Source organism: Malaclemys terrapin, chromosome 2 (assembly GCF_027887155.1).
Source record: "Malaclemys terrapin pileata isolate rMalTer1 chromosome 2, rMalTer1.hap1, whole genome shotgun sequence".
Taxonomy (NCBI): domain Eukaryota; kingdom Metazoa; phylum Chordata; order Testudines; family Emydidae; genus Malaclemys; species Malaclemys terrapin.
In genome coordinates, this window is record NC_071506.1 from 140,318,739 (window position 1) to 140,829,475 (window position 510,737).

Consider the following 510,737-nt stretch of genomic DNA (forward strand, 5'->3'; position numbering starts at 1 on the left):
CCCTAATCTTCTTCCCCTGAGGGGTTACCTTTTCATCATCCAATGAGATGAAAGAAATGTCTCTGGGAAGGGATAGACTAGACCCAGAAGCCCCTTGCTGGAGGCCTCAGGGTCCTGCCACATCCCATCCCAAAGAGGAGCAGAAGAGAAGTCCACCAAGTGGCCTAGAGTGGCTGTAGGTGAAGCAGCCAATCAGAGGAGCTGCAGAAGCAGCCAATGAGTGGCCAGGAGGGTCATATAAAAAGCAGCAGCAGAGCCCGAGTCAGTCAGTTGCTGCCTGGATCTGGAGGAGAGGTCTGGGTTCCTAGCTGACTGAAAGAGCAGCAGAACCACAGACAGCTCAGTGCGGGCAAGGACCTGGGGAGCTAAGAAGGAGATCCTGGCTGGATGCTGGGACTGAGCCCAGGGAGGGCTGCAAAAAGACAGTGTCTCCAGGGAGGAAGCCCTGGGGGTATGGCCCCATTCCAGGGCCAGGAGAAAGTAAAGACTGTATACCCTAGAAGGGATATGTTCTGTTCCACTGACAGCCAGCCAGAGGACTGAGTCACTGAGCACCTTCGAAGAAACCATTGACCCCGGGGGAGGAGGGAAGGGGGGCACTTGTGAGAGGTGGATGCCACCCCATTCCACGAACTGCGTGGGTGCCAACCCTGTTACAATCTCCCTTAGAGTTTTGCTTGTGCCACCAGAGCTCAAGGCTCATCAACTTCATGTGAAACTCATTATGGGCTTTTCCTTGGTTCTTATTTGAAGACCTTAGTAGTGAAAGTGTGGTTGAATACCTGCCAAGGACACCTTGGGACTGTTTGTGGAAGACCCTTGAAGCCCTCGGTTGGGTGGTATCCATCTCCTTGGTTACTCTTGCAAGCCTCTGTTTCTAGGCTGACAGTCCTTTCTAGAAGTCTCCATTTTTGTCTCGCTGATCATTTGCAGCTTTCTCATCTTCTTCTTCGGTCCTCTAAAGCTCGATCCATACAAAAGGCAGAACTAACTTAGCTATTTTCTCTTGGCTTGGCTCGGTAGCAGAGCAGAAGAAAGTTAACGAAATAGCAAGCCACAATAGCTGTGTGCATCTGCACCTACTGCTGGTTGTCCTTTTCAGTCATGCCATTACAATCGCCCGTGCCTCTGTTTCAAAGCTGGGTCTGTGTTTTACTTTTCTAGCAACTAACTCTCACTAGTCAAGTGATGAGTGACCTGTGATCAGGCACTCAGTTGCAAGACACTTGAGTTTGGTCAGACCTAAAATACTTACCACTGGCTTTACGACCATAATCACATGGCAGAGTTCATCCATTTTAGTATCAACAGTAAACTGGCCAATAAATTCATTTTGGGGAGCACTGAAACTATTCACAGATTCAGGCTGAATTTGGCAAATAGTTCCAGCTGAAAAAACCTGAACATTTTTTTTTTGGAAATGTCAAAATGAACCATTTCAACCCTTCAATTTGAATCAACAGTTGAAATGTTTCATTTCAAATCTCTTTGTTTTTTTATCTCATTGAGAGAAATTGAAAGATTCAGTTTCGGTTCAATACTAATAGATTTTTGGTTCAGCTACTGAACCAAAAAAAAATCAATTATTTGCTCAGCTCTCTACCTGTTCACCTTTCAGGACTGGGGCTGTATTGCTCCCCGGTTGCTTCCAATTCATTGAATCATAGAATATCAGGGTTGGAAGGGACCTCAGGAGGTCATCTAGTCCAACCACCTGCTCAAAGCAGGACCAACACCAACTAAATCATCCCAGCCAGGGCTTTGTCAAGCCTGACCTTAAAAACCTCTAAGGAAGGAGATTCCACCACCTCCCTAGGTAACCCACTCCAGTGCTTCACCACCCTCCTAAACCAACTTAAACCTCCCTTACTGCAACTTGAGACCATTACTCCTTGTTCTGTCATCTGGTACCACTGAGAACAGTCTAGATCCATCCTCTTTGGAACTCCCTTTCAGGTAGTTGAAAGCAGCTATCAAGTCCCCGCTCATTCTTCTCTTCTGCAGACTAAACAATCCCAGTTCCCTCAGCCTCTCCTCATAAGTCATGTGCTCCAGACCCCTAATCATTTTTGTTGCCCTCCGCTGGACTTTTTCCAATTTTTCCACATCCTTCTTGTAGTGTGGGACTCTCACCATCTGAGGGCACCAATGAGCTAGAGGAAAAGAAATTCCATTTCCAAAAAAGGTCTTTTGAGGTTGTCTCCAAAAACAAGCTGGAAATCCCTGTGCTGGTTTTTTTGATGCCAGAGAAATAGCAAATCGGTGGGCGATAACACTGCAGCTTATGGTCCTTCAGATTTCTGTTTAATGTTGGTTAAAACTAGAAGCTCACACCATGATGAGCATTAGCTAGATGGATGATAAAGTGTGTACGTATGGTGATAGACAGATCCAAAAACAAAAGGTCGGTGAAAAATACTTTACATCACTCTAGTGTCTTTCATGCAAGGATCTCTAAGCACCTTCCAAAACAGTAACTCATTCAGCCCCGCAGCCCTGGGAGACAGGCCAGCATTATTATCACCATTGTATGTATGGGGAAACTGAGGTACAGAGCGGTTAGCAGCCTGATTTTTCCAGTGGTGCCAAGGACTTGCAGTTCTCACTGAAATCAGCAGGTGCTGAGAGTGCCCACCACCTATCAGCAGTAGGCAATAAATGATGTACCCAAAAAGAGTCGGTGGTGGAGCTGAGAGAGAACCCAGGAGTCATGATTCCCTGCCCTGAGCTCTAACCCTTAGACGCATTGAGGGCAAGCCTGTAATCGCCAGCAGTTACTTCTTTCACACTTCACCAGTCCCCACACCATATGGCAGCAAGTGCAATGGGCTGAGCCTTGGGGTGGGGTGTGTACGGACACCTCACTCTGGCAGAGAAACCTCTGGCATCTGAGCTGGAAATAAGTCACCCCTGCAGGTCCAGCAGGCCCAGACCATGCACAGTGCTGGGGGGAGGCAGCTCTCTCCCTCCTCCTCCATGGGAAGCTGCCTGAACAAGCACCCTGCCCCAGGCTTGTTGGTGAGTAAGCACCCAGTCGGCAAGTCTGTGCTGGCCCCCAGAGTGGGAACGCCAGAGTCACGCCTGGAGCCCGTTCGTATCTCTCTCCGCTCCACTGCTTTCTCCTCCCTTCTGCCCACCTGCTGGCCATGTACCAGGCTTTCCACTATATGGTAGCAGCTGGGCCCAGGTCAGATTCTGGCTTACTCTGTCCTCCCTCCGCCATATTGTTCCTGAACCCCAGGACAGTGGGTGCTCTGGCTGGTCACCCAGAGGTGGGTCAGTGCCACACAGAGAATCTCTCAGATCCCCTCCTGAGTCAAACCTTGGCCCTGAAGTGTCTTTCCTGGATTGCTGGCAAGAGAGTCAGTTTGTGAGCTCCACGGAGCAATGTTCTCTGTGCCCACACCTGGGCAGCAATTCCTGAATCGGCACCTGTATGGGGCTGGGTTGCTTTTGACACAGCTTCATGCCCCGTTGTGACTCTGTTTCCCTTGTGCAGCTTGGTTATTCTCAGGCCTCTCTGCTTTTGTGCCTTCTGCTGTGTGTTTCCCACACAGAGCTGAGGTTTGGCTTTTCTTTTCTTGTATTAAAAACAAACATAACAAAATATACATGACCGTCTCAGAATACATGAACTTCTCGGAATATATGAACCATTTGCTGCCCAGCCTTAGCTATACTTTAAAGGTTTAATTCTCTATAATATGAATGGTTACAATAGAAATCAATTATTTGTATACACGAACCAACGTTGCTTATCAAAATCCAACTAGTTTAAGAAAAATTATTAAAATAAGATAAAGAATAGAAGCAAAGTTAGGAGGAGGGGAATAGAAATGGGAAAAAAGTGGGTAGAGAAGATGGTTAGGGTGACCAGATAGCAAGTGTGAAAAATCTGGGTAGGGCAGGGGTGTTGCAAGGTAACAAGCTGGTATATCAGATGTTTGGCCCCCCTCAAAGAGGGAAACATGGGGGGAGGGCATACTCGAATAGGATCATTCAGATACCTCCAGGAAAGTATCCCATATCTCTGATTTTTCTGGAACAGCTGCTGGGAGAAGCGCCTCGCCCCACCCTGCCCCATCCCCGGAGCAGAGGGAAGCAAGCCGCAGTAGCAGCGCCTGGGCCCTCAGGAGGCATCAAACCAGTCGGGCCAGTTTCTGAGGCACTCCAGCCGCAGACACAATCAGCTGAAGAGGAGGGAGTGCCAGAGCCAGGGATGCCTCTCCGTGCGCCCTGCGTTGGATGCGGGAGCTGGGAGCACTGAGGGGGTCTGGGCACTTCCAAGGAGACCACCCGGCACAGCGGCTTCCAGGCACAGCGCCTGCAGGAGGGAAGTCTCTGCCTCAAGGACTGGGTCTCCTTGGAGCTCCATTGCAATCCACGCGGTAGAACCTTCCCCCCGCAGCTGTTTTTGGACCAATGCAGGCTCCTCAGCCCAGAGGCGTCCAGGGCTCAGCCTCTGCTCTGCCTCTGCACATGTCTCTGGCCTTAGCCTGGGTTCTCCTGGATCCAGTTCGCTCCCAGCAATGTCCACCTGGAAACCCCCTCCTCGTCCACCAGTTCATGGAGATAGGTGCTGACCAGCGGGTCCCCGCCCAGCACCGGGTCCCGAGCTCGCTGGATCCGCTCTACGGCGTCGTCCGGCGCTACCTGGATGTGGTCCAGCAGAACCCCTTCCCCACAGGTGAGCCAGATGGGGGGCAGAGAGCCCTGGGGCAACTCGGGGAACCCCCCAGTGCCAGAGTAAGAGGCATGCACAGTGTCCACTCAAAGGAGCGGTCAAAAATCTCGCCCCGCTTTGGTACGGTGCGTGCCTGAAATTCTGGCCCTGATGGTGGCTTCTGAGCCTGGCCGGCTCCAAGTTCCTTGGGAAACCTGGGCCCCACTGCTGGGCGCAAGATGGAGGGGAAGAGCATCCTGATGGGCAGCTTGGCGCATCCTGACAGGGCAGTGGTAGCAGGGGGAAGGCGAGGAGGAGGAAAGGCAACTGGGTTCGGGAGTTCGACGGGACGTTGGTTTTGTTTTCACAGAGCTGCTCCGGGTGGCCCTGAATGAGCCGTCGTCAGTCAGAAGTTCTCAGGTGAGCAGGGGTGGGGTTCGTACCTGTCCTGGGTCAGTGGTCCCGTTTCACTCACTCCTCTGGGGGCCCACCTGTGGCCCGGCGGACACCAGGATTTCCTTGGGTTACGGCGGGGGCGGGAAGAGGGAGAAGGGCGGGTGAAGGATGGGCCCGAGGGCAAGTACACATGGGGCTGGCTGAGTGAAATGCGGGGCAGGGGGAGATGTACGGGATGGTGTCAGAAGGGTGAGGTGGAGGGCATGGGAGAGATGTGGCAAGGGGAAGGCATGGGTGAATGGAAGGGAAGGTTTGGGGCAAGGAGTAAGTGGGGGGCAAGGCAAGGGGAGGGAGTGGGGAACTGGTGGGGAAGCAGGGCAAGGGGAGGGCGTGGATGTGGGTGTGGGAAGGCGGGGATGGGTGGGGAGGTGGGGCAAGGGGTGGGGAGACGGGGCAAGGGGAGGGCATGGGGACTAGTGGGGGCGGGGCAAGGGGCTGTGAGTGTGGGTGCAGGGCAAAGGGTGGGCGTGGGAGGGGCAGGGGTGGGTGGGGGAGCAGAGGGGATGGGTGGGGGCGAGGCAAGGGGTGTGGAGGTTGGCGTGGTAGAGCGGGGGTGGGTGGGGAACAGGGAGGATGGATGGGGGTGGGGCAAGGGCGTGGCGGTGGACAAGGGAGGGCGGGGTTGGGAGGGAGGAGCAGGGGCAAGGGAAGGGCATAGGGGATGGGTGGAAGCTTTGGGCGGTACCCCCCTGAGGAGGCCCTTGCTTGCTCCCCCAGGTGGTGCGCTACCAGGTTGGCTATATCATCTGTGCCATGATTGCTGTGCTCTTCTTTGTGGCGGTCCCGGCGACTGGTCTGTGCTTCTGCTGCTGCCGGCGCCGCCGGCGCTGTGGGGGACGCATCAAGGCCGACCGCCGCTCCCTCACCTGCCAGCGCAACCTCCTCACGTTCTGCCTTTCCCTCACCACCGCCATCCTCTTGTGAGTGAGGCCAGCGCCGGGCTGGGAGGGTGCGGGGGTCAGGCACGTGTGTGATGGATGGAGGGGAATGGAGACGGCGGACGAGCCGCTCACTGGGGATGGGACGCGGGAGCTAGTCCAGGCAGCATCACGAGGGGACAACGTACCGTAGGGCTTCACGTGGGGGCAGGGCTGGTCTTTCCACATGGGGCGGGTGCCACTGGGGGTTAATCTCCCCTTGGGCATTTCCTGGGCACTGGGGCTGGCATGTCAGGGGCCGAGGGAAAAAGGGCATTGGGGCCCTCTATGCAGGAGAGGATCTGGGGTAAGGGCACCCTGGCTATCACAGCAGGGGCTCGGTCCCCTTCTGGCCATAGGGCACCCAGGAACGGAGGCACCCCAAATCAGAGGCTGCATATGAAAAACATGGCCTGAAACCCCGAATTTTCAACCCATCCATGACGAGCCCCACCCCCTTTTCCCCTCACCCCAGCAACCCCCAGTGACCCGATCCCCCTGTTCTCACCCTGTCATCCCCCACTGACCTGCCCCCAGGTCCCTGTTCTCCTTCACCTCTGCCCTGCTCTTGAGAGCACCGAGAACAGCTGAGATACAGCGTTGGGATGAGCCTCTGAACCAGGACAAGGTCTGGGGTCATTTGCATAGACCTGTCAAGGCTGGATCCCCACTTTGAACTTTACGGTACAAATGTAGGGGCCTGCATGAAAACTTCTAAGCTTAACTACCAGCTTAGCCCTGGTTCCGCTGCCACCATTTCAATTTTTCCCTCCCTGGGAAGCCTTGAAAAACCTTCACCAATTCCCTGGTGAATACAGATCCAAACCCCTTGGGTTTTAAAACAAGGAGAAATTAACCATTCCCCCTCCTTCCTCCCACCAACTCCTGGTGAATACAGTTCCAACCCCCCTGGGATCTACAACAGGGAGAAATTAACCATCCCCCCTCCTTCCTCCCACCAACTCCTGGTGAATCAAGATCCAAACCCCTTGGATCTTAAAACAAGGAAAAATCAATCAGGTTCTAAAAAGAAGGCTTTTAATTAAAGAAAAAGGTAAAAATCATCTCTGTAAAATCAGTATTGAAATTAACCTTACAGGGTAATCAAACTTAAAGAGCTTAGAGGACTCCCCTCTAGTCTTAGGTTCAAAGTACAGCAAACAAAGATAAACACTCTAGTAAAAGGTACATTTACAAGTTGAGAAAACAAAGGAAAACTAACACGCTTTGCCTGGCTATTTACTTACAAGTTTGAAATAGGAGAGACTTGTTTAGAAAGATGTGGAGAACCTGGATTGATGTCTGGTCCCTCTCAGTCCCGAGAACGAACACACTCCCAAAACAAAGAACACAAACAAAAGCCTTCCCCCCCCCAAGATTTGAAAGTATCTTGTCCCCTTATTGGTCCTTTAGGTCAGATGCCAGCCAGGTTACCTGAGCTTCTTAACCCTTTACAGGGAAAAGGATTTTGGAGTCTCTGGCCAGGAGGGATTTTATAGTACTGTATACAGGACAGCTGTTACCCTTCCCTTTATAGTTATGACAGACCCGGGGACTGGGTTTGGACCAGCCATGGAGCTCAGAGCTGGATCTGAAGACCTGCCGCCCCCCGCCAGTCTTTGGGGTTGGTTCTGGTCCATTGCATGTCAGAGGGCTGTGGGACAATAGGAGATTTTGTCGCTCTTTGGAGCACTAAGCATAGATGACCCACTTTGGCCTCATCTCCCGCAGGGCCGGCGTTATCTGTGCTTTCATTGCCAACCAGCGGGTGAAGGAGCAGATGGAGCCCGGGGCCCGAGCCGTGCCAGCCACTCTACACACTTTGAGGAAGAATATTGGCAGCATCCCGCAGGTAAGCCGGAGCTGCCTTCCCTGTTGGCTGTCAGCCCACGGGGCCAGGAGAGAGAACAGCAGCTGCGCAGGGATCTCGGGGTGTGTCTGTGCTGGAGAAGGAGAGGGATGCAGGTATGGGACCGGTAGCCAATGCTGCATATCAGGGCGGCTGTGGCATCCCACTTGCCTCTGGAATCCTGTTTAGGCCCTAGTCTCCCTCCGAGTCCCCGCTGCTTGCACAGACTTTGGCAAGATGGGCATCTTCTGCCTGCTGGCTGGGGATGGGACTGACGGGCAATGGCAGAACTGGACTTTGCCCCAGCTCTGCAGTGCTAGCGGGGAGGGGATCCCCGGTGGCAGCAGTAGAGGGTCCTGCGGATAAGGACTAAAGTGCAATGGTAGCGGGCAGGAAACCCAGGCCTGGGATAGCAGGGGCTGTGGTCAGGATTGCGACGCATGCTGGAGGGAACCCAGGCCAGGGACAGCAGGAGGGGCTCCAGGTCAGGACTGAGGTTCATCAGCAGCAGGGCCAGCTCCAAGCACCAGCTGAGCAAGCTGGTGCTTGGGGTGGCAGATTGTTGGAGGCGGCATTCTGCCCAATCCTAGGGCGGCACGGCCGCTTTTTGTTGTTGTTGTTGTTGTTCCGCTCCGGCCGCCCTGTAGGGGGCAGCGGCGCGGAGAACCAGAGCGCCCTGCAGGGCAGTCCTCTTCCTTCCTTCCCCGCCGACCGGAGCGGAGCCCTCACGGCAGGCGGCAGGAGGCGGCGCAGCGGGAGGGGCCACGTGGCAGCGCCCCTGCTGTAGCCCTGGCCGCCCCCTTCTCTCTCTCTCTCCCGCCTGCTCCCTTCCCCTCTCCCCCCTCCCCAGCCGGTCCCCCTGCACCCGCGCTCCGGCCGCGCCGCAGGTTTTTTTTTTTTGCTTTGCCGTTCTGGCCGCCTCATTTTTTTTTTTTGCTTGGGGCGGCCAAAAAGCCAGAGCTGGCCCTGATTGGCAGGAGTGGGGAGCCCAGGACTTGGATAGAGAGGGGCTGTGGATCAGGAGTGGTGGAAGCTCCCTAAAAGTGTGTGTGGGGGGGTCGCTGCCGCCCCTGCCCCCCACGCTGCCTCTTTCCCCCCAAAATCCTGTCTGCTGATCGCTCCTCTCCGCCCCCTCCCTCCGTTGCTCGCCCTCATGGCTGATAAAAAGCGACTCTCTCAGGTTGGTAGTGTGACGGGTTTGGGCCCTTTGGGGTGTCACCTGGTGTGCTGGGGTGCCACTGAGTCAGCCTATTCTGCCAGCCTGGGTCCCCTTTACCCTGCCTTGCTTGGCTAGGCTCACAATCCTCTTCCAGCCAAGCACATAGGCAGGGCCACACCCAGCTGCACAGAGGCAGAGACCCGCTCTGGAAAGATTCAGCCTTAGGGGTTCCGCCAACACTCTGGTGCCCACTCCCTTTATGGGGGACAAACCTAAAGGTTTTATGAAATTCGCCCCCTCCCTCAGTGTGGAGGGAGATATACGCAACGTTTTTCCCCACCCCCCCAGTTAGAAATTACATAAACTGGGTTATATTATAAACAAGAAACAAGTGTATTAACTACAAAAGGTGAATTTTAAGTGAATATCTCTTTAAGTTAAGAGATAACAGGCAGAACAAAGCAGATTACTGAGCAAATAAACCAAAGTATGCAATCTAAGCTCAATAGACTTTAAGAAACAGGCTACAAACTGTAAATTCTCACCCTAAATGTTATTTTAGGCTCATTGCAAAGTTTCTGTGGTTCAGAGTTCCAGTTATATTCCTTTTCAGACTGGACCCCCTCTCAGTCTGGACTCGCCCCCGCCTTCCCTTCAGGTAGCTTTAGCAGTCTTTCTTCTTAGGCAGACAGGCCTTGAAGAGGAGGAGTCCCCTTTGCCTTCCTCCCCACCCTTAAATAGGATTTACATAAGGGGGAATCCTTTGTTCCCCAAACTTGACCCCCCCTTCCCTTCCAGTGAAAAGTTACAAGGAGTCCCAGGTAATGTTTAGTATCAGGTGACAAGACCACCTGACTCTGTAGTATCACAGTATCCTTGAGTCAGGGGCAGTATGGAGGGTCTGCAGGAAGGCCAAACCTTTTCACAGCCCATTGTCCTCGCTGATGGGCCATCCGCCCCGTCTGGCTTTTCCATTGTTGTACCTGACGTGTTAGCAGGGGGCGTCATCCAAAGTAGCATAGTTGAAATACAGATACATAGTCACTATTCCTAACTTCAGATGCAGAAATGATACAGGCACACAAATTGGATAATCACATTCAGTAAATCATAACCTTTCCAATGATATCGTACAAGACCCATCTTGCATAAAGTACAGCTCAGTTATGTCATATTCATATCATAAGCATATTTTCATAAAGAATATGGAGTGAAACATCACAGGTACCTCCTGGTTTGAGCTTGGGCTGCCCTTCTCAGGTATCGGCATGCCCAGCCTTGGACTGAACCAGTGAGCACAGAGCACTTTTTCATACTCTCAGATGTGGCACAAACAGGGGGATGTAACCATTGAAATCAATGAGCTGCACTCACTTAGGGCAGTCAGATACCATGGAGGTGGGCACATTATATAGAGAGATACCCTGAGAAGGGTGGGTGGATGGGTGGGTGGATAGATGATTGAAATCTGAGAAGAATAGATGGTGGGGTGTGTATGTGGATAGATAGATAAAGGGAAGTGTATGGGGATGGATGGATACATGAGAGAAGGGGGTGCATAGGGATAGAGAGATGTCTATGGGGATGAATCGATAGAGGGGTATGTATGGGGATGGATAGATTAGGCCCCAGAATCCATAGGGAGGGTCTGATCCTGTCTGAGCCAATCCACTTTGCAACCCCTGCGCATGCTGCGGGTGCCGACTCAGAACCGCGTCTCCTTCAGTAAGCGGCAGCTGCTGCGCAAAAGGAAGCTCTGTCACGGCGGGTGCATCAGCCACTTGCTCAAATGTGGAAGTTTTCTGCTCCGATCGGCTCAGAACCCCCCACTGCAGGCTGAGCGTGCTGCCCGGCCACCGCCGCGGCAGGGCTCCTCAAAGCCTGGTGCACTAATGCAAGGAGACAGGCGGGCATCCTCGGAGACAGCCGTGAATCCAGGGCATGGAAATCAACATGAACCTCCCCTGAGCCTGGAGATGACACATGTCACCTCTGCAATGTGCTGGGGAAAGCACCGAGCTGGGGAAAGGCTGAGGAGGGGCCTGCCAGCCAGGGCAATGCTAAGCCTGGCCAGCTGGGCAAAGATGCACCAGCGTCCTTCTTGCCCAGTGGGTCAGGTGCTGTGCAGAGGGGCGATCCAGGGCGGGAGGGGTTCTGTGCGGAGGGGCGATCCCTGGTGGGTAGGGTGCTGTGCAGAGGGGCGATTCAGGGCGGGAGGGGTGCTGTGCAGAAGGGCGATCCAGGGCGGGTGGGGTGCTGTGTGGAGCGGTGATCCAGGACGGAATGGGGTACCCTGTGGGATGGAATGAAGCACAGTACAGTACATTGTGGGGTTGAGGAGAGGGCTGTGCCAACACTGGGTGCAGTGTGGTGCTACACAGAGGAGCGGGGTAGGAATTGTGCTTTGGGGTGATGGCAGCCGGATGGGGTCCTGAGCACTGGAGAAGGGTGCTGCTGAGGTGGGCGGAGTATTTTGCAGTGGGGTTGGGTACATTGTGTGGTGAGATGGAGCAGAACGGGACACTGTGCCGTGGGGTGCTGTGCATGGAGGTGGGATGCCTGGGGGCACTGTGCATTGGGGCGCCAGGTACTGGGGTGCTGCGCATTGGGATGGGATGCTGCAGTGGGGTGCTGTGCCTTGGGGTGCTAGCAGCGCGGTGGAGCCCTGTGCACTGGTTTTCCTGTAGGCCCAGGGAATATTAGCAATGGGGCAGGACAGTTCACCATGACGTCCCCTTCCTACGATCCTGTGCCGCGGTCACACAGGAGACCCCTTCCTCTGCTCTGCTAACTGCGCAGATGGATGCTTTTCATGCTGCACAGGAGCAGCCTGGCTGGCACTAGACACGGCTGCTGGATTCACTCGCCCTCCTGCATCGGTGACGGAGCCGGAGCTCCCTTCAGGCAGAGCGGAGACTCCTACAGCTCCATGTGAGATGAGCAGAGGGGTCTCAGACCAAGTTCTCAGCAGCTCCGCAGCACCAAGCCCTTGGCCCGGATCGGCCCTCCTGGGCACCCACCCCTCCTTCATGGGGCAGCACCCGGCCGGGCGTGGCTGAGACGCGACAGGAAGTGGCTGTGGATGGCTGGCGTAGGGGCCAATGCCAGAGCAAGTGGGGGGAGGTTTCAAGAGTGCCCACTGCTTTCTGCAGATTGGTGTCATGCTCTCTCCCAACACCTTCGGCTCCTCTTCTTTGCCATGGGCCCCTGGGCTCATCTGGCTCCCCTAGAGGGAAAATACCATACTACACCCTGCCTCTGACCTTCATCTATCTCCTGGCTGTCCTGTGGCTGACCTAGAGCTGCTGGCATGGTGGGGCTGGCCTGGGTTTCACTGCTGGAGCAGGCACAACGTGCTGCAGCTTCATTAAAAATGCATTTTTAATTGCCAAGCGTTGTTTCGTTCCCTCCCCGCTGCTGCCTGGCCAGGCGGTTTGCTCAGTCCGCATTCTGCACTGCGGCACAGCCCCGTCCAGCCGAACAGAGCTAAGGTGGGGCAGACCCGGCCGGGGTTCCGGTACCTACCTGGGAGCCACCGGCGAAGCCACGGGCTTGAGGGTGGGGTTAATGAGACGCATAGCTCTTAATGATCAGTGCTCTAATGCAATGGCGTTTTCCTTCCCTCAGGGCTAAATCCTCGGGGCCCTCCATTCAGTGGAACTGGCATGGCCCCACTGATCTGGGAAGCCCCTCCCACTCCCTGTGCCCCACCTTGCCCCTAAGGCAGATCTGAGGTTTGGGTGTAGGTGGGAGCAAAGCCAGTGTGATGCTGCAAATAACCCTGTGTGTAGGGGCTGTAAAGGGTACTTCAGCCCCAAGGCTGGTGAGGGGCAACGTGGTTGCTCTGGGGCCTGCCGCTGGGGTAGGGAGGGGGGGTTTCAAACTCCCCCACTCTCCAAGGTATTCAGGCTTTGCCCAGGGACCTGGATTTTCCCCATGGCGCTGATTGGGGCAAGCTAAAGAGGTGAACTTCCCTGGCTGCCCAGGGCTTGATCCAGCCTTCTCCAGTGGCGACCTCAGCAGGAGCCAACCGGTGATTTGGGAGCTGTGTTTGAAGGGAGGCCCAGGATGGCACCATAACTACATCTCTCTCAGAAGCCCTCGTGTAGGGCGTTGGGTCCCCGCCCCAGCACCTCGCCACTCAGCCCAGGGCCAAGCGGGCAGCTCGGTTGCTGTGTGAGTGGAGAGAGTGCCCTGGTTGCGTGGAGTTTATTGGTTATTATTTAGGGAAGGCGCCACTTGCTAAGGCTGGATGGAGATTTGACCAGGAAGCAGGGTTCCCACCTCTGGGTGGTGGATGGAGAAGCCAGTGCAGGGGATCTTGGGGAGTTGTGTGCCTTCCCTGGGTGGCGTCCTGTCAGTGAAAGGATGTAGTGTCTTCGCTAGGATGTAGTTAGAACATGCCTGGGAGGAGTGGATTTAGTGACTGTGGTGCTGGCCGCGTGTGCCTGGTGAGAGGGGACCCAGCCATGAGGTTACTCGTGATTAGACCCCACTGGGACCAGCCATTAGCCACAGCACGAGGGGGACCACAACCCGTCCTTGGCAGCTGACTCGGCTCTTTATGGTCACGATCCACATGAGGCTTGAGTGGGACGATCCCTCACGAGAACCGGGTGGGCAAGGCCGGCTCCAGGCACCAGCCCAGCAAGCAGGTGCTTGGAGCGGCCAAGGGGAAAGGGCGGCATGTCGGGCTCTTCGGCGGCAATTCGGCGGCGGGTCCCTCAGTCCCTCTCAGAGGGAAGGACCTGCCGCTGAATTGCCGCCGAAGAAGAAAGCGGCACGGTGGAGCTGCCGCCGATCACGATCACGGCTTTTTTTTTTTTCCCCCACCACTTGGGGCAGCAAAAACCCTGAAGCCGGCCCTGCGGGTGGGGCCTTACAGCCTGCAGAGAATGGGTGGGTGCTGGGGTCCAGGAGAATTAGCTGAGCAAAACTGGGATAGCTACATGGAATGGAACAAACCCAAGGGCTCACACGGGGGACCCCTGTCTGGGAGCAGGAGCATGACGAACCATGCCCAAGCTCAGAGGCAGAGCCCAGCCAGGCCTCATGGGCCCAAGCGATGGTGGGGCCCAAGCCAACTGACCATGTTGATGCAGACTCCAGTGGGATGAGTGAGATCTTTCTCTGCTTCTCTCTCTCCGGCAGGGGGTGCAGTCTGTCGTGGAGCAGTTTGCAGTGCCCAGAAAGCAAATAATCAGCGACCTGAACAGTGAGTGTCTGGCTGTTGGCCTTTCCTCTTCTAGGCCAGAGCAGTCTCCCCTATTCCTGGGGGGCTTGGTACCTGGGGGAGAGGAAAGCAGCTCTGTGACCTCTGGTCCCAGCTCTCCTCTCTGAGCAGTTGTCACATGTTTCTTTGCATGACCCCAACTCCCTTCCACCATTCCCTGCTCCCAGCGATGTCATGGCAAAGCTCCCGTTGACTTAGATGGGAGCAGAATCAAGTCATTAAGCCCCAACTGTATCCACAGCATCTGGACTCCCATTGCCCCAAATAAACTCTATCCCAGGCGCCCGAGGTCTTTCTCAGTGCTTGCCCGACAAAAGGAAAATTCCCACTGGACCACATAGCCTTCTGAAACGGCAAGGAGCGATTTCTCAGCAGCTTTGCTTTAGCCCTGCCCCAAGCACTCATGGGTATCTCGCGTGCATGTTCATAGCCCTCGCCCTAACCCTAAGCAAAGCCCCCTTTGGGGCAGGAGGAGACTCTCCCGAACCCTTTGCGGAGCTGGGAGTGGTTCTTCATGGTTGGTTCAAATCAGCGTAGGTTGTCCAATCTATAGAGAGATTTTGAGCAGGCCTGGGTGGACGTCGGGTCTCTGACCCCACGAGGGCAGGGAGAGAGCAGGACTGTGTCCACGGTTCACCCCGAGGGAGAGGAAAAGGCAGAAATAATGCCAGATCCTGCTCTCAGTTATCAGTGCAAGTCATGGAAGTTGTTGAAGTTTGCACTGTGCAGCATACTGGCTTTGTGTGTATTAGTGAGGGACGACACCATCTAATGGCTGCAGCCCACAGGGGCTGAGAGACACGCCACTCCAGCCTGCTGTAGGTGGTGTCCTTTCACTCAGGTCTGGTGTTTATAAAACTGGGTTTCCAGACTCCAAATTCCAGCTCCCCATGTGCGTGAGACTCTGCTGCAATGGAGCCTGACTGCAGCCCGTAGCTTCTTCCCCCTTCAAGCGAGTCAGAGCAACGTCTGCTCCATGCAAGGCGGAGGCAGCAGCTCACAAAGGGTGGTTTGTGCTTTTCAGACGTCAGCCGCGGCATCGGCCTCACCATCCATTCGCTGCTGAAGGAGCAGGTGTATTCAGTGCTGGAGGCCATTCAGGGCAGAGCACAAGGTAAGATGGCAGCTCACCTTCTCCTGCGAGTGGGACTGTCCTTCACTGTCAGAAATGAAAGGCGCTGACTTTAGAGTCCTCCAGACCAGTCCTTGGAGCCTCCTCATGCCAGACTAGGATGGGGACGGGTCCAAACCTCTACCTCCCAGAGATCCTCTCTGCCTGATGCTGGGATCCCTGCCCCTCCCTCTGCCCCACAGTGGGCATGGGCTGGCTTCACATCTCATCCCTCACCCATATCCTGAAGATGCCTTAGAACTTCCTCTGTTCCACTCCCCTCTTCTGGTGACCCGACATTCTATCTCTAGCCAGAGGCTGGGGCCAAGGGGGATGGCATCTGCACTGAAGATGGCCGTCTGTTGAGCTGCTCTGTAGCTACCTGTGTAGCAGCAAGGCAGGAGGGCCTGGGGGCCAGCCTGCCAGTGCGGGGAATAGTGTTAGTGGCACAGACGGAGCGGAGCACCAGAACTAGCTTTGGGTTTTCTCTTTAAGACCTACAGAACTCGCTGAACCATTTACAGATTCTCAACAAGACCGTGCGGACTCTGACCCATTTCCAGGATGAGCTGAGCCTGGCGCTGAGAGATCGCAAGGAGAGCGCAGTCTCCCTGCTGGACAGTCCGCGCTGCACGTCCTGTGCCCGGGCACTGGGCAAAGCCCAGAGCTTGGAACTGGGAGCTGACTACAGCAGGGTGAGTGTAGGATCGTAGAGAGAAGGCCTTCTCCTCCCATGTCTGAGGGAAGGGTGGGTCTCTCTTGCCACTTGGGCACCTTTGTGTCCATTCATTTGGTGCGGGACATCCCTCAACGCTGCTCCACCCACGTACGCTGGCTCAGCAGGGACCCTCTGCCGAGTCGTAGAGGGGAACTCGCTTGTTCATGGAATGATGGTTTCTTCCTGCAGGTTCCTTCAGTGGAACAAGTTTTGAAGACACTGTCTGGTCTCCCCAAAGCTAACTTCCCAGACTTGATTGACCAGGTATGTGACTGACAAGGCCTGGGGCCTGTTTGCAAATGTGAAAGCTGGTTCGATTTTGGGGGAGAACACGTCTCTTTTTGCTCTTCCAGGGCAACAGCACCTTCAACTCGATGCCAGACCTAGCCGTTGCGAAGATGGCCCAGGTTGTGCAGGGTGAGCAAAACCTCTTTTATGGTCAGTAGGGTGTTGCACTTCCAAACTCTGGGCCTTGGAGCTATGCAACCACAATGCCTTTGGTTCTTGAGAACTGCCCCTTTAAATTCCTAAGAAAAAAAACTGTCTGCGGAGACAGCGGCCATTTTGTTCCCAGCATGGCTTCACACTGTTAGGATATGCACCCCCCTGTGCTCTCCTCTGGGGACTTTACTTTTGTTCCCTCTTATTTTGTTGTTTACTTTAATCCATGCTCCTGCCATGCACTGGGGCCCAGATCCTCGGAAGGATTTAGCCACCTAACTCCCACTGATTTCAAGGGAAGTTAGGCACCGAAATACCTGTCCCTGGGAAACGATCCTGCTTGTATTCAATGGAACTGCAAGAAACAAGAAAATCTTTGTACTGGGGTCATAAACCCTTGGAAATTGGCGTGAATAGTGGCAATATTGAAAGGCACTAAACCTTAGGGGAGTGAGAGACTCAGCCAAAGAGCCACAACAGAGACCAGGCCCCCACTGTGCTTGGTGTGGTTACAGTAGGAGACAGGCCTTGCCCTGTAGGACCTTACAGTCGAAATAGTGAGATGGTAAGTGACAGGCCCAGGGTCACCCAGCACATCAGTTGCAGACATGGTTGCCAACCCTCCAAGATTGTCCTGGAGTCCCCAGGAATTAAAGATGGATCTTTAATGAAAGATAATATCATGTGATGAAACCTCCAGGAATTCATCCAACCAAAGTTGGTAACCCTAGTTGCAGAGCTGAGCATAGGATCTATGTCTCCTGAAACCCAGGCCAGCCTCCTACCCATTACAGGGGATTCAAACTGGGGTAATACGAGTCTCTGAGGGTATGGCTGCATTGTAAGCCCAGCCTCAGACTTAAGTTTGAGCCCAAACCCCCCTACTATCCATGCACAAATCACTCTGACACAGGTCAACAAGCATTCGGGACCTGAGTCCTAGGACCCACCTGAGCCCGAGAGCTCGGTCTGTACCTGAGACTTGAGTCCAAACCCTGTCATTTTGCAGAGGTTCGGTTAGGATTAGGATGTGTTTACTGCACCAGGTAAGGGGCAGACTCTTCTAGGACTTCGGCAGAGGCTGGGTGAGAGGGTCTGTCCTGAACAGAGGAGGGATGTATTTTGTGAATGGTCCTGTAAGATCCAGCCCCTTGGGACTGCAGAGAAGGACCAGTGTGTAAGCGGGGGAATGGTCCCGCTATTGTGGGGAACTTTCCTGGCTTCTGCACTACCCCGGTGAAGTGGACTAGCGAAAGGATCCGAGTCCCCGCTCCCACTTCCTTTACCCAGAGGCCTCCCTGCCCTTGAGGGCTCCCCTTCCACTCTCCTGTCTGGCTGAGTCCTCGTAACCCCAACAAGGCTGGGCCCAGGATTCCTGGGGGGGCTCGACCCCCAACCCTGCTGTGGTCACCTAGGACAGGGGCTAGGGTGTCCCCACTCCGGGGTACTCTCTCTGCACTGGGCACCTCCCTGACCCACTGATTATTCCATACAATTTAAAGCAAATACAAGTTGTTTAATTAACAATTAATTTTAAAAAAGAATAAGGAAAAATGGGAAAGGTTAAAGGAAAACACATCACCCCGCTCTGTGGCAGGGAACATTACAAACAGTGTCTCTGGAACGTCAGGGCAGTTCAGTCTGTTCCTTGTAGGTCCCAGGCCTGCTTCTCAGGCCCTGTCTGTGCTGCAGGGACGCTGCGGGTTGGACACTTGCTCTGGTGGTGGCCACACGCTCTCAGGCTCTAGGTGGCAGGACCCTTCTTCCCAGCGTCGCCCCCGCCCGGTCAGGGTTATGATCCCCCTGCAAGTTTGGCCTGCAAGGCCTCTTGGCTGAGGCGTCTCCCTGTGCTGGGCCCACTGCCCAGGGTCCCCCTCACTCTCCCCAGCTGCTCACCACACTCGGACTGCACATGGCTCCGGACTGCCCCAGCCCCAGCTCCGGACTGCTCCAGCTCCGCTCTGCCTCAGCACGGCTGCTGCTGCTGCTCTGCCTTCAGCTCCCTGGGCTGCTTCTCTGGCCTCTCTGGCTCTGGTTGCTGCAGCTCTGCCCCCAGCACAGCTCTGCTCTGCAGGCTGCTTCTGTGACTCTGCTCCCAGCTCTGACCTGCTTCCTGGCTGCTTGTCTGGCCCCTCTGGCTCTGGTTGCTATAGCTCTGCTCCCAGGGCAGCTCTGCTATCTCTGGGCTGTGCTCTGGCTTTGGGGCTGCAGCTCTGCTCCCAGCAGCTCAGCTCGGGCCCCTGCTCTCTCCTTAGCTCAACCCCACTCTGTCTGACTCAGGCCATTCCAGTTCACACGGAGGACGGGACCCCCCCCGGCCTCCTGACTCTCTGATTAGCCTGCCCGCCCTGTCAATCAGGCTGATCTGGAGCATTGGCCTCTCCCCATTGTTCCTGGGGACAGTCAGTCTCAGGCTCCTGATTTGCCATCGACCCTTCCCCTTTTAGTGCTGGGAGCTAGCCAACCAAAACACCCCCACTGAGTGTTAGTAAGGGGGCAACAGTCCCCTTACAAGTGCTTGCCTACGCCCATCACTGCCAGCTGCAGGGTTCCCACTAAGTCCCCCCTATGTCTCCCACTCTCACCTTGCAGACCTAAAGGACGAAGTGAACAAGATCAGTGAGAAGGTCCAGTCTATTGCAGACAGCTTCCCAGTCTCCGATTACACTCAGCCCTTGAATGATGCCCTGATGCAGGCGGAGAACAAGAGCCGCCCTTACCTCCAGGAGGTGAAACACTATGAGAAATACAGGTAACGGGAGAGTGGCTGCAGCTGTGTGAGTCTATGGATCTGATTCTGAGCTCACACCAATGTGAATCAGGAGTCACTCCAGTGAAGTCAAGCAGGTAACATCTGTATAAAACCAGGGGAAGTGAAATCAGAAGCAGGCTAACAATTTTCCCGGTTCAACCTCTGGGAATGGCTAAATCCCTTGTATTACCCTCTACCATTTGAGCTAAAGGAGCCACTCTATTAGCAGGAAGCAGTAGTAGGCTGTTATCCTCTGGTGGGTCACCTCTAGCAGAAGAGAACACACAAGCATTCTCAGTGTGTCACACTTCTTTAAGAGGGTCCAGAATGTATCGTACCAGCCCTAACTGCTCCTGGACTGAAGCCTCCTGACTGTTGATAGTCCACTGAGGAGTTCAGGGCTCTCCTCAAAATTTTCCAGCTGATCACTTGACTTCTTGCTAGCAGGCCCTGGGTGGCTCTGAGGCTGTGTGAGGGTCATGACATCCCAATCCAATAAGTTCAAATCTAGTCTAGGGTAGAAAGCTGAAGTAGAGGAGCGGGTGCATTACTCCCATCTGCTTCTCTCAAAGGGTGATTTTTGACTTCCTGCCTCCACTGACTAACAATGATTGTGGGCTCGGGCCTGAGGCTGAATTTAGGGTTTGCTCCCAGTTGTGGCAGGCGACGGTGCAGGCTCCCTCCTGCCACCGAGGATGGGGGAATGAGCCAGAAGTGTGTGTGTGGGGGGGCTTGTTCTTTAACTGCCCTTGTGGCTCCTGACTTCCTCTGACCTCTTCTCTCCGCAGGTGGATTGTGGGCATCGTGCTGTGCTCCGTGGTCCTGCTGGTTGTAGCCTGTAACCTCCTGGGGCTGTCCCTTGGGGCCTGTGGGCTCGCCATGCGGGAGGATCCGAGCGACTACGAAAGCAGAGGAGAAGCTGGGGCCAAATTCCTTTTGGTGTAAGGGGCTATTACTGTACTGGGCAGGGCAGGGGAGAGTTCAGGGCCCTCACACTTCAGTTGGGGGTGATGGGGAGAGAATATCTCTGTGATGTGGTGGCATTGGTGGCATGTGCTACACAACAGGTCAGACTACATTATCTGGTCGTCCCATCTGGCCTGAAACTCTGTGATGGGCACATGGCATTGGGAGTGGACTGGAGTCCAGCCCTCCTCTGTCAGCTGGGAGGCTCTCCATGGTGATGTGGCACTGTAAAAGGTGGATGGTGTTACAGTCAAAGTGTGCGGTGGTGGAAACTGAGAGGTCCTTTGGCTGGGTGGTAAGCCGAAGCCCAGCAGATGCAGGAGCTTGCTTAGGCACTCACGTCTCGCTTCTCTTCCTGTTTGGGTCTCCTCGGGGATGGCTAAGAGGCAGCTCCACCTCTCACTGAAATGTTCCTGGTGGACATCTGATGCCAGGTGACCTGAGCATGGTTGCTACCAGCAGCAGGTTCTTTATCGGCAGTATGTGCTTCACAACATACTAGCACAGGGGTCGGCAACCTTTCAGAAGTGGTGTGCCGAGTCTTCATTTATTCACTCTAATTTAAGGTTTCGCGTGCCAGTAATATATTTTAACGTTTTTAGAAGGTCTCTTTCTATAAGTCTATAACATATAACTAAACTATTGTTGTATGTAAAGTAAATAAGGTTTTTAAAATGTTTAAGAAGCATCATTTAAAATTAAATTAAAAGGCAGAACCCCCCGGACTGGTGGCCAGGAGCCTGGCAGTGTGAGTGCCACTGAAAATCAGCTCGCGTGCCGCCTTCGGCACGCGTGCCATAGGTTGCCTACCCCTGTACTAGCACCTTTCACGCTTGGGTTTGCACGATTCATGTCAGAGACAGGTCTGGGCTGCAAAGTTTGTGTCTAGATCTGACCTTCCCAGAGTTCAGGGTGTTCCCAGCCACGGCTTGGGTTTGGGCCCATCTTTACGTAATATGGTTGATCTTTACAATGAATCCTTCACCTGACCACAGCACGTTTCATCTTAAGTTTGTTCAGTTAATGTGAATCTGTCCATACTGCATTTCGTCTTATGTTTGTGTGGTTCGCGTGACCATAGTATGTCTCATGTCACATTTGGATGGTTGGTGTGACCATAGCATGTTTCAACCCATTCTAATTTTAAAGTTGTTCAGACGTAGTATGAAAGTTTTTCACTGAAAGTTTTTTCAACGGAAAATAGCTTTCTGACCAAAAATTTGTGTGGAAAATCTTTATTTGGGTCAAAATTTTCCAGTTTAAACCAAGAACTGAAAAATGTTGGTAAAAACTCAGTTTTTCAATGAAAAACCAAGAAGTTTTGAATAAAAGAAACACTTCTGAAATTTCCCTACAAAGAATAATTGATGTTTTTCAACCAGTGCTACTTAAAATGTTTCCCCTTTGGGGCGTGTGGTCTCACAGGACCATTGGAACAAGTGACCTAGGGTGGGATGTATTGTCCATGACTCACAGTCTTTCAGACAAGACTGGATGCCTTTCTGAAAGATCTGCCCTCGCTCAAACGGAAGTTATAGGCTTGGTGCAAGAATCATTGAGTGACATTCTCTGGTCTCTGTGATGCAGGAGGTTAGACAAGATGATCACGACAGTCCCTTCTGGCCTCACAATCTATGAATCTATGGCCTTAGGGAGTTTCTTGTTTGGTTTGTGCACTTGGGGGAGGAGAGAGAGTCCTTCTCACTATCCCTGTGTTGTGATTCACCGCCGAGCACGCTGGAGCCTGGATCCCTCTGAGCAGAGGGACCCCGCAGGCCTGAGGAACCTCATGAGACATATGGTATGTTTACATGTAATCAGAGGAGTGACCTCAGTACATGTAGATCCAGGTACCCATGCCAACTTTGCTCTAGCTAGCTCAGGTACCAATAGCAGTGAAGCCGCGACAACATGGGCTATAGAAGCCCACCCGGGACCCTCGAGTGGCTGGCAGTCACACCTATATTTGCAGTGTAGACATACTGTGAGCCAGCGTGGCTCAGATTTTGCTCCTTTTCCAGCCCAGAGAGGTTCCTTTTTCTGGACACTGCCTCAGGAGGTGCTGCTCTCTCCTGCTCAGTTGGGATGGCGTTAGCTGAAGCATGCATGGTTCCCCGACCCGGGATCATGCTAGCTGTAAAGCAGCTATGTCTGGCCTGGTCCCTGGGGAGTTCTCCCATAGTCCATGGGAGTGGACTCAAACCTGCCCAGCAGGTCTGCGATCAGTGCCTTGCGGTGCGGGTGTGGCAGTGTTGTGGGATGGTACCGTGCAGCTGCGGAGACATGTGTGTGGATGCCAGGGACTCCGAAGAGAAGCAGGGCAGCTCCCAACTTGCCCTCCTCCCTGCTTGTTCCAGCAGAGTCACTAGGATGGAGGACTAGCCATCAGGGCGCTCCCTGTAACCCATCTCCTTCTCTATTGCAGGGGTGTTGGCTTTAGCTTCCTCTTCTCCTGGCTCCTGATTCTCTTGGTCTTCGCCACCTTTCTGGTTGGGGGCAATGTCCAGACGCTGGTGTGTAAGAACTGGGCCAATCAGGAGATTTACAAGGTGGGTCCCTGCTTTCCTGGTGTGCCGAGCCTGGCGAGCTGTGCTGTAAGCTCCCCAGGTGGAAGAACCAGCTCGGGCTGGGCTGTGTTAACCAGACAAAGTTGCCTAGTGCACACACTCATTGCCGTACACATCCTATGTGGATTACTGTATGCACACACACAACACCTACACACACCTATGCACTCTGTCCTTATTGCTCACACCCTCACCCCCATCACACACTCATCCCCACCCCCACCTGTACACACTCAGTGCACACGCACCTACCCCATATGTACACACTCATTACCATGCTCACTACTGCATGCTCAGTGCACACTTACACCTGCAGCTGCCATATCACACTCACACAGTCAGCTCTCTCGCACACACTTATTGTAGCGGACCCAGGCCATCATCGCAAACTCCCGCTCTCTAACGCAATCACAAAGGCATGCTCTGGCCTTCATTTATCATTGCCCTAAGGCCGCTATACTCTCCTGACATACTGGGGCCATAAAGCTGTCAGATCCTGGGGCCGGTCCCAAGGATATGGGGGGCCCTGGGGTTAGAGTCCCCACACATGGGACTCAACCATTTGCACAAGTGTGTATAAGTGTACGAATCAGGCCATGAATGACTACACTTGGCAGGTAGCAACCTGCAGGCTACTGACGACTCTACTGAAAGCTTTTTGCTTCATTGTAAAAACTTCTCTTCTCCATCACCAGAATAATTTGTTTCGGGTACGTCTCCACCACAGCCAGAGGTGCACATGGAGACATACCTATGCTAGCTTTGATCTAGCCAGCTTAAATAACGATAGCAGTGAAGCCATGGCAGCGCAGGCAGTCTGTACAAGCCCATCCGGGACCGTGGGTATGTATTCAGGCAGCTAGCAAGGGCTGCCGTGGCTTCACAGCTGTGATTTGAGCTAGCTAAATAGAAGCTAGCTCGGGTATATCTCCATAAGCTGCAGTCAAGGCTCTGGTTGCAGAGCAGACGCACCCTGAGTGTGCTCTGGGCTTGTCAGCCTGTGAGCATGCCCGCCAATCAATGCATGCATGTGTGAGCGTGCATGGGTTATGACAGTTTCTTTGTGACATGACGTGATGGAAGAGACCCATGCTCACGTCTGCCCCACTCAGTGTCCAGCCAGGGTTACGGCCCCTTTCCCTCCACCTAGGGTGACCAGATGTCCTGATTTTATAGGGACAGTCCCGATTTTGGAGCTTTTTCTTATATAGGCTCCTATTACCCCCGACCCTCTGTCCCAATTTTTCACACTTGCTGTCTGGTCACCCTACCTCCACCAGGCTTCCAGCTTGCTCCCTGAGGCTGAGGAATTGCTCTCAGTGGCCAGTCACACTGGCTTCCCATCTGCCTCGCACATGGCGTAGTGAAAGGAGCTGGAGGGCAGGCTGAGGAGCTGGCCTGTCGTGTCACATACAGACCTGCACGGGTGCACGCTGTCGTACATGGGTACACTTAGCTGCGTGCATACACAGAAATACTGTAAATCGATTCAAATGCAGTTCCACCGAGTTCAGCCCCAGGGATGACGTGACCCAACGATGAGATAATCCGTCCCGTCACCTCGTCCTGTTCCGCAGCGTCCGGCGTGTAATCTAATAACTCGCTCGCTGCTTGCTGCAGAATGATCCAATTATGCCCATGCCCGGCCCTTTGCACTGCTTTACCCCGGGCACAGTTGGCCCGCACGGATCGTTCCAGTGAATTAATTAAAGCTCCTCAAACAGCGGTTAACGTTTGATCTTTGTTTGGAAGCCGACTGTCACCGCAGCTCCCCACACACACCGCCCACCGCCACCGTTGGCCAGCTGGAGCTTAGGAAGCAGAGAGATGCACTGAGGGGCTCTGCCCAGCCAGAGAGGCAGGGACTGGATAGCTCTGTCTGCAGAAGGGCTAGCAAGGCTCCTTTTCCTGCCCAAAGACCGAGTCTCCCATGTGGATTAAAGGGAGCCAGGCCTCGCAGCATAGCAGGGAAGCTCCGAGGGAGGGATTCCAGGTCTGTCAACTGCCATGGACCATTGCAGTGACCATGAGATGAACCCTAAGGTGGCCACTACAAGTGCAGGGAGAGGAGGGGCCAGGGGCTAGTGCTAAGGTAGAGCACAGTACTCCAGGGGATAATGCTATGGAAGTACTGAGTACCCCAGGGGGGATTGCTGTAGTATTAGGGTAGCCAGGGGTAGTGTTGTGGTAGTATTGGGTACTCCAGGGTGTGGTATAGATTCTCCAGGGCATAGTGCTATGGTGAACGGGGTACCCCAGAGGGTGGTGCTATGGTATTGGAGTTCGCCGGGGGTAGTGTTATGATATTAGGGTATCCCAGAGGGTAGTACTAGGTTGGTACAAGGTACCCCGGGTGCAGTACTATGGCTGTACTGTGCACCAGCGGATTCCAATGGAACCCAAGACAGCACATGTGAGGATCAGCCCATGGGATAGAGGCTACTGGGGGGCACTTACCATTGACCCCTATATCAGGGGACTCACCCCTGGGGCAGATATGGGGAGCAAGAGGAAATCACACAGGACGTGTGTGCTGGGAGAAGAGCCGGTGGTTAGGATGTTGGGTGTAGCCTGTGGCGTATGACCTGGGGAGTGGCTGAACTGTGGGATGGCACCAGGGGTCATTCCATATGGAACAGGCCATGTGGGGACCAGGGTATGGGTGGTGTGGGATGAATTAGCCCCTAGTACTGCAGGTCAGGGGGAAGGGTCACCTTTGGTACCGATGTTAGCGAGATCAGCCCAGGGTGGGTGCAAGAAGAGTCCCTTTAGAGGAGACGCTGGGGTTTTGTGGGATATGAGCAGTGTTAGGATTAGCCCATGAGGGGGCTTTAATATGGAGATATACCTATCTCATAGAGCTGGAAGGGACCGTGAAAGGTCATCGAGTCCAGTCCCCTGCCTTCACAGCAGGACCAAGTACTGTCCCTGACAGATTTTTGCCCCAGATCCCTAAATGCCCCCCTCAAGGATTGAACTCACAACCCTGGGTTTAGTAGGCCAATGCTCAAACCACTGAGATTGTGCCCAGGTATAGAGGGTGGGGGAAGCAGCCTGAGAAATCTGGTCTGAGGGGAATATCCATGATACAGGTGCTGGGGTTGGGAATTGCCCATGGAGACAGGGATCCCTAAAGGTACGGATGTGGAACCCCATCCTCTCCCTCTTGCTTTCCAAAGCCCCTCAGTGACTTTCTCTGCTAGGGGTGATTTTAGCCCCACGTTGCTCTAGCCAGTACCCAGAAGTAGGATCACATCCCTTCATCGCTCTTTTCTCCCTCCCGAAATGCTGTTGGGACCAGCACAGCTGTGCTCCCTCTGTGCTCCAACACAACCTGCTCTCCCCCCCCCCCCGACCAGGACCCTCCTCATGCCTCATTTCTCCCCTACTCTCCAGTTTATCGACACTCCTGGGAACCTGCCTCCATCCATGAACCTCACCCAGCTACTCAGCCTGAAGAGGAACCTCAACCTAACCTCTGCTTACCAGTGAGTACTCTGCTATGGGGCTGCCCAGGAGACCCCCCCGCCATTCTTAATGCCACTGCTTATGCTGTCCGGCTGCTTCCTAACAGACTGGCCTCCTTAGGAAACTCCTTGAAATGAAGGCCAACTGTCTCGAACTGGGGGTGGAGCTTAAATCAGAACTAGACCCCTGATTTCCCGAAGTCCCAGCTCCCACTGACCTCTGGGGATGGAGCAGGTCGAAAATGTTCTAGCGAAACTCTTTTTCGACTGAAAATTGGGTTTTTGGCTAAATGGGCATTTCCCCAGGAAGCGGCCGTGGCGTTCCTCAAAAAGTTTGGATTTTTTCCGGTGAAAAAGCAGACATTTTCAGGCCTGGCCAAAAACATTTCTGGTTTTTAGCAGGTTGCGGCCGGAATTCTTTGGTTTTCAATTTTTATTGATATTTTCCGGAGGGGGTAGAAATATTCATTTTCCACCCAGCTCGTATTGTGAGAGCATCAAGACACCTTTCACTGAGGTGCCCGCATATGTATTAAGTGTCCAACACTTGAATACTTACCCAGCAGCTCAGATTCCACCTTTGGTTGCCCCTCATACAACTGAGGGCCAAACCTGGGCTAGTCTCGCTGACCTGAAAACACCTCACACAGTTAGTTCAGCGAATTGTGATCTCCAGCCTACCTGGCCCATTCTAAGCTCCTTTGAAATCTCCTCACCTTGCTGCTGACACCAGTGACCTTCTTATGCCACCTATCAACTTCCCTGGCTTTAGGGTTACGGTAGTGGAGGCGCCAGTCAGCGCTTCTGTTACCAGACAGGCTCCAGTGTGCAGGGCTGGCTGGAAGCAATTCATCCTGGTCCCCAAAGGACAGTCTCAGCCCTTCATCATCTGGCCATATCCCTGGAACAGGAAAGGGTTCAGTGGATGCAGAGGTTCTTGAGGCACCTCCTGTTATTACCAGCCCCAGTAATCACAAGGCAATGACCTACCGTGTCTAACGGAGACAGTAGAGTGGGTGGAAAGGGGACCCGAAGACAAGTAGAATCTGATCTGGTGGGAAGCCTCTTGTGGACTGAATTGGGAGCTGTGTGGTGCCAAACTGGACTCTGGGCGCTAGGGAGGCGTGTGGGGCTGCAGTAGCCATGTGGAGCCAAGGCACAGGCTGGCTTTAAGCAGATCCCCTCGAGGAGCGCTGCCCAGGAGTCTCCTCTCCCCTCTCCGGCCCATGCTGACTCCCCACCCCCCAACGCTCTGTTCCAGGGAGTGCAAGAAGGGTGCAGGCCTCTGGGACGTTCTGCAGCTCAGAGATGCCTACAGTCTTGAGGATCACCTCCACCTCAGCCAGGTGAGCGGGGGCTGTTCCCCAGGGGGCACCTGTCCTCCCACTCTCGCCAGCCCTGTGGCATCCCTAAGCAAGGAGGGGAATTAAACCTCCACGTTCATACAGTCTCGCACTGTCCCCTGCCCCCAGATCTGCCCACTTAAAGGGAGATTTAGTCTTTACGTTGATTCAGCCAAGGGCTTCTCCAAGGGACCCAATCCCTGGCCTCTCTTTCCCAGTGAATCCAGTCTCTATTTTCCATCCAGTCCCGGGTTTCCTCCAACGTCCCCCTTCCAGCACAGACGTGGTGGAACCATCTGTCCTCACACAAGGGGAGACTCTTCCTTTTCCATCTTCCTCTGTTCTGGGCTTCCAGGAGAGGTTGTGGTGGGAAGGGAATTTGGCCTTGCAGCTGTGTGCATATAAAGTACCATGCCTCTCCTCACCTAGTGGGCTCATGCATGAGGTTTAGAGGGCAGGATGCAAAACGCGGGGCCTAGGAAAAATACAAATGTGTGTGTAACCCACTGAGTGTGTTATAGCTCCCTGCCTAACCCACAGAGGGTGTGAGACTATGACTAGTCCTAGTTAGGAAGCCTTAGCTCTAGAGATTCCCCGGTTCAATCCCCAGTGTATCAGCCCAGATAACAGCCATCCCTTAAACACTGCAAAATAGCACAAGGCTAATTTTTCTTGCATGCAAAATGGGCCCTATCTGCTCAGCTTCAACATTCAGAATTTCCAAAGAGTGCTGAGTAATTCATCCCCCGGGCAGTGAGCTGGCCTGAGCGGGACGAATGGGAAATCTGGGTCTGAGACGAAGTGTGCATCTAAGAGAGAGGAACCTCTCGGATGCTGGGTGAAGTATCATACAGGGGCTGTATGTCGCGCTGTCCTGCTTTTATAGCACTAGGATGGGGCACACAGATTTGCCTTTACTGGGTTGACTGGTTTGGAGGCCGTTCCATGGATCTAGCTCTACTGGGCTGACTGGTTTTGTGATGCTAGGTAGGAGCAGAGTCACCCAGCCTATAAGGAACAAGGGCCAGATCCAAATCAGGAATCAGTGGAAAGGCTCCCCTGGGCTGTGGGTCAGGGCCCTAGCCAGGACCAGCACCCGTGGGGCTGGTTGTCATGGCCCTGCCTTGCCCTCAGTACACCAGAGACTTCCAGAAGCGCCTCGACAACTTCAACCTCCACTTTGAAGAAATCCACTTCCTCGACGGGGCTGGGAGACGGGACCTGGAGACCTTCCGGCAGAGCGGGATCGACCAACTGGACTACCCCACATTCCAGGCCGAGGTGAGGGGTGCCGGAGCAAAGCTACAGCCAGTGTGGTGACATCAGGCAGGGGGTCACCCTCTCCATTTGCATCCTCCATAGCAGCCCTTCCTCCCGCCGGGTCTGAGAATTGAGACTGGCTGATCGTGCTGCTCCGGCCCGGCTCTCACCCTTGCAGATCCTGGGTCCACTCCCAACCCTCCCCTGGCCCTGACGGAGGCATCTGCCCTCTGTACAGACCCCCTGCCTGTTCCTACTGCCTTTGAGCCCATCCCACTCCTGGATAAAGCTTGTCAATATGCGCCTGCTCCCTTTGCCTGTTCTCCTGCTGGCTCCCTTTCGCCTCACGTTGGCAATCGCCCCCCGGCAGACACCCCAACCCCATCTTGTCTTCCTATCCTTCCTCACTCCCACTCTCTTGGACAGACTCTGCGCAACTTGTGTGAGCTAGAAAAATAGTCTTCTCCCCAGCTTTACCGGTGGGGAAACTGAGGCATACCGAGGTGGCGTGACTGGGTAGTGGATTAAGGCATTGGACTGGGGGCTTGGGAGACCACAGTTCAAGACCTTGGTCAACCACAGGATCCTACTGGTAAATCACATAATCTGACCCATTTGTCAGCTCCCCATCTGTAAAGTGGTAATAGTCCCGCCCTACCTTACAGGGCCCTTTGGGAGGGTAACGTCCATTAATGATTGTGATGGGGGCCGTATAAATAGCTAGACAGAGTTGCCAAGATCTTGCAGTTGCACATCTGGGAATAGAACCCAGGAGTCCTGACCCCCCCCACTCCCTGATGCTAGTCACTTGAAAACACTCCCTCTTGGTGGTTCATTGTAGGGGGAAGGGATCCCTGTGCCCTCGGCCCACGTTCTGCCCCGTGTTACCCCTGAGCATTGAAGCCCATGGGGCAGCACGGCTGTAGCTGAAATCAGAGTAATGTGAAGGCTGGAGGCTCATCGCTGGTGCTCAGGGAGCATTCGTAGCGTGCCCCGCACTTTGGGAACCTTGGCTGACATGAGGTTGTTCATGCGGCTGGCTCCTTTCTCCAGATGCAGAACCCTGTGGTGAGGACGAGCCTGGAAGATTTAGCCAGGGACCTCGAGGGCCTCCGAAAAATTCAGGTGAGTGCAGAGTCGACCTGGAGGGAAAGGAAGGGGTGATCCCCAGGGGCGGGGAGGGGAGATGCATGTGCTTTGCCTCCTGCTGCCCAGCAATGCCACCTCTCTCCCCCCTCCCAAGGGCTCCCGTGCTTCCCAGCTGACCAGGAAAGCCATCAGTGACTCTGGTCTCCTTGCTGTCTCCCACAGAACAACATCACAATAGCAGGACGGCTGGCCAATGAGTCCCAGGCCCTGTGGAAAATCCAGAACGCCACCGTGCTCACCCAGGAGGCCCTTGTGGTGAGTGTGACGGACCGAGCAGCGGTCATCTCCAGGCTGGGCCAGGGCCGGACTCCGTCCTTGGCTCAGGTGCTTTGGGGTGCAGATGTCATGGCTCAGGCCTAGCCCCATTAGCATGCCACTTGGGAAGGGCACAGGGCATCATGGGAAGCCTCCATGGGGGTGTGTCATTCATGTGGGGAGGGACTGGGGCCTGTATGACAGACCCCCAGGGGTGTGAATCCCAGACTTGCCAGCATAGGGGAAAGGTGGAGGGAAGATTCCTGGATTCCACATTGTAGATGGGGTGGGGGTGGAAGCGGTGACTGAAAAGGGGGGGGCGTGGTGTCTGCCAGCTGTGCCCAGTGGGCTGCTGGCGTTGGTCCAGTTCTTCCCAGTCAGGGGAAGCAAAACCTGCTCACACAACCGGGCAGCCACTGCTGAGAGCTCACAGAGGGAATGGCCATGAAGAGCAAACCCTCCCAGGGCAGGGCTGGGGCTGAGGCCTCTGGGTGGGAGGTGGGGAAGGAAGGCTGCTCTCCTCCCGTCCGCCCTTTGCCTTCAAAGAAGGCCATTGGGTTCCAGGCTGCAGCCCCCCAACCTTGAAGTGGAGGGGATGCATCTGAGCCTCCCTTTGCCTTGCAGGTGAAGCTGAATGAGAGCGTGCAGTTCTTATCTGCCATGGCACCCCACCTCCAGGTACGGTTGCCAGGGGAGACCGTCCATCTGATGGAATGGCCACTGGGAGAGGGAATGGGGTGGGCAGTGGTGGGCAGGTGGGTGGCCCCAGGTCCTCGGAGTTAAGGGGGTGGGTAGTGGTGGCCCCAGGTCCTGGGAGTTACAGGCACAAAACTCCCTGCCGGGCCCTGTAGTGACCATAAGGAGCAAGGCCTCGGTGCTCCATTCCCAGCGGAACCCAGGGACTTTACCGCTGCTGTAGGGAGATGGGGAGCAAGCGGTGGTTTCATGGCCAGGAGCTCCCAACCCCGTGGCGCAAAGGTAAGGCGCCTTCAGAGGGGCAACCCAACAGCCTGGGCGTGTGTGCGAAACACCCTACAGGCGCTCTCCGCTTTTCATGGACATCATCCAGGGCTCGACCCTGACCTGCAGGGACCCCCCCCTTTTCTTGGGGTGAGAGGGGAATTCAGTCCCTGTGGTTATTCATTCTAAACTGAGCTTCCTCCATTGACTCCCACCCTGGTCTGAAGGGACCCTGCTCTTGTGAGGTGACCCACTCTTGGGCAGGACACGCTCTTCCTCTTTCTGTGTCCCCTTCCTATGAGTGTGTGTGTCTCCTTGTTCTACGAATCTTCCTCAATCTGAGCCCTTGGAGAGAAGGACATTTGCCTTCTAATCTCTATGTTCACCTAAGCCGGGTTTTCCCTCTACCCTGCTCCCCGCTCCTGACTGCCAGGGACCACCCCCTTCCGGGGAGTGGAGAGAATTCAGTCCCCTTGAGTTGGGCTCCCAAGTCATTTAGGCGCTTTAGAAAACTCCATCCCTCAGGGACAAGGTGGGCGAGGTCACATCTCTTAATGGACCGACATCTGTTGGTGAGAGAGACGAACTTTTGAGCCACGCAGTCCTACCTAAAGAGGAGCTCCGTGTGGCTCGAAGGCTTGTCTCTCTCACCAACAGATGTCGGTCCAATAAAAGATATCACCTCCCCCACTTTTTCTCTCTAATATCCAGGTACCAATAAGGCTACCACTACATTTCCTCCCTCAGGGTTTATTCAGTCCTGGGCTCCACCCACACATTGTTCCCCAGCCCTGACCTATCAATCAAGGCTCAGTAATAATAATACTGCTTAGGCATATGAAGCCAGTCACACTGGATCAGACCCAAGGTCCATCCCGCCCAGACTCCCATCTCTGGCAGTGGCCAGCACCACCTGCGTCAGTAGAAGGTACAAGGAACCCAGCAGGGATGGAATAGTCTCAGGTTCTCACCCTACCGGGGTCATGGCGACGGCCGGAGAGTAAAGCGATTCTCCATCCTGATAGCCGCTCGTCCGCAGCCCCTGTCACTCGGAGGGTGGCTTGGGCCAGGTGGGCGTTTCATGGGGTTAACCCTACGGTACATGCTCAGCAGCCACACGAGGAGCCAGCTGATTTTGTCGTATAATGACAGAAGAAAGAACCTTCCACCTTCAGTCAGTTCCCCACAATGCTCACTGCCTCCCAGCCTCCACGGCAAATCCACATTGCGATGCTTCGGCTGCCAGAAAGAGACGTCTGTCAGCCCATCTCCCCAGCGGCACAGGCCGGCCAGAGCCCAGCACCTCATTGGCTTCCCCTTGGACACCAGATCAAACTCAAAGCTTTGCTCTTCCCCTTCCAAGCCAATGCTGGGACTGGCCTGAGGGACCATCTCACCCTCTCTGACCCTGACCTCCCAGACAGATCTGTTCGACCTCCAGGGTGAGACCTCATTTTGCAGGAGGAGGGAGCTTCTGAGATGGAAGTTCTGGAGGAGATCAACAACACAGACTCTCGCTAGTGCCTCCAAAGCTAGATGCAAAACCCACTTCTATGACCAGAGTGACCCCTTCCCAACCAAAGACTGGAGACAGTCCCATCCCCCGCTGCTTGCAGAAGAGATAGCTAAAGATATCTCTGTGAGCACCACCTTGAACAACACCAAAAATCAAGCCAAGGCCTGCTCCCTCCCCCCAACCCAAGCTGAAGAGTCAGGCTTTTCTGTAGCCATGAGCAATAACAGGCTCACGTTCCCCGGGGCTGACACACAACAGGGTAGGTCCACACTACCCGCCCAATTTGGCGGGTAGAGATCGATCTTCTGGGATCCATTTATCGCGTCTCATCTGGACGCGATAAATCGATCCCAGAAGTGCTCCCCTGTCGACTGCGGAACTCCTGCTCACCGAGAGGAGGAAGCGCTGTCGACGGGGGAGCTTGCCTGCGCCACGTGGACCCGCAGTAAGTAAACTTAGTTCGATCTAGGAAACATCGACTTCAGCTATGCTATTCTCGTAGCTGAAGTTGCGTTTCCTAGATCGATCCCCCGCCCCAGTGTGGAAGAGGATGTGTGTCACACCCTGCCCAGTGGATTCTGGGCACACTTTATAAACACTAGGAGGTGTTCAGATACCAGGGAGATGGGCGCCATAGAAGAACCTAGATACATTCCTAGCTGAGTATGATGTAGCAGTCTGAGCTTGGTGTCAGAAGCCAGGAATTCCTGTGTCCTAGTCCTACCTCCAACCCCCTCGGTGATCCTGGGCAAGTTCCACCCTGCCCCCCGTGTGCATCAGTTTCCCCACCTGTTACATGGGGATAGGGACATTTACCTCCTTCCCATGGCTGGTGTGAGGATCAGTGAGTTAATGCTCATGTACGCATGCTGCTGCATGATAAGCCTACAGCTCCATCCTTAATTAGAAACCCCGCTCCCAGAATTCTCCATCTCAGTGGTCAATCTCTCTCCCTTCCCATGATTCATAGCACCATTCAGCTCTCCAGTGCCCTCTAAGGTGCCTCTCTCCTCCCAACCCCGCTCTCCCACCAGCCCCTCTTGAAACGGACGATGGCCGAGATCGCCCTAGTCGAGACCATGCTCCCGGTGCAGGCACAGCGGCTCCTGAGACACGTGAGTCAGGAGGGGACCTTAGCCCCACAGGGCATTGAAGGGCAGAGCTGGGGCACAGCAATCAGTTGGAGGAAACCACAGAGATGGCTGCATAGCAGCATTGAGACCCTTGCGGGGGACGGGACTCCTGCTTGATAACCAGCTCCATGGGACCTGCCTACAAACCCAACGCTTGCTGGGGCACCTGGGACTGCAAACCCAGAGGCAGCATGACCTACACTGGGGCAGATCCTGGGTAGCTGGAGATCCAGCCAGCAAACCCAAAGCCTGTGTGAGCCTACTCTGGGCCAGACTGCGCACTGGGGCCCTGAATTCCTCGCGAGCCCTTTGGAAGCCAGTGTGTGTCCTTCAGGCTGCCTTCTGTTCCTGCAGGAGATCGGCTGCTTCACAAGGAAAGAACTGGGCTATTTCTCGCAGTACCTGAACTGGGTGAGACGCACGGTAGGTGCTAACATCAGCAGAGGAGCCCCGTCAGAGCAGAGGTTGCTGCGGTTGTGATTTATTTGTATTACTGTTGCGGGTCGGTGCCCCACTCCTGGACCAGGAGCCCATTGTGCTAGGCACTGTACAGACACAGAACAAAGAGGTGACAATCTAAGGCTGTCTTCACTTGAAACGCTGCAGCTGCACTCAGGGTAGACACTTAAAGCAGTGACGGGAGGTGTTCTCCGGAAATCCATGTCCCCGGGAGGTGGCAGCGAGGTTGGGGGAAGAATTCAGTGGAGCCCCCCGTACAACAAGAGACAGCAGATGGAGGCAGGCAGCTGGGGTCTCAGCCTAACTGGTGGCAAGTTTCTTGTAGGCATCAAGGCAAAGGAGAGGTTGAAGGAGGGCTTTGAAGGAGGCTGGTGAGTGACTTTTGTGGATGAATCCAGGGAGCGCCTGCCCAGAGTGAATAGCGAATGAGAGGTGATAGGGCAGAGATTGGTCACAAAGGGCCTGGACAATGAAGACAGTGATGTTCGGTACGATAGAGAAGGAGCCAGTAAAGAGCATTCTCCCCGAGGGCATTCTTAGTTTGAAGCTCCCACCAATGCTACAGGGCAGCATGTAACCGAGCGGGGCAGCTATGCAAGTACCCCATGGGATGGTCTTGTGGTTAAAGGGCTGGCCCGAGGTGTGGGTTCGATTCCTGACACAGCCTCCCTGTGTGACCATGAACAAACTGTTTGTTGTTGCTCTGTGCCTCGGTTTCCTCTGATTTGAAATAGAGATAACAATCCCAAGCTCTTTCCCAGTACTTTTTATCCATAGATCTCAAAGCATTTTACAAAGGACGGCCGTGTCTTTACCCCCCCATTACAGCAGGGGAAACTGAGGCACGGGGAACACAATGACTCGCCTGAGATTACCCAGCACAGTAGTGGCAGAGCTGGAAATTGCCTTCTCCATTCCTCTCTGGTGCCCTCTCCACTGCTTCCCCACAAAACACCTCCCACAGTGGGGATGGACCTCCAGGTCCTTGACAAGTGCTCAGAGATTAGGGTGATGGAGGCCAGCTGTGAACCTGAGTGAACCCCGTCAAGGTCTTGGCTCCCACTGTCACACCTCCGGCCAGCTCAGCACCTGCCACGCCCAGCTCTGCGGAGAACCCAGCCCTGAGAGTGTAGCAGAGCTGGCCAGCAAAGGCAAAGGTCAGCTGGTTGGGTATCTGAGCATAACTGGGTTTGTGACTGTGTCAGCCTCCACCCAGGTCACTGCCTGGATAACTCGCTGTCTCCTCTTTTGCTCCAGCTGACTGAGGACGTGGCTTCCTGCCAGCCCCTCGCCACGGCGCTGGATAACGGCCGGGTGATCCTGTGCGACCGCATTGCTGAGCCCTGGGTAAGGACAGCAGGACCTTCCACTCCCTGCCGCTGCCTTGGGCTTTAGCCCCCATTCCTCCCTGCCCCGGGGAATCTGTTCCCGGCCAGGGTTGAGTGGGCAGCTCTCAGGCACCATGGAGACAGCACTAGCTGGTCTGTCTCAGAGCCCTCCCATCCCCAGGCACTGAGTGATGCCCAGTCTCCACTCCCATCACCCCGGCATCGAGAGCATGGGGGAGAGCAGAGGCACTCCCAGCAGCTGCAGGCCATCTCAGTGAGCAATTTCTGTGCAAAGGGGCAGTTGTGGGGGTCTATTATTTTATAGGTATTATAGGTGTGCCATGAAATTGGGGCCTCACTGTGCGACAGGCTGCACAGATACATAGTAAGACAGTCCCTGCCCCTAGAGCTCACAGTCTAAATAGACATGGGGTGGGAGGGGAAACTGAGGCACAGACAGTGGGTTGCCAGAGGTCACTGACAGATTGAGGGAGAGCACCCGGATCTCCCGACACCTAATCCAGCGCCCGACCCACTAGGCCATGCTGTGTCCACCAAAGGGATGTGAATCAAACAGGAAATGAGATGCAGCCCGGGAGCCAGCGCGGTTCTTGCTGCGACCATCTCGGTCCTGGCATAAGCCAGATCCGCTCCTGTTGATGTCAGGAGACGCGGGCTCCACCCTGACTGACCTCTCACACCGTGTCCCCCACAGCTGTTACTAACTGGAATCAGCCCCTCCACCCCACCCTGTCTCCTGGGACCCCGTCTCCCTCTATCTCCTTGCCTGGTCATGGTGCTGCCAGAGCCAATAGATGCAGAGAGGGGATAAATGAGGCTGCCTAATCTTGTCTGAGCAGCCTAAGTTGCCCCGGGGAAGACGCAGCCTTTGCTGAGATGGGCCAGCGCCGGATGAAAGCAGCCAGCTTGGGGGCATCTATGTACCATGCAGGGTGCTCTCCTCCTCAGCAGGGCTGCCCAAAGGTTCGTTGCATGGCAGGATTTCCAAGTTCCCTGATCTGGCAGCAGGAGGGGGACCATCTACGATAAATCTCGGCACGCACTGTGTGTGCGAGCACATTCATGCCACTGCCCTCTGCTGGATGGTATCGGAGCTATTCCACTGTGTGTCATAGGCTCCCTACTACCAGCCAGAGAATCACTCTGATTAGGAGTTAGGAGCCCACGGGACAGGCCTCTTGCAGTCCCTCTATGGAGTAAGGTGACGACTGCAGGCCAGAAGCTAATAGCATCGGGGCAGTGACCAAACTCCCATTGACTTCATCACGCCCAGAAACTGGCCCCTGAGCAAAGGGTTAGAGGCTCTCTGTCCAACCAGCTTCCATCTGTATCCAGAGTAACCAAGGGGCCAGCTCCCCCACTCTCTCCCCCCATGCCCCACCCAATGGAGCTGATCAGGGTGTTTGTTGTGTCCTTCCAGAATGCCTTCTGGTTCAGCCTGGGCTGCTGCACCTTCTTCCTCATCCCCAGCATCATCTTCGCCATCAAACTTACCAAGCACTTCCGCCCCATCAGGAACCGGTTAATGTAAGTGGCAGGCTCCGCGGGTGCTGGGACCTGTGCTCCGCCCGCGTCCTCTCCATGCCATGACAGCAAGGGACCCACAGGAAAGGGGAACGCACCAAGCAGCAGCTGGCGGGTGTCGTTCCCAGCTGGAGGAGACGTACGGGCACTAGCTGGGAATCACACCTCCTGGCTGCTGTGTAGACGTACTCCTGGAGGGACCCCATTTGAGCCACCCCTGCAAATGCCCCATCAATAGGCCCAGCTGTGGCAACCCTGGGCACATGCCCACCTAGGGTCCTCTGGTGTCTCTCCATGTAGACGTTCAGCAGGAGCCCAGCAGCACCTCGATACAGAGAGGTATTTACCTATAGGTTGGATGGACTGAGGCAAAGGGCCACAATCAGGGGTCGAGGAAGCGAAGAGGGAGACGGATAAAGTTCCATTTGCTTTTGATCCAGTCCTGGATGGATCTCTGATCCCTGCAGTCCTGTGTTCAGTAAGCCCATTGGACAGATCCATCCAGTGGGCGGATCTCTTATCCCTTGGATCTTGTCCCCCTTTGTACGCTCCCTGAATCCTTGGACACAGAGTCCAAGATCTTGCGCATACTCAGAGCTTTACCTGTTTGCAGAATGCCGTGACAGCGCCTGATGCAGCCTGCAGGGGGCACTTATTTCCTGTTCTTAGGTGCAGCCACCTTTGGAATGTTGGCCCTGGAGAACAGAAAGGGTTAACTCCCTCCCAACACTCCATCCTGCTGCCCTTGAGGGCTCTCCCTCAAACATGCCTGGATCCCATAAGCCCTTGTCCCCGTACATGTAAGGTGAACCTGCGTGTGGTCTATGCCCATTGCACACAGGGATTAGTTAACTGGCACATGGCTCTGTCAGCTCTTCTGCCCAGGGCTCAGTTCCCTGAGAGGCTGGGATAGATCCAGGAATTGCAGTGCATAATTCAGAGGTAGATTAAGGACAAACTGGTAACTACCGCCCTGAACCACAGCCTGCCCCAGGCCTAGCCAAGCTCAGCTCACTGAATTCTCCCATGTGCCCCTCGTTACTGTATGTTCTTATGGCCCCTGAATTCTCTACAAAGAGAGGGTCATTTTACCCACAGAGTAATGCAGCCTCCTCTGGGGCAGAGCCTGGCAGGTGTTTAACTGGCTGCAAGGTGACAACAGAGATAATATTGGCTTCTCCCTTATGCTCTCTCCTTTTCTTCCCCACCACCTGCAGCTCTACTGCCTCAGAGGAGACCTATCCTTTCCACATCCCCCGCGTTACAGCTCTCAAGCTATAGGAAGGGATCTCCGGCATCTCCAGGTAAGGGGGAAACTAATTAATCTGGGAACTCATATCTCTGTGGTGGAGGACTCCTGAATCTGAGAGTCCTGGGGCTCCCCAGGAGTCCTGGAACTACAGACCACTGGTCCCAGGCAAGCTCTAGGTGGGCTCTGGGACCTTGATGTCACCTGGGGATGGACATTCTTGGATCTCTCTTTTGCAGGTCCTCTTCAGAGCTCCTGGACCCCTGAACCAAGGTTTCTCTTGGGGATCCTATACCTCAGTGCCATGGGACTCTTTGTGGATACCAAGCTGCCATGTTGCAAATATTTCTGAAGGTTGCCCACACCCCTGAGTCGAAGCTGCCCCCCGAGTTCTCCCATAGGTTTCCATCGCAGGTGTTCTGGGGGGGTCCAGTCTGTTCATATCTCCCCAGGTAACTGCTAATGAGTCCTTTCACTTGTAGGTCTCCTGGGGAAACTGCCTGGATCCCTCCCAGTGCCAGAACCACCCCCACCAGAGACACTTACCTTCCACTCTGCCTCACCTTCCCCATGTTGCTTCTGAGCTGCTGGAGGAGACTCCTGCAATGACCCCACTCCTCAGCTCTTTCTCCCAGCACCCCGCTCTAGTGACCCCCACTCACTGCAGCGCCAGTGGATTTGCACAGCACAGCAAGGCAGAAGGGAAAATTCCTGCCGCATAGCAGCATCCCTCCAGGGTTCGACGTCTCCAGCCATCCCAAAGGGGAGCCATTAAAACCTACCGATGCCCATGTTACCTCCCGGATTAATTCATATCTGCAGTGTCCTCCTGGCTTCAGGCTGCTTCATGGTTCCAGCAAGTTTTTCTTAGGATCTGCGAGTGAATGAGCCTGCCTGCTCGCTCATCTTCCTCCCTGGCCTTCTGCAAACACACACGCACTGGGCTGCGATGCTAAATCCACCGTGCACTGCCAGAATCCAGGGCTCTCACTCATTCAGGTTAAGAGGATGCATATACGACCTGATGACTGGTCAGGGCTCTTCCCCTTAGAGATGAGCCTGGACCAGCTCCCCAGAGCCAAACGCTCCCCAGTGCGGCCAAAACCCAGATCTGGATCTGAACCCGGCACCCTGGTCATTGGCTCGCTAATGGGCCACACACAAACCTCTACTCCAAAGATCCCAGGAGATGGGGTGAGGGGGGATGTGAAGTCCAGATCTCAGTTTTGCAGCTGGGGCTCATCTCTGCTTCCCAGGTCAGGGCTCTCGCTGGGACTCTTGCTCCTATGTCTGCTGTCCCTGCCCGGCTCTGGAGCACCAAGATCACAGAACGTCCTGTCACTGCTGCTTGGGTGAAAACCTACCTGGGTCTTTGGGGACTCCTCCAGGTGGTGCAGGACTCCTGCTGCCAGAGGAGAGGACACGGGTGTAAATTCGACCCCCAGCTGGGAGATCGCCCCTTCTGTCCCCAACTCTAGGCACCTAAAGGAAACTGGTCTGGCTCCCTCTGGGGTGAAGATGGGTCCTCATGCTTCTCTGGACTTTTCTGCCAAAGGGCAGGCTACCAAGGCCCTGTTATATTTTAACCCATCCTGGAAAGCCCCGGCATTGGGATTTAGGGTACAAAGGGGTGTCAGTGCTGGAGGATGCTGATGCCATTAAAGCACTGGCCCCTTTTTTAACCATGACTGCTTTGTGCATCCATTCTGGCGCTCTGTTCTGGAGGGGAGGGATGGGTGAGGATCGGTGGTGGGTGGGATAAATCCTCTCTGTTTTCTCGAAACAGTGCATTCCCAAGGTATCCGTCCTTGTGGATCCGTGTCAGAGGGCCAGGCTGGAGAGGAAGGCTAGCCTGGGACTGGGGAAAGCCTACAATTGTCCTGCTCTGGTCTAGGCTCTGTGTGTGACCTTGGGCAACTGACTTAACCTCTCGGATATGTCTTCACTGCACAGTTAGCCCAGGATCTGTGACATTACCCAGGGTACAATCTGGACCCCTCAGTTCTCCACCCTTTTATACTGCTTTGCTGTGAGAGTTACCACTCCTGGTCTGCCCACACACAGCCTCCAGCATGTAAGTTACTCCTAGTCATAGAGTCTGAGCAGTATGGGCAGCGACTCATGAATTACACTGCAGAGCAACACCAGCAAATTCCCAGTCCTGGACTTTCCCGCAGAAATGTGTGTCTTGTACTGCCCAGCTCCCTCCTGGACAATACAAGCTCATACAAAGTCCGTCATTTCAAATTCAAACATGTTCTGTTCTCCCAAATGGCGTTTCCCAAACACTGGTTTAGATAAAACAATAAAACAAAATTATTAACTACAAAGAGATAGAGTTTAAGTGACCGCAAGTAAGGAGGCATAAAAGTCAGAATTGGTTAAAAGAAAATAAAAATAAAATGCAACAGATGCCAACTTAATGAGCTAAGTGAATTCAAAGCAAAGTCTCTCTCCCCCCATGTTCCAATGTATTTTATTGGCTGAATTTCTTTCAGTCAGGATCTCTCCCCCAGTCCAGTGCTGCTTCCTTGTTCTTCAGATGTTGCCGATGCTATGGGTAGAGAGAAAGGGGGAGATAATTCAGGGTATCTTCTCTCCCTTCTTATAATTCTTTCTCTTCTTTGAGAATCACCTCCAGCTGAGGTTGAGGAGACAGAAAGTCTGTGTAGACGGGAACCCCAAGCTGTTTCTTTGTCAAGATGTTGCTCTTTCACCCACACCCTCTTTCCTGCCAAAGAACGGTTAACCAGGTGATGGTCCATTTGATTTCTGGCCAAGGCGTCGGCTAGCCTTTTGTCTCTGGAGAACTGGTTTGTGACATTTTGTCTTAGTAATATCACACAGTAGAGTCTTACAATTTTACATACACTTGCCACACATATTTTACCAGGACAATAATAATCAGCAAATTACGAGTTTTCAACTTCACAAGCCATACTTCGTACAAAATGTATCACAGTCTTGTAAAAGGGGTGAACATAGAGGTTCAGATGGTCACAGAATCTTATCTGGGTTTTAGCCCAATCTCCCTACTGTGCACACAGTACGTCTGACTCGGGTTTGGAGGTGCTTTAAGTCCAGGCTAGCCGATCCAGCTTTGAGTGTGGGTTAGAGTGCTGGCTGGAACCCGTAACTACTCTGCAACGAGGATGCAGGCAAAACTCTCTTGAGCGCTGCCAGGCCTCCAGCGCCCTTCCCAGAATTGTCCCCAGTGAACCGACAAATTCCCCCACAATTGACTGGGGGGAAAAATCCTAGCCTGTCTCAGCACAAAGAACCCTGGGACACGCCCCCCGCCATGTGCTGATGCAGACAGGCAGGGAGGGCTTTACAGAGGGGAAGCTCACACCCAGGCTGGGCTAACCCAGCTGCCAGTTAGCCAGTGAAGACACATCCCCACATTACAGATGGGAAGCAGTGGCATACTCTGCCTTTCGAGAGGGGGTGAGAACAAATACATTTATAAGGATACCCAACACTAGGATCCAGGTCTGCAGAGCTTTGATGAATGCTTCCACACCTCCACTCACAGCAGAGCCACCATCCATGCTCTGTAAACCCTGGGAGACTGAGTGCTGCCCATGGAAACCAGATCAGCAGCCCCCACATCCTCCCCGTGGCCTCTGATTGCGCCAAGCATGCTATTTAACCATGGAGGGTGCTCCAGGAAGCTGTCTGGGCAACCTGGCAGTACCCGGCCTGCTGCTACAACAGACCCCGCTCTCGTTCCCTGCTTCGGAGCCCGGCTCTGTTCCTTGGCTTGACTCCTGATCCCTGACTCCAGCTGTGATCTCTGACTAGACTCCCAATTCCTAACTCTGGTTCAGACCTTCGGCTTACTCACTGGCCCTGGCTCCTGTTCCAACCACCAGGCCCGGCTCCTGATCTGACCATTCAGCCCAACTCCTGGTCCTACCCGCTAGGCCAGACTGCCCATGTCCCAGTTGTGCCAACACTGATGTTTGGGAGGTGCTCGGATAGTACAGGAATAGAGGCTGTAGAGAGGACGGGGGACCAAGTCTTACCACTGACATCTTCAGGCTTTGCATCAGTGCAAAGAGCGTTGGCCCATTGGAGTTTGGCACCTACATACCTTTGAGAACCTGGGCCTTTGTCTTTGGTGATAGACACCCCCCACCCTGTCTTGTTCCTACTCTCCTAGGACAGTGATTCTCGCTAACATCCCGCGGCTCTAACCTCTGACTGCCCCTGACAGGCTGGTGCAGGGAGAAGGCAGCGCCTTGGCCCTGAGGCTTTGTGGACTCCCTGGGAGCTGTGATGCTTGAGGAAAGCCAAAGGGCCCTGGTAGCGTGGCAGGGATCTTCCTCTCCAAGAGCGTTGCTGGGACGGTTGGGGAGGGCTGGGGAGAAGCTGCTCACTTTCTGTCATCCAGCAAGTCAGCTGTGCAGGGGGAAGATAACTGGAGAGAGCAGCTGACAGCCCCAATTACCAGGGAAACCACTCTGCTAAGGAGCGCTTCCTGCCAACACTTCCCCAGCCCGTCCACCCAGCGAGGGCCCCTCCAGCCAGCTCCTCTGCCTGAGCAGAGATGCTCATCCCAGCAGTGAAAGGGGCAGCAGCCACAGTGCTCCCCATTTGTGCTTCCTCCGAGCCCTTCACGGACGGAGAAAGCTTCGGCCTTCCCATCCCCTGGGAGGGAGCTGCATTGCACATCTGGGGAAACTGAGGCAGTGAAGGTCCAGGGTCTCACAGTGATTCCTTAGGCCATGCTGCTTCAGATGTGTAGGTGCATGTCCACACTTACACAAATATGTATCGACACCCACACATACGCCAGCTGGCACACATGTGCACATGGCTGCATGCAGACGCACTTGTGAGCGCACAGACGCATGAACACGCGCGCACACTGATGCAAACCCACATGTGTAAACTGCAGGGCTGCCCAGAGGATTCAGAGGGCCTGAGATCTTCAGTGGCGGGGGGGGCCCGGACCCCATAAGAGTTTTCCGGGGCCCCTGGAGTGAGTGAAGGACCCCGCTCCAGGGGCCCCGAAAAACTCTTGTGGGGGCCCCTGAAGGGCCCGGAGCCTGGGGCAAATTGCCCCACTTGCTCCCCCATCTGGGCGGCCCTGATAAACTGACCCAGCAGTACACATGTCCTCGCTGATACACGGGTGCACACACACACACTGACACACGCCCACGTGCCCTCAGCCAGCATAAACTGGCCTAGAACCTCTGACAGAGCCCCTCGGGGATCTCTCTCTTTCACACCCTTTTCCAACACTTGCCCGGCAGGCCACGTACATTCTGATTGGATTGAACTGGATCTCAGGGTAAGCACTGCACCAGGCTGGCAGGCTGACTCAGTGCTGCTGGGCAGGAACGACGGTCCCAGGGAATCTGTATAATTCAAACCCGAGGCTCAGCTGGCATTAAGCCATTCCCTCCAGTCCGTAAATTTCCTCTGCCGCCTCTTGGTGGGTCAGGCCTTCCTTCTGGGCCCTGTGCTCTGGAATCATTCTGGTTGCTGCTGTGCTCAGAGGCAGCAGGGGCTATGAAAAGCAGAGCCGGGTGAAATTTTTCCAGCCCAAGAAGGCTCCTAACCAGCGGAGGATGGAGGGTCTGGGACAGCAGAAGATGGAGCATAAGTTTATGAACCGGACGATGACAGGGCTGCCTGAAATAGTAGGGCACTGGAGTTGATCATCCAGTCGATCCCTTCTGATCCTACATCCCATGACTTGCTTGCTCTGTGTAGCGATGAAGCCCCTCCAGTCCGGTGTCTGGATATTGCACAGTGGTTAAGAGCAAATGCATTTAAAATGGAAGAGGCAGGGGCAGGTAATGCTGGCTAGCACCAGGGGCTCTGCAGGGTTTATGTGCGCACCAGAGGGAGGCACTGTGCCGCGTGCTGCAGTACTAAGGACAGATTGGAGCTGGCTTCAGGAGGAGAAGGTGGGGAGGGGGCGGTGAGGAAGGTTCAGGCAGAGATTAAAAAGCGCGAGTTGGTTTTAATCAGTGCTGCTGAGATTAAGTTGGATTAGGGAGAGTTGGTTTGCGAGGGGCTGGGAAGCATTTCTGTCTTCCCCTCCCCTCATCCCCGACATGCAGTTCAAGGGGAAGGCAGCGGGAGGGTCCACTGCAGATACCCAGCCCAGCCGGTCAGGCAAGTGGCCAGTGAGTGTCTTGCAGTTAAGGTCAAATCAGGAGAGGTGCTGAGCATGCTGGATAAAGCTTCCCGCTGGGCAGAGGGCCAGCCTGAGGCCTAGGCTGGCCCTGTGCATGGCGGGGGTGGAATGTCACCCCAAATGATGCTGCCAGGGGCTCCGCAGAGACTTGAACCTCTGTGACGCAGGGAGTTGACTCCACTAGGAGGCATTCAGCACTGCCCACTGCTGATCCCTGGTCAGGGCCTTTTCAAACCTGCCCCTGGAGTCCCATTTAGCCAAAGGCCGGAGCTCTCTGGATACGGATGCTGGGCTCCGGCAGGCAGGGGGGTGAGATGTGGGTTCTGATCCTACCTCTGCTGTTAGCTTGCTGAGTGACCTCTGGGGGTGGGGGGAGAGAAAGAAGCCATTTGCGCTCTTGCTGTGCCTCAGTTTCGCCATGTGGAAAATGACCCTGTGCCCCATCTTTGTACAGTGCTGTGAGATCTGAATAGGGGGCAGTGTTAAGAACAGTCACTCCGGGGAGCAGAGAGCTGCTGTGTGCTTTGTACAAATGGAGAGTGTGGGCCTGAATGTGAGCTCATTGACACCAGAGGGGAAATCCAGTGAAGCCAAGAGCCTTCGCCGGTGTGACTGAGATCAGAATCGGCCCTTTCTGGCCCATTTCAGGCCTGCCGGCTTCCAGTCGCCTTCAGTGAGCTTTAACTGCCGGAGGCTTGGAAGTCTGGGCCAGTCCCTCACTTGGTGTAAATCTGCTGCCCACAGTGCCAATTTATACCTGCTAAGGATCCGCCCCCCGCCCCCGGCTTGCTAATGACATTCAGCTTCACACACAGCGTTAGCGTCGGCCACCAAGGGAAAAACATTTTTTTTTTACAGTTAAAAGGATTTTCCCATTTGATCCTGAGGCAGATCCCTTTGGCGCCTGAGCCAAATAGATCTATAGCCTATTGAACTGAGAGATAAGAACATCAGAACGGCCAACCTGGGTCAGACCAATGGTCCATCTAGCTCAATGTCCTGTCTTAGGACAGTGGCTGGTGCCAGGTGCTTCAGAGGGAAGAACAGAACAGGGCAATTATCGAGTGATCCATCTCCTGTCATCCACTCCCAGCTTCTGGCGGTCAGAGGTTTAGGGACACCGAGAGCATGGAGTTGTGTCCCTGCCATCTTAGCTAATAGCCATTGATGGACCTATCCCACAAGATTGTACCTAATTCTTTTCTGAACCCACTTATAGTTTTGGACTTCACACAACATCCTGTGGCAATGAGTTCCACAGGCTGCCTGTGCATTGTATGGAAAAATACTTCCTTCTGTTTGCTTGGTTTAAACCTGCTGCCTGTACTTAGCAAGCAGGCAAGGTAAACCGCACGCAGAGGTGGGTTGCTAGGGCAGTTGTAGAAGACAGACGAAGACAGTAGAAGACAGATGTCCTCACTCCTTGGATTGGTATCTATACATTATTCAGCTGGAAAACAGCCCAATGCTCTAAGGGTGGCGGAAGGTGCAGAGGGTGGTCTGAGAGGGAAAGCTGGCTCCTGTATATCAGGCTGTCCATAGCCTGTCACTAGGGCTGGAAGAACCTATTATTATTAGTTATTTATTAATTATTTATTTGTCTGACCATAGCGCCTATGAGTCACAGTCATGGACCAGGATCCCATCGTGTTAGGCACGGACTATGGACCCACATTAACAGACATATACATGCATGAAGGTGGATGCCTACACAGACCATATGTTAAGGTTCCTTCCCCACTCTGAACTTTAGGGTACAGATGTGGGGACCTGCATGAGAACCTCTAAGCTTAACTACCAGCTTAGATCTGGTTTTGCTGCCACCACCCAAATTATTTATGAGTTATTTGGGAAACTCTGTTTACCTCCCCCCCAGAATATCTCCCTCCCAAGTACTATAAGCCTTCCCTGGGTAGCCTTGAGAGACTTTTCCACCAATTCCCTGGTGAACACCGTTCCAAACCCTTGGATTTTAAAACAAGGAGAAATTAATCATTCCCCCTCCTTTCCCCCCACCAATTCCTGGTGAGTCCAGATCCAACCCCCTTGGATCTTAAAACAAGGAAAAATCAATTAGGTTCTTAAAAAGAAGGATTTTAATTAAAGAAAGAAAGGTAAAAATCATTTTTGTAAAATCAGGATGGAAATTAACTTTACAGGGTAATCAGATTCAAAGAGCCCAGAGGAACCCCCTCTAGCCTTAGGTTCAAAGTTACAGCAAACAGAGGTAAACACTTTAGCAAAAGGAACATTTACATTTTGAGAAAACAAAGATAAAACTAACACACCTTGCCTGGCTGTTACTTACAAGTTTGAAATATGAGAGACCTGTTCAGAAAGATTTGGAGAGCATGGATTGATGTTTGGTCCCTTTTAGTCCCAAGAGCGAACAACCCCCAAAACAAAGAACACAAACAAAAGCCTTCCCCCCACCAAGATTTGAAAGTATCTTGTCCCCTTATTGGTCCTTTGGGTCAGGTGTCAGCCAGGTTACCTGAGCTTCTTAACCCTTTACAGGTAAAAGGATTTTGGTGTCTCTGGCCAGGAGGGATTTTATAGTATTGTATACATGAGGGCTGTTACTCTTCCCTTTATAGTTATGACATCATACATACCTGTGAACATGGTGCAGATGAACATATATGTGTGCACATATGTAAATGCACGCAAAGACGGATGCAAATGAACATCGATGTGCATGGACAGGTACACAAACATGGGGGTGGGCACCAAGGTACATGCACAAACATATCCACACGTGAATGTTCAGAAAGGAACATAGACGTGCAGACACATGGACAATGTACACAAAATGGATGTGTGTGTGTGTGTACACATGACCATGCACACTGGAATATGGATGTTCCTTCACATGCAGGCTCCGACATGTACATTCAGACACATATACACATGGACATAAGCATGTGGACACGCACATATATCCAAACCTTTGCTAGTTGCAGGACTCAACCCAGACAAGATGAAACAGTAGAATAACTTTTTCTGCCCTGTTCTTGCATTGCCGCTTTCATCTGGGCCAAAATCCCAAAAGCCAAAACCCCACCAGGGAATTTATTCTCCCCAGCTGGAGCAAAGAGCTCCAGAAATCAGGTGTGAATACGAGATGGGACGATGCTTCCCCTGGCATCACCGGTCCCTGTTTGCAGTCTCAGGGGATACAGAGAAGAAGCCCAGGGTCTCTGATGTTTTCCCGAGCAGAACCCAAATTTGCAAACATTTCACTCGTCCAGTCGGGGAGCAGACAGTTACCATGCGACCCAGCTGACCAAACGCCGGAGTCTTTGCGCGTCGCCTGTCTCTCACTCTTCTGAAATGGTCTTTCTATCGACAGAGCCCCTGTGAAATGCAAACTCCGCACCCCTCCTGGGTCACTTTGAGCTGTCTGCTTCCATTCGACTTGGCCTGCTGGCCCTTCAGTGCATTGTATTTCTTGTCAGGAGAGACGAGGCCAAACCAGCATCCCAAACTCAGCATTTCAGGGGGCTAACGTTCAAATCCCCGTCTCTCTTCGGAGCTGGACTGAACACAGCCCACCCTCAGTTCAGATGGGGCTGGAGTCTTACGAGTCGCTGAGATTTCCACTTGGTGGGGCTGTCACGATCACAGGCTGACCTGTGCTTTAGAGTCGTTTGGTCTCTCTCAAGGGCTCTGAATCCTTCCTATTTCTCACCCATACAAACACGACGGGCCCGACTGGATTCAGCCCCAGCAAACCTCATCCGCCAGGTTTTGCAGTGACACAGACAGCGCATCGTCTCAGCAAAGCAGGCAGAGCGCAGGTCGAAAGCTAAACAGGCCTATTTGCTTACTGCCACTTAATCTTCCCTTGCAAGCTCCTTTCTGCCCAGTTATCCCCATCTCGCTACTGCAGCCTCTGTGTCTCTTTCTGTGCGTCTCTCAGGCAACCTCTGTGCTCCAGCTGGGAGGTTGCTTCCCAGCCTGGGTAGACACTAAAAATAGCTGTGTGGCCATGGTGGCTCAGGCCAGCTGCCTGAGGACATACCCAGGGGCTCAGGCCTGGTTGGACTGGGGCGGATAGGCCATGCTGTTGCAGCCGCACGGCTAGTTTTAGCATGCTCGAGCAGAGCTAGCGCCTCCGGCCATCTGCCCTGGGAAGCACGCTCCCAGCTGCCATGTAGACACCCCCTCTAGGATTTCAAAGTCCCTTTGATCCTAGGTTTGGCCTGGAAAGGATAAGCTTTGCCTGCCTAGTGGGCACCACAGTTGGGGCTATTTCCCACTTAATACCTTCCCCGTTGTTTCCCCTTGGTATTGCCTATGGTAGCCCCTTCTCGCTGTTTTGATTCCATTTCCTCCCTTAGATTTGACTCTATGCAGCCAGGCAGGCTAACATCATGCTGGCAAACTGAAGTGTACGTGATATTTATAAGAAAAAGAAGAACAGGAGTACTTGTGGCACCTTAAAGACTAACAAATTTATTAGAGCATAAGCTCTAATAAATTTGTTAGTCTCTAAGGTGCCACAAGTACTCCTGTTCTTCTTTTTGCGGATACAGACTAACACGGCTGCTACTCTGAAATTTATAAGAAATACACACGAAGCCCGCCTTCTCCACTGGGGCCCAGGCTCTCCTGGGAGATCTGAATTGGGGTGTGGATCCAAACCCTGGGATAGCCTCAAAAAACCCAAACTCAGCCCCCCGCCTCACCCTCCTTCCAGTCCAGGTGGGGAAGTAACTGCCCTGGACCAACTCTAGTGGTGGCTATTGTTATTTCTCCATGATGCTCCAGGCTGTGCATGGCTGCCCACAGACACAGAGAAGAACAAGGCCCCTGCCATAAAGAGCCAACAGTCTAAGGACTTGAACCCTTAAGGACTCTCAGCTCCCACTAAAGTCAATGCGTACTGAAGGAACTCAGAGAAGATGCCCAGCACCTTTCAGGATCAGTCCTTAAATTAGAGCCCGATCCTGCAGCCCTTACTCAAATGAGCAGCTGAATTGTGGGACGGGGCATTGCAGAATTTGGCCTGGAGAACAGAAAGGACTCACAGCTAGTGGATGCAGCACTGGGAGTCAGGACACCTGGGTTGTTTTCCTACTACTGACCAACTGCATGGATTTGGGCAAGTCACTTGGCCTTTCCGTGCCTCGGTTTCCCCCTCTAAACAATAGTGAAAATGATAATGCCTTTGTACGGTGCTTTGAGACCCTCATACGCATGGCCCGATATAAGGGCTCATCCTGACTTTAATGGGGGTAAGAAATAGCTGCACTGCTTGGATGTTCTTCAAAGGAAACTGACTTCTGTTGCTGCAGCCAGGATGCTCCAGCCTGTTTATTGTAATCACGCCTTTGATGTCAGCATGAAATGGTGCTGCACAGAATTTCAACAGAAACCTTGTTTGGAAAGGAGCAGACTGCACCCGCCCCAGTGTCTAATGGCGCATGAGGTTGGTTCCTCTGTTTACAATGTTTGCTATTGAGATTCCACCCAGTTCATGTTGTTGTTCATTATAATTCAGCCTCCGGTGAGGCCAGTGTGAATCTGCATTATCCAGGAATCCTGCCCCTGGGAATCTTTTTATTCCAAGGCAGAAAAGAGGGATCCGTTCCTTAGGCGAATTTTTGAAAGTGGATTAAAATAGGGATCTGTTCCTAGGGCTTTCTTCTAGCACAGAGCACGAGGAACTGCCTCCAGGGCTCTCCTAAGATGCAACAAACAGGAGATCTCCTCTGATGCAGTAAACAAGGGAAACGCCGCCAGGGATCTCCTTTGTCACAGTCCAGAGATCTGTTTGTGGGAATTTCCGGTGACACCGCACAGGGATCTGTTTGCAGGGATCTCCTGTGATGCCAGGCTCTTTCGGAGGAAAGATTAAGGCATTGGGCTAGTACTTGGGAGACCCATATTCAACTCCCTGTTCTGCCATAGACGTCCTGCAGGACTCTGTGCCTCGGGTCCCCACCTGTACAATGGGCATAACAGCACTGCCTTGCTCCACAGGTGTGTTGTGTGGATAAAACAACAATGGAGCGGGGGCAGATAAGCACCTAAAATAGACTTGCTGGGCTCTCCTGGGCCCCAGAGCCCAGGTCTTTCTCCCTCCAGAGCCTGGAAGTGGAGAACTTCCCCTTTAAGTTTTCCCCTGGATGCTAGGAAGCGGCTAGTTCCAGTCCCGTTTTTAAAGGGATTTTTATTTTACGTTAATTGGCTTCCTTAAAAAAGAGCGAGCAAGAGGGAAGGGGGATGCTATGGGTTCTGTTTCCATGGAAACTAGCAGCCGTAGGCTGGCCGTGTTGCATGTCACAGAGAGGGAATAATGGCCCGAAAGGTAAAGTTGGCATAGGGATGGTTCCTTTGTCGGGGATGTTTGAACAAAGACAAAAGCAGCTGCCAGGATCTCTCTGTCCCTATTTGCATCTTGTACGTGGCACGGCAAGAGGAACCAGATGGGAATAACTGTAGATCTGCAGTCAGCATCAGCGACGCTTTGAACGGCCGCGGCTGACTCTGGATCTGCCCGTCACCTACCCCTGGCTGTCCAGTGACTCCCACCTCCGCTGCACATTGATTGACAATCGTCCATCAGTCCCCCATAAGAAGATGTTTGAAGACAGGGTAAGTAAAAATAAGACCCTGCCCCGGGTTTGGCAGGCTGAGATCAGGAGCAAATGGTGACACCCTGTGGGCTAACTGTCCCAAATGACGCCCCAGCGTTGCACAGCTGGGACTGGCGTCTGGGTACCAGCTGGGCACAAAGTTGCTCTTTAACCCTTCCAGCAGGTGGCGCTGAAGAGCACTGAGAATGGCAATAAAGGTCAGGCGTTGGGGGGTTGTGACTATCTCTTTGAGCATGCGAGCAGCTCCCCGGCCTACTTCTAAGGCATCTCTGCCCAGGAACCTGGACCAAACACCCTGGACCAAATTCCAAGCTCCTTTACCCAGATGCTGCACGGTCCTTACTACTCAGGCAAAACTCCCCTGCCAGTCACTGAGCATTTTGCCTGGGTACAGCTGGCTGAACAATGGGCTGGTGAATATCTTTGTGATTAGCTGCAGCGGTTAGAGCGCTGGATTGAGACTCAGATCTAGATGGCCCTGCCATTGGCCTGCTTGGTGACCTGGGGCACGCCGCTTAGCCACTCCGTGCCTTGGTTTCCCCTTCTGTAAAAAGGGGACAATGATACCGACATCCTTTGTAAAGCGCTTTGAGATCTACTGATGAAGAGTGCTATATAAGTTTGAGATATGGTTTTTTCGTTGTATCTGAGTAGCCGGGCAAATGGTCTATTCATTGCTGAACCGGAAGTTTTCACATATTGACAATAAAAATTCTCACTGGAAAGGGTGTCATTTACTATCTTCCTGTTTGAAAAGTTTCAGTCATTCAGTTAGGGAGCAGAGAGGGTTACCATGTGACTTAGGGAGCAACTGGTTACAAACATCCTCTAGGTAAAAGTCTGTTTGTGAGGACTATTTGGTGGATGCAAAATGATACTGGATTTATTCACAGGAATCCTGATCCATCGGAGAATGGTTCTTGACCAGAAAAACAGGGCGTAAGTCATCCAATAAGTTAGTCACCGGGAATAATATAACCCAGCTGTAGAGCTGAGTAAAGATCTTAGGATCTGATGTTTGTTTGCATCATCTGGGATGAGCAGAATTCTGAGCTGTTCTGAGCATATCTACTTATCAGATCAGTGCCTGGACCTGAAATTGCTATGGACCACCTGGCTTTTCTGTCTGATTGTTCCTTACCTTTCATCCACTTTATGTTAAAGTTTTCAGCCCCAATTCACTTAAGCACGTGCTTCATTTTCAGTCCCACCGAGGTCAACAGGCCCATTCACATACTTAAAGTTAAGTGCTTGGCTCAATTAAGGCCTTGGATGCTAAGATAGTTCAAAAGCGCCAGCCTGACGAGGAGAAAATAGCTAAGAGGAGAAGGAGAAAAAGACCAAATGAAAGGTTAGAGCTGATTGAAAAATGGGAATGAAAATAGTTTGGGGCATTTGAGCTGAAAATTTTTCCTGACGAAATTAGAAATTTCGATGGAAATTTGCAAACTTGAAAAATGTCAATCAGCTACTTGAAAAAACTGGGGGGAATTGGGAAAATGGGCTTGAATTTTTTTCCCTCTTTTCTTTTTTCGATCAAAGTTTGGCTCAATTCGACTAGTTCCGTTCAGTTTAAAGAAACTAATCAATTGGCAGAATGCTTTCTTCCACGCATGGGAAAGGTTGCTTGTTCGTATCCGCAGCAAGGCCATTTTACTGTCCTCCTTCCAGCCTTCTTCTGCGGCGATACCTATGCAACGGCTGTGATACACTGGGGGCTGAACTGAGGACCTCTAGCACTAAAACCACCAGTTACTATGGCTTAAAGAGCAGCAATGCGCTACAGTTTGCTAGTGATTAGGCAGTGGGTGTGTTGTGACCATTACTTATCCCACAGGGCACTGTCATTTCCTTGTTTCCTTGTGCTCCCCCTGTGTCTATCCAACTGTTGTCTGTCTAATCTTGCACTCAGATTGGCAGCTTTTCAGACCAGACCTTTGTTGTGTGTCTGTACAGCACACAACACAACAGGGCCCTGCTTTCTAGACCCCCCAAGACAGCGCAAAGTATTAATTACAGATCTAGGTTAGTGCGTAACAAACTATCTTAGCCCTTTGAGTGTGGCCCTCACTTGAGATGACTGGGTTCTGGTCCCAGATCTGCCATAGGACCTTAGCATGTCATTTCCTCTCTCCCTGCCTCCATTTCCCCCTTGGTAAAATGGGGCTAGTAAACACTTTGAGGTCCTTGCTGTAAACTCTTTGAGATCCTTGCTGTTACTATCAGACCAAGTTGCTTTGCTATTAATGCAAACTGTGTTCAATTTCTTATTCTAATCCCTCTCTCCAGAACAGAGGGATAAAGATTCACTTCCTAGTCCCACTGCACTGACCTGGGACTCCTTTCCTACCGATACACTTCCCTACGTCTGCTTCACCAATAGATACTTACGCAGATCACAAACAGCTGCTACTTGCTGTCATAGAGGGAGCCTCAGAATGCAATTATAGCTCTCAGTCCAAATAAATACAATAGGGTTGCCAGATCCCAGTGAGCTCATATGTTTTCATCATGTAACACTGAGAACATAAGGAAGAGGAGGTGTCTTTATCCATCTCATAGCACTCGCAGGCAAAGTAAGAAGGGTTGGATTTTGAAAACCCTGGTGCTTTGGTCAGGTGCCTAAATGCCATTGTAAATTTGGCGCTAAGTGCTTCTAAAGGCTTTCAGAGGTGCATGCATTTAGGATCACAGCTGGTCAGGGAGTTTGTTCCCCTACTCTCAGGCCAGATTGAGAGAATACTTGCATGATCTTATATTAAACTGAAGCAACGTGTCACCACAAATACCACCCTCCAAACTGGATTAGGTCTGGAATGGAGGCAGGGCTAGCACCCAGCTCCCTTGATTTTGTAGTCCACAACTACACCACACTTGAGTCCATTGATTAGCTCTGTAGAGTCTTTCGATTGTAAACTCTCTCTCTGGATTTTCTGTCTCATGGGAAATTCCGCAGTTTTGAATTTTTACAAAACCAAACATTTTCTAAAGAGCAAAGATCTTAGGGTTTGATTTTTGTTTGCACCACTCTACAATGAGTGGAATCCTGCGCGGTGCTGAGCCTCTATTGTACTCATCAGATCAGCCCATGGACCTGACATTGCTACAGACCACTTGGCTTTTCTATTGGATTGTTCATTACCGTTTATCCCCCTGGGGTTAAAGTTTTCAGACCCGGCTCACTTAAGCACATGCTTAATTTTCAGTCTCACGGAAGTCAACAGGCCCATTCTGGAGGGGGGGGGGGAATTCATTGCCTGTCCTTTTGTTGAGATAAAATCTAACCACTGCGTTCCAATTCTGAGCTTTTAAAAAACTGTTTTATGATATTCAAAAACCCCCAGTGAATTTCATTTTTGAAATGCCTTTTGGAGCTGTTCCATTCCATAAATGTGGAAACGAGCCATTGGGATGTTTTCAAAATGCTTCCTTTCCTTTTTCTCTGTGTGAAATTGGATCAAAAAGCAACATGTTTTGGGAGACGTTTAGATGTGGGTGAAACCAACAACAACAGACTGGTTCAAAACCAAAAGGCTGCGATGAAGCAACAAACAGGGTCAGCTCCACAGCTGGTGTGAATTGATGTAAATGGAGCTTCGCTGATTAACACCAGCTGAGGATGTGGCCTGCAAAACCCTCTCATGCCTGCCTCTGAGGAGTTACAAGTGGATGGGAAGGGAAAATAAACACGCTTGTCTTAAGGGCTGTAATATTTTGGCCTCGCAACCAGTATACTCGGGCCCTCAGTGGCTCTCAACCTTCTTTTGGGGCCCAGACGCCATTGTTTGAATGAAAGGGCAAAGGTGCTATTAGGAGCTGTTTACCCAGTGCAAACGAGGGCATGGGGGGAGGGGGGGATGGGTGGATTAATGAGGGAGGCGGTGCCGAGCAACGTGCAGTTGGCAGAACAAAAGATTCCCTGGGCTGTTTTTTGAACACTGGTATTTTGTGCCTTCGCTGACTGCTTGGTTCGGCCTGCCAAGTCTTATATTTCCAGTCCCAGGAGGTGCTCGGTGAATTGCACCCACCACATAAAAGATCTCGGCATCTTTATTGTTAACTGAATTTCAGGAGCATCTGCAGGCCCCATCATGCTGGGCTCTGTATAGACACATCATGAGAGAGTGGTCGTGCCCTGCAGAGTTCTCAGTGGACAATACAGACACAGGGGGCAGGGGGTGGAAGGTTTGTTAGCCCCTCTTTTACAGTGCAGATTGGAGCCACAGAGCGCCATTAATCTATAGCAGCAAATGAGGGAAAAAACCCTCCTCCAATGCTCACAGCTGAAGCCTTGCTCAAGCCATAATGGGCCAAATTCGATGGATTTGGCCGAGCATTGGATTTGGTTGATTGTGCCTCTTGCATTCTCTGAAGATGCTGCTCCTGAGTTCCCATCACCTCCGGCCTGGGAGCTCAGACTCCTCCAGGTCCATCAGCATCCAAACCTCCCTCCTCATCTCAGGCTCTGAAGGAAGGGGCACCTGTCCTGGTCCCCTCACAGGAAGGGCCCCTGCCTTCATGGAAGGTGCTGCTTCTCCTGCCCACAAAGGGAAAGAAGTGAGTATCATGCATTCTGAAGGAATGAGCCATGCGCTTGGCCACCATGCCCATCCCATGAGGGGGAAGGGATCTGAATGCCATCGCTCCCCTGAGAGGAAAGGCATTCACCTGATGGCCAGGTACCCTGAAGGGCGTGTCTGCTCCAAAGCCAGCCCTGCCTCCCCAAAGTGTTCACTCTGGACAGGGGTGCTGGAACAACTGTGCTGAGAGCCACTGAAACAAACTGCAAACCCTGTGTATGATGGAAATTACTTCAAGACAGGGGGTGCTGCAGCACCCCCCGTACTCCTAGTTCCAGCACCTATGACCCTGTACACCACCCCCTTTGCCTTAGGACAGACTGTCCACTGGCTCACCACGTGCATAAGGGCGGGAGAGGTAGCCAGCATAGGGGCCATACCCCATGCTCAGGGTGTGTGTTCTGCAAAGCCATGGGGCATGGAAAGGGGTAAGGGCGACCCAGGAGCCTGGCAGAAAGAGGGGAGGGGTTGAGAGTGGGGTGGAGGTAAGAGCACTGTGACCCATGGGATGGAAGGGATAAGGAGGTGAGCAAGAGATGGGAGTGAGTGAAAGGGTTATGCCTGTGAATTATACAGCCTGAGATAAGCCATCTGTCTATCTATCCTATACACATCTATCCTTCTATTCCCATACGCATCTCTTATCTAGCCATCCATTCCCATATACATCTATCCATATATCCATCCATCCCTATAGACACCTACCTATCTCCATACACATCTTTCTATGCATCCCCATAGACACCCATCTATCCATCCATCCCCATATACATCTACCTATCTCCATACACATCTATCCTATCCCCATACACATCTCTTTTCTAACCATCCATCCCCATATGTCTATCCATCTCTATACACATCTATCTATCCCTACCTATCTCCATTCACATCTATCCATTCCCATACCCACATCTATCTATCTAAACATCCCCATACACATCTATCCTATCCCCATACACATATCCATCCCTCCCCATATACATCTATCCATCCCTATAGACACCTACCTATTTCCATACACAACTTTCTATACATCCCTGTAGACACCTATCTATCCATCCATCCCCATATACATCTATCCGTCCCCATAGAGATCTGTCTATCCATCCATCCCCATATACATCTATCCGTCCCCATAGAGATCTGTCTATCCATCCATCCCCATATACATCTATCCGTCCCCATAGAGATCTGTCTATCCATTCATCCCCATATACATCTATCCACCCCCATAGACATCTATCTATCCATCCATCCCCATATACATCTATGCATCCCCATAGACACCCATCTATCCATCCATCCCCATATGCATCTATCTTTCCTCATATACACCTACCTATCTCCATATACATAGTCTGTTCATCCATCCATCCCCATACACACCTAGCTAACCCTGCCAAGCTCCAGGCACATCTATCCTTCCCCGTGGCTCCATCTCTCTATCTCGCCGTCCCCATACACACCTCTCTATGTATCCATCCATCGGTTTCTCCATCTCCACGGCTCTATCTGTCCGTCCCTCCCCATCCACACCTCCCCTGCCCCAGCACCCGTGTCTCTCCATCCTCCCCCTCTCCCTCGCTCCGGACTCTGCAGTGCGGGCTGTATGGGGATGGGGGGGGGGGAGGGGGCGTTGCGTTCCGGGACCGGCGGTTTGGGAGGGCCGGGGACGAGGGGGTTAAGGGGCTGGCTCGGCGCTGGGCGGGGGCTGAGCGCTGGCCCGGAGTCCCGGCGCTGAGTCCCGCTGGCGGTGGGGCTGGAGGCGGCTCGGAGCTGCGGTCCCGGGCAGGCTCCCCGCAGCAGCAGCAGCAGAAACGAACGATGCAGGTAGCGGGGGCCGCCTGGCAGGGGCTGCGGGGGGGCATGGCCCGGCCGGGAAAGGGGGGACGCTCGGGCACCGTGGACAGTTGCCCCTGCCCCCCCCAACGGGTCGGGGGGCGCCCAGGCAGGGGAAGTTGGGTGGGGGGCCGGGGGAGTGGCAGTGTCCAAGGCGGGGGTCTGCGGAGAGACCCCAGGAACAGCGTGCCCCTAAAGGCTGCCTTGAGAGAGCCCTGGGGGACAGGCGTGTGGGGGGCAGGATCATCCCCTCCCTCGCTGTGGGGAGAAGCACTGAAACCCTGCCATGGGGCTGGATCCTAGAGGAGCAGGAGTCCGGGGGGAAGCCCAGGACACTGACCAGGGACAGGATCCCGAGGGGCCTCCGACTCCCCTCCTGTCCCATTGCCTCAGCCCCCTCTCCTACCTCCACCCAGCTGCCCACCCCATCTCCTTCCCTTTTCCCCTCCTGACCAGAGCCGGCTTTAGGAAGTGCGGGGCCCGATTTGAACAGTTTTGACGGGGCCCCGGCAAGGATGACTGAAAAAAGAAAAAACACGTAAGAAAACATCTGGGGCTTGTACTCACCGGGCGGCACTCGTAGTCTTCGGCAGTTTGTCCTTCACTCGCTTCGGGTCTTTGGTGGCACTGAAGGACCTGCTGCCGAGGACCCAGAGCGAGTGAAGGACCCGCCGCTGAAGTGTCGCCGAAGACCCAGAGCGCTGCCGGGTGAGTAAAAATTAAAAAGGAACCTCTAGCCAGGGAAGGGATTCTCGGCCACTTGCCCCCACCCCGGCAGCCCTGCCACTGGGCGCGGGGCCCTCTTAGGCGCGGGGCCCGATTCGGGGGAATTGGTGGAATTGGCCTAACGCCGGCCCTGCTCCTGACCCACTGCACTTTGACCTTCCCACCTTATCCCCCTGCCCCGCTCCCTTGTTCCATGCTCCCCCTTCACCCTCCCACCACCACTGATCACTTGCCCCTCTTTATCTCCCCCATGCTCTGAGATCCCCCTTTCCACCCACTCCTCCCCTTTACTCTGACCCGCTCCTGTTCTCCTTCCACTGCATGGACCTTCCCAGGCTCTCTGCAAATCTTGGATCCCACTCCCTCCATCCCTCTGTTCTCTCTCCAATTCCTATTCCCTTTCTTCCCTGTCCTTACACACCCCACATTCCCACTAGCTGATGGCAGGGCAGCCCTGGGGCCTGATCCCTCTAGTTACCTTCCAAAACAGGTGCAGCCTGGGTATTCCCCCACCAGCACCTCTCAGCACTGGAGAGAGACTTGTAGGGAGCGGAGGGGAGATGGGTCTCCAGGGCTTGGTCATCCCTTGGCTACTGAGACTTTCCAATGGGTAGGGGAAGAAATCGGTACCCGAGTTGTGGTCTTTGTGCTGTATATACCCACCCCCAGGGAACTGGGCTCACAGCCCCCCCGTCCCCCAAGCTGATCGAAAAATTTTCATCAAAATGTTGTGTGTGTGTGTGTGGGGGGCTTTTGCCCCAAATCATATTTCACCCCTTCCACCTTATTTTATGTAGGTCACCGAGCAGCCATTGAATGCCCATCAGTCACTGCTGATCTGGGCTGGCTATGAACTGGTGACCTAACAAGATCAGACTATACAGGGCAATGGATTGTTAGCCACTGATCCCTTCTCACAGGGAGAAGCACGGCTTAACTGCTAGTGGTCTTGCTCATGCTTCGCTATGGTGCTGAAAGGTAGGTCCAATCGGCACTAGCAGTCATACTAGCAGATCAGGTACTGGCGTAGACGAGGATGCTTTGCAGATAACTGGGGTCATTTTCCTAGATGTCCTCGCTCGTTCCAGTGTGGTCCCCCATGCCCGATGATTTGCTGATGAGCCTGTGAGGGAGAGGATATATATATATATATATAAAGCATTAATATTAAGATGCTGAGCAGCCCCCTGTGAAATAGGAAGGGGCCTTGTTTTGGGCATGGATCGCCGTCCTGGGGTGTGTGTAACTTTAAGGCCTACAGGTCACCTGACCCTCGTGTTGCTCTATTAAAAGACAGCATCTAGGGACTTTTCTAGCCTTCCAGCTTAGCTGGAGGGTCCTGGTTCTGTTTGTGCCACCTGGAGCCTACCAGCTGGCCGAGAAGCTTGGTCTCTTTCTTGCAGGTAGGGTTGTTCCCCAGCGGGGAGGGAAGCGGCTCCTGAGCTGGGAGCTTTGCCAGTGGAGTTAAAGCTCTCTGCAGCCCGGCACTGTGTGGTTTGCAAGTGATCAGCCCCTGCCTGACTTTGCTCGACCCTCCTGTATTTACCAAGTGCTGCTGTAACCGCCCCAGCCCCCCCTCCTATTTCTAGACAGGGGGCAGCCTCCTGGGGTGATTGCTGGGATCCCACTGAAGATTGGGTGCTCCACTTATTTACCACCGTCCTGGTACTGATCTTCATGCTCCCCCTCCTGCTTGCCCCTCCCCTTCTCTGGGTTACCCCCTCTTCCACTTGCCCTGCCAAGTTTGTATATCACCCCACCCCCCCAGTATCTGACTCTACCTTCCCTTTCATTTTCTAGTCAATGTCTTCTTTAAATCCTATTCCCGCACCACCACCACACCCTTTATTCTGCCCTGTCCTTTTTCTCCTTTACCCTGACCCCCCTTGACTTGTTCCCCTCCTGCCTCAGATCCTGCAGCCCAGCATGTCTTAGCTCAGCAACCTTCCATTCCTGCAGAACCCTTTGTCCCTTCTCCCCACTTTCATGCTAGTTAGCGATCACTATTGAGCGGGGAATTAACCTGGTTCCCGGTGACTTAAAGTGCAGGTTCCACCCTGTAAAAATCATGCTACAAAAATAGCACCTTGGCACTCCCATGGCCTCTGTCCCTGTGTGTATCCATCAGATCTGCTGGCTTGCGTGATTTATGGGGTGCTTACACTCTGGCTGAGGTGTCATCCCCAGCATGGGTGGATATATACATGGTCGTTGTGCTCCCGCTAGTGCCTAAAAATAGCCGTGTGCCTGCAGCAGCACTTGGTAGACCTGTTAACTATGCTCCCAAATGAAGAGCCAGACTCTGAGCTGTCCCACTCCAAGGCAGGATGGTAACGGAGGGCGGATCTTTACTACCAGAGACCTTTTGCAAAGGTCTTGACTTCCCGATCCCAGGTTGATCTAACAGGGCTAGCAAACAAGGACTGAGGAGGAGGGGTGTGGACCTGGAATGGGGTTTGAAGCATGGGTTCAAGCGCCCTAAAATCCCACAGGCTGATTTTGCGGGACGACTTCCAATCGTGGACTGCATCCAAGCTAGCTGTGGAAAACAGGTCCATTTAGGACCTGACCCAGCACTGGAGGTTCTGAATATCCCAGATCTAGTGGTGGGGGATGGTGTATTTAGGATGCCAGTTCAGATGAATGGTAACCTTTTGAACCACCCACGCTTAGAGGCTGATGGTGCAATTGCACTGCAAAACCCTGGTGCTCTGCAGGCTGGTTCTAGAAAGGAGCTCGGAATGGATCTCGTGAAGAAATTCCAACCCAACTGTGAATGGGGTTGCAGACCTGCAGCAGAAGGTAGAATGCCACACCCAGGTGCTAATGCAAAGCCCCTGTGCTCCATTTCCAACCTCTGTGCTTGCTTTTGACATCCCGGCTGGGCTCCTCCAGAGTGCTTTTAATTTTAGCTCCTGTAATTGCTTTGTCAGTTATGAGTAAACAGCTCCGGTTCCCACCTCCCCTTGCCCCATTCCCTCTCCTGCCCTGATAATAGGCCGGATAGCTGCACGCTGCTGGAGATTTTATGAGCTGTTTAGACATGAAGCAAGCAGGGGCGGTCTGGCACGGTAGGTAGGCAGTGCCAAGTCAGTAGGGTGCCTACCCCAATGAGCAACAGTCCGTGGGCACAATCTGGTGCAGCAGGATGCAAAACTGGGGGAATGCGGGAGTGTTGGGGGGCAGAATGCATGATGGGACAGGTGGTTTCAGTGGCAGTTTGACATCAAGCGGATTGAGACATTGTTTTGGAGGTGGAAGAAAGTCAGGGGTGATGGCCAGGTGGAGGGGACGGGGTGGGTAGGTGATCTAGGATGAGGTGAAGTCAGGGAATAGCAGATGGTAGTTGTTACAGAGAGTCCTTGCAAGTGCAGAGAAGCTTGGACAGCCTTTGGAAGAAGGGAAACCAGAGCCCTTGGTCCTGGGCAGTGAGAGGCCACAGCCAGTATTGTGGTGGCAGTGATAGAAGTGAGTTCTGGCTCAGTGCAGCCCGTAAGAATCTGCCCTCTACCCAGCCGCGCATCCCTGCCCCTTCCTTGGGAAACAGCGCATGCTACTTGCTCTCTACAGGCTTTGGGGAGCTGAAATCTCACAAAGCCTTCCCCAGCCAACGGTATTCACTGAAGCCAGACAAGGAGACACATGCCTGCTTCCAGAACCTCTTCTCCCTAGCCTCTGTTTGCCGGAAGCTGGGAATGGGCGACATCATCACTTGATGATGACCTGTTCTGTTCATTCCCTCTAGGGCACCTGGCATTGGCCACTGTCGATAGACAGGATACTGGGCTAGATGGACCTTTGGTCTGACCCAGTGTGGCCGTTCTTATGATCTACGTTCTCCCCCTTCCCTTAGCAACGACCCTGGGGTCTTACCCCCGGGCCTCACTGCTGCCCTTCCTGTTGTCTGTGCGGTGGAACACTGGATGTTCTGAGGTTCCAAAGCAAATCGCTCCCTTAAGAGAAGGAGACGGGTTGTGGGCAGGGCTCCACGGGCATTCGAGAGGAGTGTCGAGCTCGGAGCAGCACCCCTGGCATACATGAGAGCCAGCGACGGAGTTCATGGTGTCACAAAGCCAGCCCTACCTAGTACTGGATAAAAAGGGGGGGCTAGTTGAGTGCCGAATGCCTCCGGAGACTGGGAGTTCAGGACCGCCCTTGACAGCTTGTTCCATTGACTAGCGAGGGTCTTCCTTGTATCTGATAGGTGACAGCATGGTGAATTATATTCCCAGTAGGTGCTGGACCTAACGGAGGCTAGCAAAACTCCCCAAATCCCCCATGTAGTTCTTTCTCCCTTGCTGGTGTTTGCAATTGCTCCCCATTTAGCATTTTCCATGGGGATCTGAGAAGCAGGACCAGTTTGGTTGATGGAAGGAAGAAAGCCGAAAGGACATGGGCTTAAGGCCGCTCAGATGATAAACTGGGGAGGGAAAGTCAGCTGTCTGTCTGGGAGTTGCCTAGCAAACACAGCATGGGTTAGGAGACAGGACTCCTGGGTTCTGTTCCTTGCTTCAGAAGGGAGTTTCTGCGTGGTTAGGACAGGAGAGAGGACTCCCAGTTCTCTTCACAGCTCTGCCACTGATCTGCGGGGTGAGTTTTGTTACTGAAGCTCTGTACCTCGGTTTCCCCATCTGTATAATGAGGAGAATACCCAGATTGCAGGAGAGATGGAAGTTATTAACTAGTTAATGTCGCCAAAGCCCTGGGAGATTCTGTCCCAAGAGGGCTTAGGAGAAGGGCAAAGGATTGGTGAGTTCTATGTAACATTTAACCTACATTTCCCCTGCTGCAGCTCTGAGCCGATCCCTGCTTGTTCTGTCTTCAGCCACTAATGAGAATAATTGGTCCCTGTCGTCTTTAGAACATCCCTTTATGCATTTCTAGTTCTCCCCGTCGCCATTTCTTCTGCAGCATGGCCCTGCCCAGCTCCTCCAAATCTCTCGTCCTTTGCGGTCTGCTCTGGAATGGCTCCATGTAGCGAGATGGTCTGGTTCCCTGCCGCCCTGGAGAGGGACGAGCCCCTCTGGCCGCCAAAGTGGTCAGAACCAGTGGAGCCTGTGCCCACCCCCCAGAGGTCAGGGCGCAGGACACGAAGTACAAAAGCCCAACCCCAGAGCTCACTAGAGACCTGGCCACCGGAGACGCCAGACGCCTATGGCCTAGCTCCCGGTGTGGAGACTCCTGCAGTCTGTGACCGACCCGAGGACTGGCCAGACCAGCGGAGGCCTGAGGCCAACCAGGCCCCGGAGAAGCAGTTAAGCCTGCCTGTGGCAAGCTACCCAGAGGAGCTGCCAAGCCTGCCGCTCACCGGTTACCTGGAGGAGCCCAGGGTGCTGGATCCCTTGGAGGACACCGCCCGGACGCAGGTATCTCTAGAGGGGGAGGTAGGAAGTAGCCCGGGGGCAACCGACCCTAGTCTGGTTGCAGCAGCCCTAGAGCCGATGTCAGTGTGTTGCAGTCAGGATCCCCACTGACTCAGCAGCAGGTCTTCTGCCGCTGCTAGGGCCCGGGCTGGGAAGCAGTGAAGTGGGTAGGCCTACGTCCCCACTGCCACCCAACATGCGCGTGACATCTTCCCCTCTCCCAGGCCCTTCAGAGCCAGGGCCTTGGCCTCCTGACCTCATTTGTTTGCTCAGCCCCTGCCTAAGGGCCTGAGCCAAAGACTCTCGACTGCCCTGCCCTGAACTAGGGCCTGGGTCTGCAGAATAGTACTGTTTGTTGGTCTCTACCATTGCCGCGGGGGTGAAACCCCACAGCCAGGCTAGTTCTCCCCCGAGATAACCCGACAGACGTAGCGAGGCAGTCTGGTTCCCCGCCGCCCTGGAGAGGGCTAAACCTGGCCGAACCCTTCTACACTCCAGTTCGTCATGTGGTACATCATGGATACACCGAGTCATATTAAACAGCTGCCGACTTCCACTCCAGAGGTGGCTGCATTTCAGTGATGAGCAAAGTGAATCCTGGAATCCTTGAGCCAAATTCTCTGAAGCCAATGGAGTTCCACCAGAAAGGAATCTGGCTTTTTGTTGAAGAGCTTTGGAATCTCTGTTCCAACAGGGCCTTAGAAATGTACTTGGATGCCAGGGCATGGGTGTAACAAATGCCTGCATCGGAGAGCCACTGTGCATGAGATTGGCAGACTCGTGACACCCAGCAGAAGTTTAGGAAGTGTGCATTTGTGGTGGAGGCTCTTGGGATGTGTCTCCTTTTGTCTAGTTCTGACCTGGGTGGTATCTTGCTGGGCCAAGGTTCCCAGGAACAGGTGCACCTGTCAGGTGGAATTAGCCCATGCCTATAAATAATGAACCAGCCGGTAAAGCTGACAACAAAAGAGGAAGCACTGTGCATTATTGATGGGCAGCGATGAGGCGCTCGTCACATGGAGGAACAGATGCTGCACTGCGGGTGCCATGTGTGGCACAGAGCAGGCCATATGGGTCATGCCTCCCCCTGCCCAGATTCCCTGTCACTTCTCAACCCTGGTGGAGCAGGAACCTGCTTAAAGCAAGACAAGGGATGGGAAGGTTTGGGAACCATAACCTCAGCAGCCCTGCGGCCACCCCTCTTGTTTGTTTGTTTGCCAGAAGCTGGGAATGGGCAACAGGGAATGGATCACTTAATGATTCCCTGTTCTGTTCATTCCCTCTGGGGCACCTGGCATTGGCCGCTGTTGGAAGACAGGACACTGAGCTAGATGGACCTTTGGTCTGACCCAGTGTGGCCGCTCTTATGTTTTCTTCTGAAGGTGAAGCCATGAAAGTCAGTTTCCTCCTCTGTTGTCTCCCCCACCTACCACTTAGCAGGCAATTGATGGCCCAGTTGTTGGGGCCCCGTAAAATTGTCAGTCAGGCTAGGCAGAGGGTCCCATGAGCAGTCTGTGATGGGGTCAGTAGATGGAAGAGCGCTTCGTCAGACTGGATCCAGGCTGATTCCTCTCAAGTCTGCCCAGTGCTGGGACTTGACTGGTACCAAACCTCCTCTCTTCTAGCCTGACAGCTGCTCTGACTCTGGTGTCCCTTTGCGTCTTGTTCCCTGCCCGATCCCTCCAGGCCTTACTTGGTTGATGGACGCTCTCCTGCAAGAAAGACTTTAGCTTTTCCTTCCGCTCCGTGTGTGCACAATTCCACCCCCCAAAACTTGCCAGCCATAGAATCTCACCCCCTGGCTCGGCTGCGTGAGGGGGGTGGGGGGTGCAGATGGGGACACGTCAACCATCTGCCAGGAGTGGTGATTCAGCAACTACAATGTGTCAACATGTCACCAGCTCTCAGAAACCTGAGCTGCTCTCCCCCCACCCCTTGGTGCACGTCTCTGGTTTTCTCCACTGCAGATGGTGTATTGGGTGTGATGTGTGGAGCCTGGTCCACCTAGAAAACAGCTTGACGTGTAGAAAGGAAGCGCTGGGGAGATGGCTACGGACCAAGCTAAGGGACTTCCTTCCGGCTCTCCACTCTGCCCCAGCGTGGGCTCACTGGGCTTGAATCAGTGGCACAGTCATGAAGAAGACACTTACCTGAGTCCCAAATCCCCTCTTCTGAATTCTATTCGATCCTCTGCCCTGGGACACGTCTTAGCCGTTATCCCAGGCTCTCAGATTCACCTGTTGGCTTTGCTACCTCTGCTCTCTTCTCCAAGCCTGAGATGCCCCGATGTCTTTTTGGCAGGAGCCCGTGGGGTGAATCCCAGGAAACCTGTTAGCGTCCCGCCTCTCTGGCAGCCGAGCCCACAGCCCTCTAGGGACACACTGGTGAATTTGTTGTGAGCCACCAGCCTAAGCGAGCCTGACTTTGCTTAGCTGGAAAAATCCGTAATTTAAAAATAAAATCCAGCTTGTCACGTTTGTAGTTTATGACGTGCTTTAAAAAATGTGACTCCGCAGCCATCTGTCTGCAGCTGGCTCCGAACTACTCAAATCACTTTGGTAACACAGAGCCCCTTTGGTCTGTTGAATCATGCGTCGCATCCCACTGCAGCTAGCCTGCTGGGATCCAGGAGGGCACGTTCTGTGCAGCGCAGCAGCTTGTCTGCGAGCAAGGTGACTAGAATGGTATAGAGACGTGCTGGGGTGCGAGTGGGAGCTGGCTGAATCTCCCCACTTTGGTGGCTTGGCTTTCTTAACTTTGCCGGTGCCTGTGTCCGTTGGGAGGGGTTCTGTGCCGGCGGTGAGCCAGGCTGGTGGGAATGACTGATGGGATAAGTGGCACATGCTTGGCAGCTGCTTCCCTAGCAGCTGGGCGTCTCCCCTGGCATCTTGGGCCAATCACACTGAACTACTCAGACTAGGAAAAGCTGAAGGAGGAGGCAAGTCCAGGTGCTGTTCCAGCTGGAGTTTAAGAGAGGCTGCTGTCTCCACACAAGCTCCTGTACTGTGATCTTTGCACCATCCTGATGCCCCCAGAAGTCAAAGGCGTTTTGCTGGAGTGCTGGGTTGCAGCCAGAGGGAGGGGACAGAGGCTGGGGGAAGGAGCAAGCAGGTTTGCTTTAAAGCCCTATTCACATGGAAGTGCAGGGTGTGGATGGAAGCCACCCAGGCTCCAAATTGCCCTGAAGACAGGTAACTGCAATCCGAACTCTGCCCTTTCCTGAAAGTGTCGTACCCACTCGTGTGGCTGATATGCCCTGCATGGTGGTCTGGCAGCAGAACCACTTGCAAAGGGCTCACACAGCCTAAGGTGAGACCATGCGAACGTGAGGCGAGGTCCTAGGGCTTGATTGGCTAAAGCCAGCCCCTGGCTCTCTGCCTGGCGTGAAGCCACGAACAACTGAATGGCCTGACTCAAGAGACAGTCCTCATTACTGTCAGACTGAATTTCAGATAGCAGTGGGAGATCAATATTTCCAGAGAGAGTGAAATCTAGTGGCTCAGAGCAGGGAATTGGGAGTTCCTTGCTCTTCCACTGATGTCCTGGGATGTCTCAGGCAAGGGACTTACCTAAGAGCTTTTGGCCTGCCTCCATTTTGGACATCTGAAGTGTAGCAAGCTGGGTCCCCAGAGCAGTGGATGCTTTGAAAAATATTAGCCTTGCACTCTGTGCCTCAGTTTCCCCCTCAGTAAAACCAGTATAACGGTACCTGTCTACCTTCCTTTGCACAGGGACGTTGGCTGGCTAATCAATGCTTACCAAGGTCTCTGAGCTCCGTCGATGGCAGATGCGATTGATATGCCCTTATCACTTCCAGGCAGCCCCCCCGTATCGAAGCATTGTCGCATCGCCTTGCATGCAATGAAAAGAGAGGCTGGCTCTGACGGACAGACGGATTGAGGTCGGTTCTCTTTTCAGTGGGAGCTGGAATAAAAACATCAATTATTCAGCAGAGATGCAGCTCTGTTATCTTTACAGATGTGCTCCTCGGAGTTTAGAAACAGCAATCTGGGCACCTGCTGAGTGGCGGGTTATGCCAGCCTGAACTCCTTACATGTGTTTCTAAGTGCCCATCATTGTGGTATTTGGGCACTGGGCAAATGGCAGCACCTTCCATCAGAAGAACTCAGTGTTCATAAACCACTTCAGATGTCCCAACCTGCCAGTGAAGTAGGGTTGTAAGTATCATCTTGGCTTCACAGAGGGGAAACTGAGGCACAAAGACTAAGGAACCCTGAGTGTGTGTCAGCATCAGGATCGGATCTTGGTGCGCCTGGTTGCCAGTCCAGCACTCTCAACTCCAGGCCACCCCTTTCTTAGCCCTGGTCTACACTACGAGGTTAGGTCGAATTTAGCAGTGTTAGATCGATTTAACCCTGCACCCGTCCACACGACGAAGCCATTTTTGTCGACTTAAAGGGCTCTTAAAATCGATTTCTGTACTCCTCCCCAAGGAGGGGATTAGCTCTGTAATCGACCTTGCTGGGTTGAATTTGGGGTAGTGTGGATGCAATTCGACGGTATTGGCCTCCGGGAGCTATCCCAGAGTGCTCCATTGTGACCGCTGTGGACAGCACTCTCAACTCTGATGCACTGGCCAGGTAGACAGGAAAAGCCCCGCGAACTTTTGAATTTCATTTCCTGTTTGGCCAGCATGGCGAGCTGTCACACTGAAGTCTGGCCAGTCATGAAACTGTTTTTCAAAGCCTCTGTGATGCGCAGCGCGCCTCAGTGTGCTCTTCTAATCTAGGATTACCATACTTAACAAATAAAAAAAGAGGACCCTCCACAGGGTCCTGGCCCCGCCCATTTCCCACCCCAGCCCCGCCCCAAATCCACCCCTTCCCCGCCCCAACTCCGCCCCCTCCTCCCTCCCACTCCCAGCCATGCGGAAAGGGCTGCCCGAGCGCTACCGGCTTCACGGTTTGCCGGGCAGCCCCCAGACCCTGCGCCCCCGGCCGGCGCTTCCCCAGCGCAGCTGGAGCCCGGGAGGGGAAGCGCCCAGTTGGGGGTGCAGGGTCTGGAGGCTGCCTGGCAAACCGTGAAGCCGGTAGCGCTTGGGCTTCGGGCAGCCCCCTTGCCTCCGGACCCTGCGCCCCCGGCCGGGCACTTCCCCTCCCGGGCTCCGGCGGCGCAGGGTCCGTAGGCATGGGGGCTGCCCAAAGCCCGTAGCGCTCGGCTCTTAAACAGAGCCAAAGAGTCGGGGAGGAGCAGAGCCGCTTCGGCCGGAGGCTCTGCTCCTCCCCTGACTCTTCGGCTCTGTTAAAGAGCCGAGCTGCCCGAGTGCTACCGGCTTTGGGCAGCCCCCTTGCCTCCGGACCCTGTGCCGCCGGAGCCCGGGAGGGGAAGTGCCCGGCCAGCGGCTGGGGTCCGGAGGCAAGGGGGCTGCCTGAAGCCCATAGCGCTCGGGCAGCTCGGCTCTTAAACAGAGCCGAAGAGTCAGGGGAGGAGCAGAGCAGCCGCGGGAGGGGAAGTGCCCGGCCGGCATTTTCCCAGACATGTTCGGCTTTTTGGCAATTCCCCCCGGACGGGGGTTTGATTGCTGAAAAGCCGGACATGTCCGGGAAAAAACGGACGTATGGTAACCCTATTCTAATCGCAAACAGCCTAGTCAGCAAACAGCACCAGTGAGATTTTAAACGTCCAAAGGCACATTCTACCACCATTCTGCACTTGCTTGGCCTATAGCTGAACTGCTCTTACTACTGTCCAGGCTTTATGAGCTATGGAAGCAAGGGGTAGGTTGGGGTAGGCGCGATCGCGTGATGCTACCGGCTGGGAGAGCAGCCTGAGGCAGAAGCCTCCCGCTGGCATGATATTCCAGGCAGGACTGAATCTCCATTAGACGAAACTTAAAGAAGAGAATGACCGGGAGTCTCTCCCATTTATGTCCAGGTGCCCCCGACCGACCTCACCAAGGCTAGCCAGGAGCACCCATGTCTGCCCAGGTGCCCCCGACCAACCTAACCGAGGTTGGCCAGGAACACCCACGGGACAGCGATGGTTAGCAGTCGTATTGCACCGTCTGCTGTCCGCAAGGCAAGGCAAGGGGATGCTGCTGTGTAGCACTGCAGTACCGCGTCTGCCAGCAGCACCCAGGAGACATACGGTGACAATGAGCTGAGCAGGCTCCATGCTTGCCGTGGTATGTCGTCTGCACAGATAACCCAGGAAAAAAGGCGAGAAACGATTTTTTGCCATTGCTTTCATGTAGGGAGGGAGGGAGGGAGGCCTGACGACAAGTACCCAGAACCACCCGCGACAATGTTTTTGCCCCATCAGGCATTGGGAGCTCAACCAGAATTCCAATGGGTGGCGGAGACTGCGGGAACTGTGGGATAGCTACCCACAGTGCAATGCTCCAGAAGTCAATGCTAGCCTCGGTACTGTGGACACACACTGCCGACTTAACGCGCTTAGCGGGGACACACACAATCGACTGTATCAAATGGATTTCTAAAAAATCGACTTCTATAAAATCGACCTAATTTCGTAGTGTAGACATACCCCTAGGAAAGAGAAAGAGGCCGGGCCTTAGGAAACCATCATTATGTCCTCACTTCTGCTCCCCGTGGCAGCATCTCTTCAGAACTGCCCCTGCAGGCAGGCTAAAGTGGGGTGGAAGTGTGTGTGTGTGTATGTGTTGGGATGAGAGCGGGGGTTGGGAGGGGGGTCCGACAGCTATGGGGACTGGGAATGCACCCGTAATGGTCCTGGCCCAAGGCAGAATGCTCTGGGGAAGTTTTCGTGCAGTGTGCAGAGTGTGGCACGGGGCAGGAAGGGGCTGGAGATAAGGGATGGGGGTTGCCAGAGGTTTTTCGGTTTCCTGGGCATCTGCTGAAACCATTCTCCTGCTGGCACTGTGGGCTCAAGAGCCGCCTCCTCTGCAGCTCCTGCCCTGCTCCCCGATCATCTCGCATCTGATCTTGGTCTGCTGCTGGTCTCCGACCCCAGTGAGGGGCAGCTTCCCCTGCCAACCCACAAGGCTCCCACTCCACAGGCAGAGTGCCTCAGTCCCTGTACGGCCCACGCTGCTCCCCAGTCACTGCACGAGCTGCTTCCCAACCTGCCCATGACTTGCTCTGGCTGACCTCATGGACCTGGGCCACACCCTGCCCTCTGCTATCCTGCTAAAGCCAGCGGGGGCATAGAGGAGGGCAGAATTGGAGGCCTGCTTGTGCCAGCTTCCCTGCTTGCTTGCACAGTCTCTGCATCGCCCCTTGCTGCTCCCAGTGCAAGAGCCGCCTCCTCTGCATCTCCTGCCTGGAGCAGCTCCGCTGCAAGGTGTGCCCCTGCTTTGGGGTCCCCGGTGAGGCTTCGGGGTGCAGAATGGCTGGGGTGCAAATCCACCCCCACCATGTCCCTGCCTGCTCATGCTGCACCTCTGCTCTGCTCCCCCCACACCCCCGAATGCCTCTTGTGCTTAGGGGTGGTGCAGGGACACGGGCATGTCTGCAGACAGGCCTTGTACCTGCTTTGTGGGCTGGCATGGAGGGGCCACAGGCTGATATTGTCTTAGCTCCACAGCGCCCTCTCCCCCTGCTCTTGTGTTGATTAACTCGGTGGGATTGTCACATCCTCTTGGCATGAGAGAGGATGCCCGGCATGAAGGTGCAGCGTATGTGTGTGAACAGCGGTTATTAGAGATGGGGTCTGAACCCCAGGGTCAAACATGTCCCTCTGACTTTGGGGGCAATCAGCGCTCTGGGACTGGGACCCAGCTCTGCTGGAAGCTGTCCTGCATTGATACCTCCATGGCTATCAGGCCAGTGCCTAGCCATGCCCACCCTGGGTGGGGCACCATAAGGGGTAATTGCAGGTGGTGAGTAGGAACCTGGTTGCCTATGTGACCTCCCCATCTGTGGGCGATGACCTGGGCTGTGTTCCACTGCAGGACGAGACCAAGGAGACGGACGGGAGCCTGCTGGGCGACCCAGGTCACACTCCCCCAGGGAAGAAGGGGCACGTGAAGTGGCAGAAGCCGCAGCTCACGCGCAAGGCGCTGCTGAATTGCTGTCTGGTGAAACGGATCCTCTCCCGCGCGGCGCCCCAGGGATCAGGTAACGAGCACGGAACCGGGGGCTGGGGCTGGGTTGGGACCTGGGTTGTCTCTGTTTGGTGTCAGGTTCTGGATAAGGGTCTGGGAATCTCTCCCCTCCAGACCAGCTACATGGAGAACTTCCCAAGCCCGTAAAGTTCCACCTGGAACCAGCCTACCCAGGCGAGGGAGGGTGGGGAATGGGAATCAATCTGCTTCCACATCTGTGCCAGCGCTGCCAATCCCCCATATGCTGGCAGAGCACACTCCCTTTTGTGCCCGGCTCCATCCGACCAGTCTCCCCGGAGCAGCCCTGCTGAGATGCTCCTGCCCTGGAAGTGGGGAAGAGGGTGTGGGGGGGTCAGTCTCTTATCCACCTCCTGTCCAGGCCGGTCATAATCCCGTGTAATCCCTGGCTCCTTCCTAGAACATCGCTCTGGGGATTAATGCCACACTGGAGCGGGAGCAGCTGTCGAGATCCAGAACAGTCTGGACTTAAAATCCCCTACGTGGAGTTCTGTACAGCATCCCATCAGCCGATTCTCATTGTGTCCCCAGCATGGCCCCCTCCCTCCATCCGTCCCCTGCTGTCCCATCCGATTGGCTGCTGAGGAGCAGCATAATAAAGCCTTATGAACACTACCATCACAGGTGTCTGGGGAGAGCTGTCCTTTGCCTGGAAGGCCCGTCCCTCTCCCAGCCTATTTTGACGTCATCCCACACTTTCAGCCTGGGTCACCGTGACGGTTTCCCAGATTCCTGTATGGAACGTGCTGCTGGAGTTTCTTTCTGTGGCTTGGGACTCGGGGTATATTGTGCCCTTTGTGGAAATGGTGGCCCTCCAGAGGAAGGTCCCGTGCTGCTTCTGGAGAGATCCGCTTCTTCCCCCTCCTCCCCCAACTTCCCCCAGCCCTGCTGCCTCCTAGCTGTGACAGGTGTCAGCGATGCAGTGTGGTAGCCACGCGCTGCCCAGCGGGATCAGAAGGTGACTTGTCTCCAGCTTCATCCCTGCTGATGAAAGCAGCTTCAGGCTGGCCCATGAGCAAAGTCTCCCCAGGCCCCGCCCTCAGAAGCACAGGGCCCCAAGCAGTTGCTTGTACTTGGAGGCTTCCCTGCAGGTCCCTTCTGGCTGTGCTCTGGCCTGTGCGTCTGCTCGGGGGATGACGCGTGTCTGCTCTAGCCCTGTGTCGTTACCTGGTTCCATGGGAGCTTTGGTCATGCCAGGCATACATCTGGAGCTGCAGAAGTGGGCTCGTGAGTGTGTGTGGGGGCAACTCCCTCTGGTCAGTGATAGATCTGTAGCTATTCCAGGGTTAACGTTGCAGCCGAATCACCCGACTGAGGAAGTCAAGATCTGGAATTCACTTCTAGTGTAAAAGAAATCTGGGGCTGGGAATGGGTGTGATCACCCCGGAGTCTGAATTGTGGGGTGGATGGGATCTAGCCGCTGGCTAATTCTTCTGTCTCCCCCGCCCTGGAAACCACTGCGATAACCCACCTGCACTGGAGAACTTGCTTCCTGACTCAAGCAGAGCAAGGCTTTCCCTTCTCCTGAGAGGCAGGAGAACAACTCTGCATATGGAGCTAACTGGGAAACAGCTTAGTGCTCGGTGGAGCTCTGTTTCCCTCTGCAGGTAGCCTGCGTGCTCTGCAGCATGGAGAGATTCATTCCCGCTACCGCTCTGCAAGCTATAGGCTGGATGCAAGTGTGTGTGGCTGTGGCTCACTGCCAGCGGAGTGGGGAGGGACGTTTGCTGGTTTGCCAAGGGCAGAAGAACCCCTACGGTTCCCCTGTTCATGGCTCATGGTCCAAAACAAGTACTCGGCTTGTCTTAGCTTCATCCGTCTCCCAGACGTTACTGGGAGACGCTGGAATGTCTTCCTCTGCTGGTGTGAGGCTGTGATTAGATGCTAGGAGATCAGGGGTGATATGCATGTGTTGCTGGGCTAACCTCTAATCAGACAGTATCTCAACAGATAAACGCTAGCCGGATCCAAGCCTGTCCACCCCCCTCCATAACTTAACACCACAGCTGCATTCCTCAGGAACCATCTCATCACAAGGGGAAGTCCTGAGCCTGTGTAAATAATGTCCCTTTTGCAGGGTCAATGTGCAGGGACTGAACCCTGGATTTAAAACCATGAGCTGCTACTGCCGGAAGCAAAGGACCAGATCCTTTAGCTCAGTGGTTTTCAACCTATGGTCCACAGAATTCTGGGGGTCTGCAGACTATGCCTAAGATTTCAAAGGGGTCAGCACCTCCAGTTGAAATTTTTTAGGGCTCCACAAATGAGAGGCCGAAAATCACTGCTTTAGCTCATTAGTAGCAAACTCATCGATAGGTCAGCGTGGAAAATAGCTTTTCTCTCCCATGGCAATGTTTGAGGGGGGCGGGTTTTTGGGCGGGGGGACAAATTCCTATCTGGATTTTGAATTCTTGAAAATTCGTCCCATTAGGGACAGTTGGATTGAGTCAATTGAAGTGTTCTGGTTTTGATTTTGAGGCTTATCAACTTTTTTTTGCTAGAAATTAGCTAAAATTTCAAAATGAAAAGCCATTGGGAACCAAAAAACAAACTTTTTTTTGGTTTAAAAAAATGGCAAAATGGGGCTTTCAACAACTTTGAAATTTTCCTCCCCCTTCCCCTCCAGCAAATTTGCCACAATGGCCTCTTTCCTACAGAATTTTGCTTTTGACAAACACATTTTCCAACACCAAAAAAAGTTGGTGAAAAAAAATTCCTTTCCCATTGTACTCCTAAGCCCCCGTGTCATGTAGGCACTAATGGGAACCAAGAGCCAGGCTGATATCAACGTGGGTTACGGAGGCATTTTCCCAGCAGCTGGAACTCACTGCCACGAACCTCTGACCTGTGCAAAACAGGCCTCCCCAGCTTAGCTTCACCCCAAGAGAGTTGTGAAGGGCAGGCAGAAACCCTCCCTGCAATCGGGAGTGTAAAACCCCACTGCTGTAACTGGGACCGCTTGTCTGAGTGTGAATGAGAGCCCAAGATGCAGGATAACAGGGAATCAGGCTGCTTGTCACCAGCATCCACAGAGAGGCCTAGAACTGAATGGGCCATAGGGACTGAACTTGTCTCTTTCCTTAATCCTCCTGGTCAAGGCAGAGGCACATGGCACATCTCACCTGCCCTGTTAGTGCAGTATCTGTTCTGTGGGAGGCAGTGGCCTCTAGCAGACAGAGCACCAGACTGGGAGTCAGGAGACCTGTGTTCAGTTCCCAGCTTTGCCCCGACCTGCTGGATGACCTTAGGTACTGCTCCTCTGTGACTCAGTTTCCCCCTCTCAATGTCTCTCTGATCATGAGCTCTTTGGGGCAGGGAGTGTCTTCAGGGCTATGAGCATGTACAGCACCCCGCACAATGTGGCCCTGATCTCCTGGGATACAAAGAATTGTCTGCAGGGGGCATGAGCTGGTAACTTGCTGACTAAGCGGTGCCCAGTGGCTGGAGGTAGAAGCTAGATTTCCACTCTGAACAACGAGGGTAATTGACCACGGTAAACAGCTTACTAAGGGTTGTGGTGGATTCTCTGACTGGCCATTTTAAAGCCAAGAGTGAAAGTTTTTCTCAAAGTTCTGCTCTGGTTCAGACAGGAATGAACTGGGGGGTGTCCCACAGCCTGTGCCATCCAGAAGGTCCGATTAGATCTCAGTGGTCCTATCTGGCCTTGGAATCAGTGAATACATCCCCTTCTAAGGGCAGGGGCTGAAATCTCTTAGCCAACGGTTCCCAAACTTCTGTACTGGTGACCCCTTTCACATAGCAAGGCTCTGAGTGCCACCCCCTCAGCGGGGTTTGGGGTGGAGGCTGACAGCTCGCGACCCCCCATGTAATCACCTTGCAACCCCCCGAGCGGTCCTGACCCCCAGTTTGAGAACCCCTGCTCTTAGCTGTAAAACCTCCACTGCTGGCTGTCTGCGGTTCATCCAAATGAGCCAGGCAGGAGTGAGCCCTAGATCAGCTGCCACCATGGGGTGCTGGATGCGAGGATGTGTCCAGCTAAGGCACTGGGGGAGCGGGTTGCAGTGAAGGAAGTGGCTGAGGACAGGTTGGGTCAAGGCCTTGGCTACGGTCTCTGACAGCCGCCCTCTTGGCCAACGCGGGATTGAACCGACCCGGGACCTCCAGAGCTAAAGCCTTGAGCTGAAGAGCAAAGGCTCCAGGGGCGGGGGGCAGTCAGTCAGGTTCTCTGCAGATTAGCACAGAGGGGGGCCTGTGCCGCACTCTGCACTGCTAGGAAGTGATGCCTCAGCCCTGTCTCAGGGGCTGGGGGTCCAATTACACCGAGAAAGGCAGGAATTGTCCAGCACTCAGCACCGTTATTAATACCTTGCCGGTATTCTGGGCACTGTGCTGCCACACGGGGAGTTGTCTTTGCCCAGTGAAGGTCAGGAAAGCAGAAGGGGAGCGGGAGCCTGAGACCTGGTGGGAGGGGGAAGGAGCTGATCCCCCTCCCTTGAGTGGGGAGCCCCTTGGCCCTACTGGCTTCCAGTGGAGATGGGAATAGGGAAGGGGGAAGGGCCCAGTTCTGTGCGGTGAGGGGAGCCCTTGGTTCCCACTGAGCTGTGCATGCCCTTCCTGGGAAACACTGCATCCTGGGGAGGTTCTGCCCCAGGTAGCCTGGGTTCCCAGTCCCAGATGCTTGCTTGGTGGGCATGCAGCCTCATCTGGGCAGTGGGGGTGTCTCATTACTCAGGGCAAACTTCCCCACTCCACTAAGGGTCAGGTCGGGCCAGGCCAGGGGGATGGGCACAGATGTGGAGATCAGGGGGGCTTTGATGCAGGTGAAATATGGGAAAGGGGGAAGTGCCACCAGGGACGTGGACTGACCTCTCCTGCCCCCTGGCCTTGCTTAAAAACAAGGTCTCCACATCTGCCTGGAACACGCGAACCCAGGGTCCTGCTAACATGTCCTCATGCAGTGCCCTGGAGGATTTAGAGCACAGGACTGGGAATCAGGACTCCTGGTCCTGGGTTCTATTCTCTGCTTGCTGCTGACTTCCTGTACACCGTGAGCAAGTCCCTCCCCACTTCCCTCTGCCTCACTTTCCCTGTCTGTAAAATGGGGATGATGCTCCCTTCTTAAAGAGCTTTGAGATGTTCAGGAAGAAGTTGCATTGGCATTGATGGGTGTTGTCCAGGCCCCTTTGGCCAAATGCCTGCATTCCCTAATGCCTGTTGGGACAGGGTCTGTTAGGCCAGAACGTTCTGCTGTGGTGGGGAATAAAACATCTAGACCAGGAGATCCCCGTCCTGATTCAGTGGGGACAAGGGGTACTTAGTACACTGGAGGAGCAGGGATTTGCAATGCAGTGGCGGAGCCTGTTGGTAACCTTGCATTGGAGAGAAGGTCAGAGTGTACAGCTGTGACTCCTGCCTCTCTGCTGGCTGGATGTTTAAACAAGAGATAAGCCCGAATATCAGGGCAGTGACTGCAGGGGGTCCTGTAGCTCAAGGGGTAGAGAGCTGTGGCTTTGGATTAGAAGGCTGTGAGGTCTATCTTGCCTAAGGAGTGGAGGCCATGGTTGTGGGGACAGCTGATGAACAGAGAATCATGAGCGCCTCTCCTGAAGCAAAATGAGAAGTCAGAAGCAAATTGTCCAGCTGTTGGTAAGGCTTTGAGAGATGTCCCTGGCCCGGGGAGTGGCAGGGACTCTGGGGCATTTGAGACAAAGGGACAGATGTGCACAAAGAGCATTGCAAAGCACTCAGGGTGGCTAGGGTTAACGTGTAAGGCAAGCATTCTCCTCTGTTCCCAGGGGATGGTGGGTTGAGCTGGAGTTCTTGTGGTACGCAGATCCTTGGCGGAAGGCAATCTGAAATTCAGGGATTCAACGCGGCTTTGGCCAGAAAAGGCTGAACCAGGCACTGCCTTAAACTTACTAAAATCCAGGGACTAGAAAGTAATAACTGTACCATGGTGGGAAGGGGGAGAGGAGAAAGCAGGTGATACTCAGAGGATGGGGCGCTTTGGGACTCCTGAATTCAGAAGGAGAAGAATGGCATTGTGCCCTTCTGGCATTGCTGGGTGTTTGCCAGAGGGGCCTGGACAAGCGCCTCTATTCCCGAACACCCTGTGGAAGGTGGAGAAATACCTTGCGCTCAGCTAGAGAAAATACAACTTTGCCAGAGATTCCAGCACGGAGCGGGAGGAGAGACCCAGAGAGGCAGAGGAGGAGTCAGAGCAGGTGGAGTGGGAGAGAAGGTCAGTGCAGCGGAGAGCAGCAGAAACAAAGCACTTACCTTAAGGAAACCCAGACAACTTGGCCCAGCAAGCCAGGGCAGGGCAAGTGGAAGGGGTGTGGGGCAGCGCTTAGGCCTGCTGGAGCGAGACAGGATGCCCCCGAAAGAGGCCAAAGCAGCAACCACCTCGGTGCGCTTCCTGGAAGCGCGCCTTGAGATCTGGGACTACAGCTGCAAGAAACATCTGGGCAATTTGATCAGCTACTTCTTCCGCTTCATCTCCGGGAACCTGTCCCGAGGTAAGACGTGCAGCAGGGGGCTCCCTGCACTCCCAGCTGCGAGGCATTTGGAGGGAGCAGTCAGTGTGGGCCAATGGTGTTTTGGTGGCTTGTAGTAGGGGGATGAGGGAGCTGAGTGTGGCTGGGAGCCAGGGAATCTGGAGTTTGAATCCTGCCTCTGACCTACTTGGGCCCCTTGCTGTGCCTCATTTTCCCCATCTGTAAAATGGTGGCAAAAGGCTCCCTCCCAAGCGGGTGGTCAGGGTTAATGTTTGCACAGTGTGATGAATAGATAGAGTGCTGGGTACGTGCAGAATGTCCAGTGTGGGGAGAGATGAAGGAACTGAGGGCTGTGTTCAGAAGATGCATGGAGCTCCCTGCAGGGCTAGATGTAGGGGGAGGGATAGCTCTGTGGTTTGAGCATTGGGCTGCTAAACCCAGGGTTGTGAGTTCATTCCTTGAGGGGGCCATTGGGGATTTAGTTGGGGATTGGTCTTGCTTTGAGCAGGGGGTTGGACTAGATGACCTCCTGAGGTCCTTTCCAATCCTATGATTCTATGGGAGGGGCAGCCAGCAATGGGAGGAGTAAGGAAAGGGGGAACCGCCATATGGGGAAAGGGATGGAGCTGGGGATGTGACTGGCATGGTGAGGAAGGGAGAGGAGTGGGATTCTTGGTTTGGAGAATGGACAGGTGTAAGGCTTAGGTGGTTGCTTAACCAGGTAATTCCATCCACCCGCCCTTCATTGCTCTGTCTGAGCTGGATGGAGTCTCGTTGGGTTCCAGAGGATCTTTTCCAATAGCCAAGGGGCTACTAGACAGGAGGTTCTTTCCCCCGTTAAGCAACCGAGATGCCCAGGAGCAAGGACGCCTTTCTGAGAGGCAGGGCCCTGGTATGAGCACCCATCCTTGGGGAAATACCTGTGATACTGGGAGCCACCATGTGGAATGGCCAGACATGGAAGCAGGAACTATGGTTGCAGATCCAGCTTGGTGGCATTAGACAGCCAGGAAAGGGAGAGCAACTGCTGGATTTCATGGGCCAGGTTAGGTCTCCCAAGTGGTTGGGATGGGGCCACTTGAGAATGGGTCTCCCAAGTTGACAGGTTGTCTCCCCCCAATGATCGAGGTCATGCTGGTTGGGCTCGGTTTTCTATGAGGCTGGGGAGGTCTGGACAGGTTTCCTTGTCTCTCTAATCTCCCCATCACGGCAGCCCATAGATTCCTGGTTTTGGGGAACCCCCCGGATGAGAGGACCAGCTCCGAGATGGGCATTCCTGGCTAATCAAACCACCTCTCCCCTGAAGGAGGATTGAGAGAGCAGGGAGACTTCAGCCTGATTGACTTTATTACTACCCGTTCTTCCAAAATTTGCTGGAGGAGGCCGATTCTCTTGTTAAACACCAAACCCAGCGCTGCTGTTAATTAATTGGAATCGGGCACAGACAGCTGCCTGGCTCCAGAGATTATCAGCTAACTCAATCAAGCAGCCGGCTGGAGCATGTTCACTCCTTGCTCTTCATTTGGGCAGAGCATGATCTCCTGTCCTTTGGAACCAGGGAATCCATCGGCCCTGCTCCGGGCATCGCTGTAATTACCTTGCGTAGCAGGGCAATGCTACCTCGAAGAGTTGCTTCTATCACTGCAGCTACTCAGAGAGGATTCTAGCCACCCCTAGATTTAGCAGGGAGCTGGCGGTATTCCCAGGGAGATTTCTCCAAGCATGGAGACTAAGGGCTTTGAGGCATCTTCTAGTCTCACACCTGTCTGGGACTTTCTAGAGGGGGTTTTAAAGTTGCAAGAAGGGAACGTAACCTTTGGTATGGGTGTATTATGAGCTTCCTTCTGTGCCTGATTCCAAGAGGATATGAGTCTGTTACAGCCCCAGCTAGGGAGCGTTAGCTCAAACAAGCAGCTCCAGATTTTCGCCCTGGCTGTTCCTGGTTCAGTTCCCAATGTGTTTGGCCTTCATTTGGCCTCATCTTAAGCTGCATGCGTAGGTCAGTGTAGGGTTCCAAAGAAGTGTTCCTGGCAGGGTGGCTAGACTTTGTTGTGGTGGGGTTTTGTAATTGACTTTTAAGCTCAGGAAGGAACACAGGGGGCAGGATCACGGGTGGAGGAAGAGGAGGGCAGTGAAGAACTGTCAAACTGCAAACGAAATTGTATGAAAGCAGCATCGGAATTCCAATTCAGGGCGGGCTTTGTCACGGCTCTTGGGGCGATGGTGGTAGAGAGGAAGGGTGGTTTTGTGGCTAAGGCATGGGCCTGGGATCGTTCAATTCCGGCTGTGTCCCAAGACTACCTCTGTCGCCTCAGTGTCACTCTGTGCCTCAGTTTCCCCATCGGTGAAATGGGTATAGTAATCCTAGCAGGGTGTTCCAGAAGGATAAATTCATGAATGGTGTGTGAGGGATGCATATTCTATTGACAAACATCATAGAGAAGCCACCAAAGAGACTCCTGTGGATGCAGTGTAAAGCCACAGTCCTTGATTTTTGTGGTCTTTAAAACCCTTGTTTTTGTAAGCGTCTAACACTGTTTTGTGGCCAAACTCCATCAGGGGAAATTACCCCTGAAGAATGAACTGGATTTTGCTGTACTTTGTCTTAAACTGTTATACAGCGTTGCTGGGCACTGTTAAACAGCTGCTGTGTTTCGCTCCAGAAGTAGCTGCCTATCAGTGATTTGAGGCAGGGGAATGGTGAGCCATATACCTTACCTAGCTCACAGGGATGCTGTACGGGTGAATTATTTAGGGGCTGATTCTGCAATCCTTACAGGGACTAGTCAGTACAATCTCAAGAGACCTGCCAGACCAGAGAGGCTACTCAATAGTAATTGCTACTCAATGTAAAAGCAGCAGAATTGGGTCCTTTTGGCTTGTAAAGTGCCTTTGAGATGCTAAGATAAGAGGCACTGATCAGCTGACACACGCTTTGGGTTGGGAGCTCTATGCTAGAAAACACAGGACACGCGGCCTGGGTGGTGAAAAATCAGGGACAGAAATATATTCTTGCTGTACTCTTGCAATGTACATAACCAAATATTCTCGCTGCTGAGCAAGTAAGTGGTGCACCTCCCTCCGGCTGCGACTGAGTCAATGCTCCTAGCCTGGTTCTGGAACTGTCATCTTCTAGATGAGAGATGATGTCCTGACCTTTTGTGGGTCTAACACCCCCCATCACACTTCTCAGGAGAAATGGGTTGTTAACAGCGATGTCTTGGTCAAGCGCTAATTATTTCCTGCCTGCCCAAAACTCTGTGTGTAGCTTAGTTGAAGTTTTTTTTCAATCCGCCTGAAAATCTGATGTCATGCACTGCTCCATCCTGTTAAACAGTGGCCATGCCCCACCCCAGAAGTGGCTGCATTTCAGCAGTGCACGATTGAAAGCATTATATAAATAAATTAATTCTCATAATACTCTAATGAATTGTCCCTATTTAGAGAAAAAGAGAAATCCTGAACAGTTATTAGTCAGTATGTTCTGTGCATTAAATATTTCATTTTTAATATATTTTAAGCAGTTTTTCTCAAAATTAGAAACACTTTACACTCTTAGGTGTAATATAATGATCCAATACTTAGAGTAGATAACAAGGTTTTCAATCTATCATTGTTAATGCATGTATTATTTAGTGTGTGTGTATAATTCCATTCACTGCTGTCTATTGGTTTGTCTAAAACTGTGCGTCCTAGACCCCATACTGCTAATGGTGATTCTCCTTTAGCTCAAGTGTTAGTTGCATGTGCTTTCAGAGCAGGAGACTGTATGTTCTAGCCCTGCTCTTGCTGTGAAGTTTGAGGTGGCCATGGGGGAACAACATAATAAGAACTAAGACTGCTTATTTTAACATAAAATTCAGCCTGTTTATTGTGGAGCTGAGCCTTTGAAGTTGGGATCTGGGGCTGACCACATCTGCCTGTGCCCTGTTTCCAATCCCATCACTGCTTTATGCTTTGATTCTGGTTATCCCTTTGCTTAGCCAGTGTGGCTGTTAAGCTCTGTACACAGAGGTATTAACCCCAGTGAGATGCCTTGTCCTGATCTTATTGAATTCAGAGCCCCTTTTGCCCATGAGTAATGAATGGGATCACGACCAGCAAAATGGACACGTTTCACGCTTTCCACAAGTTTAATAGTGTTAGAAATGCTATTAAGGGCCCAAGCCTGCAGTACTTACTCAGGCAGAACTCCCATTAACCCCCATGGGGGTACTGCCTTCACGAGGGCTGCAGGATTGGTCCCCAAATGAGAGATTTCTGTAAGTTTTCATTTCCATTTCTTTGTGTGAAACAGCAAACAGCAAAAACCACTGGCGCCAATTGCTCTGACAGGTCCTGTTATAACACATTGTGTTGTCCTTTATGTGCATCAGCTACTAGAAGGTAACAGCCTACTACTGCTGCCAGCCATTGAAGTTCCTACTTTAGCTCAAGTGGCAGAGGGTCGTATTGCAAGCCGTGGGTTAGATCTCTGCTAATAACCAGAGGTCCTTATATAGTCAGTTTCAGCAGAGAAGCTGAGAGCTTGATGGACTGTGGAGATCAAACGCCCCTCCTATTGCTACACCTGGTATTTCAAGGTTAAGCTGGTTGGGGTAGCTTACAGTGCTGCTGCTGTCTTTACTTGTTTTCTTTCACCAGCACCAAATTAATTTTAAACTCATAGAAATGAAAATGAAGGTGTGCACTGTGGGGTGGAGGAGGGAAAGAGACACACCTGGAGTAGATGATCAAAAGACACAATAATAGACAAGAAGGGAGCCTAATTTTGGAAGTTATTTTCCATTGCCAGAGCCTCTCCGTAGCTGCATCAGAAATCCTATGCCACTTACGTGCTGCTATATAGGCTGTGGAAAAAATAACATTTCAGACCCATGAACCTCCAGGGACTGCACTGAAAAGCCAGAGCTACTGTCTACTTAGATCTCTCCAGGTTGGTGTTTTTAAGCACAAGTAACTTTTCCAGTTTAATTGAGTCCACCTGAAAATTCAGATTCCACATGGATTCACTGACAGTTGCTAGACAGTCTCTGTACTCCGAGCGCTGCATGTTAGGCAGAGATGATCAAACCGATGAGATGCACAGAGTCCCTTTGCAGCTTTGATTCTGCCTTTATCTTTGCCAGTGGCTGCTGGTGGGTTGACAGCCCCATGTTTTCTGGGAGCTGTTTGAAAACAACAACATCCATCCCCCGATCCTAAATATAGTCTCTGCTTACTTCCTCAAGTGAGAACTCCTTGGCTCTTGTTTATATGATCTGTACGCTCTAGATCTGCATCCGGAGCATAGAACATTAGTGACTTGCAGATTTCTGTGGCTATAAAATACCTCATGTTTGTTACGCTGCTACATGCCAGGGCCACTCACAGCTTCAAGGTAACAGCGGTGGTAGAACTCTAACCTGTCCGCTCCTAAAGCACAGCCCCCTAGGGCTAGAAGTAATGGAGGCTCCCCATTTACAGTATAGGGCCTATGACACACAGATGAGCAGCTCTGATTTCGTCCAGTAGAGGGCAGAGCTGCACATACAAACTAGTCAGCATGTAGTGAAACTTAGTGTCTGATGTACCCTGGCTATATGGCTCAGAAATTATTAGTAGAAGGAGAGCAACTAAAAATAGAAGTAAAACACTTGTGGTCCAAAAATGAATGAATATCTGTTTCTTCTAACATAACCAGGCAGTGCTTATGGAGAAGGCATCTTTAGTTAATTACCAGTGTAGAACCCAATCATGCAAGTTCCTTAAACATACAGTTGAGCCATTTGTGGAGAGAGAGGCTATGAGGAAGCTAAGTACCTTACAAGATCTCATCCTTGAATTCCAGATTTCCTGGCAGTGAGATCTGCCCGGCTGTTACCTAAATCTCCCCAGGGAAGCAATGGATGCTCAATCACTAGACGCATTTGCTGCCAGACAGGACAAAATGCTAGTACTGTTTGGGGTGGAGTTAGATGGGACTTAATAGGTCTTTGTTCCTGACTTATACCGGAGTCAGGAAAGAATCAAACCCAGCCAGCCAAAGGCCCATATGCCAATCTGAACCCCTCTCTCTGGCCTCAGTCTAACAGTGTTTTGTGGGTTGAACTTCCAGGATATGTGCGATAAGGGGTTAATATGTGATTGATAGCTGTTCTAAGTATGTTAGGCATGAGTGTATGAAGTATTATAGGCTCTTAAATGGCAGCTGATTGACTTGTTAATTTTTATAACAATTGGTCAGAGCTGGCTGAAAAATGGGAAGTATTTATTTTCTCTTGAAAATTGTCAAAATCCCAAACTGTTTCTCTCTCTTTGAAAAATTTCCCCATCCAAACAAAAAATGTTCAGTTCTTTGTTTTTATCTCCCCCCCACAGCCTTTTTCTTCCCCCCTCCCCCTTTTTCCACCAGGAGGCACAACCAAAAGTGACTGGAAACAAATGACTTTCTTTTGATGGAGAGAGAGAAATAGTCTCTTCCCCCCCCCCCCCCCACTCCCAAAAAAAACCCCATGAATCTGTTCTGAACATTTTCATGTAGCTCAAAAAGTCACTTTTGGCAAGGGGTGGCAGTGGGAGCGGGTCAAAAACGTTTTGGCAAAATTTTCACCTGCTCTCTACCATTTTTTAAGACCTCTATTAATCATATCTTTATAAACAGCTTAGAAAGGGTTAAGGGGACCTTTAATATAAAGTGTGATTGTATGCAATGGCCATCTCCCCAGTGACTGCAACAATGAAGGGGCGACATTATTGCCCCCTGCAATAACTGCATCTGTTCTTGGAGCACATCGAGGTGGATTTAGTCTGACCCTCTCTCTCTCTCTCTCTCTCTCTCCACCCCTGTCCTGATGTTGCATAAAAAGCAAGGCATGGTGGGGTTAGGAAGTAACATTAATTGTGGGGAGAGCAGGAGGTTGTCCCATATACAGCTCTGGAAATAAAGCCTCTTAGGTCTGCAGTAGCATTTTTCCTCCCTGGATCTTAAAGTGCCCGTGTGGGCCAATATCATTAAGTGCGGCCTAATGGATCAAACACCACCAGACTGAACCTCAGGAGACCTGAGTTAAAGAACAACTCTGCCCTGACCTGCTGGGTGACCAGTCTCAGTCCAGCTCTATGCCTCAGTTTCCCCATCTATAAAATGGAGATGATACTGCCCTGAGATGGCTCTACTGATTCATAGAATATCAGGGTTGGAAGGGACCTCAGGAACCTAAACCTCCCCCACTGCAACTTGAGACTGTTACTCCTTGAAAACAGCTAGGTCATAGCAGAGGCCCGAAGTCAGGACACAAACCTGGGTTTTTGGGAGGACTGTGTGGTGCAGGTATCTTTGTCTGCCCCCTGAGAGCCAGCCTCTGTTTTCGTGTCCTGGCAGCATCTCGGCCCTACTAAAGCTCTGTCAGCTCCTGGTAGAAGACCTCTCCCAGCCTGGGGGCAGGGCGTTCCAGGGGAAGGACAAACTGCTGCTGAGTTTAGTGCACCGATTTAATTCAAGCCCATCCTGGCAAGCTCCAGGCAGGCTCTGGTGTGCGGAGAAGGGGCAGTAATTGTCATGAGTCATCCACAGGGGTGAGTCATCTACTGTTATTCTTAAGCTGGAGAGGGGGCTGGCGTGTGAACCCCGAAACAAACATGGTTATTGAGTCTTTATGCTTGGTTAGGGAATAACTCCTTCTCCCCCCTCCCCGCCGCCCAGTGGACTTTGCAAGGAGGATGCAGGAAGGAGTGGTTATAGCACGGTGTGGTGGCTGGATACTCGGGAGACCTGGGTTTTATTTCTGGTTCTCACACTGGCCTCCTGTGTGACCTTAGGCAAAAGTCCCTTCCCTTCTCTGTGCCTCAGTTTCCCCTCCCACCCTTGGCCTGTCTCATCTCTGCAAAGCTCTTCTGTGCAAACATGCCTCCTGGGTGTGTGTACAGAGCCTAGCGCAGTGGGCTGACTGGCTCGGCCCTGCTGTGATATAAATAACAGAACAGCAGGGAACCTGTTGTGGTAGATCCCTCGCGGTCCTGTGCTCCTGGGTCTACTGTAAATTCCAGCTCCGGGAGGGTGTTTGCTTCATATTCAGAAGAGGGGGATTGGGGGTCAGGACTCCCACCAGGGGGCCAAGAGTCAGGATTCCTGGGCTCAATTCCTGACTCTGCCACTGACTCACTACGTGACTTTGGGCAAGTCGCTCCCCTGCTTCTCTGTGCCTCAGTTTCCCAAGTGCAAAGTATCAGCCTATTCCCACCCTCAGTAACTGATGACTTGGGGTCAGACTCCCTTTGCTTCCTGTCCTGGCATTGGGCATGGGATAGATGGTGCTCTGGGGAATGTGGCAGCCAGCAAAGGCAGACCCCAGCTTCGGGACCCACACTGGAAATGGCTGCACGGGGGAGCAATCCACGGTTGCTGGTGGGATGCTCCGAGCGAGCTCCGAGGCCAGCCTTGAGCCTCTCCTCACTGCAGCAGCCAACTCTGGTGTCAGAGCCCCACTGGGACCTTGCTGATCGCATGAGGAAGAAGTGACCCAAATGACAGACACAGCCAGTGTCGGTGGAGCGGAAAAATGCAAGGGAAGCAGGAAAGCTTTCCCCTTCCTCCCAGTGTCTCTCAGAGCATGCCTGGAGTAGCTCCTTGCAGGAATGGAAGGGGACGTGCCAGGGTGAGACGGGGCAGCTTAACAGGGACCTGAGGCTGGAGAACAAGGGGCATCAGAGCAGCCCTAGGGAAATAGGGTCCATAACAGGTGAGGTCAGCAATGGGGTGTTTTCCCAGGTTGGGGGCAACCAACAGATGGGGGTATGCAATGGGGTGGCTGCAGCTCTGGGCAGGGCCGGCTCGAGGGTTTTAGCCACCCCAAGCAGCCACACACACACACACACACACACACACACACACACACACAAGCTGTGATCGCGATCTGCGGCGGCAATTCGGCGGAAAGTCCTTCGCTCCTAGCGGGAGTGAGGGACCGTCCGCCGAATTGCCACCGAATAGCTGGACCTGCCGCCCCTGTCCGGAGTGGCCGCCCCAAGCCTGGAGCTGGCCCTGGCTCTGGGGGCTTGAAGCCCGTGTAACCAGGGTACCTGTGCAGGAACTCTGGGCTGGGGACCTACTGACACCACTGCATGCTGAGCCTAGGTCTTTGGGGCCCAGGCTTGTGGTCTCGGTGTTTTAAGCTGCATTGTAAACCTGGGCTGGGGCTTGAGCTGTGTCCACACTACAGACAGACGGGGCTTGGACCTTGGTCTCAGTAGCACTTGGGCTCTGACCCACCTCCCTAGCAGTGTCCTGGCTGACCCGAGTCAGACTGATTTGTTTGGACGGAAGGTGCAGCTTGGGCTCAAAACTGAGACCGAACCCAGGCTTGGTGGGCCATGTAGACGTATCTTGTGGGATTACCACCGTGCTGAAGGCTTGAAGCTCATCCCCTTCAGAGTCCGTACTTAGTCCATGACTGTGGCGGGGTGCAGCTGGTTGTCTCAGGAATTAGCTCTTCCAGCCTGGAGTGCCCTCTGCAGGCCAGTGTCTTGCCTGCCGCTGGCCCTCATGTCCCTCCCAGACCCCGGTGCCCCTTTATTTTGGGGAGCTGCCCCCAGCAGCAACCCATAATCTGGGTCTCCCCAGCCAGGGGAACCCCCAACTCCCTATCCCAACCTCACCTCAGTGACTACTGCCGGTCTCCATTTAGCCCCCGCTCCCGGGGGCAGACTGCAGTCTGTATACCACTCATCATCGGCAACGGGGGTTAGACCTGTGGCCTCTGCCTATATCTGGGCTGCCCCTCTGCAGCCCCAGTTCCTTTTTGTGGGCCCTTAACTTGGCCTGCAGCCTGGGGCTTTGCTGGGCTGGAGTTCCCCAGCTCCCTCTACCCTTCCCCAGCACTGCTCCACCCTAGGTACCCTCCTCAGCTTCCCAGGCAGCCAGGTCCTTCTCTCTTTCGGGAGCTAGAGAGAGTGTCTCTCCTCTCAGTCTCTGGCCCTCAGCCCTCTTATAGGGCCAGCTGTGGTCTGACTGGGGCGTGGCCCCACCTGTGGCTGCTTCCCCCAATCCGCCTGGCTTTTCCCCTCCACAGCCCTCTCCAGGGCTGCTTAACCCCTTCCGGGCCGGAGCGGGGTGACCAGCCCGCTACAATGCCCCAGCGTGATGCTATGAGGCACTGTGCTGCAGGAGCTGGCTGGGCAGGTTGAACCGGTGCTGCCTTCTCCCACTGCCCTGTAGCCCCACTTCTCCTAGCTCAGCAGAGCGGGTGCAGAGAGACCAAAAGGCGGGGGCCTGGGTCTGTATGATCTGTCCCTGGTATTGGTGATTTGGCAGAGCCATCTGAGGCAGCATTGAGCTTAGGCGCTACGTGGTAGTGTCTCGCCATCTACTGGGCAGATGTAAAACAGAGCTCTTCCTTGCTTGGCATGAAAGCTCCCCTAGCACCAGGCTGGCTGCTGTTTGCAGCATTGAGGGGGTATTTTTTACCCCTTATGTCCTGGCTAAATTCAGCTACCTTCCTTCCCCTTGAATTGCCCCAGCTGTTCCCTAACACTTCCCCTTCCTTACTCTTCCATTGCTCCGATACACAGCTGCCCTGTTCCACTTCAGAGGTGGCCACATTGCAGCAGCTGAAGTGATTCCCAAACAGTTTGTGCAGGGCTTTTGGGAGCCCTGGGGCTGAGGGGAGCTGTGTTGGAAAGGCCATTTGATATTCGTATTGACTTTCCCCGGCTCCAGGGGGGTTTACAGCAGAAGGTTCGCACCTTTCAACGGGGAGCTTTGCCTCTGCTGAGGGCATGGGAAGCGAGTCCCTTCATTGGCCCTGCTGTAATTGCAACCAGCACTGCAAGATCTGATGTCTCCTTGTGGGACAAAGAGTCCTCTCCAATTCTGGCTAATGCCGCACAGCCAGCTGGTTGCTTCCAGACTGGCTCCAGGTGTGGTAGGAGGCAGCTGAGGCCTCGAATAACAGACTGGCCTATGTGTGGAGCAGTGCATATGAATGCATCGCTGGTGCCGCTGTCTCTTCTGAGCCCAGCAGGAAGAGAAGCAGCTGCCCCCTCTCCCCTGTGCCAGAAGGACCAGCCTGCCCGGGCTTGAGAAGAGGGTGGGGGGATAGGAGGGGGGATGAGAGCTATGGAATTAACTGGGTGGAGTTTTTCCACTTCTCCTGTCTTCCACCCCCCAGCTCATCTTCTGCCCTGAAACTAAACTGCAGGCCAGCCCGTGTTCTAATGCAACCCCAGTGCAGGTATCACATCAGTTGGCTTGATCTCAAACCCATATAAAGACTCCCGTTGACTTCAGAAGGCATCTGGTCAAGCCCCAAGTGCCCTGCAGCCCGTGGCTACGCTCTGCTCAGGTCGCCACCTAGTGGCTGCAGCCTAAAGAAGAAAGACGCCCCACTACTGCTAATGGAGCATCAGGCCCATGGTTCTGGAGACGAAAGCTGTGAGGTCTAGCCCCCCTGCTGGGGAAGGATGAGGAAAAGGCAAGTGGGGGGTCCCTGTCTCCATCCATGTAAAGGCTTCCAGGGAAGCTGGGTAGGGGTATGCCGAGGGAACCGTGCCTTAGTGAGACTTGGATGCTGCAGCCTGTACCGGGACTGAGCAACAAACACACAGGTCAAAGAAACCTCATGGCCGTATACTGGGGGCAGCAGGGCTCTTGCTGTGTGGGTGCGAGGTGGCTTGCAGTCCAGGCTGGCTGACTGAGTTGCAGGGTTCCCCACTGTTTGACAGGACAAGGCCATGACGTTGCTTCCCTGCTCCCATCTCAGGAAACGGGGCGGGGGAGAGATCAGGCCAGCTTGCAGGCACTGGAATCCCATTCATAAACCACTCCTGCATTTGGGGAGACCCAGCCAGTTCCATCTCTGCATGCGATGGGGCTTCTTCACCGTCCTAGGCTCACCTGGCCCTGGCCGACGCCTGCGAGCTCACACCACGGAGGCGGAGAGCCCTTCTCACTCGGGGGCTTTGAAGCTGTTTTATGGTGATCACCTGCCTCCAGGGACATTGGAAGCCATGAGATGGGAATTCAGTCTCCGCAGAGGTCCCGCCCCAGCTGTGTATAGTACTGTCCGTGGGAGAGCTGGGCCATACGGGTTAACATGGGCTTCAGAGGGAGAGGATGGGAAGTAGCTGGCTATGGCGGGTGAAGTGAAATAAGTCAGGCTGACGTGTCCTCTGCCCGCGGTGCCCGGCTCCTGTGTGCGGGGCTGGACGCGGCTGCCTGCCCCAGGGCGAGCTGAGTCAAACGGCTCGTGCGAGGCAATTCTGGAGCAGGACTCGGCAGGATAGCTTGGATCAGAATCCCGAAGTACCAGCTGCCCAGCTCCTTCCTTCTCGGTGCACAGCCAGCCCCCAGCTAACCCATAGATCTCTTCAGAACAGTGCTTGGGCGGGCAGCAGCTCAGATCCCTATCTCTCTCCTGAGGCATTCCCAGCGCTAACGGTCTATTTTCCAGCTAGCATCTTCCCTCCAGCACCCCTCCTTTAAGGCTCGCTGGTGGCTCCCCAGCTCCACCTGACAGATTGTCTATTGAGATCCCTCTGGCCATCACGTCCTTCTCTAGACCCTCATGCTACTGACTGGCCACTACAAATATTCTGGACTATTCATAGGCTGCCATAAATTAGAGCACCCCTGGGGTTGCTCTAATTTTTGTCAGGGGTTGTTTTGAGTGGCTTACAACTATCTCTGTCCCAACTCTCCCTGGGCCGTGCCTTCAGGAGACACCAACGAAGAATCTCAACCAGAAAGTCCTGGGTTCAATTGCTACTTCTGCCACCGGTCCATTATATGGCCTTGAGGAAGCGCCTTCCCCTCCCTCCATCCCCGTGTCCCCATCTGTAAACCAGCGATAACGGTGTGAATCCCTGGGTGAAATGGCCTCTAGCGGGTCTGCGGGGCGCTGGTGCTGTCACAGTGAGAGACGGCTCTCGGCAGCTGCAGACCTATTCCAGCACTTACCGCTCTCTGCGCACAGCTGGCAGAAATCCCTTGCACTGCTGCCTATGCCAGTGCTTCCCTGGCGATTGCAGGGCATTGCACCAGTGTGATTGAGCGCGAGCTTCCAGCTCCGTGTGACGGCAGCCTGCTATTGCGCACAGACGTGGGGGTTAAGCCTCCTGCAGCAGCTGCTGTTCTTGTTCCCGGCCGGTATTTTGTCTTGCTTTCTATGCCGTTAACTGCCCCAGAGTGGGCCTCCTCTTGCAAGGTGCTAAGGGGGAATAGCTCAGTGGTTTGAGCATTGGCCTGCTAAACCCAGGGTTGAGAGTTCAATCCTTGAGGGGGCCATTTAGGGCTCTGGGGCAAAAATCTGTCTGGGGATTAGTCCTGCTTTGAGCAGGGGGTTGGACTAGATACCTCCTGAGGTCCCTTCCAATCTTCTGTGACAAAGTTCCTCCTCTATCTTGGTGGGTCCTGCGCTTATTGACAGATTTTCTTGTGTCAGAGATTCACCATGTGGGTTGGGGAACAGCCCAGAGATCCTCCCCTCTGGGAGAACCCACAGTCCAGGTCAATTGGGAGGTTTGGGGGGAACCCGGGCCCGCCCTCTACTCCGGGTTCCAGCCCTGTGGACTGCAGCTGTCTATAGTGCCTCCTGTAACAGCTGCATGACAGCTATAACTCCCTGGGCTACTTCCCCATGGCCTCCTCCAAACACCTTCCTCCTGGTGTCTGATAACACTGGTGCTCCTCAGTCCTCCAGCAGCACACCCTCTCAGCTCCTGGCACCTCTTGCTCCCAGCTCCTCACACTCACACCACAAACTGAAGTGAGCTCCTTTTAAAAACCCAGGTGCCCTGATTAGCCTGCCTTAATTGATTCTAGAAGCTTCTTCTTAATTGGCTCCAGGTATCCTAATTAGCCTGCCTGCCTTAACTGGTTCTAGCAGGTTCCTGATTACTCTAGTGTAGCCCCTTCTCTGGTCACTCAGGGAACAGAAAACGACTCATCCAGTGACCAGTATATTTGCCCTCTACCAGACTCCTGTACCCCACTGGTCTGGGTCTGTCACACCTGCTATTCTATGATTCTAAGCACACTCAGCTGCTCCAGGAGCAATCAGCCCTTTGCAGGGTATAGGGAAGGGCCACATGGCAGAGTTCATCATTGCTATAAAGCATGGGATTGAGAGGATACAAGGAAAGCTGTCAGACCCCACCTAGCCCATGCCCTGGGACTCCTCTATTGTAGGGACTTATCTCAACCTTTCTGTATTGATTCTTGCCACACCCCTGTACAACAGGGCAGGGCTGTTTTCCGATTTTTCAGAAGAGAAACTGAGGCCCCGAGGGGCTGAATGAGTGGCCCAGAATCACCCAGGGAGTCAGTGCGAGAGCAGGGGACTGAATGAGGGTCTAGGCTGGTGGCCTAAGATCTGACAACCCTGCCTCTCTCAGGGGAGGACTGTCCCCTACAGCTCACTTTCTGGTGTTCTCATCCAGTGTAGATTTAAAAGTCTAAAGTAATGAGGCTCCTACCCCCTCCCCTGGGGAGATGATGCCCCAGCCTGTTAGATCTCGCTTCTCAGAGACCTTTCCATGTGTTCAGGCGAACCTCCTCTGGTTAATTTCTTCCCATCCCTGGTTCATATCTGCACTGGCACTGGCAGCTTCTCAGGGCAAGAAGGATGGACGTGTTCTCCTGTTGAGTGTTAGTGTGATTTTCTCTGGGGCTGTTGGCTGGCTCCTAGCACACCTTTCCAGGTCAGTTTCACCCACCTGCTTTTGGAACACACCATCCCCTGGCAGGGCACCAGGGCCAGGTGCAACTCTGCTTCAGAGCTATAGAAGTTTCTCTCTCTCTCTCTCCAAAGCAGGGCTCGTGATCTCAGGAAAACAGGGGTTTCCTGGGCAGATTGGCATTTCTACCCGAAATGCATGGAAAGGAAAGCGAGTCCATGGTCTCCTGGGAATGGTCATCCGATCTCAGCTCATGTTTTTAGTGCGGATTCAGGCGGGAGCTTACGTCTGGACTGGCTGATACGTCCCTACTTGGGAGACTGGGCGGCTGTCTCTGCATTTCAGAGTTGGCCCAAACCTGAAACTATTAGCTGTTATGACATTTATATGACAGCCATGCTGTAAAGAGGGGGGTCTGTCCCTGAATAACAGCCAGCCCTGAGAATCAGATGCAGCTGAGGAAGGGACAGGGGCTTCTCTCTAAGCAGCTGGCAGAATGGAAGAGTGGCAGAAGCCGCAGGGCTGGGAAGTCGGTCCCCTGGGATTAGAGACCGTGGGAACCTGCTGGGGGAAAAGGGTCCAGCGTGGTGCTTACTGAAAGAACAAGGCAGAATCCTGCAGGAGGGACTGGGAGGCGAAGGGGGAAAATCCCCTTGAAGCTGTAGCCCCGGGTGGGCTGAGGAACTGTTTGTTTGGAAAACCTAACTGCCTGCTGTGGCCCTGGTCTAGGTACAAGCCAGCACTTCACACGCATCTCAAGGCCTCAAGCCGATCTGAGTCCTGTTGCGCTGGGCTCTGTACGAAGCCACATGGGCGATCGGCACTTAGCTGTCCCTGACTTTCGACGGCTGGTGTACCCCTACCTGCTTTTATGGCCCTATGAAGAGCTCTCCCTGCCAACTTCCCCACAGTGAGTGGGTCCCTGCCCCACCGCCGTTGTCAGTCCATTGACAATGGAAAAACCAGATCTAGCCACGTTCCCGACCCAATTTCTCAGTTCAAAGAAGCCTGGCTGAGTTTCAGATCTGCCCCCAAAACTCTTGGGTCTGTCCACATGCACTTGGTCTTCCCCCTCCCTCTGCGCCGGGAACCCCAAGTCCTTGTGCTCATGCATCTTTCAGGAGATGAGCTGACAGCGTCTCGCTTCATAGCTGGCTGGCGAAGCAGCAGCGAGATGGATGGCCCTGAAAAGTGCAAACTTGAAGGAAACTTCAACCGTACCTGGAACGATCCAAAACCATTAAAGCATTGCTAGTTTTGCTGAGCACAGTGCCCTGAAGTTTCACTTCCATGACTTTATATTTTAAGTGTGTGGAGGGGGAGGGGGGCCACTGCTGGCTCCCAGCCCCATGAGCTTCCCTGTAGTGATTGTCAACATACTGTAAGCATCTCCTGGGTGTAGCTTTGGTGGTGGAGATCCCAGGTTCATTCTCTGGAGCTAAAACCAGGGATTTTTTTGATCTGTGTTAGCCAAGGTGGTAGCAGGTTCTTCAGCCTGTATATGTGACCCAGCCACCACTAGAGGGAGAGAGAGAGGGCCACATTGAGCAGGCGTGGGTTATAAATGGACTGGTGCCTGGAAACCCCGGTGATGGGTACCTTACAAATATGAGAAAATCCTTAGCTCCTGGAATCAGGAGATGGCCTGAGCATCTCGGCTTTCATTTTAAAAAAGCGCCTGGTCCGCACGGCGGCGGAGAAAAGATTGGAAATGTAGTGAGACTGCGCTGGCAAGGCTCAGAAACCAGCACGGCCCATGGAAAGAGCCCAATATTTACTATTTTTAAAAACTAATTTTTTTTTTTAAATCCTGGGGCCAGCCTCGCTATTTTTGGGGTTGGCAGCACTGAGAATGCCAGAGTTTTGCCTACATTGCCGCCTTCACCGTTGCTACCGCCTGCCTAGAAGCACCTCCAGTGGCTTCAGAGGGGAGCAGGACTGTGCTTACCAGGGTACCACCAGGAACACTTTATGGCCCATGCAAGGGGGATCCTTTCTACGCAGCCTCTCTGATTCCAGCCCATGCAGATCAGATGACAGGATCAGGGCCAACTCCCATCAACCCTTACCCTGCAAGGCGAGCTAATAATAATAATATTGGCTCTGTTTTCCCATCAGTTATGTACTAATACATCTGCGCCTACCTTAAGCTTCTCTAGCCTGCATTTCTGTAGCCATGTGGAATATCATGGACCCCATCTCCACACCCACAAGCCCCTACTACTGGCGTGCAGGAGAATCGCCATATGCAGTCCAGGGTGTAGGACACACCATTGAGCAGTTCTGATTCCATCCATTGGAGGGCAGCAGTGCCCAGTCTGGTTAATATTGTTAATGCCACTAACATGATTCTTCACAGCCAAATTGTAACTCTGTGTCAGGCTATTATTAGCATCCCACTGTAACTTGTGCCGGGAGGCGAGGGGCTGGGTAGATGTAATTCCCTGTCTCACGGCATCTCACTGTGTGCAGTGCAGCTCCCTTTATAGCAACTCAGATCATTGCTGAGACGTCACTGTAACCACAAGTGCAACGTGGTTTCTGATCTCACCGCGCTAGCCCAAGGTGCCTCTGTTGCATTCTAGGACACTTCTGTTGTATTGCGTGTCTTCTGTATTGAACAAGAGAGGGCAAACTGGTTCCTATTAACGTGAATGGCTAAACAGCGTGATAGGCATGTCTTGGAATGGTTGCAGCCAGTAAATCGCTTTTAAATCTCCACACCGGCCAGGGAAATTTCCTTGTTAAAGATAATCCTGCTTTCTATGCTCCGGTCTGTCTTAGTACCTCTCTGCTATTGTGTGCCTCACAATTTGATATTTCCCAATGCCCCCCGAGGCAGGGCTTTGTCCCCATTGTACAGATGAGGAACTGAGGTGCAGAGAAACTAAGTGACATGCCCAAGGTCCCACACACTGTCTGAGCTGGGTCTCCCCTGTCCTAACCTAGTCCCCTAGTCTAGAGGATTGAATATAAGGCAAGGAGCCAACAACTGCAGCAGCCTTGATTGGCTGTACTACAGTAGCGCACACAGGCCATGACTGAGCTTGGGGGGGCCCATTCTGCGAGGTGCTGTACATGTGTAGTGAGAAACAGTCACTTCCCCATAGAGCTTGTTCCCTGCCTCTCTCTTGTCTGCATAGATTGTATCATCTTCATTTTACAGCTGCATAAACAGGGACTTGCTCAAGGTCACTGGCAGAAGTGGGACTAGAACACAGATCTCCAGGCTAGTAACCCGGCCACTAGACTGGCTTCAGGGGCCCCTCAAAGTTCATGTGTCTGAATCCATCCCCCAGCTTCTGTTCCCTGTTCACCAGCCCCCAGCAGTTTTAAGAGTCCCAGGAAAATCCCGTCAGCTGCAGCTCCTCCACGAAACACTCTGCGCTTTCCAAGCCCCACACCTAGAGGAGAAGCCATTGGATGGAAATAATCCCCCCTCGGCTCAGTCCGGTAACAGACCGTGTTTTTCAGCCTGTTGGATGCAGTCAGAGACTCTCCGCTCCCAAGGCTTTCTCAGCTGGGATTTCTGGCCGGGGGTGCTGGAGCTGGAGCTAACTGTCGAGCTGACTGTCTCAGCAGGACGAGCGACTCGTGTCTCATGCACGGAGGTTCCCGCAGGATGCTTGCACTGGTGGTGCTGGCACCGAGCGGTGAAAACGTCTGTAGAACGACAGGTGCACGATGGCTCGATCCTACTCCCATTTGAGCCAGTGGCAGAGCATGATCAGACCTTTCTTTTGTAGCTTAATTCTAGGGCCCTACCAAATTCACTGCTGTGAAAAACGCATCATGGACCGTGAAATCTGGTCTCCCCCCGTGAAATCTGGTCTTTTGTGTGCTTTTACCCCATACTATACAGATTTCATGGGGGAGACCAGTGTTCCTCAAATTGGGGCTCCTGACCCAAAAGGGAGTTGCAGGGGGGGGTCACAAGGTTATTTTAGGGGGGGTCACGGTATTGCCACCCTTACTTCTGCGCTGACTTCAGAGCTGGGCAGCCAGAGAGCAGCGGCTGCTGACTGAGGCCCCAGCTCTGCAGGTAGCAGCGCAGAAGTAAGGGTGGCAATACCATACCAGGCCATCCTTACTTCTGCGCTGCTGCTGATGGTGGCGCTGCCTTCAGAGCTGGGCTCCCAGCCAGCAGCAGCCACTCTCCAGCTGCCCAGCTCTGAAGGCAGCACCACTGCCAGCAGCAGCACAGGTGTAAGGGTAGCAATACTGCAACCCCCGCTACAATAACCTTTCAACTCCCCACAATTCCTTTTTGGGTCAGGACCCTACAATTACAACACTGACATTTCAGATTAAATAGCTGAAATCATGAAATTTACGATATTTAAATTCCTAGGACCATGAAATTGACCAAGATGGTCTGTGAATTTGTAGGGCCCTACTTACAGAAGAGAGGCAGCCAGTCTGACACTGGCTTAAATGCAGTGGGCTCAGCTGCTCCCCTCTGCTTCTGGGAGCACTGCTGAAGCTGGCCCCTTCCCCCATGCCCTGGGATCTTGCAGCAGGCCCTCTGCTGGATCTCTAGCCCCACTAGTTTGGAGAGGGTCGGAGACAGGATGGGCAGGGGCATGTTTCGAAGGCAGCTATCTACATGTGGCCTAGACTGGTAGATGCTGTCAAGTATGAGTTAAAACATAGCCCTTTCTGATCCCTGCTGCTGGGTTTCTGCTGGCTACTGGTAGGGGTCAGGAACAGATTTACCCTCCCCACCATGCATTTGGAGTTTTTATTCTCCTTCGGAGGCATCAGGGATGGCTAGAGATGGAACGCTGGGCGGGGGGGCCGGGGCTCACAGGTGGCACCCAGCATTCTCTCTCGCAGGTGCCTGGCTGTCTGGTTCTTGCTCCCACGCTCAGGGTCTCCCTGATTGCCGAGTGTGGCATCGGGAAGGAATTTTCCCCCAGGCAGTGACCTCGGGGTGGGGGGTTCGCCTTCTTCGGCAGTGTGGGGTGCGGGTGACATGCCAGGATTATGTGGGTATCTCTCACTTATTCATTTAAACCTCGGTACCTCCTGCTCTTTGCCGGTGGCACACAAGAATCTAGTCTCCTGTAGGCTGTGATGCTTTGGTCTCTTTTTCGTGGTTGGCTTAGCATGCACAGGGCCCTCCTTACCCATATGCAAAGTACGCAGCTGCGTAGGGCACCAGGAAATTTGGGGCACCAAATTGCCCCAAATTTCCCGGTGCCCTACGCAGCTCCGTGCTGCTCCAGCGGCTAGTCTGATCCCCCAGCCTGCTGAGCCACCCAGGAAAGCTGACCCCGCCCCTGCTCTGCCTCTTCCCCATGGCCCCGCCCCTGCTCCACCCCCACCCCACCTCCTCCCACCCCTGCTCCGCCCCCTCCCAGCCTCATCCCGCCCCTGTGACTGTGTTCAGATTTTGCGTGCAGCTAGGAAAGATAATCTTGTGGCTAAGGTGCTCGAGTTGAACTCACTTTTCCTGAGAACTGTTCCTGGCTGTGCTGCAGTCTCCCTTTGTGAGTTGGAGCATGTCACTGACTCTGTGCCTCAGTTTCCCCATTTGTAAAAGCAGGGATAAGAATCCTTCCTTGTTCTGGTCGGGTCTGTTTAGAGCCCAAGCTCCTGGGGCTGGTCTCTTGCTTTGTGTGCGTACAGCACCTAGCAAAATGGGGCTGCGATCTCAGTGAGACTAATAGTAACAGCAGCGGGGCCGCAGATGACGCATGATGACATTCAGCTTTGAGATCCCCTTCCCCCCCATTTCCGAGGCCCAATTTGGCCCGTGTTACTCATCGACCGCCTGTGTTAAGTACACGATTGGCCGGGACCCAGGGACACAGCTAAACACACAACAATAAAACCAAGTAAATATTAGCAGCCATTAGAATGGGGCAGGGAGCTGATTGATTACCTTCGATCGGGCTCCTCCCCCCCCCCCCCCCAGTGGAACAATACTTGCTTACTCATACTTTATTAAAAACAACCTCTTTCCTTTTTGCTCTTTAATAATTCACGGCGCTAATTGTCTAGAAACGCAAACTTTAAAATGCCAACTCAGTGAGTTCATCTCCACACACACACATCCCTGTTCCCCACTGCTCTCCATCCGTCACGTTCTCTGCGCACTCCTCTCTTTTTCTGGTCTCACTTTTTTCTCTCTTTTTCTCCCGCTCCTTTCATTTCTCCTCCTTGCTGCCTTCAATGAGAGAGGCAAAGGGGGATGAAGCCTACCGGGCTGCATTAGCTGCCCCATCGCTGATTATGATTAGCCCTGGATCCGCGTCAGGCCCTGCCTGCAAGTGACTGTTAGAGCAGAAATAAACATCGCTCGGGTTTCGCTTAAACACGCAACTCGCTAACGAAAGCCACAGCTAATTGAGTTAAAAGGCTTTCTCAAAGAGTAGCTGCTGATGAAATCCAAGCTGCAGTAATGAGTGTGTGTGTGGGGGGAATCAAATACATTTTTTTTTTTTTATGGCCTGGTGCAATTTGACAGCCAGCTGCTCCTTTCCCTTCTGAAATGTCTTTTGTCTCTTTTGGTTTCATGTGATGCCAGGAGAAGAAAGTTGGTGAAAATAGGACTGGCCCTTTAATTGAGGAGGAGGGGCTTGCAAGTAACTCCACCCTTTTAGGCGGAATCAGTGAGGGGAGGAGAGATAAGACCCAGTTTCTTTGCCTTTCAGGTCCTTTACCATAAGAGGGTTTGGAGGGGGGAGATTCCTCACTCCCAGTTGGAAATCTGTCCTTCATGGTTCCTACCCTGGACTCAAAGGCTCCTCCCAAGTGGGTGGAGCTACATGACCCCACTGCTTTATTACAGGGCCCATCCTCATGTTTTACCCCCATGCTCCGTGTTGACTGCTCATCAGGGGCGGCTCTAGCTTTTTTGTCGCCCCAAGCACGGAAGGCAGGCTACCTTCGGTGGCTTGCCTGCGGGAGCATGCCTGCGAATTGCTACCGAATCCGTGGGACCGGCGGACCTCCCGCAAGCATGCCGCCGAAGGCTGCCTGACTGCCACCCTCGCAGGGACCGGCAGGGTGCCCCCCGCGGCTTGCCGCCCCAGGCACGTGCTTGGAGCGCTGGTGCCTGGAGCCGTCCCTGCTGCTCATTGCTGTGGAAAGCGCCGCACGGCTTGTGCTCCACCAATGTCATTCAGTGGCCTTCCCAGCCTGCGTTGCTTGGCGCTTTTATTCCTGGTGTCACAAAGACAGGGGAGTTAGCCTGCTAAGAGGGAGCACCGGAGCCTGTGTCCTGGCAGGGGAAGGCGTGTTCCCACCATGCACTCCCTTCGGTAGGCTGACAAGGAAATGGATAGCGGACAGAAGGAAGGAACGTGGGGAACTACCAGATTGGATCAGAGTAGGGGTCCACTGTGGCAGATTTAGTTAGTCGGACCCTGTGCGCATCTTCGTTTTTGGGCCTTCTGGGACCCAGCCAAGAAAAAGAACATTCTCTCTTATCTCCCCCCGTTTTTCATTCTTTTTTTCTTCATCCTCCTCCTATATTATAAATAATGGGAAGTAAATGAAAATAAAGTGAAGTACCTTGATTGGGGCAGGGGGTTGGGGTGCGGTGGGTGGGCTCTGGGAGGAAGCTTGGATGCTGGGTGCAGGCTCTGGGCTGGGACAGGGGATTGGGGTGGGGGGGGGTGAGGGGTGCGGGCTCTGGGAGGAAGTTTGGGTGCGGGGTGTGGGCTCTGGGCTGGGGCAGGGGGTTGGGGTGTGGGGGGGGTGAGGGGTGCGGGCTCTGGGAGGAAGTTTGGGTGCGGGGTGTGGGCTCTGGGCTGGGGCAGGGGGTTGGGGTGTGGGGGGGGTGAGGGGTGCGGGCTCTGGGAGGAAGTTTGGGTGCGGGGTGCGGGATCTGGGCTGGGGCAGGGGGTTGGGGGGCAGGAGGGGATGCGGGGGGTGGACTCTGGAAGGAAGTTTGGGTGCAGGCTCTGGGCTGGGGCAGAGGGTTGGGGTGCGGGAGGGGGAGAAAGGGTGGTGCTTACCTCAGGTAGCATGGCTCCCAAAGCAACCGGCACACACCCCGTCCAGCAGCGGCTACTAGGCAGGGAGGTCAGGGGGTCTCCGCACACCGCTGCCTTAGCCCTGCTGCTGGCACATCTCTGCACCCCTTTGGGGGAGGGGAGCAGCAGGTCTCCGTGCACTGCCCGGGGCGGGGGCCACCACACGGTTTGTTTCATGGTAAATCCACTCCTGGGGGTCCAGCCCAGTGCTCCGTCTCCAATGGTCAAGAAACCTTATAATTGGATAACTGTGGAATAACTTGCTCATAGGGGAGTTGCTTCCTGCACCGACCAATCAAGTGCTGACTTCTCTTTATTGTCTCCTGGCAGTGCCTAGAGGCAGGGACGCATTGTGCTGGGTACCTGACAGGCCTATCACAAGAGTTTACAATCTAGGGGCTTATGTCCTGATGCATCAGAGTTTATATCCCTTCCCTGCGTCGTGTCTCTCATTAGCATATAGACGTGTCTAATCCTTTGTATAGAAGTGTCTGACCTCCTTTGTAAAGCACTTTGCCATCTGCTGACGAAAAGCACTACGAACGAGCCGGATAGTCTTGTTCTTTGATTCTTGCTGAGCTCTTGTGGAAGTGAGTTCTGCAGGTTAACGATGCAACTGTGTGAAATAGCAGCTGCTTTTCTCAATATTAAAATTGACGCCTTTCGATTGCGTTCAATCTCCTTCCACCTTTCTTGTATTATGAGACAGGAAAAAGAGGTATGCCCTTGACCTACTGGGTAGGGCACTGGACGGGTGCTTGGTATATTTGGGTTTTATGCCCAACTCTCCCACTAGCCTTCTGGGTGACCTTAGGTAAGTCATTTCCACTTTCCATGCCTCAGTTTCTCCATTTGTAAAAGTGCTTCCCTCCTTTGTAAAGCATGTTGAGATCTAAAGCTGAAAAGTTCTATATAAGAATATTATCCCAATCATTATTCTATAGACCTCTGCCATATCCTCTCTTATGTGACTCCTCCCTACTAAATAGACCGAGTCTTTTCAGCCTTTCTTCAGTGGAAATTATTTCCAGGTGTCTTATAATTGTTGTCCTCCATCTCTGAGCCTCCTCTGCTGTGCCCTGTTTAAGCTGGGGTGCCCCCTACTGCCCCTGGTTGATTTATACAAGGGCAGCCTTCTATTGTCCATACGTTTTCTTAGGCAGCGTAAAACTTTGTTTGCTCCTATTCTCTGCCCCCGCTGCTACAGAGCTCTTCACTAAGCTGTCCATAGGACATGCCCTCTCAAGGCTGCTGTGTCAGAGATTGGGGCAGAAGCAGCAGAGAACTGATTATGGCACTTTACTCTGGTCTTACCCTGGGGGATTGTCCCTGGCTAGTTGTAGTGCCGCACAGCTGCTGTTAGTTGCTGGAGCAGCATATATGGCCTGGGGACTGGGGTCGAGGGCAGGGGGGAATCTCCCTCCTGCCACACTTTTTGGCTAGCTCTGGTCTGCCCACCCTGTTCCCCAAACTCCCAGAGCTGCAGTGACCTTTCTCTGGCCAAGGAAGACCTGATGGGGGCCCTATGAATGCTTCCAGATTAGCCCCCCTGAAGAGCGATGTCCTCTTAGCTCTGCCGGCTGCAGCACGTCCAGCCTCTGCGATAGCCCAGGGAGCCAGAGTCCAGCCCCTGCAGCACACGATCAGCACCTCCCCCTCCCTCCCTGCACCCTCCTGATCAGCTGTTTCATGGCGTGCAGGAGGCTCGGAGGGAGAGGAGGAGGAGTGAGGGCATGGCAGGCTCAGGGGAGGGGGTGGGAAGCATAGGCGCCGACTCCATGGGTGCTCTGGGGCTGGAGCACCCACAGGGAAAAATTGGTGGGTACTCAGCACCTACTGGCAGCTCCCCCCTGCCCTCCCCGCCCCAGCTCACCTCTGCCTCCACTCCTCCTTTGCCTCCTCCCCTGAGTGCACCGCCAAGACCTGCTTCTCCCCTCTCCCTCCCAGCGCTTGCACCGCGAAACAGCTGTTTCGCGTGGCTGGGAGGGAGGGGGAGGAAGGAGAACGTGGCGCAGTCGGGGAAGAGGCGGGACCGGGGCAGGGATTTGGGGAAGGAGTCCAATAGAGGCAGGGAGGGGGTGGAGTTGGGGCGGGGACTTTGGGGAAGGGGTTGGAATGGGGGTGGGGCAGGGGCGGGGAAAAGGTGGAATCGGGGCGGGGCCAGAGGCGGTGGGGTGCGAGCGCCCAGCGGCACCGGGGAAAGTTGGCACCTATGGTGGGAAGGGGTGGAGTGGGGGCAGGGCCTGTGGCAGAGCCAGGGGTTGAGCAGTGAGCACCCCCCGGCACATTGGAAAGTTGGCGCCTGTAGCTCCGGCCCTGGAGTCGGTGCCTAGACAAGGAGCCGCATATGAACTTCTGAAGAGCCGCATGTGGCTCCCGAGCCACAGGTTGGCCACCCTGCCCTAGACTGTATCCAAGGTCTGACAAGCCCTGCAGCGTGTCCTATTAGCCTGCTGCAGTCGGCTGTAACCCGGGTTCGTTACAGGGAACCGTGTGTGCCAGGAGGGGGTCGTGCCCACCGCTCATTGTGCGTCATGTGTCAACCCCCTCTGTGCCCAAGCCGCTGAAGACAAGAGCCTGCTGCAGTGATCAGCTAGGGGAGATGTTTCCTTTGCAGCTGGTGTTCTTAGTTCTGTCGGTCCTGGGCTGGATCCCCAGCGGTGGCCAAGAGGCTAGTCATTGCACTTGGCTGGAGCAGCAATGCAGGAGTCCCCAAGGCCTGTTAGAGGAGAAGGGAAGAGAATTTCCGGTGGAGTTCTCGCAGAGGTACTGGGGCAGAGATCCCCTCTCTGGGGAAGGGATCCAGAGAAGGCTGTTAGATGAGGAGGAAGGTGAATGGGAGAAGGGCAGGTGTGGAGGCAGAGAACGAGAAAGTTTTTGGATCCGGTTCAGCTAATCATTTGAGTCCTTCACGGCTCATCCAGACTGAACCGCCAAGCTTTATAATGGCCTATCCATCAGTGCGCATCCTTCCCCGCAGCCCCGTCTCCAGCTTCTCACGTGGTGAGGAGCAGATGGCAGCTTGATTGCTGGGGGCTCTGCAGTGTTAAAGGGGGGAGGGGAGGGCTCCTGAGAATCCCCCCTTCACCTCGGAGATTCCCTCCGGCTTTTCCAGGCTGTGGCAGATTGGGTGAGCTGAGTCTGGGATCAGGCAAAATCCAGCCTCTGGACTTCTCTGAGGAGTGAAAGGGAGGGATTCCTTAGGGAGCGGAGTCCTGAGTGGAGGACACTTAAGCGGGGCTGATGTAAGCAAATCTGGGGCCTGCTGCAAAGCTGTTCAGCTGCGGGTGGGGAGCAATCCCAGCTGGCACAGCCTCGACTTAGTGTGCAAACCTCCCCCGGATCCTCGCAGAGGGGAGGTCACGGGCATGATGCATCCAGGACTGGGCCTGGGAAAGGGCTCGAGCAGTGGTTCCATCCTGGACCCACCCCTCCCCTTGACCAGTGGGGAGAGGACCAGCTGGGGGAATAGTGGATGGAGGTTTCCTATTTAGCAGGGCCCAGCCAGCATGGCCATAAGGGGGGAGACAGGAACGCTGGCTTATTAGCAGCCCAGGGCTCTGTCAGCCCCCCACTCCACACCCATGCGCCTTTGGCACTAGGGTGACCAGGCAGCAAATGTGAAAAATCGGGACAGGGGTTGGGGGGTAATAGGAGCCTATATAAGAAAAAGACCCAAAAATCGGGACTGTCCCTAAAATCGGGACATCTGGTCACCCTATTTGGCGCACACAGGAGCGGTGATGCTAGTGTCCCAGTCCCCGAGCACCTTTAGGTGGAGGCTGGGTGGGGTGTCTAGCTGAGCCAGACCTGGTCCTCCAACTCACCGCAAAAGCCAAGAGGTTAGTGTTGAGGGCTTTTATTACCTTTGCTGACACCTTCCCCCTTGGTACCGGGAGTCGGGAACATAAGGAGTCCAGGGACTTGAGAACCCAACGTGGAGCCTAAAGTAGAATGTGAATCATCTTTTCGATGTGCGTTACGGCAGCAGTTAGCGATCAGGTCCCATTGTGCAAGGCGCTGTACAAACATGGTCTCTGCCTCAAGGAAGTTACGGTCTAAATAGATCAGATGCGGGGAGGGGTGAAGAAGCACAGGGAGGTGCAGTGACTTGCCCACAGGTCACCCAGCAGGCCTGGGGCCGAGCTTGGAAAAGAACTAGATCTCCTGAGTCCCAGCCCAGTACTCTATCTGCTGGATCACCTTGCATTTTTCTGACTCCTTGTCCCAAGGTGCTTTGCTGTCTCTATCTCTATAATACTGCTGAAATGCAGCCGCTTCTGGGCCGGAGGGCAGCAGCCAGGGGACGAGAGATGCTGCAGGCAAGGGGGATTTTGGCCAAGGCAACTGAAGTAAACCCCAACTCTTAGAAGAGGTACAGGGAGGTATTTAGCATCCACACACAGCCAGCAGGAGCACAGGTTTCCTTGTGGTCTCCACTGAAAGGCTCACCCTGGCAGCTGGTGACCATTTATCCCTCAGGGAAGGAAGAAGAGGACACTGCCTGGATTTGAACCTGTGATCCCAGGCCCTGCTTCTCTGCTGGCGTTTTTGGGGGGGCCATTCCCTCTGCCTCCCTCTGTAGCAAGACCCTCTCCCGGCTATGTTTCAGGGCCTGAGCTCCAGCCATAGGCACCACGGCCCTTTTTGGCCCCACAGCCCGAGTCACCTGCCCTGGGCTCTGAGCTGCGGGGCCGTGGGTTTCTCTTTGCAGTGTAGATGCACCCCGGGAAGTTTCCTTTAATGACCTGCTCGGGTCACGGGGCGCTTGGGATGGGGAGGGGAGCGTCCGGCGGAGAGTTCCCAAGGGGTCTGTCCCGCCGGTTAGAGGGAGGGCGAGAGGCTGTGAACACAGCAGCAGGGAACTGCCCGATGGGCTCTGGCCCGGCTGCTGGCCCCGGAGGTGGATCATGCCGCGGCTTGGGGCTTTGCCAGCAGCTTGTGGCGTGGGAAGGAGTGAATGCGAGAGTCCATCTCTCCACAGTGGCTTTTCCCCCTTCCCACGCTTCCTAATGAAACCACCAAAGCTCTTCCCCCGCTGGCTGATCCAGTGGCCGTGCCTGCAGAGCGCCGGTTCCCCGGGGCCTAGGCCCTGTGATCACGCTTTCTGCCCCTGCCCTCTCCGTCTCTCTCGCTTTCCTCCCCGGGGGCTTCTGGCCCTAGCGGTTCTTTATCGCCTCTCCAGCCTCAATCCAGAGCACTCTCCCCCTCCTCCCAACCACCTCTGGGGCTCAGTTTTGCCCTCCTCACACCACGCCCCTCTGTAAAGCTCTCGGCAGCTGCCTTTGGAAGGGATCCATGGAGGATTATTTTGCAGGCGGCTTCATGCCAGCTACCCTCTGTATCCCAGACCCTGGCTCCCTTCCCCTTGCTGCAGACCTATGCCATGTCCTCCCCGCACCCATCATTCTCCAGCTAATCCTCCTGGCCTCCTCCCATGGCCTCAGCTCTGCCTGCCAGAGACGAGGGTACGTTGCACTAAACCTAGGTTCTGCTTTCTTCACCTGCATTTCCTCTCCCCAGCTGCTCACTGCATCCACTGGCAGAGGGGAACTGAATGGTGAGGGAGGTGAGAGACCCCAAGGAAAAGGATCCCCCCCCCCAGCTCCATCTAGCTTGTGCACTGGGAGCTTTGCACCGTCAGAACTTGGCTAAGGCGTCCCTTTGCCCAGCGCTGGTGGGAGATGGGGAGGAGCAGCCTCCCGGCAGGAGCAAACACTCCCTCTTGCAAAGAGCATCGCTTGTCCTTGGCCACACTGCTGCATCGGTCCTGGCTGCAGCGTGCTTCTCGCTAAAGCTATGTCCGCGAGGGGCTTTGGCACCCAAAAGACCCATCCCCACGTGGGAAGCCTGAAGTCTGATGGCCTTGCAGCTGAAAGACAGCAATTACCACTGCCTCTCTGAGCAATACGCTTCCTGGTGCCCTGGCCTGGAGCTCATGGGCCTGATTCTCTCTTACTCCATTCCTGTGCTTGGGGCAGGGAGGGAGGGAATGGGGGGTGGCTTTTAGCCACCTTTGGCCTTCCCAGATTTTGAGGCTATTCAGAGCTCTGCCTGGCCTTCAGCATAATTTAGAGCAGCCACTAGACAGCTCTAACTTGCATTCTGCTTCTCAGGGTCCTTTTGTTGGGGCATTCTGGCCACACTGGGGACTGGGAGCAGGGCAGGTGGGGAGCCCCTAACACCAACTAGGAAGCCCCCTGCACAGCGGTGTTCCCAGAAAGCTGCCTGCTGCCAGGCAACTTTAGCATAAGTGAGAATCTGTCCTCTTCGCTCTCCTGTGCATCACTGGTTGCATCTCCCATCCTGTTCCGACAGCTGCAAACGAACCTCCCCAAATACCAGCCTCTGACAATGTTTCTAAGTCAAAGTTTCAGTCTCAGCAGAAAAAAAGAATCCGAACCCCAAATTGGCTGGCAGTCCCCAGCAGGCAAGATTTTGGGGGGAGCAACTCCAAGCCCCATCCATTAAACCAATTGGTTGCTGCAGCTGCTAATGCAGACTGGCTTGGAGAGGATTGGAGGCTGGCGCTTTTATCCATTTAAACATCTTTAATATTTTACAATGAGAAAACAGGGATCAATGTCTTGTTTATAGCGCCGTGTTCATGGGGAATTGCTCTGGGCTTTTGTCCTTTGCAAGCGGATTTCCCGGGAGGAGGGATGTGGAGGAATGGGGTGAATATCCAGCCACGGAGTGTGCGTGTTGAGAGCTCAGCTGCTTTCTCGCTGCAATAATAATAATTTGCAGTTTTCAGCTCTCACACTGCGGGATGGGAAAGGACTATTTAGCTTAGACGGGAGATGAATAAGGGATGACACGATAGACAAATATAAAATAATGAATGGTTTAGAGAAGGTCAGTCAGGCACTCTTATTTGCCTTCCCTCCCACACAAGGACCTGACCAAATTAGAAGGCAAACTGATAAAGGCTTTTTCCCTGCCTCATGTGTAATTAACCTGTGGAACTCATTGCCGGTGGATGTCAGAGGGAAAGAGGTCAAAAAGGGGTTAATTGTTTCTGGCCTTGATTCAGCCTAGTTTTAAGTACGTGTGTGTGTCATTGATTTCAATGCAACTTATTTGCTTTACTGGAAGGAATTGGGGCCTAAATGATTTTTTTAAAAACAGCTACATGCTAAAAATGCATGAAGGATATTAACCGGCTGGGACTGGGGATTGGAAAAATCTGTCTTCCGTGCAAGAATTATTGCATGGTTCTGTGTTACAAAGATTATACAGATTCTTCTGAAACATCTGAGGGGGGAATATACAGGATTAGATGGACCTTGTTTCTGATCTGGTCACTTCTTCCTAGTGTCCCATCTTATAAAGTGCATGTATGTGTAATCTATAGATCTGTGCAGAGTGACTGAAATGCAGCCACCTCTGGGGTGGAGGATGCAGAACACCATGCAGCCCTGTAGGGAGGGGAGGACTGGGGCAATGATACCCTGGGACAAACACTTTTGCTAGATCATTCGTGTCCCGAGCGGAGTCAGACGCACGGGGTCATAATCTTGATGATTTCCCGCTGGAGTTAGTGGGTGAGGTTATAATTCCGACAGGTTCATAAACCTGTAGCCCGATCGTCTATATGGATGGGTACGCAGCGCGTCACAGAAATTCCGGGCCTCTCCATGCGCAGGTGAATGTCTTGGTGTGCAAACAGATCTAGGTACTCAGTGAGCTGGGCACAAGGAGGAGAACGTGTCCCACAGTGCCTAGAGCGGAGCCAAGGGCGTTGCCACCGCCCCGATTCGCAAGGAGACCCGGGGTGTCCTCACTTCCTGTGCTAAGAGGAAGCGGAGCCAATCTCCTGTACACACCCCTCTATCTCTCTCCATCCACCCTCCCCACAGGAGATTGGCTTCCCTTGCGAAAACCACAGTGGGTTTCCCTTCGGCCCGCACAGACCCATCAAAGTCAATAACAGTCACACGAGGGGTGACGGAATCTGCCCACTGCTGTGCAAACTGTGAAGCCAGGTGCGTGCTTTAGGGATCTGGCTCTCTTACCGTAGTTCCCCTAAATGCGTCAGCTAGAATTGACTGTCTCTTACCATATTTAAAGATGTGCAGCTGGCACGGCGCAGCACCTGAGGATTCCTGGCCCCTCACATGCCACCCAGCTCCCTGCTAACACCCCTGGGGACCCTACCCTATACCTCTTGCTATGCTGCCATTCCCCTTGTGGTCCCCCGGGGGGTTCCTATTACACTGTCTGGTCTTGTCTCCTGCAGCACGTGTGAACATGCGTGGCACATGGCCATGTGTGCATGCAGCATTCAAGCTCTTTGCATGTTTTATACAGTGCCACAGGCTAGCAGATTTGTCTGGGCCCCTACATCAGCTAATGAATAACTGGACAACCTGCATGCAGGCATGTGTGTGCAATATTGAGCATGTCCCAGGGTCCATCTCCTAAACAGACCCACTGCGCTCGGTCGTGTGTCATTAGGAGCATTTTATCTCCTGGGCTTGTGGAATAGTAGGGTGTGGCCTGGCAGAAGTACAGTCCTGCAGCCTTAAAATCCAGGCAGAGAGAGCAAGTGATTTGTCAGTCTCCCAGGAGCTCGCAGTTGGTGAATAACGTTCCCCTGCAAGGTAGGAACTCCACTGCAGGGCGTGGGAGATTTTAAGAGGTCAGGGGCCAGATCCTCACCTGGTGCAAATGGGCAGAACTCCAGTGGAGTCCATGAAGCTCCCGCATTTATACCCAGGAAGAGTGTGGCCCCATGACTGTATTGCAGTGGGGAGGAATCGGCAGCGATGCTTCCTGCATCCCCAGGGTTTATTTGTGCTGTGTGCACTCAATCACCTTTCATTTAACTGCTGATGCCCGCCTGGATTCTGCTCTTCCTTACTCCAGCGTTGCTCCCTTGGCCCCAGGGGAGTTGCTTCTGCCTTACCCGAGGTCGGTGAGCTCAGGGGGTCAGCACTACAGAGTCACCTTTCCACCCCGGCTTCCCAAGCTGCCCTCACGTGCTGCGGCTTCCACACCAACAAACCAACTAAACGGCTTGTCTGCAACCGCCTGCATCGCTTGTCGCTCGGAGACGCAGATGGGGCCCGGCGCTTCTCTCGTCTGGATCAATGCCGCCCCGCCACGAGAGACACCCAGCCAGCCCCGCTCCAGCCTCCTCCCCCTTTCCGAGGTCTCAGGGTGTGAGTGTGCCTGGGGGGGGGTGGGGAGGGAGGGGAGTGTGTGGAATTTTATAGCCACCCTCCAGCCAATGGCATTGCGGAGAGGCGAGATGGAGGCGCCGGGCGGATGCTCCATCCGTCAGTGCATCATCACCCGGGCACGGGGGAGCCCCTCAGAACCTCCAGCTGACCCTGCTGTGCCGGACTGATGGAGCGCTGAGTTGATCAGAGACTCACCAGAGTGACGGGAGTTTGCAGCAGCCCAGCGACATGGGCCCCCGGCAGGAGCCGGTCGTGCCAGGATTCTGCTGCTAGGAAAGTTTGCCCTGCCAAGTTCGGAAAGTTTGATTTCTTTCTTCTTTCACGCTCAAGGCTTTACCAAGGCGGCAACGGCACCGCTCCCATCTCCTGCCTTCCCATCCCCGCGGGGGAAGCCAAAGGAGGAGATTACTCAGCAATCTGTCTCCAGCCAGGACTCGGAGATGTGAGGCTGCCGAGGTGCTGGTGGTGGTGGGGAACCACGGGCTCTTTCCTGCTGCACGGCTGCTCCCTGGCCCCTCAGTTCTGGTTCCGGGCGCTGGCCCAGCTGAGCCGGCCCCGGGGGGCGTGAGTCGCATGCCCCCGGAGCTGCGCCACCCGTCGCGGGACGCTGGCCGGCCATGGGCATCCAGGGGATGGAACTCTGTGCCATGGCCGTGGTCATTATGCTTTTCATCGCCGTCCTCAAACAGTTCGGGATCCTGGAGCCCATGTCCATGGAAGGTAACTACTGACTGTACATTTCCCTGAAGCCTGGATCCACCCCCATCCTGACCCCGGTACCTGGCTCAGTCCAGCTTCTCCTTCTCCCTGCTCCTGGAGCCAAGCACCCATGATCCCCTCCCCTGACCCCTTCTAAACCCCACGCCCTGGGTAAGGACAGCTCTACCCTCAATACAGCATCATCCAGCGACTGACAGTGGCCACTGACTCCTTCCTAGTGCTGTTCCCCCGGGCGGTGGAGGGGGACGGGGTACAGGATAAGGGGAAATTCTACCCTGAGCTTCCCCCTGGACTCACTAGGAGTCTCTGTGGTTGCCCTGCTGGGGCTGAGGGTCCTTTTCTCCCTGGCTGGAAATGCAGGGTGAGTCTCCTGCAAAGGAGCCCTGCCCCTCGGCCGTGAATTTCCTGCTGACTGAGGTGCTCTCAGCACCAGCACCAGGCTCAGAAGGCACATTCAGGGCCCCCTTTGCCCACCCGAAGGAAAGGCCCTGATTTGGAAATGAAGGGGGAAGAGCTGCTACTCTCCACGCAGGCGTGAATGCCCCCACCCCCGGTGCATGGATGCTCCTCTCGCTTGTGCCCAGTGTGATAAGAGCCTAAGGCTGACCTGGAGGGGCCAGGAATTCAACACATCCATACCCCTTCTGACTCCTCCTGCGTGCTCCAGGCAGGCAAACTTCCAGCAAAGTCCTATCAAAACCCCATGCATATTTTGGGATGCACAGGGCCAAATTCCCTCTGGGTGCAAGTCCCTCAGGATCACACCTGGGATGAGTGGGAACTTGTTTCCTGAGCAGTCCCGTGTTCCTTACCTCAGGAGGAGATGTCATGGACACGTGATGGCCACCGGCTTGGCCGGGGATTGAACCAGGGAGCTCTAGAGCAAAAAGCAGGAGCCGCTGGAGTTTGAGCTAAAGAGCAAGGCTCCTTAACAGGGTCTATAACAGGCTCATATCCTCTGTGAGTTGGGCATGGCGGGAGGGGGGCCTGTAATGCTCACTCACCAGTGGGATGCACGTGCATGTGACTTGCGAACGCTGGTGCATTAGTGACAGGGGAAGCATTCCTCGGGGAGGGTCTCTCGCTGCTTGGCTGGGAGTCCCCACTTCCAAACCCAATCTCCCCCGCCAACCCCGGGACGGTCCTCTCTGTAGTTCCACGTCCGCCCCCTCCGCTGCAAAGTGCAGAGCCAGGCGTCTCAGTAACCACACAGCCATCTCGGCGTCACGTGGCCCCCATGAAATATTAACCAAGGAGCGAAACCTGCTTGTTTGACTCTTAAATCAAGAAACTGGATCCGACCCCTCAAGGGCACTTCCCTCTGCACCATTTCCACGGCACAAGGCCAGCCTGGGTGGGGAGGAGGAAGAGGAAAGCAGATGCTCGCGAACCCCAAAGCTTCTTCAAAAGATACAGCGCCTCGCCCACCCTCCCTAACCCCCCTCTCCGCCCCGGCAGCAGGCAGGACCCTGAGTGAGAGCACCCCCCTCCTGACTTGGCAGCTCCCCGAGTCGCTTGTGTCGCTGCTGCTTTGTCCTATTTTTAAAAGGCGCCCGGTGGCCACGTCATGTCCCAGCCATGCTCTGACCTTGCTCTAGGGGAATCTCGTGCGGTGGCCCTGGCTCTTTGATTACAGCGATAAGTAGGCTGAATTTTAAAGATCTCGCCCCTCCCCCTGCCCGCCAAATAAAACTCCCAGGGCCAGATCCTCAGCTGGTGGAATTGGGGGGAGCTCCACTGACTTCTGACCCCTCCATTTGGTGGGAAGAAGAGCGAGAGGGTGCTGGAGAAGTGAGTGGCAGTGGTGTTCCCCTCTCCGGCCAGTAGTGGCCGTTCTCCCCAGGTCACGGTGGGGGTGCATTGGTGGAGCAGGGTCAGAGGAAGCCCAGGGAGGGGTGAGGGTGGACATGGAATTTCAGGCTCTCTCTGGAGCGGGTTAGTTCCCATTGACTGAGAATGTGACGTAGGCCCCTGACTCAGCTCTGAGCCCATCGTGGGACTCCATTACTGGAGATTGTAGCGTGGCATTATTTATTAATTGCATGCTTAATATTTGTGCTGGTCGGAGGCAGAAAGACCAATCCGCTCAGCTGGGAAGCATTAGCTCACCCCAGCATCTGAACAGAGGGAATGCAGGTTGCAGTCTTTGGCTCTCCTATTGAGACTGCTGTTGTGTGAGTGTTGCCTTGATTCTGTCCGGGGAGGCTGAATTTGCATCATCCGTTGAAAAAGCACCCCAGGCTGTGGAGACAGGGAGAGTAAATGGGAGAGATTCAGCTGGGAAGGGCCCATTCTGGGGATTGGTCCTGCTTTGAGCAGGGGTTTGGACTAGATGACCTCCTAAGGTCCCTTCCAACCCTGATATTCTATGATTCTATGATTCTGTTGGACCGCACTAAAGCAAAGACATAGTGGATGGAAATGGATCCCGGGCGCAATTCCGTGGAAGGCAGAGTTACCGCAGAGCTGAATTTGGCTCTGTAGGGGTGTGTGTTACCGTGCTGCAAAATACCACAGTGACTTCTGCTGCTAAGAACATCTTGTAGCTGCTCATCCCAGCAGAGTGGTTTGCTGTCCAGTCATGATGTTTCAAAGGGAACAAGCCCTTCACTGCCTTTCCCCTACAGTACTAGCCACCCAGCACTAAAGTAACAGTATTGCGAGCCATGGCGTGTTTGTCACATTGGTTGGGGACAGTGTTTTAGAGATATAGGATCAGATCCATGGCTCATCCTGTCTGTGACAGTGGCCAGAACCAGACGCCTCATACAATGGAAGGAGAAACCCTGTGGTAGGCTGTGATGATCACTATGAAGGTTTCCTCCAAATCCCTAAATGTCAGAGATTGGCTTGAAGCATGAGGTGTTAGGTCCCCTCCAAAACTCCGTCCGCACTAACTACTCAAACTGTGGCTATTCTTGTTATTCATACAAATGACTGGCCCCTCTTTGTTCCTAAATTCTTGGCCTCAACAATAATCCTGTGGCAATGAGTTCCACAGTCTGCTCTGTCTTGGGAGTTGAAATGCGTGTCCCTTTAAAACTTCCTGGAATCCAAACTCTCGTTTGCTCCCGTGAGCCTGAGCAGTTTGGCCGATTGCAAATCGAGCTTTATTCTTGGTAGCTGTGACAGTGACGGAGACAGAAGTAGGACTGAGCTGTGAAATTTTGACCCAGAATTCGACTTCTTCAAAGTCTGGGATGATTTGGATCGGAGCTTTTGATGTGGACCAGGTCTCTGAGAATGTGATAAGCTCAAAGTACTGAAGCCCCCGATTCAGCAAGACACTCAAGGACATGCCTAAGCTCCACTGAAGCCAATGAGCTATGTGTTTAGCTGAATCAGGGACTTTGTGAATTAATCCTCACTGCACTCTGGGAAGTGGGAAAATATATCCTTAGCCCGCTGGTACGGAGGTGAAGTGAGCTGGGCAAGGTCTGACCATCGAACAGAACCCAAATCTGCTAGCCTATAGGAACTGCTCTATTGGATCAGACTCAAGGTCCATCTAATCCAGTCCAGTTTTTCTGATAGTGGCCAGTACCATCTGCTTCAGGGGGACAGGCAAGAAACCTTGCAGTGGATTAATTTGTCCCCAAGGCGAGTCTCCTGCTGACCCCTAATTGCTAGCAATTGGCTTAAATCCTGAAGCATGAGGGTTTATAGCCCATCCAAAACATCTGGTGGCAGTGAGTTCCACAGTCTAATTATGTGCTGCGAGGAAAAAAATATTTCCTTATATTGGTTTTGAATGGCACAAAAGTACTGGATTTGGAAGGTTCTGCACGAGGTGTCTGTGATTACCCATAAGAGTCCATGTTCTAGTACAGGGGTGGGCAAACTGCGGCCTGCGGGCGATATCCGGCCCATGGGGCCATCCTGCCCAGCCCCTGAGCTCCTGGCCTAGGAGGCTACCCTCACCCCTCCCCTGCTGTCCTCCCTCCCCTGCAGCTTCAGCTCACTGCGCCACTGGCGCAATGCTCTGTGTGTCAGGGCTGTGAGCTCCTGGGGCAGCGCAGCTGCAGAGCCCAGCCTGACCCGGTGCTCTGTGCTGCGTGGTGGCGGTGGCGGCATGGCTCAGCTCCAGTGCCACCAGCCACCGGTGCTCCAGGCAGCGCAGTAAGAGGGCACGGGTTGGATAGAGGGCAAGGGAGTTCGGGGTGGTGGTCAGGGGGCGGGGGGGTGGATAGGGGTTCGGGCAGTTGGGGGAGGAATAGGGGGTTGAATGGGAGCAGGGGACCCAGGGGGCAGTCAGGAAGGAGGGGGGTTGGATGGGGCAGCAGGGGGCAGTCAGGGGCAGAGGTTCTGGAGGGAGTCAGGGGACAGGGATAAGGAGTGGTTGGATGGGGCAGGGGTCCCGGGGGGGCTGTCAGGAATGAGAGGAGGGGTTGGATGGGGCGGCGGGGATCCGGTGGAGGTCAGGGTCAGGGAGCAGGGGTGTGTGGATGGAGCAGGGGTCCTGGGGGAAGGGAGGAGGGTTAGGGAACAGAGGGGGTTGGATGGGGCAGGAGTCCTGAGGGGAGAGGGGGCAGATAGGAGGTGGGGGCTGGGCCACGACCCCCTCCCCTAACCCACCCTCCATACAATTTCCGAAACCAGATGTGGCCTTCAGGCCAAAAAGTTTGCCCGCCCCTGTTCTAGTATCTGATACAGTCCGATGCATGTTACATCAATACCGAATGGTTAGATAGAAGAAAGCAGGACAGAGTATTATCAGGGTTGATTGGGCTGGACTGCAGGAGCAAGCAATGTGCAGGGAGAACAGTCCCCTAGACCCACTGCTGTCACCGAGTGCCCCGGTGATAGTAACGTTAGAAAGGCTGCTCTGGATGGATGGATCTCTGTTGTGAGAACCACTGGGACAGAGGATGAGTGTGCGAAAGTGGGTGACAGCTCTGATTGGCACCCCGTTATATTTGAGTGGAAGGAGTTTGTGGTCACATACAGGTTGGTGGATGGACTGTAGCAGATACAGAGGGGATGGTAAGAGACCCTGGGAGTTGTTTGCTCTGCCAGTGGGTGCCCCAAAGACCCTGCCTCCCAGGGGGAAAGGAAGATGCTCCAGCAGAGAAGCTGAGCAGTGCAGCAATGGAACAGATCATTGGCCCAGCTGACCCAGTATCCTGCTTCTGCTTGTGGCCACCATTGGCTGTTTTCCTAAAGCAATCAGTGTGATCCTGGGGACGCCCGACATCAGCCAGGCCCCCCGGGAGTAGGTCATGCTCCAGTGCATAAAGCTGGCTCTGGACACATGACGCTCTTCCTCCAACCATACAGCTATAGGGCAGCAGCAGACAGGAGATGCGCCGGTGACGTGCAAGGAATGGGCTGTGGTGCCGTTGCTCCCAGGGAATGTTCACGTGGCTCTGTTACTCGGCAGCCATGACAGTAGGGCTCCATCCCTTAGCACTCAAGTTCAGCTGAGGTACTGCTAGCATCGTAGGGTGTGCTTGCCCTGCAGCACCCGCTGCTGAATTAGAGTGGGCCTGCACATGCTCCCTGCCTCAGTTTCCCTTCTCAGGAACCCAGGCCCTTAAAGAAACAGGAACAAGATTTCCTCTCAAACACTTCTTACTCCCGGCCCCGCTTCCTCTGTCTGAATATCTCCCAGATCCTTGTGTCTACAATCGGACTTTTCAGCTTTTAAGTAGCCAGGTGGTGGGGTGGACTGACCATTAGGCAGTATTGCCTTTATGGGGTAAGCCTACCCCATCACACAACTGTCATCTGAGCTATCACTGGGGATTGAACTAAGGACCTCCGGAGCTAAAAAAAGTGAGTTTCTCCTACTTGTGCTAAAGGAGTAACTTCCCTAGCTGGTCCCTGTTCTAGAGTCACATGCTGAGTGGATCAGGCACAAAGGGGGATGTGGAATGCCCTGAATTGTGGACTACGGTGGCAAACCCTGAGTTTTTATGACATAGGACATTTGCCTGAATACAGAATAATTAGCTCTGTAGGGGCCACATAATTAACAACGCCTCTAACTTTCCAGGCACCAGCCAATTGTGGGCGCAGCTAAACTGTGGGTGCTGCTCATGGGATTTTGACCTTTTAACTAATTGATTGCATCCACGAATCAGGTAATTAGGAATCAAGATCCCCTCGTCGGTGCCTGCACTTAAAGGGAACAGCTGAGCCGATTATTATGCATAGGTTATTTGTTTTACAGAAATGCCTAGAAGTTCCGGCTAAGATCAGGGCCCACTGTGCCAGGTGCTGCACAGACATGTAGTAAGAGACAGTCCCTGCCCCATACAGTTTTTGCAGTCTAAAGGCTTCGTCCAAAGCCTGTTGAAGTCTAGCTTTGGATCAGGTCCTAAATGGACGAGACAAAGGGTGAGAGAAAGAATGACCCCAGAAGGGGAAACAGGCCCAGAGAAATTAAGTGATTTGCCCAAGGTCATACGGAAAGTCTGCGGTATGGCTAGAAACTGACCCCAGCTCTCTTAAATCCCAGGCCAGTGCATGAACTGCAAAACCACCCTCCATATCAATCCTGATTAAAGGGTTGAACAGTGTAATTCAGAGTGATTCTGCAGTGGGTCTGTCCTGCTGGGGGTAGCTGGGATGCTCCATTTTAATGGCAATCATTTTGGAGAATACTGAATGCATGGAACCAGATCCTTAGCTGGTGTAAATCAATGTAGCTCCATTGAAATACCCTCAGGTTTCAGGTAAGAAGAAGGGAGCATGATCGCCATAGAGCAGGGGTGAACAAACTTTGTGGCCCAAGGGCCACATCTGGGTATGGAAACTGTATGGTGGGCCATGAATGCTCACAAAATTGGGGGTTGGGGTGTGGGAGGAGGATGAGAGCTCCAGCCTGGGGTGCGGGCTCTGGGGTAGGACCAGAAATGAGGAATTTAGGATGAAGGAGGGGGCTCTGGGCTGGGGCAGGGGGTTGGGGTGTGGGAGGGGGCTCTGGCTCTGGCTGGGGGTGCGGGCTCTGGGGTGGGGCTGGGAACGATGGTTGGGGGGTACAGGAGGGTACTCCATGCTGGGACTGAGGGATTCGGAGGGCAGGAGGGGGATCAGGGCTGGGGCAGGAGGTTGGGGTGCAGGAGGGGGTCAGGGATGCAGGCTCCGGGCGGCACTTACCTCAAGCAGCTCCCAGAAGCAGTGGCATGTCCCCCCTCCGGCTCCTATGAGTAGGGGTAGCCAGGCGGCTCTGCATGCTGCCCCATCTGCAGGCGCCGCCCCTGCAGCTCCCATTGGCTGCGGTTCCAGGCCAATGGGAGCTGCGGGGACAGCACTTGGAGCGGGAGCAGCATGCGGAGCCCCCTGGCTGCCCCTACACATAGGAGCCAGAGGAGGGACATGCCCCTGCTTCCAGGAGCCGTGCGGCAAGCCCCCAACCCTGCTTCCCAGCTGGAGCGGCGGAGCAGGACAAGCCCCAGACCCTGCTCCCTGGCAGGAGCTCGAGGGCTGGCTTAAAACGTCTGGAGGGCCGGATGCGGCCCCCGGGCCGTAGTTTGCCCACCCTGATCTAGAGGCTGCAGAGCCGCAGCTCTCATTGACTTCAGTTGCCTTTGTGGGTACTCAGCACTTCTGCTGGCTGGCCATGCAGTTTCCCACTGGGGGAGGCATGGTGCTCTTTCTGGCTCATGCATCACCACCGGCAATAAAGATCCTGCAAGTGGGACTAAATTAACAATCCTGTTGACGATGCATCAGCCAGTTTAGGCTCTGGCGCACTGTCCCGTAGCTGGGTTGGCTCTGCGAGGCTCATGGGAATCAAAAGCAGTACAGGCTTAGTTTTGTTGTCATTAAAGTCGGCAGATGTGTCCTGTGCGCTCTTTCATAACTGTGAACCCTGGTGTTACTAACTGACTTTGGAGGAGCTACTCCAGAGTTTGGCCCAACTAGTAGGTTGATTGGGTAAGGAGGAGCCATTCTTATACTGGCTGGGATGATTTAGATGGGGATTGGTCCTGCTTTGAGCAGGGGGTTGGACTAGATGACCTCCTGAGGTCCCTTCCAAGCCTGATATTCTATGATTCTATTCTATGATTCTATACGGGCACTTTTCTGACCATACACTACAGGTTTGTTGTCGTCACTAGAGCTGAGTGAATAACAGACCTTTTGGTTCGCTGGCCATTCAGGAAGAAAAAAAACGAAAAAAGCAAATCGTTTTGGGTTCAACTGGAAACGATTTTTTTTCTAAATTTTTGGCACCTCAAAAAGTCAGAAAAAAATTCATTTCAAGTCAAGTGAAACATTTTGTTTTGACAAAATTGCGACGTTTTGTTTTGATTGCGACCGTTTGACAGGGATTTGGAGTGGGTCTGTGAATAAAATGAAAGGAAACTTGGAACCGAAAAATAGAAATGTTTCAGTTTGAAAATGTTGGAATGAAACATTTTGATTTTTGTCAGATTTTCGGGGCTGGGGAGAGGTTTTTGACCAAAACAATTTGGCATAACTGACACATATTCATGAAATGGCTCAGTGTCTCTGAATCTCCATTTTTGTCACACACAAAAAAACTTCCGCCAAAAAATGTCACCTGGTTCTAATCACTCTTAGCTGCAAAGGATATTCTAGGCTTCGGGGCTGATTCCTCCACTGGTGTAAATCAATGTAGCAGCCCTTGAAATAGGATTCACGTGGTGGATTTCACTCAGTATGACTGACTCCAAATTATTTAGTGTACGGTGCAATTAACGTGGTGTCTGGCATCTCAGAAGATGAGTCGCTTGGAACAGCATCATCTCCAGGGAATCCCCAAGCTGATTTCCAAGGTTTTCCTGGTAGCATCCCAGGTCTGAGCTGCATGCAGAAGCAAATCTCAGCCAATAGTCACCCCGAAAACCTTTGTTTGGTTAATACTCGCTTGCAAACATGCACTGCTTGCAGAACTGGGCTGGCATGCAGCCTCGGCTGACCCCTCCTCAGGAAGTGTAATGAATATGGATCAAGGAGGTGAACTTGAACCTTTCCCTGCGTTTGTGACGGGGCTGTCGCTCACAAAGGGAGCAGGAGTCGGTGCAGATTCTTGTCTCTGATGCAGCCACTTGTGCTGATTAACCTAATGATCTCGTGACTTGCTCCTGACCCTCTGCCCCGGCATGAGAAATGCACCACTGAAAACAACTGGCGGGTTAACCAGTATATTTAAGGAGAGCTCCTCATCTGGAGTACATTGGCTTTGACCTCTCTGGAAGTTTGCCAGTTTATACCAGCTGGAAAGCTGGCAATTTCATGCAAAGAGCTCGGGAGTTGTTGTGTGTTACTGTGACGGTCCAGAGCCCATGCACCTTCATCTGTGGTGTGTTAATACTAATTAACAATAACTTAGCAGCGTTCACCCCCAGCCCTCGAAATCCTGGCTGTTCCCCTGGCCCACTGGAAAATACACAGCAGAATGACCTAACTCCATCTGCGTCTTTATATTGCATTCAGTGGGTGTTGGATCTGTCCCTGTATCAACCTGTCCATTCAGCTCTCCTGTCTTGTGTTCAGAGAAGGGCTCAGACCTCAGCTCCAAAGACACTTGGACTTCAGGCTGTTGGGAATTCAGTCTAAATTTTGCAGCCTTGTTAATATTGGAGCTCCAAGAGACCCCAGTCAACACAGAGGCTCCATTGTGCTGGGGGTTATACAAACTTACTTTCAGCACCATAGATATAACCCAGGCTCCTGTCCTCTAGGTCTCTGTATTCAGCAAGGTTCATTCTCCATGTGCCGTTCTCTCTTGCCGGGAACCCATTCCCATCACTACCTGCTCCAGCCTCTGTCTGAATGCATTCCCCAGCCCTGCTGGGTTTGTCCAGGCACCCAGCAGTTTTACCCTCCTGAGATCTAGGCTGCAATGTCTGAATCCAGCGGTCTCTCTCCATTCCTGGGGCCTGATCTCTGTGACTATTGTTCTAGCCATCTTTGGTCACCTGCCTCAGATGTGCCGTGTACAGAGATCTCCATTGTCCCATTCTCTTCTGCTCTGTATTGTCCCCGGACCCGATCCTCACACTTGAATGGAGCTACGCTAAGTTACACCAGCGGAGGAACTGGGCCCGTGTTTCCAATGATTTCCATCCTCCTGTTCTGTTCTGTTCGTCTGGCTCTCCACCGCTGCGTCCTGTACTGCGCAGTACGTCCAGCTATTCAGCTGCATCTATTTCCATGGGTTAGACCTTCATGTATCTTATGCTGCATGGCTGACGTTCACCTCGGTTCAATGGCGCAGCCCAAAGCCTTTCAGCACCAGGCTAGATTCAGCCCTGCTGTAAGGAGACACAACTCCATTGACTTCAGTGCGCTGGTTTGCAACAGGGCTTAATTTGACCCAGTAAATCCAGCTTGTATCATCCTCGTCTCCTGTCACTGTCATTTTCTCCATATCCATGTACTGTACCCGGCAGTGCCGCCTTCCTTCCCTTTCCCCATGTCTCTGTCTATGGTGTGGTACCCATTCTCTCACCTGCTGCTGCAGATGATTGACGTGGTCAGCTGAATCATTATCTAAATGGAGTTTAGAGCCTGATATCGTGAACTGCATTTGCCTGCTCTGTGTCCAGCTCCCAGGCAAAGTTGAATTAACTTAATCTCTCGGGGCTGGGGGGGAAGGCAGATAGCGTTATGAAGTTTGCACAGATCTTCAGGGCTGTTCTTTTTTTAATGAATGTGAACTGCAGGCACTTCCAAGAGCCCTTAACCCCTCACAGAGGTTTGATGCTGACCCAATTGAGGCTCTGGCTTTGGTGGTTGCGAAGGAGTCCCGGTTCCAGCCTCTGTTAGTGTCTGATGAGCTGGTCTCCCTGCTCCCAGGGCTGTACCGTGCTCTGCTGCGCTACATACGTGGGAGGGATCCCTCTCCTTTCAGAAAGGGGATATGGAATTAAAGGCCGGCTGGAATCCCAGTGGAAAGTCCTTGCAAACTGAACTGCTGAGGAAGTTTACTCTGGTACGAGGCGACATCTCTGAACGGGGAATGAATCCCTCACTTAGCACCTGACCCAAAACCCATTGAAGTCAATGGGCATCTTTCCATTGACCTCAGTGGGCTTTGGGTCATGCCCAACTGCAGCCCAGGGCCGCCCGGGGGGGCGAGGGCAAGTGAGGCAATTTGCCCCAGGCCCTAGGCCCCACAGGGGCCCCTACAAGAATATAGTATTCGATAGTATTGCAACTTTTTTTTATGGAAGGGGCCCCCAAGATTGCTTTGCCCCAGGCCCGCTGAATCCTCTGGGCGGCCCTGGTGCATCCCTGGTGGTATCATAATCCTTGAGTCTACTTCTTGCTCTGTCAGCTGTTCTCAGACTTGGGACATGGGCAAGTCTCTTATGGTGCAGAATCCTCAACCCTTATCAGTCGATGAAGAAGGGAACTATTACAAGGTGTTACAGCCACTATCCCCTCTGGAGGGGGGACTGAGATAGACCCACCCAACATGGGAACAAATCAACCTCAGCAATAGAAAACAAAAAATGTAAAAAATCAAAACCAAACTCCCTACCCCAAACACAGACTTTTTACCATCACCACCCCAAAAAAGGAGAAATGCCAGAGACTCCGTGTAGCCCACTAGGGACTTCGCTATTGCTACTGATTTTACATGGAAGGGGCTCAGATAATACGGTGATGAGTGGCAGGATAAAATGGATGGATGGATGGATGAGTATGGGGATGGATGGAGAGAGATAGAGGGGTGTGTATGGGGATGGATGGAGAGATGGATGGATAGTGTGGATGAATGGAGAGTGTGTGTGTGGGTGAATGGATGAATGGATAGATAGGTGTGTATGGGGGTGGATGGATGAATGGATAGATAGATTGCATTGTTCTGGAATCTATATGAAAAATAAGAAAGAAGGCATCATTGTTTCTCATTTTCAACATGTTGGTGGCTGAAGAAGAGCAGGGTTTGTGGTTGGGTCAGGAGCACATCTGTGCTGAGCTCTAGGCATGGTGCAGATCTGTATTTAGAATAACAAAGCTGAGGGTTGGTGGTTAGAAATGACAGAAGGGGGCTGTGAGGAGTCGGTTGAGTTGCTGGATAGAATAGGTGTTGATATGTCAGTTACCCTTATGAAACCATAACTGTGCATTTCCAGACTCATGCATCTTGTTTACTGAAGGTTAATGTTAACTTAGAGTTGCCCAACTTTAAAAGGTTTGAGATAAGTCTTGTTACTCCATTCAGAAAATGATAGCAATTTGTAATCATCACTGTCATCTGAACAAGGTTATTTGTCTGGAATTTCCTTAGTTTTTAAAAATAAAGCTATAGAGGAAAGCCACCGGTGCTGGGTGGGAGTACTTATTCTCCACCAAGTAAGTAAATTATATTATATTCTAGATGACAGCTATGTTCATTAGCATACATTGGTCTGCTTGACAGAACTCATCAAAGTTTCTGCAGCCTTCTTAATGCCGTCCAGCCCAGCCAGTTCAGCTCCAGACTAAGAGGTCAGCAAACTGCCCTGGTACACTTCTAAAAGTCCTTCAACCCGGCTAGTTTGGCGGCAGACTTGAAGATATCTGTATGCTAGCCCTATAGCCTCCTTAATGTCTTTGAACCAGGTTGCTTCTGCAAAGGACTTTAAGGAGTTCTGAGGGTTCTTTTATCTTGAGCAAGCATGTGGCAATTTGGCAAATTATTCTGTGGTTTTGGTTTTTTTTTTTTTGCTGCAAACCCCTTCCCATGCCCCCATTCTTTCCCAGAAATGGTGAAATCTCACTCTTCTAGATTTCCAGGAGATTCTCTGTGCATTCTGTTTTCCAAACATGCTGTAACCCTTCCATAAGTCACCAAGCCCAGTGCTCTTTTACAGGCAGGACAGGCCTCCAAACAAGAGTTTTGGAAAGGATGTCAATGTGACGGGTTCAGTCACAGAGACCCCTTTGGGACTGTCACCTGACGTGCTGAATTTACCTCTGAGCCCATTTTCTCTGCCAGCTTGGGACTCCGTAACCCTGCCTTGTTGATTTAGACACGCTAGCCTGCTGCAACACAGACCCAGGTCTGGTCCACACCCCCAAAGCTGCAAACTTGAACCAAAAACTGCTCAGCAGGTCACCTATCTCCAGCACCCTGTTCCCAATGGGATTCAAACCCCAAATAAATCTGTTTTACTCTGTATAAAGCTTATACAGGGTAAACTCATAAATTGTCTGCCTTCTATAACACTGATAGAGAGATATGCACAGGTGTTTGCTCCCCCAGGTATTAATCACTTACTCTGAGTTAATTAATAAACAAAAGTGATTTTTTTAAGTATAAAAAGTAGGATTTAAGTGGTTTCAAGTAATAAGTAAGTTACCAAGCAAAATACAGCAAAAACGCACAAGTCTAAGCCTAATACATTAAGAAACTGATTACAGGTAAAATCTCACCCTCAGAGATGTTCCAATAAGCTTCTTTCACAGACTAGATTTCTTCCTAGTCTGGGCCCAATCCTTTCTCCTGGTACAGTTCTTGTTAGTTCCAGCAGACATCTTAGGTGGAAAGCAGGGGTGTTCTCATGACTGCAGCCCCCTTTGCTCTGTTCCACCCCCTTTTATAGCTTTGGCACAAGGCGGGAATCTTTTGTCTCTCTGGGTCCCCATCCCTCCTTCTAAATGGAAAAGTACCAGATTTAAGATGTATTCCAGTATCATGGGACATTTTCACATGTCCTGTGAGACCTCATTCTTCATTACCCACGGGCTGGCCCACAGGCACACAGGAAGGCTTGCAGGTAAATAAACCATTTACAACCAATTGTCCTAGTCAATGGGAGCCATCAAGATTATAAACCACCATTAATGGCCCACACTTGGCATAATTACAGTAGGATCTCAGAGTTATACTTCATATTTCTATCTTCAGATACAAGAATGATACATGTATACAAATAGGATGAACACACTCAGTAGATTATAAGCTTTGTAATGATACCTTACAAGAGACCTTTTGCATAAAACATATTCCAGTTACATTATATTCACACTTATAAGCATATTTCCATAAAACATTATGTAGTGCAACGTCACAGTCAACTCCTTTCAGTCCCGATTATTTACAAAGAATGTACAAAGTTCTGTTTCCCGGAGCACAGCAGGAATGAAACTGGAAATTGTTTCCTTGCTCATAGTTCCAAGCCTCTTTCAGCCAGCACTCTGCCCAAAAGATCCCTCTCTAGAGCCACATTTCCCAGTGCTTCTCCAGGCTTTGTCCTTAGCTCTCTGCTCCGTCTTTGTGGCCTGTTTTCTCCTTGTCCCTCTGTCTCACAAACACCTCCCCCCCCCCGGCTTAAAACAATACCCAGCAAGGCCCCTTCACCCACGTAATTCAAGGTCCTGAGCACCCTCACATGTGCCTATGTTTTGGGTGCAAGCTGCTATTGTTTCAGCCACCTGGTTCCACAAAGGCGCTCAGGCCCAGATCCTCAAAGGAAATCAGAGTTAGGTGCCTAAGTACTAGGGTGACCATATTTTCCAAAAGGGAAAATGGGACACCACCTGAGGCTACCCCAAGGCTCCCCTCTGCCCCCCGCATGGGGCTGGTATCGCCCCCTGCACATTCTTCTGTGCCCTGCTAGGGGTCGCTCCCCACTTTTTTGGCAAAACTGGGCATTGGTCCCGTTGGCTCTTGACAGCTGATGATCAGTGGGCAAAAGCAAATGGGACACATGCCCAGTTTTGCCAAAAAAGTCAGGATGGCCGGGACACGGCTTAAAAAAGGGACTGTCCCAGCCAAAATGGTATGTATGGTCACCCTGCTAAGTACCTACATCTGAGCCTTAATGGTGTCTTACAACTATTGTAAGTGAAGCATGGCAGTTACGCTCCCCCCTCCCCCGAGTTTCAATTAGGTTTCATCCAACCCATAACAACCTAATGGGCGGTCTAGAAGTGACTTTCCTTTGGGGCAAGTTGTCCCATCACTGTCTTCTGCAAAGGTTCTTGTACCTACTTCTGGAGCAGCTGGTGCTGGCCACTGTGAGAGGGTACTGGGCCTGATCCTTGGTTCTGATCCAGTCTGGCAGGTCGTGTGTGTGCTAGAAATTTCATGGTTCTTGTCCTGGGATACAGAGCTGGGGCCAGGGCAGTTCTGTGCGAACGACTGAACTAATCTTTCATCCTGTTAAGTTTTGCCGGGAGGTGGAAGGCATAGGGGAATATGAGCCCTACAGAGCATTTAGGAGAATTTGCGACAGGGGATCGGTTGCAGCTGTGCCTTGAACATAATGTTACCCAAGCGCCTTGTCCGATTTCAGGGCCCTGCAATTTGTTCCAGTTGGGAGATGAAACTGATGATGAGGTCTGATCTTTTCTTTGATGGGGTCTTGTTTATTTATAAGGAACGTGCACACTCCTGTTTCTCTGAACGCAGTACAAATCCAATCACAGGAGATGTCTCCTTTGTTCGCAGTCCCAAGCCTGCCTTTCCAGCCAACACTCTGTGCCCAAAAAGCTTTTTCTCTTAGCTTTATCTCAGGGCCACATTACGATGCTCTCAGTCTGGGTCTGCTTCCGTGCCTCCCTCCAGGATTGTTTCCACTACCGGGGCTGTGGCAGCATAGTTAAGCCAGCATCACCCCCTAGTATAGACGCATCCTGCGGCGACAGAAGGGGATTTTCCATCACTGTAGAAAAACCACCTCCCCGAGCAATGGTAGCTAGGTTTATGAAGCATTCTTTCATCGACCTTGCTGCATCTGCACCAGGGGTTAGGTCGGTGTCACTATGGGGCTCAGAGGCATGGATTTTTTGAGGATGGTCTTCTCCTTTAAGGACCAGGGGCCTAGGACCAACCAGTCCTGTTCAATTATCAGACCTAGCTGTAAAGAGCTCAGGTGAGAGCAGAAGTTGCAGGAGGGAGGGTGGCACCTGTGACTGGCCCTGGAGCAGAGAGAGTGAAAGTCATCTGGGCCTGCAGCCTGTGTCGATCAGGGGAATCGCTTTGTTTTTCTTCGTAATTTTTCTATTTGAATTAATAAATGGTGCCCTGAAGGAAGGGGCTACAGGAGGCTTTGCCATGGTGTTGAATCCTTCCTGGGCTGGGGAGACCGGCTAGCAACCCTACGCAGACCAAACCGGCAGCGTTGATGCTTACCCCTCACCTACGGGGTGCTTCTCTGGAGTCCCCTGCTTCCCTGGACTGGCGGGTCTATATGACTCCTGTGCACAGTGGGTCTGTGTATTGGTGTCCTTTGGCCTGAGTGGTGAGTCAGTATCTGGGGCTTTGCTAGGCTGTTTCCATTAGGAGGAGAAATTGGTGATGGGAGTCAGGCATTTCTGTGGTGCAAACCTGTTTATTTCAAAGAATGAGCACAAAGTCCTGTCCCTGAAGGCAGTAGGAGCAAACAACAGCAGTCAGTTTCCTTGCTCACAGTTTCCAAGCCTGCCTTTCCAGTCAGCACTCTGCCCGGAAGAAGCTCTCTCTCTCGGCTACCTCCCAGGGCCTCGCTGACAGTGCATCTCTTGCTTTCTGCTGGCTTTCTCTGGTTCCTTACAGGCATACACACACAGAGCTGCAACCAAATCAATGCCCCAGCTGCTGGGTTTGCAATCAGTCCCCAGGGAAACCCCTCTTATTCTTCCCGAGTTAGTTCTTGCTCAAGCCTTCCAATGCAGCCCAGTGCCTTGGGCAGTGACTTCCATAGCTTCAGCTATCACTAAATAGATGGGTATTTAATTGCTCCCTCATTTAGCCTGAATGAAAGATGGATAGCATGCAGCTTCAGCAAGGTCTGTGATTGCCCATAGATCTAATCATCATCATCATCATAATTAATAAATAATACATAGATCAAACACCTGATTGCTGGCAACCAATAACCCTCTCTAACACAAGAGTATTCCTTATTCCCTGCTGTGCTGGGTGTAGCCTGATTTGGGGTGTGTTAGTAATGTTGATTTAATGTATCAACTTAATTTTCTTTTATTTAATTAATTAATATTAATAATAATTAAGTATTAATATTAATTAGTATGGGTTTAGGCTTGCCAGTCTGTTTGATCAGAAGATTAAAGTTCTTGTCCCAAACCTGGCTCTACAGAATTTATAAGGGACCCTCGGGGGTATGACAGGAAGCTCACACTCAGACAGATATACTCATAAAGACTTTTTATTAAGATCAATGAAATAGTAAGCAAATGGTAAAAGAGTCAGAGTTACAAAGTTACAGTTGTATTGCTGTTATTCAAGAGATACACAGGGCAATACAATATTATGTGCTGCAAACTGTGGTTAATACTCACACCCGGTTTTGATTCCCTGGTGCTGAAAGACACAGGACCTCACCTCTGGCAGTTCCGGTTTCTTGCGTTTTGCAGAGGTGTGCAAAGGAAGCTTACTCTCTAACTTAGTTAAAACAAAACGTAATACACAAACTGAGAATAAAGTTTAGGGAGACCAAGCTAGTCGAAAGTTTGAAAAGAAGATAAGTACGGCCTATTAATAGTTAATAGCCGTCGTAGATGGATAGCAGCAATACGTAGTTGAAGATGAAGAGAGTGAAGAGTGAAGATAGAATGAAAAGAGTGAAGTAGCCATCGTAGATCACCTCTTTTATAAGGAATAAGTCACGGAAATCCTTCCTCTTATGCCCAAGTTTCATTCCTCCCCCACAAAAATGTTAGGGTACACTTACCCCATAGGCTAATATGTATGTGCATATGGATGACAGGTACATGCACCTTTGTGGTGTTCTTGTTAAGTCTGTGGGTACAACTTTGAAAAAAACCCCTATGCCATTCTTCATTGTCTATCAGTCTAGGTAAAGGTCTTAGACATAGGCGTAGGTACTTTATCTATTTGGATATAGGATAAATAAGATAAAGGTCAACTCTGCTTTCTAGGTAAAAGGGCCCAATATAGAGATACTAACTTTGCCTTAGCTTAACATGCAGGTGTTTTTGCCTGTAGGGCTCTTGCATTACAGCCAAACTTATTTTGAATATAAATCTATAAACCTGTTACAATACATCAAATACTTAAACTTATAAGAAAAGATATATCTATGCAAGCAAGCAGATTAATCCTTGGGACTACATGGGGTTGGACTTTGGGAGTCTGTGTCTCCCTTCCTGCTTGCTCACAGAGTTTCTCTTGTGTCATTCCAGACACCAGCGACAGCGACCTCGAACTTTCATCTGTCCGGCACCAGCCAGAAGGGCTAGACCAGCTGCAGGAGCTGACCAAATTCACCAAGAAGGAGCTGCAGTCCCTGTACAGGGGCTTCAAGAACGTGAGTGTGTGTTGGGTCCTTCCCTCAGCCAAATGATCCCCGAGAACAGCTGTGCCTTGTGGCCTCTGTCGGGCTCCATCTGCTGCCCCTACGAGATTGGAAACCGAACCCTGGAGAGATGGGAGCTGGCTGAGATGCAGCCTCGGGGGCTCAGGGAGCCATGGGTGAAATTCATCCCGGTGCTGAGTGCGCGCACAAGGCCAAGGCACCACTTAAGTCCTACTGAAGCGTGGAGGGCGAGATGTTATCAGATTTGATAGGAGATGGAGTGTTTTTGGCCTGTGCCCTGTTCATCCCCTGCTCACTGAACTGAGGAGCGGGGCATGGGGTGAAGGGCATTCCTACTGCAATGTGAGAACACTCAGGCTACTATGACACTACATTCGGGAATGATTACAGCCCGTGTAGATATCCTCCAGCTAGCTGAGATCGAGTAGCAAAAGCACAGGCAGCTACGCGGGCTCGTCCTGCCCGCTCCCTGGCTGTGTCCTTGGGCAGCCACCCCCTGTCCTGCTGTGGTTTCGCTGCTATCGTTACTCCGCTCGATCAAAGCTACCGTGGGACGTCTGCACTTGCTGCCATCACACCTCTGCCTGCGGCATAGACAGACCCTGGGGGACACAGGCTGAGAGCGGAGTGTATGGCGGGGAGGGAGGAGGGTGTATTACAGACCTGAGCCACCAAACATGAGTGTGCTTGGCTGGGGGTTCTGTTCCTTCTAGGCAGGTTTTTCTACTGCGCTCATCACCGTCATTCCCGAGTGCCTTCCAGCCGTGCATTAAGCTACATGCTGAGACGTCTGTCACCATGGGGATGGGGTGGGCTTATTGCTGGGGAGAGGCGGTGCAGTGGGATGAGAATAGGCCACAAATACCAAGGTGCATGGGGGTCAGGGTTCGAGGAGGGAGCGTAAGAGCAGAGAAAAATAAAAGGAGGTATTTCTTCACACAACGCACAGTCAACCTGTGGAACTCCCTGCCAGAGGATGTTGTGAAGGCCAAGACCATAACAGGGTTAAAAAAAAACTAGCTAAGTTCATGGAGGATTGATCCATCAATGGCTATTAGCCAGGATGGGCAGGGATGGTGTCCCTAGCCTCTGTTTGCCAGAAGCTGGGAATGGGCGACAGGGGATGGATCACTTGATGATTCCCTGTTCTGTTCATTCCCTCTGGGGCACCTGGCACTGGCCACTGTTGGCAGACAGGATACTGGGCTAGATGGACCCAGTAGGGCCGTTCTTATGTTCGTATGCCCTAGGAGGACGGATGTCCTGGGTGCATTGCAGGGCAGATGCTTGTTGCATGGCAGAGCCATGGGGCGAGAGGGGAGTCGTGTTCCCAGCCAGTCCGGCTACATCTCGGTGCCTGATCTGTGGGGAGGATGATGGTCAGACCAATAGGGGGCTAACCTCCTGGCGATGACTTCCCTCCGTAGGAATGTCCCAGCGGCCTGGTAGACGAAGACACCTTCAAGCTGATCTATGCTCAGTTCTTCCCTCAGGGAGGTGAGTTTGGCACCAGTCCCCATCAAGACCTTCCCAGAGCAGGGAAAGGGTTAAATTATCTAGCGAGGCACCAGGAGCTCAGAGCCTTTATCCCAGGCTGCAGATTCCCTGTCACAACGTTGCCGATGTCCCATTGTGAGGAGAAGACTCTCGTCTGCAAAGTTCCCGAGTTCTTCCGCTGAGGCTGGGCCCCGGGAGCCAGCTGAGCACTGCGGCTAGCCCCTCGCCTGGCCTGAGCAGGGGATAAAGCAGCCCGGGGGTGTTAAAGGCGCTCGTGTTTTGCAGTGTGTAAAGTCCATTGTGCTAGGTGCGGTACCCTTGGATAATGCAGAGATGGTCCCCGCCCCAAATAGCTGTAGCTTTACAAGTCAGTTCCCATTGCTAGTGAAATAATGATCCTAGCCCCTGCCTCAGTCCGCGCTGGGATCAGAGGACGCGAGCTCCCCGGTCACCCTCACTGTGCTGTGAGATTACCCTTACCCTTTTCCACACTGGCAGCAGCTAAGAGGCAGGACGGTCCAATGGTTAGGGCCCGTGGGAAACTTGGGTTCCATTCTTTGCTCTGCCACAGACTTCTTGTGTGACCTTGGGCCTGTCTGTGCCTCAGTTTCCCGTCTGTACAATGGGGAGAACCGGCCTCCCGGGGGCGTGAGGGTAAATGTGTTTAAAGAGTATGAGGTCGAGGATGGTGGGGGTGGGGAGGAAAGTGCAGCCCTTTCACTGGGTCTCTCTTGTTTCTCCTCGCAGACGCCAGCATGTACGCCCACTTCCTGTTCAACGCCTTTGATGTGGACCGGAACGGAGCCATCTGCTTCGAGGTAAGATCCCAGCTCCCCCTTTTCAAAGGGCCAGGTGTTTAAAAAAGGTATTTAGGAACGTAAAGAATCAGCCCACATCCACAAAGGTATTTATGTGCCTAACTCCCTTTGGGAGTTTGGAAAATGTTCCCCGTTGTGGTTGGGTTTTTATTTGTATTGCAGTAGTGTCCAGAGGGTCTGATGGGGCCCCGCAGTGTTAGGTGCTGCACAAACACAGATCCCTGCCTTGGAGAGTTTGTAACCGGAGACTGCCAGCTCCTGGGGGCGAGGGCTGACTTTCTGTTCTGTGTTTGTACAGCTCCTAGCACCATCTGGTCATGAGCCGTGACTTGAGCTCCTAATAAATTGCGAGACACCAGGTGGATACAGCAGGGAGCTGGTAGGAGTGGCAGGGGGGACACTCAAGGGAACAGAGATTAGAAAGGAGGACAATGTGGTGGCTTTGCAGATATTCATGGGGGACCTCTGCCATGTACAGGGGGCAGCAGGGGAGAAATTGACCAATGGGTAGGGGTAGTCGCATCCTCCTCTCCTGATTCTGCTCCACGGTCACATCAGAGTTCTCCTCCCCTCCAGGGCAGACTGCCCCAGCCAGGGTCTCAAAGCCTCTCTTCCTGCCTGTTTCCAGCCCCTTGCATGGATTTTTTTCCCTTCTTAGCTTTGTAAAGGGGACCGCACCGGACACTCCCCATAGGAGAGCAGGGGGGTTAACCCTGGTGTCCTGCCCAGACTCCCAGCTTGGATACTCACATTCTTCCTCCCAAAATCTGCCCCCAAGCCCACCCTCTGCAACTTTTATAGGGTCACAGATGCCAGGGCCAGAAGGGACCAGTGTGATTATCCAGTCTGACCTCCTGTAAAACACAGGCCTGGGAGCTTCCCCCAAAGTAATTTCTAGAGCAGATCTGTTAGAAAAACATCCAGACCTGACTTAAAAATTATAAGTGATGGAGAATCCGCCCTGCCCCTTAGTACATTGTTTCCAAGGCTAATTACCCTCCCTGCTAAAAATGGACGCCGTCCTTCCAGTCTGAATTTGTCTAGCTTCAGATGGATCCGGAGGGCCTGGTTCTGCTTTTCAGTGCTGTAAATTCGAAATGACTCTGTTCAAATCGGTATGTGTGTGTGTGTGTGGGGGGGTGTTAAAATGGCCTAAGTGAGAGAAAAATCAGGCCCACTCATTCTTGGCTCCCTGTCCTAAAGCGTTGTGCGGTGGCTGCTGCACATTGTGAAACAACCGCTGCATTCAACCCCAGAGGTGGCTGCATTTCAGTGCTGGGTGGAGTGATTCATACATATACAAAAAGTGCCAACACACCTTTAATGATCACAAGCAATCAGGGCCTCAGCATTACATCTTGTCCAGCAAGGGCACCGCCCCTGGAAGTGCTGTGTCCCGTAGCACTATTGAGGCGTTGGTTCAGGAACACAAGCTCCTATTGACTCCCCAGCACCTGTCCTGCCACTCTCGAGCTCCCCTCCCAGTACAGAAGGACCTCAGAGTTACGAACACCTGGAGAATGAAGGTTGTTTGGCACTCAGAAATGTTCATTACTCTGAACAAAACGTTACGGTGGTTCTTTCAAAAGTTTACAACTGAACATTGACTAAATACACCTTTGAAACTTTACTATGCAGAAGAAAAATGCTGCTTTTGCTTTATTATTTTAGTAGTTTATATTTAACACAGTACTGTGCTGTATTTACTGGGTTTTTTTGGTCTCTGCTACTGCCCGGTTGTGTACTTCTGGTTCCCAATGAGGTGTGTGGCTGACTGGTCAGTTCGTAACTCCGGTGTTTGTAACTCTGAGGTTCTAGGCATGCCTGCTTAGCTTGAGATGTAGTCTTCCAGCTCAGCTCTCTATGTGAGAGCAGAGTGCACAGGGTAATACATCAGACAGTATTTTTATTGTGGGGCATAAAGCCTATATAACCAGGTTAGGTCCTGTTTTGTTAGTCATTCAAAATTAGCGGATCATAAGATCAAAAAGCCTTGGGTTGATTTTTCTCATTTGTTTACCTCACCGTTCATACATGCAATGTATATCTATAGTGTTCAAACAGTCAAATGTCCAATGAACTGTGGGATTGTTTTAAATAAAGACGATATAGAAATGTAAGATCACACTCAAATGAGTGTGTGTGTACATAAAATCATTCTTTTATTTAGTAAATGGATGTAACACAAATCTCTCAGCCAGCCAGCCACCAAAATGCCTTTTATTTCATTTCTACACTGGGGAAGAGGCAGTTAATGATTTTCATTTGGTTATTTGTGCTCCCTGCCAGACGCGCTGAGCAGTAAGGAACCAAAGAGGAGGGGTTTTTTCGTATTATTATTGTCAACGAGGGGCTTTCGGGCTCAGGTGGGTAGCGAGGCGACTAAAAATAGATCCAGCCGAGAACAGAAACAGGATCGATAGGAAAAATACCAGGAGAGTTTCATGGTCGATAACATTTCCGCTTCACCCTTTAAAGGGTCAAGAGCCGCCCCCTTTTAAAGAGCAAGTCCCAGGCACCAGCTGCAAAACCGTTTTTTTTCTTGGGGCGTTGGTTGCGGGGTGGTGGTGCGGGGAGGGTTTGCTTGCTATATTTTGCAGTTGTCCATGTGCTGGGTTGTTGGTCTGTCCTACTAGGTCTCTGCTTCATTCTCTGTTCCAGGATTTCGTCGTCGGCCTCTCCATCTTGCTCCGTGGGACCGTGCACGAAAAGTTGAACTGGGCTTTTAACCTCTATGATATTAACAAGGACGGCTACATCACCAAGGAGGTACCTGCAGCTGGGCTGAGGGGAATGTGGCTGCGGGTATGCGTGAGGTTCGGAAGGAGACACATGAATCTGTGGGGGCTCCGTATCAGAGACAGGGGCATCTGGAGGTGGAAATGAGTAAGAGTACCACAGCCCACAGCAGGTGTGGTACTTACGTCTACGGAGGGTCTGAGTCAGAGATGGGAGCTCCAAAGGCGGTAGGAGCATGAGTGTGTGTCTGTGCTAGCTAGGGCCCAGGGGGAATCTGAATAAAGTTCAATCTCAGAGACCCCATGAAGTGGGAGTGGTTTGGAGACAGGCAGGCCAGGCCTGCTGTGTGACCGTACGCCACGACAGGAGCCCGTAGGATGGGAAGGAGCTGAGAGTTTGGGTGAGGAGCACAAATGGAGGCCCTGAGGCAGGATCCCTGCAGGTATGGATCGGATTCAGAAGTTTTAGTGGTACAACTGGGTTTGAGGGATCCCCTCCGCGAGCTAGGTGGGGGGCATAATGGGGGGCGGAGTTATTTCTCCAGGCAGTGACAGGCTCCAGTCCTGGTTCAGGCTGATATTTTCCGTCTTGGGGGGCCTACTCTTGGGCTCTTGGAACTGTTTCTTGGGTTGGCCTGAGGCTGCCTTTGACGGTGGTGGAAGCTTTGGCCGCTCCGCACCTCTGAGAATGAATCAGGCTACTTCAGGGTGCCTCATTTTAGGCACCTGAGGTTGAAAAGGTCTGGCCGTTCGGGTGCTTTGTTCCAGCTGGCGGTAGTGGCTGCTTGAGTTTTGCCATATGTGAGACCTCAGCTCCCACCGGGCCACCTCCATGGCCTTGACAAGGCAACAGCCTCTTTCCATGTGTCCATAAAACCCCAACTTTATCCCCCTTCCGCTAGATCAGTGTGTGAGCCCTCGTGAAGCCCATAGGGCTAGAATAACAGCTGAAATCACCAGGCCAGGCCGTGACCATATGTCAGAGGCTGGGAGAGAACTATGAGCAAATGTGGCTTTCTTTGGTGGTGTACCATATGGCTACCTGACACGGACCTGGTTTACTCATTAAACCTGTGATGCTTCTCACTTCCTGTGGGTCACATCCTGGCCCCACTGAAATCAATGACTAAACTCACGTTGACATCACTGGGTCCACGACTTGGTCCTGTGTGACAAGTTTGTGATGAGTCAGCAGAATTCTGTAGGTTCCCGTGCTGGATATTCCTGCTGTGAGCCTCTGGAAGCCGCTTCCTCCCCATCCTACTGGCCTAGCTTCCCCATGCTGGTGAGGAGCACCGGTTTGCTTTGGTGCTGCTGGTCGAGGCATCTGGAGCCTACTGCCTGCCCTAGCATTGTCTGTGTCAATGCTCCGCTCCCTTGTGGTTTGTTTACCAAAGCGAGGTTCACATCATGCACTGAGACAGTTTATGGAAGTATTTGGTCCCTGGCTATGCTCTGTGGTACCATAATAGGGGCCATGTTTGCGACACTGGAAAAGCACTGCCAAAATTCTGCCCCTTGGATGTGCATTCAACTCCCAAATGTGAAGACAGGCTTGAGACAATAATCCATATGACGCCACATGGCGCAACAAAGCAGGAGACAGTTCCTCATCTAGACGCAGCCTCCCCTTCTTCAGGTTTGTAGGAGACTTAAATGGCAAAGACTCAACTGGCTGCATCTCCAGAGGCTTCAGCAAGATGCAGCGCTGCCTGCCAGGAGACCTCGGGGGGTTAGTTCAGTGAAGGAGCCATCCTTAGCTTTAGGAAGAAGTGCCCCAGGATTACTAATGACCACACGTAGTCAGGACATGAGTTCTGTGTCCTGATGCACTGCCAACAGCACAGACCTCCACAGCACCCTTCCCGCATGGCGGACCCCACTGCTGTATCCGTAACACCACCGTGGGACCCTGAACGCACGTATCCCCTCCTCAATCCTCAGCATCACTTCCTGCAGCCCCACGGTGCTCCCTGGAGGTCTCTCGTCTAAAACCCAGACCGACCCTGCTTACCTCGACAAGGTCACGGCACAAGAGAATAGGTGACTGTTAACTAGCACTTATCCTCAGTCGATCTCCCCAGTTTACAGATGGGGAAACTGAGGCACAGAGCGGCGATGTGATTTGCCCAAGGTCACCCAGCAGGCCAGTGGCAGAGCTGGGAATTAAACCCCCCAGGTCTCCTGAGTCCAGTGCTCCGTCCACTAGACCGTACTGCTGCCATTTGCCTGGAGGTGGGCAATAGGGATGGCTGGGATACTCCTAAAATCCCCGGGCTCCCACTGCGCAATGGTTTCTCCCACTGCCTTGCTCGATGGAGTTAACCCCTCCTCGGGGATGCAGCTCACAGGGCCTGCCTGGAAACCCGTCGTTTCGCCCTCGTGATTTTCCATTGGCCCTGACGCCGACCTGAACCTGGCCGAGACCGGGGGACGGTGGTGGGCTTTGTTTGGGCTTCCTCCCTGTGCTCAGTGCGTCTCTCTCTTTCTCTGCCAGGAGATGCTGGCGATCATGAAGTCCATTTACGACATGATGGGCCGCTACACGTACCCAATCGTCAGGGACGATGCCCCCGTAGAGCACGTGGAGAAGTTCTTCCAGGTAAGCCAGCTCGCACGCGTCTGGGAGTAGAAACCTTTTGCTAACCAGGGCAGCGGGCCTGGCCCATAGACCCATAGGTTCCAAGTTAGCCAGAGGGCGGATGGGCCTGAGTCCTCCAAAAGCTGGGCGCAGAGGGCCTGATTCTGGTCTTGCTTATCCTGGTGTAACTAGGGTGACCAGATGTCCTGATTTTATAGGGAAAGTCCTGATTTTTGGGTCTTTTTCTTATAGGCTCCTATTACCCCCCCACCCCCATCCCGATTTTTCACACTTGCTGTCTGGTCACCCTAGGTGTAACTCAGGAGTGGTGTCTCAGAAGACAATGAAATCACAGGTCCTGACTTGTATTTTTCCCGGTGGGGGCTCCAGCCCCACTCTGCTTGAGGCTCCGCCCCTTCCCACAAGGCCCAGCCTTTGCTCTGCCTTTTCCCACCCCCACTCCGCGCTTTCCCCCGAGGCCCCCCTCGCCCACCAGCCGCTCCCCCCTCTTCCCCCCGCCCAACAGCTTTCACCCACCAAACAGCTGATCGGTGGAGAGCCCGGGCCAGAACCAGTGTGGCTGGTGGGTGCTGAAAACCCCCTATTTTTTTCCCTGGGTGCTTGAGCCTCGGAGCCCCCACGGAGTTGGCGCCCATGAGTGGAATTATGCCGGGGTGGAAAGGGTGTGGGCGTGGGATTAGCTTCACCAACACAAGGGCAGATGCAGATTCCCACATGGCTGCGGGCAGGAGGCAGATGGCGGGGCTGTGGCTGGCGATCCCGCTGCAGACCCTGGCAGCTGCAGAGCATGGGCCCCATTAGGGACTCTTGATGAGGATTCACTGAGATTGGGTTACAAGCCACAGACACACTCCGGTCCCGGGGGGGCTGCTCCATTACAGGCCTTAGGCCTGGGCTGGCAGGTAGGAAGGAGGACTGGTTGGGAGGAGCGTCACTGATGGGGGCTCACAGCCATAGGGCAGAATGCAGGCAGAGAGAGGCCATTCCCAGGCCTGCCAGGATTGCAGGAAGGTGGACTTTTAGGGTACAGGCGGGCACGGCTTGGTTGCAGGGGTGGGGGGATGAGCGTGTTCTTGCACCTAGGCACAGATTCGCCGGGACCATCACCCACGCGCCTGCTGAGCATCGCTTTTCTGTTTCAGAAAATGGACAGAAATCGGGACGGCGTGGTGACAATCGAGGAGTTTTTAGAGACCTGTCTAAAGGTGAGCAGGTCGCTGCTGTGGATTCTTCATCGCCCTCCTGGTCCTGCAGATCCCTCCTCCTCTTCCTCCTGACCACGTCCCTGACCCCTCTATAGGATTCAGAGCCCATCTTACCCATCTTCCTTTCCTAGAAGCCATCTTACCAATTTGTCCAGTGCATTCTCCAGCCAGGACACTGATTCATCTGACCCTCCAAATTCCAGTCACACCATTTCTAATCCCTTTTGACTGCAGCTTCCCCCCGTCCAGATCCTCTCCTCTTGTGTAACGCGAGCTGTGGGGTTACACATGTTGATTCCTGCTGTGGAGGCACTTACTGCATAAGCGAAGAGGGGATGGAGCTGTTGTAGGGAGACAGGAGACCAGACCAAGCTCCATTAAGAGCAGGTTGACTTAATTCACGGAGCATGCCCATGTGTGCATGGTAGCACATGAACAGTGCTAGATGATGCACATTGACTCAGTAATGATCCTTAGCTAATTTCATCAGCAGACCTCAAAGCACCGTCCAAAGCAGGTCAGTCCTACTATCCCTAATGAGAAAACCGGCACAGAAAGAGGACGGGACTTCCCCAAGTTCACCCAGTAGGCCAGTATTAGAACTCCAGTTCTGACAACTGCCAGTCTAATGTACAGACCACACCTCTGTCAGATATATTGTTATTATTACAGTAGAGATTAAGAGGCCCCAGCCAACCAGTTTCCCATTGGTAGGCACTGAACAGACGTGTGTTAATCCCTGCCCCAAAGGGTTTACAATCCCAAAGAGCAGGGAAGGGAAACTGAGGCACAGAGAGGGCAGTGACTTGCCCAAGGTGTCACAGCAGGCCAGTGGCAGGGCTGAGATTAGCACCCAAATCTCCTGTCTCCCAAGCCGCTTCCTCATTCACTGAACCACAAATCTCCATTGGTCGTGTTGTTTCTGAACCATTGCCCTGGCCTTTCTCTCTCCTCTCCTTCCAGGACGAGAACATCATGAGCTCCATGCAGCTGTTCGAGAATGTGATCTAGAATGTGATCTCGTCTCTCCCGCGCGGCTGCCTCCTGGCCTGCGCACAGACGGACGCCTCTGTCTATCTCTCTCGTTAAGCACACACACATCTTTATGAGAAGAAAAACAAACTCTTTTTATATTTAAAAAAAAAAACAACAACAACAACAACAAAATAAATAAAAGAGGACGTGATCATGTTTGCTCCCAACACTGACCGGATTCTCACTTGAAGGGCAAGAGGAGACAGAAAGAGATTAGGTTTCATGGGTTTGTCTGACCTAGCAGGGGGATTGGCTAGCTCTCCCCTAGGATATAGCAAGGGAATGCTGCACAGCATCAAATACCACCTGTGAGAAAGAGACCAGCCTCGTGGATTAAGCTCAGCACTTCTCGCATGGTAGTGGGATGGAAAGGACGTTTGCATGTGGGAGGTGGAGTTCTTCTCACTAGCACCAAGTGAGAACCTGGCAATGAGGCAGTTACTGGGTTCCATCAGGAAAAGGAGGGAGAGGCAGTTACTGAAGAAGAAATAGATCTCAGCTGGCACAATTTGGCATAACTCCATGGACTTCATACCCCCATTGCGAAATCTTCAACTGAACTCCATCAATTTTCACCAGCTGAGGACCCGCTCCTCACTTTTCCATGTGCAGGCAGCTCCTGGGCCAAGATCCTGGAACCTGAATGAAGCAACAGAGGGTCCTGTGGCACCTTTGGGACTAACAGAAGTATTGGGAGCATAAGCTTTCGTGGGTAAGAACCTCACTTCTTCAGATGCAAGTAATGGAAATCTCTAGAGGCAGGTATATATCAGTGTGGAGATAACGAGGTTAGTTCAATCAGGGAGGGTGAGGTGCTCTGCTAGCAGTTGAGGTGTGAACACCAAGGGAGGAGAAACTGTTTCTGTAGTTGGATAGCCATTCACAGTCTTTACTGGAACCTGAATGTGTCTTTACTGGAACCTGAATGTGTCACAGTCTATACTGGAACCTGAATGTGTCTCAGCTGAGAGAGGACTGTCTGTGGATGTCTGAACAGAAGACATTACTGGCTGTTGGGAATCATCTCCAGAATTTCAGTTCTAAAAGCACAAGAGCGTCCATTCAAAGGCAGGTTCCACATCGTGTGTGAATGTTAGAGAGTGTACAGAGCCTTCTAGGTCCCCAGAGAAGGGAAGCAAAGGAAGAAGCTAGCACACCTTCTCTCCAATCACATTGAGAATGAATGTCCCTCCACCTGCAACTGTACGGGAGAACGAGGTATCTTCACTCAGGAAACTGGAACTGGGGCGATCTGCAACAAAGAAACAGGATTTGAATTTCCTGAAGCAGAAGTACAAGCACAAATACCCTGGCGCTTCCAAACTGGAGGAAGAGATGGGCCCGCGCTGCCACGTTTTGGAGCTGAAATTTTCCATCGTTTTCCACCGGTCCGTCATTTCCATCAGATCTGGTTCAAATATCTATTGACTGCACTTGAGGGTTATGCTGGAAAACTGTTATTCTGTGGGATGGACAGTGTTGTGTAACCACGTTGGTCCCAGGGTGTGTGAGAGACAAGGTGGTTGAGGTACAACCTATTATAAGTCCAACTTCTGTTGGTGGAGAGGGCAAGCTTTTGAGGTACATGGAGACAGAGGAAGATATTACCTCACCCATCTTGTCTCTTCTGTGACACTGAAAGCTGACAGGCGGTGACTTACGAATATGCCCAAAGCTCCGTGCTGCAGTTGAAAGTCAAATAGGGCGTGAAATATCACCTATCTCTGGGGGAACGATGACAAGGTTTGGTTTGAGGGACTGTTTTTTTGTTTTGTTTTTTTTAACAAGTGACTATTTTTAGGCATTACACATGTTGTTTCCGGGACTGAGATGAGATCTGCCACTAGGCGAACAAGTCTTGAAAGAGGCCAGAGAGTTGGAAAAGCCAGCTGGAAATCAGCGCATGTAGGGCTAGACAAGTCACCGGTCATCGGGTTTGGTAGGGAAAAGAGGAGGTAGGTTGGTAGCTCTGCAACCAAGAGGGTGTCATCCTCAAGATCCAAGTCAGGGATAAGTCAGTACAGTCCCTAATGAGGAACTTTCTAAGTAGCTGGATGCTCCATCTCACTGGGATTTCCTGTTGGCCATGTCAGAGTCACAGAGCCGTGGGGCTATCTGTTTCCATGCCAGTAGAAATCCCCTAGATGAGGTGCCCTAGAGAAACAACAAGGAGTCTGGTGGCACCTTAAAGACTAACAAATTTATTTGGGCATAAGCTTTCGTGAGTAAAAACCTCACTTTCCCCTTTCAGTTCCTTTAGTAACCTTGGATGGGTCTGGTTATTGAATGACCCTGCCTCGCTGGGGGTGGAACAGTCTCTGGTTAGAAGAGCACCAAGCCTGAGAAATAGTCTCTGGATCTGCAGTGGGGAAGAGTCCACCAAACACGTTGGGGAAGAGAAGGTGTCCTGGTGGAAGTTGTCACCGATGCTTAAACTAGTGCAGGCTCTGCCTTTTTCTCCCAGGCCTTCCCCTCGGATACAACCTGATCCACCTTTACCCCCCACTACCCCCAAGTCCAGCCTCACTTCCCAGATCTGAACTAGCACTAGGATCCAGACTTTTAACCACTCAGACTCAGTCCTCATCTTCCTCTCAACCTCTCTCAGTGCCCAAAGGCCCAGATCAGTCTGTTTCTGTCTCCCACTGCCAAGAAGGCTCTGAATTCCGGCCGTCTCTCCCTCTCCTCTATCCTAAGCCCTCTCCCGGAGGCTGTGAGTTTGCACTCGATACTTCCTGACATATGTAAGTATAAGGAATGGCCGCATGTCTCACTAGCAGTAGCCTTTACTCCAGTGCCCCTAATCTCACGCCCACCCTCTCAGCACAACCTGGGGAGACAGTCGTCGGTTCCTGTTCTCTGTAACTACTTGATATTCAGTCACTGTATATTTTAATAAAATAAACTTAAAAAAAAAAAAGAGTCTCCCATCCATTTTGCTTCCTTCTCTAGCATTAAATACCAGCTGCTTCTGTATCCAAATCCTTCCCATGCCATGAAACACAGCTGATAGCATGAACACGGTTCCATTCTTGCTTTCTATCCTGGGCCTCTCTTTGCATATCCAGCTGACTACATGGCTGCAAATGCCAGAGCAGCACTTGGGATGGGCCATGTTATGGAGTGTGAGTATTGGACACCCTGGAGCTTGGAGGTATGGAACAACTCTGCTGAGCATCATGCACTGAGCGGGTGATGCCCTTGCAAGGCTGGTTGATTCATGCCTTGGGACAAGCTCAGGCGTTTTCCTGTGGGACTCTGTGCTTGGAAGAAGTGACACTACAACGTGACAGAAAGGGTCACCCTTGATGAGAGAGTCCTGACCCACGGTGCCGCCCCGCTTTGCTAAGAACGCGCCTGCAGCACCCTGCGCCATGCTCCTAGTTTATTAATTTATTATTATATATATTATATTATAACTATGGTTCCTAGGAGCCCCAGTCATGGACACATGCTAGGTGCTAAACGAACTGCTGGTTTCTGATCCTTCCATTGTGCGGGAAAGGGGGGATGGTTGACAGAAGGAGGGGTGGCCTTGGGCAGGGGGGGCAGGCAGGGCTGGGGGCTGAGATGAGGCAGATGACAGGTAGGGAGCAAGGACTTTCCGGAGTCACGTGCTTTGGGGAGAGGAGCAGAGGGGGCCCGCGCTCTCCGAAGGGGTTAAGAGTGACAGCCTACAGGGGGCCGCATTAGAGACCGTGCGCTGAACTGCTGCTACTGCTGACCCCATGAGCAGGGCCAGGGCACGTCAGGCCAAAGGGATGCAGCACATTGGACCCCCATTTGCTGCTCTGCATTGCAGATGAGGGCGCCCATGGGTTCTGCTGGGGCGGGGGAGCCACACGGCAACCTTTATGCAGGGTAACTGGTGCCCTAGTTAGGATGGCTCATCCTGCAGCCCGCCCTGCCCCACGCTTTGCTCCTAGAGTCATAGCGCCCAGCCTGGCTTGTCCCACGCTTTGCCTTTGATGTCATGGTGACAGCCAGTCACGCTCTCTGAGGGAATAGAACAGTGGGCGGGGCTTATTAGCTAGCGGTTTATTGGTGGTAACGCGTGAAATCCCGCCCTGGCCGCTCTCTGATTGGTTGTTGGGTGCCCCGCCGCACTCTTTGCGAGAGGAGGAGAGTTAGGTTTTTATTGGCTCCCCTACAGGCGACGGCTGTGAGGACGTCACAGTCAGATGACAGGGGTGTGGCTCGGCTTTGTGACGGCATCAGCGAGCGACCGCAGGAAGTGCAGCCAGGGCAACAGCCACCGCAGAGGCCCTGGGCAGGTAACGGGGGCGGGGCGGCCTGGCGCTTCCTCCATCTCCCCCCCCCCCCCCCGAACCTGCTGGGCCCGTCGAGTGCCCGTTAACCCCCCCCCCCGCTCCTCCCCCAGCGTCCGTTCGCTCCGGCCCTGTCACGTCCGGTTAGATCCAGCCCCTGCAGGGGCTCCAGGCCCGCCCCCCCCCGGCTCCCAGAGTGACCCCCCCCCTCCCTCAGCCCCCCCCTCCCTCGCCCCCCCGGCCTCCCAGAGTGACCCCCCACCTCCCTCGCACCCCCCAGAGTAACCCCCCCACTTCCCTCGCCCCCCCCAGTAACCCCCCACCTCCCTCAGCCCCCACCTCCCTCGCCCCCCTCGCCCCCCCAGAGTGACCCCCCACTTCCCTCGCCCCCCCAGAGTGACCCCCCACCTCCCTCAGCCCCCACCTCCCTCGCCCCCCCCGGCCTCCCAGAGTGACCCCCACTTCCCTCGCCCCCCCCAGTAACCCCCCACCTCCCTCAGCCCCCACCTCCCTCGCCCCCCTCGCCCCCCCAGAGTGACCCCCCACTTCCCTCGCCCCCCCAGAGTGACCCCCCACCTCCCTCAGCCCCCACCTCCCTCGCCCCCCCCGGCCTCCCAGAGTGACCCCCACCTCCCTCGCCCCCCCAGAGTAACCCCCCACCTACCTCGGCGCCCCCGGCCTCCCAGAGTGACCCCCCCACCGCTCTCGGCTCCCCCTTCCGACCTCACAGAGCAGTTCCTCACTCCCGTGACACTATCGGGTTCACCGAGCCTCTGGCTCTGTGGGAATCCAGATGCAGCTGCGTGACCCTGGTGAACAACTGGGTGTCCCAGGGTTTGAGCCCTGTGCGTGACCAGTTACCTACCCTCCCTCCCCCATGTGGTAAGAGGGAGAGTCCAGGTTCTGGTTACTTTCCATTGGGGTAGTTAATAGGTGGCCCGTGAGCCAAATCTGGACTGCCAGATGCTTTTGGATGGACCCCAACATCTTTTTATTTATTTATTATCATCATCATTAGTTTATTTTCTCTGTTTACTATACTTTGACCAAGAATTTGGACCTTGACCAAAAAAAAAAAAGAAATAGTTACCCCTGCTGGGCAGAGACCCAACTGGAGTGTGCGGATGACCTGTCCACGCTCGTTTGTCTCTCTCCTGCAGGATCTGATGCCGGTGCTGGTCCTAAGAGCCCTTCCAGCAAGTCTGAGACTGAGCTGGAGACTGCCCGGCTGCACGAGCTGGGGCGGGACAGAGTCCAGGGGCGTTTCCCATCTAGCTGGGGCTATGAGGCTGGTCCAGTTTCAAACTGGCTCGGATGGGCCCAGGATTGGGCTGGAGGAGAAAGATGGAGGCAACGTGATTGATTTAAATGCTTTCGACCCCTCCCTTCCCAAGAGGATGAGAGAGTTCCTGGAGGTAGGGGACGCAGCACTGGGCGTAGCGAGAAGGTAAGTGGGGATCTCCAGCGACCCTGCAGGGGGTGCTAGAAGCCATTTCTGTCCTGAAAGGCCAAGCAGACGCTCGAGCTAACAAGCTCCCTATCCAGGGGCTGTCCCCTTCCTGTGCGTTGGTGCTTGGGTTCCCCTGCTGCTTGGTACCCTTGTGGGCTCCCCCCATCTGCCGCCAGGCTGTTGACTGGCATCAGAATGCAGAGTCAAAGCCAACGGGGGCTTTAACAAAAAAACAAAGTGGGCAGTGGAGCCATGCACGAGAGGTGGATGAACCCAGCTTGAGGCCTGGGGCTCGCTGTCTGGGCAGTGTTAAGAGTTAGAGTTAAGCCCAGATCCTCAAAGGTATTTAGGCACCTATCGTCCAATGATTTCAGTGAAAGTGAAGTGCCTAAATACCTTTGAAAGGTCTGGGGTTTATTGACTAGAAAGCAGGGAATGGAGAAGTTAAGATTCTCTCAGTAATGCTGCCTCCTCTGCTCGGCATCTTTGCAGGCCCTTGCCCCTACCGCATGCCCAGGAAGTGCTGTGGGGAGGCACGGTTAAGGGGGCTGCAGGTGCACCCACAAAGTTGGCGCCTATGGCCCTGGGTTCTAGTCCCAACTCTGCCATGGACTCAGCGCATGGCATTTCCCCGCCTCATGCCTCAGTTTCCCGGCTGTAAAACAAGGGAATAATGAACCTCTTCCTTGTAAAGCGCTTTTAGAGCTAGGGATGAGATGCCCTTCGATGGGCACTAGGGGGCACAGTTGTTCTCTTGGGGTTTGGAAGCTGTTTAGGAAAGGTATGGAAGTGTACAGCTGGAATTGTCCTAGTCCTGGCCCCACACTCTGACTGGTCATTCTCAGTGCAGGATTCTCAAGGCAGTGTCTATGCAAGAGGTACGTGTGAGCCCCATTTTACAGGAGGGAAACTGAGGCACAGGGAGGCAAGGAATTGCAGCTACATAGGAAATCCATGCCAGAACTGGGAGTAGAACCCAGGGGATCCACTTCTCCCAGTCTCTTGCTTTGACCACTACACCACCGTCCCTGGTTTCCCCAATGAAGAGCCTCCCCCATTCTCTCAGCATCCCTTTCAGCTATCCCTTCCCTCCTCTGTCTCTAGGGCTCAGGAGTCTGGCCAGCACATCCTGCCACGTGATCAGGTGACCCTCCTGGCCCCCATAACCAACCCGGGGAAGGTGATCTGCGTGGGGCTGAACTACGCAGACCACTGCCGGGAGCAGAACATAAACATCCCCGAGGAGCCCATCATCTTCAGCAAGTTTCCCAGCTCCATCATCGGCCCCTACGATGAGATCATCCACCCAGCCGACAGCCAAGTAAATACCCCTTGCTTCTCCTGTCGTGCCTGCGGGGACCTTTCAGCCAAAACCCGTCTGCACGCCAGCCCCCGAGGATGTGTCTATTAAAGGCTCCAGCTAAAGAACCGTGGGAGCAAAAACCGAGCGTGCCCACTCCGGCCACGGAGAATGCTGCTGTCAGTAGAGCGTGGGCCCAGATTTGAGTTGGCTGCCAGCTGCCTCAAGAGCTGTTTAATCCAAAGATCCACCACTAAGAAATTAGGAAGGACGGTTGCTGCTACTTGTGCAAGTGCCTCCTGCTGGCTGTGTTGGGTAACAAGCCACCTAGACGCCAACAGTCCTGAAAGTTGCATCCAAATAGCTTGCTTAGGGAGCTACCATGTTGCTAGGCCATAAGGGGGTTGTCTCTGCACTGAGATGGTATTGCCCACCTGCCCTATCACCAGTGGCGTTTCGCAGCTGTGGGAACAGTGATCTGGGGCATCTCTAATTGCCTCTCCCCGTGGTACCCTAGCCCTGATTGCCTCTAGGCCCTGCTGGACTGGGGCAGAGATCAGACTTGCCTGTTTCCTTCTCTAGGAAGTCGACTGGGAGGTGGAGCTGGCATTTGTCATCGGGAAGAAAGGGAAGCACATCAAGGTACTAAGGGAGCTGGGAACGGACTGTGGAGCCACTTCAGGTCTTGGTACTTCAAACCTAGCCCCGACTGAACGGGGCCTTCTGTTTGGTGACTTCAGTCCAGGGCACGCGGCAAAAGCCACCACCACGGCTGGCACTAAATGGCCCCCTGGTTGGCAAGCGCAGCTGTCAGGCTGGTGATTGAACTGAGCGTGCTCCCTTTTCCCCACTAGAGGGCGTCCCTCTTGGTCAAGGGCAGCGCATGTGTTAATTCTGCACCGTCATGCCCAGAGGAGTCGGGCAGCCCGTTTGCAGTCTCTCCAGCAGTGGCTCGGCTGTGTGGCGACTCCCTTCCTGTTTCCCTCCCCGCCCAGGAGTCAGCTGCGATGGATCACATTGTGGGATTCATGGTTGCCCATGACGTCACCGCCAGGGACTGGCAGATGAAGAGGAATGGGAAGCAGTGGATCCTGGGGAAATCCTTTGACACCTTCTGCCCCTTGGGGCCTGCCATTGTCACCAAGGACTGTGTGTCAGGTAGAGGTCTGGCCCTTCCGTCTCTCCCGCCTGCCAGGCTCTGGTGGCACAGGGAAGGCTGGGTTGCCCTCACAGATGCCCTCCTGCTGCAGAGGCTCCTGGGGTGATGCATGAACTGCCTTCATCCCTGATTCCTCCCACCTTCTCCATCGCTGCAGTCGTACTGCCCTGGGTATGCGAGGGAGCTCACAGGCCACGTGTGGTCGGCTTTGCTCACTATTTGCATAGGAGCCCTCTAAATCCCAGGGCGCTGCCAGGACTGGGGTGGGTGGCTCAGTACGTGGTGTCCTTCCCCAGTTATTACTGAACCAGTTCCCCAAGCACGGCGCTAGGGGGCAACCCCTGTGCTCATTGATGCACACAGGATGCTGTTCCCAGCAGGAATCCCGGTGTCCCAGCCCAATTCCAATCACCTTCTGTGCCCTACATTTCCTCCTGCTGCCACAACTGGACCAGCATCCTTCGCTTTGTGGCCCTCTCCGGCTTGCGGCGAGCTGTCAAAACAGCTGTTGTGTTCCTGCCCAGAGGTGGCTGCAGTGCAGCGGTGAGCAACGGCAGCCCTTTTGATACAAATTGGGATCCTTCCTGTGATCTGAGGTTTCCTCTCCTGGATCCCCACCTCCTCCTCTGCATAACAGGGAACAGCCCCATCCTCCCCAGTTATTTTGCAGACCTGACTGCTCTGTCTCTCTCTAAGACCCTCACAAGCTGGGAATCCGCTGCAAAGTGAACGGGGAGCTCGTCCAGGACAGCAACACCAACCAGATGATCTTCAAAACGCAGGCGCTGGTCGCGTGGGTCTCCCGGTAGGTACCTCCCCTGCCCTGGTGGCAGCAAACAACTGTTCCTGGGAGCCGTGGTAACCCAGTGTGGTTCTCTGCCCCTCTCCGGCGGCAGGGTCATGGCTGCCTCCCATTGTTAGCCCTAGTCCTTAGCAGCAGCTGCCCTTTGGGAGCCAGAGGGCCTGGGGTCGATCCCTAGCGCTGATCTATGCATGGGGTAGTCACAGCCCCCGGCAGGTATCTGGGCACGTCTGAACAATCGTGGCCCAAATGGGGTGCGTGCTGGGAGCCCAGCGTTCTCCCCAGCTGTGGTGGAGGCGCTGAGCCAGGATGCCCTGCTGATGGGCTGTTCCTGGTTCCTGGCAGGTTCATCACGGTGTACCCAGGAGATGTCTTCCTCACCGGGACCCCCCCAGGCACCGGAGTTTTCCGGAAGCCCCCCGTGTTCCTGAAGGTGAGCATCGATTCTGGGGAATCGCAGCGAGAGCTGAAGCTGCTACTAGCGATCCGGACTCCCTATAGCAGGGGGTAGGCTGGGTCCCAGCGAAGGGCAGTGACAGGAGATAGCTGGTGTCCCATGTGGACCCCGGTCCTGCCATTGGAGCCACAGGGGCCGACTGTGGTGCCTGTCCAGAGCGCTCGGCACAGACTCAAGGACTTGCCTGAGCAGCTGGAATTGCAGCACCAAGCTCAGAGATTCCAGTAAGGGAGACAGCCCAGCCTCTTGTTTTGAGCCAGCGGGTTCCTAGGGCTGTGGAATAAGTGTCTGAGCTCCTACAGCCACTAGGGGGTGCACCTCACTGCGACTGGGTATCCCCCTTAGGTTGCTTTTTTAATGCAGGCTTTAGCCCCTTTAGTTACAGTCAAAACATTCCTGGGGGGGCTTAGGAGCTGCTGGAGGCTCCAGTCACTCTGTCCATTATTTTATATTTGACTCATCCAGCTCCCAGGGTTTCAGAGTATGACAGACACTCTTCCCACCCCCCAGCTGGATTTTGTGTAGCAGTTGCAGTTTGTCTATTCTAGGCATGAGGGGGTCAGTCCCACCCTGTGTTCTGGTCTGCAAGGCTAGGAGCATGTCTGATCTGCTGGGGGGTAGATGGGGAGACATTAACCCCGGGGTTCTGCTGTAGCGCTGGTCAGTTGCTTGTAACTAGGTAACAAAGATCAGGCATCAACCATCCTACCCTGGTCTATGGTGCTGCCATAGGGGCTGGTTCAAAGGATTCTGGGGGCAAAGGGGTGGCTACAGTCTTTAGCTGGTTGTGGCAGCGTGTAGCTCCTAATGGAAATGTGACTCTGCTTCCCCTGCGTTGTAGAGAGGAGATGTGGTGCAGTGTGAAATTGACCAGCTGGGAGCCCTCCGAAACAAGGTCGTTTGAGGATGCCCCACCAGCGCGGTCCCCAGGGCACAGGAGCTGATCATGGGCACTGGCAGGTGCAGCACTTTAATGGCCTTCGGCTAATCATGACACTCAATGGCGTGTGGATTTTGCAATAAAGCTCTCACTGAAGGGCCAGCCCTGCTAGCTGAGGTGCATAAGGGCGCAGTCTGTGCTCTGACCCATCAGCACACTCGGTGTGAAATCCATTCAAACAGCCAGCGTGGGGGGGGGGGGGAAATCATGGTGCCAAGCTGCTGTTAAAGGGGTAAGGGGCACAGAGGGCTGCTCCCCTAGGATTAGATGCAGAGCAAGGCAAATCCATGCACTTCCCAGCCCTACTCAGTGGGATGGGGAAAGTGCAAGCCCAGACTGAATCTCCCCCGTCCTGGGGCTGCATTTGCATAGACGATTCTGGCAGTCCAGTGGGCCCTGCTGCACTGATCTCTCTAGTAACACCAGGGAAAGAAGAGCTGGCATGGTACCATTGAGAGGGAAGCAACAGTGAGCCCACCATGGCTGGTTTTCAGGGGGGGGAGAACCGCTGGCATGAACCTGTCCAGTAAAAGCAGCTGGAGACCCCGGGACCAAGAATAAATTTATTTTGATCTCCAACTCAAACAACAGAGGTCATGCTGCTGTGGGTGGATCCCACCCCCAGCCCAGAGACATTCGAGGGGATCCTGGAGAAGGGGGTTTTTGAAACAGGTGGCAGGACAGTTCCTCAACCTTGCCAAGCCGCTCTAGCTGGAGGTGAACTGCCCCATGAACTTCTCCAGTCGCTCCTGGTTCCCTTTGCTGCTGAAAGTTTCCGAGAGGTGGAGAATGGGCCCTGCTGGGCCTGGCTGCTCCCTCAGCACCTGGGGGAGGAGAGGGATGGAGGAACCCTGACTTTTCACCCAGGAAGGGGTTGGGGCTGGGGCTGCACAAGGAGAGAGGGCATCTGCCTGTCCAGCCAGGTGGTGGGCCAGGCTGAGGGGGGGTTATAGGCAGGACCACATGTCTCCATGGGGGAGGGAGAGAGCAGCCCATCTGCCAACTAAACAGGTGTGATGGGCTGAACTGACCTCACCAGGATCACCAGGGTACAGAGAGGTGGGGCACACTCACCCCCAGCTCCTTGAAGGTCCGGACGGAGCTCAGAGCCAGGCTCCTGTTTGCACACACTGGAATGAGACAGGGCAGGACATCAGGCCCAGCACGTGGCGTACCAGCCCCAAGCAACCCTCCCACCACACCCAGCTCCTGCAGTTGTTTGGGCCGGGCCCCCTCCTCCTCCTTTAGTGCTGTTCTGGGTCCTGCAATGCAGCCTGTGGCACTAAAACCCCATTTCAACTGCCCTCGCGGTGGTCCTGAAAAGCCCCTGCGGGCTGCAGGAAGGAAGACAGGACTCACCCTGACTACGGGGCTGCCTCCCTGCCCTGCAGGTTTACAGCCCAACTCAGTGTTTGCCCACCAGCAGCTCCATCCTAGCAGCAGGAGAAGCTGGGAGAGCGATTTCTTGACAAATGCCCGGAGAAGCCTGTCACTTCCTGGTGCTGTTCCCCCTGCTCCCAGCAGGGGGCAGACAACACCCAGCTCTTCCTGCTCAGGCAGATAAGCACCCTGAGTTGGCTCCTGATCTGATTTGCCACAGAACCCCAGAGGAAGAGGCCGGCACCAGGATGAAGGCTCCCTAGCAGGGTGAGAAAGGGGTTAGACCCAGGAGGACACTGGGCGCAGAAGCATCTCCCCAGCAGCACAGGGAGGCTGCATCTCAGTAGGTTTGCCCCAGACTCACCGAAGGAGCCGTCCTCTCTCGCCTTCCTCAGCAGGAACCGCTGCAGCTTCTCCACATACTCCAACTCTAGGGGAGGCAAGCAGAGAGCGTGGGAGGGGCCCTTGCACCATTCTGGGGCTGATCCTCAGCTTGGGGACATTGGGGCAGCTCGCACCTCAGTAGGGCTACACTGATTTACACCGGCGTCCCCTCTCCACCAGCTCAGACCCCCCCATCTCCATGCAACGCGCACAGCCAGGAAGCCCCCTGGAGCAGCATGTGCCCCCAAGGATCTTAGTGTGGCGGCTGTTATCCTAGCAAGGGCGTGGGTCCTGAGCCCTGCTGTATGACCTAGGGCAAGGCATGTCCCTGCTCCATGCCTCGGTTTCCCTGGTGGAAGATCCCGGGGCTAGAAGAGTCCAGCCATTAAGGCACCACATTCCACATGCCCAGTGCTGTTTGGGGTTCTGTGGGGAGCCCCCCCCTTCAGCTGCACCCGACACCCTGCCAGCACTGCCCTTGGGCATCAGGATGTTCCCAGGGGGATGGGTCCCAAGTCTCTGCTCTTGTTGACCCCACGCAGCGAGATTCCCCTTGGATCTTACAGGCCTAGTGGGTCAGCTCAGGCCGTTGGCTTTGCTAAACACACACTGGTGAATGCACTGGGGGGTCATACCTAGCTCAGGACAGCCAGACTCCACCAGGAAGGCAGCTGCTCTCTCAAAGGTCTTCAGCAGGGGGCCCAGGAGACCACACAGGAAGAGGAAGAAATCAGGGCAGTTGTCCAGCTGGCTTATCTGGGGGGAGAAGAGATGCATGGGTTGAGCCTGGCTGGACCTGGGGAGTGCTGAATGGTCCATGTTGGAACAGGGTTCTGCTAGTCACATGTGAAATGAGTTTGGGGGGGACTCAACTTCCTCTCAAGGGGAGAGCTGCCAACATCATGCACAACAGGGAAGGGACAGCAGGGGACTGTGGGGCAGGATTGAGGGGCACTGGCAGAGCTCCAGGGGAGCCCATGGCTGGGATCAGGACTGAGGGGCACTGGCAGAGTGATGGGGGAGCCCAGAGCTGGGATAGTGGGGGGCAGCAGGTCAGGATTAAGGGGCATTGGTAGAGCTGTTTATGGGGAGCCCAGGGCTGTGGGTCAGGGTTGACCCTCACCCCCTATTTACCTTATGTGCCCAGCTCAGGCTAGTCTGAATCTTGCCCCAGGGGCCACCCCATCTGTCTGTTTGGGGGGTTCTGTTCTCGGTATCCGCATCACCTGACCCCTGACGGCAGAGGTAGGGCTCGGGGGGGAGCCCAGGGCAGGAGTCACCCGGGTGGATCTGAACTGGGGCAGCCCCTGGTCCCGTTCGCCCTGGCTCCGAGCCTGGCATTTTCAGTAACACCTCCCCGTGTCGGGAAAGCCGCTGGATCCACACATGGGAAAGAGCCTCCGGCTGACCAGAAGATGGTGCTGCAGCGCCAGATGCTTGGCAACAGGCTCCCGCAGCCTGTGCGCAAGTGAGACGAGTTCAGAGGGCCCCATTCTCAGGCCCCCCGCCCACCGGTGAATTACAGAGAACTTTGCTCCCGTCTGGAGGAGCGGCCCACGCAGCTGGCATTTTCAAGAGACAGGTTGTGAACCCGGGCTCCGGCGTGCGATCGCGGGGGAAACAATAGGAGCGGGAATTAATATGATAATTTGATGTTCTCTTACAATGGGGCTGGGGAGGGAGCGCGGCAGATCCCCTCCCACGTGCCGCCAGACCAAAAGGAGAACGTGTTCCCCCAGCAGCAGGGAACTGACAGCCCAGAGAGGGGTAAAGCTGGGAGTCAGGACTCCTGGGTTCTATCCCCAGCTCTGGGAGATGCAGTGGGATCTAATGGTGGGAAGGGGAGGGCTGGGCTGGGATTCAGAACTTTTGGGTTCTAGTCCCGGCTCTACCATCGACTCGCCGAGTCCCTTCCCCGCAGCTGTGCCTCAGTTTACCCAGCTGCAGTAGGGAGACCTCCCAGGCAGGCTGTGAGATGCAACGACCATCTGGGCAGGCGATTTCCTTGGAGACGGGTAGGAAGGATGGCCCCTCAGGTGCGGCACGAGGCAGGAGAAAGGGCCCCCTGCTCCCCCAGGAGGAATCTGATGGAGGAGGTGCTGGTGCCAGGCAGCCTGATCCCCGCCAGCACAGCGAGGGGAGCTGGGGCAGGGCGGTACCTTGAAGCAGCGCTTGCCGGTGTCCTCGTCGTAGTCGCTGTCGCTGTCGTTGAAGTCCTCCATCTCCTTCCACAGCAGCTTCTGCGAGAAGCGCCTCCGGGCGGTGTCGCAGGCCGGCCGCTCGCTGGGGGCCTAGGGGAGAAACCGGCTGCCCTGAGCCCTCGGGGCTGGCAACTCCGAACGGCTGGGGGCTGGCAATCCTCTGGGCGCAGCTGACCTGGCATGCACGCCGGGGCGGGGCGGAGGGGGGGAGGGAAAGAGACCTGGGGCTCCCCACTCCTGCCAAGATGGTGCCAGCTCCAGACCCCATCCCCATGTCAGAGCCCAGGAACCAGGACGCATCTTCCCCTCAGAGTCAGCCACTGGTGGGTTCTCAATCCATGGCTCCCCAGATGCTAAGCAGCCGTCTCCTCGGCGGGCAGGGCCGGGGAGACCGAACTGGGTGGCCGTTGGCGGGGCACGTCATTCAGCAGACATCAGGGACGCCGGGCCCTGTGGCTAACCAAAGGACTTGGTCTCCCGGGGGTCACCTTTCCCAGAACAGAGGATTGCCCTGCAGGCGGGCAACCGTGCCATGGGAGCTCGGGGCAGGCAGGTGGCGGAACCAGGGGCTGGACTCGGCCCCGGCCAGCAGGGACATGATGGCCGGCGTCCTTCGCCTACCTCCTCCGCGACCAGCAGCCCACACTGGATCAGCTTGTCCAGCACCTCCTGGCTGTAGCAAGAGACCGACTGGCAGGGCTGCGGGAGGAGACGAACAAGTCAGCACGGTCCCCCCGGCAGAGCACCGGCGACGGGCCCGGCGGGACGCAGAGTGGGGGTGGGGAATCAGAGCACCGGGAGGGGGGCGAGACCCCTCAAGAGGGGCGACGCGATGGAGCCTGGCTGCCCTGCAGAGCCAGAAGCTGCTCCCCCCACCCAGCCAGGCTCCAGGCAGTGGCAGCAAGCCCCTCCCCCCCCCCCCCGGCCTCTTGCAGGGCCCTACCTGGAGCAGGAGGATGTCTCTGGGCAGCAGCTGGAGCAGCGCCAGGGTCTTGCGGCGCAGCTCCTCTTGGCTCAGCACGACGGCCGCGGGCAGCTCGGCAGGGCTCAAGAAGGGCAGCATCTCCACCAGCAGGGCGTTGATGGCGCAGGCTGCGGGGGGCTCGGGGCATCGTCACTGCCCAGTCTCCTTCCCGCCCCCCAACCCCACACACACAGCGCGGGGGGCAATGGGCAGCCCCGCCCCCCTGCCCCCCATCCCCATATACATGGTGCGGGGAGCCATGGGGAACCCCACTACCAGGTCACATGTCCCTCAACCCCACACACATGCTGCAGGGGAGTCCATGGGCAGTCCCGCCCCCCCCCCCTCCAAATCATCTGCCCCTCAACCCCATACACATCGGGGGGGGGGCATGGACAGTCCCCCCCCCGGGGTCACCTGCCCCCCAACCCCATACACAAGGTGCAGGAACTGTGGGCAGCCCCTCCCTGCCAACCTCACTCCTGGCCAGGTCACTCACCCCCCACGGCCTCGCACATGAAGACAGGCAGCAGGGCGGTGCTGTGCCAGCTCAGCTCCCTCACGGCCGCCTCCGTCTCCCTGGGGGCCACCAGGACGTCTCCACGCGAGAGGCGGTGCAGGGAGATGCAGCCCCGCAGCAGGGAGAGGGCGTGGAGCACCAGGTCACGCAGCCGCCCCGAGAAGCCCACATCGCGGTTCCGCAGCAGGGTCTCCTCCACCAGCCAGGAGAAGTCGGACATGAGCCGGGACAGGAAGACACCCTGGCGGGGTGGGAGGAGGGAAGAGAAAGAAAAGGGGGGGGAGACTTGAAACCACCAGCCAGCAGGACACGCCCCCCTCTAGGCAACAGAGAAAGGGAGACAAATAATCCACTCCCTCCAGGGAAAGGAAACTCTGAAACTAACACCAAGCCAGAAAATCCCCTGGTAGAAGGACTCACCCCACAAAAGGAGAACCATAAATCCCCCCTCCTCCCCGTCAATGTAGATGGGAAGACCTGAAACCTCCATTCAGCAGGTAACTCCGTAAAGGGGGGTCCCTTAAAACCACCATTCAGAAGGCACTTCTCCTTTAACATGGGGGCCCTTGAAACCACCATCCAGCAGGTCATCCCCAACCTGCCCCCCGTCCCCTCAGAGCACCCCATAAAGCAAGCAGCTCCCTTCCACACTTGCCTCCAGGACCCCTCCTCCTCCTTCCCGGCCCGGGGCCCTCCCCCTACCTCACGGTGCTTGTGCAGTAAGAGTGCAGACATGATCACCACAGCCATGACGGCGGAGCAGGAGACGCCGGCTGGAAGGGGATCAAAGAGCATCCTGTTATCCCCTCGGCGCACAGTCCCCTCCCCGCTCTCCTTCATCCCCGGGAGGGGGTCCTTTAGACAGGGCCCAAACGCCCCCAGGCAAGCCCAGCAACCGCCTCGCAGGATTGAGGCCTACTGTAATACATTTCTGTGACCCCAGGAAATGTATGTGGGTGGGATGGGCCTCACCCTGAGCGGGGCTGCGGTAGGAGCAGAGATGGATGGATTAAAAAGTCACTGACTTTAAGGCCAGACCAGTTGTGATCATCCCAGGCCAGAGAACCTCCCCTGGGGATCCCTGGGCCCACTCACCTGCGGCTGAGCCACAGCGGGTCGGTTAGAAACACACCCCAGCCTCCGAGTGCCGGAGAAGCCACCGCATCCCTAGATGGGGCGCAAATCCCACGTGGGGAGAGCCAGGCGATTGGTTAGAGCCACAGGAGAAGTGAGAGAGCGGCCCAGCAGATGCAGCACTGATCTGGGACGGGCTGGGTGGCGTCCCCAGATCTGCTGTGGATTCTCTGCGTGACCTGAGGCAAGGTGCCTGGCCAGTCCGTGCCTCGGTTTCCCAAACTGAGAAACGCAGGTAACACTGGCTCTTCTCTGCAAAGCTCGGAGATCTCCAGATGAAAAGGACACCGGGTTGTTCTGAGCAGCTAAGCCCCATTTCCCTCAGCGGGTGGCATTCAGGGACACCAATGCAGAGGCAAGAGGAAAGCTGACCTGCAAGCCCCTTTCACTGGAGAACCCAGCCCAGAAGAAACCCATTAGGAAGGAGAGAACAGGAGCAAGAGAGATGGAGCAATGCATCTTCCCCACCAGGACCAGTGCAGAGAGAGGGATCAGCATGGATCACGAACCGCGTCAGGCCAGGCAGAGCACGCTACGTGCAAGACACAGGGCCACGCAGCGTCTCCAGCACCATCTCCTTGTCCTTTTCAATCAGCGTTCGGCACAACGTGTCCCACAGGAAGGGCTGGGAGAGACCTCAGGAGGTCATCTAGTCCAACCCCCTGCTCAAAGCAGGACCAACCCCAACTAAATGATCCCAGCCAGGGCTTTATCAAAACCTCTAAGGAAGGAGATTCCATCACCCTAGGTAACCTACTTCAGTGCTTCACCACCCTTCTAGTGAAAAAGTTTTTCCTAATATCCAACCTAAACCTCCCCCACTGCAACTTGAGACCATTGCTCCTTGTTCTGTCATCTGCTATCACTGAGAACAGTCTAGATCCATCCTCTTTGGAACCCCGCTTCAGGTACTTGAAGGCTGCTACCAAATCCCCCCTCACTCTTCTCTTCTGCAGACTAAATAACCCCAGTTCCCTCAGCCTCTCCTCATAAGTCATGTGCTCCAGCCCCCTGATCATTTTCGTTGCCCTTCGCTGGACTCTCTCCAATTTGTCCACATCCTTTCTGTAGTGGGGGGACCAAAACTGGACACAATACTCCAGATGAGGCCTCACCAGTGCCGAACAGAGGGGAATGATCACGTCCCTCGATCTGCTGGCAATGCTTGCAATCCAGGGGCAGGGCCTCCAGTCGCATCCAGCTGGGGGAGGAGGAATCCGAAACCTGGCCAGCCCAAGAAGTGTTCTGACTTCTTCCCATTTCACAGCACCGTTCGCCACTGCGCCATGGAAGGAAAACAAACGCCAGCCTCCTGAAAGTTGTCCAGTGGAGTTGTCGTCCTCCCAGCACCCCCCAGTACTGGGAGATGGGAGTGCCTTGCAGCTTTGAGTGCATTTATCCTCTGCTACCCCCACTGCACGGACGGGGAACTCAAGCGCAGAGCGCCCAAGGGGAGTTCAGGGCCTCAACGCCGTTGAGACGACTTGTCCAAGGTTACGCCTGGATTCTGCAGTGGGGCAGGGAATTGAACCCAGTGTAGCATCCTCGCCGCTGGACTACGCTTCCTCGCTTGGAAGGGGGTGGAAGCGAGTAACCCAAAGAGAGGAAAGCAAGAACAGGCCAGATCTGGAGCTCAGTGTAAAGCCATAATTTCACACTCCCGGTTTCCAGCAGAATGGGTGCTCGTCTCTGACTGCCCGGAGCAGAATCTGGCCGTCGCTCCCGATTTACTGCAGACGTAGCAGAGAGCGGGGACTACCCCAACACCAGCATCTAAAGGCTGCAGCGGCCATAACGAAGAGCGAGCGTCTCAGAGCCCTTCAAAGCCGTGTTGCCAACCCACCCAGCGCAGCATCAATCCAGCTGGCCGTGCCCGAGCCATCAAAGGGGCACAGATTGGCATGAGAACCCTTAGGCAACAAGTGATGTTTGCTGCTAACGGAGCCCGAACCACGGTGCTCGTTAAAGGTCCCCTGCAAAGGCGGGAAAAATTGCATCTGGGCCTTTGTGCTGTATAAAGAAGAAAGGCCTGAAAAGGTGCTTTTCTCTTCCTCTCATTTGTTTTTTAACTTCAGAAACAACAGCAACGGGATGACTTGTCATCCTTGGGCTTGTTTTGCTAGAGCACTTTTTGGAGGACTCAGATGTGAACGGGATGGTGGGGTGAATCTGGAACAAAAAGGTGGTGGCTCCTAGTGTAGAACCACCCAACCGGAGTTAAAAAAGAGGAATTTCTCCTGGGAGCAGCAGCAGTTAACCTAGGAATTGCCAGAATGAATCAGTGCAGGGTGCCAGCCATTCTGAGAGAAACCAGAACCAGCTGCTGCAGAGGAAAGGAGCACGAGCGCCCCCTAGTGGACATTGATGGAACAACCTGCCCAGAGGGGAAGTTTCTTCCTGACCTCTACCCGCAAGTGTCTGGTTCGCGCCCTGTAGCATGGGGGTTTTACAGAAACGTGTACGTGCGGATGTTATTCATTAGCTAGGAAAGTATCCAATCCTCGCCTCTTGGCCTCAGTGGCATCGCGATCTACCAGCAAATCACGCCGTTATCCTCCCCAAGGAGTTCAGCACTGGGGGGTGATAGCACTCCCTCATTGCTATGAAGCGGATACAGTGAGAGAACAGCTGTTTGAAAAAAGGGAGAGAAAAATATCACTGTAATTCCATTGGAAATTTACCGTGAGACCAGAGCTAACTTGCCAAAACTGAGCCCTACAAGGGACTGATTCGCTGTGGGCACCTCTCCGCACAGCGGAAGAAATTGATCGAAACGTGGCTCTGCTTTGCAGCGGCCACTTTGTGGTCTGGGCTCTCGTTTCCAGCGGAGTCGGCCGCTCTCCACAAGCAGTCACGCAGCCGGTGCATTAGCACGTGCGGAGCGTTGGACTCAAATGACGGATAATTGGAAAGTCACATCCACCACAGGAGAGAAGGATAACCTGAACCACAAGCGCGACACGTGAAACACAGCCTTTCTGTAACCAGGCGACCGGGATGGCAATTTAACAAGCCTATTGTTTTCCCCAGCCTCCCTCGGAGGAACTTTTCGGCTTCTGCTCTCTCTAGCTGAACGCAGGGAATTAAGTTAATACTCGGTGGGTGAGAAAAAGAATGGTCTTGCGGTGAAGGGTCTGGAACGAGAGCCAGGAGATCTGGGTTCAAATCCCCTCTCTGCCACTTGTCACTTGATTCTCAGACTAGACAGCAGCTCAGCAGGTCTGAAAAACAGACCTGGAAACTCGGCAGGGGGACAACGACCCTTCCCTTCTCACGGGCTTTGTGCTGGGCAGGAAAAGCTCGTTTTAATTCACATGCGCTAACTCAACCCACCCTCACTCCCAGTCTCAGCGCAGGGGAAATTCTTCCCCTCGAGTTTGCCTAGCGGCAGCCAAATCTCCAACCATCACAAGAGAGATGAGCCGTGCGGTCGAGCTCTGAAAGCCGCCCAGGTCATAGCAGGTACTAGGGCAGAGGAAGTTCTCAGAGTGATCCAAGAGATCTAGAGTTCGTGCAGCCAGATCAAGGAGTCCTGAGTCCCTGCCCGTCCAGGTGATTGGATACCTAGTCCTTACCTAGCATTTTCCATCAGTCGCTCTCGAAGAGGTGCAGTGACTCACCCACGGTCACCCAGCGGCAGGCTGGCCTGATAAGACAAGGCCAGTCACCCAGGGAAATGCTCTGAGAAGGCCCCTCTGCTTCTGATTCGGGGTCACCCCCCCCCCCCCCCGGGCCCCAGCAAGGAAGCTGTGGCAGGGCTGGCCAGGCAGAGCGCTCCCACGGCCTGTCACGCCTCTCCTCCTTCCACAGGAAAGGGATCTGCTTTCAGACCCGGCTGCTGGAGAATCTCACCATGGAGCCTGGACATGGAAGGAAATGATGGAGCAAGTCGGGGGATAGGAAAGATGTGGGGGGGATGCAGATCATAAGGGATCAGCTGGCTCTGAAATCCTCTGGGCACCCGCCCGCCGGATGCTGGGCTGGCAAGGATCCGATGTTCTCAGCGCTCCAGCCCTGGGACGTTCCGTGTTATTGACATTGCTGTCGCCCCGAGAGGCCCCAGTCTGGGATCAGGGCCCCGCTGTGCTGTACAGACGTTGTGCAAGGAAGGACTCTGCCCAAGGAGCTCACACAATCTAGGCCAGAACTGTGGCTGCATTTGCGGGGAGGCCGCTGCACTCGTCCTGTCACTGAGCTGTTGCAGGCGGCAGCGGGATCCCCCCAGCCGGGCGGCTCCTCCTGAAGTCTGCGACTCAGATCCGTGCGGTTCTCCTCTCTGAACAGCCACGCCGGGTACAGATCCCCCCCGCCCCGGCAACGGCTGCAGCAACCAAGGCCTCGCAACAGCAGAATGATGGAGAAAGGGGAGGAGCCGGGAGCCCGGCTCTGCCTCTCTCCTAATCATGTTAACAGCTGCCCTGGAAGGATATGTGGGCCAGATTTTGACCTCCAACTGGTGTAAATCCACAGTGACTCTAGATTAACTGCAGTCCAACCGAGAGGAGTCTGGCCCTGCATGGAGTTTACAAATCCCACCTGTTCTGCAGAGGGGTTCCACTGAACCCCACCGAGTTCCTGGCCACACCACGACAGGCCCCCTCCAGCACAAGCAATGCAACCAGAAGGCTCCAGGACCGTCTCTCTAGGTACCTGGGTCTCCCTCAGAGGCCTTGGTCCCATCCAGGGCGGCTGGAACACAGGGGCCCTGCTCATTGCTGAGCCTAAATGGGGAGTGTGGAGCTATGTATCCCCTCAGGGTGTCTCCTTGGCCCCTCCCATTCCTCCCCCAGCAAGTACAGGGCCCGGTACACAGACCTCCTGCTGCTGAGGGCAGGGCCCACCCCAGCCTGTGCCCATAGCTAGTCTCCATTTGCCCCTGGAGCACGCCAGCCCGTGGTTATTCTCATACACACGCCTGCTCCAAATGAGCCCCCTTCTTCCACTCACCCTGCTCCGCTGAGACAGACCCCGACACGCAGACCGTCTATACAACCAGCTGCTGACCCAACATATGGGTTAAAAGAGTCCTGCTCCAGCCTCTTTTCTGCCAGAGAACCATGCTGAGCAGAGCCGTCGGCTCCCAGCTCACGCAGGACACGTTCCGTTATTTAGCTCAACAGCTTGGTGGAAAGAGGCAGAGAACGGAGGGAAAGGGGGATCCCCACTCCCACTCCTCCTTCCCCAAATCTGGCCGCTCGAGAGATCAGCGCAGAGTTAGCGCCTACCGCTCAGGGAGTGCAGGCCAAGTCTGCCCACCAGCATTCGCTCGTCTGCCTTCAGCTCCGCGGCAGCTCCGAGGCCCGGGTACCACTCCTCTGACTTCTCCCAGTCCAGCAGGTCGGGGCTGCGGAAACGGGACGACACGGGTGAGACTGGGCAGCTGTTAACAGCAACAGGCGCCGGCTGACATAGGAGAGACGCAATCGCCCGGGCAGCAAACCCAGGGCCGGTGGAAGCCCTTAGAGGCTCAATTCTTCCAGCTACACAACACACAGAGCCCAGGTGGTGGCAGCGCACGCTTCCCCCAGGTGCGCTCACCATGGCTCAAACCCGAGCTAGGAAGAGAACTGCCAGTCTGGAACAAGGCCCGGCTCCTGCCCCTGGCAGTGGCCAGTCTTCAGAGGCAGGTCCCCTAAATCTGAGCATGTAGAGTCTGGCTTAGCCCCTGACGCTTGAGGTTTAGTCTCCTGGATCACCTTTAGGGGGCAGAGGGGAGCTCAGCACCCACAGCCCATCCAGCCCATGGCCCCCCTGGTGAAGGGCGGGTTTTGCCATGACCGGCCTGAAACCCAACAAACCCATTTCCCAGCCAGCCGGAGTGAGGCCAGCAACACAGCAGTGAAAGGCTCTCTGTTCCGTCACCAAAGCCCTTGCTTTTGGGGCATCCGGGCCCAAGCTGAGCTCCTGCTGAAACTGACGGCAGGGGTCAGTTACCCCAGAGGACAAGGGACACCGCTCAGCAGTAGAGCGGGCACCCAGGCCTAGCTCAGAGCAGGGGTGCCTGCAAGGCTTTGCTAGTGGGAGCTGGAGCAGTGCCGGATACACCGGCTGTGAATCTAGCTGGGGTTCGTGACACGCCCGGTGCACCCGGAGGGTCTTTCTGCAGCCCCTTCCTTGCGGTCTTCTCTGACCAATGGCCCCAGCTCTCCTTGCCTCCCGCCCCCCTCAGGATCTGGGTTGGGGCTACCTTTTGCCGAGGATGACGGGCAGAAGCAGCTCCTCCAGGGACTTCCGCGAGCAGCTCTGTCTGAAGAGGCTGTTTGCTGTGTACTCCTGGAATCAAGGAACACAACCCGGTCAATTGCTACTGGCCTGGCTAGACACCAGGAAGCCAAAGACTCCCAAGGCCTTTGCAGGCCGATCAGCAGCAGTGGGACTAAGGGAGCCCCCATGCTGCGCTCGCTAACCTGCACCCTCCTCACTACCCTCCGTGGCCCATCCAGCTCCGGAAGGAGTCCAGGGGTACATCTACACCGGAACTGGACACCCGCAGCTGGCCCCTGCCAGCCGACGCGGGCTCAGGCTCTTTCACTGCAGTGTAGACAATCCAGCTCAGGCTGCAGCCCGAGCCCGAACGTCGACACTGCAATTAAACAGCCCCGCAGCCCGAGCCCCGTGAGCCCAGGTTGCTTGGCACGAGCCAGCCGCAGGCGTAGTGTAGACATACCCTATGTGGCCCATCCAGCTAATTCCAAGCCATGCCAGTGAGGCAACGAATTCCCCAGGCCTCCATCTGCCCGATCCCAAACTTCAAACTCAGTGGGGCCCCCACAAGCTTTTTGGATCCCACATATTCAGGCCAATCCCCAAACACAAGACGACCAGATTCCCCACGGCACTACTGGCCAATCATCCCAAGCCACTTAGGGCATGTCTACACAGCAGCTGGCACTAGCTTGGCTCGAGCGAGCATGCTAAAAATATCACTGGAGCGCTGCAGGGCTCTGGCTGCGGGACTGTTTAATTGCTCGCTCGAACCTGCAGCGGAGACATCCCCCTAGTCCCCAAATTCCACCAAGATCATGACACCCAAGAATCTTGCGCCACTAGATTCCCCAAGATCTAGCCAGGAATCGCCAAATCCCCAGGCCTGGAACAGGCAGAAGCCCTAGGCCAAGCCCCCAGAAGGCTGCCCAATACCTGCAAGGAGAAAGGCTGTGCAAAGTCCATCCGGACACAGCCAAACTCCTGGCCCAGCGCTCGGCGAACGGCCAGGAGACAGGACCAGAGACCCAAAGGTTGAGCTGAGCCCTAGGAGAGCAGACGAGCAGAGTCTGTTAATGGCGCGCTGGTGATGTTTATCGCTATATATCAGTCAGAGGGCGCATTAGCTCGGTAGAGGAACAGGCCTGCTCCACGGAGGAGCTACAGGTGGTGGTGCAGGAGGTTACCCGGTGACAGGCAAAGCGTCTTCAGGATGTTGTTCTTCAGGGGCAGAACAAGGCAACACCCGACCCCGCAGGGAGAATTGGATCAGGAGGGGGCCTGTACGAACGATCTTCACAGTGTAATGCCAGATTTCCGCACCTCAAGGTTGCGGGGAGTGAAGTTTTGCTTCTGCAGGGTACCCAAGCTAAACGACCCAGCTCTGCAGGAGGGGAGCTGCCCTGTGCCCGCACCTCTGCTCAGTTTGGAAGCTCCCGGGCGTGGATCTCAGGTGCTCTCCAGAACTGAAAGTCCTGGCTACTGGAGCCCTCGGCTTCCAAAGGTTTGGGACGTGCCCCCCTCCAGACCTTTGGGAAAGGCAGCTGGCCTGGTTCCCAGAGCCAGCAGGGAGCAGGCAAAAAAAAAAAAGAGAAGAGAAGAGGCTGGTGACCTGGAGAGATCGGCTTCCCTGGGTGCCCAGTGTCCAAAGAGAGGAGCTGGATTGTTGGGAATAGCCCAGCCAGACCAGAGAGGCAGAAGCCAAGGGGTGAGATCTGGGTCAGGACAGAGACTAGAGCAGGGACCCGTGCCCAGGATGGTGGGTTTGGTAAGGCTACAAGTGGGGTGCCCCGATTAGGAGGGCGGGAGAAGGTGGGTTTCTCGGGAGGATCCCCTGCAAGGTGCAGAGCATGTACCCAAGTGAAGGGAAAGGGGGTGAGCGTAGGGTAGAACTGTCAGTGTCTATGCCAGACCCCCCCCCCCACTAGAGCCGGGAACACGACCCAGGAATCTCGTCTCCCAGCCCCATTCTAACCACTAGACCCCACTTCCCTCCCTTGGCTAGGAACAGAACCCAGGAGTCCTGGCTCCCAGCCCCCTATTCTAACCACTAGACCCCACTCCCCTCCCTTGACTAGGAACAGAACCCAGGAGTCCTGGCTCCCGGCTGCTCTGCTCTAGCCACCACTCCCCTTAACGGCTGGTGGTTCTTACCGAGAGCCCCCCGCGGGACGCACTGGGGGCCATGTCATAGGCGATGCCCACGGGCACCAGCATCACATCGGGGACGGCTCTGGCATGGACAGCGCCCAGCACCAGCGCCAGCCACTCCCCGCCAGGGGCGGAGAGCCGGGATTCGCCAGAGACGGGCTCCTCCAGGAAGATCACCAGGTGCTGCCGGCTCTTCAGCAGCTCCTCAACGTACTGCAGGCAGGAGAGGAACCTCATGGGATCGGAGACAGGGTGCAGCCGAGCTCCCCTTCGCCCTAAGCTTTGGGGGCACAGAATATTCCCCCCCCAGCCAGGCGGCAGAGAAGTGGTGGTTACTCCCTAAAACCATCTGCTCCCATTGCCACCCCGGGTGGCCCCTTCTGACTCAGCCCTGCTGCCCACCCTCATTCCTTACATCTCCCCCAGCCAATCACATCCCACCCCACTTCTCAGCTCCCCCCAATCCCTCCCCTCTTCCCACGAGCTAAAGGCCCCTTCCTCCAGGGGGATAATGCCACAGCCTGACAGATCTCACAGCTAGGAAGCACTTCCCAAGATCCAGCTCCAATTTCCTCCCGCGACGTCCACTCTCCACCCCACGGAAGCGTGGTTTTCCACCAGGCGCTACCACTTGGGCAGCCTGCCGCGCGTGCCTGAGCGTGACGAGTCAGTGGAAAGACTCGCCCTCAGCTCAGCGGGCATTTGATTGGCCCCGCCCTCTTACTCATAAATCCTAGGGAATTTAGCAGGGAATAAACCAACCGGGATCTAGAGACCCCATCTCGTGTCAGGACCCAAGCGAGAACTTCAGACGTTTTGCGAAAAGCCAGAGCGAGATCCTGGAACAGCCAACAGCCCAAGGCATGAGCATGGCAGGTTCAAATCCCCGCTCTGCCCGATTCAGCTCGGGGGTTTGAATTTGGGTCTCCCCCATCCAGCTGAGCACCCTAACCACTGGGCTGCTCGCTATTCTGGGGGGGCTTGCTCCAGTTTTCACAAACGAGCAGGATTCCTGGATGAGCCCCCAACAACCTTCCGAAATAACACTGCTGGGGCTCACACCCAACTCCCGCATCCTCCCCATTGAGCAGGTGGGGAAACCGAGTCAGGGCAGCGACTCGGCCCGGGTCCCACAGTGAGTCAGTGGCAGAGGTGGAATTAAGCTAAGTGCCCAGGCGGTGCTCACCAAATGAACGAGACTGAAACCTGGGAAAGCCCTGGCTCCCAGACCTGTGCTCAGTCCATTCGGAGGGTCCATCTAAGCAGGGCGGGGGGCATTCTGACCCCACCCCTCCCCTCCAATGGCTGGCATCTGCAAAGCTGGGGAGGGGGTTGAGCCATACACCAAGCTCCAACTGATGGTAATGGGAGCTGGGTGTCTAAGTCTCCTAGTCAGCTATGAAATCCTTAACCAAGTGCTTTAGGAGTCTCAAACCACTGGCTTAAGGCTTTCACTATGTTCCCCCCCAGAGTAGGGTCCCACACCACCCCTCATGACTCAGCCGCACGAACCCCTGCCCCTCCCCCCCACTTACTGAGGTGAGGATGGCCCTGGAGAGCACACCCCGTTCGCCATCCGGCGCGTGCTCCGCTCCAGGAGGCAGGAAAACCCCTCCCAACCGGCTCAGCAGGGCCCTGCAGGCAAAAAACAGGCACGGACACTGCAGAGAGCCCAGCGCCCCCGCCCTCCCAAACCACCCAATCCTGCCTGGGCCTCCCCGGGAGACAGGACGGCCACCTCTCCCTCCCAGCCCCTTCGCCCATGGTTCCCTGACCCCATTCCCGGTGGGAGAAGGGTTCCAAGGGAGAGGACAGAAGAATGAAAGTAATGGGCAGATGAGGAGAGGAGAGAAGCAGATGGAGTCACACAGCTCAGGGAGCCGGCCATGCAGAAGACAGATGCCTGTAACCCCAGCTCTAACCCTTACCTGAGGCTTGGGGTAAAGGCCTGGTATTCCCAGGTCACTCGGGGCACTCCCAGGCCCTGAGAGAACAGGAGGAAGGGGAGCAGCAGCCCATCCAGCCAGGACTTGTGAGTCGAGAGGAAAACCAGCGGGACGTCAGGCTGCAAGGAGAAAATGACGGGGGGGGTGTGCGGGGTGCCGCCAAGGCTGCGTGCCTGCACAGGCGAGCCCGGGCCTTCCACGCTCACCATGGAGCATCCATGTGTCACCCCCATGTACACCCCCTGGCCACCAGGCAGGCCCGGCCACACTGGCAGTGCACCGACAGGACTGGCGTTTCCGGGAGAATTTCCCTGGGTTCTCTTAGCCCCTGGACAGCTGTGGCCGCTCCAGGGCTGGGTTCACGGTGTATCATGGCAGAACCTGTCCGTCTGCCCCATGAGGCTTGTGCAGAAGCGCTCTTAGCCCACCAATGCCCCCAGCTGCAGCGGGACACGCTGTGCTACCAGAAACGGGCCAGGGACCCAGCAGCGGTGGGAAAGCGTGTGCGCGGATGGGAGGGGGATTAGGACTGAAACCCACATCAGAGCCCTCGTCCACACTACAGACGTACCCATAGGCCACGCCATGCCGGCTGAGCAATGCGCACAAAGGGGGACCCACTGCAGGCAATATACTGCACACCCCTCCAGGATCCTGGGCACTACTCCCCACACAGCCCCCTGGCAAGTCACCAGACACCCAGGGCCCGATCCAAAGCCCACAGGGATTTTTCCATCCACTTCAATGAGCGTTTGAGCAGACCCTTACACAGAAAACTGGGCCGTGGCGACTGGAGACGAGTCCCACGCTCTAGACGACAGCTGGAAAGACCCCTGGTGGAGGGGCACAACGGAGCCTGAAGCCCCAAGGAACCAGATGTGTGGCCCTGTAAGCTAACCGCATATCCTGCCTGCTGAGGGGCTCTCAAAGCACTCTGCAAATAGCAGAGGGGCTCTGTCCACTTGGACACCAAGCCCCCGTCTGCAACCGCCACCCCCGCTATTGCAGAGGTCCCCAAACTGTGGGGCACACCCCCGTAGGGGGACGTGGAGGAACATCCAGGGGATGCGGGGGTACCCGGGCTAGCTCCCACAAGCGGCAAGGAGGGAGTGCCACCCAGCCCCTCCCTGCCCCCAGCTCTGATCTGGTCCGGCCCCCAGCCAAGTCCCCGGCTCCCAGCCCTGCACCTGGCCCTGTCCTCAGTCTCAGCATGGCTCCGCTCCTGGCCCCGCGCCAGCCCCTGGCTGCGGCTCCATTCCCAGCCCCAGGCCGAGGCCGGGAGCAGAGCCATACAGCACCTCCGCCTAAGCCTGGCAGGGGGCACTCAGGGGCCAGGGCACTCAACTGCTGCCAGCCTGAGATCTAGGGAAACGTGTTTCAAAAAGGCCGAGTGACTCAGGGACTTAAGCCCAGGGCCAGTGCTACCATTTAGGCAAACTAGGCGGTTGCCTAGGGCACCAAGGTTTGGGGGTGCCAAAAAGCGCTGCTGGCGGCGCGCTGATACGTGCGGCTCAGACTCCCTCTCCCAGCGCAGCGGCCGCTCCACTTCTCCCACCTCCCAGGCTTGTGGCGCCAATCAGTTGTTTGGCGCCGCAAGCCTGGGAGGGGAGAAGAATTAGAGCGGGGGCGGCGTGCTTGGGGAGGAGGCGGAGCAGAGGTAATCTGGGGTGGGGAGCTGCTACACGGCTCCCCAGGGGGGAGCTGCCGTGGGAGGGGCACCTCAGGGCAGGGGGGGGCTGCCGCAGGGCTGGGGTGGGGGGTGGGGATGCAAGGTGGAAGTTTCGCCTAGTGCGCAAAAGTTCCTTGCACCGGGCCTGCTTAAGCCCCATTGACTCTCTGGGATTTAGGCTCCTAAGGCAGTTAGGCCCTGCTGAAAATCTGACCAAGTGATTTGCCTCCAGGCTGCACAAGGATTCAGGCAGCACCGAGAACGGGACCCAGTTCTGCGCCCTGTGTTGAGCTCAATACATGGTGACCACAAGCATCAGCACGAAGGTGCCAGGTAACCAAGTATCGCCGGGAGCCTGGCCTAAGGAGGAAGGAGAAGGATGGTCTGGTGGCTAGGGTTCCAATCCCTGTTCTGCCACAGACTCCAGTGTGACCCTGGGCAAATCTCTTAGCCGTTCAGTGCCTCAGTTTCCCACCTGTACAATGGTGCTATCAGCCCTGCCCTGTCCCCCATGCATGAGGATAAAGGCTTTACGGGAACTCAGACACTAGGGTGGCGGGGCCCACCCAAGTGCCTTAGGCAGATAACACAAGGAACAGGGCTCTTGGCAGCCCACCCACTGCTCCTTACCATCTGGGCTGCCCTGCGCACCATCTCCAGCTGCCCTTTGTGGAGCAGCAGGTTGAGGAACACGCGGTTGAGGAGTCTGAGCAGAGCCCAGCTGCAGAGCCTGGGGGAAGAGAGAAAGAAAGGCCCACTGATATCCCATCCGCGTACCAAGGCTCCCGCTCAATCGTCTGGCAGCCGCGATCCTTGCAAGGATCCGTATAACTCTCAGGTCTCCGCTGGACACCTTCGTACCTCCCTCCACCTTTCTCCAAGTGGGGCAATCCCTCACCAACATCATTTCCCATCACGGAGTGTCCATCCCCAGTCTCTGCGCCCTACGCTAGGAGGGGTGGAATTACATCTTTATACACTCCACTTTCTAAACTTTACTGGCGTCTTCTAATCATCAGCCCCCGACGTTTGCCCCAAGGAGCTACGGTACGATGCCGCGCATCACACAGGAGGGCACCACCGTCAGTCACCACTGGTTGTAGGGATTTCAATTCCCCGTCTCTCCACTGCATTCCCCACCGAGCCGCTCACGCTCACCACCTCTAGGGCCAGGAATTCACTTGCTCCTCCCTGCCGCTTGCCCATAGGGGGACTGGGCTGAGAACCTCCCGACTTCCATTTTGCAGAAGTCTGCAAGTTTAAACAAGCCCCCTCCAGGCTTGACCCAGAACATAAGCTGTGGTTCACAGGAGGGTTGCTGGGAAATTCATCCTAGTTCAACCCCACCCCACCCAGCACTCTGGAGCCCAAACAGACCCCCACTGAAATCAACGCAATACAGTTGCATCCACTCATTTTCCACACAACCCCATCGCACCAGGCGCTGCACAGACTCACGAGAGAGAAGCATGGCATTGCCAGCTCTTATGCTTTTACCGCAAGTATTGCAATAACTGGCATATTAGGAACCTAGGAGCGGAAGGGACCTTCGAGGTCATCGGGAGCAGTCCCGTGGTATTGCAGGCCACCCAGGAGGTCATCCCATTTATCAACGTATCAAGGTCCATTTTAGAACTAGTTCGGCTTGTTTTCCCCCCTGCCCCACTACTCCTGTTGGTGGTTAGGAAACCTTCCTCTCATTTCCAGCCTACATTTCCTCATGGCCAGTTTATCCCCATTCGCTCTTGGGCCAAACATGGTCCTTAAGCTCCGATAGCTCTTCTGCCTCCCTGGAGTTTTTTAAAGCTCCAGCTGCCGGAGTCATGGGAATGCGTGAGAATCTCAGCTTCTTTGATTGAGCGAAAGTTTCCAGCCCTTGTAGTAGAGGTAGAAAAGCATAAAAATAGGACCCCAGCACAGCCTAGTGGCTCAGAAGCCAAAAGGAGAGCCCCCTCCCCTCAATATTTTTTTAATGTTGTGGTTTTTCTGGGGTTTGCAGCGCTGACACTGTATGACACTCTCCATTTTCCAGATGGCGAATGAAAGCAAGGAGAGGTTAAATGACTTCCCCAGCAACTCAGTGACAGAGAAGAGACTCAAACGCGGACTTGCTGCGTCTCAGGTCCAGTCTACATGAGGAAATGAAGTCGGCTTAACTACATCACTCAGGGTTGTGAAAAATCTACCCGAAGAGCAAGATTTAATTCAAATGCAGTGTGGTCTAATGGTTAGAGCACTAAACTAGGTCTCATGCCACCTGGGCCCAATTCCTCGCTCTGCCCCTAGTCTGTTGGGTGAGCTCGGGCAAGTCAGATCCCCGCTGTGCCTCAGTTTCCCCATCTGTACAACAGGGCTAATGGCACAGACCCACCTTTGTGAAGTGCTTTGAGATCCGCGGATGAAAAGCGCTACATGAGCTAGGCATTATCATCACATTTCAATGTTCAACCCACGTCTTTAAGCTCCCACAAAGTAAATGAATAAACAGGAGCTCTGTTTGCAACAAAAAAATTAACGCCCCTGCGTGATTAGGCAAAAAAATACAATAAAAATAAAATAAGCCCAGCGTGCAAACCCAGAACCCATCTCCCCCATCCCCACCCCCGAGCTCCTGCGTGATGTTTACCAGAAGTCTCTAAATGCTTTTATCCCCTGGGCAATTTCCCCACTTTAAATACTCAGACTGTTCGGAAAGGTTCTTTTATTACAGCTCAATCAGAGAAGCAATTAGGCCTCAATGGGAACTTTATCTGCCAATTTCTCAACAATCAAAAAAAAAAAAAAAGTTCACCTTTTCTTTTAGGTGAAGTCTTTGACGTTCCCTTCCAGTGAGAAACGTTAGCACTGGTTAAAAGGGGATGGGGTTACCGCTGGCTCCAGACCAGGAGAACGCACAGAGGTGCTGGACGGGCTTCCCCACGAAGCTCGCCCAATGCCCCTCCATCCCGACCCGCCTGCAATTCTGCTAATGCCTCTCAGTTCCGACCCACAGCTCACCCTGCTCCAGCTCCAAGCTGCTTCACACGCAGCTCTGCCGGTACCCCTCAATCCTGACCTGCAGTCCCCGGATCCCCCAGCCCGGAGCTCCCCTCCCTCACCAGATCTACCGGTACCCCTCAGTCCTGACCTGCATCTCCTGGTCCCCCAGTCCCTAGCTCCCCCCATCCCTGCCCTAGCTCTGCTGGTACCCCTCAATCCCAACCTCCAAACCCCTGGTCCCCCAGCCCCTAGCTCTCCCCCACTCCCCGCCCCAGCTCTGCCAGCACCCCTCAATCCCAACCGGCAATCCCCTGGTCCCCCAGCCCCTAGCTCCCCCACCTTTCCCCAGCTCTGCCAGTACCCCTCAGTCCTGACCTGTATCCCCTGGTCCCCCAGCCCGGTTCCACTGCCCCACCACCTTTGCCGGTGCCCCTGAATCCTGACCTGCAGCTAAGGTGGCCATGGACACATTCCCAGAATACCAGACGTGCCAGTACGGCCGGGCATGGCGTGACTCCAACCCCGCTGGCATGACCCTATATGTACCATGCACTTGAGGTCACGCTGGAGGGGGAAGATTAGCACCCTCTTAAAAATGGCACCCCCTGTTGGTTACCTGTCAAAACCGCATCCGGTCTCCTCCCAGTCCTGCATAGGGGACGAACCTCTCAAGCAGGGGACTGTCCAATTTAATACAGCACCAGCAGTCTCCCCCACTAGCTCCCTATGATCCCAGCCCTGGGCTCCCTTCCCCATTAGCTCCCATCGGTACCCCTCAATCCCAACCTGCAGCCCTCTGGTACCCCAGCCCTGGGCTCCCCTCCCCCACTTGCTCCATCGGTACTGCTCAATCGCAACCCGCAGCCCCCTGCTACTCCAGTCCTGGACCTCTCCTGGGACCATCAAGCACAGCTGTGTTGTTTCTTGACCAGAACATATCTCTGAACCACCACCCGATCCCAAACCCTCTTCACCAGGGATTCCACTTTGCCAGCCCAGAGCCCCAACTGCAGCCAACCACCAGCAAAGTTTGAAACACAGGAAAAACATCCCCGACTCGGCAAAAAACTTAAAATACAAACACACACACAGGCTCCTAGCAGGGACCTGACTTGCCATCACCACCACCGTGTCACTGCAAGGCACCTCAGAGAGCAAGCCACAGGGCAGGCGGGCACAGAATGCACTCACACACTCTTTGCTTTCTGCCGGGCAGGTTAATTTCATGCGGAGGAACAGGGCCAGAGCCATCGCTCTAATCACCGTTCTGCTGCTTTGCAGGCCTAGATCTCAGAGCGCTTTGCCGAGGAAGGGTTGCGTCACTCTCTCCGTCCTGAATACAGGGAAACTGAGGCACGAGAATTTTGCTTGCCCAAGGTTACACACAGCAAGTACATGGCAGAGCTGGGACAAGAACCTGGTCTCTATTACCAGCCCCCTCGGAAAATTCTGCTGCTGCTCCATAAACACAGCAGAATGGGTGCCAGAGCCCCCTGTAGCCCTTGCCCGGCCCTCTCTGCAGAGAGGGGGACGTACCTCAGTATGAAAAGGGAGAGAGGAGACTGAATCTGGCCCAGGATGCTCAGCACTTCGCTCCTCCGTTGTGCCGGGGATTTGCTGAGAACGGAGCCAGCCCCTCTCGCCTGGGGGACCTCCAGAGACATGACATCCTGCACCCTGGGGAGAAAGGGAGAGCAGGTGAAAAACAAGAATGCCAAGCAAAGCCGCAGGATTTAATACGCTATTCAGAGCGCCTAATGCATCCCAGCAACTAGAGCCAAAGGACAGCCAGCCGCTGACACCCTATTAACGGTTATCGGGGCGGCAAGGAGAGACCCCAGCCGAGATCGTGTACACGTTACGCTGCACACCGGAGAGACACTGCGATCACATGCAGCCTGAGCAAGGCTGGGGTGGGAAGCCCAGGAAAACTCAGCGATCAGGAAAGCCGCAGCGTCTCTGGTGGGCAGAGCAAAGGGCACAGACGAGATCTGGGTTCTAGTCCAGGCGGGGACAGATTGAGGGGGGCACTGTATTGTTGTCAGATGAGAAATCAATGAATAAGCTCTCCAAGAGCAGGGCGGCTAACTCCAATGTCCTGGCCAAATTCCAGCTGCAGTCAGTTATATTCTGCCTCCCCAAACATTCCCTGAGGTTTCTGCTCACACCGGGCTCTCCCCCACCCCTGCACCGGCCTGTCTGCCTTTCCCCAGACAACAGACTGCAGTTCGCTGCTGGCCAAAGGGCAGGTAAAGCCCGGGGTGTCGTCCCATAGGCTCTGCATCAGGCCCAAAGGGGACATATTGCAGACCAGACAGAGACACAGAGCACAGGATTTGGGATCAGCCTGGCTGAATCAACGCTTTCAGAACAATTGTCACTACGCTGGTGCTGGCTTGTTTCCTTCCTGACCCATCTGCGAAAGGAGCATCCATCCGGAAAGGCCTGATCCAAAACCCCTGGCAGTCAGTAGGGACCCCGCTGAATCCAGCAGGCTTGGGCCCAACGCTGTCTTAAGCGGCCAGATTGGAGCAAGGAGTTAACCACACCCTGCCTGCAACTGACAGGTGCCCAGGAGTTCTGCTGCTACTAAACACTCTATCATTTTCCTTCTTGACAGCTGTTTCCATCCGGAGCTCCCCGTCCCCATCCGGCACCCTGCGAGGGGAAGGGATACACCTACTGGCTGGGGAGGTAGCACCATCCCTGTGAAAAATCGCTCAAACCACAATGATCACACCACGGTCCCATCAGACTGACCACTAATGTCTGTTTCCTTGTATTCCCCCAACCGTCTGTCTCCACCTGTTGTCTCTTGTCTTATACTTAGATTGTCAGCAATTTGGGGCAGGGACCATCTTTCTGTTCTGTGTCTGTACAGCTCCTAGCACAATGCAGTCCGGATCTCAGTGAGTCCCACTAGGTGCTGTTGTGATATCATCACTGATAGATTCTATTCTAGAGGACACTGAATAAACTCAATTTATCACGTGCCTCTGTGGTCTACAGGACTGCTGCCCTGTCTGTGAGCTCGGGGCTGAAAAGCGAATCATCAGAACAACGCCTTTCCCAGTGCACCGCTCCCACCAGTTCAACTTCTGCACCGTTGCTTTAGTCATCTAACCTCTCAGCTTGACATCAAAGACAAACTCACAGCTCGTAATTTATCAGAGTAAGTGTGGGGGGGAAATGCCAGAGAAGTGCTAAATAAATGCAGATGAGAGTAGGACATCAGTATAGACAGAGGGCCCTTTGTGAAAATATTCCTGAGATATCGCAATCTTTTTTTGCCCCTGCTACAGGGCCTATCATCAGAGGCTCACAAAACACATTACAAACAGTGGGCCAGAAATTCAGCAGGCGTAAAACAGCATAGATCCACTAATGTTACGCCAGGAGAGACTCTGGCCCATTAATTCTCTCTTGTACATGTGGGAAGAGAGGCACAGGGCAAGGGCTTGTCTACACAGGAAAATGTACCAGCATTCCTTTGATAAAGGACTCTTCAACCTAACAGACAGAGATAATAAGAACCAGGGGTCGGGAGGTGAACATACACAAGTTCAGACTAGAAAGGAGGCGTACGTTTTGAACAGCGAGGGTTATTAACGACTGGAACAACTTATCAAGTGTTTGTGGTGGAAAAACGTCGCTGACATTTTTCAACTGAATACCTATTTTTTCTAAAAGATACGCTCACATGAAAGACGAATTAATTCAGAAAAGTCCTCTGGCCTGTATTAAACAGGAGCAGGGCCGGCTCCAGGCACCAGTGCAGGAAGCAGGTGCTTGGGGCGGCCAATGAAAAGGGGTGACACGTCCGGGTCTTCAGCGGCGGGTCCCTCAGTCCTTCTCGGAGGGAAGGACCTGCCGCCGAATTGCCGCTGAAGAATGAAGCAGCGACGGTAGAGCAGCCGCCGAAGTGCCGCCGATCGCGGCTTTATTTTTTTCCTCTTCGCCGCTTGGGGCGGCAAAAAAGCTGGAGCCGGCCCTGAACAGGAGATCAAACGAGATGATCACAACGGTCCCTTCTGGCTTTATAAGCTATGTTGGTATCGTTACACCAGTATAACACCCTGTGATTGGACACGCCCGTTCAGAATAGATTTATTTCAGGTTAGCGGAGGGCTCAAAACTGAAAAATCGTATATGTGCCCAAAGTGATATAAGCTGAACGGAAACAAGGCCCTGGTATTTTGAATAAGGGTGTCCACATGGGAGTCATCCCAGCATAGCTATTGGGTACAGAGACTAGCCCAAGACTGCGGGCTGGGTGTAGAACAGCAGAGTGAGCCATGCTGGACAGTGGACAATGCCTCTCTTGTTCCGTGTTCATAGCCCCACTACTGCACTCAGGCGCTTACACTGTGCTCGTCACAGCAGTATCTGATCCCTTCGAGCTATGACTCCCCATTTCTGAGATGGGGAAACTGAAGCAAAGGGAAGTGACTTGCCCAGTTCAAGGACAGAGGCCAGGACTAGACTCTAGGTCGCCTGGCTTGGGTGCCTTCTCTACATGGAGGATTTTCCTCCAACTTGCACTCTCTCTCCAGCAACTGGGAAAATTTAACTCAATCCAAAATTGAAAAAAAAAAATGCTTAAAGATAAACATTATATTAGCCATCAAAATGATAAAAAAATAAAAAACACACATTCTGCCAGGCCTAAATATGGCAAGAGCACTAGGGCAGGGCAGCCATCAACATCTGAACCACTGTGTTGAGCAGAGATGCTCTGAGCAGGATACAAGTAGCAGGGGCCCCTGTCTATACCAGCATGTCTGCTAGAGGTCAAGAAAGGACTGGAGTTCCCACAAAAGGCCAGTTCAGGTACCTCACACTTATTCTCTTCTAGAGGCCTGGCTCCCTGGTTGGACTACATTTCCCATGATGCACCAGTGTCCCTGCTTGGGGACTGGAGGCAGGACATCCTGGCAGTCACACTGCCATGGTGCATCATGGGAGTTGAAGTCCAGCCGGAGCGCCTGTCCCATGGAGGCAGATAGGAGTATGAGGTAACCAAACCACAACTCCTATGAGGCACCACAGCGACATTTCAGATGCAAAATATTTCAAATTTTCAAGTATCCAGATTTTTGATGCAAAAATAAAACTTTTCCAAGGAAAGCAGACACTTTTCACAAAAATATTCAGTTAATCAAAAAACCAATTTTCCATCCAAAAAAATGTTGATCAAAATTTTTTAAACCAGCCCCACCTAACAGTTAGCACAGCCCTGGCGTCCTGCTGGAGAGGGCATAAGTTGCTGGATAGGGAATAGAACCCAGGAGTCCTTACTCAGATGCCCTCCCTGGCCTGAGGTTTATAGCCCCAGGTCATTGGAGCCTGCACTCAGTTCTACTTTATTCTGAAGGTGACAAGGGCTGCAGTCAGAACAACACAGATCCGGAGGCAGGATCCAAACAACATAGGGCTGGAATAGCATAGGGAACAGCTGAGAAAGGAGGGGAGATAAGAGCAAAACTCCAGTGCCAGCCCATAGGGTAAATAACCTCAGGTTGCTCTCACATGAGGAACGATACCTTTTGCTGCGGAAGATTCTCTCCTGAAGATCTCGCGGAGTCTCAGAATCAACTTTCCACTCGAGGATCGCAAGGAAGTAACAAAGTCTTCTTACCAGCCAGCCCCTGTACCTAGAGACAGACACACTCCGCTAGGTAATTACGCAACCCATGGACATGTGATACGTTACATGCATTCCATAATCCAGGTATATCCTTCCAGGGTACACTAATACTTGTAAGCACTTGTATATAGCACTTTTCATATGTAGATCTCAAAGGAGGTCAGAATCATTATCCCCATGGGGAAACTGAGGCACCGAAAGGGGACGTGACTTGCCCAAGATCACACAGCAGGCCGGTGGCAGAGCTGGGAACAAAGCAAGGTTTCCTGCATCCAAGGTCACTTCTCTACCCACTAGGAAACACTGCTTCCCCATTGGGAGCCTTTCCTTAATGGTGTAGGATCAGTCCCTGGACATGTCCCCTTGTTCAAGTGTTTCATTTTTTTAACAAGCCCATTCCTCCTTTGCGATGTCCTCCCTTCCGGGAATGATTGACGTAGGTCAGCGCGTGTCGGAACGAGTCTAATCTCAGTATTTAATCCTTAATGCACTGGTACTTGCCAGACCTCCAGCCAAATGATAGCTGAGATAACTTTTACTGCAGCATGGTCAAGTGGATCGCGCGCTGAACTGGGAACCAGAAGACCTGGGTTCTAGTCTCTGCTCTGCCACTAGCCTGCTGAATCAGCTCAGCTCTCGAGCCAAGTTTTTCAAAACCAACTTGTGACTGCAGATTCCTCATTTCTGGGCCTGACTTTCACAAAGGGCCAAACACCCATCCTCTCAAAACTAGGCCCCTTTCACAAGCCTCAAGGTGGGGGCCCCAAAAATTGAGCTGGCCCCAAGTTTGCTGGTCATTTATGGACACCGTGGCCGCTGCGCCTCAATTTCCCAATCTGTAAAATGGGGCTAATGGTACTTGGTAAAGCGCTTTGAGATCTAAGGAGGAAAAGAGCTAGAGAAAAACCAAGTGCCTGTACGTATAGAAGTGACGCTCCCATGCTAAAAACATCTAAAAACCGTATTGATTTAGGGATCTCTCCTCAACCATGAAACCACAGGTCTTGGAGCTTCCTTCTAGGAAAGGAGAACATCCAGGATGTCCCTGCATTGGCGGGGAGAGAAAAGGCATTTCCCCGCTCTCACTTTGGATCTCATGAAGGGCAAACGTTCCTGATATAAACTTTGCACTTCACTGTACCAAGACCCACGCCAGTGTCCTGTTAACATCACCCGAGACTGATGCAAGATTCTTGATAGGTTTCGGAGTAACAGCCGTGTTAGTCTGTATCCGCAAAAAGAAGAACAGGAGTACTTGTGGCACCTTAGAGACTAACAAATTTATTAGAGCATAAGCTTTCGTGGACTACAGCCCACTTCTTCGGATGCATATAGAATGGAACATATAATGAGGAGATATATATACACACATACAGAGAGCATAAACAGGTGGGAGTTGTCTTACCAACTCTGAGAGGCCAATTAATTAAGAGAAAAAAAACTTTTGAAGTGATAATCAAGATAGCCCAGTACAGACAGTTTGATAATAAGTGTGAGAATACTTACAAGGGGAGATAGAGTCAACGTTTGTAATGGCTCAGCCATTCCCAGTCCTTATTCAAACCGGAGTTGATTGTGTCTAGTTTGTGTCTACATGGCAGAGGGGCATTGCTGGCACATGATGGCATATATCACATTGGTAGATGTGCAGGTGAACGAGCATATATCACCAGTGTGATATATGCCATCATGTGCCAGCAATGCCCCTCTGCCATGTACATTGGCCAAACCGGACAGTCTCTACGCAAAAGAATTAATGGACACAAATCTGACATCAGGAATCAAAATACTCAAAAACCAGTGGGAGAACACTTTAACCTGTCTGGTCATTCAGTGACAGACCTGCGGGTGGCTATATTACAACAGAAAAACTTCAAAAACAGACTCCAAAGAGAGACTGCAGAGCTAGAATTGATATGCAAACTAGACACAATCAACTCCGGTTTGAATAAGGACTGGGAATGGCTGAGCCATTACAAACATTGACTCTATCTCCCCTTGTAAGTACTCTCACACTTCTTATCAAACTGTCTGTACTCGGCTAGCTTGATTATCACTTCAAAAGTTTTTTTTCTCTTAATTAATTGGCCTCTCAGAGTTGGTAAGACAACTCCCACCTGTTTATGCTCTCTGTATGTGTGTATATAGATCTCCTCCATATATGTTCCATTCTATATGCATCCGAAGAAGTGGGCTGTAGTCCACGAAAGCTTATGCTCTAATAAATTTGTTAGTCTCTAAGGTGCCACAAGATTCTTGATGGCATCAGGTCTCCAATCAGGCGTCCAGTCCTCAATCAGTACCAGCGAATGCTAAGAGACGAAAGGACTTCTTTAATACCCAACATTTTGCAAGCCATCAGGGCAAGAAATGACGACTGAACCCCACTAGAAATACTGGAATCCCAGTGACAGAGGTTCCATTTCTCACCTGCCCATGGCTCTGACAAGATATCAGACACTAAACATCATACACGTCTGGTTACTATCTTGCATTCCCGTCGCCCACCTGGTTTTAGCATCCGTAACTCGTGAAATGCTACAAGGCGAGATTAATTATTTAAACTCTTTTGAAAGCTGAAGCTGTGAGGTTTCAAGCAGCAGGAAGCACGGTGACCCCATTTGCAAGAGCGCTGAACGGACATGGATCCCACAGAAATTGACAGGAGCTGCCGCATGCTCCAAAATCAGCATTTGGAGAGTTAAACATCAGGGGACAAACCCTCCACCAGTGTAACTCGGGGGAGCTCCAGCAATCTCTATTGAAGCCAATGACTGACATCAGCCGAAGATCTGGACATGCGTTCGCAGTGGCGTAGCCAGCTTCTAAGAGGAGGGGGAGCAAACATAAAAAAGGCGCCCCCAGGGCTCCTCCCCCGGCCGCCCCACCCCTCCCCCGGCATGGCTCCTCTGGCCCTGCCATGCCCCCTCCGTGCCCGCCCCCGCTCCTCCGGCAGCCATGCTGCGCCCCCCACCCCCGCTCCTCCGGTCACGCCCACCTGGAGCCATTCAGGCTATGAATCATTTTCACTGTATCCCAGCTTAATCAGGGCAGTGGAGTGATTAAATGCCCACCCTTTAGATTTGAAGCTAAGCAGGGCCCCTTTTACACTGAGGCCAGAAGAAAAATCATCTCTGTTCAAATCTAGGAACTATCCTGGATCAGCTCAGGGGGCCAGCTGGTCCAGTGTCTAGTCTATGAGAGGGGCCAGAACAGAAACCAAAGGCTTCCAAGGAAAGGGCAACCCGCCCCCTCCCCAAAAGCTGACAGTGATGAGCCTGCAAAGACTTTCTTTCCCAATGCAAAATTGTTCCGGACAGCTGCAGCCTGGCTCTGCCTAGTGACACTGAGAAGGTTCAGCACAGCGATTTCTCCCCGTCCTGGAAGTTGCCTCATGTGAGCCGAGCCAGTGGCCCTGACCCACCCCTGGCTGGGGCTGCCCTTTGTTCCGTGGCCCCAGAGCCAGCAGCGCCGCCTGGGGGGCTTCGCAGCAAGCCGGGACTGTTCTCAGTGGATCGTTTCGAAGCGTCGGTCTGTCCGGGAGGGTCAGAGCTGGAGCTGCCTCTCGTGCGCTACACCTGCCTGCGCCCCTCACTGATCGCCCCCTGCACCACGATGACCAGAAGAGGGGGAGGAGAGCCCGGGATGCCTTCGCCCCTGCTCCCGCAGCAACCGAGCGCTGCCCAGGGGCTTGGACGCGCCGAGGTGGGCAGGGAGCTGCAGCCTGCGGGCCCGTCCAGGCAGCTGTTCTTTACCGCGCTAGGACTCACTCTGCGCTGGGCGTGTTTCGGCGGCTCGCCCTCCGGCCAGCAGGCCGAGCCCTGCCCAGGAAACCCTCCCACCTGTTGCGCCCCGCCCCCACTCTGCCCTGCCGGTGCATCCCCAGCGTGTGTGCGGGGGGGAAGAGACTCCCCTACTGAGCAACTTCCCTCCTCCCGCCCGGGTTCCCCTGGCAGCAGCAGCATGGCGTGGTGGGAGTTCAACTTGCTGCTCTACCTGGCGCTCTTCTTCCTCCTGCGCCTCCTCCTGGGCCTCCTGCTCATCAAGCAGCTGAAGAACTCCGTGGCCAGTGCCTGGGCTCTGCAGCCGGGCCGCCCGTCCCTGCGGCTCATGCCACAAGCAAGCCCTGTGATTCCGGCCCGCGGCAGGGTCTGGGCGCGGTCTAGAGACGGGTGTGGGGGGGTCCCCGCTGCAGGATGCCCCCCATGGCTGCCAGCCGCGCTGCGGGCCGCCAGCCTGCACCCCCTGCCTTTCCAAACTGCTTCCCCTGCACCCCTCTAGCTATGCTACTGTGCGTACGTCCAGATCCCTGCACTCTCAAGTGCGTGCACATGAGAGTGCAGGGGAAAGGAACCAGAATCACCTCGTTTTTAACGTCCTCCGTCACACAAACTGCCAGGGCTAGAAACAGCTTGGGCAGCCCTACCCAAAATGCTTTGTAAGCATTTCACAAATCATAGAATATCAGGGTTGGAAGGGACCTCAGGAGGTATCTAGTCCAACCCCCTGCTCAAAGCAGGACCAACCCCAACTAAATCATCCCAGCCAGGGCTTTGTCAAGCCTGACCTTAAAAACCTCTAAGGAAGGAGATTCCACCACCTCCCTAGGTAACCCATTCCGGTGCTTCACCACCGCCAGTCCCAGGGAAGGGAACAGAATGAAAACTCTGATCTCTGAATACAACCTTCCACACCAGAGTGGGAATCTACACGTTTTGGTAACAACTAACTACTCTCGGTTGAATCTCTAGTCCCCTTTTGCTGCGGCTGTTACATGAAATTGGGGTGGGTGGGCGGATGGGAATGAATCAAATACTCTCCTCTCCGCTGTTAATAACACTTAGTCTTGATGGGCCTGCAGCTTTCAAAAGGCTTTACAAATAATCCTTAAAGCGATTTGTTATTAGACTAATTAGCAAGTGAGGCTAACTTATGAATCCTCCCATCACTCCAGTGAGGTAGAGAAATGAATATTATTCTTGCTTTTGTTCGGCGGGAGAAGCGACCAGCCCTGGATCCTCCGGCGAGTCCGTGCAGGGCTGGGGATAGAACCCAGGAGTCCTGGCTGCCAGGACTGGGCTCAGGCCACATCTCCAGCGTGGAGATAACGTGAGAAGAGTGGTGCCCAGAAAATCACCCCATTCCAACCCTCTCCTACCCTGCACCCCTTCCCCAGACCCCTCTAACACTCACCTGGTGTCTTCCTCGGTCACCTGGAGAACATTGTGAAAGCCCAGGGAGGGAAGGTGCTTGTGGAAGGAGGATTGCTGAAAGCAGTCAGAGGCACGGCCGTTAGTAGAAACACACCCTGAATAGCAGGGCCCCCCCTTCTCCCCTGGGAATTCACTCCTCTGCCAAGGATAACCCAGGAACCCTCCATCCCTGCCAGTGTTGGGAGGGCGAGTTCCTTCTCTCTTTGCCCTGCAGCTGCCGGCAGCGCCAGGTGCTGCCCAGAGGCCAGAATCTGCTTTGGTGCTGGTGAAAGGTGGCAGCTGGGAAGACCCAGAGACTGGAGGCTTCTGTGTAGCGATGGCACAAGATGGCCCTGCCCAGGAGGGACCAACTCTAGGGGTAAGCCCTTATGAAAGCCCTTGTGAAAGCAGAAGCCACCAACCACCACCAGGCTGATCCCTCCCTCTTCCGATCTCCCCTCCTTACCCAGCTCTTCGGGGTGCAGGTCTGACAGCAGCGCCCCACAAACGGGCGGTACTTGCCCAGAAAAGGGGTGATGATCTCCAGCTTCACCCCAAAGCCCGAAGGCCAGGTCTTCATCTGAGGAAGAGAGGAAACAAAGCCTGTTTCTCCCAAACTCCCGCCCACCCAAAACCCCAGCACGGGAAATAAAAGCTTGCAGCCCCATCGCCTTTCCAGGAGACAGGTTCCTAAATCACTTTGGCTGTGTCTTCACTGCCGCCTAGCTTTGATCATGGGGGAGTCACCTGGCTACCCCCCGATCTTGAGAGATCACAACCCCACTGCAGAGCTGCAGTTGGGTTCCGTGTGCTGCGGGCACGTTTCCTGTCCATGATATATGGAGATATGCCTGTCTCATAGAACTGGAAGGGACCCTGAAAGGTCATCGAGTCCAGCCCTCTGCTTTTACTAGGGGGACCAAGCACTGTTTTTTTTTTTACCCCAGATCCCTAAATGGCTCCCTCAAGGATTGAATTCACAACCCTGGGTTTAGCAGGCCAATGCTCAAACCACTGAGCTATCCCTCCCCATGCTGGTGCTGCACCCAGCCACAAAGACTTCTGGGGAGATAGCCCATGGTTCCTAGCAGCCGGCACCCTCGGCGGCACTCTAGGCTCCCTGCCGCAGGACGCTGTGGGACAACTCGTCTGTCCCCTCTGGGTGGAAATGGCCTGGCCCAGGGAAATTCATTCCCTGGCAGGGTCCCAGCAGGCCTGCTGCCCCCTCTTTGGTCTCAGAGGATCCCGCTCACCCTGGTTTTTAGGTGTGAAGTATGAGGCTTGCCAAGCCAAGTGGATTTGGATATTCAATTCCCCTTTGTTTGAATGGGAACGTGGACGCTAAACCCCTTAGGCAACATAGAAAATCTCAGCCCTCATCTGCAACAGAATGAGCCTTGGATTGAGGACCCATCCAGCCAGTGAGACCGAAAGCTTTCAGCACTCGCTGTCATGTGGTGCTTCTTGCAATAACACAGACGCTCACCGCAGGCTCTGGAGCCTTTGCAGCCCCTAGGATCATTCCTGCTCCAACTCCCACTGATAGCTCAGTGGTTTGAGCATTGGCCTGCTAAACCCAGGGTTGAGAGTTCAATCCTTGATAGGGCCAGTTAGGGATCTGGGGCAAAAATCTGTCAGGGGATTGGCCCTGCTTTGAGCAGGGGGTTAGACTAGATACCTCCTGAGGTCCCTTCCAACCCTGATATTCTATGATCTGAATAGATCCCAAGTGCCAGTCCCATCTGGATACACGGGAGTGACACTCAGTGTCCTTTATCCCCCTCCTCTGGGTTACAGCTCCCTCCCGCCCTGGCAGGGAGAGCAGTGCCCCTACTGGGGTACCCTCCCTCCAAGGGACCCCGTACTTTTCTCTGGAGCAACTTCTCCTCAGCCAGCAGGATGCGGGGGGCGGAGTCCCTCTGGGTCAGAGCCATGGCTTGCCTCGATCTCAAAGCACAGGTGGGTGCGGGCTCTTGGGACTAGCAGCCCTGGTGGGAAAAGCAGCAGCGTCCACGGAGGGCAGCGTTCAGAGGGGAGCTGCAAAGACACAGACAAGAGGGCACTAGCTGGCGTGAGAGACGAGGAGGCACCCGGAGAAATCTCACCACCCGAAGCACCACCGAGAGGAAGGGCTGCCCAGCAGTTCAGTTGCTACTCTGGGATGCCAGCTCTGCCACAGAGGCCCTGGGTGACCTCGAGAGAGTCATTTAGATCCATGCCTCAGTTTCCCATCTGTACACACAGCACTGCCCTGCTCTCAGACACTGCGGGCCTGCAATCTATAGAGCCACCCATGCGCTGCTCAGGCAGGAAGAGATCACCAGGAATGGACATTTTGCTGTCCATGAAATGGCCTGGCCAAATCCTGTGGCCAACACCTAATGCTTCAGAGGGAGGCCAACGGCGCACTAAGGCCAGGAAGGTGGAGGTCATTATGGTGAAGAGGGGGATTGTATAAGGGACCCCTACAGTGGCCCTGAGTGGCGGTTGCAAGTAGACCGTCAAGCACAAGCAATCACACTAACTCCCCACACACGGAGGCTCGAGCCTCTGAATTTGCTCTCTGGCTCGCTGCCTGGGAGATGGTCTTAGCCGGAGATGGGCAAGACTGGGCCGCAGATCCCCCACGAGAGGAAACCGGAGACCTCTCGAGGGGAAAGGCTAACTCCTCGGCTAAGAAATCAATTGTTCTGCAGCTCGTCTACCGCACAGAGAGGAAAAAAAAACCCAGCAGCCAATGCGCCCAAAGCCCTGAGGAGAAGAGTTTATTCTTTTTGTAATTCAGCTCCAATATCGTTACAATTGACTTTTCCCTCCCACGCCCTCCTCGCTCTCACATTGAGACGCCAATCTCTACCAGGAAACTGCGTCTCCAGCCAACGGCACCCAGAGTACAGAGACAGGGAGCCTGCCCCGTGCTGCGTCCCAGCCCATGCTTGGCTCCACCAACCAAAGCCAACCCCTGGGAACATAAGGGCAGGACAAAGAGAGGGCAGCCCCGCAGGCAGGAGGATGGACTGAGATGGGGGAGACCTGGGCTCTATCCCCGGCTCTGCCACTGACTCACTGTATGGCCTTGGGCAAGTCACGTCCCCAATCCGTGCCTCAGTTTCTCCTTATGCTTTGCCTATGTAGATGGTAAGCTCTTCAGGGCATGTACAATAGCGCCCCCATACCTAGAATACAGAGTCAAACACAAGGAGAGCAAGTTTCCCCTTTACGATATTCTCCTAGCTCTTAAGAGACGCCACCCCGTCCCTTGGGATACTACTTCACAGCTTAACAGACCTTAACCGACACTCCCCTTTGTTAGTTCCATCCCATCCCTCCTACGGGTTACGCACCCCAAAGCACTCACCCCTTCTTGGTGTTTGCACTCCTCCAAAGCCAGGCACCTGTAGGGGATAATCTCCCCTCCCCCCTTAAATCAATCCCGCCAGCCCCTTAATCGTTGCATTGGCGGCTTGGCTCTGAACTCCCTCCAAGTCCCATTTGTTCCCGCTGATGACGGCACCTGCTGGTGTTTTGCAAAGCAATCAGGGAGCAGAGCTGGACAGAAGGGCAAAGAGATTCAGGCTTCTTCTCTAGCATCAATGGGGCATCGCAGCCTCTTTTTCTAACACCCACAAAGGGCTTGAAGAGCGGAGGGAAGGTCCTGTGGCCGGGGCACTGAAAGGGGATGCAGGAGACCTGGGCTAGGCGCTTCACCCCCACAGGCCAAGAGATGAATAAACCTTCCCTGGCCTTGTTTATTTGGAGCACAAACTCTTCGGGGGCAGGGACAGTTTCTCGCAACATGAACAGGCAGCGCCTAGCACAAGGAGGCCGTGTCTTAGCGGGTCTCAGCAATGGGCTACTGAGATACCATTAAAACAGAACATGGTTATTTGGGGCCATGGGGCCCAGGGTGTTAACCCCAGTGTCCAGGTCAGATTCCCGCGTGGGTAATTCCAAGCTGCCTCCCCAGTAAGAAGACAGAATCCTGCTTCCTCAAACAGTAACAAGGGCTCACTGCCAGCCAGCCATGGGAAGCACATGGTATCGCCGCATGAATGCTCTGCACCGGTGCCCAGAGTTAATGCAGCATAAGAGTTTCCATTCTAAGCCCCTGTTCCCACAGGCTGATCACTTTCTGAAACTTTCTCTTCCGCACACACACCTTGTAAGTTCCAAGCTTAGAGCCCCGGATTCCACCCCTGCCTGGCCTCTGTGTGGAAACAAATCCCATTTGCTCACAGAATCTGGCACAAGGGCGTACTCACTCAAAATGATTTTTAAAAAAATCCATGGGTCTCGTCCTTTAACATACAGTTGCTCTGTTACAAAAGAAATAAAAGTTTCACACACACACACCCTTTCCCCTCTGTAACAAAACTTTCAGGACTACCCTCCCCCATCTAGCCACAAAAAGATAGGGTGATCACCCCCTATTCTAACTTGTTGGGCCACACAGGTTGAGACCCTGGGGTTGAACCCAGCATTTCCCAAACTTTTGAAAACTGAGTCCTCCCCACGCCCCAAACAAGGAAATGAAACCAATCACATCCTACTTGCAACCCTCTCACGTCCCCCCTGGGGAACCACTGGCATAAATCTTCATACGGTCCTTCCTCTTCTTTCTCACACATGACCATTGACATCTGAGTCAGCCCCCACTGGATGGACAATTCGCACATCTGAGCAATGGTTTCAGGCTCTCTGCAAATTCAGGAAGGCATCTTCCCATCGGTTACACTCAGTTCACACCTTGAAGGTTTCCCTCTCAAGTCTAAAAACTAGAGACTTACTTTAAACAAAAGAAAAAGAAAAGAAAAGTTGAGACCCTGGAGAACAACGGAGAGGTCTGTCCATACACACACCCCCAGAGTCTCCTTTGTGCTCTCATTTTGAAAAACACTGGTTTAAGCAAAAGCCCCGTTATGTTTTTACTATCATACAGACAACAACGCCTTCTGTTATTCCCTTCTTCCCCCACAACACACACACAGACAGGACAGCTGTCCCAACACCTTGCAAATCGCAACTGCGACACCATACACACACTACACTGTGGAAGATACATGCAAGCAGCCCACGATCTAACATATGTTCTTTGTCTTTATTGAGCTGACAAGCAAGGCGCGCTTGCACAAGGCTGCATAATTGCTCCCAGAAATAAAACATTTAAAATGAAAACAAGGTGAAGAATTCACAGTCCCTGCCAAGGTATCTGTACAGCACAAGACTGCAGAATCAGGCTGTAGATTTGTCGGAATTGGGAGCGGGGGCTCCCAGCTCCGTCTCTGACTGCATGCATGATCTTGGGCAAATCACCGTAGGCCTCGATTCTCAGATATGCTGAGCTAGCTGCAGTTAAGGGGAGCTGCAGGTGCTCAGTGTCTCTGAAAATATGGCCCTGGGTCTCTCTGTGCCTCAGTTCCCCCTCTGCACAAATAGGGAAAATACTTTCTTAGCGCACAGGGAGCGTTAGCAGAGCAACCCCATTTATGTATGTGAGATGCTCAGATACTATAGAGATGGGACCATGGAAGAACTTAGACAGGCTTGGAGAGATTCCTTAGTCTCGTCCGTTAGTTTAAGCCATATATTTGGAGATGCCGGGAATACCTAGTGGACAGAGCACTGGACTGGGAGACCGGAGACCCAGGTTCTATTCCCAGCTCTGCCGGTGACTTTGGGCAAGTCACGTCCCCCTCCCTGCCTCAGTTTCCCCACCCACCTTTTGTCTCGAGACTCTATGGCCTCTTGGGCAGTCTCTCGCTGTGTGAATGTACAGCACCTGGCGTGTGGGGGCCCTGATCTCTAGTGCTACTATAATACATTAGTACTGTGCTTAGCACACTGGGGTCCTGCTCAGTGCACAGGTACGTATATGGCTCCCATTACCTAATAGCTGGGTGCCTCACGTTCTAACATAATGATTCTCCCCCACCTCTGTGAGGCAGGGCAGGGCAGGGCAGGTATTCCCATTGTACAGAAGGGGAAGTGAGGCCCAGAGAGGCTACACAGGAAGTCTGTGGCGGAGTCGGGGTTCAAACCCAAATCAAGTCCCAGGCTAGCACCCTACCCAATGGACCATCTTTCCTCTCCTGTGGCTCATCGCACACCTGCAATGCAAATCACAAAATATTCAATCCCTTCATATCGATTCCTAGGAGTCCAGAGATCATCATCCAGCATTTGCATGAAAAACATCACCGCCACTGAAGCTAAACCCACCAGCAGAGCCCTCAGCGCACAAGGAGATAGAACTGACATACAGTGCAGCTCCACTCCTGAGCAGGCCAGTAATCCCACTACTGAATCTTCCCAGACCATCTGCTGAGCATCTCCAATAGGGCAGTTCAGTGGATAGAGTTTAGTCTGGGGAAAAGGATTATAACTGGATCATCACCCAGATGATCTTGCCTATAAGGGAAAGATTTAAGTCCTCCCCCCCGTTGCTGCTTCTGCAAAATCTGTCGCTCTGAATATCCGTAAAGCGCTACGGCTTAAATTCTCAGTGTTTAGTGTCTTTCACGGCATTTCTCAGGCCTCTCCCAAGCAGCTGGGTATGTCACCTCCTTTCTAACATCCCAGTAAAAGCAACTATGCCGGGGAATCTATTATTCCACGCTAAATGGCACTTGTGTTTTACCCGTGTTCTCAGAGAGTACCAGGGCCCTGGGCCTAGACAATGCCCCAAATCATGCATACCAGAGACTTAAGAGTCAGATTTCAAGGCTAGAAGGACCTTTACAATCATCTAATCTGACCTCCTGCATAACCCCGGCTATAACATTTCACACAGTGACGGCTGCATCCAACTCACTCCTCGCGGTCGCAGCTGGAGCATATCTGACATTCCTCCAAATGTCAGTAAAACTCTGCCTGAAATACAGCATCTCAGAAACAGCGCTATAAAGGGATTCTTGAGACTTTCAACACAACATTTAGACTTGGGGTAAAGTGCCACGGCAATCTAACACCGGTAGGAATTGTTTTAATCTGTTAGCCAATATGTATTTGTTATAGGTATCACACACTATATGAATCCGTATTACACATTACATTACCGATGTAATATGTCAGCACATATTTGAATGGTCTTCTGCTTACTCTTATTCACTTATGCTAAGTATCCCAGAGCATTTTGCAAAGCTGAAGTCAGCTTTGGAGCTAGCAAGTATGAAATCTGCCAAGGTCAGGACACAATTTGTTCTATAGCTTAGTACAGGTACCGACACAGGCAACTGCTTCGGAATGTAGCATTCAAAATGAAGATAAGAAAAATACAGAATAAAACCACCAGTTAAGGAACCGCTACATATTGGTGGGTTGGGTTTTAGTGACATAACTTGTAAAACCATACTATAAATATAGCTAGTTTAAATGCACATTTCAGAAGCATGCCTTTTGGGTCAGGGGAACATGCTGCAAGATAAGAATTGCTTCGCAGGCGGAGGGTACGTCTGCTTTTTGTATTGTACCGTTTTATCTGTAGACAATATGTTTGCCTATGTTTGGTGATTTGGTCTCTTGAACGTTTTTAATAATGAACCATGAACGCAGTCAACACAATTAGCTACGCTTTTAGTCAATATAGTTTGGGGAGCCAGAGAGGAGCCCATTAGCCAAGCATTAGTCAAAGCAATCTGGCACAAGGTCACAACCTGGTCATTTGGATTTGGGATAGTAATCTTGTAAAGGATGGACTTTCACAGGTACGGGTCCTAAGTACACTTGCAGCAGGATAGCGCTACTTTGGCAAATAACTGGTTAACAAAGTTTACAGAAAGCAAAAACTGCTTTCTGGGCATAAAGCCATGCCTTAAGAATACATAAAGATTGATTACAAGCAAACCGTTCCTTTTTGGGAACAAAGCAGCATGGCTGACAACAGGAAATAATTAAACGAGCACTAAGTCGTCTAACTACAACAGACCAATATTTTCAAATATGTGTACCTAAAGCTAGGCATCTCCATCTCTATTTTAGCACCCCAATCCTATAAATACTACTACTACTCAGCTCTTCTATAGTGCTTTTCATCCACGGATCTCAAAGTGCTTTACAAAAGCGGTCAGTACCATTATCCCCAAGCTACAGATGGGGAAACTGAGGCACGGGGAGACTATGTGACTTCCCCAAGGTCACCCAGCAGGCCACTGGTAGAGCCAGGAACAGATTGCCAAGTTCTCACTAGGCAACACAGCCCAATGGCAGCTGGCTTCAATGGGGCTACTCACAGAGCATAAAATTAAGCATGTGCTTACTTCTTTGCAGGATCAGGGTCTTGGGTAGCAAAATAAGTGGCCTGATTTCAGAGATACTGGACTCCCTTCAATTTCAATGCAAGGTAGGTTAAGACTTATCTATGCATTCAAGGCCCCAATCCTGTAATTTACATGTGGACAGATCCCTGTCTTCTGCAGAGTTCCATGCAGATGAGGCAATCTGCCCGCACATTGTCAATTGCAGAACTATGGTCTAAATAGGGATCTGGGTACCTCATTTTAAGGCACCCGAGTCTGAAAATTAGACATCAAAATGTGGAAGAGTTTTAGCCTCATACACTTTTCCTTTTTTTGCAAATGATTTTGCTAGCCCATAAACCAGAAAAGCACCTTTTTTAACATCAAAGCACAATTTATTAAAGGGAGGAAGAAAGAAACCTCTCAACAGCCTAATAGATACAAAAATGTAAATAATAATAATAAAAAATAAAAAAAAGAAATGGGAGAAAGTCCCCAAGAAACATGCTCACTTAGTGAAATACTTCAATAAAAATTAATATAAAAAAATCCATTGAGAAGAGTTTTGATTTAAGCATTCCCGCTGCAGCGTCTGCAACCCAAACATTGCGGCATCGTGCTAGCACATGGGAGCCAGAAAGCAAATATCAGCCAGAAACAAAGAACCTATTGTCCAAATTGACTAACATGCGAACGGATAAAAAAAGGTAACGACCTAAAAGATGAAATGTAGATTAAATACTGTGAGTGGTTTCTTTGTAAGAATTTGTTACTATTAACACAGGATAGGACATTGGTTATATAATTTTTGGAAGGCAGAAGGATTGGGCAAGTCACGTCTCCTCTCTTGCCTCAGTTTCCCCTCCCACCCTGTGTCTGCCTTATCTAACTTCTTCAGTCTCTTGCTGTGTTCGTGTACAACATCCTAGTACAATGGGGCTAGTTCTCAGTTAGGGCTTTGTATAACTGTAATACAAAAATAAACAAAAAGAACAGGAGTACTTGTGGCACCTTAGAGACTAACACATTTATTTGAGCATAAGCTTTCGTGGGCTAAAACCCACTTCTTCGGATGCAACTGTAGCCCACGAAAGCTTATGCTCAAATACATGTGTTAGTCTCTAACGTGCCACAAGTACTCCTGTTCTTTTTGCAGATACAGACTAACATGGCTGCTACTCTGAAACAAAAATAAACAACCACCATTTTAATCTGATTGTGTCCCTTTAAAGTTGGGGGGGGGGGACCACTTTCTGTGGCAAAGCTCTATTTTCAATAGCTTAGAACTTGCTCCCCAGAAAAAAAATGATCTGGGGTCTGAAATTTCTCCTGCTTATTTTTATAGTGATCTGGGCTATGGTCCTGCAAAACACTTAACACGTGAATAGCCCGGCAGAGGTCCCCGAGGTGGAGAGCTACTAATACTTATATTGTCCGCTCGGTGTTTGCACAGCCCCTAGCACAGCGGGGTCCTGGGCCATGACCACGGCTCCTGGGTGCTGGACAGTATAAATAACAACTAATAATAATAGGTGTGTGTAAGCGTTTGCATGAACTGCACCTTATTTTGGAAGCTTTCGGCCATTTTTCAGTTATTCAAGCGCAGAGCTGGGGAGAGGGTAGCAGGACGGGTGGTTAGATCAGTTAAGAAAGCGTAAGGCTGAGTTTAAGAATAAAAATTTTCATGGCACTCCAATCTCTAAAAAACTACCTCTCTTTTCAGCCGCCACACAGGGCTCGTACACCTCGTGCTAAGGCCCTTTCGGAGGAACGCACATTTTGCCTCATTTGAAAGGATCCGATTCAGGAACGATAGAGGCTGAGGGATTTGGATATAGCACGGTAGCAGCATTACAGGCACCCGTTATTTTCCTTAACACTTCAGCATACAAAGAAATAGTATGATTATGTGTATTGCAGTAACGACTGGCAGCTAAGTCACGGCCCATGACCCCACCGTGCAAGGCGCTGTACAAACACAGAACAAAACGGTGGTCCCTGCTCCCCCAAAGCAGACAATCTTTGGGTCCATCCACATAACACAGCACAGCTATACCCAGATGCTTCCCACATCGATGGAAGGGGGTTTTCCATCCTCTCTGAGAGGCGGTAGCTAGGTCAACAGAATAATTCTTCAAAATTCTGCACAATCCTCAGCAATGTAGCTAGGCTGATCCAATTTGTAGGTGTAGCCCAGACTCAAGGAATAAGTTATACATTTACACAGCACCTGAGTCCTAGGCAGCAGGCTGGAATCATCACACTAACAAATGGAGCCCTATGGAATATACGACCTGGGTCCAGAGGAGGGGGCAGGGGGTCCCAGACACTGTATGTGGCTTGGCAGAGCAGGGGAGGGGTACATGGCCCAGTGAAACTGGGGAGGGGGCAGTGGGTCCCATGCACAGTACGTGGCCTGGTAGAGCAGAGATGAGGAGGTCCCAGACACTGTAGGTGGAGCAGAGAAGGGGCCAGGAGTCCCATACACAGTACATGGCCCAGTGGGGCAGACAGGGGGCAGGGCAGGGCCTGTGTCCAGTGCAGGGTCCAATGAGGCAGGGAGGAGGCAGGGGGCACGGTGTGGGGCACGGTGGGGCAGGGGGTCCCGTGCAAGGGATGGGGCTCAGGGGGGCAGGGAGGGGGCCGTGCACGGGGGGGCACAGGGTCCCATACACAGTACACGGCCCAGTGGGGCAGAGCGGGGCCGTGCCCAGTGCAGAGCCCGATAGGGAGGGGGCAGGGGGCCCGGGGCCACGGTGTGGGACCTGGGGGGCCCAGGGGGCTCGGTGGGGCAGGGAGGGGGCCGTGCACGGGGCGGGACACAGGGGGCGAGGCGGGGGTCCCATACACCGTACATGGCCCGGACCCCCGAGCCGATGCAGCGGCCCGGCCCCGGCGTGCGCTCACCCAGGCCCCGCTCCAGCCGCCGCCGCCTCCCTCCACGTGCGCGGCCGGCAGAGCCCGCCCCGGATCCGCAGCAGCTGCAGCCTCCTGCCCCGGAGCACGCTCGGTCCCCGCCTCCCCCCGACCCACACCCGCGCCGGCGGGACCCTGGGCTGTCCCCGAGCCGGAGCCGGAGCCTGGCCCCGGTTCAGCGCTGGGAGGCTCTGACCTGCCTGCGTGGTGCCCATCACTGGGGCATCTGGGCAGGAGCTGGATTATGGGGGGAAGCAAAATATCTTCGACAGACTTCGTGTTCCCCCCCCCCCCTTCCTCTCTTTTCATTCCCCCCACCAGCAGGGAAGGAAGGAGGGGAGGGGGTTTTCCCTCCTGGTTTGCAGGAAGGGATTGTATATCGGGGTGGTTGGTTGGATTGGGCAAGGAATTTTGCAATTTGCCTGCGTCGGTTTCCCCATCTAGGGGCAACACCATTGGAAAGTGTGATTTTACCTCCTCACATGGGCTCAGATCCTTAAAAGGTCCCAACTTCCACTGATTTCTCTGTTCGGAGCCTGAAGGCCTTGAAGGATTTGGGCCTTGGTTGTATGTTACCGATCTAGGGGAACGTGCTACGTCATGGGGCTATTAAGGTAGAGGTTTTCAAGGAGCCCCATTAAAAAGGAAGACTCGAACATGCAGGTCACACAAACAGTTTCACAGGTGCAGCCCATACTAATAAACAATACTGATCCGCTAGGGTAACTTTCATTTCAGGCGCTCAAAGGCCTTTACAAACCACATTAATTAAGCTTAATATTATTTGCATTACAATAATGCTGAGAGAGCCCCATCAGAGATAAGCCAGTCCCTGTCCCAGAGAATTTACAAGCTAATTTTGCAATATCCTCCTAAGTACAGTACTGCAGTGAAATATGCACAAAGCACTAAGAACATAAAAACGGCCATACTGGATCAAATGAAAAGTCCATCTAGCCCAGTGGCCTGTCTGCTGACAGTGGCCAATGCCAGGTGGCCCAGAGGGAATGAACAGAACAGGTAATCATCACGTGATCCATCCCCTGTCGCCCATTCTCAGCTCCTGGCAAACAGAACTAACTAACTTTAGAAATCACCCTCTGTAAAGCAGTTAATGTACTTTATGAAGGAAGAAGTCTCTGTCTCCATCTCAAACTTCACTGAAACAGATTCTGCTTTGATGAAACAGCATCTTTCAACCAACTCGGCTTCTCTTCCTGAACCCAACCAGGGCCCAGTACAACAAATTAAATTGTGCACTAAAACTCTTAGAAGAAATGACAAACTTGTGCAACAGAGCCTTTTCTATCATCAATATTTTGGCTTCTTTCAGTTTGTTTGGCCCAGACAACAGGCAATTAGAGAAAAGCACAGCTCAAATGCTGTTCTGTATATAAAAATGATCTTTGGGGTTTTGGGGGTTTTTTTACTGATACAAGCACAAAAAATAATCATTCGGAACTCCCAAAGACATCAGCACGGGTTGGTTTGTTCATTTTTACTGATACAAGTAATTGTTCAGAACACATCCATACGTTTCGCCATCAGCATAAAAATGGCCCAAACTATTTGTTGTTGGGGTTTTTTCCCCTCCCCAAAATGTGCTGGTTTTCAGGAGAAAAGCACAATGCGGTGACTTTCTATGCCAAGTTTCAAAGTGGAACAAATTATTATGGCAAAGTGAAAGATGTTGGGAAACAGGATATTTTAAGCGCTGCCGGGGCCTTGACCGCAGCGCCACTAGCAGGCTGGCGTGAGGATAAATACCCTGAGCATTTGCGCTGACAGGAAGAGTTCTTCATTTTCAGAGATGGTGAAATGGTGCGGAAAAGTAAATGAAGGAGAACAGCACACACTGGTTTGACGTATAGCAAAGGCGGACCCCGCTGCACCAGTCTAGCAGTAATGGGGAGAGGAGAGAAGCAGGAGTGGGTTCTGAACACACAGAGAAGGAACACTGAGTGGAAAGGGTCCAGGCTAGAAGGATCTGCAGGCAGGGCTGGATTTAGGGGCAGGCGACTGCTTGTAAGTTCTTCAAAAGTTTAACAAACGAGGACGCTCCTCGCCTGGGCACCATTTGGTCTAGGGCCGGCCCCGTCGGCAGGAGATCTGATTCTGCTCTCGAGGAAGATGGCACGCACCCCAGCACAGAGCCCATACACACCACTAATGTCTCATTTGATCACTGGGCAACAGAGCCAAGGTCACATGGTAAGTCAGTGGCAGAGTAGGTCTCCAGCCTCCCCGTCCCACTCACGTTCTTCGGCTCACGCTGCCTCTCGAATACGCTTGTCATCTAGCGTACGGGCTTCAGTGGGGCACAGATTCAGTGCGGGCCTTTTGCATAGGGGGTGAATTGCACCAGGCAACACTCTGGACTTTGGGGGAGTCATTTCTGATGCGTCCCAGCGTGAGCGAGTGCAGAATCCGACCCCCAGTGCCATCAGCTTGACTTGTCACTGAAAGGTATGACACAAGCTAGATGGTAGGATTGGTGGACCCAGAGGATGTTTGATGGTTGAAGCCCGACCCTGCAGCTTAGCTAACTTTGGGATTATTGATGGACCTTCGGGGAAGCCAGGACAGCTCTTGAGGGGGACCAAGGACAGCAAATGGCCAAACGGAGAGGCTGTGTGTTCACAGGAACAAGGATGGGGGGTTGGCCCCAGGACATCTATTCCTGGCTCTGCCACTGTTCTGCTGCATGATCTTGGGCAAGTCACATCCTCGCTCTGTGCCTCAGTTTCCCCAGCAGTAGAAAGGGCTCGTGATTCTCACCCAGCTCCCAGGGCCCCTATTTTCTAGCTGTGAGGTTCAAATAAATCTCATTGGTTTCAAGAGAAAACAAGCTGAGAGTCCAGTTGGGCTTAAAACAGGAATTAACGGCACCCTGTGCTGGGAGAGAGCAAGGCTAACGGGGGGGCAGGAGGGGAAGATGGTACAAATTACCAGGGCCCGGTGGTCCGGAAGGGGACCCAGGGCCCGGCTTCCCCAACTTCGTCAGCCCTGTTTAGCCGGTCCGCCCTTGCTGGGGGGCCCGAAAATTTTTCACTGGGGCCCAAACCCCCTCTCAGCGGCCCTGGGAGAGAGAAGGCCCTGGAGCCTGCCCCCATCGCTTTCCAACACCCCACCCCAGCCGACGCAGGGAGATGTACCGAGAAACCACCTCACAGGCTCCTCACCGGAGTGGCCTGCCCGCTGCCCGGTTCACAGGCTACTGAAGTCAAATGGAGTCTTTCCTCTGTCTGGCTCATACCCAAGTGCTAGGCCCAGCGCATCAGTACCACTCAGAGCATCGTTAGGAGAGGGGGACATTGGGATGAGATGGGAGATGCTCCTTCCCATTAGAGGACTGAACGTGCTGCCTCCATAGCCACTCCCACCCCAGCCGGCTGAGGGGGTGAGCGGGACAAGCCCTGCCTGGCCAAGCAGCCACTTCAGCGGACCCTGCTATGGTGCAGCGACTGTTCGGTAGCGCGCTCGGAGCTGTACGTCAAAGGCCCTTTTCCACCTCAGCTTACTGCACACTAAGTCTCTGTGTAGACAAGCCCTTGGTCACCCCCCAGACCAGCTCCCTGGGGTGCCCCTCACTGGCTGCACTGGGGTTAGTTACACTGGCAGGCCGGTGTTTAACAAGGAGGCCTTGGTCCTCGCATGAAGGGAACTGAATGTCCAAAGGCAAGTGCTGTGTGTGTCTCTCTTTCTTTCTCTTCTCTCATTCTCTCCCCTTCCTTCTCTCCATTCCCCGCTTCTTTCAGAGCTTTCTTTCCGCAGGTGACAATCACAGCGTCACCCCACGTCTCTCTCTCTCTTTCCTGTCCTCATGACACTCCCTCTCTGTGGGTAATTCAGGAAGATCCTTCACACGGCATCCATTTCCAGCAATTTTGCAATCCCCCGGGTCAGAGCCCCGCGTTCAGGCTGGGAGTGTCCCCTTTGCTCCAATTCTCAAGCATTCCGCTGCGTTTCTCCAGGGCACAATCAGTTCTTGAGTGCAGCGTTGCCCTCTGCAAGTCTGATCTGACCGTTCGGTCCCCAGGCTCCTGGCGCTAAGCCGCTCCTCTCCACAACGTCCATGCGGATGTCTGTCTTACTAATTCCATCCTCGTCACTCCTCAGTTAATTTTTTCCCAATGAATGTCATCTGTTCAGCCTCCCAGTTGGAAAATGACACGGCTCCTTCCCTCCCAAGTCCTCAAAGCACTTTACAAAGAATCAGTAGATGTGTCTCGCAAACCTGACCTGGGTTTTTACACCAGGGAAACCGAGGCACGGAGAGGCTAACGGCAGAACTGGTTGAAAATGTCCTGTCCAAACGGTTTTCACCATGATGGAATGTGGCTTTTTGGACAAAGTGGAAATTTTTATGGAAAATGATTTTGTCAAATTTGGTGGCGGGGAGGGGTCATCTAAATGTTCTGGGGTTTAAGCTAAGAATTGGGGGAGGGGCTTTTTTGGACAAGATCTTGAAACATTTAAAAAAATTAGAGGAAAATGAAAAAATATTCATTTTTGTTGCGCGTTTTCGGGGGCGGGGATCCCGATGCACTCTACTTAACGGCCCCATTTCCAGAAGCCTTCAGCAAAGCCCCAATGGTGTGACGCAGGAAAGAAGTGTGCACAGGGAGTTGGGGGCACTCCCAGGTGTAGCTCCCCACTCCGTCTCCGGGAGCTGTGGTCTAGGGAGCACCGTCACGGCGCCCAGACAATCCCAGAGGTGTGCTCGCTGGAGTGCTAGATATTAATTAGTTCAGAGAGGCACAGCCTCTTCCAATTTTGTTAATTTCTGGATCTAGGTGCTGGCCTGGAGCTCTCGAGCTACTGACTCAGAAAATAGGAAAGCGCTAATCCGATCATTAAAAGGCTTCGCTGGACTTGATTGAATGAAAGCCCAAACCTCTCTATAATACCTGGGCTGAGAACTCAGGTGTTGGTTCCAGGTGAGCGGTTTCTCCGAGACAAGGACATTTCCTTTTTCCTATCTGTAGCGCTCAGTGGCTGTTTGCAAGGTATTCTCTCAGCTAAAGGAGACCTGTTCCAGGAAAAGAACATGGGGCTTCTGCCCTATTTTGTCCCAGGCCTGAGATAGTTGATTATTCGTTTCTATCACTGTAGCACTTTGAGGCACCAGTAAGGATTGGGGCCGCACCATGCTAGGCACTGTACACACTTGTAATGCAAAGACAGCCTCTGCTCCAAAGAGTTTACAATCGTCCTGCTTGCTTTTGTTTGACCTTCAAGAAATAGCAAGTTCCACCGTCTCTATTTTTGCCAGAGAGAAATCTTTCTCAGCCCTCCATTCAAGCAGTTGGGCTGGCAAATTTTTCACCAAGAGACCTTTCCTCCTCACTGTTTATCAAGCATTTGAGTTAAATAATGCTTACCCAAAAGACAAAGTTCTAATAAGCTTGATTGAACCTCAAAAAATACCCCACCTTTCCCTCCCAAATTCTGGTTTTGATGTCAAACCCAGCTGCCCAGAGATCCTTCCAAGAAAGGGGATAAAATATGATTTTCTGATGTTGAAAGAAAAGCCAATTACTATTATTTTTAAAACACCTTTTAGGTCTTCTTTAAGCATCGTAAAACCACAGTTTTATTGTCCTGTGTGGGTCCCTTTCAATTCTGAAGCCGTTTGATGAAATTTTAAATAGCAACAATGTTAATCATTTCAGCACTGGTCAGTTTTTGCAAAAATACCCATCTAGTTTGGGATTGTGGGTGTGGCCTGGGATTATGGGCAGAGTTTGAAAGGCGATACCTTCTTTGTTCCATCCCGGGTTATACTAAAACTCACTAAACGACCTTGAGCTCACCTTTCTGGGTCTCAGCTTCCCCAGGAGATGTGATCCAGTGGTTAGCACACGAGGCTGCTATAGAGTCCCTTTGTGACCTCAGTTCCCCATCTGTACAATGGGGATAACAACACAGCCCTAGCTCACAGAGGTGTTGAGAGGATAAATACATTAAAGATGGTGAGGTGTTCAAATGATACAGGGACAGGAGCTATGTAAGATTGGTCTCATCCGATGATATTCACTAGCTCATGAGAGAGGTGTTAATAATACCACTTAGCTCCTATCTAATACTGGTCATCAGTGGATCTCAAAGAGCTTTACAAAGCAATATCATTTTATAGATGGGGAAACTGAGTCACAGAGCATGACTTGCGGCCAGTGGCAGAGTCAGGAATTGAACCCAGGTCGCACCAGATGGGTTGGATGGGCTGTGAGGCGGAATTAACTAATATTTGTTAATCACCCGCAGATCCTTGGATGGGAGGCAAATGTTCTGAATAACCTTATAACCGGCTCTCACAGAAGGATCTTCACCTAGCAGGGAAAGGCAGAACAAGAACCAACAGCTGGAAGTTGAAGCCAGCCAACTTCAAATGACAAGTAAGATGCTGATTTTTAACAGTGAGGGCGATTAGCTAGTAGCGCCGCCGGGAGTGGGGGATTCTCCATCTATGTTTTTACATGAAGGGTGGCTGGCTTTCTGGAAGCTAGACTTGATTCAGACACAGGTCACAGGGCTCAGTCCAGGGGCAACAGGCTGAAATGCTCCAGCCTGTGATATGCAGGAGGTCCCTTCTAGCCTTAAAACCTGTGAATTAAATCTATGACTCTCACCTCCCTACATCCACCACCACAAAACTAAATGCACTCAGCTTTGCCTTCTCCTAGCTACTGCTGCTCAATAGATCGGAAAGGAGAGAGAACCCACTCAACATGGCAGGGAAAAACAACTCCAAAATAGTAGCCATCGACCGCATGTTCCCTCCAATAATAACCCCAAGAATCAATGAGCGACAAGAGCTTTTGAAGCTCCTGGAGCGTCGACTCTGCCTTCGATCCCTCTCTGGAAGGATAAAGAATGGTCCTGACAGGACTCTGGAGATGTGATAGATGCCTAGAGTATAAACCACTCACGGGCCTTTAAAAGTAAATAAAATCTGCTCAAGAGCTTGGAGAATCCAAAGACAAACGTCCATCCAGGCCCCGATTCTGATCTCACATATGCCGGTGGAAATCCAGAGTAACGTCACTGACATCAATGGAGTTAACTCTGGATTTACCCGGGGGTCAGTGAGATGCTAATCTGGCCCATATGCAAACTTTTGTGCACCAGGGTTGAAGGGGTGCGTAGATTTCACACTGGCCTTCTGCCCAGTGGTGAATTTCACGCTTCTCTTATACAGACCTGACACTTTTCATACTAGAAGGCAGTGTCCTTGGTTTTTAAATAGCAGATCAGGGTTGCTATCTCGCAGGGGTAGCCAAACTGCGGCTCTTACCATTAAAGTGAGGCTCACCCCTCCCGCATTCTCTGCCTACCAGACGGGGGGAGGGAGGAAGCTCGGGGCTTCTGCCCTGCAGCAGGGTGGTGGGGCTAGGGGCTTCTGCCAGAGATGACTGGTGCCTGTGGGGGTGGGGTGTGTGTGTCACCATTTAAAGATTCAACCCCCCCCCCCCCAACAGCCTGAGTCACACACACCCAGGCATGCCCCCCACCTTTACCCTCAGGGGCCTCACCCTGCAATTCCCAAGTATTAGCAGCAGTGAAGCTGCTGTGAAGGGCCACTGGCTCCAGCAGCTGCCAGGCAGGGAAAGGGCCTGGTGGCACTATGTGACAGAGCAGGGCCAGCAAACCCTGGCAAAAACGTGCCACCCCACGCATCACCTCTGGCTTCTTCCCAGTGGAGGGGGGGGGGCTTGGGGTACACCTAGTTGTGGCTCAGAGCTTCAGCCCCAGCAGGTGCCTCCTGCAGGGCTGAAGCCCCGAGCCCCGGCTCGTGAACTTCCGAAGATTGTCCCATGTGACTCAGTACATTTGCCCACCCTTGCGATAGCATTCACCCTGCCGGACAGAAGGGATTTTGCAGGGCTGGTATATTGCACACACTCGGCCTCTAGAATTTAGTCATTGACATTGGAATGCAAGATTTTCAAAAAAGAGGCTTGTGATTTTGGGGGGCCAACCTCAGACACTTTAATGTTCAGAAATTGCCAAGCACAAGCCCTAGGGAAAGCAGGCTCCACCCACCCCGCAAAAACCCCAACAGGCTGGTGGCATCCAGAATCTTGGCCTCTAACGATCTGTGATTTCATTACAGGCTATTTGCGCTTTTGGCAAACCTCAGCCCCTCCCCCCCAAGAAAGAGCTGTTTTGTCCCAGTTTACCAGGTGGAGAGATCACCAAAGTGCCTCCAATAGATGTCTCAGATTTTGGGTGCTCAAGGTGCCAGATCCATCGTTAGGCACCTAATTAAGCAGCCAATGAACTCAATGGCAGAGGTAGTTGCTTAGCAGCTCTGCAGTTTAGGCCCCGGTTGGCTCAAATTAGGACTCCCAAAATGAAGGCACCCAAAATTAGAGGGGGCTTTCAAAAACGTGGGTTTGACTCACCCAGGGTCTGGCAACAAGCAAGTGGCGCAGTCAAGGGTAGAATCCAGCTGTCCTGGCTCTCACCCAGTCCACTGCTCCAAGCACTAGAAACCACACTCCTGATGCTAACTGGGCTCTGAGGCCCACATCCTCAAAAATATTTAGGTGTGGGTGAGCCAAAGATCAAGGCCTCTGACAGCCAGAAACTGGCACTGGATCACAGCGGATGGATCGCTTGATAAATTGCCCAGTTCTGATCGTTCCCTCCTTCCTGTTCTCACGTATGTTCTTACACTGCAAGTGAGCTGCAGAACAGGCAAAAGAACCCAGGTATCCTGGCACCTCTCGGCTTCACGGTTCAAAGCCCCAGCACCTCTGGGCTTGCCTTATGAAAGCAAAAAAAAATTGGTTGAGCCCCAGCACCTGTTTCATTACAAACTCAGCACTGCCTGGCTCCAATCAGCACCCTGCTCTAAGCCACGAGAAAACTCTGCCCCCTGTTGGCTGCATAACAGATGCCCAAATTGTAGGAGGCTTTTTAAGCAAATTGACACAAGGGCAGGGAAATGAGAAGGGAATGGAGCAGAGACAGGCAGCAGACATAACTGGGGATAGGAAGTGCTCTGCTTAATTCAAGCAGGATTAGAAGACACATCAGTTGAAGCATTAAAGTCCATTTTTTTAATGATTTCATTTGAAGCAAATGGCGTATTGCAGCACAGCTGATTTTTATTTATTTATTTATTTATTTTAAATCCACTCCAGAGAAAGGCCAAATTGGGAAGTCACCGAAATAGTTTGCAAAATTGAAACTCCAGAGAAAGACAAGAGAGTGTTAACAAACAAAATTGGAGCAGTCATGAGTCTCTTTAATTGTATCTGGTTCTGATTCAGGAGCAAAAAGCCGTTGAATTAAGGTAGCAATTTACCACCTGACTCACAAAGCTTGATGTTTTAACCATCTTGTGGGCTGGAGTTGAAATGCTTTCGTTTAAGTGCAGTTGGGAGCTTTTTATCCCTTAATAGTTGTCTTTCAAAAAATAAAGCAGCAGTTTGACTTATTTACTTTGAAGAGAGAGAAGCAGGCGGGAGGGAAGGCTGATAGGGAGGGAGGGACGATGTTTGGAAAACCAGCTACTTAGTGCATTGTAAATGACAAGGGCTTTATTGTGTGACTGGCTGATGGCTTAGAAGAGCTAGGAAGACAGCAATGTTCAGTGGTTAGAGCAGGGGCTAGGCGACTGGTCTCTGGGGACATAGTCCCAACCCTGAGAAAGGAGAGAGGTCCAGTGGTTAGAGCAGGGGAGTCTGGTCTCCTGGGTTCTGTTCCCAGCCCGGGAGAGCAGTGGGGTCTAGTGGTTAGAGCAGGAGGGTCAGGATTCCTGGGTTCTGTTCCCTGTTGTACAAGAGTCATGTGGTTTAATGGCTCAGGCAGGAGGCTGGGAGACAGGACGCCTGGGTTCCATTCCCAGCTCTGCCATCGGCATGCCCTGCAACCTTGGGCAAGTCTGTGCCTCAGTTTCCCCCTCTGAAAAACAACCATGCTGCCAGCCCACCGTTGCAAAGCCCTTCAGGTGAAAGGAGCTTTTCCATACAGTAAGTGCAAAGGGAGGGGAAGCTTCTATCCGTGGGGCTTGGCTCAACTCTCCTCTGGCCTTCAACCCTCCCTCCCCCACCAGAGAAGGTGCCACAGGGTGATCCAAAGATCCCAGTGCAAGGACCCTGGGCAGCCCTCCAATTGCCCTTTGTTCTGAAGCAGCTGCTGCAGACAAACACAGGGCTAGCCGGGGCCTGATGTAACCTTGTGCTTTCTACCCTCCAGTCACTATGGCTGTGCTGAGAAGGCCCTGGACCCCTCCCTGGCCCTGGGCTCCCTCCCCTGCAAGACAAGGATCCTCTGTGAGCTCCCGCAGCCGTTGGAGCCTGGAAAGAAGAGTGCTGGCTGAACGGATGCTGACACACATCTGCTCTAGATGCTCTTTCCACATTAATTCCCCCGCCTCGCCCGCTCTCCCCCATTGCTCCCCGGTGAAGAGCAGATTGTTCCAGCACCGGGGCAGTGCAGCACTCAGAGCCTTTGTGAAGCGAAGGGCTGAAAGGACAGGAGAGACACGAGCCGTGCGACACAAGAGCCAGCCAGCCACGTGGGCAGCACTGAATCATCCCCACCACGCTGGGGCGGACGCGGCGATGAAAAGGAAAATCCACTCGACGCCCAGCGGCAGGGTCAAGTGGGCTGGCAATTGGAAAAAGAGGGGCAGCATGATTGTGTGGCCTTGGGCAAGTCTAGTCACTTCCCCGCTCCGTGACTCGGTTTCCCCCCGCCCCCCACCACCTTTGTCTATTTACTGTAAACTCTTTGGGGGCAGGGCCTGTCTCTCACTGTGTGTCTGTGCAGTGCCTCGCATAATGGGCCCCTGATTTCAGTTGGGTGCTATTGTAACATAACCCAGGCAGCCTCCAGTGAGGGCTTCGGAGCCTGCCGGAAAAGACAAGCAACAACAGGCCATGGATAAGTGCAAAATCCTCCCGGCTGCAATCACTGATGCCTGATGCTCTGGCCCATGATTCCGGGCCAAAAATCTACCCTTGTGCAGAAAGCCACCAAAGCCCTCAAAATAAGGCTTGAATGGGACAGATGTAACAAAGCTCATCTGGGTCAGACCAGGGACCTTCAGAATTAAAAGCAGGAGCCGCTGCAGCTTGGGCTGTGGGCCGATCCTGCTAACGCACGTGCCTCTGCTTAACTCTGCACGCAGTCAGCGCATGGGCTTCAGCGTTTTGCAGGATCAGGGCCCCTCAGGGCAGCAAACTCGGATCCTCTGTGGGTGAGGCACTGAGGGGTTGGGAACACACACGCTGCAAGGTAAGACTTCAGTGGGCCTCAAAGCAGTGCGTTCTGGCCCTCCACACAGTGGGGGGATGGAATTTCAACCTGGAGGCACATGAAATCCTGGCACTCACGGGCTAAGGGGGAAAACTTTTGCAGAAGTCCCTTCTTAAAATATTTGCTGCCCATCACTGACAAGCCCCGCTCCACAGCATCAAGCAAGTCACTCAATGTACATCTACACTGCACACTAAACCCAGGCTCTGACTCAGGTTTGAGCCCAAGACCCGCTTCCGTCCACACACAAACCAGACTGACTCAGATCAGCAAGCACTTAGGGCCCAGATCCTAGGACTCTGCTAGAGGGGTGAGTCAGAGTCCAAGTCCCAATGTGGTTCGGGTCCAAGCCCTGTCGTTTTGCAATGTGGACGCAGCTCAAGCCGCAAACCTGAGTCAGAAGAGTTGCGTAGTGCCGTATGGACACATTAGCTCAGCTGAGACCCGGGTCCAGCAATTGTAAACCCTGGGTTAAAATGCAGTGTGGACGCTCAAGTGCAGGATCGGAAACACAGAGTCCACAGACCTGAGTTTACAATGCAGGGTAGACACACCCTCAGTCCCCTGCATGGAGGGGTTAAGAAAGTGAAACATACAGCACCCAATCTTATGCAACAACAACAGCTCTCTGCTTATACAGATGGAGATCTCCCTCCTGTTCCCATGGGGAAGTCTCAACTACTATTAGCATTGGGCCAACTCTCAGGGAAGGTTTTTATTGCAAGTCTCACAGGAGTTGATCTTTTTCTTAAAGCCTCAGGTCCCGGAGTCATGTGAGAATCTCAGCTTGCTTTTTTTTTTTTTTTTTTTTTTAAGACAATTTCAAGCCCTTGTGGTTGCAGAGAAAACGAGACCTGAGGGTGACAGTACTGCTCAGAAACCAGGCGAGGAATACAACAAGCCCACCTTTACAAAAAAAAAACCCTCACGATTTTTAAGCCAGTCTCGTGATTGCTGAGGTCTGACTCGTGTCTGCTGAACGCCTGGGCCTGACAGCACTGTGTCAGGGATCTCTCACCTGGAATGAACCCCTGAGAGATCTCTTGCCTGCTGAATCCGAGACAGGCCATTATGTGGTATCTAGCTGTAGTGTTTTTGCACAAAAGCACAATACAGTAACAAAGCATCCCTACACTGCACATCTCCCCAAACACATGGGGAGAGCAGGGATGCAACACAGACCCTCCTGCTACAACATCACAGGCTCCATCCACTTGAGCTAACGGAGAATCACCACAAGCCCATAGCCATATGGGGCCCACGACACACAGATGAGCAGTTTTGATTCCCTCCAGCAGAGGGCAGCAGTACGTCAGTTTAACACAGATGAGAGAGACTGTACTACTTACAGCATTCTATTTAATTAATAAATTAGCTTGGACCTCACAAAATCACCTCTGGGACAGAAAGTAGCAGCTGTTTTAATTAGCACAGCAACGCTACATGACAGCTTAGGACAGGAAGCAATGAACTAATTGTTCAGCAGGGGGTATTCTAACTAGGAAGACACTAAGTGCATAGCTGGGAATTTGGCCCAGACATGGCTGGACTGACACCCTGACAAATGTCCCCACAGCCTTTTTAAAGAGCTTTCATTTGCAATCTCATTTAAAATACAGCCCCTCCATCAGCACAGCGCCTCCTAGCGCCGTGCTGAGGCAGTGGGGTCAGCACGTACTAAAGGAGAAGATTACCCCCTACTGAGCCACCCCCTTCTTCTCTGCACGACAGCACCCCCTAGTTCCACGCTGGGACATTGGGGGGATCAGCATTCAGCGGGGCCAGCGCCCCCTACTGAGCCACTATTGCCACTCCTGCGCCACAGCTCCCCTGGGGTCGGGCAGACTGAACGAGAAGGATGAGTGTCTCTTGCCAACCTCACCCCCCCCAGTACTGTTTCCTCGCAGGTCTGACCCTGCAAGACTTGTGAGCGTTATGGGCTCATAGCACTGAGCCATGAACGTGAGGACATGGCTTTTTGTGTCTCCCCCCCCACACCAAATACAAGCCTATCCTCAAAGCGCGCACACACACACAATTCCATTCTGTGGTTCCTTAAATGACATGCTTTATTTCGGGTCTCCCAGGGAGCTGGGAGGATGAGAGGCTAAATATCAAACAGCCTGACTGAAATTGGTCTTGTCCGCCAATCACCTTTTCTGAATTATCATTGATAATTCTACCATTTCCATCCAGTAATGGACCAATACCATTGTCAGGATTTTTCTCTTCCCAATGTACTTTAAAAAAAATCCTTATTGTCCTTAACTCTGCCCACCAAAGATTTCTCCTTGTGTCCCTTTGCTTCCTTTATCAATTCTCTGGGGATGTGGTATCTCTGCCACTGGCAATGCGATCAAGGCTGGCTAGCTGCAGCTGAATATGCTCTTTCCATCCGCACTAGATTCAGTCTGAAGACCCTTGCAGGGCAGGACAAACCTCACCCAATAGATCTGGCTTTGCCAAACCATCCTATAGCCATATTTCCTCCTGTGATTTAAATCCCACTTTCTCCACCAGGGTAATTAAATTGTGCTAATTTGGGGGGTTCTTAAATCTCCAGCTGCTGGAGCCCTGTGATTAAGTGAGAATCCCAGCTTGGGGGGGCAGGGGAGCTGGTAAGTTTCTCACCCTTGTGGCTGTGGCTAAAAATCTGGAAATGGCTCAGAAACCAGAAGTCAAAAAATAAAATGCAACATTCACTGTTATGGAAAATCGCACGCCTCGTAAGCCAATCTCAGGATTTCGGGGGGACCCAACTCATGATTATTGGATGTTTGGAGCTGGCCTGACTGGTTCCGCCAGAAGCTCAACTGGCAAAAGCGCGGTATGGCCAACGCGAGTGTTCAACAGTCACACACCCGGCCTGAAAAAGCCTGGCTTAAAAACCATTGGGTTTTAAATAACAACACATTTGCAATTTCCCGCCCCGCCCTCACTTCTGTTTCTGAGCCTCAGAGTCATGGAGTTCAGGCCAGAAGAGACCACTAGATTAGTCTGACCGCCTGTATAGCACAGGCCACCAACCATGGGCGGTGGGTGAAGCTTCCCCTGGGGGAGCCCAGCTTCCTGTCCTGCCTCTACCGCCCATGGCCCCGCCCCGACTCCACCCCAGGCCCCGCCCTTGCCCTGCTCACACACACCCCCAGCTGCTGCTCACTGTGTCCCTCCTCTCCTCTCCCCTCCCACACGAGATCCCCACCGCTCATGCTCCCCGCATCCCTCCTCTCCTCCACCTCCTCCCTTGAGGGGGTGCTGGGGTCAGGAGGGATGCAGCGAGCACCTCTGAAGGGACGGGGTGGAGTGGAGGGACTCACCAGGCAGCGGCAGGCAGTGGGAGACTTGGGGAAGGGAACGGGAAGGGGCTTGAATTCCTGGGTCCGCTGTTAGCCTACTGGGTAACCTTGGGCAGGTCACTGCACTGTTCTGTGCCTCGGTTTCCCCATCTGTAAAATATTGATCTCTTTTGTAAAATGCTTGGAGACCTACCCGTGAAAAGTACCATCTGAGAATGAGGTCTTTCTGCTCCTCTCCTCCTGTCACACTCGCTGTGGGGTGTCTTTTCACTTTGCCCTGTTTTTCACCCTATTTTCCCTGCCCACACTGGAGCCCCCCCCCACCCGCATCTCCGTGTCCTGCTCCCTTTCCCCCTGAGCCCCACCCATATTGCTTTTCTAAGTCAATCGTTAGGGCAGGGGGGGGCAACCTGGGGCTCCGGAGCCACATGCGGCTCTTCAGATGTTAATATGCGGCTCCTAGTCTAGGCACCAACTCCGGGGCTGGAGCTACAGGTGACAACTTTCCAATGTGCCCGGGGGGTGCTCACTGCTCAACCCCTGGCTCTGCCATGGGCCCTGCCTCCCCTCCCCTCTCCCCGCCCCCTCCCTTGAGCCAGCAGTGCCCTCTCTCCTCCCCCTCCACCCCCAGAGCCTCCTGCACGTCAAGAAACAGCTGATCGGGAGGGGGGGGAGGCGCTGATTGGCGGGGCTGCTGGTGGGTGGGAGGTGCTGGGAGCTGATGTGGGGCTGCTGACGAACATAGATGCAAACTTTCTCCAGCGCCGGTGGGTGCCTGTGCCCCCTTGCCCCTTTCCCTGCCCCTGGCCCCATCCCGGCTCCACCCCCTCCCCGCCCCCAAAGTCCCTGCCCTAACTCCGCCCCCTCCCTGCCCCTATTGGATCCCTTCCCCAAATCCCCACCCCGGCCCCGCCTCTTCCCCCAGCGCGCCGCATTCTCCCCCCTCCCCCCCTCCCTCCCTGCCCCGTAAATCAGCTGTTTCACGACGCAAGCCCTGGAAGGGAGAGGGGAGAAGCAGGACGCAGCAGCGCGCTCGTGGAGGAGGCGGAGGCGAGCTGGAACAAGGGGATGGGGTGTGGCCACAGGGAGCTGCCGGTGGGTGCTGAGCACCCACCAATTTTTTTCCGTGGGTGCTCTGTGAGCACCCACGGAGTCGGCGTCTGTGCTGATGTATTACTGTGGCTCTTCGGCAATGTACACTGGTACATTCTGGCTCCTTCTCAGGCTCAGGTTGGCCACCCCTGCCTTAGGGGATGTCTACACTACAGAGGCTACAGCGGCAGCTACACCGGTGTGGCGTAGACACTTGTTCTTGCCCCCCTCAAGAGGAAGATGGAAAAAATTTTCCGCCAGCCCAGCAGCGTCTACGCCACGGCTTAGCTTGGCTTAACTGTGTCTCTCAAGGGGGTGAATTTTTCAGACCCCGGAGCAATGTAGCAAGGTGTAGACCCAGAACTCAATCATTCAGAGGCAGACTTCCTTTTTACCACACCCAGCTCCCATTAGCAACAGAGTGACACCAGTTACTGAAGGCACCTCCGTGGGGCTGCTCATTCCCGGACTGTTCTCCTTCCCACCACTCTATCAGCATCACCGGAGCTAACCCAGCCGTGGACTGGCATAGCTGAGAGCAGAATTTGCCTCTCTGGGTTTAGTTTCTTCACCTCTGTCAGGGCAAAGCAGGTGTGCTAAGGGCTCCAGACAGAGTCCCCGGGCTGCTGCAGAGATGTGGGGCAAGAGAGAGATTGGACGAAAGACTTAGGCTGTGCTTCTTTTGCACGGAAAGTGCAGCCCAAGGGAGCGAAGGGCAAAGGTGGCTTTAAGCTGCCTTTGCATTCTTGGGATTCCAGACTGTTCTGGGAGCCAAAATGCCCCTGGCATAAATTAGAGCAACCCCAGGGGGGGGTCTACTACGTGGCAGCCTCTCAAGGGCTGCTCTGTGAGCCAGGCTCTCCAGCTCTATCTGTGGCACCGTACCACTGTAATCGCTCACAGGCTGTAATGTATTTATCCTCACCCAGCCCTGGGAGGCAGGGCAGTGCTATTAGTCCCTTTGTACAGACAGGGAAGCGAGGCCCAGAAAGACTAAGGGACTTGATCAAGGATAAACAAGGAGTCTGTGGCAGAACCCAGGCTCCCCAGTTCCACTGAGCTGCCCTTCCTGTCTACAGCCCCTTTCCTTCCTGTCCCTCATGCACCATCGCTTGTGAGGGGGTCAGCCTAGGACTACTAATGGCACCCTCATGTTGTGCCTGTGCCAGGGGGCAGTTGGCCCTTGGAGCAGAGTTCTTGCCTCTGTATGCTGCCGGAGTGACATACAGGGGCAGAGGATGGGAACGGATCCGTCACCCTGATTCCCCATTCTTGTGCACACTGGGCCAGACCGGTGCAAATTGGGTATAAAACACAGCTGCACCAGCCCAGCCACTCACAGGCCGGTAGGAGCCGAGTGCCTGCAATGCACATTGAACGGATGTCAATGACCCCTGCATAAGGTGCAGGCCAGCAGCGGATCAGGCCCTTTCTCCTGGAATCCCAGGCACGGTTTTGTCCAGCAGCAAGAGGGTTACCAGCTTGCCGTCAGCAAACTGTTCGCCTTAACTGCCTGGGTGCGGGAAGAGCTGCGACAGCGAGATGCTGACAGATGTACGGCGGAGTAATAATAATAGGCAGTTCTCCATAGCTGATAATAAGATGTTTTGCTCTCAGAGACGACTGTTTTGCTGCAGCCTCCACAGCTCCTACGTGCTGCCAGGGGCTTCCTCTTGCTAGATGCTGAAAGGTGGCTGGTGAGGAGGGCAGGGACCTCTTGACACCCCCAGGCGGTTCTCATGGATGCTGGCGAGGAGAACGGGCCAAACCCTAACCTCAGTTCTGACTCTGGAGCCTTCCCAGGACCTCACGCAGGGCAAGCCTGAGGCTCCACGTTCCTTATCTAGCCTGGGCCGCTCTGCACAGCCTCTGTCTTGAGTCTCACAAGATATCTCCCTCGAAGTGCTGTCTGGAGAGCTTCTTTTGGGGAAGCGGCATGATCCCTTGGCTTAAGCAGCAGTCTAGAAATCATGGGCAAATCTCTACACGTCTTTTCCCATCTGAGAAACAGTGATAAATAATACTTACACGTGTCTACAGCTGAGGAATAGCTAATGTCTATGAAGTGCTTAAACGGAAAGCACCGTAGCATGCATAGGTCTGACTAGATAAGATGTTGGAGAACTCTCAGGGCTTCCAAGCTCTGTGGTGGAGGACACCCCAGGCTACCCCTGATGTCCTGGGAGTCATCCAGGGATAAGGGGGGGAGACACCCCTGGAACCAGCTGCTTCATTTGGCGGGGCGGGGGGAAGAACACAAACATTCTGATTTTTCCCAAACAAACAATGTGGGAATTTCCTTTCCATGGGAAATTTCCAAAATTTGTCCCTTTCGTTCCAAATCTGGGGGGGGGGGGATCCCTTTGGCAAAGTGTCAGAATTTGCCCGGAATGGGAAATCTGCGTTTTGACCTGCTCTAGCAGAATTACAAGCAGTTATTAAATAAGACCACCTTTGAAAAGGAGAAACTGCCTGGTCTCCTTTCGCCTCTAGTTCAAATCCAGATGCCCAGATGGACAGTGACCAAATTTGAGCAGGAGAGACTTGTAGCTAAAGGACAGGACGCCTGGGTTCTGTCCCCAGATCATATGACCCGGAGCAAGTCACGTCCTCGCTTAGTGCCTCGGTTTCCCTGATCTGTAAAATGGAGCTAATGATGCTGACCCCTCCCCTGCGGTGATGTGAGTTCTAACCCAGTGCGTGGGAAACCATCTTAGCTTCTTGGGCTGGATGGTGCCCCAGCTGGGCCCAGCGCTGACGTCTGGGGATATGGGTCGGTCGGTACCAGCGAACAGATACCCACAGCACAATAGCTACCACTGTAACTTGAACCAACCAGCCCCCTTATCATCAGTGTCAGCACAGAGGCAAAGGATAGAGTGGGCCATGGCCCCTCAACTTCCCTTCTCATCCAGAGAGAGCTTTAGTCTAGTCAGGTCTGAGGGAAGCTTGCCCAGGCTGGGCTTGGACTTCACCATGGAGCGGTGGGCTCTGTCCGGGGTTCTCTGCTTAGTGTCCCCTTTTGGATCCCACCTTTTGACCCTGTGACCTTTCCCCCCCCCGCACTCTGTTCATCTTTTGTCCCCTGTGCTCAGCTGATGTCTTGGTTCTGTGACCCCTCACCTGAAGGGGCATGGCCATCCATTGCTTCAGTAGGCTCTGCCCACCCACCCCAGTCATTAATGAGGCTGATATCTTACTACCACCTGCTTATAGCTTAAAAATCTTCTCCCACCCTCCAGGGTCATTTTCCCTTCACCCTCCCCTATCTTATGGGGAGTGCACATGAGCGAAATGCAGCAAACTCCCAGCTTTGGCCCTGCATCTCGTTACGGGCTGCTTCCTCTGTGCACAGCTGCAGGGTAAGTAGAAAGCCTTTGCCAATTCAAAGGAAGAGCGCTTGTCTAAGACCCAGAATCCCGGCTATATCACCATAATAGATTCTCAAGCCTTCCCTCCCTCCCTGCTTCCTCTCTGATGGTTTAAGTGGCATTTGCAAAAGGTTTGTCACATGCCACTTCCCTCTATACTCTCAGAAGGTGACTCTCTTGCTTTAGAGCCATCGCGGATGCTCTTTGAGCAGGAGAGCTGTTTGATGCTGTGGCTAGAAAGAAGAGCTTTGATGCCCTGGACTCCATGCTGCTCAGGAACCATATTAATGCAACTAGTTAATTGCAAACATTTACCTCAATAAAAGAAGGCTCTAGGGACCTGCCTGCCCTAGGGAAATGCACCATTTTCCTAGGACACATGTTCACTTCCCCTGCATTAAGTTCTCATGGAGGTTGAAGTACAGGGGATATGCGGAGCTGCATAGCTCTCAGTGCTTCTAAGCTGTGTGGTGGGGGACTCCCCTGCTACCCCTGACTTCCTGGGAGTCAATGGGGGTGGGACCCCTGCAGCCCCCTTCTTAATCCAGTGCAAGGGGAGATTTTACCCTAAATGGATCAGTGAGGCCCCAATCCTGGGCTGGGACACTCACAGCTGGATCCCACTGCAACCAATGGAGCTCTCTCTGCCCAGAGAGACAAATCTGTCCAGTCGCATCAAAGCCTTCGTCAAAATCCCAGGTGGCCACTGCCCAAAAACCCAAGCCATTGCTGCGCCCACTTGGAATCACAGCTGCACCTCAGCCACGGGCCTGATCCGCCTCTCCCTTGATGCTGAGGGAAGCCCCATTGACTTCCCTGGAGTTACTCCTGATGTACACCAGGGTAAGCGCACGGAGAATCCAGCCCAGAATCTTTTACCGGAGAATGAAGCCGGAGCCGAACCACTGCTTGGCTGGGCGCTGCTGGTGTTTAAACAGGCATCAGCAGGCTGGGGGTGTTTTAGGAACTGTCTTGCAGATGGTGACACGGGGCATTACAAGTCTTTTGTTGTGGGGCTACACGAGCCGTTCTAGCCGTGCTTCTAACTATTCCCAATAATTCCTCTTGGTTTATGTCCATCTAGTCCAATCTGCCCCCCCACCACCCCCACCCCACTTTAGGTTTTGTAACCATAGCAATCACCAACTGGGGTCAGACACCAAAACCACCCAGTCCAGCATCCTGACGCCAAGTAGCCTTTGTATTACGGGAGCACCTCATGAAGAACGAGCGTTTTATACCCTGTACCTTTTGTTTGTTTTTTAAATCCGCTCAGTATAAAAGGCTAGTTCCTTTTTTCATCTTGCTAGGATACAGGCTATACTAATGGCTTGAGGCAGTGAGTTTCCTAGATAACAGATCAGGTAAAAGTCTTTCCCTTTTGCTTGAAACATGCTGCCTTTAAAAAACAAACACAAACAACCAGCTTTTACCAAGCCAAAGGAGCTGGGAAATGGCACCATGATTTTTATTTTTAAAACTTTCTAATGGAGACAAGTAGTCCCCTGCAGCATCCACAACCTGCGAGTGAAACTGATAAACTGCCTGTAACACACATGTGAAACTAACCAGACCATTTGTCACTGCAGAAATAGTCAGGGAGCATAAAGAGGGGAAAATTGCAGAGATACTTAAAATTCTTTCAGATTTAATCTGTGGAGCTATCTGTAATGCTGGGATGGGAATTAGTTTAAGGATCTGTGATTTATTTTCAACTTAGCATTCCCTGAGCTAGCAGAAGTGATTAAAATCCCCTCTGTTCTCTCAGCAACTTGGAAACAGATGAACTTTTAACAGGGGCTGCGTTCATTCTCCACCAGCAAACAGGCAGCTCTGGAGAGGGAAGGGATGCTCCTGTACAAGCAGTCATATTTGTGCAAAAATATATAAAGCAGCATCCCAGAGACAAAGAAAACGAGAAACCGCAAACATGCAGAGCTTCTTCCAGACCCCAGGCCGACCTTGGATCCAAGCCTGCAATCGGATCAATGTGAACAGCGTTTTGTGAATGTGCAATACTACATGGTATTGTGGGATCAGGGTCTTTGAGAGAAAGCCTTGCCTAGAGTAGGGGGAAAAAGATACTCCTTTCAATGGGCGGGCCTTTCTATGGGTTTAAGGGTGTTTATGATGATACTTGAGGTGGTTGGGAATTAAAATACCCCTCCCCCCAAACTTTTTTTCCCCTACCAGAAAATACCAGTTTGTCAAAACTGAAACTTTTTGCAGGAAAGGGCTGATGCAGGAAAACAGGGGAAAGTTTCTCGAGTGCAGGATGGAGTTCCCGGTCCCAGAGGCAAAGAGAGTCCTGCCTTCAAATACCCTAAAGGCTGTAGGATGTAGGAAACCCAAGTGCTTTGCCTGATTTGGAGAGACTTGGACCCGGGACTTCTAGGTGAGAGCCCTCATCACCAGGCTATGGGGCTATTCTGGGGAAGGTCGCTCGCTCTCTCTCTCATCCTGATGTGGAACCGGAAAGATTGCCCCATCCAGCTCTAAGCAGTGGAGCTTACAGTGGTGATTGGATCAAATGAGATCGGGGTCTAAACCAATAGGGCTAAAACCGGTACAAAACCCATGCACAAAATCCATGCATGGCTTTAACTGCTGGGGCGCAGGGAAAGCCATATAACTAATTCCCCCATGTGGATGCAGTTAGACCAGTATACAAGTGCTCAGAACTATTCCCATAGAGGAAGGGGAACAAGCAATACTAGTATAAGACACCTTCATATCAGTGCAACTGCATCCACATTGGGGTTGTACTGGTATAACTATATTGGTAAAAAAAAAAACTGACACAATTATGCTGGTACAAACACTGAGTGGAGTCCAGGCCTAAGAAGGAAAATTCCTTTTGTACAGAGAGGTGTAAGCAGGGCTTGTGGACTCTACATTTCCACACCTAAGCTTGAGCATCCACACTGCATTAAGCCTGGGATTGCAATGGCTGGGCCCGGGTCTCACGGCCGTGCTAACACGTCCATACAGCGCTACACACTCAGCTCCACAGCTTGAGCTGTGTCCACACTGCAAAACGACAGGGCTTGGACCCGAGTCGCAGCGGGACTCAGGCTCTGAGCCACCCCCCTAGCAGGGTCCTAGGACCCAGGCCCCCGAGAGCCTGCTGACCCAAGCCAGACTGATTTGTGTGTGGACAGAAGGGGGGTTAGGGCTCAAACTTGAGTCAGAGCCCAGGCTTAATGTGCAGTGTAGACATACCCAGAGAGGCTAAGGCCCCGATCCACAACAGTACTTAGACTCCTAACATCCACTGAAATCCAGGGGAGTTAGGAGCCTAAACACCTTTGAGGTTCTGGGCCTATGGGACTTGCCCAGGGCTTCTGCATCCCAGGCTCAAACCCTAAGAACTGGAGCATCCTTCCTCTATTCCAGATCGATTTCCCAAAAAGCTCCTCACCTAGCGCGGGAGCTCATTTGAAACCCCTACCTCAATGGGAGCAGAGCACTGTTGAAAATTCTGGCCTTGGGACTCACCCTCTGTATGGTATTTAGGCACCTAGGGCTAGGTTCACAAGGGGATTTAGGTGCCTATCACCCACTTTAAGCGCCTACATCCAAAATTTTATCCTTACAGCCCCTGCTCATCTACTGCTTAACCCTGTAGGGACTTAAATTCCCTACGTGCCCACTGGTAAAGGCCCTAGACACCGGTCTCAGTCCTGACACCACAGAGCAGCCTGGCACCTAAGCCACCGTCACCCCTAAGCCGCAGCAGGATTCCCAAAGCAGGGCCTCCCCCACTAATAGCGGGGAAGGTTTTCACGAGGACCCCTTACGGGGTGAAGTGTCAGTGGCGCTCCCTGCTGACTCTGAGACTGGGGTGAACATCCCAGCATATAAAGGCCCCTGGGAACCAACCATTCAGCCTGTGGGGTGATCAACCCTACTTCGTTTCAGACTTCAGAGGCTGGTCCCTGTCCCAATGTTTTGACCTCAATAGTCTAAGGCTGCCCCCGTCAATGGAACTGCAAAGGTACAAGGAAGGGAAGATCCGTGCCTCTGTCTTGGAGACAGAAGAACCCCATTTCTGACACTGCAGGGGGAGGAAGAACGGGATCACATGATTTCTCCCCACTGATTACTTGGATGGCAAGCTCTTTGCTGCCAGGACTGTCTTTGCCACGTGTTCATACATGCCGCCATAATACAAACAAGACATACGAATGGCAAGGGAACCGGAGTTTCGATTCAGTGGAAATTTCTGCATCTCCCAAATCTCTCTCGTTCCAAATCAGAACAAAACATTGGAAATGCAAAATTTAGCACAGAACAGAAATGTTTGAAACATTCGGTTTGGGTGGGTGGGGGGGAATGCCGGGCTGGAAGCTGGGCTGCTGGGGAGCCAGGCCAGCCCATCTGTCTGCTGGCCTCCCAGCCTGCCTGCTTTCCATCTGAATTTGGACAGAATTGACATTCTCACAGAAAGTTTAGATCCAGTCCAATCAGCATTTTCCCACAGAAAACTGTTCCATCGGAAAATCTTCCGCCAGCTTTAATCCCAGTCTTATGGATGACGCAGATGGACCTTGAATAACCACAAACAGCCAATTCCCGCATGGGATATCGGACTCAGGGCGGGTCTACACTTAAAACGCTGCATCGGCACAGATGTATCTATGCAGCTGCGTGCTGTAGAACTTGAATGAAGACACTCTAAGCAGATAGGACAGAGTTCTCCCGTTGGCTTTGTTACTCCACCTCCGCAAGAGGTGGTAGCTAGGTCGGTAGGAGAAACTCTCCTGCTGTCAGCACTTCAGTCAGTACTGCTCCCACCCTGGAGCGACGTAGTTATACCAACTTAATTCTGTCTGTCATGTCACTGTGCCACTGAAGTGTTTGAAGTGTAGATGCTACCAATGCAGACAGGAAGGTTTCTCCTGGCAGCGTAGTTAAGCCACTGCTCCGAGAGGCGGTAGCTAGATTGACAGAGGAATTCTTCCATTGACCTCAAAAAGAACAGGAGTACTTGTGGCACCTTAGAGACTAACACGGCTGCTACTCTGAAACCTGTCATTATGCAAGGCACTGCATTTAGCCGTATGGAGTGGAAATCCATCAACCTCATGACCTGTTCTTTTTGCGGATACAGACTAACACGGCTGCTACTCTGAAACCTTCCATTGACCTAGCACTGTCTACACTAGCAGTGAGGTTGGCTTAACCACATCGCTCAGGGGTGTGTGGATTTTTCACCCCTCTGAGCGACGTTGGTTGGTCGACCCGATTATTTAGTGTAGACCAGGCCTGAGCGTAGCTGGTTAGCTTGGACACAATCACAGCCCGAGGCAAGTCTCCTCCAGAAAATGCAGTGTCTGATCCTGGAGGAGTCTTTGACCTTCCCGTTAAAAGGGCAAAAGAAAACAAAGTTTACATTTGGGTCAATTCTTGTCAAAGCTCTTTCCCGGAGGCCAAGCACCCTCCTCTGTCATTTCTAGGATTGCCGGTAGCTTTACAGTAAGGATCGGGCCGAGCTCTGTTAAATAGTAATTCAGCCAGCCGGCCTGGCTTTTCGGAGTTGGTCCGCCATCACAAGACACCATCACGTGAAAAGGAAAATCCAGCTTACCAAAAAAATCTGTCAACGGGACATGAAGAGATGGACTGAGCAACAAGTGCCGGGGCTTGCACAAGAAACAATAAAAAGCCAGCAAGGGCAATGTGAATGAATGCCAGGAGAGACAGGGCAGCTGGCCACAAATGTCCAGAGCTCTGAATATGGATGATGATGGGCAGATGTGACTGGCATTCCTCGGCCCGCCCAGCATACATTACACATCACGCAGCGTGTTCCCCAATTGGAGTAGACGTAGCAGGGCTCAAGCCAACATCCTGTTAAATCAGATCATTGAGGTGCCTGGAAGCATCACAAACAGGGAGAGACTGCGCCAGTGATTCCCCTTGTGCTGGAAATATGCTGACATTGACAAGTGCGAGCACCTTTAGCCTGCGGAGTACGGCTGTGACTCCCAGCACTCTCGCTCTCTCCATCCCAGCGCCCGAGAGACTATCAGGCCACTCAGGAGCAGGCCCTGGGATAGGCTGGATGAACAGTCCCTTGCTGAACGGTGGGGGGGGAGGGGTGCCCGTGCAGTTGAAAGAAATGCGCCGTGTAGACGTATCTAAAGTGTTGTCACGCCTTTTCGTTCTGGTATTAGACGGAGTCTAGGCAAATCACATTTGGCCCTTCTAGTGTATCAGTCGAGCATCTCAGCGCTTTACCTTCATTTCACCTTAACCTCCCACCCCCGGCACCTCCCTCTCCTCTGCGACGCAGACGACTATTATCCCCATTTCACTGATCCCCAGATTTTATCGGGACTGTCCAGATATTTGCTTATTTGTCCCCCGTCCCGACCTACCTTTGGTCGGGACACGAATTGTCCCGATATTTTGCCTCCACTCACAGGTGGAGTGGAGCCCGGAGGGGGCTCGTGCCGCCCCATCCCGACTCCGCCCCCTCCTTCCCCCCATTGGATCCCTCCCCAAATCCCCGCCCTGGCCCCGCCTCTTCCCCAAGCACGCCGCATTCCTCCTCCTCCCCCCTCCCTCCCAAGCTTGCGCTGATCAGCTGTATGGTGGCGCAAGCGCCGGAGGGAGGGGGGAGGTGGAGACGGAGCGGAGGCAAGTTGGTGGGGGGGGGGCATGGCGTGGAGCTCTGGCGGCCGTTTTTTTCCTTTTTTTTTTTTTGCTCCCCCACGTCCCGATATTTCACCTGTGTGATCCCTAGGGGAAACTGACACAGGGTGTGAAATGGCTTGTCCGAGGTCATACAGTGAGTCAGCTGCAGGAGCTGGGACCCAGGTGTCCTGACCCGTGGGGCTCTGCATCAACCATAGCACCACTCTCCTTCATAGACTTTAAGCCCTGAAGGGACCATCCTGATCTAATCTGACCTCCTGCACATTGCAGGCCATAGAACCTGGTCCACCACTCCTGTAATAGACCCCTCACCTCTGGCTGAGTGACTGACGTCCTCAGATCAAGTGACAGAGAATCCACCATTTACTCTAGTTTAAACCAGCAAGTAAGCTGCTCTACCCCATGCCAGGGCCTGCCACTGGCGGAGAATTTAGAGCAGCCTTTGTCACCTTCCCCAGTCCTCATTCGAAGAGTGAGTCCTTCAGCTGGAATATTCCAGGGGTGAGGGAGAACTGGGGCCCAGGGTCTGAGATGCGCCAAGGGGTTATCTGAACACGTGATTTTTATCACCTTGGCGATACTCTTTTTCTTTTGATTTTTGCCTTGCTTGTACATAATCCTCTCCAATTCCAATCCGACGACACACAAAACACGTTCCCCTCCCACTAGCAGCCTGCAGGCTGTCCCATCTGCCTCGCCAATTATACATGGAGAGAGAGAGATGATACATGAATATTAGACACGGAGAAAGGCTGACACCTTGCTAATGTGCGATAAAAGCTGGGTTCACACTGCATGTATCCTTTGGTGAGGTGGGATAAGGTACAGGAGACTTGATGTTTGTGTACAGACTGCATCTCTGAGCCTGTTATTGTACCTGTGCCATCCTAAAAAGAAAAGGGGGTGGGAGAGAGAGAGAGAGAGTTGCCTTCAAAAGTGAAGGTTAGTTGGGACTGGATAACTCTAAGGATTGGTAATGAACCTTTCACTTCCAGGCCATGTTATGTTCATGGCCTACACGCAGAGAAATTAAAAAAAAACATAAACACTAGTTTATTGTTTAAAATCCAGATCACCACACAAGAACCAAATACAGAGAGAGACAAAGCAGGCTAGTCCTTAAGGCAGAGAGGCACAAGTCACCCCCACCTTACTCTTTACAGACTTCAGAGTGGTAGCTGTGTTAGTCTGTAACAGCAAAAACAACAAGGAGTCCTTGTGGCACCTTAGAGACTAATAAATTTATTAGGGCATAAGCTTTCGTGGGCTAAAACCCACTTCATCAGATGCATTTCCCACCCCATGCATCTGATGAAGTGGGTTTTAGCCCACAAAAGCTTATGCCCAAATAAATTTGTTAGTCTCTAATGTGCCAAAAGGACTCTTTGCTGTCTTTACAGACTGACTGCAGTAAATGGGGAAATCATCACTGTGTGGGTGTGTTTCCGATGGGATCAGTTCTTGGCCCTATGCTATTGAACATTTTTATCAATAATCTTGAAGAAAACATAAAACCATCCCTGATAAAGTTTGCAGCTGACACAAGCATTGCGGGAGTCAGAAATAACGAAGAGGACAGGTCACTGGTTCACAGCGATCTGTTCAGATGGAAGAATCCCATGCACTGCTACAGGCCGGGGCTAAGCAGCAGTTCTGCAGAAAAGGACCGGGGGATTACAGTGGACGAGAAGCTGGATATGAGTCAGCAGTGTGCCCTTGTTGCCAAGAAGGCTAACAGTGTATTGGGCTGCATTAATAGGAGCATTGCCAGCAGATCGAGGGAAGTGATTATTCCCCTCTATTCAGCACTGGTGAGGCCACATCTGGAGTACTGTGCCCAGTTTTGAGCCCCCCACTACAGAAGGGAGGTGGACAAATTGGAGAGAGTCCAGCGGAGGGCAATGAAAATGATCAGGGGGCTGGAGCACATGACATACAAGGAGAGGCTGAGGGAACTGGGCTTGTTTAGGCCTAGTCTTCACTTACCGGCTGGTCCGGCGGCACGCCATCGATGTTCTGGGATCGATTTATCGTGTCTGGTTAAGACGCGATAAATCGATCCCGGATCGATCCCGGAAGTGCTCACAGTCGGCGCCGGTACTCCAGCTCGCCGAGAGGAGTACGCGGCATCGACGGGGGGAGACTTCCTGCCGCGTCTGGACCGCAGTAACTTCGGACTAAGGTACTTCGAATTCAGCTACGTTATTAACGTAGCTGAATTTGTGTACCTTAGTCCGATTTGGGGACTTAGTGGGGACCAGGCCTTAGTCTGCAGAAGAGAAGAGGGGGTGGGGGGTGGGGATTTGATAGCTGCTTTCAACTACCTGAAGGGGGGTTCCAAAGAGGATGGAGCTCGGCTGTTCTCAGTAGTGGCAGATGACAGAACAAGAAGCAATGGTCTCAAGTTGCAGTGGGGGAGGTTTAGGTTGGATATTAGGAAAAACCATTTCACTAGGAGGGTGGTGATGCACTGGAATGGGTTCCCTAGGGAGGTGGTGGAATCTCCTTCCTTAGGGGTTTTTAAGGTCAGGCTTGACAAAGCCCTGGCTGGGATGATTTAGTTGGGGATTGGTCCTGCTTTGAGCAAGGGGTTGGACTAGATACCTCCTGAGGTCCCTTTGAATCCTAATCTTCTATGATTCTATCATCTGGATCACTTGATAAACCGGGCACAAGCAAATAATCCGTGTTTTAATACAGCTATATGTAAATCTATTCATGGAGGAACACAGACTGCAGGCCATACTTACAGGATGGGGGACTCTATTCTGGGAAGCAGTGACTGGAAAAAACTGGGGGTCATGGTGGCTAATCAGTCAAACATGGGCTCCCAGTGTGATATCACTACAGTCAGTAACTGTTTACAACATGTCCCATGGATAGCAGCTCTGAAAGGGCTTTCTGGCTCCAATCACACTCTAATGGAAAAATCTCTCAATTTGGATCACACTGGTCAGAACCATGTGTAGGGCTAGAGGGAGCTTTAACAATTTGAGCTGTGGGAATTGTTTTGCGTAACAACCTTTTTTTTTTGCTCAAGAAATTGAAGATTGGGGTCAGCTGAAACAGTTTGCGACTTTTGGCAAATTGTTTTGGTTAAAAAAAAAAAAATGTACAGACCTGTTTGAAATGGTTTGTTTTGGCATTTCTGAAGCATTTGGACTTTTTGTTTCAGAATTTTCCTCAATTTTATTAAAAAAAAAAAAACCTCTCTAGATCAAAATGATGATTTTTTTTTTTTTGACATTTTGGTTCACTGAAGTTTCAAAATATTTTGGTTTCAGGATGACTCACTTTCCCCTCTCCCTACTGATTCTTTGGACCTGCATCTGACCCAAAAAATCAATTATGACAGCCATAAAAATACTTCCCTGTCCATCTATAAACCTTTTCATTCAAAGACCTATGAGCACTTTAGAAATATTAACTAGCTGAGTCTCACAACCACCCCCACTGAAAATCTGGCAAATATCTCAATCTGATAGCTGGGGAAACTCGGGCACTGTGTGATTAAGCAGCTTGTCCCTTAGGGTACAAATTATACATAGCACGGTACATTTCTCTAGTGCAGACAAGACCTGAAGTTTCTCCCTTTAAACAGGAAAATAACTAGGTATAAGGATATGTTGGAAGCACATCATCAACAAAGACAGATTGCCAAATCGGTCAAAATCATGAGATTAGCTTTGAAATCATGAGGTTTTTTAAAAAAAAAATACATTTTGTGTTCTTTTTATTTTCTTTCTAGTTTTTGAGTCTTTAGGAGTCCCGGGGGCTAGAAAATTACTTATTGTAACAAACAAAAGCAAGTAGTCTCACCATCCCATGACTCTGGGAGCTGGGGCTTTAAGAAAAGCACCAAATAACATGAAAGTTGGCAACACTGTGACTAACGTGTCCACAGAGGCCAGGTCACCCACTTCTGGCGGGCAGCGCCCGTGTGAAGACATGCACAGAGATAATACTGAAATGGAGCGGTACAGGCTCTCTCACACCAGCCTCCCTGTCCTGGACTTGGTTAGCTTCTCCGTTCAATCAGACAAACCAAAAGACGAGAGGTTCCTTAAGCAAATTCCAGAGGCACCAAGGATGCAAATGCTCCTTTGGATGGCCAGACAATATGCGCCGTCCCTTTCCTTTAAGGGAGGCCAGAGCTGGAATCTGGATTCAAACTGTCATGGATCAGAGCTACTTGAAACGGATTGGGATGCAGTTTGTAGCAGCTCCTGATTGTTCCATAGCACTTTGCTTCCCAAGGTGCGATACAGACCATAGCCCTGGTTTTCCGTTCCCCCGCACCTTGTGGGGTCATTTATACCTGCACACAGCAGCATCAAATCAGAACGGGAAGGTTTTGCCCACATAAGCGACCGCACAAGGTGCAGGGAACGGAGCCCCCGGCCCGGGGCCTGCAAAACGCTGAGGTGGAAAGAAGCTTGGGTTACAAACCGCATCACTATCCATTTCAAGGCACAGGAAACGAGACAGGGTAAGTGCTCCAGCCTCCCTTCCCAAAGCTACCCTGCGCCTCACTCTGCGTCTCAGACGGTGCCAAGCACTGAGCTGGCATTCGATATGAAACTGTTACGGGAGAGGGTTAATGAAATGTGCTCCCATGAGGCAGCTATGAATCACTGACTACTTCCTGGTTCCACACAGCCTGGAGGAATCATCATCACATTAGCCCCAGCTCTGAGAGGGGAGCGGGGATCTAGGGGTTAGAGCACGGAGACTGAGGGGTCAGGACTCCTGGGTTCTATTTCTGCTACAAACTCCCTGTGCGGCCTTGGGCAAGCTCCTTCCCCTTTTATGCCTCAGTTTCCCCAGATGTAAACCAGGGATAATCTCCTGCCCCACCTTCATAAAGTGCTTGGAGATCTAGGGTGTAGGACACACAGCAGGAGGCTGGCTGGAACAGTAGTCTGCTCTTCCATGGCGACCCCCCCCCCATGAGTGACAGGCTGGCGTGCATTCCACCTGCAGATGCAGCTCCCATAGCAGCGCTAGTCAATAGCTGTCGTATGCCCCTGCTAGAATGCCCACACGCAGTCTGCAGCCAGCGATAGTCCCCATCAAACAGCTGTTGGCTGGAGTTAATGGACTGTTATAATAGAGCCAGTCAGCAAACTGTGTGCACACAGCCAAAATGTCAACTGCTGATGGCCCTTGGGGTAAATGACACAGGCGACATCAGGAAATATCAGTGAGCCCCGACGTGTCAAATGACAGATTGGAACGTGCTCACAAGCAGAACCTGCCTCTGGGATCTCCTGACCCCAGATCTATGCCTGGTGGGGGAATCACACCTAGGGCAGCTCAGTACTTCTTGATCTGCTGTGTGTCCTTTAGCATGGAGGTGCTCAGCACGGCAGGGGTCCTAGACCAGAGTATGCTGGGAGTTTACACGTCTGGTCTGAGCTGCTCACGTCTGGTATCAGGGAGAGCTCCCAAGAATCCACTCCTTGAAGCATTAAGAACATAAGAATGGCCATACTGGATAAGATTGACAGTCCGCCTAGCCCAGTGTCCTGTCTTTCGACAGTGGCTGGTACCAGATGCTTCAGAGGGAATGAATAGGACAGGGCAGTTACTGAGTGATCCATCCCCCATTGTCCAGTCCCAGCTTCTGGCAGTCAGAGGGTTAGGGACACACAAAGCATGGGGTTGTGTCCCTGACCATCTTGGCTAATAGCCATTGATGGACCTGTCCTCGGAGAACGTATCTAATTTTTTTCTGAATCCTGTTATACTTTTGACCTTCACAACATCCCCTGGCAATGAGTTCCACAGGTTGACTGTGCGTTGTGTGAAGAAGTATTTCCTTCTGTTTGTTTTAAACCTGCTGCCTATTAATTTCATTGGGTGATCCTGGTTCTGGTGTTATGTGAAGGGGAAAACAACACTTCCTTCACTACCTCCACCCCATTCAAGATTTTATAGACCTGTCATCTCTTTTCTAAGATGAACAGTCGCTGTCTTTCATCCCTGCTCATTTTTGTTGCCCTTCTCTGTACTTTTTCCAGTTCTAATAAACCTTTTCTGAGATGGGAGGACCAGAACTGTATGCAGCATTATTATCTATCCCTTTCCTAACGGTTCCTAACAGTCTGTTCGCTTTTCTGACTGCTGCTGCACATGGATGGATGTTTTCAAAGAACTCTCCACAATGACTCCAAGATCTTTCTTGAGTGGCAACAGCTAATTAGGACCCCATTGTTTTGTATGCAGAGTTGGGATTGTGTTTTCCAGTGTGCATTGGTTTGCATTTATTGTCAACACTGCATTTCGTCTGCCATTTTGTTGCCTAAAAAGAGCAGATGTTTGGGCTTGGGCCCAGCGAGGCGGGAGGGTCTTGGAGCCCGGGCTCCAGCCTGAGCCCAAACATCTACACAGGTAGGTAGCGGGAGCCACACGAGCCGGAGTCAATTGACTTGGGTACCAAGACCCGGGGCAGCACATTTTTTTTCAGCTGAGTAGACTAAGGTGGCCAACTTGGTAATATTTAAAAAACGGACACACCACCAGGAGTGCCGGAACCTCCCCTGCCCCGCCTCTTCCCCCCGAGGCCCCACCCACTCCTCTTCCCCCTTTGCCCCCTGTCGCTTGCTGCTTCCCCCCCCCCTCCAGGTCAGGAGGGACATGTCTGTGGAGCCAGGGCTGGGAGTTGCAACCACCCATCACAGGTAGGAGGCAGCCCTGACTGAGTAGGGGCTAGCACTGGTGATGATCCAGCACCTCCCTGCTTCCCCCGCCCGCAGTAACCGCACATTGGGTGTTCGGTCAGTAGATCTGACCGGACACTGTTAGGTCCCTTTTTCAACCGGATTTTCAGGTCAAAAACCAGCCACCCTAGAGTAGACACACCCTGAGTGTTAACTGGACTCACTGGTCACTGGGTGAGGCTCTCTGGCCTGGGCTATGGAAGAGGTCAGATAGGATGATCATAAGCGTCCTTTCAGGACTTAAAAGCCTGAATCACTAGGGGATCAGCAGAAGCCGTCCCAAGGAGAGCTCCATTCTGCATCCGTAACGGATGCTTTCCAGCCAGATGCTGGCCCAGAAGCCCTCTGCTCAAATTGGATTGAAGTGGCACGTGCAGGAGCCGTGGCATCTGTAACCATCATTTAGAGAGGGCTGGAAAAGCAGTAGCGGCTCAGACAGTTACCTGCTTCCCAGCTCCTTCGTCTGGGCTCCCATCTCAGGGCGGCTCCGGTAATTGAATCAGAGACGAGCAGCCAGAGCCCCAGACACATTCTGCCAGGGCCAGGCGCAGAGATTCAATTGGAGCCTCTTAAAGAGTCTTAATAAGTGACACAGCAGCGCCTGGGCCTTCGCCGGAGACCTTTTTGTTGTGCGACATGGACTTGCACGCAGAGAAAATCTAACAGAGTCAGCCAACAGCCCAGGAGAAGCAAGCGACGGTGATTGAGCTCGGCCAGCACTCCTTGGCCTGAGTCCTAGAGCTGGCTTCCCCACCCCACCGTGGTCTCTGGCCTTATGTAACTCACTTCCCCTCCATGTCTCAGTTTCCTCCATTAGTAAAATTGGGGCAATCAAACTGGAACAGGTAAGTGCATGCATGCGTCACTGTCCTCTCCTGAAGAGCTGATCCAGTGTGTGTCATAAGCCCTGCACTGTTAATGCAGGGAGATTCTCCCTTAAACACCACAAGTGTTAGGGGTCTGTGCATCCAAAGCAAGAGGGGCTGAGTCCTAACCACGCTGCCACCATCCAGTTCTGCTTCACCGTGATGGGCTGATAATGGATTTTATATGGCCTCATCTCAAGCGGGGGAGGATGAACATGCTAAATGTGTTACACGACGGGGTATATTTAGAACTAACACTTCCAAGGGTCTGGGTTAACCAGGAGCTTCTCCTGACAGCTAGTGCACCAGAGTCTACAGCACCTCCAGCTGGGAGCTGTTGGAAATGCAGCAACCCAGAATCTCCATGCTACCGCAGCTCCTGCTGGGGCTGGGAGCAAGCCTAGGACTTCATTCCCTGTGGTGCCCCCTTCCGGGACAGCTTGGAATTTAGTACTTCACAAGCATCACTTGGCAGCAGACTGGGGCAGAGAACTCCCATCTGCAGAATGCCAACACTGGGCCCGTTCTATCAGACCATGCTGCCTCCCTTATCTACACAGGGGCTGTGAGTTACCTGACAGTCCCCACCACCCTGCACACACATGACTTTGCAGCTCCATGTGACACTGGAGGGGACGGACGGGGGCCATGCCTGTTCCTCTTCTGGAGCCAACGCTATCAGGCAGCTGCGGCTGAAAATGCTGTGAAACCACTGAGGATCAGTTCCCTAATTCGGCAGCTCCTGAGGGCTGAACAGTTTCGTTATGAGAGGGGAGATCACCTGGGAACAATCTGTGCTTCAGAGAACAAGAGATGGGGAAGGTGGAAAAAGAGGGAGACTTGAAAAGAGGCTATAGAAAGAAAAGAAGAAACAGAGAGAGATACACAGACCAATGAGTTAACGGGTCAGATCCTCTCCTGATATAAATTAGCATGACTTTGCCATCAGCACCCAGAGCCCCCAACTGAGATCAGGACCCCTTTGTGCCAGGTGCTGCACAGACACAGAAAGTCTCTGCCCCAAACCGCTTGCAATCCAAGCAGACAAAAAATTGGGAGACAGGAAGGCTGTTGATATCCATTTTACAGATAGTGACGCGAGAGGAAGTACCCGTTAGGGGGACAATATTTCTGACAACGGGCTTTTTCATCTAGCAAAAGCAAAACAAGGCCCAATGGTTGGCAGTCAAAACTGGACCAGTTCAAGCTAAAAAACGGCCCAAAAAACTTTGCAGCTTATTTCCAAACAGTGATGGTCATTTGCCATGGGGACGATGTACCAAAGGACGTGCTAGATTCTCCATCGCTTGGCAGGTGCAGTTCTCCACCCTGTGTCAGAGAAAGTGATCACAATGGGCCTTGAAAGATCTAGGAACCTCTAAAACAATGAGGAACACAGTTGATGGTGGGAAGGGATAGCTCATGGGTTTGAGCATTGGCCTGCTAAACCCAGAGTTGTGAGTTCAATCCTTGAGGGGGCCATTTAGGGATCTGGGGCAAAATTCTGTCTGGGCATTGGTCCTGCTTTGAGCAGGAGGTTGGACTAGATGACCTCCTGAGGTCCCTTCCAACCCTCATATTCTATGATGCATCCCTCCCAACCCAGTAGGGTTTTGTAACCCAGTCTCTCCTTTCCCCATCCATCACATGAGGCTCCCACAGGAAAATTGAGGTGTAATGTCTGTAAAGCACAGTTGATCTTCAGACAAAAATTGCTATACAAAGGCAACACATTTAAAAAACAAGGAGCCCACGCAGCATGCCTATGTATGACTGGCGACGGAACAGATTCTCAATGATTTATAGGCTCCGTCCATCGCTAACCCTATAGGAACTCAATTTAATTGATTATCTGGGATTATAAAGAAACAGGTGGGAGGTCCTTCTGGCAGAAACTGTTCATTGCCCATTTAAACATAAAGTTGATGGCGCCTGCTCCAACAAAGGAGGCAAACAAATCAGCTCAGTGTGATGTGCAGCACACAGGTGAAGAACTGACAACTTTTCTCCACAACTCCCCCAAATGGAAAAAGGGCTGCATTAAAGCAATCTGGCTTTGGGGAGCCCAGGGACCTGCACCCTGCCTCAAGTGGCTCTACCCACCCAGAGATACATGGGGCCTCCTCCCCCCACACCCCTGAAGCAGCAATAGGTACCTTCCTGGGGTGACAGCAGGGTTCTAGTACCCTCCCTTACCATGAGAGGCAGGAGGAGCAGTAGGGAGGCACCCTAATATTAACCCCAACTGTTGGGTGAGTCGGTGGTCCAGGTCTGTCACACTTCTCCTCTACTGGCACATACAGCTCCCTGCTGGGGCCCCTACAGCAGTGGGTTACAGAGTTCACACACCTTAGAGATGCATGGGGCAGTTCACACCTCTCAGAGCTATTCGTACAGGCTCTCTTCAAATTCAGGTAGGCACTGCTGTATCAGATACACCCAGGTCACATTTTCAAGCTTTTGTTTGCAATCATAAAAGCTAGAAACCTTCTTTAAGGTAATTTTCTGCATTCATCACCTGACTCCAGAAGCTGGGGCTCTAAGCATGGACCTATGGCCTTGGCCTCAATCAGGGCCGGCTCCAGGCACCAGCGAAGGAAGCAAGTGCTTGGGGCAGCCAATACAAAGGGGGCGGCACGTCCGGGTCTTTGGCAGCAGGTCCCTCATTCCCTCTCTTCCTCTTTGAGCTGCTGCTGAAGCGCCGCCGATCAGCTTTTCCCCCCCCCCCCCCCGCCTTTGCCGCTTGGGGCAGCAGAAAAGCTGGAGCCGGCCCTGGCCTTAATCCAGCCCTGATTAGAACTTTTTGTTTTTTAATTCGCCAGGAAGGTAGGAATCTGCCTCAGAAAGAGTTACTTCTGTAATCTGCAATTCAATCAAACACACACAAGACGTTTGTTCAAAATGTCAGCGAACAAACAATGGCAGCCCAGGTTTCCCTAGCCTGGGATTCACAGTTGAGCAGAATGGGTTCTGATGTTCTACAAGACATGCTGCCCGTCAAACCTCCTTCCCAGAGACAAGCTTCTTCCAGAAGCGTTTGAAAGCCAGACTCCAAAGGACGAAAAACATAATGGGCTCAGGCCCCTTGTTTTGCTTCTGTATGACGAATAAAGAAGGCACTAAAGCTTTAAAAATCCTGTTCTTGTTTTGTACCTCTCGGCCTGCCAAGGCTCAAATGTGGGGCAATGACCCCAAATAAGGAACACAAAAAAACAGGCTGGCAGGAAACTTAAAATGCGGAGAGAGAGTCATGACATAAAAGTGACTGACCCAACAGACCAGGGCCAGAAATAGAACCCAGGATTGTGAAGACCCAGTCAGTCAAAGGACCTCTCCACTAGGCCAAACTCTTGGTCTATTCTTGCAGGAGCCTCAACGGTATCATGTCCATCTAGGACTTGAGTAAAAGCCCAGTGAAGTCAATGGGATGCTTCCATTGACTTCAGCAGGTTTTATCTAAATCCTTTATAGTGCTCATCCACAAGAGCCTTTAACAGACAGCCCGATGGTACAGTCTCTCCTTGGCTTATCTGGAACGAAGACAGAGTTCATGGGACAATCCAAACACCCCCCGTTAGTCCCGCTAATCAGATCAGAATTTCTGTGCCCGTAACAGACTGGGTCCCTTTCGAATAAACATACCTATAGGAGGGAATACGCTTACATACGTTTGTTAATCTGACTGGCCAATCCTAGGCTTTAAGAGATGTGTGTGGGGGGGAAAGGCATTACACACAGCAAAGCCAGCCAGATCTGTTCATTGATGGAAAATTTTGCTACAGAGAAAGATAAAGGTGAACACAAAAATCTTACAAGCCCCCCATGGTTACAGATTCTAGCTTTTGCTTGATTTTGATCTATGGAACCGCATTGACATGTGAGATTAGTCAAGGATCAAAGAACGTGTTTCTTTCTTTCAAACCCCAAACAAGGAACTTTACTGGAAAGGTGTAACATCCCTCAATGCAAACCCTTCAAAGGCAAGGAAATGTCAGGTTAAAAGAGCCCTAGCCTAATACATACACTGCTACCCTGATATAACGCGATCCGATATAACATGAATTCAGATATAATGCAGTAAAGCAGCGCTCCGGGGGGGGGGGGGGGAGCTGCGCATTCCGGCGAATCAAAGCAAGTTCGATATAACGCGGTTTCACCTATAACGCGGTAAGATTTTTTGGCTCCCAAGGACAGCGTTATATCAGGGTAGAGGTGTAGAAGGTTTCCACGGACAGCGACAGACTGTATCTTCACAGAAAAGTTCCGTCACCCTCCAACCAGAGAAGGAGACAGTTATCTCCCTTAAACTCTAATCCATGGCCAGAGCCGGCCAGGAAAATGGTTCTTCGCTACGAAAGATCTTGACATCACAATTTGTTCCCACTTTTGATTAAGCTTTTCCCTCACGAAAAGTGTCAGATTGTCACTGCGCACTGGAAGTTTTCTCACTTTAAAAAAAGCGAGAGAGACCTTTTGGCTTTCAGGAAACTTAACACATTTTGTTATTTCAAACCCATTTTGTCACCACCCAGTGCCGTCCAGTGGCCCCAGGAAAGCCCTGCAAACAGCCTCTTGCCTCAGTTTCACAAAAAACCTGGCAAAAAGCGTTATTTTTCCAACAAAAGTTGGTATTTTTCATTAAAAAAAACTAGAGTTGAAAAGTTCTCACCGTGCTCCATGTACAACCTTAAATCCAACCTCAGCACCGTTAGCAAATATTCCAGCGTGCAGCACGTTACGCATTTGTGGGTGATAGAGTAAAGCATCATGCTTGCGCCTGTAGCCAGCATACATCCAGGTAGCCCAGCATGCCACTTGCGCTAGGTCACCCGGAGAATCAGAAAATCCAGGAATCCTGCCTCCCACGCCACTGCTTTAACACCAGACAATATTCCCCAAACTGTGGAAGTACCTTCTTCGGGATGTGCCATGTGACTCCCAACTCCTAAAGGTTTCGGTGAATTGCTCGTTCAGAGCCCCCCCCCCCCCAAAAAAAAAAAAAAAAAAAAAACCTCTATAGATGCTCCCAAATAACCAGGAGCGGGGCAGGCAATTGGCAGGTTGTGCCTGGTGCTAAGCCAAAATCCCGGCTGGGAGATCATTACATGGTTTATACACTCCCTCCCACGCCCTCGGTCGTTCTGTCTTGTGCTGTTGCTATTTGTGATCCTACTCAGCTCACAGCAACATACCAATCACCATTATACACTGGTAGTGGCCCTGTTTGCGACGTGAAAACATTAAGTCAAGAAAAGAAAAGAAAATCTGGCCATTAAGGAGCATGCTCATGCCAAAGCCTGGATCCCAGTTTTGGGCCTGGACTCCATCCACTTCTGTGACTGGATTCTTTTGCTAGGCCTAATCCGGTAATTCATTAGGAAAACCCACACCTCCTCCACTGTACAAAATGCTTATTCGGAGGGTAGCTGCAGGTGGCAGTTTGAATCTTGGCCTTTCCCCCCTTCGATTTAATGGGACTTCTGGTTTGCAGCGTAGTTGGAGCCAGGGGGGTCCCAGGATATTCGAGAGACAAGGTGGGGGAGGTAATCTCTTTTATTGGACCAGCTGCTGGTGGTGAAAGGGACAATGTTTTCAAGCGTACACACAGATGTTGGTCCACCTATGGTGTGCAGACATTTAAATTAATTTCAAGTCACTTACACAGCTGCTTTCTTTCCTTCTCTTTCACACACACCCTGCAGAAAAGCTGACCATCTTCCGCTGAGAGTGTGTTGCCCCTGATCCTGCAAACGCTTGTTCACAGTGCTTAATGTGAAGCACACGAGCAGATCCACTGGAGTAAATTTTCAAGAGCACAACACTGCAACCAGAGAACCAGAGAACCAGCAGCAGGTCAGTCCCTAATACACAGGGGCGGCTCCAGGCACCACTGCACCAAGCGCGTGCCTGGGGCAGCAAGCCGCGGGGGGCGGCCTGCCGGTCGCCGTGAGGGCAGCAGTCAGGCAGCCTTCGGCGGCATGCCGGCGGGAGGTCCACCGGTCCCACGGCTTCAGCGGCAATTTGGCTGCGGGTACGCCAAAGGCGGAGACCGGCGGACCTCCTGTAAGCATGCCGCCGAATCCGCGTTACCAGCGGACCTCCCGCAGGCATGCCGCCGAAAGCCGCCTGCCTGCCATGCTTGGGGCAGCAAAATACCCCTGCTAATACACATGGAATTCAAAGGGAGTGAGCCGCCTACCTGCTGATTATGCCTTGGGAAATCTCCCCCCTTGACTTTAATGGAACTACTCAGAGAGACTAGATGTAAGGTCAGAAGGGACCAGCATGCTCACGTCCTAGTCTGACCTCCTGCACATCGCTGGCCAAAGAACCTCACCCACCCCCGGCTGTAACAGACCCCTAGCCTCTGGCTGAGTTACTGACATCCTCAACTCATGGTTTAAAGAATTACTCATATGCTCGGAGTTAAGCACATGCTCTGAGGGTTTGCAACATCCGATTAACTCGCCTGCAAAATACTAACACTTTGCAATGGTGCCTTTCATCCAAGGATCTCAAAGCCACTTGTCACCCACATTTCACAGATGAGGAAACCGAGGCACAGAAAGGTCAAGTGACTTGCACAAAGTCGCATAGCAAGTCAGCGGCTGGGCTGAGGAGAGAATCCAGGTAAGAGCTGGGACAACGCTCCATCTGCCAAACGTTTTATTTGGAAATTGTGCAGAGGAGCTGGGGAGTGGGAATGATTTGTTTAGAAAATATTGCAAGACTCATCAGATAAGTTGTTTAGGCCACTGTAAGTACAGGTGACCTGACACTCAAACCACTAGATAACATTCCCCTCCTAGAGCTGGGAATTAGAACCCAGGAGTCCTGAGAGCCAACTCCCCTGCTCTAACCACTAGGTGATGTCGCCTTTTGAACAAAGGCGCATGCACCGCTTATCAGCCCACAACAGTGCTCCACACCCAATGAAGTTTTAACCCCTCCAATAAAGGAGAAAATGCTGAGGAAAAATTATTAGTGACGGGCTCCAAACAGACAGGCACCGGATGGGAATCCGCCCAAAAAGCGGGGAAAGTTCTGATCCATATGGGAACTTTGTATCTTAGGCCCATCTTATTGCATCAGTAGCTTCCCCAGCCTGGAGAGAGACTGGACTAGTATGTTCTGAGCACTGGACTAGAACCTGGATCTCTCTCATTGACCCTAAGGCAAGCCACTTAAGCCAAGATTTTCAAGAGTGGCTACTGATTTCGGCTGCCCTACTTGAGCCACGTCAGGCACGAATTTCAGGGCTGCTGGGCACCCAACATCTCCCATCGACGTCACCCAGATTTGCGGGTGCTCGGCCTCTCTGAAAATCAGGCTCAAGGTTTTCAGGAGTGGCTAGCCATTTTCTGTGCCTATCCAGACATCCCTTCAAGGAGTTGGATTTTCAGAGTGCGGGTCCTCAGCACTTTCTAAAAAGCATGCTCTTTCCCAGGGGATGCACAATCACTCAAAGCACCCCAAAAATCAGTACCCACTTGTGAAAAAATTGGCCTCAACCTCCCTGCCTCAGTTTCCCTGCCTGTGGTAGAGGGTTAAGAATACCAGTCTCCCAGGGGCATCATGGGAATTAGCGAGTCAGTGGCTGTCCAGGACTTTGACGACGTAAAGTGTTAAATCAGGGGTCCTCAAACTTTTGTGGCTAGGACCCCCTTTGAAAATATTTCAGGCTGTGATGACCCCCCCTCCCCCGCAAAAAGTGACAACCCTCCATACCATGCCACCCTTACTTCTGTGCTGCTGCTGAGGAGCTTGGGTATCAGGCCCGCACATGGCTGTCAGCCGGAGCCCCGGCAGGCAGAGGGGCTGACAGCTCGCAATTCCCTCCTCCCCGTAATAACCTCACAACCACGGTGTGAGAATCCCTGTGCTATATATTATAAAGGAGAGCAAGAAATACAACAGCGCACAGGACTTTAACAGCCAAAGCAAATGTCCCAAGATGCCATCCCATAGAATCATAGAATATCAGGGTTGGAAGGGACCTCAGGAGGTCATCTAGTCCAATCCCCTGCTCAAAGCAGGACCAACACCAACTAAATCATCCCAGCCAGGGCTTTGTCAAGCCGGGCCTTAAAAACCTCTAAGGAAGGAGATTCCACCACCTCCCTAGGTAACCCGTTCCAGTGCTTCACCACCCTCCTAGTGAAATACTGTTTCCTAATATCCAACCTAGACCTCCCCCACTGCAATTTGAGACCACTGCTTCTTGTTCTGTCATCTGCCACCACAGAGAACAGCCGAGCTTCACACTTTTTGGAACCCCCCTTCAGGTAGCTGAAGGCTCCTATCAAATCCCCCCTCATTCTTCTCTTCTGCAGACTAAATAACCCCAGTTCCCTCAGCCTCTCCTCGTAAGTCATCTCTGCTGCTTACATCTAGTTCAAACTGCTAAGCACGACTTCCAGTTCAGAAACGTCTGAATTTCAAAGCATCCCCTTGTCTACAGAGAAAAACAACAGCTGTCCAATGAGCAATCAAACCCACCCGCGAAAGGGAGAGCACCACCGGAGCAAGCAAGAGGAACACACACCGTGCACGGCCACAGATGTTTGAAAGTGGCCTGCTGGCAGGGGGATGATGTTAAAGAGCAGCTAGATGGGGCCAAAACCGGGCCTGTTCTCCCTTCCCACCTCTTCCAAAAAGAGACAGTGGATTAATGCTTAGAGGGGAGGCCCAATCTATGGGTCAGAGCAGAGGACTTCCAGGTAGGACGTGGCATTCTGCCCCCATCCCCAATTCTGCCACTGACCCACGCTGTGACTTTGGCCAGATCAGTTTCCTCTCTACCTCTCCCTGAAAGACCTGACCCACATGGGGCTTGCAAGGACTGAACTCACAAGAGGAGACTTTTTAGGACCAGATCCCAAGGGAACAGCTCCTGGGAACATGGCACCATTTAACCACAGCCCCTGGCTCTGTTTGAGTTCAGAATTGAATCCCCAGCCCAGCCCAAATCTGGATCTGGATCATAAACCAGCTTTAAGCCAACAGAAGTGTGTCCACATGAGGAGGGTGGTCGCAGATCTTCTCCTGATGCTGGCCGAGATGGCTCCAGGAGGAAGAAGCTGGAGTGGAGGGTCTATTTCTGTTCCCTTGTTCAATCTGGGCAGAGTCCCTCCGGGCAGTGGCCAATGACTCCTGAGACGCCTTTGAGGAGCGGTGGGCGCTGTCCGAAGATCTCTGCTCAGTGTCTCCTTCTGGGTCCCTGATTTTCAACCTTTGAGTTCACTCCCATTCCAGTTTTCCTCCTCGTCCCACGCACTCACATGGAGCCTGGCCTTAGCGATTCCTTCTCCTTAGCTGAGGGGCCTTTAATTCCGGGTGGGCCTAAACCTGCCTCTCCCAGAGCTGCATGAGGGGTTGCAGCAGTTTGAACTCAGCGCTGGGTGAGCCTAGGTGGACTCCCGAGCATAGACAAGGGGAAGCCGGGGTGGGTGGTGAGTGAGTGAATCAGTGCAAACCTTGGCATCTCCTTGTCTACGCGAGGCATCAGCCCTCACCGCTGAATTAGGGCCCTCACCGCATCCAGAGAAGGCCTAGATTATTCTGGGCATCTGGTGTGGATGCAATATGCACGGTTGTCTCCGTCTCAATAGGAAAGCTGGAACCATGAGAGCCTGTCGGCAGTGATAAGCAATGCAGCGGAGCTGAGAGCAGACAAGGGAAACTGAGGCCTGGGGCCATTGCACCAATTTGCCCAAGGTCACCCTGCAGCAGAACCAGCAACAGAGCCCAGCCCTCCTATAGCCCAGCCCACAGCCCGCTACGACGGAGGAACGTGGGGCTCTCTGCGTGGACAGGTTTTTAGCAGGCTTAGGTACAGGGGAGAAGACTGTGGGTGGGTGGAGGGGGGAAGCGTTCCCAGCGGCAGCACTCTTGGATCCGCCGGTGTCAGCTTTTCCTCTCCCTGCGAGGCACAGCTCATCAAGCGTTGGCTTGTTCACCAGCTAATGGGAACGTGAGCTGGGTTTCGACCGGCTCAGGGCATGTTTGTTTTCCCCAGCGCGGTGTTGCCATAGTAATCCCATGCGGGAGGAGAGAGACCGCTCGCTCAGACAGCTGCTGTCGACGCCTGGCTGCAGGGCTGATGGGGTGAAGTTGCCACCTGTAGGGTGCAGCAGACAGGGGTGGGGGGTTACAATCACACGGGGCTCCAGCCTTGCGAGGCAGAATGATTGCAGGGGGAGGCACCCATGTAAGGAGGCGCTGGAATCTTAAAACTTTCCTGCTCCCCCTCCTTTTTTTATTGCACCCCAGGATTATAAAATCAAGGGTTAAATTTGGCCTTTGGCAAATGAAAGGGACCCTCTGGCATTGGCTGGCGCATGCCACAAGGCGGGCAAGTTGCTCCTGGCCACACCCTATGCTTTCCAAGTCCTGAGCTGGACGCTGCCTGCTGATCCAGCCCTGGGCTACCCCCCACCGCTCTGCCACTGCCCCCCTGTCCTGCCCTGCAAATACCCCCTGCTATCCCAGGCCTGAGCCCCCCACACCTCTGCCAGTGCCCCTCCTTGCCAACTGCAGCATCCCCCTGCAATACGAGTGCCTCGGTGAAACGTTTACCACCTTTATCGTAACAAACGCCAACTTTTTGAAAACACAATCTCGGTTTTAAAAGGGAAGCACCCCAGAGCCAGTAGCCACTTAAAAAAAATAATTAAGGCCAACACTTTCAACCCCACTCCGGGCCCAGCCCACAGCCACAATGTTGGGTCTTCACCAAGGCTCGGAAACCACGTCCGTTTTTAGCCCAAAGAGGTGCTGTAATTTACGCTACTGCAGATGGCCACTGTACTCTACTGGTCAGCATGTGTTCCCGGTCCCCCTCTGCGCCTGACCCACAGCGGCTGCAAGCCTGTCCTAGCCCCCCAGAGGCACGGCTCGGTTCTTCAGCTCAAGCTAGAGCAGCTCCTGCTTTTGGCTCTGCAGATCCCCAGTGACGACTTGCATCAAGTTGTGTCCAAAAGAAAAGCTTTGCAATGGAGCCCAGGGGTACGTCCTGCTCACAGGCCTCGTCCTACCTAAGGCTGCCACCACGGCCATTCCCAGCCAGAGGTGTGAAGCTGTCACCCGCTGCATGGAGCCCTGTTTGGTCTGTCGTCTCCCCTGTAATAGGGGGTGTGGCTGCAGCCCGGCTAGCTCTGCTCTGGCTCGCATGCATCTACATGATTTGTAATCACACCTCCGCTTGGAGCATGGACATACGCCGGCTTCTAGCCCCTGCACGGCCCAGGGACACTGGGGTTGGTTAAAGAAATCCCTGCACATGCTACAGCTGCTGCAGCCTGGGAAAATGGTGGCCAGGAGAACCGTGCCTGCCATTTTCCAGCTAGCCGTAGTATGATGAGTAGAAGTGAGAGGAAGGACAGTCTAGGGGTTAGACACAAGCCTGGGACCCGGGTTCAGTTTCGTGCTTCTGCCACAGACTTCCTGTGGCCAAGTCATTTAACCTCTCTGTTTCCCCCCGTACAAGGGGACCATAGCCCAGCCCTACAGGGTGGTGTGAGGATGGTGAGGTGCCCTGGACCACACTAGTAGCTAAGAGCAAGGGTTCAGGAGGGATTTGGACTGGTGAGGGAGCAGGGGCTGAAGCATGCAAACCAGGGCCGGGTTACTGCTAGACAAACCAAGCCCTAGCGTGTAACCCTGGCCTCTCAGCCAGTTTCCTACCACGCCGCCGGCTGCCCGGCTACTCAAGCACTATTGTAATGGGGGGAGGGGAACTGAGGCAGAGAGAGGTGAACGCGACAGGCCCACGGTCACCCATCAGGCTGGCAGCAGAGCCAGGAATAGAAGCCAGTTCTCCCGAGTCCCAGTCCGGTGCCCTAGCCACTAGACCACACTGCCTCAGCCTATAGCAGTGTGTGGGGTGGGGGCGGGAATGGCCAGGCTGGATCAGACCCAAGCTCCATCTAATCCAGTCTCCTGTGCAGGACGGCGGCGGGACCAAATGCTTCAGACAAAGGCGTAAGAGCCCTACGGTAGCGGATAGGGGATAATCTGCCCCCCCCCCCATGCAAGTCTCCGCTTGACCCTTAATACTCAGAAATTGACTCTGAAGCCCTGAAGCACGCAGGTAGAAGGAGTTTAGCTAAACCAGTGCAAAGTGGCACGTAGAGAACGGAGCACAGGGGGGTGCTCACAGCTCACAGCCCCTGCATCCCCACCCCACCCTGGCAGCAGGTGTCCCCACCCCCCTGGATATTTTCTAACCCAGTGGCACACCACCACCCTGGATTGGGGCCATGAGGGAATCAGCTGCAATCGGGCTCTGACCTCTACCATAGCTATGTGTGTGTGGTGCCTTATGGGCCGCCGAGAGCGAAGTTGGATTATTGCGATGGTTTTGCACCGTGCTTGGTTTTGAACGTTTCTCTGCTCTGACACGCGAAGGTGTCTGAGCGAAAAACAAATGCGAGAGGCGCCAACGCACCGGGGGGGGGGGGGGGAGAACGGACGACTCATGGTACCCCCAATATGATCCAGAAACAGTGGGTGACAGGAAATTAGGGTGTCTCTCTGCACTGGCCTATAGCTGCTGGTGGCAGTACGGCCTAGTGGGTACAGCATGGAGCCTCTGGAGACTGGAGTTCTATTCCTAGGTGACTTTGCGCACGTCCCTTCCCTGCTCTGTGCCTCGGTTTCCCCCTTTGTAAAATGAGGCTAACGATCCTTTGAGATCTGCCAGTGAAGAGCGCTGGATACGAGCGAGGGGGTTATTATTTTGGTTTCTGAGCCGCTTCATCCAGTTAAGCCCGTTCCCAGATAATGTGAACTAAGCCAGAACCCGCCTGGTTTAAACCAAGACCCAACAGCACCCATGCAGCCTTTGGCACCAGTTTCACTGAAGCCACCTCGCAGCTCTGCGTGTAGACAAGCACCGGGGGGCGGCAGATCTATCAAAGGCTGCTGGAGGTGCTTAAAAGCAGCAGCTGATGTGGCTCCGTGAGAGTCCTTTGCTACTGACTGCAGCCGAGGCGGGAGGAGGTGTTATACTGGGGGCTAGCCTGAATATTAAGCCCTGTGTGAATCGGGGGCACAGATACAGGCCTCGCCGCAGCTGTTCTGACCATCCCCAAAGCACAGAACTGCAGCTCAGGGCACAGGGTCACTAACAACCAGAGCCCAGTGCTAGGAGCCAAGAACCCCTTGGGTTTCACCTTTGCTGCGGCTGCTGCCAGGGGTTGCATAGTCAAAGTCCCTTTTCCTCGGTATCTCCCCCCTGCCCCAAGCAGAGGCGAGACTGTTCGAAAAGCCAAGTGCTACATGCTGGCACTATCCCCGGTGCCATATCTGAACGGGTCAGAGGCCACAGATGCATTTGCTGGCCCCATCACACCACTGGGCAGGATTAGCAGCCTCAAGGATTGATGCCGGGGCGGGGAGTTAGAACTAGGCCAATCGACCCTGCATAGGTAACATTACATGCTCACAGCCATGGCGAGGAAGAATCTAGACACGTCTGCTGCCGTGACATCCTTGCCTGGGTTCATGGGTGATAATATCCTGCCCTGCTATGTTCACTCAGTGCAACTGCTATGCTGGCTAAAGCTCACCCGGTCACCCTCTAGCATTTGGGCCACTTAAGGGATAATAGCCTACGACTGCTACTAGCTAAGGGAGATATACTCCTTTGGCTCAAATAATACCAGCCTGTTCATGGGGTGCTGAAGACCAGGGTTCAAAGTCACACGGGGGTTCCACTCGCGTGTGTGTGTGTAACACAACAACCTGCTGAGGACTGAGCTTCTCCGGCATTTGCCTGAAGTGCAATTTGGTTTCCACTAAGTGCCACTGAATTTTGCTCTGCAACTCTCAACCCTTCTGGGCGAGACATTTTGAGGACTAAACAGGCGTAACCACTGGGGCACTGGAAAGGAAGCGGAGTCCAGGAGAGGCACTTTCCTACAAAGCAGACAGGGGAAGAGGGTTAAAATAGCCCTGATTTAGCTCTTCATATAATGAAGTTGTTATTTATTTTTCATGCCACAAAAATCCAGATCAAGGTTTCGAACGTCCCAGGTGGCTAGCGGCTTTGCATCAGCCCCCTATCAGCCTCCCCAACTTTGAGATCTTCACCATGCTCCTGGAGTACTACACGCACCATCTGTCAGGGAGTCAGTTCACAGACCAGCTCACGTCCCCTTGTTCTTGAGCTGCGAACAAAATGCCCAAAACCCAACTGCAAAAGACTCATCCCCATCACTGGAGATGGTGCAGACAGCTACAGCTAATCACCAGCCATCAAAATATACCTGCTGCATGAGCTCATGGCTCCTCTGAAGTGCTGGTCTGCCAACCCTGATTGATTGCGTGTTCCCAGGCTTTCGAGCAGGTGGAGTACAAGCACGGCTGGTGCGTTCAATGACACTGTTATTCTGTACCAGACGACGGGGATGAAGAGCATTCGCACGAGTGACTTTTAACACCTGGCAAACGGCTAAAGCAGGGGTGGGCAAACTTTTTGGCCAAAAGGCGACATTGAGTTTCTGAAATTGTATGGAGGGCCGGTTAGGGGAGGCTGTGCCGCCCCAAACAGCCAGGTGTGGCCCAGCCCCCACCCCCTATCCAACCCCCCTTGCTTCTCGCCCCCCTGGGTCCCATGCCCCATCCAACCACTCCTTCTCCCTCTCCCCTGACCACTCCCAGACCCCCTGCCCCTGACTGCCCTCCGCTGCCCCATCCAACCCCTCCTCTCATTCCTAACTGCCCCATCCAACCTCCCTGTTCCCCATCCTCTGACCGCCAGGGCCGGCTTTAGGCCAATTCCACCAATTCCCCCGAATCGGGCCCCGCGCTTAAGAGGGCCCCGCGCCCAGTGGCAGGGTCGCCCAGAGTGGGGCAAGTGGCAGAGAATCCCTTCCCTGCCTAGAGGCACCTTTTTAATTTTTACTCACCCGGCGGCCCTCCAGGTCTTTGGCAGCGGGTCCTTCACTCGCTCCGGGTCTTTGGCGGCACTTTGGCGGCGGGTCCTTCAGTGCCACCGAAGACCCGGAGCGAGTGAAGGACCTGCCGCCAAAGACTAGGAGTGCGGCCCGGTGAGTACAAGCCCCCCGTGTTTTTTTTAACGTGGTTTTTTTTTTTTTTTTTTTTTTTTTTAAGTCATCCCTGTTGGGGCCCCGTCGAAACTGTTCGAATTGGGCCCCGCACTTCCTAAAGCCGGCCCTGCTGACCGCCCCAACCCCTATCCACACCCCTGCCCCCTGACCTTCACCCTGAACTCCCCTGCCCTCTATCCAATCCCCCCTGCTCCCTGCCCCCTTACCACGCTGCCTGGAGCACCAGTGGCTGGCGGCGCTACAGCTGCGCCGCCCAGAGCTCCAGGACAGGCAGCCATGCCACCTGGCTGGAGCCAGCCACACCACAGAGCATCAGGTCTGCAGTTGTACTGCCCTGCAAGAGCTTGCAGCCCCACCACCCAGAGCATTGTGCTGGCCAGTGAATTGAGGTTGCAGGGGAGGGGGAACTGCAGGGGAGGGGCCAGGGAGCTAGCCTCCCAGCCAGGAGCTCAGGGGCTGGGAAGGACAGTCCCATGGGCCGGATGTGGCCCGCGGGCCATAGTTTGCCCATCTCTGGGCTAAAGGAAAGAGATTGCCCAGGGCCCTGCACAATGCAGTTTGCGCTGGCTAGGTGGGACCGGGGCTGCCTGAATTCCATTTAGTTTCAGCTGGGCGCAAAAGTGGCTCCAATCAAGAGTTCGCTCCTGTGAATTTCCACTAGCGAAGGGTCTGGCCCCGAGAGAGCACCCTTCCTATTGGTCACAGCCTGCCATTGGCCTAAGCCCTCCTTAGCAATGCACACGTCCGTCTATCCCTGCCCATCTCACCTCCGGTGCTGAGCAAAGACACCAGCAGCAGCATTTGTGCTTCAATCCAGACTGCACTTGACGTATGTAGCGTAGGGAGGACTTGCTCAGTCAGCTTCTCCTCCTCGTGGACTTTACATCCAATAGGGCTGTCCTCACAGACGGCTTAAAGCCAGGCTGGGACCCTAGCTCCGGGCCACACCATGCATGAATTTCAGGCTCAGGAAAGGTGCCCTTTGTCAGTTTCTTATTACCCACAGAGCAAGGACAGCAACGGAATTCGTCCCACCCACGTGCCTCAACATTGCCCAGGAGAGACCACCCCAAGGCAGTAGGAGAGGTGTCGAGTGTCCAGGATCCATGCAGTGCTTGACCTCATTCCCAAACTGTGGCCAGTTTGATTTGAACCAATCCTGCCCACTGGTATATGGATGGAGACCAACAAAACCATTTCACACAGGCCCCCAGGGGAATAGGTTTCAGCCTTGGGTTAGACCCAGCAAGTTAGGAGGTGAAGGATTGGAGCCATCTAGCCCCGCATGGGAAATAGCACTTCTGAGCTCCAGGTTAGGTGGTTAGATCATCAGCTGATGCCAAATTAAATCATCACCCAGTCAAATCACCGCAGCCAAACACGGAACCCGCAAGCAGGAAGGAGGCTGCATTCGGCGACGCAACTAACGAGAGAGACACCAGCGCCTCCTCATTCTGGATAAATCCCCCGCCATGTGTGCCCATCCTCGGCCCTGGCTCTGATGTGTTTGCACAGCAATACAAGAAGGCGCACGCCACTCAGAATCGTTCCATATCTCCAGGAAACTAGGACACACGCTAATAGGCTCTTAAATATTCCTGCCCTGTCAGCAGAGGGGAAAAATAATGCAGAAAACACCCATTTAAAATAATGTAAGGGATCTGCTGCAAAGCCAGCACTCTAGCCTGCAGCCCCCTGCAGGCAGTGTGACCCCTGACCTCCTATTCCAGAGAGAATCCCCTTTATATTCAGGCTAACCCCAAATGTAACACCTACTCCTGCCTCTGCTGCAGGTCAAATGGGGTAGAATCATAAAATATCAGGGTTGGAAGGGACCTCAGGAGGTCATTTAGTCCAACCCCCTGCTCAAAGCAGGACCAATCCCCAACTCAATCATCCCAGCCAGGGCTTTGTCAAGCCGGGCCTTAAAAACCTCTAAGGAAGGAGATTCCACCACCTCCCTAGGGAACCCATTCCAGTGCTTCACCACCCTGCTAGTAAAATAGTGTTTCCTAATATCCAACCTAGACCTCCCCCACTGCAACTTGAGACCATAACTCTTTGTTCTGTCATCTGCCACCACTGAGAACAGTCTAGATCCATCCTCTTTGGAACTCCCTTTCAGGTAGTTGAAAGCAGCTATCAAATCCCCCCTCATTCTTCTCTTCTGCAGAAGAAACAATCCCAGTTCCCTCCCACTCTCCTCATAAGTCATGTGCCCCAGCCCCCTAATCATTTTTGTTGCCCTCCGCTGGACTCTTTCCAATTTTTCCACATCCTTCTTGTAGTGGGGGGCCCAAAACTGGACACAGTACTCCAGATGAGGCCTCACCAATGTCAAATAGAGGGGAACGATCACGTCCCTTGATCTGCTGGCAATGCTTCTACTTATACAGCCCAAAATGCCGTTAACCTTCTTGGCACACTGTCGACTCGTATCCAGCTTCTTGTCCACTGTAACCCCTAGGTTTCAGAGTAGCAGCCGTGTTAGTCTGTATCCACAAAAAGGACAGGAGTACTTGTGGCACCTTAGAGACTAACATTTATTTGAGCATAAGCTTTCATGGGCTACAGCCCACTTCATCGGATGCATAGAATGGAACGTATAGTAAGGAGACATATATACACATACAGAGAACATGAAAAGGTGGGAGTTGCCCTACCAACTCTAAGAGGCTAATTGATTAAGAGAAAAAACTTTTGTAGTGATAATCAAGATAGCCCAGTACAGAAATGGAATCGTTCCATATCTCCAGGAAACTAGGACACACGCTAATAGGCTCAGCCATTACACACATTGAATCTATTTCCCCCCCATGTTAAGTATCCTCACACCTTCTTGTCAAACTGTCTGTAATGGGCTATCTTGATTATCACTACAAAAGTTTTTTCTCTTAATTAATTAGCCTCTTAGAGTTGGTATGGCAACTCCCACCTTTTCATGTTCTCTGTATATACATATATCTCCTCACTATATGTTCCATTCTATGCACAGGGCCGGTGCAAGGAAGTTTCATGTCCTAGGCGAAACTTCCACCTTGCACCCCAGCAGCTCTCCACCCCCCCCTTTCCACCCGAGGCGCCCCCCCCACGGCAGCTCCCCCCCTCTGCCCTGAGGCGCCCCCCCCCCCCGTGGCAGCTACTCCCCACCCCCGGGACTCTGCACTTGTCCTTGTTGAACCTCGTCAGGTTTCTTTTGGCCCAATCCTCTAATTTGTCTAGGTCCCTCTGTATCCTATCCCTAGCCTCCAGCATATCTACCACTCCTCCCAGTTTAGTGTCATCCACAAACTTGCCGAGGATGCAGTGATCCTCCAGATCATTAATGAAGATATTGAACAAAACCAGCCCCGGGACTGACTCCTGGGGCACTTGGCTTGATACTGGCTGCCAACTAGACATGGAGCCATTGATCACTTCCCGTTGAGCCCGACGATCTAGCCGGCTTTCTATCCGCCTAGGTAGGAAAGGGACAGGGAATTTGGACTGGGACTCGCAGTCCTGGGTTCAGCTCAGTTCCTGGCTCAACTCACCTCTTTCCTAGAGCCAAGCTTTGCTATGCAATTCACTTGGGCACCAATGAGAAGTCCCATTAAGCCTGCCTAGGGGAGGGGATGCAGCAAGAGCCCAGTGAGCTGAAAGGATGGAAAAGAGTTAAGGAGAGGACTGGATGAAGTGTACCATCCAAGACCAAATTTCAGTATCGTACTGCACAGGGATTGCTTTGCCCGCCCCTGAAAGCGGCTACTTCAAGGGTGGCACCTGGCAGCTGTTTTAAACAGCCACAGCCGTTTAGGACAGAAATCCTCTGGTTTGTCAGACGGGAGAAATCAGGGTCTCACACTCCTTCCACCTGGATCCGATCTCACAGCCATACTCTAAGCAGGAGCAAGATCTCCTAGTCTGAGGGTTTGGCTACACTGCGTGGCCCCGGGTAGGGGGACCAGACGTCCCGATTTTATAGGGACAGTCCCGATTTTGGGGTCTTTTTCTTATATAGGCTCCTATTACCCCCCCAATCCCTGTCCCGATTTTTCACACTTGCTGTCTGGTCACCCTAGCCCCGGGTCAGCTGACTTGGGCCACAGAGCTCGGGTTGCAGGGCTATAAAACTGCCGCGTAGTCATTCGGGCACAGATGGGAGCCCTGGCTCCAAGACTGCATGATGCAGGAGGGAGGTTTCAGAGCCCGGGTTCCAGCCTGAACATCTACCTGGCAGCGTTATGGCTGCAGCCCAAGCCAGCTGATCCACGCCCTGAGACTCGGGACTGCAGGTTTCTTATCATCGTGTAGACATTCTAGAAGTCTCTCAGAGGGAGAGCCCACGGCGCTCGTGAGGGCAGCGTTTCTCGCAGGACAGTGCTAGAAGGCGCTGTGCTGCAGGGACCAGCATGGGGGACTCCGCAGGCGAGGCTCTCCTAGTGCTGAATCAATCTCCCAGGTTGGCGCTGTGCTTTTTGAGATGCTGTCCTTGGGCTGAGACTTCAAAGCAAGGGGGTGGCCAGTTGTGGTTATTTAAAAAGCCCTTAAAGGGATGTTATCCTGTGTCCCAGCTAAATTCCAGCTGGGGTAGCTGCGTTCTGCCTCCCCACTCGCAGGCTGATGAAATTCCCTTCCTACACTAAGTTGTTCAGCCGCCACATTCCACCCCAGAAGTAGGTGCATTGCAGGGACGGGCACTGTAACCCCGCTGCAGTACAGCACGCCTATACAGTTTGCACAATCCTTTCGTCCAAACCTCAGGCTCTAATTGGATGAAGAGGCACTGTCTGAAAGCCCAAATTCAGTAGTTCTGCTATTTTAATTCAATTTCGGAGATTTCCCCTTATGTTCCCCTGGGGTTTGATTTCTGGGCTCACAGCTTTATGCCGACAGTGTTTCCAAGTGAAATGTGGATGTGTGGGGGGTTAAAGAGGTGAGAAAGACAGAGCTACAGGAGAGCAGGAAGGAAAAAGAGCTCAGGAAAGGATAGAGAAAGACAAAGAACATACTTGTATTCCTTTTGTCTTTGTAAGTAGGGTGTGGGCGTGGTGTTGTATACCTGTAAGCATGAGTTGCTTGGTGTGCCTGCTGGATTGCCTATCATAGAAACATAGGGCTGAGAGAGAGCGCGCAACTCAAGTGTGCATTTGCCAGGGTGTCTGATTGTGCAGGGGGTGGCCCCGATCCAGCAGAGTTTTTGAGCACATGGATTGTCCCACTGGTTTCCATGAGCCTCGTTATTTATTTGCGGCAGGGCCTAACGGCTCCACGGGAGATCAAGCCCCCGGGCTGCTGTACAACCACAGAGCGAGACAGTCCCTGCCCCAACAGCTGACGGTCGAAACAGACAAGACAAAGAATGAAGCCTGGGGGAGAAAGAGGCACCAAAAGGTGCTAGGACTTTGACAACAGCAGAGCAGGGATTAGAACCCAGGTCTTCATGTTTTCCTGTCCCCTAGGCTACACAGCTTCTCCCTGTGAGTCTGCATTGGCAGCTGTTGGAAGGGGTAGTCAGGGCATTAGCCTGGACTGCGGAAGAAAGCCCAAGGATCAATTCCTGCTCTGCCACAGACTTCCCATATGACCCTGGGCAAGTCACTTAGCTTCTGCTTGCCTCATATCCCCATTGGGCAGAGAGGGAAAACAGCCCTGCCCTGCCCCTAGGGGTGTGTGAGGATAAATACCCTAGAGACTGAGGAGCTCAGGTACCACAGACAGGCACGAGTGTATGCCGGGCTCTGGGAGAGGAGCTGGCCCTTGCAGTGTGCATGAGGCAGGCTGGCTGGTGGTCAGGAGCTGCAGTCCACTAATGCTGGATCACGTCAGAGGATCATTGCATTGCAGCAGGAGATGGGGATGGGTGTGGCTGGGTCTAGGAGGTGCGATAGAGGGGCAGTGCGTTGGCACTCACATGTTATCCATGATCCAGCAAGGCCCAGGACACTGAATTTTGGGGGAAAGGGAGTGGTTCACAAGCATCCCTGTCCCCCCACCATGGCTAACAGAGCCAGAGTGCATGGCTTGGCTGGGATCCTTGTTCAGGTGCAGCAGGAGATGTTATTACGGCAGATGAAGGCAGGCTTGGCTAGGTGGCAGATGGAACAGAGCTGCCGGAGCCAGGGCTGTCAGTTTGAGCTATTTAAAATCAATGCCAGGCTCACAAGAGCCAAGAGGTGGGGACAAGACAAACAGGGAGCACAGACGATAGTGGGGGCCTGATCCTGAGCAGCTGGCCGAGCTCCCACCAAATGGCCAGGAGGAGAAGAAGCTGCTTGGATCTGGCCCAGAGAGAGCGGGTCAGACAAGGGGAGACAGGAGAGCAGGCAGGGAAAGATCAAAACGAGACAGAGAGCGACAGATAAAAGTAAAGCAGAGAAAGCAGAACAGAAGTGCCAGGGGCCAAGGGCCGACTCCTACACACGTAGCTGCTCTGAAGACAATGGAAGAGCCAGGAGCTGAAAGTACAACCCCTTCTTGCAGCAGGGAACGAGAGCACTCCCGCCACTAAGTGCCCTTTCAAAGCTCAGATCAAAGGGGTTTCAAAGCAGGAGAGCGTTTGGAAGTGAGTGAGTGCCCAGAAGCCTAGGAACGTAGGGCTGGACCTAGAGAGGTCATCTCCGTCCATCTCCCTGCATTGAGACAGGACCAGCCTCGACAGGTGTTTGTCCAACCTGTTCTTAAAACCTCCAGTGCCGGGACTCTACAACCTCCCTTGGACAGGGGCGCTAGAACAGGGATGGAAGGGGCTATGGTTTGGGCACCAGTGAGTCCCCTACTTGTAGGGAGCTTCTGCCCTCGGGAGCTATTCCAGTTCTCAACTATCCTTAGAGGTCAAAAGTTTCTCCAACTCTCTAACCTACATCTCCCTTGCTGCAAACGAAGGCCATTGCCTCTTGTCCTGCCTTCAGTGCACCTGGACCCCTGTCCTCTTTATAACAGCCCTTAACAGATTTGAAGACTTCTTAGGTTCCCAGTCAGTCTGCTTTCCTCAAGCCTGCACAGGTCCCCTGTTCACCTTTTCCCTCACAGGTCAGGTTTTCTAAACCTTGGATCATTTTGTTGCTCTCTCCAAGTTGTTCACGTCTTTCCTAAAACGTGGCACCCAGAATTAGACACAATACTCTGAGTGAGGCCTCACAGATGCCGAACACAGAGGGACGATTACCTCCCCCGTCTTACATACGAGAGTCCCGTTAACACACCCCAGACTGAGATTAGCCTTTTGAGCAACCGCATCACATTTCTGACTCATTCCATTTGTGACCAACTATCAGCCCAGACCCTTTCCCGCCGCCTACCCAGTTATTCTCGTTGCATAGTTGGGCATTTGACTTTTTCCTTCCTAAGGGAAGTACTTTGCACTTGTCTTTCTTGACTGCGTGGCAGTGAAGAGAAAGGCCTGGGGGAGGGGGAACCTAGGGAGAACCCAGGGACTGCAAGTTCACACTCAGGGCACAGGCAGCAGAACCGCAGCTGCTGTTCAGCTTCCTCTGGTTTTCCTCCAGCAGCTGAGGCTGTCACCCCAGAACGGGCCAACGAGCACAGGAGAGGTATCTAATTGGTACCAGTGCAGCTATTGCCCCCTCACGGCTTTCCTGTTGGCTATCCCTGGTGGGTCTCAATCCAGTTCCTAATAAACCCACCCAAGGAGCCTCCTAGAGGGTCTTCCAAGCTGGAGCCAAATGAGTGGCATGTACTATCCAATCCTGCTTTATGAACACTGGATGTGGCCTTTTGGTTAGGCCCCTGGTGGTGGTGCCGGTAGCTCTGAAACCCTTGAAGGTGGGCAGCAAGGACGCTGGTCTCCCTCCCAAGATCAGGGGCTCCCCTGCTTTCGGCACCCACCAACGAGCCTGCCTTCACTTTGGAGAGGGTCTCATCAGGGTGAAATGCCCAGGCTTTCATCCCGTAGCCCCGCTGTCAAGACGGACAACTGAGGTGCAGCTTCTGGCCTGACTTGACTCATGCTCAGCCCCAAGTTACTGGGCACCCTGCAGAACTAAACGGTCCCTCCTAGCCTCTTAAGCTATTAAATGGGGGAGTGGATGGCAAGGCTTCCTCCTCCAGGCCGAGAGCCCACAGACTCACTTCGCACAAGCAACAGCAAACCTGCACCCTCAGACAGTCGTAAACCTGGGAGTGAGTGGCAGAAGGTTCCACATCCCAGCCAGTACAGTTGCATGTGTGAGGTCATACGGGATCCAGCAACCTGGCCCTACGCACAGCTGGTGTGAAATGACAGAGCAAAATGGACTTCAAAGGATTGATAGGAGGAACCAGAGCCTTATGGACCATGCACCCTGTCCCTGCCACCCCGCTGCCCCTCCTGTCTTACACCCTGCACCCAGCCTTAACCGAATTAGCTAATTCAATTTCTCCCTGCACTTCACTTGATTTTGCTGCATACTGTATTTGCCTAAGGAAATTTAATTTGACATTGTCAAACCCCCAATACCGAACCTGCTTTTTGCTGAGTCAGACGCTCACAGCTGGCGACTCTTCCCCGGCCGCAGAATAGGACAGCGACGTTGCTGCAGCCAGGACCAAAGCAAATAAAAGGCTCTGTCAGGGGACTGGATACCATTCCCACCCCTTTAAAATCAGCCACACAAGCACTCGGAGGCCACAGCTGGGTTTTCAGAAGTCTCTTTCTACCGCACCGTGGCAAGGTCAAGGTGTTTATAGCCATCATGGTATCAGACCCGTACACGAAACAAAACAAAAAAAACAGTGTAATTTCAGTGCTGGAGATTTTAACACTACAGTGTGAATTTTATGGTGGGGAAAGTGCCAGGTGATTGCATTGGTGGCAGCTAGCCACCCCAGCTGAGACCTGGCCCCGTTGTATTGGGCGCTGCACATAGGGTGACCAGATGTCCCGATGTTATAGGGACAGTCCCAATTTGGGGGGCTTTTTCTTATATAGGCATCTATTACCCCCACCCTGATTTTTTTTACACTTGCTGTCTGGTCACCCTAGCTGCACAGTCGGAGCCAGTGCCTGCCAGGAATCTATTTACAATCAAAATAGACAAAAGTGGGAGCAGTAGAGGCACGGAGATGTGTCCAAGGCAGTGCCAGGGCTAGAACTCACATCTCTGGAGTGCCAGCGCCATACCCAGCCTCCCACTAAATGGCAGTTCTGGAGCCTCGGCTCCCACAGCAGCAGGGCAAGTTTCTTCCCTTCCAGCCCCGAACAGGAGACTATGCCACTAACGGAGAGAAAGCCGCTCGGTGTCCAGGCCTCATTCAACCTTGGTCTTCCTGCGGAGATTGGAGCAATTTCTCAATGGTAGCAGATGATAGAACAAAGAGTAATAGTCTCAAGTTGCAGTGGGGGAGGTTTAGGTTAGATATTAGGAAAAACTTTTTCACTAGGAGGGTGATGAAGCACTGGAATGGGTTACCCTAGGGAGGCGGTGGAACCTCCATCCTTAGAGGTTTTTAAGGTCAGGCTTGACAAAGCCCTGGCTGGGATGATTTACTTGGGGATTGGTCCTGCTTTGAGCAGGAGGTTGGACTAGATACCTCCTGAGGTCCCTTCCAACCCTGATATTCTATGAAGTTACTGCCAGCTGCAGTGGGGGCTTGCCCGAGTCTGGACCTGCCCAATGGGACGAAGGCTGAGAACTGGCAAAAATTCATCTCAGCTAAGAGCACCTGATGGTTGTTCAGCTTCTAGGCCCAGGGCAGAAATTGAATCAGTGATTTAGGAATCTAGGCAGTTGCCTACCCCCAGAGCTTCCCCGCTCAATGTAAGCCAGTCCCACACCAGTTTAAGAGCCTCCCACCAGCAGCTAGACCACTTTAACTAAATGGGTCAAGTTTCTGTGTAGACAAAGTTGGACTTGATCCACTCCCACTGCCTATGATGGGAGTGGGAAGGGACCCTCGGTTCAGAGAAGATTCAAAACTAGCGATTAGTATTTCTGCTCATTAACCTCTCCCCTCTGCCTCAGCAGTGCCTATGTCAAGATGTAAACAATTTACACCCAGGCAGACTGAGAACACCGCGTCCGGATGGGTCAGGAGTCAATTTGGAATCGTAATGAGAGAGCGGCTGAATTCGAGCCCTGGGATTGGGCCAGCCTTTCATTCCCAGGCAGCTCTGGCCAAAGCCACAGAGAAAAAGGAAGAGATAAATTCTCAGCTTGTCTCTCACTAATGAGACCTGTCTCCGCACATACAAGCCCTCCCATGGCCGGAGATTCGGCCACACTTTATGGGAGATAAATGCCTGCTTCACGCAGACAGCTCTGCAATGATGAATCACGCTGGAAGTCACCCCAGCTCCAGCAATCAGCCAGACCCAGGAAAGAATCAACACACAGCGGGGAAGAGACTGCAGCAGCCTTTGGCTCCCAGCGGAGCAGGGTCGGGCATGGGCAGAAATTGTGGCCTTAAAAGGGCTGAACTCCGGTAACTCAACTCAGCACCCGGCAGGCGGTCGCGTGTTTGCTTTTCGCGCTGCGATATGGCCGCCGTAAAGGGAGCGCAGGTCATGGCAGCCCTGGGGAATGACCCTAGCCGAGAGACTGTGCCCCCTGCATGCCCAGCTCTGCCCCAGGAGCCCCGCACAGGGTAGGGTGAGGTATTCTGCGATCCTGTAAAGCTCCGTAGGGATCTTTGAAGCAGAGGCCCAGCATAGGACTGCCCTGGATGAGGCAGCCCCTGCATTGTGAAGGTGCAAACTGCCTTCCCTGTGTGAGCAGCGGGGTGAACCCCTCCTCCCTTAAGGCTGAAAATAGTGGAAACACGGGGGGGCAGCCTGGAAGGCTGCAGAGCTGGTAGAGTGAGAGGGGTGAAGCGTGGGTGAATGCTTTGCCTCACTCCTCAGAGTGGAAAGGGACCAGATAGGATTCAGGAGACCTGGGTTTAATTCCTGGCTCTGCCACTGGCCTACTGGGTGACCCCCCCATCTGTAAAATAAGGAGGATTCGGATCTCCTTTGCAAAGAGCATAGAGATCCTGCTCCCTAACCGGGCGTCTGAGGCGCTGCAGTGGTGAAAATAAGTCAAGAGGAGAAGGACTACAGGAGTGCGAGGCATTATTCTAGAGGAGCACCACTTTTAAGGCCGCAGTGAGCCCCCTATTTGAAATAGAGCTTGGGGGGGGAGGGTCTTGCTAGTCCCCGAGGGAACGGTGTCTGCTGGTTTGCACTGGGGAGGCCAGTTGGCCTGGGTACGTGGTTCCCACAGCAAAGGGTTTACTCGAGTGTCTGCAGAGGAGAAGTTACAAAGTCCCTCCCCCCCCCCCAATCCCCTGCTTCTTTGGGTTCTTCTAGCCCCAGGTCTGAGGGGGACACAAGGCCTGGGAAAAAAAATCTCAGCCGTGGGCAGCTGTTGTGCTGAGCCCACTGCCTATCCCACTGCTCCGCCTCATCGCGTTTCCTTGAGCTTTCCCTGGCTGTACGCACCTGTCGTCTCTTGCTCTGTACTTGGACTGTAAATCTAGTGCAAGGGGGGCCCTGCTCAGTGCTACTGTAATACAAACAAGTGGACACCTCCCCCAAACCACATGCACAAATAAGGTCTCAGCTCCAGGCCAGTGTTAAACGCAAAGAGCTAATCCTCCTTACGTGGCCGGGCTAGCTGGAGTTTCACCCAGATCAGGTAACAGGACAATGGGAACAGTGGTTGAAAAAAGGAAGCCAGGAAGGGCATCGAACAATGTAGCTGCCTGTTCATGTGCTTTTATTGGCTTGGGTTGGCGGGGTATGCAGTCAGGCAGCTTTTACTCACACCTACCGTCGTCGTGTGTGTGGGGGTACGGCGGGGAAATCGGCCACACAGGGACAGACCAAGGAACAAGAATTGCACAGCTCCTGTTCAGCCTGAGCTAAGCATGTGGGGGTGGGTGGATGGGGAATGTAGCGGTTGGGAAGGTACTGGATTGAATTCTGTTTACCCCCACAGGACAGGGGAGGGGAGACTATAGCGGTGGCTTCACCCAAGCTCTGGCCCCAGCAGTGACTCCTCTCACCCAGGAGAGCAGCATCTGGAGTGAGCTCAGCTCCATGGATAAATTGCCCGGCCGCACTAGAGGGATAAAGTTACCCTGCTCACTCCCCAGGTGTATACTAGCCGGGGGGGGGGGGGGGGGGGGGACTGAGAAAGAGAAAAAGAAACTCGACACCTCCCACCCTGGGCCCGATTCTGATCTCACTGGGTGCTGAGATCTCTATGCTGGCACGCTGATGGAAGAGAACGGCGCGCTGAGCCTTTGTTCTCAGATATTTACAGCCTGCATGGAGCGGGGTTAGCAGCGCAGCTAGTACAGCCGAAAAGACACCCCATTGCCAGCTAGATCTGCTCAGCCTGAGAGCAGGAGCAACGCCGGCCCTGGTGGGCAAGTTACCCCCCCATGTCACATGCCCTCCTGCACCCCAGCCTTACCCAGGAGAGCCCTGCCTCTGGCACGACTAGACAAACAACCCTGGGCAGCTGTACTCAGCCCATGAGAAAACAGGACAAGAACTAGCAGGGTCTGTTCTAACCTCTGCCCCACAAATCTTGCTGAGCCAAATGCACCTGGGCATAACACCATGTGCAGGGGGATAACGAGCCCTTTGGTATCGTGCTGTCCTTGTTCTGTGCCCTGATCTCTGCTCCGCCATCTGCGCCAAAGCCACACAACGCCAACTCCAGTGGTGTAGGGTAGAGGTGACAGGGCAAGGCTTTGGGTCAGCTAAGTAATGCCTACAGTGGGGATCTAACAACCTTCCTCCAGCAGAGGGAGGGAGCTGCTGTAGAGGAGGAAGAGGAATTTAGGGTTATACAAAGGGAGGTAGGAAATTACATTAAGAGAAACCTAGATGGAGCGTCCAGCCAAGCTTCTCAAGTGCAGCATCTCCTAGGGGAGAGGATTTGCCCAAGGGAAGGGGCAGAAGCCTTGTTGGTTGGATCACTGCAGGACAAAGCCCTAGGGAATATCCTGTAGGGAGTAGGCCGGCCCCTGACAGCAGGATGGAGTTGCTGACCCTATGGTCCTTTCCCAGCTGTTATTGTAATGATCCCATGATGTCACAGCACTCCAGTTATACCACCCCCACAGGCTTGGTCAGGAGGAGGGATAGCTCATGGTTTGAGCATTGGCCTGCTACACCCAGGGTTGGGAGTTCAATCCTTGAAGGGGCCACTTAGGGATCTGGGGCAAAAATCAGTACTTGGTCCTGCTAGTGAAGGCAGGGGGCTGGACTTAATGACCTTTTGGGTCCCTTCCAGTTTTATGAGATAGGTATATCTCCATATATTTTATTTTTATAAGCCTCTGCACTATGCTGTCTTTAGGAGATTGTGGATTCTACTGTAAGAACGAGACAAAGAAGCCAGCTGCTGAAAGAGTTCTCCTCCAGGTACCAGATCTAAAGATAGCAAAGTGTTTCTCGTTATAGATTCCAAGGCCAGAAAAGACCAGAGTGATTATATAGTCTGACCTCCTGAACAACACAGGCCAGAGAACTTTCCTGGATTAATTCCTGAGTAGATGTTTTTCTAAGATGCTTTAGTAGTTCAATCTGAATATAAAGACTGATCGTGATGGAGAAGTCACTGCAACCCTTGGTGAATTGTTCCAGTGCTTGATAACCTCCCTGTTAAAATTTACTGAATAGCTGGCATAAGGTGTAAAGAAACTTTTCTAATTTAGAGATCAAAATGAACTTGACCTGGGCCCACCATCCCCTGGTACCAGTACTTTCAAGTCAGGCATTATGTTCCTCAACTTCTCAGAAACCTACTTTACAGAAAGCTCACTTTAATGGAAACAGTACCTGGTCATTTAGGAAAAAAGTTTGTCAATCCTTGCAGACCACTTTCCTAATAAAAAGCATCCATATATAACACCCTGGGGGAAAAGGAAGCAGAGGAATGGGGGTTTGAGCTACCAAAAAAAAAAAAAGAAAGAAATTATGGAAAAGTTAACACACCATTTACATACCAAGCACAGTAGACAGAGGACAGGTAGATACTTAGATATTTGGTCCCCTTTTATTTGGTCCACAGACAAAGTACATTCACCTGCCAAAGAACCAGTATACCTGTCCAATTTTTTTTATTTTTTTTTAAAGACTAACATTTTTCAGACCTACCTGGTCTGTTAAAAGCGTACATCAAGATTGCACTCAACTAAATAAAATCACTAGCAACAACATCGCTCCAATATGGTAACACCCTGTTAAACAGAAAGAGCTGACAACCATGTGTGTCTACAACAGTTTGTTTTAAAGATGCATTTTAATGATTGTTTTATTTGATATTTGCAGGGATTTGTAAACTTGTTCAAACTTGCTAAATAAATAGTTTAAAAAAGTGCACCTATTTCCAGTCTGAATGTATCTAGCTTTATCTACCAGCCATTGGATCTTGTTAGACCTTTGTCTGCTAGACTGCAGAGCCTATTAAATATTTCTTCTCCATGTAGGTACTTAAACAGATCAAGCAACCCTTTAACCTTCTCTTTGTTAAGCCAAAGAGACTCCAGGAACTAGCCACTAGAAATCAGGCTTGCGCCAATCCTTTAATCATTCGAATGGCTCTTTTTGACCCCTCTCTGATTTATCGACATCCTCCTTGAGCTGTTGACACCAGGACAGGACACAGGTTATTCCCTTTTTTGTATTAGTCACTTGGGACTGGAATCTATCTACTCCTACTCCAGATTTCGCTGTTTATTCAGCCAATGAATCTCAGTGGCCTTTTAAGTTTTCGGCTACATCATCGCACTGGGAGCTCCTGCTCAGCTGATTATCCACCACAACCCAAATCTCGGTCATTAGCACAGACACCAACTTTCCTTGGCACTGGTGGGTGCTCACCCTCAGCCCCACCCCTATTGGACCCCTCCCCAAATCCCCACACTGGCCCCGCCACTTTCCCAAGTGAGCGTCGCTTCCTGCGTGAAAGAGCTGTTTCCTGGTGCAAGTGCTGGGAGGGAAGGGGGAGAAGCAGGACTCGGCAGCGCGCTCAGGGGAGGAGGCGGAGCGGAGGCAAGCTGGGGGGTGGGGCAGGGAGCTGCTGGTGGGTGCAGAGCACCCACCAATTTTTCCCTGTGGGTGCTCCAGCCCCAGAGCACTCACAGAGTTGGCGCTTATGGTCATTAGCAGGGCCTGACTAGATACTCCAATCCTAGCACATCCTTCGACCCACATTCCCCTCACCAATAGTTCTAGGAAGTTGAGAGCTTAGCTTAGCATCTCTAGCTCAACACCTAGTAAAGGTGAGATTTAGGTAACCCTTAGCAGCACTGCAGCTTTCCAATGTTCGTCACCATAGAAAAGAGCTTCCCCATCTCCCGACCCCAGGGCTGCTGCTTTCTCACAAGCCCTCTATTTGGGAATTTTTCTTAAAGCCCCAGCTCCTGGAGCCATGCAATTCTGCGAGAATCTCAGCTTTTGTTTTAAAAACATTTCTAGGCCTTGTGGTTATGGAGACAAGCTTGCGAACAAAACTGAGCTTTTAGAGTGCTTGAGAACAAGAGAAAGCACATTAAAAACAGAGCTCGGATGCTTCTAATGATCTCATGATTTCAAGGGTCCTGCCTTAGGATTTTTGAACACTGGGGGTTGGCAGGACCCTCCCATGATGCCACACAGAACTCCAAATCCCCTTGTGTCTCCACTGCAGCCACCCCGCCACCAACATATACCCCACCCTTGCAGGTTCCCTGCTGGCCAGGCGGAGTACTTCTAACAGACCAGCTACATAAGGAATGCAGCCCAGAGCTCAGCAGTAGGTCAGAGTGGGTTGCAGAACTCTGGACTTCGCCTCCCCTGCTCTGCTTCCCTATTAGCCCCAAACCCCCCTTTCTCACTCCACCACCCATAGCATCCCGTCCCCCCATCACAAGAGCTGGCTGCATTCAAGCATTAGCCACTCAGAAACAAGCTACAAGTAAATTAGTGAATTAGCATTGCTAAGTTAGATTCCACACAGGAGTTGAGGGCTCAATTTCTGACCCTGTCTAATTTGCTAGAGGACTTTAGGGAAAGCCATTTAAAGCCAGCCTTGACTCCCTGACTCACAGGGGCACTGAAGTTTAACAAAGGTTTGCAACGAACTTTGTGATAATAATCTGCATGTGCCTCTTCCAAGAATCGCAAACTCCCAGGGCCACCCAAGGCAAAACGCAACAGAAAAATTAAACCCCGCGAGCAAGCACATCATCCAAGAGCAGAAACCGGAGCAGATTTCAAATAGCTTCTGAAGAAGGGTCCTACCACGAAAGCCATCCCCACTGCTTGAGTCATTGGGGGAATAAAACTTTCAGTGACAGGACTGAAAGACTAGGGCCTACGTTTTCAAAGCCATCTGGTGATTTTAGATACCTAAGACACTCCCCCTCCCCCCCCCCCCCCCCACACACACCCCCAAGGGACCCCAAATTTTAGAAAGGGTGGAGCATTGGTCCTCTGAAAAGTCAGGCATCTGTAAGGAGTCTCAAGTGGCACCAAAACAAAATTTTTTTTAAATCAAGTTTAAAAGGCAGCTTTTGCCTCCGGATTTCAGCTAGAAAACTGAGCTGGTTTGCATTAAGCAGGCTTAATTTTTATCCTATTGTAGGGATCAGAGCAGGGCTGTGTGTTGCCCCAGGTGTAAAGAGTCTTAAAAGTTAATTGAGTTTCTGTCACCCTCCTGCTATTGATCAATATCTATGTCCTGGCCAGCTGCAGTTTGAGAGGCGGGATCATGACTCTCCCTGGTAACGGAGGTGATTGGCAGGTGATCGAACGAGGCTCACTGGCATTGAAGCCTAGCTCAGCACCCCCCTGTTCTTGCAGGTTAGTAACTTATTCACCCGGATCCCTGGCACTGCCCTTGCCTGTGGGCTCTGAGCATTATAAGGAAAAGCAGATATGTGCTTTAGATGCCAGATTCCTAAGGCCTATCATGCAACGTCAGTGCGAGGATTCACATGCACTGTGACTCTAGGGTCAGGCCCAAATCCCAATAAGTTCAATGGAAAGAGCCCAGATCAGACTTACAGGGCATCTCACCACACCTCCATCTAGTGGTTGGTCCCAGAAACTACACAACCAGCTACCATCTCCCAACTCAAGGAGAGACTGTCTGTTCAAGTGGGAGCAACATCTGCTTTCGGCTGTGAAAAGCAGGGCCGCCAAGAGTGGGTCCGGGCCCCAGTGAAAAAATTTTTACAGGCCCCCCAGCAAAGGCATACCCCGCTAAACAGGGCCGATGAAGCCGGGCCCCCTTCCGGACCGCTGGGCCCTGGTAATTTGTACCGGCTTTCGCGCCCCCTGCCCCCATCGGCCCTGGTGAAAAGCCCCAGGTTCAATTCTAATCAATGACCAGCATGTGTACATTAGGGCTGCCAACATTCTAACTGCACAAAACCAAACATTCCTGCCCTGCCCTCTGGTCAGCACTGGGCACTTGGCAAATCACACAAAGGATGTTTGATTCAGACTGGACAGGTGGGAGCTCAACACTGTCTGAAAACAAGCCCCTGGCTATCTGCGATTAGTTTCAGAACAGTCTCACCCAGAGTTAGGGTATGTCTGTGCCAGGAGTGACAGAAGCCCCCTAAAGGTGGGGGACCACTGGGGCCCCACCCCCTTCACCAAGGCCCCACCCCCACTTGCTCCTCTCTGCCAACCTCCCCTGTTGCTCACCCTTATGGCAAGTAAAAAGTGGAAGGGCAGAGCCCTCCCCCTTTTAAAAATGATGGGGCCATGTTCCCCCTGTTCCAACACCTCTGGTCTGTGCCATCCTGATGATGATGATTTAATTGGGGATTGGTCCTGCTTTCAGCAGGGGGTTGGACTAGATCTCCTGAGGTCCCTTCCAACCCTGATATTCTGTGATCCTAACACCATAGCATAGGCACTTCTTGAACTGGAAAAACCTCTTCCATCATCAACCTAGCTAACCCACCTCTCCAGCTGGAGGTCACCCTAAATGCTTCTACACTGGGGGTTAGGTTGACCTAACTCAGTCATGCAGAGTGTGAATTTTGTAAAAAGCCAGCCCTGAGCAATGTAGCTTGGGCGATCTAATGTTTAAAGACCAGGCCTGAGGGACCACTCTTAACAGCCGTGGTACTAGAGATCCCGGACTCAGTTCAGTCCCACGGTGTCTGAAGTTGTGACCAGGTGTTAGGTGCTCTGAACTTTGGGAATGCTCAGATCTGGCCCTCAAGCTTTGAGGCTCTGGCCCCCTCTCTAATTAGGGCAGCAGATAGCCAGCTGGGAATGGCACCGCACAAAAAGAGTGCTTTGTTGAGCATCTCTGAAGAGCGAGGTGTTCCTGAAAAGAGCAAACGCAGAGCTGTTTTGCTGATGCTGAGAAACGAATCCCAGGAAGGATCTATGGGGATTTAAGACTTAGCAGAACCACAAACATCTTTAGATGTCTTTGAAAAATCGGATGCAATGGAAAGGGTTTGGTACCTCGGAGCACGTGGGAGAACTGCCGCCTCCACATGCGATTGGCTGATTCAGATGCTTCTTGTGATCAGGACCTCCAGTGCCCCAGGGGGGGTCAGGGCTACAGGAATGAAACTTGCCTGCAAAGGAGGAAGAAAAGACGGTGTGAGCGGCACAGGAAGGAGGGGGTGTTTAGGGTCACAAGGAAGCAGAAGTGGGTCCCTGGCCATGGCAGTACAGGGGAGTGTCAGGCTCAGACACTGACCTCGCCACATGGTTTGGGGTGCTTAGAACTGGACCCAGTGTGAGTTACTCTAGCCAAAAACACATTGGGCTCAAGCAAAAAAACCACACACACCACACACTAACAGGAGGGGAGTCCTGGGGGCAAATTCAGGAGGGCTCCCCCAGTCCTTCTGTTGGGAGAGCAAGGATCTCTGGCACAGCCAGCGTGGCACCCCCACAGAAAAGGCCCATGGAGTTCAGATCCACTAGAGGCCAGTGCTGTCTGAATGGAGACCTGGTGCCTCTACTCCAAGCTCTGGAGCCTCTCCCTGGCAGGCCAGCTCTGTCAGAGTCATGCTGCTTGGGGTTCTCCTGCCCACTGCTGCCTGGCACACTCCTTAATGGGGTTCCTCAGTGCCGAGGGGATTCCAGGAGGTTATGTAGCGCCTCAGACTGTACTCCCTTCTCAACGTATTCCCCAGAAGGATGTTACGGCCCTATGGCCCACCCCCTACACTTGCATGGACCATACAGGGCTATCTGCAAGCTGGGGATTAGGGGAGGAGAGGATAGTGCTGCAGAGGCAGCTAAGTCTCCCTTCCACATTGCCTGGGGCAAGTCCAAACACAGATGGTTCCAAGGTGTGTGACAACAGAACACTGCCACTGTTAAGAAAATCTCCATTAGCAGTATAGGGCTCATGACACACACTGGCACACACTGGCACACACTCTGTGCCCAACACAGAGTGGAAGTGTTATTGAACTGTGACACACCTACAAGGCACCATCACGCTGCCTGGGCAGAGACTCTGGTTCCTAAGATTCATTGCTAGAAAAGCAGCAGATTCTGCACTTGGAAAGAGAAGGAAACAGACTTTCAGGAGGGCTGAATTCTCTGACTGTATCCCACCTTCAATTTCACACCCAAGCTAGTCAAGAGGAAACACTGTTGATCCTCCAAAGAACAATACAATATAGCAGCAAGAGAACCCAACTGCAACAAAAGGGGAAGAAACTTGAGGCTTGCCGGAAACACACCTGAAATATTAATGTCTGGAAGGTTTCTCATTCAAAGGAAAATTGCAGCGTTTGCAACAGACAGTGCTCTCAAAACACTTGGCAAAGGCAATCACGTATTGTTCCTATTTGACATAAGGAAACGGTGGCATGACTAGGGTCTGAGTTCAGGACTCTATGGAAGAGCCATTGTTAGGGAAGTGGTCAGCATTTCTAGGGCACTAGATAAGGGCAAGCTTCTTCAGTGGAGCTGCCCTCTTCCCCTTTGAGATCAGCCGAGATGGAACCAACACCTCGCCCTTCAGGATTTCAACAGTGATCCACGTTAACAGAGCAGGCGCTATTGTCATCCTCCAGTGGTCAGACCAGGTAAAGAGGATGGTTTGCTATTGGCCCCACACTCAGTAGATGCTAGCCCTTTTTAATCTGGATGTCCAGGGCTCATTCCCATGGGTCCACAATCAGCAGTGGCATGGCACAGTGGGAAAGCACCCTGCTTTGAAGGTATTTTTTCAACATGTATGGAGACCGCTTGAAGGGCTTAGATGCTTGATTTTGTTAGCATTCTAGGCGGAGTCTGGAAACAGAATTTGCAGAGACTGAGGAGTGGGAGATGCAGGCCTGCTCTCTGCTTCAGGCACGTCCACATGCCCAGCTCAGCTGCAGGGGTAGGGCTATTTCACTGTAGTGTAGACACTTGCTACAATGACGGAAGAGGGTTTCCCATCCCGGTAATAAATCCACCCCCTCAACGGCCCTGAACCATGTGGCTTGGCTGATGTACATTTTAGGTGTAGACCAGCTCTTAAAAAACTTGCATCAGCATGTTTGTGTGGGTAAACCCACTCCCTAGTGACACAGCTATGCCAACAAAACTCCCAGTGGAGACACAGCTAGGGCAGTAGAACAGGGCTTCTGTTGGCATAGCCCAGAGTGGATGTGGGGGGGACATGCGGGGTCACAGCATGCTCCCCTCCAATTTCTGTCAGGGTTTGCCAGCCAGATCCGCTCCCGGAGCTGGTGAGCTGCAAGCTGCGGCTGTGGGGAGAAGCAGCAAACAGCTAGGAGCTGCAGGGAGGGGCTGCTGAGGTTAAGAGGCGGGATGTGCCTGGGGGGTAGCTCAAGCTGTTTGGGGGAAACCTTTAAATTGCACCCCACCCCTGCTCTGTCAGCAGGTACCAGTAATCTCTGGCATAGCCAATGTCTTTCAAGGGAGGTGCTGATCCTACACTGGCAGAACTGCTATCAGCACATGCGGTGTCTACACTGGGGGCTATCCTGACAGGCTCTGTAGTGCAGAAGCCGTAGCCGGACAGCAACAAGGATACGAGGTCTGATCAGGTCCATTTAGCCCAGTACCCCACTCTCCTCTGATGCATCTGCTGCTGGCCACTGTCAGAAAGTGCCAGCAGCTGCAATAGGTCAGATTTTCCACAAAGGCTCAAGCCCCAGTAGCTCTCAGGATTCTCCATGAGATTGACCCTTATGGAATAAATGCTACCCACAGGAGAGATTACTTCTGAACCCTGCCACCCCTCAGCATTTGGCTTATACCATGAAAGTGTGTATCCACTGCAAATCTCTACCCTCTCCTCTAACAAACTGCCTCATGTCTGAAAACCAAGGCTAGAGCAGAGGCCCTCAAAACCGAGACAAGGGGCACATAAGAAGCAGGCTAATTTGATTCTCTGGTCTCTGCTGTCTGGGAGAGCAAAGCCGCCTAGGAAAAACGGGAAATTACCTGCAAAGATAATGACATTTCACAGCTCCCAGACATCGGGGACGTTACTTAGGTCAAACCCAAGGAGCTATTACTGTGCTGTTTAACTGTGCCTGGCGGGGAGAGAGAACTCAAAGCTCACCCGCTGGAAGGGGCTTGGCTTTAGGAGAAAAGCTGTAGTTATTCTGAGACTGGATTTTAGCCACCTCCACTACATTTGCAGCCACCAGGGCCTGATCAGGGCTCTGCAGACAGAAATAGAGGCAGTCATTGAACTTTTGCTGCACTGCTCTTACTCGGGCTGGGCTGACGTGCTGCTCAAGGGCGCGACTGGTTGTTTTCGACTCAACGGCATTAGGTAGGGATGATCATTTAAGAGATGGGCAAAGGTAGAAGCGCTGCCACAGAAAAGTTCACCACTGTCTCTTCTTTGCGAGCATGCCGGTGACTCGAAAAGGGGCTATTTTAATACCTAGGTAGCTCTAGCTGGAGACTTCAAGTCATTTTACAAAGATGGTCTGTTCAATTACCCCCATTTTATACATGGGGAAACTGAGGCACTGGGCAGGCCGACCTTGTACTAGTCCCAACAGGCAGAGATGGGAACAAAATCCACATCTCCCGCATTCTAGTCTAGTGCTCTTTCACTAGGTCTCACAGCCTTTTAATTTGGGATCCTCCCTCTGCCACCCCTGCTACGAGCAGAGTTCATTGTGGTCGTGTGCTTTGTACACCTTGCCATTCTCTGATCCTTTTAGAGACCAGATGGGTTGGCTAGATGCTCTGAGCCTCAGGTCTCCACTCCTCTCACTCACACCACTGTAACACCACTGTTTACCTCTAGCAAGAGGAGAATCAGGCCCTCTGCAAGTACCAGTGTTTGGCCAGGTTATGACAAGGGACAATGTTAGCGGCTTCCATGGAGAACAGAATTTTTGGGCACAGCACTGTAAGACCTGCCATCATGCATCATCACCAGGGATTGAATTTGCACCTTCCAGTGCTGAAGGCACAAGTCTCTGCCACATGAGCTAAAGGCGCAAGTCCTCTAGCTGGTAGCAGTTGTAGGCTAGTTTCCTTCACCAGCTAATACAGGGGAATGCAGAACACACTAGAGAGGAAGGGTGGTTAAAAGCCTGGACTGAGTCTCTGGAAATCTAAATTTAATCCCCAGCTCTGCAATTGGCTCAATGTGTGAATTTGGGCAAATCACTTAAGGCAGGCAGCTGGCCTTAGCCCTGCTGCAGTGCTGACTGGGAGCTGCCTGAGGTAAGTGCCGCCCAGCCAGAGCCTGCACCTTGAACTCCCTCCCACACCTCAACCCTCTCCTCCAGCCCTGAGCCCCCTCCCAGAGCTTGCACCAGCCCTGAGCCTCCTCCCACACTCCAAACCCCTCATCCCCAGCCCCACCCCAGAGCCTGCACCCCCAGCTGGAGCCCTCACCCCCCTCCCACATCCCAACCCCCTGTTCCAGCTCAGTGAAATGGAGTGAGGGTGGGGGAGGGCAAGAACGGAGTGAAGGGGTGGGGCCTTGGGGAAAGGTGTTCAGTTTTGTGCAATTAGAAAATTGGCAACCCTATTTTCAACTCCTTCCCTCATTTCTTCTGTACAACAATCAAGACTGAAGTCATTTTAGCAGAAATTGCATTTTTTAAATCAGCCAACAAAAACATTTAGTCTCTTAATAATATGACCAAGTCCAGGAGTACACAAGAGTAATACATCATTGCAGGAGCAGCAAAGGGTAAATGGCAATCCAGATCCAAACTGTTCTACTTCTGCAAAAAAGAGTCAGGTTGTTTGGATCTGGGGACTTGGTTCTGACTAGAGCAGGCAGAACTGATTTTTTTTTAATCTCATAAAAAACTTCAAGATTGGGATTTTTTTCAGCCTGAACTGGGGCACATTTTTTTGTGAAACCAAATTCCAAACCATGTTTTGTTTCAATTTTGACCGTTCAATTTTAAAACAAAAAATATAAAATAGAAGGTGCATCTCAAAAGAGTCATTAAAAAACCCAGCCCCTTTTTGTTCTAAACCCAGAAAAACACATTGAAAGCATCAAAACATCCTGGCTTACCTTTTTCTAAAAAAAATTGTCAAAATCATGTTGATTTCACAGAAAATTTCAGTATTGTCAAAACGGCATATCTGGACCAAAAAAAATTCCCAACCACCTCTAGTTCTGATCCACCTGCCAAGATCTGGCATAAGCCGTGTCATATACATCTAGAAGCCTGGTTCTCAACCAGTGGTACACAGAGGTCTTCCAGGGAATACATCAACTCAGATAGATATTTGCCAAGTTCAACAGGCTACATAAACACTAGCCAAGTCAGTACAAACTAAAATGTAAGACAAAATGAAAAGGTAAGCAATTTGTCAGGAATAGTGTGCTGTGCCACTTTTCTATTTTTATCTCTGATTTTTGTAAGCAAGTCATTTTTAAGTGATGAGAAACTTGGGGGTACACAAGACAAATCAGACTCCTGAAGGGAGTATGGTAGCCTGGAAAGGTTGAGAGCCACTGCCCTAGAACAAAGCAGCATGGATAGAATTTCATGCAACACAGGCTGTGCCTCAGAATCATAGAATATCAGGGTTGGAAGGGACCTCAGGAGGTCATTTAGTCCAACCCCCTGCTCAACATTTAGTTGATGTTAGGACCAACATCAACTAAATCATCCCAGCCAGGGCTTTGTCAAGCCTGACCTTAAAAACCTCTAAGGAAGGAGATTCCACCACCTCCCTAGGGAACCCATTCCAGTGCTTCACCACCCTCCTAGTGGGATAGTGTTTCCTAATATCCAACCGAAACCTCCCTCACTGCAACTGGAGACTATTACTCCTTGTTCTGTCATCTGCCACCACTGAGAACAATCTAGAGCCATCCTCTTTGGAACCCCCTTTCAGGTAGTTGAAAGCAGCTATCAAATCCCCCTGCCCCCTTCTTCTCTTCTGCAGACTAAATAATCCCAGTTCCCTCACCTCTCCTCATAAGTCATGTGCTCCAGCCCCCAATCATTTTTGTTGGCCTCCGCTGGACTCTTTCCAATTTTTCCACATCCTTCTTGTAGTGTGGGGCCCAAAACTGGACACAGTACTCCAGATGAGGCCTCACCAATGTTGACTAGAGGGGAATGATCATGTCCAGATAGTGAACACTTTTTTCCTAGTGAAGAGAAAGGAATTAGCCCAAAGGTCCTATTTCTACCCTTCGACAGGTCTATCCTTAGTGCAGCTCCACTGACACTGCAAAGAACAGAGACCTCTGTCTAATGCTTCTTTGGGCTCCATATGCCAGCTGCCTCTATCCCAACCTACTCACACAGTGTCTGGCTTCGGCACAGAACCAACTGACCATGGACATCCTGGAATTCTGCTAGGGTATTTCAGTGGCTCAGAGGACTAGTTAGCTGAATAACCCTCTCCCTCTAAGTAGCCAGTTCAAATCTAGCCCAGTTTGACAATACCCTAAAGTTGTTACCATGTGATGCCCTATGTGAAACAAGTTTGCTGGGTCTCTGTTCAGTGCCTAGCAGAGAGTGGTCTATTCACAAGCCACCACTTTAACTGATGCTCTCTGGAGAGAGGCCAAGGGTTGATGGGCTTTGGCACAGGAGTGCCTCTGTCCTGCTAAGAAGGGATCCAAGTGAATCAAAGTTGAAGTATGTTGGAAAGGCAGCATCTGGGGTGTTTACAATGCCTGAGCTGGTGCTGTTGCTGTTTTGAGGACGGGGCTTTCCCTCTCCAGCACAAAATTAAGTTCACCATCATGGTCTGTCTTCACCACCTCCATGCTACTCTATCCACCATCCAGCTCTTTGTGGAGAGATGCTCCCAGTTCCTTGGTGGTAATTACATCTGTTTGCAGACGAACGGGGCTAGTTGCTTTTGGGGGAAGGGGATGGGGGGTTAGTTTACCAACCATTTCCCCTTTAAAAAAAAACTAAACTAATCTGCTGCATCCTGCACAACTGAAGTAAAGGGAAAGCCAGCAAGAGGGAGGAACTGTTCTACACACCATGGGGAACGAGGAGGTTGGGAGAGAACCCAGAGGTTGAATGCAAAAATCTTCAGCTACGAGTCTCTCCCCTCTAGCCCTGGCTTGTGCAGGGGAGATAGACTGACTGTTCCTGCATTAGAGACATACAGAGTACCACCTAGAGGCCCCTACAGATCAGGGCCTCATTGTGTTAGGTAGGGCACAACTGTACCCATGGGTGGCAGGTGAACTGGCCATCGGGGCAGGCTAGCCCCTGCCCTTCTGGCTGAGACACCATCCCTCCCCTTTCCCTTTTACTTCCCTCCCTTAGGCCAGAGCACCTCCACCACAGCTGCCAGCCCAGCCTGGGCCACAGAAGCACAGTGGAAAATGCAGGAAGGGGCCTGGGAGTGGCGCATGGGCAGGACCACGCCAGGCTGTTTGTGGAGGCTCAGCCTCCCCCAGCCTATGATACCTGCCCTCCACGACTGTACCAAGATCAATCACCTCGTATTGAGAAGGGGCTTTAGAGGTGCTGAGATGAATGATATTCTAGAAAGACAGTGTTATGTGCATTGCAAGACCCCAACATTGGCAATACACTGCACCAATGAAAACTTCTCCACACGGGGGAGAACTGGTCCAAATCACTATACAGCATCAAATTATACCACACCACACTTGTCTCCACTACTTTCAACCCAAGCAACTCACAAACAAGCACAGAAGAGTTATTGCCCATTTTCCAGATGGGGAAAACTGAGGTCAGGAGAGAGGATGTGATTCGCACAACTTCACCCAGCAAATCAGCAACATAGCTGGGACAAGAACTCACCTCTCCCAATTCATAGTCCTGCATTTGAACCACAAGACCATTCTCCTCCTTTAGAGGGCTGGAAATGCCTAGGCTTTAACAACGTCTGTTTTAAATAGACTCAGCCTCTCTACATCTCCCAGCAATGTGCTCTGGGTAGAGACAACCTTTGGTCTGCCCAAAACCAAGTGGCAGGTCTGAATTTCTCTTTATTTAATCCACAGCCAGGGGATCCTCACTGGAAACAGTTTTTGCTGAATAATATTTTAGTGTGAGCTAAAAACAAGTCTTCCTCTTCTACTAAAACTAGTAAACCAAAGGATGTTAAATTGGTGCATTTTCAAATGCACCCCTCCAGAAAAGAGACTCCACTGTGTGGATACATGCTGTGTGCTGGTGCTTCTGCCCCTGTTACTGGGTAATAAACACAGGCAGACTCCATGCTTGTAAAACTAGACTGGCTTTGTCAGGAGAGCTATTTATGGAGATGTTCCAACTGCAGGACACATTCCAGCCATGTGCACACAGACCAGCTTCCTGGCACCTCCCTGAATTCCTCTCTTGCAACTTGTGCTCACCCCCTCCAAGGTCCCTGTAGGTTACTACAGTCCCCCTCCACCCAAATGTATTGCAGAGACTGTCAGGACAAACTTCCTAATGACACTGTATCCAGGAAGGATTATGGGATACCGCTGAGGAATCATGAGATCTTATCTGGAGGAGTGAGTTTGATTTCTCCTCCGACAATTCCCCCAGAAGGCTTTGTATAGTCACCCATAATGCACTGCTGTTTGTAGTAGTGCTGGAAACTCATACATACCTAGAAGCACAACTAGTAAAAAAAAAGGGCTGATCTCCTCCCATCCCTTCCCTCTCCCCCCACCCCGCCTCACACAATTTAAGACTTCAGAATAATTTTCATCCCACGGGTTCCAAAAAAGGAACCTTTTTTATTTTTAATGAAAAAAGTCTTTAAAAAAAGTCTTCATTTGTGTGCACTTCACCAGCAGAATGGCAGTGGAAAAGACTCTCCCTGCCCCAAAGACCTTACAATCCAAATACAAGACAACAGGTGAGTGCAGACAAGTTAACACAAGGAAACAGCAAGACATTCCAAGCCAGTCTTGCTCCATCTCAGATTTACAGCTGGTGCAGGCTGCAGTTGGATGCATCTGCTGCCCCCATGTCTCCCCCTAGGAGCAATGTTTAGAACCAAGGTTCCAACTTTGGAGAGACAAAAGAGACCACCGGCTAGTAGTGGAAGCTCACATTCCTACTTGTTTCATAGGCCTGGTCCCCGACCCTGCCACACATTCTGGGTCCACCTGATGGTTGCTTCACTCCCTTTCAAGCCACCCCCTAGACTGATTAAGTATTGATCCCAGCTCCTGCTCAGCAATGCTGCAGCCTTCTCCATGCAAGCAGCCAAGCCACAGCAGGAGGAAGGAAACCCACCCACATGCATCACCCAGGATGCAGCATCTCCATGAAACACAGGAGTGGAGTGCAGTGCACAATCCAGGCTAGGATTCCAACCACCAGTGGGACCCCAGTCTCTGCCCTGAGACATGAAGTGTGATTCAGTTGATACCCGGGTCTTCTGACTACCCACCCATGGGCGCTGGCAGGGCTGGCCTGCCATGCACTATGGGGGGATGGGTATGCAGTTCATTCAGTGCCACTGATTTCCCATACTGATCTTCAGCAGAACCTGCTCCACACAGGGCAGAAGAGGCAGTCAGCTCTCAGGCAGGGAGCCCTGTCTCAGAGTTTATGTAGTGAGAGGCAGCACGTCTCAGGACCCATAGGAGCAGAGCAAGTGGCACCCATCACCAGCTCAGGGGCATCCCAGAAGCAAAGCTGCCCCTACCTCATAGTTCATAGGCTAGTGTTACCATATCTAATAAATAAAAAAAAAAGGACCCTCCACAGGGCCTGGCCCCGCCCATTTCCCCACCCCTAGCCCCGCTCTAACTCCACCCCCTCCCACTCCCAGCCACGGGGAAAGGGCTGCCCCAGCGCTACCGGCTTCACAGTTTGCCGGGCAGCCCCCAGACCCTGCGCCCCCAGCCGGCGCTTCCCCAGCGCAGCTGGAGCCCAGGAGGGGAAGCGCCCAGCCGGGGGCACAGGGTCTGGAGGCTGCCCGGCAAACCGTGAAGCCGATAGCGCTCGGGCTTTGGGCAGCCCCTATGCCTCTGGACCCTGCGCCCCCAGCCGGGCACTTCCCCTCCCGGGCTCCGGCGGCGCAGGGTCCGGAGGCACAGGGGCTGCCCAAAGCCAGTAGCGCTCGGGCAGCCCGGCTCTTAAACAGAGCCGAAGAGTCGGGGAGGAGCAGAGCCGCCATTTTCCCCAGACACGTTCAGCTTTTTGGCAATTCCCCCCGGACGGCGGTTTGACTGCCGAAAAGCCGGACATGTCCGGGAAAGAGAGGACGTATGGTAACCCTATCATAGGCTGTCCCAGTTTCCAGCACGGCTGCTACTAGAGAAAGGTGGGGGCAGCAGCAGCGTTACGTGCGGTCTTCCCCCATTCACACTCCCACCTTCTGTAATCGTAGAAGCAGGGCTGATTCTGCCAGTGGCTGCAACCACAGCCACCACCTTACCCCCCTCCAGCCAGAGGATCCCATCCCACCCTGTCCCTGTACCGCAGGGGGCACAGCCAGGTGTGCACTACTCTGCGCCTCAGAGGGGCCCACGCTGTCTCCCTTCGGGGAGTGAGATCAACAATTCCCCTCCCCTTCCTGTTTAATGGGAAACCTCCGGTCAGAATTCCCTCATCTCTAGGGCTCTACCAAATCCACAGCCATGAAAAACACATCACGGACCGTGAAAGCAGGTCTTGCGTGTGCTTTTACCCCATACTATGTAAATGTCACGGGGGAGACCAGCGTTTCTCAAACTGGGGGTCCTGACCCAAAAGGGAGTTGAAGGGGGTTGCAAGGTTATTTTAGGGGGGGTCACAATATTGCCACCCTTACTTCTGTGCTGACTTCAGAGCTGGGTGACTAGAGAGCCAAACGCTCAGCTCTGAAGGCAGCACCCCACCAGCGGCAGCACAGAAGTAAGGGTGACAAGATCATACCAGGCCATCCTTACTTCTGCACTGCTGCTGGCAATGGCTCTGCCTTCAGAGCTGGGCTCCCGGACAGCAGCCACCGCTCTCCACCCCTGAAGGCAGCACTGCAAAAACAAGGGTAGCAGTACTGCAACCCCACCCCCCTACAATAACCTTGCAACCCCCCCTCCACACTTACCACACTGACATTTCAGATTTATGTAGCTGCAATCATGACATTTACAATTTTTACAATCTTATGGCCATGAAATTGATGGCGAATTTGGCAGAGCCCTACTTATCTCCCTCCACACACACTAACTCCACACACCCAAGAGTCCCCATCTCATCCCAGCTGGAGATCCAAACCCCCACACTAGCCCAGAGGCTGGGGGCGTCCCAATTGCCTGCATCACACCTTTATGGACACTATAGCAAATGCAGAAGGGGGATGCTCTGCACCCACGTGGCCCTGGGGTAGCTGATCACACATGTTGCAGGGAGCAACAGAGACCTGGGACCAGAGACCCAACATGGGTCTGAACCAGCCCTGCTTAGAGGAGGCTGCACAGCCTGTAGCTCTTGTCTCCCAGCCAACCAGCATGGAAAATACTTTCCACTGCCTAGCCCTGCACCTGGGGGCGGTTGGAAGAGGCCAAGGGTCCCCAGAATTGCCCCGCTTGTTTGTCTAGGAGCTCAGGGAATTTGGATGCTCTCCCAGAGTTCCTGGAAACCTGAGGTTACAGGCTGCTTACTGGCTCCCTCCAGCCCCCAGCACTCTGCTCTCAGAGAGGGCATTGTCCTTCCCGGTGCTCTTTTATGGAGCTCTCTGGGGCTTGGGGAAACTAGGTTTTCCCCATACATGCTTCCTAGGCTGCAGAAGACAGTCACCTGCTATTACAATATCTTCCAAAGGCCACTCAGGACCCCATTGCACAGCTGGTCCCTGCCCCAAGGATGCTATAATGTAAAGACAGACAATGGGGGACACAAAAAGAGCTACACATATGGTACTTCGGGCCAGATAGAGACCAAGGTACTATAGGCCCATGCTTAAGGCCCTAGCTTCTGGAGTCACGTGAAGGCATTAGAAACTCAGCAGCGGTTTTAAAAATATAGGGCTCTAGCCCTCACGGTTAGGAGAGGAACATGAAAATGGGACTCAAAAATAACACACCTTGTGACATTTGCCCGAGTCTGAAGGAGCGCCCAAACCAACAGCCCTGAGAGGGGCAAACTGCCCCACACAGCTCACCAGGGAGAACTTCCCAGGCCCAGTGCTCAGACAGGGCCCCACTGACACTGCCCAAGAGACTATTGTGTGCAGCAGGAGGTCAACAGTACCAAAAGCCCAGCCCACCCATGCAGGTTGCCCCAACAGCTAGGAAAAGTTGGGGGGCAGCAACACCCCATTAGCTTAAGAGAAGGAAGGGCCCCTGCTGCTCCCAAGGATGGGGGACTATGGCATTACTCCCTAGAAGGGGGACCACCTGTCACTCCAAGGCAGAGCACTCCTCCCCACCCACAAGCTGCAGGGTAGGGAAGCTTGCAGTCCTGGCCCAGCACTAATAGAAGCAGGGAGATTGCTCTAGGCCTGGGCTGGGCCCAGAGTTCAGCTTCTAGCAACAGCCTGCAAACAGACTGCTTCAGCCCAGCCTAGGAGCCTACCAAAACATCCACTGGCATCAGTGAAACCTTCCATGCCAAGGCCAGCTAGAGCCAGGGAGTAGGAACCCATACCTGATCATCTCCTAGGGAACAAGGCTATTCAGTTGCCTGGGCAGGGGTAGGGGAAGCCACATAGCCCAACCTCTCCCTTTTATATTCCCTCCTAATGGCCGATCATCTCCAGCTGGGCTCCATCCCAGCTGCTCCCCTGCCTGGGGCAGGGAGAAGATTTTAACCCTTTCCCCGAAAGAAGAGCAGGTGACCTGTGCAGCCTTGCCTTTGCACTAGGGTGTTTGTGTTCGTTTCCACGGGGAATGGTGCAGAATGAGAGAATTCCCTGGATCACGGAGTGTTATGCGGCAGATTCAGGTGGGATTGTAGTGCAGGTAGGCAGCCCCGCTCTAACGTTAAGGGACTTGAGCACAGGCTAGCAACCAGTGTGCGTACCCAGGCTCCCCGGTGGGTGGGTGGGTACGGAGGCGGCGAGCCCACCCTGCCACATCTTCGCTGCTTTCCTATTGTTCCCCTGCTAGCTAGCTCAAGACTAGCAGTGCCCACCCAAGCTGCAATCCCACCTCCAGTTCCAGTGTCAACATAGCCTCAGTGGTGAGGCTTTCTCCCAGCCTTGCCCCTGGATCCCCATCACGGTGTGATCCCACTGCCTCTCACCGTTACATAGGGTTACCATAATCCAGCAATCAAAAAAGAGGACGGGAGGAGTCCCGCCCCTGTCCTGCCCTAGCCCCGCCCCTGCCCCTCCCACTTCCCCCCTCAGAACTCCCGACCCTCCCCCCACTCCTTGTCCCCTGACTGCCCCCTCCTGAGACCCTCCCCCCATCCTAACTGGCCCCCTAGGACTCTACCCCCTACCTGTACCCTGATTGCCCCAACCCTTATCCACACCCCCACCCCCAGACAGACCCCTGGGACTCCCACGCCCCATCCAACCACTCCCCACCCCCTGACAGCCCCCCCCCCAGAACTCCCAACCCATCTAAACCCCTCTGCTCCCTGTCCCCTGACTGCTCCGATCCCTCTCCCCACTCCTGCCCCCTGACAGCCCCCCCAGAACTCCCAAACACCCCCCCCGCTCCTTGTCCCCTGACTGCCCCCTCCTGGGACCCCTGCTCCTAACTGCCCTCCAGAACCCCACCCCCTACCTAAGCTTCCCTGTTCCTTGTCCCCTAACTGCCCCCTCCTAAGACTCCCCCCCAAATGCCCCCCAGGACCCTACCCCCTACCTATACCCTGACTGCCCAAAACCTTATCCATACCCCCACCCCCAGAAAGCCCCCCCCCAAACTCCCGACCCCCCCGTCTCTTGACTGCCCCCTCCAGAACCTCCCTGCCCCTTCTCCGACCCCTTGCCCCCTTGTTGTTGGCCTTTCTTCACCTAATGTCTCTGTGAACTTGCTCAGAAACTGCCTGAGCTGCTGGGCAGCAGCAGGGGAGGAGCTCCAAACTGCCGGAGCCGATCTGCGATGCAGGGAGGAAGGGAGGAGGAGGAGCCCTCTCTGGCTGAGTGTCGGAGCCCCATGTAAGTGACACCGGCCGGCCGGCAGCACTGTTAGCCGCGCGTGCTCTGCATGGGGGGAAGTCCGGACATTTACAAATTCCCCCCGGATGCTATTTTTAGCTTAAAAAGCTGGACATGTCCGGGGGAATCCGGACGAATGGTAACCCTACCGTTACATATCCTGGCAGCTGCAAGGCCCAGAATGGAGCTGAGACAGCCCAGCCTCCCGCGCCCTACGGCTAACCTCAAGGGGCTCTGTGCAATTATTGAGCTGTGCCAGTCAGCCCCAGCCCTCAGGGGGCTGTCTGTGGTTTCGTACTCTGGGGTTATAATTTCTTCGACAGAGCTGTGTTTTCGAAACGGCCAAATCTCTGAGCACTAGGCTTGTTACAGGAGACCAGGGCGGGGGAAACTCTGGGAAGTTGGCATGAAGGCACTGAGGATGGGCTGGAAAAGATCAAACAACAGAATAATGATCTCTATCTCCCCCTGCCCCCACCCACTCCCCATGCATCTCCTGGCCTCTCCCACCAGCCCCTGAGTACCGCTGGTGTTACCTCCTAATGCTGGGGCCATTTTATTGAGCTGATCCTCTTGTATGCTACTAATAATTTACTCTGAATTTAGCCCTGTTTTGTTGGCAAATTCTCCACTGCCAGATTTTGACTTATTACTGTTCCAAAGGATTTGCTGGTTGCACCGTACAATGGTCAACTAAGTCACATGCTATGGTTTCTGTACCCTAATTGCATGGCATACACTTTATTTATATATTTAAGGGCGGGGGGGGGGGGGGGCGCGATTCCATAGCCTGTTTTGTAATTTATCCTTGAATGTTTGTAACTCTTCAGGTGCCCTATGAGCTGAGTGAGAAAAAGAGTTTTTTTTTTCAAAATGTGACGGGTTCGGTCACAGAGACCCCCTTGGGACTGTCACCTGATGTGCTGAAACTACCTCTGAGCCCATTTTCCCTGCCAGCTTGGGCCTCCAGAACCCTGCCTTGTTGAGCCAGACACGCTAGCCTGCTGCAACACAGAGCTGGGGTCTGAACCACGCCCCCAAAGCTATTTGCTCCCCCAGGTATTAATCACTTACTCTGGGTCAATTAATAAGCAAAAAGTGATTTTATTAAGTATAGAAAGTAGGATTTAAATGATTCCAAGTAATAACAGACAGAACAAAGTAAGTTACCAAGCAAAATAAAACAAAACACGCAAGTCTAAGCCTAATATATTAAGAAATGGATTACAGGTAAATCTCACACAGGTGAAATATCGGCGCAGGAAAAAAAAAAAAACGGAGCTCCACGCCCGCCCCCCCCACCCCAGCTTGCCTCCGCTCCGTCTCCACCTCCCCCCTCCCTCCAGCGAAAAAAACAACAACAAAAGACGGCTGCTGGAGCGCCACGCTACGCCATGCCCCCCCCCCCCCGCACCAGCTTGCCTCCGCTCCGTCTCCACCTCCCCCCACACTCCAGCGGAAAAAAAAACAAACAAAAAACGGCTGCTGGAGCTCCATGCCCCGTCCCCCCACCAGCTTGCCTCCGTGCCATCTCCACCTCCCCTCTCCCTCCAGCGCTTGCGCCGCCATACAGCTGATCAGTGCAAGCCGGAGAGGGAGGGGGGAGGAGGAGGAATGCAGTGTGCTTGGGGAAGAGGCAGGGCCAGGGCGGGGATTTGGGGAGGGATCCAATGGGGCAGTGAGGGGGCGGGGATTTGGGGAGGGATCCAATGGGGGAAGAAGGGGGCAGAGTCTGGGCAGGGGGGGCGCGAGCCCGTGCGCCGGCCTGGAGTGGAGGCAAAATATCGGGACAATTCGCGTCCCGACCGAAGGTAGGTCAGGACGTGGGAGAAATAAGCAATATCGGAACAGTCCCGATAAAATCGGGACATCTGGTCATCCTACCCTCAGAGATATTCCAATAAGCTTCTTTCACAGATTAGACTCCTTCCTAGTCTGGGCCCAATCCTTTCCCCGGTACAGTCCTTGTTAGTTCCAGCAGCCATCTTAGGTGTTAACAGGGGCTTTCTCATGGCTGCCCCTTATTATCTTGCTCCACATCCTTTTATTTCTTTGGGACAAGGCAGGAATCCTTTGTCTCTCTGGGTCCCCATGCCTCCTTCTAAATGGGAAAGCACCAGGTTTAAGATGGATTCCAGTATCAGGTGACATGGTCACATGTCACTGTAAGACCTCACTCTTCATTATCCAGGGTTTGGCCTACACGTACACAGGAAGGCTTGCTGGTTAACAGAGCCATTTACAGTTCATTGATTCTGACGCACCCTTAATGGCTTCCACTTAATATGTTTACATCAGTAACACAAGTTTATATCTTATTCTCCTAACTCCAGACACAGAAATAATACATGCAAATAAATGGAATGAACACACTCAGTAGATTATAAGCTTTGTAATGATACCTTACAAGAGACCTTTTGCATAAAGCATATTCTAGTTACATCATATTCACACTCATAAGCATATTTCCATAAAATATATGGAGTGCTGCTACGTCACAGAGGACCCATAGCCGGCTTTGTAATTTATCCTTGAATGTTTGTAACTCCCCCTATGAGCCGAGTAAGAAAAATAGGGTGTTTTTTTCAAAAGGGCAAAGAACGGTATTTAATATGTCCCCTGTGCCACATTACATTTCATCCCTACATCTCACCACACTTTGCAAAGAAAGGGCAGCGAGTGAGATTTTCAGAAATGCCCAAGTCACTTGGGGACTTTTGAAAACCTTGCCCAGTATCCTTAGCAAAAAGGAGCATTGCAACACTTGTAGACGTACCCAAGCTCACTTTACTCTAGCTAGCTACAAATAGGAGTGAAACCGCAGCAGCACAGATCAGCACAGAGTAGCTGCACAGGTAGTTACCCAGGGTCCTGGGTGGATTTGTACGGCATGAGCTGAAACCTGTGCGGCCCCCAACGTCATTACTTCTGTGCTGGCCCTGCTTCCGGATACTCTTGTAGGGGCTGGATTGGGAGTGTGTCCAGGGTGCGGCTGGAATGCATTAGCACTATTCTCTGCTTCCCAAGGCCCACAGGGGCCATGGAAAGCAGAGTATAAATTAGAGCAGCCCCAAGTCTGCTCTGTCTTACACTGGGGGAAGGCAAGGACCCTGCATAGCCCTAGAATACGGGGAATGCAAAATTGGCTTTAAAGCACCTCTCACTCTGTCCCTGCTCCAAGGCAGGAATGGGATAGCTGCAAATCAGGCACCTGGTGTGGGGATAGGGATAGGATAATAGATGGAAATTCCTGCATAGAAGAATAATAGGAGGTATGGAGCCGCTAGGCAGTACTCCAAGCAGGCAGGAGCTCCAAACCACTGGCAACGAGGAGACGTGGAGATCAGGAGTGATGGAAGCCCACGGAACATTTTATCTCTGGTCCCCGTCCAATCCAGATTCATAGTGATGGCATTTTATTACGGTCCAACGACGGTTTTGGTGGCTTGTGTAATCCACGTTAATACCAATGTGACTCTCTGTCCCCCTCTAGTGGCTGGAGGTTTGTGTGTCTGCTACTTGTCTCTATGTTAGACAAAAAACGAAATGTCTTGGAAAATAAGTGCCTTTGAAAGATTCTGATGATGGGTTGGACAGATGTCTTCCCCAGCACAAATAGCTGAGAAGCTGCCAACCGGCAACTCATTGGCACCAGAATCAGAAGGAAGCGCTGGCCAGATGTGAGGCCCGTACGCTGGATGCCACCACACGGCTTCCAACATGAAGCTGTCACGTGCAAACCAACAGGTGTGAGGAAACCAGGGCGCCCGAGAGCAACCTTAAGAGCCCCTAGCAGGGAGAGGAGAATAGTGGCTCTCAGCCCCATAGAGCAGATGGGAACAGCAGCGCACAACAGAGAGGGATGGAAGAGATAGGTTCCCACCCTGTGCACCAGGATTGGCATGGGAAGACTCCACTGCCTCTATGCTAATGCAGTTGGGCCTGTTAGCGGTATAGGCCGTGGGTTCAATTCCCACTTGCGAGGTTGTTACGTTAACTGATTTTCTTGTGGACGAGTGTCCATATCACAACAGGCACCTCACGGTGGTCACAGTTTTTGGCAGCAGCTTCAGCAGAGAGCTTAAAGCCTGCATACCGCTGCACACACACACTTCTGAGTCCTGGGGGTCTCTACAGGGCAGACTTGGAGGTAGACAAGGAATAGTGAGACCCCCATTAATTCAGATTCCACAAATGTAATCCTGTAGTTGGCTTAGCTTGCAAAGGCCTTGCCCTCAGTGGCATCTTAGCATAGGTAATACGATAACTTTTGAACACCGCATCTGATCAATTCCAAAATTTCAGGGTATGGTCTAGGCATCAGTGGCCAGAACCCTACTGAATTTGGGGGAAATTGGAAAACCAAAAGGGGGGAAATGGGGACCAGAGGGAGCCCCTGCCAGCTGATTAGCAGAGCTACAGCTTCAAGCACCTCCGCAATTATCTGTAGATCAAACAGTGAGGTGATGGCACCAATTAACACGTCCAGGCATAACAATACCTCTGTATCTCATCTCTGCTTATCCTCCCAATGGAGTTTAACATGCTGACATGCTACTTATCTCCCAGACAGAAAGAAGAGCTGGGGGCGGGGAATGCGGGGATGCAGGGAATGGGGCATGCACACAGCCCCTGGCATGAAGGGGAAAATGGGGGACCCGAGTGTGGAGGAAGTGGGGAATGGAGCACACAGAACCCCTGGTGGGGGGAATTGGGGGACAGTGGTATGCGGGGAAGGGGCCTCACAGAGTCATAGAATCATAGACTAACAGGGTTGGAAGGGACCTCAGGAGGTCATCTAGTCCAACCCCCTGCTCAAAGCAGGACCAATCCCCAACTAAATCATCCCAGCCAGGGCTTTGTCAAGCCGGGCCTTAAAATCCTCTAAGGAAGGAGATTCCACCACCTCTCTAGGTAACCCATTCCAGTGCTTAACCACCCTCCTAGCAGGGCTGCCCAGAGGGGGGACAAGCGGGGCAATTTGCCCCAGGACCCGGGCCCCGCAGGGGCCCCCACGAGAGTTTTCAGGGGCCCCCACGAGAGTTTTTGGTGGGTCTTCGGCAACAGGTCCTTCAGTGAGTGTGAAGGACCCGCTGCCGAAGACCCGGCGCTTCTTCTGCTCCGGGCGGCAATTCAGCAGCGGGGGTCCTTCCGCTGCGGGTCTTCGGCGGCAGTTCAGCGGCGGGTCCTTCACTCGCTCCGGAACCTGCCGCCAAAGTGCCCCAAAGAACTGCAGCGGAAGGACCCCCGCCGCTGAAGACCTCAGGCCCCCTAAATCCTCTGGGCGGCCGTGCCTCCTAGTGAAAAAATGTTTCCTACTATCTAACTGAAACCTCCCCCATTGCACTTTGAGACCATTGCTCCTTGTTCTGTCCCTAGCATGGTAGAGAAGGGGGAACTGAGGTTGCACACAAAGCCCCAGGCACGGGAGAAATGGGGGGCCCTGGTGTGGAGGAAGTGGGAAATGGAGCGCACAGAACCCCTGGTGGGGGGAATTGGGGGGACACTGGCATGCAGGGAAGGGGCCACAGAGAGTCCCTAGCATGGTAAAGAAGGGGGAACTGAGATTGCACACAAAGCCCCAGGCATGGGGGAAATGGGGGTCCCTGGTAAGGGGGGGGAGGGGAACCCCTGGCATGGGGGGAGATTGGGGCATTGTAGGGAGTCCCTGCAACGGAGGAGGTGGGAGGATGGTGCCCAGGGAGCATGTGGGGGAATGGAGGGGTGCCAGCTGCCAGGAGACCTGGTAGGTGCACTAAGCATGGCCTGTGCCCACTACCCCTAGTACTGCTCCCCTCCCTCACCCGTCTGCTCCATCCGCCCGGATGGGGCTCCATGAGAGTCCAGTCCCTGGCGCACCCCCCCCCGCCCCACCCCCCCAGCACCCGATGAAGTTAAAGCACAGCCTGTGGCTTCCCTCTTGTTGCCTGGGCCGAGCCAGCTGGCGTGATGCGAGGTAAGGAGCCGGGGCAGCCAGCCGCTGATGTCTATCTAGCACAAACACACCCACGGATATTGAACTCTGGCCAGGACAAAAGACCAATACAGGTTCCATTTACAAAGCTTTGCTTCCTTTATCGCCCGTGCCCCTGGCTGTAATGAGTTTAATTTTTTACTGGAAGAGCACAGGGATTGGCGCTGTCAGAGGCTACAGCCCTCTCTGTTTTCCCAGGGCCGAGAGGCTGCTGGGTGCAGGCTTGGGAACAACGGAGCTCAGTGGAGCTGCAGAACGGGGGATTACGCAGGGAGAGAGCGAAGGGGCTGGCAGGTGCAGAGCTGGGACTAGTGGAGGGGCTGAGAGCACCCCAGAGCTCAGCGTGTTTCCAGGGCAGGGACAGCATGGGTTTGCTTAGGGGAAAGGTGGTTTGGACAGTGCTCAGGACTGGGCCAGGGAGAAGGGAGGGACTGACAGCGGTGGAGACCCCTGGGATGGGAGCTGAAAGTGCTGGAGAATGAGTCCCCTGCAATGTCCTGGGCCCTGGAGGGTGTCGGTGGACGCCGAGCAGCAGCAAACAAAACCTGCCAGGTCTCTTCTCTGGTGTCTGCCATCGTCTTTTATCTGATAAGGCCCAGCCCTTCGGGCAAGCCAGTTTTTACCTACAAGAAAGCAAGAGCAGCTCGGACACTAATACAAATAAATAACCAGGAGCGTATTCCAACAACCACCACCAGAGGCTGGGTAGGCCGGGCACTGGAGCAGGAGTGAGGACACCTGGGTTCTATTCCACTGCCGTGCTGTGTGACTTTCCGCAAGCCACGTCCCCGCTCGATGCCTCAGTTTCCCCATTCATAAAGGATACCTTGAGGGTCTGTCTACATCACAGCTGGTACGGCAGCACAGCTATGGTACTGTTGGGCCATAGCGGAGATGCTTCCTACATCGACGGAAGGGGTTTTTCCATCAATGCCGTTAATCCCTCTCTCCGAGAGGTGACAGATACATTGTCAGAAGAATTCTCTCGGCAACCTAGCCGTGCGCTAGGGCAACCTAACTACGGCGCACGGGGCGTGACATTTTTCACAGCTCTGAGTGTCGTAGCTGGGTCGATCTCATCTCTATGTGTAGACCAGGCCTTAGACACGAGACACCTCGGTTCTCTTTGTGTCTCTGCCACTGCGTTGCTGGGGGACCTCGGCCAAGTCACATCACCTCCCTGGGATGGATAAAGATCCGGAAAATGATGCTTAGCTCCTTTGCAATCTAGGGATGGAAAGAGCTAGGTATTATCATCACCAGGGGAGTACAAAGGGGTGGCTTCTGTGCAGATGGGGGCTAGGATACACCTCCTTGCCACCCCCTCCCCCCACAAGATTATTTTGCTTCTGATGGTTGCAGTGCTGCTGATAAATCCTGAAATTAACCAGGACTCTCCTGGGATATTTATATCTACCAGTCACTTGTGTGAGGCAAACGCAGAGATAACGGCATTACCTCCAGAGCCTCGGGCGGCTGGGAGCTGGGGAGGCTGGGGGCTGGCTTAAGTCTTGTTTTCTGTCTTCATCCAGTGCCTTGGGGATCCGGTCAGACTTTCCACCCTGCCTGTCTCCCCAGGTCAGCCCCCAAAGAAAGACATGGGTTCACCAGAACATCGGCACTGAAATCAGGCCTGAAATCCTAATCTAACCTCCAAGTTCCTCCCCAAAATACCCCATCCCCAGAAATAAGTGGATTGTGTACAGAGAGGTCATAAGTCATGCCCAGGGCTCAGTTACTATTGTCTTATAGAGACTGCTTGGCAAGGCGGATAATGAATGCTCTAGATTCACCACTACCAGACGCTTTTCATGGATCTTTCCTATTCTATCACCTCTCAAAAAGGGTTAGGACCCCCCCCCCCACAATGAATGCCCCAACTTCCTGTCCTCTCAACAACACACAGGAGGCCTGCTGCAAAGAAACTCACCGCCATCCTGGTAACATCCATCCAAGGATCTAATAGCAACAGAAGGACCCTCCTTCACTTCAGCAGGCACTGGGTCAGGCCCCCTTAGCATTGCCAGGCAGGGGCTGCTGCCCCATAGCCCAGTGTGGTGCAGCGGTTAAAACGGGCAACTGGGGGTCATGGGTCTCCTGGCTCTGCTACTGACTTGCTGCGTGACCTTGGGTGCCTCACTTTGCCTGTCTAGAAAAGGGGGAGAGGTCAAGGGACATGCCTCAGATCACAGCGCGAGCAGGGGCAGAACAGGTAATATAGCCAAGGAATCCTGTCCCCTGCCTGACCATTAGAACACACCCCTCCCCAGTGATGAGACGGGAACCCCAGAGTCCTGACTCCCAGTCCTTTGCTTTAACCACTAGACCACACTCCTTCCCAGAAGCAGCCTTAGAAACACAAGAAGAAGCCCTGACTTCCAGTCGCTTAGTCCCTCCAAGAGCCAGGAATAGAACCCAGGAGTCCTGCTCTACCCATCAGATCAAAATGAAGCCACTCGAAATCTAGTGATTTAGACAGGCACATCTCTCGTGAAAGGTGAGGGACACAGAGACCTGGTGTCTGCACGAGTTGCCCACTGGAAGAAAATGATTGCCCAGCAAAAGAGAAAAGAGGCCGGGGCCAGGGAGGGTCGGTGATGGGGGACGGAGAGACACGTGTCCTTAAGGAGGTAGACAGTGTGTGACAAGGATTGTCTTGTCTCGTTTTTTATCCCCCAGCTTGTTCTGGGCCCCGGCAGCCACCTCGGCTTGTATACAGAGATCTCTGCACTTAGCTGACATGTAATAACCTCTCTAGAGCCATCTTCCTCCTGCACTGACAGCTGTGGAGTGATGGGATCCCAGACCCTGGGGAGGGCTGGATAGACCACGGACCCTGCCCTGCTGCCATCCGAAGCTGGGTGTGCGTGGGAAACCGCGTTGGAGGTTGTAGACTGTGATGAGCCCGCCGAGAGATGAAAGCTGCTGATCCTCCAGAGAAGGCTCCCTGGTTAATTTCCCCTAATTATGTCTGACATTTTCCCATCACTTTGTGAATTTGATTGTACGCGAGAGAGCAAATGCAAGCCCTGCACCAGGATCCCGCCAGGGCTGGGCTCGTTCTGATCTTGCTCACAGCGGCTTTACACCAGTAACTGCATTGACTTCACTGGGATTTACACCAGTCGGAGTCAGATCAGAATCAGGCCCATGGGCTTCAGGTGGAGTCAGACCTGATTTACACCAGTGTGAGATCAGAATCTGGCCCCCTGCAAACTACAGAGAAAGAGAGACGCTTAGAAGGAGAGAGAGAGGAACTGATCAAAGGTACAACGAACAAAGTGGCTCAGAAGGGGGCCAAGAGGAATCAGAGCTTCTTTGTCACCTCTGAAAAGCATCCAATACCTTTTTCTCCCATCCTTTTCCTACCTCACAGTCCAGTGAAACAGCTATTGCAATAAATCCAAGATCACCAAGCAGCTTATGCCAGCATTTTAATATTACTACTAATAATTAATTATTACCACCATAGTGCAGGGGTGGGCAAACTTTTTGGCCCGAGGGCCACATCGGGGTTGTGCATGAAGGGCTGGGTAGGGAAGACTGTGCCTCCCCAAACAGTCTGGCCTCCGCCCCCTCCCACTTTCCGCCCCCTGACTGCCCCCTCAGAACCTCCGAGCCATCGAACTCCCTGTCCCCTGACTGCCCCCTCCCGGGATCCCCGCTGCCTATCCAACCCTCTGCTCCCTGTCCCCTGACCGCCCCGACCCCATCCACATCCCCGCCCCCTGACACCCCCCCCCGGGACTCCCACCCCCTATCCAACCACCCTTTGCTACTCATCCCCTGACCACCCCCTCCCAGAACCTCCCACCCCTAACTGCCCCCCAGGATCCCACCCCCTTATCCAGCCTCTCTGCTCCCTGTCCCGATGCCCTCCCGACCCCTATCCACAAGCCTGCCCCCTGACAGGCCCCCCGGGACTCCCATTCCCAACCCTCCCTGTTCTCCATCCCCTGACCGACCCCCCAGAACCTCCGCCCCATCCAACCGCCCCCTCCTCCCTGACTGCCCCCCAGGACCCCTGATCCCTTACCCAACCCCCCCACCCCGCTCTCCGCCCCCTTACCAGCAGCAGCTGTGACACCCGGCCAGAGCCAGCTGCGCTCCCCACGCTGCCCAATGGGAGCGGTGGGCCAGAGTGTGGCTCACACGGCGGAATGGCTGCGGGGATGGGGGGACAGCAGAGGAGGGGCTGGGGACTAGGCTCCCTGATCGGGAGCTCAGGGGCCGGGCAGGACGGTCCCGCGGGCCGGATGTGGCCCGCGGGCCATAGTTTGCCCACGTCTGCCATAGTGCCTTGGAGTCGCAGACATGGCCCGGGACACCTCTGTGCTAGGCGCTGTACAAACACAGAACAAAAAATAGTCTCTGCCACCAAATGCTCTCAGAATCTCAAAACAGTCTCTCAGACAAGAGACTACAGATGGATACTGTCAGACCAATGAGGGAGAGCAAGGAAACGAAGGGGCCACTGATCTAGGGTCAATACACAATTGTAACGGTACACCCAGCACAGAGGTAAATAGCTCTGGAGCGGAGTCACTTCCATTTGGGATTTTGCCCCCCACTATGGGATACATTGTTGGCCCTTTCTCACAAAGGGATTCACCAAAAGTGGGTGTAGATTAGGAATCAGAGCAAACTCTTCCAGGGGAGGATCAATGCTGCAGTAGGTTTGGAAAAACAGTAAAGGGTATACTCTCCCCGAGCTCCGCCCACAATCCAAGCTCCTCCCCCTTTGATTCCCAAAATGAGACAGCACTCACAGTACAGTCTGCAGATCTGCATAGAATGATTCTCTCCTGTTTCTTCTGGGCTGTCATCAAAAGCGTATACGGGCGTCAATAGGTTCCAGAGCCAACATCCTGTTGCTTTGAAAGGGAGCAGGCCACAGCGCTCAGAACCATTATTTCATGCTGTCTGCAGGCTCAGGCTGGTGCCACTGCACATTTGAATGGTTTCTTTGAGATCAGAATTGCTAGAGACTTATTGTTTTAATTAAAAGCTCAAATTCTGGAGTGCTAGGTAGCAGTCTCCAGGGTAAATTCGAGGCCGGTGTCTCACTTGCATGGTGATTGCCAGTGGCAAAAATTGCTGCTTCTGATGGAAGAAATTGCATCTGTCTTGTGTTTCTGCACAAGATAAATACATGTCCCTGGTGCTGCTCTCTCTCCCCTCTTATCCCTCCTTGGGCAACCTGGAGCAAATGAAAACCAACCAGGCTCTCCAATCAGAGTCCCCGGTCTGCACAGGACTAGGGGGCAGAAACAAGGGGCAAGAAGCAAGATGAAACAGACACAGTGGGGCATTTGGCCCCCATCCCTTTGCGCAGAGAGTTCTCGTTGACTTCCAGGGGAATTCCATGCCTGGATCAATTGCAGGATATAATCTAATGAAAAGGGAGAGTGAGCGTGCGAGAGAGAGAGAATGGATGAGCAATAGGTGGGGATGGGGGGAAAACGATGGGGGGAAAGAGAGAGAGAGGACGCTTCCAGTGCAAACAGGGGGCTTTTACTGACGGATTAATAGGTTGTCATGACAACAGATGTACCTTTTAGAGTAATTATTCGTGAATAACCGAACAACAATGAAAGACACAAGGCCAACAAGACATTTTTTGTTGTTGTTGTTTTTTTGTTCGCAGCTAAAACTCTCTCTGGCTGGTTTAGGAGAAGCAGGGAGCAAATGCAACAATTGAAATGCAACCGCACGTGCTGTGTGTCACCCGCGCTGAGATGCGCCTGTGTGAAACTGGCCCCCATGGGGTGTATCGGAGCCAGATTGCTGACTTTCAAGACATTCTAACAAGGTTTTACTCCAGTTAGCCCTGCAGAGCCAACACAGAGCTGGATGCCTTATTCCAGCTCATGCATCGCAACAGAATCATCCCCTAAAGGCCTGATCCAAAAGTCACCAAAGTCAGTAGGCGTTTTTCCATCGCCTTTTGTAGGCTTTGGCTCATTCTAACAGCAGAGCCTTTGTTGCTGGCTGAGGGAGAGCCGGTAAGACAGCTTAACTCATAGCCGAGGCTGTGGGGCGAAAAAGCATGGCTTTATTTGTAAACTGAGCAAACCTGAGCTGGGGTAATCCATTGACAGGTGATCAGCATGGAGCCCCACCCAGCCATTTTTACAGGGTGACAATGTGGCATTTTGCGAGCTACGGTTTGATTCAGCAGCTACAATGAGAATCCGGGGAGATCTCGGTTTTCTGGTGACCCGATCATCACCAGAACACGTGGCCCTGTTCTCCCACGACAGGACATATCGCTAACTACACATGTATAACTGTTCTTCAGACCAGCGGCTAGAAGAGCAGCAGTGCCCCTGACCGCACACTGGCCAAAGATCCCTGAACAATGGCTAGAGACTCCATTAAGGGCCTTGGAGACTTCACTCTTGCCATCGATTTCATGTCGGAAGGTCGCCCAGATACTCCGGTGATGGCGGCAGGATAAAACCCTAAGGCTTGGTCTGTCCTTAAAAGTTATATTGGCAGTGTTGCCAACTTTCATGGTTTTGTCATAAGTCTCCTGATAATTATTGTTTTCCTTAAAACCACAACTCCGCAGCTCCTGGAGTCAAGCAGATATGGGATGCTTTCAGCCTTCATTCTTAAAGAAAAAGTAAATTTCTGGCCCATGCGGCTGTGGAAAAAGCTTCAAAATGTGACCCCAGTGGCTCAAAAAGCAGAAAGCAAATAAAAATCTGTTATTTTTTATATAAGTTCCTGATGTTAAAGCCAATCTCATGATTTCTGGTGAGCCTGACTCCTGGTTTTTGGAACATTTGGGGTGGGCAATACTGGATTGGTACAACTGAGTCAACACAGGCTCAGCCTCTGTCATGTAGACATAGCCAAAATAGATGTTGCTGGGGGTTGGATTCGATCTCCTTTAAACTGTTGTGACTTCCACCCTTCATTTAAGATGCCTGTCCGAGACAGCTAAGCAGCCCCATCTAAGACAAAAGGGGAATGTGAGCCCCATAAAGAAGCTGATCAAGGTTTCCTGGGGCCCTGAGCGGGATCAAGTGAGGGGCCCCCCATGCCAGACCTGTGGCCCTGCCCCATTCCTTCTGCCTGCACCCCCACCCGCTCACTTCTTTCCGCCCCCCTTCACGTCTATACGACAGCTGCACAGCTCCTGCACTGCAACTGCGTCACTGTGGCACCATTGCATGGACGGGAGGGGTTTTTCTGTCGATACAGTTACTCCACCCCTCTGAGAGCTGGTAGCTAGGTTGACAGAAGAATTCTTCTGTCGTCCTAACCAGATCGGCACCAGGAGTCGACCTCACAACATCGTGCAGGAGGTGAGATTTTTCACAGCCCTGAGTGATGGAGCTAGGTCGAGCTAATTTTTTAGTGTAGACCAGGCCTAGAAAGAGCGTTTGGGGAGAGCTGGCTGAAAGAGTTTCTGGTTTGTTAGTTGTTTCCTGTTGTTTAGATCCTCCTGAGTTCAGGGAAACAGGCAGGACCTTGTCCGGACTCAGTAAATACACCAGACTGCATCAAAGATACCAGACTCCATCGTCCATATCTCCTCCCCGCCCCCATCTGGAACAACCCAAAAAGCCCCGCATTTTGACTAATCACTCGGGTTAACAATATGTCACTCCTGATAGAGTGTTATCACTAGTCAGAGAGAGCTAAAGAAAGACAAGAGATGAGATATAGAGATAAACAGGGTGGGGAGAGTAAGGGTACTTCTATACTTACCCGCTGGTTCGGCGGCAAGCAATCGATCTTCTGGGATCGATTTACCGCGTCTTGTCTAGACGCGATAAATCGATCCCGGAAGTGCTCGCCGTCCACGCTGGTACTCCTGCACCGCGAGAGGAGTACGCGCAGTCGACGGGGGAGCCTGCCTGCCACGTCTGGACCCGCGGTAAGTACCTTGTAGTTCAAACTAAGATACTTTGACTTCAGCTACGTTATTCACGTAGCTGAAGTGGCGTATCTTAGTTCGAACTGGGGGGTTAGTGTGGACCAGCCCATAGAGAGGCAGAGAGCACATTACAGTTTACGGACACACTAGGGAATTGAAACTCTCTGGCAGCAGCAGCACGCAGGCAACCTACATAAACTCTCACTGGGGCTTGGCTGAGAGCACAGGAGGACAGGCCTGTTACTAAATATCCGTGTCATGACTAGCATTGCTGTCTCCTTTCACATGCCCTCTCCCACGGATGCAGTAACCCCGGCCGGAGCAGTGTCCCAGCGAGGAGGATATAGTGCAGCAGGCAGGACTCGGTGTGTTTCCGAGCGGAAGGCCATCAGAATTCTGCCCTCTCCAAACACACATGTGCTTAGGAGCAGCTGAGCACAGAGGGGTCCCGGGAGGTGGAGCAGAACCAGGGCACCAGATCCGGAGCTGCAAACTCCCCAGCTGCAAACTCCCCAGCTGGGCCCTGTCTCTAGAAAGGGAAGAGTGATAGGGACACAGGGAAGGATGAGAGAGGATGCAAAAAGTTCAGTGACCCTGTGACCCACCAGAGAGGCGACTTCTTGAGCTGGGATACTTGGAGCATTTCCCAATAAACAGAGAGGCTGTAAAAGGATGACAGGCTGAGAAAGAGGAGGAGGGTGGAAGAGAGACCTGGATTGTCCCTGGGCCCAACTTTCTGCTCCCAATCAGAGCCCTGATCATTACAGTTATCACAATACCGCCCAGAGGCAGAGCTGGGCAGGAGTCGGTTTTCCCGTTCCATGAGCATTTTTGAGATTTTGAAAAATTTTCCCATCCAAAATTGGGGCCAAAAGTCAAAATCTCCAACAAACAAACTGCAACTGGAAAATAAAAAAGAATTGTAGATGGGGTCAATCGGAATGTTTCATTTCAACCTTTTTGGGGAAAACAGTTTTCCCTTAAATTAATGTACCTTTCTAGACACAATCTCCAGTCGAACGGAGAAACGGAACTATTTTCGTTTTAAAAATGTCAAAAGGCCAATTTCAAAACATTCTCCCCCGCCCCCCCCGCCCCCCCCCCCACGCCAAAAAAAATGGGCCTTTTCAGACCCAGAAGAAGTTTGGGCAGCAATTTCCCAGCTGGCTCAGAAGTGAGGCTCCATCATGTTTCATGCTGCAAAGATGGTTTCCTGCTCCAGGTGCCACATTGGGACACAGAAGTCAGTTCAATTTCCTGCACTGCCAGACACCCTGTGTGACCGTGGGCAAATCACTTAGCCTGCCAGGCCTGAGATCCCCATCTGTAATGCCAGGCTAATAATCCTTCCTCTGCCTGCCCTGGTCTTTTACTGCATCTGTGCAGCACCTAGCACATCGGAGGCATGACCATGGCTGTGGTCTCTAGTTCCTAGTGTAATAAATAGAGAGAATAATGTTTACACACAGCCACAGGGAGGCAAAGTACCTTTTCCGGCTGGCTGATCCAGCCAGGGTTGCCTACAATAGCAGAGGATTGGTCTCAGTGACCCAGGAAGTCACATCCAGTCCTCTGATGTACTATGCAAACTGGTACCAAGGCCATTCTCAAGCTCCAACTGATTTCAGTGCCAGTTATGTGACACTGATTGACTGATTCCTGATTCTCTGCTGCTGTGTGGTCCTTCACGCCTGTGCCAGGCAGATGCAAAGCACTGTCATGCTGAGCTGGTCGCCTGGGGAGCCCACTTCGCACAGATTGAAAGGATGCCACAGGGAGCAAGATGGCAGAGAATCCAGCCCCAGCTCTCTGAGCTGGAGCCATTCCAGCGCTCACTGCCTAACCAGAGTCAGGTCCAGTCCCAGCTGCATGGTAAAAATTGATCCCCCCTGCTGTGCAGTCGATTACAAGTCTCTGACCTCAGTTCTGCATTCCCAACTGACCCCACTGCCGTCTGCCCTGTCTGGGTGGATTCACCTGTTGATACTGGCTCCTGATTGAAAGCTGAGGCTGCCTCTTTGACTTGCATCCATCCCAATGCCCGCCGCCCTGATGACTCCTGAGTCAAAGTCACTAGGGCTGAGCCACAATGCTCAGCTCCAAGTGCCCACAATGCTTAGAGGCGTTCAGAGTTGGCGTTTCGCCATGGGGCCAAACTAATTCTCTCATTGATGTAATCTATCTATCCATCCATCTTCTACATACCCATCTGTGACGTTATTGATATAATCTGGGACCATATAGAACATGGTTGCAACCAAAGTCCTGTAGTGGCACCAAATCTTGTATAAAAGGGGTCAAATGAGGTGTCTAAGACAAGATTATGGTTTGCTGGTTATAATTATGCTGTCTATATGTGTGTATCAATTTTGTAGTTGAAGTTATAAATATTGGCTCTAAATTGACTGTATTTCAAACTTATGCTATGCTTCTGGGATACATCCCAGACAAGTTGGTGTTAGCTCTGCCTAGCCTGCTTGATGACCCATTAAGGACCATCACTTATACAATTGACCCATGGAGAGAAGCCAGATATGCCTTGCAACTCAGCAAAGTATGCAGGGACTGGCCCATGTGACTCCAGACTCCATTTTGCTGTAATTTTCCAGAGTAAGGACAAAGAGGTGTTCTTACACCTGTAAAGGACTATAAACGGCTAATGCCTCCCCTCCATCTTGTCTTCAATCCTGCTTCTTACCTCTGGAGGGACTTTGCTACAAACTGAAGCGCTGAACAAAGGACTGAGGACCCATTCCAGCTGGGGATGTATTCCAGAGACTTGATTTGAACTTGCAGTTTATTTCATCACTGCTACAAGCCTAAACCAAGAACTTTGCTATTACTGTATGTAATTGATTCCATTTAACCAGTTCTAGCTCTCATCTATATCTTTTTCCTCTTATGAATAAACCTTTAGATTTTAGATTCTAAAGGATTGGCAATAGCGTGATTTGTGGGTAAGATCGAATTTGTATATTGACCTGTGTCTGGGGCTTGGTCCTGTGGGATCAGGAGAACCTTTTTCCTTTTACTGGGGTATTGGTTTTCATAACCATTTGTCCCCATAATGAGTGGCACTGGTGGTGATACTGGGAAACTGGAGTGTCTAAGGAAATTGCTTGTGTGACTTGTGGTTAGCCAGTGGGGTGAGACCAAAGTCCTCTTTGTCTGGCTGGTTTGGTTTGCCTTAGAGGTGGAAAAACCCCAGCCTTGGGCTGTAACTGCCCTGTTTGAGCAATTTGTCCTAAATTGGCATTCTCAGTTGGGTCCCGCCAGAACCGCATCGTTACACCATCCATCTATCCATCCACTACACACCCCTCCATCTATCCATTCATCCCCCTAAGCACCCATTCATCCATCCATCCCCCTATGCACCCATTTATCTAATCCAATCTATCCATCCATCCATCCCCTACACACCCATCTGTCTATCCATCCATCCCCCTACATACCCATCTGTCTATCCATCCATCCCCTACACACCCATCCATCTATCCATCCATCCATCTCCTACACACCCATCCATCTAATCCAATCTATCCATCCATCCACCTACACACCCACCTACCTATCTATTCATCCATCCCCCTACACACCCATCTTTCTAATCTATCCATCCATCTATGCATGCCCCTACACACTCATCTATCCATCCATCCACCTACACACCCATCTACCTAGCTATCCATCCATCCATCCACCTACACACCCATCTACCTATCTAATCCATCTATCCCCTACACACCCATCTATCCATCCATCCCCTACAAACCCATCTACCTATCTACCCATCCATACACTCATCTATCCATCCATGCCCCTACATACTCATCTATCTAATCTATCCATCCAGGCCCCTACACACCCATCTGTTGTCAGTAGCTACTGGTGTGGTGCTCTGCTCTTGTTCGATGATGATAACAGTCGGCTGCGTGCGTTTTCCCTCTGTGTGCTGCCCCAGCTCTGCGAGATTGCTGACACCACAGACCCCAAGAGAACCCCCAAAGACCACAGACTCTAGTAAGGTACGAAGGAACCTGAGCCAGGTTTATTGTCAAACGAAGCACAGTAATAGTTTCCCGTAGACTCTACAAGACATACTATGAATTTGTGCCCCCTGGCAATGGACCAGCTCAGTCAGTGGCGGGACTTTCCACTGCCCCCTAGGGCAGACAAAGATGTGCTTTCCGGGACGTATTTTTATACAGTTACAGGACAGATTACTCATCCCTACTGACGTATTGAGGTACAGCTCCTTGACTCATTAGGGTGCTGTCTCCCCCTTTGATCATGTTGTTTCAAACAAACAGATCTATCCATCATGCTATCCTTTTGACCCTGTCTTTAAGATTCACCTGCCTGTTCCTTGTTATCTTTGTGGAATGTCCTCGTATCGGGATGTCCAGGTGCCATCTTGGCACAAGTTCCTCTTATTAGCACTTATGTGTGGATACACCTGCTTCTAGCAGCCCTCTTCTTGCCAACTTCTATGAGTGGGATCTGCCTCTGTCTCACAGCCCAGCTTTTGCTTCGCAATGCCTGGAAGTACTTTGGTTCAGGCTTCAGGCCTCAGACTGGGCCTTTGATACAAGGGTTTATGTTTCAGAGCCTCATCTTACTACACCATCTACCTATTTATCCATGCCCCTACACACCCATCTATCTGTCCATCCATCCCCCTACACACCCATCTATCCCTCCATCCCTCTCCCCCCCTCCAACTATCCATCCCTCCATTCCTTTACACACCCATCTGACTATCAATCCCTCTACACACCCATCTGTCTATCCATCCATTCCCCCATGCACCCATGTATCTAATCCATTCTATCCATTCATCCCTTACACGTGCATCTGTCTAGCCATCCATCCACCTACAAACCCATCTATCTATCCATCCATCCATCCCCTACAAAGCCATCTACCTATCTATCCATCCATCTATCTATCTATCCATGCTCCTACACACCCATCTACCTATCTATCCATCCATCCACCTACCTCTCTATCCATCCCCCTACACACCCATCTATCCATCTGTCGTGGAAAAAGTTACCCACGCATTGATTTTAATTCACAGACTCAAGCCTGAGGCCAGTTTATTGCAATACATACCAACGCGTTGGGGTAGCATTCCGAAAACTACTACACCCAGCAGCAGCTCGCAGGCTGCTTTATTCCGTCAAACCGCAAGCATATTAAAAATAATACATCATTTATGCAAAATAAAAGTAGGGGTCTGTTCCTTTTTCCCAGTAGCTTCCTTATTATTTACAAGAATTGGGTGCCTATTGGGTGGGGGGTTTTCTTGGTGATTTTGACATGGGTGGTACTTGGCATCAGCGGGGGTGTTGTTTTTCATCAGGGTACATATTGTTTTCCGGGGAGGGGAGGGGTTATTATAGGACACCCAAAGATGATATATGATTGGCTAGTGGCAGATAGCTGACCTTTACTAGAAGCAATTTCTTCATATAAGCCATTACTATGTTTCATCAATGAGCAGTTATCATGTTTTTCCATCAACCAGTGGTTATCATGTTGCTAAGGCCTTTCGCATGGCTTCCTTCCCCTCCCTCCTCTGGTCATGGCCCATGACCGTATTTGGCAGGGGATTGCACAGCCTAGTTTAGTTCAGGTTCTGGCCTGTACTACCTTATGTAAAGGCTGTCTGTGCAGTCAGCTTCTGTCAGAGGGCCTGAATTTGGGCCTTCAGTGTTACTTTGGTTGTCATTAAGAAGGCTACCTAGTTCTTTTTCCCCACACATCCATCCATCCATCCTCTACAAACCCATCTACCTATCTATCCATCCATCCCCCTACACACCCATCTATCCATCAATCCATGCCCTCCCACCCTTCTATCTGTCCATCCATTCCCTTATGCACCCATCTATCTATCCAGCCATCCACCTCCCCACCTCCCACACACACCTATCTATCCATTCATCCCCATACACACCCTTCGAGCTAGCTATCAGGGTCTTGTACTGCCATCTTTGCCACTTCTTCCTTACAAGGGTTTGGGGGTTTGATCTGTAATTTGTTTTAGATGTTATTAATTTTGTCTCTTATTTTTGGTTGGTTGGTCGGTCAGTTGGGGTTTAGTGGCAGAAGGGGGGTTAGTGCTAAGGTTTATGGGGAAAGGGGGCATCAGTGTTCTGGTCAGGGCAGAAGTGGGTCAGTGTTAGGGTTTGGTGGTAGAAGGTGGGTCATTATTGGGGCGTATTTGGTAGAAGGTGGGTTAATGTGAGGATTTGGGATGGAAGGGAGTCAGCATTGGGACTTAGGGGCAGAAGGGGGGGGTCAGGGTTTGGTGGTAGAAGGCTAGTCAGTGGTGGGGCATATTGGATAGAAGGTGGATCAATGTGGGTGGTTGGGGTGGAGGGTGGGGGGCTAGTGTTGGGGTTTAGTGGCAGAAAGAGGGGGTGTCCATGCTGTGACGGTCATTCCTACAGCAGAAAGGCTCTCTCACAGAGGAAGGGTTTGCAGCATCTCCTAAAGACACTCAGACTCTGGGTTGGCCTGACCCTTTCTGGAGGCTTGTTCCGTAGCTGGATCCTCTCCACGCAGGTGCAGCTCTCCCATGCTTGCTCCTGAGCTTTGGGGTCTGCACTGTCCCAGAGGAGCGCAGCTGTTGGGCGTCAAGCTGACATCAGTGGGACGCACCTGACCTGCGGCCTCTACAATCCCCCAGTCCTCAGCGAGACAGACCTTGCACGTGCCAAGAGAACACCCTCTACCGAGGGAACCAGAGAGCAGCATCTGCGGAGCCCAGAAAGGAAATGTCAGCCTATTCCCTTTTTCAAAAAAAATTAGGGAATCCAAAGGAGCCCAATCACAGATGATGGGAGTACAAAGGAAAATAAACAAATGTGTTTATTCTGCACTTATCTGACTGGCAAACTCCTCCTCCACACCGCTCCCCTAACGACCAGCCCCCATTCCAATTTCCTGGAGCTAGGAGCAACTGAGGTTCAGTGTATTAATAGTAACAGAAATCGACAGTACAATCTATGTTAGAGAAACGCCGCTGGGAGGGGGAGACTACAACTGCCTCGTGCTGCTGCTATCAGAGCCGGCTTTAGGAAGTGCGGGGCCTGATTCGAACAGTTTTGACGGGGCCCCGGCAAGGATGACTGAAAAAAGAAAAAACACGTAAAAAAACATCTGGGGCTTGTACTCACCAGGCGGCACTCGTAGTCTTCGGCGGTTTGTCCTTCACTCGCTTCGGGTCTTTGGTAGCACTGAAGGACCTGCTGCCGAAGTGCTGCCGAAGACCCAGAGCGAGTGAAGCACCCGCCGCTGAAGTGTCGCCGAAGACCCGGAGCGCTGCCGGGTGAGTAAAAATTAAAAAGGAGCCTCTAGCCAGGGAAGGGATTCTCGGCCACTTGCCCCCACCCCGGCGGCCCTGCCACAGGACGCGGGGCCCTCTTAGGCGCGGAGCCCGATTCGGGGGAATTGGTGGAATTGGCCTAAAGCCGGCCCTGGCTGCTATGGCCCCAAACGGGGCTTGGAAAGGAAAACAAACGCACTTTAGAGCATGGCTTGGACATATCATTTGAAAAGCATCCAGACCTTCCTATGCCCACCCTGGGTGCAATGTCAGAATCCACGGCTGCAGGGGAGATGTTCTGCCATTGGACACAGAACAATTATCTAGACAGATAATGCATCTAATCTGAGAGAGAGAGAGAGAGAACGGCCATACAGGCTCAGTCCAATGGTCCATCTAGCCCCATATCCTGTCTTCCAACAGTGGCTGATGCTTCAGAGGGAATGAACAGAACAGGGCAATTATCGAGTGGTCCATCCCCTGTCATCCAGACCACGCTTCTGGCAGTCAGAGGTTTAAGGACACCCACAGCATGGTTGCAGCCACATGAATCTTGGCTAATAGCCATCAATGGACCTATCTTCCATGAATGTATCTAATTCTTTTTTGAACCCAGTAATACTTTTGGCCTTCACAACATCCCCTGGCAAGGAGTTCCACAGGTTGACTGTGCATTATGTGAAGATGGACAGAAAGCTGGCTAGATCGTTGGGCTCAACGGGTAGCAATCAATGGCTCCATGTCTAGTTGGCAGCCGGCATCAAGCAGAGTGCCCCAAGGGTCAGTCCTGGGGCCGGTTTTGTTCAATACCTTCATTAATGATCTGGAGAATGGCGTGGACTGCACCCTCAGCAAGTTTGCAGATGACACTAAGCTGGGAGGAGTGGTAGATATGCTAGAGGGTAGGGATAGGATACAGAGGGACCTAGACAAATTAGAGGATTGGGCGAAAAGAAACCTGATGAGATTCAACAAGGACAAGTGCAGAGTCCTGCACCTAGGATGGAAGAATCCTATGCACTGCTACAGACTAGGGACCGAATGGCTAGGCAGCAGTTCTGCAGAAAAGGACCTAGGGGTTACAGTAGATGAGAAGCTGGATATCAGTCAACAGTGTGCCCTTGTTGCCAAGAAGGCTAACGGCATTTTGGGCTGTATAAGTAGGGTCATTGCCAGCAGATAGAGGGACGTGATCATTCCCCTCTATTCGGCATTGGTGAGGTCTCATCTGGAGTACTGTGTCCAGTTTTGGGCCCCACACTACAAGAAGGATGCAGAAAAATTGGAAAGAGTCCAGTGGAGGGCAACAAAAATGATTAGGGGGCTGGAGCACATGACTTATGAGGAGAGGCTGAGGGAACTAGGATTGTTTGGTCTGCAGAAGAAAAGAATGAAGGGGAATTTGATAGCTGCTTTCAACTACCTGAAAGGGGGTTCCAAAGAGGATGGATCTAGACTGTTCTTAGTGGTATCAGATGACAGAACAAGGAGTAATGGTCTCAAGTTGCAGTGGGGGAGGTTTAGGTTGGAAAAACTTTTTCACTAGGAGGGTGGTGAAGCACTGGAATGGGTTCCCTAGGGAGGTGGTGGAATCTCCTTCCTTAGAGGTTTTTAAGGTCCGGCTTGACAAAGCCTTGGCTGGGATGATTTAGTTGGGGATTGGTCCTGTTTTGAGCAGGGGGTTGGATTAGATGACCTCCTGAGGTCCCTGCCAACCCTGATTCTGTGATTCTAAGAAGTACTTCCTTCTGTTTGTTTTAAATCTGCTGCCTATTAATTTCATTGGGCGACCCCTAGTTCTCGTGTTATGTGAAGGGGTAAATCACACTTCCTTATTCACTTTCTCCACACCAGTCATGATTTTATAGACCTCTAACATGTCCCCCCTCAGTTGTCTCTTTTCTAAGATGAACAGTCCCGGTCTTTTTCCATCTCCTCTTGTATGGAAACTGTTCCATACCCCTAATCATTTTTGTTGCCTTCTCTGTACTTTTTCCAATTCAAATATATCTTTTTTGAGATGGATCTCCCAGAACTGCATGCAGTATTCAAGGTGTGGGCGTACCATGGATTTATATAGTGGCACTATGATATTTTCTGTCTTATTAGGTATTCTTTTCCTAACGGTTCCTAACATTCTGTTAGCTTTTTTGACTGCTGCTGCACATTGAGCAGATATTTTCAGAGAACTATCCACAATGACTCCAAGATCTCTTTCTTGAGTGGTAACAGCTAATTTAGACCCTTCATTTTATATGTATCATTGGGATTATGTTTTCCAAGGTGGGTTACTTTGCATTTATAGACATTGAATTTCATCTGCCATTATGTTGCCCAGTCACTCAGTTTCATGAGATCCCTTTGTAACTCTTCATAGGCTGCTTTGGACTTAACTATCTTGAGTAGTTAGTTATCATCTGCAAACTTTGTCATCTCGCTGTTTACCCGTTTTACCACTGTTTACCCCTTACCCAGATCACTGATGAATATGTTGAACAGCACTGGTCCCAGTACAAATTCTTGGGGGACCCTGCTATTTATCTCTCTCAACTGTGAAAACTGACCATCTATTTCTACCCTTGGTTTCCTATCTTTTAACCAGTTACTGATCCATGAGAGGACCTTTCCCGTTATTCCATGACTGCTTACTTTGCTTAAGAGCCTTTGGTAAGAGACCTTGTCAAAGACCTACTGAAAGTCCAAGTACCCTATATCCACTGGATCACATGCTTGTTGACACACTCAAAGAATTCTGATAGATTGGTGAGGCATGATTTCCCTCTACAAAAGCCGTGTTGACTCTTCCCAAGCATATCGTGTTCATCAATATGTCTGATAATTCTGTTCTTTACGATAGTTTACACCAATTTGCCTTGGTACTGAAGTCAGGCTTACTGGCCTGTAAATGTCAGAATCACCTCTGGAGCCTTTTTAAAAAATAAGCTTTACATTAGCTACCCTCCAGTCATCTGGTCCAGAGGCTGATTTAAGTGATAGGTTACATACCACAGTTAGTAGTTCTGCAATTTCATATCTGAGTACCTTCAGAACTCTTGCTGGTACTGTCTAGTCCTGGTGATTTATTACTATTTAATTGATCAGTTTGTTCCAAAACCTCCTCTACTGACACCTCAGTCTGAGACAGTTCCATAAATTTGTCACCTAGCAAGAATGGCTCAGGTTTGGGAATCTCCCTCACATCCGCTGCAGTAAAGACTGATGCAAAGAATTCATTTAGCTTCTTCACAATGACCTTATCTTCCTTGAGTGCTCCTTTAGCACCTCGATTGTCCAGTGGCCCCACTGATTGGTTGGCAGGCTTCTGCTTTTGATGTGTTTAAAAAAAAAATTGCTGTTAGTTTGTCGGTCATTTGCTAGTTGCTCTTTAATTTTTTTTTTTTTTTTTTTGGCTTGCCTAATTCTACTTCTACACTTGGCTTGCCAGAGTTTATGCTCCTTTCTATTTTCCTCGGTAGGACTGACTTCCCGTTTTAAAGGATGTATTTTTGCCACAGACAGCCTCTTTTACTCTGCTCTTTACCCACCATGGCATATTTTTGGTCCTCTTACTATTTTTTTATTTTGGGGTATACATTTAGTTTGAGCCTCTTGTGACATTCCATACCTCGGGGAGCACCCTGTAACCCCCATATTCCTAATTTATATATAATTGTGATCTTGCATATAAAGCACGCCATGTAAGGTATCAGGGGAAAGGTTATGATCTGGTGAAAGTCACTGTTCTATCTAAATATGTATATCATTAGTGCATAGGAAGTTATGAGATTGTGTTGTATGGTTGTCAGTAAAACATGCTGTAAGTTTGGGAAGTGCCCAGATACTAGCTCTCCAGAGACAATGACAAGGGAGGTAACCAACACCCAAGCGGGTGCTGAACAGACATCACCAGTCATTGTCCAGCAGAGGAGTTACAATTTAATGACTCACTCACAGGAGACACACCGGGGTATTGCGCAGTAGCGTAGCTAGGGAGGGAGCGGGGGAGCAGCCGCTCCCCCAATGAGCACAAGTGGCGCCTTGTCGATTTCTTGGCGCCTTTTTACTCACCCAGGGGAGTGATAAAAAAAAGCACCACCCGCTGTGGCACTTTTATTTTACTCACCCGGTGGCGCTCCAGGTCTTTGGCGGCACTTCAGCGGCGGGACCTTCACTCGCTCCAGGTCTTTGGTGGCATTTTGGCGGCGGGACCTTCAGTGCCGCCAAAGACACCCGGAGCGAGTGAAGGGCCCGCCGCCGAAGACCTGGAGCGCCGCCGGGTGAGTAAAAGCACTGCAGCAGGTGGCGCCTTTTTTTTTTTTTATTGCTCCCCCTGTTCCCTCCACCTGGCTATGCCACTGGTATTGCGTCACCTTGTGACTCAGCAACGCCCACCAGACATGCCTGGACTTGTGTTCTCCAGGCACATGGAACTAAGGGTATAAAACAGAACACAGTGGCCACATGCTTTGCCTTTCTCCTGCCCCCACCTATGCTGCAAGCAACAAGGTCACTGAGAAGACTGAAAGACTCCAACTGAGGGGACTGCCCCAAGTTTCAAGGATGAAACCTGTGTACTATGAACTGCAATATCCAGTGGGGTGACAAAAACTGCTTAATCTAGGTTGTGCCTAGTCTAATAGGATTGAGAGTTTAGATTGCCTGCTTAGATTTTATTTTATTTTGGTAACTAAATCTGACTTTTTGCCTATCAATTATAATCATTTAAAATCTATCTTTTGTAGTCAATAAACTTCTTTTATTGTTTATCATTACCAGTGAGTTTCCCTGAAGTGTTCAGTAAATCTGTTCAGGTTTACAAAGGCTGGGGTATATCCACTTTCCATTGATGAAGTGGGGAACCAATTAATAAATTGTGCACTGCTTGTCTTGAGCAGTGCAAGACAGTATATTCCGGGGGTACAGTGCTGGGAGCTGGGGGGATTTGGCTGGTGCCTTTCTCTGTGATTCATGAGTGGCTCTGGGAACATTCATGCAATCCAGCTGGGTGTGGGACTCCACATGCTGTTATGCTGAGTGATCACAGCACTTGGAGGGGTTTGCTGCTGGTCACTAGCAAAGCATTGTGAGAGACAGCCCAGGCTGCGGAGTTAAGGGGGCACAGCGGTCCCACAGTCCCAGGCTTCACCTCGAGGATCCCGTCACACCTCTATCATGGTGTTTTTAAATAGTTTCCATGAACTTACAGGCATTTCACTCTTGTGACTGTTCCTTTTACTTTCCATGTAACTAGCTTCCTCCTTTTTCTGTAGTTCCCCTTTTTTTGAACTTAAATGCTACTGTGATGGGTTTCTTGGTATTTTCTCCCCTACAAGGATGTTAAATTTAATTACATTTTGGTCGTTATTACTGAGCAGTTCAGCTATATGCACCCCTTGGACCAGATCCTGTGTTCCACTTAGGACTAGATCAAGAATTGCCTCTCCTCTTGTGGGTTCCAGGACCAGCTGCTCCAAGAAGCAATCATGACATTTATGGTGTCTAGAAATTTTCTCTGCATCCCGTCCTGAGGTGACATGTTCCCAGTCAATAAGGGGATACCTGAAATCCCCCATTTTCACTGGGTTTTGTTTTTGTAGCCTCTCTAATCTCCCTGAGCATTCCACAGTCACTGTCACCATCCTGGTCAGGTGCTCAGTAGTATATTCCTACTGCTACTCTTACTATTCAAGCTTGGAATTTCTATCCATAGAGATTCTATGGTACAGTTTGATTCATTTAAATGTGTTACTATATGTGAGTCTATGCTTTCTTTCACATATAATTGCCACTCCCCCAACAACACGACCTACTCGGTCATTCCTATATATTTTGTATCCTGGTCTCACCATGTCCCATTGATTATCATCTTTCACCAAGTTTCTGTGATGCCTATTATATCAATATCCTCAGTTAATACCACACACTCTAGTTCACCATTCTTAGTATTTAGACTTCTAGCATTTGCATACAAGCACTTATATTTGTCAATACTTAGTTGTCTGCCTTCACGTGATGTAACTGAATGGGACTCTTTTTCATTTGACTGTTTCTCTTCCGTTCCTATCTGTACTTTATCAACGTCTATCCCAGGGGTCGGCAACCTCTGGCACGCGGCTCACCAGGGTAAGCACCCTGGCGGGCCGGACCACTTTATTTACCTGCTGGATCAGCAGGTTCAGCCGATCGTGGCCCTCACTTGCCGCGGTTTGCCATCCCAGGCCAATAGTTGCGGCGGGAAGCGGCGTGGGCAAGGGATGTGCTGGCTGCAGCTTCCCGCCACCCCTATTGGCCTGGGACGGCGAACCGCGGCCAGTGGGGGCCGCGATCGGCTAAACCTGCCGCGTCAGCAGGTAAATAAACTGGCCTGGCCCGCTAGGGTGCTTACCCTGGTGAGCCATGTGCCAGAGGTTGCTGACCCCTGGTCTATCCTCTCCTCTTTACTAGAATATAGAGAATCCCTGTTAATAGATCCTCCCCTAAGGGATATCTGTCCAAACTGGGTACTCCTCTGCACCTGTCACCTTTCCCCCAGCCCTTTGTTTAAATATTCCTCTACAGCCCTTTTAATTTTACACACTGGCAGTTTGGTTCCACTTTACTTTAGCTGGAGCGATCCAGGCCCTTCTGGGGCTCTCTGAAAAATGAGAACCCAAATCCTGAGCAAATTCCATACACCCTGCATCCCACTTCTGCGTGCCACACACAGCTGTTACTTTCATAGCCTAGCACTTCCACCTTCCATTGTCTCCGCAAAAGCAGCTGTCCCAGACTATAGCGCACAAGTTCAAAGCCACAGCAGATCAATACAAACCCGTCACCTTCAGTGACACCTGTGTAGCCCACTTAGCACCAAGAGTATGTGCGCAGATGTCACTGGATGCATAAGGTGGGGACTACATTTGCACAGAGAAGGCAAGGAGGTAATTTGGCCTGCAGAACCTCTGTTGTTGATGATGATGTGTGGGACAGAGAGCCCAGCTTGACTCTCAGCTCCCCGGGAGAGCTTTCAGGAAAAGCAATGAGAACAAATGCCTTTTCCCTTGCAAAGTGAACAACCCTGATATGGGATCCAGTGAGACCCGGAGCGCGGACCCTCATGTGGCTATTTGTATAAACCCACCCAGCCACGGAGAGCCATACTTTAGGGTCATATCACATCTGAAACCTCAGGCATGGTTCATGCATCACTTCCACCAGGGTATCACCGCCGACTGCAGTGCAGTGACTCCCAATTTACACCAGTGTACTTGGGAAGAGAATCAGGACCCTTGGTGCATCTCCAATGACATGCTGCAATAATGCCTGCTAATAATCTCCACTGGGCACCCAATTGAAACAAACCCATTAGAAGGGAACAAAGGGCCGTATATTCTGTTGGTGCAAACTGTCACAGCTTTATTGAGTGCAGCTGACAGGACACCCATTTACACCGGCGAGAAAACTGGCCAAAAGTAATGAAACCCCAAGCACATCGCAGTAGCTTTTCACCAGTGTCACCTGGCCAATGGGCTGGGAGAGCTCTACCACCAGCATGCTAAGCCCCTAAGGGCTCTGTCATGACTCAGCAGACCTATGTTCAATTCCCACCTCTGCTACAGACTCCCCATGTGATCTTGGGCCAGTCACTTACCCTATCTGGGTCTCGGTTCCCCATCTGTCAAGTGGAGATGACAGCACTGTGCTCACTCATTAGGCTGTCCTGGAGGGCACATTCTTTAATGACCATGAGGTGCTCCGATACTAGAATGATGGGTTGTCAAGGGCTCCCCCGTGTCAGTCACCCTACAGAAAAACAAACTAACACTTAACTCAAATGGCCACACAGGCACTAAAGTGCATAATATAAGCAATACTCCTTTGCAGAGATCCTAGGCAAACACTGTCAAGATTAGGGCCCTGGACAGCCAGGTTCTTTGCATTCCCAAGGAGTGCCTTCCTTCCTAGTCCTGGCTTCTCCCAGGACTGGCACCTAGTAGACACAGCCAGCCCTTTTTATCTGGCCTGCTGAGCCTTGATTGGCTTCCACCCGTTTCCGGCTCTTCTAGGTGCTGGAGGACCAACTCTCACTGATCCTGCCTGCAGATGATCATGGGAAGCTTCTCTAGGCAATCCCTGGGAAGGTCCAAGTTGGCTGCTCTTGCCTTCCAGCAGGACACCTTCTTAGGAAGGGTTGCACCAAGGCGACAGGGCCTTGAGCAGGGGTCAGCAAACATTTGGTACAGTCAGTCACAGTTTCAGGGACACTGCACCTGTATTCCACCTCCCTGGTCCACCAAGGCCACCATTCTAGCCTCCTGGCTCCCAGCAGTCACCTGTCTTCGGCGGCAACCCATGTCTCTCTCCCCCCTGCTCGGGGCTTTTTAAGGCTGCCCAGTTCCCAGCCTTACACTGGGATATCCCCAGCAAGCCAGACTGGCTGAACAGGCCAGTGCCTGCGCTTTGCTTTCTCTATGAAGGCTACGAACAACGTAACTAGCAGTCAGAAGTTTCCATGCAGCTCTTTCTAAACAAACCCCTTTATTCTTAAGGTAAAAGCATGACAGAGAAAACTCACTGAAACAATCAAGGAACCAATACACTTCGCAATTCCATCCTCAGGCTCTGGTAGGTGTCAGTCTTTCAAAACCCATGACTGGGTTTTCTCTGTGGTTACATGTTTGTAACTCTCAGATTCCAAAACCAGAACCCTGGTTGGGCAGGTCAGCCGCTTCTCCACAGCTCAGGCCTTTGATCTCCAGTCTCTGGCAACAGCTGATCAGCAGACATTCATCCTCTCCTCAGGGCGGAGCTTCAGGAGGCAGGTTTTTGTATAACCAAAGGTGGGGAATGTGCATTATCCTCTCCCTAGGTATTCCTCAGGAAAGCCACTTACTATTTATTATCCCAAAAGTCCATTCTTGTCTGGCACGTTTTCAATATAGTCCTTTGAACCCCCAGGTCTCCCTTCTGTAACACCTCCCCCATCCCCCAGAGAGGTGACATACAATCCTGATCCATAATACATAAACCCTGAATTTAACACAATGGCCCCCAAAGATACTTAAATTTAATTCAATAAAATCTCCCAAGTATCTGGCAGAATGTTGCCATATCTATTAAACACCCCTCACATGGGGGTAGGTAGAACTATGGGGGGACTGTAGGAGACCCCTGGGACTTTCTGGGGGAAGTTATGTCCCCAGAGACCTCTTTGCATTGTCTGCTTATGTGAACTATGCCTGGAAAGAACTGTAGTGTAGTTACTTCTCACCTCAGTTATCAGGGTGGAGCAATTTGCCAATTTCCTCTGTCTTTATTTTTAAACAGATCTCAAAACTTACCAGAACTATCAAACTCTTCCTTCCTGTATTGGAGGCAAACAGAGAGATGGTATCTAGCCAGGGGTGAAAGTAACTTAAGGGACTTACCAGTACACATGGTGGCTGGGGTCCTGAGCAAGATGGGGGGGAGGCATTCAACCAGAAGGGACGGGGCTAGGGCCAGACTCCCCCAGCCAGTCCTTCAGCGCTGCCCGGCCTACGCCGATTTAAAGGGCCTGGGGCTCCTGGCTGCCACTATTGCTACCCCAGGGCTCCGGCAGCGATTTAAAAGGGCCCGGGGCTCCAGCTGCTGGCGCGGTAGCAGCAGCTGGGAGCCCCGGCCCCTTTAAATCACCGCCGGAGCCCCATGGTAGCAGTAGCAGTAGCGGCGGCGGCTCTGGCAGCGATTTACAGGGCCTGGGGCTCTGGCTGCTGCCGGGAGCCCTGGGCCCTTTTAAGTTGCCGGGACCCCAGTAAAGCTGCCCCTTTTGGCCACCCTCATCAGCGGCCCGGCCAGTACGGTCGGCTGTGTACCGGCTCTTACTGGTACGCCGTACCGGACTATACCAGCTTACTTTCACCTCTGTGTCTAGCTGGTGTAAATGGTGTAGCACCACTGGAGTCAATGGGGCCAGATCCTCAGAGGTGTAAATCAGTAGAATCAATGGTTGGGTGTACCAGCTGTGTTCATCCACGTGAAACTATCATCAAGTACTTCAGAGTCTCCTTAAATCAGTGCCAGGGAATGCTGATGCTGAGTTAGGGCCACTCTGAAATACTATGTCTGATCGACTTTAATGCTGGCGAACGGTGCTGTATTGACAGCCCTGGAGAGTAAAGTCCATCTGTTATCGAGTGAAGCCATTTCAGGCAGCAGCAAGGCACTGCCCAAAAAGTCTGTCCTGAACGGACCCTCGCTGGGGGTGAGATCAGTCTCCATAAGAACAGCCATACTGGGTTAGACCAAAGGTCCATCTAGCCCAGTATCCTGTCTTCTGACAGTGGCCAATGGCAGGTGCCCCAGGGGGAATGAACAGAACAGGGAATCATCAAGTGATCCATCCCCTGTTGCCTAATCCCAGCTTCAGGCAACAGAGGCTAGGGACACCATCCCTGCCCATCCTGGCTAATAGCCATTGATGGACCTATCCTCCATGAACTTAGCTAGTTCTTTTTTTAACCCTGTTAGTTTCTTGGCCTTAACAACATCCTCTGGCAAGGAATTCCACAGGTTGACTGTGCATTGTGTGAAAAAATACTTCCTTTTGTTTGTTTTAAGCCTGCTGCCTATTAATTTCATTTGGTGAGCCTTAGTTCTTATGTTATGAGAAGGAGTAAATAACACTTCATTATTTACTTTCCCCACACCAGTCATGATTTTATAGCCATCTATCATATCTCCCCTGAATTGTCTCTTTTCCAAGCTGAAAAGTCCCAGTCTTATTAAGCTCTTCTCATACGGCAGCCCTTCCATACCCCTAATCATTTTTGTTGCCCTTTTCTGAACCTTTTCCAAGTCCAATATATCTTTTTTAAGATGGGGTGGCCTCATCTGTATGCAGTATTCAAGATGTGGGCATACCATGGTGTAGAAGGGTTCGGCCAGAGCTCGTCCCTCCCCGGGGCAGTGGGGAACCACGCCGCCTCGCTACGTCCATCTGGTTATGTCAGGGAACTAGTCTGGCCACGGGATCTCATGCCGCGGCAGCGGTAAAGGCAAAACAAACGGGGACCCACACTGGGATGGAGGGCAGTAGCAAGTCCCACGCTCCGGTCCTCGGACAGGGGCTGAGCAAACAGATAAGCAACAAGCCCAGGCCCTGGGTCAGGGCGGGGCAGTACAGAGTCAGTGGCTCAGGCCTCAGGCAGGGGCTGAGCAAACCGGTAAGCAACAAGCCCAGGTCCTGTCTCCAAAGGGCCTGGGAGAGGGGGAGATGCCACCCGCACATTGGGTGGCAGTGGAGACGCAGGCCCACCCACTCTACTGCGTCCCAGCCCGGGCCCTAGCCGCAGCAGAAGACTTGCTGCTGAGTCAGTGGGGATCCCGGCCACAACACACTGACATCGGCTCTAGGGCTGCTGCAGCCAGACAAGGGTCAGCTGCCCCTGGGCTACTTCCTACCTCCCCCTCTAGACGTACCTGCGTCCAGGTGGTGTCCTCCAAGGGATCCAGCACCCTGGGCTCCTCCGGGTACCCGGTGAGCGGCAGGCTTGGCAGCTCCTCTGGGTAACTGGCAACGGGCAGGCTTAACTGCTTCTCCAGGGCCTGGTCGGTATCAGGCCTCGGCTGGTCTGGCCAGTCCTCGGGTCGGCCACCAATTGCCAAGGTCTCCCCACCAGGAGCTAGGTCACAGGCGTCTGGCTTCTCCAGCAGCTGGGTCTCTAGTGAGCTCTGGGGTTGGGCTTTTGTACTTCCTGTCCTGAGCCCTGACCTCTGGGGGGCGGGCACAGGCTCCACTGGCTCTGCCCACTTTGACGGATGGAGGGCCTCGTTCCTCCCTGGGGCGGCAGGGAACCACACCTCCTCGCTACACATGGATTTATATAGAGGCAATATGATATTTTCTGTCCTAGTATCTATCCCTTTCTTAATGATTCCCAGCATTCTGTTTGCTTTTTTTGACTGCCGCTGCACATGGAGTGGATGTTTTCAGAGAACTAGCCACAATGACTCCAAGATCTCTTTGCATTTATCAATACTGAATTTTATCTGCCATTTTGTTGCCCAGTCACCCAGTTTTGCCCCAAGGGGGCCAAATCCTGCCAAAAGTGAAGAGCTAAAGTCAGGCACCTAATTCACCTAAAGTCAAGCACCTGGTTTCTCAGAGGTGCTGCACCCTCACAACTCCCCCAGAGTATCATTGGTCCCTGATCGACCATAGGACTGATTTTCAGGAGTGCTGCGCACCAACAACTCCACTTAAGGGGGCGTGTAGCAGATCTCTGACTCACCACCGCGGCACCTCCTGCTGGTCGTCCAGGAATTAGCTCCTCAGCCTCGCAGAGCCCCCTGGTGGCTGCTGTCTCACCTGCCTTAGGCCTAGGGTTACCATACGTCCAGTTTTTCCCGGAAATGTCCGGCTTTTCGGCACTCAAACCCCCGTCCGAGGGGAATTGCCAAAAAGCCGAATCTGTCTGGGAAAATGCCGGCCGGGCACTTCCCCTCCCGCGGCGGCTCTGCTCCTCCCCTGACTCTTCGGCTCTGTTTAAGAGCCGAGCTGCCCGAGCGCTATGGGCTTCAGGCAGCCCCCTTGCCTCCGGACCCCAACCGCCAGCTGGGCACTTCCCCTCCCGGGCTCCGGCGGCGCAGGGTCCGGAGGCAAGGGGGCTGCCCAAAGCCTAAGCACTACCGGCTTCACGGTTTGCCGGGCAGCCTCCAGACCCTGCGCCCCCGGCTGGGCGCTTCCCCTCCCGGGCTCCAGCTGCGCTGGGGAAGCGCCGGCTGGGGGCACAGGGTCTGGGGGCTGCCCGGCAAACCGTGAAGCCGGTAGTGCTCGGGCAGCCCTTTCCGCATGGCTGGGAGTGGGGGGGTGGAGTTAGGGTGGGGAAGGGGCGGGGCCAGGACCCCGTGGAGGTTTCCTCTTCTTTTATTTGTTAAGTATGGTAACCCTATTAGGCCCCCATGTCCCTCCCAGACCCCGGTGCCCTTTCCCTTGGGGTTCTGCCCCCCACAGTACCCACACACTCTGGGTCTCCCCTCCTAGGGGAACCCCAACCCCCTATACCCACCTTGCCTCAGTGGCTACTGCCAGTTGTCATCCAGCTCCCGCTCCCTGGGTCAAACTGTAGTCTGTAACGGCCACTCATCATTGGGAAGGGGATTGGACCAGCTGCCTCTGCCTATCCCCGGACTGCCCCTCTACAGCCCCAGTACCAACTTCGGCCTTCAGCAAGGCCTCAGCCTGGGGAGTTGCCAGGCTGGAGCTCCCCAGCTCCTTTTGCCCTTCCCCAGCCCTGCTCTGCTTCAGGTACCCTGTGCTCCCAGGCAGCCAGGTCCTTCTGATTCCAGCCTTGGAGTGAGACTGACCCAGCTCCTCCCTTAGCCCTTAGATCAGGGCCGGCCACAGCTGTGGCCGCCTCCCCAATCAGCCTACCTTTTCCCCTAGGAGCGAGGTAACTGCCTCACTACAGGGGGTTAGCACTCAGGCCCTCTGCAAAGCAGGCCCCAGGTCTCTGATGGGAATTGACAGCCCTGGAGCCATTACAGCCTATCACATACATTCAAAGATGGCAAGCCTTTAAAATGATCAATAACATGGAAGTAGAGCAGAGCAAAAACAGGATTTGCGTCCCACGGGGAATTTGGACATTTTGAAATTTGTTTCAGTTCCGATTTGGAACAAAAACTCAAAATTTCTCATGGAACAGAAATTTGGGAAAAAATAGGATTTGGAACCACTGAATCATTTTGTTTTCATACTATTGAAACGTTACAATTTCGTATAAAACATTATAAATGTAAGATCATAATAAATATGTGCTATATATGCTATGATAGTAAAATTCATATTTTAATATGGTAGAAAAGACAATAACATTAATCCAAACGATAATGTCGAAAGGAACTATTTTGACATTATCTAAACGAAGCGAGACAGTCAAAAGGATTCGCATCCACGCTTTGCCATCAAAACTTTCGTTGAAATTCACACATGCGATGAAACTGCATTTTTCTGATGCAAAACTCTTCTGCTGAAATTTTTTTTGACCAGCGCTACAAGAAAGAAAGAAAGAAAAAGAAAAAGTGTAGACATACCTTGAGGATATGTCTATACACCAGCTTGGAGCCAATAGCTGCAAAGTTAGATATACATGGGCTAGCTCTGCTGTTGCTCGCCAAGCCATGTAAGATCCCCACCCCAATCATGAAGCCGCATCTCTCACATGCATCCAGACCATCTGCTCCCTGCCAGATGTTAGCACCAGGAGATTTTTCTCAGGGTCTCTGAAATCCTTCTGCTCTCTGAGCTCTGACCTCCCAGCTGGTGGTGGGAGGCGGAATCCCTCGAGAAGGCGCATGACTCTGACATGTCCCTCATGCTGCCCAGAGTGTCTTAGCAGCAGGCTGACAGCTGGCGTTGGCCTCCTAGACAAATTCTACCAGGAGGTGGGCCAGGCTGGAGAAAAGAGTTCAGATCCAGCAGCCCAGTCCCACCTCCAACTCCGCCATTTTGTTTTCCCCACAAGGAAGTTGAGTCCTGATGGAACAGTTTCCCCTCAGTCTCCTTCCCTTTGTGTTTCTAGCAGGTCCTGCCTGCACATGTCTCCCATGCTAAAGCCCCCATCCAGATCCCTGAGCGGGACTTTGGATCAACCAGAGGAGAGGCGCCAGTCCCAGGTGTTATGCCTGCTAGGATGGGACTTTGGGAGTCTAGCCAGTGCTGTGTGGACAAGATCAATAAATGTCACAGGGGTCTGTAGTCAATGGAAGATTCTCATTGGCTTTAGATCAGAACCTCACTGTTGGCTCTCAGGGCCTCACTTAAGGAGCTCTGGTCCCTTGCCTCCCAGCTGAGCACCAGGCAAGCCACAAAGGGAAAGAACAAAGCAGGGGAAGGTCCCCTTCACCATGGATCAGTGATCCAGACACAGACAGGGAACCATCCGATTCCAAGTTACTATCTACCCGGAGCCATAGATTGTGGCCTACCAAGCCACAATTCACAAGCACAACAATAGGAGATATAAAATCTCATGCTTCAGGGCATGAACTAACATCTAACTAATAGGGGTCAGGAAGAATCTTCCCCGGGGGACAGGTTGTCCCATCAGTGTAAGGGCTCTTGCAGCTTCCACTGAAGCAGCTGGTGCTGGGCACTGTCAGAGACAGGACTAGCTGGATCTGCGGATCAAGCCATTCTGGCAAACCTATGTTCCTGCTTTCACCACTTCCCATCGCTGTGGCTGTTAGAGGTACTAAGTGACCCTGGATTTGATAGCAGTGGTCTCAGAGTTCCCTGGGGATTTGCATGAGATGCAATGGGGGCAGCATGTCAGGATTCAAACCACCACACCCCCGGCTGGGTACTGCTGCAGCTGTGGTGCTCAGTGGGTTAAGCACACTGCAATATGTGCATTGAGATTAGCACCTGGCAAGCCCCAGGTGGAGATCCCTAGGGCTGGGCTCGCTCAGCGGGAAGGAACGTTGGCCTGGAATCCTGAAGAAGGAACTGAAGTTTCCCCAGGCCCCATGGGTCTCAGCCTCCCCCTCCTTCCCCTGCCAGAGAACCATGGTGCCGGACACTCCCCAGTGCGACACGGCCACCCTGGAAACAGCCACAGGCATAAACCACAACTTCCTCTTATCCAGCTCTGGGTCCCCAGTGCCTGAGGTCACCCCAGGCCTTCCGCAAGGGAAGAGGATCCTGGGAGAAAGTAGAGCTGCAGAGAGACTGTCTGCAGAGAGATCACCACGGGGGTAAGAGGCCAGGGCTGATGGCAGCCACGTCCCTTGCCCCCTCGGGTCACCTGGGTCACTTGTTTCTTTTCTCTGAAACCCCCTCCAGCTGATTAATATCACCCTGACCCAGAGGGCCCGGCCCCAAGCATCAGATCCCAGGGGCTGGATCCCTGGCCTGGGATGGGAGGCTGTGGGTCTCTAGGAGCCGAGTGCATGGTCCCACGGGGAGAAGGAGAGACAAAGACATGTGGGGAGAGGGGGAAAGTGGGAGTCAAGAGACACCGATGAAGAGAGGGGGATGGAGAAGGGGAGAGGGAGGTGCAAATGGAGAGGGAACCGCAGACACTTAAATCTCCATCTCCCAGTCATCGGAGGCCTGGTTGTCGGGAAGCCCTTAATAATGTCTGCAAATAACAGTTGCATCCCGGCGCCAACGGCGAGAGGAGAGAGGCAGGGCCGCGCCGGTGATCGGAGGCTCGGCTAAGGTCTGTGGGAACCCGGCTCCGCATCAGGGAAGGCGCCCCGCCTGCTCTGGAAAACGGAGCAAACCCTGCACAGCGTGTGGGAAGCTGCTGGAGGCTGGGAGCAGCAATTCCCAGGGTGCTTCCCTGCTGAAGGAGTGCTCTGCCTGCCAGGCTCCAGGAGTTAACTCCTCCTAGGAAAGCCTGCAGCCGGGACCGGCTCCCTAGAGCAGGCAATGGGATGGGTGTCAGTCTGCAGAGCTATCAGTTGCAGAGTATCCTTTGGGTTGACTCTGTGACCTTCGCCCCTGTCCCGGCTGGGTCAGTTTTTGCTAGGTGGATAGCCAGGTGGAGTGGCCACTCCCTGACCTGAGTGGGCGGGGCCTTCAGTTGCGTCCCTGGGCTCCGCCCACTAATCCCAGTCATCCAACAGGCTGGCGTCTTTCCAAGCACTGAATTCTCCCAGGGCAATGTTGCGTGCCAGGGGATGGAGTTCACGTCCTCGTTAGAGCAAACTGGAAAGGGTTTCAAACGCAAGGGAACGCCTCCCGATGGCGTGGTAGCACCTTTGGAAATTAAATGGTCTGTTTCCGCTTCAACCGAGCAGGACCGAGAGGGCACATTTTTGGATTTTCCCACACTTTCCCCCTTTCGACCTCAGGGAAAGGAAAAATGAAAAAAACCCAGGCCCTTCCGCGAGTAGCAAAAACTGGAAAATTTCAAACTGTACCAATGTGTTGCACATCATCCCAAAAGGCAGTTTTCATCTAAAAAAACTTTCGCCTTGTCCTGATGATAATGTATGTTCATGTGACGGGCTGTGGGCGAATTTGACCTCCGGTAAGGCCAACTCGATGGGCGGTCAGGAATTTGTGGACCTAATGGTTTTTCATCCCTATCCCCCAGGAATAGCACACTGGTCACGGACGGCTCCAGGCACCAGCGAAGGAAGCAAGTGCTTGGGGCGGCCAATGGGAAGGGGCGGCACGTCCGGGTCTTCAGCGGCAATTCAGCAGCGGGTCCCTCAGTCCCTCTCGGAGCGAAGGACTCACCACCGAATTGCCACCGAAGAATGAAGCGGCACGGTAGAGCTGCCGCCGATCGTGGCTTTATCTCTTTTTTTTTTTTTGCTTTGCCCCTTGGGGCGGCAAAAAAGCTGGAGTCGGCCCTGACACTGGTCATGGCATTCAGGTGGGAAGGGGGTAGGCCCTGAGGTGAGCCCCTTGCTCCCAAACTATTTGGGCTGTGAATCCCTCCTTTTTGGAACTGGTCCTCTTTGTATAAATAATGACATAGTCACTGGGGCAGAGAGAAACTGTGTCCATAGCCCAGTGGTTAGGGCAGGAACCCAGTGGGAGTCCCAGGTTCAAGTCCCTGCCCTGAACCTGGCTATTCTGGGATGGGTCTCGCTCTCCTGCCCAGATCTAGTTATTACATGACAACCATAGTGCAAGCCCTGACAGCATGTCATGACCACAACATGCAGAGGACATGCACTGAGTGAAGCTCCATCGATTTTACTTGAGTTAATCCTAATTTGCAATTTAAGTTAAAGGAAAATCAGGCCCATGCTAAACAAGACTCGAGGACCCAGGAGAAGAGTTCAAGCCAGGGACAGTGTGACGGCCAAAGAGAAGGGAGGGCTGGCAGCAGGCGAGCCAGAGGGCTCATGATGGACGCAGTCAGGAGCCTGTGTCAGGCAGGAACGGGCAGCCAAGGGTGCTCGGTGGATGAGGACCAGGGACTATTCAACAGCTGGGTGATAGAAGGTGCGAGAGGCATCCGGAGCAGGATGGGAGGCACAGTGACGGCCTTACAGGCCCACTCATTGTCTGTTACCTTGTCAGCAAGAACGTCTTCTCAGCGGCTGGGCGCGCGGAAGACAGATACGCGCTCGCTCTGCTCAACCTAGCACCGTGAAAATAGTGTGGCTGCAGCCGTCTGGGCAGCGGTGTGGGCTAGCCACCCCGGTACAAACCGCGTGACCGCGTGGGTACGGACTTAGAGAACTAGCCCATGCCAGCATGGCAATGCTGCTAGCATGACTCTGTCTCCCTGTGCCGGAAAGCACGCTCCCAACTGTTGTTAGACATACCCTGTGTCCCACCACCATAAAACACAATATGGCCACATTCAGAACCAGACCATCAATGACTTCAGCAGCAAAGGGGCACGCACAGACCATAGGGATGGGAGGCAGTGTGGGCTAATGCATAGGGACTTAGGGCATCAGATTTGTTCCAGTCTGTGCCACTGATTTAGGGCAAATCTCCATCTCTCTGTGCTGGCATTTCCCCTCCATCCAGTTTAGACTGGAAGCTCTTCCGGGCAAGGGCTGTCTTCCAGTCTGTGTGAACACAGCACATAGAGGGGCTAACCCGGTTGAAGCCTCTGTGCCCTACTACAACAAGGTCAGGCGTACATGGCATTAGGTAGTCTATGGGTTTGTGTGCAGGACCAGGGGCTGATATTGTACATGGGCCAGGTGGCGCCTTGGAGCGGATTATTTTTTGTTTATTTTTTATTTTTTCCATGCGATTCCATAAATAACTTTATCTTGGCCTTCCAAAAAAACATTTTGTTCTATTCCTCGCCGTGAACATTCTTCTCATCCGGCCTTGCTGCCCGCTTCCCATGTTGGGTCGCAGAGTCGTTTATCAAGCAGCCAAAATGTGTTGGCGGAGCTTTCAATAAATAAATCAGCCCCGGGAAAAAGGTCACGCGCGTGGTGCTCGGGGGGAAGGTTTGGGGTTTATAGCCCATCACGGACCTGGAGCCTCCGAATCATTTACAGTGGGAACTCAGGAGCATTTCTAGACTGTATGTAGCTGGATTAGTAACAGAGTCGGTCCACTAGAGATGTAGTTTGAGTTAATTTGACTTCGACCTTTATTTAAAAAAAGAACCCAAGGTTGCTGTTTGACACCCCTGTCCCTTGGCTGATTTCAATGGAGGCGCTTTAGATTTGCAGGTGTGTTAGGGGCACAGGGGAGAGTTTGGGGTCACCCTTAGGAGCGCAGGAAAATGGGGCCCTCAGAGGAGACCCCCCTGCAAGAGATATCCAAGCCCAGCTCTGGCGAAGAGGTTCGCTTGGCCTCCTGCTCCAGTCCTGCGGCCCCAAGGGTAGGGTTTGCTGGAGAGTTGTTTCCTTCCCAGCTCCAACTGCCAGAGCAGAGAGAATGAGTCATCAGCTTTGCGGCGGCTCCAGAACGCACTGCTCGGGCCCTGGTGATTAGCCCTGGATCTCCCTGGTGCCAGCACAGACCACATGACCACAGAGCCCCTCTCCCATCTGGGATCTAGCCAGCCCCTCTCTTGCCAAGCCTGGGGAAAGCGTGTGAACTCCCCAGCGCTGGCAAGCGTGGTGGGGAGCTAGAACCCCCGCCAGTACCTTGTGTAGCCCTATCACCGAGCCCCCTATTGATCGCCCTAGATGGCAATGCTGCAAAGGGCAGAGTCCTGGCAGCCCATGAAGCCCATGCCATGTCCCTCAAGCTGACCTAGGCTTGAATGCCCCAGCTGAGAGGGTGAAGTCAATAGCAAAACAGGGTCAGGATTTCACCCCCTTAATTGCACATTCTTAAAGGGCTTAAAAAAACATGTCTGGTTTTGAGGAGCAGCCTGGAACTGTGCCCAGGGTTGGCAGCCGGGACTCCTGGGTTCTGTTCTAAAATATCTGCTCTAGTTCAATCACAAGTCATGTGGCATGATACAGGCACCCCTGGGCAAGAGCCTCTGGCCTGGGTTATGCGGGAGATCAGAGTGGCTGATCATAATCGTCCCTCCTCCTGGCCTTAACATCTATGAATCTATCCCCAGCTCTGCCGCTGACTCACTGGGTGACCATGGGCAAGTCATACGGTCTCTTTGTGCCTCAGTTTTCCCAGCTGCAGAATGGGGCTCCTGATACCTAATTACGCCCCATGTCCCGTCTCGAGGTTATTGCTACACAGTCAATAGCTGGAGAGTGCTAAGCGTTATTATGGCCCTCAGACAGTACACACACTCGCTTATTACAAAATATCTTTTATTGTTAAAATATCTCAAGACTTTTCATCAACATCATTCCACACACACTACAGCGGGAAAAAACACAACTCCTGCCATTCACGGGGATATGGTTACGGGGCACAGAGACTCACAGCAGCTCCAAAGAGAGCCCACGCCCACCATAACCCACCCCATGTTGCAATGCCACATGCAGCCAGAGGCAAAACACAGGCAGCCCAAGTGGCATGCGTCATCCCACTGCCCCTGCAGGTGACAGGTTCGGAGACAGCAAACCTCCTCCTCACTTCCACTGGATGTTATAGGTTCTCCTCAACTCTCTTCCGTGTACAGGGTCAGGGGCAAAAATCCACCCCCGCTATTTTTCATCTCTCCACAGACTGCTTGGAAAGCGGGGAGAACGCTGCATTTCAATGTGGAGTCCATAAGTGGTAACAAGATACTTTAAAATCAGCACTGGCTAATTGTAATTTCAATAACCAATTGGAGCCAGAATGGTCCACACTGAAAGAGCACAGGACTGGCAGTCAGGATGCCTGGGTTTTTTTCCCACTAGTCAGGCCACTGGACTGGGAATCAGGACGCCTGGGTTCTTTTCTCATCTCTGACACCCACTTGGTGTCTGAACCATAGGCAAGTTACTTCCTCCCCTGAGAATCAGTTTTGCCCCCTGTAAAATGAGGCTCACTCAGGCTTGTAAAGTGCTTAGAGTTCTACGGATTTAAAAAGCTCCGTGCAAGTGTCAACTCTTACTGGTTCTGGATCCCACTTTTGCAGAGTTCCAGGCAGCTGACACTGTACCCAGAGTTTGTATGGGTGACAGAGAGACCCGGGAAAGGAGATCCCATCCCTGCTGTGAGGGGGTGGTATGATCTTATTAAACACGGGTCTAAGGGGGAAATGACACAAAGCTCCCACAATGGCCAAGGAGTGAGAACCAGAAAGATGTCTCCTGCTCATAGCTCCCATTCTGATGTGCAAAATTAGGCTGTTGTGTCATTTTTAAAAGAACGATTCAGGCTTAGAAACACCGTATCAAAGCTACTAACACATCCTTGATTAACCACCTTCTCTTTCCCACTTGCATTCATACCATAGATGCTTTGATTGAATGTTTTTGTTCCTTGCAAACAGATACTATTTGCTTTGGAGAGCTCATATGTGTTTGGGGGAGGGGGGGAAGAGACAAACATCAGAGAGACAAACTGCTGAAGGAGCTACAGATCCTAGAGGAAATGACAGAAGCTATCAAGCAAATTAGAGTCCTAGAAGACTCGGCATCCTGGAGAATGGGGCCAGATTCTGTCTGTTTCCAGGATCTGTGAGCGACTTTGACCGCATGCTTTGTTCTGAATTCCGTAGAAAGGTGACGGACTGGGGTAGATACAGGGAAGGGGGGGTGTACATTGTATGGGCTGAGCAAAAAGAAAGGAGGAAAAAAGAAAGAATTCTTCTTTTCATAAAAAAAAAGGAACCAAGGAAGGAAAATCCTCACGCCCAAACTCTCCTCTCGGTCCCAAGTGCGTCAATCCTATAAAAACCCTTGTGTCCATACCAGCTTGTCCCTCCCCAAGTTCCCCCGCTTGCTAGCAGCTCCACTAGTGGGAGCCCTGGCGTAGACACTGCACCTGCCACCACTGACCTTTTAACCCCATGCTCACAGGAGGTCATGCTGACATGGTGTTAAAAGCACAGGCTGTCACGGGAGCCTTGTCCGCACTAGGGCCCCCACACTGGGAACTGTCACCCAGAAATCCTATGGTATGGGTTCTCAATCTGGGGTTGACAACCACCCCACCATCCCCATGCTGCTAAATGGGAGAGACATGTCTGAGCTAGATCCCAGCTCCATTGGAGAAGGGTTCCATGGGGGTCCCAGTATGAAGGACTCGGTGAACCCTGGCCCTGTGATTTAGCGAGAATTACCCCCAGTGAAGCCGAGAGCAGAATCTGGCCCACAGACTGAAACCTTTACTGCATTAAACCTCCATAATCACATGAGCTCTGTACATGTTTGTGACCCACCACACAGCTGGCATAAAAGGGCACAATGCAGCTGTGACCAGCATCAAATTTGGCCCTTGCCTTCCTAAGCAGAGAGAAAGTGTGGCCCGGGGCAGATTTCTTTCTGAGTCTCACCACACCAACCTCCAATGGGAGACAGAAAGAAGGAAGAGAGACTGGCAGGAGACTCTCTTGTAGTTACCTGGAAGGCAGGTCACACATACTCTCCTCTGCAGAGTTGGTGGGAAGAGAGTTTTTCTCATCCCACCCATATGAATGGCATGCACATTAAAGGCTCCCCAGCTTGGTAGAAAATACATTGGCAAACGGGCCGGGGTTTTAACTCATTTGCAGGAAATATAAAAAGGCTGATCCAAAACAGTCTTTAAAACAGTCTTTTGTATCCACTGCCCATCCCCACTCTTTGCAAACACAAAAGCTGATGAATAAATAGACATGTTTTAAATAGCGTCGGTGGAATGTTGCCACTATTCCCCGCCCACCCTCACCTCCACACCTCAACCTACAGTCTCCCACCTCCCCTCTGCTCTCTCACCAGGCAGTCTGAGTCCCCTGCCTGCAGAGGATCTTGCGGAAGGCCTTGCGGAAGTCCTGATTGAAGATGGTGTAGATCACAGGGTTCAAGGAGCTGTTGCAGTAGCCAATCCAGAAGAAGAACTGGAACACGCTGTTGGGGACCTTGCAGAGTTCTGGGCAGATGGCCCCCAGGCTATAGAGAAAGAAGAAAGGGAACCAGCAGAGGACAAAGACCCCGATTACCACAGCTAGGACAAAGGTGAACCTCTTCTCCCGGTTGAGGTGGGTCTTCCTCTTCCAAGGGTTGGCACTCAGGGTCTTCACCCTCCTCACCAGCAGCACCTCCCCCTTGGCAGTGGCCAGGGTCTCCATGCCCTTGACAGAGCTCTGGGGGTGCCCGTTGCGCTGCTTGAGGCTGCAGTGTGGGGAGCGCTCCAGCGGACTGGAGCCAGAAGACTCTTTCTTCTCCGATTGGGGCTGGCAAGGGTTAGTGGCAGATGGCGGCAGCTGCTGCTGCTCCTCCTCCAGGCTCAGGAGAGACGTCCTGTGGGCAGGGAGCGTAGGGGTCGCCGGCTGGTCACTATCCTCATTGGGCACCTGATGCCCATTGGGTTCCCTTTCACTCAGCTGCTGGGGAGAGGTCTCAGAGGTCGGGCCAGTGATTTTCTTAGATGTCCCCTTCTTCTCAGCCTTGGACTTCTTGCCCCTGGAGCCTTGCCGGGTCCGGTGCTTTGCTATAAAGTAAATCCGCAGGTAGACCAGGATCATGATGATGCAGGGGGCAAAGAAGGAGCCGATGCTGGAGGAGAGGATGTACCACGCCTCCTCGTTGAGTTTGCACTGTGGCCTGCCATCCTGGCTGTCCTTCTTGTTCCCCTTGTAGATGAGGGGAGGCAGGGAAATGAAGGCCGCGATCATCCACACAATGAGGATGATGCCCTTGATCCTCTTGGGGGTCCTCTTGGAGTTGTACTCGATGGCCTGGCTGACGGACCAGTACCGGTCCAGGCTGATGGCGCAGAGATGCACGATGGAGGAGGTGCAGAAGAGAACGTCCAAGGCCAGGTAGATCTCGCACCAGGTCTTCCGGAAGTGCCAGTAGCCCATCAGCTCATTGGCGAGGGAAAAGGGGATGATGAGGGTGGCCACCAGGATGTCGGCCGCTGCCAGGGACACCAGGAAGAGGTTCTGGGGGGCCTTGAGGGACCGGCTGGTGAGCACGGCGATGATCACCAGCACGTTGCCGAAGATGGTGAAGAGGATGAGGAAGGTGATGATGGCAGCGATGGCCGCGGTGGCTTGGACCGAGTAGCCCTCAGGGCTGTCCATGGCTTGGGGCCCCCAAATGAGGCTGCGGGGGGGGGCTTCTAAAGAGCAAATCCGAGAGGGGTGGGGAGCGCCCCGCTCGCCTCGCGCTCCGGGCTCGGTTGCAGCCTCGGCTCCCCGCGCTCAGAAGCCCCCATCGGGGCCGGGGCGCATCAGCGCGGGAGCCCCCAGGCTGCGCGCTCCCTCGCCGGCTGCGCTCCCTGGCGCGCAAGAAGTTTGCCCAAGTCTCGCCCGCCGGCCCCTGCGCCTGCCCGGGCTGCGGGACGAGTCGGGAGCCGCCTCCGCCGCTTTTGAAGGCAGCCGCGGCAGGGGCTGTGTGGTCGTTCCCCCATCCCCGGCGTGTGATGTCAGGCAGCTCCGCGCCATCCCCTTGGCAGGCACCGGCAGCGGGGCGAGGAGGGAGGAGACAAGGGCTGGGGCGGGGAGAAGGCGGGGGGAGGAGGGAAGCAGCCGCCGCTTTGCAGAGCAGCCAGAGCCACCTACCTCGCTGCAAGTCGGTGCCCTGGGGGCTCGGCCTCCCCCAGCCCTCTGGCTGCTCCACAAGGGGCTCCGGGGGCGGGGAGATCCTCCCGTTTCCACGCATGGCACGGCACACGTCCCCCTTTAGTCCCCACTAGGGCTCAGGCTCAGAGACCAGGGGGTCGGGGCAGGGAAAAAGGGGCCCTGCTGCAAAGTTTGAGGACAACCCGGCCAAGCGTTTTTGAGCCATATGAGCGGTAAAGCCACCACCCTGGGTGGACCCCCAGGGACTTTCCTCTGCCTCAGCTTCCCCTTGAAACTCACTGGCCTTGGAAAGGGAGGTGCCAACCAGGCTGGCAGGATAATAAAGGCTACAAGGAAGCGAAGCACTGTGCACTGTGGCCATAGCTCAGTCATGGGAGGCCTGGGTCTGTTCCCAGCCCTGCCCTGTGAGCTGGGACAAGGCACCGGCTGTTTCCCATGCCCCGCCCTTGTCTGTTTAGTGTGAGCATCTCTCTCGCTGTGTCTGTGCAGCGCCTGGCACAATGCGGCTCTGACCACATCCAAGCCCTACAGGCACTCCTGGGAGACAAACCCTAAAACTGATCGGCCCTGCTGGAACCAATCCAGCTTCCACCCATTTCAGTGGACGGCAAGGTCCCAATCCTGCACGTGCTGATGGGAGATGTTTGCCGCTGAGCTCAGTGGGACCAGGACTGGGCACTATGCAGAGTGTGCATGATTCAGTTCTGATGGCTGGCTGCACTTTCGAAAGAATAGAGCCGTCACTGGGCCTTCCTTTAGCTCCAGAGGAAGAGTCCGGTGTTTTAAAGGATCCTGGTACCAGTGCCGGCTTTGGAGACGGTGGCTGTTTTACTGTGGGGTCAGCATGTCCCTCCTTGCAAACACGGACTGTTACCAGGCTGATTCAACCCCCCCTGCCCTTGTAGCTCAAGAACAAAAAAACCAAACTCTTGCTGCTTTCACATTTAAAATCAAGGGCCAGAGTCTCCGAGGCCCCTGCTCCCCTGAGTGGCATGAGAAAACAGAAAGCAGCTGCAGCTCCTCAGCTGTGGTTTCCCTCCCAAGCTGGCGAAGAGCCAACAGAGCCCGTTGTTGGACGGGGAGCTCCCCCATCCCCAGGCAGCCCCTAGCATAGGGACCCATGAGGGGCACGCTGCGCTCTAGCGATCTCTAGCAGCTCTTTGGTTACCCTAAACGATGTCAGTGCCAGGACTGCGTTAGAACCAGCTCTGCTTTGCCTGCACTTGGCAGCTGCCCCCAGCCCCAGTTCTCACGGTGAATGGAAACATTTTCCCGATGCCGTGACTGAATTAAGTACTTTTTGAGAGTAAACATCTTTACGACGGCTCCTTCTCAAAACGCTAGCCAAGCATCCCGTATTTCCTGCGGCCCCTCCCTTTGCCAATGAAATCACATTACCCCACCCCTTCGGAAGCCCCCCTCCTGTCACTTTTTGACATTGGCGCCCGCAAGAGGCATTGCTTAAGGGCAGGAATAGGACAGCGTTACAGAAACTGCCTTGATCGGAGAGCCAGACATGATTCTCTCTCCGTGATGCTGATGGAGAGTGAGAGCCCAGTGGCAGGGATTATTTCAAACCCCAGGATCTGGCAAAATGTCCCCTCCCACTCCTATCTAACACCCTCCCCTCCCATATCCTAGTATCCGAGCACCTCCAAATTAGCGGGTAAATGTCTTTATCCTCACACATCCCTGTGCTCTGATCCCCATTGTACAGACAGGGAACTGAGACCCAGAGTGGCTAAGGGACATGCCCAGGGATGCTTGCAGCAGAGCTGAGAATTGAATGCAGGCCTCCCAGGGTACAGGCTGGTGCCTTAAGCCCGGACCATTCATCCTCTCCTGTGAGATGAACTGTTTTAAGGGCATCTTCACTTGTGCACAATGGGCCAGCTCCTTCGCTGGTGTACATGGGGGTCACTCCAGTGAAGTACTCAGCACGTAGGTAATTCACCACTTGAGCAATTTACCCAGGGTGATTCTCCATCACTGGCAGCATTTCAGTCAAGATGGGGTGTTTTTCTCAAAGATCCGCTCTAGTGCAAACAGGAATTAATTCAGGGAAGTCTCCTGGCCTCTGCTATGCAGGAGGTCAGACTAGATGGTCAGAGTATTGCATCCAGTTTTGGGCCCCCCACTACAGAAGGGATGTGAACAAATTGGAGAGAGTCCAGCGAAGGGCAACAAAAATGATCAGGGGGCTGGAGCACATGACTGACAAGGAGAGGCTGAGGGACCTGGGCTTATTTAGTCTGTAGAAGAGAAGAGTGAGGGGGGATTTGATAGCAGCCTTCAACTACCTGAAGGGGGGTTCCAAAGAGGATGGAGCTCGGCTGTTCTCAGTGGTGGCAGATGACAGAACAAGAAGTAATGGTCTCAAGTTGCAGTGGGGGAGGTCTAGATTTGATATTAGAAAAAACTTTTTCACTAGGAGGGTGGTGAAGCACTGGAATGGGTTCCCTAGGGAGGTGGTGGAATCTCCATCCTTAGAGATTTTTAAGGCCCTGGCTGGGATGATTGAATTAGGGGTTGGTCCTGCTTTGAGCAGGAGGTTGGACTAGATGACCTCCTGAGGTCTCTTCCAACCCTAATCTTCTATGAATCTATGAATGGTCCGTTCTGGCCTTGGAACCTATGAAACTGGGTGGGGGGGTGGGGGTGGAGTTGTCATGGTATATTTCACAGGAAGCCCCATATTAAAGTATTGACTGCGCATCACCACTACCTATTAATGCAAGAGCCCACTACGGTCTTTCAAAGCCAGGGACAATTAGATACCAATTTGCTTCCCGGACAAGGTGAAATTCTCCCTTGGGCAGTGGGACCAGCACATGGCCCATGTGTGGCTTAGGTCTGTTAAACAGTACTTAAGTGGTTCATGGCCTTGTACTGGGTCTCTGTCCTGGGACATCACAGGGACGGTCTGTGACCACTGTAGCAGGAATTGAACTGAACCTATAAAGATCTTTTCAGTGTTTCATTCCCATTTTTTCCTGAGAGAATTCACTCCGATTTTAAAAGCCGCTGTGATCCTCCAGGCTGTCCCCTGTGATAAGGGAGGTTTGGTAGAACATCAGGAATCCAGGCTTGCCCCCAACGTCTCTTTCCCAGCTGCCACATGGCACTGGATAGCTCTTAGACCAGCTGTTTGGTCTAGACACCTTTCCACTCTCAGGCTGGGCTTTGCCTGCTGCCCTGACACAGTTCATTCATCACAGGCTTCCAGCACTTTAGTCAGAGGTTAATTCCCTCCCCCCCCTTTGGCCCTTCCTTATGGCCCTTTCCAGCTCAGCGTGGAGCAGCTTCCTGAAAGCCTCGCCCAGCGCCTTTCGTTGCAATGCCTCTGGACACAGAAAGTTAAAGGAGCAATCTGTGTGAGCTGGAGCTGCGGGAAGAGCTGGGGCAGGAGCGCCCTCTGCCGCACCAGGAATTGCTTAGAGCTCTCCAGGAATGGATCCTTTTCACAAGGCCCTTGGTGCAGCCAGTGGAAGAGAGATGGAGGACTTTCTTGCAGCCCCCGGGGTTGCAGTGACACCAGGGCTGGGAGCAGGGCAGGATGCTAGTCACTGCAGCGGGGAAGTCCCTGTGTGACCATTCTAATCTGTAGATGCACCTGCTTAAACGTCTCCATGTCCCCAAAAAGTGGAGTCTAGAGAAAACAAGGCACAAACCAAGAACTTCATACCCAGGAGCTGCTCCCAAAGCAGGTAGGGATACTTCCTTATTCCCCTGCCTTCCACGGGCAGCTCCTTCCCTGCCGCCAGCACCCGTCCCCTTCCCGATCATGAGCAGGGCTCTGTCCCCAGTAATCTGATCAACGTAGCCCTGGTCAACAGTCTCATCTCAGCCACTCCATCAGCAGTAGCCTGTATCCTGCCCTCCTCCCCTTTTGCTCAGCAGAGCTACGTTAGCACCATGGCTTGATCCCCGAGGGCACAGGTTTTCAACTGTGGGGTGCCGCAGGAGGTTATCGGGGGCACACGAGGACCTGATGTGAAGTCAGACAGTCCCACGTCCTTGCTACTTGCCGAGGAGCAGGAGGCAGCCGGTGCACAAGGGGAAGGATTGGAGAGTGAGCCCGCCTCTTAGGACCCATTGCTACCCTGCACATGCCCCCAATGCTGGGCAGCAGTGGTGGGTGGGCAGCTGCAACATGGAGGAAGCAGCTGAAGCCACCAGATGGAGTCAGCAGGTGCAGCCTGGTAGGGATCATGTCCTGAGGGAGCAGCAGGCTAGGAGAGAGAGCAAGGGGGCTGGGCAGAGCCAAGTAGGGGTCTTGGGGGCAGGACTTGGCTGGGAAGGAGAGGAGGGAAAAAGGTGGGCGTGCATGGGACATGGAACTACAAAGGGGGCTGCCCAGTGAAAAGCTCTGGGAATCTCTGCCTAGTGGGAACCCTACGTGGCCTGTGCCCCCTACCGCAGACCTATCCCCGGTGCTGATATGGCTGGGTGAGTGACAAGGGGCATGATGACCAGTTCCTAGGGTGGGGGGGGGAGCTACCCATGTTACTGAACACCATAGAGCCCCCTGCAACCCTATCTCCAGCACTCATCCCCTCCCCTTACTTCATACCCATCTCACTTGGCACCCGGCAACCTTGTTGGCTCCAGGAAAAGGATGGAGAAGGACCAGCCTCCACCAAGACCTTAAGGCTCCTGGCCAGTCTCCTCTCTACACCAGGGTTCATCCTATTTTCTCCTGCCGTGGACAGCCTGAGATGCTCCATGACTCCTCCCCTAGAAGAGCAGATGTGTCCCAGGACCTGCCCAAGCAGCTCCGGCTCTGGTTTCCCCATCAGAGGAGCCCTGTGCCCTGCCCTTCTCTAGCCACTAAGGAGGACAGGGATGGGTGTTTGGAGGATGGGCCAGGCTGATCTGGACTACTCTCCTGTAACGGGGAGGAAGGAGGCCCCCTAACCAACCTGGCGTCATTCACAGAATTGGCATCCCTAAAGCCCTGCCCAGCTCTGCTCCTGCCTACAGCTCATCTGGAGCCCTCACACCCACCCTGCTCTGCCAATCCAGCTCATCTGCTCCTACAGGCAGCCGGGTCTCCTTTGCTTCACCCCAGACGCCTGGAATAGTGTTTCTGTCCCAAACCCCCTGTCATGGATTCCAAAGCCAGAAAGGTCCATTGTGATCACCTAGTCTGATCTGTATTACACAGGCCAGAGAAGGCCCCCCCAATAATTCCTAGAGCAGATCTGTTAGAAAGACATCCAGTCTTGCTTGTAAAAAGTCCCAGTGATGAAGAATCCACTGTGACCCTTGGCAAATTGTTCCTATGGTTAATTACTCTCACCACTAAAAGTTTACACCTTATTTCCAGTCTGAGTTTGTCTAGCTTCAACTTCCAGCTACTGGATCATGTTAGACCTTCCCCTGCTAGATTGAAAAGCCCAGTATTAAATATTTGCTCCCCATGATAGACTGTGACCAAGTTGCCCCTTAATCTTCTCTTTGTTAAGCTAAATAGATTCAAAGCGCTCAATCGATCACTATTAAGCATGTCTCCACCTTTGCCCCTGACCTCTTCAGGGCAAGCAACATGGTCATCATTTTCAAAGCCAGATACTAAACATGAGGCTTCTAAATCCATATTTAGATTTGGATCTATCTCTGGACTCTGATTTATCAGCAACTCATGTCCCCACCTGTAAAATGTGGATACATAATTCTTCCTTTCTCCCACGCTTTGTCTTTCTCGTCTGCCTAGGCTCAGAGGACCTGGAACTCCAGCACTAAAAGCACAAACCTCTAAAACTTAAGCTAAAGAAATAGAGCTGTCAGAAGATTTTTGTCAAAACAGCTTTCCTTTGGAAAATGCCATTTTGATTCAACCAAATTTTTTCATGGAATCATGTCAATTTTGACAAAATTTCATTTACAAAAATTGGAAAAAATGTTTTGAAAAATGTCTAAACATCCCATTTTGACAACAAGTTGTGAGTTTTCACACCAAAATGACTTCTTGTTTTGAAATTCTCTATTTTACGTACAATTTTTTTTTTAAGTTAAAAAGGGTGAACATTCAAAATGCTGCATGTTGATTTATCACCACCAAAATGTTTCAGCAGACCCAAAATGATTCTCTTTTCAGGATTTCGTCCCCCGCCCCCCCAAATTTCAACATTTTGGTTTTTCATCCCAATTGAGGATGAATTTTTTTTTTTTTTTTGGTCAAAACTCAGTTTTTTGTGGGATGGAAAATCCATTTTTCTGACCAGCTCTGTAAAGTCATAACTCCTCTAGCAGGTAGCTATAGTAGACTCTTATCCTCTGTGGATCAGCCACTGTAAGGGGACAGGTCACATGTACTTGAGAAGACAGATGGTGTTGTTATTAAGGAGATCTGAATTCTACTCCCAGATGGATATGAGGAAACACTATTCCACTAGGAGGGTGGTGAAGCACTGGAATGGGTTCCCCTAGGGAGGCGATGGAATCTCCATCCTTAGAGGTTTTTAAGGCCCGGCTTGACAAAGCCCTGGCTGAGATGATTTAGTTGGTGTTGGTCCTGCTTTGAGCAGGGGGTGGGACTAGATGACCTCGTGAGGTCTCTTCCAGCCCTAATATTCTATGGTTTTATGTGCCACAGGCCTGAATCCTCAAGTGAAGTCAGTGCAAGTTAGGAGCCTAAGTACCTTTGAGGGTCTAGACCTCATCTATAAGACAGAGATAATGATACCTCCCATTCACTGCTCCTTCCTTTATCTTGTCCCTGCTCATTGGGGCAGGGCAGGGACTGTCTCTTCCTATATGTCTGTACAGCAACTAGCACAAGAGGGCCCCAATCTCAGTTGATACTTCTAGGCACTATGGAAACAAAAATAATAGGGATGCATCTGTTTTTTGTCAGGTAAGTGCCCTGCATTGCTCTGGGACTGTATCAGAGCAGTGGGTGGCCTCCTGCTTGAGGGATGGAGTCTATGCCAGATATTCCTGTGCCGCTTTGTGTGGTGGTGAGCACACACGGGAAGGGAAGCTGCCTCTCATCTGGGATGGAAATTGCTCAAATTGTTCCTTTTTGGAGCGTTCCTCCTACTCCCCACCCTGTCACTCTTCCCTGCCAAGACTTCCTTGCTGGGAAGCCGTGGGAGAGGAGGTTTGTCTGGAGCATCTCCCCTCCCTCCCGCCCCCGTGCTTCATGTTTCAGCGGGGCTTTTCGTTCCCATTTGTTAAAAATCTCCCGCACTCAAATCGGCGCCACTTGACAACCCCAAGGAAGGAAATTACCCGTGGCTGATCTGAGCGTAGATAACTGCCTCCTCTGCCTCCCCCTGAAAAGAATCAGCCTCCCAAACAAAAACCAAACCGCTTCCCTGTGAGCTAAACGCCTTGTGGCTAGCAGGGCGAGAGGAGGCATAGCTGTGACCTGAGAGGGGAATCCCAGTCTCACCCACCACAGCCGCCCAGGGTAGGGGAGAGGGTGTATATTTTCACTGTGCAGGGAGGAGCAGGATACGTCTGGATGCTGCTATTCTCATGTTCTTGTTACATCTCACACCTTTAATCGAGGGCAGCGAGTCAGTTGGGGGGGGGGTGGCCTTTGCTGTCGGCTATAATCCAAATCAAGACAAGAGGTAAAACTTCCTAATTACTTAACGCCCAAGTCTCATTTGCAAAAGTGATTTAAGGCCCAGAACCTCAAGGGCAGGTATTTAGGTGCCTAACTCCCATGGTTTTCATGGGAGATGGGCACCTAAATACCTTAGGCTCAGATGCTCATAGTCTCTTAGCATCTGAGTCCCACTGACTTTCATTGAGATTCATGCTCCCAGATCACTTAAGTGCTTTTGCAAAGTTTACCTCAGGCCTTGTCCAGCCAAGGCCACCATATCTCATGCCTTCAGCTGTGCTCTGAGCGCCCCACTCCTGGTCATTCCCTTTGTCTCTTTAAACTTTAAACTTCCTCGGGCCATCCACCCCACTAACACGGACTCAGCTTCCGCCTCCCGTTTGTTACTTGCCACGCAGTTCCGACACACTCGAGCTATAGGGAAGCCTGCCCTGCCACATCCTCTTATTTCTATTACAGTAGCATCTGGAGTCTCCAGCTAAAATCAGGGCCCCATTATGCTGGGCACTACACATACACAGCAAGTAGTCCCTGCCCGGAAAAGCTTATGAACTAAATAAACAAGACAGACAAAGGGTGGGAGGAGAAACTGAGGCATAGAAAGGGGAAGTGACTTGCCCAAGGTCACACAGCAGGATGCTATCAGAGCTAGGAATCAAACTCTGGTCTCCTAACTCCCGGCGTAGTGCCTCCAATAGACTGTCTCACTCTGCCCGCTTTCTCATAACCCTTTCTTCTGTTATGTGCAAGGTTCAGAACAGGCTCTCAGCAGCAAGGATCCCATCACTTGAAAGAGCGACTCGATCCTTTTATGGGATGTTAGTACTGGTGGTTGAATAATGCTGAAGGCCAAGACCCAGTCTCTACAGGAGAGGGCAGCGAGCATATAAGCTACCCACTGCCCTACAGAGCTGGCTTCACTGGTTCTGGTGGTGCTATCTGCCATACAAGTTTAGGCGTCACGCCATTTCCCATCACACAAGCATTGAGGCACAGAAGGCCATTTTTAAAAAAGTATCGAAAGGTTCCCAACAGCAGAATCCACCCTCTGCAAGATCAGCCGTGTAGAGCTGGACCCATTAGCCACAGAGTTTAATATGGCGTACGCTGACTATCGCTTCAAATGGCCCTCGCTCACCACACATCCTGTGGACCATCCCTCCCTATGTAGCAATTAGCAACACAAACCCTAGCGACAGACCTATGATGCAACCCTGATCCTGGCAACCCCAGCCTGGCAAAATTCCACTGGCCCGCACCAAGTGGCGTTCACAGGTATAGGGAAAAATAAGGCTCCTTACCAGGGTTAATGTCTGGCAGACAGAGAGCTCAGTTTTGCCAGGTTAGCTTCCCCTGGGCTACCACATGCTCAGCTAAGAGTTGTAAAGCCATAACCCTTAACAACATGCTTTCCCCAGATGATGGGTATAGAAGGGACTTACCATTGTGAGCTCTCCCCGTCTAGCAGCCCTCCAGTGCTCTGCCTCTTTTTGCGAGCCAACTCTCCAGCCAGGTCACATTCAGTCTCACCCCTTCCAGGGTAACAGAGAGTCCAACAAACAAGTGTCCTGTGTCCTTATGTCAGGTCTTCAGTCCAGATTCCTGGGCACTGGCAGGGAAGCCCAGGCCCTCCCCTTCCTCTGGGTTCCAGCCCAAGGCTCTGTAGTGAGCCGGCAGGATCTGTCTATTCAGACCCACCTCCACTACCTCCTTGGGCTTCTTCCTACCACAGCCCCTTCGGGCCCACTCCATACTTGCATTCTTCTCAGGCTCCACAAACTCCACCTTCCCCGGCCGCTCTACATTCACCCTTCTGTCAGAGCCAGGACTCATGGGGCTCTTCTAGAATCAGAGAAATGTCGGGCTGGAAGGAACCTCAAGAGGTTACCAAGTCCGGGCCTCTGCGCTGAGGCAGGACCAAGTCAATTTAGACAAGTTTGCCCAACCTGGTCTTAAAACTCTCCCGTGACGGTGATGCCACAACCTCCTCTCCTAGTTCAGAGTTTAACTACCATTATAATTACAAAGTTTCTCCTAGTATCTAACCTAAATCTCCCTTGCTGCAGATTAAGCCCATTGCTTCTTGTTCTACCTTCGTGGACACAGCACAACTGATCTCTTTATAACAGTCCTTAACATATTCAAAGACTATCATCAAGTCCCGCCTCAGTCTGCTTTTCTCAAGACTAAACATGCCCAGATTTTTTAACCTTTCCTCAGAGGTCAGGTTTTCTCAACCCTTCATTATTTTTGTTGCTCTCCTCTGGCCTTTTCCCAATTTGTCCACATCTTTCCTAAATTGCAGTGCCCAGAACTGGACACATTACTCCAGCTGGGGCTGCACGAGTGCTGGGACAGTTACCTCCCATTTTACATAAAACACTCCTGTTTTACACCCCAGAATATTAGCCTTTTTCACAACTGAATCACAGTGCTGATTCATAGTCAATTTGTGATCCTCAGTAGCGCCCAGCTCCTTTTCAGCTGTCCTGGTACCTAGCCAATTACTCCCCATTCCTTTGGAATCCCCCAAATGAAAATATAAACTTAAACCGACTTCTGCCCTGGCCGGGCTTGGCCTTTCTTCCCTCTTAAGTCTCCCCTGCTCCCCTCCTCAACCAAACACCTCCCAGGGCTCTCCTCTGGAAGTCCAGACCCTACCCTCACCACTGGAGCTTGCTCCATCCGGTTGGCTGCTCTGTGTCTCTCCTGACCCTTCAGAGCTGATTCTCAGGAAAGGGTCCCAAGAAGTACGTTCCTCCTCTGCTGCCCAGAAATCCTTCCCTGGCCCTGAGAGGAACTACACGGTTCTTTCCCTGCAGCCCCCTTGTCTCTGGGCTTCTCCCCTTCATAATCACCCCAGCTCCTTTCCTCTGGGGCTCCCTCTTTAACTGAGCGTGCCAGTTCCCCTTAACCCTTTCAGTGCCAGTGTGGGATATACACTCCATTGCAGCAAGGTGCATCTGTACATCTGCTTGGGAGAGCATCCTTGGGAGAGGGAGGACTCCCAGGCCATCTGCGCTGCACGTTAAGGGATGTTTGAAGCCATGTTAGCCAAGGCAGCTCTCTAGTCTCCCCAGCCCAAGTGGTCCCTGCCCTGCAGTCAAGAGCTCCAGTTTCTACTGGACTGGTGAGCAATACCCAAACCTGCAGCATACAGAACACTGACGCTCTGGGGTAGTGTAAGATTGTGTTTGCCGTGAGCGTTTGAATAGTTTGAGCCAGACACGCTCCAGCCCCATAAACAAGACCCTTCCGCCTTTCACACTGTTGTTCATTTGGTATGGCTCTCGTTTCACTGACAAGCCGCTCGCTGACCCTTGTGCCTCCTGACTGCAGATAGGTGTATCCTGCAATCGCAGGGTGTGACTACATCTTGCGTAGACAAGCTGCATTAGCTAGCTTGGGTCCTGGCGCAGGGCAGCTGCAGTAGTGCATACTTCAGTGTGGGATATGCAAGAGCAGCTGGTGCCTTGGGTAATTACTCCTGGCGCTGGCCCCCCCTGAAGCCGGCACTAGCAAAGCATCACTGCTCTGGGATCCAAGCTAGCTCAGGTATACCTACATGACCTGCACTCCCACCCTGGGATTGCGGTATAGACAGACGCAGGGCCAACACTGCTCCTTGCTTCTGGGTCAATGGTGCCCTCCACACTCACCGACAGGGGAAAAGGGAAGATTTAGACAGGCCCAGCTGTTGCTAGGCTCTCACAGAGTCCGGGCAGATCAGACTGGTGAAGAACTCGATTTCCCGCCAGTAAGTTTAATTCTTAAACCCTCATCAGCACAGGCGGTGAGTTATATGGGCCCATGGTGCCCGTGCTCCACCAATATTCAGGAACGTGGGCCCAGCTCCGCCAATGTTGGGGCTTATGGGGGGGCCCCGTGCTTCTGGGGGGGAGGCGGGGTCCAGGGCGGCCTGGGGGGTTAGCAGGGGGCTTGGCACTGGCAGCAGTGAGCAACCCGTCCCCAGCCCACTCCGCCCCACCATTTCCCACCCCTGCTCTGCCTCTTCCCACCCCGGCTCCGCCCCTTGCCACCCCTATTCCCCTCCTTCCTCCCCACTCCCACCCTCCCTCTTTCCGGCTTCCACCCCCTCCCGCGAGCAATGCCAGGAGCCGACGGGGTGGAGCAGGGCGGGCTGGGGCCAAATCGCTCACTGCTGCCGTGCCAGACCCCCTGCTAGCCCCCCAAGCTGCCCTGGACCTCACGTCCCCCTGAAGCATGGGGCCACACAAAGCGCGGGGCCTGGGGTGGTTGTCCCAGTCCGTCCTATGGACGGGACAGCTCTGCTTAGAAATTTTGGCACCACCAAAAATTATACAAACCTGGCACCCATGCTCATCAGAACATAAGAATGGCCATACTGGGTCAAACCAATGGTCCATCTAGCCCTGTATCCTGTCTTCCGACAGTGGTGCCAGATGCTTCAGATGAAGTAAACAGAATAGGGCAATTTATTGAGTGATCCATCCCCTGTTGTCCAGTCCCAGCTTCTAACAGTCAGACGTTTAGGGACACCCAGAGCACGGGGTTGTGTCCCTGACCATCTTGGCTAATAGCCATTGCTGGACCTAGCCTCCAGGAATTTAGCTAATTCTTTTTTGAACCCAGTTATACTTTTGGCCTTCACAACATCCCCTAGCAATGCGTTCCACAGGGGTGTGAAGAATTACTTCCTTTTTTTGGCTTTAAAACTGCTGCCTGTTCATTTCATTGGGTGACCTCTGGTTTGTGTGTTATGAGGAATAAATAACACTTCCTTGTTCATTTCTTCACACCAGTCATGATTTTATAGACCTCTATCATATCCCCCCTTAGTCGTCTTTTTTCCAAGCTGAACAGTCCCAGTCTTATTAATCTCTCCTCATATGGAAGCTGTTCCATAACCATAATAATTTTTGTTGCCTTTCTCTGTACTTTTTTCCAATTCTAATATATCTTTTTTGAGATGTATCACCCAGAACTGCACGCAGTATTCAAGGTGTGGGCGTACCATGGATTTATATAGTGGCACTATGATATTTTCTGTTCTATGATCTATCCCTTTCCTAATGGTTCCTAACATTCTGTTCACTTTTTTGATTGGCACTGCACACGGGGCAGATGTTTTCAGAGAACTATCCATGATGACTTTCTTGAGTGATAACAGCTAATGTCAACCCCATAGAATATCAGGGTTGGAAGGGACCTCAGGAGATCATCTAGGCCAACCCCCTGCTCAAAGCAGGACCAATCCCCATCATTGTGTATGTGTAGTTGGGATTATGTTTTCCAATGTCCATTACTTTGCATTGATCAACACTGAATTTCATCTGGCATTTTGTTGCCCAGTCACTCAGTTTAGTGCGATCCCTTTGTAACTCTTCGCAGTCTGCCTTGGACTTACCTATCTCGAGTAACTTTGTATTGTCTGCAAATTTTGCCACTTCACTGTTTGCTGTTCACTCCCTTTTCCAGAACATTACCCCTTTTCGGGTGGAGCTGCAAATGGATGCAGATTTCAGCTGGTACCTGAAGATAGAAGTGACCCCTCAGCACCAACATAATACAATCCCAGGGTTAGGTCCATCGTCACTTGGTGATTCTACGAAAGACGCCTGTTTTTACCCCTTCCCAGAGCTGAGCAGCCCATAATTCTTCTGAATATCTACCCCCCTTCCCCCAACACACAGACCTTTAACAAAAGAGGCTGGTAGCCCAGGTATTAGAGGCAAGAGTTCAGATCATGCTAAACACCTTTGCTGGGCTGCCAGAGGTGTAGTGTGGGACTCAGAACAGATGCCGTCAGTAAGTCAGACACACCATGGCAGAACTGGAGGGCCAGGCAGTCAATGGGGTGGTGGGAGCACAGGCGGGATGCACCCTGAGAATCCTCATCTTTGTTACTGATGATTCCTGCTAGAAAGGGACCAGGGAGTAGTTAGGGCCAGTCAGCATGGGCAGGTTCTAAGCTATAGCATTACCTCAGCAGAGGATGCGCCCCACTCAACGCAGCTGATGGTGTCACCTCTATAACCTGGAGCTAAGACCATGTGCATGTCACTTGTAGGATTAAAGTCTGCGTGCCCTCATCATATCCCTGAGGGATAAGGCAGAACCACCCCCGTTTTACAGAGGAGTCACGGGGAGCAGAGCGCCTCACCGACCCCATATGCAGCTGGGCTGGGGGAGCGAACACAGAGTCTGCCCCTACAGGAGGCTCAGATGCCCTAGCCCACCTCCTGGCTGACATGAATGCAGCGAACATGGCCTATTCCTCGCTTTGGCTGTGGCAGAACAACTTCCTCTCCAACTCCATCTCCCTGGCATCCGGGCTCATCGTTCCTCCTCCCCGTGGCGATTTTAATGGCACGCTGGAAAGGGAAACCCAACGGAGATGAAGCAGGGAAAGAGCAGCAATTGTGCCCTGCCGTTTCATTCATTATCTTCGGTTCCTCTCTGGAGCCCAGTGACAAGAAACCGGCTAATTCATTTCTGGCCTTTGTACAGCTCAAGTCTTAAAGCTTCAAAGAAGACGGGAAAACTGCCGAAGATCAGAGAGTGAAAAATGGAGACTTCTAGAAAGGGCTTCCACCCTGCAGATAGAGGCTCACAAAGGGAGCTGAGGAGATGGCGACCACCCTACCGAGGACTTTGTATTATAAAATATGCATTCTAAACTCCGTGACTGTTCTTGGGATAAAATGCATTTGTCGTTTGCTAGCAAAAAAAATGTTTGACAGTAAATGTCTAGAAATAATATTAAGTCACTGAGTGATTGAAACACGCTGAGACGGAATAACTTGCTATTCTGGTTCAGAATAGCATGATTCTAATAAGAAGTGCATTACAAAGATAACTCAAAGAAAGCTGTCTGCTTAATGGCTAAAGTAACCAGCCCATAGACATATGATTTGTGAGCACCAGAAAGTGACAAGTCCCTTAAAACGTGAAACGGTTTTTTAGATTAACGAAATAACTATTGCTGAACCTTTACCCCCGTTATTTAAGTATTTGTAGCAAGTAAAAATGAGGATTCCAGATTTTTGCTATAAGACATATCAAAATAAATGTAAACGATCAGCAGCCCGTGGTTAAGTATATGTGATTTTAATATTTTTAGGATGAAGATATGGTCTCTGATTTATTTTCACTGCCTGAAAAGGCCATTTTAAATTAACTTGACGCTTTTCTGTAATTAATTGTCTAAACCCTCAGACAGTAATTTTAGCTCTACCGTTGGGCGTACTGTCCTATACAGTCCCACAAATTGCTGATTGGAATATAGCTCGATTGGTGTTTAACCCTAGGTAGTGCTATAGTTGAGTGGCGCATAACTGGATTGTCAAGTGAAGGATCTATATTTAGGATCAATAGCCTATTCAGCAAATAGTGACTAAGTGTAATTTGACTATTATGTGATTAATTTAGGATGTAGCCATAGGATCAAGTTTAGCCCAGGGGTTAAATTTGGTGGTAATTTCACCACTGTGTAATTAGATTCAAGGAATAAGAGAACAGCTCGCAATGACTGGATCTTTCCTTCTTGAGAAGCGTTAACATTCTGTGTTACACTCAATCTTTTAAACTTCATGACAGTAGCCTAAAAGCACCTCTGCTCTGGCTTCGCTAATTTCCCATTTTCTTTTTAAATTCTATTTTGATTAATAAAGTGGATCAAATTCCTAAGGAATCGCAAAGCCTGACTTTCGTTCCGCAACCTGACGTCAAAAGAGCTCGTGACAGCCATCGTGAAGGGAGTTGGTTTATTTAATTGCTTGACTGAAATATCAAAATAGGCGGTGGGGAGAGGGAAAGCACAGAAAATGGGCGATGTAGAAGCAGAATCACAGGGATGAGGTGGCGGAATAGGGAGAAGAGGAATGACATGCGTTGGGTTGGAAGAAGGGAATGGAGGTGACTGGTGGGGAAGGGGCATTGAAGAAGGTAGAGACAATCTCAGAGCTACATATGCAGTCATATGTAATCAAACTCCTCGGCTATTGCCAGGTCTCTCTCTCTCTACATAACGAATTCTCTCTTCCCCAGGGCCGTGGACTGGGCAGCGAGCTCCCTCTCCTTCTGCGCTCTCCTCTTCCTCGCTTCCCTCTCTGCTCCCCGGAGACGGGCAGCAACATGTCCAGCTCCTGGAGAGAACAGCTCTTCCCTGCTCCAGGATGCCAGGCAGGCGTGGAGCTGAGAGAAGGGAGCGGAGTGCACTCGTGGGGCGGAGGCAGGTCCTTCCCAAAGGAGGGCTTGGTGGGAGCCGCTCGGCTGCTGCCCTGCTTCAGTGATGCGTCTAGGTGCTGTTGATGCAACTGGCCTTTTGTTTCCTGGGGCACGACCCAGTTCTCTAAAGACACCAAGTTTTAAATCCCTCCCAGCAGCACATGGTGGCTGAGAGGACGATTATTTTGGGACAGGAAGAGGCCACATCCCTCTCTCTCCAGAGTAACAGCCCCAACATCAGCGGAGTCACTCTGGATTTACACCGGTGTGACAGAGCTGAATTGGGCTCCCCATCTTTCACGGGACACCAACAACTCCACAGCCGTCAGATGTGTCAGGATGCCTACAACTGTGAGAGGTCTTTTTGGGTTGCGTTCTCTGAGGCAGGTCCATGTCGCAGCTCCCCTGCACACCGTCAGGGTCCCCTCTTGTGGGTCTCTCATGCAGCAACGAGCGCAACACTAAAGAGGAAATTGAGATTGTAAATGCAGAGACATCAGGAGAAATGAAAGGTGGTTGTGTGGGGCCCTCTGGAACTATGTTAACTCGTTTAATTTTTAAACCAATACCTTTGGGGTTGGCTGTCTCTCTTTAACGTGAGACCCAGAGCCTGCCCCGGGCTATGGCTGCCATCACCCAAACACACTCCCTCCACGCACACACGTTCACGTATCTCAGAGTCCTGCACTTTAGGACAGAAGAATCCCATGCACTGCTACAGACTGAGTGGCTAGGCAGCAGTTCTGCAGAAAAGGACCTAAGGGTTACAGTGGACGAGAAGCTGGATATGAATCAACAGTGTGCCCTTGTTGCCAAGAAGGCTAACGACATTTTGGGCTGTATAAGTAGGGGCATTGCCAGCAGATTGTGGGATGTGATTATTCCCCTCTATTCAACATTGGTGAGGCCTCATGTGGAGTACTGCGTCCAGTTTTGGGCCCCACACTACAAGAAGGATGTGGAAAAATTGGAAAGAGTCCAGCGGAGGGCAACAAAAATGATTAGCGGGCTGGAGCACACGACAGAACAAAGAGTAATTGTCTCAAGTTGCAGTGGGGAGGTTTAAGTTGGATATTAGGAAACACTACTTCACTAGGAGGGTAGTGAAGCACTGGAATGAGTTACCTAGGGTGGTGGTGGAATCTCCTTCCTTAGAGGTTTTTAAGGTCAGGCTTGACAAAGTCCTGGTTGGGAATGATTTAGTTGGGGATTGGTCCTGCTTTGAGCAGGGGGTTGGACTAGATGACCTCCTGAGGTCCCTTCCAACCCTGATATTCTACAATTCTATGACATGGCATCACCTTAGCTCTGCAGCCCTCAAGCTCCCTTCCCACATTCTCTGCCACTGCCTGTTGCCCCCGATTGTTCCATCTACCCCAGCGTGCCACCAGGCAGAACATTACTAATATGAGGGGGAAAGGAGTCCAGGAGAGCTGGCTGTATTTTAAAGAAGCCTTATTGAGGGTGCAGGAACAAACCATCCCGATGTGCAGAAAGAATAGCAAATATGGCAGGCGACCAGTTTGGCTTAACAGAGAAAACTTCGGTGAGCTTAAACACAAAAAGGAAGCTTACAAGAAGTGGAAACTTGGACAGATGACTAGGGAGGATATTGCTCGAGCATGCAGGGGTGTAATCAGGAAGGCCAAAGCACAATTGGAGTTGCAGCTAGCAAGGGATGTGAAGGGTAACAAGGAGAGTTTCTACAGATACATTAGCAACAAGAAGGTGGTCAGGGAAAGTGTGTGACCCTTACTGAATGGGGGAGGCAACCTAGTGACACATGATGTGGAAAAAGCTGAAGTACTCAATGCTTTTTTTGCCTCATTCTTCACAGACAAGGTCAGCTCCCAGACTACTGCATTGGGCAACACAGTATGGGGAAGAGGTGAGCAACCCTCAGTGATGAAAGAACAGGTTAAGGACTATTTAGAAAAGCTGGACATGCACAAGTCCATGGGGCAGGATCTAATGCATCCAAGGGTGCTGAGGCAGTTGGCTAATGTGATTGCAGAGCCATTGGCCACTATCTTTGAAAACTTGCAGCAATCGGGGGAGGTCCCAGACAATTGGAAAAAGTGCCCATCTTTTAAAAAGGAAAAAAGGAAGAAGGAGAATCCGGGAAACTACAGACCAGTCAGCCTCACCTCAGTCCCCGGAAAAATCATGGAGCAGGTCCTCAAAGAATCCATTTTGAAAGACTTGGAGGAGAAGGTGGTGATCAGGAACAGTCAACATGGATTCACCAAGGGCAAGTCATGCCTGACCAACCTGATTGCCTTCTATGATGAGATAACTGGCTCTGTGGATATGGGGAAAGTGGTGGATGTGATATACCTTGACTTTAGCAAAGCTTTTGATACAGTCTCCCACAGTATTCTTGCCAGCAAGTTAAAAAAGTATGGATTGGATGAATCTACTATAAGGTGGATAGAAAGCTGGCTAGATCATTGGGCTCAACAGGTAGTGATCAATGGCTCGATGTCTAGTTGGCAGCCGTATCAAGTGGAGCACCCCAGGGGTCGGTCCTGGGGCCAGTTTTGTTCAACATCTTCATTAATGATCTGGATGATGGGATGGATTGCACCCTCAGCAAGTTCGCAGATTACACTAAACTAGGGGGAAAGGTAGATATGCTGGAGGGTAGGGATAGGGTCCAGAGACAAATTGGAGGATTGGGCCAAAAGAAATCTGTTGAGGTTCAAGAAGGACAAGTGCAGAGTCCTCCACTTAGGAAGGAAGAATTCCATGCACTGCTACAGACTAGGGACCGACTGACTAAGTGGCAGTTCTGCAGGAAAGAACCCGGGGATTACAGCGGATGAGAAGCTGGATATGAGTCAGCAGTGTGCCCTTGTTCCCAAGAAGGCTAACAGCCTATTGGGCTCCATTAGTAGGAGCATTGCCAGCAGATCGAGGGAAGTGATTATTCCCCTCTGTTCAGCACTGGTGGGGCCACACCTGGAGTACTGCGTCCAGTTTTGGACCCCCTCACTACAGAAAGAATGTGGACAAATTGGAGAGAGTCCAGCGGAGGGCAACGAAAATGATTAGGGGGCTGACCTCATGATTTACAAGGGAACTGGGCTTATTTAGTCTGAAGAAGAGAAGAGTGAAGGGTGATTTGATAGCAACCTTCAACTACTGGAAAGGAGGTTCCAAAGAGGATGGAGCTTGGCTGTTCTCAGTGGTTGCAGATGACAAAACAAGGAGCAATGGTCTCAAGTTGCAGTGGGGGAGGTCTAGCTTGGATATTAGAAAAACTATTTCACTAGGAGGGTTGTGAAGCACTGGAATGGGTTACCTAGGGAGGTGGTGGAATCTCCATCCTTAGAGGTTTTTAAGGCCTGGCTTGACAAAGCCTTGGCTGGGATGATTTAGTTGGGGTTGGTCCTGCTTTGAGCAGGGGGTTGTACTAGATGACCTCCTGAGGTCTCTTCCAACCCTAATCTTCTATGAATCTAGATTACCCCTGCCCCAGCTCACCCCCTCCTGTCCTAGGACACCTTTCCCCAGCCAGACATCTGTGACCTCGAGGAAGGCTACCATGTGCATCTTTTAGCAGCTTTGGTTGTTGCAGAAGTAGAATCACAGAGATTTGGTGGGGGGAAAGGGGGAAGAGGAATGACATGCATTGGGTTGGAAGAAGAGAATGGGAGGTAACTGGTGGGGAAAGGGCACTGATGAGGGTAGGGACACTTTCCTGTAACACTCATAGCCCAGGAAGTGTACTGTCTGCTCTGGAGAAGTTTTTTGTTTTGCTTCTGTGTTTATTGTGTGAATCATTTGTTCCAGGTTTAGTGTTAGTAGGTTCATGAATTAACTTGTTTTAGGGGAAAGCAATGGCTTCTATGTGGTCTGTACTAACTGACATTTCAGCCTGTATACTTTTTCTTGGTATTCTGCTTGTAACTTATTGTCCTGGTAGTATTAAGCTTGGGCCATCGGATCATTTTAATTTGGCTTTGCTTGGTTGCAATTTCACTTTCTCCTTTGAACAATGCTGAAGAAGTCTTTGTAGCCTCCTACGTTCACTGATACTCCACTGTCTCTTCAGCATTCAGGTTCCTGTTTGTGTGCTGCTGCCTTTGTCTTTGCATTGGATGTTAGGCTGAACTTTAAAAACCATTTACACTTGCTGTTTTGCACCTCATTAATGTCACACACGTGCAAAATCTCACCCTCTGAGTCACTGCTTGCTTCCTTGGTATGGTGCATTTTTCCTCTTCTGGTCTGCAAGCTTTGGCATAATGATTTCTCTTGCCCCAATTATTGCATATGACCCCACATGCTGCAGTGCCCTTTCCAGCAGCATGTTTCTCCCCCACCACAGATTTTTCCTTTGAGTTGCATCTCCTCTGCTTTGCGTCTGTGCATTTGCTTTCGTACGGATTTGGGGATATCTTCCCTTGTGTTTTCATGCTTTCTCTGTGCAGGTTGGTGAATTATCTCTGTGCCTGCTCCACTTATGCGCTGCATTTGGATGTGAGCTGGTTCACTAGCTTTGCACATGTCTACAGCTCTTGGTAGCATTAGCGTGGGCTCGCTGAGCATTCTCATTCAAACTCCTGCGTCTTTCGTCCCCATTACTAACCTATCACGAGTTCGTTCATCTTGTGAGAGTCAATAATCACATGAGTCAGCCATTTGGCGCAGTTTGGCAATATACTCATCTATTGTTACTCCAGTTTCCTGATTACCCTTGTTGAAAAGATCCCTTTCGTATCTGACATTTTCTGTGGGCTGAAAACACTTTGAGTGCACTTCTAGGATTGTTCATGGGTCCTCCCGCTTTGCTGCTGCCATATCCAGACGCTATCGGCACATGCAGGAGCCTTTACCCATTGCAGCTATAGCGTGACTGCTCTTATTTTGTTTTCCTTTTCATTCAGCCCTGTCGCAATTTCGTAGATTTCCTATTGTGATCTAAAAAAGAATGTCCCATGGCTAAATGCATCCCCTTTTGTGTCTGTCTGCTTGGGGACGGGAATCTGGGACAGCACCGGGCTTATTGTCTCTCTGTTTTTTTGTTTGTTTGCTTGATTTGCAATGTTCTGAGTTTCTGATTTCATGTCCCTGCGGCTGCCGACTCACTTCTGACACATGCCCTGTGTGCGGGCGCAACATTCAGGCTGTATTCCTTCCGCCACATGCACTGTCCTCTCTCATCAAACACTTCCTGAAAGAGGAATTCCCTGTCTTCCGAACATAATGACATCAGGAGGCCCCTAGTGGGAACCTATTTACCGTAGCATCTCAGGTCTCTTCTCTTCAGCTATTGCTTTCCCCATTCCTTACCTTGCCCCACACCTCCAGCTGCCACCTCTGAGGCCCCATATCTCTTCCCCACCTTCCCAGGCCCTGCCCTTCAGCAGGGCCCTTTGAACACTGGGAAGTAATTCCTGAATAGCCTGAAAATGCTCGGGCTGTGAGTCAACATGATGGGCTTGGGACCTTTGGATGTATGTGGATTTAGGGAGCTTCGCTTCCGTTCTGTATGAATAGACTGAATCCAGGGATCGACAACAAATAAGTGTATTCCGTCGGAACTCAGGGATCTCGGCAGACGTGCCCTGGAAGGGGAGAGTTTGCTTCTGAGAGGCTATTTCCGGCTACATCAAGGTGTAGCAGTGTTTGCAAGGGTGGCGTATCGCCAGAGCACTAGCATGGTGGTGGTTGTGTACGTGTTAGAACGGTAGCATGGCTAGTCCGTGTGGTGCCCATGCAGATGTTCTAGCCAATGGTAAATGGTGGCAGCCGCCTGCTCATTGGGAAAGTCCTTGGGTTTGTGCTCGTGCAGAACGTTAGCAAGCGCGATGCTTCGTTCACACCTGTGCCGAGGAGGCAGCTGAGATCAGCATTTCTGACGAGCAGGGTGTTAAGGGAGTGGTGGCGCATTGCCGTGGCATGGGGCACACATCCGCAGGCGTGCGAGCGCGGAGAGGCTCATGTGCTCGCAGCATCACTGTGCTCAAGGAGCTCGCAGCATCACTGTGTGTTCACCTAATGTAAGAGCGCGGGAGGCATTCCAGTCACTCTGTGAGGTGTGAGTAGTTTGTGAGCATAGGGCGACATCATGTGGCCAGGCCAAGGCAGTGGTTGGGAAGAAAACACAATGAAACATTTGGAGTGAGCAGATTATCTCAGTTCTTTTCTCTCATTAGGTTTTGCCGAGGTCGCCTTCCACCCACACTTGGGCGTATGTGGAGAACATAGGCAGGAACAGGCTGGGTGGATGTAGCTGCTGCAGGGTGCTCGGGGTAAGGAAGCAGCATATAACACTACCTAGCTTTCATCTAGCACTTTGCCTCTCTAGATCTCAAAGCACTTTGCAAAGGAGCTGTAATTATTGCTGTTGGGCAACCGAGACACAGAGAGGGGAAGTGACTTGCCCGAGGTCACCCAACAGGCCTGTGACAACGCACGTATAGCCTTGATGCAGAGATTCTGAATAAAAGATCATCCCAAACAGAGCACTCCCCATCCACAACTGATCACGGTCAAGGAGGAAAGGACACTACTTCCTCTAACTCTCCAGATTTTGCTTGGTCATGGGGACAGGAGGCCGGGGAGGCCTTTGAATTCTGATTTGATACTAGGTTTTGTATGATCCTTTTGCTTATGCTTTCCACCTTTGCATTCCACCACTCAGGAACACGGGGCCGAGATTGTTTCCTGCCCGCGTCTCTGTGCGCGTCCTCACCAGTGTTCAGCACTGAACCATAAACTGAGGTTCAAACAACATCTATACGGTAGGAATCCTCTCCGTATTCCCCAAGACAACTCCCAAAGAAGCCCGTTTCCAGCCCCGCACGGCATATTCATCTGTACAAAATGTGCAGCCTCTGGCAACTACCATAGCCAGTCAGGAAACTGTTTACCCAACTCATGAAAGTTCTCGTGATTCTGGAAATGTTTCCCATTCCACAATGGGACAAACCCAAGCTCTTTAGAAATTTTCACAAAGAAATGAGAGACAGAGAGACCAGCCCTGAATAGCCAATAGCCCAGTGGTTAGGGCCTTTGGCTGGGGAACGAGTGTCTCTACGAACTCTCGTTCACCAGTGTCACAACACACAAATTGTTTTCTCTGGTGTGGATCCCAGGTATGTTCCAGTTTGCAGGGCTCAATCACACCTCCCACCCCAAATAACTTATATGTTCGGTCTACATGGCAGTGAGGGCTGCACACTAGCTGAGATCAAACTAGATCAGGTGATGTGTCAGTTTGGCAGGGGATCAGTGCAGTAGTTTGAGTCACAGGATTGCACACAAAAACATGGTTAGAATGGGAAAACTTTTACCTACAGCTCCTTTTCCTCCTAGGCACAATATCTTGGGAGCCCACTGATCAAATCTGACACCAAATTTGCAATTTTCAAGACTGTGCATGTGAATTTCAGAGGCCTTTGAAAATAAAACCCAGCTCTTAAACAGAACGCTGAGATCCACTTTAACTACAGGACGGCTAAAACACTTCCTGTCCCCCACCATTTGTCTGTCTTGCCTATTAGATATCCAGCCCTTCAGAGCAGGAATGGCTTCTTACTGTGTGTGTAGAGCCCCTAGCACAGTCATACTCAGACTGAGGCTCAGGAGCCGCAATGGGCTCTTTAATGTGTCTCCTGCGGCTCTTTGCAGCCAATGATATTAAAACACTGTGTGATTATTAACCAGTCCAAGTTATTAACCAATCAGGATGCTTTTACTAGGTTATTAACCAACCGTAATTGATAAAATAATACTACTTGGTCAGAATAACCGAGAAAATATATAACTAGTAAATGAAACAATGAAGTCACACGACTGTGGCTCTTTTGGGTGATGCTGATCACTAATTTGGCTCCTGAGCCACTGAGCTCTGAGTATCACTGTCCTAGCACAACAGGTTGGGCCTATGGGAATACAATCAACCAGAATGTGCATGTCTGCTGCCCATGCTATCCCAGTTCTGGGAAGACACTGAGGATTTCAGTCTCCAAGGCCAGGTATCTTTTATTAATAGTCCCTTTTCAAGTACGGGATATTGATACTTTTCAGCTGATGGGAAAGAGGGTTTTCAGAAATGCTCAGCCTGGGCCTGAGTTTTCACTGGGGCCAGCGCCTAGTGCTTTTCAACCCCCCTACCCTAATGTTACTGATAGGGAGAAAATGAAAACTCAGCAAAGAGCGACTGAGTCCTGGGGCTGTTTGCCATTCTTCCCCTCTTATCGGAAGCGCTGTTTGCTGGAGATGGGTGAAGTTGTTTTGGATTTTGAAATAAAGTTTTAAAAATGGGGAAAATCTTCAACAAGAATTTCACAATCTTTTTTCAACCACCCCTTGAGCTGCTGGGAAATTTAAACCAAGTAAGATTGGGGGGAAGGGGGGTTCCTATAAGATTCCACCCTCCCCTTTTTTTTGACCAGCTCTATTATTTATACCCAGCACTGTGCAGCAGCTGCTGTGAGCGCTGTAAATTGATTTATCAGCTTCAGAGAAACATCACTAGGTCGGATTGCATGTGGGGGTGGGTATGGGTTGGAAGGGAATCTCCATGCCCAGAGCTCTCTGCAGAGCATGTTCTGCACTGGCTAAGGTAGATTGCAAACTGTTAAGGCAGGGACAATCTTTTTGTCCTGTCTCTGTACAGCCCCTAGCGCAATGAGGTTCTGTCATGACCGGGGCTCCTACGTGCTATCATAATACGCCTAACAGATCATAATTGGCTTGGCTGAGGGGGAAGGTGCCGGGGCGTGTGCAATGCGTTTGGTCCACATCGGCCCCATTCCTTGGGTTTGTGTGTGTGCGGCTCCTGGCTGCTCTGCTTTATGCCAGGGGCCACAGCACACCCAGGGCATCCCAGAACCAGATGGGTGGGCAGAGGTGGCTTAAAGCCATTCCCCCGGGCGGTGCCTTTCTGTGCTGCACCTCTGCGAGGCACAGCGCACCTCACAATTCCAGCTCAGGATTCTAGCCCAAAGAGAATGAAAATAAACGAGGGTCTGAGGCCCCACAGGTGCCAAGGTGGCCATCATTCCCAGATCTCGTCACCGTTAACTGCCGTGCCCATCACCGCCTACAGGAGGGAGAGCTCTGAATGCAAAGGCCCACAGACTCGCGGCTCTCGGGCTCCCCTTTTGTTTTCCTGCCAACACTTGTTGGCGGTGGAAGGCCATTTCCTTTTCAGGCTGTGTGAGTGGAGCGGGCGTGTAAACGAACGCCAAGCCTGTCCTCAGTAAGCACGGAGACGAGGAAACGGTACGCCAACGGTTTATTGTAAAGTGCCTAGCCCGTTACAAATAGTGTCCACGGCTCCAAGGTACTGGCACATGGTGTTGTGCATCACTGAGATCTGTATTTATGGAGCAAATCTGCATGCACCGCACTGCAGAGAGACTGAGAGATTTCCAAGCCGAAGATATGAGACAACAGGCCGATGTGCTATGCTAAAGAGGCACAAGGTTCAGCTGGAAAGGCAGTGGAAAGGGCACATTTAGGGATGGGGCCTCATAAAGCACCAGGCGACTATGAAAGCAAACTACTTCCTCTGCCACTCAGGGGATGCATCCCCTAAGGAACATGCCCTGCACCCTGCAGGATCACAAAGTCTGGACCACTTCATCTCCCTGCCTATGCTGCAAAGTGCATCTGTTACAATAAGCTGCTCGTTCTAACTGGCCTTTTCATAGAGTTCAGGCTAGCTGGGAGCCCTCTCATAGCCAGTGGACCTCTTAGCCAGAGACCCTCACCCGGCCACGCCTGCAGCAGAGGGGACTATTCTTCCCTGCTGTGCTAACTTGGGGTTGAACTGCAGCCTACGGCAGGTTCGGACTCTACCTGCTGCTCCAAGAGCGTAACACACCATGGAAGAACTTCCCCAGTGCAGCACTACCGTAAGCTGCTCCCCTTCCTTCCCTAGCCTGTTGGGAACAGGGCTGGGGAGGAGAGGAAGGCAGGTCTCCAACACAACAGGATCTTGGGCTGCAAATGTGAGCTACTGCCGATTGCTGTGACTGCAGAGACCATTTTGGCCACTGGAGCAGCCCAGAACGGCAGAGCTGGCACCGAGCTATCTCCCTTCCCCCACCCCTCCCTTGGACTGTGCCTTCAGCCATGTGCCTCCACCACCCAGAATGGCACCCCGAAACTTTTAGGAAGACATAGGGTATCAGGGCCCCTGGGAAGCTGTTCCGCTGGTTAATTATTATTAGTAGTAGGCCAGAGCTCCCACCCGCAGCTATCCAGGTGGATGCCATGTACCTGAATGACCACTTCTCTCCTGAACTTTGCTCTAGAGTCAGGAGCGTCTGAATTGATAGCTGGTGGCAATGCTGGAAGCCAGGGATCTGCGTCTCACTACTGTTCCCTCAGGCCCTAACCCAGACAGATCTTGCCCATTCCGAGTTTCAGTAAAGCTCGTCATTCTTTACTGAGACTCTGGCTGAAGACTCCTGAGCAGATGCACAGAATGAGAAGCAGGGACGATAAGAACGGCATTAACCTGGAGTAGGGAAGCCCAAGCCGCAGGGGGCTTGAACTGTTCAGCCACCACATTACACAACGTACTACAAGGGAGAACATTTCACTGGCATATACAGCGGGACCTTACTGTGCAGTGATTGGGATAATACCCTTGGACTCCAGAGACTGGGTTCCATCCCCTGCTCTGCCACAGACTTGCTGTGTGACCCTGGGCATGTCACAAGTCTCTCTGGGCCTCAGGTCCCATCTGTAAGACAGGGACAACAGCATTGCCCAGCCTGATGGGGGGCGTGAGCACAAATACATTAAATATCGTGAGGTGCTCGGATGGTACAGCAATGGCAGCACAGAAGTGCCCATGAAAGACAGACGGACCCCAATTCCAGCATGTCTAGTGCTTAACACTGATGATCCCATACAAACCGTGAGCCACATTCTCAGTGGGTGCCCGATGGCTGGAATAAAACAAACACCTCGCCAGCTTTACATCTCCTACCCGCTTGCTAACTCCCCCTGGGAGAATCCTAGCTGAAGGGAATTCAGGCCTGCAGTTTGCTTGGATTGCTCACCTCCCTCAGGGCTCAGCAACAATAGCTTGGGCTTCTTAACACCTCTCACGAATTGAAACCCTTGAGAACTGAAGCAGCTTTTTATTCTCAGTATGTACAAGGGCCTCCCAGTCAATCCACACTTCAGTGGATTCAGGGCAAAAGCCCGCTACGGATGGGGACCGTTTGCTACCACCCATTACAGCATCTACAATGAAGCAGGGTGTCTAGGTCTCCATTGCAAACTCCACCAACTGTCCCCGGTGTGTCCCACTACATCTGGCCTAACGGCTCGGACGCTGCGCTTGCTTTAGAACCATCTCAGACCTCCCACCCCTTCACAAGTGACTGTGAACAGACTGGCAGGGGACTAGCAGCCACTAATGAGCTCTGCCAACGGGAGCATCTGTCAGTGTCTTACAAGAATCTTCCAAGCCTGCGGTGTTGCCTTGGTTTCAGATCAGCCGGGCCTCTCCTTCCATCTCAACCTGCGGGTCGCACACTCCCGTGAAGTTTATCTCTTTGCTGCTGTTGCCGACGGCAGAGTTGAGGTCGGGACTGTGTACGCCGGAGGAGGGAGAAGGGTGTTGAAAACCACCATCTATTACTGACACAGCTCTCCCACTCATGTAGATCTCCAAATATCTCAGAAGCTGCTTCGGTTTCTTTTTGGCAAATGCCTCCAGTTCTGGGAAGAGGGAGGGGGAAAAAAATCTAGTATCAACATGAAAAGACATGACACCAGGATGGAAGAGGGGCAATCTGAGTCCCACATGTTTTCTGGGGTAACACTATTCTGGTATATTTTTAAGCTTTACCCCTAGAGTTTGGTCCAGTGTCTCCTTAGGAATGTGCTTCACTCTCAGGACAGACCACGTAACCACAATGGCTACGAAGGGCTGGAACTTGCAGCTACAAAACACCTTTGGAAAAATCGTTTTCCCATTGTCCAAGCTTGGGGGTCTCACCCAGAAACCAAATGTGTTACACCCAGCTGATCATAACCGATGGGAACGCCCCAGGGCTCCAGGGAAGAGCATAGACCACATTGGTGGGGATGGGGAAGAAACCCCAATCTATTTGTGGTGACCCGAGCTTCACTTTTTGAAGATGCTTTTTCAGCCGTAATAAACACATCCATCTCTCTGCTCACCGGGCAGGTTCTACCCTCTTTTTATTTTTTGCGCGCAGAGATAAATAACCCTGCTGTGCCTCTAATTTGGTTTTTACAGAAAGAAAATAGCATTGATTGCTGTAGTTAAGGCCCAATGCTACAAGTAACGCATATATAATTGCATTAAAAATACATTAAAAGAGATTGTTATTAAGGTTGTAAAGTCAAGCACAGAAAAATTAAGAAACGGTTGAATTAAGGTTGCCCCACGACACCTTAATTCAGCCCCCTTGTGTTGTACACACGTTATGATACAATCTTTAATTACATGATCACATACGATTTCTCCCACAGGACCCTGGCCTCACTCAGTGAATGGGCGGCTATTCAAAATTTCTCTTTATCCCATTCAGTGAATGCCGCAGGCCTAATTTGATGCACGCCATTCCAACCCTGCAGGGAGCACACGATTGCTAATTTCCTTCTGGGTTTTCTTGGGTGCTCATCGCTGTAATATCTGAACACCTCACAAATATTCACCTCAGAAATGGTTGAACTATTAAAAAAAAAAAAAAAAATCAGCCCAAGGCAGAAACCTGGTTTGGAAAATTTCAGCACAAATGGTTCAAGCTTGGCAAAGTCTTAACCAAATGAAAACAGGATCTTAGGATGGAAAGTGTTAAGCAACCTTAATCATAGGCCTCACTGACAACTTGGCTTACAATTCAGGGTGAAACACTGAAATTTCACACCCACATGCACACCCACACAAACATACTTGGCAGAAAACCACACAAGCAAGGACATGAGTTAACAACACACCTAAAATATATAACTTCTACTTCTCTCCCCACATACACCTTCCACTAGAGCAGCCAGCTTACATCAACCCCTTAACTCTTCCCCTGCAGCTAGTGGCCAACCTCCGTATTCTGCAATCATGTAACACAGAGAGCCTTCCCTGTCTGAGCAGAGGCGCAGCGTAAAGCAGGGTGCAGTGAAGTCTTAGCTTCCCTCCAAAAGAAAAACTACGTTTTCCAAAACGTATTCTTAAAAAGCCCTATCCCTAAAGAGCAGCCACTGTAATTACAACACACGATCAGAGGTGACTAGGTGGGGCTACAGACAATCCCATGTGGCTATTAAAATCCCAATTACCTTGGGAATAGTATCTTTTAAAGCCCAATGACTCTGAACTGAGTGTTAATGGAGACTCCCTGGGTTTGAACATCATGTAAGCAATTGCAATGTCAGGACACTGGTAGCTTAAGGCCCTCTCTCCTCTACCCCTAGCTTGGGTGCTGGCAGGCCAGTCTTTCACAAGTGGTATATGGAACAAGCAGCATTTGTCCTGCATACATTCAAGTTATTATCCCTTGCTTAGAAAATATGCAGGGAAACGCACCTTTTAGAACGAAGCCAGAGTCAGAAATTGTTTTCTGTTGTGTTTTCCAGATGACGTAGAGGCGCAGGGAGGTGGCCACATACAAATCATTCAGCACCGCGATGACCTGCTGTCTGCGGTTACACTCTCTGAAAGAGACAAGGATGGGAATGCTTATCTCTACCCTCTGCCTTCCCAGCAAATCCAGAGACCCAAAGAGGCAAGAGCTACAGAATCACCACCTCAGAGATCCACCTGACAGAGAGATTTACACCAGCCGGAGACACGTTCCTGCGTGGCCCTGCGAACATGGGGAGTTAATGAAGGAAACAAATTTCCTCTTGAATGATATGTGGTACAGTAGTTATGATGGCTATTATTAAAATCAGCCTAACACTTTCTGTTATAACCCCCGTTAGAACTGTTTATACCTTCAACAAAAACTTTAACCTTTCCAGCAGAAGTTTCCCATGCTTGGACGCTGCCACTGATTGATTTTTTTTTTAAAGCTTAATTTTCAGCATCACATTTTCGGCATCACGGGGACTGCCAGACTGGATCAGACCCAAAGTCCATCTAGCCCAGTTTCCTGACACGGACAATGGCAGCACCATGGATGCCTTGGCGAAAGGGGTAAGAACCCTGCAATAGTAGATGGGGGATGATGTGACCCCACATCAGGTCTCACCCTAATCTCTAACAGAGATTGGCTTAAGCCCTGAAGCATGAGGTGTTTTCTCCCTTCCGATACTCTTTTTTCTGACATTAACTACAATAACTCTGAGCACTACAGCTGTACGTGGCCACAGCTCTCTGTTGGCCTGTCCGCAATTATGCCCAGGTTCCTTTCCTTTGCAGTGAATTTAGAACTCTGCAAGGTGTCTGAATCATAGCAATGTAGAGCTGGAAGGGACCTCGAGAGGTCACCCAGCCCATCCCCCAACACTAAGGCAAGAGGAAATACATGTAGACCAGGGGTCGGCAACCTTTCAGAAGTGGTGTGCCGAGTCTTCATTTATTCACTGTAATTTAAGGTTTCTCATGCCAGTAATACATTTTAACGTTTTTAGAGGGTCTCTTTCTATAAGTCTATAATATATAACTAAACTATTGTTGTATGCAAAGTAAATAAGGTTTATAAAATGTTTAAGAAGCTTCATTTAAAATTGAATTAAAATGCAGAGCCGCCCAGACCGGTGGCCAGGACCTGGGCAGTGTGAGTGCCACTGAAAATCAGCTCGCGTGCCACCTTTGGCACACGTGCCATAGGTTGCCTACCCCTGATCTAGACCATCCCTGACAGGTGTTTGTCTAACCTGTTCTTAAAGACAGGTTTCAGAGTAGAAGCCGTGTTAGTCTGTATCCGCAAAAAGAACAGGAGTACTTGTGGCACCTTAGAGACTAACAAATTTATTAGAGCATAATTATTAGATGCATCCGAAGAAGTGGGCTGTAGTCCACGAAAGCTTATGCTCTAATAAATTTGTTAGTCTCTAAGGTGCCACAAGTACTCCTGTTCTTCCTGTTCTTAAAAAATCTCCAATGACAGGGATTCTACAGCATCCCTTGATAACTTATTCCAACATTAACTACCCTCATAGTTAGAAAGTTTTTCCTAACATCTAACCTAACTCTCCCTTGTTGCAGATTAAGCCCATTACTTTTTGTCCCACCTTCAGTGGACATGGAGAACAATTCATCACAGAGCTCTTTATAACAGCCCTTCATATATTTGAAGTCTGTTCTCATGTCCCCATGCAGTTGTAGCTGGCATCATTTCACCTTGAATGGTCCCTTGAAATACGTGTTAACTACTATGCTAAACCATCTGTTCTACCTTGTATTTAACTGTGACACTGAGTATATTTCCCAGACCTGAAGAAGAGCTCAAGAATGTCTCTCTCACCAACAGAAGTTGGTCCGATAAAAGATATTACCTCACCTACCTTGTCTTTCTCATGTCCCCACTCAGTCTTCTTTTCTCAAGACTAAACAGGCAGTTTTTTAAACCTTTCCTCACAAGTCAGGATTTCTAAACCTTTTACCATTTCTGTTGCCCTCTTCAGGACTCTCCCCAATTTGTCCACCTCTTTCTTAAAGTGTGGCACTCAGAACTGGACCTAATACTCCAGCTGAGGTTTCACCAGAGCTGAGGAGACAATTACAGTTGATACACTCCAGAAGGATATTAGCCTATTTCACAACTTGATCACACTGTTGGCTCATACTCAATTTGTGATCCATTATAATCCCCAGATTCTTTTCTGCAGTACTCACCACCTAGCCAATTAGTCCCCATTTTGTAGCCGTGCATTTGATTATTTTCCTTCGTAAGTGCAGTACTTTCCACTTGTCTTTATTGAATTTCATCTTGTTGCTTTCAGACCAATTCCCCAATTTATTAAGGTCATTCTGTACTCTACTCCTGTCCTCCAAAGTACATGTAACCCCTCCCAGCTTGATGGCATCTGCAAATTTTAAAAGAATTTCTCTACTCCATTATCTAAGTCATTAATGAAAATGTTGAATAATATCAGACCCAGGACTGAACTTTGCAGGACTCCAGTACACGCGTCCTCCCAGTTTGATTGTGAACCCTTGCTAACTACTCGGAGTACAGTTTTTCAACCAGTTTTGCCCCCACTGTATAGTAATTTCATTTAGATCACATTTCCCTAGTTTGTTTATGAGAGTGTCATGTAGGACTGTGTCAAAAGCCTTACTAAAATCAAGATACATCACACATCTATTGCTTCCTCCCTATCCACTAGGCCTGTAACTCTGTCAAAGAAGGAAATAAGTTTGCCAAATTGGTTTGGCATTATTTGTTCTTGACAACTCCACGCTGGCTATCCCTTATAACCCTATAATCCTTGAGGTGCATAACTGATTGTTTCATTATTTGTTCCAGAGAAGTTAGGCTGACTGGTCTGTAATTTCTCTTTGTTCCCTTTTTTAAAGATAGGTACTGTTTGCTCTTCTCCAGTCCTTTGGGACACCTCACCCATTCTCCAAATGTTCTCCAAGATCATTGCTAACGGTTCTGAGATTGCTCCAGCTAGTTCCTTATATACTTCGGGGTGAATTTCAATGGGCCCAGATGACTAGAACACATCTAATTTATTTAAATATTCTCTAATCCATTCTTTCCCTATTGTGGCTTGTGTTCCTTCCCCCATGTGGTTAATATTAATTGTGTTAAGTATCTGGTCAACAATTAACCTTTTCAGTGAAAACTGAAGCAAAATAGGCATTGAACAGCTCAGCCTTCCTGGTAGTGTCCATTATTAGCTCTCCTTCCTTGCTAAGTAGAGGACCTACACTTTCCTTCATCTTTCTCTTGCTCCTAAAATATTTATAAAACCTCTTCTTATCGACTCCTTTGTCCCTTGCTAGGTGTAACTCATTCTGTGGCTTAGCCTTTCTGATTTTATCCCTACCTCCAGGGTCAAATATTTCTTTGCATTTGTTAACATTGCAAATCATCTGCCCTCATGCTGCCCACACACCCAACTCGGTTAAGTTCCACTGAAGTTCCCTGCAGTCCACTCTGGACTTGACTCACCTAGATAACTAACTATCCAGAGCCTGGATATAACCCCTGTCCTGCAGTGCCCCAATTCTCTTCAGTATCAAGCCACATCAGATACCAGAACACACACTCATTTACGTATTAGAGTGCTAAATACATATACAGCCCTACGCTAGCAACCTGTCTGAGACAGAGACATAGCCAATCCTTCAGCACATACCCTTAGACATACAATCCCTTTACTAGATGCACAGCTAAGTAGAAAGTCCCTGCCTGCTTTACTGGGGTACAACTCCTTCCTCTCTACCTGTGCTCACATTTCAGGCCCACCTGCACTACAAAGCAGCACATCAAAACCAAGTGGTAATTGGGTATCCTGGCATGGTGGTACATGAAGTGTAGATGAGCCTTTAGTAATGCAGCCTGGGTTCCACACAGGGCTCTAGGGCCACACTGGGCTGTGAACTCACCGAGAAAGATGTTCTTCCCTCAGGGCCTGGATCACGATGCGAGTGATATTTATAGACATGACACAGAAAGGGAAATTCTGGAAAAGAAACAGAATGAAATCAGCAAGTCCACCCCTGTTCTCCCGGATAAGGCCCCTCTTCCCTCCAGCACCTGGACAATGCCCATCCTTAGGTCTCTGTTCTAGTTAGAGATGGGTCCAGATCTAAACCCTGGATATTGTAAATTCTTTGGGGCAGGGGCAATCTTTTTGTTCGGTTTGTACGGCATCTACTACAGTGAGACCCTGATCCATGACTGGGGCTCCTTCGCACTCTGTATCCATATTTATTGATATCACCAGACTCGAGTCAGAGTTTGCAGCTCAAACCTCTCTTTCCATTGGGCCAAACCCAATCAGCCCTGACCCTCAGTTTGGCTCCAGTTATTGAACCCACATTTTAATCTGAGGGTTTGGTTCCACCCATTCCCATTATGAAGATATAAAGTGTGGATTTGGATTAATAGATTCCTAGTCCAGAAGGGGCCATTGTTGTCTTCTAGTCCAACCTCCTGTATAACATAGGCCATTGAATTCCTCCCAAATAATTCCTAGAGCAGATCTTTTAGGAAAATATTCAATCCTGATTTAAAAATTGCACTGATGGAGAATCTACCATGGCCCTTGGTAAATTGTTCCAATGGTTAATTATCCTCCCTGTTAAAAATTAGCACCTTATTTCCAGTCTGAATTTGTCTAGCTTCAACTTCCAGCCATTGGATCAGGTTATAGCTTTGTCTGCTTGATTGAAGAGCCTATGACCAACCATAGCTGGGGTTTGGTTCTGGCATATGATTTGGGCCTGTCTTTGATTTAAACATCTTCTCCCTCACCAAAACAGAATAAGCAATGATGGGTGTAAAACGAGTGAATAAAATTAACACGCACCATGGGGAACATTTTATAAGTGAGAATTGTTTGACTAATGAGACTAAAGTTTGGCTAAAGGGAGGCTGTGAAATTGGCAACGTCAGATTTATTCAAGGTGCAAAGTAGCCAAAGTCTATCAGGGCTGTGGAAAGACAGCACCATAGATCAGAAACGGAATGAAGCAGAGAATCTGGGACGTGAAAGAGTTTTCCTAACAGCCAATCAAAAAGCAGGATTCCACACTTACCTTTCCCTGAAGTTTAATAATAATAAATAAATACCAATCCAGAGTCAGAGTTAAAGAGGGAAGGACATGCCTGTGATTCATGCTGGGACAGCTTGAAAACATCTCGAGCGAGGGGTAATGTCCGAGAGTCCATTACAAAATACAGAATTTGCATTAACCCGAGCAATCCAGTCCCACGAAGGTCTGTCCCAGGATCCAGACCTTTAATATAAAAACATACAGTCAGGTAAGCCGTGCATGTTCCTGTCCTGAATCACTCAGTATATGCTCTCCCTGTCTTATTACGTGCCTGCTTTGGAGCACGATATACATTCTGACAAACCTTTCCATTGCCAGTCCTTATGGTTGCTGAGAAAACCTCAAAAATATAAACCAGGTATTAAATGATGCAGTGATACCTGCCTGAATTTGCAGTCAGCCTGCGACAACGGCTCTAAGTGGTGTGAACTGCCCCATTCATCTCGTGGAATTGGCATTTTCCCCCAATCAGCCACTGAATTCTGCATTTCCACCATGGAATTCACCATTTTGCTGCAACTGGGCATCCAATATATTGTCTCCCTTGTCTGCCAGGACCTGCCTGCAGCTGCTCTTGCTCTCTAGTTTTCACATCCAGGAGAAGTTAACTGGATGCCAGGGCAGGCTCCCCACACTGCTCCATGGAGCCAGGCAGTAGAGGGGTCACAACCTCCCTCCCCTTTCTTACCTTTTCCTCTCTCCTCTGTGGATCCACCATTTGCAGACCAACTTTCCCCTCCGGTGGGCTCAGGCCCAAGCACGCACCAGAATGCTTTTTAGCCACTTGACGCTTCAGAAGAGTTGCCACACCAGCTAGCAAAGGATTCTGGGACGTGCCTATGACCATTAAAAGGAGGGAGTAGCGAGCCATTTGGAGACCAAATGGGGAAAAAAAGGGGTTGGTGCTTTGTTTGATTTGTGTTTTTATGATGACTAATGAGGTGATTGCATTTTGTTGTTTGGTAGGCAGGTTGCTACGGGTTTGTAAGTTTGTTTTTTAAATGCTTATTTTTTAGATTATAGAATTCAGCTCTTCTCCATCCTATCGAGCCTGGAAGACTCTGGATAACTGGAGATCATTTTTACAAAAGAACCCACTGAATTCTTCAAGCAAAAGCTCATGAGTTTACAAATTCAGAGGACTGTTTTAGTAAACTGCAAAACGTTTGCATGCCCGAATAAAACGTTTGGAACCTTAACTCAGCATCCACGACAACTAAAGTCAGATTAATGTGGGTACAATAAGAGTTGCATGTTACTTTATGGTGGTGAAATGTAGGTACTGACAAAGTGTCTGGTGCAAAAGCTGCAAACATTGGAGATGACGTGCTTGGGCCATAACCTAGGCATGGCAAGGATGGGTAGACTACGATATAGTTACATCTGTAGAAGCCTGAAAAAGTGACTACAATCATCAAAAGGTCCCAACTCCAACGATTGGGCCATCTTGCTAGAATGACCCTGTCCCAGCTGCCTAAAATTGTTCTCTATGGAAGACTGCATGGAGAGAGAGTCGTGGACATCCAAGAAGATAGTCGTGCCCCAAAAGGCTCAAAACAGACACGGGTGAAGGCAGCTCATAACATCGGCCTACCCAACCCGGGCGCTGGAAAAAAGGAGACGATGATGGTCACGTAGCACTCCAAACATGACACAGAAGGGACTGGTGCTGGAGGTGAATTTCCAGCTTGGGTAGACATGTGCACGCTAGTGCTGATCGAGCTCGCACACTAAAAATAGCAGCATAACCATAACGGCGCAGGCAACGAGACAGGCTAGCCACCCTGAGTACAATCCTGTCTGAGATCCTAGGTATGTACGTGAGCAGCTAGCCCGTCTCACTGCCCGCACTGCCACTAAACTGTCATTTGTAGCATGTTAGCACGATCAACGCTCGCATGCACACGTCTACCCCCTCAGGAAATTCCACCTCAAGCTGCCGTGCCAATGACCCCGTGTGTCACTGTGACTAGTGAAAGCTGCCAACCCTCACAGACGGGGGGAAAACACTGACTGTACTGTCTCTCAGCTGTCGTCGACATTAAGGTAGGATCTGCTGCTGACAGTCAAGTCGAAGTAACTCCATCAAACAACAAACATGCGACATGGGAGGACAAGGTTTCAAGAAGTTTGAGGAAAACTTTCTCCTGGGAACTATGATTAGCATATGCAAATGGGCAGATATAACTATAGAAGAAGCAGAAGCATCGATCCCTGTTTCTCGTCATCTATGCTCTACCTCTCTCCTATCCACCGCTTTCCATCCTCCTTCCCAGCCACAGAAAAGGACCATCTGTCATGGTCTTCCCTGCCTGTCACCCACTACCTATTTTGGTTCAGCCAACCCTCCTTACGCTACCACCATGCTAGAGATGCAATGTTGCTTAGTCCCATCCTGTCCCATTCTCCCCCCTTTCGTTCACCCACTTTCAGGTAATGGAAAATAGAGAACAGAAGCAGTACTGCCTAGTGGATAGAGTACTGGACAAACTCAGGAGACGTGGGTTCTAGTCTCAATTCTGCAAGGTGACCATGGGCAAGTCACTGCACCGCTCTCTGCCTCAGTTTCCCCATCTGTAAAATGAGGCTAAAGATGACCTTCTTTGTAAAGCGCCTGGAGATCTCTAGATGAAAAACACTATACGAGAGCATGCTATTATTATTGTTATGTAACCGAGGACACACAGACTGCAAGGAGTTTAAGTATAAAAACAAAAGCATTTTTTATTGCAGGAGCACAAGACACAAGCTCATTTAGGGCACGCTGTATCTGCTACAACCTGTGCCAAACAGCAGCATCTACACAGTACAAGGCAGCAAAGGAATTCATGACATCTTCTCCTTAAAACGAAAACCCCATGGCAGTTTCCCTGGTGTCACTTTATAGCACAAACTAGCAAGCAAATGTGTTTACAATATTGAATAGGCATCTATGGCTCTGAAGGAACAACAGAATAAGCTAACACATTTCAACCCCCATCCCCAAAAGCAGAGCACAGGGACCAGAGGATGGATACCTCCCAAAGAATTTGAAAATTAAAAAAAAAACACAAACAAACAAAACCACCACCACCACCAAGGAACATCCAAGAGCGTTTTAGGCTCGTAGCATGAAAAGGACTCCATGTGTGCCAGTAAAGCAGACAAGACTAAAGAAAATTAACTGGCCACTCAAACCAATATCAGGGAGTTAATCTCTGAATACAAGACAGTCAGAATTAATTTGCGCCCAGCAAGTACAACCAATGGAATTGCTACACGCAAATTAGCTATAGAGGAAATGTGAGGATTGGTGGGTTAGTTCTGATGTCACTTAACAGTTGCCCAAGTCGTTTCCCTTAGGACACATCTACATCACAAACTTTGGCCAATGCAAGTTATGCTGGCATAAAGCTGCCGCAGTTAATATACTGCTTGTGTCAGCGATGTGCGCACTCACCAGGAGTGCTTGTGTCGATGCACCATGGGTAGATATCTCAGTTTGCAAATCACCACCTTCCAGCGCACTGTCTTTTGGAAAATTTTGGTAATTTATGGTGGGGTGGAAACAAGTCACACAGGGGTGGCCAGGAGCAAAGGGTCAGCTTCCCAGCATGCAACATTCTTCATCCCAGAATGTCATCCATATCCCATCATTTTCATGCCTTTTCTAAAAATCCCATGAACCCACGTGGCTCTCCTCACTGTCTGCCATCTCTGACAGAAGCATGGAGCCTGCACAGCTCTGCATTATTGTCGTGAGAGTTGCACGCATATGGTACACGATCCTCTGGTATTTGCAGAGGCGCAAGAACTGAATCAGCAGGGAACATGATGCTTTCATGGACGACAGATAGCTGTGGGACATAACGAAAGCCAGTTCAAGATGGTTACTTTCGTTCACAGAGAGGCTGTAGATGGTGGAGCGCCGTTTCTGGGCTCAAAAAACGGGCACGGATTGGTGGGATCGCATCATAATGCAGGTTTTTTGATAGAATGAGTAAAGACTGCAGAACTTTTGGCTGCAAAAGGCCATACTCCTGGATCTGTGTGCCGAGCTCACCCCAGCCCTCCAGCACAGCGACACCAGACTGAGAGCTGCACTGACAGCAGAGAAGTAAGTGGCAATAACACCATGGAAACTTGCAATGCCGGATTTCCACAGGTCAGCGGGAAAATCATTCTGCAGTTGGAAAATCCACAGAGGGGCTGTTGTCATGCAACCGTGCAGGGCCATTAACTGTCTCCTGCTATGCAGGACTGTGACTCTCAGCAACGTGCAGGACATAGTGGATGGATTTGTGGCAACTGAGTTCCTGAACTGCCGTGCAGCAAAAGCTGGCAGCATATCCCTATTTTGGCACCAGCCCACCCTGCCACAGGGTATATGAACAGAAAGGGCTATTTTTCTATGGTTATGCAAGCGCTGGTTGATCACTGGAAACACTTCACTGACATCCATGTTGGCTGGTCAGGGAAGGTGCATCTTTAAGAACATAGAACTATTCAGAAAGCTGGAAGCAAGGACTTTCTTTCATGACCAGCAGATTACCACAGGCGATGTTGAAATGCCCATAGTGATCCTGGAGGATGCAGCCTACCCCTTGCTCGTGAAGCCATACACTGGCCACCTTAGCAGCACCAAGGATAAGATTCGACTGCCAGCTCAGCTGGTGTAGAATGACAGCTGAATGTAAGTTGAAAGGACACTGGCATTGTTTACACACCTGATTGGATCTCTGTGAGAAAAACATCCCAGTGGTTATAGGTGCCTGCTGTGTCCTGCATACTATCTGTGAGGCAAAGGGGGAAAAGATGCTGCCAGGGTGGAAGGTGGATGTGGAGCAGCTGTCTGTTGAATTTGAACAGCCAGACACAAGGGCTATTAGAAGTGCTCAATGTGGAGCTATACAGCTGAAGAAGGCCTTGAAAAACCCTTTGCCAGTAAGCCACAATAATGCATTGTGATGGACTGTGCTCCACCTGGCCCTGCAGGTTTGGGGCCTGTTAGGTGTACATCCATGACTAGAACACTGTTGAGGCACCTATTAATTTTGCGGTGCTTGCTGTACATTTACAATTATTGCACTGTGTTGTCACTGATCCTATGAGTTGTGTCACACCGTACAAAGTAAATGGGTGCTTTCAGTACTGCTAGGCATTCTGCAGCGCATGTTGGGAATTAATAAAGATGAATTATTATCCCAAAAATATAATTTTATTGAGTAACAAAACCAGTGCAAAAAAAATCTGTGCAATTTAAAAGCACGTACATTAAAACCTTAATAAATTAACAGAACAGAGCTTAACAAGGAGAAAAAACATTCCTGTCCATTTGGGCTACACATACAGCAACTGTGGCTCTCACAGGCCAGTGTATGTGAAGCTGTGGTTGTCCTTACTGTCCGTTGGTGTAAAGTGGTAAGGGTAGGGATGGGACCCCTGAGGCCCAGTGGAATGTTGAGGGGGGGAGGGGACGTAGGGACGTGCTAAAATGGAATTTCTCCAAGGGCTGCATAGGGAGGTGAGCCCATTATTGTTGAACCTGTAGGTCCTCAAGAGTCTGCAACATTATATCCTGGTGCATCTCCTTCTCCTTTGCCTGCTGGGACTCCTGGACCTCTCTCCTGTCCACTCTTTCCCTCTCCTTACAGTCTGCAATATTCACCCTCCAGGCCCTCTGCTCACAATCTGATGCAGCACTGGCTTGCAAGATCTCGCTGAACATATCATCCCAAGTCCTCGTCTTTCTTCTCATGTGCTTCAGGCGTCCTGCAGGTATGGAGGGGGAACCCCTCAAGGCCATGGCAGCGGCTATAGATAAAGCACACAGAGGTACTGTTGTTAGCATAGTCACAACAGAAAGCAAAAGTTCAGGTTCAGAACTCCTTTCCCTGGCTCCCCTACAGTTTTAAACCCGACCTGCTTATTGACACTTCTGCTTCGGAGTGCTTGTGTTAAGCACCATTCACAGCACCCGCTGTGGTTACTATGGCCTGCAAGGGGCGAGGGAATTGCTCAGTGGCATGAAACTAGGACTACAGGGTACTGGTGCTGAATACTGGCAGCACTTTCCACAGGTGGTGGTGATTGTAACTGATCTCTCACTCCTGAGGATAACAAAGGCACAGAAAACACAGCTGCTGCTGGTGTCCCAAAGCCGTCTGAGCCCATACGCCACTAGCTTGTTTACTGCCATGGTGCCTGCTGAAGTTATCACCGATCGGCATGGGAAAGCGTCCAATGGCAGAGGAAAAAAGGCTGTCATCCTAGAAACCTTTGGGAGAGGATTGCAGATACCTCCATGGAAATTTCATCAAGATCTCTCAGGAAGATTCAACAGCCATCCCTGTGTACATGAAACAAACTGCTATGCATGGCACCCACTGCCTAACTCCACAGGGGACTGAAGAGCCAATATTGACCTCTCTTGGTTGTTCTGCTACCTCTTCTGGTATGAATAAATGAACAAAAAGTTGATAGCACTGTCCTGCTAAGTTGGGAGCACTATCGGTACATCATTGTAACGTGAAATACATTTACACACTTACCCAAGGTTCCTTCCCCGGCATTGGGTCGCCCGTGCACACTGGACTGTGGGGGCGTCTCAAACAGGTCCTGGATTGTGGCATAGCTGGACCCTGCTGGTTGCATGTCTCCCATTCGCCTCCACTTCTGTGCTGTTCATGGCAGGGGTCTGTGTCTCGGGCTCCTCAGCGGAACCTAGAGTGGTCTGTGAGGTGGTGGTGGGGTCTCCACCAAGTATGGTATGCAGCTCTTTGTAAAAGCAGCAGGTCTGTGGCTCAGCACTAGATTGACTGTTGGACTCTCCACCCTTCTGGTATGCCTGCCTCAGTTCCTTCGCTTTCATACGACACTACTGCTGATCCCTGTCGTACCCCTTCTCCTGCATCCCCCATGCAATCTGCTCATAGATCTCCCCATTTCTACGGCTGGTCTGTAGCCGTGCCCATACAGCCTCTACTCTCCACAGTCCCAGGAGATCCAGTATCTCCTGTCTGCTCCAGGCCAGTGTGTGTCTGGAGCGTGTAGCCAGCATGAGTGGCTGGGCAGTTGCATACAACAATGGAGAGCTGCTAGGTGTGGTCGTCACAATGGACATTCATAGAATCATAGAATATCAGGGTTGGAGGAGGTCATCTAGTCCAACCCCCTGCTCAAAGCAGGACCAATCCCCAGACAGATTTTTACCCCAGTTCTTTAAATGGAACCTCAAGGATTGAACTCACAACCCCGGGTTTAGCAGGCCAATGCTCAAACCCCTGAGCTATCCCTCCCCCCAGGAAAAGGCATTTCAATTAAGGTGCTGGGGAAGCCGGCCCTCTGGTCTCTATGACCACTGGCAGTTGAGTTCACAATTGTGACCAGAGCAGTGAGGGTCAAGAATTGTTGGACAGCTGCTAGAGGGCTGTTACGTTTGACATAGGTAATGCCGTGTCTACACTCGCACTACATCGACCTCAGTTAATTGACCAGGGCTCAACACAACTCAGAGAGATGGTGTTACAATGGGGCGCTCGCCTCAATGGGAACCAAATTTAAGGGTAGACACATGCACAACTAGGTCAGTGCAAGGTGGCTTACATCACCCTAACTTTGTAGCATAGACCAGCCCTTTGTCTGGCCATATTCCATATAATCATAGCAATTAGATACAACAATCATTAACAATTTTCCTTAATTGCAACTTAATTTCTTCAAATGCAGGCTAGGCACAAGAGTTTGATTAACTTTAACTACATGGAGAGCTTGAAGAGTCAGTGTTATTCTGTTGTTAAACCCATTCCAGACAAAGAAAAGACTGACACATGCTAAATTTCTTAAAGAAGCCAGTTTTTAATAAAAGTGCAACTCTCATTAATGGATTTATTTGTAACATCTTAGAAAATCGTTCTGTAGCTGAAGAGAAGTGCTGTGTTTTTTTAATACACAAAACAGAGGTAGAATCCTTGCTTTATATGCAAACTGAAATGCAGCCTTAGCTATGGAGTTGCAACCAGTGCCTCCTGACTAAATCAAACCCTCGGAAAGAGCTTATTATTCAGAGATCACCAACAAACAAACAGCAGTGGCCAACCAGGAACACGTGGTGAACAGCGATGCCAGTGACATCTCACTGGGCCAGCAGTCACTGGGAAATTACTAGCTATGCCAGTGGTGGCACCAGAAACTGGTATATCAGCATCTGACTGTCCAGCTGGCTGAGACAGCGACAGATGCCAGATCAGCAGCTGCAATGAAAAGCATACAGTGTAGAGCAGCTGCAGGGGGATGGAGGTAACAAACCCAGAATCCTTTAAGTCAGTGTTGGGTCACTTCAGCCACAAGGCCGGAGTGATAGCTGGGGACCCCACCCTCAAAGTTCTGTACTGCAGAGCCCACCCTCTCCTCACTGCCTCACCATACCTTGAAAGCCCAGCTCTTCCCAGTGGGCTCCGTAACGGGGACAATCGAATCTGGAGCCTGTTAGTTTCTTGTAGATGGTCTGCAGGATCCTCATGTGCACTTTCTCATTATTATCCAAGCCACCTGTACGGAAAACACTGATCATCTCTCTGTGACACTGAACATTCCTCTTCTCTAATGCACCAACGTGGAGACATGGCAAGAAAAACCCAAACCAAAAACCCTGCAGGTTAAATGGATTCACAGAAGAACTAGACATTTATGTGGATAGCAGGAACATCCAGTTAGGAAAAAACCCAAGGAGTTCTGAAAGGGATGGAAACCTCCAAGTTTTAGAGCACAAGCCAATCCTCATACTGCACAGCGTTAGAAAGAGTCTTTCCCTGTAGGTAGGTTAACAGCCTGGTGCAGGGGTCCTTTGCACCTTTGACACAGCTGATGCTGGACATTGAAAAAGAGAGACTGCACAATGGAGCTCCCCCTTAAGGGTAAAGAGCCTCTGTGCAGGAAACAGAACTTTCTCAGGGGCCAGCCCCAGAATTCTGCAAGAAACTAGGGACCATCCCAATCCTCCCTACTGTCCGCTCCCAGGACGAGGTCCTTTCTTTGGCTATGCCCTCTCTAACATGAATACAGAGCAACGTGTGTATTTAAACTAAACAAAAAAAAAAAAAAACAACCAAAACAAGCCACTTCACTATGCACAATTCTTCCCCCCAGGAAGAGGATGATAGAACAAATACCATGGGACAGATCAGTCAAGTTGCTTAATGCACTGCTGGAAGGTGCGCAGATACTACGGTGGGGAGCACAGTACAAGAACTAGAATAGAATAGAATACTGGTTTGACCCAGTGAGACAGTGCTTATGTTTCTGTGACAACAGTTCGTTTAACTTGATCAAAGTTTGGATCATTTATTTCCCGCTATCTATGGTACTTATCTGGCCCTCACAGACGTAGTATCTGAAATCGTTATGATCTTTAATAGATCCATCCTCACAACAGCCCTATGAGGTAGGGCAGTGCTATTATCCCTATTGTACAATGGGGAACTGAGCACAGAGAGATGAAGTGACTCACCTGAGGCCACACATGAAGTCTGTGGCGGAGAAGGGAAGTCCTAGGCTAGCACTTTAAACACTGGACCATCCTTTCTCTTAGCACACACCAGCTAGACATATAAAGATCACAACATCTGACTTCCCTGATTCTTTTATGAGGAGAAGAGATTTCTAAACCTGCCAAGCCCCTTCAGAGACCACCCCAAATCTTCATGCAAACAATGATCTTGGGGATCCTAGTGGGGATTTGGTACTTGATAAGCCTGACATCTCCCAGCAGGAAGCAGGTGTTTCCAGGGGTCATATTCAAACCCTATTCAATAACGAGACCCCAATACAAACACTGCCTCTTTTTGCAGAAAGAATTTGTGACCCAGTGACTCAGAATGTCTGGTTTGATGGAGAGGGAGGATGCTAGTGAGGTGTGTAGGGAACAGGGAGAGAGGGCACATGATGGCTCCTGAAAGTCCTCAGTCCAAGGTATGCAGGCAGGAGTGCAGGGGAAGGCACTGCGCTCCAGGACACCAGCTGAGGGGAGGGGTGGATCACACTTCAATCATTGAATATATAATCAAAAACAATCACCCGAGGGAGGCTGATTAAACGGGCTGGGCAGAGCTCATCCTCCTCGTTAGACGGGAATACTCACACTGGGCTATCACCAGGGCCAGATCCCGCTCGCCTTGCAGCTGCTGATGGAGCCGCGGGGGGCCGAAGAAGAAGTGAGCCACAGCAGACAGCCCTCGCCTTTGCACTGTCGTCTGGATCTTTTTCTAAGAAAAAGATGATACATAAAGAGAGGTGTCGGGGTATGTAGTGCAGTCTCCCTTCGAATCATCTGGGAGAAAACATGGCAGCAAATCTTGTTTCGCAAGGGAATTTGTTAATTAATTGGGTAGTGACACCAAGAGTTGAGGTTGCCTAACACTTTCCATTACAAGACCCTGTTTTCAGTTGCCTATGATTTTGCCAAACTTTAACCTCTCGAGATTAAATTTCCCATGCCTGGTCTTGACTTCAGACTGAACATTTTTGGAAAGTTACAGCAAAAACATTTCAGCTTCTTCTGAAAACAAAGTTAGAAGAAAAATAGAGTGGTCAGTCAACGTTAAAAAAAATCGTACAACTGTTTCTTTAAGAAGCTCTAGCATCTCTATGCTTCACGGGAAGGACTTGAAATTTGGCAGCATGGAAGACGTGGGGTCAGAGAGGTGCCTTTTGTCATCTCTATGAAAATTCACCAAGATTTAGGTGTATTACACACCTTTGTAAATCCCCATTTGCACGTGCTCAGAAGAGGTTTGTAAGACTGTCGCTGCTACACTCTGTTGCACTGAGCATGCTCTAGCCCAGAAGTGAAGGGGCTGGACACCAATCTTCCTGAAATTGCTCCTCCGAGCTTACAGGCACTGGGGCACCAACCACCAGAAGTGAGTGAAAGACGACTCCCTCCTGTGCTACCAGTGCTCTCCCTCTTAGCGCCCAAGCTACACAGAGGAGGAAGCAATCTGACTCGAATGCAGGGTGGTAAGGAGCAGAAATAGTAGCGGGCATAAGCTGGGAAGGATCGGACCAGAGAGGGACAGACTGGAAGCGGATGGGGGGGTGACTGGGATTGGGCAGAAGACAGCATAATAGGAAATGGGCAAAATGGGGGAGGCTGCCTCTGGCCAGGAAACCCTGAGTTCTAATCTCAGCCCAGCCCACCCTCACTGTGTGGCCTTGCACAAGCCACTTCACCTCCCTGCGCCTCAGTAAAATACTCACTGCAGGGAAGCGTCCCAGGGACTAATGAGTTCCTGTCTGCACAGAGCTACAAACACACATAACGCTACATCATTTAATCCCAGTGGTTCGTACATACCCTGCACTCTGACAGGTCAGCTGTCTGGAAATACTGCAGTGCTTCATTGAAGGCAATCAGGGGCACGTGACCTGCAGACGTCCCCACGATCCCTGCAAATATGAAAGAAAACAGCCCTGCCTGGGATTCACGACAAGTCTCGTTACACTGAAAGAGTCACAGTCTGCTCCACAAAAAGCCCTGCACTCTGACCAGCTTCCCTCCCCCATCAGTGATGCTAAACTTTGCCTACTGGCCTTACAGAGATGCTGTGCTCGTGGCAGGCCAGGCCCCTCACTTTCCCACAAAATCTCTCTTTTGTGTTAAGATCTTCTCCAGTCAATATTTTTTTCCACCTGCGTCCAAACTTAGACCTGAATGCATAACATTAGACACACAGCTTGTAGGATGCGCTGGTCACCCCACTCAACTTGCCCATACCACTTTGGACAAGAGATGGACACGGTCACAATTTCAGATTCTCTTTGCCAGGGCCCCTCCCCTGTTGGTTCATAAGAAGAATGAGTGGGGAGAGTGGGAGCATGCTCAGAGCATCTGTGATATCCGTGGGACTTTGGTCCGTGGTGACAGCCCGGAGTTTGGAAGATCACCGAGACAATGCTATTGGGAAACATTACACAGAAGGTGATCACATTTCGGAGGGGTGTGTTTCAGATGTTGGGCATGTAACCAAAACAGCCCCTCTCTCCTTGAGGAAAGTTTCGGCTACATGGAGGCACCTGTGCAGAGTCTGCATCAGCCACACCGATTTGGTTCAAGGTCTACAGGCCCAATTCTCTGCTATGCCCAGCCAGTTATAAAATTATGTACCCTTGGATCTTTGCCCAGCCCTGGCAATGGCCCCTAAGAGACCGGCTATCAGCTGAGCATAGGCAGAACACAGCACACTCTGGCCATGCCTGCTGTCCACCTCTGTGCCAGGACCGCAAGGAGAGCGGCATAGATCTCATGGCAAGAACAGTATGTGATCGGGTAATTGAAGTCTATGTCATCAGGCACACGCACAAGGTGGCAGAGGTAAGGTTGCATGGGCAATCTCAATTCTAGCATTTCCTAACTTTTGAGGCCTTTACTTTGCAACCTTAACATCCTTTGAATGTAGATGGTTATATGCAGTACACCTCTACCTCGATATAACGCTGTCCTCGGAAGCCAAAAAAATCTTACCGCGTTATAGGTGAAACCACGTTATATCGAACTTGCTTTGATCCACCGGAGTGCGCAGCTCCGCCGCCCCGGAGCACTGCTTTACCGCGTTATATCCGAATTTGTGTTATATTGGGTCGTGTTATATCGGGGTAGAGGTGTATTTATAGTGAGAAACAAAATCCTTTAGATGACTCTGAAGTCTGAACCATCAAGTTTTGCACACTCCATGCCTACGTAACAACACAATGTGACTACTGTGACCCCTGCCCTGCCGGGAGTGGGTTCCATCCCTTGTTCTGTCTGGTCTTAAATTAAACACAAAGCTCTTCAAGGCAGAGATTCTCTTTCCTACTGTGTGTGTTAGTACAGCACCTAGCACAATGCAGGGCCAAGAGAAGTGGGGCCTCACAACACCACACACTCTCCAGAGACTCACATCATCTTTCATCTCCCACAAACCCTCTCCAACACAGAACACACCCCTGCCTTTCCCCTTCAGGCAAGCGACTATCCAAACACACGCAGGTGCCTCCAGAATCCAGGCGTACACACAGACCCCTGCCACCTCAATCCATACCCACAGAACTTGGTACACAGGCTGCCCCTGCACACATCTGCAAGCACCCCTCCTGCCAGAGAAGCAAGAGCAGCTCCAAAGGAACCAGTGGAGTTGCACTAGCATAAAACTTGTATAAGCAAGAGGAGAATCGGGTCCTTCATCTTCACACCACACTGGGATCTTCAGAGCAAATACAATTCGCAGTGCGTCTTCACCAGGCCAGACCTGGCAGGAAGCTGGATGGACAGACCTCACTGACTAGCTGCTTTACAAATGCTTCTTTGACACAGTCCTAGAGGTAGGCCTGCTAGTAGGGCTTGAGAGTAAGATTTGTGTCAGCATCAACCAATGAGACACTCCATTGCCTGGGCCAGTCTCAGTCCCCTAGTCTCTTCGTGGTGCTTCACTGCCTCTGAAGACAGCAATTCCCCAGCTCTGCAGCCTTACCGCACGGCTAACACTGGCATCAGGACCCCAGACCAGTCACTATCTCCCCCTCTGCACTAAGATACCAAACCGTGTGCTGGTGACTGATTTAGAATAAGGGTACCATTAAAATAAACTGAAGAAAAAAAACAACCCCCAGGCCTAGAAACCAGAGCATCTAAAAATTTGTAACAGGAAAAACTTTGGACTTTGAGTCAAATAAAAATCCCCTGACAAACTTGTGTACAAGATAAGAAATGTTAACATGAAAGAATCTTATTGTGCTCTCCAAGACCCCCCTCCTAAAATATTACGGGAAAGATAATATACACACACTGATGTAGAACTTCAAAATGAAGAATTGCTAATGATAGGATTTGAAAGCTTTGTTGGCTATATTTTTAATAAACTGAAATTATAGATAGCGAATAAATATATAGATAAGATAACACACTGGCCAAGGCTTTGCATGGCATAAATGTATTTTTTTGTCAATTTCTTTTTTATATAATGTGATTATTTGTTTGAAATGATATTGTTGGCAAGATAAGTAATGGGTTGTGTTGGAAGATGTAAGTAAGAGATACAAACAGGTACTGTTATGATAAACAAACCCTCCCTTTTCTGGGAAACTTAAACAGGGGGGATCCAGGGCAACCCGACTCAGAAACTGCAAAGTTAGCAGGAAAAATGTAGACATTAGGTGATTAAAGCTTGTGCATGCTGGATGTACGGGTTATGTAAATATCAATGGGTAATGTGTTGAATGCTGATTGGAGGAAAATTAGGTAATTGAGCATGTAAAAATGCGACAATACATGCGATACAAATACATGTGAAAATGGGACAAAATCTGAAGAAACCCCAGACCAAAAACTGAGGAACAAGACAGGACCAGACCAGGAGACCAGGGAAGATGATGACCAACATGGAGGAAAGGAGGACTTCTCAGTGTCCCGGAATGCGGTAACTTGGGGCCATTTACCTATATTCCGTCTTGTCTGTTATTACTTATCTGGCATAAATGTATGTCCAGACACTAAGTGACGACAATTCTATCTGAAATTGTATTAAACAAAGGCAAAACTGATTAAGCCTAAATTGGGTGGATGTGTGACTCAGTTTCCCATTCTACATTCCGGACAGTTCCTCAACTCCCTAGTCATTGACAAACCATCTGTCTTCCTCATCAGTGCCACTACGAGATTTAATTAGTACCAACTGGCAAGGATACCAGGTAAGCACCACTGCAGTTATCTGTACCTGACTGGAGACTTTCCACGGCCTCCCATTCTTCCTGGGCTTGCAGCAACTCTGCGCTAGGATCTGGCAAAAGAGACAAGAAGAGGGTTAGCTACAGCTGGAAGTCTCAGGCCAGCTGTTTGCTTTGTTTCTCCATCAGCCAGCAGATAAAAAGTGCAACAGTTCCTGTGACCTTATGCTTGGCTACCTTTGGGGTCTCATTTAATTTTCCCGTTTATCACAGACCAAGTTGGGCGCTCTCCGATATAAAGCTGAACAACAGCAGATTCCTTGACAGCTCCTGTCTTGATTATCTGCTCCTGCCCAGAGGCCTGCAGCAAACTCACCCAGTTCCACAGAGAGGAGAGAATATCAGCAACCATAGAAGGAGATTGTGATTAGCTCTCTCAGGGGTGCTGCGGGTAAGGTCCTTTCTCCACTGCACACCTGCAAAAGGGCTAGTACAGGAAGTCAGAGGGGAATTCCACAGAACTTTTTCATGTCCCACTCAGCAGCCTGACTTCCCCCACACCACTCGGGACACTGCAGAAGGGAAGTTCAGTGTATCACGTCTCTTCCATGAACAGGAAGAGGCCTGAACTGTGGGGGAAGAAAAACGAGAGCACAACCCCATTCACTTGATTGAGATTCCAGAATTAAAAACGCCACTGACACAGCTCCCCAGCAGAAAGGCTCGGAATCATGGCTCTGAGACATTTGCTTAGTTACTAGACAGAAAAACTGGATGTTGCTTTGGGGAGACAGGACAACAGCAGACCCACATGTTGGAGACAATCTCAGAGCAGGTGGACAGGACAGAAAGCCTGATCGAAGCCTTGGAGCAATGCCATGAGGGGTCCTGGACGGTCTAGCAACAATGAGGAGAAATACTTGGTCAAGAGTATCAGGATCTTGACAATGTGAACTGGCCGAGGATAGTGAGATTCTGGCCAAGCCCACCAGCAGAATGGAGAGGATTCGCTCAGCTGGCAGAAAGAGCAGCGCCATTCTGTTACAGCCACTGTTGGAGCACGTCGGTCCCCTCCAGAATTGGAAAGCAACAGGATATTAAGTGGAAACATTCAAATACAGCTCACCAGCTTCTGTGCGCCCATTGGGTCCCTCTGCCAGAGCCTGCAGGAGCCCATTCTGCTTCAGCACCGAGATCTACACAGAGAGAGAACAGTCAGGAGGAGTGATGCCCTTTACACCTCCTGTAGTTTTTCAAGGATTTTTTTTTCGAGCCCAATGTGCTGGGTGGCCCCAAACAGCAGCAGAGAAGTGGGGTCTTCAGCACAGAAGGGATCTTAAAGACCTATTTCCCTCCCCACACCTGAGGTCTCCTTGAAGCCATAATGACCTGTTCTCACTTTGGGAAATATCCCAGCACACACTATTCTTGTTACGCTACAACACCACAGAAGATGTCCAAAGCCTGGTGACACACTGTGTGCGGGGCGGTGTACAGGGAAACGAGGGAACCCTTTGAAGGTTCTCTGTGGCTAGCACAATGTGATACCCTCCCAGATCCTCCCCGAGCCAAGAGACAAACTCGCAACAGCTACACAGACCTCCTGGATTGTTCCCCCAGTAAAGAGCCCACAGCCACCACCCTGCTCACCCATCACAGGTTTCCCCAGCATTCCCATGCTGGAGCTGCTTGAGTTCACCCTTTCCCCTGCCATGAGACAAGCTGCACAGGGAATGGGGTAGCCAGTCAGGGAGAAATAGTCTGCCCCTCATCATAAGAAGGGTTTGTAGAGGAATGGTGTCACTGCTGGAGGAAATGGGTAAGACAAGCTGGTAAAGGAACAGGGGAGCACCTTGGAGAGTTTGGATCTATCCCCCACATCCCCCGTGAAAAGAGCTGTTTGAAGAACTAGGGAGGCCCTTGTTTAGGCCTCCAGAAAAGCCGATATAGAAGGGCAGGTAGGCCTAAGCTAGCGTGCTTTCTGGTACAGTAACTCCTCACTTAACGTTGTAGTTCTGTTCCTGAAAAATGCGACATTATGCAAACTGATGTTAAGCGAATCCAATTTCCCCATAAGAATTAATGTAAAGGGGAGGGGGGAGGGTTAGGTTCCAGGGAAAAATTTTTCGCCATACAAAAGACATTATATACATATACAATATAAGTTTTAAACAATTGTAAACAAACAGTTTAATATTATACACCGCAATGAAGGATTGTGAAGCTTGGTTGAGGTGGTGGAGTCAGAGGGTGGGATATTTCCCAGGGAATGCCTTGCTGCGAAATGATGAACTAGCACTCGGCTGAGCCTTCAAGGGTTAATATGCTGTTGTTAATGTAGCCTCACACTCTACAAGGCAGCATGGACTGAGCCAGGAGGGAGGAAACACAAGAGATGCAGGGCGGTAGCTGCAAACACTTCCCTGCAAAAACTGAACATGATGATGAGCCCACGCTCTCCAGCTGGATCGCAGCACTCCCTCCTCCTGACAGCACACGCACGGCTGCACAGGTGCTCACTTCCAAAGTGCTGGGGGCGGGGGGTGCATGCATGAGTGAGAGACGTGCATTGCCCCTTTAAGTATGCCCACCCCACTTCCAGTATGTTGCCCTTTTAAGCAGATCAACCAGTTCAGACAGGAAGCAACAGCTTCCAGCAAGCTCCCTCCTTTCTGTCCCTGAGCCCTGTCCCCCTCCTCTGCTTTGTGGAGAGGGGGTACAAAGCGGGGGTGGGGGCGGGGGGCAGGAGCAGGGGGACAGCGTGATATCAGCTCCCCTCTCCCCCCCATCCCTCAACAAGCAGGAAGCTCCCAGGAGCAGCTCCAAGGCAGAGGGCAGGACAGGAGCAGCACAGCAGTGGGGGGAAGGACAGCTGAGCTGCTGGGCAGCTGCTGAGCCACATACCTTACAGGGAATTTAGGGGAGCTGATGGAGGGGCTGCCGGCCGCCCCGGTTCTAATCCCCACAAGGAGGGGCGGCTCTTCCAGAGAATCCTGCAAGCAGTGGACAGAGCAGGCACCTGCCAAACAAGGTTATGAGGGAGCATTGCGCAACTTTAAACAAGCTTGTTCCCTGATAGATCAGCAACGTAACAACGTTAACCAGGACAAGGTTAAGTGAGGAGTTACTGTATCACATTCAAGCATGTACGCAACAGGTTTGTGCTTTTTGACAACTGCAAGTCCCAGGCCCAACACCGGCACCATGTGCACCAGTATCATGTCACAATGAGCCACAGTATGATAGTGCTCACGCCTTTTGCAAACACTGAAAGTTAGGGAAGAGTACAGTCCATACCGCTTTGTAAATGCATACACGGGGACAGTGGTGCCATGAAAGCCCCTGATGGAACACACACACACACACACACAAAGGGACTTTCCCAACTCTTTGTGCAATTACAATTAATTCCTAATGTTGCCCATCATGAAGATCTCTGCACATAATATAGAGAGACGTGTCTAATGCTAGAGTTTAGTCTCAGGCTGCTGAAAAGTATGAGAATATCTGAGATACGCACAGGTATGGATTTGACAGCCGGAGGAAGGAAGATACCTTGCTCTTCAGATTGGTGGGTGTCTGTGGTGCATCTGTTCATGCCCTAATGAAACAATGAAATCAAAGTCACCAGGAAACAAACCACCAGTCACTTCCTAAAGTAGCCCGAGTTCCTGTAATGCACATATAATACTGACACAGTGCAAGCATCGAGTTTGGTGTTCTGGCAGATACAATCAAATGGAAAGGAAATAAGAAAAATCGTTAACATGAAAATTTCTCCTCATTTTCAAAGTTTCAGTTGCTTTAACTGCTGTTTCTTCTGTGTGTGCGTTTAGTGAAAGAGTAAAAGCTAAGTACTCTAAAGAAAAGTTCAAACCACAAATAACTTTCTAATGTTGTTACAATAAAGAAAAGTCTGTTTAAATCTGTGTTTCCCACAGTGTGGGGTGTGCATAAAGTGCAAAGGACTAGCCCGGGTCTGCTAACAGACCTCTCATTTGTTCTTCAGAGTCTCAGCTTTCATTTTTAAAAAATATTAAGTCTCCAGTTGTTATGGTTGCAAAAACAAACAAACAAACAAACAAAACCTTCAAAACATGACCTCCGTGTAAATAATATAGTGATACATGACTGAGTTTGCAGAGAGTGTAATTAGCTCTGAGGTGTGGATTGTCTCATTCATTCATAAAATTACTTCCAGAATTTTACTGGGTGTCAGCAGGGAGTATCTTCCGTTGAATTCCAAAGCAATGGATATGCTGTTATCCGTTGCAATGCTTCTCTTTTGTAGCAGTCTTCAAGACCAAATACTTTACCCAAGTCAGCAGCAGTGAATGGGAACTACATGTCACCCTCTCAAAAACAAAACCTAGGTTTGCAAAGCTGTGTGCTGAAGAATATGGTCATGCATCCTGGCAAATAGCTTCAGGGCTGCCTCAAGATGTTTTGTTAGAGAAAACATTAATGTTGTCACTTAACAAATAACGACTAAAAATCACTTAAGTAAGAGCTAGTCTATGCTGCAAAAGTTTGGGAAACTGTGACTTAAACCAGCTTCCTGGGCCTATGATCTGTATTCCAGTTCACAAATCTGCCCCAACACAGGGGGAATTCCAGGAACCAGGCAAAAGACTGGGGGCACGTTGGGGGCTGGAGGAAGCATGGCAGTGGCAGACCTACATCCAGCCAGTGCTGCAATGAGCCACTGGAGCGGCCCTCAGTGGCTACAAACCCTCAGTTTAACGTAGTTTTTGCATATAATTCACTGGGGAGGGGTTAGAAAGGAGCAAGATAAAAAATTCTATTATGTGCAAATGTAACAACTTCTTCCTGCCCCTTTAAACTTCAGCATCGCAACACAGAGCTTTACTACTCGAGCTAAGCATGAACTAGTTTGGCTGGTAGCCGGACAAAGCTCTTACCCTATGTGAACCAGACATTAGAGGAGGGTCCAGCATAACACACCGAAGCAATGGATTACCTATTCACGGATCACCTCATTTTACAGACAACACAATCAAGGGCAAAGATGTGGCAGGTGTTCTTTCTTTCTGAGGCAGTGTTGCTGAGTGAATGGGATTTGGAACTGCCATATTAAGAGAACTAGGTTTTATTTCAAGTTTCTGCAGTCTCTCAGTCAGATGTGAGGCCACGATGAATAATAAGGGTGGTGAAGGGTATAAAATTATTAGTATCAGTCTGTGGAAGAAGTGAGTCTAGAGCACATGGTATCTGGTTCCCCATGCAACACACACTCTCTGGATCAGAATATTTTTGATGGGGGAAAAGCAGCAGGTGGAAGAGCATTTTGCTTGTGTCCCATCCAGAACTTGAACTATGTATCAAATGCAGATTTTGGGGTAGTGCATATGCAACGATAGAGTCATAGTGCAAAAACAAGCTCTATCCACAGATGGGAAATAGTAATTTTCAGTTAAACGAATGCATTTCTATTGGAACAACAAGATACCTCCTCGACCCCAGTACTATCCCCAGGACAAATGTCAAAGTCCAGTGCAGGGAGCGTGACAGCCTTCAAATAAAGGCTGTAAGAATTTGTTTTATAATGCGAAGCATTAGGCAACCTAATTACAAGGGTTGCTGCCAGTACTCCTTTTATAAGGCAAATAAAGCATCAATCCCTGCAGCCAAGATAAAGCATGTCTACACTTCAGCTGGAAGGTGCTACTCCCAGCTCTAGCAGAGGTACACGCACTAGCTATGCTTGAGCTAGCATGCTAAAAGTAAAAGCATGCCTGTAGTGGTACTTGCAGGGGTCAGGCCAGCCATCCACCATCCGTACATGACTAGGACCTCGGCCAGGATTGTATTCAGGCAGTCAGCCTGAAACATCGCAGCCCCACTGCTATTTTTAGTGTGCTAGCTTGAGCACAGCAGCTGGCTCCAGTCACTTGCAGGGATGGGCCCTGGGCTGGAAATTCCTTTCTCCCTGGTTGGAGCCCCTCAGATGGCTGGGCTGGGCCAGGGACGAGGGCAAGCTTGGCCATGCTCCTCACGGCCTGAGTTCAGACTGTGTGTATGTCTGCCCTAGGCTGACCAGACAGCAAGTGTGAAAAATTGGGACAGGGGGTGGGGGGTAATAGGAGCCTATATAAGAAAAAGCCCCAAAAATCGGGACTGTCCCTATAAAATCAGGACATCTGGTCACCCTAGTCTGCCCAGGGGCTGGGAGGTGTAATTCTCAGCTCAGGTAGACATACACACGCTAGCTGTGCTCAAGCTAGCACGCTAAAAATAGCAGTGGGGCTGCGATGTTTCAGGCTGACTGCCTGAATACAATCCTGGTCGAGGTCCTAGTCATGTACGGATGGTGGATGGCTGGCCTGACCCCTGCACGTGCCACTGCAGGCATGCTTTTACTTTTAGCATGCTAGCTTAAGCCCTTTGCAGACCCCCACTCCCCCTTTGCAGATCCCCTTTCCTCAACCCCTCCCCCCTTTGCAAATCCCTGACCCGCTTCCCTACCTCCCTTTGCAGCCCCCCTTTCCCTGTCTGCCCCTTTGCAGACCCCGTGACCTTTGAACCCCAGTCACCCCCCCACACACACACGGCCGTCCCATTAGCCCCGCCCCCCGCGAGCCCGCCACTCCTCGCAGCCCCAGGCGCTACCCTCACCTCGCTTTCTCCCCCACCTCGGCTCCTTCCACCGCCAGGCCCCTGCGCTGCACGCCGGGAGTTGTGGTTCCACGAGCCTCTCTCTCCCAGAAGGCATCGCGGATCCCAGTCGGCGCGGCTGCCGCCTCCCCTCCCCAACTACAATTCCCAGACACCTCCCGCGCGGCAACATCTACGGCGTCCTAGGAGGGACAATCCGGGAAAAACGAAAAGGCGACGCTTCCGTCCGGGGAAGCTCTTAAAGGGATCTGCGCCCTAGCCAGGGGCCCATCTCCCGGCCATCCCCAGCCATCGAGTACAGGGGGCCAGCCCAGTGCCCTGGCCCCACTGACACGTGCAGGGGCCTGCCAGGGCCCTTTGGGGTTTGGGGGCCTTTCGCCAGTTACAATCCATTTCACTCTGATGCCCCATTAACACTTGGAAGAAAGGGCTTCTTAGTTCAAGGAGCTGCACCGCCTTGCTTTCAACGACAATGATTTCACAAAGAAGGGACTGTTTTCCTAGCACCCTGCCCCAGCCCTCCTCCCCATGCTGTTATTACTCTGTTATCATCGTTAATAACAACAAGCAGGACTCGCCTGCATTCCTCAGGGGTATTTCTTGCAGCACTCAGCAACTCCGATCTTGTTGTACAGAGATGAAAAAATACAGGAGGTCCCTTGTAATATGGGACCGTTGGCGACCCTACTTTGAACCAAGGAGAACTGAGCAGACGTTCTTGATGTGGATTCCCTTTAGCTCACGTCTCTTTGGAAGCGGTTTAAACTACACTGAAAAAAGGCACTCTTAACACCCAAAATCCACGTACACACGGGGAGTTTTACTGGCCTAGCTACACTGGTATAATTATACTGATAGACCAGGGGTCGGCAACCTTTGGGCAGTGGTGTGCCAAGTCTTCACTAATTTAAGGTTTCGCATGCCAGTAAAAGGTTTTGCGTACCAGACTGGGTTCCGTTCATCCAGGCCGGCAGCGGGCTGAGTGGGGCCGGTGGCCGGGACCCCGGGTGGTAAGGGGCTGGTGGCCAGAACTCCAGATCGGCAATGGGCTGAGCGGCTCATCCCGCTGCTGGTCTGGGGTTTCGTAATCCAGGCCGGCAGCGGGCTGTGCGGGGTTGGCAGCTGGGACCCCGTCTGGCAGCAGCGCGCCACTAAAAATCAGCCCGCGTGCCGCCTTTGGTATGCCTGCTGCAGGTTGCCGATCCCTGTGATAGACCATCCACATGGAGTCGAATTACACTGGTGTAGCTAGAGTGATATTATGCTGGGATCACTGTGCTGGTCAGTTTCCCCATGTAAATAAGCCCTAAAAATTAACCCCAAGAGAGGGAGACTCAATAGGTGCTGAAATCTCTTCGGGTTTCAGGCACAGATTCAATTCTTGCCTGTGCCTTTAAGGGGAAGTTTCTGAACCAGAGCGGAGGACAGCCCACTGGAAGGAGGGGCAGGTGCCCTTTTCAAAGGGCTGCCCAGCTTTCAGGGGCAGTCCTGGGAGAGAAATCACAGCAGTTATGTGGCTGTACTGGATCCTGCTCGCCCTCCTGCTTCTCGCAGTGCTCAGGAGGCTCCTCGGGGGCAGCAGCTCCCCCAACCCTTTCTCTGCTGACTGCAGGAGGCCACCTGCCCCCCTGGTGACAGACAAGGATGTTCGGAAAAAGGTTATCAAACAAGGTACCTGAAAGTGCTTGTACTGGCAGCATCTGCTCCAGTCACAGCCGGAAGGGGTGCTGGGGAGTATAGAGAGGGAAAGCAGCCCCTTACCCGGGCAGGCTGTCTGGGCAGAGGCAAGCCAAGAAAGATGGGAAATGGGATCTGTATCTTTCTGCACAGCCGTGCACTCACTAGCCGCTTTCCAGATCTCCTCCTCCACCTCTGTCACCTTTGTACACACACACACACACACACACACACACACAAACACTCCCTCCCTATACCCACTAGTGCCTGCCCACTTGCACCCCTCCACATCCATCAATATCTGAATGCCAGTGCCTGCATGTACCCCATACCCACCAATACCCACTCACCTGCCAGTGCCCATATATATTCTCACACACACACACACACATACACACACACACACTCTTTCTCTCTCTCTCCATAGCCAGGAGTACTTGTATGCACCCTCCAGCCTTCCCTCTGCCTGTGGTGAAAGCACCCCTACCCCTTTCTGCTGACCTAATTCAACCCTGGATTGGGTAATTTGCCTGAAAGCAAGGCTGCTGTTCCTCAAGTTCAGAGCATTCCTTCCCCTTTCTCTATAGTAGTCAAAGAGCTGTGACTCAGAGTTAAATCTCTATGATCCCATGCAGTGGTTTGTATAACCTACTCTCACTGCCCCCAGGTAATGCCCACACCCTCTTAGGTAATGCTAAATCACTGGGCTGATGTGCAGCTTAATCATTCACATACATTTCACTCATGTTCCAAAGTCTGGAAATAAGTGTTCTGTTTGTGAAGGGTAGGCTGTAACTCTGCTCCTTGGTTCTCCCTGCGCACCTGCCCACTTCCACCTTTGCCTCTGGGGCAGATTCTTTTCTTAAAGCACTGAGGGGCACGTTCCATCTCTGGGGGGAATGCAGAGCTAGGAACAGAATCTTGCATGAACATTAACAGTGTCTATTTTCACCTCTGGAAATTGCACTTCTCTGTCCACATCATGGGGAAGGAAGAGACCCTGCCCCAAGCTTGTCTGTTATCTTTCATCAGATCTACCAAGCATCATGTGTGGCATTTGGCACTTAGTCATGTGTGCCCACATCCAAAAAAAATGTCAAGGCTGATGTCACCCTGGCTTTTTCCAGGGGCAATTTGTAATGGTGACGAAACTTCTTTAGTAGCTCTGCTCTCTGGAGAGTAATCTGCTGCCAGGATACATGGTAGTGCCCCATCTTTTATAATGGGTTTGATCTTGCCAGCTTAGCCAGGACCATCACAAAACTATCTTACAGTCTTGCACTTTACACGGTGAATATGTAAACCAGCTCTTTGCTCTTCTGCCAAGAGTCTCACACCCCTGTTACAAGAACGCCCCTCCCCAAAACTGGAGAGTGCAGGACCTGCACAGCTGGGACTGGGCCTCCATCCTGAGAAGCAGCTTCCTTATGACCTGCCATGCACTTCCCAGTCCCAGCAGGTTTGGAAAGAACAGCAGTTCCTGTACTATTTGTACAGCAGCCAGGGAATGCTAATGGGCCTGCATCTAACACACAAGTCCTTTAAAACGTAAACTACGGCCCAATTTAGGTTTGGTCCTAGGAATGACCCAGGGAAGACAGCAGGAGAGTTACTGACCCAGTTGTTGGAGGTGGCCACGTGTCGATGACAACTTTCTCCTTCTTCTTCAGCTTTCTCTGCTGCCAAGGTCCCCGAGAATCTGGATGCTGTTGTGATCGGAAGTGGCATTGGGGGGCTGGCTGCAGCCGTGCTCCTCTCCAAAGCTGGGAAGCGAGTGCTGGTGCTGGAGCAGCATGGGAAGGCGGGCGGCTGCTGCCACACCTTCAGCGAGAAGGGTTTTGAGTTTGATGTAGGTAAGTCGCTCAGAAACCGGCCGCGAGGGAAATCAGATGGCACCAGTTGAGAAATGGGCCCTGGCGGAGGGGGCAAGCAGTGCCTTTCCTTGGTAGTGACCGTGAATAAACAGGCCCAGGTCTTGAGAGAACTCTTTCTGAGCGTTCCCAGAAGGAAGTGTGTGACAGAGCAGTCGGTCACACAGAGGGCTGGTTTGTGAAAGGGCCATATTTGATCTTTATTAAAATCCTCTCAAGCCCGAGGAAAAAGCAAGGAGCGTGCCTATCTGCATGAGCACAGAGACCCACTTGGTCCAGATATGGTGCCAATAAACTCTGCAAGCTAAGAGCAGAGCACTTCTGTGGCTGGGACTTCTAAGCGCCTATAAGCCCTGCGGTTGGAGGTCCTGCCTTGCAGAGTTTCTAAGCGCTGGACTCTAAACTTCAACTTCTGTTAAAGTCACCGTATGCTCCTTGGCTCATCCATCCAGAAGTGAGTTCCATGCATACAATTCCCTGGCTCCCTCCTACTCACTTTAAACACACTGTGTAAACCTGCCCTGCTAATAAGTAGGTCTGCAATTTTTAACCACCCCCCTCACTGGCCCCAGACTAGCATTGGCTTGTGTGTGAGTGCGTGGGATAAGGTAATCCTGCATTCTTTTTTTGCTACATAAGGGATATTGAACAGCTCAGGCCAACCAGTCGAAGGTGCTACAGAAACACTGTAGGTGTTCTTATTGTTACTTCTCAAGCAAACTAATATTACAAATGGTGATGGGAGGAGGCAGAAACAGCATGGCGGCAGTTTGGAAGGTTTTTTTAATAGACGAAAACAGAGATTCCTGGACTATTCACAAATAGGTTGTAGGATTTCCCCTGCAGTGTGCCCAGAGCTATTTGAAATGTTCACTGTTGGGGCTGACATTTTGTTGGTCAAAGGTGGCTTATATAAAGTTGGAGAAATCTGGTGATGGGCGGGGTAGCAGCTCAGCCGGCTCTGAGCCAGAGGAGGGGCCGACAACCGGCTTCCCAGTTATAAAACCGTTCTTGACTCTTCCGAGGCTCCCCGCGGGCGCATTGGCCGGGGGCCGAAAGGCGAAGTCGGCGTGAAGCTAGCCCTCCTCACGCATCAGTGCATAGCTGGACTCAGGAGGCAAAGGGGTTTATGTTGCCTAGATTACACGCCTTTGAAAAGTCACCCCCTGAACACAGGGAGAGGATTGTTTGCTGAGCTTGTAAAATGTTCCCTAAGGACTAGATTGAGCTGGGTTGACAGGTGGCCTGTCGCTGTCCCGCCTCAAGGAGGAGCTCTGGGAAGGGATTGGGCTTTGGGGCACAATTCACCCTCCCTACTCCACTCTTGCTTGTGGTGTGGGGAGTCCAGATCCTCAAGGATTTCCAACCCAGATCCTCTGGAGTTAGGCACCTAAATACTTTTGTGGTACCTCTTTCCAGAATGCCGTTTACTCTCTCCCATCCCACCCCTCACCCCATTAGTCCAAGGGGAACCAGACTTCTGCCCTGTGGTGGGGCTAGGGGCTTCTGCTGAGCAGGGAGGAGGGGTCTCGGCATTTTAGCCCCACGGGACATGCCTGCCACGGCTCCCATGGGGCAGAAGCCCCGAGCCCCAACAGACACACCCAGCTCTTGAATGTCTGAAGATTATTGTATGTGGCTCAGAGGGTCAGTAGGTTTGGCCACTCCTGATATATACTGTAATATATATATTGTAATCACAGTTGCCAACTTTCGCGCGGTAAATAGGCACCCCGACTTGCCCAATAAGCCAAAAATCAAGCTAATCCCATTTCAAAACAAGGCCAAAACAAGCCGGTCCCTAAGAACCCCAACACTCTATGTGACTAGATTCCCCGGCATGTAGCTGGGACTGTGGTGGGCCCGCTGTGCACCCTGACTCTCTCCCCTGTTGCCCCTGCTTGCCGGGAGGCAATCAAAAAAAAGAAGCAACAAGCTACAAGCCAAAAACTAGCCAACAAGCAACAAACAAGCCCAATTTCTGTTTTTTTTCCACGGGTTTGGGGTGTCTGATTGTAATGAGTAATCTCTAATGTTCCCTAGTACACTTTAATGTCATACTCTTTCAAACCGTGGGCACCAGCAGGGTCTAGACAGTCCAATTAATTAATGCACATGTTAATGCCCTTTAGAAATCATATCCCTGTAGTCTACAGTACTGCTCTGGGTAGACCAGCCCTTAGATACAAGCCAGGGAGCATGAATTGGGTAGATATTGCCAATGTTTTTGCAGTGCTTATTGGATAAACCCCGCTCTTTTAGTATGAGCTGTGTTGTATCGGTGATTTTAGGTTTTAACCGACCCCTAAGCGTAGGCAAAGTAGCTCAACAGCAGGTAGGACACTCCTTCAGTTTTCCCATCTCACCGCTGAAGGAAGCAGGAAGCCAAAATTTTCACGCCCTGGAGTAACACCCTGAATATATGTCTATTTACTGTGGTAACAGAGAGCTTAGGCTCTGCTCTACGCACACGAGCACAGCAAGCTAGCTTTGTGCTTAATTACCCCATTGCCTGCATTGCAATCTCTGAGCAAGGCAGCGCCGGTGGGCTGAAAAGAAATGCGTAGTACGTGGTTTTCAAATGTTCTGGCAATCGGCAGATACTGAATGGCTCCTGGAGGTCATTGGTAACTAGCATAGCTCAGAGTAGCCCTCATGCTGATTAAAAAAATGCTGGGGCCGAATCCCGTCATATGAGTGAGGAGATACAAATGGCTCTGTTGTAGCCCATTGCTCATTGGGTGCTGCTGAGAATCTGCCTCTAGGTCTAAGGATTCAAGAATGAAACCGTATTCTACGAAGCTACATGTGTGTCTAAGGGTAGGTCTGCGCTGCAGCCGAGGGGCGTGATTGAAGATATACCAACAGCTGTTGAAGCTGTGCAGCACAGACTAGCCCCCTCAGGCTTCTTCGCTGCTCTTAGTGCGACGCATGCTGCAGTCACATCTCCGGCTGCGGTTGTAGAAAAGCTTGTCTCATATTGTATTATTTGAGAACAAGTTCATGTACTTAAAAAGACTGAACTGCAGTGAATACACACACAGAGCAGGGGAATGATCTGAATCCACTGCCTTGCACCTGGTGTGTCATTTACACCTGCGTGTCGAAATCTGATTTGGGGGCCTCGTATGCCCAGTTGGCACAGACGTAAATGGCATAAGAAGGTGCCCAGCCGGGATGATCAGCTTTGCAGCCTTGATCATGGCATTTCCTTCCTTTTTAGGTGCTGACATTTGCAGTCTAAAAGGTCCTATTACCATTATATATTTTTTTCCTGTAGAATTAATTGGTGTGTGCTTAAAAGGAATTGCCAATAACACATCTCTAGTAATACCCTTTTCCATAAGGTTCCCACTGGTTTAAAATGAAAATTAGATCGGGCCCTATAACTATAAATATATATGGTATGTAGCATGCCTTCCTGAACACACATTTTACCAAGAATGTAGGAAATAGTTTGAACTGTTTAACAATATATATTCACCTGTCTAAACGCGATATATTTTGTATGTATCCTGAAAACTATTCTTCAAGACCTAATTATATAAAGTAAGAAAGATTGCAATATATGAACATCTGACGTTACGTACATTTCTATAATATGCCTGCCTTTTTTAAAATAGACCGATTGATGCTTGATTTCACATTCAAAATTAACTTTTTCCCCTCTAACAGTAGATGTAGTAACAGTATTGTTAAAATCCCTTCATATTAGTTGTGAGCAGGCAAGTGTTTGACACGTGATTATTATATAAGGGTTGCTTTTAACATACTCTTAGATCTGGATTTTGAGAAGCCTGGATGCTCTGAGTATGGATTTTGCTGCTCTTCCTTTCCCCACTGTAAGTTAGATAATCAATTGACTGCGATTCAGATACTGGCTTGTTTTCATAGGAGTAAACAGAATTCTGAGAAATGCAGGAAGTGCCAGAAATAATACCCAGCAGGGAATGTCTCTACCTCTCTTAGTCACAGTAATGTTGGTGCTACGCCTTTTAATTCCTGGATTAAAAATATAGTTAATTGGAATTAAGGTTGAGAGTACATATAAGTCACTTAGAGGTAAAAACAGTACAGATTTTGCATTTCTCGCCAAAGCTAACATGTCAAACCCAGGGAATTCACAGGTAAGGTTAAACTTCAAAGAAATCCAGACATATTAAGGTAAGAAATGCACAGCTAAGTCACTCAAACAACCTTAACTCTGCCTTACAGTGACGCTATGCAATAACCATACAATTGTAGATTCAGATTCCAAGGCCAGAAGGGACCACTGTGATCATCTAGTCTGACTTCCTGTATAGCGCAGGCCAGAGAATTTCCCCAAAACAATTCCGGTTTGGACTATTTTTAGAAAAATGTCCAATCTTGATTTTAAAATGGCCAGTGGTGGAGAATCCAGCCCAGCCCTTAATTAGGGTTACCAACTTTCTAGTCCAGGGGTAGGCAACCTATGGCATGCGTGCCAAAGGCAGCACGCAAGCTGATTTTCAGTGGCACGGACATTGCCCAGGTCTTGGCCACCAGTCCAGAGGGCTCTGCATTTTAATTTAATTTTAAATGAAGCTTCTTAAACATTTTAAAAAGCTTATTTAATTTACATACAATAGTTTAGGTATATATTATAGACTTATAGAAAGAGACCTTCTAAAAACGTTAAAATGTACGACTGGCACGCGAAATCTTAAATCAGAGTGAATAAATGAAGACTTGGCCCACCACTTCTGAAAGGTTGCCAACCCTTGTTCTAATCGCACAAAACCGAGCACCCCTGACCCACCCCTTCCCTGAGGCCCTGCCTCCACTCACTCTATCCCCCCTCCCTCTGTCGCTCGCTCTCCCCCACCCTCACTCATTAATTTTCACCGGGCTGAGTCAGGGGGTTGGGGTGTGTGTGGGGGGGGAGAGGGCTTTGGCTGTGGGTGCAGGCTCTGGGGTGGGGCTGGGGATGAGGAGTTTGGGTGCAGGAGACGGCTCTGGGATTGGGGGTAGGGCCGAGGGGTTCGGAGTGTGGGAGGGGCTCCGGGCTGAGGCAGGGGGTACAGGCTCTGGGCTGGGAATGCGGGCTCTGCAGTGGGGTCAGAAATGAGGGGTTTAGGATGCGGGAGGGGGGATCTAGGCTTGTGCAGAAGGTTGGGGCATGGGGGTGAGCGCTCTGGGGTGGGGCCAGGGATCAGAGGTTTGGGGTGCAGGAGGCTCTGAACTGGGGCAGGGGGTTGGGGTGCAGAGAGGTTGCAGGCTCCAGGAGGGACTTTGGGTGTGGGAAGGGGCTCAGGGCTGGGGCAGAGATTGGGGTGTGGGCTCCAGGAGTGAGTTTGGTGCAGGAGGGGGCTCAGGGCTGAGGATTGGGGCATGGGAGAGGGTGAAGGGTGCAGGCTCTGGGAGGGAATCATAGAATATCAGGGTTGGAAGGGACCTTGGGAGGTCATCTAGTCCAACCCCCTGCTCAAAGCAAGACCAATCCCCACACAGAAGGTGTTTGGGTGCAGGAGGGGGCTCAGGGCTGGGGGTTGGTGCGTGGGAGGGGGTGAGGGGTGCTGGCTCTGGGAGGGAGTTTGGGTGTAGGAGGGGGCTCAGGGCTGGGGCAGGGGGTTGGGAGTGGGAGGAGATGAGGAGTGCAGGCTCCAGGCTGTGCTCATCTCAGGCGGCTCCCTGCAAGCGGCGACATGTCCCTCCTGCTCCTAGATGGAGGCACAGGCAGGCGGCTCTGCGTGCTACCTCCGCCTGCAGGCGCCACTCCTGCAGCTCCCATTCGCTGCAGTTCCTGGCAATTGGGAACTGCAGAGCCGGGGCTCAGGGAGGGGCAGGGGCAGGAACAGGGGCAGTGCACGGAGCCCCCGTGGCCGTCCCTCGATCTAGGAGCCGAGGGACATGTCGCCGCTTGCGGGGAACCGTATGGAGCCAGGTAGGGAGCCTACCAGCCCTGCACCAACTGGACTTTTAACAGCCCGGTCAGCAGTGCTGACCAGAGCCACCAGGGTCCCTTTTCGACTGGGCGTTCTGGTAAAAAAACAGATGCCTGGCAACCCTACCCTTAATCATGTTGTGTTCCTAGATTCAATTCAGCTGGCACTTTTTTATTTTATTTTTTTAAGACTTACGATTTTAACAGTGATCTCAGCAATGTGAAAGCAAAATAATTTTCCAAAGGTACGGACTCTGACGTTGTCAGGTGTGTTGATTTGTTGAGATACATGAGTATGAGGTCACCCTTCAAGTTCTGTGTGAGAGCGAGCAGGATGAAGATGGGGTATATGCTGCTTTTCAGTAGGCAATAGAGGTGGAAGTGGAAGCCTTGTGGAATGTTTATCAACAGAGTCGTAGGAGGTGTGGGGCAAGGAAAGCTGGAAATCTTACCCTTACCTTCTTATTTCCAGGCTTTTGAGGATTTGACTGGGTGGAGTGTGTCCTGTTGCAGCCTTCCATGTCACAAATGTATTTATTAAAAAGCCCCTGTAACCTTTTGCATGTGCAGTAGAACTTCAGAGTTACGAACACCAGAGTTACGAACTCACGGGTGAACCACACACCTCATTGGGAACCAGAAATACACAATCAAGCAGCAGGGACCAAAAAAATAAAAAAGCAAATACAGTGTTAAATGGAAATACTGTGTTAAATGGAAACTACTAAAAGGGAAAACTTAAAAAAAAAAAAAGGGGTTTCTTCTGCATAGTCAAGTTTCAAAACTATATTCAGTCAATGTTCAGTTGTAAACTTTTGAAAGAATAACCAGGACATTTTGTGCAGTCGCGAACATTTTAGAGTTCTGAACGACCTCCATTCTCAAGGTGTTCGTAACTCTGAGGTTCTACTGTATCCAGCATGTCACATAGCCACATCCCACTGCAGTCTAATCCCTGGGCTGCAGCTTTCTTGTGTAACCATTTGCCGTTGCCTTCCAGGTATTCATTACATAGGGCAGATAGGGGAGAGGTCCCTGATGCGTTTCCTTGTGGACCAGCTCACGGAAGGGCAGCTGCAGTGGTCCAAGATGCCATCTGTCTTTGATGCAGTAGTTCTGGGGGAGCCTGGAAACGGCAAAACGTATCGCCTGTACAGCGGGAAGAAGGAGTATGTCGAAGGGCTAAAGAAACAGTTTCCAGATGAAGCCGTGGCTATTGACAAATTTGTGAGACTTGTAAAGGTAACACTGGCTTTGTCTTTACGACGTTAACTCCTCCTCGCCGAGTCTCCATAGGCATCCAGCTAGAACAACACCCTGCACTTCAAACACAGGGCTACATGAGTGTCCAGCTCTTCCCACTGGGATTGAATTTTTGGGTGTATGACGATGACTGTCCTCAAGCTGGTACGGCTACCGGGGCTGCCTAAGGGCAAGCACGTCCTGTCGGAGGAAATGACCTCTGGACCAAGGTGTTATCAGAGATCCCTGGGGTGTCCTGTATGTCAGAGCTGCTGGGTAACTGAGCAGCACTCCCAGCCTCTTAGTACATTATCAAGTGACTGGCAACAGGCAGCTTGTGGGCACTCTGGGAGCGCTGTGTGATCAGTGTGTCTCTCCATGAAACCAAGTTTTTTGGCCCTTTGCCTTGCCATGGCAAAACTTCACTGAACTTCTGCTCCAGCTCAGTCCTCGAAGCCATCTGTGTTTCTTCACAACCATTGCAATTTCCCTTTCAGAGAGCTGCCCAAGGAATTAGGCACATGACTATTCTGAAAATGGTGCCTGTGCCCCTGGTCAAGTTCCTGAGCCGCACCGGCCTGCTGGCATGGTTCTCCCCGTTCTTGAAGATGACATCCCGAAGCTTGACAGACGTGGTCAGTGAACTCACCACAAACGAAGAGCTTAGAGCGGTATTTAGCTATATCTTTCCCACTTATGGTAGGTGACTTGTTTTTAGCAGACAGACCGGTTTTCTGGTATAAACCCTTTTCTCTGAAAATATACTGCATGGACTGTCCTGCGGTGCATGGGAAACCTGGAGCTTGTCCATTCCTTGTCCCCTTTCACAGAAGTCCCTGTTTTAGCTCTGGGGTGCTGGTCAGAGTCCAGTTCAGACCTTTACTTTCTGCAGCCCTGAGTTTTCCTTGCAGTTTCCATCGGACACAATTTTCTTCACATCCTGTTCTGAACACCTGTTTTTGCTTTGAGCTGCTAACCCCAGAGCTGGCTGCATTTAGGTGGGTGGAACAGTTAGCTTGTCTGGGGAGCTAGTAGTGAGCTTTGTATTTAGGTTGCCTAACACTTTCCAGTGTAAAAGACTCTTGTAACCTCTTTTTTAAGAAGTTCTGACATCTCTGTTGTCTATAGCAGGCCTCTGAAATTCAGCAGGGAAAGCCCTCAGGTTAGAGAAGTGCCTTTTCTTTGTCTGGTGAAATTCCATTCAGGTTAAACTTCTGAATGCTACCATTTCCCTTCTGTCATAGAGTTGGGCTCCTGCCCTCCCACACACTGCATTGGGAATGTCTGGAAGCTATCAGAGCAGCTGGGACAGGGCGGGAGGAGACCCTGGCTTGGTTCCCCCTTCAACCACACATGTGGAACTTGTCTTCAGTGTCCCATCCTGCCTCTAGTTGCCTCACATGAGGCACGAACTTACCCCCAACACCAGGGGAGGGGATGCCAGATTCCCCACAACCACTCCCCAGCTCCAGCTTCTGGCCCCATCAGACCATCCTCTTGTCTGGAATAACCGCTTTCTCCAGCCGTCAGTGAATGTAGTTGAGTGGAAGCCATCCGTGCCGCAGTGGGTTGTCATAGTTGTACATACCAGAATTTGTTTTTACTCTTTTTTTCCCCCTCTAAAGAAACCTATGAAATCACATATAAAAGTCTGCATAAAAATGATGTTATTTAGTTTGCAAAGTCAAGCACTCAAAAACCGCTAAAACTGAGATTGCTGGGCAACCTTTATTCTGATCCTCATGCATACAATCATAGGCACCACTCTGGGTGCTCCGGGGTTTGTATGGAGCACCCACCGGCAGCTCCCCACCCTACCCCCGTCCCAGCTCATCTCTGCTCTGCCTCCTCCCCGAGGGGGCTGCCACGTCCTGCTTCTCCTCCCTCTCTCCCAGCGCTTGCGCCGGGAAACAACTGTTTGTTTCGTGCGGCAAGCCTAGGGGGGAGGAGGAGGAACGCGGCGCGCTTGGGGAAGAGATCGGGGCGGGGATTTGGGGAGGAATCCAATGGGACAGGGAGGGGGCGGAGTCGGAGCAGAGCCGGGGGAGGGGGTGCACGAGCACCCACCGGCGCCAACAAAAGTTGGCCCCTGTGCATACAATATATGAGATGGTCTTTAATTACATGATTAAATACTATGTTTTTCCCCCAGGATCCCTGCCTCCTTCAGTGCTCAGGATAGACACATAAGGGGGCAGAATTAAGGTGGGATGGGCAACTGTAAAACTGGCATTTCCTAACATTGTAGGGCTTGACTTTGCAACCTAAACAATGCTCTTTGAGTGTAGCATTTTAAAACTTGTTTTATACCAGAGAGTTTGTAATAAGTTTTTCAGATCTACCAAGCACACCGGGATTTCCGAGTGAAAGGTGCTATATACACGTTAGGGTGCGTTATCAACTACTAAAAAGTCATGTTCATTTCCAACTCCATTTAACAACAGAATCAGGACCTGATTGAGTGGGAAAAGAAGATCAGTGGAGAGTAAAAACCACGTGAAACCCTATTTTTAAAGAAAAGGCAAAGACTGAGCATGTTAGGTTCAACTCCACCTCCATCAGGGGTTGGAGAAGAGACAATGACAGCAATATACAAGTTAATGGTCGGGGTGACTAACGTACTCATGCCGGCATTTGCAGGGCTGGGTCAGACAAAAAATGTGCTAGCATGCAAATTTCCAGATGACTGCAGAATTAAAATCAGGAGAGAGCCAACTGTCAGTCCGAGTTGTGCAAGTTCCCATCCCCGGCTGCCTGCAAAATCAGTGTTCTCCAGGCACGAGTCAGGATGACCCAGCCTGACAGACAGAGAAGCAGATCCAGCTGCCATCTGTGCACATAGATTACTACTACTAGAGGAGCTGTGGAAATTATTAAAACTTCCGGCTCAGTATGCAAAGCTGCTCTCAGACATTGGCATCCTTTAGTCAGAGATTTATAGATAATTTTTTTCAGTTTAAAAAAAAAAAAAAAGCGCATTGTGATCATCTTGTCTGATCACCTGCATATCCCAGACCATAGAATTTCACCCAGTTAACTCCTGTCTTGAGCCCCATAACTCGACTAACCAAGAATATCTGCCAGAAAAGCTTCCAGTCTTGATCTGAAGACTTAGAGATGGAGAAGCCAGCACTTCCCTAGGAAATCTGTTCCACTGACTAATCACTCTCACTGTTAAAAATGTGTGTCTTCTCTCTAATTTGAATTTGTCTGGCTTTAAGTTCCAGTCAAAGTTAGTACTAGGACTCTATCTCGTTTCTCCAGATTTTTCTGTAAAGGTTTAATTGTGTATTAGTTATAACTAGTAAAGGACAGCGTTGCCAAGTCTTGCACTGTAATCCGGAATCTTGTGATATCTGATGGCGGTCTTAACCTGACTCCAGGAGCTGGGGCTTTATTAGGTAACTTTAAATATCTTAAGCCTAGCTTTCACTTAAAAAAAGTTCTGGTGACTGTGCTCTGACTGATCAAACTGCTCGCTTTCTGATGGAGGCTATTCCTTTGTCTGTCCCTCTGTTTTCTGGAGTGCCGCAGTTCTTGACCATCTGCTCTTCTCTGCCTAACTTTTTGACCTATTATCTCTACTCTTAGCAGGTTTACCCTGCTCGTATTAACAGGCCACGCCTTTCACCCCCTCTTCCATCCCTGTCCAGCCTCTGTGTACCTCTTGGTTTGTCTCAGCTTCCGTCAGCTGTCACCAAAGCAGAATACCCCCCTTAGGCAAAAGGAACATCTTCCCCTAGGAACTGCATACCCTTTCTGAGTCTGCACCTTCCATTGGCTTCCACTGCCTGTAACCTCAGCATAATCTTTAACCCAAGACTTTCCTCCTCCTCTGCCAGCGTGCATCTGAGATTGGGTCAGAGGAGATGTAGATAGAGTTGGTATCATCTCCAAATTAGTGTAATGGTCTCCCTTAGCCTTAAAACCATAGCAGGAAAAGAGCTGTTAGAGTCCTTTATTCATTGCAGCATTGCTCCTTGCACTGTGTTCTCAAATGCACTGTCTAGTTTCAATGGTGCCAACGATGGGAGACTGCTCCACAGCTTAGTACAGCTCTCTCGTTGGTTAGGCTGCCTGAGGGAGAAACGCAGCAAAGAAAGAGTTCTGTGCGGGAACAATCCCTCTTCTTTGCTCTGTCTTCCAGGAGTGGTTCCAGCCAGCGCCAGCTTCTCCCTACATGCGATTCTTGTGGATCACTATATGGGAGGGGCCTGGTATCCCCGAGGTGGCCCCAGTGAAATCGCCTTCCACACCATCCCGGTGATCAAGCAGGCTGGCGGGGCTGTTCTAACCAAGGCGGCGGTGCAGAGCATTTTGGTGAATGCAGACGGCAAAGCCTGTGGTGAGTGAGGCTGGGTCAAGCCTTTCCCTTTGAGCTCATGTCAGCCCATATATCAAAGAGGAACAATCTCTGCACAGATCCCAAACTGCTGAGCGTACAGAGCGTGCATGTGGGTGGGTGGGTGTGGACATGCACACGTGAAGAGGAGCCTGCCCTGCAGAGGAACCAATGAGTACTAGAAGGGCTGACCAGCTGCTGGAGATGGGCCAGCGCATTGCAGGCAGACCAGAGAGACTGGGGCTTTGTTCTGTTTTCAGTGCAGACAGCCAGCTGGCCACCATCTCTCCCTTCCCCTGGCACTGCCCCCTGCCTACTTCCAAGGAGCTCTGGCCCCAGCTGTGTGTAAGCTGGGCCCTTGCAGGCCTCCAAGCTATCTAGGTGCTGATATGGTCCCATCGCCATGGTTTCTGAGCACCTCGCCAGTATTTAAAAATACAAATCTCAGACCCTGTGCGGGACTCTGTATTGAATGAATATGTTCACTATTCATAGCGAAGGCATCGAACTGCATGTGAGAGATATGTCGCCTAATGCACTGCTAGCTAGCATTCAGCTCTTGTGGTGATGAGGGCGATATACGAACCTATAGAGAGCAGAGCACTGGGGCAGGGTGTTCACAGCAACTCGCATGGCTAAGCAAGTGAGCGGCACCCTGTCGGACGGAGAGTGGAGTCTCGGTTACTCTGAGACGGGAATCTGGAGCCTGCCAGATTCTGTCTACCCCCCAGCACAGGCACAAAGGAGTTGGGGCCCCATAGAGATGCAGCTGATTTTTACCAGAAGGAGGGGAGGGCAGAGCTGGAATGGTGATGGGTGTGGGGGGGAGGAGGGATACGTCACCAATAGACACACCTCGCCCACAACGGCTCTCGATCTGAACTGTTTCCACGCTGCCAGCCCCCCACCGCCTTCCTTTTGACAAGTACCCTCTCCCCACTGTCCAGTCCTAGCACCTCCCCTGACAACTCCCGCCAAGGCCCTTTTCTGACAACCACCCACACAACCCAATTCCGCTCCTAGATGCCAGCTCCCCTTGTCTCCCGACAGTGGCAAGGAAGCCAAGGTCAGCCCTGTTTTCAGAGATGCAAAACCCTCCCATTAATCTCTGAGCCTCAGTGGCCTAAGGGTTTTCTATAGCATCCACCACAGCAGTATCTTGGCATCTAGAGAATGGATCTAATACTTTCCAACCTGTGAACGCCATGAAAATGCTAGGAGTGCCAGAGAAAAGCCTATAAATGCTGTTCCTGATTATTTATGTTTTTGCTCCCACGTCCAAATGCTCCTATGATAAACCCCTGCCCCATACTCAATCCAGCCTCCTTCCTGCACCTGACCTGATCACGCACCATTTGTGTCTGTCTCTCCAGCCCCATGAGAATAAAGGGCTCCTTCCCTGGGCCAGTGCAGAGGAAAGTGGCCTAGGGATGGATTATTAATATTTTTTTTAATCTCCCCTTTTCCTTTCAGGTGTTAGCATACAGAAAGGCCAAGATCTCGTGAATGTCTTTGCTCCTATTGTGATTTCTGACGCTGGAATATTTAACACCTATGAGCGGCTATTGCCAGCGGAGATAAGAACTTTACCTGGTAAAACACCATAAGCTTTACTGTAACACCGCTGCGCTTAACAAGAAGCAGCTCCTGAGATCTAACGTACTAAAAATCATTGTTCTACTAATCTCCTCCCAAATCAGTTCCCCGCTAATACTGGATAATAGTTAATACATGGCATTAAGGAGGGTTGTTTGATAGCAAGTCCTATAGTTAAGGATGCAAAACTGTTTCCATTCCAAATGATCTTGTGGGGAAAAAAAACAACATTTGAAGTTGTTTCTGTTTTGCAGAGTTCAAAATCACCCATTTTCCTTTTTTTTTTAGTTGATTGTTTTCACCGCATTTTTTTTTATCAAAACCAGTTATAGAATTATCACAACTCTGTTGACCAAAAAGTGCATTTTTTTTTACACTAGAGAACAGGTTGTTAGTACGTGGAAAAACTTTGAAAATGACTTCAACACATTTTGATAAAAACACTGATTTTAAAAGCATGACCCACAATTTTGCCAAGTCTCTTGGTTTTGGGGGGAAAAAAGGTTATTTTTCTATTGACAAAACTTTTGTGCAAAAAATCTGAACTAGGTCTTCTGGTAGGTGAGGTTTCAAGGAGATTTAAGTACATGGAAAATTTGAAGTGTCTAATGAGAGCCAAATATTAAATTAATCAAAATTTCAAATTAGGGTCTCTGTTACTGTCCTGTAACTCAAATAGTGGGACCAGATTCTTCAAACTTGGCAGAAACCGTCTCCTTTGCCTCTGACTTAAATCTGAGGCCAATCCCATTTGTAAAGCCAAAGTTATAGAGGAAGAGGGGCGGGTTTAAGTTAGATGTGGAAGCTGGGCTCAGTCTTCACTTGGGAGAAGCTACCACTTCTCCATGATGGAGCCATGGGGGATGGGAGGTTAATCTTCTATTTGCTCCTCCCATGTGCAGATATTCAGGCTCAGCTTCGCATGGTGGATCATGGCTTATCAGGGCTTAGTGTCTTCATAGGACTCAACGGCTCAAAGGAAGAACTGGGACTGGAAGCCATAAACTACTTCATCTACTCGCAACAGAACCTGGATGAAGCGTAAGGAGAAGCTTTGCTTCTGCAGCTCAGCATGCCCCTTCCCCAGTTGGTGTCCAATTGACTTTATATTTGACTAGCAGGATGATACCTATGCAAGCCCTGACTACTGCCACAATACTGTAACCCACCTACACGTTCTGCTGTAGCAAGCGACCAAGTCCGCCTGGTCCCCAGCCGTAAAACTGTCCCTCTCAACTTCAGGGTGAAACGTGATGGACAGAATTCAGAGCAAACAGTTGGATTCTCGCCCAGGAGTCTGTCTCCAGTTCAGAAGACATGAATCTCTTCAGAGGGGCCCAGTAGAGATTCCAATAATGTCCAAGTCAGAGAAGTGCCCAGGTCCCCTAATTTATCACCTGGCTAAGTTTAGATGTGGGATGACTTGCAGGGAGATGATAGCAACACCCCTCCAGGGAAGGTTACAGCAGGATGGGTGTCACACACATTGGAAGGTGGAGACGTTTGCCTCATGCCAGCAGAAAGGACAACGCTGGTCACCTAGTCTGACCTGTGATATGGGGGTCACAACAGGCACCCAGCTTCATCCAGCTCATCCTGCCACACACAACCTTAATGGTGACCCCAGCAGCACTGACAGTGAAACGCCTGTTCATGCAAGGAGCTCACAATCTGGGTGTTGGCTAGTCGGCATCACACAGCATATTCAGTTCCCTACTCTACCAGAGACTCCCTGGGTAATTTCTTGCTCTGTGCCTCATTCCTAACCTGCAAAATGGAGATAGCCCGTCATTTGTCTTGTCTAGTTAGCAGGATAGAGACTGTCTCTTATGTGAGTATATACAGGGCCGAGCACAATGCCACGGGTGTTACAGTAATGCAAATAATAAATAGTAGTAATTTACTTGGCACCATCACAGATGAGGTGAGGACTCAAAATGAACCCCCAGCCTGCGGAGGTTCCCATATCTTCTGAACCAGAGGCCACTCTCTCTGACCAGCAGGAGGAAGGATAAGAAGGTAGATTCAGACTAGTCGCCAGATATAACAAGGAGCTCAACAGATGAATGTTTAGGAGGAAAGTATCCAGTAGAACACCCGAGGCTGATAAATCTAACCCGCTCAGGTCAAGCAAAGCTCACCGTTTTCTTCTGTGCAGTTGCTGATTCCGGCTTTGAGGGGATGCTGTCTGTCTTTGGATTTTGTACAGCATAACAAAGGAAGCTGATAAAACAATTGGATAAATACCAGCGAGAGAAAATCCCACAGCGTTAGTTGCTGATGGCTGATAAAGAGGGAGCACACCGCTGGCATGAAACAAAAGTCTCCGCCTTCCATGCATGGCAAGGCCTTCAAGTGATGATCTGTCTGAGACCGGGCCCGACAAGCTGTTTTTAGGCCCCATTTTTGCTCTAGAGGAGGAAGATGTGAATTAAACAGCAGGACAGCCGCTGTTTGCTGGTGCCCCAGCCACGCTGGGGACTGCTCTGGTGCAGCATAAAACACCCAGAGAAGTAGGGCCAGCACAGTCACTGCAGAGATCCCAGAGCAGGGGGAAGGTGTTGGCAGCAGCCTGGTGCTGCTGACTCTTGAATGGCCTGAGAGGTGCTGCCTGCCTGTTTCCTCATGCACATGTACTAACCTGGTTGATTGTTAGCCAGAACTCACGGAAAGGCTTCTCTACGTCTCTCTGCAGCATGAATTGCTTCCTTACTGCCTCCAGAGAAGAAGCTGCAGAGAACATTCCTATGCTCTTTGTTACATCTCCATCCTCCAAGGACCCCACCTGGCAGGAGAGATACCCAGGTAAGGATGGTCTTTGTACCATGGCCGGAATGACTCTGCAATGGGGGTGAGCCTATTTCTAGCCCTTGTTTTCAGCGTGCTGGCCACAAGGAGGGATTTTTCTCAGACGTTTGAGACAGTCTTTTCAGCCGCTTTCTAGTTTTGCAAATGCAGAATAAGTTAACTGTCTTCCATGGGCGGGAGGGAGGGGAAGCTGGTTGTCTCCATCAGAAGCTGATGTTTGAGAACTCACTGCTCATGTAGAGAGCAAGGGGACATGAGAAGAGACAGTTCGGCGCTGTTTTGCCCTCTATTGCTCACCCCCATGGAGGTTTAACTGGAAATTAACCTGCAACAGCACAGTCAAATCCCCATGGGGTTAGAACGAGTCATTAGCTGGGTGGGCTGGAATTATGGGAGTTAAATGCAAAACCCTGACCGCTTACCCCAGCAGTGTTACTTCTGCTGCATAGGTGCTACAGACTGCATTTCATTGCACCTACCTGAGAAGCATTTAGAATGGGCCATTGCTGGAGACAGGGCATCACGCAGGTGGCCTGTTCTGCTGTGGGAATTAATAAACTCCTAAGGAGACTTTGGAAGTTAAGCTCCCAGGCAGTGGAGGCAGACGGGAGATTGGAAAGAGCCTTGTCCTTGAGGGTGGCGGGGGCTCCTGCTGGCCAAGACGAGCTCCTCTGTCTTGGAGATACCGAGCTGAGATGGCACCAATGTCGTTGGTCCAAGCAGGCACAGAGGGTGCACCAAGAAGAATCATTTGACGTTTTCTGGATACCTACAGATGAGACTCAAGACGGGTGGGTAAAAGCAGAAGCAATAATGAAGCTAAGGAGCTGAAACGTGGGAAGCCGAAGAGGCAGGGACATCAGCACTGATGGAAGCATCAGCCCGGGCAGAGGGAAAGCTGTCTGTTAGGCGTGAGTGGAGACAAAGGGCACCTGACAGAAGAAGCTACCATCTGCCGTAGCTACGGTTGCCCTCCAGCAGTGACAATGCACCGAACACCTAACGCTCTGTCATTCCAGGCAAGTCAACTCTGTGCATCGTGGCGTTTGCACAGTACGAATGGTTTGAAGAATGGAAAGACGAGACGGTCCAGAAGAGGGGAGCAGAATACGAGAGCCTGAAAAACACTATGGTAGAGTCCATTCTGAAGACAGTTTTGAAACTCTACCCTCACATAGAGGATAAGGTAAAGAAACCTTTATTTATAACCCAGTCACCATTGGTCAGCAGCGTTCCATTGTGGATAACATGGCATAAGAGTCTGTTCTACAGGAAAGGATCATGTTGGACTCGGGGGCCTCTGGATATGATCCGGGTGAGCCACCAGACTGACTTCCACACACAATGCAGTGGGGAGGTGGCAGATCGGGGAAACCTCCGGAAGGGAGTCAACCCCCTAATTCCCTTGACAAAGGGAGTGGGCAGTGCAGGGACCTCTTCAGGTCTGAGTGGCAAGAGGCCGACCAGCCAGCCACCTGTACTGAGGGGGGAATAAAAATCGCAGCTTCTGTACTGGAGCATAGAGGCTCTTTGCAAGCAACGTAGAACTCCACCCCCCAAAGCAGGGAAAATCAGTCAAAATCTACATACGCTGTCCATTCCCATAGCAGTTCAGTCCTATTCCACCACAGCTGCCAAGGTCACCCCACATGGCCTTAGCTCTGCCCACTGTTTGAGGTCAGTATCCCTGTGGTATTATCTGTACGCCCCACTGTGGTAGTGGATTTCAGCATTATTCCCCCGTTAGGAACAGACACCTGTTACAACACAAGATTGTAATACTGGGAAGTAGAATATGCTGCCAATATATTTTTCAGCTGTGTGGCCCATTGACCTTCTTTCAAAACACATTTTTATTTATTGAGTGTGTGAGCTCTTTGAGGCAGGGACCGTCTTTTGGCTCTGTGTTTGTACAGCACCTAGCACAGTGGGGTTTTGGTCCATGACTGACTCCTAGGGGTTATCACAACACAGACCCGTTTTGCAGCGTATTTATAGTGGGAGATTTTGGTGTTTTGCACTTTAGAAAGCAATACTTGCACAAAAAGGAATGCTTTGGTGATGTGAGCCCCTGCACGCCACAGCTAGTGTATACTATGCATTGTGAATTCCAGCTGTTCTGCAGAGTTGCTTTGGTGTATAAACGGTTTTAGTTGGATAGCAGTAAGGCTCAACTGCCAATGTGCCCTTAGCTGTGTGGACATGTTGATTTCTGGTACGCTTATTATGGTATATTATCCAGTAGACCCATGCATTCTTTCTGCCTGGCATTCCCCAGAGGGCAGAGTGCCTTGGTGAGACATTGGTGACGGTGGCTGATTTAAAACTGAATGGCTAGGAGAACGGACAGCATACGTATGGATTCATAGCTTTACGTGGCCTTTTCAGGCTTGGTGGGGTAGTGTTTTGCATTGCTGTCCTTTAGCAATCTGGACTGGTTTTCCCCATGTGATTTGAATTGCCTGGGTTTTGGAAAATGTTTAAAAATCTATGACTCTTTATTTTAAAGGCCAGAAGGGACCAGCCAATGGGGGAAAAAACTCTTGGGGTCCAAAAGATTTTTTTTTTATTTTTTCTAAAACTCTATTGCTCTTTCACCCTGAAAAGAAGAAAATGCAAAGCAGCTGCTTGATTTTTGTAGCCCTTCGGGAGACTGTCAGGCGCCCCCTTCCCAGCCATTTCTACAGCTGTTCCAACATCTCTTCCCAAAGCAGGCCTGGCATGACAGAAACACAGGTGCTAAGACACCCAGACAGCCCCTACAAGGTGCAATGAAAGCAGCAACGAACATCCCAGCTCCGTCCAAAACTTAGGAGAAAACCAAGTCCCCAAGGAAAAACAGGGGGAGAATCAAATCCGTAGGGATGGGAAGTGCCTGATTAGATCATCCCGCATAGCTCCTGGCTGCTGCAGCAGCAACCCCAGGAAACGCACTTTCTTGGGCAGAAGCAGCTTTTCAGCTTTCTGCAGACCTCCAGGGGTCCCCCCTTATCTGCACGAGCCCTGCTCAGTCACTGTGTCCTGCACACAGGACTTGGGGGCTCCCCTAATGCCTTTCTCTTCAATAGATCGAGTGCATATCATCCGGGTCTCCGCTCACCAACCAGCACTACATAGCTTCCCCCAAAGGAGAGATGTATGGAGCTGCCCATAGCATCTCTCGCCTGCAGGCTGAAGCTACTGCCACATTACGCCCTCAGACCTGTGTGCCAAACCTCTACCTGACAGGTATGTTACACTGAAGGGGTTTCTGACTGGATCGCCCCATTCCTGATTCAGTTTCCCTGACCATGGCTGTATTTTCACCTCCATCTCCCAGAGCCAACCTGCCGGGCTGACTTTCAAACCGGGGAATGCCTCATCTAATGAGGGGTGATGTTCAAAGTGTCTTCAGGGCTAGGGAGAGAGAACTGGACAATGCTGCATAAAGAAGGGATGGAAATTCAATTTCCATTATCCAGAGGCTTCCCCAGCGACTCTTAACAGCTCACCCTACATCCCATGTAGCTGACACCACCGCGCCCCCACAAGTACTGCCAATACCACCCCTTCCTTCTTCCTGAATTTTTAAAACCAACCAGGAATGAAGGGGTTAAAGTCCGCTAGCGGAGAACCCTGAAGGATGTGATGATGAGGGCACAACAGACCAGGATTTCTCTGAGAAAGGAGGGATGTCGTGTGAGCTACTGAGAGACTGGCTCCAAGACCTGAGACTTGGGGGAAGGCAAGCAAATCCGAGCAGACAGTCTTAGGCAAGGTGGGCTGGGGTAAGGAAAGAGCAGCGCTGAGGTTCGTGCCGGGGGGGGGGAAGGAAGAGGGGAAAGAAGCAAACCAAAATCTCTGGCAAGAACCATAGCAAGTGAAGAGGGGGCTGAGCGTGGCCACCGCGGTGCTGTCTTACTGAGCCAACAGGCAGGCAGCTCCCATGCTGCTGCTCAGAGCTTTGCCAAGCCACAGAGCGACCCCAGCAAGGCCCTTCCGCTGCTGCTCTTCAGAACCCCCGAGAGCAGCAGGGAAACCGTCAAGACCCCTCTGTTTCATGCTGCTGAAGCTCTGAGCAGCAGAGCCTGGTGTCAGTCAAGGGAAGGATGGCACCCAATGGAGACACAGGCACAAGTAGAACAGAACCTCTCCCCTTGCAGCAGCAGGGAGCACTGGAAGCTCAGTCTTTCCTTCCAGCTGCTAACGGCACCTAATCACCAGAGGAGATACAGGACAGCACCCGGGTAGAAATCCGGACACCCTGCCCCTTAGCACCTGCTGGGAGCAGCGGCCCTGGACCTTGCCTTCTGCCCACCTGGCACATTAGCGTCTCCCTCTGGCGAGTAGGTGCCTCCACCGTGAGTCTGAGCAGTTCAGTGTTGGAGGAAGTGGCTAGTGGGGGACTCATCTTCCCTGATACCTCAGTTAAGGTGCTAGAAGAGGAGGCAGGGGAACAGTCCAAAGGCACAAATAGCAGCCAGGTGCCCAGCTCCTAGCGGCTAACGGGCTGCCTGAAGAGTTACTCTAAGTGCATGTGTTTGGCTCAGCTGGGGAGCGGTGACCAGCAGGGAGCTTCCCATGCCCATGGGACTTGGCCTGGAGGAATGCTGACGAGCACCTGCCAGGAGAGGAGCTGGCTCAGCCGTGCAGCGGGAGGGAGATGCCAGTAGCTTGGGGAAGGCCAAGGGCGCAGCAGGTTGGATACGGCAGTAACGAAGGCTGCACATCCTGGAGTGCTGCTCTCAGCGGGGGACAGATAGGGCGGGAGTGTTCTGGGGAAAGGCAGAGGGCGGGTTGGTGGGTGGTCAGGCAGGACCCAGGATTGGCTGTAGCGCCTGACTGTCAGGAGTAGCTGGTTGCCAGGCTCCCCACCAGCCCAGCTGGGTTCAGCACAACCCCAGGCTGAGGTGCCCCTCGGAGTGGGGCCTGGGAAAGCGGCTGTGACGGTGGGCGCTTGTCTCCTAGGGCAGGATGTATGGTTGTGTGGCTTCATGGGAGCACTGCAAGGAGCAGTTCTGTGTGCCAGCGCTGTCCTACAGCGCAACCTCTACATGGACATGCTGCGTCTGTGGAGAAACAGCCCAGCCAACAACTCCAAGAAGAAAGACTGAGCTCCTGGGACCCACCCATCGCCTCTCTGCCTCGTTCCCTTTCCCCCATGGCTCTGCCCTCTCCACGTACCCTGACCCAGGCACTTGGTGTCTGGTCACGTGTAACACAGCCTAACTTGTAAGACTTTTGTTTTTAAATAAAAATTAACCATAAAAAACCCACCTACAAATTTTAAAGGCTCAACTCTGTGGATTAAGCCAGGGACGTAACTACCGTGCCACCTCAATGGTGCACAGACCCAGCTGCCGCTCCCTCCGTATCTACAAATGGCTCTCAGGTTTGCCTTGGACCTTGGCTGTTCGTTGCACACCTGCTTCCCGTGCCTCATTCGTAGGACGCACCAGGGAGCAGAGTCCAAAACCCGCAGCGTTCACCGGCTTCCAGTTTGACTTTCTCCAGAGTGGGATTCATTCCTATGCTCGTAATCAGCTGGCAAAAAAATCCAAGGGCAGCAGGTTTGGATCCGGTAACGGGCCTGATGCTGAGCGCCTGTCAACATGGAGTCCTATGAAATTGGTTCTAAGATGGCCACCGCCAAATGGGGTGCCAGCCGTTTTATACATGGTCACAGTTCCTTCCTTTCTCACGGACTGTGGCCCCCTCCTGCCCTACCCTCTGCTGTAAAGTATTTTAAGCTACCTCCGAGAGCCTCCCTATAACCAGGAATAGCGCAGCCAGGATAGCTATTAGCCAGGATGGGCAGGGATGTTGTCCCTAGCCTCTGTTTTGCCAGAAGCTGGAATGGGCGACAGGGGATGGATCACTTGATGATTCCCTGTTCTGTTCATTCCCTCTGGGGCACCTGGCATTGGCCACTGTTGGTAGACAGGATACTGGGCTAGATGGACCTTTGGTCTGACCCAGTATGGCCGTTCTTATGGCCCTTCTGAGTCACTACAGGGTCTGTTACTAGTAAAGCCCTTACCTTTATTCCCCCCTTCCCGGCCTGTCTCTGCTCCCTGCCTGCATCACAACTCACCATGGTATCAGAAGTGGCTGGATCCTGCCACCAGAGAACTGAAGCGGCAGAAGGAGACAAAGGTTCTGTCTACATCAGAACTGCATTGGTTCAGTTAAACTACAGCAAAACCCCATGTGGATGCTCCCCTTCCCCATTTGATTTAATGCCCATTTAGCTAAAGTCGCTTCCCTCATTCAAAATTTTAAAACCTGATTTAGCTTAATTCAATAAGTGTCTACACAGGGTTTTGCATTGGTTTAACAGTCTCTTTTCAGGCGTCTACACAAATTTGCAGCTGGGTCCTTTTAGCTTATTTGCTTAAGCCAGTGCAGACAGCTGTGTGGAGCACTTTGAACCCGGTTAGAGCAGTTTAGCTTGTCCCTGAAAATTTACACATAGGCAAACTAAACCCATCTTACCCAGGCTTAAATCAATTTAGGAGTCTCCACATGCAAAGCTGTCTTGGGTTTCACTAAATCAGTTTAAAAACAAAAAATAGCCCCTTTGCTTAAAAGGGAGGAGCTTTGTGCATAGCCCAGGCCTTTAGTTAGCCTGTGTGACTTGGAATCTAAACAAGACCCGTACCTGTGAGATCCCACCCCTCAGCAGAGAGGCTGCCGCCCACCACTCCTCTTATGCCCCGAAGCAAGCCCACTTCTGATTTTAATCAGGAGTCTCACTACTTTGTGCATTTCTTAAAGCCCAAGCTCCTGGAGTCATGTGATTAGGTGAGACTATCAGATTTTTTTTTTTTTTTTAGTTTCTAGCCCTCCTGGTTTCACAGAAAACAACAATCTTGAAAGCATGACCCAAGAATTCCCTGAAAGCTCAGAAAGCAAACCCAATGAATGTATTTGTTCTTTTAAAGCCAATCTCCTGATTTCAGGGGCCTGGCTCATGGTTTGTGTACACTTGGGGTTGGCGATAGAGAAAGAAAAGTGGAGGAGAGTAGAGAGTGAATAAAGGGGAAAGCCTGATCCCAAAATCCTCCCCACTTCCTGCCCCCAAAATCCTTTCCTCAGTCAAATGAGATTATTTAAGTGCATCCGAAGCAGGAAGACTGTGAAAGAATTTCTGAGCCGGCAGGGTTTAAATAGAGCAAGGAAGGAAGATAAGGACATTGCTGAGAAGCCAAATGATTTCTTTGCATCGCCGTGGCTGTTCGGGGAATACCTACCCCAGACCTGCTCTTTCCTGGTAATGAAGCTGAGGTGCGGTTAAAGCCAGAGGGTTCAGACAAGGTGGTGGTAGCACCATGAATCATCAGGCCCGGTTCATTATTTGTATAGCAGAAGCAAGTCACGGGCCAGGCCCCTGTCATGTTAGGTCGGTACAAGCTCTATACGCTCAGGAGTTCTGAGGGAGCTCAGGTGTGAGGGGGCTGAGCTGCCAGCAATGATCTCTCACTCAGAGCAGCTACCCTACCAGAAGGCTGTAGGCATACAGCCTTGTGTACAGCCTCTAATTACACAACCACATCCTGTTCCACACCCCCTCACCTGCCTCATTCAGGTGACACACACAACTGTAAATCTGAAATGACAGAAGCTCCAGCCCTTGGAACCATATTGATCCCACATGGATCATCAGCAAGGGTGGGACCTTTAGATCCACAGCACAGACTTCTACCCCTTGAGCTAATGAAATGGTAGCAGTAGTAGGCTATTTTCTTATGCAGACCACTACAAAAGGGACACGGACACACACTTTGCCACTGGGTTTCACAGTTATTTGCAAAGCAGCAGAGGAGTGTTGACTCAGAAATCCTGTTCTCTTTTATATTCTGGAAGGGAGAGTTCAAGTGATTAAAGATTCATTTCTCCCCCTTGAGCCAGTTCCTTTCATATCCCTACAACCCCATCCCCGTCTGTCCCCGTCACCACAGCTCCTGCCTCCATCACCACTGCTACTAGCCCCTGCCCCACCTTCCTTACCCTGTTCTCTGTGCCTGTCCCCCACCTTGAAAGCAGAGAGGAGAGGAACAGAGAAGGAGGAAGCAACCAGCAGGAGCATTGACAGCACATGAACAATCTCACTGCTCTCACGCTTCAGTGGCCAGGAGCAGCAATGGGGGGAAAGTCCGGCTCAGCCCCTGCAGCCCTGATGGTTCTCCCTCTAGGAGAAGTCTCTCTGTGGGAAATGTACTTCCAAGGTTGAGGCTCCTCTAAGGCTCTGAGCACGTGCAAACATCTACATTCAGAGGATTAGAGCTTGGCCAAATTTAGACAGCTTTCCAGAGGATGAGCAAAAGGCACCTCCCTGCCCTAGTATCTAGTCTTGGTGCCAACACCCCATTAAGAACATGAGGTGTTTCAGCCACACAGAGCTTGCTTCAGGCTGGCTGCAGACTCAGGCAGACTTTCCTGCTTTAGATACACTTGCTACACATTGCACAGGAAAAGCTTGACAACGAACTTAGCTTTTTACTTAAATAAAAGGTAATAAGACACTGATGTCATCCCCTAACTCCAGGAGTTGGAGCTAGGTCTACAGCCCCATCTATGCCTTAGTCTGGCCTTATTTTGCACATTACCTGAGCTCTGCAGGGTTGGGAGCGGACTGGGTACGACAGCTGTGTTGGCACTGAGTCACCCCGTGAAGCAGGATATGCTTTTCTAGGAGTACTCCACCCTCGCTGAGCGAGAAGACAGATATCGCAGGTAGAAGAAACTGAGATCACTCCTGCTGAAGCGATAGGTGCCGCCAGCCGGCCTCACCTGAGCGCTGCCAAAGGGATTTCACAGCATGTCCGTGCAGCAGAGAAAGAACAGGGCTGTCATCATTGTCAATTACGAGTTCCATGGCAGCTCTGAGCTGCTGAAACACAGGAAAGGGGCCAAGAGAGAAGCAGACAAGCTGTTTAAAGCATTATCCAAACTCAACTATGCAGTGAAGCTGCACTATGACCAGGAAGCCCAGGAAATAGAGGAGATCTACCGGCAAGGTACGTGTCCCCTGCTTTGCTCCTGGCAGTGTGCGAAGCTGCGTGTTGGGACCAGTGGATGGATGGATGGATGGGGCTTGCATTAAATTTGTTGCAGTTTGGAACATCAATTGTGCACAGTTTTGATTGTCTATTCCCCCCCCCACACACACACACACACATCCTTGGGCTGGCATATCCCAGGAAGCACATGCCACTCACAACCCCCAGCCACCTTGCTTGGTCCTACTCTCAGGAGAGATGTGACTGAGATGGACGTCTCGGGGAGCGGGAGAGTAACCAAAGAATGAGAGGGGGAGACTCCTAAACCTCATGGCCAGGTGAGGTTGTAAACGGTGTCCCTCGATGGTGACCATGCTAAGGGGCAAATGTTGAATTCAGGTGGAAAATGAGCTCTTAGCGAGTCCACAGAGGCAGGTTTGAGTCAGCACCATTGCCACAGGTAGAAGGCGCCGTCTTCTCAATTACGTCCTGGTGGGGCTGCAGGGAACGGCTGTCCCTGCCCAGCTGGTGACCTGCACAGGAGGGAACAGACTACTTCTGGCTGTTGCAATGCCCGCTTCCCTGCCAGACTGCACGATCCCAGGGATAGCAGAAAGGAGCATGGCTGGTTCCATCTGCACCGAAGGGAGCTCCTTGCTGACGCCAGCTCCCCTCCTCATACAGCCCAAGAGGGAGTTAGAGCCAGATTAACAACAGGGTACAGCTCCTGAGTCTCTGCCCCAGCCCAGCTTAGAACAGTCTTGAGGCTGCTCTAGCTTGTGCCAGCTGCTCTGGTCCCTAAGGGATCATTATATGCCGTCTGGGGAGAACCCGAGCCCAGTGCATTACAGCTGCTGCCCGTTCCTGCCTCTGACACACCCTTCCTCCAGGCTGAAAAGGTGCCTGGCCTCCTGCCAGCCCCAGAGATTCCTGCATTGGACCCCATCACTCAAGATGGCGCTGGGGTAGATCTTTTAGAAAAAGATGCCCAATCTTGATTGAGAGACTCCACGTGATGGAGAACCCACCACATCCCTAGATGACACGTTCACAGTGAGGGTGCTGGGCCACTGGGATGACTTATCTCCTCTCTGAGTTTATCTAACTTCAGTGACCAACCCCTGGATCTTGCCTGGCCTTTGTATGCTAGGTTAAAGAGCCCTCTGCTATCAGTGACAGGTTCCACCACTGCAAAGGACTGAGGTGCTCATGGAAGGGGGGCACAGACATACCCTAAAGAGGACACCCCCAGGAGGCAGGGAGGTATTCTTCCCATTTTTACAGACTTCTCTGGGCCTCAGTTTACCTAAGTGTTTTGCCCAGGGTCACACAGTGAGTCTGGGGCAGGGAATTGACCCCCAGCTCCCCTATGTCCCAGGCTCGTATCCGACCCACGGGCCCATCCTTTCTCCTCGTGGGTGCCAGACAGACATCAGGATGCTCTAAGGAGCTGCTGTGCTAATATGTCTTTACAGAGAGCCGGGAAGAGCATGGTGATTGCTTTGTCAGCATTCTGTCCAGCCACGGCGAGGAGGGGGCCATATATGACTGCAGGGGAGAGCTGCTCAAGCTGACAAGGATTTTCCAGATGTTATCCCCACAAAGGTGCCCAGTGCTAGCTGGAAAGCCCAAGATCTTCTTCATACAGGTAACATGGGAACCACCAGACAGGATCAGACCCAAGGTTCATCTAGCCCAGTATTCTATCAGTGGCCAGCACCAATGCTTCAGAGGGAGGTGTAAGAGCCCCACAACAGCAGATGTGGGACCTCCACATTAGGTCTCATCCTGGTTTAAGCCCTTAAGCCTGAGATTTAATATCCCCTCCAGAACTTATGTCATTACTTAGAACAACTCTGGATATTCTTGTTAGCCATATAAATGTCCAATCCTTTTCTGAATCATACTAAGTTCTTGGCCTCAATGACATCATGTGACAGTGAGTTCCACAGGCTAATCACGTGCTGTCTAAAGTACTATTTCCTCTTCTCAAATTAAAAGGTGAGAAACGCAAACCTAATTGAATGTCCCCTTGTCCTTCTATTACAGACAGGGAGAACAGAACCTCCCAACCATCTCTAGACCAGAGGTTCTCACACTGGGGGACATGGAATGTATTCGGGGGGGGGGGGGGTGAGGGGGAAGCATAAGAAGCTTTAGGAGAAAAGAAAAGGGAAGGAAAAACACCCCACTTACTGAGCACATTTTACTGATTCCTCCAGACATAGCAGGTCCTCAGATGGTGCTGTGCATTTGACTCTATAGATGGTGCTGTGGATTTTGATGGATTTCTGTTAAACTTGCCTAGCATTATACTAAGTCATTGTCATCGGTACGTTAATCCGTTTGGTACGATGCGATCAGTACCGGGTTTACATGCTCAGGTACGTCTGCTCGAGCTGCGATCATACCCTTTTACAGCTGTGCTAGGCAGGCAGATTGGAGCTGGTGGAAGAGTAATGCACCCAATTCACAAACATTTACACAACCAGAAGTATCAAGTTCAGCTCTGATAGGGAGGGTCAGATCATTAGATAGCCATACGTATTCCAACAAGCAGCCATCTGTGCAAGCGTTTGTGGCTCTGAAAGGTTCACAGATGTTACGCAGGACGATGCTGAAAATCAGCTCCCAAAAGCGCGCAATGCCTTGCCCATTCTTCATTATTTTCTTGTGTGAAGACGTCTCAGTCGTCCATCAGGAAATAGAAATGATGCCATGTGAACAGCCACCCAATACAAATAGCAGGAGACCACAGCATGATTTATCCAAACAATTTAGAGAATGTTTACACCCCATGAATGATGGAGTCATTCATCAATGTCTCACTAACAAAGAGAGGGGCTTACATTGCACTGAGGAGTTCCTGTAGCTCTGGAATGAATCTGGGGACTGAACATTTGAGACCGAGGCTAACGGATCACTTTGCCTCAATCTTGCCAGTCTGCCACCAGCTCCAGGATGACCCAAAGTGCTCCGCAGATCACAGATATTTGTGGTATATGTGATAGCATCACAAGTCTCAGTTCTCTGCCTAGTGGCTAAAGGCTTACACAGTCATTGCCTCACATAGGCCTCAGCTCCTTGGGAGCTGGCACTGGTGTTTGGGCTGAGATCCCATCCTACATGCTATTTGCAACCACCTCTGTTCAAGGACTGGTGGCTGTAGCATGACCAAAAAACTTGCATTAAGAATATACCCATGGCACTGGTTTCTCCTCCTACCCCCACAGCAATTTACACAATCGAGGCTGGAGGTAACAAACATGTGGGTTATCATGGCCACTTCCTCATCATGGTGGAAGGGATGGGGTGTCCTAGTAACCTAGCGGATGAAGAAGGTATCATTTTGTCAGTGATGCTACCTTACCAATTAGACTTAGTGAGCAATCAAATAGCTCCCTGAGGCCTCATGAATGGCCAATGGATGGCTTTAGTGCAGGGGTGGCCAACCTGAGCCTGAAAGGAGCCAGAATTTACCGATTTACATTGCCAAAGAGCCACAGTAATATGTCAGCAGCCCCCAGCAGCTTCCCCCACCTGCTCCCAGCGTTTCCCAGCCACCAGCAGCCAAGCTGATCAGCACCTCCCCCTCCCTCCCTGCACGTCTCAATCAGCTGTTTCATGACGTGCAGGAGGCTCTGGGGTGGCGGAGGAGGAGTGAGGGCACAGCAGGCTCAGAGGAGGGCGCGGGAAGGGGTGGAGTGAGGGCAGGGCCTGTGGCAGAGCCAGGGGTTGAGCAGTGAGCACTGCCCCCGGCACATTGGAAAGTTGGCGCCTGTAGCTCCTGGAGTCGGTGCCTAGACAAAGAGCCGCATATGAACTTCTGAAGAGCCACATGTGGTTCTGGAGCCCCAGGTTGGTCACCCCTGCTTTAGTGGAAGTGTAGGACAGTCTCTTAGCTAATTCCCTAAAGCCTTCCCTACCCTTCTGACAGCATCTTTTCCATCTTACCTGAGTTCACCTGGAGCCAGGAATTCTTCATGCTGGTGCTGATCTACAGGCATTCCAGCTTCCTGGAGATGCTTCAGGTTGCATCTGTGAACAAGGAGATAAGCAGCCAGGTGTCACTGGCATATCGTTAGCAGAAGGTGTCTCCACCTGGTCTCAGGTAGATATTGATGAGCAGTGAAGACAGGATGGATCCTGGTGGGATGGGCTCCCCGTGACCCCTCACACTCTTTGGGTCCTGTTGGAGAGGAACAATTGGAGTGTAGAGCTGTGGCATCTACTCCAGTTAAATTACAGCAGTTACTGGGATGATTTAGTTGGGGGTTTGTCCTGCTTTGAGCAGGGGGTTGGACTAGATGACCTCCTGAGGTCCCTTCCAACCCTGATAGTCTATGATTCTATTATACTGTGCTGAAAGCAGCAGTGGGATGTAGTAGTACAAGCACAGAGAGCTCAGGCAAAGTTTTCAATAGTATCTAAGAGGTTCTTCAGTGAAAGTCCCATTTTCAGAAATGACTGTCCCATGGCAACATGTGACAACATCAGTTTTGAAAATGGGAATTAGGGGACTTAGAAAATCTCACCCACAGCCTTGGTCCATTAGTCCCTTAGTGCTAGCGGGCAATCTCCCTGCTCTGCATAGATTCCATGGTCTGCAGTCTGATTGCCTAGGAGTTGGGAGCTGGAGACTTGGGGATAGTTGGAAGAATCTCCTGCAGAACATCGCATTATTCAGGGAGATTGTCAGGTTTTTCCACTTGGAAAGAGGCAATGATTTCTGTTTACCTGCTAAACCTAAGGGGAAGTTTACAGAGGCGGAAAGTAATTAACCAGTTGGAATTGGTCCAGGGCCTAGGGCTAATGTGCCAACTCTTTCAAAACGTGTCATGGGATCTTTCATGAACTCAATGGTTCAAGACAGAAAGCCATGCTCTGAGACAGCTACAGTGCCCTCTAACGCCAGTCAGGTGCATCAGTTCAGTAATATCCAAGAAGAGCTCCACTTTAGGCATCACCAATGCCACTCCAAACAGGACTCTGGGGGGGCTTTTTGGAAGGGGGGGGCGGGTCTCCCATCCACAGATTAGCCTGAGGGAACCTTGCTTAGCTAACACATGCCCATAAGCTCAGAGACAGAGTACTACAGCAGAGCGAACAGGTGCAGCATTTCAGTATAGGATGTTTTCTCTCCCCAAAACACAGGGAGAAATAATCACCTCCCAGGGTGGTGGACTTGGTGGGCATCAGGAACTAATTGCTGAGAGGGGGCACAGTGGGCCAAGGAACCCCATCCCAGGTTCGGATCCCACCCCAGGCACAAGTGAGAATCATCCTGGTGGCCCAGAGTCACTGCACTGTTCTGTGTGACTGGCCATCTCAGCTCGAGAGACACCCAGGCCTGGAGGCGCAAGGGGCGCAGCAGGTCCCAGCTGAGGGGCTGGGGGAGCGCTGGGGACTGCAAGGCATGATGGAAAGGCAGTAGCAGGGAGAGCCGTTCATCCACCATTCAGCAAAAATGGAGAAGACGCTTGCATAGCACCTGGCTGTAGCCTGTGTTATCTGCAACTCTCCTAGCCCTCCGGTTCCCTGGCATTTTTAAATGATGCAGCACACGCCACCTCATGCGTCAAACAGATAGGCCTGCCGACAGCAACCCCCCAGTGTAAGCCGGGCAACGCAGGTTACTAATGCGTTCACCCGGCAATGAACAGCGCAGGCGGCGTCAGAGCTAGACTGTCTGCAGCCACTCCGCTGCAGAACAGTCCCGGGAGGTGCCCACTCCCTGCCCCTGCCATTGAGAGGATTAACTGAATACATCCTTTGTTGTACACCTCGCTATGAGCCGCACCATTAAGTCCTCCACTCAGTACTGAATGGTCATTAACACACCCATGCCACTTGCCTGCTCAGGCTTGCGTTGGGGTTTACTGGAAGTAGGCTTGTTAATGATGTATTTGTTTGTACAGCAACTAGCGCAGTAAACACCTGCTCAGAACCTCTGGGCACCACCACAGTATTATAACCATTTCTTTTATGCGTAATAACAATAGAGAGACTCTCCAGAGAGAATTTGGTGGCCACTGAAAGGGGGTGGCAATTTCAGGTTATGCAACCTGCAGTGCACAGATTCTGCCAGCCATGGGTCAGTCTTTAGTGCTAGCAGCCAAGGTCCTGTTTATTGCTAGGCAGGTACCAGAGAAACAGCTGCAATGCAACCCCCCCCATAAAGTCCCTGCCCACAGGCTTCATTCCAGCCCCTCACCTGAGACTGGCATCCTTGCTGGTAATTAGGACTCATGTTGCCACACATCCCACTGTATAACAAATTGAGACATAAGAACGACCATACGGGGTCAGCTCAAAGGGCCATCTAGCCCAGTATCCTGTCCTCTGACAGTGGCCAATGGCAGGTGCCCCAGAGGGAATGAACAGAACAGGGAATCATCAAGTGATCCATCCCCTATTGCCCATTCCCAGACACCGCACACGTCACATAGGGGCCATGTACCCAGGGCTCACCTCATGTGGCATCAGACTCTGGTACTGCCTCAGTTTCCCTTCTTCCACAGGGAAAGGAGACCACCGCACCTGGAGCTTTGTAGTTACCCTCCCCTGGTGGGGACTGGCTTGCCAGGCCATTAGACCCATCCCAGGCTCAGCAATCCATTCCCCCTATACATACTGCAGGGGACTTCAGCCAGTTTTTTTGCTTTTCACTGGTAGACAGACCCTTCCAGAGCCCCTGTAAGAACCTCACATGACCTTCCTGCTCTCTGAGGCATCTCCCTACACTTGGCCTGTGGGTCTGAGTCACATGCTCCCATTATCTGCCCCTGGGACTCATTCCTTTCACCTGGGGAGGTGGTTGCAATCTGCCACAGGCCCAGAGGAGCCACAACCTCCTTAAAGGACTAGTTCCCCTGTAACCGGCCACCAAACAGGCATGGGGTGTGAATGAACCTCACTCACTACGAACCGGCCAGATCAAGAGCAGGTTCTGGCTACTTTGCAGAACAGAGTGGCCGGAAGCAGGGAGAGGATCCGGCCAGGGGTGTCTATTTTTGAGCGCTTGCAGAACAGAGGCTAGACAGATCCAGTCACTGCCCCAAGGAGCTTGCAATCTAGACAGCTGGGTAATAAATGTACAGCACCAGCTGCATGGCAGGAGTCTGCTCCAAGGAAAGCGGATCAGTGGCATTTTCCAAGCTGTCTCCTTTGATTATCCCCTGCCCAGATTGCTAATCTTACCAGATTCCCCCAATCTGCCGCCAGGAAGGGTTGGTGTGTGGGGTTCTGTGCCAGCCATGGAGGGGAAGGGAGAGACAGGTGGGGCCTCTAGACCTGTGGGGAATGGGAGATGGCTGGGGGGGCTCCAGGCCTGTGGGGTGGGGAAGATGAAGGGGGGTTGCAGGCCTGTGGGAGGAGGAGATGGCTCGAGATTCCAGGCCTGTGGAGGGAGGGGAAGATAGCTGGGGGTTCCAGCCAGGCTTGTGGGGAGGGGGAGATGAAGGGGGGCTCTAGGCTTGTGGGAAGGGGCAGATGAAAGGGGGTTCAGGTCTGGGGTGAGGGGGGAGATGAAAAGGGGCTCCAGGCCTGGGGGGAGGGGAGATGAAGGGGGCTCAGCCTAGGGGGAGATGAAAGGGGATTCAGGCCTGGGGGGAGGGGGAGATGAAGGGGGTTCCAGGCCTGGGGGGAGGGGAAGATAGCTGGGGGTTCCAGCCAGGCTTGTGGGGAGGGGAGACGAAGGGGGCTCAGGCCTGGGGGCAGGGGAGACGAAGGGGAGTTCCAGCCAGGCCTGGGGGGAGGGGAAGATGAAGGGGGTTCCAGGCCTAGGGGAAGGGGAAGATAGCTGGGGGTTCCAGCCAGGGTTTGTGGGGAGGGGGAGATGAAAGGGGGCTCCAGGCCTGGGGGGAGGGGAGATGAAGGGGGGTTCCAGCCAGGCCTGTGGGAGGGAAGATGCCCATGGGGAGGGGGAAATGAAAGGGGGCTCAGGCCTGCCCCAGAGGAGGACAGAGGGGATAACAGTGGAATGAACAGCACCAAACACAGACCTTTGCTGGCTGATTGCGGCGCTTGTGTTTCCAGGCCTGCCGTGGGAATGTGACAGATCCAGGTGTGTGGGTGGAGACAGACAGCGGCCGGCCCCCAGCAGACAGCTTCTCGCACTACCTCTCCATCCCTGACAGCACCCGGCCCCCAGCAGACAGCTTCTCGCACTACCTCTCCATCCCTGACAGCACCGCCGTGATGTTCGCCTGCAGCCCAGGTGAGTGAGAGCAGAGACGGCCCTGGGACCGGAGGCCGTAAGGGGCTGTCACCCCAGGGGCGATTCTGCTCCTTCAGGTCTAACGCCCTTCTGGCCCGTCCGCGGAGCAGAACTGCTACCGAACAGGGAGCTGTCTAGTCTCCAGCAACAGCCACCACTTTGACTCTGTAGCTCTGGTGCTGGAGTCAACAGCTGCCCTCTTTCACGCTATTTTGGGAAAGAAACGTTGAACTTCTTTTCTCAGTTAAAGGTGGAGGTGGGGAGAATCCCACCGAAAAGGCACGTAGGGAAACAGGGTCGAGTCTCGGCCCTGGATCCTCATGCATACAGGCTCAGGGTGATCCCCACTAGACTTGTGCAGCCCGTGGCCCACAGAGTACCCCCGCAATCATCCCGGGGATGTATCGACAGAGAGACCGGCTCACTGTACAATGCTGGGCCATTCCGGCGGAGGGGGAATTGTTCAAAGATGGGGGGGGGCCCTAATGTGGGGTTTGATGGGGGAGTCATGACACTAGCTGCATAGCCATTTTACATGCTGCTTCCCCTGTCCCAGGGTCCAGCCAGGCCCCATGCTGGCCGAGAAGGGAACGAAGTTGCTCTTGGCTTGCATTTGGGGGGTGGGACAGAGGTGGCGAACGCAGAAAAAAGAGGAGAGTGACTGTTCCTTTCCTTCACACCCCTGGCTCCCATGGGGGCCCTCAACCCAAGGCTTTCCTCAGCCAAATGGGTATAGTGTATCCCTCATCCCGATCAATCGCTTGCCACTGCTCCCACACTGGCCCTGCACCTGCACCTCCCACCAGGCCTCTGGAGGGGAAGGAGGGAGACATTTTTTGATGCAGGTTAATTTAAACTGAAAACCTGCAGATTTCCATGACACGGTGCTGGAAAGACCTGAGCCGAGGCTCCAGGAAGGCTTCTCTTCTAGCACCAGGGCAACGCACCATGGCTGGCAAACAGGTGCAGTCGTTTCTGCTGCAGGCTATGTTTGTACAGCACCTGGCACGATGGGGTCCTGATTCCGTTCTGTAGTGTAGATGGGGCCATGGAAACAGTGGGTCAACCAATCTCCTCCCTGCCACCAGCACAGCAGCTGCATCAGTATTTGAATGAAGCAGACCTCTGGGAATTTACACCCACAAGAGACAACAACGTCCTTTCTCTGGTATTTTCAGGCTACAGCGCTTTCCTCAGTCTGGGGGGCTCCGTGTTTCTCCAGACCTTGCTGGAGTTTCTGGAAGGAGATGAGCGGCATCTTGAACTTGCACGTCTAATGACCCGCATCAGCTGGAAAGTCGCGTTTCACTGGGAAGCCAAAGGGGAATACCAGGGGGAAAAGGAAATGCCCTGCTTTGTCACCAACATGGTGCGAGAGGTTTATCCATTCTCCATCCAAACCACGGAAAGCAGCAGCCTCTGAGAACTCAGATCTCGCTGGAGGGAGCCACCAGCTGCTTTCCAACTCTTTCAGGAGTGCTGTGCATGGCCAGTGACTGCAAGAGAATCACAGAGCGCGTGAGGGCCAGCAGCATTTCTGTCCTGACAGATTACTGAGTCCACGGGACTGGGACTTTTGTGTTGTATGAGCAAATGAAAGGCCATGCACCTCTCTAGTGCTCTATGAATAATAAAACTAACATTGCACTATTATTTAAAACATGTTCTAGAGACTGTTTGATTCTGGGCCAGCTTGTAGCTGCACAATCGTTAAAGTTGCAACAGCCCATTTACAACTACATTTTCCAACCTCTAAAATCCACATACACAATCAGAGCAGTTTGAAAATTGGTGGCCCAGTTCCAGGCCCAAAGTAGAGTAGGTGGAGTAAATTTGAGATTATTTGGTTAAGGAATTCCTGAGTTAGGGGCCACCCAGCTATTTTGAACTCTTTCAACTTACTTTCTTTTTTTTTTTTTTTTTTTGCAGAGATGGCAAAAAATCTCTAGGCAGGATCCACCTGAAACTTCTCCTAGCTGAATGCCTCCTTTGAACTCTAGTATCTGATACTAAGAATGATAATAAGGGCTGCATAAGGTGCTGTGATGATCCAGTAACTCTTGCCATTCGGGAGGGGGCAGACTTAAGGGTGGGAGGCAGCAGTGTGTGTGATGTGTCACCTTTGCTCTCATTTCCCCATTTTCCAACAGGCATTTTGGGAAGTAAACTCCCATTCCAGAGGGGGCGGAGGAGCTCAAGGCTCAGCTGAGCGCCTGAACCTGAACGTTTTTGCGTGTGTGGGTCAAAGACTACAGCATGTGCTGATCGGTTGTATCTGTGCCAAAACCCAAGGGCCTCTGTACAACTCCAGTGCTACCAGCTGGGTCTGGCTGAGCGTATCTCAGAACCCCATCTGGCCCTCAGTGACTTACATTTCAGTTACCAGGGCCCTACACAAGTTCCTCATGAGTTTGGCTCTACACAGCTGAGTGAGCAAGCGGAACTTTTCTCCCTTATCTTTAAGTTGTTCTTCTCACGCTAGATGTGCTCTGCAGCCATAAATACGATTATAAAGTTTATGGGAATAAGGCTCCCTGGCCCAGGCTGTCTTTGGTTTTACACCCTAAAGCTCCCAGAAAATTAAGCCGGCAGCTTGCAGCGGATGCGGCGATTCACAACCAAGTGTTTTTACTTGAATGTTCTGCTTCAGCTTTATTTTCCTCAGCTCAGCTGTGTGGTCAATACACAGATCAGCAGCGTCCTCTGCTAGGCGAGCTGCCATCTGCTGTGACCCTGGAACCCCTGATCAACTCTTTCTGAGCTTGGCTAATTACAGCCAAACTGGACCAAAGTGCAAATGGTTTTGTTTGCATGGGAGATAAGCAAGTTGATAAGAGGGGAAGGAGCTCCTGTTTAAAGTGAGTTTGCTTCTCCTTTATTGCAGGAAGCCAGCCCTTAGCTTGTGCAAACTGAAATCAAATAAAAAAAGCAGGTGGCACTTTCACCCAAGCACACAGCACCCTCCATCTGATGTCCAGGAGGGTCTGAATGCTCAGTTTAGCAGGAAGGCCACGTTGGTACATACATCCCTCTTTAGGGTGCACACCCCAAGCCTGGTTTAGATGGCACATCTTAATGGAGCTGCCTAGGGGCTGCAAGGACTTGGTGGCCGCTCCCCAGGAGCCACAGTAAGTGCCGCCGGGACCCCGCATCCCGAACCTCCTCCTGCCCCCCAACTCCCTGCCCCAGCCTCCCTCCCGGAGCTCGCACCCCCCTCAACAGCCTGCCCCAGCCCCCTCCTGCACCTAACCTACCCCAGCCCGGAGTCCCCCCCTGCACCCAAACTCCCTCCTAGAGCTCACACACCCCTCAACACCCTGCTCCAGCCCCCTCCTAAACCCCAAACCCCTCATCCCTGGCCTCACCCCAGAGCCACCACCACCAGCACTATAGGAAAGATTTCTCCGCCAGATCAAAAATCGACATGGAAGGAGAGCACGTTTCCACTACCATCAGTGTGGTATGCCATCCATCAAAGCCCCTTAATTGCCAAGTCCTGTCTTGGGTGGTTCTGTTGTACACTCTGTCGCAACTTAGAAGTAAATGTGTTTAAGGTAAACTCTGTCCAGCCCTGCTCTGCTCTAGCCGGGTTAACATGCTGTTTCAATTCTAGTGCATTACTGAGTTTGTGGTAAAACAATTGGGATTATTTGGTTAAGCAGCCCAAGAGGGTGAAAGACTGGAATGTGGGAGTTAGATCATGAGAATTTGTTGGACTGGGTTTTATTTTCAACTCAGCAGGTGGTTGGGATCAGCAAGACAATAGTGATTTTCCACAGTGCTAGGAGAATGCAATAAATTAAACCACCTTAATAAAGAGTTCACAACCAACATCTGGTCTGTTACAGGCAGGAGGCAGATGGGGAATCCAACTGCCTTTACGGGGATCAGATCTAGCCTAGTATTCAGACAATACAATAACCCAACCTGCGTTGTTCTTCTGAGGTTTTAACTGAGGCAGGCAGTAAATAGAAGGGTGAAATTACATTTCTTTATTGTGTCCATTTATTGACTTCACCACACAGAAAAGTACAAAGGGTTAGAAAATTCTGATTCTTCAAAGCGAGTCTCATTTTACCGCAGTAGAAACCAAACAACTCATGAAGTCAGCCTGGGAACATAGCTGGCCTAGTAGAGTAATGACATTTGGTAAGAAATGTATCCAGCAGACTCTGTTAGTCTGAAGTTTGTGCCATCTATGAACAGAGCAGAAACTTATTCGTACCTTTCCCTGTTTGAGACTTGTAGAATATCTTACATAAAGTTTAATACCACAGAAATCAATGAAACATGGAGATCATTCTCAGAGATTTCGTACAATTCGAGAATTACAGCAACTGTCATTAGAAATAGTATGCACTCAAATTGAGAGGCTATCAGGAGGGGACTACGTTTGAATCCTTCACCAATAGCTTGGAAATGTACAGAGCTGCACCACATTTGAAGAGCTGTTCTATGGGTATGAACAGCACAGTAGCTGCAGAGATCCAGGTTAAGAGCTGTCCTATAAATACCGATTGTTCCTGGCCACATGTGGTGTCTTTACTACCCTGTGGAATTTGCACTTATTGTGTGCTATGCATTTCTGTTGAGCCAGCACACATGCCAGACACATGGCAAACTGGAAAATGCTCCTACACACAAGCTATGGACATTCTTGTTAGTCTGACAGAAGCGTAGGAACTATCCCTGTATCTTAGTTCTCTCTGCACATTCTAGACTGTACTGCTAACAGTACATAGACAGAAGGGCCCTGGCTCTCACAGGGCCATGGCTCCTCATTAGTCCATGCCTGCAGGAACCTTTATGAGGTGGCATTTCCAAAACAAAGCAGAAAGATTTTCAGATTAAAATAAAACGGTCAGTTGAAGAGGCTGAAGTAAGGAGGCCTCCAGATTCCGTGACAAAACAAACAGGTTTGGTACAAATCCTTCCAAATTTTTTTCTGATTCAAAGGGGGACAAAGCAGGCAAAAAATAAAAACAGAAATTCCCAGGAAAGCAGGCAGGTGTGGCTAAGAATTGCAACATTTATCATGTCTTCAAGTTTTTGTCTCTATCATAAAAACATGTGAAATCACAGCCTCAAATTCTGCACCCCTTAAATAAACAGGCCATAGAACACAGCATCACAGGCTTCCTGAAACATGTTATATGTTGTCTTTGAAATAAATAGCACAGTTATGTTGCACACAAGTTCCCTGCCTTTGAGAAGGTGCATTTCCTTCAGAGGTTACATTCCAGGACCTTTTTTTCCTCCTGAGAGCAGGATGCTCCCCCCACCTCCCAAAAATGGCTCTGTGAGGATCTCCCATATCAGAGTCCAGAAAAGTCATCTTTCTCAGGGGCAGCTTCCAAATAGATTTAAACAAATATATGATTCCCCCCCCCCCCATCAAACACACACACGCACATACTTCAGCTAATGTCTTTCAGTAAAAGTAAGTTGCTTTGGTTTTCTTTTTTAAATAAGTTAAGTTCTGCATACACATCCCTCTCCCTCCTCTGTGGAAAACGAAACTCTGAAAATATCAGCCATGGCTTTAATGTCCAAATGTGGAGATTTCTTAGCCCAGATGCAGTCTTAAGTATTACTGCAGTCTAGTAGTGTTACTGCAGGTCACCGAATGCTGTAAACACCAAGGAGGAAGAGACCGGGGAAGGTTTGCCTCATCAACCATTTTTGGAACATGCTAAGAGAAGTAACCCAACTACTAAATAGCAATTTGCCCAAGATGGAGGAAAGATTCTTCCCTGTGCCTCAATCGGCTGACAAGTGCATTGAAAATGAGGCTGTAGCTTTTCACATCCAGGCTTCAATATGTATTCTAAGTTTCCTCCTATGCAGTTGTGTGTCACAGCAATTTTTCTGTAAAACTCAGAACCGAGAAATAAAGAAAATAAAAGATAAAAGAACAAGCCAGCCAGCCAGCCACCATATACAGATTTCCCAAACATTCCTAGTCTCAACCATAAAGGCCTTGTGGAATATAACTATGAAAATAGAGACAGGAATACATAGTGGGCCTCATTCGATACTTTTTCCAGGCCTTATATCAGAAATATAAGCAATATCAGTATGCACCAGCCCTTGGTTTAAGCAGACAAGGAATCTAACAGTTCCACAACACCACTGAGGTAACAGCTCTGCATGGTGTGGCTGGTTATAAGAACGTTCAACTAAATAAAAGCACAACTCAGAGCTGAGGAAGGCCAAGGTCAAAGGAAGAGGAGAGGGGACATCTTGTAGACGACTCTGCAGGAAGATATTCTGTTACACCGAACAAATCCCTTTCTGTATATTTTCAATCTGCCATCTACTTGGGAGGAAATATTTCTGCACTAGCCCAACAAGCCTCTCTCCTGGGCTCTGTGGGGGAGCTGCCGTGCACGATGGCATAACAGCACTCCCAGTTTGAGGAATGAATGACATAGGCCAGAGCCCATATTGCACAGCTCTCCACATTGTGCAAATACAATGCCTTGTAAAGACATCTGTTTCACAGCTGTCTGCGTAAGGGAGCCATACTGCTGCTACGCGACTCAGGCATGAAATGCTGCCATCATCTGTCCAATGCACCAAGTCACCAGCTATCCTTGCCCTATCTCCACTCTCAAATACTCTCCGCACTTTGACAAAGGATAAAGAAAATGGACCTCCCAGACGAAGTGGGAATTGTCACTTGTAGGTTCAACTTATGCAAGTACAATTGATCTGACCTCTATCAGCAGGAGGGTCCATTCAGTACTGAAGAAAATAGGCTATGTTGGAAATTTAGGGGTTGAAGAACAGACCTGTGGGAAGGGGGTATGAACTACATGTGGTGACACTGTTTTCTTCCACCTGAACATTGCCATGTTCCTGTGACAGTTCTATGGGGGAGGTAGCAAGGTTTACAGAGGCAAAGTTCATTAAGATTTTGCCATGGAGGCTTGGCACAGAGCTTCATACACACTCCTTGCATTCTTTCACAGCATCCACTCTCTAAATATTTCATCATCGTTAGTGCAATCACCTGAACTCTGGGTGTGACATCAGGAAAAACAAACCATCGGCAAGTCCGTTAGCTCATTTAAGGTGGACAAGCAAAATTCAAAGGGCCAGGGATTGCTGATTCCACCCACATTTCCAAAGATGTGCATTAAGAGACAATCAGATGTTAACTTCCACCATTGTCTTCATCACAGAGAACAAACAACTGATCAAATAAGAGTCCTTGGCAAAAAACATTTCTGAACTAGTGCAAACAAACATGCTGTGAACTTTAGAGTCCAAATACAATGGACAGAAGGGGATAATGTTCATATGTCAGCTACAAGACCAACCATGCTGGTTATAAAGACTGCTCCACGAATCTAGACGAAGAGAATCAGAAGGCTCATTCAGCAGGCAGGTCTCTCCTAAACAGAGACCTGTGTGTCAATACAGCAGAAGGTAAAATCCATATAGTTTGGGCACAAAAAAATTCTGCCACTTGTTGGGTCTTCCCTGACATCACAGTATGGAAGCAAGAGACCAGAGCTGGAAACTAACTCATCATCAGGCAGCTGGGAAGGGGGGGAAATATTTAGAGACTGAAGAGTCAGTGTTACCAAAGTGCAGGTGCAAAACTAAAAGCACTTCTCTTCTTCCCACACTCCAAGACCTGGAGGGATTCAGAGCTGTTCTGCTGGGAATCACAGGACTTCCTTGTATCTTCATTTTCAGCAGTCCTTACCCAAGTCAGCAGCGTGGAGGAATTTCTGGGGATAATTTAGATCTGAAGACAAAAAGGAGAGAGTTTTCAATCGTTTGTCAGAGCTGCTTTTCCGCACACACTATTCTGAAAAGTTACTGTAAAAATGGCACCATGGGGCTCTGGATTTCTCCGCTCTCTGATTCAGTTTCAAATAAAGAGATGGCTTTTCTAACTGGCAGCCCAGCAGATTCAACCTGGGTGATTTCCTTCCTGCGCATCCTCACCAGTAATAAAGATTCAACAAGCCAAATTACACCCTCGTGATGTGTGCAGCACTGAGGCACTCAATGGGCTTACACCAGTGTAAATGATTGGAACCTAGTAAGGAATTTATTAGTGTGGCAGATATGCCAATATCCTGGACAATCTTAAGGAATTAAGTTCAACTTTATTGAATTAAGTATTTTAGGAGTTCATTGTGTTAAAAATGCAATTGTTCACGTGTTAGTGTGAAACTGTATGTAACTTCTCTAAGAAATGTGCTTGATGAAATCCCTGGGAAATATTAGGAACATCAAAGGACCTTTTGGGACAATACATTTGAAGTGGATTTGCTAGGAAATACTCTTCAGAGGCCGAGACTGGATAACTGAGTGGCTCACTGAGTGCTTGTTCTGAGCTGAAGCTATGCTGAACTGGTGACCACAAGAAAAACCTGTGTGGGGTCTGAATAGGGTGACCAGATAGCAAATAGCCCCAGGGACAAAGATCTGAGCGCTGCTTGCCAGGGAGTGGCGGCTGGCAGCTATGAAAAATGGGATTGGAGCTGAATCAAATCTGCCACCTGCTGCTTCCAATTCCAGGAAGGGAGCCAGGCCTTGGCTTGCCAGGAAGCTGCTGAGGGGAAGGGAAATTGCTGGGGAGAGTGAACCAGCAAGAAAGGGGAAGCCGTTTGAAGAGACAGGAGTGAAGGAGCAGGGCCCCTTTGAGTGAAGTCTCCAGCTTGCCGCCTTCCTCCTGCAGCTCCCCCATCAGCCTCCCTGCTGAGACTCGGAGTATTCTGGTGGGGGCTAGAGATGGGATTACTAGGTACAAAGTTCATACAGGGCATTGTTTATGAACTCACCGGTTTCCAACCAGGGTTTTCCCCAGCAGCTGCTGGCCTGAGCCAGAGGCAGGGAGGCATGAGTAGGAGACTAGAGGAAAATGAGGGGGGGCAAGAGTCCAAGAGGGGCATGATGGGGGAAGGGGATTTGGAGCTGTACTTCCTGGCCTCAGATTAAGGATACTCTGGGACAGACAGAAGGGGACTATAAAGTGCTGCAGCATAGATGGGAATGGAACAAAAGACATAGGCCGACACATGCACCAGGGGCTTGGGAGGACACATGGGGACAAAGGATACCAGTGAAAAAAAGACTCACATATGGAACAAGGGCATGGGAAAAGGAGAGTGCATGATACAGAGGGACAGGAGGAGAAGCAGAGAACAAGTGAAGTGGAAGTGGAGACCAAGAGACAATATAAGACTGAAGTACAAGCTGCATAGCCGCAAAGAGAACACGTCAGTCTATGATAATAAAGAATGCAGTAAAGAAGCTAGAATAAACAGTTTCTGTATGATTAAGATTTTCAACTTATAACAGTGCTTTTCTTCCTTATTTTTTATAGCAAATGAATAACTGAAACTGACCGATCTTGCCAGAGCACTTTCAAATGCAAGAGCTGCTAAGCCATTAATTCGAGACTGAACTATAGCTGCATGTTGGTACTTCCTCATGTGTTTGAGCACACTTCCTGCACTGGCCACAGAGGCTGGTGTGAAGCAAAATATACAAAGTGTAACCATCAAGTTGGGGAAAAGGTTCTGCAGAGACTTCATGCAACTTATTTAATAAACCAAGTGGTGACAGTATTTGGGCCAATGTTTTCCTTATAAATGCATTTGAGAAACATTAATTCCTCTTTTATATCACCAGAGGTAGAAGTAGAATAAAGAGTCAGAAAGTCATTGAGAGCAACTTCAACCTTTTCAAGAAAGGTCCACAGAAATTCAATTTTTTGACAGATTCAGCTGAGTGCAGCAAACCACTTTGAGGCCACCTATGACAGAGTCTACAATGCAAAAGAAAACACTGTCTCAAGGATAGTCCTTTCCAAGCTTGTCTTGATCACCTGAGTCATCACCTCTGTTTTTGGAAGGGTGTGTTTCCCCTGGAGGATCGATGCCAAGGTTAGCTGCAACACGCACACAGTCAACATAAATTGTTTCATTTTTCTCATAATTGTGCCAATTCAGTGAGATGCCCTTGATGTTATCTTTCAACATCAAGTGTAGCATCTCGGTGCTGAAGAAGCAGGTTCCATTCATTGATGGGGCGTAGAATTTTCAGCCAAACTGAGGCAAGTAGAACACATTTAAATGTTGACATGTATTTTACTAGTCCAGCAATATCACTGGACTAGTAAAGTGAAGAGAAACTTAAGGCTACAAGAAGACAAATCAGACTCCTGAAGGAGGTACAGTAGTCTGGAAAGTTGAGACCCACTGGCGTAAACTGAACTTGGTAGGTGCTGGTTCAGTGGAGTCATTATTGTATTATGTTCTTTGGATGTCTTCAGTCATTCTACAATATTCCGTGCAAGTCCACAGCGATCTGAAATTTTGAAGAAAAATGTTTGATTCACTCCATTCAATGTCTGGTACACAGTGGGCTGCATGTGTGCCAAGAACCTGAAAGACTTAAGGCGGCATTGAACGAATTCTCTGAATTGAGCCTGGCTGCCAAAACCCGAAGTGATATTGTACCTCCTGGAAGACCTGGTTGACAACCACTGGCCTAGGCGATGCACATTGGGGGAAAAAATGCCTGAGGAGTCTGTTGAAGCACTGCCTAAGCTCAGGAGTATTTCCTGCCATATTAGCACCATTATCAAAAGCTTGTCCACAACAGACCTGGAAATCTAATCTATGTTTGACTGTATTGTCGTGAATCATTTCTGCTATTTCCTCACCAGTCTTCTTGGTAAAATCTGAAGCACAAAAAACATTCCTGAATCACAAAGTTACCAACAGGTATTTGATTAACATATCTGATCAACAGTGTTGTTTGTTCCTCATGTGAGGTGTCTGGAGTTACACTGGAAATTACGGAAAAGTACTTGACCTCTTTAACCTTACCCTAGGATTGTTTTCATGACTTGCCCTGTGCATTCTTGAATATATTCCTTTTGGGTCTCAGGTGGTAAGTAGGATACTTGAACTCTCTGATGTTGCGCCTGTGCCTTCTTCACATGGACCAAAAACTGGTCATACTTGGCTAACAACTCAATAATACCCAAGAAATTGCCATTGGATTTATCACCAAGCTTGCAACTTGTGCCACAGAAAGCTAATCCTTGTTCTCCAAGAACAACACAACATCTAAAATACGTTTCAGAATGTCCTTCCACTTTTCTTTTTTATTTCCAAAATTTGTCTCCAATAACAAGTGGATGGTTTTATCACCTTTCAATCTTCTTCTTGTGTCCATCCATTTCACATAGCTTGTTCTGCATGACGCTGTTTTTTCATGGACAGGGATTCACTTATACAGCTGGTGCCAGCTGCGATCTGCAGTCTACCCAGTTAGCATGGCTAAGCCTGGAAGAACGCCCTTGAGTTGTTGCATCCGGGGGAACAGTAGACATGGAATGCAACGAACAGCATGCTGTGTCACTGCTATCCAGTCATGTCTCACTTTTTCTCCATTAGGAAGGGTGCAGGAGAGAAGTATATCAGGAAACTGTTTTCCTTTGGTATCCCTTTCTGGATGGATTTTTAATCTTCCAGTTATGAAGCACAAGTGTATCTATGTCATCCTGTTTTACAGGCCCTGCACTTGAACGAATGTTTTCAACAGAAAAATGAGAAGGCTCATGTTCATCCTCCTCCTCCACTTCATCTAGGCCAGGACCTGGGGGATTACAGTCTCTCTCTCCTTCCCCACTCCCTGGTTTCCATCCAAACATTCTAAAGTTCTTCCCGCTGCTTCTTGTTCTGCAGTTTTTCTCTGCTTTTCCTTTTTTCTGCACCTGACTCATTATACACGCTTCATATTTGACGATACAAGGGTAAGCGACGTTCAGTGAAGTGCTAAATTTCCCCAGATCTAGGGCAGTGGTTCCCAAAAGCAGAGTGCTCTCTCTCTCTCACCTCTCTTCCCCTCCCCTCTTCTAACAGGAGGGGAGGGGGACAGAGGGAGCAGAATGAACTCAGGTGCTTAGGGAAGTTCCATTCTTTCCTTCCCACTCCCCTTCTGTGGACGGGGACGGCTCTTCTGCTTCTTCCCACTCCCTGCAGCATATGGCCAGGGAAGGGGGAGGGAGGTAGAAAGCCCTCGGAGCTTCCCCCCCAGCTTGCAAGGGGGAGAGGGAACTGAAGACCCCCCTCCCCAGCCTGGGAGGAGGTGAAGAACCTGAGGATCAGAAGTGAGGCTGGGGGGCAAAACTGAGGGAGCGCTGAATTGATGAGGACCTACTAACTAGGTTTCAGTGCACTTCCATCTACTGGAAAAGGTTATGACAATGGCTTCACAGCAAGACTTAGCAGCTCCTGCCTGCTGATCCCCATCAGCCTCCAGGATTCTGTGGGCCAGATCCTCAGTTGGTGTAGACTGCTGATTTACATCAGCTGAGAAATCAGGCTCTTTGCCGTAGGGACCACAAGCCCAACCATCAGCACAAATACTTCCCTTTTCAGGGACAGCATGTTGAAAACAAAAGAGAATTTAAATGGGCAGAACAAAGACTTATCAGACTAAGGGCAGGGCCATTACTAAAAACCTTCTCATCAAAGCTGGCTTCCCATCAGCTTCATGACTTGCCCTGGCTTGGTGGAGTCCAGCTGCTGCACATGCTTCTCAGCTGGCGCAGCACAAAGCAACAGTAGGCAGTGCTGCACCCACTCCCCAATCTTCCTGGCTACTGGCAAAGGACAGCTGAGCTCATTTTCAAGCCCTGCCTATCTGATGGGCTGCTATATCAAGACGCGATTCACTCTTACCTTTTGATCCAGTCTCTGATATTCATTGGATTTGGGCCGCCGGGGTAGTTTTGATCGTTTTCCTTCCAGAGCAAAAGCAATGATCTTTGGAGACAGAAAGAGGAGAAGAAATAAATCAGCAAGCAAATCCTGAGAGGTTACCACATTTTGTGGTGGTTGAAAAGAGCTGATGCAGAATTATAAGTATTCTCTTTTCCCACTTCAGGGACAGATAGTTCTGCTCGTGTGTTCCACTCTCATAGCAATGAAACATCTCACCTGACCAAAGCCTATTTTATCCAGGATTGGCAGCTCCTAGATTTCCAAATTCAGGACTGCCTAACCCACACCAGAGGTTTTGTCACTCTCCAAAGAGCCTCCCCCACATTCTTTATCTGGGTATGATGAAACTGTACACAATGGTGCAGTGTGCCCCAGTGTTGCCAATTCTCAGAGTCTTATGATATGTTTTACTTTAAGCCCCCACGCCTTGTAGAGTCATATTACATGAGCATCACACTTTGATTTTAAATGAAAGAGTAATTTTCTAGCCATGATTGTGGTGAAAAGCTTGAAAACGTGAACCTAAAGGTTCCCACATATCAGAAAGCAAAGAAGAACCCAAGATTTATTTTTTAAAATAATGACTTGAAAGTCAATCTAGTTATTTTTGAACAATTGAGGCTGACAATAATGCATCTTCTATGAGGACCAACTTCATCTATTAACCAACGGAGTTCACAGAACACTGCCAGCCTATTACATTAAGGGATATGGCCAGTACCGCGCTGCCATATAATTCCTCTTTATTCACTACTGCCCCGCTCAGCTTACACTGCTTCCCAATGTGATTTACAGAAACATGCAAAAAGGTGAACACAAGTCACACAGGCATGAGTGAAATACTGTAACATGTCTGGTGTCTCCTTGCTTTGAGTCAAACAGAAACCGAAAACAACCACACAGCCCAGGTTCTAGTGGCCTTCTGAACCAGGCCAGGAGCGTCAAGTTGGATACAGAACACTGCAGTCTGCCCTGATGGATCAATATCTCCAGTCCACACTCGAAGAGCCCCTTTCCTTACCACATTTCTCCTAGCAAGTGCTCCCTGAACCAGATTCCTCAATTTAAGGTTACTGCTTTCTGCACAGACAATAAGGAAATGCAAACAGGATTTTCTTACTAGGATTAAAGCTTTTAAAAGCCTGGGTCATGTGCACATAGGAGAGAGGCTGCACTGTGTGCATTAAGGTGCTGCTGGCACGATAACACTCAGGAAGGTCTACTAGGTTACCTCAGTAAAGAATGATCTTCAGCTAGTCTAGGCCATGTCTTTGTGCCAGCCTGAAGCAACCTAACACATTATGAGCACTATGCATTAAACAACAGTCCAGCCTCCTTTCTGGCCACTTCTAAGCATCTAAAGGAATTTAGACTGAAGAGAAAAGGATCAGTCAACAGGAAAAAGCATCTTAACTGCTACTCCTCTCATTCCTTGCCACCCCAGGTCCACACCTGGAGATGATCAGCAGGACTAAGACCACATGGTTTTCACAAAGACTTAAGACCCTCCCCTGGGTTGCTCATTCCAACAGGACTTGAGGGTTGGACAAAACCCCAAGTTAGTGTTTTTTGACCTACTGAATTTATCAGCAAATTAAGAGTCTAAACAACAGAAAAGCCAAAGATAGGTCAGTATATTGAAAAGTTTTCTTCCGCTCCAGCCAGAAGCGCCAACCCACACACGGGGAAAGGAAGAACCTGAGTAACAAAACACTTCGGAAACTTTGATATTTAGAATCAAAAATTCAAAATTCTTCCTGGCAGTATGAGAAGGAAGCACTAATTTCCCGCTTGTGACGCCCTGGTCTAACTTCCAGGAAATGCTCTCTCCATCCACTAGCACTGATAGTGCCCTGAAGCAGACAGGGCCCACACCACATCCAGAAAAGCTCACCTTCCGCTTATTGTGATAAGCAATGTACAAGGCAGCGACGATAATGGCTGCGGTTACCAGGTAGGCAAAGAAGTGGCTACTCTCTGATTCATCTTTGGGGGGAGCAGCAGGGGCACTCTCCTCTCTCCCCTCACCAGGTTGAGCAGCTTCATCCATCTTCCCGTCACCAGCGAGGACCACATTTTCATCAAGAGCCTCATCACTAGTGCCACCGCCACCTGCCTTCCCCTCAGCAGCCTGGTCCTCGGGTGGCTTATTCTCGTCGGGTGCCTTCTTCGTCTGGTCCTCGGGTGCATTCTTGTCGTCAGTTGCCTTCATCCCCTGGTCCTCGGGTGCATTCTTGTCGTCAGTTGCCTTCTTCGCCTGGTCCTCGGGTGCATTCTTGTCGTCAGTTGCCTTCTTCGCCTGGTCCTCGGGTGCATTCTTGTCGTCAGTTGCCTTCTTCGCCTGGTCCTCGGGTGCATTCTTGTCGTCAGTTGCCTTCTTCGCCTGGTCCTCGGGTGCATTCTTGTCGTCAGTTGCCTTCTTCGCCTGGTCCTCGGGTGCATTCTTGTCGTCAGTTGCCTTCTTCTCCTGGCTCTTCTCAGGTGTTTTTCCCAAAGGTTCCTGACTGATGTGGGATTCTCGAGAGTTTGTGGTTGCTGGAACTGCCAACAAAACACACAGATTATGGCTGCTGTTTGCAGCAGTCACCTGGGACAATCACCCCACTCTACTCTACTCTACTCTGCTCTGCTCTGCTCCGCTCCCTTCCCGCCCCCACCCTCGCACCCAGGGCCCCCGCGCCAGGGAAGTCAATGGGAGGTTTATCAAGGGCGCGCACCCTGAGGCAATTGGAGACCTGGATGAGACAAGGCCCAGAACCAACCCCCGGCCCCGCCACTCCACAGACCCCGCCCGCCCGCCAGCCCTAGCAGCGAACGGGCCCGGCCCCGGGGAAGGGAGCGCGGGTGTCTCACCCGGAGTGGAGACCCCCTCAGTGGAGTTCGGGGGGGTGCAGAGCGCCGCCGCTATCAGCGTCAGCAGCAGCAGAAGCCGCAGAGCCCCGCGCGCCGCCGCCGCCATCGTGACCGTGACGGTTCGTTCCGCTTCCGGGAGCTGCCGGGAAACCGAGACACCCACTTCCGGCGCCTCCCCGCAGAGCGCGCGAGACCGGGCTCTCGCGAGATCGTTCACCGAAAAGGGAGGGGGCCAGGGGTGTTTTCTGAGAGGGGTGTAGTGGGGACAGGTGTGGTTCTGGGGCAGCGGGTGTCGTTGGGGTGTTTGGCGGGACGAGGGGTGTTTCTGAGGGGGGTGTAGTGGAGGGACGAGGGGTGTTTCTGAGGGGGGTGTAGTGGAGGGACGAGGGGTGTTTCTGAGGGGGTGTAGTAGTGGGGGTGTTTGGAGGGACGAGGGGTGTTTTCTGAGAGGGGTGTAGTGGGGACAGGTGTGGTTCTGGGGCAGCGGGTGTCGTTGGGGTGTTTGGAGGGACGAGGGGTGTTTCTGAGGGGGGTGTAGTGAGGGTGTTTGGCGGGACTAGGGTTGTTTCTGAGGGGGGTGTAGTGGAGGGACGAGGGGTGTTTCTGAGGGGGGTGTAGTGGGAGTGTTTGGACTTACTATCAAACGGTGCCAGCTCCTTTTGTCAACCCTTCCCATCAACCCACTGGGTCCTTTGTCCATTCCCTCCCTTCTGCCCTTTCACTTGGCTTGGGAGGCTTTTCAAGAACATTTTCCCAAATCCTGTTTGGTTCTTCTCAGCCTGAGACATAGATCCCCCTTTCTCTTCTCCAAGCTGGGAAGGGTTAGAGGGAAAGGGCCTGCCTCCTTCATTCCCTCCGTCGCCTCCTCTTCCCCTGCCGCCACCCTCCCACCCATGCCACTCTGCTGCCCCCACCCCTTGGCCGCATTTCCCCTTTTGCAGGGTAACCTTCTTTATGGAACTGGGTTCTACTTGCACTCCCTCCCTCCTCCCCCCCCCCCCCAATGTTAATGAAAATAGGTTAGGAATGGTAAATAGAACTAATTTAAATTAATACAAAAGCAAGGTTCTTTTAGACCTAAACCACCTTGAGTTCAGGTAACATTTTTAAATTGCTCAGATCAGGGTGATTTGATTTAAATGAGAGAGTTGTAAATCACCATGCACAAAATCTTACTTTAAATCATCAGTTTTGTTTGTATTTTGCATTTGCACTTTAGTCATTTTTCTAAAGAGAGGTTGACTTTCCTTGGTTGTGTGGAAGCAAAGAAAGAAATGACAGGAAGGGGATTGCAATGCATGACCGTTTGTTAGCAAGAGTCAGGCTAACTGTAACCCTAATAACGCGAGATTTGTAGAAGTGAGGATTGTATGAGGCGAGTAGGAAAGAACTGTGTGAGAAGTTGTTGAGATCATGTGTAGATAATATGGAATGTAGACTAGAGTCTAAATAAGTGAGAAAAATAAGATATCAGGATGACCTATGTACAAACAAAATGCAGCTGTTGCTTATTATTGTCTGTAACAAAAGGTATAAATGCTTACTGTAATTGTTTACCTGTAGAGAGACCTGCCTAGGAGGGGGAGACCCTGTGTCCTAGTGCACTCTCTCCCTCTACGCAATTGTTTGAGAAAATAAAGTATCTGACTTTGCTGTACCCAACCAAAAGAGTGAGAACTGTGTTTTTCTCCGACAGTTGTAAATCAACAATCTGGTCATGAAATGTGGTGGGGTTTTTTGCTAACCAGGAGGATGCGTTTGTGTCCAGCATTTGTGTGCTGAATTTTCATAATAGGCCAGGCTATGGAGCTGTCCAGAACCTAAAGAAATACACTCGCTGCCATTGTGTGAAGGTTGGCTGCCCAATAGTTCTATCTGAAGTCCAGTAACATCCAGGTGTCTCTTGCAGAGAATGGTCAGTGCATTTCTTTATTGGTTGCATAAGCTGTTGTTAAAGCTGGACTCTTTTAAGTACTCTAAATCCACATGGTTACTCAGATGGCCTTGAAACTTAGTATGCCTCATGGGGCTGTGGGATAGGGTTAGTGATACACATTTGGAGTAATTTGGCTAAAAGATTCTTGAGATACAGGCTCCCTGAGAAAAACAGCCTTTTTTTTTTTTTTTTTGCACAGACCTAGGAATCAAACCAGTGCTCTGATCTTCGCCCACTACTCTTGTGGGGGAGCAAAATTGAAAACCATATTTCAATAGTATTTGCCAAAGCATGTAACACTCAAGATAGCCACATGCCTATTACTCACGTGCCAAGCAGATTACACTAAGCATGTGAAGTCTTAGCATTCAAGAGGGTTGCTAGCCAGTTGTGCCTCAGAGCACGTGTGTGGCACAAAGGAAGATGTTCTGGCTGTTGACCCTTAGTATCACACAGGCACTTTAAGTTTGAATCAAACCCTGAACAGAAACTTGAAAATAAAAAAAAGGAGGCAGGTTGTTAGAATCTGTCAAAGGCTTTTTTGGGGGGAGAGGGTGATGTAATCTAAGTATGGCAGAAAACTGTAGAAGAAGGCACTCAAGCTGTTTTTGAAATAAATTATACATGTGAATGCTTGCTGGGAGTGGAATTAGGTGGTGGAGAAGTACAGGGCATGGGGGGAGATGTTTGAGATGGCAGGAAAGAGGGGTGGGATTACTGGCCTAGAAGATAGGGGGAAGCTGTAGACATATCTTGATTTTTGGTAAGACTTGACAGTCTAACATGATATTCTCATAAGCAAACTAGGGAAATGTGGTATGGAGGAAATTACTATAAGGTGGATGCACAACAGGTTGAAAAACCATTCTCAAAGAATAATTATCAATGGTTTGCTGTCAAACTAGGAGGTATATCTAGTTTGGTCCCACAGGGTCTGTCCTGGATTCAGAAAGATTCAATATTTTCATTTATGACTCAGTAATGGTGTGGAGAGTATGCTTATAAAATATGCGGATAACACCAAGCTGGAAGGGATTTCAAGTGGTCTGAAGAATGGGACAAGAATTCAAAGTGACCTTGATAAATTGTAGAATTGGACTGAAATCAACCAGATGAAATTCAGTGAAGACAAGTCTTACACTTAGGAAGGAAAAAAATCAAATGCACAACTTCAAAAAGGGGGAATAACTGGCTAGGCAGCAGAACTGCAGAAAAGGATGAGCATATAGTGGATCACAAATTGAACATGAGTCAATTATGTGATACAGTTGAGAAAAAGACTAATATTCTGGGGTGTATTAACAGTAGTGTCCTATACAAGACACGGGAGGTAATTGTTCCATTCTACTTGGCACTGGTGAGGCACCACTTGGAATGTTGTGTCCAGTTTTGGGTGCCACACTTTAAGAAAGATGTGGACAAAAATGGAGAGAGACCAAAGGAGAGCAAGAAAAATAACATGTTTAGAAAACCTAACCTTGAGGAAAGGTTAAAAAAGCTGGACATGTTTAGGCTTGAGAAAAGAGGACTGAGCGGGAACTGGAAATAGTCTTAAGGGCTGTTACAAAGATGATGCTGGTCAATTGTTCTCCATTTCCCTTATCGGTAGAACAAAAAATAATTGGCTTGATTTGCAGCCAGGGCGATTTAGGTTACATATTAGGAAAAACTTCCAAACTATAAGGATAGTTAAGCACTGGAACAGGTTTCCAAGGGAGGCTGTGGAATCCCCATCATTGGAGGATTTTAAGAACAGGTTGGACAAACACTTGTCAGGGATGGTCCAGGTTTACTTGGTCCTGCCTTAGTGCAGGGAGATAGATTAGAAGACCTCTCAAGGTTACTTACAGCCATACATTACTATGATTCTATGAAGACCTTCTACTATAGGAGGATGAGACACACACTGTGCTGGTGGGTTTCACAGTCAGATAGCAGAGGAATGTTATGTCTACACTGGCACTTCATCAGTCAAACTTTCGTCATTCAGGGGTGTTAAAAAAATCGCATACACCCCCCCCTCCCGAACGACAAAAGTTTTTTCCGACGAAAAGCGCAAGTGTGAACAGCGCTTTGTCAGCAGGAGCTATGTCCAGTCGACAAAGCTGCTTCCGCTCGTGGGGGGGTGGAAGTTTTTTGTCAGCAGGAGAGCTCTTTTCTGCTGACAAACAGCAGCTACACTGCATGCCTTTTAGCAGCACGGCTGTAGCGACACAGCTGTGTCGCTAAAAGCTGCATCGTGTAGCCATAGCCTCAGGAATCCTGTGTTCAATTCCACATTATGGAGAGGAATGAGCTCTAGTGGTTAGCAAACACTTATGCCCCTGTCCTCTATAGCTTGTCTCATTTCCCTTTTGCTCCTAACCTTCGGCAGCCTATCTTGACGGGTGTTAAACAACCATGACACCAGAACACACACTAGACTTTTAGTGTATAAAGCGGAGGAAATCCCAATTCTCCTCTACGGATGTGACATTTGGGTGATCTACAGAAAACACCTAAAAAAAAAAACGTAGTCCCGGTGCTGGCATTTCTTCTTCAGAAGATTGGGGGGAGGGATAGCTCAGTGGTTTGAGCATTGGCCTGCTAAACCCAGGATTGTGAGTTCAATCCTTGATAGGGCTATTTAGGGATCTGGGGCAAAAATCTGGGGATCGATCCTGCTTTGAGCAGGGGGTTGGACTAGATACCTCCTGAGGTCCCTTCCAACCCTGATATTCTAAGATCCTCAACATAAAGCAGGAGGATCACCGCACTAACGTCAGTGTCCTCACAGAAGCCAACACCTTCAATATCAAGGCCCTGATTATCCAGCACCAGCTGAGGTGGAACGGGCACTGTGTACGCATTCCTGATGCACGTCTACCAAAACAATTGCTGTACACCCTACTCACCAAAAGAGAAAGGAAACTGACAGGCCAAAAGAAATGTTTCAAAGACACCCTCAAGACAAACATCAAGATATGTAGCATTAATACGACACACGGGGAGGCAGTAGCCCAGCACAGGGATAACTAGCAAAGACTTGCCAGAAAAGGAACGATCACTTTTGAGAAAAATGGCCTTGCCCTGGTCACAGAAAAATGCCAGAAAAGGAAGGACAGACAACTGTCATGCAGCAATTGTGGCCCAACCCTGCCTTTCAACATCACCTGCAATGTCTGCCAACAAGTTTGTAGCTCAAGGATCTGATGCCTCAGTCACCAAAGGACCCATAAAAAATAAAACACATGGAAGAGATCATCCTCAACTCCAAGGGATTGACGAGACGATGATATTATTGGCATACTACGGCATCGCTAAGGCTACGTTTTAGTCACAGGTATTTTTAGTAAAAGTCACAGGCAGTAAACAAAAATTCATGACCCGTGACCTGTCCATGACTTTTACTATATACCCGACTAAAACTTGGGGGGGCTACCCAGGCATGCCATAGGTGTTGGGGGGCACGGGCGGCAGCATGTGGCCTGGGACCCCCGTTGGTGCTGGGGGAGGGGGTGTAGGTGGCGGCAGACTCCCTACCTGGCTCAGCGCCTCCCCCCGAGCAGCAGTAGCACACTTTTGGTGTGGGTCGGGGTTGGGGCACAGGATGATAGGGTGAGACGAGCTCTGGGCGGTGCTTACCTGGGGTGCGCCCCAGAAGCGCGACATCCCCCTTGCTCAGCTCCTAGGCGGAGGCGTGGTCAGGTAGCTCTGCACACTGCCTCCACCCAGAGCATGGCTTTGCAGCTCCCATTGGCCAGGAGCCACAGCCAATGGGAGTTGCGGGGGGCGGTATCTGCAGGCAAGGGGACCCTGCAGCAGCCCAGCCCCAGGGGCAGGGGGACTCCAGAGCTTCCAAGCACTGCATCAGTGCGGGACCCGGGAGCCCCAGCAGCAGTGGGTGCTGAATCCACCTACACCTTTTGTCAGGGATATTTTCAGTAAAAGTCAGGAACAGGTCACGGACTGCCAGGAATTTCTGTTTATTTCCTGTGACCTGCCCCTGACTTTTACTGAAAATATCCGTGACAAAAACTTAGTCTTACTGATCATCGACAGCAGTTTAAAGCAAACTCGCTATTTTATCACAATGCTCTCATTTTTAGCACAGCCCTCGTGGTTTGGGGTGTTTTTCTTAAAGCTCCAAGTCCAGGACTCAACCGAGAGCAGGTGAATATCCTCTTTAAGATTGTAGTCCTTGCAATTGCCGAGAAACACTCGCAAACATAAAGCAACCAGCATGAAAAGGCCCAGAATCCAGAAGGCAATAACCCCAATGTGGACTGGTTTATCCACAAGCTCTCAAGCTGTATGGGCCAACCAGCTCTGCTAGGGGCCCGCCTGGTGCCTCTGACAGGTCTGCGGCTGGCCGTGCTGCTTGGGCTAGGTCTGACAGGTGTTGGGGTGCCCCTATCCTTGCTGGGGCAGGCCTGACACCCCCACCCAGCTGTGCTAGGTTGCCCTGGCAGGAGGCAGAACGGCAGAGACGAGGCCCATTGGTGCCCGCCTGCAGACCCTGCTTTCCTGAGGAGCGGAGCGGCCCTGGCAGGAGATGAAATGGCAGAGGCGAGGCCCCTTCGGCGTCCACCCTCAGGCTGGCTGTCCAGAGGAGCTGGGTGGCCCATTGGGAGACGGACCAGCACAGATGAGGCCCGTTGGCACCTGCCCTCGGGCCAGCTGTCCTGAGAAGCCAGGCGGCCCTGGCATCCTCTAGGCTTACCGGCACTTCAGTCAAGCAGTAAGCATGCCACAAACACACACACCCCTCCCAGGGGTCACGTAGTTGTTCCTCCTTCACCTGGAGAACTCCCTCACAAAACTCAAGTTAGCCGCTTCTGTTCGCTAGTTCCTTTGGTTGCTTGATAGTTGGCTTTTTGAAGCCTTGTTCTCACATAATACAATCCCACTCTTAAATTTATCCAGCTCTGTTTTATATCTAATTTAGCTATTTGTCCCTACTACTCCATTTTTTCGAACGAGTCGGGCCACCCACCCCACCACCAGAAAACTACCCTCAATATGATTTCCCTGCACAGCTTACCTCTTAATTCTGGTTTTCCTGAGTTGAGCGTAAGTGTTGGGAATGCAATCAGCTCAGGATAGGGTGTATGTGTAGTGGTTAGACAAGAAACAGCAAGGAACTGGACTGGTATTGCAAGAAACTAAGTACCTTAGGCAAGCCTGATTGTATGTTTGAGACAGTGATATGAGAGCAGAAAAGAGCCGTCTCGCCAACCTCAAAACTCGCCAAGAGTTCAAAAATCATGCCAATATCCCAAATTGGGGTTAATACATTTACCAGTACAACTGAAATATCAGTATTCAAATATTCAGATACATCACTCACAGGAAGTTATACTAGGGGCAACGTGCAGAAAATAAATACATTGTCCCTCAGTAACGGGGAATTTAAAGTAGGTCATCTGTGAGTAAATACAATCCACTAGAGAAGAATTTCAGCTACTTTCCCTTCTTCGGGTCTCATTGGCACTGTAGCTCATTTCCCCTGGTATTTCATCAGGTGGTCAAGGGACATTTATTTAGAACATATCTCCAGACATTGGCAATACCAGGAGAAATGAGCTACAGTTTCAATAAGAAGCCAAGACAGGTAAATAGCCAAAATACTTCTTTAATGGACCGTATTTATTCAGAGTCTAAATTCTTGATTACTGAGGGACAGTTTACCGTGTCATAACTATAAAGGGAAGGGTAACAGCTCGCCTGTGTACAGTACTATAAAATCCCTCCTGGCCAGAGACTCCAAAATCCTTTTCCCTGTAAAGGGTTAAGAAGCTCAGGTAACCTGGCTGGCATCTGACCTAAAGGACCAATAAGGGGACAAGATACTTTCAAATCTTGGGGGGGGGAGGCTTTTGTTTGTGCTCTTTGTTTGGGAAGTCGTTCGCTCTTGGGACTGAGAGGGACCAGACATCAATCCAGGTTCTCCCCATCTTTCTAAACAAGTCTCTCATATTTCAAACTTGTAAGTAAAAAGCCAGGCAAGGCGTGTTAGTTTATCTTTGTTTTCTCAACTTGTAAATGTACCTTTTGCTAGGGTATTTATCTCTGTTTGTTGTAACTTTGAACCTAAGGCTAGAGGGGGGTCCTCTGAGCTCTTTAAGTTTGATTACCCTGTAAAGTTATTTTCCATACTGATTTTACAGAGATGATTTTTACCTTTTTCTTTAATTAAAAGCCTTCTTTTTAAGAACCTGATTGATTTTTCCTTGTTTTTAGATCCAAGGGGGTTGGATCTTGATCCACCAGGAGCTAGTGGGAGGAAGGAGGGGGGGATGGTTAATTTCTCCTTGTTTTAAGATCCAAGGGGTTTGGATCTGTATTCACCAGGTCATTGGTGTGGAGTCTCTCAAGGCTACCCAGGGAAGGGAATCAGCCTCGAGAGTGGTGGCAGCGGACCAGATCTAAGCTGGTAGTTAAGCTTAGAAGTTTCATGCAGGCCCCCACATTTGTACCCTAAAGTTCAAAGTGGGGAAGCAGCCTTGACAGTAGCCAAAATACTTCTTTAATGGACCGTATTTATTCAGGGACTAAATTCTTGATTACTGAGGGACAGTTTTCACTCATTACATTTATTTTTCACAAGCTACTCCTAGTACAACTTTTCATAAGACCAGAAGAATGGCCATACTGGCTGGGTCAGACCAAGGTCCATCTAGCTGTTCAGTTTTATGCAAGTAGAAAGTTGGCAGCCCTAGGGTGTTGCTACTCAGGGAGAACAAGGCATTCAAAAGCCTTCTCCTAAGTGACCAGAGGAGCTAGGGAACAGGAGTGGCTTATGTGAGTTTTGCGAGTGTGTTCTACATGTGAAGGAGCATCTTGGGGTGCCAGGTCACTCAGTTTTGTGAGATCTTTTTGTAGCTCTTTGCAGTCTGCTTGGGACTTAACTATCTTAACTATCATCTGCTAATTTTGCCACCTCGTTGTTTACCCCTTTTTCCAGATCATTTATGGCTGGTCCCAGTACAAGCCCCTCAGGGACACCACTATTTACTTCTCTCCATTCTGAAAATGGACCATTTATTCCTACCCTTTGTTTCCTGTCTCTTACTGGAGTGCCTGGGAATGCGTTCATGATCTAGGGATCCTTAACTTAATTTAATGACAAGCCTTTTGTTATCTTAATCACCCTGCCTCTGTTTACAAACAAACTCCCTGCCCAAGGGGCACAGAACTTATCACATTCCACACTCAAGCTCTGGCTCCTGAGTGTTGAGGACCCACCCAGTCAGCATCTATGGTCTGTAGGGTGTTTGCTGCTTGACTGAAGCATACAGTGTTGTCTGCTCCTTTGAGGGACCCTGTGCTGAGCCTAGAGGCCTGCTAGCCAAGTTGAGAGCTTCTTAACGAGGCTTTGATGGCCAAGCCCTTTAGCACCTATCAAGCACTAACCAGGGGGTGGTGCTACTCAGGGAGAACAAGGCTTTAAAAAGCCTGCTCCTAAGCCAGGGGTGGGCAAACTTTCTGGCCCAAGGGCCACATCTGGGTGGGGAAATGGCATGCAGGGCCATGAATGTAGGGCTGAGGCAGGAGGTGTGAGGGTATGTGGGGGAAGGGGGTGGCGCTTACCTGGGGCTCCTAGGCAGGGCGGGACAGGGGGGCCTCCGGGCGCTGCTACCCCCAGCCACTGCCCGCCCAGCTTCTTATTGGCCGCAGGGGCGCTTGGGGCGGGAGCAGCATGTGTGGACACAGACCCGACCCACCCTGCCCAGGGGCCACAGGGCAGAGCCGGCAACCACGTGGAGCAAGCAGGCAAGAAGCCGCTCAGCTCCGCTGCACTGCCGGTGGTGGGTGGGGGCCCCAGGCCGTTTTAAATGGCCCGGGGGACACACAGAGGGGAGCACCTGGGGGTGGAAGGCGGGGCTGAGGGAGAGACCCAGTCTCAGACAGTATTGGAGCCAGGCTCCAGGCCAGGAATATTCCTGGTGCCCAGACACCACATGCCTATAGAACTCGCCGCCTATGCACACTATATACTTCAGTGAAGTATACACGCACACACACCCCAAACTCACCCCAGGGTCACGTAGTTGTTCCTCCTTCACCTGGAGAACTCCCTCACAAAACTCATGTTAGCTGCTCCTGTTCGCCAATTACTCTGGTCGCTTGGGAGTTGGCTTTTTGAAGCCTTGTTCTCACATAATACAATCCCACTCTTAAAATTTATCCAGCTTTGTTTTATATCTAATTTAGCTATTTGTCCCCACTACTCCATTCTTTGGAATGAGTCATGCCATCCACCCCACCACCAGAAAACTACCCTCAATATGATTTCCCTGCACAGCTTACGCTCAACTCAGGAAAACCAGAATTAAGAGGTAAGTGTTGAGAACGCAATCAGCTCAAGATAGGGTGAATGTGTACAGGGCCGGCTCTAGGCACCAGTGAAGGAAGCAGGTGCCTGGGGCGGCCAATAGAAAGGGGCGGCAGTCCGTGCATTATTGGGGCGGCATGTCTGGGTCTTCGGCGGCAGCTCAAGCGCTCCGCTTTAGTCTTCGGCGGCAATTCAGTGGTGGGTCCTTCCCTCTGTCTCTTCCTCTTCGGCGGCAGCTCAATCGGGGTTTTTTTTTTTTCCTTCACTGCTTCAAAGTAGATCCCAGCTGCATCCCCCTGCTTGCAAGCCTTCATTCCTGATACTGTTGAAAGAATTCACAGCACAAAGCTGTATCCCCCTGCTTGCCAGACTGCTATAAGCCTAGTACCTATTCCAGCATAACTCCCCCATGCAGACTCTATTCCAAATAAAAGCAACGTTGTCTCAGCTTTTTAAATAATCCTCCAGCAACATAAAGAAGCTCATGTCAATATAGTCCCAAATTAATGGAAATTTACAGCAATATTTCACCATAAGTAAACCAAACCCCTAAAGATTTCAGAATATAACTATTTAAGGCTCTGCTTAAGAGAAACAATACAAAATCAACATTGTTAGAGAAACTAGTTCTGTTTTTTGTAACCAACGAGGCATCCTTATGGCACCTTGTGGCATGGAATGAAAAATACAGTAGGCAGGTATACTTATACAGCACATGAAAAGATGGGAGTTGCCTTACCAAGTGTGTGCCGGGGGGGGGGGGGGGGGGCGGGAAGGGGGGTGTTAGTGCTAACGAGGCCAATTCAATCAGGGTGGAGGTGGCCCATTCCCAACAGTTGACAGGAAGGTGTGAGCATCAAGAGAGGGAAAATTACTTTTTGTAGTGACCCAGCCACTCCCAGTCTTTATTCAGGCCTAATTTGATGGTGTCAAGTTTGCAAATTAATTCCAGTTCTGCAGTTTCTGGTTGAAGTATCAGCTACAAGGTTCACAAGATACATACATAGTACATAACCAGCATAGACCCAGTTTGGGGTGTGGTAGTTTTTAAAGTGTCAGTGAATAAGTGATATTGGGTATGCCACCCATAGATTATATTTAGAGTCCAAGTCAGTATGGTGCAACAAATTCAACTAATTCTATTTTTTTAACCACAATAGTCTCCCCGAGGGGAGGTGCACCGTTCCTGGAGGTACTGCAATACCAGGTCGATGCATGGAGTGGATGGAGCAAGCTCCTATTCCATCTCCCTGTTCCAAAAATCCATTTAATATATAGTCCTCAGATAGAGGACGTATCAGATATTAAACTGATAAGAACGGATTTAAAATTTTATTAGAGAACGTATCATCTATTTTTAAACAGAGTGTTTGAAATGTCAGTTATTAGTCATCGGGGGTAACAGAGTATAGGGGGATGTTAGTATTTTGATAATGGAGAGCACATACAGTCTGCAATATCCCCAATGGGGGGGGGGGTAAACGGTGGGTGAAATCAAGGTACAGTCAACAAGCAGTGGGGGTACATCACTCATACAGGAGTTACAGGCAATCATGGGTATAAATAAGCCTGCAGGGTAATGAGGATAGGTTGCCCCTCATATGGTGGAGTTCAGTTTGGTTCGGTGGGTTCAGGGCTCAGGGGATAAGGTCCAACAGAGGAAGTCTACAAATCTCTTCCTCATTGTGGGTGCACGAAGTCACGCCAGCTCACTCTTGGTATTGGCGGTGGCCGGTGATGTGCTCTGTATAAATGTCTCAATACTATCGGATAGTGTCCGAGACCATTAGACGTCTCATGAGCCGTGCATAGTGAGGGCCCACCCCATAGGTCCTCAATACGCGCTCGTTACAGGCACCCAGGGCCCCAACGATCAGAGCGTCAGTGTATACCTCATAGCCCTTTGTCCGTAGGGTATCAGCCAGGGAAGCGTATTTTTCGAGTTTGCGGGCTCGGGCTTCGCGGAAGGCCAGGATCCAATTCTCGAACGGGATTGTCAAGTCAATGAGGATGATCTTTTTCCGATCCTCATCCATGACGACGATGTCCGGGCACAGCGGGCTGTCAGTGTCGGGGATGGCGCGGTTGATGGCGATCTCTCCCAGGTGCGGGGTGATGGCCTTCACTAGGTGGTCCTGGACGGCATTGTGGTGCAGCTGCCAGGCTCTAGCATGGGGCTTGCAGCTGCACAGGACGTGGGGCAGGGTCTCCATGGCGTACCCGTACTTCCTGCAGCGCTTGTCCCAGTTCCCGTGGCGGACGGCTCCATTGAGAGGGATGCAATTCAGTCAGGCGCAGTGTATGAACCGCCAGTCGGTGAATCGGGTGAAGCAGACATCTACAGGTTGTTGGTGGAAAACCTCCTCAAGGCATACAAAAGCCTTGGTTGCAACATGTCACTAAAGATACATTTTTTGCACTCTCATCTAGATTTTTTTCCACCGAACTGCGGAGCAGTGAGCGATGAGCACGGCGAGTGATTTCACCAGGACATTGCAACAATGGAGAAACGGTATCAGGGCAAATGGAGCCCATCAATGCTTGCAGACTATTGCTGGACAGTGACAAGAGATGCTCCATTTAATGAATACAAGAGACAAGCCAAGAAGCGCCGAGTAGACACTGAATAGGACTAAACTATGTACATAATAGTTCTTTGCCTTTTGTTTCATAATAAATTTTATTTATATAACCCTTTTGCTGATTTTTAAAGTGTTACATAAACAGGACAGGTGAAATATCATGTAAAGCAACCATAAACACATGAAAAGACCTAGGTTTACAATTTATGATTAAAACTCTACTATCTACACAATATACATAGACATAAAATGTAAAAACTTAAATATCTTCGAAACAGTAGCCAATCAGTTGTTTTAATTGTCATATTTGAATTCAGCACATCAAAATACATAATAAATAGCACATTTTATCTCTGAAGCAGACGACTTCTCAAAAATTGTAGACCAGTGTTATTAGTCATTGGGGTAACATACAGAGTATAGGGGGATGTTAGTATTTTGATATTGGATAGCGCATAACATATACACTCTGCAGTATTCCTAATGGGGGGGGGGTATATGGTGGGTGAAATAAAGGAACAGTCAGCAAGCAGTGAGGGTACATCACTCATAAGAATTACAGGCAATCATGGGTATAGATAAGCAGGCTGGGTAATGAGGATAGGATGACCCTCATATGATGGAGTCCAGTTCAGTTTTGTGGGTTCAGGGAATAAGGTTCAACAGAGAAAGTCTACAAGTCTCTTCCTCATTGTGCATGTGCTTGATCTTAGCAAAAAGACAGAGAAGCAATAATGATATGCTGCAAAATGAGACAGCCCTACCTCCGTCACAGCTTTGTACATCACCACGAGGAGCTCCCAGACAGGGACCCAGATGCCATCAATGAGACTTTGATAACTATGAAACTCTAAGCGACAATCACTCTCCCTAAATGACTGCAATGTAATAATTCAAAGCAAGAACTCAATACACAATTCTACTCAAAGACCGAGAATTCTTTCAGTCTGATTACTTGGGTTCATCTCCTTGCTTTCCCTGGCTGCTGCCGCATAGTCATGAATTGCATAACCCCACCCACTTCCTGTGACATACTCAGTCACTGTTAACTCTTACAGCAAAACAAGGAAAAGAAAATGTGCAAGCACGGCCAAACCGCATGCGGCTCTTTTACAGTGCAGCTCCTGGAGCTCCCCATTTTCCTCACCCTTCCCCCCACATTTTCCACCTACCAGACTAGAGTGGTGAGGAAGGGTTGATAGGTGCTAAAGGGCTTGGCCATCAAAGCCTAGTTAAGAAGCTCTCAACTTGGCTAGCAGGCCTCTAGGCTCAGCACAGGGTCCCTCAAAGGAGCAGACAACACTGTATGCTTCAGTCAAGCAGCAAACACCCTACAGACCATAGATGCTGACTGGGTGGGTCCTCAACACTCAGGAGCCAGAGCTTGAGTGTGGAATGTGATAAGTTCTGTGCCCCTTGGGCAGGGAGTTTGTTTGTAAACAGAGGCAGGGTGATTAAGATAACAAAAGGCTTGTCATTAAATTAAGTTAAGGATCCCTAGATCATGAACGCATTCCCAGGCACTCCAGTAAGAGACAGGAAACAAAGGGTAGGAATAAATGGTCCATTTTCAGAATGGAGAGAAGTAAATAGTGGTGTCCCTGAGGGGCTTGTACTGGGACCAGCCATAAATGATCTGGAAAAAGGGGTAAACAACGAGGTGGCAAAATTAGCAGATGATAGTTAAGATAGTTAAGTCCCAAGCAGACTGCAAAGAGCTACAAAAAGATCTCACAAAACTGAGTGACCTGGCACCCCAAGATGCTCCTTCACATGTAGAACACACTCGCAAAACTCACATAAGCCACTCCTGTTCCCTAGGTCCTCTGGTCACTTAGGAGAAGGCTTTTGAATGCCTTGTTCTCCCTGAGTAGCAACACCCTAGGGCTGCCAACTTTCTACTTGCATAAAACTGAACAGCTAGATGGACCTTGGTCTGACCCAGCCAGTATGGCCATTCTTCTGGTCTTATGAAAAGTTGTACTAGGAGTAGCTTGTGAAAAATAAATGTAATGAGTGAAAACTGTCCCTCAGTAATCAAGAATTTAGTCCCTGAATAAATACGGTCCATTAAAGAAGTATTTTGGCTACTTACCTGTCTTGGCTTCTCATTGAAACTGTAGCTCATTTCTCCTGGTAATGCCAATGTCTGGAGATACGTTCTAAATAAATGTCCCTTGACCACCTGATGAAATACCAGGAGAAATGAGCTACAGTGCCAATGAGACCCGAAGAAGGGAAAGTAGCTGAAATTCTTCTGTAGTGGATCATATTTACTCACTGACGACCTACTTTAAATTCCCCGTAACTGAGGGACAATGTATTTATTCTCTGCACGTTGCCCCTAGTATAACTTCCTGTGAGTGATGTATCTGAATATTTGAATATTGACATTTCAGTTGTACTGGTAAATGTATTAACCCCAATTTGGGATATTAGCATGATTTTTGAACTCTGGGCGAGTTTTGAGTTTGGCGAGACGGCTCTTTTCTGCTCTCTCATCACTGTCTCAAACATACAATCAGGCTTGCCTAAGGTACTTAAAAAGAACAGGAGTACTTGTGGCACCTTAGAGACTAACAAATTTATTAGAGCATAAGCTTTCGTGGACTACAGCCCACTCCTTCGGATGCATATAGAGTGGAACATATATTGAGGAGGTATATATACACACATACAGAGAGCTTGAACAGGTGGGAGTTGTCTTACCAACTCTGAGAGGCCAATTAAGGTACTTAGTTTCTTGCAATACAAGTCCAGTTCCTTGCTGTTTCTTGTCTAACCACTACACATACACCCTATCCTGAGCTGATTGCGTTCCCAACACTTACGCTCAACTCAGGAAAACCAGAATTAAGAGGTAAGCTGTGCAGTGCCGTAACAAGGGCGAGGCGAGTGAGACACTTGCCTCGGGTGCACAAAGCCGAGGGACGCAGCAAGTGGTGGAGAAAAAAAAAAAAGCCGCTGGCACAGAGATATTTATAACCCGGGTGATCTCCCCCCCCCACCTGCCGCCCTCGCCCCCGGCGCCCTCCCGAGTGTCCCCCGGCCCTGACTTGCTTTCCCCCGGCCCTTCCCGGACCGGAGAAGAGCAGCTCCATGCTGCCTCCCTTTAGCAACTGCCACCACAGGGTCCTAGCGCCCACCATCTCGACTGCCAGGGCAGACTGACTCTGAGCCTGCCCTTCCCCTCAGACCCTTTCATTTTCCAATGGGACCCTCCAGCAGCACAGCCCCCACCCCCCACCCGCAGTCACCGCTCCTGCCTCATGCTGGGCAAGGAGGCAGCCCCATCCCCCACCCCCAGTGAGGCTACAGTCAGGGGCAACAGCAGGGGAGGAGGCGCACGCAGCACCCCCTGGCACCCACCACGGGGGAGGCGGGGAAGATTCCTGGACCTGAGAGGGGCTCTAGGAGCACATGCAGTGACAGTGGTGGGGGTGAGTGTGCTGCTGGGGGGGGGGCAGGAAAGGGCTGGGGGAGTCCTCTCTAGCCCCTGTCCCGGAGCAGCCTGCCTGCACCCCAAACTCATCCCCAGCCCTGCCCCACCGCAGATCCCACACCCCAGTCAGAGCTTTCACCCCCCCAGCATACCCTGTACCCAAGCCCTGAGCCCCTCCCACACCCCAAACCTCCCATTCTCAGCCCCAGACAGAGCCCTCCCCCTGACTCTCGCCCTGAGCCCCTCCCACACTCCAAACCCCTCATCTACAGCCACAACCCACAGCCCTCACCCCTGCACTCCATCCCTCCGCACCCCCTCACATCCCCAAACTCCCTCCCAGAGCCTGCACCCCAATCCCCTGCCCCAGACCTCCTCCCTCACCCAAACCCCCTCCCAGAGCCTTGGGCGGGTGGGGGGCAGAATTTGGGTGGGGGCGGGTTCTGGCACCACCCAAATTTCTACAAACCTGCCATCCCTGATCCTGTCCTGCAAACCTGAACTCCCAGCATTCTCAGAACACATGCTGATCCTTAGTGGCCACTGCTGATATCCAGCATGACACACAGATAAGGTTAAAATGGGGCCACCCTGGGCACGCCTGGCAGTTAATAAAAGCATCCCACAGCCTGGCGGCCCCCACGCCAGGGCACAGCCGCAGCTGGAAGGGTAATTGGGGTAATTGCATTGGCCTCAGTGGACAGTGATTTATACCAGCTGAGGATCGAGCCCACGTTGCATTGCAGTCTGATTAACAGCCTCCGGGCAGGGCTCCCCAGCGCCTTCCCCTCTTGCTCTCAGCCTGCCTCGGACTCCTATGCAGCCGTTGAGGGAACGCTCTGGAGAAACCTGCCCGGTGGCGAGCCCAGAAAACATGGGAGAAGCAGCGGCACGCGCTGACGTCCGAACAAACCGACCTTTCCCGGAGCCTGATCAGAGCTCCCTCCGCCTGCGCCTCCCCCGCCTCTGGCCTGCTGCATGCCACGGCCAGGGCTCTGAAATGCACAGCCCACCACAGCAGGCGAGGAGTCCAGCTCCACGGGATGACAGCCAGATCCGTCCGCCACAGGTAAGCCATCAGTCGAGGCGTTTCTGGACATTCTCCAGTCACGGCCCAGCCCCGGTTCACAACAGCGGCTCTGCCGCTCACTGTGCTGCTGTCCATGCCGGAGATGACCCTCGCAGGTAGGAGCCCCGCGGGGCGAGGTGCTGCACAAACGTAGGGAGGGACCGTCCGTGCCCCTAAAAAGACAAGCCAGACACACGAAGGCTCATTGTCCCCATTTTGCAGACAGGGGGCCTGCGGCCAAGAGCGATCAAAGGCCAGTTTTTCAGCGCGCCTGGAGCTGCAGATAGGATTTTCCAGAAGCAGGTGGCACCCAAGTATGTTTGAAAGTCTGGCCCTGAGGAACGTGCCCTTTCACACAGGGATGCTGAGGCAGAGGTAGGCCTCAGAGGCAGAGGTAGGCCTCAAAGCCAGACCCCTGAGCCACAGGTTACTGTCTTCACCACCCAACCAGCCCTCCGTTCCCAGGGCTGCTCTAGAACGTCTTCAGTCAGGGTATTCCCACATCCCCTTCAGGCGGCTCCTTCACATGGGGGCTGAGGCACTTTGCCAGACAATGTGGGAACCGTCTCAGGCGCTCGGGCTCTGCATCTGGCCCCTAAATCGGCTTTACAAATGCTACACTCCAACTCCCGGTAAGTGTTTTGCCTGGCGCCCTCCCCAGCTTCCCTCTAGGTAAAACCCGGCGTCCATGGGGCCTTCCGTGAACCGGCTGCCTCCCGCTGGCTGCGTGCAGTCCCGACCCAGGATTTTAGCCCCAGGTGATGATGCACGTTGTGCTGGCGGCAGCCTTATCCCCGGCTGAGCTGGCATCCGAGTGAAGCAGCATCTCACGGAGAGGCAGCCGCGTGCTCTGCAAATCAGAGACCGTTTCAGTGTAGTGCCAGGGGGAAGCAATGCTCAGTCTGTCCTGAAATCCTGTGTGGGATGAGTCACAAAGCTGGGAACCCGCTGCAGGGAGCTTTCCTGAGCCGAGTTACTGAGCTGCTCCTTCTGGCTAGAGGAGATGGGGCTTCGCACAGACAGGGCCCTGGACTCTTCACAAGGCTGGGAGAGCAGCTCTGGGGGGGAAGGTGTCCTGGGGGAAGGCAGCGATTTAATGGTACACCATTAAATTTGAGATGCTCTCTCAAAGGGGGTGGCGTTCCCCAAGCCAGGGGCTTTCTTCCAGAAAGGTCACCGCTCAGGGAAGGAAATGGCAGGAACAAAGGGAACCATTAGTCTCCTCTCCAGCCGCTAATGAGCTGTCGTCCCAGCCCTGATGGAATTAATGGTCTCTGTTATCTCCGCTCTGCAGCCTGGTGCCTGCTTTGTGATGCCAACCTGCCGAGAGAGAGAAAGATCAGAAAGGAAACAATGCCTAAGTCTTGTATAACAGGCTGTCACTGTCTGCAAAGCTTTAGCCGCTGCCCTGGGGAGCTAATCGGGGTGGGCGGGGGAAGAGGAGGTTCACCATTAGGTTTAGAGAGTTTGGCAGCCAGGTGCAATTCTAATCAGTTGAGGATATCATACAGGCCCAGAGGAGGTGTCAGCAGAGTACTTCTGTTCTGCACAGCTGGGGGACAGGACGAGTCTGCTGGGAATGGGCAGTTTTACGCCACCACAACCGTGCCCACATGTCCATGCTGCTTACCAAGCTTTGGGTCCAGAGATCTACTCGCCCAGAACAGGTAGCCCTGCCTGTGACCTTGTCGCAAGGGATGCAGGATTGGGAGTCCAGGAATGGAGGTTGTTCATAACTCTGAAATGTTCATAACTCGGAACAAAACATTATGGCTGTTCTTTCAAAAGTTCACAAAGGAACATGGTCGTCATACAGCTTTGAAATTTTACTATGCAGAAGAAAAATGCCGCTTTCCCTTTATTTATTTATTTATTTGTAGTAGTCTACGTTTAACACAATACTGTATGGTTCTGTAGTTGATTTTGTGCGTGTGTGTGTCTCTGCTGCTGTCCGATTGCTTTCGGTTCCAAATGAGGTGTGCGGTGGACAGGTCAGTTCATAACTCTGGTGTTCGTAACTCTGAGGTTCTACTGTCGCTAGTATTGGATGGGAGAGCGCCAAGGAAAGCCCAGGGTGCCGCCGGAAGTGGTGGTGGTGAGTCAATAGGTGGCGCTCTTCCCTCTGGGTCAGCACTGAGCCAGTGCCGATGGGACGCTTTGGGGAATCTAGGTGCAACTTCAGAATTCTGGCTGATCTTCATGAAATTGTTGTGTAAGGGAGTTCGCTGGTGTACGTGGGCTCCACCCTCATCTCTCCCAGAGCAGAGACAATGGAGAGTCGTTAACCTGAATGGCTTCCATTCATATGGGAGCACCCTGAAATGAGGAGGGTCAGTTTTCTCTAACTTCTGTGCAGGGGGCTGGGGTGTAGGGCACCAGAGACAGGGTGAGGAGGGGGCTCCCAGGAAAAACAAAGGATGCGGGGGCCGACCAAGGGCAAAGGAAATTGGCAGGAGAAAAGAGTGAGATTCCATGATTCAGAGAAGCCATGAGCTGTAAGGGGGAGGGACCCTGAATTCCTTAAAAGACTCTGGCCTGGCCCCAAAACACTTGAGAGTGGGGAGGGAACTGAGGGAGGGAAGGTGATTGTTGGGTCTGGAGCTGTATATCTTGTGTCCTGTCTAAAGTAAAGAGTAGCTGCTTTAGAAGCCCTTTTTGCAAAGCTTCTGTCTTACGTGGTTCAGCTACAGGGGTGAGGATCTCCAGGGTTGGGGCTCTGGAAAGGGTGTGCTTACGCGACCGGGGAGCTGGCGCTAGTCTCTGTGCCTAGGCACTTGGACTGTGGGGTCTCCACTCCCAGAAAGGGATGCTAGACAGAGCATGTGCACCCCAAGAGTTTGCATAGAGACACCCTCTGCGTTCAAACAGAGGCAGTGCCTGAACTCTGCTCAGACTCAGGCAGCTTAAAGCACGTGGTGCCCAAACACTCCAGCAAGGGGCGCTCTACCAGGAGCATGTGGCAGCTCCATTCTGATGTTCCATCTTTCAGACGGGGCATAAAACCAAAGTCGTGATCCTTGGGACTCTCTCCAAGCATGGGAACGTAGCATCTAATTTGGAGGTTTGCACTCCATTAGGATGACCAGATGTCCCGATTTTAAAGGGACAGTCCTAATATTTGGTGCTTTGTCTTATATGGGTGCCTATTACCCCCCCCACCCCCATCCCTTTTTTTCACACTTACTATCTGGTCACCCTAGCTTACATTCCACCTGCATGCTTGCTTACCTGAGGTTAACTATGGTGCTGTTAAACGCCTGCTATGTCCCATCCCCCCTGGAAGAGGTGGTCGGACTTCTCTTGTGGGTATAGTGAGTTTTATACAGACCGTTTGTAAAATGCATCGGGCTCCCGTGCAATGAAAGCTGCTCTGCATCTCCACATTATAGTTATGCCTCCATACATAGTCACAGCTTCTACATAGTCCATCCATACCACCCTTCTGCATTAAGTCCATTAATGGCTATTAGCCAGGACGGGTAAGGAATGGTGTCCCTAGCCTCTGTTTGTCAGAGGGTGGAGATGGATGGCAGGAGAGAGATCACTTGATCATTACCTGTTAGGTTCACTCCCTCTGGGGCACCTGGCATTGGCCACTGTCAGTAGACAGGATACTGGGCTGGATGGACCTTTGGTCTGACCCAGTACGGCCATTCTGATGTTCTTATGTTCTCACCCTCTGGGGTATCATTACAGTTCCCTGGAGGCTGGTTATTAACCTGCCTACGCCACCTATTGCAACCTGAAATCTGGATTTTGCTGCAGAAGGCCCATCTCTCTCCCCCGCCGCCCCCCCAGCGTTTTGTTTAGTGGCTGAGGTGTATGAATAGGATCGTCAAAGGGGCCGTATAGCATCTTTAGACTCTTTAAGGGCAGGGTGGCTTTTATAGCTCACCACTAGGGTGACCAGACAGCAAGTGTGAAAAATCGGGACAGGGGGTGGGGGATAATAGGATCCTATAAGAAAAAGACCCAAAAATCGGGACTGTCCCTATAAAATCAGGACATCTGGTCACCCTAGCACACCCCCAGGGAGTGGCGGCAACCCAGACACGTGAAATGGAGCTCATTAATAACCGATCAACAGCATATATGATGCAATGTACAGAATATATCATTTTATTATTTATATAGTTATGGAAAGTAAATAATACATGGAAGAAATGAAAGGCTTTTTTTTACATTATTTTTTTTGTTAGTCATCCCTGCTGGGGCCCCGCCAAAAATGTTCGAATTGGGCCCCACCCTTCCTAAAGCCGGCCCTGCTGGAGAGAACAGGAGGATTCAGTCAGCAGGGGCTGCCGATCCGTCCCATTCACCAGGGCTGCCATCCTGCGGCTTCAGCATTAGTGGCTGGGGTGACTTGGGGAAAGGTCTCAACCTCCCCACATCCCACTTCACTGCTGCCAGAATCCCTCCTGCCCCCCCGCTACAGTCCCCTCCCTACCCAACCTGGGTGGGGCTGGAGGAGAGGGGTCTGAGAACTTGAGCTGTGGATTGGAGGTGGAACAGCTGTCAGGGGCACTGAGGGGGAGGTGGCAGGAGCTCCCTGTACAAGGAGGGGGGTTGCCACTGGAGGTCACTAGGAAGGACAACAAGACTCCATCGTGGGGGTCAGGAGGGGGAATCCATCCCTCAGAGGTGGGCAGGGGCTGGGTGGAAATGCTGCTGGTTCCAGGGGCCGTTAATCCCCCCTGATTCCTCGGAGGCGTCTGAGTCTCAGACAGGTTCTCGTTCCCTTGCAGCAGGAGGACGTCACGGCCAATGTGATGCGCCAGCTCTGTATCATGCGGCACTTGCGCCAGGTGCCCGAGGCGCTGCAGGGCCTGTGCCTCTGAGGCCACCAGCAACTCCCGCTCCCTGCTGCAGGTACTGCTCTGGCTCTCTGTAAATGGGGAGCTAGGGGAAGGGGAAATGGAGCCCCCTGGCACTCACAGAAAGCTGATTACAGAATGAGCCCGAACTGAGAGGCACCATATCCGCCCCCCTAAAGAGCCAGACTTCAGTGGTGATACACCCCAGCTGGGGTAGCAACAGGATTGAGAACGAGGTAGGAAGTTCAGAGCAGCAAGGAAAGCCTGGAGGGGAACTTGAGAAGAGAGGTTGGAAAAGTGCAGCAAAGAGAAAGGTGCAGACCTGGCTGTTGGGTCCAGGGCCCTGGGCTGCTATCAATGTCAGGGTGGGACTGGGTTCCCCTACCGGCCCCAGAGGAGGCAGCGTACACGCACCTGGAGAGGGTTCCCAAGCCCAGCAAGGGGGCTACAGGCTGAGCAAGTGCCCCAGCGATGGCAGAAGGACTTCTGTCTGTGGAAAGACCTCTTTGGACTTTTAGTGTGAGGCAAGCTGGACCCCAGAAGGGTGGAGTAAAGGTGGTGACCTGGCCGGAGTTACCAGGCAGAGAAACTGCCGTGGTGCTGGAGCGACCATGGATGGGGGACGCTAGCCCAGCGAGAGGGCTGTGATGCCATGCCTGGCCGCCGGGGGGCACCTAACGATGAGTAGATTCATTTATGATTAGCATAGTTGGCAGGATTGAGTTCCCCCTGTGATCCGTGAGGGAAGTCTTGGTTGCTGAAGGAATCATAGAATATCAGGGTTGGAAGGGACCTCCGGAGGTCATCTAGTCCAATCCCCTGCTAAAAGCAGGACCAATCCCCAGACAGTTTTTTGCCCTGATCCCTAAATGGCCCCCTCAAGGATTGAGCTCACAACCCCGGGTGTAGCAGGCCAATGCTCAAACCACTGAGCTATCCCTCCCCCAAGCAGGTGTATCAAGGGACCAAGCTGGTCGCTGGATTTCCCACTTCAGTTCCGGGGACTGGCTAAGCAGTCAAAGCAGATCTAGGGGTTTCTCCAGCAGCTCCTAGAAAACCAACAGACGCAGAAGGAAGTGCAGGTGGAGCTACAGACGCAGCAGCAGCAATACCTGTGAGAGATCCTGCAAAGGGAAATCAACCCAGGGTCTGCTATGCCCATGGACAAAAAGAGCAGAGAAGGAGAGCATGCCTGGGCTGTGCTGAGAAGGTTAGCCCAGGGAGAAGGGCATGAGAAAGTGTACAAGCGTGGCCTAATGCCAAGATGGGAGCAAGAGTTCTTTGTTTTGGGGGCAGAGAAGCAGGCCATATCAAAAGACACGGCCTGCTTAGGAAATTACTGAGTGGCTGAACGAGGGGCCAGGGCCCTAAGAAGTTAGAAAGAAAGGAGAAGGTGTCCTCTGACACAAACCCCCATGAGGCAGGCAAGGTGGAGGTGGCTGGGATGGCCATGGACCTTGCAGACCCTCCACCAACACACCCTGTCGGGTGCTGCAGGGAGATGAAGGACGAAATGATTGGCCCAGAGATGAAGCAGACTGGAGGAGGGACAAACACAAGGGTGGAGCAGTCCATGGTGGGTTCTCAGACCCTGACCAAAAAGGTTTTGGTCTATGCAGCGGCAGTAGCAAAAAGGCAACAGAAGACGCTAAAGGCTTCAGAACAGGCTCTGCAAGCAGCTGTTCATGAGACTGAGCGGCTGCAGGAAGAGCGTCGGGATACTGCAGGAGAGAAGGTTTGCCCCGAGCGAGCTGGCAGTGGAGCTGCAGACACTGCGCACAGGCTGTACAAGCGCGCAGCCGGTGACGGCGATGAGATGAGGAGGGATGAAGCTTAGAGAAGAATAGAACTTGCCCCGACGTGGGCCAGGTTCTAAGGAGGAGGGTATATAACGCGGGGCTTGGCCTGTGGGCTATAAAGCCTGGAGCTAGGCCAAATGGATTACAGAGTGAGCTCCAGCTGAGGGGAAACCAGGGGAAACCGCAACAAAGGTACAGGAGCAGGCCTAGCTGTTGGGTACAGGGCCTTGGGGCAGAACCTAGAATCCAGGGTAGGACTGGTTCTCCCACGGTCTCTAAGGAAGGGGATGTACAGGGCCATAGGAAGGGCTACCAAGGCCAGCAAGGGCAGGCCGAGCCAAAGTCAGGCTGAGGAAAAGCCCCCAAGGGACAGAGGATCTTGTTTCAGTTACAGACATTTTTTGAGTTTTCGTTTGGGATGAGCGAGACCCAGGAAGGAGTGGGACTAAAAGATGGTCGCCTGGCCGAAGGGCTGAGTTCCCAGCCAGAAACCTGCTGGCGGGCGTGCTAGCCCAAGAAATCTGTGACCCCAGGCCTTGAAGGAAGGGGCACCTATCGGTGAGTGAACTCTGTTACAAGCCTGCTTCCATTGTGGAAACAGCCTGGTATTGGAGAGTGGTGGGGATGGCCTGTGGGCGAGGATGGCTGGAGGGGTTATACAGGAGGGGCAGCAGCGTCCAGTGAGGAGATCAGGGAATGGGTTGTTTGCAGTCCTGCCACTGAGCGGTAACGTGATCCTGGCCAGGTCACTCTCCCACCTGGTGCCTCACTTTCTCTATCTTTGAAATGGGGATCATCCCGACCCACATTCAGAAAGGGTTTGATCCTCTGCTCTTGCTTCCCAAATCCCTGCCCTCCTTGCCCCACACAGGCCTCTGCCCTGTTGCTCAAACTCCCATGCACATGTTAGTGCCTGTGTCACCCCCGCAACTGCAAGGTCTCATGTACAGTCTCTTGCCAGCAAACTGAAGCTGCCACTAGATCCAGAATAGGAATCGCAGTTCCTGTGCGCTGCCCTGAATGGAGTCTAGACCCTGAGCATGTGGAAGGCCAACGCTTACATCCAGGTAGATCATCAACCTACTCCTCTGTCCCAGGAGCAGGAAGGCCTCTGCTTCGTGCTCCCTTCGGTAGCTGGAGCTGCTGAGTTGGGAGTGTGGTGGGCAGAGATGGGAACAGGCCATAGGATGAATCAAGTGTCAGGGGGAGACTCCCCGTGTGTGGGAGATGATGTTGCCCCTCTGTGGGGAATCCCTTCCTTGCAGATGCTGGGCTTTGGGTGCTGGACTCTGCCAGGAAGCTCAGCTCCCATCCCTAGCAGCTTGGCTGTTCCCTACACTGCTGTGCACCAGACTCTCTGCAGAGAGCTGCTCTGGGCAAGGACTACAGAGCCTGCTGTCATCCTGGCAGGTGTCACCCCAGGTTCCATAATCCTGACCCCTGGTCTCCCTCTGCTAGCAGGCTCTGAGCAAGGCCTGCCCAGAGAACATGGATGACGAGCTCTCGATCCTGCTGACAGCACCCCCCAGCACAGACAAACTCCAGCACATCTTGGAGGTGAGCAGAATGGGGAGGGGCCGCAGGGGTTTTACCTTAGCCCTGGGGACTCCTAGAAAGAAGAGACTGGAAAATCCATGTTTCTATTGGATCCTTCCGAGTATGCATTGGTGATATAAACTCACTGGGTGACCTTGGGGTAACTCACTTCCCCCTTACGGCATCAGTCTTCTCCACTATCAAATCTACACTGGGGAAGAAGGACAGAAGCCCCGACAATCACCTTCACCTCTGGGTGTCTGGTCCTGGGAGCCGAAACCAACTGGACTATCTGCCCCATCTCCTAAACTGCCCTGTCTTTCCCTCCTAGGGCCTTGTCCTTAGTGCTCAGCCTGGCCCCTTCCCAGCTTGTCCCTGACCTTTAAAGGATGCTCCAAGCCCCTCCCATGCCTGCTTCCCTTGGGGTCTCTCTCCTGGCTGAGCACAGGCTGCCCTTCTATCTCTCAGCAGGCCTGGGTCCTAGTCACAGGCTGCGTCTTGTCACGTGACCCCCGCACTTATTCCCTTCACCCTAGGGAGCTGCATCACCTGGGCCAGGTGCAGTTGAGCTCCAACCCCTTTCCTGGCCATCTCACCCAGGGACAGGTTGAAACTGGTAACCTGTGGGTAACAGTAACTCTTTGCTCGCAAAGGTGCTGAAGACACAATGGAAGAGGAAATCCTTTGGCCTGGATTGAAATTATTCTGACTGAAAGTGAATGAGAGAAAATAGGTCCAGAGTTCTCTTCCTAGCAGCAGAAAATGTAGCGATTGATAGAGGTTCAGGTCAGAAAGGACCATTATGTGCATCTAGTCGCCCCTCCTGTACAACTCAGGGCCTAGTGGTTCCTTCAGCCAACCATAGCATGGGACTGAGCCAGAGCACGTCTTTTGGAACGAAATCCACATGCAGGAGAGCCAGCTGGCTACCAGAAAATCTCTCTTCTGCAGTGACGTGGCGTTAAGGGACATGGCGGAAAAGACATGGCGGCTGTGACTAAACTTAGAGCAGGGTGGGGAACCAAGACACAGTTGGGACCTGTCTACACTACAGGTCTGTCGTGCATTTGTAATCTGCTGACCCCCACATGTTGTTCAGAGCCTATGGATAACACAGCTCCTAAAGTGTGTTTGTTCTCTGCTTATCCCGTATGTACCAGCAGGGCTGGACAGCATTTCTCACTGTGCTGTGGGGAGCAGGTCCTGGGTACTAAGGGTCTGAATAAGCTCTAAAGGACTAATTTTTTAAAATAATTGTTATCAATGAATTGGGAGAAAACATAGAATCACTGCGGATAAGATTGGGGGGTGACAAAATACAGGCAGAGTGGTAATTCCTGATGGGGAGAGGGCAGTGATACAGAGCGATCTGGCTCATTTGGCCAGCTGGACCCATTCAAAGAAAACAAGTTTGAGCAGAGCCCAATGCAAGGTCCTATACGTAGCCACAAGGCACGCCGGCCACACCTCCAGAATGGGGATGTGTATCCAGGAAAGCAGTGACTCTGAAAAGGATTTAGGGGCCAGAGTGGAGAAGCCACTCAACATGAGCTCCCAGTGTGATGCTGTGGTGAACAGGGCTAAAGCCATCATTAGACGTAGGAGCAGAGCCGTGAGTAGGATAGGGAGGTGACACAGCAGCAGTGAGACTGCTATTGGAATACTGTCTCCAGTCTTGGTGTCCTCCTTTGAAAAAGATGGTCCTCGAAATTGGAGCTGGGGCAGCAAAGAGCCACCAAATGTTCTGAGGGCTGGAGAAAAATGCCTTCTAGTGAGCTATTGAAAGAGCTCAACCTGTTTAGCTTATCAAAAGAAGATTGAAAGGTGACTTCACTGAAGTGTTGAAATGCCTTAATGGAGAGAAAATATTGGGTATTAAAGGGCTCTTTAATTGAGCAGAGAAAGGCAGAACAAGACCCAGTGGCTGGAAGGTGAAAAGAGACAAATTCCTATGACAAATAAGGCACAAATATTCAACAGCGAGGATGATTGACCACAGGAAGAAGCTACCATGGAAAGTGGTGGATTCTCCATCTCTTGATGTCATTTAATAAAGACTAGATGCCTTTCCAGAATGTGTTTGCCCCAAAAGTAGCTATTGTGGTAGACAGGAGGCCTGTGATAGGGGGTCAGATTAGATGCTCTAACGGTCTCTGCTGCCCATAAAGTCTACTCATTTCTGAGAAACCGAGTGTAGCATTGGGAGCAGCCTCTGCTTATTAAACAATCAGTTTGTCAGCAGCTGCAGGACAATTTGGTTCTTAGGACTAGTGAGCATGGACTTGTCAAGAACAAATCATTCCAGACCAATCCTAGCTCCTTCTTTGGCAGGGTTAGGGGCCTAGTGGAGGTGGGTAAACAGTAGATGTGATCTATCTTGGTGTTAATAAGGCTTTTGACACAGTCCCATAGGACATTCTCACAAGCAAACAGATGCTGCTTAGCACGGTCAGAGCAGCTTTTGCTGGGGGATTCTCCCAGCACTTTCCAATAGTGGGAAAGTATGAAATCCCCATTTGACTGCTGGGGACAGAGCCTAGAGGGGGCAGCAACTTACCCCAAGTCCCACAGGTCAATAGGAAACCAGCAATGGAACCCAGGAGTCCTGACTCCCAGTTCCCTGCTCCAATCACTCCAGCAGAGCACACTCCCTCTCAAAGCAGGGGGACCGGACATGAGGGCCTGGTTGTAATTGACAGCTGTGGGAGGGAGTGTGCAGCAGTGGTTAGTGAAGGGGCCTGGAAATAAGGACTGCTGGGTCTATTGGAGAGTGTCACTAGGAGCAGTGCATAAGATGAGGTGTCCTATCATGTTTACTCAGATCAGATTAGGACATAATAGAATGGCTGAAATAGTTTATTTTATTTGTATTGTATTATTTTGCAATTGTTAAGAGCAGCAACTACTCAGCTCAGACTGAAGCATCTTATCTAATTTTTGAGATCTAAGTGTCTCCTCTTTGAGTGCCACGAGACAAGTTAACACATTGTGACAAAGAATTTTCATTGCCACTTGTTATGATTTCAAGAAACAAACTGGTTTAGTTTGAATAGGATTTTCGGTCAGAAATGGTTTCAATGAAATTTCCCCACCATCTCGATTCCTGGGCTCTATCTCTGCCTTTCGGGGGGGAAGGGGGGGGTTTGCTGTCTGTTAGAACAAGAGTCTGATTTGGTTAGGGATAGAGACCTCTTCAATGATTTTAATGAAGTAAATACTAATGGGAATTGTGTGATCATGGGAGACTTTAACTTCCCAGATATAGACTGGAGGACAAGTGCTAGTAATATAATAGGGCTCAGATTTTCCTAGATGTGATAGCTGATGGATTCCTTCACCAAGTAGTTGCTGAACCAACAAGAGGGGATGCCATTTTAGATTTGGTGTTGGTGAGTAGTGAGGATCTCTTAGAAGAAATGGTTGTAGGGGACAGCCTTGGTTTGAGCGATCATGAGCTAATTCAGTTTAAACTAAATGGTAGGGTAAACAAAAATAGATCTGTGACTAGGGTTTTTTTTTTCAAAAGGGCTAACTTTAAAAAATTAAGGAAATTAGTTAGGGAAGTGGATTGGACTGAAGAACTTGTGGAACAGATGGATCAGACTGAACAGGTTCCAAACCTCTCGGAGGCTCTGACCTTCTAAACAGGGACGTCTGTTTTCTAGTAAAATCAGGAAAAAGAAAGGAGAAAACTCAAAAGAGGTTCCTCCTGGCTCTCACGTACATGACCCCTAATACTCTCTCAGCCCTCAAAGAGAGACCTCGAGAAGGAGACTTGCTGAAGGAAAGCTACAGGGGACTCAGAGGTTTCCCTGGCCCTGCGCCCCTGTCCTGCCTGGCTGATGTCAGCATCTCTCTGTGAGGTCACCACCTCCCAAGCACCTTTGACCAATAGGCTGAGGCCTGCAAAAGGCCTTTGTGATGTCACTGTCACACCCACCCCTCCCCTGCAGTGCTAATGTTCTGCTGCAGGCCAGACCCTTTGGAGGTTTGAGCTACTCTCTGTGGATCACCCCGCTCAATGAGTGTTCATTCTAGGAAGCAAGCCGGCTAGACAGTAAAACAGCAGAGGCTGCTCCCAATGCTACACTCGGTTTCTCAGAAATGAGTAGACTTTATGGGCAGAAGAGACAGTTAGAGCATCTAATCTGACCCCCTGCATATCACAGGCCTTTCTGCACCATATGGGGCAGGCAGAGCTCTGCCTGGGCGCAGGGGGAATGGGATGGGGGTAGATGAAGGAAAGAGGGGAGGGGAATGGGTGTGAGGGAAAGAGCTCCTGTCCCAGATGAAGGAATTTGAGGGCAGAGGAAAGGACCCTGCTCCACAGAGAGGGGAGAGGGTTTCTGTGAGTGCCAGGGGGCTCCATTTCCCCTTCCACTAGCTCCCCATTTACAGAGAGCCAGAGCAGTACCTGCAGCAGGGAGCGGGAGTTGCTGGTGGCCTCAGAGGCACAGGCCCTGCAGCGCCTCGGGCACCTGGCGCAAGTGCCGCATGATACGGAGCTGGCGCATCACATTGGCCGTGACGTCCTCCTGCTGCAAGAGAACGAGAACCTGTCTGAGACTCAGACGCCTCCGAGGAATCAGGGGGGATTAAGGGCCCCTGGAACCAGCAGCATTTCCACCCAGCCCCTACCCACCTCTGAGGGATGGATTCCCCCTCCTGACCCCCAGGATGGAGTCTTGTTGTCCTTCCTAGTGACCTCCAGTGGCAACCCCCCTCCTTGTACGGGGAGCTCCTGCCACTTCCCCCTCAGTGCCCCTGACAGCTGTTCCACCTCCAATCCACAGCTCAAGTTCTCAGACCCCTCTCCTCCAGCCCCACCCAGGTTGGGTAGGGAGGGGACTGTAGCGGGGGGGCAGGAGGGATTCTGGCAGCAGTGAAGTGGGATGTGGGGAGGTTGAGACCTTTCCCCAAGTCACCCCAGCCACTAATGCTGAAGCCGCAGGATGGCAGCCCTGGTGAATGGGACGGATCGGCAGCCCCTGCTGACTAGGGTTACCATACGTCCGGTTTTTCCCGGACATGTCCTGCTTTTCGGCAATCAAACGCCCGTCCGGGGGGAATTGCCGAAAAGCCAAACATGTTTGGGAAAATGCCGGCCGGGCACTTCCCCTCCCGCGGCTGCTCTGCTCCGCTCCTCCCCTCTCAGACTTTAAGAGCCGAGCTGTCCGAGCCAGCGCTACCGGCTTCGGGCAGGCCCCCCTGCCTCTGGACCCCCAGCCGCCGGCCAGACACTTCCCTTCCCGGGCTCCAGCTGAGCTGCTCCGCTCCTCCCCTCTCAGACTTTAAGAGCCGAGCTGCCCGAGCCAGCGCTACTGGCTTCGGGCAGCACCCCCTGCCTCCGGACCCCGAGCCACGGGCCAGGCACTTCCCTTCCCGGGCTCCAGCTGTGCTGGGGAAGCGCCGGCCGGGGGCGCAGGGTCTGGGGGCTGCCCGGCAAACCGTGAAGCCGGTAGCGCTGGGGCAGCCCTTTCCCCATGGCTGGGAGTGGGAGGGAGGAGGGGGCTGAGTTAGGGCGGGGAAGGGGCGGAGTTGGGGCGGGGCTAGGGAGGTGGGGAAATGGGCGGGGCCAGGGCCCGTGGAGGGTTCTCTTTTTTTATTTATTAGACATGGTAACCCAACTGCTGATTGAATCCTCCTGTTCTCTCCAGAACGGGTCCAGCCTTGCCAGCAGCAGGACAAGCGTCCCCTGCCCATGTGCCTCAGCCCTGCCTGGTCAGATGCCATCACCCGTCAGTCCTTGGCCTCCCAGGCTGCCAGTGATGGGAGCAACTCTGGGTGGTGGCTCGGGTGACACAGACACCAGACCACTAGGAATTGGGTGCGGCCCTGTGGGACAGGAGAGTCTCGCAGAGGGCACTTGGGGGACTCTCCTGCCCTTCCCAAGAGCGATAGCACCCTGTCCTAAGAACATAAGTCTGGGATGAGGCAAAGCTTGTCATTAATTAGCCTGGCTAAAGAGCTGGGTGGAGCTGCTCCGGGGACAAGCTGGCTCGCTCCTGCTCATGGAGGTGAATTCATCTCCCTTCCCAGGAGCACCTGCTCTCCCTTTCATTCCCCACCAGGCTCCTTGTGCCAGGCCAGCAAATGGCCACAGGATGGGAATGAGGCCTGGGCCCCGCCCCAATCTCCTGAGTCTAATGCAGCTGCTCAACTTTTCCCCCATCAGCTGCTGGGTTTCCCCCAGGAGGGAGTAGGTGACAGGGAGAGACACACACACATTTGTCCTTCTGGTTGCAGGGCTTGTGTCCTTCCAATCCCATTGGTGGCTGCACAGTGGGCAGAGTCCTCGCTGCGTGCCCGGCCCAACAGAATTGCAGGGCGTGGTGTGGAACACAGAAAGAGATAGAGAGACTCATCCTCCAGACGGGGTCAGTCTGAGAGAAATTGGCTGGGGTCCCAGTCTCACTCTTCTAGCGGGTGCCATTTCCCAGCTAGGTTCCTTATCCCTCTGGTGCAGCAGCAGCTGGTAGAGCCGGTAAACCCCCTCCCTGGCCTGCCAGCTGATGTCCTTGGCTGGGTCACTGATGGACAGAGCCAGCTGTGCCACGTGGTGACCCATCCTGGGGAATTCCGCTGAGTTCTAATGGACGGGAGAGGGAGAGGGGACTCCATCAGTATTTTCCTGTTAGCTCCCAGTCCCCACCGGGCCAGGACTCTCCTTCCCCTCAGCCCCTCTGCAGGAGATGCTAGAGGATAGGAACTAGAGCCAGACCCTTAATTTCCTCTGCCCCCAAGGAAGCCTGGAGCACAGGGCTGTGGGCAGGGGCCTCCATGAGGACTTGCTTCCCCAGCTGCTCCAGGATGACAGGGAGGCATGAACCTGGAGCACAGTCCCCTTAAAAGCCCAGAGTCACCACTTAACTAGGACAAGAAGAACTTGACTCAAGCCAGGCTCACTCTCTGCTCTGACTCTGCCTCCCCAAGAGGAACACTCCTAACCCACAGCCCCTGCAGCAGCAGATCCTACAGCCCGTCAGAGCCAGATCACCTACGCCTGGAGTCAGGAAGCTGGGGTCAGAGGTCACTTATGTCAAACTCAGGGAGGGTGATGGTGAATCTGAGCAGGGCCGTGCTGCTCTTAACGGCCCTGGCTCTCTCTCGCGGCACCCTGGACACGATCCAGTAGTTAATGTGCTGTGGGGAAAGGAGGCATTGCACTGACTGCCCTGACCAAGGATGCCCACTGGGGGCCCGGCTAGGAGGACAGACTGGAAAATGGATCTAAGAGTGAAGGTAAAATTGCCCCCACCCCTCTCATCGGGCTCACCTCCAAGATGTACTGGAGCCTGTCGGTGTCTGGAGACTCTGCCAGCAGGTTCCCCAGCATGGCGTCCAGGAGGTCTGGCAAGACCCTAGGCAGATCCTGAAAGCAAGGGAGAGCCATGGGTCAGAGTTAGGGAAACTGGGGCTAAACTTGCCACAGGATGGGAAGACGGGTCTCTGGGAAGCACTGGTGAGACCCCCAAACACATATCCTGGCCTCTCTCCTTCACATCCCACTGCAGGCAATTAGCAAGGACTCATGGCAGGATGACAGCTGGCTCTTCAATCCATGACTTTAGCATGATCTACCTGCACTTGGGCGGTGTCCTTCTCCATGCCCAGGGTGAAGACGGCGTGCAGGGCAGCTCGGAGGAGGTGGGTCTCCAGCTCTGGCTCCAGGGCAGGTGTCATGGTGCTGGCAAGAGAGAGGAGCCGGTATTAGACTGTGCAGTACGGGGATGGGACTGGCACCAACACGCAGGTGAAACTGCAGGGAAATAGGCACAGGCTGGCAAGAAGGGAAACTGAGGCACCGAGCCAGGGAATGACAAGGTCAAGGTTTCTCACACAGACAGTGGCAGGGCAGGAATAGCCCCTCCTGTATCTGATCCTGGGTGTGAGCCTCTCCCCAAAGCCGTTGCAATGTTACTGGAGTGAAAAGAACAGCCCAGCCAGGAGAGAGTGAACCTTCCCCGCACCTCTGCCAGAGGAGCCACCCTTGTGCGGTGACCTGGGAGTGGGAGGGGCAGTGACTCCTGGCCCTGGGCCTGAGCTGCACTGGGGTTAGGGGAACCGGGCCGGAGGGTCTCGGTACCTGAGGTTGCCCACAGCAATCAGGGAGTTGGCGAGGACGGCGCCGGGTGGAGAGTTATCAGGCAGCTCCTCAATGAGCTCCTGTGAGACCCAAAGAAGACAAAGGAGCGTGTGAGATTCGGGCCTCACTGACACTTCCCAGTGAGGAGATTACACAGCCAGGGCCCCACACAGCCAGCAGGATCCCCCCACCTACCCCCCGCTCCTCCGATTCCTGCCCAATAGTGACCACTCTCCGAATTTCTCCCGTCTCTTCTCCCCAGTCTTCAGCCCCAGCAATCCCTGCCCTCAGCTGCCCCTCCAGCACCAGCCATCCCCCATCCATTGGCCTGGGGAGACCCCCGCCCCTCCCATGTCTCTGTCCTCCCTCTGGGCGCCGTGTCTCGCTCACCACAATCCTCTCCGCCACAGCCGCCTTGCAGCAGTGCGGCTCCAGTGTGTCCTGCCCTCTCTGCTGTGCAGCGAGCCGCGGGGTGGATGGCGTGCAGGAACACGAGCTGCTGGGCCTCCTCCTGCACCCACCAGGAGTGGGGTTAGGGGAGAGAGAGCCAGTTAGCCAGGGACCTCCCTGCCCCCACACAGCAGCTGCAGGACTCAGGCCTGAATGGGGGATAGTGGGGACCCGCCCATTGTCCAAATCACCCACCACTCCACCACAAGCAGGGTCAGGAACTGGGACAGTGCCTGTGTGGGGAGGAGACCTGGCTGGTGTGTGACAGACACCCCCACCTCTGGGGTCCCAGATCATGAAGGAGAAAGGTCCCCATTAGGGCTGGTGGATCATCAGGGACAAGACCCTCTGCAGGGGGTCAGGTGCTGGGAAGGGGCAGGACAGTCTCGGTTCCAGCACAGCTGGGGAACGTTTGTACCTTTTCTCCGTCTTGGAGCTGCTCTCGGCTGTTATTGAGAGCAGCCTCCTCTGTGGCCACGTCCACCCATTCCTTCTCCTCGTCCCCTGAGTCCCTGGCGGTCCCTGCACCAGGGAGAGAAGGGGACAGGGTGACGCCTGCTGCCACTCGGGGGAAGGACAGGGGCACGCTGGGGCAATGTGTCCCCTTCCCACCTCCGGGACCCAGGGCAGATCGGGCCCCACACTCCCCCGTCTCAGTGATGCCTTCAGCCCCCAACTCCTTCAGGAGCCCATAGCAAAGAGACCCCCCCATGCTGTCCTGGACTCCCTGGGAGGTGCCTCCCCCGAACAGGAGCACCGAGGACCAAAGTGGCAGCATCTAGTGTCCGTGGGCTTCATGTGGCTCAGGCCAGACCCCTGGGCTGGGGATCCCCCCCCATAGCACTGATCGAGGGCCTGGGCCCAGGGTGTTCACAGCCCCGCCCTCACCTCTCCCTGAGCCCAGCCTGACTCCTCACCTGGAACAAAGCTGCGGCGCCCATCGGCCTCGCTGCTGCCCGAGTCCCAGGCACTGCTGCTGTCCCATGGGGAGCGGGCCGAGCTGCTGGTGGTGGGACAGGGATCCTCCACCTCCTGCCCTGGGGAGGCTGGAAGGTCCTCACTGACCGGGCCGGGCGATGCCTCCTGCTGGGAATCAGGGCTGGGCTCCTGGGGCTGCTGCTGTCCACACAACATGTCCCAGAGTCACTCTGCCCAGCTCCCGTCCTGCGCTGGGTCCTGCCTGCCCAGCCGCAGCCTGGCCCAGCTCCATTTCGACCTGGCCTCTCCCACCTCGGCGCCTGCGCTGGGAGCGGGTTTTCTCCGCCAGAAGACTGGGCACTTCCACCTCCTGGCCTGGCCGGGAGCTCCTTCCCCGCCAGTGGGGACGGAGGGGCCGCTCTGCTCCCGAGGAAGATGGCAGCTGCTTCCCTCAGGCTCTGGGGCCACCTGCAGAGCCTTCTTCCTGAACATCCTCAGGAGCCTGGCCACCCTGGAACCGAGCGGGGAGCGGGCGTGAGTCTGGGGTCAAGGCAGCCTCTCACTAACCAGCCTGTTTGGTCCCTCCCCATCCCTGCCCCAGCCAGAGCAGCTCCTCCTCCCCCCACAGGGGTGCATGTAATGCAATCTACACGCACTGGCAGGAGTTCATTGCATGATCTGCTCCCAGCGTTCCCCCTCGTCACCTCTGGGGCTGCAATGCCCGGGGAGTCTCCTCCTTTTCCATCACTGGGCTCAGTCACTTTGGACAAGCAGCTCCCTCCTGCCGTCCCAGGCCACACTCCCCCCAGGCTAGAGAAGGAACAGAACCCAGGAGTCCGGACTTCTCCTGGGAAACCATTCCCCACGTCAAAGTCCCGAGGCAGAGCAAGGCCAGGGCCCCTGCCGTTCCCATTGATTTCCATGCTCAGCAGCTCACAGGGTCTGGCCCAGCTCAGAGACGCTCAGCCTGGGGAACGATCTCCCACAAGGGAAGCGTTGGGAGTCCCATTGCTGGGACCTTTCCAAACACACTGGAGACGGCTCTGGAGAAGCCCCTCCCCGGTCTGAGAGCGAGGGGCTCCTGGGGGCGGTTTGCAAATCCACTCTCCTTTGGGAGAGATTCTTTCCCCCTCTTTCTGCCTCTCCCCAGACAGACAGGGGACGCCAACGGGGAACCCTAATGCCACTCACTTGCTCTGCTGACGGAGCGATGGATGGAGGATGTTCAGTATCGTCCCTCACCCTCCTCCTCACTCCCCAAAGCCAAGGCAGGCTGGAGAGGGTGGTGGTGACCTGAGGAGTTACCCTGCCCAGCCAGCAGGCAGGGGGATAGCACTGGGCGATGGACTGGCTGTGAAAACAAGAGTCTATCTTATTGCCAAGGGACAGAGAAACTCGGCCAGCAGCAGGGGGTGCAGAACACTGGCCTAATGCGGGGGTGACAGCACCTCCGGGATCCTGACATCCCGGCACTTTACACACCTTCCTGGAGCCTCCCAACCCCCCTGGTCTGTAGGGGCTGCGACCCCAACCCTACTGATGGGAAACCGGCCTGGGGTGGGGAAGCTACTGGCTCAGGGTCACACCAAGTGTCAGAGCCAGGGATGGGACCCAGCAGTCCTTATTTCCAGGCCCCTTCACTAACCACTGCTGCACACTCCCTCCCATAGCTGGCAATTACAACCAGGCCTTCATGTCCGGTCCCCCTGCTTTGAGAGGGAGTGTGCTCCGCTGGAGTGACTGGAGCAGGGAACTGGGAGTCAGGACTCCTGGGTTCCATTGCTGGTTTCCTATTGACCTGTGGGACTTTGGGTAAGTTGCTCCCCGCTCTAGGCTCTGTCCCCAGCAGTCAAATGGGGATTTCATACTTTCCCACTATTGGAAAGTGCTGGGAGACTCCCCCAGCAAAAGCTGCTCTGACAGTGCTAAGCAGCATCTGACCATTAGAGGTCAGAGCGCACTGCCCAGGAGGAGGAGTGTTTGGTTCTGGGCTGTTGGAGTACGGGCTTTCAACCATCTGTGCACACATATAATACTAATTGCATCTAGACCACATCTCCCTAGTTTGCTTGTGAGAATGTCCTTATTAACACCAAGATGGATCACATCTACTGTTTACCCACCTCCACTAGGCCCGTAACCCTGCCAAAGAAGGAGCTAGGATTGGTTTGGAATGATTTGTTCTTGACAAGTCCATGCTCACTAGTCCTAAGAACCAAATAGTCCTGTAGGTGCTGACAAACTGATTGGTTAATAAGGAGTTCCAGTATCTTTCCAGGTATGTTAATGGATGGGAAGACGTTCTTTTCCTCGTATCAGAGGGGTAGCCGTGTTAGTCTGAATCTGTAAAAAGCAACAGAGGGTCCTGTGGCACCTTTGAGACTAACAGAAGTACTGGGAGCATAAGCTTTCGTGGGTAAGAACCTCACTTGCATCTGAAGAAGTGAGGTTCTTACCCACGAAAGCTTATGCTCCCAGTACTTCTGTTAGTCTCAAAGGTGCCACAGGACCCTCTGTTCTTTTTCAGGGATCTCTGACGAGAACTGGGGCACAGCACTTAGTTTGTTGAGGCCATAAAATGGAGACAGGCACCTCTTCTCTTCTCCCAGCACCCCAGATACCTAAAAGGGTGGGACTCACATCCCTCAATGGGCTTTAAAAAAGACAATGGTTACAATGTGGCCCCAACCATTTCTGGTTTCTGCAGACTAGATGTTTTAGCAAAGTTTAGAATTCCTTGGTGCTCAACACCATGAAACTCCCCTTTCTCCTTTACAAAGGGCTTTAACGCCCCTTATCTCACCCAGGCTCTCGACTGCCCAAAGTTGGAGAATTGTCCCTGTTCCCATTGCAGAGCACTCCCCACGACACCCACACAGAGTCCTCCTGGTGGTGGGAGGGGAACAGAGGAAAGGACAAAAGAAGTAAGAGATGAAGAGAAAGGAGGGAGGGATGGAGGAAAAGGTAAAACAAAAAGGACAAACCCTAATGTCCCCAGTGATTCTAAGGGACAAAATCCCAGGTGGGGAATAAAATTCGGCCACCTTAAGCTAGTGTTTTCCATGCCTAGAATTAAGCTGGTGCCAGATGCATCAGACTCAACAGGTTCCAAACCTCTCGGAGGCTCTTACCTTCTAAACAGGGACGTCTGTTTTCTAGTAAAATCAGGAAAAAGAAAGGAGAAAACTCAAAAGAGGTTCCTCCTGGCGCTCATGTACGTGACCCCTAATACTCTCTCTGTCCTCAAAGAGAGACCTCGAGAAGGAGACTTGCTGAAGGAAAGCTACAGGGGACTCTGAGGTTTCCCTGGCCCTGCGCCCCTGTCCTGCCTGGCTGATGTCAGCATCTCTCTGTGAGGTCACCACCTCCCCAGCACCTTTGACCAATAGGTTGAGGTCCTGCAAAAGGCCTTTGTGATGTCACTCACACACACACCCCTCCCCTGCAGTGCTAATGTCCTGCCGCAGGCCAGACACTTTGGAGGTTTGAGCTACTCTCTGTGGATCACCTCACTCAATGAGTGTTCATTCTAGGAAGCAAGCCGGCTAGACAGTAAAACATCAGAGGCTGCTCCCAATACTACACTCGGTTTCTCAGAAATGAGTAGACTTTATGGCCAGAAGAGACAGTTAGAGCATCTAATCTGACCCCCTGCATATCACAGGCCCAGATCATGAAGGAGAAAGGTCCCCATTAGGGCTGGTGGATATCACAGGCCTCCTGTCTACCACAATAGCTACTTTTGGGGTAAACACATTCCAGAAAGGCATCTAGTCTTTATTAAATGACATCAAGAGACGGAGAATCCACCACTTTTCTTGGTAGCTTCTTCCTGTGGTCAGTCATCCTCGCTGTTGAATATTTGTGCCTTATTTGTCATAGGAATTTGTCTCTTTTCACCTTCCAGCCATTCCCAAACCTCAGCCAGCATTTGTAGCTGACAAATCTCACGAATTGTCACAGATTGCGGTGTTACTAGAGGAAGTTTTGGAATTAACTGATAAGTCACTGGGACCAGATGGCATTCACCCAAGAGTTCTGAAAGAACTCAGATGTGAAATTGCGGAACTACTAATTATGGTTTGTAACCTGTCCTTTAAATCAGCTTCTGCATCCATGACTGGAAGATAGCTAATGTAACGCCAATATTTAAAAAGGGCACTATTGGTGATCCCGGCAATTACAGACCAGTAAGTCTAATGTCAGTACCGGGCAAATTAGTTGAAACAATTGTAAAGAATAAAATTGTCAGACACATAGAAGAACATAAATTGTTGGGCAAAAGTCAACATAGTTTAGGTAAAGGGAAATCATGTCTTACTAATCTATTAGAGTTCTTTGAAGGGGTCAACAAACATGTGGACAAGGGGGATCCAGTGGACATAGTGTACTTAGATTTCCAGAAAGCCTTTGACAAGGTCCCTCACCAAAGGGTCTTATGTAAATTAAGTTGTCATGGGATAAGAGGGAAGATCCTTTCATGGATTGAGAGCTGGTTAAAAGACAGGGAACAAAGGGTAGGAATAAATGGTAAATTTTCAGAATGGAGAGGGGTAACTAGTGGTGTTCCCCAAGGGTCAGTCCTAGGACCAATGCTATTCAACTTATTCATAAATGATCTGGAGAAAGGGGTAAAAAGTGAGGTGGCAAAGTTTGCAGATGATACTAAAGTGCTCAAGATAGTTAAGACCAAAGCAGACTGTGAAGAACTTCAAAAAGATCTCCCAAAACTATGTGATTGGGCAACAAAATGGCAAACGAAATTTAATGTGGACAACGTAAAGTAATGCACATTGGGAAAAATAACCCCAACTATACATACAATATGATGGGGGCTAATTTAGCTACAACGAATCAGGAAAAAGATCTTGGAGTCATCGTGGATAGTTCTCTGAAGACTTCCACGCAGTGTGCAGTGGCAGTCAAAAAAGCAAACAGGATGTTAGGAATCATTAAAAAGGGGATAGAGAATAAGACGGAGAATATCTTATTGCCCTTATATAAATCCATGGTACACCCACATCTTGAATACTGTGTACAGATGTGGTCTCCTCATCTCAAAAAAGATATACTGGCATTAGAAAAGGTTCAGAGAAGGGTAATTAAAATGATTAGAGGTTTGGAAGGGGTCCCATATGAGGAGAGATTAAAGAGGCTAGGACTTTTCAGCTTGGAAAAGAGGAGACTATGGGGGGATATGATAGAGGTGTATGAAATCATGAGTGATGTGAAGAAAGTGAATAAGGAAAAGTTATTTACTTGTTCCCATAATATAAGAACTCCACTAGTAACCTCCCTCCAGCCTGACAGTTCACCTTTCAGTACGACCCGTTGTAGTCTCCCCTTTAACCAATTCCTTATCCACCTTTCAATTTTCATATTGATCCTCATCTTTTCCAATTTAGCTAATAATTCCCCATGTGGAACCGTATCAAATGCCTTACTGAAATCGAGGGAAATTAGATCCACTGCGTTTCCTTTGTCTAAAAAATCTGTGACCTTCTCAAAGAAGGAGATCAGGTTGGTTTGGCACGCTCTACCTTTTGTAAAGCCATGTTGTATTTTGTCCCAATTACCATTGACCTCAATGTCCTTAACTACTTTCTCCTTCAAAACATTTTCTGAGACCTTGCATACTACAGATGTCAAACTAACAGGCCTGTAGTTACCCGGATCACTTTTTTCCCCTTTCTTAAAGCTAGGAACTATGTTAGCAATTCTCCAGTCATACGGAACAACCCCTGAGTTTACTGATTCATTAACATTTTTTGCTAATGGGCTTGCAATTTCATATGCCAGTTCCTTTAATATTCTTGGATGAAGATTATCTGGGACCCCCGATTTAGTCCCATTAAACTGTTCGAGTTTGGCTTCTAACTCAGATGTGGTAATATCTACCTCCATATCCTCATTCCCATTTGTCATCCTACCATTATCTCTAAGCTCCTCATTAGCCTCTTAAAGACTGAGGCAAAGTATTTGTTTAGATATTGGGCCATGCCTAGATTATCCTTAACCTCCACTCCATCCTCAGTGTTTAGCGGTCCCACTTCTTTCTTTGTTTTCTTCTTATTTATATGGCTATAGAACCTTTTACACCTTTTACTATTGGTTTGAATTCCCTTTGCAAGGTCCAACTCTACATGGCTTTCGGCCTTTCTCACTTTGTCCCTACATTTTCTGACCTCAGTAAGGTAGCTTTCCTTGCTGATCACTCCCATCTTCCACACCTTGTAGGCTTTCTGCTTTTTCTTAATCATCTCTCTGAGATGCTTGCTGATCCAACTTGGTCTACAACTCCTGCCTATGAATTTTCCCCCCTTTCTTGGGATGCAGGCTTCTGATAGTTTCTGCAACTTTGACCTGAAGTAATTCCAGGCCTTCTCCACCTTTAGATCCACAAGTTCTTCAGTCCAATCCACTTCCCTATCTAATTTCCTTAATTTTTTAAAGTTAGCCCTTTTGAAATCAAAAACCCTAGTCACAGATCTATTTTTGTTTACCCTTCCATTTAGTTTAAACTGAATTAGCTCATGATCGCTCAAACCAAGGCTGTCCCCTACAACCATTTCTTCTAAGAGATCCTCACTACCCACACCAAATCTAAAATGGCATCCCCTCTTGTTGGTTCTTCAACTACTTGGTGAAGGAATGCATCAGCTATCACATCTAGGAAAATCTGAGCCCTATTATATTACTAGCACTTGTCCTCCAGTCTATATCTGGGAAGTTAAAGTCTCCCATGATCACACAATTCCCATTAGTATTTACTTCATTAAAAACATTAAAGAGGTCTCTATCCCTATCCAAATCAGACTCCTGTTCTAACAGACAGCAAACCCCCCAAAGACAGGGATAGAGCCCAGGAATCGAGATGGTGGGGAAATTTCATTGAAACCGTTTCTGTCCGAAAATCCCATTCAAACTAAACCAGTTTGTTTCTTGAAATCATATCAAGTGGCATGAAAATTCTTTGCAAAAATATTTTGTTGCAAAACAAAAGCATCTTCTGTGTCACAAAAAGAACAGGAGTACGTGTTTGTCTCGTCGCACACAAAGAGGAGACACTTAGATCTCAAAAATTAGATAAGATGTTTCAGTCTGAGCTAAGTAGTTGCTGCTCTTAACAATTGCAACATAATAAAATACAAATAAAATAGACTATTTCAGCCATTCTATTATGTCCTAATCTGATCTGAGTAAACGTGATAGGACACCTCATCTTATGCACTGCTCCTAGTGACACTCTCCAATAGATCCCCATCCTCCACCTGTCGGGAGGTAGGTAGGAGCGGATTGTTATCCCTACTTGAAAGAGGGAGAAGCTAAGGCTGAGAAAGGAGAATTGACTTGTCTTAGGTCACACAGCCAGTCCGTGGCAGAGTTGGGAATAGGACCCAAGAGCCCTGATTTTCAAACTAACCATCGGATCTTGAATTTCAGACATTGAATGACCTGAATAAAGTGTTCTCAAGTGAGTTCCAGACCAGCAAGAGTTCATAGTAATTATTCAGCAAGTATTTTAGGAGAACTGGAATGGTAGAGAAAATAATGAACTGCAGAGAAGCAGCAAAATTTGTCGAACATATGACTGGTTATGACTATTTACTTGGTCTTAAAAGAAAACAACAGGGACCTGAGTCTCCTCCCTGTCAATAACCCCCTGCTCAGCCAATCAGGGTAGCGACCGAGGGGCGGGAGGATGAGGGTTCTCACCAGAGAGCCCAAAGGATGGCCCAGGTCACCGCTGGGGATCACTGTCTGAGCACTATTTCAACGCCACATTTTTCGGTGGACCTCCCACAATGGGAGTTGTAGAGCACCCCCCACGACACACACACACCCCTCCTGGTGGTGGGAGGGGAACAGGGAAAGGACAAAAAAAGTAAGAGATGAAGAGAAAGGAGGGAGGGATGGATGGAGGAAAAGGTAAAAGAAAAAGGACAAACCCTAATGTCCCCAGTGATTCTAAGGGACAAAATCCCAGGTGGGGAATAAAATTCGGCCACCTTAAGCTAGTGTTTTCCATGCCTAAAATTCAGCTGGCGCCAGATGCGTCAGACTGAACAGGTTCCAAACCTCTCGGAGGCTCTTACCTTCTAAACAGGGACGTCAGTTTTCTAGTGAAATCAGGAAAAAGAAAGGAGAAAACTCAAAAGAGGTTCCTCCTGGCGCTCACGTACCTGAACCCAAATACTCTCTCAGACCTCAAAGAGAGACCTCGAGAAGGAGACTTGCTGAAGCAAAGCCACAGGGGTCTCTGAGGTTTCCCTGGCCCTGCGCCCCATCCTGCCTGGCTGATGTCAGCATCCCTCTGTGAGGTCACCACCTCCCCTGCACCTTTGGCCAATAGGCTGAGGTCCTGCAAAAGACCTTTGTGATGTCACTGCCACCCCCACCCCTCCCCTGCAGTGTTAATGTCCTGCCGCAGGCCAGACCCTTTGGAGGTTTGAGCTACTCCCTGTGGATCACCCCACTCAATGAGTGTTCATTCTAGGAAGCAAGCCGGCTAGACAGTAAAACAGCAGAGGCTGCTCCCAATGCTACACTCGGTTTCTCAGAAATGAGTAGACTTTATGGCCGGAAGAGACAGTTAGAGCGTCTAATCTGACCCCTTGCATATCACAGGCCTCCTGTCTACCACAATAGCTACTTTTGGGGCAAACACATTCCGGAAAGGCATCTAGTCTTTATTAATGACATCAAGAGATGGAGAATCCACCACTTTCCTTGGTAGCTTCTTCCTGTGGTCAATCATCCTCTCTGTTGAATATTTGTGCCTTATTTGTCATAGGAATTTGTCTCTTTTCACCTTCCAGCCATTGGGTCTTGTTCTGCCTTTCTCTGCTAGACTAGAGAGCCCTTTAATACCCAGTATTTTCTCTCCATTAAGGCACTTCAACACTTCAATGAAGTCCCCTTCAATCTTCTTTTGATAAGCTAAACAGGTTAAGCTCTTTCAATAGCTCACTAGAAGGCATTTTTCTCCAGCCCTCAGAACATTTCATGGCTCTTTGCTGCCCCAGCTCCAATTTCTAGGACCATCTTTTTCAAAGGAGGACACCAAGACTGGAGGCAGTATTCCAATAGCAGTCTCACTGCTGCTGTGTCACCTCCCTATCCTACTCACGGCTCTGCTCCTACGTCTAATGATGGCTTTAGCCCTGTTCACCACAGCATCACACTGGGAGCTCATGTTGAGTGGCTTCTCCAATCTGGCCCCTATATCCTTTTCAGAGTCACTGCTTTCCTGGATACACGTCCCCATTCTGGAGGTGTGGCCGGCGTGCCTTGTGGCTACGTATAGGACCTTGCATTGGGCTCTGCTCAAACTTGTTTTCTTTGAATGGGTCCAGCTGGCCGAATGAGCCAGATCGCTCTGTATCACTGCCCTCTCGCCATCAGGAATTACCACTCTGCCTGTATTTTGTCACCCCCCAATCTTATCCGCAGTGATTCTATGTTTTCTCCCAATTCATTGATAACAATTATTTTAAAAAATTAGTCCTTGAGAGCTTCTTCAGACCCTTAGTACCCAGGACCTGCTCCCCACATCACAGTGAGAAATGCTATCCAGCCCTGCTGGTACATAGGGGATAAGCACAGAACAAACGTACCTTTAGGAGCTGTGTTATCCATAGGCTTTGAACAACATGTGGGGGTCAGCAGATTACAAACGCACGACAGACCTGTAGTGTAGACAGGTCCCAACTGTGTCTCGGTTTCCCACCCTGTAAAATGGGGAGAACAAACAAAACCTTGATTAGCTCCATTTGATAGCTGGGGAAACCGAGGCACCCAGCGGTGCAGAGACTCGCTCATGGTTCCAAAGCCAGGAATAGAAAACAGCAGATCTGATAGCCAGGCCTGGGACCTAACCCTGGTTTTCCTGGCCTTGCTGCTCTAAGTTTAGTCACAGCCTCCATGTCTTTTCCCCCGTGTCCCTTAACCCCACGTCACTGCAGAAGAGAGATTTTCTGGTAGCCAGCTGGCTCTCCTGCATGTGGATGTCGTTCCAAAAGACGTGCTCTGGCTCAGTCCCATGCTATGGTTGGCTGAAGGAACCACTTGGTCACATTCTAGCCCTGAGTTATACAGGAGGGGCGACTAGATGCACATAATGGTCCTTTCTGACCTGAACCTCTATCAATCGCTACATTTTCTGCTGTTAGGAAGAAAACTCTGGACCTATTTTCTCTCATTCACTTTCAGTCGGAATAATTTCAATCCAGGCCAAAGGATTTCCTCTTCCATTGTGTCTTCAGCATCTTTGGGAGCAACCAGTTACTGTTACCCACAGGTTTCCAGTTTCAACCTGTCCCTGGCTGAGATGGCTAGGAAAGGGGTTGGAGCTCAACTGCACCTAGCCCAGGTGATGCAGCTCTCTAGGGCGAAGGGAAGAAGTGTGGGGGTCACGTGACAAGATGCAGCCTGTGACTAGGACCCAGGCCTGCTGAGAGATAGAAGGGCAGCCTGTGCTCAGCCAGGAGAGAGACCCCAAGGGAAGCAGGCATGGGAGGGGCTTGGAGAGTCCTTTAAAGGTCAGGGACAAGCTGGGAAGGTGCCAGGCTGAGCACGAAGGACAAGGCCCTAGGAGGGAAAGACAGGGCAGTTTAGGAGATGGGGCAGATAGTCCAGTTGGTTTCGGCTCCCAGGACCAGACACCCAGAGGTGAAGGTGATTGTCGGGGCTTCTGTCCTTCTTCCCCAGTGTAGATTTGATAGTGGAGAAGACTGATGCCGTAAGGGGGAAGTGAGTTACCCCAAGGTCACCCAGTGAGTTTATATCACAAATGCATACTCGGAAGGATCCAATAGAAACATGGATTTTCCAGTCTCTTCTTTCTAGGAGTCCCCAGGGCTAAGGTAAAACCCCTGCGACCCCTCCCCATTCTGTTCACCTCCAAGATGTGCTGAAGTTTGTCTGTGCTGGGGGGTGCTGTCAGCAGGATCGAGAGCTCGTCATCCATGTTCTCTGGGCAGAGCCTGCCAGCGGAGGGAGACCAGGGGTCAGGAGCCTGCATTAGCACCGGTGTGCCATTGACCAAGAGCTGGCTGAGGTAAGCCCCGCCTGGCCAAAGCTCGCACCCAGAAACCCTGCCCCAGGTCAGAACCCCCTCCCACACCCAAATTCCCTCCCAGACCTCACACCCGGCACCCCAACCCCCTGCCCCAAGTCGGAACCCCCTTCTGTACCCTAATCCTGCCCAGACCCCACACCCCCACCCCAATCCCCTATCCCAGCCCTGAGCCCCCTCCCGCACCCAAACTCCCTCCCAGTCTCTGCACCCCAACCCTCTGCCCCAGCCCGGATCCCCCTCTCGCACCCCCAAACCCCTAATCTCCAGCCCAATCCCAGAGCCCGCATCCCCACCGGAGCCCTCACCCCTCCCTGCACTCCAACCCCCAGCTCCAGCCCAGTGAAAGTGAGTGAGGGTGTGAGAGCGAGTGACTGAGGGAGGTGAGCTGGGCTGGAGTGAGTGGGGGTGGGGCCGTAGAGAAGGTCATGAAAGGGGTTGGATCAAGGGCGTTTGGTTTTGTGCAAGTAGAAAGTTGGCAACCCTACTTAAGGACCTTTGAAAAGCAGCCTCCTTAGCACCGCTCCTGATACCAGGGGCCAAGGCGCCCCCGGACATGAGAACCACAATAGGCCAGAGCAAAACGCTGCGTTAGAAATCGGAGCTCAGGCTGCCAAGCGAACGATAGCTGACAGACAGGGGATGTGGGAATTAAGGTTGTGCCTTCAGCCAGCAACTGGTGTTCATCCGTTTGCACCACACACACACCTGTAGGCAGGGCCACTATTTCCTTGTCTGTCTGCCTGTTTAGCGTCTCTCGGGCCTTACTGTGCCCATCACCGTGGTGTCTGAGTGGCAAACCAAGGGTTTGACGTGTGCATATGAAACTGCCTGACTGGAAGGACGTGGTTTGGTGTGGATCAGTGACTGCTGGGGCGATTGGTGGCAGAAGGCTCTGAGGGCCTGGCTCATTCCGACCTGGCTCATTCCAATGGCTTCTACAGCTGAGAGCAGCCCAGTCTCCTGCCTGGGTCTGACGCAAACCAGGAAGTACAGGACCACGGTTAATAAGAACAGCTCAAAAGATCATTTTCGCTGACCCAGCCCTGCACAGATTTCCAGCTTAGGTTTGCATTTTCAGCAAAAGTTCTTCTTGATTATTTTCTCCCAACCCCCTTCTGCCTCCATAATAGCCAGCCACCCCGTCAGTCGCATCCTGGGGCGCTCCAGGGACAGCATATGTGCGTGTATGTGTACGTCTGTATATATATAAACAACAAAGAGTCTGGTGGCACCTTAAAGACTAACAGATTTATTTGGGCATAAGCTTTCGTGAGTAAAAACCTCACTTCTTCGGATGCATAGAGTGAAAGCTACAGATGCAGGCATTATATACAGACACATGGAGAGCAGGGAGTTACTTCACAAGTGGCGAACCAGTGTTGACAAGGCCAATTCAATCAGGGTGGATGTAGTCCACTCCCAATAATAGATGAGGAGGTGTCAATTCCAGGAGAGGAAAAGCTGCTTCTGTAGTGAGCCAGCCACTCCCAATCCCTATTTAAACCCAGATTAATGGTGTTGAATTTGCAAATGAATTTTAGTTCTGCTGTTTCTCTTTGAAGTCTGTTTCTGAAGTTTTTTTGTTCAATGACAGTGACTTTTAAATCTGTGATAGAATGACCAGGGAGATTGAAGTGTTCACTTACTGGCTTGTGTATGTTACCATTCCTGATGTCCGATTTGTGTCCATTTATTCTTTTGCGGAGGGACTGTCCGGTTTGGCCAATGTACATGGCAGAGGGGCATTGCTGGCACATGATGGCATATATGACATTAGTGGATGTGCAGGTGAATGAGCCCCTGATGGTGTGGCTGATGTGGTTGGGTCCTCTGATGCTGTTGCCAGAGTAGATATGGGGACAGAGTAGGCAACGAGGTTTGCTACAGGGATAGGTTCCTGGGTTGGTGTTTCTGTGGTGTGGTGTGTAGTTGCTGGTGAGTATTTGCTTCAGGTTGGGGGGTTGTCTGTAAGCAAGGACTGGCCTGCCTCCCAAGGTCTGTGAGAGTGAGGGATCATTTTCCAGGATAGGTTGTAGGTCGTGGATAATGCGCTGGAGAGGTTTTAGCTGGGGGCTGTATGTGATGGCCAGTGGTGTTCTGTTATTGTCCTTGTTGGGCCTGTCCTGTAGTAGGTGATTTCTGGGTACCCGTCGTGCTCTGTCAATCTGTTTCCTCACTTCCCCAGGTGGGTATTGTAGTTTTACGAATGCTTGATAAAGATCTTGTAGGTGTTTGTCTCTGTCTGAGGGGTTGGAGCAAATTCGGTTGTATCTTAGGGCTTGGCTGTAGACAATGGATCGTATGATGTGTCTTGGATGGAAGCTGGAGGCATGTAGGTACGTATAGCGGTCAGTAGGTTTCCGGTATAGGGTGGTGTTTATGTGACCATCACTTATTTGTACTGTAGTGTCCAGGAAGTGGATCTCTTGTGTGGACTGGTCCAGGCTGAGGTTGATGGTGGGGTGGAAATTGTTGAAGTCCAGGTGGAATTCTTCAAGGGCCTCCTTTCCGTGGGTCCATATGATGAAGATGTCATCAATGTAGCGCAAGTAGAGTGTCCAAATAGCCAGATAATCCTGCTGTCAGAGTACCAATGCCTGAGATGATGGGGCTGTCATTTCGACCATCAGGAGGCTATAACAATGGTACCCTCAACTCATCTAACAACATTGTCAATCTTTCCAACCACACACTTAGCCCAGCAGAAGAGTCTGTCCTATCTCGGGGACTCTCTTTCTGTCCCACCATCCCCACGAACATGATACAGTTCTGCGGTGATTTGGAAGCCTACTTTCGTCGTCTCCGACTCAAGGAATATTTTCAACGCACCACTGAACAGTGCACTGACCCACAGGAACCTTCCTACCAACACTACAAGAAGAGGAACTCTGCGTGGACTCCTCCTGATGGTCGAAATGACAGACTGGACCTCTACATAGAGTGTTTCCGCAGACGTGCACAGGCTGAAATTGTGGACAAACAACATCACTTGAACAGGTCAGATTATGAACAGGAGGCTGCCAGGCAACTCTCCAAGACCACATTCTACAGGCCACTATCCTCTGATCCTACTGAGGAATACCAAAAGAAACTACACCATCTGCTCAAGAAACTCCCAGCTACAGTACGGGAACAAATCTACATGGACACACCCCCAGAACCCCGACCAGGGGTATTCTATCTACTACCCAAGATCCATAAACCCGGAAACCCTGGATGCCCCATCATCTCAGGCATTGGTACTCTGACAGCAGGATTATCTGGCTATTTGGACACTCTCCTCAGACCCTATGCTACCAGCACTCCCAGCTATCTTCGAGACACCACCGACTTCCTGAGGAAACTACAGTGCATTGACGTTCTTCCTGAAAACACCATCCTGGCCACCATGGATATAGAAGCACTTTATACCAATATTCCACATGAGGATGGACTACAAGCTGTCAGGAACAGTATCCCTGATGAGGCCACAGCAAGCCTGGTGGCTGAGCTTTGTGACTTTGTCCTCACCCACAACCACTTCAGATTTGGGGACAACTTATACCTTCAAGTCAGTGGCACTGCTATGGGTACCCGCATGGCCCCACAGTATGCCAACATTTTTATGGCTGACTTAGAACAACGCTTCCTCAGCTCTCGTCCCCTAGTGCCCCTCCTCTACTTGCGCTACATTGATGACATCTTCATCATATGGACCCACGGAAAGGAGGCCCTTGAAGAATTCCACCTGGACTTCAACAATTTCCACCCCACCATCAACCTCAGCCTGGACCAGTCCACACAAGAGATCCACTTCCTGGACACTACAGTACAAATAAGTGATGGTCACATAAACACCACCCTATACCGGAAACCTACTGACCGCTATACGTACCTACATGCCTCCAGCTTCCATCCAAGACACATCATACGATCCATTGTCTACAGCCAAGCCCTAAGATACAACCGAATTTGCTCCAACCCCTCAGACAGAGACAAACACCTACAAGATCTTTATCAAGCATTCGTAAAACTACAATACCCACCTGGGGAAGTGAGGAAACAGATTGACAGAGCACGACGGGTACCCAGAAATCACCTACTACAGGACAGGCCCAACAAGGACAATAACAGAACACCACTGGCCATCACATACAGCCCCCAGCTAAAACCTCTCCAGCGCATTATCCACGACCTACAACCTATCCTGGAAAATGATCCCTCACTCTCACAGACCTTGGGAGGCAGGCCAGTCCTTGCTTACAGACAACCCCCCAACCTGAAGCAAATACTCACCAGCAACTACACACCACACCACAGAAACACCAACCCAGGAACCTATCCCTGTAGCAAACCTCGTTGCCTACTCTGTCCCCATATCTACTCTGGCAACAGCATCAGAGGACCCAACCACATCAGCCACACCATCAGGGGCTCATTCACCTGCACATCCACTAATGTCATATATGCCATCATGTGCCAGCAATGCCCCTCTGCCATGTACATTGGCCAAACCGGACAGTCCCTCCGCAAAAGAATAAATGGACACAAATCGGACATCAGGAATGGTAACATACACAAGCCAGTAAGTGAACACTTCAATCTCCCTGGTCATTCTATCACAGATTTAAAAGTCACTGTCATTGAACAAAAAAACTTCAGAAACAGACTTCAAAGAGAAACAGCAGAACTAAAATTCATTTGCAAATTCAACACCATTAATCTGGGCTTAAATAGGGATTGGGAGTGGCTGGCTCACTACAGAAGCAGCTTTTCCTCTCCTGGAATTGACACCTCCTCATCTATTATTGGGAGTGGACTACATCCACCCTGATTGAATTGGCCTTGTCAACACTGGTTCTCCACTTGCGAAGTAACTCCCTGCTCTCCATGTGTCTGTATATAATGCCTGCATCTGTAGCTTTCACTCTATGCATCCGAAGAAGTGAGGTTTTTACTCACGAAAGCTTATGCCCAAATAAATCTGTTAGTCTTTAAGGTGCCACCAGACTCTTTGTTGTTTTTGTAGATACAGACTAACACGGCTACCCCCTGATACTTGTATATATATGTATGTGTACATGTGTGTATGTATGCGTGTACGTGTATGTGCACATGAGTGTGTGCACATGTGAGTGTGCGTGTGTATGTGTGTACATGTACCCCAGTCAGATGTATACATCTGGATTTCCTTTGAAAGAAGTTTCAAATTGAGCTGATCAAGTGCAATGGCAAAGCACCCAATTCCTCTGCCCCCCCAACTGCCTTCGCTGCTTTAACGTACAACCTGCTCCGCTGGCACCTCTGACTCCTGAAAGCCCTAACGCTCCCGGGGAGCAGGCTGTGCCCTGCCCTGCCCTGGCTGCCCCGGGTGTTATCTCGGAGGGAATCGTTCCAGATTCCAATGAGTGGCAGGTCCAGGGAAGAGCCTTATCTGGGGGGAGGCTGTACCAGACCCGCCCGACCCAGGCAGGCTCCCAGGTACTCTCTGCTCGGGGCTGATAGGGCTTCTTAGCAGTTTCTCTCCAAACAAATTCCAGTTCAAGACACCTGAGAGCTCCACAGCAGGGCAGCATCCCCAGAGCGCAGCAGGGCGGGGGTTAGGGAGAGCAGTCGGTAGCAGCACCTGCCCCTCGTACGGCAGGAGCGAGAAGTGCCAGCCTCTCTGAACAGAACAGCAGCGTTCAGCCTGGCCCAGACGTGCTGCAGTGATGGGTAAGAGCTGGCTCGGAGAGCCAGAGGGTCTGTGGGGCAGCTCTGGGCCCTTCTGCTCCGCACTAGGGCCGGGTGGGCGTGTTCAGCTGGGATTGGAACCCACCAGCACTTGTGGATATGAATGCGGGGCTGGAACGCAACGTGGGGCTCTCCCACCTCGCCCGGGGGTGACTGGGGGAAAGGGCAGAGAGACACCTGGGCTGAGACTCAGAGGAGCAGAGACCCCAGCTCCAGGGAGACAGTCACTCCTGCCCAGCCGGGTTAAATTGCCCAGCTGTGTGACAGCCCCCCCATCCCCGAGGGGTTCCCCCCCCGGTATGTCACAGCAGGGTAATGTGCGTACTGAACGGCAGGGGTTGCCAGAGACTGGCTGGGAGAGGCCTTTGGGGATGGAGGAAGCAGCACTAAGATACATGCCAACCTCCCTACAGAGGAGGGGCCGTGCCCCGCAGGTGTGGGGCAGTGAGCTGGGACACTGCACGGTGGGCCATTACTGGCCCAGGCCCTTCCTAGCTGGAGGCCGAGGCATTTCCTTCAGGTCACCTTCCACTGCAGCTTGGCCACGGGCCCCCATACCCTCTAGCCCAGCCAGGGATCCCAAGTGGGGATTGTCACGGCTGGCTCCTCCCTGCCGCCAGCAGCTCTTCACTGCCAGGGAATTCCTGAAATCCTGTGCGCCCCTCCCCCACCCACCTCCTGGGGCTGTGAGTGCCCCCCCGGACAGCCCCCCCCAGAGCTCTGAGTGCCCCTGGCCAGTCCCTCCCCTCAGCCCCCCCCCCACTTCCTGGGGCTCTGAGTGCCCTCAGCCAGTCCCCCTCCCACACCCCGGGGCTGAGTGACCTTGGCCAACCCCCGTCCCTTCAGGAGGAACTCCCAGTACCCAGCCAGCCCCCACACCTCAGGGTTCCCCTCCCTGCAGCGCTGTGGCCATACCCCCACCAGGGCCGGCTTTAGGCCAATTCAACCAATTCCCCTGAATCGGGCCCCGGGCCCAAGCCCCGGTACGGTGTACCGGCAAGAGCCGGTGCGCTGTACCAGGGTGGCTCGGCTTCCCCAGGGGGCAATTTAAAGGACCTAGGGCTCCCAGCAGGGGCCGGAGCCCCAGGCCCTTTAAGTTGCCACCAGACCCCCACTGCTGGAGCCCTGGGGTAGGGCTGCGGGGCTCTGGGGGCTATTTAAAAAGTCCGGGGCTCCCGCTGCCTCTACCAACCCGGCCCTTTAAATAGCCACTGGAGCCCCGCTGCTTCCCCAGAGCTCCCGCGGCTATTTAAAGGGCCGGGGCGGTAGAAGCAGGGGAGCCCTGGGCCCTTTAAATAGCCCCCAGAGCCCTGGGATAGCGGGGGCCTCGGGGGCTATTTAAAGGGCCGGGGCTCCAGCTGCCTCTGCTGCACCCCGTCCCCACACCAGCCCGCACCCCCTGCCCTGCCCGCAGCCAGCCCCGTCTCCAGCCAGCCCTGCACCCCCTGTCCGCAGCCAGCCCCTGCTGCACCCCTGCCCTACCTCCAGCCCCGCCCCCCCTGTTCTGCCCGCACCAGCCTGCCCCCCTGCCCTGCCTGCAGCCAGCCCTGCACCCCCTGCCCACAGCCAGCCTCTGCCGCACCCCCTGCCTTGTCTCCAGGCAACCCCTGCCGCACCCCCCTGCGGCCCTGCCCAAAGCCAGCCAGCCCCACACACCCCTGTCTCCAGCCAGCCCTGCACCCCTTGCCCTGCCTGCAGCCAGACCCTACCTCCAGTGAGCCCCTGCCCTGCCTCCAGCCAGCCCCATGTCCACTGGTGCCCTGCAGTTCCCAGGGCAGTAACCCTGCACACCTGCTGCAATGAGGGGGGCAGGGAGCAGCTGGGATCCACACATGTGCACACCACTAGGGTGACCAGACAGCAAGTGTGAAAAATCGGGACAGGGGGTGGGGGATAATAGGATCCTATAAGAAAAAGACCCAAAAATCGGGACTGTCCCTATAAAATCAGGACATCTGGTCACCCTAGCACACCCCCAGGGAGTGGTGGCGACCCAGACACGTGAAATGGAGCTCATTAATAACCTAGGGTTACCATATTTTGTGCCTCCAAATGGAGGACACTCCACAGCCCCCGGCCCCGCCCCCAGCCCCGCCCACACCCCCGCCCCAACCCCGGCCCCTCCCCAAAGTCTCCGCCCCCTCCCCTGCTTCCCGCGAATATTTGATTCGCGGGAAGCCTGTAGCAGGTAAGGGGCGGTGTGGGGGGAGGAGGCGCGGCCCAGGCTGGCCCCCCGGCGTTTCCAGCCTGGGTCGGCTCGGGCCCTGGGGTGCCGGCCCCGGCCGACCACCCCCGGCCCGCCCAGCACTGCCGGCCCCCAGCGGCCCGGCGCACCCCCCCGGCTCCCGGCTCCCCGCCCCGCGGGCTCGGCTCCCCGGCTCCCCGCCCGGCTCCCGGCTCCCCGCCCCGCGGGCTCGGCTCCCCGGCTCCCCGCCCGGTTCCCCGGCTCCCCGCCCCGCGGGCTCGGCTCCCCGGCTCCCGGCTCCCCCCCCCGCGGGCTCGGCTCCCCGGCTCCCGGCTCCCCGCCCCGCGGGCTCGGCTCCCCGCCCGGTTCCCCGGCGCCCCGCGGGCTCGGCTCCCCGGCTCCCCGCCCGGCTCCCCGGCTCACCGCCCCGCGGGCTCGGCTCCCCGGCTCCCCGCCCGGCTCACCGCCCCGCGGGCTCAGCTCCCCGGCTCCCCGCCCGGCTCCCGGCTCCCCGCCCCGCGGGCTCGGCTCCCCGGCTCCCCGCCCGGTTCCCCGGCTCCCCGCCCCGCGGGCTCGGCTCCCCGGCTCCCGGCTCCCCGCCCCGCGGGCTCGGCTCCCCGGCTCCCGGCTCCCCACCCCGCGGGCTCGGCTCCCCGCCCGGTTCCCCGGCTCCCCGCCCCGCGGGCTCGGCTCCCTGGCTCCCCGCCCGGCTCCCCGGCTCACCGCCCCGCGGGCTCGGCTCCCCGGCTCCCCGCCCGGCTCACCGCCCCGCGGGCTCGGCTCCCCGGCTCCCCGCCCCGCTCCTGGCTCCCCGCCCCGCGGGCTCGGCTCCCCGGCTCCCCGCCCGGCGGGCTCGGCTCCCCGGCTGACCGGCTCCCCGGACCCCGGCCCCGCGCCCGGCCGGGCACTGTGACCCTGGCCGGGCACTGCCCCACTGGTTCCCGGCCCGGCACCATGCCCCCGGCCCCACACCGGCGCCGGCACCGGCCGAGCACCACCGGAGCCCTCCTGATTTTCCCGGACATGCCCGGCTTTTGGGGATTTCCCCCCGGACGGGGATTTGAGCCCCCAAAAGCCGGACATGTCCGGGAAAATCCGGACGTATGGTAACCCTAAATAACCGATCAACAGCATATATGATGCAATGTACAGAATATATCATTTTATTATTTATATAGTTATGGAAAGTAAATAATACATGGAAGAAATGAAAGGCTTTTTTTTACATTATTTTTTTTGTTAGTCATCCCTGCCGGGGCCCCACCAAAAATGTTCGAATTGGGCCCCGCCCTTCCTAAAGCTGGCCCTGTTCAGCACCTCCCTCGTCTCTTAACCTGTGAGTCCCTCTCTGGATTGGAACTGGACTGGAACCAAAGACCATCTTGGAAGCAACATTACCAGCCCAAGCAGTCAAAAATCATGAGTTGACCTCCCCAAAATCACAGGCTCTACCACCGCCCCTCCCGCCTCCGAATTGCCACCGAAGAGCCGGATCTGGGGGAGGGTGCAATTTTATATTCTTGCCTCGGACGCAAAAATACCTAGTTACGGCTCTGGTTTGGAGGGTTGTTTCTGAGGGGGGTATAGTGGGGGGCAGGTGTGTGTCTGAGGAGGGTGTAGTGGGGGGCAGGTGTGTGTCTGAGGGTGTGGAGTGGGGGTGTTTTGGGGACAGGGGTGTAGTGGGGATGTTTGGAGGGACTAGGGTTGTTTCTGAGGGGGGTGTAGTGGAGGGCAGGTGTGTGTCTGAGGAGGGTGTAGTGGGGGGCAGGTGTGTGTCTGAGGGTGTGGAGTGGGGGTGTTTTGGGGGCAGGGGCGTAATGGGGATGTTTGGAGGGACTAGGGTTGTTTCTGAGGGGGGCTGCAGTGGGAGTGTTTTGAGGGGCAGAGGGAGTGTTTCCAGGGGCTGGAGGGGGTGCAGCACAGGTTGCATGGGGTCCTTTCTGTGGTGTTGACATGCAGGTACATGGGGCGCTGCTCACCTTTCTCTTGTGTCTCGATGGGGGTTGCTCATAGAGGGCCTTTTGTGGTGCTGGCTGGGGGTTTCCAGGGGCTTGGAGCAGAGATGCTTGGGAGATGGGTGCTGGAGGGGGCATTTCAAGGCGGGCAACAATGAAGCCTGCAGGTCCCAAATGTGAGTGTCGCCGTAGCCAGGGCTGTGTCTGATGGGACAGGGCACAAGCGCCTGGCCAGTCCCAGCAGGAAGTGGGCACGTTTTGCCCCCGTTGCTGTTGGAGCACACGATTGCACAGATGAGTCTGAAAGGAGCCCAAGGTCATGGACTGAACTAATAACCTGAGGGCAGTGCCCTCCCCAGTGGGGGATGTTACAGAGGAAAAACATTCTCCAAAGTACTTCCTCTTGCCCACGAGCATCATCCCCGTCTGGCCTTGGCTTAGCTTGGCCAGCTGCTCTTCATCCAAGTGCTGGTTTTGGGTAGACACTGAGGGAGCTGAGAGATGGTGCTGTTCCCATTTGACATAGAGGCTATGTAGAGCTGGGGATTGTCCTTGTCCTGCTGGCATTTCAGCCCATGTTGTCCTAGCAGCTCTCCCTGAGCTGTGTTAGGGCATTTTGTTCTTTCCTGCAGCCTGTCGGGGGGTGGGGAGGGCGGTATTATTTGGCAATCAGGAATAGCACTGTGGAGTATGGATGTATACTCCTTGTCTATAAATGGGAGGAAACCTCCTGCCCTGAAACCTGGCAGAGACATCCAGAATACTGGCAGCTGACAGGAGATAATGGATACTTTTTTTTTTTTGGCTAACTTCTAATTTAGCTTCTTTAGAAAGGAAGGCTAGATAGCCACAGTTTGTGTTTTTGGGTAGGGGCCAAACTGTGATCTGCTAAACCTACTAGTTCAGTAACCCGAAGAGCTTTCCAGGGAAAACAGGATAGCCAAGACCTAAATTATTAATGGAAAGAGAAACAGAAAATAAAATCTAAAATCCTCTGACCTTTTTTGTGTCATTCAGAAACCAAAAGAGCCTTGGTCCCAATAATTTTCCTTTGCAGGTCATTTTAACTAATATTTAATTATACTCAGAATAATTAAATATTAGTTTAAATGACCTGCAAAGTTTTATATAGTTGTAGGAAAGGTGATGTGGCCCTGCTGCCATGGATAGCATAATTTTTGCCTGGTTTTCCTGTTCTTTCCTTTTGTCTCTGATCTCTTTCAACCATCTAGTCATGTATACCAATGGATAAATATTGATGTGTACCGTTTCCTACTCATTAATATAGAGACCCGACTACACATAGCAGGCGAGTTTCCCTTTATTTTCATTAGTGTTTCACAAGGCCTGGTCAGCAGACAATTTTTGTACTGGTATAACTATCAGTTAGGGGGTGATTTTTCACCGGTATAGTTATCCTGCTACAATCCCTAGTATGGACACATATTTCACTATAAAAGTGCCTTATGGCAATACAGCTAATTTGGCTTTTCATATAGAAAAAGCTATTCCAGTATAAAGCATTTTAATACCAGCCTAACTTTCTACATTAGGGCGGTGGTATGCTTTAACTATACTGGTGTAGCTAAATGGGTACAATGTTTGTGTGCGGGTAAGTTTTAAGACATGCACCTATGGGATATTGTTAGCGGGGACACTTTTCACACTGGTCTATTCAGCAGCAGGTGATCCACTCTCTTCTCATCCCAATGCATTTTAATGATCTTAGTGCTAGGATCAATCTGAGTTATAGCCTCATGGTGAATTGGGCAGGAGGAGGCAAATTTAGAAGCGCCCCCAAAAAAGGGAGAATATGGAAATAGTGTTGTAAGGAGAAATCACTTTTGTTAATGTTAAATCCCAGGTTAAAAACCATTCTCCATTTATTGAGTGGTCAAATGCTCCATCTAATGGTCACTATTGGCATTGCCACATTTAGTCTTGAGCACTATACGTAACCATAAAACAGCTCCATCTTGTGGCCCAAGGCAAACTTTTTTATTTAACATGTTTATTACAGTAATGCCTGTTGCACCTGGAGGAGGGGCCAGAACCAATTTGGGATGAGACCCAGCTGGGGAAGGTAGGGGCCAGAAGTGGTGGTCCAGTGGAAAAAATAGACTGTGGGACCCTTTCCTGGTGGGAAGCTGTTGAAAGGGTCAGGAAATCTGGGCTGTAAGGGAAAGGAACATCCCTGGGCAGCAGGTCCTGAAGGAAGGGCAGGACCCAGGAGAGGGCTTTGAAAAGGGAGTTAAAGCCCTGAAAGAGGAATATGGTTAGAAAGCTGGGCCTTGGAAGACGGCTCAGACTAAAGGGTAAAGGAATCACACAAGTGACTGCAGGAAGGAGCTTGTACCTGAGGAGAGGGCAGCTGGGGAGAAGGAGACTCTCAAAGTCTCTCTTCTCCTAGGCCTGCTTTAGGGAAGAAGCTCTGAGGCTCAGGAGTAGCTGGGCCTCCTGGGAGAAATCCCTTGGGAGGCAGCGCTCTGCAGAGGAGGAGGAATGCTGCAGAGCCAGGAAGGAGATTGTGCAGAGAATTGAAGGATAGAAGAGTTTTTGTTCGTTTGAGTTTGGCTATTGTTACCCCAGAAGGGGTGGACTCAGGGCTGGCTCCAGGGTTTTTGCCACCCCAAGCGGCGGGAAGGAAAAAAAAAAAAGCCATGATCGTGATCGGCGGCAGCTCCACCTCGCCGCTTTCTTCTTCGGCGGCAATTCGGCGGCAGGTCCTTCCGTCCGAGAGGGACAGGGACCCTCCACTGAATTGCCGCCGAAGAGCCTGACGTGCCACCACTTCCCCTTGGCCGCCCCAAGCACCTGCTTGCTCAGCTGGTGCCGGGAGCCGGCCCTGGGTGGACTTAAATCATGACCTGGCTGGAGAGCTGAGTTACAGGAAGAGAAACCAATGTGGGACCACAGCAACCATGGGCAGGGAAAGCTGCTATGCCACATCCATCCATGAGGTGGCGCACCAGTGGTGAGTACACTCCTTCACACCCTCAAAGTTAATGTGGTAACTACTTTTGTGTTCAAAGTCATACATTTGTATCCTTTCTAAAGCCTACCCACAAAAAGTCAGATTAGCCTGCACATTGGTGATCAAGTTGGGCCAGGATAGAGTTTCCAACACCCTGTTGATCTGTCCTACAAAATTAACTTTTAGTGAGGGGAGAGGAGGGAAGGAATTGGGAAAAGGCCGAAGGGCCGGAGGCAATGTTGAAACAGTGGATTTATTGCTGGAATGTGCCTCAAAAAGCCAAGGCCTTTTGGCTCAAACATTGACATTTTGTGACCATTTCCTCCTCTAATGCCTAGCAATCTCATGAGTCCTTCTCCAGTTTGGAGCATATTGTGGCCTAAGATGCGTTTTCTAATTCTCTTTGCAAAAGCCTTCAGGGAGACCTAGGGAGACCAGATGGCCCAATATTAGGGAACTTGTCCCACGTCCCGACCTTATGTTGGTCGGGATGCCCTTTGTCCTGATATCGGGGACCGTCTGGACCGTAGCTGCGGTGCCGCCGCTCACCGCTTCCTGGGGCAGCTCCCAGCAGCCACCCGCCGGCAGGAGCGTGGCCTACAGGCACCAGGAGCGGGCAGAGAGCCCTCTGCCCTGCCCCAACCCACAACCCTAGGAGCCAGAGGGACCAGCCTGCCGGATGCTTCCCGGGACGGGAGCCACCCCAGGTAAGCACCACCAGGACTCCCCACCTCACCCCCTGGCAGGTCCCTCTGGCTCCTAGGGTGGGGGGGCTCTGCGTCCTGCCGGCGCCTGCACGCCCCGCTCTGCGGCTCCGGCAGCTCCCTTTGGCGCTTTTCCTGGCCAATGGGAGCCACGGAGCTTGTGCTTGTGGCGGGCGCAGCACGTGGAGAGTCTGGAGACTCCCCTCGCCGCTCTCACCCTAGGAGCCAGAGACCTCCCAGCAGGGCTGGTGAGTGCGGCCAGGGAAGGGGGCAGAGTGTGATGGAGTGAGTGTCTGGGAGGTGTGTGTGTGGCGCTGGGCAGTGGGGGAGGTTTGTGTGTTTTGGGGTGCTAGACAGTGGGGGCCTGTTGGGGGTTGCTGGGCAGTGGGGGAGATCTGTGTGTGTCAGGGCACTGGGCAGTGCAGGTCTGCGTGGGGCATTGTGTAGTTGTTGTGGTGGGGCTGTGGGGAAGGGCACTGGGAGGGAGGAAAGGAAATGTGTGTATTGGGAAACTAGCAAGTGGGGGGTTCTGTGTGGGGTGCTGGGCAGCTGTGGTGGGGCTGTGGGCAGGGGGGCGCTGGGCAGGGTGTGTGTGCACAGCACTGTGCATTTGTGGTGGAGGGGCTGTAGGGGGGCTCTGGGCATAGTGGATCCAGGGGACGCTAGGCAGGGGAGCTGTGTGGCGCAGCATGGGCCCACCCCCAACAGGAAGGGGCACACTGGTAGCACAGGGCCAGGTGGACCAGTGTGCCTCTGGCTCCGGTCGGGGCTGTGCACCTGTGTCTCCCTCTCCTCCTCCTCCTCCCCCCTCCCACCCCGCCATGTGTCCTGATATTTCAGTCTTGCAATCTGGTCACCCTAGGGAGACCATAGGGCTGGTTGAATGGCTAGCAAGGTGGATCTGCCTGGCCTTTGCTTTGGCTGGATGTTACGGTATTCAGTTAAAGGCCCCCCTGATACTGTGGCACTGGTGCTGTCAAAAGCACGGCCTTGGAGACTGAGTGTGGCTGATGCCACTTGGGTAGGTTTGGAGGTACCCCCATCAAGCTGGCTGGAGTGGCTCAGGAGTATGAGTACCAGCCTTGGGGCAGGCTGTTAAGAAGCAGGGTAATACCACCCAATTGGTTGTGACTTCTATTCTTCGGTAAAATCTACGTGTGAAGGTGCAACAACAGCCTAACATGGAGTCACAGACAGTTCCCCTTGGGTACTCCAAATTTTATCTTGCCACCCAAGTAAGCTTGCTTTTGTGATAGATAGTCCCTTACACCAAAAATCACAATAATATCCAAGACCAGTGACTTACCCAGGTCAACTACATCTTGCATCTTACACCAAAGACAGTGCTTATAGCCAGTCCCATAATAAACTAAAAATTAACTGAGAAAAAAGTTATTTACAAGGTTAAAGCAGGTAAACATACACAAATGAGTTAAAACAACGAGGAGTACTTGTGGCACCTTAGAGACTAACACATTTATTTGGGCATAAGCTTTTGTGGGCTAAAACCCACTTCATCAGATGCATGGAGTGGAAAATACAATAGAAAGATATATATATATATATATATATATATACATAGTACATGAACAGATGGGAGTTGCCTTACCAATTCTAACGAGACAATTCAATTAAAATGGGCTATCAACAGGAGGGGGAAAAAATCACATTCGTAGTGCTAATCAGGGTGGCCCATTTCAAACAGTTGACAAGAAAGTGTGAGTAACAGTAGGGGGGAAATTAGCATGGGGAAATTTAGTTTGTAGTTCTTGTAGTGACCCATCCACTCCCAGTCTTTATTCAGGCCTAATTTGATGGTGTCCAGTTTGCAGATTAATTCCAGTTCTGCAGTTTCTCATTGGAGTCTGTTTTTGAAGTTTTTTTGTTGAATAATTGCCACTTTTAAGTCTGTTATTGAGTGTCTAGGGAGATTGAAGTGTTCTCCGACTGGTTTTTGAATGTTATAATTCTTGATGTCTGATTTGTGTCCATTTATTCTTTTGCGTAGAGACGGTCTGGTTTGGCCAATGTACATGGCAGAGGGGCATTGCTGGCACATGATGGCATATATCACATTAGTCTCTAAGGTGCCACAAGTACTTCTTGTTGTTTTTGCTGATACAGACTAACACGGCTACAACTTTGAAACAAATGAGTTAGTCTTTGGTTTCAGAAGGTGGTAGAAGCTGTTGTAATATGCAAGCTCTGTGTCCTTTAGGGCTAACCCACTGAGATGCCCTTGCTTTTGCTTAGAAATCTTGCCCTCTCCAAGTCCAAGCAGCATAGAGATACAGTTCTTCTTGTCAAGGATTTTTATTCCCTTCCCCCAGAGTTCACGCTGATGGGACAACTCCTCTTCATGGGTGTGGAGGGGGCAATCAACAAAGTATTTCATGGGGTGGTATGATGGGATAGCCTAATTTTGGCAATTAATTGATCTTTGATTACTAGCGGTTAATATGCCCGATGGGATGGATCTGAGTTACTACAGAGAATTCTTTCTTGGGTGTCTGGCTGGTGAGTCTTGTCCACATGCTCAGGGTATAGCTGATTGCCATATTTGGGGTCGGGAAGGAATTTTCCTCCAGGGCAGATTGGCAGAGGCCCTGGGGGTTTTTCGCCTTCCTCTGCAGCGTGGGCCACGGGTCACTTGCTGGAGGATTCTCTGCACCTTGAATTCTTTAAACCACGATTAGAGGACTTCAATGGCTCAGACATAGGTTAGGGGTTTGTTGCGGGAGTGGGTGAGTGAGATTCTGTAGCCTGCGTTGTGCAGGAGGTCAGACTAGACAATCATATTGGTCCCTTCTGACCTTAAAGTCTATGACTCTAGGTTTCAATGGGCCTGTCATAACTATAAAGGGAAGGGTGTAAGACTCCAAAATCCTTTTCCCTGTAAAGGGTTAAGAAGCTCAGGTAACCTGGCTGAGAGGGACCAGACATCAATCCAGGTTCTCCACATCTTTCTAAACAAGTCTCTCCTATTTCAAACTTGTAAGTAAATAGCCAGGCAAGGCATCTTAGTTTTACTTTGTTTTCTCAACTTGTAAATGTACCTTTTACTAGAGTGTTTATCTTCGTTTGCTGTACTTTGAACCTAAGACTAGAGGGGGGTCCTCTGAGTTCTTTAAGTTTGATTACCCTGTAAAGTTATTTTCCATACTGATTTTACATAGATGATTTTTACCTTTTTCTTTAATTAAAAGCCTTCTTTTTAAGAACCTGATTGATTTTTCCTTGTTTTTAGATCCAAGGGGGTTGGATCTGTATTCACCAGGAGTTGGTGAAAGGAAGGAGGGGAATGGTTAATTTCTCCTTGTTTTAGATCCAAGGGCGTTGGTGGGAGAAAGAAGGGGGGGATGGTTAATTTCTCCTTGTTTTAAGATCCAAGGGGTTTGGATCTGTATTCACGAGGGAATTGGTGAAGGTCTCTCAAGGCTACCCAGGGAAAGGAACTAGCCTTGGGATGGTGGCAGCGAACCAGACCTAAGCTGGTAGTTAAGCTTAGAAGTTTTCATGCAGGCCCCCACATTTGTACCCTAAAGTTCAAAGTGGGGATACAGCCTTGACATTGTGGCAGAGCGGTGGGATTCATTTTAAACCCAAAAGCCAGTAAGATTTTTTTTTCCTTCTAGCTGCTTGGAAAGCAGAGCTGAAGGTAGATGCATATCTTATCTCTCCTTGCCTGAAGGCAGAGGTGTTAATTTTTTTTAACAAGAGCCTTTGTTAAGAGAAGGGTTCAATTAATGAGCAAACGACTGGTAAAAGGAATTTACAAGCTGAATTGTTTTTTTTTTTTGCCTTTTACATCCTCGGGAGTAGCTAGTTAGAAAGTCTCTGTTAACTCAGCAGCAGCCTGAGCTAAGTGCATCCCAGTTTCAGTCAACTGCAGAGGGGTGTGACCCAGCACAAGAAAACAGGGAAATGACTACCAAAGAAGAAAAAGCCAAAGAGGAGGCCCACAAGAGAACTGTGGAGCTGGAAAAAGCCAAAGAGGAGGTGAGAGAAAAAGAAAGGAAGCATGAACTGGAAGTAGCAAGGGCTAGGCAGGATGCACCAGCCCATCCTAGCAACTCCTCTCCAGGTACCACTTCCCATCCCAGAAAATTCCCCACCTACAAGGCAGGCGATGATACTGAGGCCTTCTTAGAAAATTTTGAAAGGGCCTGCCTTGGATACAGCATCGCTACAGACCAGTACATGGTAGAGCTGAGGCCGCAGCTCAGTGGACCCTTAGCAGAGGTGGCGGCTGAAATGCCTAAGGAACACATGAACAGTTATGAACTTTTTAAAAACAAGGCCAGAATCAGAATGGGGCTAACACCTGAGCATGCCCGTCGGCGGTTCAGAGCCCTAAGGTGGAAACCCGATGTGTCATTTACCCGACATGCCTACCACATTGGGAAAAATTGGGATGCCTGGATATCAGGAGCAAATGTTAAATCTACGGAAGAGTTGCCCTTCCTAATGCAAATGGAGCAGTTTTTAGAGGGTATTCTTGAGGCAATAGAAAGGTACATCCTAGATGAGAAGCCCAAAACTGTAACCGAGGCGGGGGAGATTGGAGCCAAATGGGTGGAGGTGGCAGAAAAGAAAAAAGCTAGTAGCAGTTGCAGCGAATATCAGAAGGGGCAAGCCGAAACAAAACCTTACCACCGGGGACAACCCAAGGCCCCACCCACATCCCAAGGGAAACCCCAGGCGCCTTCTCACCCCACCACACCAGTCTCCACCAACCAACCTCGTCCCGGTGATACCTTAGCAGGGCGATGTTTTAAATGTAATGAACTGGGACATATAAAGGCTCACTGCCCAAGAACCCCAACCGATTGCAGTTCATTACACCACAATCACACCAAAGATCCCCAGACTCACATGCCTCTCTCATACCCTTGGAGCGAAGGGAAACCTTGAGAGTGGGCAGAAAGAAGGTTATCGCTTGGAGGGACACTGGGGCACAAGTGTCAACTATCCACCAATCCCTAGTGGACCCCAAACTCATCAACCCGGAGGCTCCAGTGACAATTCAACCCTTCGTGTCACAGTCTGTAACCTTGCCTACAGCCAAGTTGCATGTCCAGTACAAAGGCTGGTCAGGAATGTGGACTTTTGCAGTCTATGACAATTATCCCATTCCCATGCTGCTGGGGGAAGACTTGGCCAACCATGTGAAGCTAGCCAAGAGGGTGGGAATAGTCACCCGCAGCCAGGCTAAGCGAGCTTGCACCCCCATCCCTGTTCCTGAGCCATCCACCAGGGCCCCGTCTGTGTTACCAGAGACCCAAACAAAGGTGGTGGAACCGGATCCCCTGCCAACGACTGCAACAGCCGTAGTGGATCCAATCCCAGAGACCCAGCCAAAGCCAATCCCAGAACCGGAACTGGCAACGCAACCAGCACCAGAACCATTGCCAGCACTGAGTCCAGCGCTTGCAAACCCGTCTACAACTTCAACGCCAGAGGGCACCAGCGAGCCTGAACTGGCGGAAGCAGCAGATAACTCTACCCAAGAGGCTCAGCCAGAGCCTGAAATACCACGTAGTGCACCAGCGGACAGCGGTTCACAGTCAATGGAAACAGCCCCAGCACCTGCATCGCTTCCAGAGGGACCAAGCCCCAGTCCACAGTCCAAGGAGGAACTGATGTCTCCAGCATCAAGGGAACAGTTCCAGGCCGAGCAGGAAGCAGATGACAGCCTTCAGAAAGTTTGGGCGGTGGCACGGAGCACCCCACCGCCTCTCAGCTCTTCTAACCAATCCCGGTTTGTTGTAGAACAAGGACTTTTATACAAGGAGACTCTTTCTGGTGGGCACCAGGAAGACTGGCATCCTCAAAGACAGTTGGTAGCTCCCACTAAGTATCGGGTAAAGCTCTTGAGCTTAGCCCATGATCATCCCATTGGCCATTCTGGGGTGAACAGAACCAAAGACCGGTTGGGGAAGTCCTTCCACTGGGAGGGAATGGGCAAGGACATTGCTAATTATGTCCGGTCTTGTGAGGTGTGCCAACGAGTGGGAAAGCCCCAAGACCAGGTTAAAGCCCCTCTCCAGCCACTACCCATAATTGAGGTCCCATTTCAGCGAGTAGCTGTGGATATTCTGGGTCCTTTCCCAAAGAAGACACCTAGAGGAAAGCAGTACGTACTGACTTTCATGGATTTTGCTACCCAATGGCCGGAAGCAGTACCCTTAAGCAACACCAGGGCTAAAAGTGTGTGCCAGGCATTAACAGACATTTTTGCCAGGGTAGGGTGGCCCTCCAACATCCTTACAGATTCGGGAACTAATTTCCTGGCAGGGACTATAGAAAACCTGTGGGAAGCTCATGGGGTGAATCACTTGGTTGCCACCCCTTACCACCATCAAACCAATGGCCTGGTGGAGAGGTTTAATGGAACTTTGGGGGCCATGATACGTAAATTCGTAAATGAACACTCCAATGATTGGGACCTAGTGTTGCAGCAGTTGCTTTTTGCCTACAGGGCTGTACCACATCCCAGTTTAGGGTTTTCACCATTTGAACTTGTGTATGGCCGCGAGGTTAAGGGGCCATTACAGTTGGTGAAGCAGCAATGGGAGGGGTTTACGCCTTCTCCAGGAACTAACATCCTAGACTTTGTAAGCAACCTACAAAGCACCCTCCGACACTCTTTAGCCCTTGCTAAAGAAAACCTAAAGGATGCTCAGGAAGAGCAAAAGGCCTGGTATGATAAACATTCCAGAGAACGGTCCTTCAAAGTAGGAGACCAAGTCATGGTCTTAAAGGCGCTCCAGGCCCATAAAATGGAAGCGTCGTGGGAAGGACCATTCACGGTCCAGGAGCGCCTAGGAGCTGTTAACTATCTCATAGCCTTCCCCACCTCCAACATAAAGCCTAAGGTATACCATGTTAATTCTCTTAAGCCCTTTTATTCCAGAGAATTAAACGTTTGCCAGTTTACAGCCCAGGAAACAGATGACACGGAGTGGCCTGAAGGTGTCTACTACGAAGGAAAAAAGGATGGTGGCTTGGAAGAGGTGAACCTCTCCACGACCCTTGGACGTTTGCAGCGACAGCAGATCAAGGAGCTACGCACAAGCTTTGCACCAATTTTCTCAGCCACTCCAGAACGGACCGAACGGGCATACCACTCCATTGACACAGGTGATGCTCACCCAATTAGAACCCTACCCTACCGGGAGTCACCTCATGCCCAAACTGCTATACAAAGGGAGATCCAGGACATGCTACAGATGGGTATAATCCGCCCCTCTAAAAGTGCATGGGCATCTCCAGTGGTTCTAGTTCCCAAACCAGATGGGAAAATACACTTTTGCGTGGACTACTGTAAGCTAAATGCTGTAACTCATCCTGACAACTATCCAATGCCACCCACAGATGAGCTATTGGAGAAATTGGGACATGCCCAATTCATCTCTGCTTTAGACTTAACCAAGGGGTACTGGCAAGTACCACTAGATGAACCCGCTAAGGAAAGTTCAGCCTTCGTCAGCCAGGCAGGGGTGTATGAATTCAATGTATTTCCTTTCGGGTTGCGAAATGCACCCGCCACCTTCCAAAGACTTGTAGATGGTCTGCTAGCGGGATTGGGAGAATCTGCAGTTGCCTACCTCGATGATGTACCCATTTTTTCTGATTCATGGACAGAACACCTGGAGCACCTGGAAAAAGTCTTCGAGCGCATCCGGCAGGCAGGACTAACTGTTAAGGCTAAAAAGTGTCAAATAGGCCAAAACAGAGTGACTTACCTGGGGCACCAGGTGGGTCAAGGAACTATAAATCCCCTACAGGCCAAAGTGGATACTATCCAAAAGTGGCCGGTTCCAAAGCCAAAGAAACAGGTCCAATCCTTCTTAGGCTTGGCTGGATATTATAGGCGATTTGTACCCCACTACAGCCAAATCGCCGCCCCGCTGACAGACCTAACCAGAAAGAAACAGCCAAATGCAGTTCAGTGGACTGATGAGTGTCAAAAGGCCTTTAACCAGCTTAAGGCAACACTCATGTCTGACCCTGTGCTAAGGGCCCCAGACTTTGACAAACCGTTCCAAGTAACCACAGATGCGTCCGAGCGAGGCGTGGGAGCAGTTTTAATGCAGGAAGGACCGGATCAAGAATTCCATCCTGTCGTGTTTCTCAGTAAGAAACTGTCTGAGAGGGAAAGCCACTGGCCAATCAGCGAAAAGGAATGCTACGCCATTGTGTACGTGCTGGAAAAGCTACGCCCATATGTTTGGGGACGGTGTTTCCAACTACAAACAGACCATGCTGCGCTACAGTGGCTTCATACCGCCAAGGGAAATAACAAAAAACTTCTTCGGTGGAGTTTAGCTCTCCAAGATTTTGATTTTGAAATACAACACATTTCGGGAGCTTCTAACAAAGTGGCTGATGCACTCTCCCGGGAAAGTTTCCCAGAATTAACTGGTTAACAGTTGTTCTTGGAATGAAACATATTGTTAGTTTTTATATAATCAGTAGTATGTCTAAAGGTACATGTGTCTTATTAACTCTGTTTTCTCCTAGAACTCCAGGAAGAAATCACAGCCAGTGTGGAACCGAACATCCAACACTATCTGTGATTTGGGGGGCGTGTCATAACTATAAAGGGAAGAGTGTAAGAGACTCCAAAATCCTTTTCCCTGTAAAGGGTTAAGAAGCTCAGGTAACCTGGCTGGCATCTGACCCAAAGGACCAATAAGGGGACAAGATACTTTCAAATCTTGGTGGGGGGGAAGGCTTTTGTTTGTGCTCTTTGTTTGGGAGTTCGTTCGCTCTTGGGACTGAAAGGGACCAGACATCAATCCAGGTTCTCCACATCTTTCTAAACAAGTCTCTCCTATTTCAAACTTGTAAGTAAATAGCCAGGCAAGGCGTCTTAGTTTTACTTTGTTTTCTCAACTTGTAAATGTACCTTTTACTAGAGTGTTTATCTTTGTTTGCTGTACTTTGAACCTAAGACTAGAGGGGGGTCCTCTGAGTTCTTTAAGTTTGATTACCCTGTAAAGTTATTTTCCATACTGATTTTACATAGATGATTTTTACTTTTTCTTTAATTAAAAGCCTTTTTTTTAAGAACCTGATTGATTTTTCTTTGTTTTTAGATCCAAGGGGGTTGGATCTGTATTCACCAGGAGTTGGTGGGAGAAAGAAGGGGGGATGGTTAATTTCTCCTTGTTTTTAGATCTAAGGGGTTTGGATCTGTATTCACCAGGGAATTGGTGAAGGTCTCTCAAGGCTACCCAGGGAAGGGAACTAGCCTTGGGATGGTGGCAGCGGACCAGACCTAAGCTGGTAGTTAAGCTTAGAAGTTTTCATGCAGGCCCCCACATTTGTACCCTAAAGTTCAAAGTTGGGATACAGCCTTGACAGGGCCTTCCTGTGTGCAGGACCCAACATCATCTGTAGGAAGCCAGCCTCTACCTTAATGACTGCTTCTTTTCCTGTTTGTAAACCTCTGTAATTGTGTAAGTCATCAAAGCAACCAGTCAGGATAACCTTACAACATGAGGTGCAGATATTATAAGTGAGATTACTACATGGAGAATCCTACAAACATTTCATGAAGACTAAACACATTCTTATAAACCTACGATCTGTTTTAACCATGCTAACACACAGATGAGCCAGACTGGTTTCCAGCTATGCATTCATGAGTTGGGGGCTAGGGGCCTTAGCATGAGCTGGCACCTGGTTTGCCAGGGTCACACCCTCCTCCCCAATTTTGCTCAGACCCTTAGTACGAGGGGCAGAAGTACCATTTATGTGTTGAAAATGTTTCCGGGGCTGTTTATTATGTACACATCTGTGAATCAGACGAATACACCTTCCTAATGACCTGGCTCCTCTTTGACAGTCAGCAGTTCTTTCTCCATAATCAAAAGGCAGAAAATTAGCTTTCTACTTCGCAGCTGATCCTAATGAATTCACACAGGAAGCCTGAAGTGCTAGAAATCTTTCAAATAAACATTGCTGAATGTGCTCCTGTCTACCCCCTTTCTCCTCCCTCCACACCCCAGATGCCGGAGGCCCAGGTGAAGTCACACTGTGGAAACAATCAGTTATTCATAAGTTAATTCAGTGCTGAGTTTTAATTTGTTTGGTTTTCTAGTACAATGATAAAGCAGTCATTTAGGTCAAAAGAATTTGTCAAATCCATCCTTTCTGGTGACCTACCAGAGCAAATTTCTCTGATGCTGAAACTGCTCAAGAGCAAGAGATGCATCTTTTCCACTAATTGACAAAGATCCCCTAGTCTGTAACTGAGCACAATCATGTCCAGAATAGAGTGTGCAAGGTAACATCAGGCCAAATCTTTGGGACCCTCCAGTGCACTTGTTTGCCTTGGGCATTTTTTTTTTTTGTCTAACATTTAATAAACAGAACTGGTGACCCTAGATAACATTCACTTTCATAGAAATCATAAAAATGTGGGACCGGAAGGGACCTTGTAGGTCATCTTGTCCCGTCCCCTGCACAAAGCAGAACTAAGTATCACCTGGAGCAGTGGCTCGCAACCTTTCCAGACTACTTTCAGGATTCTGATTTGTCTTACATACCCCCAAGTTTCATCTCCCCTAAAAAATACTTGCTTACAAAAATCAGACAAAAATACAAACGTGTTCACAGCACACTATTACTGAAAAACTGCTTACCTTCTCACTTTTACGATATACTATAATTATAAAAATCAATTGGAATATAAATACTGTACTTACATTTCAGTGTATAGTATACAGAGCAGTATAAACAAGTCATTCTCTGTATGAAATTTTAGTTTGTACGGATTTCGCTAGTGTGTTTTATGTAGTTGATTAAACTAGGCAAATATCTAGATGAGTTGATGTACCCCCTGGAAGACCTCTGCGTACCTCTGGGTCTATACTTACCTCCGGGTACGTCTATACTTACCTCCGGGTCCGGCGATAAGCAATCGATCTTCTGGGATTGATTTATCTTGTCTAGACGCTATAAATCGATCCCGGATCGATCCCGGAAGTGCTCGCCGTCGACGCCGGTACTCCTGCTCCGCGAGAGGAGTACGCAGAGTCGACGGGGGAGCCTGCCTGCCGCATCTGGACCCGCGGTAAGTTCGAACTAAGGTACTTCGACTTCAACTATGTTATTCACGTAGCTGAAGTTGCGTATCTTAGTTCGAAGTGGGGGGTTAGTGTGGACCAGGCCCAGGAGTACACATGTCCCTGGCTGAGAACCACTGACCTAGACCATCCCTGACAATGACAATGACTGAGTTTCCACGACCTGCCTAGGTAAATTGTTTGTGCTTAACTGCCCTTACAGTTAGGAAGTTTTTCCTAATGTCTTACCTAAATCTCCCTTGCTGCAATTTAAGCCCATTGCTTCCTCTTATTCACGGAGGACAGGAGAACATTTTATCACCCTTCTCTTTATAAGAAACGTTTACATTGAAGACAGCTATGTCCCCTCAGTCTTCTCTTCTCCAGCTTAACAAACCCAATTTTTGCAATTCTTTCTTCGTAGGTCATGTTTTCTAGACCTTTAATTATTATTACTCTCCTCTGGACTTTCTCCAGTTTATCCACATCTTGCCCAAAGTGTGGTGTCCAGAACTGGACACAGTTGAGGCCTTATCCATGCTAAATAGAGCGGAAGAATTACTTCTCGTTTCTGGCTTTCAGCATTCCTACTAACACTTGGACAAAATGGAGGCCCCCATGCTGATCATATCCAGCTCATGGGAGAAATCAATCTTTTTGTGATTTTTTTGCTGAAAGCTGATTGAGAAGTTCAAGGTCAAATTTGGGATACCTCTCCACTCTACCTGCATTCAAAAGCCCACAAGGAATAGATATATCAAAATTCTCGCTCGAAGACCACATGAAGCTTAACTGTCTGTCCATTACTGTAGAAGAGTGGACTTGCCACACGTATGCCCCCTCATAGCTGAGTAGAGCATGGGAGCTCTTTCCTCTCTAGGGCCCCCTACCAACAGACACTCCAGCCCCACACTTCTGCCTCTTCTCATGACTCATCCCTCTGGCCAGGTCACATTTTAGTTCCACCCCTTCAAAGGTAACAAAGTCTGACATAACAGAAGTCCAACATCCTTACAATCAGGTTTTCGGTCCTCTACTTGGGGGCTCCATGGTCCCTATACCCTCATCTCTCAGGGCTTTTAAAAGCCCTTATCCCATTACATCCGAAGGTGGTGTGAAATCCCCCCTCGGTGGCTGGTAGGGGAACCCAAACCTGCCCTCTATCCTATGTTCCAGTCCAGAGACTCTGTAACCAGCAGCCAAGGTCTGCTCCATCAGACTCCTTTCTGCTGCTTCTCTCAACTTCTTTCTACTACAGCCTATCAGCAGGTCTCTCCTAGGGGACAACAAATGATCACAGAGATAATATATTTTCCATCCTGCCCTGCCCCATCCTGCAGAAATGGCAGCCAATAAGGTTTTTTTGTTGTTGTTAAATGTAGTTGCTAAGAGGAGGTGAAACAGTTCTGGGGTTTAGTATTTTACAAACTATCCCTGGCACTTATCTGGCCCACATAGTATCTGAGCACCTCACAGTCTGAAATGATTTCTCCTAACACATCCCTGGGAGGCAGGGCAGTGAAGTTATTCCCTCTAGAAGGGGCACTCATCTCCCAAGCACCCCCTTGTGGCAGTTCTGGTCATCCCATCTGAAAAAGGATATAGTGGAGCTCGAAAAGGTTCAGAGAAGGGCAACAAAGAGAATAAGAGTATGGAATTGCTTCCATATGAGGAGGGACTAACAAGATTGGGGCTGTTCATCTTAGAAGACAGATGACGAAGGGTGGGGATATGCTAGAGCAGGGGTGGGCAAACTTTTTGGCCCGAGGGCCACATTGGGGAATAGAAATTGTATGGCGGGCCATGAATGCTCATAAAATTGGGGTTGGTGTGCAGGAGGGGGTGAGGGCTCTGGTTTGGGGTGCAGGCTCTGGGGTGGGGCTGGAGATGAGGAGTTTGGAGTGTAGGAGGGTGCTCTGGGCTGGGACCAAGAGGTTCGGAGGAGGGGGATCAGGGCTGGGACAGGGGTGCGGGAAGGAGTTCAGGTTCCAGCTGGGGGTGTGGGATCTGGGGTGGGGCTGGGGATGAGAGGTTTGGGGTGCAGGAGGGTGCTCCGGGCTAGGATCAAGGGGTTTGGAGATTGGGAGGGGGATCAGGACTGGGGCAGGGAGTTGGGGCTGGGGAGAGGCTAAGGGGTGTAGGCTCTGAGCTGTACTTACCTCGGCGCGGGCCAAGGGATGTGCTGGGCGCCCTTCCCGCAGCCCCCATTGGCCTAGCGCAGTGAACCATGGCCAGTGGGAGCCGCAATCGGCCGAACCTGCGGACGCGACAGATAAACTGGCCCGGACCGCCAGGGGCTTTCCCTGAACAAGCAGCAGACTGGCTTTGAGAAGCACTGCTCTAAGGGATGGGAGCTCCCAGGGAGCCTGAACTAGCTATAAAACTCAGCTTTCCAGGCAGGGAAACCCAAAAGAGACCCTGAGTATTGCAAACAGGGGAAAGCCTGCAGAGTCCTCCAGGTAATGGAGAAGACTGAGGCTGGACAGCAGAAAGAGCTGCTGGAAGCCAGAGACTTTTGGTTTGGGACTTTTGAAAGTTTTATCTGGGCTCTGAGATGAGTCTTTAAATCATGGCACAATTATCTAGTTCTTTTAACCCAGCTATACTTTTGGCCTTCACAAAACCCCCTGGCAATAAGTTCCACAGGTTAAGAGAGAGAGAGAGAGAGAGAGAGAGAGAGAGTGTGTGTGTGTGTGTGTGTGTGTAAAAGGACTTCCTCTTGTTTGTATTAAACCTGCTGCGTATTAATTTCATGGGGGTGACCCCTAGTTTTTATATTCTGGGAAGGGATAAATAATTTTTCTTCACTTTTTCCACACAATTCATGATTATATACCTCTAGCACAGGGGTGGGCAAACTACGGCCTGTGAGCCGTTTTAAGCTGACCTGCAAGCTCTGGCCGGGGTGCTGGGTCAGGGACCGCACCACATGGCTCCCAGAAGCCATGGCATGGCCCTGCTCTGGCTCCTACATGCTCCAATGGAAACTGCAGGGGCGGTGCCTGTGGATGGGGTAGCGTGCAGAGTCACCTGGCTGCACCTCCATGTAGGAGCCGGAGAAGGGACATGCCACTGCTTCCGGGAGCCTCTTGAGGTAAGCACAGCTCAGAGCCTGCACCCCCTAGCCCAGCACATCCCTCGGCCCGCGTCGCTTCCCGCAGCCCCCATTGGCCTGGAGTGGTGAACTGCGGCCAGTGGGAGCCGCGATCGGCCAAACCTGCGGACACGGCAGGTAAACAAACCGGCCCGGCCCGCCAGGGGCTTTCTCTGAACAAGCGGCAGCCCGACTTTGAGAAGCACTGCCTTAGAGCTTCCTTTCTCCTTACCTTAGAGCTCGCTCAAGCCTTTAATTACACCCAGGTGCTCCTTACTTAATGAATTGCCTTCCAGCTACTTAGGCAGTTAACCATCCCCGGGTGGAGCTGGCTCATTCCCTTCAGTGGAGCCTGTCCCAGATAGGCTGGGCAGCCGACTCCCTTAAAGGGCCAGCCCTATAACATCCCCTTAAAGGCATGTAGGCATTGCCCCATTCACTGCTGCAATGCCTCACCCCTTGGTGGCCCAGTGCGCCGAGCTAGGTGCCCGGGTCCCCATACAAGGCACAGGGAGAGCTAGGTGCCCAAGGAAGGGATTTTTAGAAGCCGGCCAGCTGAGCAGGGAAATGAGCAAGATGCCGAGAAGAGGGGTAGGGACAGGAGGGGGCTTAGGCACCAAGGTGGCTGATGTGGTGCAGCAGACTGATGGGCCAGAGATCAGCACTGCCTTCCACTCAGGGTCCTCAACCATGAACCCACGCTTGGAGTAAGGTAGCTGAGCGGCTTAGGTAGGCTGGTTGTCTGTCTCCTGCTCACCCTGTGTTTCCCTGTGCCCCCAGCTGTTCTTTGTGTGGGTGTTGTGCTGCCCCCACCTGTAAATGGCCAGTGTCCAGCCCTCTTACTGTGGAGGCTGGCAGGTAGCGGGGCTTAGGCCTGCTCAGAGCCATGTCTACAGGATTGGGCCCCACTGGGAAGGGGTGGCTGTGCAGCAACTTTGAAAATGTCAGTGGTGCCTAAGTGGTGGATTGAGGTGCCTAAAGAGGCGGAGGGCACTTCAGTATCTTTGAGGATCTGGGCTTAAGTGCCTTGCCCAGGGTCACACACGAAGCCTGTGGCTTAGCCGAGACTTGAATCCAGGATGCCCAAGTGCTAGGTTAGCACCCTAGCCACTGGCACTTTCCAAAGCTGCTTCCCTAGCTCTTTAACGCAGAGGAAAAGGACAGCAGCAGTAGGGGGAGAGTGTTATAATTCCCTGGTGATCCAAGGGCTTCATAAGGTTGTTGTCTCACAAATCTCCTTCTCCCCAGGAATATTCTTCGCATTCTTCTTTCCCGGGGCCGGAGCATGTGGGGACACTTCTATTCACTGGCATGCAAAATGGCGTCCTCCATGCAGCGTGATCTCGCATCTACGGTATGCGCGAGGTTACCATTTCGTTCAGCAACCGGACGGAATTGTCTCACGCACGAAGCCAGTCTTGGGACAGGCAGTGGTATGCCTGGGACAGTTCCTTCCATGGGCTGTGGAAATACACGAGTATCCTGGGGGCTGCCAGCCCCTGCGGTTAGCCTGCTGTAAACCAGGCTTACTGAGTGGCATTTTGGCAGGGCCAGGCTTGATTGGCACAATCGGCTGGTAGAGTCTCACTCAGAGGAGATAATAAAGTCTTCACCTTGTCAGGGTGTCTGAACCCACCCTCACCCCCTTTGCCAGTGCCCTTCCCACAGGGCTAAGCTGGTCAGAGGGAAAGATCAAAAGGAGAAACAATTAGCAAATAGACGCATTTAATGATGCTAATTAAAATGTATTTGGTGTAGCCTCTGCCTCTGTGCCAGCTGCTTCGGCAGGCGAGCCGAAATCTGGGTAGCGCCAGCCTTGGCCTGGAGTGTGAAGCTGGGAAGCAGGACATCTGGCACCCCGCTACCCCTCCTTGCACAAAAGGCAGGTTCAAGAAAGCCTTCGTTTCATTTTGTGCCGTTAGCTGGGTTCACGTGGGAGCCCCTCATTAGCTCTGTCTCTGCAGGAGCCTGCTGGGACCTCATTAGGCATTTCAATTAGTGAACAGCCGGCGTTGCCGAGGGAGAGGAGGGCGGGTGTTTAATCAAGATGGCTGCAATTAGCCATTGGAGTGGAGGTGGCAGAAGTAACTCTAATTCCAAAGCTGGAGAAAACAACCAGCAGCCTCACACATGCTACCCCGCTCACCAGGGGTTAGAACAAGCTCTCCAAGAACTCTCTGCAGGCTCTTAATGAGACGCTGGCCAGCTCCCAGAGCTCGGCTTCGTAGCAAATTACAGCAAACACCTGGTCAGTGAGGAAGGGCAGTAAAATGCAATGTCGCCCTATGGCCCACATTTTCAAAGGTATTTAGGGCCCTCACTGCCTTTGAAATCAGTGGGAGCTGGGTGCCTAAATAACTTGAGGATTTGGGCCTACATGCTTTTCAGCTAGTCAAGCCAAGGCAGCTGCAATGGGTGGAAGTGAATGTCTTGCAAGCTGTTTGTTTTGGTAGCATAGGCCTCGTGTATTTAGTGGTATTTGTTGTGCGCTTTCACAGATAAATATGATGGGCTGGATTTTCATCTGCGCCTCAGCTTGGCCTCCATATTTGCAGACTCACTCACACCCACAGTAAATGTGAGATGCAAATCCCACTACTTAGAGCTGGGGTCCTCAAACACTTTCATAGCATAGAGCACGTTTTTATACTGGGATTGTCACACACCCTTCCCTTCCCATTCTCCATCACCCAGCCCCCAATTCCTAGGGTTGTCAGGCGTCCAGTGTTTGCCTGGAACGCCCGGTTGAAAAGGGACCCGGCGCCAAGCGGGCCGTTAAAAGTCCAGTTGGCGGTGCAGTGGGGGTCCGGGGCTTAGGCAGGCTCCCTGCCTGCCCTAGGTCCACACAGCTCCTGGAAGTGGCTGCCGGGTCCCTGCAGTCCCTAGATGCAAGGGCAGCCAGGGAGGCTCTGCATGCTTCCCCTGCCCCAGTGCCAGCTAAGCAGCTCCCATTGGCCAGGAACTGCGAACAATGGAAGCTGTGGGGGTGGTGCCTGCAGGCACGAGGGCAGTGCGTGGAGCCTCCCTGGCCACCCATGTGCCTAGGGGCTGCAGGGACCTGGCAGTCATGGTTAGCACCATTGGGACCCCTCACCCTGAACCCTCTCCTGCACTCCAACCCCCTGCCTCAGCCTGGAGTCCCCTCCCGCACCCAAACTCCTTCCCGGAGACCGCAGGGCAGGGGTGTTTGGTTTTTTGCAATTAGAAAGGTGGCAGCTCTACAAATTCCCCTCCCATTCTTAATGGCATAGACCACAGCCGCTCCCATCAGCCATCTCCCCCCTCCTGTTCACAGTCCCATACATCTCCATCGCACTGGAGCGATTGCTTACATGGAAAATTAATATCACAGATGTATTTAATACTTTTTAAACATCTTTTAATATTAAGTAATAGGAATAATTGTTAATACCGAGCTCTAATATAGCACTTTTCATCAGTAGCTCAAAGTGCTATATGGGGAAACTGAGGCACTGGGCAGGACAATGACTTGCTCAAGACACCCAGCAGGCCAGAGCTGAGATTAGGACCCAAGTCTTGTCAGTCCCAGTCCAGTGCTCGATCCCCTAGGCCACACAATTTAGTAGGTAGCAATGCGAAGCCAGCACCAGGTGATCAGCCAGCTCTCCACAGGCCAGTTTGAGAATGACAGTGTAGACCACCAGTTTCACCTTGCTGACTAAAGGGAAGGCCCAAACTCCACATTTAGCCACCTAAGCAAGGGACCCTGTGTTAGAGGTGCTGCATCCTCAGAGCACCTAATGAATTAAATAGGAGTTTGGGTGCTTATCTCAAAGTCAACCTCCTGCTAAGTGGCCTAAATGTGGATTTGGATTTACCTGGAGCTGAGTAACATCTTCACGGCAGAATCTCTGCCTCTGTTAAAGGACAATGTTGCAACATGTTGGGAAGGGGCTCTGTTGCTGGATAGCTGTCTCTCTCTCTGGTGATGTCCTTGTGCTGGAGACAACTGGAAATTCAGTTCCGAGACTGCAACATTGGAGTTTTTGTGCTCTGAGGCTCCCTGAATCTCACCCGAGAAATGCATTCAGCTCGGTTTCCATGGGAGTGCAGCCCTCTGGGCTGCAAACTGCCTAGAGGGCCAGAAACAAAAGAATGCTGTCCTTTAACCAAACCCAAAGGCTTGAAATGCAGGGAATTTATTCTTCAGGTTTCACCACCAGCCTGCTCTCTGTTATATGCTGCCAGCCCACCTGTAAATTGATGATGCCCCAGGAGGGGCTCAGGATGGCTTGTGGGTAGATGCTTATATCATGGACTCCCTGTTGGAATTTATCAGCAGCTGGCTCACAGTTGACTACCGGATGCAGTGCCCTGCCCAGCCACCAGTGCCATTCTGGCACCTCTTTTGCAGGCAGGCTCTCTGCCTCCTCCTTTTGCGGCTCCCTGAATACTGGACACATGGCACATGAGGGTTGCGTTCTGTGCCTTGCTGCTTTTCCACTCTCAGCTCACTGGGAGCGATAGGACTTCTGTGCAGGCAGAAGCAATAGGGCAATGCCATCATATCATAGTCCCCTGCAAGGATGCTGCCCAGGACCTGTTTCCTACTTCAGATGTTCCTGCTTTAGCCATATCTAACACCCTCCCGCCTCCGTCCCCATGGTTCTGAATTTCTTACTGCAGGAAAGGTCTGTGTCAGAACTCACTCTGGGCTGCAGGGACTGACAGCCAAAACCCCAATTCTGTTGGGGCAGAGACCAAGTAGGGAATTTCTGGAAAATCCTGGCAGCTCGAAGATAAGGAGTTTCAATGCAAAGCTGCTTTGCCAGTGCAAAGTTGACCTGCCAAGGACTTTTAGAAATTGGGCTAGTCCAGCTTCCATCTGCTCACTTGGTGGCTGCTGATGGTCCTTCCTCACCACCTCCTCCCAGGTGCCTGGGAGCACTTTCCTCCACTTAGAATTTCACCTAACGCCTTCCAAGGGATGGCTCCAAATCTTCCCCACTATTCCCCAGACACCCATTCTTTCTGCTTCCTCAGCTTAACCCTGGCCATACCTGACCTTCTCATCCTTCCTCCTGTCCTCCTTCCCTTCCCTTTTGTATCACTGCTGCCACTCTCCACTTGAGTGAGAAATCTTTCTGTCGGGACATCTGGGCTTTTGCCACATCCTGCACATCTCCCTTTACAGCATCTTTAAATGGCTGCCCCTAGCCCCAGCCTGGAATCTCCTGCCTGGATCCCTGCAGCTGCCTCTTCTTCGGCCTCCTGGCTACTGCCCTCTCCACTCTATTCAAAATGCGGTGGCCAAAAATCTTCCTTCGCCATCACTCTGACTCGGTTGCACATCCACTTCCTCACAAATTGTTGTCCTGGCTTCCTTCCTGTTTCTACATCACATTCAGCCTCCTTGTTTTCCCCGGCTAGTCTCCCCATGACTCCGTGACACACCAGCCCTTGCTTCAACATACGTCCCCCATGCTCACGCCTCAGTCTTGGCCCGAGTCTCTCAGCTCATTGCTCCCTGGGGATTCCTTATCCCACTTGCAACTCTGCCCCTTTCCCCACCCAGCTCTGCTCTTAAGTGCACCAAGTAGCCATGTTACCGTAAGGTAAGGTGGACGCTTTAGATGGTGACACGAGAAATCAAAACTGGCACCACCACCCAAAGCCTGACTTAAGGACATGGAGGAATCACTCCTTTGCTGCCACATAACAGAGGAAGAGGCTGCTTTTCAGAGTTTGTAGACACATCAGAATCTATGTTAGGGTTTCATCCTACCACCCAGCATCACGGGATCTGGGCACCTTTCACATAAAATCAATAGCAAGAGTGAAGTCCCTAGTGGATTTCATAGTCTTTGGCACTTCTCCCTTTCACGGTCAAAATTCTGCTTGGGGAAGGGCTTTTAATTGGAGGCATTTTCCTAGATTTAACTTTTCTTTTATTTTTGTGTAGCTGGTTGAGGTTTAGGGGCAGAAGTTGGGGGAGGGGGGGGGTCAGTGGTGTGGCCGTCTTAAGACGGAAAGATTTTTCTGAACAGGAAGGTTCTGCAGCATCTTCTAAGATGCTCAGACTCTGGCTTCATCTGATCTACTTTCAGAGTTAATTCTGTAGCCGGATCCCTCCACCCAGCACACTTTGTCTCCTGCGCTCCTGTGTGATCAGGACGGATTGGGTCCAAGAATGATTATTTCCTCAATGAGAGACAAATGAGTTGCTACAGCAACACAGTGCTGATTTCCCAACCCAACTAATTCAGCAACTACTACACCATTTAAATTATTATATTAAATTATTCAAATTACTCCCGCGCAGGAAGATTAGTGCAGCTACTCCCTCACTACTGTCTTGAGTGCTGCCTGTGCAGTCCCCATCTGCAACCTTAGAACCAGGCCGGCAGCAGCAGCCCGTCTCTACCGAGGGTTCCTCAGGCGGCTTATGTCCAACTAGCAATCATCCCCTTTGTGGCCTCCCTCTATGTGTGTCCATGTAAACAGCCCGTCCCCCCTCTTTGTTTAACCAAGCAGCAGCTTCTGTAACCAAGAAAAAGAAAACAGGAGCTGGTTCATTGGGATGGTTCTGATTTGATCCAAAGCCAAGGTGGTGTGTTCCGTCGGCCGGCCATTTACCTAACACCACATCTCAAATAGGGAAGGCTTAGGCCACGGCCTCTTTCGAACATGCTTGGTGGAAATTAGAGCTGTCAGGGGACATGGCCTGCATAGGCCACTCAGAGCTCTGGTTTGGAGTCTGGGGTAGCATCACAGTATTGGCTAGAGCTGATGAAAAAGTCCGTCTCTCCCTCTCCCCCCTGGTGGAAAATTTAGAATTTTTGGCCAACAGTTGATTTTTTTTTTTCAGTTGTAAATACTATTGCAGTGCCCCCTGGGAGGTGTAGTTCAGGTACGTCATCAGCCCACTGTCCTCTATATTCTGGGCTCCCTGGTTGGACTACGTTGCCCGTGATGCACTACACTCTCCCCTCTTAGAGAGGAGCATCAGTGCACCATGGGAGAGGGGCGGGTACCAGACCATGCTGAATCCTGGGAGATGTAGTCCAGCCCTCAGAGGAGAATGGCAACAGGAGACAACCAAGCTACAACTCCCATGAGGAACCACAGCAGCATTTCCCAATATTTCAGGGTTTGTTCCCCCCATGAAAATTTGAAGTTTTCCATGGGAAATCTTCCACTTTTTGCAAAAAATATTTAGTCAAAACCCAATTTTTCCTCAAAAGTCAGCTGTGGCAGAAAACTTCCAACCAACTCTATTGCTGGCTTTAGACTGTAGGCTGTACAGCTAAGTAGACATTCAGCTTTAACAAATTCATGTCTGAACAGAGCAGTACAACACTGAAAGTTTCCTTCCCTCCTCTTCAGTAGGATGTGAAGCGAAGTGAACTGCCCTGGGCTGGAGTGGATTTGGCCCAAAGGCTAGTTTGCCAGTTGCTTCTCTTGTCGCAGGGTATAATCCAAATCTAACCTAGTTCAGGAGGGCTGCAAAAATACCCTAACAGATGTTCCTTTTCCGTATGGGAAAATGCAGAGTGAAACAAAGAAATATTCTCCTGCTGAAGTCCAACATCTGTTTGAAGCTGTCTGGCTTGGGTTCAGACTTTAATTATTCTGACAGGTCTCTTCATGCCTTTAATTTCCCATGAAATCTAATTCAAGAAGCTATTTGTCCGCAGACTGTTCCTCGTGTTGTGAAGAGTAAGGGTGCACATGACCCACACATGCCTTGCTGAAAATCAGCTGCTTGGGACAGCTTTAAAAAACAAAACCAACCAAAAAAGCGATGTTTTCCCTTTTCCAAAATTATGCCTATGTTCTTTACAAAGTGCATTTTTAGCAACATTGTAATCCTCACTTCTGGATCTCACAACTGTACAATCCACTCGCAGGATGTCATCAATTAAGGCATTATGGTCATGCCAGACCTCAGGGGCATTGGCCCTATGATGGAATTTGTCCCCTCTCAGCAGTTAAAGTTGTTCTTTGAAAGCAAGGGAGAATCTTTAAATGAATTGTCGTCCGTTTTGGGACGGAAACACGTATCAATTTCAAGGCCAGATTCAGGCAATGTGGGGATCACAGGTGACCAATGACATGCCCCAGCCCCAATGTGAAGCAGTGCCAGCAGATTCCCCCCCCCCCCCCCGAGAGATCGGAGGGGCACAGTGCTTAGCCCAGCAGCTGGCTTATATCTGCATTAGGGGGCTGGGTCTGCTGCATGCTCTCTGCCTGCCACGCAGGTTCCTCTGCTGGGTGAGTTATAGAGTTAACTCCCTGAGGGGATGTGCTAAACTGGAGTGACTTATGCTTTGGCTTCAGACAGAGCACAAAGCAGAACATGGACTGGACCTTTAGTGGATTATGTCCTTGTTACCTGTCTTGGTAGGGATATGTACAAATCAAGGAATTGCCACCCCCACCAGGCATTTGGTGAAGCCCTTTGGAGCTGTAATATCCGTGCAGAATGATCCCTTTATTATTTATATTGCTGTAGCACCTCGGAACCCCGGTCATGACCCAAGAGTCCATTATGCTAGGCACTGTACAAACACAGAGCAGAGATGATCCTTGGCCCCAAGAGTGCTCTTTGTCCATGGAGAATCTCCTATTTTTGGTGGCTTGGTCTGGTAGGGTTGTATTAATAGGAGTCTTCAAGGTCAAGAGCCAGTCTTGGCTTAGAGAGGCCAGTAGCATCATAGGGAGCATACTTGTCTCAAACAAGATCCAAGGAAATTGGACTCTCTCTTCTCTTTTTCTTAAGAATGAGAAAAAAAAAAAGACCTGGACCCCTCTGCCTGCAGAGGGACTTCTACAGCACCCAAGCGGTGAAGAGAAGCTCCCTCTCCCTCTGCAGCTTCTTGGGAGAGGGAATCCCTGAAAAAGAAAGGGGATTTCCCAAAGGGGATGGATAAAGGCATGGTTCATCCTCTCAAAATCAATAAATAAATAAAGACAAACCAACCCAGAACACTGAGGGTAAGGAAGCACATGTGACAGGTACGATGAGTGAGGAACGGAGCTGAGTGAAAGTCAAGATTTCCACCCTACAGGAAAATAAATATTTCCACATTTGTTTTCATCCTGAATCAGGATGAAAAAAATCAAAATACCAATTTTTTTTTTTAATGGAACAAATTCTGGAAAATTGCAAAATATTTGGTTTTGAGACAGTTTGACATTACACCGCACTCGTCAATGGGGTTGCAGTACCTCATGGGAGTTGTAGTTTGGATGCGTCAGACTACATTGTTCACTATGGACTAGGCTCCCTGGCTGGACAACATCTCCCATGGTGCACCACACATCAGTCACAGGGGAAACTGCAGTGCATCTTGGGAGATGTACTCTGGCCAAGGACCCCAGCCCAGAGAGAACAGAGGCACGAGACACCCAAACTACAAATCCCATGAAGCACCATTGCACCTTAGGCTGATGCAGTTTAATATCAAATCGACACAACATGGAGAATCAAAATATTTTGGCAATGTAGAAATTTTCCCACAGAAAGTTTTGGATTTTGAGGAGACTGCATTTTCCACTAAAAAAAATCATTGATAGAAAATTCTCAGCCCGCTCTAATGTTAGGTTAATGTCCAGAAGTGAATGAGAACCTGCTATTCACTAGCTAGTTTAACATGCGCTGGGAGACAATGGCTCCTCTCTGCAC

General features: G+C 51.7%; 9 protein-coding genes and 2 pseudogenes across 23 annotated transcripts; 6 read left to right on the plus strand and 5 right to left on the minus strand.

The window, feature by feature from the left end:
• Positions 1 to 4,181: 4,181 nt before the first annotated feature.
• Positions 4,182 to 40,176, plus strand: PROM2 (prominin 2). 2 transcript variants are annotated; one of them, XM_054020134.1, is made up of 24 exons: positions 4,182 to 4,687; positions 5,034 to 5,083; positions 5,837 to 6,039; positions 7,768 to 7,888; positions 14,196 to 14,259; positions 15,302 to 15,391; positions 15,884 to 16,083; positions 16,296 to 16,370; positions 16,460 to 16,523; positions 19,140 to 19,299; positions 20,088 to 20,240; positions 22,691 to 22,814; positions 26,229 to 26,320; positions 27,561 to 27,645; positions 28,777 to 28,923; positions 29,956 to 30,027; positions 30,214 to 30,306; positions 30,931 to 30,984; positions 33,817 to 33,897; positions 34,270 to 34,338; positions 35,632 to 35,721; positions 37,144 to 37,250; positions 38,465 to 38,551; positions 38,736 to 40,176. In XM_054020134.1, the coding sequence occupies exons 1-23, from the start codon at positions 4,423 to 4,425 to the stop codon at positions 38,526 to 38,528; spliced, it is 2,523 nt and encodes an 840-aa protein (XP_053876109.1). In that variant the 5' UTR covers positions 4,182 to 4,422; the 3' UTR covers positions 38,529 to 38,551; positions 38,736 to 40,176. The 2 variants fall into 2 exon arrangements, with proteins under 2 accessions (XP_053876109.1, XP_053876110.1); XM_054020135.1 differs by having other exon boundaries at positions 38,979 to 40,176.
• Positions 40,177 to 51,045: 10,869 nt separating this feature from the next.
• Positions 51,046 to 141,832, plus strand: KCNIP3 (potassium voltage-gated channel interacting protein 3). 4 transcript variants are annotated; one of them, XM_054020910.1, is made up of 9 exons: positions 51,046 to 51,256; positions 71,664 to 71,829; positions 128,895 to 129,019; positions 130,456 to 130,525; positions 131,273 to 131,343; positions 134,005 to 134,112; positions 136,579 to 136,683; positions 137,826 to 137,888; positions 138,852 to 141,832. In XM_054020910.1, the coding sequence occupies exons 1-9, from the start codon at positions 51,242 to 51,244 to the stop codon at positions 138,897 to 138,899; spliced, it is 771 nt and encodes a 256-aa protein (XP_053876885.1). In that variant the 5' UTR covers positions 51,046 to 51,241; the 3' UTR covers positions 138,900 to 141,832. The 4 variants fall into 4 exon arrangements, with proteins under 4 accessions (XP_053876885.1, XP_053876887.1, XP_053876888.1 ...); XM_054020912.1 differs by lacking the exon at positions 51,046 to 51,256 and adding an exon at positions 57,580 to 57,671; XM_054020913.1 differs by lacking the exons at positions 51,046 to 51,256; positions 71,664 to 71,829 and adding an exon at positions 78,057 to 78,313.
• A 1,272-nt stretch (positions 141,833 to 143,104) lies between these two features.
• Positions 143,105 to 149,401, plus strand: LOC128831543 (fumarylacetoacetate hydrolase domain-containing protein 2-like). Of its 2 annotated transcripts, none has more exons than XM_054018049.1 (8): positions 143,105 to 143,197; positions 144,352 to 144,638; positions 145,746 to 145,962; positions 146,524 to 146,583; positions 146,937 to 147,099; positions 147,797 to 147,905; positions 148,248 to 148,335; positions 149,201 to 149,401. In XM_054018049.1, the coding sequence occupies exons 1-8, from the start codon at positions 143,105 to 143,107 to the stop codon at positions 149,261 to 149,263; spliced, it is 1,080 nt and encodes a 359-aa protein (XP_053874024.1). In that variant the 3' UTR covers positions 149,264 to 149,401. The 2 variants fall into 2 exon arrangements, with proteins under 2 accessions (XP_053874024.1, XP_053874025.1); XM_054018050.1 differs by lacking the exon at positions 143,105 to 143,197 and adding an exon at positions 143,894 to 144,073.
• Positions 149,402 to 149,848: 447 nt separating this feature from the next.
• Positions 149,849 to 273,513, minus strand: GPAT2 (glycerol-3-phosphate acyltransferase 2, mitochondrial). Of its 6 annotated transcripts, XM_054017918.1 has the most exons (24): positions 273,424 to 273,513; positions 259,567 to 259,682; positions 184,738 to 184,846; positions 183,536 to 183,707; positions 182,137 to 182,250; positions 181,672 to 181,745; positions 176,375 to 176,485; positions 172,368 to 172,508; positions 168,483 to 168,582; positions 166,166 to 166,302; positions 165,773 to 165,872; positions 164,241 to 164,450; positions 163,023 to 163,133; positions 162,070 to 162,155; positions 161,108 to 161,226; positions 155,451 to 155,521; positions 154,728 to 154,989; positions 154,208 to 154,356; positions 153,886 to 153,963; positions 153,223 to 153,354; positions 151,699 to 151,819; positions 151,044 to 151,109; positions 150,374 to 150,429; positions 149,849 to 150,123 (listed from the first exon to the last, which is right to left on the minus strand). In XM_054017918.1, exons 4-24 carry the CDS (start codon positions 183,602 to 183,604, stop codon positions 150,007 to 150,009), a joined length of 2,424 nt encoding a protein of 807 aa, XP_053873893.1. In that variant the 5' UTR covers positions 183,605 to 183,707; positions 184,738 to 184,846; positions 259,567 to 259,682; positions 273,424 to 273,513; the 3' UTR covers positions 149,849 to 150,006. The 6 variants fall into 6 exon arrangements, with proteins under 6 accessions (XP_053873893.1, XP_053873894.1, XP_053873895.1 ...); XM_054017919.1 differs by lacking the exon at positions 184,738 to 184,846; XM_054017920.1 differs by lacking the exon at positions 155,451 to 155,521 and having other exon boundaries at positions 161,139 to 161,226.
• LOC128831490 (small integral membrane protein 43-like) lies at positions 180,442 to 180,610 on the plus strand (annotated as a pseudogene).
• A 41,434-nt stretch (positions 273,514 to 314,947) lies between the features above and the next one.
• Positions 314,948 to 319,150, minus strand: ADRA2B (adrenoceptor alpha 2B). Its single transcript, XM_054017924.1, has one exon. It carries the CDS (start codon positions 318,807 to 318,809, stop codon positions 317,496 to 317,498), a length of 1,314 nt encoding a protein of 437 aa, XP_053873899.1. The 5' UTR covers positions 318,810 to 319,150; the 3' UTR covers positions 314,948 to 317,495.
• Positions 319,151 to 334,641: 15,491 nt separating this feature from the next.
• On the minus strand, positions 334,642 to 375,161 carry ELMOD3 (ELMO domain containing 3). 4 transcript variants are annotated; one of them, XM_054017927.1, is made up of 12 exons: positions 375,101 to 375,161; positions 371,985 to 372,065; positions 369,591 to 369,660; positions 368,515 to 368,577; positions 365,118 to 365,209; positions 363,903 to 364,026; positions 362,192 to 362,314; positions 353,838 to 353,968; positions 352,613 to 352,689; positions 348,632 to 348,759; positions 346,534 to 346,800; positions 334,642 to 335,561 (listed from the first exon to the last, which is right to left on the minus strand). In XM_054017927.1, exons 2-11 carry the CDS (start codon positions 372,060 to 372,062, stop codon positions 346,568 to 346,570), a joined length of 1,119 nt encoding a protein of 372 aa, XP_053873902.1. In that variant the 5' UTR covers positions 372,063 to 372,065; positions 375,101 to 375,161; the 3' UTR covers positions 334,642 to 335,561; positions 346,534 to 346,567. The 4 variants fall into 4 exon arrangements, with proteins under 4 accessions (XP_053873902.1, XP_053873903.1, XP_053873901.1 ...); XM_054017928.1 differs by lacking the exon at positions 334,642 to 335,561 and adding an exon at positions 344,337 to 345,811; XM_054017926.1 differs by lacking the exon at positions 334,642 to 335,561 and having other exon boundaries at positions 344,337 to 346,800.
• Positions 375,162 to 376,569: 1,408 nt separating this feature from the next.
• Positions 376,570 to 399,796, plus strand: RETSAT (retinol saturase). Its single transcript, XM_054019362.1, has 11 exons — positions 376,570 to 376,771; positions 378,448 to 378,630; positions 385,554 to 385,795; positions 386,293 to 386,494; positions 389,943 to 390,140; positions 391,611 to 391,730; positions 392,636 to 392,774; positions 394,429 to 394,538; positions 395,561 to 395,727; positions 397,610 to 397,769; positions 399,489 to 399,796. The coding sequence occupies exons 1-11, from the start codon at positions 376,612 to 376,614 to the stop codon at positions 399,632 to 399,634; spliced, it is 1,827 nt and encodes a 608-aa protein (XP_053875337.1). The 5' UTR covers positions 376,570 to 376,611; the 3' UTR covers positions 399,635 to 399,796.
• A 1,262-nt stretch (positions 399,797 to 401,058) lies between these two features.
• Positions 401,059 to 413,427, plus strand: LOC128832219 (caspase-7-like). The gene is made up of 4 exons (XM_054019363.1): positions 401,059 to 403,540; positions 404,998 to 405,170; positions 411,560 to 411,740; positions 412,919 to 413,427. The coding sequence occupies exons 1-4, from the start codon at positions 403,342 to 403,344 to the stop codon at positions 413,161 to 413,163; spliced, it is 798 nt and encodes a 265-aa protein (XP_053875338.1). The 5' UTR covers positions 401,059 to 403,341; the 3' UTR covers positions 413,164 to 413,427.
• A 2,282-nt stretch (positions 413,428 to 415,709) lies between these two features.
• On the minus strand, positions 415,710 to 427,481 carry TGOLN2 (trans-golgi network protein 2). 2 transcript variants are annotated; one of them, XM_054017535.1, is made up of 4 exons: positions 427,358 to 427,481; positions 426,399 to 427,045; positions 424,463 to 424,546; positions 415,710 to 419,499 (listed from the first exon to the last, which is right to left on the minus strand). In XM_054017535.1, the coding sequence occupies exons 1-4, from the start codon at positions 427,461 to 427,463 to the stop codon at positions 419,494 to 419,496; spliced, it is 843 nt and encodes a 280-aa protein (XP_053873510.1). In that variant the 5' UTR covers positions 427,464 to 427,481; the 3' UTR covers positions 415,710 to 419,493. The 2 variants fall into 2 exon arrangements, with proteins under 2 accessions (XP_053873510.1, XP_053873509.1); XM_054017534.1 differs by lacking the exon at positions 415,710 to 419,499 and adding an exon at positions 421,296 to 422,075.
• An 11,299-nt stretch (positions 427,482 to 438,780) lies between these two features.
• Positions 438,781 to 438,958, minus strand: LOC128833228 (U2 spliceosomal RNA; annotated as a pseudogene).
• Positions 438,959 to 510,737: the final 71,779 nt, after the last annotated feature.

Bases quoted from the DNA above. Each gene is read 5' to 3' on its own strand.
- ADRA2B (XM_054017924.1), bottom strand. From the start codon at position 318,809: ATGGACAGCCCTGAGGGCTACTCGGTCCAAGCCACCGCGGCCATCGCT.
- GPAT2 (XM_054017919.1), bottom strand. From the start codon at position 183,604: ATGGCTCTGACCCAGAGGGACTCCGCCCCCCGCATCCTGCTGGCTGAG. The intron at 154,990-155,450 runs GTAGGGGGAGGG...CCACCCCGCCAG, and splicing joins TACTGCACAAGCACCGTGAG to GGTGTCTTCCTGTCCCGGCT. The intron at 154,357-154,727 runs GTGAGTGACCTG...AGCCCCCCGCAG, and splicing joins CATGTGCGAGGCCGTGGGGG to CCTGCGCCATCAACGCCCTG.
- ELMOD3 (XM_054017927.1), bottom strand. From the start codon at position 372,062: ATGAACAGATGCACCACAGACACCCACCAATCTGAAGAGCAAGGTATC. The intron at 369,661-371,984 runs GTGCGTATCTCA...CTCTCTGTGTAG, and splicing joins CGGCTGTCAAATCCATACCT to ATCTCGGTGCTGAAGCAGAA. The intron at 365,210-368,514 runs GTACAGATAACT...TCATATTTGCAG, and splicing joins CGTGGAAAGTCTCCAGTCAG to GGATCGTGGGGACGTCTGCA.
- PROM2 (XM_054020134.1), top strand. From the start codon at position 4,423: ATGCAGGCTCCTCAGCCCAGAGGCGTCCAGGGCTCAGCCTCTGCTCTG. The intron at 16,524-19,139 runs GTGAGCAAAACC...CTCACCTTGCAG, and splicing joins GATGGCCCAGGTTGTGCAGG to ACCTAAAGGACGAAGTGAAC. The intron at 19,300-20,087 runs GTAACGGGAGAG...TTCTCTCCGCAG, and splicing joins AAACACTATGAGAAATACAG to GTGGATTGTGGGCATCGTGC.
- RETSAT (XM_054019362.1), top strand. From the start codon at position 376,612: ATGTGGCTGTACTGGATCCTGCTCGCCCTCCTGCTTCTCGCAGTGCTC. The intron at 376,772-378,447 runs GTACCTGAAAGT...CTTCTTCTTCAG, and splicing joins GAAAAAGGTTATCAAACAAG to CTTTCTCTGCTGCCAAGGTC. The intron at 391,731-392,635 runs GTAAAACACCAT...TCCCATGTGCAG, and splicing joins GGAGATAAGAACTTTACCTG to ATATTCAGGCTCAGCTTCGC.
- KCNIP3 (XM_054020910.1), top strand. The intron at 131,344-134,004 runs GTAAGATCCCAG...TCTCTGTTCCAG, and splicing joins ACGGAGCCATCTGCTTCGAG to GATTTCGTCGTCGGCCTCTC. The intron at 137,889-138,851 runs GTGAGCAGGTCG...CTCTCCTTCCAG, and splicing joins TTTTAGAGACCTGTCTAAAG to GACGAGAACATCATGAGCTC.
- TGOLN2 (XM_054017534.1), bottom strand. From the start codon at position 427,463: ATGGCGGCGGCGGCGCGCGGGGCTCTGCGGCTTCTGCTGCTGCTGACG. The intron at 427,046-427,357 runs GTGAGACACCCG...TTTTGTTGGCAG, and splicing joins TGAGGGGGTCTCCACTCCGG to TTCCAGCAACCACAAACTCT. The intron at 422,076-424,462 runs GTAAGAGTGAAT...TCAAAATTTCAG, and splicing joins ATCAGAGACTGGATCAAAAG to ATCGCTGTGGACTTGCACGG.
- LOC128831543 (XM_054018049.1), top strand. From the start codon at position 143,105: ATGACAGGGGTGTGGCTCGGCTTTGTGACGGCATCAGCGAGCGACCGC. The intron at 147,100-147,796 runs GTAGAGGTCTGG...TCTCTCTCTAAG, and splicing joins CACCAAGGACTGTGTGTCAG to ACCCTCACAAGCTGGGAATC. The intron at 148,336-149,200 runs GTGAGCATCGAT...CCTGCGTTGTAG, and splicing joins AGCCCCCCGTGTTCCTGAAG to AGAGGAGATGTGGTGCAGTG.
- LOC128832219 (XM_054019363.1), top strand. From the start codon at position 403,342: ATGTCCGTGCAGCAGAGAAAGAACAGGGCTGTCATCATTGTCAATTAC. The intron at 403,541-404,997 runs GTACGTGTCCCC...ATGTCTTTACAG, and splicing joins AGAGGAGATCTACCGGCAAG to AGAGCCGGGAAGAGCATGGT. The intron at 405,171-411,559 runs GTAACATGGGAA...TTGTGTTTCCAG, and splicing joins CCAAGATCTTCTTCATACAG to GCCTGCCGTGGGAATGTGAC.